Here is a 576,716-nt window from a genome sequence, read left to right as displayed (position 1 = left end):
AGCAAAATTTTGCTTGCACGTGACATTAATGATATTGTTCAATAATTTCCACATTCAGCTGGATCACCTTTCTTCGGACTAGGCATAAATATGGATCTCTTCCAGTTAGTTGGCCAGGTAGCTGTCTTCCAAATTTCTTGGCATAGATAAGTAAGCACTTCCAGCACTGTGTCAATTTGTTGAAACATCTCAACTGGAATTCCGTCAATTCCTGGAGCCTTGTTTTTCGCCAATGCCTTCAGTGCAGCTTGGACTTCTTCCTTCAGCACCATTGGCTCCTGATCATATGTCACTTTCTGAAACTGTTGAACATTGACCAGTTCTTTTTGGTATAGTGGCTCTGTGTATTTCTTCTACCTTCTTTTGATGATTTCTATGTCATTTAATACTTTCCCCATAGAATCCTTCAGTATTGCAACTCGAGGCTTGAACTTTTTCTTCAGTTCTTTTAGCTTGAGAAATGCTGAGCATGTTCTTCCCTTTTGGTTTTCTATCTCCAGCTCTTTGAACTTGTCATCATAACACTTTACTTTATCTTCTCCAGCCACCCTTTGAAATCTTCTGTTCAGCTCTTTTACTTCATAATTTTTAATTTTGCTTTAGCTGCTTGATGTTCAAGAGCAAGTTTCAAAATCTCTTCTGACATCCATCTAGGTCTTTTCTTTCTCTCCTGTCTTTTTAATGACCTCTTGCTTTCTTCATGTGTGATGTCCTCAATGTCATTCCACAACTCTCCTGGTCTTCAGTGACTAGTGTTCAATGGGTCAAATGTATTCTTTAGATAGTCTCTAAGTTCAGGTGGGATGTACTCAAGGTCATATTTTGGCTCTCATGGACTTGTTTTAGTTTTCTTCAGTTTCAACTTGAACTTGCATATGAATATGATGGTCTGATCTACAGTAGGTCCCTGGCTTTGTTTTGACTGATGATATTGAGCTTTTCCATTGTCTCTTTCCACAGATGTAGTCGATTTGATTCCTGCTTATTACATCTGGCGAGGACCATGTGTATAAAAAAAAAAATAGTCACCGTTTATGTTGTTGAAAAAACATATTTGCAATGAAGAAGTCGTTGGTCTTTCAAAATTCAGTCATGCTATCTCCAGCATCATTTCCATCACCAAGGCCATATTTTCCAACTACAGATCCTTGTTTGTTCCTAACTTTCACATTCCAGTCACCAGTAATTATTGGTGCATCTTGATCGCATGTTTGATCAATTTCAGACTGCATAAGCTTGTAAAAACCTTCAATTTCTTCATCTTTGACCTTATTGCTTGGTGTGTAAATTTGAATAATAGTCATACGAACTGGTCTTCCTTATAGGCGTATGTATATTAGCCTATCACTGACAGCGTTGTACTTCAGGATAGATCTTAAAATGTTCTTTTTGACGATGAATACAATGCCATCCCTCTTCAAGCTGTGATTTCTGGCATAGTAGACCATATGATTGTTCGATTCAAAATGACCAATATCAATCCATTTCTGCTCACCAATGCCTAGGATATCAATGTTTACGTTGTCCATTTCATTTTTGACAATTTCCAATTTTCCTAGGTTCATACTTTGTACATTTCACATTCCTATTATTAATGGATGTTTGCAGCTGTTTCTTCTCATATGTAAAGGTGTTCAACTGTGTGGATCATAACAAATTAAGAATAATATTGTGAAGAATGGGAATTCCAGAACACTTAATTGTGCTCATGAGGAACTTGTACATAAATCAAGAGGCAGTCATTTGAACATAACAAGGGGATACTGATTGGTTTAAAGTCAGGAAAGGTGTGTGTCAGGGTTGTATTCTTTCACCATACCTATTTAATCTGTATGCTGAACAAATAATCGGAGAAGCTGGACAATGTGAAGAAGAACAGGGCATCAGGATTCAAGTAAGGCTCGTTAACAACCTGTAATATGCAGATGACACAACCTTGCTTGCTGATAGTGAAAAGGACTTGAAGCACTTGTTGATGAAGATCAAAGACCACAGCCTTCATTCAGTATGGATTACACCTTAACATAAAGAAAACAAAAATCCTCACAACTGGGCCAATACGCAACGTCATGACAAATGGAAAAGTTGTCAGGGATTTCATTTTACTTGGATCCACAATCAACAGCCATGGAAAGAGTAGTCAAGACTTCAAACGACGCATTGCATTGGGCAAATCTGCTGCAAAAGACCTCTTTGAAGTATTCAAAAGCAAAGACATCACTTTGAGGACTAAGGTGGGTCTGATCCAAGCTGTGGTGTTTTCAATCATCTCACATGCATGTGAAAGCTGGATAACGAATGAGAAAGATTGAAAAATGATTGACACCTTTGAGTTGTGGCGTTGGAGAAGCATACTGAATACACCATGGACTGCTAAAAGAATCAACAAATCTGTCTTTGAAGACATACAACCAGAATGCTCCTTAGAAGCAAGGATGTCGAGACTAGGTCTCACATATTTTGGACATGTTATCAGGAGGGACCGCGAGACTAGGTCTCACATATTTTGGACATGTTATCAGGAGGGACCGCGAGACTAGGTCTCACATATTTTGGACATGTTATCAGGAAGGACCAGTCCCTGGAGAAGGACATCATGCTTTGTAAAGTGGAGGTCAACAAAAAAGAGGGGAATCTTCTATAAGATGGATTGACACAGTGGCTGCAACCATGGGTTCAAGCATAACAACAATCACCAGGACTGCACAGAACTGGGCAGTGTTTTGTTGAGTTGTACATAGGGTCACTATGAGTCAGAGTCGACTCGGCAGCACCTAACAACAACAACAACAATTTTTGACTATTTGTTCTCATATAGATGATTTTTTTTAAGGAGCTCATTACTCACAGGTGGTAGTCTTTATTTTATGAGCCAATCTCATATTTAACTAAAAGGTGCGTTCAAAGGATAATTTTGGTTTAAGGTTTAAAAAATATCTCAGGGCAACAGTCTCAGGGAGTCCTCTAGTCTCATTCAGTAAGTCTAGACTTTTTAAGAATTTGAGTTCTGTTCCACGTTTTTGTCCTATTTCTTCAGGATCCATCTACTGTGGCCCTGATCAGAATGATCGGTAGCGATAGCCGGGCACCATCTAGCTCTTCTGGTCTTAACGTAGATGAGGCCATGGTTCGTGTAGACTATTAGTCCTGTAGACTACTTTCTCCTCTGAGTCTTTGGTGTCCTTTGTCTCTTGTCGTGGATGAGTAGAAACCAACAGCTGTATCTTAGATGGCCACTCACAACTAAAGCCACTGACTTTTGGTGTTGGTGTTATAGCAGCACTAGGAAACTAAGACACGTCTGAATAGCATTTACATAGTCATAATAATGTAAAGGCAAATACGAATCTGGGCAAAAGTAGCACATAAATTCATTGGGAATCTAGAAGAACTCAAAGTTTGTGGGGGGTTAGAGGCAAAAGAAAACTAGAACCTAATGTTCCATAATGAAAAATCAAAACAGAAAGATCAAGAAAAACCAAAACCAAACCCATTGCCATTGAGTCGATTCTGACTCATAGCGACCCTATAGTTCAGAGTAAAACTGCCCCATAGAGTTTCCAAGGAGCGCCTGGCAGATTTGAACTGCCAACCCTTTAGTAGCACTTAACCACTATGCCACTAGGGTTTGCTGTGCCAGTGCCGGTTTGCTAGAAATCAAAAATATTTGCTAGAAATTAAAAATGAAGCAACTTAGCTCCACCACAGATTCATTATGTGATTTGGAACAAGAGACGTGAATTTTTTTTGCCTCCGTTTCCTCCTTAGAGCAACGCAGGAGTTGAATTAGACAGCCTTCAAGCACCCTTCTGGTATCTATGTTCCATGCCTAAGGCCTTCAGATTACAAGGCCATTCCCTTGCCAGGTAAAGCCAGAGCCCCCAAACCACACAGTGATTCAGAGGACAGACAACTCAGAAGGCTAAAGGCTGTACCCTTCCCCCTGAGAGATCAGGGAGCTCCGCAGATTGAGTTCTGTGAAATGGAACAGGCATATGACAGATGCTGAGTTCAAGAATGCTCTTTTCTAACAAGGCAGTTGCTTCTTAAAGAGCTCCCATTGTCTTAAATGCTAGCATCTAAGATGCATCAACTGGTCTCAACCCACCTGGACCAAAGGAGAATGAAGAACACCTAAGACACAAGGTAATTATGAGCCCAAGAGACAGAAAGGGCCACATAAACCAGAGAGTACATCAGCCTGAGACCAGAAGAACTAGATGGTGCCTGGCTACAATCAATAACTGTCCTGACAGGGACCACAACAGAGAACCCCTGAGGGAACAGGAGAGCAGTGGGATGCAGACCTCAAATTCTCATAAAAAGACCAGACTTAATGGTCTGACTGAGACTAGAGGGACCCCGGAGGTCATGGGCCCCAGACCTGTTAGCCCAAGACTGGAACCATTCCCAAAGCCAACTCTTCAGACAGGGATTGGACTGGACTATGGGATAGAAAATGATACTGGTGAGGAGTGAGCTTTTGGCTCAAGTAGACACATGAGACTATGTGGGCAGCTCCCGTCTGGAGGGGAGATGAGAAGGCAGAGGGGGTCAGAAGCTGGCTGAATGGACATGAAAATAGACGGTAGAGAGAAGGGGTGTCCTATCTCATTAGGGGGAGGGCAACTAGGAGTATATAGCAAGGTGTATATAAATTTTTGTATGAGAGACTGACTTGATTTGTAAACTTTCACTTAAAGCACAATAAAAATTTAAAAAAAAAGAGCTCCCATTGTGTGATGGATTGAATGTGTCCCCCCAAAAATGTGTTGAAGTCCTAATCCTGTGCTTGTGAATGTGACCCTGTTTGAAAATTGTTGTTGTTCGCTGCTATCAAATTGGCCCCCAACTCATGGACAATGGAATGAAACACTACCTGTTCCTGTGCTAACCCCATGATCGCTGCAGATCAAATAGTTGAGATCCATAGGGTTCTCACTGGCTGATCTTCAGACATAGTTCGTCAGGTCTTTCTTCCTAGTCCATCTTAGTCTGGAAGCTGCGCTGAAACCTGTTCAGCCTCTGAGCAACACATAAGCCTTCAGTGACAGGTGAATGGTGGCTGTGCTTGAGGTACATTGGCTGGGAATCAAACCCAGGTCTCTGGCATATTGATGAGGTCATAATGGAGTAGGGTGGGTCCTAAATCTAATTCCTGCTTATAAAAAGGGAAAACATACATGGAGAGACACCCACAGGGAGAAGGTACCTCTACAAACCAGAGAATGCTAAGAACACCCAGGGCTACTGACAAGCTCCCTCAGAGCTGATGCCCTAATTTGGACTTCTAGCCTCCAAAACCGTGAGGCAATAAATTTCCACTCTTTAAAGCTACCCATTTATGGTATTTGTGTTACTGCAGCACTAGGAGACTAAGATGCATTGCTACACCACTGCCTAGTGGTGTCCTGCCTCCTTTTCACTACCTATCTGTAGGGCATTCTTAGGGAAGGGATTTTCCAGAAGCCCGTTCCATGGTGTGTCCAGTCCAGATGGAACAATGATGTCCATTGGTCATGTGCACTCTGCTACTTTTCTGCTTGAAGTTTCTCCCCAACTCTCCAAGGTTGACATTGCTAGAGACACAAGGCCCTGGGGTTGGATGTCCACCCCGCTCTGTAGTACAGACATCTGTGGAAGCCCAAAGGTCCTCACCAAGCAGAGTGGGTGTTCCTCACACTGCGGTTGGCTCCTGAGAAGCTGCTCTTGGAAACGGAGATCCTCTCGTTTTGTTGTTGTGTGCCGTTGAGTCAATTCTAACTCATAGCGAACCCATGGGACAGAGTAGAACTACCCTATAGGGTTCCCTAGGCTGTAATCTTTACGGGAGCAGATAGCCAGGTCTTTCTCCCAAGGAGCTGCTGGTGGGTTCAACTGCCAATTTTTTGGTTAGCAGCTGGGCGCTTAACCGTTGCACCACCAAGGCTCTTTGCTGTCATTTTAGGGAAGTGAAAACAGGCTGGAAACTATTTGTGGCAAATCAAAACAAAACGCCACGCTTGGGTTACTTATTGGGACTCACAACGTTTTAAGAGCGGTGGAGAACATATGTGCCTGTGGCTTTTTGCCAACCCTCTAAGAATTTACATTCTAGGCAGTCACACTGCCACTGTGGGAAGGAAGCTATTGAGTGAGAAATGAGCAGCAAGAAATCCCCTTTAAACAAGGAACCAGAAAAACCCTTGGTTTGTTATAAATTATAAACCCCAATATTTTCTGGAAGAAGAAAACCTTCCACTCAGTGAAAGAATCCTTGAGTCAACTCGAGTCTTCTGGAAGCAGTACTGGCCATCTGTGTGTGGTGAAAATGGCCCCCATCCCAAAATTCCTCCCCCCACCTCCTTCCTCTTTCAAAATGTCTCCATAAAATCCAATAAAATAAATGAAAACTAAAGCCCAAGTTTAATATTCAGGGGATATAATGCAAGTGTAGCCAGTTGGATGACTTCCCTGTTAATCAGAAGAATAATAAACATTTTTTCCTTCCTTGTTTTCTTTGTAGAACATAAAGTTAATACTCAGTTTAGGGAAACCACATGGATATGCAGAAAGAATATGGGATGGAGAAATGAAGCCTTGGACACACTGCACCACGCAAGAAAAGGCTCAAGACCAGATTTTCCCTGTTATGGATTGAATTATGTCCCCCCTAAAATGTGCATCAATTTGGCTAGGCCATGATTCCCAATATTGAGTGGTTGTCCATTATTTTGTGATCTGATGTAATTATCTTATGTGTTGTAAATCCTAACCTCTATGATGTTAATGATGTAGGATTAGAGGCAGTTATGTTAATGAGGCAGGACTCAATCTACAGGATTAGGTTGTACCTCGAGTCCACCTCTTTTGAGATATAAAAGAGAGAAGCGAGCAGAGAGTAGAGGGACCTCATGCCACCAAGAAAGAAGTGCTGGGAGCAGAGCACATACTTTGGACCTGGGTTGCTGTGTTGAGAAGCTCCTAGACTAGGGGGAGATTGATGACAAGGACTTTCCCCTAGAACTGACAGAGAAAGAAAGCCTTCCTCAGGAACTGATGCTTTGAATTCAGACTTTTAGCCTCCTAGGCTGTGAGAGAATAAATTTCTATTTGTTAAGGCCATCTGCTTGTATTTCTTTTATAGCAGCACTAGATAACCAAGACAGAATTTGGTACCAGGAGTGGGGTGCTGCTTTAACAGATACCTTAAATGCAGAAACAGTTTTGAAACTGTGAATGGATAGCAGCTGGAAGAGTTTTAATGTGCTTAATAGTAAAAGTCTAGAAGCCTTGAAGAGACTGTTGGTGGAATTATGGATGTCAAAGGCAATTCTGGTGAGGACTCAAAAGGAAGCAAGGAGAGCTATAACACCAGAGATGGTGCAGATGGTGAGAAGGAGCAGCAGAAAAATGGCAGCAGCACAACCAGAAGACTGGCACAAGATGGTATGGGAGCAGAGCTACAGAGTAAGAGAGCTGAGAGCCTTTGGGCAGGAGGCTTCCTGGTGGAGTGGGGTGCCTTTGGTCATTTATAGGTGGAGCTAGACTTGCTGACCCACAAAGTGAGCCAGCTGAGCACTTTGGGCCTAGGCTTACTAGTGAGTGAGATGCCTCCGGGTACTTATCAGTAGAACTGAAGAGATTTAACACTTTCCCGAGCAGGGCAGAAGTCAGGCCAACCCAAGAGGCCTGAGGGGCTGAGGGGCCAAAAGGCCAAGGAAGCAGGAAGCAGAAACTGATGACACAAGGAACATAGGAAGCAGAGCTGCCTCAGTATCAAAGGGTAGACCTACAACATCTGTGGTTTCAAAGGGTGGAACCATGTCCTGCTGGGTCTCAAAGGGTGGGGCCAAGGCCTCCTAGTTTTCAAAGAGTCAGATTTTCACGAGGTTGGCTCCAGACTGTGGGGTTGCCGTTCCCAGTGCCAACATGATGGGGCCAGATCTGCTGCCCAAAGCTGAGGGGGTAGAGCTGCCATGCCCCTGCTGGGACCAAATGGGTAGGGTTGCCACTCAGATGGACTAGGAGAATGAGGCCGCCCAAATATGAGGGAGCAGAGTTGATGTTCCAGTGGGCCTATGTTATGGATTGAATTGTGTCCCCCCAAAATGTGTGTCAACTTGTTTAGGTAATGATTCCCAGTATTATGTGATTGCCCACCATTTTGTGATCTGATGTGATTTTGCTATGTGATGTAAATCCTACCTCTATAATGTTAATGAGGCAGGATTAGAGGCAGTTATGTTAATGAGGTCAGACTCAGTCTACAAGATTAGGTTCTATCTTGAGTCAACCTCCTTAGAGATATAAAAGAGAGAAGCAGAATTGCCATCCGGTGGGTCTGAAAGGTGGAGCTAAAGCCCAGAGCCAAGGGGCATCTACTCAGAATCCAGAGAGTGTGACCAATACCTAGAGTCTGGAGGGCAGGGTCATTGTCTAAATGGTCTAAGAGGACAAAGGATTATTTTCAAGCCTTGAGAGCTAATGTAATGTGATCTGCTAACTTGCTTGGTGCTTGTTATCCCTTTTTTTCCCTCTAATTTCTCCCATTTGTAATCTAAATGTCTAGATTGTGCTGTTCCATCATGGTACTTTGGAAGCAGGTAACTTGTATTCTAGGTTTCACAGGTAAAAAGGAATTTTGCCGCAAGAGATTTTGGACTTGAAGTTGATTTAAGATTTTTGCTATGGTATGATGGTATGAATGTGTTTTATATGTGGCAAGGACATGAATTTTTATGGCAAGTTATAGACTGAATTACGTCCCCCCAAAATGTGTGTCAACTTGTCTAGGCCATGATTCCCAGTATTGTGTGGTTGTCCACTATTTTGTGATCTTATGTAGTTATCCGATGTGATGTAAATCCTAACCTCTATGATATTAAAGAGGCAGGATTAGAGGCAGTTATGTTAATGAGGCAGGACTCAATCTACAGGATTAAGTTGGATCTTAAGTCAATCTCTTTTGAGATATAAAAGAGAGAAGGGAACAGAGAGGAGTGGGACCTCATGCCACCAAGGAAGTAACACCAGGAGCAGAGCTTGTCCTTTGGACCTGGGGTCCCTGTGCTGAGAAGTTCCTAGACCCAGGGGAAGACTGATGACAAGAACCTTCCCACACAACCGACAGAGACAGAAAGGCTTCCTCAGAAGCTGGTGCTCTGAATTCAGACTTCTAACCTCTTACATGTGAGAGAATAAATTTCTGTTTGTTAAAGCCATCCATATGTGGTATTTCTGTTATAGCAGAGCCAGATAACTAAGACACTCTTGAACCTAACTGTGTATTAAAATCAGGAAAAGTGCGCATCAGGGTTGTATCCTTTCACCATACTTATTCAGTCCGTATGCCGAGCAAGTAATAAGAGAAGCTGGACTGTTTGAAGAACAACGCAACATCATGATTGGAGGAAGACTTGTTAACAGCCTGCGATATGCAGATGACACAACCTTACTGGCTGAAATTGAAGAGAACTTGAAGCACTTACTGATGAAGATCAAAGACCACAGCCTGCAGTATGGATTGCACCTCAACATAAAGAAAACAAAAATCCTCACAACCGGACCAATGAGCAACATCATGATAAATGGAGGAAAAGATTGAAGTTGTCAAGGATTTCATTTTAGTTAGATCCACAATCGACACCTTTGAAAGCAACAGTCAAGAAATCAAAGAGCCTATTGCATCAAGCAAATCTGCTGTAAAAGACTTCTGTAAAGTTTTAAAAAGCAAAGATGTCACCTTGAAGACTAAGGTGCTTATAACCCAAGCATTATTCTTTTCAATTGCCTCTTATGCAAACAAAAGCTGGACATGAATAAGGAAGATCAAAGAAGAATTGAAGCCTTTGAATTATGGTGTTGGTGAAGAATATTGAATATAGCTTGGACTGCCAGAAAAAGAACAGATCTGATTTGGAAGAAGTACTACCAGAATGCTCCTTAGAAGCAAGGACGGCAAGACTTCATCTCATGTACTTGGACATGTTATCAGCAGGGAACAGTCCTTGGAGAAGGACATCATGCTTGGTAAAGTAGAGGGGCAGTGAAAAAGAGGAAGCTCTTCAAGGAGGTGGATTGACACAGTGGCTGCAGCAATGGGCTCAAATATAGCAATGATTGTGAGGATGGCACAGGACCGCGCAGTGTTTCGTCCTGTTGTACGTGGGGTCACTATGAGCCACAGCTGACTCCACGGCACCTAACAACAACAACAGCCTATGTATGTACACGGGTATACTCCTATATACGCCCTCCTTCCCCTCTGCAGCATAAGTAGCTACGTATATATCTGCTTGTAGGTTATTATTTCTTTTTACTCTTGTGCAGCGATGTATATGCTATGGTGTTTACTGTGGTTGCTTCTTTTTTTTTTTTTTTTCCTTTTGTTTTTCTAAATGTCTTCTTTTGGCTTGGTCAAGTTGTGCTGATTTCCCCTATATTGTGTATTGTCTTTCCCTTCACCAAAGATAAAACTTGTCTATCTGCTGTTGATGTTAGGTGCCATCAAGACGATTTCGACTCATAGAAACCCTATGTACAACAGGCCCAATACTGCCCAGTCATGTGCCATCCCCATGATCTTTGTTACGCTTGAGACTATTGTTGCATCCACTGTGTCAATCCACCTCATTGAGGGTCTTCCTCTTTTTTGCTGACCCTCCACTTTACCAAGCATGATGTCCTTCTCCAGAGACTGGTCCCTCCTGATAACACGTCCAAAATATGTGAGATGAAGTCTCACCATCCTTGCTTCTAAGTAGCATTGTGGCTGTACTTCTTCTAGAACAGATTTGTTCATTCTCCTTGCAGTCTGTGGTATATTCAATATTCTTCGCCAACACCATAATTCAAAGGTATCAATTCTTCTTCAGTCTTTCACTGTCCAGCTTTTACATGCATATGAGGTGATTGAAAACACCGTGGCTTAGGTTAGGCACACCTTAGTCCTTAAAGTGACATCTTTGCTTTTTAACAGTTTAAAGAGATCTTTTGCAGCAGACTGACCCAATGCTATGCATTGTTTGATTTCTGGACAAGGATGTCCTTTATCACCACTCCTATTTAACATTGCACTGGAAGTCTTAGCTAGAGTAATAAGGCAAGAAAAAGAAATAAAGGGCATCCAAATTGGTAATGAAGAAGTAAAACTGTCCCTATTTGTGGATGATATGGTACTATACATAGAAAACCCAAAAGACTCCACAAGAAAAATACTAGAACTAATAGAAACATTCAGCAGTGTAGCAGGATATAAGATAAACATACAAAAAATCAGTTGGATTTCTGTACACCGATAAAGAGAATGACAAAAAGGAAATCAGGAAAGCAATACCATCTATGTTATTGTTGTTAGGTGCCGTCGAGTCGGTTCCAACTCATAGCGACCCCACGCACAACAGAATGAAACACTGCCCAGTCCTGAGCCATCCTTACAATCTTTGTTATGCTTGAGGTCATTGTTGCAGACACTGTCGATCCACCTCGCTGAGGGTCTTCCTCTTTTCCACTGACCCTGTACTCTGCCAAGCATGATGTCCTTCTCCAGGGACTGATCCCTCCTGACAACATGTCCAAAGTATGTAAGACACAGTTTTGCCATCCTTGCCTCTAAGGAGCACTCTGGCTGTACTTCTTCTAAGACAGATTTGTTCATTCTTTTGGCAGTCCATGGTATATTCAATGTTCTTCACCAACACCACAATTCGAGGGCGTCAGTTTGTCATACTGTGGGGGCTTGTGTGTTGCTGTGATGCTGGAAGCTATGCCACCAGTATTCAGATATCAGCAGGGTCACCCATGGAGGACAGGTTTCAGCCGAGCTTCCAGACTAAGACAGACTAGGATGAAGGACCCAGAAGTCTACTTCTGAAAAGCATTAGCCAGTGAAAACCTTATGAATACCATTTATAATAGCCCCTAAAAAAATAAAATACTTGGGAATAAATCTAATCAGGGATGTAAAAGGCCTATACAAAGAAAATTACAAAACACTACTCCAAGAAACCAGGAGAGCTACAAAAATGGAAAAACAAAGCATGCTTATGCATAGGTAGACTCAACATTGTGAAAATGTCAATTCTACTCAAAGCAATCTACAAATACAATGCAATCCTCATCCAAATACCAAAAGCATTCTTTAAAGAGATGGAAAACCTAATCATTAACTTTATATGGAAAGGGAATAGGCCCCAGATGAGTAAAGCACTATCAAAGAAGAATAAAGTAGGAGGACTCACACTACCTGAACTCAGAACCTACTGGACTGAGGGCTGTGGGGACTCTGGTCTCAGGCAATGTCTAGCTCAACTGGCATGACATAGTTTATAAAGAAAATGTTCTACATCCTACTTTGGTGAGTAGCATCCGGGGTCTTGAAAGCTTGTGAGTGGCCATCTAAGATACTCCGCTGGTCTCACTCTGTCTGGAACAAGCAAGAATGAAGAAGATCAAAGACACAAGGGAAAGATTAGTCCAAAGGCCTAATGGACCACAACTACCATGCCTCCGCCAGACTAAGTACAGGACGACCAGATTATGCCGGGCTACACTACTGACCGCTCTGACAGCATGACAATAGAGGGTCCCAGACAGAGCTGGAGAAAAATGTAAAACAAAATTCTAACTCAAAAAAAAAAAAAAAGACCAGACATACTGGTCTGACAGACACTGAAGAAACTCTGAGTGTATGGCCCTGGGACACTGTTTTAGCTCAGTACTGAAGTCACCCCTGAGGTTCACCCTTCAGCCAAAGATTAGGAAAAAAAAAAAAAATTTTTTTTTTTTTTAAGATTAGACAGGCCCATAAAACAAAATGAGATTAAATAGGCACACCAGCCCAGGGGCAAAGGAGGGGACAGAAAAGCTGGTAATAGGGAGCCCAAGATCGAGAATGGGAGAGTGCTGACATGTCCTGGGGTTGACAACCAATGTTACAAAACAATATGTGTAACAATTGTTTAATGAGAAGCTAGTCTGTTCCGTAAACCTTAATCTAAAGTACAAAAAAAAAAAAGTAGTGAGTCAGATAGTTTGAAGGCAACTTCTACTTCCGGGCCTGCAACAAAACCATCTCCAAAATTGACAAAGTGCAAATGTACATGTGTTAGGGTGTGTAGGCTAAGCTGCTCTAAGCAAAACTCAAAACACAGTGGCTCAAAAGAGATAGAAGTTTCTTTCTCTGTCTTACAGCAGCCCAGAGGAAGGCAGGGGTCTCTGCTCCACAACGCATTCAGGGACCCAGGTTCCTTCCATCTTGTTCCATGCCCACATGATGTGTGTTTCTCATCAGCTGTCCGTGGCCACATTCCAGCCTGCAAGAAGAGGAAAGAGAGAGAAATTGGAGGGCAAGCAATTTTCTTTGAGGCATGTGTACGGAAGTGTCACAACCCTTCCACTCTTATTGCACTGGAGAGAATGTAATCACATGGCCACACCTAGCTGCAAGGGAAGCTGGGAAATATGGTCTCTAGTTACCAAAATCAGGAAAGGAGTTTCTATTACCAAAAGAAACCAGTTGTCATGGAGTGGACTCCAACTCATGGCAACCCCACATGTGTCAGAGTAAAACTGTGCTCCATAGCGTTTTTGATGACTGATGTTTTGAAAGTAGATTGCCAGGCCTTTCCTCCAAGGCACCTCTGGGTGGACCTTTTAGTTCACAGCTGAGTGGAAGGAAAAAATATCTGGGAGGACAGTTAGCCAACTCTGCACTAGTATGGTCAACTTTTTGGGACGGGGAGAGAAAAATATATGAAGAACAAAACACAATTCTCGATAAATTGTATTGTCACACATAGTATACCCTCAAGAAGTACAATTTCCAGATCAATGGATAAACAAAGTGTGGTATACACATACAGTGTGACACTACTCAGCCATAGATAGAAACGAAGTCCTGATACTTGCCGCAACATGGATGAACCTTGAAAATATTATGTTGAGTGAAATAAGCCAAACGGAAAAGGACAAATATTATATAACTCCACTTAAAAGAAATAATAAGAATAGGCAAATGTATAGAGACTAAAGTCTATTAGAGGTTAAGGGGACTGCGGGGAGGAAGGGGGAGAAAGAGAACCATTGTTTGGAAAGCATTGTCTGTTTATGGTGGTGGGAAATTTAGCAATGATTACAGAAATACTGATTTGGCAAATATTGTGTTTTATATATATATTTACAATTAAAAAAATACAAGGGGTGGGGAGGGAAAAACACTAAATAGACAATAGATAAGTGGTGACTTTGGTGAAGGGTGAGACAGTACACAATACTGGGGAAATCAGCACAACTTGGACAAGGCTAGGTCATGGAAGCTCCATAGATATATCCAAACCGCCCGAGGGACCGAATTGCTGGGCTGAGGGCTGTGGGGACCATGGTCTTGGGAAACATCTAGCTCAATTGGCATAACATAGTTTATAAAAAAAATGTTCTACACCCTACTTCGGTGAGTAGTGCCTCAGGTCTTAAAAGCTTGTGAGTGGCCATCTAAGATACTCTACTGATTTTATCCTGTCTGGAGCGAGGGAGAATGAAGACAATCAAAGACACAAGGGAAAGATTAGCCTAAAGGACTAACGGACCACAATTACTACAGCCTCTACCAGGCTGAGTCCAGCACAACGAGATGGTGCCCAGCCACCACTACCACCTGCTCTGACAGGGATCACAGTAGCGGGTCCTGGAGAGAGGTGAGAAAAATGTAGAACAAAATTCTAACACAAAAAACAAACAAACAAAGAGACCAGACTTACTGATCTGACAGAGACTAGAGAAACCCTGAGAGTATGGCCCGGATACCGTTTTAACTTAGTACTGATGTCACCCCTGAGGTTCACCTTCAGCCAAAGATCAGACAGTCCCATAAAACGAAACAAGAATAAAAGGACAAACTAGCTCAGGGGCAAGGACAAGAAGGCAGGAGGGAACAGGAAAACTGGTAATAGGGAACCCAAGGTCAAGAAGGGGAGAGTGTTGGCATGTCATGGGGCTGGCAACCAATGTCACAAAACAATATGTGTGTTAATTGTTTAATGAGAAGCTAATTTGCTCTGTAAACCTTCATCTAAAGGACAAAATAAAACCTACATTAAAACCTGCAAAAGCCTGAACTTGTATAAGGCGGAAACCTGCCAGAGAAGGACAACTCAAATATTTTCCACTAATAGAAAAACGGTATGACCGCGCCCTGCCAGAGGGGGAAAACTTGCGAGACCCAGAAAAACAAGGCAGCCCCACTGAGTTCTGGCTTTCACAGGTTTCACTGTATAATTTTCTTTACTATGATGAGTGGGTTGTTGTTAGGTGCTGTCAAGTCGATTCCGACTCATAGTAATCTCAGGTGACAGAGGAGAACTGCCCCATCAGGTTTTCTAGGCTGCGATCTTTATGGGAGCAAATCCCCAGGTGTTCTCCTGCAGAGCTGCTGGGTAGTTTCGAACTACCAATCTTTCAGTTAGTAGCCGAGTGCTTAACTGTTGCACCACCAGGGCTCAAGGAATGGAATTTGAAGTTAGGAGATCTGAATTCACACCCCAGCCTTGTCACCGGCTGTCTGTGTCGCTTAGGCAGTCACATAGTATCTGATCTCATAGCCTTCGGGTGTTAATGATGAAATACACCACCTCACAGGGCTGCCCGGAGGGAGGGATAGATGAAATGGCGTTTGCAGAAGCCCGGCTCACTCTGCAAAGGCTGTCACCGGCCTGCCTGTCACCCTTCTCTGATTAAAAGGTCAGGGCTAGAGCACAAGTCCGTCTTCTCTTCCTGGGGTGTGTTCTTTTTTGAATTAAATTTGGGGCAGGATTCTCCACACCACTCAAGTTAGAAGGGGCCTCTTGGAGAGAAACCCTACCATGGGCAAAATACCTTCAATTTCCTTCAAGGAAAAAAAAATCCCTTTTGGACCACAGATGGGTAATTGTATTCACTGTTTCCAAATGTCGAAATGCCAGCCTGGGCCAGCTTTCCACCGAGATCAAACGGGCTCCCCGGGCCTCTTTCTACTGATGTGGGTGTGTGTTTCGCCACGGTGTGAGAGGCTGCTTTCTGAGCTGAGCGGGCCCGGCAGACTGCGCTGTTCACACAGCAAAGAAAAGATTGGCTTGACTCTCTTTCTCCTGCTGAGTCGGATCCTGACAAGTCACACCCAACCCAGGAAAACCCTCCAGGCTACCAAAGCGTACAGTCCACGTTGCCCAATGTTAAGAAACAAAAACTGGAACATTACATGAAAAGAACAAGGCAAGCAAGGTTTTCCAGTCTAGATTTCCAATTCTGTGATGAGAGGCCAGACTATTACCATGAATCGGTATTCGTCGGTGTTTTCAGAAATTGAGTTAGTAGCTGGACGATGAAAAAGGAAGACTGAAGAAGAACTGACGTATTTGAATCGTGGTGTGGGCGAAGAATATTGAATATCCGTGGACTGCCAGAAGAACAAACAAATCTGTCTTGGAGAAAGAACAGCCAGAATGCTCCTTAGAAGCGAGGATGGTGAGAGACTTCGTCTCATGTACTTGGGACGTGTTATAAGAAGAGACCAGTCCCCTGAGAAGGACATCATGCTTGGTAAAGCAGAGGAAGGCCCTGAAAGAGATGGGCTGACACAACGGCTACAATGGGCTCAGACAGACCTACTGTTGTGAGGATGGCACAGCACGGGGCGGTGTTTCCTTCTGTGAGACGGAGCTAACTTGACGGTCTAGGGCTGATGAGGGCACAGGAAAACGTGCCCTCTCGTGCACCCCTGGAGGGTGTGCAAGTCGATAGAAGCTCTCTGGAAGGCAAGCTGTGAGGTGCTACAAAAGTCTTGAACAGTGCCTTTATCCTAAGGAATCCACTGTTCATCTATCAGTTCGTATATTGTGGCTTGCATGTCACTGTGATGCTGGAAGCTATGTCACCAATATTTCAAATACCAGTAGGGTCACCCATGGTGGACGGGTTTTAGCACAGCTTCCAGACTAAGACTAGGAAGAAAGGCCTGGTGATCTACTTGCAGCAATTATGAAAACCCTATGGATCAAAACAGAACATTGTCCAACTCCCTTACTTTGAACATGACATCAGGAGGAATCAATCACTGGAGGAGGACATCATTTTTGGTGAAGCAGAGGGCCAGTGAGGGCAAGGGAGACCTTTGGTGAGATGGACTAACACAACAGCTGCAACAATGGGTTCACACATAGCAATGATCATGAAGATGGCTCAGGACCAGGCAACATGGCCTTCTGTTGTACAGAAGGTCACCATGAGTTGTAGTCAACTCAAGGGCAACTACTTCCCTCTCCTTACCTATTCTAAGGAAGAATCCTTATCTAGTGGCTGCAACAATGGGCTCAAACATAGCAACAATTTTGAGGATGACACAGGACCAGGTGGTGTTTCATCCTTTGTACGCAGGGTCGCTGAGTCGGATCCAAATCAACGGCACTCCACAACGAGGAAGAATCAGACACGTTCGCAAGGTCAGAGACGGTGGCTACAGCACTGTTTACGACAGCGAAGAACGCAAACAACCTAAATGCCCAGTGATAGCCTGCACCCGGCCCCACCTCACTGCTCCAGGGTTAGCTCCTCTGTGAAGCCATCCTGACCACCCAGCAGATCCAGGTCTCCTGCTCTGTGGTCCCACACACCTCACCACACCTCCAGTGGACGACTGCTTTATATTCTACTCCTTTGCTTGGCGTGCTTGTCTTTTAACTGTTCTAGGAATCAGCACAACACAGCCAGCCAACCCACTACCTATTGTTTCTTACTTTTGGTAAAAATATACATGGCAAAACACACATCAATTCAATAATTTCTACATGTACAATTCGATGACATTGATTACATTCTTCAAGTTGTGCCACCTTCCTTGATACCCTTTTCCAAATTCCTTCACCATTGTCAAGACCAACTCATTGCCCCCAAGCTTCTCATGTAACCTTCTGAGTTGCTGTTGTCAATTTAATCTCATAGGTAATTCCACTACCTGTTTTTGTAAAGAAAAGCTGGGGAGATACAGACACACCCAAGCATCGACATATTGTCTGTGGTAACCTTCCAGCTACAGTAGCAGAGTTGAGTGGTTGTGAGGGAGTAAAGGAGATTGAAGGATCTGCAAAGCCAAAAACATTTACTATCTGGTGCTTTACAGAAAACATTTGCCAGCCTTTGAACTACACAAGAAGCCCTTGGAAAAAGGACATAATCTTATTTATTTCTGCATCCGTCAAGCCTGTGTGGTCCCCGGGACAGTTGTAGGTGTTTCATAAATATTTGTTGAATTAATTAATTAACTTGAAGCTCCAGGTGGGCAGCAGGTCTTAGACTTCAACGGGCATCAGAATCACCTGGGGCTCTTGTTACCTGTAGGTTCCTAGGCCCGTTCCCAAGTAGCCCCGGTGGCGCAAATGGTTAAGTACGAGACTGCTAATCCAAAGGTTGGTGGTTCAAACCTACACAGCAGCTCCGTGGAAGAAAGACCTGGCAATCTGCTTCCATAAAGATTACAGCCAAGAAAACCCTATGGAGCCATTCTATTGTGTCACAAGGAGTCACTATGAGTTGAAGTCAACTTGACAGCACCCAATGACAGTTCCATTCCCCAAAGTCTGATTGGACAGGTCTGGAGTAAAACCAGGAAATGTCTGTTTAATCAACTACACCTTCCCAAGGTGATTCTGATGCCAATAGACCTTAAATTTTCCTTGTCAAGAGACACTGATGAAGACAGTGGTGAATGAGGTAGGTTTCTTGTAATATGGTTGCTTAGAAAACCTGAAAACCCTCCCGCTACATGCTGGAGAAATAGATACTAAATTTAACGCAGAGTTAGGCTCATAAGAACAAATAAAGGAAATCTGTAGGGCAAAAGAGGAAGAGGGAACTGACAACTCACGAAAGATCCTACAGCTTTCTTGGATGGGGGAGCATAGGACAGGTGTCTTAGTTTCCTAGTACTTCTGTAACACGAACTCCACAGTGTGCGGCTTAAGAAACAGAAATTTCTTTTCTCACAGTTCTGGAGGCTAAATCAGGGTTTTGTCTGTGTCAGCTTATTCTCTGTTAGTAGCCCTGGGCCTGCCTTTGTTCTTTGACGTGTAGACGATCCTCACATAATGTCTATCTTCCCCCGTGTGTGTCTCTGTGTCTGCTCTGGTCTCTATAACTCAGAAGTGATTAGGTTTAGGATTCACCCTACAATGGTATTACCTGATTAACATAAGAGAAGGAAACACTATTTTCAAGTGAGGTCACATCTACAGGTATAAAAGCCAGGAATTGAACACATATTTTTGGGGAACACAACTCAATCCATAACAGCAAGTTTCTAGTAACTGAAAGGCTGGGTTACTGAAGTTGGGAGAGAAGACCTCAGGCTCATGCATGACAGGGTGTTAGAACTGAGGTCCCTACCATAATGTAGGAACCCTCAACAGACTATAACCTCAACGAGAAGTGGATTAGAAAAACACTCCCACCAGCCCTGGGAGTGATCAATAAATTAGTCTCTTCCAACCTTGGCTCTGTGGGGAAAATACACCTTCCTTTGAGAATTCATTCCCATGGCTTGTCTGCATTCATATTTAGAGTTAGCATGTACATTCCCCATGTGACTGAAAAGTCTCAAAGCAGAGAAATTAACTGAAAACATGGTCCAAGCCTGGTAGATTCATGCGATGCCTGGAAGAAGCAAATGAAAAATCTCCCAGAAGTGCATCCCTTAACCCCAGCTGCAAAGTATATGCACTAAAAATGAGCTCGCACTCCAAAATTATAAAAAAAATGGGAGTGAGTCAGCAGATACAACTAAGTGCAGAATTAGACACTAAGGAACTTCAAATAATACAACTATTGTACCCTATTGTTTTTGCCACCTTTACTAATATCAAGGGGATACTGAGTGGTTTCAGATCAGTAAAGGTGTGCGTCAGCGTTGTATTCTTTCACCATACCCATTCAGTCTGTATGCCGAGCAACTGATTTAAGAAGTTAGACTTTATGAAGAAGAGCTCAGCATGAGGACTGGAGGAAGATTCATTAACAACCTTTGATATGCAGAAGACACAACTTGCTGGAAGTGAAGAGAACTTGGAGTACTTACTGATTAAGGTCAATATGGACTGCACCTCAACATAAGGAAAACAAAAATCCCCACAACTGGACCAATAAGCAACATCATGATACACAGAGAAAATATTGAAGTTGTCAAGGGTTTCATCTGACTTGGATCCACAATCAACCTCAATGGAAGCAGCAGTCAAGAACTCAAATGATGTGTTGCATTGGGCAACTCTGTTGCAAAAGATCTCTCTAAAGTATTGAAAAGCAAAGATATTACCTTGAAGACTAAGGTTTGCCTGACCCAAACCATGGTGTTTTAAATCACCTCATATGAATGAAAAGGCTGGGCAATGAATAAGGAATAACAAAGAAGAATTTATGCCTTTGAATTATGGTGTTGGTGAAGAATATTGAACATATCACGGACTGCCAGAAGAATGAGCAAATCGGTCTTGGAAGAAGTACAGCCAGAATGCTACTTAGAAGTGAGGATGGTGAGACTTCATCTCACATACTTTGGATATGTTATCAGGCAGGACCAGTCCCTGGAGGACATCGTGCTTAGTAAGGTAGAGGGTCAGCAAAATGGAGGAAGACCCTCAATGAGATGGATTGACATAGTGGCTGCAACATGGGCTCAAACATAACAATAACTGTGAGGATGGCGCAGGAATGGGCAGTGTTTCCCTTTGTTGTACATAGGGTCACTATGAGTTGCAACTGACTAGGCCGCATTAACAACTAATACCACCCTGGTCCCAGCCAAGACCACTCCTAATAGGGAATACTGCTTCTGCCCTTTCTCTCATTGCAATATATTGTTAACAATCAGAGTTAAATCTTGTTAAATCAAAATTTGATCTTGTCCCTTCTCTGCTCAAACGCTCCAGGACTTCCCCACCTCACTCAGAGTAAAAACCATGAGACTTTACAAGACCCAACCCCTCACTTCTCCTTAGATCACACCTTTTACACACCCCCATTCCTTCACTCTAACTCCAAAGGCATTTCATGTTTCCCAAACACACCAAGACACTAAGACTATGTTGTTTGGTGCCACTGAGTCAATTCCAACTCATAGAAATTGCATATGACAGAATAAAATTGCCTTATAGGGTTTAATCTTTAAGAAAGCTGAATGCCAGGTTTTCCTCCCATGGAGCAACTGGGTGGGCTCAAACCACCAACATTTCACTTAGCAACCAAGCGCTTAACCATTGAGCACCAGGGCTCCTTAGACCGTCTATAAACCCATTGTCGTTGAGTCGATTCCAACTCATAGCGACCCTACAGGACAGGGTAACACTGACCCATAGAATTTCCAAGGCTGTAAATCCTTATGGAAGCTGGCTGCCACATCTTTCTCTTGCAGAGTGGCTGGTGGGTTCAAATGACCAACCTCTTGGTTAGCAGCAAAGCTCTTAACCACTGCACCACCAAGGCTCCTAGCCTACCTGTGTTGTTGTTGTTCTTAGGTGCCCTTGAGTAAGCTCCAACTCATAGTGACCCTATGTACAACAGAACAAAACACTGCCCGGTCCTGCACCATCCTCACAATCATTGTTATGCTTGATCCCAGTGTTGCAGCCGCTGTGTCAATCCATCTCATCAAGGGTCTTCCGCTTTTTCGCTGACCCTCTACTTTACCAAGCATGACGTCCTTCTCCACAGACTGATCCCTCTTGATAACACGACCAAAGTATGTGAGATGTAGTCTCGTCATCCTTGCTTCCAACAAACATTCTGGTTGTACTTCTTCCAAGACAGACCTGTTTGTTCTTTTGGCAGTCCATGGTATATTCAATATTCTTCACCAACACCACAATTCAAAGGCATCAATTCTTCTTTGGTCTTCCTTATTCATCGTCCAGTTTTTACATGCATATGAGGCGATTGAAAACACCAAGTAAAATGAAATCTTTGCCAACTTTAATCTTTTCTTCATTTATTGTGATGTTGCTTTTTTTTTTTTTTTTTTTTCTTATTAGTCCAATTGTGAGAATTTTTGTTTTCTAAGTTGAGGTGTAATCCATACTGAAGGCTGTGGTCTTCAGTCTTCATCAGTAAGTGCTTGAAGTCCTCTTCATTTTCAGCAAGCAAGTTTTGTGTCATCTGCATAACACAGGTTGTTAATGAGTCTTCCTCCAATCCTGATGCCCTGTACTTCTTCATATAGTCCAGCTTCTCGTATTATTTTCTCAGCATACAGATTTAACAAGTATGGTGAAGGGATACAACCCTGACTCACATCTTTCCTGACTTTAAACCATGCAGTATACTCTTTTTCTGGTCGAACAACTACCTCTTAATTTGTGTAGAGGTTCCCCATGAGCACAATTAAGTGTTCCGGAATTCTCGTTCTTTGCAATGTTATCCATAATTTTTTACGATCCACACAGTTGAATGCCTTTTCATGGTCAATAAAACACAGGTAAACATCCTTCTGGTGTTCTCTGCTTTCAGCCATGATCCACCTGACATTAGCAATGATATCCATGGTTCCACATCTTCTTCTGAATCCAGCTTGAATTCTTCTGGTAATGTACCGCTGCAGGGCTTTTGACTGATCTTCAGCAAACTCTACTTGCATGTGATCTTAATGATATGCAATAATTTCTGCATTCTGTTGGATCACCTTTCTTTGGAAAAGGCATAAATATGGATTGCTTCCAGTTGGTTGGCCAGGTAGCTGTCTTCCACATCTCTTGGCATAGACGAGTAATCACTTCCAGCACTGTATCCATTTGTTGAAACATCTCAGTTGGTATTCTGTCAATTCCTGGAGGCTTGTTTTTCACCAATGCGTTCAGTGCAGCTTGGACTTCTCCCTTCAGTACCATCAGTTCCTGATCATACGCTACCTCCTGAAATGGTTGAACGTCTTTTCTAACCGCCCTTTGAAATCTTCTGTTTCGGTCTTTTACGTCAACATTTCTTCCATTTGCTTTAGCAAATGCATTCAAAAGCAAGTTTCAGAGTCTCTTCTGACATCCATTTAGGTCTTTGCTTTCTCTCATGACTTTTTAATGACCTCCTGCTTTCTTCATGTACAATGTCCTTGATGTCATTCCACAACTCGTCTGGTCTTTGGTCATTAGTGTTCAATGTGTCAAATCTATTATTGAGATGGTCTCTAAACTCAGGTGGAATATATTCAAGGTTGTACTTTGGCTCTGGTGGACTTGTTCTAATTTTCTTCAGTTTCAACTTGAACTTGCATATGAGCAATTGATAGCCTGTTCCACAGTCGGCCCCTGGCCTCATTCTGACTAATGATATTGAGCTTTTGCATCATCTCTTTCCACAGATGTAGTCAATTTGATTCCTATGTATTCCACCTGGTGAGGTCCACACGTATAGTCGCTGTTTATGTTGGTAAAATAAAAAAAAAAAACGTTATTTGTAACAAAGAAGTTGCTGGTCTTCCAAAATTCTATCGTATGATCTCTGGTATTGTTTCTCACCAAGGCCATAAGAATATCTATAGATGCTACATAGTTTACTTATTCATCTTGTTTGTTGCCTGTCTCCTCTACTTAATTGTGAGCGCAAGATACAGATTTTGTCTGTTTTGCCCTTTGGTGTGTCCCTGGGGCCTACAACAGTGCCTGGCACTTACTACCAGTTACCACTTGCTGTTGAGTTGATTCCAACTCACGGAGATGCTTCAGAGCAGAACTGTGCCCCATCGGCTTTACATGACTGTGAACTTTTGGAAGCAGATCACCAGTCCTTTCTTCTAAAATGCCTCTGGGTGGATTCATCTGCCCACCTTTCTGTTAGCGGCTGAGCACTTAACCATTTTGGCTCCCTGGGACTCCTGTCACTTACTGGATGCTCAATAATTATTTGTTGAATGAGTAAATGAGGACAACAGGAAACCACTGAAGAATTTTAGTAAAAGGAATAACCTGACCATACTGATGCTTTAGAAAAATCATTCTTCATATCAGAACTGTGATTTACCACTGTCTCAGTCACCTAGTGCTGCTGTAACAAAAATGCCAGAAGTGGATCACTTTAACAAAGAGAAATTTATTCTCCCACAGCCTAGTAGGCTACAAGTCCAAATCCAGGGGAAGTCTTTCTCTCTCTGTCGGTTCTGGAGGAAAGTCCTTGACATCAATCTTCCCCTGGTCTAGGAACTTCTCAGGCGCAGTGACCCCAGGTCCAAAAGATGTACTCTGCTCCCACCACTGCTTTCTTGGTGATATGAGGCCCACCCCCCGCCCCACTCACCCCACCCCACCCCCACCCCTGCTCTGTTTGCTTCCCTTTCTTTTTATCTCTTGTAAGATAAAAAGTGGTGCAGGCCACACCCCAGGGAAACTTCCTTTACATTGGATCACAGATGTGACCTTAGGAAGGGCGTTACAATCCCACCCTAATCCTCTTTAACATAAAATTACAATCACAAAATGGAGGACAACCACACAATACTGGGACTCATGGGCTAACCAAGTTGACACATATTTTGGGGGACATAATTCAATCCATGACTACGACCTACTACCTGCATGTGATTATTTAATTGCCACAGCTATCATGTAAGGCCAGGGGGAAGGGAGCTATTTTTATCCCCATTTTATAGATGAGTAAACTGAGGTTCCGAATGTCTTAGTGTCTTGCCCAACTTTGCACATCCAGTGGCACTGAGCTGGGCCTCTGCTCTAAGAGACTTCACTCTGCCTCCTGTTTTCTTACCTGCCAATCTTTCCCCTGGTTTCTCGTTTCCATGTGAAATAGCCACCTCTCCCTCTTGATATGTGAGGGGGCTAGAGCTCGAGACCTAAAATCAAGTTTTCCTTAAAGTCTCAGGTATGAAACATCACTTAATGAGATGTCTTGTAGCGGAATGATTTGTACAGCTGTTTCATCCAAGAAAGGTGTGCAGTGGAAAGTGCTGCCTCTGCATGGTCCAGTGTTGGTGCAGCTGGGATGAGGTGGAAAGTCCACCACTGAACTGGGGCACAGAAATCCTGGACTCCAGCCCAGCTCCACCGCTAACTAGCTGTGGCAGCTGGCAGGCTCCTCAGGTCTCTGGTTCCTCATCTAAATATATGCTAAAATAATACTCTGGAGAAAATTTTGACATTGTCAAGGATTTCACTTTACTTGGATCCACAATCAACACCCATGGAAGCAGCCATCAAGATTTGCATTGGGCAAATCTACTGTAAAAGACCTCTTTGAAGTTCTAAAAAGCAAAGAGGTCATTTGGATGACTAAAGCGTGCCTGACCCAAGCCATGGTGTTTTCAATCGCCTCATGTGCATGTGAAAGCTGGACAAGGAAAAAGGAAGACCAAAGAAAAATTGACACCTTCGAATTGCAGTGTTGGCAAAGAATATTGAATATACCATAGTCTGCCAAAAGAACAAACAAATCCATCTTGGAAGAAGTACAGCCAGAATGCTTCTTAGAAGCAACGATGGCAAGACTACGTATCACATATTTTGGACATGTTGTCAGGAGGGATCAGTCCCTGGAGAAGGACATCATGCTTGGTAAAGTAGAGGGTCAGCGAAAAAGAGGAAGACCGTCGACTAGATGGATTGACACAGAGGCTCCAACAATAGGCTCAAGCATAACAATGATTGTGAGGATGGGGCAGGACTGGGCAGTTTCATTCTGTTATACACAGGGTCGCTGTGAGTCAAAACCAACTCAGTGGCACCTAACAACAACAACTATATGCCATGATCTGCTTTAGTCCTCCTTACTTCCAGAGAGGGAAGGCTGAAAGGTGAGAAAACAGATTCACAGAGACAGGAGCCTGCCTGAGGTCTCCCAGCTAAGAAGTGGTAGAGCCAGGAGTTAAAGCCAGGCGGTGTGACCCCAAACCTCATGTCCCTTCCAGGACCCCTTGCCATTCCATCCTCTGAGGTTCCTGGGGACCCTGTAAATTCTCTGAAGTAGCCCTGAAACCAGCTGTCCTGGAGTCAGTTTCAACTCATGGCAACCCTGTGTGCCTAAGAGTAGCACCGTGCTCCATAGGGTTTTCAGTGGCTTCTTTTCTGGAAGCAGATTGCCAGACCTTTCTTCCGGACCTCTAGGTGCACTCAAACCACCAACATTTTGCTTAGCAATTGAGCATGTTAGCTATTTGCACCACCTGGAGACTTCCCTAAAGGAGTATCCATGTCATCACCAGAGGATAAGCCCAAGGTGGATATAAAGTAGCTGGCATGCAGAGACAGCCATGGAACATGGGTTCCTTTTTCTACTCAGCTCTGTGTGGCTTTGAGAGTTGCTACAATTTGCTTACACGAGTCTTGGCAATGAGCGACCTTCAATCCACTTCACCCTAACCCAGGGGGCCGCTGCAGCCCCTGAAGCGGGGAGGCCAGTGAGGCCAAGAGGAGCAAGACCTGTGGGCCCCTAGCCACAGATGGATGACGTGTAGGCTTTCATGCCAGCAGACAAGCTTAGCGAGACCAGGCTCCGCCCAACACAGAAAAGGTGTTGGAGTCACTGAGGCTTCTGAAAGCTGACAATGGCATCCTGGGAAGCCAGCTGAAGGGAAAACAAGATTACACAAATCCTGCCGGCTCATGGGCTCGTCAGGTTAATGAGGCTTGAGGCCCTGCTGCTGAGTTGCAGAGATATTAATTGTGGCTCCAGTGCCCACTTCGCACAACAGAAGATGGAGACTCTGATGCACTTCTGTGATTCTGCTCCAACCACACTGGCCTTTGCTATGGCCTTGAGGGGGAGTCCTTCTTCCCTCCATCCTTTCTCCATCCATTCAATCATCAATCCTTCCTTCCATTCATCCCTTTTTTCCTCCCTCCCTCCCCCCATCCATCCATCCCTCCATCCATCTATTCATCTATTCATCCCTCCATCTATCCATCTACCCACCATCCACTTACCCACCCACCCACACATCCATCCATCCATCCATCCATCCATCCATCCATCCATCCATCCATCCATCCATCCATCCATCCATCCATCCATCCATTCAATACTTTTTGAGCAGTTCTGCCCTTAAAATTTATCTACTACCTGTCTGACCTTGAGCCACAGTTATAATAACTATCATGACTAATGTTGCAGTGTTTACTATATGCCATTCACAGGCATTACCCATAAAATGCCCACAACAATCCTATAAGAGAGGGACTATTATTATCTGAACAATATGGCCACAACAATGGACACAAACCAATGATCATGAAGATGGTGCAGGACCAGGCAACATTTCATTGTGTTATATGTAAAGTCACCATGAGTCAGAGCCAGCTCAACAGCAGCTAGCAACAACATTATTATCCCATTTCACAGATGAGGAAATGGAGACTTGAGGAGGCAAGTAACTTTTCAAAGATGCAGAGTGAGAAACCAAGCCCAGCATCAAAATAGCAGTAAGGGATTCAAAAAGGTCAGTGGTCCACTCTGCCCAAGGGCTTCAGGACGGACATCACAGAGGAGACCCTGGGGCAAGTTCATCGTGTCTCTGAGCCTCAGTACTCTCCTCTGTTAAATGGGTCTAGGAAGCCCTGCCTCGTAGGATTGCCGTGGAGACTAGAAGTGGCAGTGCATGTGGGGTGGGGATCCCAGCACCTGACACAGCAGTGCAGAAGAAATGGTTTTAAAAATGAGACTGTTCTCTTTGGACTCACGGCCTTCATCATGACACCTGAAAAAGGAAAGAAGGGCCACAGGGTCAAGGTGCAGTGAAGTCTGGTGAGTTTGGAGGTCAGACGGTCCTGGACCGGAACCAACTGCCAGCTGTGGACCTTGGGCCCAACTGCAAGCTTCTCAAAGGCTGAGTCCTCACTGCAGGCCTCTTTATCTGTGTTACCTGATGTTCAGCCCAGGGCCTGGCATATGGATGGATGGGTGGATGGATGGGTGGATGGGTGGATGGGTGGGTGGGTGGGTGGATGGGTGGATGGGTGGATGGATGGATGGATGGAATGATGGATGGATGGATGGATGGATGGATGGTGGGTGGATGGATGGATGGATGGATGGATGGTAGGTGGATGGGCAGGTTAGTTGGTGGATGAGTGGATAAATAGAAGGAAGGAAAGATGGAAGGATGAAGTGGTGGATGGATGGGTGGGTGGGTGGATGGATGGATGGATGGATGGATGGATGGATGGATGGATGGATGGATGGATGGATGGATGGGTGGGTGGGGTAGTATACGAATGGAGGGAAAGGAAGATATAAAGGTGAATGGATGAAGAGATGGAGGGAGGTAAGGTTCAGGTAAGTTCTGCCCTTGCCTGGGCTCTAAAGCTCCTTTACCTGACCCAGGTACTAGGAGGCTTGAAGTCAGCAAGCTTGGGCACTATCCCTAATTCTGGCGTTAACTGGCCCTGCAATTTAAGGAAAGTCACTTAATATGAAGGCAAAATTAGGCCATTTCCAGATAAACAGAAGTTTAAGGAATTCACAAAAACCAAACCAAAACTACAAGAAATACTAAAAGGAGTTCTCTGGTTAGAAAATCAATAATATCAGATATCAACACAAAACTAGAACAATGGACAGAGCAAACAGATGTCAACCCAGATAGGGAAATCACAAAAATAAATCAAAATTAAAAAAAAAAAAAGCTCAAAACAGGGAAACAGCAATGTCATTATGCAAAACAAGACAACATTAAAACAATAAAGAGGGACTGAGAAATGTAGCCATAGATCTTTGATATGGAGAGAAACACAAGGTGATATAAAGAAATAAAAGTTAGGTTTAAACTTAGAAAAATAGGGGTAAATATTAAGGTAACCACAAAGGAGACTAACAATCTTACTAATCAAAATAAAATACAAGAAAAAAATAGAGACTCAGCAGAAACAAAATCAACAGCAATGAATAAGAGGAAAAGATAATGTATAAAGAAAAACTACTCAGCACAAAAAATTAAGTGGGAAAAGGAAACTGTGAACAACACACAAAAAAAGACATCAAAATGACAGCACTAAACTCATACCTATCCGTAATTATACTGAATGTAAGTGGACTAAATGTACCAATAAAGAGACAGAGAGTGGCAGAATAGATAAGAAAAACATGATCCATCTGTATGCTACCTACAAGACATACACCTTAGAGTTAGAGACACAAAGAAACTAAAACTCAAAGGATGGAAAAAATATATCAAACAACAATCAAAAAAGAGCAGGAGTGGCAGTATTAGTTTCCAACAAAATAGACTTTAAAGTTAAATCCACCACAAAGGACAAGTAACGACACTATATAATGATTAAAGGGACAATATACCAGGAGGATATAACCATATTAAATATTTATGCACCTAATGGCAGGGCTGCAAGATACATAAAACAAACTCTAACAGCATTGAAAAGTGAGATAGCTCCACAATTATAGTCGAAGACTTCAACATGCCGCTTCCGGCGCAGGACACGACACCCAGAAAGAGGCTCAATAAAGACACTGAAGATCTAAATGCCACAATCAACCAACTTGACCTCATAGACATATACAGAACACTCTAACCAATAGCAGTGAAGTATGCCTTCTTTTCTAGTGTACATGGAACATTCTCTAGAATAGACCACATATTAGGTTATAAAACAAGCCTTAGCAGAATCCAAAACATAGAAATATTACAAAGCATCTTCTCTGACCATAAGGCCATAAAAGTGGAAATCAATAACAGAAAAAGCGGGGAAAAGAAATCAAGCACTTAGAAACTGAACAATACCCTGCTCGAAAATGACTGGGTTATAGAAGACATTAAGGATGGAATAAAGAAATTCATAGAATCCAATGAGAATGAAAATACTTCCTATCAGAACCTTTGGACACAGCCAAAGCAGTGTTCAGAGGTCAATTTACATTAATAAATGCACACATACAAAAAGAAAAAAGGGCCAAAATCAAAGAATTATCCCTACAACTTGAACAAATAGAAGGAGAGCAACGAAAGAAACCCCCAGGCACCAGAAGAAAGAAAATAATAAAAACTGGAGTAGAATTAAATGAAATAGAAAACAGAAAAACAATTGAAAGGGTTAACAAGACCAAAAGCTGGTTCTTTGAGAAAAATAACAAAACTGATAAACCACTAGCCAAACTGACAAAAGAAAAACATGAGAGGGAGCAAATAATCCCAATAAGAAATAAGATGGGCGGTATCACAAGAGACCCAACTGAAATTAAAAGAATCATATCAGATTACTACGAAAAATTGCACTCTAACAAATTTGAAAACCTAGAAAAAATGGATGAATTTCTAGAAACACACAACCTACCTAAACTAACACAAACAGAGGTAGAACAAATAAAAAAAACCTATAACAAAAGAAGAGATTGAAAAGGTAATTTAAAAATTCCACCCCCCCCCCAAAAAAAGCCCTGGCCCAGACAGCTTCACTGCAGAGTTCTACCAAACTTTGAGAGAAGAGTTAACACTACTACTACTAAAGGTATTTCAGAGCATAGAAAAGGACGGAACACTCCAGAACTCATTCTATGATGCCAGCATATCCCTGATACCAAAACCAGGTAAAGCCACGACAGAAAAGAAAATTACAGACCTATACCCCTCATGAACTTAGATGCAAAAGTCCTCAACAAAACTCTAGCCAGTAGAATTCAACAACATATCAAAAAAAAAAAAAAATCACTGTGACCAAGTGGGATTCATACCAGGTATGCAAGGGTGGTTCAACATTAGAAAAACAATTAATGTAAACTTTCATATAAATAAAACAAAAGACAAGAGCCACATGATCTTACCAATTGATACAGAAAAGGCATTTGACCAAGTTCAATACTCATCCATGATAAAAACTCTCAGCAAAATAGGAATAGAAGGAAAATTCCTCAGCATAATTAGGGCATTTATACAAAGCCAACAGCCAACATCATCCTAAATGGAGAGAGTCTAAAAGCATTCCCCTTGGGATCGGGAACCAGACAAGGATGCCCTTTATCACTACTTTTATTCAACATTGTGTTCGAGATCCTAGCCAGAGCAATTACACTAGATAAAGAAATAAAGGGCAACCCAATCGGTAAGGAAGAAGTAAAAGTATCTCTATTTGCAGATGACATGATCTTATACACAGAAAACCCTAAAGAACCCTCAAGAAAACTACTGAAACTAGTAGAAGAGTTCAGCACAGTATCAGGATACAAGAAAAACATAAAACATCAGTTGGATTCTTCTATACCAACTAAAAGAACATTGAAGAGGAAATCACCAAATCAATACCATTTACAGTAGCCCCCATGAAGATAAAATACATAGGAATAAATCTTACCACAGACATAAAAGACCTATACAAAGAAAACTACAAGACACTACTGCAAGAATCCAAAAAAAAACCTACATAAGTGGAAAAACATACCTTGTTCATGGATAGGAAACCTTCACATTGTAAAAATGCCTATTCTTCCAAAAGCCATTTATAGATACAATGCAATTCCAATCCAAATTCCAATGACATTTTTTAATGAGATGGAGAAGCAAATCACCAACTTATATGGAAGGAAAAGAGGCCCCAGATAAGTAAAGCATTACTGAAAGAGAAGAACAAAGTGGAAGGCCTCACACTACCTGATTTTAGAACCTATTATATACCGCCATAGTAGTCAGAACAGCCTGGTACTGGTACAACAACAGATACATAGACCAATGGAACAGAATTGAGAATCCAGACATAAATCTATCCACATATGAGCAACTGATATTTGACGAAGACTCAAAGTCAGTTAAATGGGGAAAAGATAGTCTGTTTAACAAATGGTGCTGGCATAACTGGATATCCATCTGCAAAAAATGAAACAAGACCCATGCCTCACACTATGCACAAAAACTAACTCAAAATGGATTAAAGACCTAAATTTAAAATCTAAAATGATAAAGATCACGGAAGAAAAAATGGGGACATGCTAGGAGCCCTAATACATGGCATAAACAATATACAAAACAACACTAACAAGGCACAAACATCAGAAGAGAAACTTGATAAGCGGGAGCTCCTAAAAATCAAACACCTATGCTCATCCAAAGACTTAGTCAAAAGAGTAAAAAGATTACGTACAGACTGGGAAAAAGTTTTTAGCTATGATGTTTCCGATCAGTGTCTGATCTCTAAAATCTACATGATACTGCAAAAACTCAACTACAAAAAGACAAATAACCCAACTAAAAAATGGGCAAAAGAATTAGAGAAATGCAAATCAAAACTACAATGAGATTCCATCTCACCCCAACAAGGCTGGCATTGATCCAAAAAACACAAAAGAATAAATGTTGGAGATGTTGTAGAGAGACTGGAACAATACAATGCTGGTGGGAATATAAAATGGTACAACCACTTTGGAAATCGATTTGGCACTTCTTTAAAAAGCTAGAAATAGAAATACCATATAATCCAGTAATCCCACTCCTTGGAATATATCCTAGAGAAATAAGAGCCTTTACACAAACAGATATATGCACACCCATGTTCACTGCAGCACTGTTTACAACAGCAAAAAGCTGGAAGCAACCAAGGTGCCCATCAACGGATGAATGGATAAATAAATTATGGTATATTCACACAATGGAATACTACACATCGATAATGAACATTTCATAACATGGAGGAATCTGGAAAGCATTACGCTGAGTGAAATTAGTCAGTTGCAAATGGACAAATATTGTATGAGACCACTGTTACAAGAACTCAAAAAATAGTTTAAACAGAGAAGAAAATATTCTTTGATGGTTATGAGAGTGGAGAGGGAGGGAGGGAGAAGGGTTTTCACTAATTAGATAGTAGATATGAACTATTTTAGGTGGAGGGAAAGACAACACACAATACAGGAGAGGTCAGCAGAACTGGATTAAACCAAAAGCAAAGAAGTTTCCTGAATGAACTGAAGGCTTCGAAGGCCATTGTAGCAGGGGTGGGGGCTTGGTGACCATGGTTTCAGGGGACATCTAAGTCAATTGGCATAATAAAATCTATTAAGATAACATTCTGCATCCCACTTTGGAGAGTAGCATCTGGAGTCTTAAACACTAGCAAGAGGCCAACTAAGATGCATCAATTGGTCTCAACCTACCTAGAGCAAAGGAGAATGAAGAACACCAAAGACACAAAGTAATTATGAGCCCAAGAGACAGAAAGGGCCACATAAACCAGAGACTACATCAGCCTGAGACCAGAAGAACTAGATGGTGCCCAGCTGCAACCAATGACTGCCCTGACAGGGAATACAACAGAGAACCCCTAAGGGAGCAGGAGAGCAGTGGGATGCAGACCCCAAATTCTTGTAAAAAGACCAGACTTAAATGTCCAACTGAGACTAGAGCGATCCAGAGGTCATGGTCCCCAAACCTTCTGTTAGCCCAAGACAGAAACCATTGCCAAAGCCAACTCTTCAGACAGGGATTGGACTGGACTTTGGGATAGAAAATGATACTGGTGAAGAGTGAGCTTCTTGGTTCAAGTAGACACATAAGACTATGTGGGCAGCTCCTGTCTAGAGGGGAGATGGAAGGACAGAGGGGGTCAGAAGCTGGCTGAATGGACACGAAAATAGAGAGTGGAGAGAAGGAGTGTGCTGTCTCATTACGGGGAGAGCAACTAGGAGTATATATAGAAAGGTGTATATAAATTTTTGGAAAAGAGACTGACTTATTTTGTAAACTTTCACTTAAAGCACAATAAAAACAAAGCAAAAATAAAAAAGAAATCTAAAGACACATTGCTTTGGACAAATGTGCTGCAAAAGACCTCTTTAAAGTGTTGAAAAGCAAAGATGTCACTTTGAGAAATAAGGTGTGCCTTACTGAAGCCATGGTGTTTTCAATCGCCTCATATGCATGCAAAAGTCGGGCAATGAATAAAGAAAACTGAAGAAGAATTGACACCTTTGAATTACGGTGTTTGAATATACCATGGAGTACCAGAAGAATCAACAAATCTGTCTCGGAAGAAGTCAGCCAGAATGCTCCTTAGAAGCAAGAATGGCGAGACTACGCCTCACATACTTTGGACATGTTATCAGGAAGGACCAATCGCTGGCGAAGGACATCATGTTTGGTAAAGTAGAGAGTCAGCAAAAACCAGAAAGAACCTCAACAAGATGGATTGATACAGTGGCTGCAACAGTTGGCTCAAACAGCAACAACGATGAGAATGGCACAGAACCAGGCAGTGTTTCTTTTTGTTGTACATGGGGTCGCTATGAGTCAGAACTGATTCTACAGCACCTAACAACAACATACATACATACATAAAAAATACATAAATATAAAAATTTACTCCGATAATGAAAAAGAGTTGGATGACGTTGGCATTTTGTCAGTTGCTGTAATAACTCCACTTGTGGAAGGTTCTGGATCATCTGGGTTATCCCTGGAAATGGGGATAGGTTTCTAGTCAGAAAATCAATGAGAGTTATCTGTATGGTCCTTCTCTTTTTTTTCTTCATATATTTCACAGCAACATCTCACTGCTTCCCCAATCTGCCTGTTGACTTTAGCAAAGTGATCAGCATCTGGGTCCCTGTTTTCAAGCAACTGAAGCCTGATTTAGTTTAGAAAAAACTCCAGCTAATCCTGTCACTTTTTTTTTTTTAATCCTGTCACTAAATTTTTTGACAAGTTCTCTTCTTCCTCTTCCTCGTTATTTCTTTCTTCTTAAGCATTTCTTTCCTCTTCAAAATCCATTAAGTCCTGTTCTGTCAATTCACCTTCTTCATGATCTATGAGCTGTTCCACATTGGTGACAAGTTCTAAATTCAGCATTCTTGCCACATGGACAATTTTTCCACCGATCTCTTGCATCATATTATCCTGATCAAATGCTTGGAACGTGTTCACATAATTCAGCAATTTTTTCCATATTCCCTACTTGCATTTTCCCTTAACTTCCTCCCCAAAAGATGCAATGTTCCAGATACGCTGACAGTCGTAAGTGCTGTTCACTTTAACTCAAATACATCATGAGTAGAGGAAAGAGCAAATTAAGCACAGACAGAAGCAAGCCGAGATGGAAGAAGATGGTTTCCACGCCACATGAATATCACCAAGGAACAGAGGAACAGAAGCTGAAAAGAGACAAGGACCTTCCCCCAGAGCCAAGAGAGCCAGTCTTCCTCTAGAGCCAGTGTCCTGAATTCAGACTCCTGGCCTCTTGAACTGTGAGAAAATAAATTTCTTTTGATTAAAGCCACCAATTTGTGGCATTTCTGTTACAGCAGCTCTAGAAAACTAAGACATCTATGGATGTTTGGAAATAGGGTGTCTTAGGCTGCGTTCTCTAGAGAAGCAAAACCAGTAAAGCATATAAATATATATATAGAGAGATTTATATCAAAGAAACCACTCACATGATTGTAGAGGCTGGAATGTCCCAAGTCCGTGGGTCAGGGTAGAGGCTTCTCCCAACTCATGTAGCTGCAGGGGCTGACGAACGAAGATCCACAGGTCAGAAAGCAGGGTTCTTAGTTGCAGTCTGTGAAGATTGACAAATCCCAAGATTGGCAGATAAGCTAATAGCTCAAGTTCCAAGAACCAGAGGTCAGATGAACAGGAGGCAGCCGCAGGATCCAGAGCAAGCAAAAAGCCAGAACGTTTGCTTATATTCAGATGCAGGCCACATCCCCAAGGAAACTCCCTTTCCACTGATTGGCTACTCACAGCAGTTTCCATCATGGGAGTGATCACATAGAAACACCGAGAATCAAGGCCCAGCCAAGTTGACACACAATCTTAACCATCACAGTTCACCCCTTGTCAACATGGCACATGTACACATCTCCTTAAACTATACATAAACTCTGAATAAAGAAAATTATAAAGTCATACTTTTGCCTAACATGATACAAGTAACACTCATACAACCGAAACTGCTAACCTCACAGTTCAAATGTGTCAATTCTCCTGTTTTCCTTTTTCATTGTCCAGCTTTCTCATGCATATGAGGTGATTGAAAAGACCATGGCTTGGATCAGGCACACCTTAGTCTTCAAGTCTTTAACACTTTAAAAAGGTCTTTTGCAGCAGATTGGCCCAATGCAATGTGTCTTTTGATTTCTGGACTGTAGCTTCCATGGGCATAGATTCTGAAGCCAAGCAAAACGAAATCCTTGACAACTTCAATCTTTTCTCCTTTTATCATGATGTTGCTTATTGGTACGGTTGTGAGGATTTCTTTATGTTGACACGTAATCCATACTGAAGTCTGTAGTCTTTAATCTTCATCAGTAAGTGCTTCAAGTCCTCTTCCCTGTCTGCAAACAAGGTTGTGTCACCTGCGTATCCCAGGTGTTAATGAGTCTTCCTCCAATCCTGACGCCACATTCTTCATATAGTCTAGCTTCTCGGATTATTTGCTCAGCATACAGATTGAATAAGTATAGTGAAAGGATATAACCCTGAAGCACACCCCACCTGATTTTAAACTACACAGTATCCCACTGCTCCGTTTGAAAGACTGCCTCTTGGTCTACTTACAGGATCTGCGTGGGCAGAAGTAAGTGTTCTGGAATTCCCATTCTCTGCAATGTTATCCATAATTTGTTAGGATCCACATAGTCGAATTCCTTTGTGTAGTCAATAAGGCACAGGTAAACATCTCTCTGGTATTCTCTGCTTTCGGCCGCCATGATTCATCTGACATCAGCAATGATCTCTCCTGTTCCATGTTCTCCTCTGAATCCAGCTTGAATTTCTGGCAGTTTCCTGTCAAGGTCCTGCTGCAACCACTTTTGAATGATCTTCAGCAAAATTTTACTTGCGTGTGATATTGTTCAGTTATTTCCATATTCCGTTGGTTCACCTTTCTTTGAAATGGGCACAAATATGGATCTCTTCCAGTTGGTCGGCCAGGTAGCTGTCTTCCAAATTTCTTTTTTTTAATTTTTTTTTATTGTACTTTAGATGATTCACAGAGCAAAATAGTTTCTTATTAAACAATTAATACACATATTGTTTTGTGACATTGGTTGCCAACCCCACATGTCAACGCTCTCCCCTTCTCGACCTTGGGTTCCCCATTACCATCTTTCCTGTCCCCTCCTGCCTTCTCATCCTTGGCCCTGGGCTGGTGTGCCCATTTGGTCTTGCTTTGTTTTATGGGCCTGTCTAATCTTTGGCTGAAGGGTGAACCTCAGGAGTGTTGTCATTACTGAGCTATAAGTATGTCCGGCGGCCCATATGCTTGAGATTTATCCAAAATCTCTCAGACTGGTAAGTCTGCTCTTTTTTTTTTTTCTTGTGAGTTAGAATTTTGTTCTACATTTTTCTCCAGCTCTGTCCAGGACCCTCCATTGTTATCCCTGTCAGAGCAATTGATTGTCTTCCAAGACTCTTGGCATAGATGAGTGAGCACTTCCAGCACTGCGTTTGTTTGTTGAAACATCTCAGTTGGTATTCTGTCAATTCCTGGAGCCTCGTTTTTCACTAGTGCCTTCAGTGCAGCTTGGACTTCTTCCTTCAGTAACATCAGTTCTTGCTACCTCTTGAAATGGTTATATGTTAACCAATTCTTTTTGGTACAGTGGCTCTGTGTAACCCTTCTACCTTCTTTTGATGCCTCCTGCATCATCTAGTATTTTTCCCATATAATCCTTCCATACTGCAACTCGAGTCTTGAATTTTTTCTTCAGTTCTTTCAGCTTGAGAAATGCTGCGTTCTTCCCTTTTGGTTTTCTATCTCCATATCACACAGTAGGACTCAATAAATATTTCCGGAGTATGTTATTGAAATATGACTTTTCCAGGGTTACCCTGTGATGAGAACTGAATTTGAACCCATATCTATCTAACAACTTTTATCCGTATCACCATGCCAATGTTCAATGCATTAGTCTGAATTCTACTAACTGCTGCCTAAACTTGGTGCCCTCTTTTGTATTATTGAGCTTAGTTTGTTTTTTTTTTTTCATAATTCTCAAAGAGTTAAGGTAGGAATAAGGTATTTCATTCACATCTTAGTGGGAATTAATTTAATCAGATTTGCTGGGGTTTTTTTCTCAAGACCTTGCTTGGCTCTACTCAGAAACTAAATCTGGAGCCTAGGAGAAGGAGTGGATCATGGTTTTAATGAGCTAAGGAGGAAGAACAGGAAGGAGGTAAGGCGCATTTTGGAACTCTTATCAAACCAAAACCAAACCAAACCCATTGCGGCTGAGTCAACTCCAACTCATAGTGCGCTGCGGGACAGAGTAGGGTCCCGTACAGTTTCCAAGGAGCAGCTGGTGGATTCATACTGCTGACCCTTACCACCCATTTTGAGATAGGATGACTTTTGAAGGACAATCCTTAGACATTTCTTAGCTTTGCTTACAGTGAACTCTGATTGTATAAAATGACACAACTCCTGTTGAACAACAATTACTCCTTCCCCACAAAGGCACTAGCCCTAAGAAACTAAGTCATGTGATTGCAAAATTCCTTGGAAGTCAAGTATGCAAGACAAAGAATCTGCACAAATACACTCTTCCTCTTCTTAATTGTGGTTGGAAGTAAGTTTGCACATGTAACCAAGCCCTCAATGTGAAATATTTTTGCTAAACGTTACCCCCAGACAATACCCTGTAACCCTGAGGGTCTTCTACAATGGGATACCAAAGCACCCTCTCGTGTAGAACCTAAGAACTACAAGTAATCACTGAGCAAATCAATCCCTCGCACAACCTTGCAAAGGGGTGTTCTGGTTTTGCAAAGTATCTTTTCTAAGATCCTTACTTTTTTGTCTATTACAAGCCTATCAATCTCAATTAAAATGACATAAAAGTATGTATTATCTACTGGATTTTTCAGGTGACGGGAGGAGGGAGAAAATGTGGCCATAAATTCCTTTAAGGGGCTGACAGTCCATGTCCACAATAACAAAGCTATTCTTCCATTATCGGCAATTACAGCCATTCCTGAGTGCGAGCTTGCATTGCTCAATGGAAAAGGAGGTGGAATCTCACGTTTAAGGAGAGGGAAAGACAAAGCTGGACAGTGGCTGAGGCTGGGGCTGGGGCGTGGGCGAGGAGCGTTGATGAAGCACAGACATTTTTGCTTCGAGAATGTAAAGAATTCAGTGGAGAGCCTTTTTTTAGAGGAGTAAACATATTTTAAAGGGACTTGCAATTTCGTTTTGCATCTTGATTTTCCAAAGCCAAGCTGAGAAGCACATTTGCGTAGGGCATTAAATTGAGTCTAGAGAGTTCCTGAGAAATGTCCGCAAGCTTTACTACCGCAGGTAGAAAGTACTAATAGCAACACATGAGGTCTTGCCACTTTTACTGGCTTTATACCTGAAGCTGATTTTAATCGTGTTGTTGTTTTTAGATGCCGTTGAATCGGTTCCGATGCATAGCAAGCAACCCTGTGCACAACAGAACAAAGCACTACCTGGTCCGAAGCACTTGTTGCTGTCTTCACAATTGTTGCTATGTTTGAGCCGGTTGTTGCAGCCACTGTGTCAATCCATCTTGTTGAGGGTCTTTGTCTTTTTCTCTGACCCTCTACCAAGCATGATGTCCTTCTCCAAAAATTGGTCCCTCCTGATAACATGTCCAAAATATGTGAGACCAAGTCTTGGCATTCTTGTTTCCAAGGAGCATTCTGGCTGTACTTCTTCCAAGACAGATTTGTTCATTCCTTTGGCTGTTGTTGTTGTTAGGTGCAGTTGAATCTATTTCAACTCATAGTGACCCTATGTACAACAGAACAAAACACCGCCTGGTCCTGCACCATCCTTACAATTGTTGCTATGTTTGAGCCCACTGTTGCAGCTACTGTGTCAATCCATCCCATTGAGGGGCTTCCTCTTTTTCACTGAACCTCCACCTTACCAAGCATGATGCCCTTCTCCAGGGATTGGTCCCTCTTGATAACTTGTCCAAAGTACACGAGATGAAGTCTCTCACGCTCACTTCTAAGGAGCGTTCTGACTATACTTCTTTGTTCGTTCTGCTGGCAGTCTGTGATATATTCTTCTTTGTCAACACCATAATTCAAAGGCATCAATTCTTCTTTGGTCTTCCTTACTCATTGTTTAGCTTTTAAATGCATATGAAACCCATTGCCATCGAGTAGATTCCAATTCATAGCAACCCTATAGGACAGAGTAGAACTGCCCTACATGGTTTCCAAGATGCAGCTGGTGGATTCGACCTGCAAACCTTTTGGTTCACAGCCAAATGTTTAACCACTGTGTCCCCAATGCATATGAGGCAATTGAAAATACCATGGCTTGGGTCAGACACACCTCAGCCCTCAAAATGACATCTTTGCTTTTTAACACTTTACAATGGTCTTTTGCAGCAGATTTGCCCAATGCAATTTGTTGCTTGATTGTTGTTAGTTGCCATCACATTGATTCAGGCTCGTGGTAACCCCATGTGTATCAGGGTAGAACTATGTTCCATGGGGCTTTCAAGGCTGTGACCTTTCTGACGCAAATCTCCAGGCCTGTCTTCTGAGGCACCTCTGGGTGGGTCCAAACTGCTAACCTTTCAGCTAGTAATCGAACACTTAACCATTTCTGCCACCCAGGCTGTGGTCGTGAGACCCCAGGAAAATGCCCAGTCCCCAGGAAAGTACCTGCTTGCCCCCCAGCAGGGTGAGAGGCTCTCCGCTGCCAACATGGAGTGCTCATTGAGGCTTCCCAGCTCACAATGCCAAAGAAATTCTCATCAAATCAGAGCTTCTTTCCAAGGGGGGGAAGGAGGAGGAAGATGAGACACTTGGAAAGACTTAAGACAAACAGATAGAACCCTAGTAATAAAGAATCTAGGGTTACCAGTAACATGAGTATTTCTTTAAGAATAGGAAAAGAGAGCAAAGAAAAGAGCGAATTTTAGAGGGAAAAAAGTGGACATTATCATTGTTATTGCTGTGGCTAATTGCCATTGAATCGGACCCAATTCCTGGTGACGCGCGTATAACAGAACGAAACGCTGCCCAGACCTGTGCCATCTCCATGATCATTGCTCTGTTTGAGTCCATTGTGGCGGCTAGTGTGTCAGTCCATCTCATTGAGGGGTTCCTTCATTTTTGAATAGGACACATCGTTGTTGTTGTTGGTTGCCATTGAGTCAATTCCAACTCCTGGCGACCCCATGTGTTTCAGAGGAGAACCGCTCCATAGCATTTCCTTGGCTGTGATCTTAAGGGAAGACGATCGCCAGGTCTTTCTCCCATGGCACTGCTGGGTAAAAGAGTGAAATTGAAACAGTGAAGAGGAGTGGGAACAATGTGAAAATTATGGCCACGATACATAAGTGTTCACAAGGTTGCCTGTCCTCAATATGAGGCCACCTCACAGGATGCCGGATGCCCACACGTGAGGCCCCCTGTGACAATGAAAACCACCAGAGGGTCACAACTTTAGCTCTGGAGAGAAGTTTGCGTTCCCGGAGAAGTGGCTGTAAGAATCCTCTGAAGGATGACCCAGGGGCCTCTGACATTTCTGGAAATTTTCTGATGAAGTAAGTGGCCTCTCCCATCTAGGATCAGGGAATGACTTCGGCTCTCGGATGGGCAGCACTGTCCCAGCTCAGCCCCCTTCCTCGTCTCTGCAAAAGTCATTTATAAAGACAACATTTTAAATAACTGTTTTTGTTTTTGAAGTCAGAGGGTTGGAGAGAACTGAGACAGCCCCAGGAAATGTCCACTGCCAGCGAGCTCTTAGGAAAGAGAGCGCTGCAAGGCCGAAAGGCAGCGCTTCTAACAGAAGTACGCTCTCACTTCCAGCCTCCCCGTGCTCCGTGGCCATCAGTACTGGCTCCTTGGGAACTGGTGGCATTGGCCGCGAGCTCCTCTTGGCAGTTAGAGGCAGAGCTGAAGGTTTGTGTGTGGACACAGATAGGCAGTGTTTCCAAGGCAGAAGCTTTCCCACGTGCTGGTATTTTTGGCTTGGTCCTAAGCTAAATCGTATGAAAGGGCTTCTCTCTAAAGTGCCCATTGGATTGATACCCTCAGTGTAAACAACTAAAGCACTGGGCATAATCCTCTAAAAGATGATGAAGAAACACATCCAAAGTGTGCAAAACTCACCTCTTTGGGAATTAATATTTGAAGTGGATTTAAAAAAAAAAAAACACAGTTGCCACGGAGTCATCTCTGACTCCTGGCAACCCCACGCGTGTCAGAGCAAAACTGTGCCCTGTTGGGTTTGCAGCGGCTGATTTTTCGGCCAGGCCTTTCTTCCGAGGTGGCTCTGGGTCAACTAGAATCTCCAGATCTTTTTCTTAACAGCTGAGCACATCACCCAGGGAAATGAATTTAAAATTCAGTTAATAGAATACCACAAATTCCATCAGAGTCTTTGAAGTTGTCTGCCTTTTTTTTTTTTTTTTTGGTAACGTCAACACCAGCTCTATGGCTGTAAATTTTCTCTACATTTGGTTTACAGCTGAGAAACAGTTTTTTAAAAATCAAGTTGTTTGATAAGCCTACCTTGGCCTTGGGGCCTGTTTGTTATCTCTGACTTCATTTTGGATCGAGTTCAGTGGGCTTAACTCTAAACTGCTGTTTTTCTCATTATTTATTCCATTTCCACGAAAGAGGCTCTCCTCTGTCCATTTTGGAATGATTTCTAGAGAACTGACAGAGATCTAAATGAGTGGGAATCGACTAGACAGCACCTGGTTTGGTTTTGGTTTTTGACGGCTGACCTATTGGAAGTACATTGCCAGGGCTTTCTTCCGAGGTGACTCTGGGTGGACTTGAACTGCCAACCTTTTGGTTAGCAGCCGAGCATATTAATCATTTGCACCACCGAGGGACTCCAACACACACACACACACACACACACACACACGATCCCCAAACTCTTCCTAATAAATTCCAGGGCAAAATGGAAACACAGCATGACTTAAAATTAGCTCTAAATCATTGTAAATATCTCCTAATTCTCTTAGCTCCAGGCCAAAGGTGCTACCTGCAAGAGGAGATATTTCAGAACTCAGGAATTCCTCCTCTGCAAAACATTCCCATAAAAGCCACCGCAGGATTCCAGGCAGCCACCTCACCAACCCACCTGCTTAGTAAAGAGCGAAGGCAGGAACACATTGGTGAAAATGAAACTTCACACTCACAGTCGAAAGTATTTTCCTAACATGGTGCAAACTGGGGAGTGAAAGCAGGGAGGGACGTTTGCTCGCCGTTGGAATAGTCAATGGAGAAATTTCAAACAGACTGGGGGTCAGGGGTGAGATGCATGATAAGAACTTAGAGACTTAATAAAGTCTTACCTTTCAGATACCCCTGGAAGAATAAAGGGTAGAGAGGGAACAATTACTGGATATATCTTTATTCCGTTGTATTGTAAACAGATCTGTGAGTAGCTACAAGGGAGATGGAGCTAGAAATGATAAAAAGGATGGACGGATATGTGAGTGGGTGGATAGATGAGTCAGTGGGTAGGGAATGGGTGGGTGAGTAGGTGGACAGGTGGATTGATAGGTGGGTGGGTAGATGGATGTATGTGTGGATGGGATGGATAGGTAGATAGACAGTGGGCGAACAGATGACTGGGCAGGTGGATAGCTAGATGGATGGATGGGCCGGATGGGTAGGTAAATGGAAAGTAGAGTGGGTGGGTGGAAGGGTAGGTGCAGATGAGTGAATGAGTGGGTAAATAGAATAAATCTTTTCTTAATATATAATGACGCATTGCATTGGGAAAATCTGCTGTGAAAGACCTCTTTAAAGTGTTGAAAAGCAGAGATGTCACCCTGAAGACTAAGGTGCACCTGACTCAAGCCACGGTATTTTCAATCACATCATATGCATGCAAAAACTGGACAATGATTAGGGAAGACCAAAGAAGAATTGACACCTTTAAATTGGCAAAGAATATTGAATATACCATGGACTGTGAAAAGAATTAACAAATCTGTCTTGGAAGAAGTACAACCAGAATGCTCCTTAGAAGCAAGGATGGTAAGACTACGCCTTGCGTACTTTGGACATGTTATCAGGAGAGACGAGTCCCTGGAGAAGGACATCATGCTTGGTAAAGTAGAGGGTCAGCAAAGAAGAGGAAGACCCTCAATGAGATGGACTGACACAGCGGCTGCAACAATGGGCCCAAGCACAACAACGATTGTGGGCATGGCGCAGGCCCGGGCAGGGCTTCGTTCTGTAGTACCTAGGGTTGCTATGTAGTATAGGTAGCTATATATTTGCAGCATTCCCTCTTCAACATTAACAGATCTTTTATTTTTAAAATTGCTATCAAGTGTTGAATATAGCCAAACAGGCACTCTCATACACACACTGCCGGTGGGCCTGTAAATTGATACAAATTTCTGGGTGGTAAAGCTTATCAAGAATCTTTAAAAGACTGGTACTTTCTAACCCCTTAAAACTAGAGTCATGATCCTTAGGAAGCGATTACAATGCAGACAAAGAAGTATGCAATCACCCAGTTGTTTGCTGGAAACAGCCTGAATGTCCAATGCTTGGAGACGGGCTAAGAAACGATGGTACATCCATGCCATGGATTACGCCGGGTTATTATGCATTCCAAATAGGATTTACAAATTGTTTCAAGGACATGGAAAATATGTAACATCTGATTTTAAATGATAAAAACTGGACACAAAATTGTATATGCAAAATATTCATAAACTCATGAAAAAAATAGCTGGACAATTAGAAAGGCCAAAATATGATACCGGGCTGCTAAGCAGGGATGCTGGATAGTAGCTTCTTGGTTTTTTATATTTTTACGTTGTCTCCAAATTTCACACAGTATGCATGGGCTTCTTTGATGATGGGACTCACCTAGAGGAGAGGAAGAAGTAGGAGAATCTGCCATCCTTTGAGCAGAGTCATTTTCAAATTAAGCAGATGGTGAACACACCTAAACTGGCATCAGGTGTAGCGCGTAGCAAACCTTACCAGCTGCAACCAGGGAAGGGACTTCCAAACGTCGGCAGAGAGCCAGGGAGCACGTGAGGCGGACATGGCGGAGATGGCTGTATGAAGGGGAGAAGGGCATGGGCATGAAGGGGAGATGGGTGTGGTCACGTGAGAGATGGGTGTGGTCTGATGAGAGATGGGCGTGGTTTGAGGGAGAGATGGGTGTGGCCATGAAGGAGAGATGGGCGTGGTCTGAGAGGTGGGTGTGGTCGTGAGAGATGGGCATGATCTGAGGGAGGCGGGGAGAGGTTGTGAAGAGGAAATGGGCGTGGTATGTGGTCCTGAGGGAGTGATGGGTGTGGTTAGGAAGGAGAGGTGGACCTGTCTCAGGGAGAGGTGGGTGAAGTCATGAAGGAGAGATGGATGTGGGCAACCAGGACTCAACCCAGAGGCCTTAGGCAGCTTCAGATCCGGAGTGCAAATACAGGTAGATACTTCTGTCCTGTGCTGAACAAGCGGGCCGGATATGTAAGCTGCAAGAAAAGAGCTCAGAGGGGACACTGAGTCAACTAAGAGCTTTTCAGACTAAATATACTCTTGGAATAACCAGCAGGGCTTTATATGCTGTGGAGAGGGTGGTAGGACCAAGAGCAGCTGTTTGGAGGGGCTTTCTGAATGGGAGACTGGACATAAACATTCTGGTCATGAGCACTGCCCTTGGTTGTCAATAACACACATTAATCTGACAAGTATTTACTGAGCTCCTACAATGTCTGCACTGCTCTAGTCAGACAAAGGCCTGGAGGTCCTCAGCGTCTCTGTAAGTTTGGGAGGGAGCACATGGAGCTTATATTCTAGACGTTAAGGAACCGCAGTAAACATAATACGTGTGTCTGAAGGGAGAGGAACATTGGCCGGGTGCCGGGCACTGCCCGGGTCTTGAAAACAAGGAAATCTGGGTGCAGCGAGGTGAAGTGATTTGCCAGGACCCCACGTCCGACCCAGGTCTGTCTGTTTGTCTGTCTACTCGAGCTCTACTACGTCTCCTTTCCTGTGGACAGCGTCCTCACTAGAGTCAAACGGTAGCATTCAAATTGTAAAGAAAGAGTCTAACACCTAGAATAGTGTCCTCCGCCTGCTCCAGTGTCCAGCACACAGAAGGTACCCAGGAAACTTTTGCTGAAAAAGTGAATTATTGAACGTTGAACAGAAAAATGAACCCATTAATCGGTCAACAACAACAGTCACTCAGAAGGTGGAAGAATGAGGGCTGTGGAAAGAAAACTGTACCAAGGAAGAGGAACTTGCCATTTGAGGACTTACTGTGTGCCAGGGAGTCTCTGAGTGGTACAAATGGTTGACACACTTGACTACTAACCAAAAGGTTGGAGGTTCAAGTCCACCACGAGGTGCCTCAGAAGAAAGGCCTGGAGATCTACTTAAAAAAAAAATCAGCCACTGAAAACCCTATGGACGCACGGGGTCACCAGGCACAGGGGTCAGCTCCACTGCATTGGCTGATTTTTGTATTGTGTGTAAGACCGTCTCCATCCACATAAGACACCACCCAACCTCTGTGACCTGCCCATCGTTACACACCCGTAGGGAGCCAGGGCCTGAGTCTGTCTACTCCATGAAATAAACTTCTGAGCTATCGTTTTCCCCAAAACATCAGTGTCTTCACACCAGCTAACTGAGCCCTGGAGAGCTTTCCCAGAATCCAGACCTGTTTGCAACCACAGTGACCAACTTTGGTCCCTGAGAATGGCCCTTTGTGCCGTTTTAGCTAACAAGTCAGCTAGGTTCCCTGTAATTGGCTTTGTTTATGGGTGTCCCTCCCCAGCCCCAGCCCTACAAATTGCTGTCAATAAATTCAGGGCCTGATGCAACCCTGGGGGCTGACAGTGTTTAAATTCCCTCCCAGGAGGGAGTTGATAAGAGCAGCGTCCACTCCTCTGAAGGACTGGAATGTATCTGGGAGCCCAGCAGACACCCTACCCTGTAGGCAGCCTTGCCCTCTCTCTCCAGGCCACTTGACAGCAGGTATTTATGCTTTGGGACCTGGAGATGCAGTTCTGCTTATGATGACCCTAAAAGCTGGCGAGCTAAGATGCTGTTTGGGGAAGGCTATAAATCAGGCCTGGAATTTTCAGGATAAACATCAAGATTTATACCTGTAGCCATGCTCATAGGTGCTGGTTTCAGAGTAGTCACAAGGCCTGGAGGAAATGTTCATTCTTTCTAGAGCTAGGATGCTGCAAGAAGCCCACATACTCCCTCCTCAAAGACGATCCTATCACCAAAGAGAAAGCCTCCCTCCCAAATTTACAGAGCTTTTGCTCTGGGACAAAGACGAAACTAGAGAAAGCCTCCCAAACTTGGAACGTTCCCCTGGTCACCGAAACCATTTGCCGTCAAGTCAATTCCAACTCATAGCGATCCTATAGGACAGGGTAGAACTGCCCCATATGGTTTCCAAGGGGTAACCGGTGGATTTGAACTGCAGACCTTTTAGTTAGCAGCCAAGCTCTTAACCGCTGTGCCACACGGCTCCTTTCTGATCGAGCAAATGGTTTTTATTTGCCAACTTTGGCTTCAGGATACTACTCTGGCCATGGCCAGTGGTGCAAAGAGCTTGAGTTTGGGAAGCCTAGAGGTGGGCTTAGAACCTAGCTGGGGCGGGGGGGTGGAGGCAGCTTCCTCACCTCTCTGAGCCTCAAGTTCTTCATCCTCAAAACGTACCTCGGTATATGAGAAATCATCACACTTGAGTTCAGCGTTCCACCAAATTGATCTCTTGGTGGTTCAGTGGTAGAATTCTCACTTTCCGTGTGGGAGACATGAGTTCGATTCCTGACCAATACACGTCCTGTGCAGCCACCACCCATCTGTCAGTAGAGGCTTGCATGTTGCTCTGATTCTGAACAGATTTCAGTGGGGCTTCCATATAGACTAGGAAGAGAAGCCTGGATATCTACTTCCAAAAATTAGCTAGTGGAAAACCTATGGATCACAAGAGGTTACTGTCTGATAGAGTGCTGGAAGATGAGCCCCCTAGGTTGGAAGGTGTTCAAAATACACAGTGACCCTAACAGCAGACTCAAGCACACCAACAATCATAAAGATGGTGCAGGATCAGGCAGCGTTTCATTCTGTTGTGCCCGGGGCTGTAATGAGCTGGAGCCAACTCGATGACAACTAGCAACAACAGCATACGCATATGATCTCACTTCTGCTTTTATAAGGATATCTTTACAGATATATGCACATCTCTGGAACCCTGATGGTGCAGTGGTTAAGAGCTCGGCTGCTAACTGAAAGGTTGGCTGTTCTAATCCACCAGCCAATTCTTGAAATGGGGCAGTTCCACTCTGTCCTATAGGGTCTCTACGAGTCAGAATCAACTTGAAGGCAAGGAGTGTGGTTTTGGTTTTTTTTACACACAAATGAAGAGGTTTGGGAGGATGTCCACCAAACCTCAATGGAGGTATCTGGGGTGGAGGATAACAAGGGACTGTGAAAACCTATGGATCACAAGGTTTCAATCTGCAACTGATCACGCGGATGGCACGGGGCTGGACAGCGTTTCATTCCATTGGGCATTGGGCCACCACGAGCTGGGGGTCAGCTCGATGGCGGCTAACAACACTACCATGTTGTCCTTTTGCTTCCTCTCTGCTCACTGGCTTCAGAGTCTTGGGAGTGACCCGCACCTCCCACTGGAGTTGGTCCTCTGCAAATAGATAAAGGAGATTCCATTCTCCCCATGCTAGCAAGAGGGCTTTCAGGAGTAGCTGGCAGTAAGCTGCTAATTTACAGGACCTCCTCCATCTATCAGATCCCTGGCAGGATTTTTTCAGATGACTTAATGAAGGCAGTTGACCTGAAGGCTGTGGAGTAAGATGAGTGATCAGATACCCAGCCACTGACATGAAACAGCCGCACCCAAGAGGCGCCCAGCCAAGCCTTCCACCCACGTCAGATAAGGATGCTGTAGGACAGAGACAGGCAGCCCTCCTGACAGGCTAATCACAGGCCTCCGCAGAGCCAGCACATGGAGCCCCAGCCCATCACAACGCGACTTCTAGGAGAAAGTGGGGAAACGCCAGGCGATAAGCTGACAAGCACAACCCAACTTTCTGTGCCTGGCCCTCAGTCCCCAGACAAGCATGCCTGGGGAACGGTGCCCTAGTCAGAAGTCAGAAATCCCATTGTGTGGCTCAGACACAGTTTATATGAATATTGGAATTGGTTGTTATTTTTTAAAAAATTGGGATGTGGCAAGTAAAATCCAGATTTCCATTTTCTCTTTAAAAATGGGAAGTTTTGTCTTCAATGGGGTCACATTTCAGCGGGCAGGTAGGAGTTGCCACCTTTATTGAGAAAAATAATATTCTTTCTTTTTAATTGTTGTAAACTCTCTATGTATCTATATGTCTGTCTGTCTGTCTGTCTATCTATCTATCTCTCCATGGAGCCCTGGTGGTGTAGTGGCATAGTGGTTAAGAGCTATGGCTGCTAACCAAAACATTGGCAGTTTGAATCCACCAGCCGCTCCTTGGAAACCGTATGCGGCGGTTCTACTCTGTCCTGTAGGGTTGGAATCTACTCAACAGCAATGGGTTTGGGTATTTTTGGTATTATATATATATTGCATGTACAATTCAGTGGCACTAATTGCATTCATCCTGCTGGTCATCCTTCACCTTTATCCATATCCATTCATTGCCAAGTCCCCATAAACAGAAACTCAGTGCTTCCGAAACAGTGAGGAATGGTAATTATTTCTCTCACTGTTACTATCCACTAAACACTTGCTATACGCCAGCCTGTGTTAAGTACTTTGTACAGATTGTCTTACTGATCCTCTGAACAACCCAGTGAGGTTGTTGTTATCCCCATTTTACAGATAAGGCCCAAGAAGTGGCCTGCCCAGAGCCATGCAGCTGTGAAGTGAGCAAACAGTAATTCAAGGTCAAGTCTCTTGACTTTTCCACCACGTTCCCATTTGTTAGTAAGAGGTCCCTTAGATCCATGGAAGTGGCCTGGAGTGGGAGAAAGAGTTCAGAGGTAGGAGTCAGAACCTGAGGCTCCAGCTCTATGTTGATGTCAATGCCCACAAGGCACTTGCCATTCTGCACCCATATTTACTCATCCACAAAATGGGCGCAATGGTGGCCGTGGGCTTCCTCTTACATGTTGATTGAGAGGATCAAATATCAGTGCCATTTGCTGTCAGTGGACTTAGACTCATGGTGACCCCATGTGTGTGTTTTTCAGAAATAGATTGATGGGTGTTTCTCCGAAGGCACCTCTGGGTGGACTTGATCCTCCAATCTTTCAGTTAGCAGCTGAGTGGTCTAACGGTTTGCACCACCCAGGGAGGATCAAGTACCACTGGGTATTTCCAGAGGGACAAACTTACGAACGAAGAGGACATTATTCTGCAGTTCCCAGACAAGCAAACACAACACAATAACGGGAAAAAACAAACACAAAAGAAGTCATCCAAGGAGCGCCTGGTGTATTTGAACTGCTGATGTTTTGGTTAGCAACCGTAGCACTTAACTGCTGCACCACCAAGATTTCCAAAAGAAGTCGAGGACTGCTCAAGCCGTTTGCCTTGGGAATTCTCTGTCCACTTATACGAGCCAGGCTAGTCAGGATCTCACCTATTAGCCTCTGAGTACATTCAAACTTAGGACTGGAACGGAGGGGAGGGGGCGAGAACCCAGAACCTGGGTGTGACCTGGAGCAGAGCCCCAGCCCTCTGTGATCATCATTAAATGGGGATGATAACAGTTACCTTGCAAGGTTGTTAGGGGAGTCCCTGGGTAGTGCAGATGGTTAACACACTCAGATGGTAACCCAAAGGTTAGAGGTTCAAGTCCACCCAGAAGTGCCTCAGAAGAAAGGCCTCTCTGAGCCTCATCTTCCTTATCTGTGAAATGGGACCAATGAGTCCTGCCTTGCACTGTCAGAAGAAGATTCCCTCTGGATTGGCCATCTCTGGGGCTCATTCTGGACCCAGATGATGTCATTTTCCTGACAGCGCAAACAGCTAGAGGCTAGGGTCTTCGGAGAGGTTGGAGACCAAATGTCCCCATGGATGACCAGGTGAGAGATGCCAAACCCACTCTGGTGGGCCAGCAATTTCCCACGTGGAATCCAGAGGACCTTCCCCCCATTTCTAAGAGGAAATATCATTGTGATTTGACAAGGTGGCTGGTCCCATGCTCGTCCCAAGCCCAGCATCAGCCGCTCCCCCTGACCCAGGAGACTTCCTGAAGGCCCTTGAACCTACCACTGCAGATCCACGCCCCTTTCCTTCACCCGTGATAACAACAGTGAGAATCACTAGCATCTCTTGTGCACGTATGAGACTGAACCCCATTGTACAAATCAGGACACTGAGGTACAGCAAGTCCAAGCAACTTGCCCAAAGCCACACGGCAGGTAAGAAACAGGGTCAGGATTGGAACCCAGGCCCTCTGATTCCAGTGTCTGCACTCTTGGGCTCTGGCTATAGCACTGTGTCCTACCTCCTCTGCCTGGAGAGCCCTTTGGTCAAGTTCAAGCTTCACCTCCACTGAGAAGCCTCTCCCAGCCACCTCCTAACCATGACAACATTAAATCCACCCCCTTCTGCCACTTCCGTAGCATCCATGCATGGAACTTCTACCCAGCACCAGGTACTTGGCATACCTGACTGCTACCCAGTCCCCAGTAGCAGTAACCAGCTGCTGTCTGGTCGGCTCCAACTCATGGCAACACCATGTGTATCAGAGTAGAACTGTGCTCCGTGACATTTCCAATGACTGATTTTTTCAGAATTGATACATTCTAATTATGCTGTTGGTGAAGAATATAGAACTATACCACGGACTGCCAAAAGAACAAACAAATCCGTCTTGGAAGAAGTACAAGAAGGCTCCTTAGAGGCAAGGATGGCAAGACTGCGTCTTACATACTTTGGACATGTTATCAGGAGGGACCAGTCTGTGGAGAAGGACATCATGCTGGGTAAAGTAGAGGGTCAGCGAAAAAGAAGAAGACCCTCATCAATGAGATGGATTGACAGCATGGCTGTAACAATGGACTCAAGCATAACAACGATTGTGAGGATGGCACAGGACCAGGCGGTGTTTCGTTCTGTTGTACATAGGGTCGCTATAAGTCAGAGCCAACTTGACAGCACTTACCAAAAAAACAACAATGCTAATCAATGGTAGACCCTGAATTTGAACTCAGGTCAGCCTGACTCCAAAGCCCTTGACTCTCAGTGTTAACAACACCACCTGCCTTTGAAATGCAGCTGCCACCTGCAGCTGCCACCGTTCACCACACTAGGTACAATGCTGCCTTTCCAGGGCTTGCCTGAGCACAGGGCTCCTACCTGACACACCTCTGAGGCCAGGAGCCAGCGTGGGCCCTGGAAGGAGCTGGCACTTAGAACCTGGGTGCTAGGTGCCTGTGAGGGATTGAATCGTGTCTCCCAGAGAGACACGCTGGAGTCCTAACCCTTGTACCTATGAACATGACCTTGTTTGGAGGAAATAGAGCTTTTCTCTGCAGATGCTATCAGTTAAATTAATGGGGTCATATTTGAGTAGGGAAGATCCTAATTCTATTCCCTTCTGAGAGGGGTCTCATGAAAGAGAAGAACAATAACCACAACAAAAAACGAGTTGTGGTGGAGTTGATGCCAACACATGGCAACCCTGTGTGCGTCAGAGTAGAAGTGTGCTTTGTAGTGTCCTCAAAGGTTGATTTTCGAAAGTAGATTGCCAGGCCTTTCTTCCACGTGCCTCTGGGTAGATTCAAACCTCCAACCTTTCAGTTAGCACATTAACTGTACCACCCAAGGACAGACATGGAAATACAGTCACACACAGGGGAAATGCCACATAAGGATCCACCTGCAAACCAAGAAACTCCCGGGACTGCCAGAAGCTGAAAGAAGGAAGGCAATGAAAGAGCACATAGCCCTGCCCATGCCCTGAATGTGGACTTCAGACTCCAGAACTCTGAGACAACGGATTTCTGTTCTTCAAAGCCACCCACCTCTGGTGTTTTGTTGTGGTGGCATTAGGAGACTAAGACGATGCCTTTGGCAAGAACACCGACTGGGAGGACACTGTGTGACAATCACGTGGCTGGGACAGACCCTACCATCTATTACATGCAAGTAGGTCATTGCAGTGTGATGGAAAGTGACGTCGGTGGAGAGACACAGAAGCTGCTGAGGGAGCCAGTTCAGGCCCAGAGGAAAGGAAGGCTGCCTGGAGGAGGTGATCCCTGTACTGAGCTTTGACAATGAGCAGGAGGTAAGAGGAAGAGAGTAGAAGAAGGGCATTCCAGGACAGGAAGTGACTTGAGCAAAGGTGCCCAGGAGAGAAACAGCTGCCTGGGTGCTTCGATTCACATCTCTCCCATCTTCTGCCCTCAAGCAGACCCATCCCTGTTGCCTGGACAGTGAGGGTGTGGGTACCCACGGACAGATGGGTTCACTTCGCACGGTCCTGCCCTTGACTGTGGATGGAGGAAAGAGTCCAGAACCAGGGTCTGCCTCTGCTTCTGGCCCCCAAGCAGCGTGGACTCAGGAAAGAAAAAAAAAAATCATTCTCTGCCTCGGTTTCCCCAAGAAGGCATTGGGTTTAGGACAGTGGCTTTCAAAGTGTGGTCCCTGGACCAGCAGCTTCAGTGTCACCCTGGGACAAGTTTTCAGATTCCTCCACAGACCTGCAGAATCAGAAGCTCTGGGGCTGGGACCTAGCAATCTGTATCCTAACAAGCCCTCCAGGGGACACCGATGGCCCAGGAAGCTTGAGAACGACTAGATGTTTGCTGCTCTGAGCTCGTCCTTGAATCCACAGCATCGGCATCACCAGGGAGTTATTAGAAACAGACGCCCCTCCAGACCTATGGAGTCAGAATCTGCATTTAGTAAGACCCCCGGGGGGATTGTGTGCCTATTAACCTTCGAAAGACACAGGTGTAGACAGAGGGTGGTGGCAGAATTCTCACCTTCCATGAGGGAGACCTGGGTTTGATTCCCAGCCAATGTACCTCACGCGCAGCCACCATCCATCTGTCAGCAGAGGCTTGTATCTTGCTATAATGCTGGACAGGTTTCAGCAGGGCTTCCAGACTAAGACAGACTAGGAAGAAAGGCCTGGCAATCTCCTTCCAAATATCAGCCAATGTATACGCTATAGGTCTTAACGGTCCTATGGGAAACTGATCATGGAGATGGTGCAGAACCAGGCAGCATCTGGTTCCATCAAACATGTGGTCACCATGAATGGGGGGCCAACTCAACATCAGTTAACATAACAGAGCTGGGTGACACCCAGATTCTAGCGACATCTCATTTCAGCTGTAAAACAACCTGGAGCTCTTGGAAAAATACCCAACCTTTTCTTTCTCCTTTTTCGTAAACTCCCAAGCAGGAGGTCCCCTTGCCTGGGGAGGAAAGCCCATGGGCTCAATTAGGGCCAAGGGTCCCTTTGATCTCTCCCCAACTCTGATAAGGTCACAGGGCCTGGGGCGCTGGGGGCAGTGCTCCCCGATAAGGAGAAAGCGCTTTCCTCCAGGCGGCAGGACCCGCACAGCACTCTGCTGCCAGCTCTTGCCAAGGAATGTCGCCTCATGGAGCCTCTGGAATCGGGAAGAAATTCCAAGCAAATTCCAGGGCCATTCCAAGCCGGCAGCAAAGCTCAAGAGCGACTGGAGGCGGTGCAGGCCAGCCCAAAATCGAGCTAAAAACAATTACCAGCCAACATGTGTTTCCTATGAGCGGTGCAAGTGTTAAAACGGATTTCATTTTCTTCTGTAAATAAAGAGTCCTGTCCAGCCCAGCCTGTTTATCTCCCTGGGAGAGATGAAAGCATTTCATCTGCCAGTAGCCTCTGCCGCCCCACCGCGGAGGAGCAGGCGGGCGGTCTGGGCCCTGTGCGCCAACCCCCTAATCAGCAGTCCTGTCTCCCATGTGGAACTGTTTGGGCACCGTGTGGCCTTTTCTTGGAGTCGGAGTCATAGTTATCGAAAATGGTACTCCTTTTTCTTTTCTTTTCTTTTTTTTTTTAAAGTATTAGTGATTCATAAACAGTAAAATTAGTCTGCTAGGGGCTAGTGGAGGTATTCATCCTGGTGGCGCCTGCTTTCCTGGATTGGTAGTTAAAATAAATCATCGCTGTCACAATGGAATTCAGGCCAAGAAATCACCTGTAAGAATTCCCACCCTACCCCTCCCCGCCTCCCACCCCCTCCACCCCCCAAAGTCAGGATCAAAGCTGTCTTCCTCACTCCAGCTGACGGGGGTGAAGAGATTGAAGGAGGAAAGAGGAGGAGGGAGAAGGGGAGGAGAGAAAAGAAGAGGGAGAAGGGGAGGAGGAAAAAAAGGAGGGAGAGAAGAAGGGGGAGGAGGGGGAGGAGAAGTGGGAGAGGGAGGGGGAGGAGGAGAAAAAGGAGGGAGAGAAGAAGGGGGAGGAGGGGGAGGAGAAGTGGGAGAGGGAGGAGAGGGAAGGGGAGGAGGAGAAGGAAGAGGAAGAAGGAGAGAAGGAGGAGGAGGAGGAGAAGGGGAAGGAGGAAGAGAAAGAAGAGGGGGTAAGAGAAGGAGGGGGAAGGGGGAGAAGAAGGAAGAGGGAGAGGGAGTGGGAGAAAGGGAGGAGGAGGGAAGGAGGGAGGTGAAGGAGCGGGGAGGAGGAGGGCAAGCAGGAGGAAGGCCCCCAGAAGTTATACCAAACCAGGAAATTAACGTCTCTACTCTGTTGTTTAAGCTGGAAGCCCGAAAGTATGAGGCCAGCTTATGATATTAGTGTTTCTGAAGCGGAATACGATTAGCCACTTCATTATGTAAAGTTGTGTTTCCACTTAACCTCTCTGCGCTGGCATCCAGAACCCGGACTTTTTTTTCCTTTCTTTCTTTCTTTTTTTTTAAACTGCAAATTTAATAAATTCCAACATGCCCAAACTTCCTGCCTTCTACTGTCCACCACGGGCATCTCTGGAAACTTCAATAGCAGGAGATAACTCACACAGTCTGCCCCGACTACCTTTGCGGCTCAGGCCGTAATCCGGGATCAAGCAAATCAGCTTTCATCTTTGGAGCACTTAAGTTAATTACATGGCGGCCGGTGGAGGCCCCGAGCCGGTTCTGCACGCAGCCCTCCGGAGGCCAGACATCATAGGATCCAGATGCAGGCCCTTGGCAACTTAAGCCCAACAAATTTCCTTTGTCAAGAAATGCAAACAGCCCAACCTTGTGGGCCAGGCTACTTCAGGGAGCCAGCCGCCTTCTCAGGCTGGTGAGGGGCCTAGGAGCAGAGACCAGGACCCAGGCCAGAAACCATTAAATGTGCACGGGGTCAGGGCTCACAGGTTCCCACAGCATGCCAGGGTGCTCGACTTTATTTTGGACAGGCTGCTGACCCAAATGGACAGTTGCCTCCTTTAATGTGGGAATTCATCCCAGGAGAGAGAATGCCAGGAACCACACAGAGGCTGCTCACCCCACACCTGACTTCTCTGCAGACTTTATTCCTAAGTCCACTTCCACATCCTCCTCCCTCCGGCACTTTCCAAAGTGTTGTTGTTAGGTGCCTTCCAAGTGGCTCTGACTCATACTGACCCCATGTATAACAGAACGAAACGTTGCCCGGCCCTTTGCCATCCTCACAAATGTTGCTATGTTTGAGCCCACTGCTGTAGCCACTGTGCCAATCCATCTCGTTGAGGGTCTTCCTCTTTTTCGCTGACCCTCTACCAAGCACGATGTCCTCCAGCAATTGGTATCTCCTGGTGACATTTCCAAAGTAAGTGAGACCACGTCTTGCCATCCTTGCTTCTAAGGAGCACTCTGGCTGTACTTCCTCCGAGACTGACTTGCTTGTTCTTCTGGCAGTCCATGGTATACACGGTATTTTTTGCCAGCACCACAATTCAAATGCTCAAATAGTCCCTCTTCTGGGACCTCCTCCGTGGGTACTCTGCAGACACCAGGGGCCAAATGTCATCCCTGGTCTCTGTTCCCACTGTGCACCCCATATGCCACCCTCATCATTCAGGATCTTCATTGTAGGGGATCTGACTTACTGATATCACGTTCCACGGGGAGGGGCCACCATGGGAAGATATTCATGACCTTCTCTGTCCCCTTGTCACTCAGGGTGGCCTGGACCGTGAGGGTCTTAGTCTTCTCGGGCTGCTGTAACACAGATCCCACAAGCGTGTGCCCCTGAAGGACAGACAGTCCTGAAAGCTCCAAGCTCAACTGAGGGCCTCACCTATGCCTGTCCTTCCTTGTTGGTAGATGACCCTCACGTGGCGTCTGTCTCCCCACTCCCCCTGTGGAGGTCTGTGTCTATTCTGGTATAGGTGTTCAGGGTAAGTTTAGGGCACACCCAGTACTAGTATGGTACCATTAACATAACGAAAGAAAAATCCTAAGTCTAAACAGGATCATACCCAGGGGTACTCACATCCGTTACCATTGATTCGATTCCAACTCACAGCGACCCTCTAGGACAGAGTTGAACTGCCCCATGGTGCTTCCAAGGCTATAATTTTTATGGACATAAATGAACAGCATTGACACAGTGGCTGTAAAAACGGGCTCAAGCATAACAATAATTGGGAGGATGGTGCAGGATTAGGCAGTATTTCTTTCTGTTTTACATGGGGTCGCACCTCACGGTAACAACGGTCTTTACAGGAGCAGGCTGCCACATCTGTCTCCTGTAGAGCGGCTGGTGGGTTCAAACTGCCAAACCTTCAGTTAGTAGCCAAGTGCTTAACAACTGCATCACCAGGGCTCCTCTCCATGGGTACAAGGGCCTGGAATTCAACAGTTATTTGGGGGGACAAGGTTCAATCCATCACACTGGGTGAATCTGCCTGATTCTGGGGCGCAGCAAGAGGAGGACCCCTGGGGCTACCAAAGTAAGACACTTTGCCCACGCCGGCTGTAACAAGTAACAAAGCCAGTATTTTGACTCTGTGTGTCTGACCTGGGTGGATTTGGAGTCCAGGTGAAGAGGAGAGGGGTGTGCTTGATTAGCCTTCTGTTGTGGGTTGAATGGCAGCCCCTCAAAAAGATATGTTGAAGTTCTAACCCTGGGTCTCTGTGAATGTGGCCTTGTTTGGAAATAGAATGTTTGCAGATATAATCAAGTTAAAATAAGGGCACAGTGGATTGGGGCAGACCTGAAATCCAATGACTGGACTCTTAGAAGAAGAAGGTAACTTAGCGATAAAGAGGAGATACACAAGATGGAAGACGGACACGTAAAGATGGAGGCAGGGATTGGAGTGAGGCATCTACAAGCCAAGGATTGCCGGCAACCACCAGAAGCCAGGAAAAGGCAAGGGCGGAGTCTCCCCTAGAGCCTTCAGAGGGAGCGTGGTCCTGCCAACTCCTTGATTTCAGACTTCCGGTCCCTAGCACTGTAAGAGGTAAGTGTGAGAAATAAATTTCTGTAAAGTCACCCAGCCTGGGGAACTTTGTTCCAGTAGCCTAGGAAACTAACTATGGCTTGTTGCCGCGGAGTTGGCTATCACTCACGGCAACCCCATGTGCAACAGAATGAAGCGTTGCCTGGTCCTGTGCCCTCTTCACTCATCACTGGTATGCTTGAGCCCATTGTGCAGTCGCTGGGTGTTTTGAGTGCCTCCCGATCCGGGGGCTCATCTTCTAGCACTGGATCAGACAGCATTCTGTTGCGAACCGTAGTGTTTTTATTGGTTAATTTTTGGAAGTAGACCGCTAAGCCTTTCTTCCTAGTCTGCCTTAAGTTTGGAAGTGCCACTGAACCTAATAACACCTTTAAAACCTCAACAATAGTCACCTGTTTCTACATTTCCTCAGCTGGACTTGGAGCATCACGAAAGGGGGAAGTAGGGGCTGTGTCCTCCATGGCTTGACCAGTTCCCTTCACTGTCAGATACTAGGGCTTCATGTGTTCAGCTTCCCTGCAGGCCACACCCTGCCCACATCCACCCTTGCAGATCTCTCTGACTGTATCACTGGCCACCCTGTCCCCAAACTCTCTGCCTTGGCTACACAGGGTCTTTGCAGTTGCCCACATTGGGATGGCTGTGACAGCCTCCAGCCCCTCACCCAGGCTGTTCCCCTTCCCTGTCGACCTCATCCCTCCTCTGTGCCTGGCCTATTCACTCAACTTCCAAGACTCAGCTCAAGGGTCCCTCCTCCAAGGTTCCAAGAAGGTTTCCTGAGCCCAACCACCCTGGCCCAGAGCCTTTCTCTGGGCTCCTGTTGCTCCTACATTGCACCTGGCATGTTGTACATCACTGTCCATTGATGTGACTTCCTCACGACACAGCAGGTACCAGGACTCCCACGTACACCCAGCCCTCTGTGGCCCAATTGCTTTGGGATGCGTGCTCAATGAATAAATGACTCAGTACATAACTGAGTGGATCTCAGCACCCTCCCCATACGTGTCTCTGACCCCAAACGTGTCCCTTGCACAAAACTCAACTTCACCTCGTCTATTGCTTTCCAATCTTTAAACCTTACAACTCAAAACAAAACTTTTCCCCGAAGTCAGCTTTCAACCAAACAACAGTTCAGCTGAATTAGTAATGTATGTCTGTCTTGAGTATTGTAGTCTCTCAAAGACTTATCTGTGTGGGAACAAATCAACAACAGCAAAAGGTTAGATAAGCTTTGGGGGCAGTGAGTTTACGGCAATGGTGGAGGGATAATTTGGAAAAAGTGAAGATTGTAGACAATGTCACTGAATTGTACACATAGAATTTTTTAGGTGTATCCTTTGCTATGTATATTTTCACAAAAAATCAATTTTTTAAAGTTGTTGTTGTTAGGTGCCATTGAGTCAGTTCTGACTCATAGCCACCCCATGTACAACAGAATGAAACACTGCCCTGTCCTGCACCATCCTCATAATTATTGCTATACTTGAGACCATTTGTCTTAGTTACCTAGTGCTCCTATAATGGAAATACCACAAGTGGATGGCTTTAACAATGAGAAATTTATTCTCTCACAGTCTAGGAGGCTAGAAGTCCAAATTCAGGATGCCAGCTCCAGGGGAAGGCTTTCTCTTTCTGTCTGCTGTAGGGGAAGTGCCTTGTATCAATCTTTCTCAGCCAAGGAGCTTCTCAGCACAGGGACCCCAGGTCCAAAGGACACGCTATTCTCCTGGCTCTTGTTTCTTGGTGATATGAGGTCCTCTGTCTCTCTGCTTGCTTCTCTCTTTTATATCTCAAAAGAGATTGACTTAAAACATAACCTAATCTTGTAGATTGAGTCCTGCTTCATTAACATAACTTCCTGAAATCCTGCCTCATTAACACCATAGAGGTAGGATTTACAACATATAGGAAAATCACATCAGATGACGAAATGGTGGACAATCACACAATACTGGGAATCATAGCCTAGCGAAGTTGGCACATTTTGGGGGAAACAGTTTAACCCATAACACCATCATTGGAATCACTGTGTCAATCCATCTTGTTAAGGGTCTTCCTCTCTTTCGCTGACCCTCTACTTTACCAGCATGATGTCCTTCTCCAGGGACTGGAGTACCCACCACAAAAAACTGGGTAGCTCAAAATCTCAGAAATTCATGCTGTCCCAGTTCTGGAGGCTAGAAGTGCTGATTCAAGGTGTCAGCAGGGTCATACTCCTTCTGAAGGCTCTAGATGAAGATGCTTCTTTGCCCCTTCTGGTGTCTGGTGGTTGCCAGCAATCCTTGGCTTTCCTTGGCTTGTAGATGCATCGCTCCAATCTCTGCCTCCCTCCTCACATGCCATCTTCCCTCTCTGCTCTCCTCTTTCATAAGGGCACCAGTCGTTTAAGATTGAGACCCACACTACTGCAGTTTGACCTCATGTTAACCTGATAACATCTCCAAAGACCCTATTTCCAAACAAGATCACATTCACAGGTACCTGGTTAGGCCTTCAATATATTTGGGGGCGGGGGGACACAATTCAGCCCTAACGCCTCAAATACCATAGCCCCACATAGAACAGAAATAGGAAGAAAAACCCCAGCATGGCTGGATGTTCCCTAAAAGAGTAAAGATTAAAAAAAAAAACTCCGAATTTCCTAAACTGGTCTCTATTTAGGCCAGCCCTGAAACATTCACCCTTGCTTTCTGGTAAAGACATACAGTAAAAGTGTATTTTGTCTAGCTTAGAACGTTTCCTTCCTATATGGGTTTCCAAACCCACCTTATCAGCCTACATTTTTGACCGTTTGCTTTCTCCAGAATGGATATTGTTTCTGGCAGGAATGGAGATATAATAACTTCCTTGAAGGCAATTAGCTTAGGAGGACCAAGAAGGATGGACTGGAGACAGTCATAACACTGGTTTTGGGAAAAATTTCCAGACACAAGTTGGTTTTCAATTTATGTAACGATATCTCTGAGCCCTCAATGTAGGAAGAATCTTTCTAAAAGTTAAACAGCCAATCCCTTAAGATGCCCCCAATGACCACAACCCACACAGGAGGGGGATTTGGGACAGGCCATCTTCTCTTGGTGTAGAAGTTTCGTTTTCAAATCTATATGGGATCAAATTATCAATAGTGACTCAAAAGGTTAGGGGAGGAACAATTAGGAAAAGGAGAGCGAGAATGGTTGCTGTTATGGATTGAACTGTATCACCCAAAAATACATGTTGCAAATCCCAGCACTTATACCTGTGGTTACCAGAGCCCTGGTGTCACAGTGGTTAACAGCTTGGCTGCTAACAAAAAGGTCAGCAGTTTGAATCCACCAGTGGCTCCTTGGAAACCCTATGGGGCAGTTGTAATCTGGGTCGCTATAAGTCAAAATCAACTAGATGGCAATGGGTTTTATACCTGTGGTTACAATTCCATTTGGGAATGGGTTTTCTTTGTTACGTTAATGAGACCATAACAGTATAGGGTGTATTTTAAGACAATCACCTTTGAGATATAAAAAGAGCAGGTCAGGCATAGAGAAGCAAGCAGAGATTGAGGAAGACAGACACCATGCCACATGAAGATCACCCAGAAGCCAAGGAGAAACACCAGGCCTACAATTGCTGAAAAGAGACAAGGATCTCCTTCCAGAGCCGACAAAGAGAGAACACCTTCCGCTAGAGCCAGCACCCTGAATTGAAACTTCTAATCTTCTAAACTGTGAGAAAATAAATTCTGTTTCTTAAAGCCACCCACTTGTGGTATTTCTGCTATAACACCACTAGATAACTAAGATAGTTGCACAACTTGAAGAAGGTAATCAATGCCACCGAACTGTACATGTAGGAATTGTTGAACTGGTGTATTCTCTGCTGTGTATATTTCAAACAACAACAAAGAAAATAAATGGGAAAAAAGTCCCATATTCATACTGAGCTTCTTTCTGAGCCTCAAATCTGCAGTTCTCTAATGGGGGGTGGGGAACTGCACAGTCATGCTGTACCCTCAGCCTGAAACCCTGTTCCTACCCTTCTTGGCCCTGACAGCTACACCTCCCACAGGTCTCAGCTTAAATATCACCTCCTCAGGGAGGCCTTTTGTTCCTGTTATGGATTGAATTGTGCCCCCTAAAATATATGTGGAAGTCCTAACCCCTGTACTTGTGAACGTGATCTTGTTCGGAAATGGAATCTTTGAAGATGTCATCAATTAGGTTAAAATGAGGTCATGCTGAATAGGGTGGGTCCTAATCCTACATGACGGGTGTCCTTATACAAGGGGAGAAACACAGAGACAGGGAGATGGAGGCAGAATGCGATGTGATGCTACAGATGCAAACCAAGGAATGCCTGGAGTTACCATAAGCCAAGAGAGAGGCAGGAACAGAGCCCCCTTCAATGCCTCAGAAGGAATCAAGATGGCTGACACGCTGATCTTAGACTCCCAGACTCTAGAACTATGAGACAGTACATTTCTATTCTTCTAACCCAAGCCTTGGTGTTTTCAATCACCTCATATGCATGGGAAAGCTGGACAATTAAAAAAGGAAGACCAAAGAAGAATTCATGCCTTTGAATTATGGTGTTGGCAAAGAATATTGAATATACTGTGGACTGCTAAAAGAACAAACAAATCTGTCTTGGAGGAAGTACAGCCAGAATGCTCCTTGGAAGCAGCAATGGCAAGACTTTGCCTTACATAATTTGGACATGTTGCCAGGAGAGACCAGTGCCTGGAGAAGGACATCATGCTGGGTAAAGTAGAGGGTCAGCAAAAAAGAGGACAACCCTCAACAAGATGGATTGACACAGTGGCTGTAACAATGGGCTCAAGTAGAACAAGGATTGTGAGAACGGCGAATGGCCAGGCAGTGTTTCTTTCTGTTGTACATTGGTTTTTGTACATATGGTTGGACATCCATTTGCTAAGAAATTAGGTATATAGTCACCCACCTCAGCAGAAATGCTGCCAGTTTGGGCTGAAGTGTATAGAAATGTGACAAAATGAAGGGAAGCTGGCTCATTCCTGGAACTCTATAGGCAGGGAACAGGCTGATGGGACTGGTCAGCTGTGATCATCTATTGTTCTTCAAGAACAGAAAGATCTGGGGCAGGGCCACTACCTCCTCAGTTCCGATGGTGGGACCACTGCCTTGGCTCTGGAGAGTGGGCAACAGCCCAAACTTGAGGGGACAAGACTGCTATCTTAGTGGGCCAGGAAAGTGAGCTGATTCCCAGGACCGAAGTGGCACCGCTCAGAGTCTGTGAGGAGGACAACATTTATTACCTCCTGTCTCAGTCACCTAGTGCTGCTATAACAGAAATACCACAAGTGCATGGCTTTAATAAGGAGAACATTATTTTCTCACAGTCTAGCTTAGTAGGCTAGAAGTCCATATTCAGGGCATCAGCTTCAGGGAAGACTTTCTATCTCTGTGGGCTCTGGAGGAAGGTCCTTCTTGTCAATCTTCCCCTGGACTAGGAGCTTCTCCATGCAGGAACCCCAGGTCCAGAGGACTTGCTCTGCTCCCGGTGCTTCTTTCTTGGTTGTATGAGGTCCCCCACTCTCTGATTGATTCCCTTTCCTTTTATCCCTTTCCTTTTATCTCTTCCACACCCCAGGGAAATTCCCTTTGCATTGGATCCGGGATGTGACCTTAGTAAGAGTGTTACAATCCCACCCTAATCCTCTTTAACACAAAATTACAATCACAAAATGGAAGACAACTAGACAATACTGGGAATCATGGCCCAACCAAATTGATACACATGTTCTTGGGGGGACATAGTTCAATCCATGACTTTCCATTTTGTACGTGAAGAAACCAGCCTCGTAGACGTAATTACCTAGGATCAGCAGCAGCCCTATGCACAAGGGAACAAAACACTGTCAAGCCTGCACCATCCACACAATCATTGCTATGTTTGAGCCCATTGTTGCAGCCACTGTGTCAATCCATCTTGTTGAGGGTCTTCCTCTTTTTCGCTGACCCTCTACTTTACCAAGCATGATATCCTTTTCCAGGGACGGACACCTCCTGTTAACATGTCCAAAGTATGTGAGATGAAGTCTCACCATCTTTGCTTCTAAGGAGCACTCTGGCTATACTTCTTCCAAGACAGACTTGTTCATTCTTCTGGCAGTCCATGGTATATTCAATATTCTTTGTCAACACCATAATTCAAAGGCATCAATTCTTCTTTGGTCTTCCTTATTCATTGTCCATCCCTCGCATGCATATGAGGCAACTGAAAAAATTATGGCTTGTGTCAAGCACACCTTAGTTCTCAAAGGGACTTCTTTGCTTTTTAACACTTTAGAGGTCTTTTGCAGCAGATTTACCCAATGCAATACATTGTTTGATTTCCTGACTGCCGCTTCTATGGTAGTTGATTGTGGATCCAAGTAAAATGAAATCTTTGACAACATCAACCTTTTCTCCGTTTATCATGACGTTGCTTATTGATCCAGTTGTGAGGGTTTTTGTTTTCTTTATGTTGAGGTGTAATCCATATTGAAGGCTGGGGTCTTTGATCTTCATCAGTAAGTGCTTCAAGTCCTCTTCACTTTCAGCAAACAAGGTTGTGTCATCTGCATATCAAAAGTTAATAATGAGTCTTCCACCAGTCCTGATGCCATAGTCTTCATCATCTAGTCCAGCTTCTTGGATTATTTGCTTAGCATACAGACTGAATAAGTATGGTGAAAGGATGCAACCCTGACGCACACCTTTCTTGGTTTTAAACCATGAAGTATCCCCTTGCTCTGTTCAAACAACTGCCTCTTTATGTAGGTACAGGTTCCACATGAGCCCAATTAAGTGTTCTTGTTAGTTGCCATCAAGTCAGCTACAATTAATGGTGGCTCTATGAAACATTGCGCAGTCCTGCACCATCTCATCATTGGTAATTTATTCTACAATGCTACTTGTGCACAGGCAAAATGTTGTTGGACATTTTGGTACAATGTTATTCATTGCAGCGCTGTTTGTAACGGGGAATGATGGGACACAATCCAGTATCCACCAATATGTTATTATTGTTGTTAGTTGCTATCATGTCAGTTCCAACTCATGGCAACCTTATGTATTATACCACAAGACATTGCCCGGTCCTGCTCCATCCTCATAATTGTTGCTATGTTTGAGCCCATTATTATAGTTCTTGTGTCAATCCATCTCTTGGAGGGTTCCTCGTTTTTGCTAATCCTCTATTTTACCAACCATGACATCCTTTTCCAGCAATTGGTCTTTCCTGATGATGTGCCCAAAGCAAGCCAACTGAAGCCTCCCGATCCTCACTTCTAAGGAGCGTTCTGGCTGTACTTCCTCCAAGGCTGATATCCACCAACACGGGACTGTTAAATAAATCATGATACACCTTTACATTAAAACCCTATGCTGCTACTTAAAAAAAAAAAAAAAAGAGGAAGCATTCCATGTTATGACATATAAAGATCTTCAAGATTAGTGTTACAAAGTAGATTAGTGGTTGCCAGAGGATTGGGATCGTGGGAATGGAAGGTGACTGCTAATGGGCAGGGGTTTCTTTAGGGGTGATGAAAATGTTCAGGAGTTAGATAGTGGTGACAGCTGCACAACTTTGTGAATGTACTAAAAACCACTGAATTGTACACTTTAGAAAGGGGAATTTTTGAAGGAAAAAAAAAGCCTGATGCAGAATGGTGCCATAATGTTTTCTGTAAAGGAGGAAAATAAGAATTTCTATTCACAACTGTTTGCATACCCATAAACTCTGAAAACTAACTAGGAAGACAAGTGGGGGAGGGGAAGAAAGGGGACAACAGACTTTTTACCATTCACCTTTTTATATTTGTGGGTTGTCAGCCATGTGATTGTATTGCCATTCCAAAATTTTTAATTCAAGAAACAGAACTTTTGATGGCTCCCCGCAGCCCACAGAGTTAAGTCCAAGTTTTCACACCTTCAGGACACCTGGTTCCTGCCTCATGTCCTGCACAGCCCACATCACTCTTCTCCTAGAGAAGGATCTGCCCTTCCCCACGTGGGCCCTGCTGGATCTTGTTCTCTGTACCCTTGCTCCAGCTGTTCCTTCTGCCAAGAATGCTGTCCCCCAAGTTCACGTTCATAACTGAGTTATTCCCCCAGTATAGCCACAGCCACAAAGTGGGTGAGCTCAGGAGAACCTTTGTAGGTTTCAAAGCTAGGCTCTACTAGTTACTAACTGGATGATCCTAGGTAATTTCCTCTCCAAGACTGGTTTCTTCATGTGCAAAATGGGGTGATAAATGCCGTCCTCCTCACAGACTGTGGGTGATGGCACTTCAGTCCTGGGGGTCAGCTCACTTTCCTGGCCCACTGAGATAGCGGCCCTGCCCCCTCAACTTTGGCAGCAGTGGTCCATTCTCCGGAACCAAAGCAGAGCTGAGGAGGTGGCGGCCCTGCCCCAGATCTTTTCCTGTTCTTGAAGGACAACAGATGATCACAGCTGACCAGTCCCGTCAACCTGTTTCCTGCCTGTAGAGTTTCAGGAATCAGTCACCTTTCCCTCATTCTGTCACATTTCTATACACTTCAGTCTCAACTAGCTGCAATTCTGCTGAGATGGTTGATTATACCCATAAGTCACACACCTAATCTCTTTAGCAAATGGCTGGCTAGCCACACCCACTGTATACTCTCCAGAGTACACTTTCTCAACTTCTACAACATGGATAGGCTGAGAACATTCCAAATCTCCACGTTCTGGTATCCTTTCATACAATTCATGCCTCGCTTTCATTATCTCTTTCCTCTACCACTTTACTATAAGCAGCAAGGGGAAACCAGGTTGCACCTTCGAGATTTTGCTTAGAAATATCCTCAGACAAATATCCAAGTTCATCGCTCACAAGTTCTGCTTTCCACAAAACACACATAATCCAGCCAACAACTCTGACATCTTAAAACAAGACCACCTTTCCACCAGTGTCCAAAAACATGGTCATTATTTCCTTTTAAGCCCTCACCAGAAGCCCACTTAACCTTCACATTTCTAGCAACTTACTGTTCACGACAGCATAAGTTTTCTCCACAGCCTTCCTCAGGGAGCCCTGGTGGCTCAATGCTTAAGCACTTGGCTGCTAACCGAAAGGTCCAGTGGTTCGATACCACCAGCCACTCTGCAGGAGAGAGATGTGGCAGTCAGCTTCTGTAAAGATTTACAGCCTTGGAGACCCTATGGGGCAGTTCTGCTCTGTCCTCTAGGGTTGCTATGAGTTGGAATTGGCTCGATGGCACACAACAATAGCCTTTCTCACTTCTTTCTGAGCCTTATCAGACTAGCCTTTAATGTCCATAATTCTATCAACGATCTCTTCAAGGCAATCTAGATTTACCATCACGCTCCTCAAAACTCTTCCAGCTTCAGCCTATTACCCAAATCCAAAAGCACTTCCACATTTTTAGGTATTTGTTACAGCTGCACCCTATATACCAACAGCAAACTGTCTCAGTTTCCTAGGCCTGCCCTAACAAAATACCATAAAGTGGGTAGCTTTAAAGAAAAGAAACGTATTGTCTCACACAGTTCTGGAGGCTAAAAGCCTTTGGGCATGGCAGCCCCACTCCCTCAACTTTGGGTAGTGACCCCATCCTCTTGGCTCATCTGATCACCAGCCGCACACTCCAGAACTGAGTTGGCAGACATCTGACTCTTTGAAACCTAAAAGGTCGTTTTCCACCCTTTGAAATGGAGGCAATGGTTCCACCCTTTGAAATAGAGGCAGCCCTGTCCACCATGGTCACTCCAACAGTCCCGCTGATCTTCAAACTGTTCCCAGGATGGTGCCTTCCTTTTCTTGGAGGACATCAGATGTTCCCAACCAAGCCACTCCATTAGCCCATTTCCTGCCTGTGGAATGACATGGCATCTTTCCTTCATTTTGTGTTGTTTCTGTCCCTTTCAGTCTGTGCTGATGGGTTTTCTGCTGCAGTGGTGAATTAGACTCATCAGTCACAGGCTTAACCTCTTTAAGAAAAGATTGTGTAGCCACGTCCTTGATGAAAGTTCTAGGGCATGTGTCCTTAGTTTGTACAACAGACTTTTCCAAATCTTTAAGTTCTGGTTTCATTTTGCACAGTTCATTTTGAAATCCATCTCTTTCCTCCCACACTTTACTATAAGTGGAAAGGAGAAACCACGCTGCCTGTTTAAGATCTTGCTTAGAAATCTCCTCAGCCAAGTATCCAAGTTCATCACTTATAAGTTCTACCTTCCACCAAACATTTGAACACAATTCAGACAAGTTCCTTAACACCGCATAAAAGGCATCGCTTTCCTTCCAATGTCCAATCACATGGCCATCATTTCCTTTTTAAGTCTCACCAGAAGCATATTTAACTTGCTCACTTCTATCAACATTCTGCCCATGATGATAGAAGTTCTCATCACAGTTCTCAGTGCTTTCTGAGCCCTCATCAGAATCACTCTTTGTGTCCATAATTCTACTAATGGTCTCTTCAAGGCAAACTATGGTCTTACTATGAAGCACATCAAAATTTCTCTACATTCTACCCATTGCCTAATTCCAAAACGACTTCCACATTTGAGGTATCTGTTAGAGCAGCACCCCACTCTTCTGGTACCAAATTCTGTCTTAGTTACCTAATGCAACTATTACAGAAATATCACAAGTGGGTGGCTTTAATGAACAGAAATTTATTTTCTCACAGTTCAGGAGGCTAAAAGTGCAAAATCAGTGCACCGGCTCTAGGGGAACACACTCTCTCTCTCTGTCTCTCTCTGTCGGCTCTATGGGAAGGTCTTTGTCTTCTTCCGTCTGTGCTTCCTTGCCTCTGTGACGAATCTGCTCTCTTATATCTCAAAAGTGATTGACTTAAAAAGACACCCAACACTGATATGGCTTCATTAACACAACAAAGAAAACCCTCTTCCCAAATGGAATTATATCCACAGATATAGGGATTAGGATTTACAGCATATATTTTGGGAGACACGATTTAATCTGTAACAGACACACACACAAAAGGACAAATTCTGTAAGATAGGCGACTGCATTCAGCCAAAAGTAGCTTAGTGGTTACCAGGAGCCGAGGGGAGGGAGGGATGAGGCTTCAGTGCTTCCTGGGTCTAGGGTTTCTGTTTGGGGAGAAGAAAACTTTTGGAACTAGGCAGCAGTGACGACTGCACAACACAGTAGATGTAGTCAATGTCCCTGAACTGTACACTTAAAAATAGTTAAGATGGAAAATTTTATGCATATGTATTTTACACAAATCTTTTTTTTTTCCTTTAATGTATCCTCCCCAAACGCAATTGCCCCAGTTCCAAAAATGGGGGAATCCACCCTCTTCAAAGCTATGTCTCGTCCTCCAGAGACATTTTTTTAAGGTTGTAGAGCTCTGGGAAATGTAAGAAGACCTTCCCATGATTGCTAAGTAATTGCTTTTCAACTCTAAAAGTAATTAAGAAATGGCACCAATTTCCCTAAGTGTAATGTAATTAAATCCACCGGCTTGGAAAATCATTTTCGATAAATGGCAACAACAAAAGATCAAGCCAGGGGGAATTAGGGGAACATCTGACATGAGGGACAGAGTGTTCTCTGGGGCCTCTCCCCTGGAGGAGCAGCCTGGCAAAGGAGAGAAGGATGGAGGATGGGAAAGCAGATACTGGATCGGCTGGGCCCAACCCAGGGCAAACCAGTAGGGTGTTACCACAAGGGCTTGGGCTAAGAGTGGGAGGCCAGGGGCCTGGCAGGATGAGACAGAGTTTCAACCCGGGAGGCCAAGGTGGCTCAGACTTTGGTCAAATTGGCGAAGGAACAAAGCTGGGCAAGCAGGATAAACTGGAGGCCTCAAGGAATGACCTGGACCATGAAGAGAAGTGGGCAAGCTCAGACTGAGGTTGGCCCAAGAAATTCCACAAAGGTCAGGCCCAGCATTTCAAGGCTAAGACTGGCCAAAAGGCAGAGTGAGAGTCCTAGCCTGATGGCACAAACAGCTAGGCACACAGCTGCTGACCAAAAGGTCGGCAGTTTGAATCCACCTGGTGGCTCCATGAGAAAAAGACCTGGAGATCTGCTTCTGTAAAGATTACAGACAAGAAAACCCTATGGAGCAGTTCAACTCTGTCACTTGGGACCACCATGAGTAGAAATCGACTCCACGGCACCTAACAACAACCAGAAGCAGTATGTACAGAGTCCCTTGTGGGGCAAACAGTTAATGTGCTCAACTGCTACCTGAAAAGTCCACCCAGAGGAAAGAAAGCCTTGCTGATCTACTTCTGAAAGATCACAGTCATTGAAAACCCTACGGAGCACAGTTCTATCCTGACGATCATGGGGTCCCACGAATCAGAGTCAACCCAATGGCAGCTGTTACTGTTATGGTAGCTCCATGTAAAGGATCTGTGGCTTAAGGGAGCTGGGAGGGCCAGACAGACAAAATTCCTTACATACTGGAAGCTACCACTTTGCAGCTTTGACCCTTCTTTTGCCTGATGGGGTAGAGAAAGAAAGAACTTTTAAGTCAGGCAGAGAAATCTTGGTTCAAATCCTGCTTCCTCCACTTTGGCATCTTGAGCAGCTTGTTGACCCTTTCTCAGACACAGCTTCCTTCTCCATAAAAGAACAATTATAACGAGCCATGTCGTTCCAAGAGATTGTACACGATGTGTTTATAAACCGCAAAGGCCTCTACAGACACCTGCTGGGATTACTGATAAAGGATCACCGTCTCCTCCTACCCCTTAACGCCAGCTCCTTCTCCTTTCCTGGGACCTCCCTCGCCTGGGATTTCACCTCCCTCACCTCACCAGCCTCGCTCTCTCCAATGGTTCCCTCCCCTTGACTGAGGCCTCTATTCTTGAGCCTCAGTTTCCCCTAAAATAAAAAGAAGAAAACAGAAGCTCCTCCCTCATGAGGAAGTTGTGAAAATTCAAAGAGCTAATACGAACAGTGGTGGTTCCGTGGTAGAATTCTTGTTTTCCATCAGGAAGACCCGGGTTCGATTCCCAACCAATGCATCTCACGTGCAGCTACCGCCCATCTGTCAGCAGGGGCTTGTGTGTTGCTGTGATGCTGAACAGGTTTCAGAGGAGCTTCCAGGCAAAGGCAGACTAGGAAGAAAGGCCTGGCACTCTAATTCTGAAAGTCTGCCAATGAAAACCCAATGGGTCACAATGGCCCTATCGGAACTGATGATGGGGGTGGTGCAGGACCAGGCAGCATTTGGTTCCACTGTGCATGGCTCACCACGAGTTGGGCCCAACTCGACAGCAGCTACGACAACAACAATCTATAAAAAGTGGTGAGAACGGAGGCTGGCCCAGGGCTCGAGTAAGCCTGCAGCTATGCTCGTCTATTTTTGTCATTACTAACAATTTAGAACATAACCAGCAAAAAGAAGAAATAAAAATCACCCTTAAATACCCTTACCTCGCAATATCCACTGTTAACAGTTGGAGTATAAACTTCATGGATTTTTTTTAAATGCATATATTTATGATCTATTTTAATTTGCAGAAATTAATCATACTGTACGCACTGCTTTTGGAAACTATCGCTCGTTTTAGTGGAAAATATTTGAGCTTTTCTTCTCTGACTTGTTCCCGCCTTACACAGGTTCCAGCTCTCGCAGGTTTACTGTAGCAAATTGGCTCAAAAAATAATGAATATCACCTGTGAGTACTGTTCTCTTTCTAAAAACCGCCTAGATAAGACCAAGCGATAAACGATTACTTTAAAACAAAGATGAGAATGTGAGGGGGCAGGGAGACTAGATTAAAGGAAATGGGACAACCAGAACAGGAATAATGAGAATGTTCACACAGCGTGAAGAATGTAACCAATGTCGCTGAACAATTTGTGTAGAAATTATTGAATACGAACCTGAACTGCTGGGTAAACCTTCACCAAAAACGTAATAAAACCTTTTTTAAAAACAAACAAGCAAAAAAAAAAAAAAAAACAACCCTTTAGAGCACAGTCCTCCTCTGACTTTCACGGGGGCTCATGAGTCAGAGTCAATGCAGCAGCTGGTACCTGGTCCGAGGCTTTCAGTCTGGGTAGGGCACCATGGGGCCAGGCCAGCAGTGTGCATTCAGTCCACCTTCTCTTAAGGAATCGCCCTGGGCTTTTTAAACCTCCACTTCCCAGATGACTGTTCTTTGAAGTTACCCATGAGAGATCAAATCTCTTTGGGCGTCCACTCTGGCTTTCCCCAAGAGTCCAGCGGAGATATTTGGTTGGTGATACGGCCGGAAAGATCCACAGGAGAGACACGCAATATCTTTCTTCCTAAACTTCCCAGTCCTTGAAGGAAAGGCCATGTTTGGTTTGAAAACAGAATGGCTTTATCACCAACCAGGGCCCTGGATGAAATCTCTCCCCTAAAGCTGAGTAAACAGCTCAGGCTCAGCTCTGACCTGCTCTTCCCTCTGGAAACCCACCCAGACTTATCTGCACCCTGCCCTTCACCCAAGGCCTGCCCGCCCCCTCTTCTTTGAGGCACACTCTGAACCCCAGAATGACCCAATGGGGCTGGAAGACCTGCATCTGGCCCATCTTCTCCTTGTTGAAGGAGGAGGTGGCTAGATTCAAGTCTCTTCCTACTCTAAGCCGCAGTCTCCCCATCTGCAAAGCGGGAATACTATTGGCTGCCTCATCAGGCTGTGTGGGATGGGACGAGATTCTTTCATCAGAAAGTTCTGGAATAGCAGGTGCTTGCTCTGGACAGTAGGGCAGAGTGGAATCCAGAGTCAGGCTTGGTCCAAAGCCATCACCACCACCATTACCACTGACTTGGGGGTGACCTTGGGTAAGTTTCTTAACCGGAGGCCCGCTGCTTCAGCTTGTAAAGAAGCGGTAACAAGACGGCTGTGGACGGCCATACAGTGCTTACACACGGTGTCGTTGTTAGCTGCCATCAAGTTGGCCCCCGACTCATGGCAAACCTGTGCACAGCTGAACAAAACGCTGTCAGGTCCTGTACCACCCCCGTGATCAGTTGCGGATCAGACCCTTGTGATCCGTAGGGCTTTCATGGGCTGATTTTCAGAAGTAGGTCACCACGCCTTTCTTCCTAATCTATCTTCGTCTAGAAGCTTTGCTGAAACCTGTCTGGCGTCATAGTAACACACAAGGCTCCCCGGACAGACGGGCGGTGGCTCTGCGTGAGGTACACTGGCCAGAATCGATCCTGGGTCTCTCACATGGAAGGCAAGAATTCTACCACTGAGCCACCAGTGCCCGCTGTAAGGAACAGATGACTTAAAACGAGTAACACAGTTAATAAATAGCCCAATAAGCGTCCGGCTGTTAAGGATCCCTGGTGGCATAACAGTTAAGCGCTCGGCTGCTAACCCACCCAGCAGCTCCACGGGAAAAAGATGTGGTGATCTGTTCATGTAAAGACTACCCATAGGGGGCGCCATAAATTGGAATGGACTCCACGACACCCAACAACCACCTTATCAGTGTTAAGCCATTGTCTTAATGAATTTTTTAATTAAAATATTGTAAGGGACCCTCAGGGCTAGGATGGTAAGGGGAGCAAATACATTGAATCACAAAATTGTGTAAGGGAATTGTAGGATGTTATCGAGGAACGTGAATACCTGTTCTCACAGCCCTAGTGGGCCATCAACACTAAACCACAGCCAGTTGCCACAGAGTCTATTCTGACTCAAGGCAACCCCGTGAGTGTCAGTAGAACTCTGCTCCACAGGGCTTTCAATGGCTTATTCTTCAGAAGTGGATTGCCAGGCCTTTCTTCCAAGGTGCCCCTGGGGGATTCAAACTGCCAACTTTTAATTAGCAGCAGGGTTTGTTAACCATTTGCACAACCCAGGAACTCATCAACACTATAGACTTTAAATAACTGAACCAGCCCAAATCCATCACGTCCGAGGGGGCAGCATCTCATTCGTCCCAACACAATCTCTTTCTTGTCGTGGCTGGATTAACTCTCGAGTACAGAAAACTTCTGATTCTACACTTCCAGCCTGTAGTGAAAATGTCATTTCCAAACAAACACAGGTTACAGTCTTTTCTTCTTTCTGCTTTCTCTTTTCCCCAAGACCAAAGGAGGCATTTGGGCCTTTAAGATAACATTCATTTGGAGAGTGACAGTAATATATAAGATTAATGCAAATTAACAAAATCCCTCGGAGCAGAAGAGAGCTTTTGTCCAATCGTTTGTCCTGCCGGTAATTAGGTGTTAGGTGGTGATAAAAGCCCTAAATCAAGCCAGGCCTTGAAAACCATTTAAATGATTTTTACCTAATTAGGCTCCTTGCCTGGTGCTGAGCTGGGATCCCTTCCCAGCCGCCCCCCCGCCCCCCCACCTTTGATATGTAATGTGCCAGGAAGATCAAGGGACCCTGAGCAACAGAAGGAGTCTTGCCGGGCTTCCACAGACTCTGACCCGTTTCCACTGGGCCCACTGCTGCGATTCTTTTTTTTTTTTTTCCCCCTGAGTGGCTTTGCAGATCTGAGATCAAAAGAACATATATCAGTTTCTGTCTCCCTTCAGCCGACTCCAGCCAGACTCTGTGACAAGACGCTATCAGCCTTAAAGCCAGGAGAAGGCCTGCCACCGAGGGAGGGGAACAGAGAAACGGAGTCCTGCGCACTGTGCTGTCAGATTAGAGGCGGAAATTGCCGGCCGGCACCCAGCTGGCCTTTGAAGGGGGGTGGCCGCGGCTGGGGCTGGGAGGGGTCCTAGTCTGTGCAACGCAAAGGCCGGGGTCACAGATTCAGAAAGGCCGACTCCTCTGCTGCCCCCTTGAAGTTGAAATACCATCCCTTCCTCTTAAACCCGTTAAGTGAACGGGATGCTCCCGAGGCGGGGGAGGGGGACATACACAGAAACCTCCCAGAGGACAAGGGTCTTAACTGTAGACCTGTAGACAGTGGACTCTTCCACCAGAGTGCAAGTTTGGGAATCAAGTGAGCGCCTCCTCCGGGAGCCTCCAGGATTGAAAGTCAGCCTGCTCCAGCTCAAGGGGAAGCTCCGCAGATAGCTTCATCAGCCTCCGCCCTTCCTCGCCTGGAAACGCAGACTCCAGAAGACAATGCTTTTGGAACCATTGGGTCATTGGTGGTTCACAGGTAGAATTCTCACCTTCCATGCAGAAGACCCGGCTTCCATTCTCAGCCAATGCACCTGAAGCAGTCGCCACCTGTCCGTCAGTGAAGGCTTGCGTGTTTTTGGTGAAGAATATTGAATACACCGTGGACTTCGAGAAGAATGAACGAGTCTGTCTTGGAATAAAGCTTCTTGGAATTAAGGTTGGCAAGACTTCCTCTCATGCATTTTGGACATATCAGGAGAGACCAGTCCCTGGAGAAGGACATCATGCTTGGTAAGGCAGAGGGCCATCGAAAAAGAGGTAGACTCTCCATGAGATGGATCAAAGTGGCTGCAACAATGGGCTCAAACACAGTAATGAACGTGAGGATGGCACAGGACTGGGCAGTGTTTTGTTCTGTAGTATGAGTCAGAACCAACTCGATGGCATCACACTAAGATGGACTAGGAAGAAAGGCCTGGCAATCTACTTCCAAAAATCAGCCAATGAAAACCCTACGGATCACAGTGGTCTGGTCAGCAACTGATCATGGGGATGACACAGGACCCGGCAGCGTTTAGTTCTGTTGTGCGTGGGGTCACCATGAGGAGGGGGCTGACTTGACAGCAGCTAACAACAACAAGCCAGGACCAACCAAAACCCGCTGCTGATGAGTCGATTCCGACTCATAGTTACTCTGTACAACAGGGTAGAGCTGCCTCATAGGGTTCCCAAGAAGCAGCTGGTGGATTCGAACCACGGACCTTTTGGTTAGCAGCTTAGGTTTTAACCACTTCACCACCAGGGCTCCAATCCAGGACTGGGCCTGGGTAAGTCACTTGTCCTTTCCCAACCTTGCTTTCTTCAAAGGTAAATCAGTAAAACAAAGTGTCCACTTTCACCTAGCATTCTGACCTTATCTCTGATTCCGGGATGAATCCGAATGAAGGCCCAGTGGTACACTACTTCTGTTTTCCAGAGCTGAAACATCACAGGGGCAGCCTCTCCCACTGCGTTTTAGCCTCTCGCCGCCCCCTCTGAAGCCAGAAGACACAAAAAGGAAAAGGAAACAGAAATTCCTTCACATGACACTTCTTGTCACTTAAAAAAAGAAAAGAGCCCGTTTACTTGAAGTTGGAATCTTCGTGGGAGCTTTTTTCGCCTCCTTTCATCCCGAACAATTCGCCTATTTGGAATGAAGAGGTTTTCAGAATCCACCCCCCGCCCCCCTCCCCCGGCCAAAGTTGGAATTATTTGGACATTTTGGGAACATGTCTGTTAATGATTTGTGATCCTAAGCACTCATTTTGAATTAATTCCTTTTTTAAAGGGCAGTTTGGTTTCCCGTTAAGGGGAAGACCCCGAATGCCACAGCTGCCACCTTCGAGCTAAATGAACTTTTTAGAGGTTCCAGATGACGGCTGGCACCGGGCAGAAGGAAGCCAGCCAGAGAGGTCAATTAGCTGGGATGAGCTCCCTGGACGATCCCCACCATGTCACTGGGGCAGGAAGTGGTGTCCTCCAGAGTCAGGCATTTCAGAAATGCTTTTGAGACCGTGAGCTCTGCCTCCATGGAAGCAGTGGGAGACTGAGCCCCATGCCTGTGCTGTAGTCCCCCCGCCTACACCATAATTCCCCCACCCTGACGCCACTCTCTGCAGCCCCTACACTCCGTGCTTCAGCTGAGAGAAGCACTTGGTCATTCCCAAAAGGTCCTAGATATCCTTGCCTCTAAGGCTTTGTCCATCCTCCTCCCTCCCCGCTGCCCCCTGCAATGCTCTTCCTTGATATCTTGGCAGAGCTAACTCCTACTCATCCTCAAGTCTCCATTTAAAAGCCACCTCCTCCAGAAAGCCTTCTCAGATAGCCCCAGGTTGGGATAGATGCCCTCCCTCTTGTATTCCTTTCAATGAAGTGCTTCCCTCAATCAGAACACTTACTCAACTGTCTTATAGTAGTCTGTTTACGCATGGTTATGTTTTCTGGTTCACTAAGGAGTCTCGACTTCCCAGAGTCAATTCCTGGCCAATGTATTTTAAGTGCAGCTACCACCCATCTGTCAGTGGAGTCTTGTGTTGCTATGATGCCAAACAGGTTTCAACGGAGCTTCCAGCCTAAGACAGACTAGGAAGAAAGGCCTGGAGATCTACTTCTGAAAATCGGCTTAAGAAACCTTATGGATCGCATGGTCCCATCATATGGAAGGTGCAGCCCAGGTAGCGTTTCATTCTGTTGTGCACAAGATTGCCATGAGTCAGGGGCCAACTTGATGGAAGCTAACAACAGCAAGCAAGTGCAGTGGCCGGCATATGGAAGGCTTTCAGTTAACATCTGTTGGTGGAGATAAGACAATTCTGTGGGCCCAGGTTTTTTTCATCAGGAAGACCTCTTACATAAGCATAAATCCTCACCTGATAGAAATTATATTTCCATGCTTATGTTAGTTGAGAATATATATTTATTAAAAAAAAAATAGAGGTTTTCAAACAAAGTGTTTCTTCTTAGCCCCAACAGTATCTACACTCACTCCACCTATAACAATGCTAGCTTTGCCTGTGGGTTTTAAGACGTGTTTGAGCAACTGCATGGTCTTCTCACTCTTGACTGGGATATTTGGCCCACAGATGGGGAACAACGCCTATTTCATGGATGGATGGGAAAATTAAGTCTCAAAAGGGGAAAAGGAATTGTCCCAGTGATTCTGGCAATTATGTATCCTAAAACAGATGATAGGTAGATAGGGAGGTGGATAGATAGATAGATGGATGGAGAGATGATAGATAGACAGATAGATGATAGGTAGATAGATGATTGATAGATGATAGATAGATAGGTAGATATATGGATGGACGGACGGACGGATTGATAGATGCTGTCAAGTTGACTCCAACTTGTAGCAACCTTCCATACAACAGAACAAAACATTGCCCTTTCCTGCTCCATCCTCACGATCACAGGCATGTTCGAGTCCGTCGTTGCGACTATCATGCCAGCCTATCTCACCAAGCATCTCCTTCACCATTGCTGGCCCTCTACTTCACCAAACACAATGTTTTCCTCCAGTGACTGATCCCCCTAATGGCACGTCCAAAGCAAGTGAGTCAGACAATGTTAAGGGTTTCATTGGCTAATTTTCAGAAGTATATTTCCAGGCCTTTCTTCCTAGTCTGTCTTAGTCTAGAAGGTGCACTGAGACCTGTCCATAATGGGTGAAATACCAATGACATAGCTTCCAACATCACAGCAATACGTAAGCCACCACAGTATGACAAACTAACAGAGGGGTGGTGAATTTCCTGACATTATATATTTATATGACATACCAGCTGCAAAAGCCTGCCCTAAGGTGGAAACAATCCAAATGTCCATTAACTGATGAATAGACAAAATGTGGTACATCCATACAATGGAATATTATTCAGTCATAAAAATGAATCAAGTACTGAAACATGCTACAACATGGATGAACCCTGAAAACACGCTAAGGGAAAGAATTCAGACTAAAAAGACCACATATTATACAATTCCATTTGTACGAAATACTCAGAATGTGTAAATCAAGAGAGAGACAGCAGATTGGTGGTTTCTGGGGGTGGGGGAAGGAAACAATGGGAGCAACTGCTTGATGGGTACAGGATTGACTTTTGGGGTGATGAAAAGGTCCTGGAACTACCAGATAGCGGTGATGGTTACACGATGTTGTGAGGACAATAAATGTTACTACCAGACCAAAGAAACAAACCCGTTGCCGTCGAGTCGACTTCGACTCTGGGCCACCCCGTAGGACAGAGGAGAACTACGCTGCAGGGTTCCCAGGCCTGTGACCTTTACAGAGGCAGACTGCCACATCTTTCTCTGCTTTACTGAATAATACACTTTAAAATGGTTAAAATGGTCTATTTTTTGGTCATGTGTATTTTGCCACAATAGAAAAATTCTGCCCTGTTCTCTCCAAAAATACACATGACTTTGTCGGACTCTGAGTCCACGCGCAGGATTCAGGAAATACGGCTTCAGTGGCACAGACAAGGCTATGGGTTCACCTCCTCACTTCTTCTTCTGGGACACACACCCGTCTACGTTTCCCAGCCTCCCTTGCAGTCAGACCATGTGACTGAGTTACGGCCAATGGAATATGGGCAGAGGTGGTGTAAGCCCCTGCCAGCCCTGGTCTTTACAAAGGATCCTGGGTGATGCCCCCACCTTTCCTTCCCCTTCGAGGTGAATTTGGAGGGCATATGTTAAAGGTAATGGAGTCACAAGACAGAAAAAGCCTGGATTCCTGAGTCAACACTTGCAGGAGAGCACTGGGCTGTGATGTAAACGAGGAATAAACCTTTGTTATGTCAAGCCTCTGAGATATCCAGCTAACTTGTCACCTCGGCACAGCCGAGCCTCTCCTGACTAATACGGCTACTGCAAACAAATAAGACCTGGCTAAAAGCATAAAAAAAAAAAAAAAAATTTTTTTTTTTTTTAAAAGCATGCCTTATCTGCTGGCAGGTGTCAAACTCCCAGTCCAGTGCTCTTTCCATCACGTGACCTCTTTTGCTTGCATCTTATTTATTTAACGGGATGTAGAGAGGAAGGACACCTTCCCCTCTTCTCAAGTATTTCTTAGGCTAATGTGGGAGGGTGACAAGCAAAGATTCAAGTGCTGAGGACACAGGTGGACCTTGGGTGAGTGATTTGGCCTTTCTGAGTCATAGTTTCTTTATGTATAAAATGGGGGACATGTATAATATATAAAATGGGGTTAAGAGCAGCCAAGCTCTTAACCCGCAGGAGCCCAACACATGGTAGACATTCATTAAATTTTTTTTTTAATGAATGATGAATTTTTTTGAATAAATGATGAATGGATGAAAAAAAGAATGAATGAGCCATTGGAGAAAGACTCTTGATTGGACAGGTTCTGAGTTGCCTTCCATGTTGAGCAATGAGACAAAAAAGCTACAGATTGACTCAGATCTAGCCAGGCCCTGTTTGAAAGAAAACCAGAAATCCATTCTCTCCGTGAGTGGCGGATGCAGCGCCCTTGTGGCAGACGCTACCAGCTACCCCCGGATAGTGAGTTTGGGATCTGGGTTCATCAGCTCACCCCCAAGTAAGCTGCTTAATTCTCATCTTTTACAGCTGAAAATAATCCCCCAAAGCGCTGAGAAGGCCCTGGGTGGTGCGAGCAGTTAAGCACCCACTACCAACTGAAAGGTTGGTGGTTCAAACCCACCCAAACGGCCTCAGAAGAAAACCCTGACAATCCGCTTCTGAAAGGTCGCAGCCATTGAAAGCCCTGTGGAGCTCAGTTCCACCCTGACTGACGTGGGGCCGCCAGGAGTCGGCATTAACTGGACAGCAACGGGTTTGTTTGTCTGTTTGTTTAAAGTGCCCAGAAGGCCCCTGTGTCCAAAAAAAAAAAAAAAAAATCTAAATGTGCATTGTGTTAGGACTTGATTATGCTGGAGGAATTATTTTGCATTATTTTTCTCCCTATATGAAAAAAAAAACCCAAACTCATTGCCATGGAGTCAATTTTGACTCATAGCCACCCTACAGGACAGAGTAGAACTGCCCCATAGAGTTTCCAATGAGGGTAGATTCGATCTGCCCACCTTGTGGTTAGCAGCCAAACACTTACCCATTGTGCCACCAGGAAGAAAAACTAGATGCAGGGGTCCCAGCTTTTCTGAAACGTGCTTACAGGAGGGATGCAGCAGTAAATTCGAGCCTGATGAACAAGCTACCTCTCCTACAATAAAATATTTAGTAGTTTAATGTGTAGCAATGTACAAGCTTCCAGGCGGATGGTGACATTCAGGAGAAATTTAGCAGCAGTTCAGTATTTAACAATGAACGAAAATCCAGGGAGAACTTGCAGTTAACTCTTTTTTCCAGGAAGATTTTGCTCCATCTCAGCAAACAGATTAAATAAAGCTTCTATAAAATTCTATTTCAACTTCCTTCCCCCCGCCGCCTCCCCCCCACTCCCCCGTCTGGGGAAAATCTCTCTATGTTCTGTGCTCCGGTTGCCATGGAACATAAGTAGCCTTGATTTACCTGCAAGGCACCTGAAAATTGCAAAATGTTCGTCATCATCAAATTCTCCTTCCACCCCAGATTGATCCAATTCAATTGTGACATCACTTCTTTTCATTTAACCAAACAAAATCAAAGTGTTGGTTTCAATTTCTATTTCTGCCTTTGAGAAGATCGCGTTCCATGAACCTTGGAGAAACAGAAAGTGAACCAACCCAAGAGATGGGGCTGTGTCTAGCAATAGCATATTAATACAAATTTTTCCTGTAATCACAATCACCTACATTTTTATAGAACTTGATGAAGGGTATAGTGTTCTCTCCTCTTTGCATTTAATCCCACACACAGAGAGAGAAGCCAGGTAGGGAATAGCTCAGCCTATTTTGCAATTATTCATTCAGTTAGATTGACATTTACTGAGCACCTACTACAAGCCAAGTCCCTATCTCAGGGATCCCAAGGTACGGTATGGGAGGAGATGTATAAACAGACAATGACCCCGTGGTGTAATGGAGAAGGGCTACCGTTTGCTCATGGGGCAGTGATGGTTCAACGGTAGAATTCTCGCCTTCTATGTGGGAAGACCCAGGTTTGATTCCTAGCCAATGTCCCTCATGTGTAGCCACCACCCGTCTGTCTGTGGAGGCTTGGGTGTTGCTGTGATGCTGAATAGATTCCAGCAGAGCTTTCAGACTAAAGTGGATCAGGAAGAAAGGCCCGGCGACCTACTGCCAAAAATCAGCCAATGAAAACCTTATCGATCCCAACAGTCGGACCCTCAACCAATCATAGGGATGGCACAGGACCAGGCAGAGTATTATTCCATCATACATGGGATCGCCACAAATCAGTGGCAGCAAACAACAACAATTTGCTGAGCACTTGCAAGTGCAGGCACTGTTCCGTGCACTTCGTCATGCTACCAGACTAATCCTCACAAGAAACTGATGAGCGAGGTTCTTTTAGTACCCTCCCCATCTGGCAGCTGAGGAAGAGACACAGTGAAGGCCTGGAGGCACCATTCAAACTCTGTCAGACCATTTGTGGAGCCCACTCTCTTACCTACTCCAGCAATGCCTCTGAGGCAGGAAGCATTTGGGGATGTGCCACCCCTGAGAAGGCACCTGACCCAATCTCAGTGCGAGGGGACATTAAGGAAGACTTCCTGGAGGCAGAGGCCTGAACTGAATTGTGTGGGCAGAGTAGAATTTAGCCAAGGGATAGGAAGACTTAACATAGTACTCAAAGTGATCTAGCGATATAAGGCAATCTCGATTGAAATTCCAACAGCATTCTTTAACGAGATGGAAAAACTAATCACCAACTTTGTATGGAAGGTAAAGAGGCTCACACTGAGTAAAGCATTCCTGAAGAAGATCAAAGTAGGAGCTTCATACTACCTGATCTCAGAGCCTACTATACAACCATAGTAGTCAAAACAGCCTGGTACTGGTACAATGACAGACACATAGAACAATGGAATGTAACTGAGAACCCAGACATAAATCCATCCACCACAGACAGCCGATCTTTACCAAAGGCCCAAAGTCCATTAAATGGGGAAGAGACAGTCTCATCAACAAATGGAGCCGGCAAAACTGGATGTCTATCTATAGAAAAATGAAGGAGGACCCACATCTCACACTATACACAAAGTAAATCAAAATGGATCAAACACCTAAATATAAAATCTAAAACTATAAAGATCATGGAAGAAAAAAATAGAGACAACCTTAGGAGCCATAATGAATGGCATATATAGAATACCAAACATAACTAAAAATGTACAAACAGCAGAAGATAAAGTAGATAACTGGGAGCTCCTGAGAATTAAACACTCAGGCTTATCAAAAGACTTCTCCAAAAGAATAAAAAGAGAGCCTACAGACTACGGAAAAAAAAGTTTGGCTATGACATATACGACTAGGTTCTACTCTACAAAATCTATAGAATACTTCAACACCTCAATCACAAAAAGACGAGCTACCCAATTTTAAAAATAGGCAAATGATATGAACAGACACTTCATCGAAGAAGACATTTAGGTGGTTAACAAAACACATTAAGAAATACTCGAGATCATTAGCCATTAGAGACACAAATCAAAACTACAATGAAATATTATCTCATCCCAACAATAATGACACTAATCAAAAAAATAGAAAGTAGCAAATGTTGGTCAGGTTATGAGAAGATTGGAACTCTTATGGACTGCTGGTGGGAATGTAAAATGGTACAACCACTATGGAAAACAGTATGACCCTTCCTTAAAAAGATAGAAATAGAAATACCATACAATCCAACAATCCCACTCCTAACAAAAGCCATCACACCAATAGACATATACACATTTATGTTCATTGCAGCATTATTCACAATAGCAAAAAGATGGAAGCAACCTAAGCGCCCATCAAGGAATGAATGGATAAACAAACTGTGGTACACACCCCCAATGGAATATTACTCAACGAAAAATAGTAACAACGAATCTTCAAAACACCTCACAACATGGATGAATTTGGAGGACATTATGCTGAGTGAAATAAGTCAATTACAAAAGAACAAATATTGCATGTTGTTGTTGTTCTTGTTGTTAGCTGTCGTTGAATTGGTTCCGACTCGTAGCAACCCAACGTAGAGCAGAATGAAACACTGCCCAGTCCTGCACCATCCTCGCAATCATTATGCTTGAGCCCACTGTTGCAGCCACTGTGTCAATCCATCTCATCAAGGGTCTTCCTCTTTTTCACTGACCCTCTACCAAGCCTGATGTCCTTCTGCAGGAACCGGCCCCTCCTGATAACATGTCCAGAGTATGTGAGACGAAGTCTCACCATCCTCACTTCTGTTGTATGAAATCACTAGTATGAAAAGTGATTTCATGAGAAAAGATTTACCTACAGGGAAAAAAAAAAAAACTTTGATGGTTATCAGGGATAGGAAGGGGAAGGAGGGAAAATTACTAACTAGATAGAAAACATGTGTTAATATTGGTGAAGGGAAAGGCAATACACACTATGGAGAAAGCAGAATGTGAAGAAGGCAAAGGAAGCCGCTGAGAGGAACACAAAAATAAAAGGCAACTATGGTAATTTTTTTATGGTAATTACTATATAACATAGAGGACCCTGCAACAATGGTATTAACAAACAATAATCTACAAATGGATACATAGGTAGATAGGTATGCTAAAAAGGTATGGGAGGGTGGAAGGGAGCACACCCAGCTGCAGATATATGTTTGTTGTTGTTGTTAGGTGCCATGGAGTCAGTTTCAGCTCATGGTGACCCTATGTACAATAGAATGAAACACTGCCTGGTCCTGCAAAGTTCTATCATGCGATCTCCGGCATCATTTCTATTACCAATGCCATATTTTCCAATTACCAATCCTTCTTCTTTGTTTCCAACCTTCACATTGCAATTACCAATAATGATCAATGCATCTTGACTGCAAGTTTGGTCAATTTCAGACCACAGAAGTTGGTAAAAATCTTCAATTTCCTCATCTTTGGTGTTAGTGGTTGGTGTGTAGATTTGACTAATAGTCGTATTAACTGGTATTCCTTCAAGAGTATGGATATTATCCTATCACTGACAGCGTTGTACTTCAGGATAGATCTTGAAATGCACATATAGGTTTGATTGTGGGTATTTCTACATATATAATTGTAGGTGCTGCATGTAGAGTAATACAGACAATAGAGCACACAAGGGGTACAGTGACGGAAACTTCTTAGACATAGCCAAACACTCCTTGGGACAAAGTTCCTAGGCTCAAAGGTGAAGGACCAAAGATTTGGGGGACATCTATGTCAACTGGCACAACATAGTTTACAAAGACAATGTTCTGCATTCTACTTTGGTGAGCAGTGTCTGGGGTCTTAACAGCTTGCTAGCGACCATCTAAAATACAACTGTTGATCTCTTCCCACCCCGAGCAAAAGAGAGTGAAGAAAACCAAAGATTCAAGGGAGCAATTAGTCCAAAGCTCTAATGGACCCCATGAACCACAGCCTACACGATCCCAAGACCTGAAGAACTAGGTGGTGCCCAGCCACCACTAACAACTGCGCTGACCAGGATCACAACAGAGGAGAGAGTGGGAGAAAAATGTAGAACAAAAAATCAAATTTGAAAAAAGACCAGACTTCCTGGTCTGACAGAGACTGGAGGAACCCCCGAGATTATGGCCCTAAGACACACTTCTGACCTGGAACTGAAGCCATTCCCAGAGACCACCTTTCAGCCAAACGACAGACAGGCCCATAAAATAAACAATAACACCCGAGAAGAACGAGTTCCTTAGAACAATCAATTATATGAGATCAAAAGGATGACGTTTGCCCGAAAGCAAAGATGAGAAGGCAGGAAGGGGTAGAAAATCCAGACTAAAGGAAATGGGCAACCCAGGGCAGAAATGGGGAGGGTGCTGACACATTGAGGGGAGTGCAGCCAGTGTCATGGAACGTTTTATCTACAAACTATCAAGTGGGAAGCTAATTTTTTCTGTGAACTTTCACCTAAAGCACAATAAAAAAAATTTAAAAACAGAAAAAGTTAGCCAACGGAAGAAAGGCGTTCTGGACTGAGGAAACGGCACACACGATAGTGCAGAGGTTGGAAGGTTAGCATCATCACCTCCTTCATACTCTGTGAGGGTGGGGGAGACCCATTCCGTCTCTTCCAGCTTAGGGTAGCCTCCAGCGTTTCTCGGCATTCCTTGGCTTGTAGGTGCTTCTTATCATGGCCACCTTCTTTTTGTGTGTCTCTCTGTGTTTCTTCTCCTCTTTTATAAGGGACACAAAACCAAACCTGTTGCCGTCAAGTGGATTCCGACTCATAGTAACCCCACAGGACAGAGTAGAACTGCCCTCTAGGGTTTCCAAGGAGCAGCTGGTGGATTCAAACTGCCAACGTTTTGGTTAGCAGCTGTAGCCCTTAACCGCTGCACCACCAGGGCTCCAATAAAGACACCACTCAGATGGAATTAGGAACTCCCCACCCCACTCCGGTATGACTTCGTGTTGACTAACCGGTAACATCTTCAAAGAACCTATTTTCAAACAAGGTCACATTCACAGGTACAGGCATTAGGTCTTCAACATACCTTTTTGGGGGACACAATTCAATCCATGGAAACTCTGGTGGTGTAGTGGTTAAGAGTTTGGCTGCTAACCAAAATGTCGGCAGTTCAAATTCACCAGGCGCTCCTTGGAAACCACATGGGGCAGCTCTACTCTGTCCTATAAAGTCACTATGAGTTGGAATCCACCCTGTGGCAAAATTTTTTTTTTTATATATCAGTGGTTCAGAGAGTGCTGAGCAGCTGGGCGTGGCCAAGATGGGGAAGGAGCCGGGGTAAATCAACGCAGCCAAAGCTGAGGCTACAGCTGGCAGCTGCGGAGAGCCAAGACCACCATCATCTAGCCTGTCCTCTTGCTGGAAGCATTTTGCACACTTGTCATTTCTTAACAAGTTTTCACTGAAGTATAATATAAATACGGAGAAGTAACGCCTGTGGCTTTTAATGAGTTATTTGTGTTACTATGCAATCAGGGCCTTGTCTGCTGGACAGTTGGCTGCAGCTGGCAGCCATGGGTCTGTTTTGCTCAGCAACATTGACCCAGAGGGGAACCCAGTGCATGACGATGGGGGCCTTCAAGAACTCAGATGGTGCCAGACAAGAAGTTGCTCAGGCTCTCCCAGTACCCCCTGCAGCCTGGGCGCCCTGCACAGTGGGTCTGGGTGGCTGTTTCCTGCATCTGACCCCTGACAACCCACCAACCAAAAACTGGTCCATTCCAACTCATGGCGACCCCATGTGTTACAGAGAATAGAACTGCTACATATGATTTTCTTGACTGTAATCTTTCTAGAAGTTTATCACCAGCCCTTTCTTCCAAGATGTCACTGGATGGGTTCGAACCGCCAGCCTTTAGGCTAATAGCAGAGCACAGATCATTTGCACCACCTGGGATCTTCCTTGCATCATTAAAGCATTTGCTCCATCAAGGGGGTCCTCATTCCTAAGGGCTGATGGCACAGAGAATCTAATGCAGGAAACTGTCCCTGCCAGTCCCTCTTCCAAAAACTGAGGCAGGAAGTGAAATTCTAATGAGATGCAATCACCAGGCAGACACAGACCCCTCTCATTCAAGCCAACTCTTTCTCCAGGTCAAGATCCCCTAGTCTCAGTGTCTACAGTCGTCTCTGTTGAGCCGATCAGGGCAAAATACCCCTGACTTGTTCATGCAGAACAAATTTGTCTCCTAAACAAATACCAATCAGCAAACAGCCTGAAGTGCGATACGCTGACCTGGCCATAAACCTAAATGAACGGTTGTGCTGGACGCGTGGGTGGATGGGACACCTTCCCATGCTGTCTCCATTGTACGGAGGGGGAGAGGAAGCCAGGGAGGTGCAGCCTGCCAGGGCTTTGCTGAGAGCTTCTGGACAAGCGGCCTGGTGAGCTCACGACACGGGGAGCCCCCACCCCTGTCCTCCACTCCCACTCCAGCGGCAGGTCTTAGCCCAGCACAGTGGGCGCGGTCACCAGCTTGGGACCTCTCCCTCCTCCCCAGGGGTCTCTGGGACTGCCCAGTGCAGCCCAGTGGTCAAGGTCACCAGAGTCTGAACCTGCCCACGGAGTGTCCAGCCCTCCCTGAGCACTGCTCCAAACTGTGGGCCACAGTCCACAGAGCAGCCAGGCCCCAGCCGGCTCAAGAGGGAGGGAAGCTCAAGGGTTAGAGATGGTGGGTGGCTGTGTGTCCTCGAGGCCTCATTAGCACTTCATGCGGACTTCTCTATGTAATTACAGCTAACAGCTACCATTTTCCTAAAGCCGTTGTACATTGGGTCGCTGTGAGTTGGAACCTACTCGACAGCACCTAACAAGACGGATAACATTCTTTTGCTATGGGTCGCCATGTCTGTATGTGCCATCATTGCATGTATTTTCTAAGGTAAGTGCCCTCTAAGGTGGCTGTTATTAGTTGCTGTCATGTCAGCTCTGACTCATGGCGACCCCATTTACAACGAAACAAAGTGTTGCCCAATCTGCACCATTTGGAGCCCTGGTGGCAGAGTGGTTAAGAGCTATGACCTGCTATGGCTGCTAGCCAAAAGGTTGGTAATTTGAATCCACCAGCTGCTCCTTGGAAACCCTGTGGGGCAGTTCTGCTCTGTCCTACAGGGTCGCTCTGAGTTGTATTTCACTTGACGACAATGGGTTTTTTTGTTTTTTCAGTATCCTTAAGTCCATTGTTGTGGCCACTGTGCATTTTGAGTGCCTTCCAACCTAGGGTGCCCATCTTCCAGCACTATATCAGACAATATTCTGTTGTGATCCATAGAGTTTTCATTAGCTAATTTTTGGAAGTAGGTTACCAATCCTTTCTTCCTAGTCTGTCTTAGCCTAGCTCTGCTGAAACCTGTTCGCCTTGGGTGACCCTGTTGATATTTGAACTACTGGTGGCATAGCTTCTGACATCATAGCAACTCGCAAGTCATCACAATACAACAAGCTGATAGACGGGTGGTGGGCCCTTAAGGTAGGCAATGATATTATTCCCATTGTTCAGATAAAAAAACTGAGGCTGAAGTGCCTTGCACAAAGTACCACACCTAGTAAGTGGCTGAAAGGAGATTCTAACCCAGGTCTAATTCTACAGCTTGTCCTATTAACCACTAATATTATGCTGCCTGCTAGCACAACAAGTTGTCTCGGTTTGCCCGAGACTGAGGGCTTTCCCCAAACTCAGGGCTTTCAGTGCTAACACTGGGCAAACTGGGACATAATTCAGTGATTGGCTGCATAGTGATGCCTCACATGATGTCCACATCCTGCTCCCGGAACCTGTGATTGGCAAAAGAGACTTGGCAGATGTGAGTAAATTAAGATGAGATGGGGAGATTATCCCGGATTATCCAAGTGAACCCAATATAATCACAAAAGTCCTTACAAGAAGGAAGCAAGAAGGTCAAAGTCAGAAGAAGGAGATGAGTCAATGGAAGCAGAGGTTCAGGCAATGCACTTTGAAGATGGAGGAAGGGGCCATGAGCCAAGGAATGCAGGTGGCCTCTAGACGCTGGAAAGGCAAGGAAACGATTCTCCCCTGGAGCCTCAGAAGGAACCAGCCCTGCTGACACCTTGATTTTAGCCCAGTCAGACCTATTTTAGACTTCTGACCTCTAGAACTGTCAGAGGATAAATTTATGGTGTTTTAAGCCAATCGGTTTCTGATAATTTCTTCCAGCAGTCACAGGAAACTCATACGGTCATCCTCCCTGCCTCCTGCACTGGTATACTGACTATACCATGGACTGAGAATGAACAAATCTGTCTCGGAGGAAGTACAGCCAGAATGCTCCCTAGAAACATGGATGGCAAGGCTTCGTCTCATGTAGTTTGGACACGTTATCAGGAGGAACTAATTCCTGAAGAAGGACATCATGGTTGGTTAAGTACAGGGTCATCACAAAAGAGGAGGGCCCTCAATGAGATGGATTGACACAGTGGCTGCAACAATGGGCTCAAGTATAGCAAGGATTCTGAGGATGGGGCAGGACCAGGCGGTGTTTTGTTCTGTTGTACGTGGGGTTACTATGAGTTGGAATCCCCTCGATGGCACCTAACAACAACAGTTTTAACTGCACAAACCCTCTCAAAATGGACACACAGTTTAACAAAACTCAGGAGATGAAATCACAGATGGAATACAATACTGAGTATGTAAACTGGAGAAAATAACAGATTTGTTGCTTCTCCTTTTTAAAGTAGGAGCTTTTTGTCCTCTCAAGGTGATAACCTTGACAATCAAATCAGAGGCAACAGAAATTAACCAGAGAGACAGATGATAGACAGACAGAATTTACCAAGAAAACTGGTTAACTATGGATTCACAGCCACTATCATTAAAAACGGGAGCTCTGGTGGCACAGTGGTTAAAGCACTTGGCTGCTAACCAAAAGGTTGGCAGTTTGACCCCACCCACTGCTCTGCAGGAGAAAGATGTAGCAGTCTGCTTCTGTAAAGGTTACAGCCTTAGAAACCCTATGGCACAGTTTTACTCTGTCCTATAGAGTCCCATTGAGTCCGAATCGATTTGGTTTGGTTGTCATTAACAACCACCACCTGCCTGTCAGGTTGTCATACTGTGGTGGCTGGCATGTTGCTGTGGTGCTGGAAGCTATGCCACGGGTGTTTCAGTTACCAGCAGGGCCACCCATGGTGGCCAGGTTTTGGCAAAGCTTCCAGACCAAAACAGACCAGGAAGAAGGACCTGGTAATCTGCTTCTGAAAATGAGCCAATGACAACCCTATGGATCACAACAGAACATTGCCTGACTCACTTGCTTTGGACACGTGCTCAGCAGAGGTCAATCACTAGAGAAGGGCACTGTGTTTGGTGAAGAAGAGGGCCAGCGAGGGCAAGGGAGGCTCTTGATGAGGTGGATTGGCCCAATAACAGTAAGGATGGACTCAAACATGCTGGTGACCAGGAGAATGATGCAGTACCGGGCAGCTTTTGGCTCTACTGTATACAGAGTCGCCATGAGTCAGAGTTGACTGGACAGCAGCTACCTATTTACCTACCTATCATTAGCAAGAAAGTTTGCACCGAGTGATTACATTTTGTGCCTGGAGATATTAGCTAAAGATCAAGTGAAGTAAGATAACTTAAGGGAAAAAAAGTACCCAAAACATTATTAATAAATTTTGTTTTATTATTGTGAATGAATAAAAGTAAAAAAAAAAAAATCTTCTTACAAATCTTGTTCAATATTTTTAAAAAATCCTTCTGGAATTTCTAATATTATGTAATGTTTTTGACATTCATAACATTTTATAGTTATCATACATATATAATTTATAGATCAATATACATATATTGGAAGGGTGTGCTTAAATTTTTTATGGGATGAACAATAACAAATTAGAGACAACTGTGATTGGAGAGAAAGACACCTCAACAGTGAAATATGGTAAGAGGTTACAGGTACTAGTTTAGCCTCGCTGAGGCTTACCCTCTTTCTATTCTCATTTACTAACAGAATCCTGATTTTTCTTTCTGGGTGTCAATGGTATCTGCTAGAAAACCTACTCTTCTCAGCTTTTTTTTCAGTTAGAGGTCACCATGTGACATGTTTCTGGCCAATGATATATGTTATGGTAACTTATTTGCAGTTCAACCAACTACACCAAAAACTAATGTTTTTCTTTGTAAATGTCAGTTTGGGCAGGGCTCAGCAAGAGTGGCTCATCTTTGCCACTACCACAATGGCATGAGCTGGGGCAGCTCTAATGGGGCTGGAGAATCCATTTCTAGGTGCCAAGTTGGTGCTGGCTATTGGTTAGAAACTGTAGTCTGGAAGCTTCAGTTTCTCTCCGTGTGGGCTTCTCCTCAGGGTGGCTTGGGCTTCCTCACAGCATGGTAGTTCAATTCCAAGAGTGGGTGTTCCAAGGGATAGGAAATGGAAGCTGCCACTTTCTTAAAGCCTGAACTTAGAAACTAGCACAGCATCACTTCTTCTATATTCTATTTCTCCAGCAGTCGCAGAACCCACCCAGGAAAGAGGATATAGACCCTAACCCTCATTGAGGGAAGGGACAAAAATTTATAGCCATCTTTAATCTACCATCCCATGTAAGCAGAGCTAGCTAGGGATTCTTGGAAGAGCTTTTGCATCCTTCTTGATTATTGCTTCCTTTTTCTTCCTTTTCCTGGGACTCAAATGGGAGACTTGGGTTGGAACACCCACTTTATAACTACGAGGTAACCATGTTAGCGATTGCTGTGCACTTAGATTGATGGAGACCAAGTTCCTGGGAGCATCACTGAGCTGCTGGACTCGCACCAATCAGCCCATTTCTAGATCTCTTGTTATATGCAGAAGCATTAACTATTACTGGGTTGGAGTCACCCTGGGTGATGCAAGCAGTTAAGCACTTGGCTACTAATTGAAAAGTTGGAGGTGCTTCAGAAGAAAGCCCTGGGAACCTACTTCTGAACAATTAGCCACCGAAAGCCCTACGGAGCAGTTCTACTCTGACACACGTGAGGTCGCCATGAGTCGGAGCCGATTCAGTGGGGTCTGGTCCTGGTGCTCCCTGATTAAGGCCCTCTGATGACGTTTCTGTACATGCTCCCTGATTAAGGCCCTCTGATGACGTTTCTGCACATGCTCCCTGATTAAGGCCCTCTGATGACGTTTCTGCACATGCAGTCAAACGCAACCCCTAACAAAGGACAGAAAGACTCCACAGGCAGTGTGTTTGAGCCAGGCCCTGACAGGCGAGTAAAGTGGCCAAGGAATATTCACTGGCAAAGGCATAGTGAGAACTCTACTATCCTCCCTGCCTGCCAGGACCTCTGCATCTGGGTGTGCAGTCACTGTGGGGCACCCCTCTGCTGGGACCCCTCGCTTCTCCTCAGTTCCCCGACACCAAGAGCCCAAACGTCAGCCAACTCAATGAACCACCCCCTTCTCCCACTTGATGCCCATGTCCCTACTTTCACTGGGTCCACCCAACTACCGCGCTTCACCCTGAGCCTCTTTTAAAGAAATATGGACTGATCAAGGAGCCATTAGGAAAAGGAAAATAAACAGAAGTTGGGCCTCTTTTGGCATCCCTGTGTGATGCAGTTATTAATTATAAATTGAAAGATTGGAGATGGGAGTCCACCCAGAGGTACCTTGGAAGAAAGGCTTGGGAATCTACTTCTGAAAAATTAGCCATGGAAAACCCAGTGGACGCAGCTATACTCTGACACACACGGGCTCACCATGAGTCAGAATCAACTCAACGGCAACTGGTAATGGGCATCTGTTAGGGACCCGGCCCTGGGCTCTGCCCTTCACGGATGTTATCTCATTTAGTCCTCCCAGCAACGCTGAGACAGGGTACCTATTCCTACTTCAAAGGGGCAAGGGGCTCAGAGAGGTCACTGAGGCGACACGGCTAGTGAGGGCCACCACCACCACTAGTTGCCGTCTAGTTGGTTTCCACTCAGGGTGACCCCACGTGTGTCACAGTAGAACTGTGCTCCACAGGGTTTGTAATGGCTGAGTTTTCAGAAGCAGATTGCTAGGCCTGTCTCTGGAGGTGCCTCTGGGTGGGCTTGAGCCTCCGATTTTTCAATTAGCAGCCTAGAGTGTTCACTCTTTGCACCAAGTTCAGGCTTGCCTATGTCCCTTCAAAGCCCGGGCTCATTCCAGGCTTCTTTCAGAAGCCCTAAATTTTACTCTCAGACTGGACAGCCAACTCTACGTGGCTTAAATAATTAATTTCACATCTTTGAGCCTCAGTTTACCTATCCCTATGAAGACTGGGTTCTGAAGACTGAATAGGAGCTCTCAAAGAGGGCTTCTACTCTCAATATCCTTTGATCTTGCCCAACTTCGGCTAACATCAAGGTTTATAAACACAAAACATCATCAAACAAGTTTGTAATAAAATTCCAAAGCAACATGTACGGGGAAAAGGGCTGTAAATCCACAGGATGTCAATCCCAAGTTGAATACAATTTACAAGAATATGGTTCAAATAACACAAGGTCAAAACAATTTGGAGCTTTCCAGTATTTACAAACATACCTCACTTCATAAACCTTTCCAATCCATGCTACATAATGTATACAGGAGGGCCCATTTTAAAACAACCTCGTTTAATTTGATGTGGCTTTAAGTGAGGTCTGGTAGAAATGTGCTACTAATTTTGAACTTTTATGTTTAGGAGAAAATGCGATTGAAGCTTAATCCAATTTTCTAACACCCAAAAACATAGACAGACATGAAGAACAATGGCCCGATTGCCTCGGAAAAAGCTCAGATGTTAGATACCGTCGAGTCGACTCCAACTCATCCCGACCTTTTAAATAACGGAACAAAATGTTGCCCAGTCCTGTGCCATCCTCACAATCATTGCTATGTTCGAGCCCATTGTTGCAACCACTGTGTCAATCCATCTCGTGGAACGACTTCCTTTTTTTCCCTGACCCTCTACTTTGCCAAGCAGGATGTCCTTCTCCAGGGACTGATCCCTCCTGATAACATGGCCAAAGTATGTGAGATGAAGTCTCGCCATCCTCCCTTCTAAGGGGCTTCGTGGCTGTACTTCTTCCAAGACAGATTTGTTCATTCTTCTGGCAGTCCACAGTATATTCAATATTCTTTGCCATAATTCAAATGCATCAATTCTTTGGTCTTCTTTTTTTTTTTTTTCGTTGTCCAGTGGAAAAAGCTCTACTTGCCGCTAAATTGCCCTGGCTGGAAAGTTCCAAGCCAATAAAATGTTAGCCCTTCAGGCCTGAGGGAAAGTTCAGGGCAGGGAACTTAGGGAGAAAAATCAGCTTAGTTTGCACGGTCACTCCCCAGAATACTCTTTCTGGAGGGTACTTCTGCTCTGACTAGCTACACAGAGAATTCTCAGTATATATTCACCTGGTCTTGGACATAGATGACCAATGATAATAACATTTATCTCTAATTAAGCACCTCCCCCCCGCCAAATTTTTTTTTTTTAAAGCAAATACTTTGGATGACTTTGTCTGGGAAGAAGTACAGCCAGAATGCTCCTTAGAAGCGAGGATAGTGATGAGGATGACTTTGTCTTACATACTTTGGATATGTTTTCAGGAGGGACCAGTCCCTGGAGAAGGACATCATGCTTGGTAAAGTGGGGGGACAGTGACAAAGAAGAAGATGATCAATGAAATGGATTGATACAGTGGCTGCAACAATGGGCTCAAACAAAGCTACGATTGCGAGGATGGTGCACGACCAGGCAGTGTATCGTTCTGTTGTACATAGGGTCGCTACCGATCAAAGCTGACTTGACAGAAGTTAACAACAATTCACTGCTGGTTCCTACTTGTCCATACTGGCAAAGCCCCGGACTCATCGGAACTCTAATAAATCCAATAAGTCTGAGTCAAGCATTCTCTTTGTTACTGATTAGTTAGGAGATGAGCCTGTGTTGGGTTGGATTTTGCCAAAATAAAATGTTTGCACCAGTATATATTCCATCTCACATGCTCTTGGGATCGTGCACCTTTGACACTGCTCCCAGGGGGAAGTAGAGGGCTAGGTTCTCTCTCTTTGAAGTTGGTTGGGCTTGAGTCTATGGCAGAAAAATGCTATGTGACTTCTGAAGCAGTGTCATCACGGGAAACCCAGTTTCTACCTGGTTATCTTGGGGTACTTGTTCTTGGAACACAGCCACCATACAGTGAGGAAGCCCAAGCAGCCCATGGATAGGTCCACATGGAGAGGAACCAAGATCAGGGCCCCAAGTGAGCTCCCAGCCATGAGCCAAGACCAACTTGTCAGCCATGTGAATGGGCTATCTTGAAACTGGGTCCTCCAGTTCCCAGTTGAGCCACCCCAGCTTACACATGGAGCAAAGACAAGTTGTCCTTGCTGAGTCATGCCCAAAATGCAGATTTGTAAGCAAAATAACGGATTCTAGTCATTAAATTTTTGGATGCTGTTGGTACCCAGAACAACATGTCATCTGTTCTGGCAAATAAAACTTGAGGGCAAGACTGGCAGGCCCATCTGGAAAAGATTTACTTACTCTTCTTTATTTCTTCAGAAGGAAGAAATGGCCCCTTTATGCCTCTGGACATTGGTATGTGAGACCATGATGTCTGGAGCTACAGCAGCCGTCTTGCAACCATGAGGGGAAAGAGTGAAAACACTGAGGATGACAAAGAGGCAAGACAGAAAGAACCCAGTCTTTGTTGACATTGTTGAGCTGCTGAATTAGCCAACCCTGGGACAGCCCTCCCTCAAGGCTCCCTTTTATGTAAGACAATAAGTTAATTATTGATTATGCCACTCGAGTAATATTCCCTTCCTGTATCGTGAGTTTCATCCACTCTTCCTATCAGCACATGCACATGGAGCAAGCCTCTGCCCAGAATCAGGCTCAGGTGTGAGTGATGCCACCAAAAACATAGCAGGTGTAGCAGCTGCTGTCGGAGGGCTTAAAAAGCTCCGGTCAAGATCATCCATGAGAACAGTCCAGACTTCTCAGTACAAAGGCAGTCAGGCATCATGGGCAAAGAGCCTACAGAACATGCCTGCATGGGTTGGAATTCTCATTTCACAACTGACTAGCTTAGTTACCTTGGGCAAGTCACTTAACCTTTCTGTGCCTCAGCTTCCTCATCTGTGCTGTTAGGTGCCATCGAGTCAGCTCCAACTCATGGCGACCTTATGTATAACAGAACAAAACACTGCCTAGACCTGCGCCATCTTTATGATCATTGATACATTTCAGCCCATTACTGCAGCCACTGTGTCAACCCTTCTCTTTGATGGTCTCCTTCTTTTTTGCTGACTCTATACCAAGCATGATGTCCTTCCCCAGGGATCTCCTAATAACATGTCTAAAGTACGTGAGACGCAGTCTCACCATCCTTGCCTCTCAGCAGATATAGATATGTTAGTTAGGCGTCATTGAGTACATTCCGACTTGTAGTAACCCCATGTACAACAGAACAAAACACTGCCTGGTCTTCCACCACCCTCACAGTCATTGCTAGGTTCAAGCCCATTGTTGCAGCCACGATTTCAATCTACCTTGTTGAAGGTCTTCCTCTTTTTTGCTGACCTTCCACTTTACCAAGCATGATGTCCTTCTCCAGGGACTAGCCCCTCCTGATAACATGTTCAAAGTACATCAGACAAGGCCTTGCCATCCTTGCTTCTACCAGAACATTCTGTCTGTACTTCCCCTAACATGGATTTGTTTGTTCTTCTGACAGTCCATGGTGTAGTCAATATTCTTCGCCAACACCATACTTCAAATGCAATTCTTCTGTCTTCGTTTCTCATTGTCCAGCTTTCGCATGCATATGAGGCAATTGAAAATACCATGGCTTGGGTCAAGTGCACATTAGTCACCAAAGTGACATCTTTTTAAGATTTTAAAGTGGTCCTCATCTCTACAATGGGGATAATACTAATTCATCAAACTGTTGTGAGGACTTGGTGAGGTCAAATATGGAAGGCTCTTTGAACAGCCATCTATGTGCCTTCTCTCCTATTGGTATGATTTAATGTAAGGGCCTACATGATATGGCCCATTCCCCTTCCTAGTCTTTCATCCTAATATTTTCCCACTGTACACAGTCACCCAAAATCTCACAACACCAGCCTACACTGGCCTACACCAGACTACTCCCAGTTTCCAAAAAATTCCTTGGTCCCTCAAGGCCCCACACTTCTGCTCAACTGTTCCCTTTGCTTAGAATACACACCTGCACTTTTTTCTGCCTGGTGAAACCCCCTCCTCCGCCAAGTGCCAGCTTAAATCTCACCTCCTCCAGGAAGCCTTCCCTGACCTCAACCTCAACCTCAACAGCACCCCTCTTTCTCCATTCTATGGTCAGTGAAGAAAAACACATCTGCACATTTCAAGGAAGGTACAGACTGAAACTCAATCATCCCTGAACTTCCCAAGACATTTCTGGGGCTAGGACAGGGTGGCCACTCAGTCAGGGTTCATGGTACAGATGGATGGATGAATGGATGAATGGTATCATAAGACTTTCCACTAAGAGGTGGATATTTTCAGTGGCAGAATTATCACTTTCCATGCAGGAGACCCTGGCTTGCTTCCCAGCCAATGCACCCCATGAGCAACCACCACCGGTCTGTCAGTGGAGGCTCACGTGTTGCTGCACAGGTTTCAGCAGAGTGTCTAGACTAAGCCAGGCTAGGAAGAAAGGCCTGGTGATCGAAGTCTAAAAATCAACCAGTGAAACCCCTAGCGATGACAACGGTCTGATCCCCTTGTGGATGGTGTTCAATCTGCACCCATTCGTGGAGATGGCGCAGGGCCGGGCAGCGTTTCGTTCCGTTGTACACGAGGTCTCCACGCCTCGGGGACTGATTCCACAGCCACTAACAACAACAGCACCCACTTCCGCTCCTGTACGTGCCGATGGCTGCTTCATGCCAGCACCTGGGCACCTTCACCTGAGGGCTTTCTCCTTCTGCAGGGACCTGGCAGGGTAGGGGACATGTGAGGGATTGAAGGCCTCACCCATGGGTGGTTAAATGCCCCAGTACCCTCACCCCTGGGCAGGGGCACAGAGGGGCAGTGCAGGCAAAATCCATACCATTTCCCAGAGGCCCTCGGTGGGACTGAGCCCAGAGCCTGCAGAGGTCTACTCTCTGACTTACATTTTCTGGGATCACTTCTGTTTAAGTCTCTTACTGCTGCTGCAACAGAAATACCACGAGTGGGTGGCTTTAACCAACAGAAATGTATTCTTTGTCAGTTCAGGAGGCTAGAAGTCTAAATTCAGGGCACCGGCTCTAGGGGAAGGCTCTCTCTCTCTGTCGTCTCTTCTGAGCTTCCGCTCCTTAATTGCTTGGTGATCTTCAAGTGGTATGTATCTTACCCTTCTCTGTGCCTAATCTTTTTTTTTTTTTTTTTAACCTCAGAAGTGATTGGCTTAAGACATACTGACAGGCCTTATTAACGTAACAAAGAAAACCCAAACATATCCCCAGATGGAATTATATCCACATGTATAAAAAAAAAACAAAACACTGCTGTCGAGTGGATTCCAACTCATACTGATCCTATAGGACGGAGTAGTGCTGCCCCATAGAGTTTCCAAGGAGCACCTGGTGGATTCAAACTGCTGACTGTTTGGTTAGCAGCCATAGCACTTAACCACTATGCCACCAGGGTTTCTGTATCCACATGTGTAGGCACTAGGATTCCAGCACATATTTTGGTAGACATAATTCAATCCATAATAAAATCAACTTCTTGTTGTTTTTAGTTGCTATCAAGACCATTCCGACTCATGGTGACTACTCACGCTCAAACTGTTGCCTCTAGCCAAGCTAGCAAACCAGGCAGAAGAAGGAGAGGGCAAAGAAGGCTGTCTTAGTCATCTAGTGCTGCTATAACAGAAATACCACAAGAGGATGGCTTCAACAAACAGAAGTTTATTCTCTCACAGTCTAGTAGGCTAGAGGTCCAAATTCAGGGTGTCAGCTCCAGGGGAAGTCTTTCTCTCTTTGTTGGCTCTGGAGGAAGGTCCTTGTCATCAATCTTCCCCTGGTCTAGGAGCTTCTCAGCACAGGGAAACCGAGTCGAAAGGACGTACTATTCTCCTGGCTCTTGTTCTTTGGTGATATGAGGTCCCCGTGTCTCTCTGCTGGCTTCTGTCTTTTATATCTCAAAAGAGATTGATTTAAGACACAACCTAATCTTGTAGATTGAGTCCTGCGTCATTAACATAACTGCCTCTAATCTGCCTCATGAACATCATAGAGGTAGGATTAGCAGCACATAGGAAAATCACAACAGGTGACAAAATGGTGGACAACTATTTCCAATACTGGAAATCACAGCCTAGCCAATTGACACATAATTTGGGTGGACACAGTTGAATCCACAACAATTAGGAAAGAAGGAACTGCCCTGAGGAGACACACACACTGGATCTGACTCCCAGCTCTCAGCTGTGTGACCTCAGAGGAGTCCACTTAACCTCTCCAACTTCAGTTTACCCAGGAGAAGCCCATGTCTGAGGGGCCGGCCGGCACTGGACACCTTGCAAAGGCCCAAAGTTCTGAGGAGAACGTTGTGATTCCTGAGCGCCAGCCCCAGCTCGGGGAGCCACTGGCACATCTTGCTGCCAGGGCTGGAATTAGAATTACCGTCACGAATGTGTCTATTATCTGCTCCCACCAATTCATTATCATTAGGGAATGAATCCCTGATGAATTTCTGCTGCCACTAAGTCTGATTTACAGTAGCGGTAATCACCATTGGAAGTGCACGCTTGATCCCTTTAATTAATAATTCCCGCTTATCAGCAACCCTAATGATCATGGGACGGGAAATGGAAGAGAGTCTCCAGACCCCAGCCCTGGCTGCCCCACCACACCTTGGGGATGGAGACGGGTCAGGTCCCTTGGAGAAGACAACTGTCTGAGTGGGTAATTGGTGTTGTTGAGTGCCATCGAGTCCATTCCAACTCATAGTGACCCCATGTGGCAGAGTAGAACTGCCCCATAGGGTTTTCTAGCCTATAAGTAGATTGCCAGGTCTTTCTCCCGTGGAGCTAACGGGTAGGTTCAAACCAACAACCTTTTGGTTAGCAGCTGGGCTCTTAACCATTGTGCCACCAGGGCAGTTAGCAAGGGCACCAACTGACCCTAATCTTCTACAGGAACCCCCTACATCAGCCACACACTGGTGCTCTCAGACCCCCGGCACACAGGTCATGGGCAGCCCCTCTCACCTTCAACTCCTCCTCTCTGTCCAGAATCACCCCACAGCCTCCCCCATACCTGGTTCCCTGCCCCCAGGCTCACCCACCCTGACACATCCCCACACCTCAGCCAGAGGACTGGCTGTTACTGCGCTTCTTGTTAGTTTGCTGCAAGTCAACCCCGACTCATGGTGACTCCACATGTGCAGAGTAGAACTGCTCCATAGGGTTTTCAAGGCTGTGACCTTTCTGAAGTAGATCGCCAGGCCTGTCTTCTGAGGCTCCACTAGGTGGGTTTGAACTACCAACCTTTCAGCGTGTAGTCCCCAGGGACTCCAGAGGTCATCTAGATTTTAGCCAATCTGAGCAAGGAGCTCCTTGCATGAGGTACTGAGGGGTGAATGTACGCACTCAGGACAACATGCTGCTCTAATCCCTCTTCCCTTCTCCTACTTCCTTCCCCAAGCACAGCCAGTACCCTTTTGGTTTTCTCCTAGATACCCCAGGCCTGGCTCAACTCCATGCCTCTTTCTGAAACGGCCTTTCTTCTTAGCCAAGCACACGTCCACAGCCTTTCTCCCATCCTCTGTTAGAATGCTAAGCAGTGTGTACCAAAAGGGTCTGTCTGTGTACCTGACAAGGCAGGTGGACAAGTCAGCAACTAACGAAGGTGGCGTCGATGGTTAAGCACTGGATTACTAACCAAAAGTTTGGTGGTTTGAACCCACCCAGAGGCCCCTTGGAGGAAAGTCCTGGTTATCTGCTTCCAGAAGGTCACATTCCTGAAAACCCTGTGGAGCACAGCTCTACTCTGCACACATGGGGTTGCCATGAGTTGGAACTGACCCGACCACAACAGGTTTAGTTTTTTCCTCTTTTTTTTTTTTTTTTTTAACTGCGAGAAGGCCACAGTCATCATGTGTCACAGAGAGGCTAGAGGGGGCAAGTCAGGGAGGGCTTCTGAGAGGAAGGATGCCTGAGCTAGGTTTTGAAGGGAAATTTTATAATATTAATGTTACTTCTTTTTCCTGTTAGGTGCCATCAAGTCAATTCCAACTCACAGTGACCCTAGGTACAAAAGACTAAACACTGTCCAGTCCTGTGCCATCCTCGTGACTGTTGCTGTGTTTGAGCCCCTTGTTGCAGCCAGTGTGCCAGTCTCTCTTGTTAGGGTCTTCCTCTTTTTCACTGACCCTCTACTTTATCAAGCATGATGTCCTTCTCCAGGTCCCTCCTGATAACATGTCCAAAGTGAGATGAAGTTACACCATCCTCACTTCTAAGGAGCACCCTGGTTGTACTTCTTCCAAGATAGATTTGTTCATTCTTCTGGCAGTCCATGGTGTATTTAATATTCTTTGCCAACATCATAATTCAAAGCTGTCAATTCTTCTCCTGTCTTCCTTATTCATTGTCAAGTTTCGCGTGCATGTAAGGTGATTGAAAACACCATGGCTTGGGTCAGGGGCGCCTTAGTCTTCAAGGTGACCTCTTTGCTTCTCAACACTTTAAAGAGAATTTTTGTGGCAAATTTGCCCAGTGCAATGCATCTTTGGATTTCTTGACTGTTGCTTCCGTGGGTGTTGATTGTGGATCCAAGTAAAATAAAATACTTGACAACTTAATCTTTTCTCCATTTTTTATAATGTTGCTTATTGGTCCAGTTTTGAGGATTTCTGTTTTCTTTATGTTGAGATATAATCCATACTGAAAGCTTGCATTTTGGCACGACTCAAAATGAGAAGAAACAGCTGCAAACATCCATTAATAATTGGAACGTGGAATGTACGAAGTCTAGGAAAATTGGAAGTTGTCAAAAATGAAATGGAATGCATAAACACCAATATCCTAGGCATTAGTGAGCTGAAATGGGCAAGTATTGGACTTCCTGAATCAGACAAACATATGGTCTGCTGTGCCAGGAATGACAAATTGAAGAGGAATGACATCACGTTCATCGTTAAAAAGAACATTTCAAGATCTACTTTGAAGTACAACCCTTTCAGTGATAGGATAATATCCATATGCCTGTAAGGAAGACCAGTTAATATGACTTTATTCAAATTTACACACCAACCACTAAGGCCAAAGATGAAGAAATTGAAGATTTTTACCAACTTTCGCAGTCAAACATTGATCAAACATGCAATCGAGATCCACCGATGATCACTGGAGATTGGAATGTGAAAGTTGGAAACAAAGAAGAATTGGTAGTTGGAAAATATGGCCTTGGTGATAGAAATGACTCCAGAGATCACATGATAGGATTTTGCAAGACCAAGGACTTCCTCACTGCACATACCTTTTTTTCAACAACATAAACAGTAACTATGCACATGGATCTCACCAGATGGAATACACAGGAATCAAATCGACTACACATGTGGAAAGAGATGATGTAAAAGCTCAATATCATCAGTCAGAACAGGCTGGGGGCTGACTGCAGATCAGACTCAAATGCAAGTTCAAGTTGAAACTGAAGAAAATTAGAACAAGCCCACTAGAGCCAAAATACAACCTTGAGTATATCCTACCTGAATTTAGAGGCCATCTCAGGGATAGATTTGATGCATTGAACGCTAATGACCAAAGACCAGACGAGTTGTGGAATGACAAGAACATCACATATGAAGAAAGCAAGAGGTCATTAAAAAGACAAGAAAGAAAGAAAAGACCAAAACGGATGTTAGAAGAAACTCTGAACCTCGCTCTTGGACACAGAGTAGCTAAAGCAAAAGAAAGAAATGATGAAGTAAAAGAGCTGAACAGATTTCAAAGGGCAGCTCAAGAAGACAAAGTAAAGTATTATAATGAAATGTGCAAAGAGCTGGAGGTAGGAAACCAAAAGGGAAGAACATGCTCAGCATTTCTCAAGCTGAAAGAACTGAAGAAAAAATCCAAGCCTTGAGTTGCAATAATGAATATTAAGTGACTCAGGAAGCATGAAAAGAAGATGGTAGGAATGGAGTCACCGGCTCAAAAAGAAATGGCTCAGCTGTTTCAGGAGGCAGCATGTGATCACTCCTCTGGCAGTCCGTGGTGTATTCAATATTCTTCATCAACATCATAATTCAAAGGCATTGATTCCTCCCCAGTCTTCCTTATTCATTATTCATCTTTTGAATACATATCAGGCAATTGAAAATACCCTGGCTTGGGTCAGACCCACCTTAGTCCTCAAGGTGACATCTTTGCTTTTTAGCACTTTAAAGAGGTCTCTTGCAACAGATTTGCCCAATGCAATGCGTCTTTTGTTTTCTTGACTGCTGCTTCCATGGCCGTTGACTGTGGATCCAAGTAAAATGAAATCCTTGACAACTTCAGTCTTTTCTCTGTTTATCATGATGTTGCTCATTGGTCCAGTTGTAAGGATTTTTGTTTTCTTTGTGTTGAGGTGCAACCCATACTGAAGGCTGTGGTCTTTGATCTTCATCAGTAAGTGCTTCAAGTCCTCTGCACTTTCAGCAAGCAAGGTTGTCTCACCTGCATAACACAGGTTGTTAATGAGTCTTCCTCCAATCCTGATGCCCCATTCTTTTTCCTGTGCTCCACCTTCTCAGATTATTTCCTCAGCATACAGATTGAATAAGTATGGTGAAAGGATACAACCCTGATGGATACCTTTCCTGATTTTAAGCTACTCAGTATCCCCTTGTTCTGTTCAAAAGCTGCCTCTTGGTCTATGTACAGGCTTCTCATGAAGACAATTAAGTGTTCTGAAATTCCCATTCCTTGTAATGTTATTATAATTTGTTATGATCCACACAGTCCAACACCTTTGCATAGTCCAGAAAGTACAGATAAACATCTTTCTGGTATTCTCTGCTTTCAGCCAGAATCCATCTCACAACAGCAATGATATCCCTGGTTCACGTCCTCCTCTGAATCTAGCTTGAATTTCTGGCAGTTCCCTGTCGATGGACTGCTGTGACTGCTTTTGAATTATCGTCAGCAAAATTTTACTTACCTGTCGTATTAATGGTTTTGTTTGATAATTTCCGCATTCAGTTGGATCACCTTTCTTGGGAATAGGCATAAATACAGATCTCTTCCAGTCAGTTGGCCAGGAAGCTGTCTTCCATATTTCTTGGCCTAGACCAGTGAGCACCTCCAGTGCTGCATCTGTTTGTTGAAACATCTCAGTTGGTATTCCATCAGTTCCTGGAGCCTTGTTTTTCGCCAGTGCCTTCAGTGCACCTTGATCTTCTCCCTTCAGCACCGTCGGTTCCTGATCATATACCACCTCTTGAAATGGTTGAATGTGAAGCAAATATTTTTGGTGCAGTGACTCTGTGCATTCCTTCCATCTTCTTTGATGTTCGTGCATCGTTTGATATTTTGTCCATAGAGTCCTTCAATCTTGCAGCTCCGGGCTTGAATTTTTATTTCGGTTCTTTCGGCTTGAGAAATGCCGAGAGTGTTCTCCCCTTAGGGTTTTCTATTTCCAGGTCTTTGCACATTTCATTGTAATACTTTTCTTTGTCTTCTTGAGCCAGTCTTTGAAATCTCCCGTTCAGCTCTTTTATTTCATCAATTCTTCCATTTGCTTTAGCTGCTCTAGGTTCGGGAGCAAGTTTCAGAGTCTCTTCTGACACCCATTTTAGTCTCTTCTTTCCTTCCTGACTTTTTAATGACCTTTTGCTTTCTTCATGTATGATGTCTTTGATGTTATTCCATAACTCGCTTGTGTCCCCCAGAAAGGTATGTGGAAGTGGTAACCTGTATCTGTGAACGTGGTCTTGCTTGGAAATGGGGCTTTTTCTTTAAAGTTAACAAGGTCCCAGAGTAGGGTGGGTCCTAATCCCTTGTGAGCGGTGTTTTATACAAGGGGAAAAGAGACAGGAAGAGAGTCACAAAAGGAAGACAGGTGCCCTGTGACAATGGAGATGGATGAGTATGCAAGCAGCGAAGGAATCCCAAGGATTGCTGGCAGACAGCAGAAACTGGGAGAGAGGCATGGAACAGTCTCTATTAGAAAAAAAGTCCTCAAGGAATCAACAGAGCTGATACCCTGATTTGGACTTGTGGCCTCCAAAACTTTGAGACGATACATTTCTGTTCTTTAAAGCCATCCACTGTAGTATTTGTGTAATGGCAATGCTAGGGGACTAAGACACACGCTGTAGATGACTTTCTGGTGAGGTTCACGGTACAGCGGTTAACAACATGGGCTCTGCCCAGACTGACTGGGTTGGAATCCTGGCTTTCTCCTTGCTGGCTGTGTGATGCTGGGCAAATCACTTTTACTTTTCTGTGCTTTCAGTGACTTGCCTGCCAGTGAGGACACACACAACGCACCTCTCTCACCTGTCGGTGGGGGTACAGACAGCGCACCTCCCTGACCTGTCAGTGGGGATGCAGACAGCCCAACTGCCTCACCTGTCATTGGGGGTGCAGACAGTAACCTCCCTCATCTGTCAGTGGAGGTGCAGATAGTAACCTCCCTCACCTGTCAGTGCAGGTGCAGACAGTAACCTCCCTCACCTGTCAGTGGGGGTGTAGACAGCCCACCTCCCTCACCTGTCAGTGGGGATACAGACAGCCCACCTCCCTCACCTGTCAGTGGGGGTGCAGACAGTAAACTCCCTCACCTGTCAGTGGTGGTGCAGACAGCCCACCTCCCTGATCCTGTCGATGGGGATGGGGACAGCCCACCTCCACCGCCTGTCCATAGGGATACGGACAGTGTACCTGTCTCACCAGGAAGCTGGTGGGGTTATATGCTTTAATCTATGTAAAGTACATAGTACGGAATCTAACATCTGCCCATCCAAGAGCTTGTTCCTTTTTAGGAACCTGTGCCCCGGTTAACTGCATCTTGGTCTTCGCACTACCCAGCACAGTCGTTGGCCCTCAGTAGGCGCTCGATAAATATTTGTTGAGCTGATTTACCCAATAAAATGGAAACAGAGTTTGGTTACCAAAGAGAGCCATCACTCGTATTACATATCAGGCGGTTTTTCCAGAGCTAGCCACGCCAAACATTGTACGTTCTTTATTACAGCCAGGGCGGTGATATTCATTAAAGGGTAGCACAGTTTCATTAGAAACCTTTATTTTCAGAATTTTGTAACCTGGCCACAAAAATTCACTCCAGGCAAAACACTAACTTTTGTCTGGAAATCAATGGGTTTATTCTATAAATTTTTATGCATTTTCCACAAATACACAAATGGCTAGAGAAACAATTCTTCAGTGGAAGGATAGCAAGGGGAGAACTTGGTGTCCTGGCATAGGAGACATAAATACTCACGGGGGGCTGGGGGGTGGTGGCAGCATGCTTGGCCAGGACGAGTGTGTCACTGGGCGTCTCCACATAATCCTCTCTCTGATCCCTTGCAAATGCCGCTAACGTCACAACGACCTCCACTTACTGAGGTCTTCAACGGACCAGCAGCTGTTTTAAGGGTTTTACGTGTATTCACTAATTCCCCAAATTACATCCCTTGTAAAGGATAGAAGTAGTTGGGTCAAATAAGCGTTCTCCAAAGAGTTATGTCCTCCTGGAACCTGTCAATGTGACCTTATTTGAAAACAGGGTCTTTGCAGATGCTATCAAGGTAGGATAAAGTCATACCAGTAAGATGGGTTGTGGACAAGTTGACTCCAAAGCATGGTGGCCCCGTGTGTCAGAGTAGGATGGCGCTCCACAGGGTTTTCGGTCGCTGATTTTTCAGAAGTGGATCACCTGGCCTTTGGCCCAAGGCACCTCTGGGTGGACTTGAACCTCCAACCTTTTGGTTAGCAGCTGAGCACTTTAACCATTTGCACCACCCAAGGACTCCAAGGGGGGGCCTAATGACCGGTGTCTTTATCAGCAGAGGGAGATTTGGAGACACAGATACACACCCAGAGGGAAGATAGCCAAGTGAAGATGGAGGTAGAGTTTGAAGCGGTGCAGCTACAAGCCAAAGGATGCCACGGATGGCAGGTAACCACCAGAAACTAGAAGAGGCAAAGACAGGTCCTCCCCTACAGCCTACAGAGGGAGCATGGCCCTGCCAACACCTGGATTTCAGACTCCTAGCCTCCAGTACTATACAAGAATAAATTTCTGTTGTTTTAAGCCACTCAGTTTGCACTAATTTGTTATGGCAACCACAGGAAGCTAACACAATAGGGAAACCAAGGCAAACTGAGGTCAGGCAACTTACCTGGGTTACTCTGCTAGCAAGCAGAGCAGAGCTTTAGACACAGGCCTCCCTCACCCCTACCTGCCCATCAATAGATAACCTAAGCCAACACTTGGCACCTGTTAAACAATAGACAGCATGCTTCCGGAAGATCTCCTCTTCCTAAGATTTTCCCAAAGTCACACAGTAATCAATGGAGTGGAAAGAGCTCAGAACTTTTCATTCCTAATCCAGCGCTCTTTCTACTCACCTACCAGCTACCTCACAGTCACTTCTGCAGCACCTTTGTGCAATCTGACCAGAGATACAACGTGGACTCTTATACACATTTCATATGTAGGAAAGCAAAGTGACAAGAAGAAGCAATTTAATACAGACTGGTTCAAGGCTAATAAGCCCTGGTGGCACAGTGGTGAAAGTGCTCGGCTGCTAACTAAAAGGTCAGTGGTCCGAACCCACCAGCCGCTCTGTGGTAGAAAGATGTGACAGTCTGCTTACGTGAAGATCTCAACCTTGGAAACCCTATGGGGCAGTTCTACTCTGTCCCACAGGGTCGCTACGAGTCAGAATTGACTCGACAGCAATGGGGTTTTGGGTTCAAGACTGAACTCTGCCCTTTGTCCTCAGCCAGGTAAGTCTCCCTCCTTCCTACCTTCACGCTGTCACCTGAATATTCATCGGCAAGGGATGTTAAAGAAGGCAGGTGCAATGGACTCCTGTGCAGAAGTTGAAAATGTCGACATAGGTCATAATTTCAGACATGGAAGAATGCCTACGATATGTTCGTTATGGATTGAATTGTGTCTTCCCAAAATATGTGTTGGAATCCTAACCCATATGCTGGTAGAAAGGAGCCCTGGTGGTACAACGGTTAAGTGCTCGGCTGCTAATCTAAAGGTTGGCGGTTTGAACCCACCCAGCAGCTCCGAGAGTGAAGGACCTGGCGATCTGCTTCCGTAAAGTTACAGCCAAGAAAACCCTATGGGAAGTTCCATTCTGTCACAGGAGGTCACTACAAGTCGGAATTGACTCGACAGCACCCAACAGCAACAACACATACCTGTGGATGGGATCCTGTTTGGGACCAGGGTTTTCTTTGTTATGTTAATGAGACCGTATCAGAGTTATAAAACGGGCAGATTAGACACAGAAGCAAGCACAAACCAGGCAGACAGACGCCTTGTGAGGATCGTCTAGAAGCCAAGGAACCAAGGAACGCCCGGGGCTACTGAAAAGGAAGGAACCCACAGGGCGGAGACTCTGATTTGGACTTTGAGCTTCCAGAACTGTGAAAAAAGAAATTTCTATTCTTTAAAGCCACCCACTTACGGTATTTGTGTTACAGCAGCTCTAGGTAGCGAAGAGTGTGTTATAAGGTGTTAGAAGGTGTCAACCACGTTACGAAATGGTCTGTATAGTATGCGTTCATTTCTAATTTTTCCAAAAAGACACACGTGGGTGTGGATGAGCATAAAGGAAAAAAATGGAGAAAAGGTGGACCAGTGTTAATAATGCCTCAATGTGAAGACATTAAGGTTAATTTTTACCACTTTATAATTTTACTTATTGTCTGAATAAGTATTTATTTTGTAATTGGGAAAAATAGCCAAGACCTTCAGAGAGTGCCTTAGTTAGCCAGTGCTGCTGTAACAGAAATACCACAAACGGATGGTTTTAAAGAACAGAAATTTTTATTTTCTCACGGTTCCGGAGGCTAGAAGTCTGGGCACCAGCTCTAGGGGAAGGCTCTCTCTGTCCACTCTGGGGGAAGGTCCTTGTCTCAGCTTCTCTAGCCCCAGTGTTCTCCAGTTCCCTGACAATCTTCACCTGGCATCTATCTGTCCCTCATTTGTGTGCCCTTCTCTCTGTGCCTAATCCGATCTTTTCATATCTCAAAAATCATTAGGTTTTAAAACACACCCTACACTGATACAGCCTCATTAACCTAAGAAATAAATCTCTCTATCCCAAACAGGATTTCATCCACATGTATCGGGCTTAGGAGTCCAAAACATATTTTGGGGAAACACAATTCAATCATACCTGGGAGGGACAGGAAGCCTGCAAATTCAGCTGTATAACTCCTCCTTCTGCAAGATGGACACCCTAAACACCCTCTGGTCGTGGGGAACTGGCCCAGGAGTGCTCCAGGGGAAGGAAAGCTTCTCTTAGGAGCTTCAGCAGCCCAGACAGGATCTGATTTCAGCTCCCTTCCTGGATTCTGCAGCCACCCAACATCAGCAGGTCTTTCCTATCTAAAATGCAGATAAGTTCCTCGAAGCTAATTTGAACCTCCTGCCCCCATAAGCAACAGGAAATGAAGAAAAGATAAAAGGACCTATTAACTTCAAGCCTGGACAAGTGCTCAGGACTAAGCATTCATGGGGATGTTAAATTAAGGGAATGGCCAATGAAGGCAAATTCTTGTGTTCTTGTGCCTGAGTGTTCCAGAAACAGAAACAGCTCCGGCAATCATCCTTGATGTCTGAAAGAAAGGCCCACTGGGTGGAGACATACTTAAGTTTCAGGGACCACAGTACTCTCAGCTCACCTAGATTGTCCCTCCCGAGTCCTACACTCTAACAGTACCTGGTATCTGACTGATACAACTGCCACTTTGAGCAACTGGTCACCTACTCAACAGTCAACAACTATTTGACTAGTTATCAATAATTTCACTCTTCTTGGGTCAATAATCAACACCCACAGAAGCAGCAGTCAAGAAATAAAATGACCTATTGCCTTGGGTTAATTCACTGTAAAAGACCTCTTCAAAATTGTTAAAAAGCAAACATGTCACTTTGAGGACTAAGGTGCACCTGGCCCAAGCCATGGTGTTTTCAGTCACCTCAAATGTATGCGAAAGCTGGGCAATGAATAAGGAAGACCAAAGAAGAACTAATGCCTTTGAATTATGGTGTTGACAAAGAATATTGAATATAGCATGGAGTGCCAAAAGGACAAACAAATCTGTCTTGGAAGAAGTATAGCCAAAATGTCCTTAGAAGCGAGGATGGTAAGACTTCATCTCACACTCCCTGGACATGTTATCAGGAGGGACCAGTCCCTGCAGAAGAACTTGGTAAAGTAGAGGGTTAGCAAAAAAGAGGGGAACCCTCCATGAGATGGATTGACACAGTGGCTACAACAATGGGCTCAAGCATAGCAACAATTCATTCTATTATATAGAAGGTTGCAGTGAGCCAAAGCTGACTTGATGGCACCTAACAACAACACAATGAACAATAAAGATGCATGAAAGTTTGTTGTGGATCAAATTGTGTCCCAAAGAAAGATATGTAGAAGTCCTAACCCCTGTGACTCTGACCCTGTTTGGGAATAAGATTTTTCTTTTGTTATGCTAATGAGGTCATACCAGGATAGGGTGGGTCCCAAACCTAATCAGTTCTGAGTGCCATCTTGTAAAGGGAAGTACAGACACTAAGACACGGACACACAGGGAGAGACAGCACACGAACACACAGGGAGAGACAGCACATGACAACTGAGGCAGATGTGTCTATAAACAGCACTAAAGCTCCAAGGATTGCCAGCAGCCCCCAGGAACTAGGAGAGAGCCTTGCAGAAGGCATCAACACAGCTGAGACCCTGATTTGGACTTTCAGCCTCCTGAACTGCAAGAAAGTGAATGTCTGTTCTTTGCAGCCACCCCCTTATGGTATTTTTTGTTATGGCAGCAGTAGGAGACTAAGACATTGTCAGAATCTGCACACACATCTGAGGGAGACAGCCGCAGATGGCTGCCAGAGAACGCAGGCAAAACAGGCTTTAAAAGAGAGGAGAGAGAGAAAATTACAACAACCTATGGACAGTCTTGTTGGCACATTTTGGGGTAAACTGACGAGCTGGCTTCTAACACAGAAGTACAGTCTTTGCCTATGCAGACTGAGTAGGGCTAACGGGAAGCAATCTCAGCTATCTCCTGGATTCTCTGGAAAACCTGGAGCGTTTGGCCATGAAGCACATGCACCAGGCTGCCCAGCAAGGCTGCTGCTCCCTCTCCAGCCCTCAGCCTTGGTCAGGCCAGCCGGGTGGCTTCCCTCCCAGGCTGTGTCTCAGCCCCCGTGATGCACCACGGGTGCCTCGGTTGTGCAAACGGTAAACATGCTCAGCTGCTAACCAAAAGGTTGTCAGTTTGTGTCCACGCAGAGGTGCCTCAAAAGAAAGGCCTGGCAATTTACTTCTGAAAAACCAGCCACAGAAAACCCTATGGAACACAGTTCTGCTCTGACACACATGGGGTCGCTATGAGTTGGGCCGACTGGATGGGAACTAGATACTGGTAAGACACTCCAAGATCCAGTGTCTCTTGTCCCAGGAAAGTTCTCAGTCCAGGCGTGTGGGGTGTGTATTAGGAGGGAGGGGACAGACTCAGGATTGGCAGGGGGAAGGCTGAGCCAGCCACAGCCTTGGGGGCCCCCACGGGCCACACTGCTGCTGGAACGGCCCTTTGGAGTGGTCCTGCATTGGGCCAAGCCGGTAGCGCCTGACATCCTCACTGTGATCAGTGTTACGGGGGCTCGCCTCAGCAAGGGGTGTGACCTTGGGCCAGGTGGTCTCTGCAGCTGAGACCCTCCCTGGAGGAGCTAGCTGACAGTGTGCTTATGGCAGCGGACCACCAGGCCTCCCCCATGTCCACCAGCATCCATCCTGCCATTAGGAGCTGTGGCTCTTGGGCAGAACACTCAGCTTCTCTGAGTCCAGTTTCCTCAAAGCGGTCTGGGGTGGGAAAAAATCTAAAAAATACAACGAACATGACTGGAGCTTGATATGTTGCTGTTGTTAGCTGCCATCGAGTTGGCGCCAACTCACGGTGACCCTGTGTACTGTGGAATGAAGCACTGCCTGGTCCTGTGCCATCCCCACGATCGGTTGTGGGTTGAACTGCTGTGAATCACACGGTTTTCACTGGCTGATTTTTGGAAGTAGACCACCAGGCCTCTCTTCCTCATCTGTCTTAGTCTGGAAGGTCCCTGTTCAGCGTCGTAGCAACTTGCAAGCCTCCACTGACAGACAGCTGGTGGCGGTGCATGAAGTGCACTGGTCGGGAATCGAACCGGGGTCTCCCTCATGAAAGGCAACAATTCTATCACTGAACCACCACTGCCCCCTCGGAGCGTAATTGGACCTCTGCAAATGGCGCTTCCCTCCATTTCCCTGACCTGTTTGGCCCAACAGTTAAACATTTGGCTGCTAACCTAAAGGTTGAAAGTTCAAACCCACCCAGCAGCTCTGAAGGAGAAAGACCTAGCAATCTTTTTCCATAAAGATTACAGCCTAGAAAACCCTATGGGGCCATTCTACTCTGTCACATGGGGTCGCTATGAGCTGACTCCATGGCACCTAACAACAGCAATTTTTATAGGGCCTTTACGAATTGACTTGACGGCAATGGGTTTGGTTTTGGTTTATGCTACAGACCTGGCACTGTTCTAAGCTCTTTACACTTATTAGCTCATTCAATCTTCAAAACAACCTTGTGAGGAAGGCACTAGTATTACCCCCATTTCACAGATGAGGAAACTGAGGCCCCGGAGTGCTCAGTGAGAAGAAGAGGGAGAGAGATGCCTTTACGTTGAGGGTTAGAGGACACTGGAGAGTGCCTTGTACCAAGGGGAATCGCTGGGTGGTGCAAATGGTTAACATGTTCGGCTGCTAACCAAAGTGTTGGTGGTTCGAGTCCACCCAGAGGCACCTTGGAAGAAAGGCCTGGTGATCTATTTCTGAAATATCAGCCATTGTAAACCCTGTGGAGCACATATCCACTCTGATACATATGAGGTCACCACGAATCAGAGTCGACTCGATGGCCACTGGTTTTTGTACCAGGGAATATTGGGAAGTCAGGAGTTAAACTACGAGGAGAAAAGCACCTGGCAGAACCAAAGTCTCCTAGCCAGGGCCCATGTGTGGTTGTCCAGGTTGCACACTATACAACAGAGATCACTGGGAGCAAATCTATCACCAAGCCCTGTGCCCCAGAGTAAGGCTGCATCAGCCCGGAGCAATCTCTATTTCCTAACTCTCACAGAAGCATCCTGCAGACCTGTGACAGCCCTGCTTTTAGCAGGCCAACCTCCCTAGCCCCATCCCACCTGCAGCCTGAATCCCGGCACAGTCTATGTTCTGAACTCTGCAGTCTCCTCCAGGCTCACACTCTCCATCTCTCGCCTCCCTCTACTCCCAGCTCAGCCTCCCCCTGGCCCTTTGGAGCTGACAAATGGCTCTGCCCACCTTGGTGTGACCCTCGGCTCCCCTCCTGGCTCACCATCTGCAGCATTCCTCAGCCTCCTGTCACACAAGGTGGCACCAGGACCTGGCCGAGCCTAGCTTTCCTGCCCAGCGCCTCACCTCAGCCACAGGCAGCGAGCCCAATGCTTCTTCCCTTGCTCTTTGTCTCTGTCCTGGCAAAGGCGGAGTGAATTGGAGGCTGTGGTTTTCAATAGGGTTGGGGGCAAGGAGGGGCCTGCACAGGAGGAGGGGAAGGGAAAGGACTGAGCTTGCTTTTCCTGTTCAATGGGCACGCTCCTGGGTCAGAACATGTCTCGAGCCTGACCTCGTTCCTCCTGGACCTCCACAGCTACAGTGAGCACCCTTCCCAGTTTGCAAGGAGGGAATGCTGAGGAGAGCACTCTTATGATTAAACGTTTAAGCAGCAGGAAGTGTCAGACATAAAGCGTGTCTTGTCCCAGCTCTGTCGCGAATGTGCTTCGTGGGTTCAGGTGAGCCCCTCCCGTCTCTAAGTCTCTGTTTCCTTACCAGCGAAGCTAGCTGGCGGTAGGAAAACTACTTGCTAAAATCCACGGAATCACAGAGCCCCAGGATTTGCTTATGAAACGGCGTCTAGAAAGCCACCTCTGAGCGCAGCCATGCCTCTGTAGGTCAGCAGAACAGATTGGAATCCCATGAACTAGATGCGTGATGGGTCTCCTTCCCTCTCTGGGCCTGTGACATCTAACTACGAGGACGTGCACCCCTCCATACCTACGGTCCCTTGTACCTTTAAAGTTCACGACTCAGCTGAGTCGCTCCAACTCTGTTACTATCTCCTAAAACCAGTTGCCATCGAATCGATTCCATGGAAAACCCGTGCGTACCAAGGTAGAACAGCATCCCTTAGGGTTTTCAATGGTTGTGACCTTTTGGAAGTAGTTCACTAGGCCTTTCTTCTAAGGTACCTCTGGGTGGATTTGAACCATCAACTTTCTGTTTTGTAGACGAGCACTTAACCGTGTGTTACCCAGGGACTCCAAATATTTTTTAAGCATCCACTATATGCCATTCGGAGCCCTGGTGGTATGGTAGTTAAGAAGCTTGGCTGCTAACCAAAAGGTCAACGGTTCAAATCTATCAGCTGTACCTTGGAAACCCTATGGGGCAGTTCTACTCTGTCCTATAGGGTCACTATAAGTCAGAATCAACTCGATGACAACAGGTTTATATGCCATTCATCCCTGAGTGGTGCAAACGGTTAACACAGTTGGCTTCTACCCAAAAGTTTGCAAGTTTGAGTCCACCAGAGGCACCTCAGAAGAAAGGCCTGGCGATCTACTTCTGAAAAATCAGCCACTGAAAACCCTGTGGAGCACGTTCTACTCTGACCCACATGGGGCTGCTGTGAATTGGAGTCGACTTGAGGGCAACTGGTTTGGGTTTTTTTTTTTTTTTTGGGTTTATATGCCATCCATTCAGCAGACGTACAGAGCAGCTATTACATCCCAGGCCCGGTGCTGGATGTTGGGTGTGGTGAAGGGTGAAAATTCTTCAGGATCTTCTAATTCCCAGGGCAGAGGGAAGTGCAGAGAAGTATAGGATTTTAGAGTCTGGTATGGCAGACCCTCAAAGAGTTCCATCAAGCTTCTGAATTAAGCTACTCAAGCCAGCGTTTGAATCCTAGCTACTCCATTTGGTGGGGGGGAGGGGGCGGAGGTGGGCAGAGGGGTGGTAATGGCTTTGTTGAGATATAATTCACATACCATACAATTCACCCGTTTTAAGTACACAATTCAATGGTTTTTAATATAGTCATCATTGTACAACCATTAACACAATTAATTTCGGAACATTTTCATCACTCTAAAAAGGAACGCTGTAACCTTTAGCTATCACCCCCAACTCCCTATCCTCCCAAGCCCTAGGCAACAACTAATCAACCTTCTGTTGCTATAAACCAAACCAAACCAAACCAAACCCGTTGCTGGCAAGTCGATTTTGACTCATAGTGACCCTAGGACAGAGTTAGAACTGCCCCATAGGGTTTCCAAGGAGTGACTGGTGGATTCAAACTGCCAACCTTTTGGTTATCAGCCAAGCTCCTAACCACCGGGCCACCAGAGCTCCTCTGGTGCTATAGATTTGCCTTTTTTAGGTATGTTCCATATAAATGCAATCATACAATATGTGGTCATTTAACATTAGCTTCTTTGACTTAGTACTCACATCATAGCATATATCAGTACTTCATTCCTTTTCATGGCCAAACAACATTTCATTGTATGCTTATACCACATTTTGTTTATCCTTTTGGCCATTATGAGTAATGCTGTTATGAACATTCACGCACAAGCTTTTGTGTGGACATATGTTTTCAATTCTCCTGGGTATATACCTAGGAGTGGAACTGCTGGGTCAAGTGATAACTCTATGCTAAAAACTTTTTGAGGAGATATCAGACTGTTTCCAAAGTGACTGCACCATTTTACACCCCTACCAGCAATGTGTAAGTGTTCCAGTTTCTCCACATCTTTGCCAACACTTGTTATTGTCTGCCTTTTTTATTACAACCATCATAGTAGGTGGGAAATGGTGCACCATCTTCTAAACTACCTTTTACTGGGCAGTTACAAAGTACCAGAAAGCATGCCAGGAATTTTCAATGCATCGTGTAATTAATTCCTTTCAACAATTCTGAGTCAAGTCCTATTATTATCTTTTATAACCAATACTGAGGCTTAAAGAGGTGAACCACCTTGTCCACAATCACTTGGCTCAAGTATACAGGTTAAGCGCTACAGCCATCTGCCTCCCAGTTGTTTTTAGGTGTCATCGAGTTGACTGACCCATAGCAACCCGGTGTGATAGAGCAGAACTGTTCCCACAGATTTCCTAAGCTATAATCTTTATGGAAGCAAATCATCAGGTATTTCTCCTGAGCAGCCACTGGGTGGGTTCGAACCACCAACCTTTCAGTTAGCAGCCAAGTACTTAATCATTGCGCCCCCAGGGCTCCTCGCCTCCCAGTTAACAGCCATATGATGAATGTAATAAATAATAATACCTATTTCACAGTGCTGATGTGAAAATGAAATAATATACCTACATGCCTAGCACCATCCCTGGCATGTAGCAAGTACTCACTCCTTCACTCACGCGTTCACTTCAGCTTATCTTTTTGGGGGACACTATTCAATCCATCATAGTATACGACTTCAGAAGAGAGATTAAAAAGAGAATAAATAAATAACTAAAACAAGGGAGGAGCCTCACTTAGACCAATGATAAACGTACAAAATGAATTGAGGAATAGGATTAATTAAATCCTTGGCTTCTGATGTGCGAAGACAAAACTGGAGGAGGGATGCTCCTGCCTGCTCTTGGTGCCTGACTTGTGGCCATGGGTTAAGCTAAAAAGTAAGGGGCACTGAGAAGCTTTTCTTCCCAGGATCTTCATGGAAAAGGGCAGTTCCCACAAATCCTGGAGAACAAGTCAGCTCTTGTTTCAGCCAGCTTCCAAGATGACCCCAGTTGGTGTACGGCTTCCAGTATCCATGCCCTGTGTAGTCCTCTTCCGCATTAAATCAGAGCTGACCCTGTGTGGCCAATACAATATGACAGAAGTGAAAAAGGTGTGACTTTTGGGGTTAGATAAAAGGCATTGCAGCTCCTGCAATGATCGCATGCTCTAGGAAAGACCAACTGCGTACCATGAGGACTCTCAAGCCATCCTGCCGGGAGACCCATGTAGGGAGGTACTGAGGTTTCCAGCCAACAGCCAGCAAGAACAGGCATGTGAGTGAGCCACCTGGGAAGTAGATCCTCAACCCCAGTCAAGCCTTCAGATGATGGCAGCCCCAGCTGACATCTGGCTGCAACCACTTAGAAGACCTCAAAGGAGAGCCGCCCACCGGAGGCCTTCCTGAATTCCCAACCCCAGCAACCATTAATATAATCAATGATTGTGTATGCCTCTGAGTTGTGGGTAATTTGTTACACAGTGATAATAGCTCATACAACTCTGTCAGTTGACACCAAGTTGTTGACTCGTTTTGATCTCGGTGTACTCACTCCCCTTGCATTTTTCCTTTTATGCACTAACAGGTTTGGGAAGTGTCTTAGTCATCTAGTGCTGCTATAACAGAAATACCACAAGAGGATGGCTTCAACAAACTGAGGTGTATTCTCTCACAGTCTAGGAGGCTGGAAGTCCAAATTCAGGATGCCTGCTCCAGGAGAAGTCTTTCTCTCACTGTTGGCTCTGGAGAAAGGCCTTTGTCATCAATCTCTCCCTGGTCCAGGAGCTTCTCACTACAGGGACCCCAGGTCCAAATGATGCATGCTCCTGGCTCTGCTTTCTTGGTAGTGTGAGGTCCCCCATATCTCTCTGCTTCCTTCTCTCTTTTATATCTCAAAAGAAATGGACTCAAGACACAACCTAATCTTGTAGATTGAGTCTTGCCTTATTAACATAACTACTGATAACCCTACCTCATTAACATCATGGAGGTAGGATATACAACACATAGGAAAATCACATCAGATGACAAAATGGTGAACAATCACACAATATTGGGAATCATGGCCTGGCGAGCTGACACACATTTTCAGGGGATGTAATTCAAACCGTAACGGGAAGCTTCCTCCCACCTCAACTGTGCTTTAGAGAAACCAGGAGGGGGGCAGGGCGGGGAAGGATTTTGTTCTCTCTTAAATCAGAGATTTGCAGGAGAAACAGGCCATTCCTGACATCTTTCAGAGGTGAGGAGAATTAGAAAGCAAGAGTTCCAAAGAAAATACAACTCAGACAGGGACCATGTGGCCAGCTGTCCCCTTCTCCTCTCGGCCCTAACCTGGGAGTGTTTGGGTTTTATTTTCTTAAGGGAGGTAGCATTGCTTTCCAGGTATCTCTAGGCTTGAAGTGACAGCAGACACCACAGGGCTGGATGGGGTACCTCCAGGAAGAGAGTGTTTGCTGTGAGCAGAAACAGAGCTGAGGCTGCAGCCCCAGGAAACAGCCACAGTCAAGGATCATCTCTGACGAGGAACCAGGGAAGGGCATGAGGGGAAGAGCCAAGAGGTGGGAGAAGAGCCAGGGCAGAAGAAGGTCTCTGAGGTGAAGGCAAAAAGAGAGTTTTAAAAAGGAGCATTCTGTAACAATCATCTAGACAACAAGAGCAATAGAATTAATTTTCTTAAAAAAAGTAAAGAAGCAAGAAGATGACAAACACTGCAGGACTCAAAAAGGAAGATTTGACCCTGTCGTGCTGCTGCTAGTTGCTGCCAAGTCGGCTCAGGTTCGTGGCGACCCCACGCACGACGGAGCAAGACGCTGCCTGGCCCCGCGTCACCCTCGTGATCAGCGGCAGACTGGTCTATGTTCCCTTGGCCTCCACAGGCTTTTCAGGACTAGATTAGCAGGCCTTTCTCCCTAGATTTGACCCTCTTGTTGCTGTTGGGTGCTGTCGAGTTGAGTCTGACTCACAGCAACCCCACGTGACAGAGTAGACCTTCCCCGTAGGGTTTTCTTGACTGGAATCTTTATGGAAGCAGGTGGCCAGGTCTTTCTCCCACAGAGCCACTGAATGGGTTTGAACCACCAACCTTTTGGTTAGCAGCTGAGCACTTAACCATTGACCTAGATGGGTAATACAAACAGCACTTGGCTAGTAACAGAAAGGGTGGCAGTTTGAGCCCACGAAGCAACACTGCAGAAGGCCTGGCGATCTGCTTCCGTAAAAATTACAGCCAAGAAAACCCTGTGGAGCTCAGTCCTCCTTTGTTACACAGGAGTTCACCGAGAGTTGGAATCCACTCGAAGGCAACTTGGTTTGTTTTTTCGGTTTTGGGTCTAATAGATTTGGCACTAGCTGGTCATCCTGCCCAGACCTCTTTCTCTGGTCCCAAATAGCCCGGCTGCATCCCCTTTACAAGAAGGCATAGTTTTCTTCCCCATTTCTGTTCCTATTCAGACAAGACTCAGCTCTAGAAACTACCGAATGTGTGGCTTAGCAGAAAGATAGCTTCTGTCTTCAGCCCCCGTTTTTCCCTTCCCAATTGATGCAGCCTTTTGTCTCAGCTCACTTTGTCTTTCGAGAACATTGAGCTTTCATTGAACATCCCCAGAGGAAGGATGGCGTGGTGGCCCCAAGCCGGTGTGCTGAAACATCCCGGAGGAAGCACCCAGTCCTCGTCAATAAGGACAGGACAACGCAGAGGTGTCTTCTTACATCCGGGAGGAGACAATGTCTTTTATACTCAGTCTGGTTCACTTTTCACACTAAATTAATTTTAATAAGCATCTGCTTCTAGTAAAGGAAGTTTTGTGATAATTCAACCGTGACCTCTGCAAAAGTCCCAATGATTTCACTTTGGTCTCTCAGCCTGGAGTCTCCTATAGAAAGCGTCGTCGTCTCTATTTCATGATCATCAGCATGTTGACATGAGCTGATTAATCCCATCAACCTAACTACACAGATCGGACACAGCCCAGGGCTATGACATCATTAGCTTTGGGACTCCAGCACACAGGATCTCAGGCAGGGCTGGTCAGCTGGTCCCACAGGCCATTTGATCCAGACTCCTGGTTGCTGAGAATTAAAAGCAGATTCTCCCTCTGGCTTGTTGTCTGACTTCGAGATTCAGGTAAAATTGTCCCAGTAATGACACTGCTGGGACCACATGGAGAGGGCCCCCAAGGCTGTGACCCCCACAGGAATGTTTGGGGCCAGGCCATAGGGTACTCAGCCAGGTCTTAGGACCCACCGCCCCATGGGTTGCAATGGCCACCATGGTCTCTGCTAAAAAAACAAAACGAATCCCTTGCTGTCGAGTCATTTCATACTCATGGCAACCCCGTGTGTAACAGAGCAGAACTGCTCCATGGCTGTCTTCGTTAGCTTGTATTATCCAGGTGGGTCCAATGTCATCACGTTTGTCCTTAGAAGAGGCAGGATTAGAATCAGAAAGAGAAAATGGAAGGATGGAAGCAGAGGCCAGAGAAGGTGCTATGCTGCTGCCTTTGAAGCTAGCGGAAGGGGTCATGAGCCGAGGAATATAGGTGGCCTCTGTTATTATTGTTCAGTGCTGTCAAGTTGGTTCTGACTCATAGTGACCCCATGTAAAACAGAATGAAACGCTGCCTGGTCCTGTGCCATCCTTACAATCATTGCTAAATTTGAGCCCATTGTTGCAGCCACTGTGTCAAACCATCTCATTGAGGGTCTTCCTCTTTATTCCTGATAGTCTGCTTTACCAAGTATGATGTCCTTCTCCAGGGACTGGGCACTCCTAATAACATGTCCAAAGTATGTGAGATGAACTCTTGCCATCCTCACTTCTAAAGAGCATTCTGGCTGTACTTCCTCCAAGACAGATTTGTCCATTCTTCTGTCAGTCCATGGTATATTCGATATTCATCACCAACACCATAATTCAAAGGCATCAATTCTTCTTCAGTCTTCCTTGTTCATTGTCTAATTTTCCCATGCATATGAGGCACTTGAAAATACCACGGCTTGGATCAGGCACACCTTAGTCCTCAAAGGGACATCGTTGCTTCTTGACACTTTAATAGTTCTTTTGCAGCAGATTTGCCCAAGGCAATACATCCTTTGATTTCTTGACTGCTGTTTCCATGGATTGTGGATCCAAGCGAAACGAAATCCTTGACTTCAACATTTTCTCCATTTATCGTGATGTTGCTTGTTGGTCCAGTTGTGAGGATTTTTGTTTTCTTTATGTTGAGATGTGATCCATACTGAAGTTTTTGATCTTCATCAGTAAGTGCTTCAAGTCTTCTTTGCTTTCTGCATGCAAGGTGGTGTCACCTGCATATCACAGGTTATTATTGAGTCTTGCTCCAGTCCTGACGCTGCATTCTTCTTCATATACTACAACTTGTTGGATTTTTTGCTCAGCATACAGATTGAATAAATATGGTGAAAAGATACAACCCTGACACACACATTTCCTGATTTTAAACCTCGCAGTATCCCCTTGTTCTGTTCCAATGACTGCCACTTGGTCTGTGTACAGGTTCCACATGAGCACAGTTGTGTTCTGGAATTTCCATTCTTCAAAATGTTATCCATATTTTGTTATGATCCACCCAGTCAACATGCCTTTGCATAGTCAATACAACACAGGTAAACATCTTTCTGGTACCCTCTGCTTTCAGCAAGGATTCGTCTGACATCAGCAACGATGTCCCTCATTCAACATCCTGTTTTGAATCTGGCTTGAATTTCTGGCAGCTCTCTGTTGATATACTGCTGCAACCATTTTTGAATTACCTTCAGCAAAATTTTACTTGTGTGTGATACTAATGATATTGTTCAATAATTTCCTCATTCTGTTGGATCTCTTTTCTTTGGAATGGGCACAAATATGGATTTCTTCCAGTCATTTGACCAGGTAGCTGTATTCCTAATTTATTGGCATAGACAAGTGGGCACTTCCAGCATTGGATTCGTTTATTGGAGCACCTCAGTTGGTATTCTGTCAATTCCTGGAGCCTGGTTTTTTGCCAGTTCCTTCAGTGTAGCTTGGACTTCTTCCTTTAATACCATTGGTTCTTGATCGTGTGCTACCCCCTGAAATGGCTGGACATCGACAAATTCTTTTTGGTAGAGTGACTCTGTATATTCCTTCTATCATCTTTGACGATTCTTACATCATTTAATATTTTCCTTACAGAATCCTTCAACATTGCAACTCAAGGCTTGAATTTTCTCTTCAGTTCTTTCAGCTTAAGAAATGCCAAGCATGTTCTTCTCTTTGGTTTTTTATCTTCAGCTCTTTGCCCATGTCATTATAATACTTTGTTTTGTTTTCTGGAACTGCCCTTTGAAATCTTCTGTTCGGCTCTTTTACTTCATCATTTCTTCCATTCACTTTAGCTACTCTATATTCAAGAGCAGGCTTCAGAATCTCTTCTGACATTTGTTTGAGTCTTTTCTTTCTTTTTAATGACATTTTGCTTTCTTCAGTATGATGTCCTTGATGTCATCCCACACTTTGTCTGATTTACTGTCATTAGTGTTCAATGCATCAAATCTATTCTTGAGATGGTTTCTAAATTCAGGTGGGATATAATCATTGTTGTCAAAAAGAACATTTCAAGATCTATTCTGAAGTACAACACTGTCAGTGTTAGGATAATATCCATAGGCCTACAAGGGAGGCCAGTTAATATGACTGTTATTCACATTTATTTTTCAACCCCTAATGCCAAAGATGAAGGAATTGAAGATCTTTACCAATTTATGCAGTCTGAAATTGATCAAACATGCAATTAAAATGCATTGATAATTACTGGTGATTGGAATGCAAAAGTTAGAAATAAAGAAGATCAGTAGTTGGAAAATGTGGCCTTAGTGATGGAAACGATGCCAGAGATTGCATGATAGAATTTTGCAAGACCAAAGATTTATTCATTGCAAATACATTTTTTCAGCAACTATACACATAGAACTCAAGAATCAAATTGACTACTTTGTAGAAAGAGACAATGGAAAAGCTCAATGTCATCGGTCAAAACAAGTTCAGGCGACGACTGCAAAACAGACTATCAATTGCTCATATTTAAGTTCAAGTTGAAGGTGAAGAAAATTAAAACAAGTCCATGAGATCCAAAGTATGACCTTGAGTGCATCCCACCTGAATTAGAGGCCATCTCAAGTTGGCCTCTCGAAGCTGGAAAAGGCAAGGAAATAGATTGTCCCCTAGAGCCTGCTGAAGGAATGCAGCCCTGCCAACACCTTGGTTTTAGCCCACTAAGACCCATTTCTGGGCATCTGATTTCCATAACTATAAGATAATACAAGTGTGATGTTGTCAGCCATTAAGTTCACACTAGTTTGTTACAGCAGAAATAGGAAAATCACACAGCCACTTTCTCCCTCTCCTGGGCTTCAGTTTTCAGCAGAGAGATACAACATGCAAAAGGAGTTGGACCCGGTTCACACCAGCCTGGCTCTCTGAGCACTTTGAGTCACTTTGGTTACCTACAGCCCACAGGTACCCTGGCTGCTGTCCCTCCAGAGCCTTGTTCTTTGGTCTTTCTGTCCATTCCAAGAGCTACAACAGAGCCTCCCTAGAGATTGCTTTCTTGCTTTGGTTGGCCAGAGTTGGTGTTTACTGCTTACATCCAAAGAGCCTTGCCCAATACCCCTTCACAGTGTACATTTGGAGGACGACTGAAGTAGCAGTAGCAGCCGACACTGAATTCAGTGCTTACCGTGTGCCTGGCACCATCTGAGGCTTTACTCATTTATTCCTCACAGCAACTCTCTCAGGATGATACTACTATCGTCACCTTTACAGACAAGGAAACTGAGGCAAAGAGAGATTGAAGAACTTGCCCAAGGTCACACAGCTGTCCTTACTCAAAGGAGTTCAAAGACCACCTTGGAACCAGAGTGTTGTATTATTGTCTCTGGCTTCACTGTGCCTATGTACCTGCTTCTTCTGTAAAATGGGATTATGATGCCCGTTGGCAGAGTGGGGGTAAAAAGGACAGGCTGTAGTGCATGTCAAAGAGTTGCCTGGGAGTGAATCCCAGCAAACGTTAATCCTTCAAATGAACAAACCAGTGCCCATGAGAACACCGTGGCCCAGAGAGAAGTATCAAGCCAAAAGTCTGTCAGCCAGCCTGCCGACCGCTGGCAAGGTCAGAAATGACGGTCTGACCCCTTCACCCAGTAGGCTCTAGAAGCTTCCTCGGCAACCTTAATTATCAGCTATAGTTCTGCTCCTTTCCCGGGAAAGTTGTTGGCTTGGGAGGCAATATTGTTCAAAACTCTGCCCTGGAAACAAAAATGCTTTTTGCTTAACGTTTTTAAGGAACATTTCACTTTCATTTTATATTTTAAATTGAAGACATGCCCTAATTTGGCCTTCCTTTCATTTGGGATTTGGTGTTGGAAAGCTGTAGCGTTAGAAGCGGGGACCTAGGCCAATTCTTTCAAGTTTCATTACACCCCCACAAAGACCACACACACACACCCCACATACACACACCATACACACATACATGCCACATACATACCACACACATGACACACACACCACACCACATACATACCACACACACATGCACACACTGCACACCACACACACACATCATACACACTACACACACACCACACACCGTACACACACACACCGCGCACCGTACGCACACTAGCATCCCACCATATACACACACCACAACACATACCACACACCACATACACACTACCATCACACCACACATATACCGCATACATACACAACACACATATACACTAGCATTACACACATGACATGCACAACACGTACACACCACACACATACACACAAGCATTACAACACACACATACACACTAGTATCACACACGCATACACACACAACATATACACACCACACACATAAAACATATACACACCACACACACACCATACTCACAACATGCACACACACCACACACATACGACATATACACCACACACTAGCATCATACACACTGCATACACACCACACACATACCACATAGCCACCACACACATACACACTAGCATCACACACCATAAACTAGCATCACACATGTACACACCACACACACATGCTAGCATCAGATCACTTACATGTACCACACAGACATACACACCACATACACGCTAGCATCACACACCAAAGAAACACACATGATAGCATCACACATGCACACACTAGCATCACACATACACACCACAGAGACACACACACACCAGCATCACACATACACACCACAGAGACACACACACACCAGCATCACACATACACACCACAGAGACACACACACACCAGCATCACACATACACACCACAGAGACACACACACACCAGCATCACACATACACACCACAGAGACACACACACACCAGCATCACACAGTGAAGTGGGGGGACGGTTAGACAGCCAGGAGCCCCAGCACACAGGTCTGCCCTGGGGGCCCTGTGCACACTCCCAGCCCCTCTACCTACCAGCCCTTTCAGAGCACCGCGAGTGCACTGCACACACATGGCTTAGATTTCTCTTCCTCGGCCTGGCGCAGAGATTTAAACACAAATATCCTGTCAGAGGAAATGAGTCGGGCCGGCTCCCCGACTCCCAGACCTGCTCCCTTTTCTCTGATTTTACCCAGCAGTGGAGGCGTGGAGGCAGCCTGCCTAAGGGTGAGAAGAGCACTGGGTCTAGAGACAGGAGACCTGGGTTCTAGCCTCAACCTGCCACCAACTCCCCGTGTGACCGTGGCCAGCTGTTTACCCCCTCTGGGCCTCTGTTTCCACACCTGAAGAAGGGGAAACTACACATTGTACTGAGAAGAGGTCTCAGCTAGGATTCTTGAGTTCACTCAGGTCTAGAAGATATTTACTGAGCAGAGAGGCCGCAGGTCGGAGAAGATGCAGCCTTCTGTGAGAAGCCCATTGCTGGGGACAGGGAGGCACCAGCGGGTCCCCACTACAGCTTCAATTCTGTCACTACCCATAGCCACGGGCAGCCCTTTCTCCTCAGGCTGCTTCAGTTCCTTGGATTAGGTCAATGGTTCTGAGCCTCTTTGTCTCAAAGCCCCTTTAGCAACCTGATGAAAGCACCGAGGCAGGTAGACACAATCTTTGCTTGCAATTCCAGAGGCCTTTCCTACCACCCACCACCTACCTACCTGTTTGTTGTACTGTGGTGGCTTGTGTGTTGCTAGGATGCTGGAAGCCATGCCACCAGTAAGGAGCCCTGGCAGTGCAATGGTTAAGTGCTCAGCTGCTAACCGAAAGATGCCAGTTTAAACCCACCCGGACACTCTGTGGGAGAAAGACCTAGCAATCTGCTTCCATAAAGATTTCAGCCAAGAAAGCCCTCTGGTGCAGTTCTACTCTGTCACATAGGGTCGCTATGAGTCGGAATCGGCTTGATGGCACCCAACCACATGCCACTGGTATTTCAAATACCAGCAGGGTCACCCATGGTAGGCAGGCTTCAACAGAGCTTCCAGATTAAGGCACACTAGAAAGAAAGTTCTCATGATCTACTTCCAAACACTAGCCAATGAAAACCCCTTGGATCACAATGGAATGTTGTCCAATATAGTGCTGGAAGATGAGCCCTTAGCTTGGGAGGCAATACGCAACAGCTGCAACAATGGACTCGTAGCCAAAGATCATGAGGACGGTCCAGGACCGGGCAGTGTTTCATTCGGTTGTACGTGAGCTCGCCGTGAGTTGGAGCCGACCCCGCAGCAACTGACGACAACAACCCCCATCCGCTGAAGTACATCCATGAAAGGGTCCACGGAGCCCGGCTGATCTGTGTACTTCCTGCTAGTCCTAGTGTTTCCCCACTCAAGTGCCTGGCCCCACGCAGGATGCACCGCACAAACAAGAGACAAGGAGATGCTCCCCACTTCATTCTCTGAAATGAACTTCCTTTCGGGGCAATTAGAGCAACTGGATGTCTTGAAAAATCAAAGGGTACTGGAGTCTCTCCTTAATTGTCCACGCCATTAACCTTTCTCCCTTAGGGAAGAGAACCCACACTAAATTAGAAAGTTTCTATATGCCAAATCTCACGCAAAACTTAATTCAGACTCCTGCTCCAAGCTATAGAAATGTAGCTGGTATCAGACTAAACCTCCCATGGAGAACAACTATAAACACTGAATTAAAAAATAGAAAAGGCTTTTTGAAGGCATCAGAAAACAGCCAAGGCAGGCCAGGCTGAGGAATCAAGATCCTAGGGAGACACTTTGATTTGAGCTCTGTAGTCCCTGTTGTTGTTATCCCCTGGGGCATTTTTGCACTGTGTAGGTCCTAGAGGCCAAACAGAAAGCAGAGATCTAGACCATATGGCAGCTTTACTGGGATAAGAGGGATAAGAAAGCAAAAATTAGAACCCAGGGGTAACAAGGAGCCAGGACTCAGGGAATAAGATACCACGGAAAGCGGGACCACAGAGAAGTGAGTCCTACAATCTGCACTCAATTTCCCCACAAGAAAGTTATCAGCATTGGTGGTTCAGTGGTAGAATTCTTGCCTTCCATGCAGAAGGCCCAGGTTCAACTCCCAGTCAAGGCGTCTCATGCGCAGCCACCGCCCATCTGTCAGCGAGGGTGTGCAGATTACTATAATACTGGATAGACCTCAGTGAAGCTTCAGACTAAGACAGACTAGGAAGAAAGGCCTGGTGATCTCCTTCCAAAAATCAGCCAGTGAAAACCCTGTGGATCACAACATCTAATCCTCAGCCAGTCACAGGCATGGTGCAGGACAGGGTGGTGTTTCATTCCCTCATGCATGGGATCACCATCAGTTGTGGGTTGTATCAATGACAGCTAACAACAACCAAAGCAGAAGTATCTAATCACAGGGAGCCACGCAGAGAGCTCAGATAGAAAGGAATTCCTAAGAGGCTATAACCCTTTTGTTATCAAATTTTTATGATTTTTTTTATATTAAGTATTTTTTAATTGTGCTTTAGGTGAAGGTTTACAGAGCAAATTAGTTTCTCATTAAACAATTAATACACATATTGGTTTGTGACTTTGGTTGCCAACTCCACAATATCTCAAAACTCCCCTTCTCAGCCTTCGGTTCCTCACTCCATTCGTCCAGCTTTCCTGTCCCCTCCTGCCTTCTCATCCTGGCCCCTGAGCTGGTATGCCCATTTAGTCTCATATACATGTTTGAACTACGAGTATTATTGTTTGTTTTACATGCTTGTTTAGTCTTTGGCTGAAGGGTGAACCTCAGGAGTGACTCCAGTACCGAGTTAAAAGGGTGTCCAGGGGCCATGCTGGTTTCTCCAGTCTCTACCAGACCAGTAAGTCTGGTCTTTTTTTTTTTTTTTTTTTTGTACTTCAGGTGAAAGTTTACAGCTCAAGTTAATCTCTCATACAAAATTTTATACAAATATCTTCACGTCACACTAGTGGCAATCCCTATAACGTGACGGCATACTCTCCCTTTCCATCCCAGGTTTCCCATGTCCATTTAACTAGCTCCTATCCCTTCCTGCCTGCTCATCCTGCCTCCACACAGGAGCTGCCCATTTGGTCTCATGTATCTGCCTGAACTAAGAAGCATGCTCTTCACGTATATTATTTTATGTTTTATAGTCCAGTCTAATCTTGTCTGAAGAGCGGTCTTTGAGAATGGTTTTAGTTCTGGGTTAACATATCGTCCAGGGGCCGTGGCTTCGGGTTCCTCCAGTCTGAGTCAGACCATTAAGTCTGGCTTTTTATGTGAGTCTGAATTTTGTTCCACACATTTCTCCCACTCCATCAGGGACTCTCTGTTGTGTTCCATGTCAGAGCAGTCATTGGTAGTAGCTGGCCACCATCTAGTTCTTCTGGCCTCAGGCCGATGGAGTCTCTGGTTTATGTTGCCCTTTTGTCTCTTAGGCTAATATATTCCTTGTGCCTTTGGTGTTTCTCAATCTCCTTTGCTCCAGGTAAGTTGGGGCCAATTGATATATCTTAGATGGCTGCTCACGAGCTTTTAAGACCCCAGATGCCACTCACCAAAGTGGAATGTAGAATATTTTCTTAATAAAATTTGTTATGACAATTGACCCAGATGTCCCCAGAAACCATGGTCCCCGGACCCCAACCTCAGCTACCCTGGCCCTCAAAGTATTCAGTTGTATTCAGGAAACTTCTTAGCTTTTGATTTAGTCCAGTTGTGTTGACTTCTCCTGAATTATGTGTTGTCCTTCCCTTCACCCAAGGTGATTCTTGTCTAATATCTTGCTAGTATATTAAAAAAAAAAAAAAAATTTTTTTTTTGATGGCATGCGTTTTCAGTAAAGGAATGTATGCTTACTAATTGAGTGTGTTTAATTTTTGGTTGGTAATATGGAATTTGAGAAATATGACCTGGTAAAGCAACCCACCAATAAGTTGAGTGGCACTCTAGTGCCAGTGGTCTGTGGTATGACAAGATACCAATAAGAACTAAATAGAGAATTTACTGAGGGTGCTTTTCCATAAGGTTACGTGGGGAAACTCCACTTCTCCAAATATGACACAGAAAAAACAAATCAAACCTAACAGGGCTTCCTAATTATCACACAAGAAAGCCATAATTATGCTTACAAGCCCTATCTCACAAAAATAAAAGAGAAAAAAAGGCAGAAGTTTACAAAACTAACACAGCCAGAAAGCATCACTTAATACATTGCTCAACCTACACAACAATGAGACTCCAAATCCAGTCTGTTGAGCTTCATGCATTTTAAAAGGGATCTACCATGATGCTAAATGCATTAAAACTGGAATAATGTAACCATTTTTTTTTTTCAGGAGGTAGCATATAATCAAGAACCAGTGGTATCAAAGGAAGAAATCCAAGCTGCACTGAAGGCTGTTATTGTTGTTGTGTGAGGTCAAGCCGGTTCCAACTCATAACAACCCTGTAGGACAGGTTAGAACTGCCCCATAGTGTTTCCAAGGAGCAGCTGGTAGACTTGAACTGCAACCTTTTGGTTAGCAGCCAAGCTCTTAACCACTACGCCACTAGAGCTCCAAGGCACTGGCGAAAAACAAGGCTCCAGAAATTGACAGAATACCAACTGAGTTGTTTCAAACAATGGATGCAGCGTTGGAAGCACTCACCCATCTATGCCAAGACATTTGGAAGACAGCTACTTGGTCAACCAACTGAAAGAGATTCATATTTGCACCCATTCCAAAGAAAGGTGACCCAACAGAATGCAGAAATTATCGAACAATATCATTAATATCACAGAAAGTAAAATTTTGCTGGAGATCATTCCAAAGCAGCTGCGGCACTACATCAACAGGGAACTGCCAGAAATTCAAGCCAAATTCAGAAGGGGACATGGAACCAGGGATATCATTGCTGATGTCAGATGGATCTTGGCTAAAAGCAGAGAATACCAGTGTTTACCTGTGCTTTACTGGCTATGCAAAGCATTCAACTATGTGAATCATAAGAAATTACGGATAACATTGCAAAGACTGGGAATTCCAGAACACTTAATTCTGCTCATGAGGAACCTGTACTTAGACCAAGAAGCAGTCTAACGAGGGGATACTGCGTGGTTTAAAGTCAGGAAAGGTGAGCATCAGGGTTGTATCCATTTACCCTGCTTAATCTGTATGCTGAGCAAATAATCAAAGAAGCTGGACTACATGAAAAAGAACATGGCATCAGGATTGGAGGAAGACTCATTAACAACCTATGATACGCAGATAATACAACCTTTCTTGATGAAAGTGAAGAAGATTTGAAGCACTTACTGATGAAGATCAAAGACCATAGCCTTCAGTATGAATTATGCCTCAACATGAAGAAAACAAAAGTCATCACAACTGGACCAATAAGCAACATCAGAATAAACAGAGGAAATACTGAAGTTGTAAAGGATTTCATTTTACTTAGATTCACAATCCACGCCCATGGAAGCAGCAGTCAAGAACTCAAATGAAAGACCAGACTTACTGGTCTGACAGAGACTGGAGAAACCCTGAGAGTATGGCCCCCAGGCACCCTTTTAGCTCAGTAATGAAGTCATTCCCAAGGTTCACCCTTCAGCCAAAGATTAGACAAGTGCATGAAACAAAACAAGACTAAAGGGGCACACCAGCCCAGGGGCAAGGACTAGAAGACAGGAGGGGCCAGGAAAGCTGGTAAAAGGGAACCAAGGTCGAGAAGGGAGAGTGTTGACAGGTCGTGGGGTTGTTAACCAATGTCATAAAACAATATGTGTACTAACTGTTTAATGAGAAACTAGCTTTTTCTGTAAACCTTCATCTAAAGAACAATTAAAAAAAGAAAGAAAGAAACAACACACTGCATTGGGCAAATCTGCTTCAAATGACCTCTTTGAAGTGTTAAAAAGCAAAGATGTCACTTTAAGGACTAAGGTGTGCCTGACTCAAGCCATGGTGTTTTCAACCACCTCATATGCACGTGAAAGCTAGACAGTGAACAAGGAAGACCGAAGAAGAAGTAATGCCTTTGAATTATGGTGTTGGTAAAGAATATTGACTATACCATGGGCTGCAAGAATAACAAACTAGTCTGTCTTGGAATAAGCACAGCCAGAAAGCTCATTAAAAGTGAGGATGGCAAGACTTCATCTCACACACTTTGGACATGCTATCAGGAGGGACCAGTCCCTCGAGAAGGACCTCATGCTTGGTAAAGTAGAGGGGCAGCAAAAAAGAGGAAGGCCCTAAATGAGATGGACTGACATAGTGACTGACACAATATGCTCAACCATAACAACAATTGTGAGGATGGCACAGGACTGAGCAATGTTTCGTTCTCTTGTACATAGGGTCGCTATGAGTGGGAACTGATCAGCACCTAACAACAATGATGATTATTATGCTCAAGAAAATAGGGGAAATGATTGAGAAAATTACCAGAAACTGGCATCTGTCAAGAAAAAAATCAATTGAAAATCCTAGAATTAAAAATATAATAATAGAAATCAAGATTTCTATTTATATATCAAAAGAATTAGTGAAAGAAAGAATTAGTGAACTGGAAAATAGGACTGTAAAAATATTGAATCTAAGCAGAGAGAAAAGAGGATAAAAAATACAGAAAGACACATTAGATGTTTATGCAATAAGGTAGAAAAATTTAACATATGTATCATTGAAATGGAGGAGAGAAAGGATAGGGAAAGACCAATAATTGAAAAGATAATGGCTTATCATTTTCTAAATCTGATGAAAGATATCAACCCACAGATTCAAGAATCTCTACAATACCAAAGCTGGTTTAAAAAAAAAAATACACAATTATGCAAATGTATTCTCCACATATAGGCAAAAGGACCCCTCCACCAAAAATTCGGTTTGTATGCAAAGACTGATGTTGCCACACAGACACTAAGAGAATATGAAAAGGTTTTTACTCGCACAACAATTCTTGCCTGGGGAAAGCAGGTCAGGCTCCCAAGCGGGTCTGAAAAGAGTTTGAGAGAACCAGGAAAGAAGACTGACTTGGGTTTTATGGTAGTTTGGGGGGTAGGGCTGGCATGAGGGTTTCCATGCACGGGCCAGGCTTGCAGCGTTCTAACTTCCCACCAGCACAAAAGGAGGAGTTGCTTGGGCTTTCTTAGTTTGCCCAGGTGTAGGACAGAAGCAGATGATGGAATAGTGGTCCTGTGCCATCTTCAAGGTTGTTGGTTGCTCAAGTCTATTGGTGTGGCCACTTTGTATTTTGAGTGCCTTTTAAACTAAATGGCTCCCCTTCTAGAACTGTATCAGACAATATTATGTTGTGCCACACAGACTGAAGAAGAATTGATGCACTCAAGTTTTAGTGTTGGCAAAGAGTACTGAATATACTGTGGACCACCAGAAGAACAAACAAATCAGTCTTAGAAGAAATACAACCAGAATGTTCCTTAGAAGTGAAGATGGTTGAGACTTAGGCTTACTTCCTTAGGATACATTATCAAGAAAGACCCATCCCTAGAAAAGGACGTCATGGTTGGTAAAGTAAAGGGTCAGTGAAAATTAGGGAACCCTCAATGACTTGAACTGACCCGATAGCCACAACAATGGACTCAAACATACCAATGATCATGAAGAAGACACAGGACCAGGTAAGTTGTGTTCTGTTATACATAAGGTCACCATGAGTTGGAGCCAACTAACAACAAAATTAATGAAATAAGCCTGCAATTAGAAACTTTCACATAAAGAAAATTCCAGGCTTCAAGGGCTAATCTTACCAAACATTTTAGGTATAAATAACATCATTCTAAGTAAATGCTTCTAGAGAATAGAAAAAGAAGAAGAAGAACAAAGAAACACTTCACAATGACAAAGCCAGCATAATATTGATACCAAAATTTGACAAGGACATTTTTTTCCCACTGCCGTCGAGTCGATTCCGACTCATAGTGACCCCATAGGACAGAGTAGAACTGCCCCATAGAGTTTCCAAGGAGCGCCTGGCGGATTTGAACTGCCGACCTCTTGGTTAGCAGCCGTAGCACTTAACCACTACGCCACCCAGGGTTTCCATCACTTCTATAGATACAGAAAAAATATTTGATAAAACTCAGCACCTGTTCACAATGAAAAGTCTTAGCAAACTAGACAGAAAAGGAACCTTCTTTAATTTGATGACCTGTATCATTCAAAACTACTCATTAGGTTTTCACTGGCTAATTCTTTTCAGAAGTAGACTGCCAGATCCTTCTTCCTAGTCTGTCTTAGTCTGGAAATTCAGCTGAACCTGTCCTCCATGGGTGACCCTGCTGGTATCTGAATACCATTGGCATAGCTTCCAGCATCACAGCAAAACACAAGCCCCCACAGTATAACGAACTGACAGACACATGGCGGGAACTCTGGACATGTTGTCAGGAGGAATCAGTCCCTGGAAAACGACATCGTGTTTGGCAAGGTACAGGGTCAGCAGAAAAGAGGAAGACCCTCAACGAGGTGGATTGACACAGTCGCTGCAACAATGGGCTCAGGCATAACAACGATTGTAAGGATGGAGCAGGACCATTCATTCTGTTTCATTCTGTTGTGCACAGGGTTGCTAGGAGCTGGAACCCTCTCTACAGCACCTAACAACCACAACAACATCACTCAAAACTAGCACAGCATTTATCCCAGAGAAATGAAGACCTATTATCACACAGGAACTTGTACAAGAAAGTTCACAGCAGCTTATTTATAATACCTGAGAACTGGAGACCACCCAGACGTCCTTCGGTGGGTAAACGGTAGTTTATCTAACCTCTATACCATGGAATACTGTTTAGCAATGGAAATGAGTGGACATGCAACAACTGGGATGAACTACAAGGAACTTATGGCGAGTGGGAAAAGCTAATTTAAAAAAGCTACATACCACATTATTACACTTATGTAGCATTCATGAAATAACATAATTACCGAGACAGAGAATAAATTATTGGTTTTCAGGAATTAAGGATAAGGGGAAAGGAGGTGGGTGTGGCTATAAAGAGGAATGCAAATAAGTCTTATGGTGATGGTACCATTGCGTATCTTGATTATGATAGTGGTTACGAAGGCTAAACGTGATAAAATCGCATAAAGCTGCATCCATACACACAAACAAGTGAGTGCATATGTAACTGGCGAAATCTGAATAAGTTATATGGATTGTACCAATGTCAGTTTCTTAATTTTCATATTAGTACTACAGTTGTGTAAAATGTTAACTCCGAGGAAAGCTGAGGGAAGGGTAGATGCGACTTCCCTATATATTTCTTTGCAAACTCCTATGAATCTATAATTATTTCAAAATAAAATGTTACCAAAAAGAAAACCCACAAACATCATACTTAATGACAAACCACTGAAAGTTTTTCCCTTGAGATCAGAAATGAGACAAAGATATCTGTGATCTCAACTTGTATCCAGCATTGTACTGGAAGTTCTAGACATTGCAACAAAGCAAGAAAAGGAAATAAGGGATACAAGATTGGAAAGTAGGAAATGAAACTGTCATTATTCTCAAATGACATCATTGTGTGTATAGAAAATCCAGAAGAGTTTAAATACAAACTATTATAAATATTTAGGGAATTCAGCAAGGTGACTGGAGTTGAGGTCAATGTAACAATTGTACTCCTATATACTAATCCATTGCCGTAGAGTTGATTCTGATGTATAGTGACCCTAAGGGACAGAGTAGAACTATCCCGTAGGGTTTCCAATAATGTAAATGATGATACACATCTTTCTCCCAAAGAGTGGTTGGTGGGTTCAAATTGCCAACCTTCTGGTTATCGGTTGAATGGTTAACCATTGCACCACCAAGGCTCCTTTCCTATATACCAGCAACAATTACAAAGTGAAAACTTAGAAGAGATACAGTTTATTGTCGTTGTTAGATGCCATCGAGTCAGTTTCAACTCACAGCAAGCCTGTGTGCAACAGAACAAAACAATGCCCAGTCCTGTGCCATCCTCACAATTGTTGCTTTGTTTGAGCCCATTGTTGGAGCCACTGCATCAATCCATCTCCTTGAGGGTCTTCCTCATTTTTGCTGACCCTTGATTTTACCAAGCATGATGTCCTTCTGCAGGGACTGGCCCCTCTTGATAATATGTCCAAAGTATGTGAGACGAAGTCTCGCCATCCTCACTTCTAAGGAGCACTCTGGCTGTACTTCTTCCAAAACAGATTTGTTCAGTCTTCTGGCAGCCCAGACCAAAACCAAACCCACTGCTATCGAGTCGATTCCAACTCATAGCAACCCTATAGAAAAGAAGATACTGCCCCATAGGGTTTCTAAGGCTTTAATCTTTACAGAAGCAGACTGTCACATCTTTCTCCTATGGAGCAGCTAGGGGGGTTAGAACCTTTCAGATAATATCAAGCACTTAACCACTGCACCACCCCTTCACCAACACCATAACTCAAAGGTGTCAATTCTTCTTTGGTTTTCCTTATTCATTGTCCAGCTTCCCCATGCATATGAGGCAACTGAAAACACCATGGCTTGGGTCAGGTGAACCTTAGTTTTCAAAGTTAATCTTTGCTTTTTAACACTTTCAAGAGGTCTCTTATACCAGATTTGCCCAATGCAATACATTGTTTAACTTCTCGACAGCTACTTCCACGGACACTGATTGCGGAACCAGGTAAAATGAAATCCTTGACAACTTCAATATTTTCTCAGTTTATCAGGATGTTGCTTATTGGTCCAGTTGTGAGGGTTTTTTTTTTTTTTTTCTTTATGTTGTGGTGTAATCCATACTGAAGGCTGTAGTCTCTAATGTCCATCAGTAAGTGCTTCAAGTCCTCTTCACTTTCAGCAAGCAAGGTTGTGTTATTTGCATATCCTGGTTGTTAATGAGTCTTCCTCCAGTCCTGATGCTGCGTTCTTAATATAGTCCAGTTTTTCTGAATTTTTGCTCAGCACACAGATTGAGTAAGTATGGTGAAAGGATATGGCCCTGATGCACACATTTCCTAATTTTAAACCACAGAGTATCCCCTTATTTTGTTCAAACAACAGCCTCTTGATCCATGCACAGGTTCCACTTGAGCAAAACTAAGTGTTTTGGAATTCCCATTCTTCACAATGTTATCCATAATTTGTTATGATCCACACAATCGAATGTCTTTTCATAGTCAACAAAACACAGATAAACATCTTTCTGGTATTCTCTGCTTTCAGCCAAGATCCATCTGACATCAGCAATGATATCCCTCCTTCCACGTCCTCTTCTGAATCTGGCTTGAATTTACTGCAACCATGTTTTAATTATCTTCAGCAAAATTTTACTTACAGGTAATATTAATGATATTGTTATTGGAAAAATCTTTAATAGATCTCTTTAGATTGTTGTCAGGGTGTGCCTGACCCAAGCAATGGTGTCTTCAATTGCCTCATATGGTTGTGAAAGCTGGGCAATGAATAAGGAAGACCAGAGAAGAATTGATGTCTTTGAGTTATGATATTGGCAAAGAATATTGAGTATACCGTAGACTGCCAGAAGAATGACCAAATCTGTCTTAGAAAAAGTACAGCAAAAATGCTCTTTGGAAGTGAGGATGGCAAGACTTCATCTCGATTACTTTGGACTTTGTCTGAAGGAACCAATCTCTGGAGGAGGACATCGTGCTTGGCAAAGTAAAGGGTCAGTGAAAAAGAAGACCCTCAAGGAGATGAATTGACAAAATGGCTCCAAGAGTGGGCTTAAACATAGCAATGATTGTGAGGAAGGCGCAGGACGGCGCAGTGTTTCATTCTACTGTATGTAAGGTCGCTGTGAGTTGGAACTGACTCGATGGCACCTAACAACGACGACAACATATGTGCTAAAGTTGAATAGAACTAAATATACACAATTGAGGACAAGTAAAACAGGAAATCTGAATCAAATTGGTGGATTGTCTCAATGTCAACATCCTTAAGGAAAACTGTCATTGTCACCAGTGAGAAGAGCAGACCATAATGAGATAATGTGATTTGTCCCGGTTGACCATAAATGAGCACGACTCCAGTGCCTGCCACTGGGCTCTACTTGGAGAGAGGAGAGAGGATCAAAGTGGGAAATCTGGGGGTGGACGGCAGTTTTCTCACCACGACATTGTGTGCCTGTGTGTTGAGGGAGGAGGGAGTTAGGAACAGGAGGGCGTGCCTGGGAACACAAAGGAGGGAAAGTTCAGAGAGCAGGCACCAAAAAAAACTAAGAAAATCAAAGGGCCACTGGGGAACAATAGTGTAGGGGGCTATTGTGTTCTTGCTGGGAGCCTCTGGGCTCAGACTGAATTGGTTCCCAGCCCTGTCCCCCTCTCCGGCCAGGGTGCCTGCAGGGGTCAGTTGGGTTCAAGGATGTGACAGCTGACTTGGACAAGCACTGCACGAATATCTGTGGGTGACGACGACAACAATGATGATGATGGTAATGACGACATGGTGGTGATGACGATTTTTGTTACTGTCGTTGGGAAGGCTCCCTCTGGAATCATTACATGCTCTTAGCGAGTTGTTATTGTGTGTCAACTCACAGCAATCCTATGTAACAGAGTAGAACTGCCCCATAGGGTTTCCTAAACTGAAACCTTCACAGGAGCAGAATGCGAGGTCTTTCTCCCACCAAGCCACCGGGTGGGTTCAAACTGCCAACCACCTTTGTGGGCAAAGAAGGGGTTTCCCCAGCCAGCTCTGCCCACCCAGGCAGGGGGTTGGGTTGGGGTGCCACCATGAGTCACCGCACTGAGTGACACCAACCCTAGTGACACCACTGCCCATGTGGAAGGTGAGAATTGCACCACTGATCCACCACCATTCCATTCAGAAGTCAACCTTGGTAACAAGATGGTTATAGCCCAGTGCTTAACTGTTGCTCCATCAGGGGTCCGTCTTAGTGCCCTAGCTAACCAGAATCTAGGCAACTCTTTATTTCTCAGCTGCTTTGTGCCCACTTCTGTGCTCAAGGCCTGGCCCTTCAAAGGCCCTTCAGAAGTCCTCTTGTGGTTAGCTGCCATCAAGTCAGCCCTTGTCTCATGGTGACCAGTGCACAATGGAAGAAAACACTGCCTGGTCCTGCGCCATCCCCGTGATCTATTGGGATCGGACCATCGTGATCCACAGGGTTTTCACCGGCTGATTTTTAAATGTAAGTCACCAGGCCTTTCTTGCTAGTCTTTCTTAGTGTGAAAGCTCCAGTAAAACCTATTCAGCATCATAGCAAATTGCAAACTTCTACTGACAGACAGGTGGCAGCTGTGAGTGAGGCACATTGGCCGAGACTCTAACCCAGGTCTGCCATATGTAGTGGCGTCTGACAGTGACACTATCATAGAAGGTGACATTGAAATGATCCCAGAGTCCCTGGTGTAACAGTGAGCAGGCCAGTGCAGCTTGGGGAGGGGCTGCCAAGGCAGTGGTGTCACTGGGGTTGGTGTCAACCAACACCTAGCACAGTAACTTGTCACCACCACCACCCCCCACCTCATCTGCCATTTGGGTGAAGAGGAGGGTCTCCGCTTTGGCCAAGGAGAAGAAGGAGGAGCTGTGGGGAGCCTCGGGGAACGGGGCTGGAAGAGGCCGGGCTACATGAGGTGGCACTCAGCCCTGCATGGGGGTGGGGTCAGGCTGCTCTGCCCACTGCGGGGTGTTCCGCTGACCAGCCCCGCCCAACCCTGGCCAGGGGGGAGGTGACACCGTGAGCTCCCGCACTGAGTGACACCAACCCTAGTGACACCACTGCCCGCAGGGAAAGCGAGTTATACCACTGACCCCCACAGCTCCCTCTAGAAGCTCTGTAGGTCCGGGCTACCCAGAGTTGGTCCCTGAACCCACTATAGCACCCGCCATCACCTGGGAGTTTGTTGGAAATGCAGGATCTCTGGCCCCACCCCAGGCCGCCAGAGCCTACATTTTAACAGATTCACGGAGTGTTTCTTTGAGAAGCACTGCTCTAGTGCAGCCTCCTGGGAAACGAATGCACAGAGAATATAAGAGACCTGATCAGAGTCACCGAGAATGTCAGTATCAGAATTGGAACTGAGACCGGGCTCCTGGCTCCCAGACAGCTACCTTCAGCCAGAAAACCGGTAGCAGTTGCCGATGAGTTGACTCCAACTCACGACAAACCCGTGTGTGTCAGAGCAGAACTGTGCCCCACAGGGCTCTCAGTGGCTGGTTTTTCAGGATTATGTTACCAGGCTTTTCTTCTGACACACACCTGGGTGAACTTGAACCTACAACCTTTCAGTTAGCAGCCAAGCACATCAACTACTTGTACCGCCCAGGGATTCCTTAAGCCAGATGTGTTTGGTTAAAACAGATTGACAGGGAATGGCTGTGATCTTTCGAGTAAGGAGGACAGTTGTCTGACTTCTCTCCCAAAAGCTGTTCTGGTGGGAAAATTGTGCCCTTCACTGACCTCATCCAGCCTGTTGATTTGGATACAGGGAAGAAGAAAGTCCATCCAGTCTTTGGACATACAAAATCCCTCCTTTCAGAGTCAGGAACAGGTGGGGGATATGGAATATGTGGCTAATTGCCTCCACGAACAACTGCCTCCTTTGCCATGAGACAAGAAGAACTGGACAGTACCTGGCTACCATCACTAATTGTTTTCATCAAAGATTCGTTAGAGGACTCTTTGATCAAAAGGGTGAAAATGCAGAACAAAATTTCAAATGTTCATGAACTTCAGAATTCCTGGAGCCCTGGAGACTGGAGGAACCCCTGAAATTATTGCCCTGAGGTCATCTTTAAACCTTAAATCTTAAACCAAAAATATCTTCTGAAGCCTTCTTTAAACCAAACAATGGTTTAGCTTAATTAGTAAAGAATATCTGCTTTTAAGCATTACTCTATTTTAAGAAGCATCTATATGCAGTCAAATTGACAACAGCAACTCGAAAGATTAGATAGGAACCTTAGGGGGCACTGAGTTTCTGTTAATGGAGGAGGAACAATTTAGAAAAGGAGGGTGAGAATGGCTGCACAACTTGAAGAATGTAATCAACGTCACTAAATTGTACTTGTAGAAATTGTGGAGTTGATGTATGTTCTGCTGTGTACATTTTAACAACAAAAAAATTAAATTAAAAAAAGAAACCCCTCCTTTCCCAGGGAAGGTGTGCAGAAAGTCACAGCAGCTGTGTTGTTTTCCTCATTACTGTTTCTTCTCAGACCTCTCTGTCATCAGTTTCCTCACCTCAAAATCTTGCTCTGCAGCTGTGGCTCCCTCTCCCCCTTTGTTTGCAATCCTTGCAAGCTATGGTCTCTAACCAGGGTCTGCTCTGAGCCCCTGCTGCCCTTGCAAGCCTCCTTCTCTAACTGCAGTTTGTATTGGTGCCAGATCTTGGTGCATGCATGGGCCAGGTTCTTGGCACACGTGCACATCTGGAGAATCCTGTCATTACCTGACCGTGGACCTGAGCATAGCTACAGGGGAAGATATTCTCTGGCACACAGCACCACCTGAGCCCCTTTGCAAAGCAAGAAGTCCCACAACTCAGGATTCCTGTGAAAACTGACTCAGCATGACTCAGCACCCGAATCTCCAAATTTGGGCATGGGAGGCCTCAAGGTGTAGGGTTTCTGGTGCCAATCCCTGCCCCCTGGGGACTTGAGGACATAAAAGGTCCCCAGTTCCCTGGGGTAGGGACCACGAGTTCTCTCGGCCACTAGGTCCCATGTTGCTCCTTGTCTTCACAGACAATAAAATTCTCACTTTCTGTTTGCCTTGCAATTGACCTCCATCTTATTTCGATTGGCTAATAGCACAGGACAAGAACCTGAGGAATTCAGTTACAATCTGGAAAAGGCCCCCCTCCTAACAGCCATGTATTGAGCACCGCTACAAGCCAGGCCTGTGCCCATACCTCTGTGAAGAGTCACACGTATTTACAGACATGGGAAGCCCAAGGCTGTTTTCACAAAGCAGTTCAGAGGAAAGGGGGGCAAAACTGCACCAGGAAAAACCCCAGAGAATCACAAGCCACCACTTTTTGACCTGTGTCCCATTTGCCAAAGCAGATCCTTGAAGGCTGACATTTCTACAGTGTTCATTCAGATGAAATCAAACTTCTTTCATGAGACTCTATCGCTGCAGAACCGGAGCACCGAAAGGGGACGCACAGCATTAGTGGTAGCAGCAGGCTCCCACCCCCAACCCTTTTCCGCTGCGCTTTCAATTTCCCCGCCTCCTTCCCACCCAGCCCACCCACACCATAGTGAAGTCATAATTCAATCAGCATTGGCAAGTGTCTTCCCTCTCTTGGGGCTGAGCGGGTGATTGAAACATGGTTATAGTTAGTCCCTACCCATTGCTGGTGGGTTGATTCCAACTCATGGTGACCCTATGGGTGTCAGGGTAGAATTGTGCTCCAAAGGGGTTTCAGTGGCTGATTTTTCAGAAGTAGATCACCAGGCCTTTCTTCCAAGAGTCTCTGGGTGACTCAAATCTCCAACCTTTTGGCTAGCAGCACAGTGCCTTCATCGTTTGCACCACCCAGGGCCTCCATAGTCAGTCTCTGCTCTGGGGAAACTCGAAGCTTAGCAGGGGCTGAGCCAAGGCAAAATCGCACACTTACAAGCTACAATCCTAGAAGGGGTGGAGGGAGTGGGGGCAGTGGAGGCGGAACCATGCTAGAGGTTAGAGACCCCAGGCACAGTTCCTGGAACCCACGAGCTACTAGGATGGCTTTCCAACAAAAATGTTGGCGACTTGGAAAAATCATTTTTGGCTCCACCATGAGAAAAGCAAACTGCAAAGTCAAAGCTAATAAATGTTTAATTAAATGTCTATAGAAGGCAGCACCATGTCAACATCATGAAATTGCTAGATTAATTATTCCTAGAAATTTCATGACATGTGAAAGCAATTTAGATTTTCTCACTTTGCAAGAATTTCCCAGTGTGCTCAGTCATTCCTGAGAAGTCGCAGCCATTGTAAATCACTGAGTGGCAGCCAAGTAAAAGCAAAAATGAAATTATAAGAAGTCCTTGCAAAAACTTTGTAATAAAAAGTTCTATGTAACGTGTGTGATGTGGCTGTGTTTTTAAGTGTTAGCTGTGATGAAGGGTACCAAACCAAACCAAACCCACTGCAGTCGATTATAACTTATGGCAACCCCTTGAGTTGAGTAGAACTGCCGCTAGGGTTTTCTTGGGGGAAGTTTGGCAGTTTGAACCCACCAACTTCTCTGCAGGAGAAAGATGTGGCAGTTTGCTTTCACAAAGATTACAGGCCTACAGGGTCCCTGTGAGTTGGAATCGACTTGATGGCAACAGGAAAATCTTTATGGAACTAGGTCACCAGGCCTTTCTCCCATGGTACCACTGGGTGGGTTCAAACCTACAACCTTTAGGTTAGTAAACCAAACCCAAACCAAACCCATTGCCTCCAAGTCGATTCTGACTCGCCGTGACCCTATAGAACAGAGTAGAACTTCCCCACATGATTTCCAAGGAGCGCTGCTGAATTTGAGCTGCTGACCTTTTGGTTAGCAGCCGAGCTCTTAACCACTGCGCCACCAGGGCTCCTTTAGGTTAAGAGCCAAGTACAAACCATTTGCGTCACTCAGGGACCTTATGACCAAGGACTGTTGTTGTTGGGTGCCTTCAAGTAATTTTAATTCATAACAATCACATGTGACAGAGTAGAACTGCCCCATAAAAAAAATCATCCAGACCCAGATCCGTCGCTGTCTGAGTCGATTCTGACTCATAGTGACCCTATAGGACCAAGTAGAACTGCCTCATAGGTTTTCCAAGGAGCACCTGGTAGATTCAAACTTCAGATCTTTTGGTTAGCAGCCAGAGCTCTTAACCACTACACCACCAGGGTTTCCAGAACTGCCCCAAAGGGTTTCCTAAACTGTAATCTTTATAGGAGCAGATCGCCAGGTCTTTTTCCCACAGAGCCACGGTGGGTTCAAACGGATAATCTTTCAGTTAGCAGCCAAGCACTTAATGATGAACGGTGAGCCCTCCAAAAGAAAGGCCTCTAAGGGTCTGTAAATTCCAGTCACTTGGTATGGAGCTCACTCTGGGTTCAGAGTTAGCCTGTCCCGCTGGGGACATTGAGCAAGTGGCTCCGCATCTTTGTGCTGTGAGGTTTCCTTTTCTGAAATACCCAAGGGCATCAAGTCAGTAACCCCGACTGCAAGAGCTTATCGAGAATGCAAAGGCCGCCGGTGCCGGGAAACATGGAATGAGTAAGAGCCAGGCAATGCCTCCCTCGCCTAGGATGCAAAATTTAAGAAGGTGCCAAAATCCTCAGTCATCAAAATAAATAACATTCTAGCGCAGTGTTTAAAAAAAAGGATGATGAACAAAATATCAAAAATTTAAATAAAGACAGGATCCGTGGGAGACTGGGGCCAGCCAGCTCTGGTGCGTCACCATTTCTAGTTCTGTGATCTGGTTGCTCTGTCTGTGCCTTGGTTTCTGTATCTGTACAATCGGGTTAATAGTCCCACCTCCTCATAGAGTTATGGAGGAAAAAGATAGGCTAGTATAAGCTGAAGGGCTCGGGGCAGTGCCCAGTGCATGTTAGGTGCTTTATTTAAGTCCTTGTTAACATGGTGCAAGGAGTCCCTGGGCCGTGCAAACAGTTAACATGCTCGGCTGCTAAACAAAAGGTTGTAGGTTCAAGTTCACACTGAGGTGCCTCGGAAGAAAGGCCTGGCAACCTACTTCCAAAAAATTAGTCATTTGACAACTCTTTGAAGCACAGTTCTTTGAAACACTTGGGGTCGCCATGAGTCACAGTCCACTGGACGGCAACTGGTTTTTATTAATGTGCAAGGAAGGCACTGCCTTCAGGGGCTAGGGCTTCAAAGAGAAACATTCTTGTTTCCATCGCGGCAGTTCTCGCCTCTGGAAAGCTCTGAGAGGATTCTGGGGGTCAGCGGACTGGGCGCCGGGGTTCCCCGCCAGGCACCGGTCTCTGCCTTTGTGCACGCTCTGCCTCGGCCACCCGGGTCCTCCCCGCGAGCACGCTCTTTGTCTGCCAAGCGGCAATTCGGGGCGACGCTGACACTTGATCCCCGGCCCAGCAAGGCCCTCATTAGGCCCGGCCGAACTTCAAAGTGTGCCTGGCCGTCCATCTCCAAAGGCCATCCGGGAGGGGCGCGCCGGCCAAGCCGGGGGGCCAGACGGTCTGCGACGGCGCGGGGGCCGTCCCTGACCCGCCGCGCCCGGCGCACCGGAGGGTGCGGACCTGGTCGCTCGCGGTTAACATTGGCTCCATTGCGGGGCGGAAGGGGCTTCCCCAAGGGGACCAATAATGAAACTCTTTTTGCCCAATTCAGCCTCAAGCTAACTGTGTAATTATCTTCAATCTTGTCTTTTCGGAAATAAATAAAAACAGACCCCCTTGGCTATTTTTGAGGCCAAAGGAATCCTCCAGGCCTACCAGGAGAGGAGCTGTGTGCTTGGAGGCGAGATCCTGGCGCAGACATCTGTCTGGGCTGGCTGCGCTCTTAGGCACTCCGAGTTCCAGCAAGACAGCTGGGGCGTGTGTGCGTCAGTGTGCACGTGTGTCTGCTGGGGATGTTGTTGTCGTTAGCTGCTGTGATGCCGGCTCTAATTCATGGCGACCATATGTATAACAGAAAAAAAAAAAAAATTACCTGGTCTTGTGCCATCTTTACCATCATTGATATGTTTGAGTCCATTCTGCAGCTATTGAGTCAACCCATCTCGTGGAGGAGTTGCCTCATTTTCACTGGCCCTCTACAGAACATGATGTCATTTTCTAGCCACTGGTCTTTCCTGATGATGTGTCTAAAATAAGCAGGATAAAGTCTCCCCATCCTCAATTCTGAAGAGCATTCTGGTTGTATTTTTTCTCAGACTGATTTGTTCATTTTTCTGGCAGTCCATGGTGTATTCAATATTCTTCGCCAACACCACTCTTCAAAGCAGCAATTCTTCTTCGGTCTTTCTTTTGGAATGCTCTTTCTTCCATTTTCTACTTAATAAACTTCTACCCTCCTCCAAGGCCCTGCTCAACTCACCTTCCCAAGATGTCTTCTCCAGCCATCCCTTCTTTGGCTAAGTACAGGAGCTCTGGAATCAGACTTGGCTGGTTCAAATCCTGGCTGGACCACACAGCTCCAGACCCAAATGCCAGGTAGAAGGGAGGATCGAAATTAGCAAGTCTGAACCTGAGGTGAGAATTAGTGGGCAAGGGCTTCATTAAGGACATGCTCCCAGGAGAAAGCAGGAAGGAAGTGGGGGAAGCAGAACAGGAAAGGGGAAGACGGACACCCTGTCCCAGTGCCAGTCCGCAGGGAGCTCAAGGCGGTAAATTGCAATGGCTGAGTTTGTCCTGCCTGGAGGCAACAGAGCTGAGCTCTTTTCTTCCCTTCTCCATCAGTCTATGGCCACCATCCCTGGGATAGGGCGGGAGAGACATCCACTTCCAGCAACCGTTGGGTTTCAGTGCCAGTCAGAAGTGGCTCCGGTGCCCAGGAATATACACAGCAAAACATATACCAGTTCATCAGGGGGCATCCCTTGAAGAAGGCTGCATATGCAGGTCTTTAAGAGCAGAGCACACAGAGCTTGGACGACGGACGCACAGAGGCAGTAAAGGGTATCCCAGGGATCTCAACAGTGACGTCATTAGGGTTGGTGCCACCCAGTTCAGTAACTATGGCGTCACCCCCCATGAACCTCCTCCAGTACCAGATCACACAGAATCCTTAGTAATGTTTATTACCAATTGTAATCACAGAATAATATGTGATAAATACAGTTGTCGTTTGCTTAAATTCAATATTTCTTGGATTATCTGAATACGAACAACAAAATTGTTTTGTAAAATCTTCCTGCATTGAATTACAACATTATTAGTAACTGAGCGGAAGCCTTTTTTGACTTTTCTCCTGCTTTTCCTTTAATTACTACTTTGCTCTCAAAAAAGTTATTGATACAGGTTCACAAATACTAGTTACCACAATATCATAGCTAAAACACCAGAAAATTAGACAAAATCAGCGACTATAAAAAACACTGGCAGCAATGAAAAATAGCATATATGGATGAAACCACATGATTCAAAGTGTCATTGTAATTGGGTAATAATGACAGCTCTGAGCGGACCTCATTATAAAAAAAATAATTAGAAGGTTCAAAAAGAAAATTAGCATAGAGTTTTAGCCTTGTAGGTATATTGATACATGTAAGGTGGGCTTATGAGAAATGTTTTTGTTGGTGTAACTAACTGTGGGGATATTTTTATAAAATGATAAATTTCTTCTGAAACACTGCACAAAAATTTTATGGACGGTCATTTTGGTGTCACTCCCTCTGACAGTGTCACCCGGGGTGGTCAGCAACCCCAGTGTCCCCCAGTGGCTCCACTGGATCCCGCCACCCACTGCAGAGCTAACCGTGTGTGTGCGGTGTCCTGGCCCAGAAAACCCTCTATTGCTCTTTTTATTTATGTGTTTTCCTCTCCCAGTAAACAACCAACGCCATGAAGGGGTAAGTTGTTGTTGTTAATTGGCTCCGGCTCATTAGTGACCTTATGTATAACAGAACAAAACGTTGTCCGGTCCTGTGCCATCTTCCTGATTGTTGGTATGATTAAATCCAATGTTGCAACTATTAGGACAACCCATCTCACTGAGGGTTTACCTCGCTTACACTGACCCTCTACTTTGCCAAGCATGATGTCCTTTTCTAGTGACTGTTGTTTCCTGATGGCATATCCAAAGTAAGCAAAACCAAGTTTCACCATCCCTCTAAGGAGTATTCCGGTGGTATTTCTCCTAAGACTGATTTGTTTGCTCTTCTGGCAGCCCACGATATAGTCAGTATTCTTTGTCAACAACTGGAACACAGCGTTTCTTCTCCTGCCTTATCCCTTGTTGTATATACAGCACCCACACTTAATAGGTGCTCAGTAAAGATGAAGGATGGTAGGCAGTGCTGAGAAAGCTTGTGTTTATGTGTTCAGTTCTGGAGTTAGACATTCAATAGAATCTGCTTCTGCTGTGTGTCTTTCAGCAAGTTACTTGGCTTCTCTGTGCCTCCGTTTCCTCACATCAAAAGGGGGAAGATAGTCATAGACCAGATCCGCCTTCTCTTGCTCAAAACCCTCAGAGCGGATGTGTTCCAGAATTCCGAATTTTTCTGATTTTCAGAAGACGACACAGTGCATGTACCAAGTATTACATAAAACCCCTGCGGGGACCGGGGCAGCACTCTGTAGTCAATCAAATGGAATAATATTTCTGCAATTAATTATGTGAATAGTCATGCCAAGCAGGACAAATAAGAGATCAACAAAAACCTCAAGTAAGTGCCGGTCCAGTTTTGCCACAAAATAAATGTAAATAAATTCCACTCGGGTTAGGTTTCTTTGTAAATGACGATAGTTTCGGCAATGCCGTTGTTGTGTTATGGAGCCCTCGCGGTGCAGCGGTTAAAGTGCTTGGCTGCTGACTGAAAAGTCGACAGTTTAAAACCACTAGCAGCTCTGAGGCAGAAAGAGGTGGCAATCCGCTTCCATAAAGGTTACAGCCTTGGAAACACTAAGGGGCGGTTCTATTCTGTCCTGTAGGGTCGCTTTGAGTCAGAATCGACCCGATGGCAGTGGATTTTGGTTTAATTGTTCGTTGTTGGCTTATTTGTCTTTCTACTGCCACCATCAGTTGCCGCTGAGTCGATTCCTACTCAGGGCGACCCCATGTGTGTCAGAGTAGAACAGTGCTCCATAGGATTTTCGGTGACTGATATTTCAGAAGTAGATTGCCAGGCCTTTCTTCCACAGCACCTCTAGGTAGACTCAAACTGTCAATCTTTCCATTAGCAGCCAAGCGCATTGATGTTTGCACCACCCAGGGACTCCTATTTGTTTTTAGTTACAAATACACTCTGTTTTCAGAACATTTTGGGTTTTGGAATTGCAGTTAGGAATTATCTGAGAGCTTGGTTATAAAGGAAACCCGGGTGGTGTTGTGGTTAAGTGCTACAGCTGCTAACCAGAAGGCCAGCAGCTCAAATCCACCAGGCATTCCTTGGAAGCTCTATGGGGCAGTTCTACTCTGTCCGATAGAGTCGCTATGAGTCAGACTCAACAGCGACAGGTTTTTTTTGTTTTGTTTTGTTTTGGTTTGGTGGTTATAAAAATTACAGGCAAGAGCTCAAAATAAACATTTTAGCCTGGTGCTAAACATTGCTAATAATATTATTGCTATTTGCGTCACCATTATCATTAGAAAGAAAAGAAGAGCAGAGAATTGCGTTCCATATTCCATGACCACGCTAAAACCAAACCCATTGCCGTCAAGTCAATTCCAACTCATAGCGACTCTATAGGACAGAGAAGAACTCCTCCATAGGGTTTCCAAGGAGTAGCTGGTAGATTTGAACTGCTGACCTTTTGGTTAGCAGCCAAACACTTAACTACTGCGCCAGCAGGGCCCCAATGACCGCACTAACCTCCTAAATTTCAGTGAGCAGTAATTGAACATCTACGGTGAACTTCTGAGCCAAGCCCGACAGGGTGGTGGCTCTCGCTCCCAGCTCATCCTCTCCGGTTCACACGCTCTTGTAGAGATAGACTTTCTCTTTTGGCCAAGGTGGCCAATTCCATTTGAGTACAATCCAGTCCACAGGATATTGGCTCAAAGTCGGGAAACACAAAACGATCCTGAAATGTGAGGTTTCCAGTTTTGCTTTTGCTTGTTTATAAATGCATCCTGTAAGCAAGTGGCTGTCTCCTCCAGCCCAATCGCTTCTTGGCGTCTAAATACCCTTCGAGCATTACCATCGACGTCAAGAAGATGCTTTTTCCCCAGCAAGAGCAACTGGAAACATTTGACATCCTTTTAGCCACTAGGAACCCTGGCAACACGGTGATTAAGAGCTTGGCCGCTAACCAAAAGGTCAGCAGTTCGAATCCACCGACTACTCCTTGGAAACCCTATGGGACAGTGCTCCTCTGTACTATAGAGTCGTTATGAGTCAGAATTGAATAGATGGCAACCGGTCTGGTTTTCGGTGAATTCTTTATGTTCTTTTATAACTTTGGAACTTTATTATATTCCTAATAAACTACTGATTAATTAATCATCATAATCATGCTAACCACTCTCATCACCTGTCATCTAGAGCACGTCCTTTGAATCCAGGGTCCCTGCGCCTGAGAAGCTCCCTACCAGGGGAAGGCTGAGGAGAAGGGCCTTCTTCTAGAGCCAACAGAGAGAGAAAGCCTCCCCTTGAAGCTGATGCCCTGAATTTGGACTTGTAACCTACTAGACTGTGAGAAAATAAATTTCTCTTTGTTAAAGCCATCCACTTGTGGTATTTCTATTATGGCAGCACTAGATGACTAAGACAACAACAGCCTTCTAACACATTGTAGCCAAAGGCATTTTTCTGCAGCCCAAATATGACCCTGCCATACCCTCTGTGCTATTGTTAGGTGCCGTTGAGTTGTTTCTGACACATAGTGACCCCATGTACAACAGAACGAAACACTGCCCGGTCCTGAGCCACCCTCACGATCGTCATCACGTTGGAGCCCATGGCTGCAGCCACTGTGTCAATTCATCTCATTGAGGGTCTTCCTCTTTCTCACTGGTCTTCTACTTTACCAAGCATGATGCCCTTCTCCAGGGACTGGTTCCTCCTGATAACATGTCCAAAGTACTTGAGATGAAGCCTCGCTATCCACACTTCTGAGGAGTATCTGGGCTATAGTTCTTCGAAGACAGATTTGTTCGTTCTTCTGGCACTCTACTGTATATTCAACATTCTTCACCAAAACCACAATTTGGAGGTAACAGGAAACAACACAGGAGACAGGCCCCAGTTCACCAAGCGGCACAGCTTCCAACCTTTCAGCTCCTTCTCGGCCCTGCCCGCAGGCAGGCCTCACTCTCGGCCTGGCCCTGCTCAGGCAAGTGTTACAGTTCTTTAGTTCCACTGATAAGTGCCCACAGGAGCCCCACATCACCAGCAAGCCTCCTACCTGAAGGCGCTCAGCTCTCTCAATCTGTAGGTCGGCGAGCCTACTGCAGCTGCCTGCAGATCCTATGCCACTGCCATCTCACGATGCTACCACCTCCAGCGTTATAGCTCTCCAGTGTTACAGCTCTCTGCCTCCTGAGTCTAGGAGGTTCTCTGCATGGGGGCCCTGAGTCCAAAGGACATGCTCTGCTCCCAGTTCTCCTTGATGGTAGTGAAGTCCCCCCTCAACCTCTGTGGGATCACATCTTATAAGCTTAGCAAGATGGCAAAACTGACCAATCCCCTTGGTAGGCCACAGGCACCTTATTTGCATAGTCACACCCAATCATTTTGTAGGAGTTACAAGACCACAGCCAGAAAGGCCACATGAACAAGAGAAACCCATTGCCCTGCAAAAACAAACCTCCACTTACTCCTTAGTCTGTTCATAGACTGCCTGGCATTATTAGATTAACAAACAAACACCCCCAGGATGGCTAAGGTGAGTGCTAGCAATCATTCACTCTTTAGTATAATTCATTTTCCTTCAGTATTCTTTGTAACACCGTCGTTATTGTCGTTAGCTGCCATCTAGTCAACCCCCAACTCATGTTGACCCCATGCACAGCGGCATCAGACCATTATGATCCATAGGGTTCTCACTGGTGGATTTTTTTTTCTAAAGTAGATCGCCAGGCCTTTCTTCCTAGTCTGTCTTAGTCTAGAAGCTCTGCTGAAACCTATTCAGACTCATAGCAACACACAAGCCTCCACAGATGGATGCGTAGTAGCTGCACAGGAGGTGCAAAATGTACTCTAGGAACAAAAATAGTGTAAGAAGATGCTGAATAAATGTTGCAGAGCGGATAAATTCATGTATGAATGAGCTGCATTCACAGGGAAGTGTTCAGAAACCTACGGGTGGGCTCCTCAGAGCTGTATACAGGTGCACACACATGCACACACACATGTGCACACGCACACACACACTTTAACAGGAGCCAGGGTGCTCTCCAAGTCTTCTTGGGTAACAGAAACAAGACTCCAAAGCTCTGAGAGGTGAAAACAAGGGAACTGATGTAACAAGATTAAGTTTAACAAGGGCAGGTGTTAGACTCAACATTTGTCCCAAACTGCCCCACACAGAAGACAGTGGGAGAGGCTCGGTTTAACAGCAGCACGTGTGAAAAAGATGGAGGCCCCCGTGGACCGGCTCCTGAGAGCCAGGAGTGCAACCTGGCTGCCAAGAACGTTAACGAGCCCCTGAGCCCTTTAGCACAAGCAGAGTTTTTTAGAACATCAGGCCCGGGAGACCTGGGCTGGTCTGCAGGAGTCAGACCACACGTGAAGGCTGAGCTCAATCCTGGGAAGGGCTCTTTAAGAGAACATGGCAAGCTGGCGATGGAACGCAATGCCACGTAACACGAGAAAAAGATCATGGAGCTAGAGGTGTGCAGCCAGAAGTGAAAAATGGCTAAAGTTTTGATCAGTGATCTCAAATGCTGGGGAGCCTGTCACTGGGAAGAGGGGACAGGATGGAAAAGTAGGGTACAAGGGGCAACCTCAAAGGAGCAAGGGCACTGGGCAGTATCCCCAGGGCCTGGTACTGAGCCAGAGACATGTTTGGAGCTTTGTACCTATTTGCCAAATGAACAAATTGGAGCATCCCAAAATATAAAGAGCTTTCTCTTAAAGAAAGAGCCCTGGTGGCAATTGGCTGCTAACTGAAAAGGTCAGCAGTTCAAAGCCATCAGCCGCTCCATGAAAGAAAGATGTGGCAGTTTGCTTTCATAGAGATTACAGCCTCGGAAGCCCTATGAGGCAGTTGTCACTATAGGGTCGCTATGTTTTGGAATCGGCTCAACGGCAACAGGTTTGGTTTTGGTTTTCCTGTAGAGGAGTGAATCCCTTATTCGTGGAGGGATTTAAGCATGAAACAGTCCTCTGCTGAGGTTGTTCTAGGAGAGGTCCAAGCATCCAAGAGGGGCTGATGATAAACAAAAAACCAAATTCATGGCCACCAAGTCGATTCCAATTCATGGTGGCCCATAATGCTATCTAAGTTCCATCTGGGACCATTGGTGCCTCAGTGGTAGAATTCTCACCTGCTGTGTGGGAGACCTGGGCTCAATTCTAGGCCAGTGCACCTTATGCATAGCCACCACCCATCTGTCTGTGGAGGCTTGTGTGTGCCATGATGTTGAACAGGTTTCAGCAGAGCTTCCAGACTAAACAAACTAGGAAGAAAGGCTTGGTGATCTACTTTTGAAATCACAACAGTCCGATCCCCAACTGATCACGGGTTTGGTGCAGGGCTGGGTGGCATTTCGTTCCATTGTGCGTGAATGAGGTTGCCACGAGTCCGAGGCCAACTCAATGGCAGCTAACAATAACAAAGCTCTATCCGGTCCCGAGGTTTTTAATTCCATAAGCCTAAGTATTAAAGCTTCCATCAGGTCTGCCTCTCAGGCATTTTCTTCTCTTTTATTAGTGGTTTCGAAAGGGAAGGAGGAAGGATGGAAAGAAGGAGGGAATGAGGAAGGACGGGAGGCAAGAAGACAGGAAGAGAGAACAGAGCAAGGGCCCTTGGCTCCCTAAAGCTGTGTTCGCCCTGCTGCTGGGAGAAGACCCTCCACCTCTTGTGTATCACTTCATTGAAGCACTCATGATCGTGTGTGTAACAGCCTCTCTGTCCTGGACCTGGGACCATTTTATCCCTAACACTTGCACCAAAAGCCAGTTGCCATTGAGTCAGTTCTGATTCATGACAACCCGATGTTGGTCAGAGTAGAACTGGGCTCCGTAGGTTTTCAATGGCTGATTTCTCAGAAGTAGATCACCAGGCCTTTCTTCCGAGGTGTCTCTTGGGTGGACTTGAACCTCCAACCTTTTGGTTAGCAGCTGAGTGCATTAACCATTTCTGCAGCACTGGCACAGTGCTTGGCACACAGTATCTGTTAATAAACACTTGTTAGATGAATGAACGAACGAGTGCTGTGCTCTGCAGGCTTTGTTGGAACTATCCATCGGTGGGTAGAGGTGTGTTTTCTAGGCTGGCGCTCATTTCACACGATAATCTTAGGTACAGTTTGTATGTATTATTCCATGGGAAGAAAAAAGAAGTAGTCACGGAAACACAAAGAAATTCTGGAGAAGTAAAAACTGCCCTTTGTGGGTTTTAAAAAATGTCAGGGATATTATGCCTGAAGCTGAAACATCAGGCTGTATTTACTTTTGCTTCTCTCTAAACAGCTATAAGTTTCCTAAAATACAAACAATAAGCAACAAAACCTCAGGGTGCTTTTTGGGTGCCTACTTTCCATGTTTTTTTTTTTGGTTATGAAATCACGAGAGCATCTGTCACTGCAATTCCGGGTCTTGACACTTGCTTTTATTTGTTTTGCCCTCCCAAAGCCCCAAAGTTGACAAAAATTGCATATTGAACTGAAACTTCATGTAAGAGTTTTAAATTAGTAAGAGACCCATAAGCATCCGAAGAAATTTTAATGAGGTCAGAGCACTCTTCTATTCCCTATCAGAGTCCCTGCAGCTAGAACAGTGCCTGACACATAGCAGGTACTCGATAAATACTTAGAAAACGGATAAAATACTTACCGTCTGCCCCCATGACAGATATCATATAATGAGCACGTTGTTGTTGTTGTTAAGTTGCGTCAAGTCAGCTCCGATTCATGGCAACCCCGTCTACGGCAGAACGAAACATAGCCCAGTCCTGCACCATCTTCATGATCGCTGGCACGCTCAAGTCCATTGTCATGGACACTCTGTATTTTGAGTGCCTTCCAGCGTAGGGGGCTCAGTTCCAGCACTATGTGGGGCAACACTCTGTTGTGATCCTCATGATTTTCAGCTGCGAATTTTCAGAAATAGATTGCCAGGCCTTTCTTCCGGGTTTGTCTTATACTGGAAGCTTGGCTTAAACCTGTCCACCTGTTGGCATTTGAAATCCTGGTGGCATAGCTTCCAGCATCACGGCAACACACATGCCCCTAGGGTAGGACACACTGACAGAGAGATGGTGGATAAGCACATCGCTACATTAAATTAGTGTGATTCTGATTTTAAAGACGAAGAAAGATGAAGGAGTTAGTCAACGCAATGGTGGTAACCCAATGAGTCAGGGTTCAAAATCAGTGCTGCCTGACTCGAAAGCTGGTGTTCTCTCTTTGTCACAAGCTGCTCAGGGGACAGTGGCCCTTTGACCAGGGTTGGGCTCATCTCGGGCATCTCCCACTGCCTGCCCAGTCTCTTCTTCCACTAGTTGTTCTTGGATCCAGTTCCCTGGCTATCTGCTTCAAGTGCTTGGGAGAAAGAGGCAGGATGTTGTTGTTAGGTGCCGTCAAGTCAGCTCCGACTCATAGTGACCCTACGCACAAGACAAAACGCTGCCGGTCCTGCACCATCCTCACAATCGCTGCTATGCTTGAGCCCACTGTCGCAGCCACTGCGTCAATCCATCTCGTTGAGCTTCTTCCTTTTTTTCGCTGACTCTCTCCTTTACCAAGCATGATACCCTTCTCCAGGGACTGATCTCTCCTGAGAGATCAGGATAGAAGTACTAAATGAATGGGTACCTAGAGAGGTAAATCACTGATAGGTGGATGACAGACAGTAAAATAGATGGATGGGTAGACAGACATTCCGACAGGCTCCCTTTCCTGTCTGTACCTACAGTATCAGCCCGCTGATTTCAGCGTAGCAACCAAATCTGTTGCCTTCGAGTTGATTTTGACTCATAGCAACCCTATAGGACAGAGTAGAACTGCCCCATAGCGTTTCCAAGGTCGCAGTCTTTCAGCAAGCTGACTGCCACATCATTCTCCTGCGGGACCTCTAGGTGGGTTCCAACCGCCAAGCTTTGGTCTGTAGCCGAGCGCTCAACCACTGTGCCAATTCGCCTCTAACTCTTCTCCACCAGTTCGGCCTCCCTGCCTGCCCCACCCAGTATGATGAACGCCCTGAAGTCTAGAAAGTCGAGCATACTTTTGTGCTTTGGTTTTTGCCCAGACCTCATTAATTCAGGAAGATGATACTTCAGCCAGAGGAAAGAGATTGAATGCGTGCAAAAACTCCTTAATTGCGGGTTTCCTTTCTCTGTCTGCTCCCTTAATAAATTTGGAAACTATTTTATGTAAATTATATGCTTTGAAGGGGGCTAGGGCATTTTTCTGCTTCTCAGGCTGGAGCCAGGCTGGGGCAGAGCAGCACGAAGGAAAACAACGGCCTGTGAAACCGCCCCTTCCCAGGAGGTGGCTGGGGCAATTGCATGTGGCTTAATCCTCAAAATCAAAGTCCTTTTCGGGATGTCATATGTACATGTGAGCTTTGGGGATGCTGGTGTTCAGATGAGTCCGGAGTGTGGTGGGCAAGCAACAGACTAATAACCCATTGCTGTGGAGCTGATCCCGACTCACAGTGACCCTAGAGGACAGAGCAGAACTGCCTCACAGGGTTTCCAAGGCTGTAAATCTTTATGGAAGCAGACTGCCACATCTTTCTCCCAGAGCGGCTGGTGGGTTAGCAGCCAAGTGCTTAACCACTGTGCCACCAGGACTCTGCAACAAAATAGTGGGAAGGCAGAAATCTTGGCTCGAGGAGTAACTCCAAGGGCAGGAAGTGTAAACTGAGCCTGGAGATGCCTGGGTGGGATTGGGTAGATTTAGTAAGGAGGATGTGTGGGTGAAAGTGAGTGAAATGGAGAAGCTGAGGGGATGTTGATTTAGCCGGCGAGAGAGCCCAAGGGGAGAGAAGGCCCCCAAAACTCTGTTTCTGGGTCCACCTTTGGCCCTAAGACCAGAGTTCTACAGTTACTGGACGTTTCCTTCTGGCTGCCCCACAGACACTTCAGGGGTGACTGCTGTCTTGTGGAGAGACCCTAAACACTCTGGAGCTGGGCTGCGTGGGCTCGACTCTTGTCATACTACCCACTAGCTATGTGGCCTTAGGCAAGTGTCTGAAGCTTTAGGACCTGAAGGGAAGGACAACTTGTACGTATTTCTGGATCTGTGTGGGGTTTACTGGATAAGAGCAAGTCCCATCACACCTTCCCTCCTTAGGGCTCCTTCCTAATTACCATCAGGGTCCTGTTAATCCTACGGAAACATCCATCAAGAAACTCCAAGTCAACAACAGAGAACTCCTGAAGGAGCAGGAGAACGGTGGGATGCAGACCCCAAATTCTCATAAAAAGACCAGACTTAATGGTCTGACTCAGACTAGAAGAATCCCGGCGGTCATGGTCCCCAAACCTTCTGTTGGCCCAGGACAGGAACCATTCCCGAAGACAACTCATCAGACATGGAAGGGACTGGACAATGGGTTGGAGAGAGATGCTGATGAAGAGTGAGCTACTTGTATCAGGTGGACACTTGAGACTGTGTTGGCATCTCCTTTCTGGAGGGGAGATGGGAGGGTAGAGAGGGTTAGAAACCGGCAAAACGGTCACGAAAGGAGAGACTGGAAGAAGGGAGCGGGCTGACTCATTAGGGGGAGAGTAAATGGGAGTATGTAGTAAGGTGTATACAAGCTTATATGTGACAAACTGACTTGATTTGTAAACTTTCACTTAAAGCACAATAAAAATTATTTAAAAAAAAAAAAAAGAAACTCCAAGTCAAAAGTTTTTGATTACAATTCTTGATAGCTGCCATCAAGTCAGCTCCAATTCATGGCACCTTATGTACAAAAGAACTAAACATTGCCCAGTCCTGTGTCATCTTCATGATTGCCAACATGTTTGAGTCTAACGTTGCCGCCACTGTGCCAATCCAGCTCACTGAGGGCGTCCCTCACCCTCGCTGGCTCTCTATTTCACCAAACATGATGTCCTTCTCCAGCAACAGATCCCTCCTAAGGACTTGTCCAAAGCAAGCAAGTAGGACAATGTCCTGTTGTGACCCATAGGGTTTTCACTGGCTGATTTGCAGCAGCGGCTATCAAGGTCTTTCTTCCTAGTCTATCTTAGTCTGGAAGCCCCACTGAAATCTGTCCACCATGGGTGACCCAGCTGGTATTTGAAATACCAGTGGCATAGCGTCCAGTATCACAGCAACACACAAGCCATCCCAGCACAACAAACTGACAGATAGGTTGATTATAATTAAGCACTTTGTAAATTAAATGAATGTGTTATTATAACAAAGTAAGCCATTCTTGAAAAAACTATTTGGGGTGAATAGGAGCATATTTCATGTATGCTGAATGGCCAATATACAGATTCTCTGTGAAGTTACAGTCAATCAACTTTAAGCCTATTTTAAAATACTAACCTAACCCATCATGGGCTACTTTTGGAATAAAAATGACCAAAACCATTCCCAGTGATGTTCACGATGTAACTTTCATGTTCGAGTTTGCACTTAAACCCACCCGTTGCTGTTGAGTTGATTCTGACTTGTAGTGACCCTATAGGACACAGTAAAACTGCCCCACAGAGTTTCCAAGGCTATAAATCTTTTTTTTTTAATATATATTTTTAATTTTAATTGTGCTTTAAGTGAAAGTTTACAAATCAAGTCGGTCTTTCATACAAAAATTTATATATACCTTGCTATATATTCCTAGTTGCTCTACCCCTAATGAGACTGCACCCTCCTTCTCTCCACTCTATTTTCGTTTCCATCCAGCCAGCTTCTGACCCCCTCTGCCCTCTCATCTCCTCTCCAGACAGGAGCTGCCCACAGTCTCATGTGTCTACTTGATCCAAGAAGCTTGCTCTTCACCAGTATCATTTTCTATCCCATAGTCCAGTTCGATCCCTGTCTGAAGAGTTGGCTTTGGAAATAGTTCCAGCCTTGCGCTAACAGGAGGTCTGGGGACCATGACCTCTGGGGTCCCTCTCTCAGTCAAACCATTAAGTCTGGTCTTTTTTCGAGAATTTGGGATCTGCATCCCACTGCTCTCCTGCTCCTTCAGGGATTCTCTGTTGGTTCCCTGTCAGGACAGTCATCAGTTGTAAAGGCTATAAATCTTAAAGGAAGTAGATGGCCCACATCTTTTTCCTGTGGATAGACTGGTGGGTTTGAACCACCAACCTTTTGGTTATGAGCCAAGCACTTAACCACTGCACCACCAAGGCTCCTAAGTTTGTGATTTGCCTTTCTTTTTGACAGACGATTATGAGACCTAGTGGCTGGCTTGAAAGGCTTCCTATACTAACAGGTAGACGCCGTTGGTTTTCCTAGGAGGGTGGGGAAGAAGCCTGGCGTGTGCTTGCTTCCTAGTCATGGATAATGTCTGGAAACCTGCTGTGCTGGCCTGCCTTATGCCTGCTCAAAAAGAAAGGTGAAGACAAGTAATAAGAGATAAAAACAAGACAATAAGAATAAATGTGCTGTGAGGAAATTCCAAGATTTGTTCAACGCAGTTTTGGTGAAAGAAGCCCTATAGAGAATTTCTCAGTAAGTTTCAAAGAGAGGAGGGCTTTGGTGGCTGAAGCAGCCTACATAAGCAATTGCGGCATTTGTGGAATGTAAAATTGTGGATTGCCCGAGGAAATCAACTAGCAATATCGCCATGCTTTCCTAAGACAGGCCAAGGTCTAGGACAGCGGTTTGGGGCTGGCTGGTTCTCATGTTCTCGAGTTGGAAGTTTCCGTTAGTTGTGGACTCTTCCTTTTGAAAAGAGCTTGAGGGTGCAGCCGTGCCTTGAGCACCTAAAACCCTGCTGCCAGAAGAGACGGCGTTTTAAACAGCTTGGTAACCCATCCCCAAATTCCAAAACACCCTCGTTCAGGAAATTCTTCGTGTTTGGCCGAAATCCCTCATGCTTCGATGTAAGCTCATTTCCTCTGGTTCTGTCCAACGCAGAGATGGGGAACAGCCGCTTGCCCTCCACTGGTTCATACCCTGAGGACCTTAATTTCATCCATCCTCTACGTCTTCTCTTCTCCAGAATAAATACTCCAACTCCCAGAAACTCTCTCTGAGACCTACCCAAACCACATTCAGTGATTGCTTTCTAAGTGTTTCCTTTGATTCTCAAACTCAGGCCAAGATACTGTCCCAGCTTTCATTTTTGAACAACATACATTTGTCGGGTGACGGGAAGCAGGAAAGTAAACCAAACTTCCTTCCAACTTGAAGAAGCTCCCCCACCCCCACCAGCTGCCCCAGAATCACTGGACTTGACCTTAACCTCTGTATCATCCTCCTGTGAGGACGTTGATAGCTCGCAGGGAGAATTTCCGTTTTCCATGCGGGAGACCCAGGTTTGATTCCTAGCCGATGCACCTCATGTATGGCCACCACTGATTTGTCGGTGGGGGTCTGCATGTTGCTGTGAGGCTGAACAGGCTTCAGCAGGGCTTCCAGGCTAAGACAAAGTAGGAGGAAAGGCCTGGCAATCTACTTCTGAAAATCAGCCCGTGAAAACCCTGTGGAGCACAACGATCCAATCCCCAACTGATTGCGGGGATGGTATAGGACCAGGCAGGGTTTTGCTCCATTGTGTACCAGGTCACCGTGAGTCAGGGGCTGACTTGACTGTAGCTGACAACACCCTCCTCCCCCTCCATCCTTACTGCTACAACAGCTGTATTTTTATTACTAACTCTGTACCTGATTCTCTGTTACAGATGATCCCACTTGACACAACAACCCTGTTGGCTAGATACTTTTATCCTTATTTCATAGATGAGGAAGTAACTTGAAAAGATCAAGCTGCCAATAAGCGACTGGAATTTGAACCCAGGGCTCTCTGACTCGAGTCCAGGCTCTCTCCACAACGCCAGGCTAAGACCTCGTTCCTGCTCTGTAGATTTCCACCAAGACAGGGATAAACCGGAACAGCCAGAAACGGACCACAAGGACACCTTCTCTACACTCTTTCTGGTGTGAGGCCCCTTTCTAATTCATGCCAAGTTAGAAAAGCTTTTTTAAAAAAATTTCATTCTCCACAGGAGTCCTTGACAAACTACAACCACAAACTCCATTATTGCACTTATATTGAATTACAATTATTTGTGTATATCTTTCTAAAAAAAATTTTTTTTGTTTTTTAATCTTTCTGCCCCACTGGTCCTTGACGTTGGCCAAGGCAGGGACTTCGACTTTGTTTTCATGTTTTTAGCAGCTAGTGCATTGCCCCTTGTTGAGTAAACACTCCGAATGTGTTTGGCATATGACTAACAATGACAGAACAAAACAGGCACAAATCCATGTTTACTAATTCCCCCATTCTCAAAATCAAAAGGACTTAGAGATGCCCTTTCCCCTCCCCCCTCAGCCACACTGAACCACCAGGAGATAAAGAATCTAATCTCATTTCTTCCCCTAATTCAATGTGTGATTTTGGACCAGCCACTTACTCTCTCATCTGAAAAATGAGAAGGGTTGGCCTGGATGATACTTAAGGCCCTTTCTTGTCCTAAATTTCCATTACTCTATGGCTATCTACCTACCTTAATCAGACTTATCTAAATAAGCACACACACACACACACACACACACACACACAAACCACTTCATGCTGGAGAAACACAGTCATAATGAACTAAGCAAAACCAAATGCCCTTCAATATCCTGTTGTGAACTATAAAATGTCCCCTAAAATCACATTTTCCCCTTGAACAGGATGTAGGAAAAATATTTTCCTATTAAATCCTTTTAAAGAGCAAGGGAAAGCATTTATTCTGTGATTCGCCATCCAACTCAATAAAAAGTAGAGCATTCGGCCATCTTAATTATGGAAGATGCTGTCAAAAAGCAAAGGTGGTGGAAATTCGAGTTGGAGACTGAGATGGCCATGACAACAAAACAACACACACGTTTTCTGGAGGGCGTTTCCGAGTGCAGATCAAGCAGTTCATGTCTGCCATTACTTTGGGGAAACCAGTAACTGGCTTTTACGAGGTGATTTATGAAACTCCTGGGGTGGACGAAGTGAGTGCTGGGAAGAAGTTGTCCCGAACTTCCAAACCTGCAGGAGCTAAAGGGGAAAGGGGGGACTTGAACTTTGGTTAATTGTGGGTTACACTGCTGAGTTGAGCCCCCTCAGGTGGGTTAAGCAAAGTGGGGTGTTGCTTTTGTTGTTGGGTGCCATTAAGTTGATTTTCATAATTTCTGCATTCTGTTGGGTCCCTTTTCTTGGGAATAGGCATATACATGAATCTCTTCCGGTCATTTTTTTTTCTTCCGGTCAGTTGGCAGGGTAGCTGTTTTCCAAATTTCTTGGCATAGATGAGTGAGCACTTCCAGCGCTACATCCGTTTGTTGAAACATCTCAGTTCAGTATTCTGTCAATTCCTAGAGCCTTGTTTTTTGCCAATGCCTTCAGTGCAGCTTGGACGTCTTCCTTTAGTATTACCATATGACCCAGAAATTCCACTCTTACATATACACCCAAAGGAATTTAAAGCAGAGACCCAGCCAGCTACTTGTACACCAATGTTCATTGCAGCATTATTCACAATAGCCAAAAGGTAGAAAACAACCCAAGTGTCCATCAACAGATGAGTGGATAAAGAAAACGTGGTAATATCTATACAATGGAATATGATTCTACCATAATAAGAAACAAAGTCCTGACATGTGCAATGACATGGATGAACCTAGAAAACATTGTGCTAAATGAAATAAGCCAGACACAAATGCAGAGAGATCAAAGTTCATTAGTTGGGGCTGGGGGGAGGGAGGAATGGGGAGTTATTGCTTAAGGGGTGAACGGTGCCATTTTTGGCCAGATTCAGCTCATTCTGACTTGGAGGGCAGGGGGCCTGGGCAAATGTGATGCTCCAAGGATAGAGGATGGTGAGAAGTCAGAAAAAGAGAGGGTAACACAAGGGTAGGCAGTAACAGGACTTGACGAAATCGAGAAAGATAGAGATTCAAGGCAGATGAAGGCAGCTCTCCTGGGAGGAATGTCTAGAAAGTGACTGAGGAGCAAGAGGGGATCAAACTGAAGGAGCCAGGGCCAGAAAAGGGTGAATGGGCCATTAAGTGAAGATGGGAGGGGAAGGTGCTAAGGGTGGGAGGAGACAGAAAGCAAGAGGCAACAGGGCAGTAGGCTAGGACAAGGGGCTCAGAACCCAAGCCAAAAACTGGGTAAGAACAAAGAACTTGGGAGCTCTTCTCTCTCGTAGTCATCGGTGGGTAGGGGAGGCGGTGAGGCAGAACCTCAAAGGGCTCGGTCATGACCATCTTCCGTGTTTGCCTCTTGCCATTTACACTTCCCTTTTTTTCTTTAAAAACGAGCTCTTGGGAGAGTTCCCTGTGCATCCGCCCTGATGTCTTTAGCTAGCCCTCTTTTGTTCCTTCTCAGGAACAAAACTCCATTCTTTGAGTTTCCCATCCCTAGAGTCACGGTCCCTTCTACAGCCCTTGAGGAAAAAAAATATTTATTTCTTCAGTGAATGTCTTTAAGCCTGCTTCCTAAGGTGAGGGTGCATGGTTTCTTAATTCTTTCCCCTTGCATTACGAATTCTGCCATGGTGTGGCCACAGTCTTTCAAGGCCTCTGTCACTCTGACACTCCCACCCAGACATTTTCCATTGCTTAGATTTAGGTGCCATGTAGCAGGTCCTTCCTCTCATCCTTTACCCACAGAGAGAGAACACTGTAGGGATGATGCCTTAGTTTCTTAGCAGTGCTGTCACAGAAACACCACAAGTGGGTGGTTTTAAAGAACAGAAATTCATTTTCTCACAGTTCAGGAGGCTAGAAGTCCGAATTCAGGGCACTGGCTCTAGGGGGAGGCTGTCTGTCAGCTCTAGGGGAAAATTCTTGTCTCTGCTTCTCCCGTGTTCTTCTCCTAGGTCCTTGGTGATCTCCACCTGCCATCTATCTTTCCCCCATTTGTGCTTGTCTCTGTCTAATCTGCTTCTTTCATATCACAAAAGTGATTAGGTTTAAGAAACACCTTACACCAATATGGCCGCATTAACATAACAAAGAAAACCCTATGCCCAAATGGGATTACATCCATGGGTATAGGGGTTAGGATTCCAATGCATAAATTGAGGAGGACACAATTCAATCCATAAGAGATGGTAAGTGAAAAACGTACCCAACATTCCTGTTTTAGCAGATACCTGGATATGGGCTGTATCAGTCAGGATAGGCTAATTCTGCTGCAGTAACAAACAGCTCTAATCTCTGTGAATGACAACAGCAAAGGTCTGTTTCTTGCTCCCAGCACATGTCCTTCAAGGGCTGGCAATGGCTGTGCTTCATGCCATCTTTACTAAGGGACTCAGGCTGATGAACACTTAGAACACTGCGGGTTTTCATAGCAAAGGGAAAAAAAGAGCGTGGCGAATCCCATGTTAGCTCTCAAATTTGCTGCCTCGAAATGGCATGTCACTTTTTATTGGCCAAAACAGTTGTCAGTAAGGGAAGGCGCTATAATCTTCCCTTAGGAAGAGGCCACAAATATGAGCGAACAATAAAACAGACTACCACAGAGGGAGCCTGCGGTTACTATGTGATTGTGGCTAATCCATGATTCCATGGCCCCAGGAAACCCTGGGATCCCCAGCCCCCAAGAGTCCACACTTCCAGGCAGCAGACACTCTCAAAACAGCAAATGCGTGCTTACACTCTCTTTGCCCCGACACCAAAACCGAACCTGCTGCCATCACGTCAATTCCAACTCACAGTGATCCTACAGGACAGAGTAGAACTGGCCCACAGGGTTTCCTAGGCTATAATCTTTACAGAAGCAGACTGACACACCTTTCTCCCAGGGGGTGGCTTGAGGGTTTGAACCACTGACCTTTTGGTTAGTAGCTGAGTGCTTAACCACTGTGCCACTCGGGCTCCTTTTGCCCAGACAATGGGGCTACAAAACCAACCCTCTAAGGGATGCTATGCCAATAAAATCCTGGTGGCTAACAACAAGAAAGGCCTATTTCTCACTCTCAGCACATGTCCTTCATGGGATGGGCATGTGAATGAGCAATGCACCCTCTTTTCTGAGGGAGGCTGCACCCACCCAAAGGTGTCTCGACAGAAAGGCCCAGTGGTCTACTCCCCAAAGGTCACAGCCGTGAAAACCCTATGGAGTGCAGTTCTACCTTGAAACATGTGGGGTTGCCATGAGTCTGAACTGATTCAACGGGAACTGGTTACTTGTTATGAAAGAATTCCCAAGTGATTCTAAGTAGCCTGCATCTGTCCAGGTTGTGTGAAGGGTGCTGTTAAAGGGAGCTCTAATCAGGGATCCAATATGCCTTACTGTTTTATACGAGAACGGTACCTGGCCCGTGGTAGTTGCCCAACGAATCGTAGCCGAATGAAAAAGTGAATAAATATATTTACATACTCTATTCCACTAGGCGGTCTGTAGCACACTCTCATGATATCTGTGTTCCTCCCTTTTGATCTATATCCACTCTCAGATTTGTGGGGTTTCAGAGCCCTGCTGGTGGCATAACAGTTAAGTGCTCAGCTGCTAACCAAAACATCAGTGGTTCCCAGCCACCAGTGGCTCTGTGGGAGAAAGACCTGACGATCTGTTCCTATAAAGATTACAGCTTAGGAAACCCTATAGGGCAGTTCTACTCTGTCACATGGGGTTGCTATGAGTAGGAATCAACTTGATGGCACCTACTGTCAACTGAAGCCCCTGCCCTTTGAGATTAGAGTAAAAACAAACAAAACCAAAAAGCTCAGTCCAATACACCATGGTCTGCGAAAGTCCACGGCCTCCTGAAGATATTTATGATTCTTCTAGAAATTTTATGTTCTCAGGGTCACTTGTGCCTTTACAGCCTCATGCTTTGAGTCCACTTGGGTCTCATCTCTACCACAATCATCTTTGCTCTGTGCAGATCCACACCAGAAAATTTACATCTGAGTTCCCACCTTCCTCTCCAAACTATTCATATAGGCACTAGTCATTGATTGGTTCGGTGTACCTAGGCCTCCCCTCCTTCTCCAGAAACCTTCCCAACTCTCTACTCTCTCAGTCTTGGCATCCTAGCATCCCTCCCCCTCCCTCTTCTCTTTTCTGGTTTCCCCCCCTTCCCTAATTTAATCTTTATTACGCAGAGCAATTTACCTCTCTCTCTTTCTATTCTGCCCCAGGCTTACCTTTGCATAGCCAAAGACTCTTTAATGTTTCTGATAAAACAAAGGGCCATTGTTGCAAGACAGGATCATTGGCAGAGAGCCTGTGATTTCTTTGTCTTTCACTCTCTTCCTCTGTAGGTGGAAGACAGAGGCAGAACACTTAATGGAAATTTACCTTCCCCGTGTAGGAAGGATAAAGGAGCTATGGTTTGGGTATTAAATAATCACTTCCCTCTCCCTTTCAGATACAAACATACTTCTGGGATATTTTTGATAAACTTAATTTTTTAACACAGTGGTTCTCAAACTTTTTGGTCTCAGAACTCTTTTACACTCTTAAAAATTACTGAGGGCCCTAAAGAACTTTGTTTACATGGGTTATACCTATCTATCGATATTTACTGTATTAGAAATTAAAACAAAATTTAAAAATACTTAACTCCTTAAAAAATAGCTCATTACATATTAACATAGGTGATATGTTTTGATGAAAAATGACTACATTTTCCAAAACAAAACAATTCAGGGAGAAGAGTGGCACCATTTTACATTTTTGCACATCTCTTTACAGTCTGGCTTAACAGAGGGGGGCTGACGTCTCCTATCTGCTCTGCATTTGGTCAGTTTCAGAGTCGCACACCTCCCCCCCCAGCCTCCGAGAATTCAGCTGTATACAAACTCCTCTGAGAATGAGAGTGAAAAGGCAAATAATGTCCTTGTTTTATTATGAATATAGTTTTTTACCTTGCCGATGTCAAAGAGAAAAATTAATAAAAGACATCTTACTTTGGCTTTGTTTTCTTACCCATGAAAACAAATATTCTGTAAAGAAATTCCTGACTCAGATTAATCCTGTCAGTGACTTTTCTTTAGCCCCAAATTGCTAATCTTTTCTTTCCTGTTTAAAGCCAAGCTTACTATATTTGAATTTCAAAAGGTGTGCCTGCAGGTGCAGGGAGGCAGAGGCCACCTTGTGACTTGGTATCAGCTGATGCCAGTAAAAGGGGGATCAAGGTGCAATCATCAAGATCATCCAATAGTTGATCTTCTATTCTTCTTCCTCCTCCTCTCTTTATAAACCTCATTGTAATTGGTTTGCTTTGAGCCACTTGCTTTTTTTTCCAGAATCTGAATGGTCTTCCTATATGCTTATAGAATAGCCTACCAGAATAAACTTTATATTTCAACTACACTGAACTTTGATTATTTTTGAAGAATGAACAAATCTGTCTTGGAAGAAATACAGCCAGAATACTCCTTAGAAGCTAGGATAGCAAGGCTTTCACTTACTTCAGACATGTTATCGGGAGGGACCAGCTTCATCCCATTATACATGGGATTGCTTTGAGTTGGAACCTACTCGACAGCACCTAACAATAACAATGCTTTAAGAACCAGTTTTAATACATATACTAATTGCAAGAAGGCACAAATAGTTAAGTGCTAGACTAGTTCTAGCCAAAAGGCTGTAGGTTCAAAGGCATCCAGAGGTGCCTGGAAAGAAAGACTTGACAGGTGATCTTCCAAATGTTCACAGCCTTGAAAACCCTATGGAGCAGTTCTACTCTGCACACACAGGGTTGCCATGAGTCAGAAATCAACTCGATGGCAACTAAAAACAACAACATAGTTGTGCATCCTCTTTAAAAGAATAAGCAAACCTGCTTATCAATGAGGTCTTTAATTAAAACTGGACCTCGAAGCAAAGAAGGAGCCTTGGTGGTACAGTGGTTAAAACGCTCAGCTCTTAATTGAAAGGTCGGCAGTTTGAACCCACCGGCTACTCCCTGGAGAAAGATGGAGCAGTTTGCTCCCATAAAGACTTACAGCCTTTAAAACCCTGGGGGGCAGTTCTACTCTGTCCTATAGGGTCGCTCTGAGTTGGAGTCGGCTGAACCGCAATGTGTTTGGTTTTGGTTGGTTGAAACAAAATTCAGAAAAAATTAACTGGCTGATGTCTTAGTTCTCTAGTGCTGCTAAAACAGAAATACCACAAGTGGGTGGCTTTAACAAATTTATTTTCTCACAGTTTAGGAGGCTAGATGGCTGAATTCAGGGCTTCAGCTCTAGGGGAAGATCCTTGTCTCCTTTCAACATCTGTGGGCCTGGCATTCCTTTGGAGATCTTCATGTGCCTTGGCATCTATCGTTCCGTGAGTCTAGCAGGTTCTCAGCACAGGGGCCCCAGGTCCAAAGGATGTGCTCTGCTCTGGCTCTTTTTTCGTAGTTGTGAGGTCCCTCCCTTTTCTGCTCACTTCTCTCTCCTCTTATTGTTGCCAGGAACTCCAGGTCCTGCTCGATGCAACTCATCAAAGCCAATAAACAAGAGGCTGAGGTGGGAGATCAGAAAGGCAACTTTATTTCCTTGCAAGGAAAGGAACAGTCGGGGCTGGTGTCTCCAAGACTATTCAAGGATAAAGTTTAGGGAGGTCGCTTTTATAGAGCTTACAAGCAGGGAGATCATGTGAATTACAACAGCAACATTCTAAATCATGCTACGGCAGGGGGTTACATAAAACTTCACAGTACATGTGTTTAAAGGCTGTAAGTCTTTATGGGAGCAAACTGCTCCATCTTTCTCCAGGGAGTAGCCGGTGGGTTCAAACTGCCGACCTTTCAATTAAGAGCTGAGCGTTTTAACCACTGTACCACCAAGGCTCCTTCTTTGCTTTTTTAGGGGTGGAAAAATTGGTACCTACGAGGAAATTAATGAGCCAAATTTAACTGTAGGTCTCTTGAACTAGTTTGAACCAGCACTCGGTGGCTTACTTGTCTTGCCTGAAAAAGAAAATACAAGCTCTGAGGTGTGATCTCCACTGTGGGATTTTTCCCACAGTATCAAAGGCTGCTGCTTTATTACTTCGTATAAGATAAAAGGTGTGACTCAAGCAAGGGTATGACTCAAGCAAGGGTGTGACTGGAGTAGGGGTGTGAGCTAAGTAAAGCTGTGACTCAAGATCCACCTCACACTGATCCTGCCTCATTAACATATAGAGGTTAGGATTTACAACACATCACAAAATGGAGGATAATTACATCAGGTTACAAAATGGAGGACCACCACACAACACTGCAAATCATGGCCTAGCCAAGTTGACACATACTGGGGGGAGAGGGGCAGACACAATTCAATTCATGACAGCTGACTTGCAGCCAACTTAAGCAAATATTATGACTTGAGTTAGCGATTGGTGACACAAGAGGCACTCTTTCATCCTTATATCCAGTTGATAAATTCCTACTCATCCTTCAAATCTCTGCTCAGGTGGTAACTTCTCTGTGATCCTCTTCCCCACCACAAATAATAAGGATAATATTAACAGCAGCTAATATTTACTGGAATTAGTCGATGTTCAACCATTTCAAGAGGTGGCATATGATCGGGAACCGATGGTGCTGAAGGAAGAAGTCCAAGCTGCTCTGAAGGCATTGGCAAAAAACAAGGGTTCAGGAATTGATGGAATATCAATTGAGATGTTTCAACAAACAGATGCAGCACTGGAGGTGCTCACTCGTCTATGCCAAGAAATATGGAAGACAGCTTCCTGGCCAACTGACTAGAACAGATCCATATTTATGCCTATTCCCAAGAAAGGTGATCCAACCAAATGCGGAAATTATCAAACAATATCATTAATATCACACGCAAGCAAAATTTCACTGAAAATCATTCAAAAATGGCTGCAGCAGAATATCAACAGGGAACTTCAGGCTGGTTTCAGAAGAGGACACAGAACCAGGGATATCATTGCTGATGTCAGATGGATCCTGGATGAAAGCGGAGAATACCAGAAGGATGTTTACCTGTGTTTTATTGACTATGCAAAGCCATTCGACTCTGGATTATAACAAATTGTGGATAACATTATGAAGAATGGGAATTCCAGAACAGTTGTGCTCGTGCTGAGCCTTTACATAGATTAAGAGGCAGTTGTTTGGACAGAACAAGGGGCTACTGATTGGTTTAAAGTCAGGAAAGGTGTGCGTCAGGGTTGTATTCTTTCACCATACTTATTCAGTCTGTATGCTGAGCAAATAATCTGAGAAGCTGGACTATATGAAGAGGAACGGGGCATCAGGATTGGAGCAAGACTCATTAACAACCTGCATTATGCAGATGACACAACCTTGTTTGCTGAAAGTGAAGAGTCTTAAAGCACTTACTAATGAAGATCAAAGACCACAGCCTTCAGCATGGATTACACCTCAACATAAAGAAAACAAAAATCTTCACAACTGACCAATGAGCAACATCATGATAAATGGAGAAAAGATTGAAGTTGTCAACGATTTCATTTTACGTGGATCCACAATCAACAGCCATGGAAGCAGCAGTCAAGAAATCAAAAGACGCATCTCGTTGGGCAAATCTGCTGCAAAGAACTTCTTCAAAGTGTTGAAAAGCAAAGATGTCACCTTGAGGACTAAGGCCAAGCCATGGTATTTTCAATCGCATCATATGCATGTCAAAGCTGGACAATGAATAAGGAAGACCAAAGAAGAACTGATGCCTTTAAATTGTGGTGTTGGCGAAGAATATTGAATATACCATGGACTGCCAAAAGAACGAACAAATCTGTCTTGGAAGAAGTGTGGCCAGAATGTTCCTTAGAAGCAAGGATGGCGACACTGCGCCTTACATACTTTGGACATGTCGTCAGGAGGGATCAGTCCCTGGAGAAGGACATCATGCTTGGCAGAGTACAAGGTCAGCGGAAAAGAGGAAGACCCTCAACGAGGTGGATTGACACAGTGGCTGCAAGAATGGGCTCAAGCATAGCAACGATTGTGAGGATGGCGCAGGACCGGGCAGTGTTCCGTTCTGTTGTGCATAGGGTCGCTGAGTCGGAACCGGCTCGACGGCACCTAACAACAACAACAACGACATTTACTGGTCACTTCCTAGGAGCCAGGCCACACCAAAAACACTTCACACGCCTTAACTGACAATTCTCACAACGACCCTGAGACGGGTCGGCTCCACTTTAGGGACGAGCTGCTCCATCCGTGTCCCTTGGACACTGCTCTGTCCCTGCCCTGCGACACGCACACTGTGACCCCCTGAGGTCAAAGGACAAGCCCGTTTGGCCTCCGCGTCCCCCGAGATTCGCCCGGCCCAGGCTCAATCAGGGCGGGAGCCACGAGAAAGGAACGAGCCGTCCGGCTTTCCGATCCTGCTGTCCCGGACCCATACTCCCCAAAGCCGTACACGACGGTCGGGGACCCAGAGTCACTCGGCGCGGCCAAGCCCGGGGGGTTTTCGGGGAGAAGAAAAGGACGCCGGTGAGCACTTCCAGGCAGCTTCCGGGATCCGCCCCGAGCGCCAGCGCGAGGCCGGAACCTTTCTCCTCGCTCCGCGGTAGCTCGGCGGAGGCCGGAACCTTTCTCCTCGCGCTGCGGTTGCTGGACGGAGGCGTGCGGGAGAGAACGGTCCTCTCGCAGCCGGGTTCGCAGCGCGTCGCCGGCTGCTGACGTGGGGGGCCCTGTGGGGACCGCGGGTGCGGGTCGCCATGGCGGTGGACATCACGCTGCTGTTCCGGGCCAGCGTCAAGACCGTGAAGACGCGGAACAAGGCGCTGGGAGTGGCGGTGGGCGGCGGGGCAGATGGCAGCCGCGACGAGCTGTTCCGCCGGAGCCCTCGGCCCAAGGGAGACTTCTCCAGCCGGGCCCGAGAAGTGGTGAGCTGGTTGCTATGGAAACGGCGGGCGGGAGCCGGGCGCGGACCCGCGGCGTGGACCCCTAGACCCCCAAAGTGCACCCGGTCCCGCAGGCATTGTGCGAAAGAAACGCCTGGAAGAAGGGGTCGCAGGAGGGAGCAGCCGAGCTGGCTTCTGAGAGCCGGCAGCTGTCTGGGGAAAGGAACGCCATGCGTTTGGGGAAATTAAGGAAGCCGATTTGTCTTGGGCGGAAGGAGGCGCTCGGAAACCTGCGTCTGCAGAGTTCCCGGGTGTGTGTGGCAATGACTTCGCCGTCACTGCGCCTGGACGCGGAGGCAGCTCCCCCGCAGCCCCCTGCTCCCCTGTCGCCTCGCCGGCCACGCTGCCATCGCCTCTTCTGTTCACTTGTCCCATCGTCCTTCCTCGAATTGAGATTAAAGGCCATGCCTGATTCAGCTGTCCTCTCCCCTCCCCTGGCCTCCTGCAGGAGGTTAGGGCACAAGGTAGATAGAATTCAGCACTTTTTTTTTTTTTTTAATTTATTGCGCTTTAGGTTAAAGCTTGCAGAGCAAATTAGTTTCTCATTAAACAGTTAATACACATACTGGTTTGTGACATTGGTTGCCAACCCCGCAACATGTCAACACTCTCTCTGTCTCCACCTTGGGTTCCCCATTTGCAATGGTCCAGCTTTCCTGTCCCCTCCTGCCTTCTCATCCTTGCCCCTGGGCTGGTGTGACCGTTTAGTCTCATATACATGGTTGAACTACGTGTATTATTGTTTGTTTTGTAGGCTTGTCTGATCTTTGGCTGAAGGATGAGAATTCAGTACTTCTTGAGACTGGTTTAGGATCAGCTTTCACAAACACTCCATGTGTCAGTCATCCAAACTACTTTCTGTTTCCTGAACACTGCAAGCTTTCCTCATCTCTCTGAGCAGGGACCTTCTCCTTAAGGGCAGGAACAGTGCTGGCTTCATTTCAGAATCCCCAATGCTTGACTCATAGCATTGCTTAGTAAATGTTGAGTGAATGAATGAACAGATGGTTGTCAGCCTTCCCCCACTAAACAGTAAACTCTGTAAGAAGAGAGAAAATGTTTGCCTTGTTCACTTTTGTATCCTTGGCACCAAAAATGGATCTAGTTTTTGTGGGGTCTAAAGCTCATACAGTTTTGTCTGCCCTCTGTGAGAAATAAAAATACAAAATTACAGAAAAAATCAGGTTTAGAGCTTTGGGAAAAGTATAAGTGAGGGGCCCTGATGTTTAAGGTTCTAATATCAACTTCACAGTAAATCCACGTTAGCTTGGCACGCAGTTCAATGCCTGGCAGTGTGTAGACACTCAGGTATTTTTGAATCAATGTATGCATGCATGAACCAACGAAGGGCAGTTTGCAGGGGATATTAAAGCATTAGAAGGGGGATTAGGCTAGATGAATACATTTAGTTCATTAACAAGCATCTTTTAAGCACCTACCTTCTAACCAGCACTGTGTTAGGGTAACACGATAGAAAAGGAGTGATGGCAGAGGCAGACATACGAACAAAACAAGTGCCATAAAACTTTGTAGGTGGTGGGATAGAAATATGTGTCAGGCACAAAGGAGAGTGTGATCAGTTCTACCTGAGGACCAGGAAGGGTTTTCTAGAGCCAGTCATGCCTGGAACAAGTCTCGAAAGATTTGGTTCCTGTTCAGACAGGTTGGGGGAGGGCATCTCAGGCTAAGAGAGCAGTGTGCACAAAAGCATGGAGATAGGTAACAGCCTAACATAAGTTGGTTCAATTAGTATTTGAGTGTGACTGGAATTCAGGACACCCAGAAAAATTCAACTGGAGGGGCAGGCAGTGGCGGATCTCAAAGGGCCTTGTATACCACTCTGCTGAGTGTGGACTTCGTCCTGTAGGCAGTCAGGTATTATGTGGTAGAAAGACACCCAAGAAGGAGCCAGGAGACCAGGCTGTTGGCTTAACCCTGCCACATTAGCCGCGTGATGCTGCTGTTAAGCAAGTTTTATGACCTCAGTTTATTTACCTGCAAATGGTGCCCTCCTTTTTTGTTCTTATTAAAAGAAGGCTTTTAAAAACTACAGTGATCCCTTATATATAACAGATCAAAGGGGGGCTTCTTGGATGGAAATGAGAGGAAGGGAAATCAAGACATTCTTCCTCCCCTGCCCCCAGTCAGGCCGAGGCCGTTCCTGGGTACCTCTGTGACTCTGAATGAGGCATTGATGGTTCAGTGGTAGGATTCTCTCCTCCCTTGCAGGAGACCTGGGTTTAATTTCTGGCCAGTACACCTCACGAGCAGCCACCACCCCTCTATCTTTGGAAGCTTATGTGCTGCTATGATGCTGGGTATATTTTAGCGGAGCTTTCAGACTAAGGTGGGCTAGGAAGAAAGGCCTGGCGATCTTCCAAAAATCAACCAATGAAAACCCTGTGGATCACACTGGAACACTGTCCAGTTCGCCACCACTTATGGGGACGGTGCAGGAGTGGGCATTGTTCCGTTCCGTGGTGCCTGGGCTGCCCTGAGTCAGAGCCAACTGGACAGCAGCCAATTACAGCGTTCCGACTCTCAGATCACTGATTCGTCAACACTGCTGATTCTGAGTCCTCAGGGAGGTGTCAAGACTTGGAGATCCTGCTAAGCAGGGACGGGAGCTGTGTCACTCGGAGCCGCTGTCCCTCCTGCCGTAGGGCGAACACGCACACTTCCGAGAACTGTGTTTTAACGTTGCAGTTGCTTTACGTGTCACCTGCTGGTCTTGCGACCCTGCCTCCCTCCCTCCGTCCGTCTGTCCATCTCCCTCCCTCCGTCTGTCCATCTCACTCTCTTGCTGTCTTTTTCCTTGTGGAGAAATATAACTGGAATAGAGCGAGCGACAGGTGTCCTGTGCTCCGACCACGGCCAGCTGTGTCAGAAGTGCAGCTGCTGCCTTGTGTGGCCAGCTGTGTCAGAAGTGCAGCTGCTGCCTTGTGTGGCCTGCCTCCTCACCGAAGTCTGGCCCGGGCGTAGCCCTGGCGTCAGGACTAAGGGAGCGTCGCAGGTTAGGGTGATGCCTTTTAGGAAGCGCCTTCACCGGACCACTTGTTACCATTTTTGGACACATTTTACCTAGTTTAATTCCTGCCTTTTCCTTCCTACTTTTGCACAAAACATAGGTCCCATGTCAGAGTTCCACCTCTGAATTGTTGCAGAGGTTTATATTAAGCTTAATAAAATTGCATTGAAATGAGATCTTGTTCTCCCACAGACTGGTTTCTTCTGCATTATTTTAAAAAAATATTTAACTTTTATGCTCAGTTTTGCAAAATTTATATATACTGAGTGTATATCTAACCATTACATTACAAAGTCTTGGCATTTCATATTTTCGTTTTAAAGAAATTTACTTATTGTCTGAATAACTTCCAATGGAAAATACGTTACTTTGCGAGGGGAGCTTGATGAGTTAACTCACTGGGAATGTGTGGCTAACGAGGGTCATGGGATGGAGAAGAGAACTGGGACTCAGATTTAGAAGACCTGGATTCAAATACAGGAACTTGGATAAGTCCTTTTAACTGAGTCTTAACTTCGATTTCTGTAAAACGGGCATGGTAATTCTCTGCTTAACTCAAGATAATTATAAAGACATATAAGGAACCCACCCTTCCATATAGGCTCCAAACTATATTCCTCAAACCATTTAGCTTTCTTTCACTTGCGTTCCTTTCTTGTAAAAACCAACCAAACCCATTGCCACTGAGTTGATTCTGACTCATAGTGACACTATAGGGAGAGTAGAACTGTCCCATAGGGTTTCCTAGGCTGTAATCTCTATGGGAGCAGATTGCCACGTCTTTCTCCTGCAGAGTGGCTGGTGGATTCAAAACACCAGTCTTTCGGTTAGTAGCTGAGGGCTTTAACCACTGTGCCACGAGGACTCCTTTGTTTATAAAGGAGAACCAACTCAGTGCATGAAAGAATCAGTGAAATTCCTGTACAGGTACTGATAGCGCCGATGGCAGAGCAGAAGTACTGTCTGCACTTAACAAAAGACAGCAGCGTTCCCGTGTCAAGGGGAGCTTTACCAGGCGTGGCAAACATGTGGCAAGCGTACAGCTGTTCCTCGCTCTTCCTCTCCGTGAACGTGGATGCCGGTGCTAATTTCCCGGTGAGCGTTACAGCTCAGAGTCCTTTGCCGCATTGTTGCCCAGGCAGCCATTACCACTTGTTGGGACTGACATTCAAGTTGAAATCTATTTGACATCCTACCTAACACAGAGTAAAGATGGAATCAGTATGCCTACTGTAGAACTGTGGCCTTTTAAATTTAAAACCTCCAAGGAACCTTGGGTTCATCTTGTTCAGGCTCCTCCTTTTACAGGGGAGGCAACTAAAGCCCAGGTGAGTGAAACGACTTGCCCAAAGTCATGGCAGCACTGGCCATAGCGTGGAGCCAGAGGTAGAAGCCAGGTCTTTCACCCAGTTTTATGCTGTTCTTGCCTTCTCTACACCCTCCTACCTTCAGTTTCTATTAAATTTTTTTAAACTGAAAATTCTTTGGCTTTTAAATGTCAGTGAGTTTCTTCTTCTTGGGTTAATATTGAATTCATATCTGAATACTGACTGGAGATTGGCGCAGAAGGACCTGAATGTGAACACTTCTTACCTGCTTTAGGAACTTGGGCAAGTTACTTAACCTCAGTTACCTCATCTCTAAAATAGGTTTAATTAAAAAAAAAAAATTGCCATCAAGTCGATTCCAACTTACAGCATCCCATGTGTTCCAGAGAACTGTGCTCCATAGGTTTTCACTGGCGATAACCTTTCAGAAGTAGATCTCCAGGTCTTTCTTCTTAGGCACTCCTGGGCAGATTTGAACTGCCAGACTTCGAGGTAGTAGCTGAGTGCTTAACCATGTGCACCACTCAGGGATAAAAAAAAAAATTTTTTTTCAGCCGTAAAAGGTTGTTATGCAGGTGAAATGAGAAAAGGTATGCAAGTGCCTGCATTAGTCCAAGTTCTTTTGGTTGCAAGTAACAATAACCTAATATCAATTAACCTGAGCAAAATGGAAACGCCTTGGCTCATATAACTGGGAAATCCAGGGGGTGGAGCTTCTTTCTCCGGTTCCCGTTAACCTCCCGGAAAGGAATCTGGTCGATTTTGCATGAATCCTGCACCCTCCCCTTGTAGTAGTCATTGTAGCTAGAACGGTACGGTTCTTCGATTGGTCAGGTCATATGTCCATCCCACTATGTGGCCAATAGATGCATTGAATACTGTGAACCATGGTAAAGGTAACCATGTATATGTCCAGGAATTGGGAAATAAGGAATGTTGGGTAGACGAAATAAAAAGCTGCTCACAGTGCCTGGCAGAGTGTCTAATACGCCTTCCCCTTGCTTGCCTGATTGTCCTCAAGTCTGTGGGGAATGGAAAACTTGTATTGTGGGAATTTGTACTAGGAGGAAGGACCCCGGGTAGCACAGTGGTTGAGTGCCTGGCTGCTAACCAAAAGGTCGGCGGTTCAAACCCACCAGCTGCTCCGTGGGAGAAAGATATGGCAGTCTGCTTGCATAAAGATCACAGCTTTGGAAACCCTAAGGGGCTGTTCTGTTCAGTCCTACAGGGTCGCTGTGGCTCAGAATCGACTTGATGACAATGGGTTTTTGGGTAGTGGAAGGGTTTGGGTATGGGTATGGGCCTAGAGATACTTTATAGTGGCATCTCTTCCATTACTAATTTATGAGGGTTATAGAGGCCAGGGTAAACTAGACCCCTATAAATGGCCGAACTGTGTGTCCAGAGGCAGCAGGGACCAGTGAAAAGCAGTGAGCAGGAAGTCAGGAGGCCTCTGAGAGCCCCAAGTCTGCCGTGAAGTAGGCAAGCCAGTACTCTTCTTGGGCCTCTTCCTGGAGAACTTGAACTAGATAACTGCAGGTATTTATTATATTTGTTATTTGTTTACATATACGGTAATAGTGATCTTGAGTCATTGGGAATTCTATTTTCAGATTAGGCATATAGATGAGATGAGATTTTGTTTGTTTCTTTGTGCCTGGCTTTAGTGATGGCTCAGTGTCAATTATTTATGTGTTTTTATTTTGGTAGGAATTAAGTATCTTGAGTTCCTGGCTGAAATCCACAGTTCTTACAGTGATCTGGTCCCCACTACCTCCCTGACCCCATCTCCTGTCACCCTCACCTTCTTCACTGTATTCCAGCTACTGTGGCCTCTTTGCACTGTTGCTTCTCTCTGCCTGGAACACTTCCAAATACCACATGGCTTGATCTCTTCGTTCCTTCAGCTTTCTGTTCAAATATTACCTCGGGGTGGCTTTCCTGCACTGCCTTGTATAAAGTACTGGGTGTTTTCTGTGGCATCCCCCTTACCTAGCTTTATACTTTTCATTACCTAACATATCATGTATTCATTTGTTTATTGTTTATCTACTAGAATACATGCCTCGTGAAAACAAAGACTTTGTGTTACCTACCACTGAATCCAAGGCTTCTGCAGCAGTATCAGGGACATAGATACTCAGTAACTATTTCTCGAATTAATGAATGAATGTTAATCTACTGTGTTGCTTTGCTTACATTTTGGGAGCTAGGTGGCCTCTGTCTGAGGCTCCTTTTAGTTCTAAAAAGGTGCGATACTAACATGATTCTTGAATATCACACAGTATGCACCTGTACTTAGTCTAGTATCTAGAGTAAGCATTCACTAAACAGTAGTTTTATTTAATATGAGATCCAGTCTACCTCGAGGAGTTTACAGTCTAGTGGAGAGGCAGACACATAAATAGTGCAACGACTTAGGTATGAATGACAAGCATGACTCTCAGCATTAATGTCTCAGGTCCTCCTCGATTACCTTCTGAGAGGTAGTATTGACCCTTGTATTCCAGTGTTGGAACCCAGAGGTTGAGCTGGAACCCCCTCAGTGGTTTTTTGCTTGAATATGATCATAGTTAAATGGGATTTCAGTCAAGGGAGCAGTGTTCCAAGAAGTTGTATTGTATCAGGCAGTAGGTGCCACGGGGACAGTGAGAAGCAGGAAGGATGGGCCATAGGGTCAAACAGTATAGGAACAGGTCAGGAAGCCTGGTAGGTCTCAGATGCAGGCTTCGAACAGAGCTGGCTCTGGTCAATCATAGTTTTTTTCTTTTTAAGATACCACAGAACCATTTTTGCAAGTGAAATAAGGAGCAGCTTTGGTTAAAGCTGGGGTGAGGGGGCTGGGAAGAGAGGTACTTGAGCCACCCTGCCCTTCTTCCACCCTTCTGCCTTCTCCGTGAGGCAAGCCTTTGGAGCCAACCATAGGGCTCGGAGACACACGGTTTAAAAACTGCTGCACAGTACTGTCCCAGGCCTCGCTTAGATTCATGATACCATGCTTTTATGGACCATAGTAACGGAGTATATGCTGTAAGCAGAGCTCAGCACTCAATCCTTTTCATGATATTAATAGTGAACGCGTGGTGTGGTCTACTATGCCAGGAATGACAAATTGAAGAGGAATGGTATTGCATTCATCATCAAAAAGAACATTTCAAGATCTGTCCTGAAGTACAGTGCTGTCAGTGATAGGACAATATCCATATGCCTACAAGGAAAACCAGCTAACACGACTATTATTCAAACTTAGGCACCAAACACTAATGCCAAAGATGAGGAAATTGAGGATCTTTACCAACTTCTGCAGTCTGAAATTGATCAAACATGCAATCAGGATGCATTGGTAATTGGCTAGTGATTGGAATGTCAAAATTGAAAACAAATAAGAAGGAACAGTAATTGGAAAATATGGCATCAGTGATAGAAGCAATGCCAGAGATCACGTGATAGAATTTTGCAAGACCAACGATTTATTCATCACAGATACCTTTTTTCAACAACATAAACGGCAACAATACATGTGGACCTCACCAGATGGAAAACACAGGAATCAAATCAACTGCATTTGTGCAAAAAAAAAAAAAAAAAAACTGTGCAAAGAGACATGGAAAAGCTCAATATTATCTGTCAGAACAAGGCCAGGGGCCAACTGTGGAACAGACCATTAATTGCTCGTATGCAAATTCAAGTTGAAGCTGAAGAAAATTAGAACAAGTGTACGAGACCCAAAGTATGACTGAGTATATTACACTTGAATTTAGAGACCATCTCAAGAATAGGTGTGACTCATTTAAACACTAATGACCGAAGACCAGATGAGTTGTGGAATGACATCAAGGACATCATACAAGAAGAAAGCAAGAGCTCCTTCAAAAGACAGAAAAGAAAGACAAGACCAAAACAGATGCCAGAAGAGACTCTGAAACTTGCCCTTGAGCGTAGAATAGCGAAAGCGAAAGGAAGAAGTGATGAAGTAAAAGAGCTGAACAGAAGATTTCAAAGGGCAGCTCAAGAAGACAAAGTATTATGATGACATATGCAAAGACCTGGAGTTAGAAAACCAAATGGGAAGAACACACCCGGCATTTTTCAAGCTGAAAGAACTGAAGAAAAAATTCTACCCTCGAGTTGCAATATCGAAGGATTCTATGGGGAAAATATTAAACGACACAGGAGCGTCAAAAGAAGAGGGAAGGAATACACAGAGTCACTGTACCAAAAAGAATTGGTTGGTGTTCAGCCATTTCAGGAGGCAGCATGTGATCCAGAACTGGTGGTACTGAACGAAGAAGTCCAAGCTGCTCTGAAGGTGTTGGCAAAAACAAGGCTCCAGGACTTAGTGGAGTACCAATTGAGATGTTCCAACAAACAATGCAGTGCTGGAAATGGTCACTCGTCTTTGCCAAGAAATTTGGAAGACGACTGCCTGGCCAGCCAACTGGAAGAGATCCATATTTATGCCTATTCCCAAGAAAGGCGATCCAACAGAATGTGGAAATTATTGAACAATATTATTAATAGCACACACAAGTAAAATTTTGCTGAAAATCATTCAAAAGTGGTTGCACTAGTATGTCTTCAGGGAGCTGCAAGAAATTCCAGCCATATTCAGAAGAGGACATGGAACAAAGGATATCCTTATGGATATCAGATGGATCCTGGCTGAAAGCAGAGTATACCAGAAAGGTGTTTACCTGTATTTCATTGATTATGCAAAGGCATTCAACTGTGTGGATCATAACAAATTATGGATAACGTTACCAAGGATGGAAATTCCGGAACACTTACTTGTGCACATGAGGAACCTGTACATAGACCAAGAGGCAGTTGTTTGAGCAGAACAAGAAAATACTGCATGGTTTAAGGCCAGGAAAGGTGTGTGTTAAGATTGTATCCTTTCATCATACCTGTTCAATCTGTATGCTGAGCAAATAATCCAAGCAGTTGGACAGTGTGAAGAAGAACGTGGCATCAGGATTGGAGGAAGACTCATTAACAACCTGTGTTACGCGGATGACACAACTCTGCTTGCTGAAAGTGAAGAGGACTTGAGACACTTACTGAAGAAGATCAAAGACTACAACTTCCGGTATGGATTACACCTTAACATAAAGAAAACAAAAATTCTCACAACTGGACCAATAAGCAACGTTATGATAATCCAAGAAAAGTTTAAAGTTGTCAGGAATTTTATTTTACTTAGATTCACAATCAGTGTCCGTGGAAACAACATCAGGAAAGCAAATGACTCATTGCATTGGGCAAATGTGCTACAAAAGACCTCTTTAAAGTGTTAAAAAGCAAAGATGTCACCTTAAGGACTAAGGTGCTCCTGACCCAAGCCATGGTGATTTCAGTCGCCTCATGTGCATGTGAAAGCTGGACAGTGAATAAAGAAGACAGAAGAAGAATTGATGTCTTTGAATTATGGTGTTGGTGAAGAATATTGAATATACCACAGACTACCAAGAACAACAAATCCGTCATGGTAGAAGTACAGCCAGAATGCTCCTTAGAAGCAAGGATGGTAAGACTTTGTCTCACCTACTTTGGACATGTTGTCAGGAAGATTCAGTCCCTGGAAAAGGACATCATGCTTGGTAAAGTAGAGGGTCAGTGAAAAAGAGGAAGATCCTCAACAAGATGGATTGACTCATTGGCTACAACAATGAGCTTCAAGCATAACAATTGTGAGGATGGCACAGTGTTTAGTTCTGTTGTGCGTAGGGTTGCTATGAGTTGGAAACAACTCAGTGGCACCTAACGACAACAACTTGCTGTGGATGAATTTTCTCAGTTTTTCCCAGGACTTATGAGGACTGCAGCTTTTGAAATCATATTTATTCAATAATCGATATATTCCTTTGTCCAACATGCATTTTGAGGACACAGAAAGCTGTGAGACGTATGTCCCAGGCTTCTTTGAAAATACAGAAAAAGGAAAGCTAATTCTCCTTGCAGGGTTGGGGGAGGAATCTGGGGAAACTTTAGAGAAAAAGCGATAATCAAATTGGGACTCGTAGGACAAGAGTCCTTCCGCCAGGTGAAGTAGGGGAAGGGTGTGAGCAAAGGCCCTGACGCACAACAGCAGGTGGTGGTTGGGAGCAGGGACGAGATCGGTGTGGCTACAGCCCTTCCGAAGGAGGCTCCTGAGGGTCGGCATGGTGGGAGATGAGACAGGAGGTAGACCGAACTGGGCTAGAGCAGGGCATGGCAAACTGGGACCCACAGCCACATCCAGCCTGCTGCCCATTTTTATGAAGTTTACTGGGACCCAGCCACGGCCACTTGTGTCTGTATAGGCTGTGGTTGCTTTCATGCTGTAATGGTAGAGTTTTAGCCCCCAAAGTTCTGCAAAGCTGAAAATGTTTGCTGTCTGACCCGTTATAGAAACCCTGTGCCAACCCTTGGGTTGGAGCAGCAGCACTGAGTTTAGACTCTGTGCTCTGGGCTGTGCAAGCAGAGGCATGAAAAGATTATAACTGTGTTTGAGAAGAGTGACAGTATTAAAGATCGTCATCACCGGTTCAACAGCTGTCGCTGAGTTGACTCTGACCCAGGGCAGCCCCATGGGGTCAGCAGAACCGTGCTCTGTTGGGTTTCCAGTGGCTGGTTTTGGGAAAGCAGATCACCGGGTCTTTCTTCCAATGACCCTCTGGGTGAATTTGAACCTCTAACTTTTTAGTTAGCAGCTGAGCACATTAGCGATTTGCACCACTCAGGGACTCCTTGAAGAGTTCTAGGAGACTGACAAAAACCAAACCCACTGCTGTCGAGTCAATTCCAACTCATAGTGACCCTATAGGACAGAGTAGAACTGCCCTGTAGGGTTTCCAAGGAGCACCTGGTGAATTTGAACTGCCGACCTTTTTAGTTAGCCGCCAAACTCTTTACTGCTCCACCGCCAGGGTTTCCAGGAGACAGATGTAGACGAGCTAGTTAGGAGGCTGTTGCAGTAACCCAGGGGAAAGGTGATGAGCCAGTGCTAGTAGAGATGGACAGGAAAGGATAGAAGAAGTAGATATTTAGGAGGTAGACTCAACAAAACTTAGTAATTAATTAGTTGCATAGAAGGCAGAAGAGGTAGGATAATTCCCAGCTTTCTGATTGGGAAATTGAAGGGTAATAGATAACACAATTACGTGTTTTCTTCAGAGTTAGAGTAGGCTGCGAGTTACTCGTGCCTTCTTCCTCCTCAATTCTAAACAGTAGAAAATAGCGGACCCTGGAGGTTTTTTAAGATTGCAAGTGTTGGTTAACTCCCCAGTGGCAGTGCTTCATGATTGAAGAACCTAGCTGAAACCCAAGGCCAAAGTGGGGCCCTCCCACTTGGCCAAATTTAGTTCTTGGCCAAATTTAGTTGAGTCTGCAAAATACATACTCAGTATATATGCCCCGCAAACACTGGACGGAGCCTTTTGGTGGCGAGAAGTACAAGGCAAGTTGACTTCACCTGAGTGCAGACGGGGCTAGAGACTCAGGAGGGCCTGTTTGCATGCCAAGTTCTTGTGCAAATTTCCGTTCTTCCTAGTTGTGATTTCTTTATTCTTCAAAGAAACTTGTCTTGGTGGTAATGATTATATCTCATGTTACAGAAGCATGGTTTTGGGGGATAGTCAATTGATTTTCTCTTTCATTCCAAGGAAAACCTGGGGTGGGTCAGGAGTTCTCTTTTTCGCAGCTTCTAGTTGGCATGCCACTAATGGTTCCTTATCACTTACCTGGACAGGGCTGCCAGGACAGGTCCCCTCAGGGTGACATTTTTAGCAAATTGTCCTGTCCAGGGTCTGGTTCTGTCTTGCAGCCTTAGGGCAGAACCATCATCAATGCAGATATCACCGGAGCTCACATCTACTGTGCCTGAGTCAGAAAACGTGTTCGTTATTTACGTTGAGAACTGTGACACTCAGGAGGACACATATTTTGGAAAGTCAGTCTTTGCGTTTCTGCTGTATAGGTCAGGAACTTGGTTAAGGACTTCACATACATGATATCATTTCATTTTTCTCTGTTTTGGGGAGGTAGAAATATAATATTAAATAATTTTACAGTATTGATGATCTTATGAATAATATGATTCTAGAATTTCTGTAAAGATGTTATTTGAGGTTTCTTGTTAAATGAAAAACCATATGAGCTCCCTCTGGTGGGCGAAGTATCAGTGAAGTCTTAACAAATGTTACTTAAAAACTTTTTATATTTAAAACATATTAAGTTTGAAATTGACTTAAAAAGAGCCGCCCCCCCAAAAAACCTCCCTAAAAGAAAGTGAATAAACCAGAGGAGTGAAAGTCTGTAGTGTTGAGTGAACCCCTAACATCTGCAGTGCTGAGTGAACCCCTGAAGTCTGCAGTGCTGAGTGAACCCCTAAACTCTGCAGTGCTGAGTGAACCCCTAACGTCTGCAGTGCTGAGTGAACCCCTGAAGTCTGCAGTGCTGAGTGAACCCCTAAACTCTGCAGTGCTGAGTGAACCCCTAACGTCTGCAGTGCTGAGTGAACCCCTGAAGTCTGCAGTGCTGAGTGAACCCCTGAAGTCTGCAGAGCTGAGTGAACCCCTAACGTCTGCAGTGCTGAGTGAACCCCTGAAGTCTGCAGTGCTGAGTGAACCCTTAAAGTCTGCAGTGCTGAGTGAACCCCTATAACTCAGGTATGAAAACCAGAGGAGTGAAAGTCTGTAGTGTTGAGTGAACCCCTAAAGTCTGCAGTGCTCAGTGAACCCTTAAAGTCTGCAGTGCTGAGTGAACCCCTATAACTCAGGTATGAAAACCAGAGGAGTGAAAGTCTGCAGTGCTGAGTGAACCCCTATAACTCAGGTATGAAAACCAGAGGAGTGAAAGTCTGCAATGCTGAGTGAACCCCTAAAGTCTGCAGTGCTGAGTGAAGCTCTATAACTCAGGTATGAAAAGCTCGCAACATATTTGTAATTTGAAACTCAGTAATGCTTTTCAGGCTCTCAAAGTCTATAAATACTAGCATTTTCTGGCTCCTACTTGGCCACAGTCTGACATATTCCTGCTCGTCAAAAACGATCTCATCATGGAGCTGGTAAGCTGTGTTCAGCTAAGCGAGTGAGCCTTTATGTTTCCCAACCTTGTGCAGATTTCACAACATTGTACACATTTCTGTCCTCTTTATGGTCAGATGATAAGAAAACTGATCACATGAACCTTTGCTTTCTCCTGGGCCTTTTCTCCATCAACAAATCTGTAGCCTCAGTAGAAGTGATAGACTGTAGTGTATCTTGATGCCAAGAAATTGAGAAAGAATTAAAAAGGGCAAGTTTTGAATTTTCCTTTTGGACTTTGCCAGCGTTTACGTCATCGTGGAGCATTCACCTCACCCCTCTGGCTCTTTATTCCACAAGGGGCTTTGAGTAGATAATCCTTAAGCGCCTGTTCAGCAGGGTGGTTCCGTGATTCATCACTCTGCTTTCTGAAGGGCCTTAGCTTTTGAGAATGACAGCTGCCCGTTGCCTTGTGACCGCTTTCCCCTGACGAGTGAATTCCTGCAGACTCACAGGTTTCATCTGCATGTTTTACGTGGCTGGCGTCTGGTGTACTATGCGTTCTCAGAGTTGACTCCTGTCAGCAGAACACATTTTGAAGTTGAATAATTATTTTTTAATTTGATTATCAAAGTAGTAAGTGCTCATTAAACAGAGTAAAGACGAAAATAAAGTTGACATATAGGACTACTGGCCAGAAATAGCAACTATTAAAATTTTGGTGTATATCTTCCCACACACTTTTTTTTTTGTATTAAACAAAAATAGGATTTTTTTTCCTACAATATGTTATGTAACCCCTCTTTTTTTTGTTTTCTGTTTTTTTTTTTTTTGCCTTTTTCACTTAACAATGTCTTATGGACAGTTTTCTATGTCAATACATATTTCACTGTGCCACCAATTTATTTGACTGCATACCATCAAAATAATATCACATATTGATCTCCTGTTCAGAAGACATTTAGGCTGCCTCCCATTCTTGACTGTCATAAGCAATTAGTACATTTTTATCAAATTAGTTTCAATTTTATCATAGCTTTTTAAAGTAAAAAGGCAAATAAATAAATCCAACTTTTTGTTTAATCTTTTCTAAAAAAAAAAATTAGATGTCTTAATCACAATAAAAGGAAAATTATTCCTAAATTTTTTGAAAGTATTAAATGTATTAGACCTTATGATTATTGTTGGAGGACTACAGATAAACCGCCCCCCCGACCCAGTTAAAAATACACAAAACAAACCCACTGCAGTTGAGTGGATTCCAACTCATAGCGACCCTACAGGACAGAGTTGAACTTCCCCATGGGGTTTCCAAGGCTGTAATCTTTATGAAAGCAGACTGCCACATCTTTCTCCTGAGGAGCGGCTGGTGGGTTTGAACCACCGACCCTTCAGTTAGCAGCCGAACGCTTTGACCACTGCGCCACCAGGGCTCCTTGAGTACAGATAATGAGATGGGAATTAGGGATAGAGTAGTCAGGAAAGCTTTCATGTGGGAGCAGAGCCTTGCAGAGCAGCTACATGGGGCAGGTGGCAAGTGTCAGCGTGGTGGGCAAGTGTCAGCATGGTGTGCATCAGGGGCAGTAAGGAGACACTGGGTGAGGCCAGGATACTCAGTCAGCAGGGGAAGAAATCTGGGTAGGTGCTTTACTGCTGGATTACAGAGGGCTGGAGGGCCTGTGTACAAAATAAATGTACAAAACTCAATGGCAAGTCTGTGCACCATTAGTGACCATTTAAAATGTGATGCAAACATTTACTGTAGTAACAAAAAGGATTTCTAAGTAATAACCTTAAAAAGAAATGTAAGTGACCCATTTGAAGAAAACTGTGATGTTTTGTACAGAGATATAGAAGATGCGAGTGAATAGATACACATATTGTCTTCCTGGATGGGAAGAAAAGTGCTGTTAACAGTTATTCCTAAGTTAATTTATATAAATTTAGTGCAACTTTAACCAGAATTCCAACAGAGCTTTTTTGAGGGAACCTGAAAGTAGTCTCATATTCATCTAGAAAGACGATGTGTGCAAATAGCAAATTAATTTTTGAAGAAGAGTGGGGAAGGGTATGTGTATTGGAATGGGGTACTAGCCTTACCAGATAGAAAAATGTTTTCAATGCAAAAAATAATACATGCATGTTCAGGCTGGTCAGTGAGACCTGTTAAGGCAGGAGTGACTCTGTGTGTGTGTGTGTGCGTGTGTGTGTAAGTTTTATCCATAATAAGGGGATATCCTAAATCAGTATGGGAAGTTTTTGTAGGTCCTTTATCTCTTAATCGTACCCACATTAGAATAAATTTCTAGATGGATTAAAGATTTAATTGTAAAAAGCACAACTGAAGAAAATGAAAATGAATGTTGATCTGCGTTCTAAAAGTGGGAGGGCGTTCTGAGTTTGAAGCAGCAGCAGTCATACTAGCAGCACTGGTGATGACGGCAGCTGTCACAGCACTTTGCAGAGAGACACCGTAACGTTCTTCCCAAGTACAGGGAAGTTACTAGGTAAATGTGGCATACTGATGAGTATGCAGTGAATTGAAGAGAATTGCTTATATTATCATATTAGGTAAAAATAACTACCAAAACCAGATACAATTAAAACCATGTATACAAAATTTAAAACAAAAATACTCTAGGCATGGAAATAATGTCTAGAAGGGAACGTACCAAAATGTTAACAGCGGCTATTTCTGGGTGATGGGTAGATTTATTTTTGTGCTTCTCTCCATTACCCGGAATTTCTTTAATGAGCATATATTACGTTTGAAAAGAAGAACAAAGCAGCACAAGTCAGACTCCTGGCACATGAGTTTGTATTTGTTGTAGTGGGAAGTGAAGAAGAATGAATAGCTTTGGATTAGAAAAATTGTCACGAGTAAGCAGTATCTGAATATATATTAAATGCACAAAGGAGGGCCCCCGTTTAAAGGAAGTCTGTGGTAAAACTTTGTAACGGGAGTAATTTTCCTCTAACTCAGCTGGATTTTCAATTTGGACTTTCTTAACGTGCAAGAAAATCACCCACAAATGTTGCGTTGATGCCTTCACTTTCTGGTTGTCGTTCTAAAAAACAATAAACGGTAATAATAGCTACCACTTGTTGAGCGTCTACTCCACCTGGCACTTGGCTAAAAGCTTTATAATTTATTTGACTATCCTGGCAAGTTAGGTGCCATTAGTCCTTTATTCATGAAGAAGCTGAGGGTCAGAGGTCCAGTGACGTGCCCAAGATGATGTCACTTGCACTGCAAGGTGAGTGAAAACTACCAGGCTGTGCCACTGTTCTCAGACTGAGCGCTCACTCCCAGGCTTGTGGGAGCACTCGGGCACGCACGTGGTGGGTGCTGGCCCAGGGCTGTGGAGCTGTACGCCACATGGCGTCTACAGGTTTCTGGTGACTTCTCCTTGGCATGTTATCATTTCATTTCCTGACTTTAGGAGTATGTTTTGGTACATAAGCCGCATATGTTTGAAAGTACCTGACCAGCTTTTGGGGAATTACACATCTTTTTGGTTATCAACAATTACCTAGTGGCTGCAAATGCCTAGCTTTAGAGATAGTGTTGAGATATCTCTGAAGGGGAAAAGGTTTGTGATTTTAGTAAAATCACCAAGAAGGAAGGAGACCCAATATATAGATGGTAACCATTTGGAAAAGTGTAATTCCCTTTTCTGTTGCCGGGACACTAGTTTATTCTGTTTATTTGTTCATTCAACAGCCTATCCCATGGAAAGCATTGGAGCTGAGATGCCTTTCAGAATTGCCCAGTGAAGGCTGAGGTCCACTACACTGGCTAGTTGCTGGATGTGGGCTTCGCCAGGGAAGGAGCAGAGCGCAGGAGGAGGCAGCTTCCTTCTGCTGAGGGAAGTTCCTTGAGAGAGTCAGTCGTGAGCCCTAAGGCGTCAGTGCTCCTGGGAGTTAGAGGGATGAGAGCCATGCCTCTGAGGGCAAAGTTCTGCTGCCCTCCCTACCTCCTGAGTTGTGAGGATTGAATGGGATGTTATTATATGCAAAGCTGCTAGCTTTATATCTGCTACATTATACAGAGGCACCTCAGAAGAATGGCCTGGCAATCTACTTCTGAAAAATCAGTGATTGAAAATCCTATGGAGCACAGTTCCATTCAACAAATCTTTACAGAGTATGCATTTTTTTAGGGCCTGGGGGATAGAACAAAGATTAAAAAAAAAAAAATGAAACCAAGCCCATTGCCATCGAGTTGATTCTGACTCACAGTGACCCCGCAGGACAGAGTAGAACTGCCCCATAGGGCTTCCAAGTCTACTCTTTGTGAAAGCAGACGGCCACGCCTTTCTGTCACGGAGTGGCTGGGGAGTTGAAAGCGCAGACCTTTCAGTTAGCAGCCAAGCACTTAACCATTGTGCCGCCAGGGCTCTTTAGAGCAAAGATAAGACCCTGCTTTTGTGGGACACTTAGAGTGAACAAATAAAATACATAAAAATACATATATTGAGTAGTTATAAATACTATATGGCATGCTCCTGAATAACTGTGGGTGCGTGTTATGTATTAGGTGCCATCAAGTCGATTTTGGCACACAGCCACCCTGTGCACAATAGAACAAAATGCTGCCCAGTCCTGCGCTGTCCTCCCAGTCATTGCTGTGTTTGAGGCCATTGTTACAGTCCCTGTGTCAGTCCATCACATTAAGGGTCTTCCGCTTTTTTGCTGACCCTGTACTTAACCAAGCATGATGTCCTTCTGCAGGGACTGGTCCCTCCTGGTAATATTTCTTCAAAAGAGGAACCTTGGGAATTCAGAGGATAGAGAGATTACCTCTGGGTGGGGTCGAGGGGAAGACTTCTCGGAAGAGGTGATGTTTAAGTGGGTCTGTAAAGACCCATAGATTTCCCACTTGTGGAAACGGGAACAGCAGGGTAGGACCCACGACAAGGGCTGCATGAGTGGGAGAATACACTGAAAAAGCTCAGTGGGACTAGGAGGAATGTGAGAAGTGGGTACCGGGGTATACCCTGCCATGCCCTTCAGTCCACTCCACTGCTTTCTCTACCCTGCTCTCGTCTCAGGAGGCTGACCTTAAGGTTTGCATGGAGGATCTTTAAGGGTTCCTTGCCTTTTGGCTTCTGATTGGGATCACCCCCTGGGAGGCCCCAGCAGGTGATTGGAGGGCTAGAAGAGAGAAGGGTTGATGTGGGAGCTGGGGGAGGCTTTGCATCTCTACCCCAGTGACTCGGGTTGGGTGTCTGCCCACCAGCCCAGAGCTTTTCCCTGGGTATGTGAAGCAGCCCGTGGGCTAGGATGGATTTAGCTGGGAGGCTGATACCTGCCAGGAGTGACAGCCCCACTCCGGTGGCCCTGAAAGACAGTAACAAAGGGACATCCTTCCCCCACACAGGACCTCGGGCAATTCATCTCTGCTGTTTGGTTTAAGAAGGTTTTTAAAGGAGATAGCTTTCTCTCTCTCCCTTTCCAGCTCAGTATTGCAACAGGGAAAAATCAAATACTTAGGCTCCAACAGACTTTCTCCCGGTGATGTGGCAGTTCACACGTTTCTTCCAAACAGGACCTGAAAGGTTAGAGGTGGTGAATGGTTTTGTGGCGTCGTGACTGTAAGTCTGAGCTGGAACGGAGTCTGTAACCCATTATCAGATTCTGCATCAAGCTGCCTTGTCCTTCTGCTGTTTTAGTTTCAGTGGAAATGTATGTTTTTATTCTGTCAGTGGACGGTTTACATGCCTAATATTAAAAGGGAATTATATAATGAATACTTGATGTGAAAAGGACTAGTTAAATACTCAAACTCCAAGGATTCCATTAAGTAATAAGGAAATTACACTCCATTTTAAATGGTAGGAAGATTTTTTAGTGCTAGAGCTATTAAGCATTTATTGCACACAATTCATTTTTTACAAGTGAATTCCCGAAGCACAGTGCATCTTTACACAGGTGGGAAGGAAATATTCTTTCAAAAATACGTAGTTTGATGTCGTCGTCTTAACTGTGAAGAGAAGCCTGCCTTTTCCAAGAACGGAATGTGATGGTTGATTGGAAACTTTGGGAGTTATAGGCTTTTAGCTCTACCTTTTGAAATAAGAAAATATATATAAATGGGTCCCCAGATGAAGGCGTAGTGGGGTATTTTGTACCCCTAATTGACTCCAGACACAGAGGTCATGATTTGTACACAAACAGTGACAAGAGGAAGTTAAATCAAAATTAAATTAAGGGAAGGAAGGAAAAAAAAAAAGAGAGAGATACCATGGAGAGGTGATGAATTTTCTGAAAACTTCTAAGTACCTTTCTGTGGGTAAGTGAGGAATCTGTGACTCTATCTCAGTTATGTCAAAGGATGAAATCTGGAAACATTTCAGTCCTAAAAAAAAAAAACCTTATTTCTCTCTTTTCAAAAAGTTTTTTATATTCATTACTTGGTACAGTTCAGTCCCCTCTGGCGTATTTGCTTCTATGCTTTTCCATTGACTCAACTGGCAATAAAATCAGTGTCTCCCATGACCCACATGAGATGGTACTTTGAGAGGAATGGTTTTTCGTTTATATTTCAACATTTTTGTTGATGTTCCAGCTTGTGTAAATAAAATTCTAGGAATCGGTCTACCAGACTGTGCATCCGCACTGACCACCATTTTTGCAGTTGTTGTCATTCTCCCTCCCTTTTCCTGGCCTCTCTTCTCCAGCTAATTATCAGGCCCAAGAGGGCAGGGACTTTGTTCCGCTCCTCACTCACAGAGCAGAGCACAGTGCATAGTTCAGCACGTACTGGTGAAATGAATGAAGCGAATAAACATTTTGTGTATCCTGCCTTTCTCATCCATTCCACTCTAACCACCATGCTGAGGCTGAACTGATACAGTAACATGGAACCCACCATCTCTCTCTCTGAGGCAAGCCACCGTGGAGAAAATCTTGTATTCATCTTGTTACTTTCCTCAAAAGTGTTCCCCACAAGATGAATCCTCTGCTATTTGGCTGGTATACAGAGCTCTCTATAAAGATAACTTGGCCCCCAAGGCACAACAATTTGTCTCTATTCACCTGGACCAGTAGAGGGAGAAAGAGAGGAATAGGAGGGAGAAACGGAATGTGTGGCTAATTGCCTCCACGAACAACTGCCTGCTCCTTTGCCATGAGACCAGAAGAACTGGATGGTGCCTGGCTACCATTACTGAACATCTTGATTAAAGATTCAATAGAATAATCCTGATCAAAAGGGGGGAAATACAAAACAGAAATTTCAAATTTTCATGGACCCCAGATTTTCTGGAGCCCTGGATGTTGGATGAATCCCCAAAACTATTGCCCTGAGATCATCTTTAAACCTTAAACCAAAAATATCTCCTGAAGTCTTCTTAAAACAAAGTTAATTAGCATAACTAGTAAGGAACGTTAGCCTTGAACATGGCCCTGTTTTAAGAACTGTTTATATGGAATCAAATTAACAACAGCAACTCGAAAAATTAGATGGGAACCCTTGGGGCCAGTGAGTTTATGTTAACGGGGGGAACAATTCGGAAAAGGAGCGCGAGGATGTTTGTACGACTTGAAGAATGTAATCAACGTCGCTGAATCGTACATGGAGAAGCTGTTGAATCGGTGCATGTTTTGCAGTGTACGTTCTCAACATCAACAACAGAAGTTAGCTCAACCCGCTTTTCCACACTTGCCCAGTCATCCCACCAGCTTTAGCCACACTGCTGTTTGCAGCCCCCTGAACAGGTGGTGGCTTTCTTGCCCCCTTGTTTGCTGTTTTTTCTCTTGCCTGGGCTGCTCACTCTCCCGTCCTCAAACATGACCTACCTTAAAGGCGCATTCGAGCCTGCACCACCTCCTACCTCTGAACTCAGAGCATTTGCTGCCTCTGTTACTCATGTGAAGCAAGGAACTGTGTGTGGCTTGTGACATCCTTTGCGTTATTGTTTTGTGTTTTTATTTAATGGTTACTTTGTTGCTTTACTTTTCAAATGCTAACATATTATCTCCCAAACTACATACATCGTTTACTTCTTGGGGGTTGGGAGGTTGCAAGGGCAGGTTAGGTTCTGTTTGGATTTTTTTTTTATTTCCTAGTGTCTCCTGTATCTAGAGGAGCCCTGGTGGTGCAGTGGTTAAAAGTGCTCAGCTGCTAACCAAAAGGTCAGTGGTTCAAACCCACCAGCTGCTCAGTGGGAGAAAGATGCGGCAGCCTGCTTCCATAAAGATTTACACCCTTGGAGACCCTGTGGGGCGGTTCTACTCTGTTCTGTAGGGTCACTATGAGTCGGAGAGTTGGAGTTGACTTGATGGCAATGGGTTTGTTTGTTTGTTTGTTTCCTTTTATCTAGTGCTCCCTTTAGATAGGACAAGCCAAAAAAAAACAAAACCCATCCCCTATGAGTCGATTTTGACTCATAGCGACCCCGTAGGGCAGGGTAGAACTGCCCTATAGGGCTTCTAAGGAGCAGCTGTTGGATTCCAACTGCTGATCTTTTGGTTGGCAGCCTGAGCTCTTAACCACTGTACCATCAGGGGCATCATATTTTATTCATCTTTGTATTCCTGAGACTTTCTCCTGCTTACTTTGCATATGTTCTCAGGAAAGACTAATCACTAGAAAAGATTATGGTTGGTAAAGTAGAGGGTCACCAAAAGCAAGGAAAACCCTCAGTGAGATGGATTGATACAGTAGCAGTAACAATGGATTCAAACATACCAATGATCGTGAAGATGGCACAGGACCAGGCCGGCATCTTGTCCTGTTACACGTGAGGTCACCGTTAATCGCAGCTGGCTCTACTGCAGCTAATGTCAACCATAAGCACAGGGCCTGGCCCACAGTAGGGATTCAGTTCATGGAATCTTGACTAAATGAAAAAGACTCCTGAAATATTTGTTTAGAAGTTTGGCCCAAAATGAAAAGAGGCAACATAGGTGATTTTCCATTTTCCAAAAGCCGTAAAAACCCAGTTTTCCATTTCACTTTTTTCATCATTAGACATTCTCCCTCAAGCACTTCTAACCTTTTGCCTGCCTTCAGCGTCATACTGAAATTTAAATCAATTTCCTCTAATTCTTTTCCCTGTGAAATTGGTGAACAGCTGTTTCGTCACCTCCTTATAAATAACCCTTCAACAAGGTAAATTGTCCCTAGTTCTTGCTTTCTCCAGATGAAATTATCCCATAGCCTTTTCTTTTTCTCACGAAGTTCTTTTCAAAAAGAAGCATTCGTTATTTTTTTTTTTATTATGTCTTTTCCTTCCTCTTTATAACTTTATTCTTTCATAAGTATACAACAGGATACTCTACAGGGGCCTCAGGACTGCTGTCTGCCATGGAAGGATTTCTCTCCACATCTTGAATCTCAGTCTCCTATTTGTGTTTTGGCGTATCCTGTGGACTTTTTTCACTCCATTACTCATCAAATTTCACTTATGATACCTCACACCCTCCCAATTTGATTTCCTTTTGCTGTGCATTTCTTCACATGTGCGGCTCTGGTTCTCTTCCCATGAGCGCTGGACTTGCTGTGTCAGCTCTCCTATGGTTATTGGTGGTAGAGAACCTAATGCAAATGAACTTAAAGGATAAAGGGAATTTATTGATTTTTATTACTGAAAACTCTAGTGGTAGGCCTTCCCTCCCTCAAGTGTCTGTCAGTTTGTCATTCTGTAGGGGCTCGCGTGTTGCTGTGATGCTGGAAGCTAAGCCACCATATTCAGATACCAGCAGGGTCACCCATGGAGGACAGGTTTCATCTGAGCTTCCAAACTAAGACAGACTAGGAAAAGGACCCAGCAGTCTACTTCTGAAAAGCATTAGCCAGTGAAAACCTTCTGAATAGCACCGGAACATTGTCTGATATAGTGCTGGAAGATGAGCCCCCAGGTTGGAAGGCACTCAAAAGATGACTGGGGAAGAGCTGCCTCCTCAAAGGAGAAAGAAACCCAGTGCCGTCGAGTCGATTCCAACTCATAGCGACCCTATAGGACAGAGCAAAACTGCCCCATACAGTTTCCAAGGAGCTCCTGGCAGATCGAACTGCCGACCTCTTGGTTAGCAGCCGTAGCATTTACCCACGACGCCACCAGGGTTTCCCCTCAAAGTAGAGTAGACCTTAATGACGTGGATGGAGTAAAAATTTCGGGACCTTCATTTGCTGATGTGGCATGACTCAAAATGAGAAGAAACAGCTACAAACATCCATTAATAATCGGAACCTGGAATGTACGAAGTATGAATCTAGGAAAATTGGAAATCGTCAAAAATGAAATGGAACGCATAAACATTGATATCCTAGGCATTAGTGAGCTGAAATGGACTGGTATTGGCCGTTTTGAATTGGACAATCATATAGTCTACTTTGCTGGGAATGACAACTTGAAGAGGGATGGTGTTGCATTCATTGTCAAAAAGAACATTTCAAGATATATCCTGAAGTACAACGCTGTCAGTGATAGGATAATATCCACAATCTACAAGGAAGACCAGTTAATACGGCTGTTATTCCAATGTACGCGCCAACCACTAAGGCTAAAGATGAAGAAATAGAAGATTTTATCAGCTGCTGCAGTCTGAAATTGATCAAACATGCAATCAAGATGCATTGATAATTACTGGTGATTGAAATGCGAAAGTTAGAAATGAAGAAGGATCAGTAGTTGGAAAATATGGCCTTGGTGATAGAAACAATGCCGGAGATTGAATGATAGAATTTTGCAAGACCAACAACTTCTTCATTGCAAATAACTTCTTTCATCAACATAAACGGCGACTATACACATGGACCTCGCCAGATGGAACACACAGAAATCAAATTGACTACGTCTGTGGAAAGAGAAGATGGAAAAGCTCAATATCATCAGTCAGAACAAGGTCAGGGGCCGACTGTGGAACAGACCATCAATTGCTCATATGCAAGTTCAAGCTGAAACTGAAGAAAATCAGAGCAAGTCCACAAGAGCCAAAATATGACCTTGAGTACATCACACCTGAATTTAAAGGCCATCTGAAGAACAGATTTGACGCATTGCACGCTAGTGACCGAAGACCAGACGACTTGTGGAATGACATCAAGGACATCATCCATTAAGAACACAAGAGGTCACTGAAAAGATAGGAAAGAAAGAAAAGACCAAGATGGATGTCAGAGGAGACTCTGAAACTTGCTCTTGAGCATCGAGCAGATAAAGCAAAAGGGGGAATTGATGAAGTAAAAGAACTGAAAAGATTTCAAAGGGCGGCTTGAGAAGATAAAGTATTATAAAGACATGTGCGAAGAGCTGGAGATGGAAAACGAAAAGGGAGGAATACACTCGGCGTTTCTCAAGCTGAAAGAACTGAAGAAAAAATTCAAGCTTCGAGTTGCAATAGTGAAAGATTCCATGGGGAAAATATTAAACCACGCAGGAAGCATCAAAAGAAGGTGGAAGGAATACACAGAGTCATTATACCAAAAAGAATTAGTCGATGTTCAACCATTTCAAGAGGTAACATATGATCAGGAACCAATGGTACTGAAGGAAGAAGTCCAGGCTGCTCTGAAGGCATTGGCGAAAAACAAGGCTCCAGGAATTGATGGAATATCAATTGAGATGTTTCAACAACCAGATGCAGCGCTGGAGGTGCTCACTCGTCTATGCCAGGAAATATGGAAGACAGCTTCCTGGCCAACTGACTGGAAGAGATCCATATTTATGCCTATTCCCAAGAAAGGTGATGCAACAGAATATGGAAATTATAGAACAATATCATTAATATTACATGCAAGCAAAATTTTGCTGAAGATCATTCAAAAATGGCTGCAGCAAGTATATCGACAGGGAACTGCCAGAATTTCAGGCCGGATTCAGAAGAGGACGTGGAACCAGGGATATCATTGCTGATGTCAGATCCTGGATGAAAGCAGAGAATACCACAGGGATGTTTACCTGTGTTTTATTGACTATGCAAAGGCATTTGACTGTGTGGATCATAACAAATTATGGATAACATTGCGAAGAATGGGAATTCCAGAACACTTAATTGTGGTCATGAGGAACCTTTACATAGATCAAGAGGCAGTCATTCGAACAGAACAAGGGGATACTGATTGGTTTAAAATCAGGAAAGGTGTGCGTCAGGGTTGTATCCTTTCACCATACCTATTCAGTCTGTATGCTGAGCAAATACTCTGAGAAGCTGTACTATATGAAGAAGAATGGGGCATCAGGATTGGAGGAAGACTCATTAACAACCTGCGTTGTACAGAGGACACAGCCTTGCTTGCTGAAAGTGAAAAGGACTTGAAGCACTTACTAATGAAGATCAAAGACCACAGCCTTCAGTATGGATTACACCTCAACATAAAGAAAACAAAAATCCTCACAACTGGACCAATGAGCAACATCATGATAAATGGAGAAAAGATTGAAGTTGTCAAGGATTTCATTTTACTTGGATCCATAATTAACAGCCGTGGAAGCAGCAGTCAAGAAATCAAAAGACGCATCACATTGGGCAGATCTGCTGCAAAGGACCTCTTCAAAGTGTTGAAAAGCAAAGATGTCACCTTGAAGACTAAGGTGCGCCTGACCCAGCCATGGTATTTTCAATCGCATCATATGCATGTGAAAGCTGGACAACGAATAAGGAGGACTGAAGAAGAATTGACGCCTTTGAATTGTGATGTTGGCGAAGAATATTGAATACACCATGGACTGCCAAAAGAATGAACAAATCTGTCTTAAAAGTACAACCCCAATGCTCCTCCTTAGAAGCAAGGATGGTGAGACTGCGTCTTATATACTTTGGAGATGTTGTCAGGAGGGATCAGTCCCTGGAGAAGGACATCATGCTTGGCAAAGGTCAGCAGAAAAGAGGAAGACCCTCAAGGAGGTGGATTGACACGGGCTGCAAGGATGAGCTCAAGCATAAGAACGATTGTAAGGATGGCGCAGGACCAGGCAGTGTTTTGTACTGTTGTGCATGGGGTCGCTATGAGTCGGAACCGACTCAATGGCACCTAACAACAACAACAACAACAGGGCTTCCCTCCGGCATGGCTGGACCCAGGGGATCAACCCATGTTCCCAAAGGCCTGGTTTTTATTGCACTCTTCGTTTTGCCCTTCGCGGTGTTAGTGTCTGCATTTAGGCACCGCCAGGCTGTTACCTCGAGGCAGCACATAGCCGCAGCACTTGTAGACCTCACTTTCCTGTGCCGCCCCAGCCAGAGGAAGAACAAGGGTCCGTCCTTGTACCAGTTGCCATCAGGTTGATTCTGACTTATGGTGACTCCGTGTGTGTAGAACTCTGCTCCATAGAAGTAGATTGCCAGGTCTTCATTCTGAGGTGCTTCTGGGTGGACTCAGCTATCAGCCTTTGGATTAGCAGCTGAGCATGTTACCTGCACCACCCAGGGACTCCTCTTTCCTTGCAGGATCCACCAAATTCTTGGGATTCGTTTGTTCTTACTGGCTCATATGGAATCATTTGCCTATTTTTAAATTAATGGCTCTGTCCAGAAAGGATATACTGCGTGGTTTGATCCTGTTAGGACCCAGCTCTGCAGCTAGAGCCAAGTCAGTGCCACTCAATACGCATGACTGAGAATAGGGGAAGGATGATTTCCAATGGAAATTTGGGGAGCTATTTTTATTCCCAGAAGGGGAAGCTCTGGTGGCATAGTGGTTAAGGGCTATGTCTCATAACCATAAGGTCAGCAGTTCGAATCCACCAGGTGCTCCCTGGGAACTCTATGGGGCAGTTGTATTCTTTCCTATAGGGTCACTGTGGGTCAGAATCGTCTCGACGGCAGTGGGGTTTTTTTCATTCCCAGAAGGAGGGAAGCAGTGGATATGGGCGGCCAACAATAGACTTATGTTGCCCTCAAAATTGTGCCCCTTCATTCTGCTTTTGACAGAAGATTAATATGACTTTGAACTGAGGGTGTCTTTGAGAATGAATTCTTCATTCATTTACTTAATCACTCAGTAAACATTTATTGAGCATCTACTGTATACCAGGCATGCAAGTAGGTATTGGGGTGTTAACATGGGTGAGACAATCCCTGACTTTGAGTTATTTGTAGTCTATTGAAAAGACAGACTTAAAAGCAAATAAATAGTGTTGTAATCAGTGCAGTTATCAGCATTTATGCAGACACCAAGGTCAAAGTGAAGAACTCAGTGAGAGGGTAAAAGGAGAAAGCTTCACAAGAGTCGTGGGTTTTGCGCTGAACCTTAAAGGGTAAAAAGGGATTTACTTAGAATGGGAAAGCAATGGCATTTTGAGGTGGAGGTGAACCATAAAAAGTTTTCAGCAGGGTGGCATGAAAGCTCATTCTGCTGGCCGTTGCGGGGTGCAGTAGAGGTGGGGAGGACTGGCAGCAGGGAGGAAGACGAGTGGGGCCATTGCAGTAATGAGCCTAGTCAAGACACAGTGAGGGCCTGAACCAGGCCTATGACGGTAGGGACAGAGGGCAGAACCAAGATCTCTTTGACAGGATTTGGGACTCATTGGATGTAGGAGATGGAAATCAGTGGTTACGGATGACTGGGGTTTCAACGGTGGATGCCAAGGTGGGTGGTCAAGATGAGCTAAGTTTCTTGGTTATTTGAGGAGCCTGCAGAACACCCAGGGGAATGCTTTTATCAGGCAGTTGTAAAAACAGGAATGGATCTCAGGAAAGATTTCTGATCCAGAGGTGTAGACTGGAGAATTGTCAGAATGTAGGTGAGTTGAAGCCTTGAGGAAAGAACAAGGTTGTCCAAGGGCAATTTCAGATGAGAAGAAAAGAAGGCCTAGGAGTAACTCCTGGGAAAAGAGGTAGGTAGAGAAGAGGAGCCAGAGGAGGCTGGGGAGAAGTTAGGCATGTGGTTTCCTTGGTAAAGATAATGTCACCTAGGATGCTGTTTTCGGCATGATGGTTAAGGCTTGGACTCTGGGGTGCCACCACCTACTCGTGAGTTGACTTTTGGGCAAATTACTTAACCTCATTTCCTGATCTACATAATTCCTAATTTAGGAGGATTAAGTGAGGAAAGCACTTTAAATGTGCTTGGCACATAGGAAGTGCTAGAAAATGTTTGATAAATAAATACCTAAGCCAATAAATGTGCGATGTGCGTGCCCCCTTCATTATGCCCTTCGTTTGTGTGAAGTTTATGTCCATGTGGGTGTGTCTGCCTATCTCTCTGGCCTCACATACCTACCGGCCAGCTAATCTGAAATCCAAAATTGGTTTATTTGGAGTTAAATACTTTGCTCTTCTTAAAACTCTAGTGGTTTCATTGCAGTAATGCAAGTATATGAATTCTTGAAGGTTTTCTGGATTATTATTGGCCTTTTTTTTTTTTTTAACCGGCTATTAATTTGAAAGACTTTTTATTGCTTGATAGAGTTTTGTTTCTTCCATGCTTCACTTATTTTTAAATTGTTCCCGATACCTCATGACATACAGCTTTCCTTTTTTTTCTTTTGCTTTTTCTTTCTCTAATTTTCTACCCCAAAAGAATCACTCTTAAAGTTCTGGAATGCTCTGTTTGTTGCTCCCCCGCATTTAGGTCAGTTCCTGGATGTTCCTTTTAACCAGGCTACTTTCCTCAGCCATCTGTAGGAATTGGCAAGATTTTCAACTTCTCTCCATTATGGTCAGGAATATCAACTTGCTGTCTTTTCTTCTTCCTCTTCCATTTTCCCACTGATTAGATCTGTGTGCCCACAATAACATAAGCAGGCCAGGAGCTTAACTCTGATTTAAAGGAGCACTGTACAGAATTTGCTGCTGCACAAAGGTTTCTCAAACCCTAGATTAAAATAGAACAGTGCTCAGGGTGTGAGTGGGCTGCGGAGTCTCCACCACTGGTTGAGCCCAACATCATGTGTGTTCATTTTTAAATAACTGGGTGGGTCACTTTTTTATATATTACGAACACAAACACCGATGCTAACAACTGACATGTGAAAGGAAAACAGGCGATAGTGATGAAAACCATTTAATGATTAGTGAGGAAACAAATATTGTTTAATGAAAATAAAAACCATGTCTAAAGGGCCTAATGCTGACTTTTGGAAATATAACCATGTTGCGGTCTTTTGTGTACCCTCTGTCCTGTGCAGTAGATACTGTTTAAAATTGCCTGGGAACTGGAGCTTGCAATTGTGAGCCTGGAATGTCCTGCAGATAATTAAGTTGTGGTCAGGCTTTGGAAAAATAAAAAGTTCTCGAACTATGATTTTATAAACATGCTACAATAACATTTCTTTATATTTAACAGTTTCTTATAGAAAGCTGATACTCTCATGAGGCATTGATTAAAGGTAAAACATCAAGAAAGAGAAAATATTAAATTAAAACTTCACTTAGGATGTTGACAGTTGGCTTGTAATGTTAAACAGATGTGTATGTCCCTGGGGATAGTCTTCCTTCTGAGCTGAATTGCTAAGTTTTATTTTTTTTTTTAATGACAACTACAAATTTTTGATCAGTTAATAATTTTAAATACCCTTTCTACAATCTTCTGTATTCTAACTTCATCTGTAGTTTGAGCCCTCTCAGTGATACGATGATTGGTGAAACCTTCGCTACCTCTTCGAAAGCCTTTCATTTTCTTCCTTTCTTCTCCTCCCCGCCCCCCACCCCAAAGCTTCACTGGGCTCTTCTGATCTCATGGTGCGTCCTTGGAGATTGATTTGTGAAGTAATTTCAGGATCATTGGGTGGGATTCGATCCCTGCAGATTTATGTCTATAGTTTGCTTCCATGTAAGCTTCACATTGGCATTTGAGTGCAAAGTTGACCTACACTGTGGTATTGTATTTGTGTGGTCAGTTGTAAAGGCTTCAAAATACGTGTGTATAGCCAGCCATGCAAGCTGGCCCGTACACCCATGCTGTGTGGCCAAAGAAATGTCAGTGAGGGGACCTGAAGGAAACCATGCCTCAGAGCTAAAAGAAATTCAGGAAATTCTTGTTGTTGCTTATATGGATTTTGCCATAGGCAGACCTTTCCATCCTATTATGTGAATAACAGCCCAGTTTTTTTTTTTTTTTTTTTTTTTAAGGGTGATGGGGTGGGGTGAAGTAGAGGGGGGATTGGGTGGGGTATTCGGGGGGGAGCTGGAGAGACTTTGGTAAATGGAAGAGGATTCGGTCAGGTTTTGTAGGAAGAGATGAAGGTATCTCTCAGCCTCCTTTGAGATTTTCTAAATTCATTTGCCAGACTAGATAAATTATTCATTGTGTTTGGGCTGATGAATTTTTAAAAAATTTAATTCTAAAGATCATTTTAGTTGTAAGTCTTTGACTTGTGGACATCTTAGGTTTTCTGAAAGACATATTTCACTAGGTAGAAGTCTTTTGATTAACCTAGAAGAACAGTTTTGTTGTTTTGGATAGATTATTTATCTTGGAACCCTATATTGTTTGCACGGTCGTCTTTTTTGAATCAGTGTTGCTTTTTTTTTTTTTTTCCTCTGCAGATTCCATTTGGGAAGCTCTGATTTAGGGCCTAAGTATATGGAAGGCATTTCCAGTAAACGCAAACAAAGCCTGTTAGACTGGCTGAACAAATATAATGACGTATCTTATGCAGAACTTTACTTAACCTCAAGAATAAAGAATTCATTTTTAATAGCAAACTATTGAAAAATGACTGTGTTTAGTTTTTTAAGCGTCCTATTTCTTAAAGTCTGATTTAGAAGCAAAAATATTTAAAGTCCGTTTTTATATGCAGGGATTTGATGAGTACGTATTTCTAGTTTTCAGCTTTTGTTCTCTAGCTCACTGTTTTAGAATTATTATTATTTTATGTGTGTGTGTGTGCGGATGGAAGAAGAGGAAATTTCTGTGCAGGATGTCTTAAAACCAGATTTAGTTGAATCATTGCCACATTCTCTGGGAAATTTGAAATGCTAATTAACAGCCCCCTATTGGAAAGAGTTGGGAACTTTGAACTATGCGCAAAAAGCACTTTGTAAGTTTAGCATAATATGTCATTCGAGGCAGAGCCATCCATTTGCACGTAAGAATCTGAAAAGCAGTAAAAATCTGTTAAGGTTCGGATCAGTTAGCTTGTTCCGGGACTTTGTATTATTTCATTCCAGTTCTCTTCCAATGTTTTGCTATAAAGGAATGTTGTAAATATTTTAAATAGTTCTCTAAAACCAGAGTTAATAATAACAGATTTAAATAGAAAGTGCTGTTTTATTTTACCATTATGACTGCATCATAGGATAACTCTGTAAATGCTGTGCTTTTATAGAAATTCTGGCTTGGCTCACCGATCCTAATTTCAGCCTTATGCCTGACTTAGCAATAAGCTGCTGTGATCAGCTACAGCGAATTGTATTAGGCAGGCTGTATTTTCTGTATCAGAGGGGCGTCGTAACCTCTCCTACCTCCAAGTTAGAAAAGCATGGTTGGAGTATTGCTTTTGAAAATGAACGTTAACCCAGTCTACCACGGGGAAGAGAAGGGGGAGTGAACTCCTCTCGTCTGTTTGACATCTCATTTGACCGTCCCTTTTTCTCTGCACAGCAGTTCGCGTCTTCTCAGCTGGTCGACAGGTAATGAATTGGGCCAAGTAGGGAGAAGGGAACCCTTTGCTCATGTTTGCAGCATTTTAGGATTAACTATTAAGTTACTGATTTGGGAATGGGAGGCACTTATTGGTCCCTAGTGGTGTGAAATGGGAAATGCACCTCCTAAAAAATGTCCTTAGAACCTTCCATAAAGCTTACACTTGATTGGAAGCAAAAAGATGAATAATTTTAGGTAGGTTGATTGGCTTATTTATTCTTTGAGCTACAATTGAAGGCCCTTATTTTCTTAATGTCTTATTGAAAATAAATGAACTACATATAAAAATGTGGGTACTAGATTCACACCTGTATTTTAAGCCACTTCGGAAATGGAGGAAAAGTCGGTGAAAGCTTGTGCTAAGTAGAGTGAGGAAAATGTGTCGGGAGTTTTCTCTGTGTCGTCTCTTTGTCAGCTTTATCATGCTTAATTTTCATGAGACTAATGGCGTGTATTACTGTGGTCACGCCGTAATGTAGCAAGGGCTCATGTATGATACTTTATTGTCCCTGTCCTGGAAGATGATAGCTGTTTTTATGAGGAGTGGTTTGTGGGTTCACACAACCCACTTGGAGTGCCATTTACTATAATTCTCTTCTAAAAGGACCGTAAAACATCATGTAAATTGTTTAAAAAGGGAAAGGCCTTTATTGAGAAAGGCTAAGAAGAAATCTCTCCAGGCTTTCTTTTGTTTCTTACAGTGAGTTTCACGATTTTGAACTCACAATTTATTTAAAACGTTGATGTTATAAAATAAAACATGCATGTGTCTAAGTGCAGACAGTTGTGAAACCGAGGCAGGCTAAACCTAGGTGTCGATGCGGAATAGTCAGTATCAAACTCTTTACAGTGCAGTCTTTTAAAACATGTTTTCTGTGACATTGGAATTGAAATTAATGAAGGAAGAAAAGGAGGAGGGAAGGAATTAACTTCTAACGTGTATCACTCTTTATTATTATGGAAAAAACAAAAACCCCTTATGCTAACTGTTGAATGAGAAGCTAGTTTGCTCTGTAGACCTTCATCTAAAGTACGATTTAAAAAAAAAAAAAAGATATATTGCACTGGGCAAATCTGCTAAAAAAAAAAAAACCCTTAAGTTCTCTTAAGTAGTTGTCATGTGTTTATAATCTACATTAAAACACAGTTTTGGGCAACCAGTCGTGAAACTCACATTTAAATTCCCAAAGAGATTCCGCTAAAGAAACCCCCCGCCCCGCAGTTTTGCATTCAGTGGGCCCGTTGTGCCCAGTTTATCTGTACCCCCTCCTGAAGAACGCATAAAGGGGCACAGCAGTGAGGCCGCGGGCTGCCACGTTTTTCTCTGCAAATGCCTGGTTCTGATAGTATCTGGGTTTTGTGTCTGAGCTCTGTGGAGAGCAAGGACGGAAACTGTTAATAATTTTCCACAGATTTACACGGGACTCGGCCCCTGGTCACGTAATGCAGGTAGATCTTACTTTACGCAAACTGTTATAAGAAATCCGTACATGAGTGAAATATAAAACAGCAGTAGTTATTCCTTTTGCATAAAGATAAAGCAAATTTATAATAGATTTAATTTTCAGAGCCGCTTCCTTCGGACATAGAAATCGTTACATTTGCAACAGTGTTTTAGGAAGACTTACAAATGAAAAGAGGATCCCTTATTCCTGTAAATGGTGATACCAACATTTCTTGGCTATTTTTCTCCTCTTCTATTCAAATGAGTGCCTCCTCTGATATTTTTAGAGACACAAGATGACCTGTGTGGTCAGGAACTCCTTGGCTTTGTCACACTAGGAAGTATATCACATTTATGCATCTTGTAGAGCCAGTAAACATGGCTTAAGTCTTTTCCTGTTTTAAGGATAAATACTTCTCCACGTATGTTGGATTTCATAGAGTGTCAATTTAGGTTATACCGTGTGAATATAAGAGGAGCCGTGGGGGCACAGGGGTTAAAGTGCTCAACTGCGAACCGAAAGGTCAGCAGTTCGAAACCACCAGTGGGTCTATGGGAGAAAGATGTGGCAGTCTGCTTCCGTAAACCGTATGGTGGGGTCGCTATGAGTCGGAATTGACTCAGTGGCCATGGATTTTTTAATGTGAATGTAAATACCCTTTTTCCACAAGTATAAGAAAAATACAAAACCAACTTCCTAAAATGTACACAGACCTTTTTGGATTTATTCCTTGTTCTATCTTCCTTCCCTCCCTTCTTTCGTTCATTCTTTGTTTTTTTGGTGTCGAGGTGTTTCTGTTCTATCAGGATCACAGAGTTGCTGACCAAAGTGAATTCTGGGACTAAAAATAAACTATAATTGGGAAGGAAGAAAAAAAGAGCCTAATGCAGTGATGAGACGTTCTGAAAGGTGGGAGTGAGGTGAAGACTGTGTTGAGGAGCCTCCCTACGGCTGGTCAGACAGCCTTTCGGAATGCTGCAGCTCTTTTTGGAAGGGCTGTCTGATGGAGTTGGGGGCTCCCTTAACTAAGTCCATAACCATGAGAACCTACTTTCTGTGGTTAAGTATCTAGGCAAAGAAGACATTTTGTGGCATTTTGAAAGCTGTTGATTATGCCACAAATTTTCATAATTAAAAATGTTGTGTATAGCTCTGTTGAATAAATTGTTTTAACATGGGTTGCTTGGAAATAGGATAGGCACTACACTGAAGGGACCCAGCACTGAATTCTCCAAGTTAGAGGTGGTTTTCCACTGTGAATTTATAATAGGCTGCTGTATAATGACATCATTATTGTCAGGGATATACAACGCTGTGTTTAGGGTTTTTCTTTTTTGTGATTAGGGCAGAGTTTTCCTTACTTGTGTTATCATAGACAGCATACTTCTTGGTCATTTCTAGTTGTTAAGTAAAAGTGCTTAGGACTTTAGGCAAGTATTTGTTACCATGTCTTACAAATTACTCAGTTGTGAGAAACCTACATTTACTTTTCTTGCAACTTCTATGCCCAGAACGTTGATGTTTCCTTGTTTCTGTTTTTCACTTGAGTTGTTTAGAAAAATATTTTCCATGGGTTTTGGATGACACTAAATCATTTGTTATCAAATAGCTAACTTTTTTTTTTTTACGTGAAAGTCTTTGTCAATATGACCAATTCCTATCAGAAAAGGGACAGAATTTTTTAATTTTTTTTCCCCAAAACTGCGTCTTCAGAAAATATGTAAGAGAGATGTAGCAATTAACCTACATGCACATTTCTAATACTAGAAAATGGGCAGCTCGTTACATTCAAAGACAGGATCTGATAGGCCCAAATTGCCTAAAACATCACAGTTATTGAAGATATACCCCAGGGAATTTGAGAAACCATTTAACAGATGAAAGTACATTTTAAAAAGTCTGACCTTACAGGCAATCATAAAATGAATCAAAACAGTGCTTTTTTCCCCCTGAAATGTACAGAGCCCATCTGTGTCTAATCCAGTAATTATAGACTGTGTTCAATTACCTTTTCAAACTTGGAGCAGACTGGAGACTAGGCAGTGAACAAACATGGGGTTTTGTCTAGACCTCAATTGACCACAGTCTAAAACGTGAATTTATATCTAATTTTATTTTTTGTTTGGTTTGATAGTTCTTAAAGGATTTCTTTTTGCTACTTGGCGTTTGACCTTCTCAGGTTGAGCTCTTGCCTTTTCTCACTGCAGAAGAGCTCGTATCAGCTGTAGCTGGTGCTGTAATCAGATGTTTGTGTTCTGAATGCTGACTTCTGTCTGCAAATCAGTAATTTGCACCGGAGAGAGGACTGCACGGTGGGGAGGGGATTATACCAGTAAGGAGTGTTTTTTAAAAGTACCCTTTAAAATGTTGCTGCTGACTTGAACTCTTTTGTATATGCTAAGAAAACATAATTTATTTTCCTCTTAGACTTAGAAAACTATAGTTAAGGTAATTTTCAGTTGCCTTGTATACTTAGTAAGATGTTTTTGGAGCCCTGGTGGTGCAGTGGTTAAGAGCTCAGGCTGCTAACCAAAAGGTCAGCAGTTTGAATCCACCAGCTGCTCCTTGAAAACCCTGCAGGGCAGTTCTACTTTGTCCAGTAGGGTCGCCGTGAGTCAGAATCAATTTGATGGCAACATGTTTGGATTTTTGGTTTTTTAAAGAGGATTTTAAAAATATGCGTAGACTACTAAAACCTATCTATTTGTTTAATCAAATATATCTTGCCATTTTTTTCTCTTTACACATCTTAATTGCATTTGCTAATTAGACTTATTCAAAACAAAACAAAACAAAAACCAAGCCTGTCAATTCAGACTCATAGAGAACCTATAGGACAGAGTAGAGCTGCCCCGTATGATTTCCAGGAAGCGGCTAGTGGATTCAAACTGCCAACGTTTTGGTTAACAGCCAGACTCTTAACCACTGCACCAACAGGACTCTAATTAGACAGAGATCCGTTGTAATATATAGTATTCAAAATCCACTTCAGAACAGTTCTACTAAAGTCAGCTTATGATTTGATGAATCTTTCAGTGAGAATTCCCGTGAACTGCATGGTCAGTTCAAAGTATTTAAATTTTATTCAGGAACCTTACCAATTCAAGTTTTTTCTTAAAACACAAAGCAAACAAACAAAGGACGGCCACAATTTTTAGAGTCGCCTACGCAGTAGTCAAAGCTCTCTTTTCCCATGACTTAGCATTCACAATCATTCACATTCCAATTAGCATTGGAAACAAATGTTTTGAGGTATTCATTGGAAGTAGTCATTCCACATTAGACCATTGATTTTTCTAGAAATTAGAGCCATTCCTGGTATAATGTATTGTTTTTTAAAAGTTGTCATGTAGGTCTCACCACCTTTTGGAAGTTTTAGGGACTCTGTCATGGGGGTGAGAAAGAGTTTTATTTGGTTGCATGAATGTACTGTCTGAGAATTATGTGGGAAAATGAAGCCTGAAGAGGATCACAAAGACCTTATGCGGAATGTTTCAATGAGACAGTTGCTCGAGGACACTTGGGCAATATGATTTCCTTACCCGCTTCCTGTTCCCATATTTTATGGATTCTGTTGTCAGTTGGCCTGCATTGGATGTTTCTCAGGATCTTTACAGAGAAGGTGAGAGATGAGCCTTCCTAACCAGAAACCTGAGAGGCCCTTTGGATCATCTCTGATTCACCCCCCTTATCTAACCCACAGAAAGTGTTCTTGGTTCTTTCTCCACCCACTTGCATCTACCAGAACTCCCACACTTTCATTACATCACGTGTGGGCCACTTGAAGCCACCTCCTTCATGGCACTTCGCGTGGTTTGGATTTTTATATTTGTCTATTAACCTGTTTATTTTTTGCCACTTCTGCTAGACCGTCAGCTCCTTCAGATCAAAGGCTGCGTGTGTGTTGAGGCAGCCCTCAGTCACTCAGTGTTGACTGAACGTCGAACGCACGATCTGCCACGCATAATCCCGTCCTCCCTTGGTCAGTCATCATAGCCACGTGCTCTTCTCAGGTCATCCGAGCCCCTCCTTACCAAATGCTAATCTTTTTCTCCCTTTCTTTTTATGCCATTCCACATTATAGACCCTACTTCCCTCACTATAGGACTTGAGCCATGCATGGTGCCCTGCCTCTAAATACCCTCCACCATTTTCCTTTCAGCCGACCAGTTACTCTCCTCCTTCAAAAATAATCCACTCCTTGGAAATCTTACTGCTAAAGCTATAGTTTCTTTTATATACTTTTACTTGGCTGAATTTGTACTCATTTGACCATAGCCTTGGATCAGTTACATTTTTTAAAGGTGAGGACATTGTTTTCTGATCTGGTAATATACAGCAGGGTACCTTTAGGTGTTTTTTTTAGACACATGGCGTTGCTGTGAGTCGAAATCGACTCAATGGTAACTGACTTGGTTTGACTTTTTTAGTGGTCTGGGCTGTGTTGTTATGGGGCTTGCATGAGGTCTAAGTATGTGGATAGTAGCTATAGTATTTCTGTACAGATTTCCAGTTGGCCAGTCATTTCACTTGGTCCTCAGCAATACTTTAGGTACACTCCCTGTTTTAGAGACAAAGGTGTGAGCTTCAGAGTCCCTGAGATGACTTGACTGAGTCATAATACCTCAACGCAGCAGGACAAGAATCCAGATCAAGGTTTGGTCACTCTGAAACCTTTCTTCTTTCCAGGACATCAAGATCCTTTGCAAATAGTTTTTTAAGTTTTATTTTTATATACATTCTTGACAAAGTAAATTATATGGATTTGTCCATCTGTTGAAATGATGCAGCCCATGGCCATGTCTGTTGTCCACCGTTAATTGAACTCTACTGCAACTATTGACTGTTTGTCCTCCACACTTTTAATCCTTAAGGGCACTGGCCTTGTCCTGTCCCATTTTCAATCCACAGTGCATGGTCATAGTCAACACCTGTTGCCATCGAGTCGGTTTCGACTCCTAGCGACCCTATAGGACAGAGCAGAACTTCCCCATAGGGTGTCTAAGGCTGTACTCTTTATAGAAGCAGACTGCCACATCTTTCTCTTGTGGAGCCGCTGGATGGGTTCAAACCAGTGGGTTCAGTTAGCAGCCGAGTGCTTAACCACTGCACCACTAGGGCTAGATTTTGTTAATTGGGAGCAATGATGCAATGACTTTTATTTATGAAGTTTCTGTTTTCCATGGAAGCTGCACTATCTTTTGCTGTTTTAGACCAGTAGCCCAGCTTATCACAGTTTGTATGCGCATGCCTGCTTCCCATCCACAATGAGACGGTTGAGAAGTCATTTCTCTGACTTGTGTATCTCAAGTCACCCTGATCCATGGAGGAGCTTTGCAGAACTAACCACTCAGTCAGTAAACAGTTACTGAGCACGTACTGCTTCCAAGATGCCGCTTGATGCAGTGAAGTCCTTGGATACAGGTCCTGCCTGAAGGATTTTGAAGTCTGGGGTTGCACGTCATGAGGTCTTTGGGCTAGATTCTCTCCGTGTGGAAGTTGGCAGACTCACAGTTCCCCCTCCAGCATCGACTCTTAGGTGATTGAATGTTTTTCCCCACAGGTCCTCAGTGTCTTTATCACACCCTTGCTTTCAGATTGAAACAGAAAGAAATCTTGTCATTTATAAAAGCAATGATTGAACATCAGTCTTTTATAAAAAATAAATAGATGTTTATAATTGTCTAATTGTAGCCAAGCATGACCCCCAACAAGAGGGATTGACACAGTGGCTGCAACGGTGGGCTCAAGCATAGCAAGGATTGTGAAGATGATGCAGGACCAGGCGGTGTTTTGTTCTGTTGTACACAGGGTCGCAATGAGTTGGAGCCACCTCCACGGCACCTAACAACAACTACAGTTGTAGCTAACTAGTGGGTTACTAGGAGCTCTGGTGGTGCAGTGGGCAAGACACTTGGCTGGGAACTGAGAGGGTGGCAGTTTGAACCCACCAGCCGCTCTGTGGGAGAAAGACGTGGCAGTCTGCTTCCAAGAAGACTCCCAGCCTTGCGAATCCTATGGGGTCATTTCTACTCAGTCCTGTAGGGTCACTATGAGTCACAATTGACTTGATGGCAGCGGGTTTGGGTCTTTGTGGTTTAGCGGGTTATCAGTGCATCAGCAAGGAGACATCCCAGCCCTCTGGCTTGGCAGTGAGGATGTGAGTGCTGGGATACTTTCGCCTCAGCAGAGGACTGAGAATCCCATTGGTTATTCCTTTTGGTTGGGTGCCTGTTTAAAATGTAGAAATGTGATTTTTAATCATGTTGGGATTTTAGAGATTTTAAAGGTGCCACATTTAAGTAGTCCACTGATAAACTTTGGAAATACTGCTATTCCTGTGGCTCACTGGCAAATGTGACCCCTCAGACCAGCCATAGCACAGTAGGATCCAAATCAGAGCAGAGGGGGCTGTCAACACTAGACCCCGAGCCCCATGGAGCCGACTAGGATGACTGTCACTTCCCGTTCACTGCTTCAGATCTTTTCTCTGCTCTTCCTTTGGTTATTGGCTCCTGGCCTGGTGAAAGGGCCCCTTGTTTGAGGATAAGGTTGTAATCAGGTGTCTGAGCCACTTCTGGGAGATCACAGCTGATAGGAAACCCCTTATACAGGCCCAGGTTTGCCCAGGGCAAAGCTGAGATTTGAGATGCAGGCCAGAGCCCACCTTCTTTTTAATCTCCACAGGTCAAAAGAAGGTACAGGTGCTTCTTTAATTGACATAGAACATCATTTCTGGGATTTGCTAATGAGAGAGCCAGGGAAGGATTTCCTATCTCTTGTCTCCTCTTAGTCTTTGAGAAAGTCTTAAAATTTTTCAGTTAGACTGCTTCTGTCTTTGAATTGAATGCATTCGTGTTCGTTTGATGTGTATATTATCATATTCCTGGATTTTATTCTTGAACCCAGTTGGAAAGTTTCAAGGCAAACATTTGGTTTTTTCTTAGCCCACAAATTGGGCAATGGTTGTTCAATTATGGTCTTCAGTTGTCTTAGGCAGCGTCACATGTTAAAAGTATATTTTGCTAGTAGCCCACAAAGCATACCAACTGTTAGTCCTTTGTCATGTCTATCTAGAGCAGTAGACAGAAATAGTACTATTTCTGAATTTCACCAGTGGATTACTTAAATATGCCATCCAGAAATTCATTTTGAAAAACATCCAAGCATAGATATTATGTGCTCTGCTTGCCCACTTACCCAAAAATTAATAATGGTCTACCAGTGGGTGCAGAGGTTTCCCAGAGTGCCTAACTCACCAATATGCCTCCAATGGAGAAAAGCAAACCCAGTTCAATGTTGTGCAGAACTGTTGATGCCCTGGCTATTTGCCGTATATTCTGCATATGATATCTTTGTTCCTGAACCACCCTTCTTCTGTCAACAACAGCACCCTTCTTCTTTTGGATACTGACCTCACCTCTGACTTCAACCAGGTAGCTTCAGCAGAAGCTGCTGTGTTCCCACCTAACACCCTGCATACCCTAGGCTACACACCGAGTGCAGTTCAGGCCAATCAAAATCCTAGGATGTATTTTTGAATTGGAATTAGGAAAAAGAGTCATCCTCTATCCAGTCATCTAGATTTTAAATTACAAACCTCAAGAGCTATTAGTGGCCATGTTTCCATTGCTGAGCTGCAATGAGAGAATTGAAGCTAAAATGCAGAGAAAACAAGGCTTAGAAATCAAGAGAGTACTAGAGGCATTTAAGATTTTTGGTTTCAGTTGTTTCAAAGGCCCACCTGTATTTTTGCCCTTCCCATGTTTCGATCATTTAAGCTACTGATTCACAACCGAGAGCAGTTTTACCCCCAGAAGACATTTGGCAATGTCTGGAGATATTTTTGGCTGTCACAGCTGTGGGAGGATGCTACTGGCAGCTAGTGGATAGAATCAGGGATGCTGCTAGACCCCTGTCCTGCACAGGACAGCTCCCGCCCCCAACCCAGCAAAGAATTATCTAGCCTCTGATGTCAATAGGGAAGGTTGACATACCCTGAATTTCAATTCATCCTTCAAATATGTGGAAGCCCTGGTGGCATACTGGTTAAGAGCTATGGCTGCTAACCAAAGGGTTGGCAGTTCAAATCCACCAGGCGCTCGTTGGAAACTCTATGGGGCAGTTCTACTCTGTCCGGTAGGGTTGATATAAGTCAGAATCAACTTGACGGCAAAGGGGAACGGGTTTTTCAAATATGTGGGATTACCTTTTTTTACCTTAGTATATATACATTCAGTGAAATCCTTTTATCTGTTCAAAAGAACCTTAACTAGCCTTGTTGTTGTTGTTGTTTTTATTAGTTGCCATCAAACTGGCTCTGACTCATGGCCACGTTATGTATAACAGACCGAAACATTGCCCGGCCCTGTGCCATCTCCATGATCATTGGTATGTTTGAGTCCATTGGTTTGGCTATTGTCAGTCCATCTTATTGAATGTTTCCCTTGTTTTCACTGACCCTTTACTTTACCAAACATGATGTCCTTTTGTAGCCAGGGTCTTTTCTGATGACGTGTCCAAAGTAAGTAACTTTAAGTCTCGGCATCCTCACCTCTAAGGAACATTCTGGCTTTATTTCTTCTAAGGCTAATTTGTTTGTTCTTTTGGCAGTCCACAAAATATTGATTATATAATTAAACTGTATAAGTAACCTAAGGGTATACATAAACTGTATTATTTGGTGGTTAGGGCATATTTCAAAAAAATTCCAGCAAATGAACTAGTGTATAGATATCCCATCAGCCAAGTTTAGAGGGACTATTGATCACCTAGCATACAGGTTAGAATGGACATTTTCAGACTGACTTAACAGAGATTCCAAATTTATTCTTTAAATTAACATACAGTACAATCGACCTTTTCACTGTACGGTTCTATGAATTTTAGAAGCCCTGGTGGCCCAGTGGTTAAGCGCTTGGCTGCTAACTGAAAGGTTGGCAGTTTGAACCCACCAGCTGCTCTGTGGGAGAAAGATATGATACTCTGCTTCTATACAGATCACAGCCTTGGAAGCCTAATGGGGCATTTGTGCTCTGTCCTATAGGGTCGCCAGGAGCTGGAATTCAACCCAGTGGCAGTGGGTTTGGTTTGAGTTGCAGTCTGTGAATTATAACATGTATATGTATGTGTATATTACATGTATGTATGTGTGTGTGTATATATATAGGAGCCCTGGTGGCATAATGGTTAAGAGCTCAACTGCTAACCAAAAGATCGGCAGTTCGAATCCACCAACCACTCCTTGGAATCCCTATGGGGCAATTCTACTCTGTCCTGTAGGGTCACTGTGAATCGGAGTAGACTTGACATCAATGGATGTATATGTGTGTATATGTATAAAAAAAAAAAAAAATGTATAGTGTAGTGTAATGTAGTATTGGGTTGCTGTGATTTGGCATCGACTCCACGGCTTGGGTTTGGTTTTGTATACAATATATCTATCACCACAATCAGGGTTCAGAATATTTCCATCACCCCAAGAAAACTCCTTCATGTTATTTTGTATCCACACCCCACCTCTACTTTTAATCCCTAGCAACGCATTCTCCATTTGCTATAGTTTTTTCTTTTCAGGGATGTCATAGAAATGGAATAATACAGTAATCTTTTGAGACTAACTGCTTTTACTTAGCATAATGCCTTCAAAATTCACTCGAGTTGTTGTGTGTGTATCAGTAGTTCCTTTCTTTTTATTGATGAGAAGGATTCCATTGTATGGAGATACTACAGTTATCCATCACCTGTTGGAGAACATTCGGTTGTTTATAGTTTTTGGCAGTTATGAATAGAGCTACTACAAATATTCACACACACGTTTTTGTGCCAGCGTAAGTTTTCGTTTCTCTAGGGCAGACACCCAGGAGTGGAATTGCTGGATCGTATGTTAAGTGTATGTTGAGCGTTGTAAGGAACTGCCTGTGCATGAACGGCTGTAGCAGCATAATTCACAATACCCAAAAGGTGGGAGTAACCCAGATGCCCATAACTGATGAATGAATGAATAAAATGTGGCATATCTATATGTTGGAATATTATTTGACCATAAAAAAGAATGAAATTTTGATACATGCTACAACGTGGATGAACTTTGAATACATTTTGCCAAGTGAAAGAAGCCAGTCACAAAGGACCCTATATTGTATAATTCCATTTATATGATGTGTCCACAACAGGTAAATCCATAAAGATAGAAAGTAGACTGGTGATTGACTAGGGCTGGGAGAGTTGGGAGGAAATGAGGAATGACTGGAAAGCGGGATTTCTTTTTGAGTTAATAGAAATTCTAAAATTGATTGGGGGTGATGATTGTACACCTTGTGAACATACTAAAATGCGTTGAATTATGCACTTTAAATGGGTGAATTGTATGGTGTATGAATTATATCTCAGTAAAGATGTTAGTAGGAAAAAGAAAACTGCCAAATTGCTGTCCAGAGTGACTGTACTATTTTCTCACTAGTAGTGTACAAGAGTTCTAGTTCATCTGCATCCCTGTCAGCAGTTGGCATTGTCGGTATTTTTTATTTTAGCTAATTTAATAGGTGTGTAATGATCTCATTGTTGCTTTAATATGTGTTTCCTTCATAGCTAATAACGATCTTTCATTTGCCAATTTGCTGTTTATCTCATTTAGTGAAGTGTCTGTTCACATCTGTTGCCCATTTTGAAGTTGGGTTGTTTTCTTACTGTGGAGTTTTGAGAGTTCTTTATCAGATATTTGACTTGCAAAACTTTTCTCTCAGACACCCAATTAACTTGCCTTTTCATTCTCTTGACGGGTTGCAAGTTCTATCAGAGCGTCATTGCCTTGCTTACTCCTGTATCCTCAGTGCCTAATGGAGGGCCTGGCACAAAGAAGGCATTTGGTTAGTATTTGATGGATGAGTGATTGAATTCTATCTTCTTACTGGCTAGCTGCATACTTTTTTTTCATAAGAGGTAATAACTATATAAAAAGTAAACTTGCCAACCAGTGTCACAAAACTATTTGTGTGTAAATTTTGAATGAGAAACTAATTTGCACTATAAAGTTTCACCTAAAACACAATAAAATTAAAAAAAAAAAAGGTAAACTCGATCAGGTCACTTCCCTGATTAAAACATTTTTCTAGTTATCTTTTTAGGAAAACAAAAATATTTAAGTTATAAACCATGGCATGACCCAGCTTGGTTCCAAAAAGATTTCATGTTCTCCGCCCCATGGGCTTCAGGCCTTGACGTATGCTGTTTCCATTTTGCCTAGCAGCTCCTTACTTTTGTTACTTCTTGACTCAAGTACCATTTTCATTCATTTAGGACAGGCTCAATTTAGGACAGACTCACTCTTTATCTTGGAGACTTACCTTTAGAGGCAGAAACCTTCTGTGACCCTCCCTCTGATGCGGTTGGGTGCCTCTGTTTTTACGTTCTCATAGTATCCCTATGTTTCCACTCCACAGAGCTTTGTATGCTTTTAATTGCTTAATTATTAATAAACGTGTGTTGAGTGTTTTCTGCCCTACCAGGCTATAGGCCGGTGGTCTGTAACATTTTCCTTCATGTGTTCCCTCAAAGAATTTTGGAAAAGTAGGTACCTTCTCATATATCTATTTCAAACTGACACCTGTGATTTTTCATCATAAGTTTTGTTCATTGCAAAGGATATAAAATCCAGCATACTGTAAAATTTGACATTTTGAAGTGAAACTTTTTGTCACTTTTAAATATATCACATGGAATCTGAATAACGTATTTTGAAGTTATCATCATTTGTTGAAAAAAAATTCCTGAAAAAATAAATTTTATAACCATTCTTTTCCTCCTTGATCTCATATTTCCATTTTGTTTCCCTCACATAAGGAGCCCTGGTGGTGCAGTGATGTAAGCACTCGGCTGCTAACCAAACAGTCAGTAGTTCAAACTCACCAGCCGCTCCTCGGAAGAAAGATGTGGCAGTCTGCTTCCGCAAAGATTACAGCCTTAGAAACCCTGTGGGCAGTCTACTCTGTCTTACAGGGTCAGAATCGATTCGATGGCAGTGGGTTTGGTTTTTTGGTTTTTTTTCCCCCCATGTTATATTCTCCTATCTGTTTATGCTTGAAAATCTGCTCCTGATCATTCTCTTGTAGTTTTATATAACAAAAATAGACATGTGCAAATTGAAATATAATTTTTTAAAAATTTCCAGTGATGACCAGAAGGCTCCAGGTGCCCTGTGTTGAGCTACTGTGCCATTACTCTGTGTTGAATGACTTTTGCGGTTATTATTAGTCTACATGGATTAAACAAAAAATACATTGTTTTTGTTGGAAAAGCCTCTCAATGTGCTGGATGATGAGTTGTTTTTTGTTTGTTTGTTTGTTTCACCCTAACTAGATCATGTGCAAGGGGATGAATATTGCTTCTTTCTAGAGATTGACAGGATTCAGTATCGATTACATTCTTAGTCATCATTCTTACAGAAACCTTAGTTACAAAAATAAGTAGGCAAGAATGGAGGGAGTTTGGTTATAGCACTGGCGCTGCACCCAACACTTGGAACTTCCTCTGAGTTACATGTCAAAACTGTCATTAAAAATTATTGTTAAAAACCATCTGGGGGCAACTGAATTAGATCCTCCTTTAATGTTAAAGAGCCCTGGTGGCACGGTGGTTAAGTGTTCAGCTGCTAACCAAAAGTTTGGCGGCTTGAACCTACCAAGCCGTAAAGATTTGCAGCCTTGGGAACCCTATGGGTAGTTCTACTCTGTCCTGTGGTGTCGCTATGAGCGGAATGGACTTGATGGACACAGGTTTGGTTTGGATTTCTGATTTTGTTAAGTGGGAAAAATTGGGACCCGCTCATCTTGAGAAAGGATTCGTTGTCCAACCACTGCAGTCATTCACTTCCTCAGCTTACCCAGGATTGCTCGTTTTTAGAGACTTTATCCCCAGGGCAGTGCACAGTAGGAAGACTTGGCTTTGGTGAGACCTGTCTTTCCTTGGATGAAGTGGGAGAGGGTGGTTGTGAAGGGCCTTTGGCACAGTCAAACCAGCATGGGGTGGGTCACAGCATGTTCTTGACTTACAGGAGTTGGGCATCTAGAAATCTATTCCCTTATACTTAAGGTGTACCAGTGACACCTTTAAAGGAGCCCTGGTGGTGCAGTGGTTGGCTGCTCACCGAAAGGTTGGCAGTTTGAACCCACCAGTGCTCTATGGAGAAAAAAGCCTGGCAGTCTGCTTCTGTAAAGATTCCAGCCTAGGAAAGCCTATGAGGCAGCTCTGCTCTGTCATACAGGGTTGCTGTGAGTCAGAATCGACTCGACGGCACCCAACAACAACACAACAACAGGGGCACCTATCCCTCTGTTACGTAGGGATTTATGTAACTCCCGCTGCAGAATGCAGGAGGGCAAACAACTGTGTCTTTTTTTTTTTCTTCTACATTTTCCTCAACTCAAAGCATCTGGTAAGAACTCAATAAATACTTCTTTATTTTGAATAAGAGGAAGACTTTTTAATGTAAAATTTGACTCCAAATCTATTAGCCTTTTCAGTTTCCTTTGAAAAGATACACAAGGGTAAATACCTTTATTCCTGAATGGTGTGTTATCCTGTGATGTTAATTTTTAATTTTGAAGAACAAAGATGTTCTACAAGTAAAGATTTGTTGGCTACTGAGTCGTAATAATGCCACTTTTCTGAAATCCTTTCTCTGTTATCCCAATTACATTGTGTTAGGCAGTTTTTACTGTTTTTCAAGCAACAAAGCTCTGCTTAAATTCTCCACTAAAACAACGTTGGTGTGTTTTCGGTACTTTTTATACCAATGTAATTGTCACAAGATTTTTAAAAAACTGTGTCATTTGCTTTCTCTTTGCATATAGTGGTTTGAGTTCTCTGGCAGAAACTGTGTATATTACACCTGTGGGCTAACAGAGGCCCGCCTGTGTGGATCAAATGCATATTTTACATTACTATTAGTAAAAAATATGAACTGCAGATTGGCAGCTTCATCTGTTAGTGTGCAGATTTTTAATGCTCAGTAGTGTCCTGGAGGTTTCTGTTTTTCTGCAGAAAATCGAATACAGATTTTCAGTTGCCTTCTAACATGCCGTACTTCTCCGAGAAACGTTATCTTCCGTATAGCATCTGGTTTGCTGTGAAGGCATAATTTTGAATCAGAATTTCCAGCTGTGACATCTAGTTTTATGGAGCCTGAATTGAGAATCAAAAACTAGGTTATGTATTTAAATACCAGAAGTGAATGTTATGTGTCTTTCTATAAAACAGAAAGGCAATTGTATGTAAGTATTTCCAATTTGCAGTTATTGCTCATGATTGGCTCCGAGAGGAACAAGATTGAATAACCACCAAACAGCCTTAAGTGACTAGGTTACATTTTATCCTTCTTTCTGTGTCCTGTGAGCCTAAACACATGTCGTCTGCACCATGAAAGCGAGATTCAGCAAATGTTAGAACTCAGAATGGCCGGAGAGGTCACTCAGTCTGACTCCCCTCATTTCCCAGACGAGGACACTGAGATCTTACTCTGCCTTCTCTGTAGAAAGCGATCACGGACTTGTTAGGTGAAGTGCATCACTTACTATTTTAAAACGCAGCCTTTCTGAACAGGCAGAGGGAGGGAAGCATCAGTAGCCTGGTCAGGGAGCATTGCCCGGGTGCCTAGGACTGGGACAGGCTGTGAGGCAAAGGAGTTCCTTTCTGCTGGGAAACAGTTTGTTGATATGTGTCAGGATCTTACAATACTTCTAACTTTTTACCTTGTAATTCCTCTTTTGAGACTTTATCTTAAGGAATTACAAAATCAGACAAAAGTTTGATGTACAGAACTGCTCTGGTATGGTTTAGCAAAAAGATGTTCATTACAGCATAATTTATCCTGGTAAAAAATTTGAAAACAACCTAGTTTTCCAGCAATAGAGAAATAGCTAAATTGTCGTAAATTTAAACAATGAAATATTATGTAGCCATAAAAGGTAATTTTTTAGAATTTTTGATTACATGGGAAAGCATGCATTATGGTATTAAGTAAAATAAGTGGAATGTAGACTTGTACATAAAATATGGTTTCAGTTATATAAAGGATATATATGCATAAAAGTGGATAATACATCAAAGTAACAAAAGAGTTTGTTTCTAGGTAATGGTATTTTGGGTTGGTTTTGTTTTCTTTATATTTTGCATATTTCACAAACTTCCCTCTATAAGGTTATAAAAAAAGAAATTTAAAATGTAGCTGAAGAGGCAAATTATTTTGTAAAAAAATGATGGCAGACCCATTTCAGATCCCATTGCAGATATCATGGCTACATGGTCCCTGATGCTTGTGTTCTGGTAGTTACACACAGCAACCCCACCAGTGCCTACCCCCAGGGTCTGGAGCCTCGTGTCTGGGAAGTGACTCACCTGGATTGTGCAAGGAGGTAAAACCCATGAGGATCAGTTCTTTTAATCAGCAGTCATTTTATTTGGAAAAAAATAAATTTGAAAAGCCATTTCCTCCTCTTGGACGACATTCCTTTATTCTTTCATTTGGCAAACCTTTTCAAGTGCCTTCTAGTTTGTTCCTCTGGCTTGAGGGTAATGTTCCACTACTAGTGATTCTTTGCCTGGTCATTGTTGCAAATTTCGTAAATCTGTTTGCCAGAATATTCTCTTACACCGGTCACTTAACATAGTTCCTTTTTCCCCCTGGTTCAGGCTTAATCATTAAATGGGGTTAGCTATTGAATAATGAAAGGTAGCACAGAAACCAGCCAGTGCAACACCGCTGAACCTGGAAATGCGACTTTAATCCGTGCTGGGATTTGTGGTGTCCGCACTGCCCCTGCCGTGCAGTGCGGCCTGGTCAAGCAGCCCTGCAAGTTAAATGCTGTTTTTCTAAAAGGTGAGCTTTTCCAGAGCGTGGTATGGTTTTCTTTGCTTTCAAAATTCTTTGAAAAATCTGCGAGTATTTTGAAGTTCTCAACTCCACTTTATATATTCAAATTAATAACTTCTTACTACTGTAATTTCATACGTTTTACACTGCCCCCTAGGAAAAAAAAAGTATTCACTTACTTCAAATTTCTTATATTGATTTCATTTGGTCTCATTCCACGTTACAATTATGGCTTTCCATTCCACAAGGTATGACTCAGAGTTGTGTTTCAAATTTGAAATGGGTTGTGCATTAATAAAGCTACTGTTTTTAATTTGAAAGAAAATATCTTTTAAGGAAAGTTTGTTAGGCACCGGGGTGAATTTTTGAAATGTTTATCTTACGTAAATTCACGATAGCCTCAAATTGCTATCCTACCGCTAAGAAGTGGCGACTTTAGCTTCTTCCTGTGCTGTTTGGCTCAGTTGTCTATTTTGTTTCATATACGATAACCAAGAAATTCTAGAGCTGGGCTATACTGTCTAGATGGACTTTATGCCTTCTTCCAAAAAATAACCCTAACCTCTATGAGCTAGATGATGTCTGTCTTATTCTTAAAAGCCTTCAGAGAAGAAAATTCCAGAGTCTTCCCAGCATTTAGCTTCTTTCGTTGTCCATATTTTTTTCCTTTTTTTTTTTTCCATTTAATATGAAGTCTAGATCTTTTTATTTTGACTTAAGCTACTTTGTTGTTTGCCTCTTTTTTTTTTTTTTTTTTTGAGGGGATACTAATTTTTGCTTGTGTGGATATAAATTGACTATCCTTACTATATTCTGTCAATGTCCAGACTGCCTATATTATGTTAGCTGATTGTTTCATTCTAACAGTACTGTTATGTACCAGTCAATTAGGATCATGGAACCGTGTTTTCCTTTGAGAGATTGTGGAGTCGTCGTTTTTGATTCGGCCAGTGATATCAACAGTCCAAACATACGTATTTACTTTTATATATCAGTTCAGTAAATACTTATGGAATGCCTACTTTGTGCCAGTCATAGTGTTGAGGAGTGAAGATACAAAAATGGTTGAGATTAAGTGTCTTTTCATGTATAGGCAGTAATATTATCATTATTTGGGGTGTTCACCCTGACTTATTATCCAGTACTATTTTGCAAAAAAGAAGAGCCACCTTAAATTTTTTGCTGGTGGGTGCGTCCCTTTAGGGAAAAATTATTCTTTAAAAAAAAAAAAAAAAACTTCCAAATTTAGGGAAGACATATATAAGTGAGTTGTAAACCTATGGTGAGGTTCTGTAGATGAGAATTCCCCCTTTATGGCTAAATGATTACATTTCAGTTTCTTGGTTAATATTATTATTAAACTCTTAAGTGATTTTTTTTTGTAAGTAGCAAAACACAGTATCTGGTCACTTAGAGTAACTAGTTATCATACCTCTCTTTGACAGATACCATATACCTTTAGATGCAAAGAACTATTAAGAAGAAACAAAAAACCTGTTGCCATTGGGTCAGTTCTAACTCATAGCAACCCTATATAGCAAATATCTATGTCTGGGCAAAGAGATATTATCTCCTATATTCTTGTGTCTTAGAAGACAAAATTACTGTTAGATTAACTCAGCAGACACAATACAAATCTTGTTCTAGGCATAATTGATGTCTCAGAAGCTATAACAAGAGGGTTCTCAGGACCAATGAACATGTTTTTTATCAGCAGCTCTTATAATCTGGGCTCCAGGCCGTTATAGCGTGATAGGTGGTATAGGCAGTGGTTAGGAGCAAAAATCCTGGGCCCAGATTACCTGGCTTTTAATCCACTTCTGCTGTTTACTAGCTAAGTGACACCAGCCACCATATTTAACCTTTTTGTGCATCAATTTCTTCATGTGTAAAATAGGGATAATACCACTATCTCACTCACAGGGTCATTAATGAGAATTGAGTTAATATTTTTAGGACAGTATAACTATACTGGCACACAGTGCCATGTGAGTCCTATAGAATGAATGAATAGATGTTTACTTATCTGTTGATGGTGTTAGTATCAATCACAGAATAATACAGCAACATTTCTAGTTCCAGGGCCTGGTGAGTCAGCGTTGATTAGGTTGAGTGTTGACTTCTTTCCCCTAGTTGTTCTCCACTGGTGGTCCATTTTAAACATCTTAGAAAACTGAAGTCTGCGCTTTCTTTTGGCATGTTGTTGCTGTTGTTGTTAGGTGCAGTTGAGTTGGCTCTGACTCATAGGGACCCTGTGTTCAACAGAACAAAACACTGCCAGGTCCTATGCCGCCTCACAGGCATTGCTATCTTTCAGCCCATTGTTGGAGCCACTGTGTCAATCCATCTGGTTAAGGACCTTCCTCTTTTTCACTGACCGTCTGCTTTACCAAGCATGATGTACTTTTCAAGGGACTGGTCCCTCCTGATAACATGTTCCAAGTATGTGAGACGTAGTCTTGCCGTCCTTGCTCCTAAGGAGCATTCTGGCTATACTTCCTCCAAGACAGATTTGTTTGTTCTTCTGGCAGTCTATGGTATATTCAATATTCTTTGCCAGCAGCATGATTTAAAGGCGTCAGTTCTTCAGCCTTACTTAATCATTGCCCAGCTTTTGAATGCATATGTGTCAAGTGCTCCTTAGTCTTCAAAGTGTCAATCTTTGTTTTTTAACCCTTTAAGGAGGAGATTTGCCCAATGCAATATGTCTCTTGGTGTCCTGACTGCTGCTTCCTTGGGCTTCCATGGACATGGATCTATTGGCATATTGTCCAGTAATTCTGAATGTTCAGCCTGAGCCTCTGAGGACTAAATCAGAGGTCAGGCTGTTCTAAGCCCAGACCGGGGAAGCCTTCTCGTGCTGCAGATGCTTCACAGCTCCCCTGACTGTGTGGAGCCTGAGGGGGAGTCTGGGCAGTCACCATCCCACATGTCTGATCATCCATTCCTACAGCAATCCAGGTCCTCCATCTGGGATGGCAGGCCCAACCAGAATCCTCGGGAAATGCTTTGGTGGGAGTGCGGGTTTTATGGAATTCCACTGTGTGTCATACATTAGGAAGCCAGTTCTTACATTGGCTAGGCACTCTAATTGAGTTTGTCTTCTCAGATGCAGGCTCATTTGTTGTGGCAGTATGAAAGAATCTTCTCCCTACCTTCTAGACAGGGCATGTAGGTCACTTCTTCCCAATACTTCATCCAGCTCTTTCAAGTATCTGTGCTTTGTGCATCCTAGGTGCTTAAGGCTTACAAAATATTGGTCTCTTACATGACTGTTCCATGGTTCAGCGTGGCTGGTGGTAGTTGTTTTTCAGACTCATGGCACAGCGGTCATTTAGCATGGGAAGGATTAGAGATAAAATGTCAGTCTTTCTACCCACAGTCTTATAGGGCAGCATCATTATGTGTGAGGCTTGAGAATGATGCTCAAAAGCTGCTGGTTTTCAAATAGCAGAGACATTGCAGGCCTCCCTCCTCCTCTCTAACATGGAGGGTTCTTGGTGAGTGGGGTAGACGTGTGGAAACTGGGTTGGAGAGGGGCGAGACTGCAAAGGCAAGGATGCCAAGGAGGAATCTGAGGTTGAGACTGATGGGTGAACAGAAGAGTTTGTGTTTAGAAGCCAAGTAAGATGTAGACTCTGTAGGTCTTCATGGTGGATTGGGTACCATAGTTCAGAGATGTAGGAAGCTGTGATCAGTTGTGAGGTCTTAGCCTGAGAAGACCACAGTGTTCTCCTAATCAAGACAGCTAGCTAACACAGGAGCACAGCCTAACTGGTGCTGTTCTCTGATGTGAGAATTCCCAGGACATGAGAGACTCAAGCACAGTTTAGAAACCAGCTCATTTTGCTGCCTAGATCTCTCCCCTTTCCCTGACCTCACTGTGAGGTTGCTGTTTAAGAAATCTGTGTCCATCTCACTTAATGGTGACCTTGGGCAAGTCCCTCTGACTCTGTTTCTCCTTTTTTAAACTGAGGGTGTCATATTATTTGCTTTACCTTTCTCTTGGGGATGTCAAGAATAAATAAAAAAAAGAAAAAGTAAAAAAAACTCGTATTTGAAAGTGTATATAGCATGGAGCTCCTGGTGAAGGCACAGTTATTTAAGGAAATGTAATTCGTCTCTGTGTGTGGTAAAGTAGAGAGTCAGTGGAAACAAGGGAGGCTGTCCATGAGATAGATTGACAACAGTGGGCTCAAACATACCGACGGCTGAGGATGGCCCAGGACTAGGCAGCGTTTCTTTCATTCTGTTAAACATAATGTCACCATGAGTCTGAGTTGACTGGACGGCCACTGATACCAACAGTTCATTTGTAGGATCAAAAATTGCATAATCTGGTAATCATAGATCTGCTTGTTTACTATCCAGGTATTTCAGACCTGGGAAGTTTTTAGAGCCCACGTGGATATGTTGTTAGGTGGTTCCACTGTCCTCCGTCATTTTATGTCAGACCCTCTTACCCATCTTAGCTTGTTGCGTTGCTTTACACGAGGATACTCTAATCATCTCCTTAAAAAAAAAAAAAAAAAAAACTTGTTCCAGTTTACTTAACAGACTGATTCAGCTAAAAATGAATTTTATTATGTTATTTCCCTGTTTAAAAGTTTGGATGGGAAGTTGGAGGTGGACTGACATAAGGGTACCATTTATTTTTTGCAGAATAAGTACATTTAAATATAAAAGAAAGACTGGGGGGCGGGGAACTGCCATCTTCTGTCACCATCCTTTGTAAAAGAACCTTTGAATACTTCTGCCTACAGAAATTCCATCACTGGGCATTCAGGGCTCTCCCACCCTCACATGTTGCTCTTGTTGTTAGGTGCTGTTGAGTCGATTCCAACTCCTAGCAACCCCATGTGTTAGAGTAGAACTGCCCCATAGAGTTTTCTAGGCTGTAATCTTTATGGGAGCAGATTGCCAGATCTTTGCTCCTGGGGAGCGGCTGGTGGGTTTGAACCACCAACCCTCAGGTTAACATTACCATTGAACCACCAGGGCTCCTTAACACTTACGTAGTACTTACCATATATGCCAGGTACTTTTCTAAGCCTTTTGCAGAAAATAGCCCATTTCACCCTCACACACCTTACAAATGAGGAAAATGAGGCAAAACTAGGTTAAGTCATTTGTGCACGGCTGCACGGCTAGTGAATGTCAGAGTCTGTTGGATCTGGATGGTCTGACTGCCAAGTCCGTGCTCGTAGGTGCTCTCCTGGGAGCGTGTTAGGCTCTGCCCTGTCACTGCTTCTTAGCCCTGACTTTATATCAGAATCATCTGGGGAGCTGGGGTGGTGGTGGTGAAGAGTGACATTTTACGGGGCCCTACTTTTTTTTTTACCTAAGACCAGTCACACCTTCCTCTTCTCCACCTCTACTCCCAAGGTCGGAGGTCACTCCTCCCTATTTTCCTAGTGCCCAGTAATCTCTCCTTCCGCCTGTTTCATGGCACATAGAGTTGGACAGTTCAGGACGAACAGCTTTAGCCCTCTAAGGTAGGCTCCCTGGAGATAAGGCATGCGTCCTACCTGTGTCTGTCCTCACAGTACCCAGCACGGGGCTTTACACATAAAGGGTGTTTGCTTGTTAGTTCACCAGCAGATAACTCCGTGCGGTGTATTGAGCAATCTATGCGTGACGTACGGAAAGAGCATGGATAGTTAAGTGGATGGATCTAGGTTTGAATACCAACTCTACCTTGTCTGAGCCTCAGTTTTTTACCTCTAAAATGGGAGAGCAAATTGAAACATAGAGAAGTGGTGTGACCAGGGTCACCTTGTGAGCCCAGCGGCAACCTTTGTACAGAATACTCACCCTATACCGTGTGCAGATACGCGGTTAACAGACCCTTTGCTACTGCAGTGATTATTATTACCTTTATTTCGTAGCATTTGTATCATCACCTCCATGTACTCTTGTGTGTGTTATGTAACCCCCAAAGCAACTTTGCAGGCCTAGATTTCTGACCCCCAGTGTACTGCTTTGCCAGTTAGAGAAAATCCTAAAGGAGACCACCAAGGGATATGGTGTTAAGGAGGTGTAGGAAAAAGTGTATATTTGCCGTATTGATTTGTCATGCACGAGAGGGAGGAGAGTTAAAAACGTACAAACTGTTCATGATCGAGGGTCCACAAAGCTCTTTATAGTGCTTGGGCTGTCTGTGAGAAGGGGCGCTTACATCTTTAATTAGGTTTTTTGTGTATACAATTAAAAGCAGAGAGGGGATGAAGGTGTTCCAACTATCGTTCTAATAGAATGCTGTCTGTTTTTACTAAACACCATATAAAAACTCCAAAACTGAATTACGCTTTGAAATTATTTTGAAATCATTATAAACAGTATTTTCCATTGGTGCTTTAGAATAGATTTTTAGACTTCTAGCATTGTCGATTACTGTAATTTGACTTAAAAGTGAAAACCAGTTCATTGACACATGATAAGGACTCTGGACTGTTAATTTGGGGATTAATGGCTAGGGAAACATGCAGCCTAAAATGAAGACAGTAAGTTGAGTCATCTCAAATGTCTAAATGGAAAAGCTTTATCCTACTTCCCCCTAAAAAAAAAAATTTTGTCATAAAAGGAAGTTTTTAAGAACTTCTAAGATTAATGTGCTATGGTGTCAATTAAATATGGTAAAAATCATCTATCCTTATAATTTACAATTTCCCATCATTTGTATCCCTTTCGACCCCTCATTACATATACCAGGATGTCTTGATTCTCTTTGAGGTCTGGTGAGTTTTCTCCTTCGTAGGTCTGTGAAATGAGCCGTGGACGGTGTGGGGCTGCCTAGAGAGGTGAGGATAAGCACCGCGCCGCCCTCTCCGCAGTGTCCCGGTCACGTGGAGAAACACCTCTTTTAGGTCTCTCGAAAGACTGTCTGGGAGTAAGATTTGGTGTTTACAGTGTGCCGTATGTGCACTTACCAATATTGATATTTGTTTTCAGGACACGGCCAGCTGTAGCTCTGTTTTCTTATTATACACTAGCCTCTTAGCCCTTTTTATTTTTATCTCATTTTCCAGGAAAGCCCAAATTGGTGAGTTTTTAAAAATGTAATAGTAGGAAGGAGAATGTGGGTAAATTTCAGAATTACTCCTTATGCAGAGAGAAACCTGAAGCTTTAAGTTGTAAATCTCATCAAAGTGAATCAAACTGGGGAGTAGACAGATCTCATCAAATTCTGAATTCCGTGAGCCGTGGAAGCTTTGACATTTTGGAAAAGTTGCAGGAGTGAGTCCTTCCCATCCCCCGAGGGCACAGATTCTCTCAGCCCCCTCTGGAAGAGAGGGGCACCGCAGGCTCTCAGACGGCCCGACTTGCTTTCAGAAACGGAAACAAGCTTCGCGGTCCCGTGGTGATGGAAGAATTCAGAGCCCGGCTGCGTTTTGGTGCGTGTGAAACAACGTGATAGCCGTCGCAGGGATGCAGTTTGAATTATTACGTGTTGATGGATCTTCATGTTAAGGCAGAGGGAAGGGTATTTTCAGTTTCCTAATAAAAACCAAGTGAGTTCCGCTGGGAGTCACTCCCATTGTTAAGCTCTCTGCTCTGCTCTTTTCTCTCTGCTCCCGCAGAGATAATCGGCCAGTGCCGTTTCCAGCCTGCGCGTTGTACTTTCTTTTCTTAGGAAAAGTTTCCAGTGACTGTATTCTCTGAACAAACCCTTCGCAGTGAAGTACTTAACTTTCTGTGCACACAAATTCAAGAGTCAATTAAATGTGTTTGATAAATTTATCACAAAAGGTGCCACCTTAAGGTACAACAATTGTACTCTGTGGAGAGTTCTTTCTGTTCAAAAACAAGGTCCTTATTTCTAAGAGCAGAGCTCTGATTTTAATTAAATAAAGAGCATTTTATGCAATTTTTCCCCCTAAAGCTTAAGATTAATTTCTCTGGTTACTAGGGATATAAATCTCTAGATTGCTTTAAAACAAAGGTTTTTGTTCAGGAGAGAGTTGACAGCTCCCTTTAAGAGAAGCTATTACTTAATTTTACTTTCCGCAGTTTAAACACATAAAAATATTTGTAATGATACCCCAAAGGCATCATAAAAATGTAAAATAATTGTACTCCAAAATAGCTAAAATTGCAGGAAATAGACCTCATTTTCAAAAATGAACTGGGATTCGTGGCTTGGGAACTGGGGTGTGACATACTTCAAAACCAGGATCTCTTGTCAGAAAACTTTTTTTCTTTAATGATGAAAGTCTTTTTCTGTTGTCAATCATATAAGCTTTAAAATATGTTCATTCTGTTAGAAAATATTTTCAGTTTCATTACCTTTCGCCTGTATTACTACTAGATGGATGCCTTCCATCCCCTTTGAGAGACAAATTTCTGTCTCTAGAATGAAATGGCATCACTTGGTTTGTGGATTAAATGTATCAGAGTGATCCTTTAGACGGTTTTTAATGACGGTTTTTAAATACACTAGTCCAGGTTTCTAAGCAGCTTTGGACAGGGCAGCATGGTTTCTGGTGTTTTACTTACCCAGAGTATATACTTCCTCTTTCGGTAGATAATGTTAACTGGTAAATTGTTCCCAGGCTAAGGGTTTGTCCTATTTTAATAAATGTAGTGTAAAATCTTTGGTAGAAAAGCTGAAAGGGGGGACAAAAAGCCCACCTTCATTATTAAATGAAACCAATATTTATCCTCATTCCCACTTGAGTATTGCGACATTATTTCTTTACTGTTTTCGTTTACTAAAATTATAATTGGACTTTATGTAGTAAAACATGCTGTTAGGAAAAGTGAAATTAGATTTATAGAATATTGAGACTGAAGTTTTGAAAGAAATGGTACTTTGTGTGCTATATGAATGCTGTCGAGACTAGAAATGTTTTTATTGTAAAAACATGCCTGACCCAGGAATGCTTTGCATTAAATGAGTTTATATTTTGAGAGCAAAATGTGGGCTGGAGAGACTACTCTCCTCCATTTTTTTAAGAGACAAGAATATTAAGTTGAATGCAGATATTGAAAGTGCTGTAAGCTGAGTGTTTGAGCAACAGAAATAAACACTGATTATTGTAAATGTACTTTTGGACCAATTTGCTTTTATCTTTCAAGCGAAACATTTCCCACAGATTTTGTGGGTTTTTATTTAAGTTGGGAAAACTTTGAAAGTTTGTGTGAAAGTATAAATAAGTTTGGGAAAGCCATGATTAGAGTTTGATAATAAAAATGCAAAAGCAAATTGGGAAACTGTATTAAAGTCAGATGTAACAGTTAATAATGTTTTCTCCAAAACTTATTTTCAGAAAGAAGATCAGTGATTTATGTGGACTTAGAACAGAGGCTTTGGTTGTAATTTAAAGGAAGGAAGGGCTAAATATGAATTCTTCAACAGGGATGAAGTTGGTTTTTATTTTTTTTAATAACTTGGTGTTGTTTTAGGAGTTCTCTAAAATGCCGCTTCCCAATGTGGGGTGCAGAAATTCCTGTTTAAAAAACAATATATATACTTTGTTTCCAGTAAAATTAATTTCACAAAGTAAGCACTAAATTTTAACATATACAGAGATTCTCTGTTTTGCAAGGAGAAAAAAATAGCTGGTATAATTACTAAAATATACCACAATATAGTATATGAATAAAAATAACAATTAAAAACATTAGTCTGATATTTGTTTTAAATCTCCTAAGATTAACCTCACAATTGCAAATTGACTTCATTTTCAGTTGCTTGTACTCCGGTTTGGGAGGGGAACTTTCTCAGGTTTCCACCGTAATGACACTCTAGGAGGAGAAAGCTACCCCTCTGCCAGTTACAGGGTGCAGGTACCTCGGAAACAGCGGTCGTGCTGACATTTGACAGATGGTGACTGAGACTGTGGGGTTTCTGCAGGGTTTCTTGCACACTGTAAAGCTTTGCTTTCCTTTCTTCTGTGTGATACTGTATGTGTCCCTTAAAGTGCGTGTATGTCGAGGGGACAGTTAGTGGTACATTTTGGTGGCAGTTTCTTAGAAATTACAGTTTGTGTACAAGTTGATATGTGATTTAAAGTGAAATCATTGCTGTGATGATGAGAACGGGAAGTTTTTTACACTGTGTTTTTCCCATGGTCTACTTAACGGTCAGGAAAAAAAGCCAAAAACCAAACTCATTGCTGTGGAGTCAGTTCCGAGTCACGACGACCCTGTAGGACAGAGCACAAGCGCCCCATTCCGAGTCACGACGACCCTGTAGGACAGAGCACAAGCGCCCCATTCCCAGTCATGACGACCCTGTAGGACAGAGCACAAGCGCCCCATAGGGTTTCAAAGGCTGTAATCTTTACGGAAGCGGACGGCCACATCTTTCTCCTGCAGAGCGGCTGCTGGGTTCGAACCGCCGACATTTTGATTAGCAGTTGAGCATTTAACCACTGTGCCACCAGGGCTCCTTGGTCCAAAACAAGGGGGATTTAAATTGTATATTATACTGATTTTATTTTTAAAGTTTTCACATTGAGTGCTATATCTTAAATTCAAACACCAGACCTAGATTTTTTTGTTTGTTTCTGAGTAAAACAGTTAAATTCCTAAAAGTGCAATGAAAAAATATAATTTGATTCACAAAATCAAGATTTGTACAGTGAAACCTGTGAGAGCTGGAACTCAGCGGAACTGCCTTGCTTTTCCGGGTCTCACAGGCCTCCCCACCTTTGACAGGACGCAGCCTTACCACTTTCCTGTTGCTCATTTTCGTGGAAAATATTTGAGCTTTCCTCCTCTGACAAGTTTCCGCCTTACCCAGGTCTGGCTCTCACAGGTTTTCCTGTAATGTACTGCTCAGTATCTGACCATTGTTTTTCCGGTTGTTTACACACAGATTTTTCTCTAGCCAATGCTGAATTAAGAAATTTTGAAATATTTGAATAGCAATCCGTTTTTATCAGATGAATCCTCATTTTGAAAAACTTAGCAGCTGGCAATTTGTTACAATTTCTTTAAATCCTAGAAACCACTAAATTTCACGTCCTTTTTTCACACAAAGGATTATTAGAATAGTTTGTAACTTTTTCTTTTAAATACTATTTTCTGCCCCTCTGCCCCCCTTTTTTTTTTTTTTTTCTGGCATGTGTGCGGAAGTCCTTTGAAGTTTCATGCCTTATTTACTTTGAAAAGCGGACCATAATGAGTGAAAGGCAACTACCTTTCTCTTGTTTTGTGGACAAAAATGACGCAGCAAGGCCCTGGACTTGGTGTGGAGCGCGGACGTCTGTGTCGGTGGTCAGGGCTGCACGCACCGGCTCGTTCCCATTCGCTCGGGTGAAGGATGACTTCAGAGGCAAGTCTGTATCTGGTTACCAACCCCCCTTTCTCAGTGCTTCATGGTAAAACGCACCTTCATTCCTTTGCTTTCGTTTTTGCCAAAAGAGAAAAAACATTTTTAATGGAGCAAAGCATTTATGCTTGGGGGGTTTGGATGCTACCGGCGTGGTCTGTTGTGTGTGACGTGGGCGTCCACCAAGCTTGGGGAGCGGAATGCCTGCGCTCCCCTCGTCCCGGCCGCAGTCACTCTCACTGTCCTCTGGGCTGATGAGAAGCAGGAACCGAACAAGGGGACCGTTTTGATGCTGAGATTAGAGGTAGCCAGGCTGACTGTCTCCTGGCTTCCAGAGAACCCTAAAGCTCAGGGCCACCCCCTCCTCTTGTTTAGATATTGCTTGCTCCTTTGAGCTTCCCATTACAGGAGCAATTGATCTGCATGACCTCTCTGAAGAGCTTTAACTTCGCAGTGGAAACCTAAACCAAATGTATGCTCTCAAGAGACAAATCATCCTCAGACCGGGCTGTTGTCGTTCCGATGTGCTGTGCTGGTCGCTGCGGAACAGTGCGGTGGAGAGCGCCGCCCAGTGGGCGGGAGTGGGACTTGCTGCACTGGGTAGAAAAGTGAGGGAACATCCACATTGGTTTAACGCTTGCCCTCGGCTTCAAATGAGTGAGTTTTTAGGTTGTTCCTAATTCTGAATTTCTACCCAGTTCTAAGAATCCAGGAGAATACCGTTGGGAACAGTGTGATATGTCAATTTTATTTGCAGTTTTCTTGTTCCTGTAGGTGTGTGTGCTGGTCCTGGCCGTCTTCACAATCATTTTCTCGTAGCGGATACTATGCTATACTTCAAACAGAAAGACCGTTCATTCTTTTTTAAAATTTAATGTCAGTGGGGCAGCGTTCAGTCTTGTATTTCATGTTTTTGAGTGCACGTGTTTAAGTGAAGTAATGAGACTACCTGCCAGGTAGAGCCTGTTCATTGTACAAACCTTGGACCGTCCCGCTGACCTCCCCACCTCGCGAGAGGAGCTGCGGCAGGTGACCATCTGTGGGTCTGAAGTTATCAGCTGCCTGTTACAGAGAGTGTGTGCCTTTGGTGTATACTAAAACATTGGTAAAAACTATGTGAGAATATTCCATATTAAAAAAAATCCTTGTAACACGTCATAGCCGTGTGTTTTTAGATATTGCTGTTTCCTCATGTTTATTTTTGAATGACAGATTCTTGATGAAATGTATCACTCATTCATCAGACATTTGTTGAGCTAGGAACTGTGCCAGGCTCCGGGAGTCTAAAATGAGAAGATACCGTTCTTTTTGGACCAACAATTTTTTTTAAGTCTTTTTATTCTCTGCCACGAAAGGGAGTGAATGTATCCCTGGGTTGTGGAATGTACTTGTAATGAAGTATAGATGCATTTACTTTGCTCAGTACTTTTTGCAATGAATTGGAAGAATTTTGAAAACATTTAGCAAATGCTTTTGGCAACACATGAATAAGGTTGATTTTTTTTTTTTTTTAAGTGAGTTTATTTTGTGAGAGAGAATGGAAGACTGGATGGTAACTGTCTCTGGCTGGTTCTTCAGCTCAAGCTTTATCCTGTAAGAGCCCACTTTGGGAGGCAGATAGTAAAGAGTTTAAGAGGACAGCTTCCGGAGTCGGGAGAAGAGAGCGTGGACCCTGGTGTTTCAACTTGCTAGCTGCATGGCCTTGGGCGAGTTACCTCACTGTTCTGTGCCTCAGCTCCTTACTTGTTTTCTCGATTGCTATGAGAATTGAATGAGTTAATCTGTACAAAGGGCTTAACACAGTGCCTGACATATAGTGCCGTCGAGTCGATTCCGACTCATAGCGACCCTATGGGACAGAGTAGAACTGCCCCATAGAGTTTCCAAGGAGCTCCTGGCGGATTCGAACTGCCGATCCTTTGATTAGCTGCCGTAGCACTTAACCGCATATAGTAAGCACTGAATAATTGATGTTGTTGTTAGGCCTCCAAGTCAGCTCTAATTCATAGTGACCTTATGTACAGTGGAAGTAAACGCTGCATGACCCTGCACCGGCGGCCTCTCAATCACTGCTATGTTTGAGTCCATGTCAGTGCATCTCGATGAGGGTCTCCCTCTTTTTCGATGACCCCTCTACTTTGTTTGTCATTTATTATTATTTGTTATCGTTATTATTACTTATTACTCAGAGGCTCCCTCTTTCTCCGTGTCCTAAGACGAACGTGCAGGAGGTCCTGGCAGTGCCCTCTGTCTTTCTCCCACCCCAGCACTCCTCAGAGCCCCTCCTGCCTACTTCCACCTAGCCCTGGCTGTGACAGTGTAATGTGACCGCGTAATGTTACCAGGCAGGCAGACTCCACGGCTGGCCGGCCTGCAGCTGTCTGCAGGGCTGAGCTGGAAGTGCTTCCTTAGGCAGATGGTGTTTACGGAAAGGTGGTTCCCTCCTGGGTTGGGTGAGTTTGTTGGACCGTGTTTCACAAACAGAGATTCTTAACCTGAGCCCCAGTGAGCCGAGAACCTCTGGAGCACGACATGATAGCCAGAAAGTATTGTGTCTGTGCTTATGTTTTTTTTTTTGCTTTTTTTTTTTTTGAGGGAAGAGATCAGATCCATGGCTTTTATCAGAGTCTCAAAGGCATCTGTGTCCTGTAACGGTTAAGAACTCTAGAGTCACGACTCTTTAAGACCAGTAGAGAAATGAAAAATATAACCCCTCCTAGAAAATAAATGAAATATAATCCCCCTAGAAAATAAAGCTCAAATCAGAACTTTACACTATTTGTTTTTTAAGATATAAAAATAATTTTAATGATAGAGTTGAGATTTTAATTGAAGGAACTCAAATATAAAAGGAATATATTTTCCTTTCGCCACTCTTGGCAAAGTTCCGAAGAGTAAAAAGAGCAAGGAAAGGCTGAGAGTATGGGCTCTGGAGTAGACTGCCCAGTTTCTAGTCGGGCCCTACCACTCACTGTCAGGCCATGAGCCAGATATTTAACCTCTCCCATCTGTCAGATGGAAGTAATAGGGGTACCTACTCATAGGGTTGTAATGAGGACTAGATGGAGTAATGGGTAAAAAACCCTTATAAGTCTTCTTGGCATGTAGTGGAATCCTTGAATGGTGCAAACGGTTAATGCAGTCGGCTGCTAACTGAAAGGTTGGAGATTCGAGTCTCCCCAGAGCCATCTCGGAAGAAAGGCCTGGCAATTACTTCCAAAAAAACCAGCCATTGAAAACTCTGCGAAGAACAGTTCTGCTCTGACACGCATGGGGTCACCATGAGTCAGAGTTAACTCTGTGACAGCTGGGTTTTTTGTTTGTTTGTTTTTTTGGCACATAGTAAGTGCTATATGAGTGTTAGGGAGCCCTGGTGGCGCAGTGGTGAAGAGCTCAGCTGCTAACCAAAAGGTCGGCAGTTCAAATCCACCAGCCACTCCGTAGGAGAAAGTGGCCGTCAGCTTCCTTAAAGATGACGGCCTTGGAAACCCTCTGGGGCAGTGCTGCTGCATCCCGTGGTGTCACCGTGAGTCAGAATCTACTTGGCAGCAGTGGGTTTTAGATGAGTGTTTGCTGCCTCAGATACCTACAGATCAGCTGCCTATAGCGAACTGTCCGAGTGGTTCATTTACTGTCTGTTTGACTCACAGCTTATTGACTTGTGTACACTTATCCATATCTCTAATGTTTCATGACCAGAATTTCCTGTGTTCTGTAGCTGAATTGTCTTAAGTCAGAAAACATTATTAAATGAAGCCCGCAAGTACATGGACTCTTAGAATCATGCTAGACATTTTGGAAAATATAAAAGGAGTGGAAAGAGGCCTGCAGGGTTTGGTCCTAAAGAACTTTCCAAGTTGATTGAACATAGATAAATTATCATAGAAGCTTTGGAGATCTTCTTGTCTCCCCTTTGCAGCATGCAGGTGAGGAACTGAGGCACAGAGCAGGGACTCTGAGGTCAGCTAACAGCACAAGTCACGGTGTACCTGGAAGCTGGGTCCCAACTCCCTTCCTGGGGACTGACCCCTCCATCACCTTCTGTTTGCAAGTATGGCATGTGTTCCAGGAGAGCAGAACAGATACAGGTGGCCAGTGGAGCACAGGTATGAAGGATGGTCCCAGAAAAGGCGTGTGATGAGTCAGCAGACCGTTCTGAGGAGGAAAGTCCCCGCACTGACAAAAAGTGGAGGAAAGCCAGGGAGGTCTGTGTGTTGGGGAGAGAATGAGCAAGCTGCACACCGGAGGCACATCATATAGAAACTTAACTTGTAGGAAACTAACTCTTCGTGCTTGGCCGGAAGAACGAGCAAATCAGTCTTAGAAGAAATACAAACAGAATGCTTCTTAGAAGCAAGGGTAGGGAGACTTCGGCTCAATTACCTTCGGCACATCATCAGGAAAGACCAGTCACTGGGAAAGGACATCATGGTTGGTGAAGTGAAAGACCAGTGAAGATGAAGTGGATTCAGTGAGGTTGGTAGATACAATAGCTTCTAGACGAGGCAGGGTTCGGGCTGGATCTGAAAAGCAGTGCGAAGCCATGTTGGGTCCGTGGGCTGCTCCTCCCTCTTCTTCTCCTCCCTTTCTCTTTAATACCTCCCTCCCCTAACACCCTGGCCCACACTGGGCCCTACAGATTTGTCAAGGGAACAAGTAAAAGAAAGGTTCCTGAGCACACAGAAAAAAAAGTCTGACCATTAACCAGCACCGACCCAGGAAGCACGTGCGTGCTCGGGCCTGGTCACTAGGCTGGCAGGGGAGGAGAATACCTGATTTCAGAGGGCACAGAGGCTCTCCACCGTGTCTCTGTGGGTGAAAGAATTTTTACAGTGGACTAAATTTTTGGACTCTCAGGTGGGTCTGTGACTAGTTTAGCTGGCCGTCCACAGGGAGGGGCCTCACCCATGGGCTGCTTTTTCAGCCTTGTTTTCACCGCACTGTTTTAATTGCTGGTTATCAGCTGAAGATGCCTTGAATGGCAGAATGGGCAGAATCGCAAAGGACAGGCCAGGAGAAGAGAGGGATAAAGTGAAAATGTAGTTTATCAGCAGCACACCTGGAAAAAGTCATTTTAGTTGATGTAAAGTCAGTGGTGTGAAGGGACGCATGCGCTTAGGCAGGTCAGCAGAACCCGGTGCCGGCACGAGGGGCACTGATCCAGCTTGCCGCCACGCTGCTGCCGAACCCAGAGTACTGGGGCCATTCTGAGAACTCCTGTGATTTTTGAGGCCAGTGAAGTGCTGTGTTCAGAAGAGAGTAATAAGGAGGCCAGAAGCCACACATGTACCCTGTAACGAGCTCTTGAGGGGTTGAGAATGTTTAGTTTGGAGAAGAGAGAAGACTCAGCTGACGGAACCTAATAGCTGAATTCCCTTCAGAGTGAAAAAGAACTTTGTAACATTTGATGTGGATTGGATGACCTGGGAAAGGTAAGGGACTCCCTACCATTCCTCCCTGCTCTTCAAACAAAGGAGCCCCTCCAGGGGATCCTTGAGGGTGGCCTTGGCAGATAGATAGCAAGCGGCGGGGACAGGACTGGCTGACCAGTTCAATTCATGGGATGAAAAAGAGGGAAGAGTCTGAAATGACCCTGATATTTTATAATTTGGGGATGCAAAGAGAGAGGATCAAGGCTCTCATTTAGGGGACAGGGACAGGAGGGACCGGGGTGAGTCAGGAGGGTGGAGGGTGAATGGTCGAATGACCCCGCCTTCGGACATGTTCCTTTCCGGGCCCCAGTGGGACATGCCATGGCAGTGTCCATCCAGTTGGACGTGAAGAGTGGGGCTATGAGAAGATGGCAAGTTTTTAAATCCTGAAATTCTCAAAAAGCACTTAAGCACCTCCTTCTTATGACTCACTTTGCCACCTTGCCTGACATCTTCCCTCTCCCACCAAGACCCTCAGAGCCTCGACTGGTAGCTTGGTGTTCCCTGGATGAGGACATAGGGACTTGGGAGCAGCAGGGGAGGGGGCGCCCAGCCTAGGATAGCACCAGTCACATCCCCAGCTTGCGGTGCGACCCTGCCCCCCAGGTCCCAGTGCCCCCCAGTGCCGGCTCTCCCCACCCCCCTCTTCCTTGATGTGAAGGCAGATGTGATTCCAGGCTCTACACCTCAGCCTTCCTCGGTCCCACCCCGCAAGCCCTCTGTTCCTCACGCCCCACTGTTTCTCCTCTTCTGCGTCTTGGCACCTGTCTTCTGTTCAAGGTTTTTGTAAATTTTCTCTTTTTTAAATAAACGAATTTGCTTTTTGTTCTAAAACAAACAAACAAACAAAACAAGAAGGGAGGCGGGGCTGGGGTGTACATTTTATGTAGGTGGTAAATAAAACGCCCCCACGTGTCCGTCAGTTTGTCGTACTGTGGGGGCTTGCCTGTTGCTGTGATGCTGGAAGCTTTGCCACCAGTATTCAGATAGCAGCAGGGTCACCCATGGGGGACAGGTTTCAGCTGAGCTTGCTGAAAGTGAAGAGGACTTGAAGCCCTTACTAATGAAGATCAAAGACCACAGCCTTCAGTATGGATTGCACCTCAACATAAAGAAAACAAAAATCCTCACAACCGGACCAATGAGCAACATCATGATAAACAGAGAAAAGATTGAAGTTGTCAAGGATTTCATTTTACTTGGATCCACCATCAACAGCCTTGGAAGCAGCAGTCAAGAAATCAAATGACGCATTGCATTGAGTAAATCTGCTGCAAAGGACCTCTTTCTTTAAAGTGTTGAAAAGCAAAGATGTCACCTTGAAGAGTAGGGTGCGCCTGACCCAAGCCATGGTATTTTCAGTCGCATCATATGCATGTGAAAGCTGGACAATGAATAAGGAAGACCAAAGAAGAATTGACACCTTTGAATTGTGGTGTTGACAAAGAATATTGAATATACCATGGACCGCCAAAAGAATGAATAAATCTGTCTTGGAAGAAGTACAACCAGAATGCTCCTTAGAAGCAAGGATGGCGAGACTGTGCCTTACATACTTAGGAGATGTTGTCAGGAGGGATCAGCCCCTGGAGAAGGACATCATGCTTGGCAAAGTAGAGGGTCAGTGGAAAAGAAGAAGACCCTCAGCGAGGTGGACTGACACAGTGGCTGCAACAATGAGCTCAAGCATAACAACGATTGTAAGGTTGGCTCAGGAGCGGGCAGTGTTTCGTTCTGTTGTTCGTAGGGTCGCTATGAGTCGGAACCGACTCGACGGCACCTAACAACAACAGTGGATAAAACCACAGGTGGAAATGAGTGTGCGAGCAAGCATGTATCAGTGAAATGGCCAAGGGCTGAACTTCAGAGAAGAAAGTTTCAGAGATTAGCAAAGAAGCCAGTGAATGAAGGGGAAGCAAAACTGTCAGAGATTTGAGAAGAGAACCTGGAAAGAGCGTGTCCTGAAATCCAGGGGAGGATGGTGCTTCCAGAACAGGACCAGGAAGGGGCAGAGCATGGAGGACCTGCGTGTGGACTGGAGAAGCTCACGGCCAGTAGCCACATTGTCACTGTCGTAGGGAGAAAATTCTTGGCTAGGAGATAGGTCCAGCCCATGAAAAACCCGTTGCCGTCAAGTCCATTCTGACTTGTAGCAACCCTATAGCACAGAATAGGACTGCTCCATAGGGCTTCCAAGGCTGCAATCTTTACGGAAGAAGATTTTCTTCTGAAGAGCAGCTGCTGGATTCAAACCGCTGACCTTTTGGTTAGCAGCCGAGCACTTAAGCACTGTGCTACCAGGGCTCCTTGTCCAGCCCATAAACCAAAACCAAACCTGTTGCCGTCAAGTCGATTCTGACCCATAGCGACCCTAAGGAAAGAGAGAAAACAGTTCATGCATTCAAGCCTTTAGCAGACTTGCTGCCGGGGCTCAGAGCACCACTGGAATGTTTGTGGCCAGGCCAGGCTCCTTTGTGAGCACAAGCTTCCCTGGGTGCGTCTCATCCTCCGGGATGGGACTCAGACAGCCCCCACTGTGACTTGGACAGGGTCGCAGGTCCCGGAGGCGCTTCAGCTCTGGACTTGTAGCTGTAATTGGTACTGATGCATTTTTCAATTAAGACTGAAGGCAGTCGGTTTGGAATTTAGTCAGTGGGCCTCCAAATTAAACTTGGAAACGTGGTCCTCATGAAAAATCATTTCAGCTTATCAGTAGTTGCCAACATTTACACAACAGTGGTGGTTCTGGCTGTACCCTTGGCTGCATACTGAAGGGAACAGCAAGCTGACTGGAGGAACAAAGTAACGATGTTGTGTTACAGGGAACTTTCTGCAATATGCCAGCGCGACCTACTGGGGTCTCTTTCATCTTGAACAATGCTTGTTTCTTGCAGAGGCGAATTATGCAGCTCGGTCCTTAGTGTTTCGCAATCAATCAGGCCTTTGTTGGAAGTGTTGTGAGTGCCAGCAAAACGGAATTCCTATCATCCCGGGGAGGGAGGCCGCCTGCAAGTCAGACCCCCCCCTCCCCCGCCCTGTGACGGGCCAAGGATGCTTGTCATCCTCTTTGAACTCTCCTACAGTTAAAGCACGGCTGTCCTTTGAGAAGAAACCCAGCGTTTTGTACCAGGGTTTTTGTTCTACAGTTTATCTTGCTTTGGGTAATTTACAAAATACCCACGAAGGAGCAGCTTGCAGGGCTGTTGTGTGGGTGACACGCATAACCAAAGCTGGCTGCCGCCTGGGACGGCAGATGGCAGCCACGCTCCGGAGCTGTCTTTGTGTGGGATCTGCCCAGAGTGCCACATTTGAAAACTTGTTGGGCTCCTCGGAAGTAGACATGCATGTTTGAAAACATCATTTCAGCTTCAGACTGGTCAGAACAGTTAACCTTTAGTAATCATTTGATTCCACATTGAAAAGAAAGAGCAAGAGGAATTGTAAAAGCAGCTTGGGAAAAAAAATTGTAGTATTTTTGAGAGTTCTGTTATTACTGCTGGAAACCCTGGTGGCGTAGTGGTTAAGCGCTACGGCTGTTAACCGAGAGATCGGCAGTTCGAATCCGCCAGGTGCTCCTCGGAAACTCTATGGGGCAGTTCTACTCTGTCCTATAGGGTCGCTATGAGTCGGAATTGACATGAATGCAATGAGTTTGGTTTTTTGGTTCTGTGATATTTGTGTTGCCATCTAGTGGTTAATGTGAAGTATGTTGCAGACTTACTATTTTTGAGTTTACTTTACGGCACTATATTGAATATGAGGAGGCGTGTGAGGTGCCACAGTGGTTAAGAGCTTGGTTGCTAACCAAAAGGTCGGCAGTTCAAATCCACCAGCTGCTCCTTGGAAACTATGGGGCAGTTCTCCTCTGTCCTGTAGGGTCGCTATGAGTCAGAATCAACTTGACGGCAATCGGTTGTTGTTATATGGAACATGAGAGCCCTGGTGGTACAGTGCTTCATTGCTCAGCCACTAACCAAAGGTCAGCAGTTCGAACCCACCAGCCACTTTGCTGACAGAGAAAAATATGACAGTCTGCTTCTGTAAAGATTACAGCCTTGAAAACCCTATGGGTCAGTTCTACTCTGTCCTGTAGGATCACTATGAGTTGGAATTGACTCAATGGCAATGGACTGATGGGCTATACTCTGGACTGCCAGAAGAACCAACAAACCAGTCTTAGCAGAAATACAACCAGGATGCTCCTTAGAAGCAAGCATGGTGAGACTTCGTCTTGTTTACTTTGAACATGTCATCAGGAAAGACCGATCCTTAGAAAAGGCCTTTATGTTTGGTAAAGTAGAGGGCCAGTGAAAAATGAGGGAAACCCTGAGTGAGATGGATTGACACAGTAGCCAAAACAATAGACTCAAACATACCAACGATGACAAAGATGGTGCAGCATTTCCTTCTTACAGACATAAGGTCACCATCAGTCAGAGACAACTCGACAGCACAACAACAGCAACAGCATTGATTCTCGAAGGAGATGGAGCATGAAATAATTGTTGAGGAACCAGTTTGGGTTCGGCCCTTGCCTGAGGAGCTCATTTCAGATAGACAGGGAAACATTTCCAAACAAAACGTTGAGACCTCTGAGAGAGATCTGCTTGGCAGAAGGGGTCTTAACCCGGCCTGAAATGGCAGAGAAGACTTTTAGGAAGCATAACACCTGAGCGGTCTCCTGAGTCCCAGTAACTCAGATGACCAGGAGACAGGGAGGAGGGACGGGGGGGTGGACCGGGAGCCATCTGCAGGCAGCGGGACACTGGAGGCAGGAAATGGACTTGATCTTGTGGGTAATGAAGAGCCAACACACAGTTTTAGTCAGAGAAGTATGTAGGAAGATTTGCTTTTTTGTTCTTTTTTTAAAAATAACTTTCTTTATCTAATTACAAAAATTATACCTACTTATGGTGGGAATTTTCAAAAGAGCGAAGTGGTATTAAGAAGAAAATAAAGTCTCCGAATGTTAACCGCCCCCCCCCCCGCCCCCGAGCTAGCCGTCAATATTTTGAGGAACAGTCTTCGAGTCCCCTCGTTAACGTACGGACGCAGCTATGGGTGAGTGTTTCACTTGTGGATCACGCGGTGGGTGCTTTATGCATCCCCGTTCTTTCCTCGGTTCAACTGTATGCTTGTGGGAACCCACCTGTGTCAGCTGTGCTTGGTGTTGCGTCCAAGTCAACCGTGCAGGTTTGCCCGTAGGGCAGAGCTTACAGGTACCACATTCACCTCTAGGGATGTTTCTGTTTGGTCTCTCCCTTAGTAAAACCTTTATGTGTGTAAGAACGGTAATGTGAGAGGCTTTTCCTGCCAGATACATCTAATACAGGGACCGTACTGCATATACTGTTTTAGAATCAATTTGCTTTTATGGTAGATCAGTTGTGTGGAGGATTTCAGTGTCTTGGTGATTTTGGATATTAGCCACCTCAGAGTGACTTAGATTGATCTACAAAGAAAAAAGGGATTAATCAGGTGAATACCTGTGGTTTTAGACATAGTTTAAATCACCTGTTTGGTTAAGTGTAAACCTAATGAAGAGCCAGAACCTGACAGATCCTGGCTGTTAGCTTTATGCTGTCCCACAGCTGGACACAGTGCCTCAGCTAGCTTTGTGTGTCCCATAGCTGGACACAGTGCCTCAGCTAGCTTTGTGTGCCCCATAGCTGGACACAGTGCCTCAGCTAGCTTTGCGTGCCCCATAGCTGGACACAGTGCCTCAGCTAGCTTTCTGCTGTCCCATAGCTGGACACAGTGCCTCAGCTGGTGACAGAACCAGTCTTCTCAGAATCGAGTAGTTTTGATTGCAATATCTCTGTCTACCGATAAAAGCAACCCCCAGACACCTGTGCTGAGATATGATAGCAGGGTCGTCTTTGTGGGTAGCCTTGCAGAGGCTGAAGATGTGCAGACACTTGGTTTAGGAGTCAGGCAGTCTGGATTTGAGCCATTTATACTAAATGTGTTGTTGTTGTTAGGTGCTGTTGACTGTTCTGACTCATAGTGACCCTATGTAAAACAGCACAAACCACTGCCCAGTTCTGTGCCATCCTCACAATTGTTGCTATGCTTGAGCCCATTGTTGCTTCAGCCACTGTGTCATTCCATCTCGTTGAGGTCATTTTCATTGACCCTCTACTTTACCAAGCGTGATGTCCTTCTCCAGGGACCGGTCCCTCCTGATAACATGTCCAGAGTATGTGAGATGAAGTCTCTCAATCCTTGCTTCCAAGGAGCATTCTGGTTGTACTTCTTCCAGGACAGATTTGTTCATTCTTTTGGCAGTCTGTGGTATATTCAATATTCTTCACCAACACCACAATTCAAATGCGTCAGTTCTTCTTCGGTCTTCCTTATTCATTTTCCAGTTTTCACACGCATATGATGCAATTGAAAATACCATGGGTTGGGTCAGGCGTACCTTAGCCTTCAAGGTGACATCTTTGCTCTTCAACACACTAAAGAGGTCTTTTGCAGCAGATTTGCCCAATGCAGTACGTCATTGGGTTTCTTGACTGCTGCTTCCATGGGTGTTCGTTGTGGATCCAAGTAAAACAAAATCCTTGACAACTTCAATATTTTCTCCATTTATAATGATTTTGATTATTGTCTTAGTTACCTAGTGCTGCTGTGACAGAAATACTGCAAGTGAATGGCTTTAATAAACAAATTTATTCTCTCACAGTTTAGGAGACTAGAAGTCCGAATTTAGGGTGCCAGCTACAGGAGAAGGCTTTCTCTCTCTGTTGGCTCTGGGAGAAGGTCCTTGTCATCAATCTTCCCCTGGTCTAGGAGTTTCTCAGCGCAGGGACCCAAGGTCCAAAGGGCATGCTCCACTCCTGGCTCTTCTTGTTTGGAGGTAATGAGGTGCTCTCCTCTCTGCTCAGTTCTCTTATATCTCAAAAGAGACTGAGCACAATTAAGTGTTCTGGAATTTCCGTTCTTTGCAGTGTTATCCGTAATTTGTTATGATCTACACAGTCGAATGCCTTTGCATAGTCAATAAAACGCAGGTAAACATCTTTCTGATATTCTCTGCTTTCAGCAAAGATCTGTCAGACATCAGCAATGATATCCTCCCTTCCTATCCTCTTCTGAATCAGGCTTGCACTTCTGGCAGTTCCCTGTCAGTGTACTGCTGAAACTCTTCCTGAAGTACTTTTAGCAAAATTTTACTTGTGTGTAATATTAATGATATTCAATAATTGCCACATTGTGTTGGATCATCTTTCTTTGGAATGGGCACAGATATGATACAAAAGAGATTGACTATCATGCCTGTTTTACAGGTGAGAAAACTGAGTCAGAGACAGGATAAGTAGTTTGCTTAGAAACACATACGGGATGAAGCCTGGACTGAACCCAGGCGGTCTAAGTGCCAGGCTTGAGTTCATAACCACCAAGTTTCCACAGATCCTTAGCAGGTGACAGCTACAGTTTTCCAGTACTGTATTCCCAAGGGGGATGAGTGGGGCCTGAGAAAAGCGATGCAGCAAGCAACATCGAGCTGCTCTCCTCTCGTATTTGCCTTTGACCGTGCACTACATGCTTGATTTTACTCAACGGTGACCACCATTACTGAGTGCCAGCTGTGTGGGTGCTTGGCATGTGCTTTGCCCTTTCCCCTCAATCTCATGAATTAGACAGCACCCCTCTCCCCCATTTAATAAACATGGAAACTCATAACAATTCTGTGAATTAGATGGCACCCCTCCTCCACACAATAAGCACGCAAATGAGGCCCAAGCAAGGTTGTAAGACTAGTAAGTGGCAGGACTGGGCTTTGATCACAGGCCTGTGATTTATTTTACATATAGAAAGGCCGTGTTATTTATTCTACATTATACCACCAAAAGACTAATAACAAGCTAGTATTATGTAGTTTCATTATTTGTGTGTTGATTTAAAAAGTTTTAACTACACAGGAAACAGAAAGATCTGCAAGAAAGGCACGTGTTCACTGGCTGAGGTTGTCTTTTCCAAGATCAGCAGCTGTTTTTTTGTGTTTTGCAACACACGACAGGCTTAGAATTGGCAAGGCCAGAGGGATGTTGTGAGGAAGACCCACATATATGAGCAAGGAAACAGGATGGTCAGGAAGACTGGCAGTACCCTTTGCTTGGGATAGGGGGTGGGCCAGAGGAGCCCGCTCCAGGTAGAAGACTCTGTATGGGCCTTGGGTGGGCTAGGGCACGTAGGAGACAGGTGGGCAAGAAATTCAAGGAGTTGACCAAGATTCTCACCCTCAAATCTCTGCTCTGCTGTTTACCGCTGGAGAAACCCTTATTCCCCACCCCTCTGCTTCCGTTAGAGGGACCTGAGCTGGACTGATATCCCTGACCTATCTCCCAGTCCTTCCTCATCTCCCCAGAGGGAGAAGGAGTGACTTGACTGGGCTAGGATTTGGAGAAGGGACTAAGCGCACTCAGCTCTGCCCTTTCCTCTCCTCTCTTCAGATCAGCCATCCAGCACAGAGGGCACACTTTGGCCCATACTACACCCATGTTTGGCCACGAATCTAAAGCCAGGCTCTCAGTTTGGCTTTTTCTTGTTCTGATTCCTCTATTTTCCTTTCAGGTGGTTCTAAAATTCGGCCAGGAAGTAAGGGGTGTGTTATGTATAAAACCAAACCCATTGCCGTCGAGTCGATTCCGACTCATAGCAACCCTATATAAGGTCCCCTATACTTTTAACCCTTGCCAGCTGAAATGCTGAGCAAGTTGCTTAATCCCCCCCACCCCCCAGCCCCGGGCTTGACTACAAAGGGAGGGGTAAAAATGATTAGAAAAAAAAGTAGGCGGGGTTAACATCCAACTCCTACTGAGTCCTTACGACGCGGCAGACATCAGTCTCCATGCTGTGCAGCCGTCATCTCACTTATTCCTCAGAACAACCCCGTGGGGTATTATCCCATTTTACAGATGAGACTGCACTGAGGCTTTAAGAAAGTGCTAGAGGCAACACATTGATAACTACAGGCGATTGGATGTGAAAGTTGGAAACAAAGAAGGATTGGTAGTTGGAAAATACGGCCTTGATGATAAAAACGGTGCCAGAGATCACGTGATAGAGTTTTGCAAGAGCAAAGCACCCACACGGCCGGCACTCAGTAATGGCGGTCACCGTTGAGTAAAACCAAGCATGTTGTGCATGGTCAAAGGCAAATACGAGAAGAGAACAGCTTGATGTTGCTCGCTGGATCGCTTTTCTCAGGCCCCACTCATCCCCCTTGGGAATACAGTACTGGAAAACTGTAGCCGTGATCTGCCAAGAATCTGTGGAAACTTGGTGGTTATGAACTCGAGCCTGGCATTTAGACCGCCTGGGTTCAGTCCAGGCTTTATCCCGTATGTGTCTCTGAGCAAAGTACTTATCCCATCTCTGACTCAGTTTTCTCACCTGTAAAACGGGCATGATAGCATTACCTTTGGGTTGTAGCAATTAGATGAGATAATGCCTGCAGAGCTCTTAAACTACTACCTGGCGCATAGTAAGCTCTCAGTGAAAGTTTATTGTTTTCTTTTAGTGGCATTGAACCTGTTAAGTGGAACTTTGGTCAAAGATTGCAGGTACTTACAAATAGCTAGAGATTGGGCGGGATTTAGTTGTTGGTTCATTTGTGGATTATTACTAGTTTGGTGACAGAAATGTGTACCTCCAAATGACTAAAGATGCTACGGGAAATTGCTAACTGGAAGATTTTAAAAATAACCTTTTATTATAGAAAATTTCAGATGTATACTAAACAGAAGAGTATAAGGAACCCTCAGTACCCACGTATTCGTCTTCAACAGTTATCAGCTCATGACCAGTCCTGTTTCATCTCTTGCCCCCCTCCCTCTGTATCATTTTGGAGCAAACCTCAGACTTTGTATCATTTCATTCGTAAATTGTTCCGGGGACACAATTCAATCCATGACAAACCCCTAATTATGCTGGACTAGCATGGGCTCCCTTAATACTGTTAAATTGAGGAAGTTACTGGTGTTTTCCGGAGCCCTGACAGTGCAGTGGCTAAGAGCTTGGCTGCTAACCAAAAGGTCAGCAGCTGGAATCTACCAGTACTCCTTGGAAACCTACGGGCAGTTCTGCTTTGTCCTCCAGGGTCACTATGAGTCGAAATTGATGACGGCAACAGGTTTGTCTTTAAAAACAAAAAATAAAAGTATAATCATAATACCATTATCACATCTAAATTAAAAAAATTATTGTAATTCCTTAACATTGTGAAGTATTGAGTGGGAGATTTTTACCCAGTGAAGTAATAACACAACCAGCTACCACCACCAACTGCAGCTGAGTAGATTGTCTAACGGAAACCCTGGTGGTGTAGTGGTTAAGTGCTACAGCTGCTAACCAAAGGGTCAGCAGTTCGAATCCGCCAGGCGCTCTTTGGAAACTCTGTGGGGCAGTTCTTTGGTTTTTTGGTTCGATTGTCTAACCCATGGCAACCCCACGTGTGTCAGGTAGAACTGTGCTCCGCAGGATCTTCAGTGACTGATTTTTCAGAAGTAAGTCACCGGGGCTTTCTCCTGAGGTACTCTGGGTGGACTGAAACCTCCAGCCTTTTGGTTAGCAGACAAACAGGTTAACCATTTATACCACCTAGGGGCTAACTTTACAATGCAGACTTCAAAATCGCATGAAACTAGAAAACACCAACACCAAAAAAAAGGGCAAACCTGTTGCTGTCATCAGTTTCGACTCATAGTGACCCTAGAGGACAAAGTAGAACTTCCCGTAGGGTTTCCAAGGAGTGCTGGTGGATTCCAACTGCTGACCTTTTGGTTAGCGGCCAAGCTCTTAGCCACTGTACTGTCAGGGCTCCAGAAAACACCAGTAACTTTCTCAATTTAACAGTATTTAAGGGAGCCCATGCTAGTCCAGCATAATTAGGGGTTTGTCATGGATTGAATTGTGTCCCCCAAAAATGTGTATCAGTTTGACTGGGCCAGGATTCCAGGTATTGTGTGATTTTCCTGTATGTTGTAAATCCTGCCTCTATGATGTTAACGAGGGAGGCTGGGCGGCAGGTGTGTTAGTGAGGCAGGACTCAATCTACAAGATTGGATTGTGTTTTGAGCCAATCTCTTGAGATATAAAAGAGAGAAGTGAACAGAGAGAGTGTGTCCTTTGGACCCTGGGGTTCCTGTGCAGAGAAGCTTCTAGTCTGGGGGAAGATTGATAAGAAGGCTGACAGAGAGAGAGGCTTCCCCTGGAGCTGACGCCCTGAATTTGGACTTTTAGCCTGCTTTACTCTTTGTTGAATCTATCCACTTGTAGTATTTCTGTGACAGCAGCACTAGATGACTAAGACCAGGTTCTAGTCCCCGCTCTTCAGTAATGTCACCCCCTCAGAGCTTTGGTTTCCTTCCTTATCCCCCAAAGCACACCATTTTTAGCCTTTGCTTCTTGTCACTCACCTGGCCCCAGAAAGACCTTATCAGTGACACCCTATCTTCCTCCCAGCACCCTCTTTCCTACCCCCAGTCCCCTGTTTAGTGTTATCAAGGCTGTGAGAAATTCACATTAGTTTTAGATCCTTATAGGACACAGAAGCTGCCGTTTTCCTCTGACTTGTCATCAAACTTGGCCCTTTAGAAGCTAGAGGCAGTTTTCTTAGGTATCTACATATTCCTGCTTTATCAAATAAGTGACTTAAAATTAGCACTGCAGAAAACATTAAAAATCCCAAGCATACAACTGCCCAGCTTCTCTAAAAATGCGAGAAGCATCTCAGAATTGGATGAAATATAATATGCTCCTGTGGCATACCCAGACCCATTGCTGTCAAGTCAGTTCTGACTCATAGCCATCTTTAGGGCAGAGTAGAACTGCCCCATAGGGCTTCTAAAGTTACAATCTGTATGGAAGCCACATCCTTCTTCTGCAGAGTGGCTGGTGGGTTCAAACTGCGAACCTTTCAGTTAGCATCCCAGCACTTAACCACTGTGCCACCAAGGCTCCTTGCTGCTTTAGCAGTAATCTCAAAAATAGGATGAAGCCCAACACAGTAAACAGGTCAGAGTTTGGCCAAGAATCGTTATAAAGACGGTGGTGGTCCCGTGACCAAATTGTCAAAACATTCTTTAAAAAGATAACCTGAGTTGCTCTCCAAAGCTTGAATTGAAACTAAACCCTGAAGTCACCTTTAACCTAAGTAACAGTTTCGCCAAAAGAGTAAAGATTGTCACCCTTGAGTATTGCATTACTTTAAAAAAAAAAAAATTGTCTAAGACCAAAGGGTCAACAGGTATGTAAAGCATAGATGGGAAGGGGAGGGGACAGAGAGATTAAGTCAGTGGAGGTAAAAGAACAAGGACAAAAACAGCGAGAACGTTGACACCATGGAAGGAATGTAACCAGTGTCACCGATCACTATGTTTAGAAACTGAAATGGGAGTGGGTTTTGCTTTTCACCAAAAATATAATTTGGGGAAAAAAAAAAAAGAAGAGAACCCTATTGTGTAATGCTGTTTGGGGACTTAAGTGTGCCTATTAAATAACTCTAAGATCTGTTGACTTTTTCCTTTGCTGTCAGTTTAGGATTTTTTTCGTGTGCGCGTAACTTTAGGATTCTAATAGAAATTCCAGCATTGTCAAATGCCTAAGAGAAGCCCTAATGCTCCTTCACTTCTTTTCGTTCTTGTTTCCTGCATTGTGCTCGCGTTAAGTCGTAAGTTGTACTGACGTTATTATTGAGTCAGTAATTACTTAACACCTCTTATCAAGAATTTCATTTAATCCTGAACAAGCCACACTCTGTTTTAATAAAGTTCGTTCTATAGAAATTGGCCATTACAGAGCATATGAAATTGGAGTCGCATTTGTTATCTTTTAACTGAAACCTCTTTTAGCTATTTTGTATTTTTAGAGACCTGTGAGACCTCTTTCCCCAGGCACTCACCCCCATAGCCTATGCCACCTGGTGGAGTAGAACAAGCTAGAGAAAACCAGGTGAGGGGAGGTGGGCAGCGGAATCTAGATTCCTTTGGACCTTCTTTAACTTCTTACGGAAAATGGAAGATTTTATGACTCCTAAAAAAAAGAAAAAGCTGTTATGGATATTAAGGCTCTAAATTAGGTATATTAGTTTCCTGTTGCTGTTGTAATAAATTATACCAAATTTAGTGGCTTAAAAACAACACAAATTTACTACCTTCTGATTCTGTAAGTCAGAAATCTGAAATGGGTGTCCCTGAGCTAAAACCAAGGCGTCGGCAGGGCTGTGTTCTAGAGGCTCTCGGGGAGAATCCGTTTCCTTGGAGAAGGAGGGTCAGCGAAAAAGAGGAAGACCCTCAGTGGGATGGATTGCCACAGTCACTGCAACAGTGGGCTTAAGCATAGCAATGACCATGGGGTGGCGCAGGATGGGGCGCTGTTTCCTTCTGCTGTACGTAGGGTCAGTATGAGTCAGAACCAACTTGATGGCCCCCGACGACAGCAACAGAGTTGCCTGCATTCCTTAGCTTCTTTCCTCCATCTTCAAAGCCAGCAACTCTGGATTGCATCTTTTTCGTGCCACATCACTCTGGCTCTCTCTTCTGCCTTCCTCTTCCACATTTAAGGAGCCCTGTCACAAAAAAAAAAAAAAAATTTTTTTTTGATGGCGTAGTAGTTAAGTACTACGGCTGCTAACCAAGAGGTTGGGAGTTCAAATCCACCAGGCGCTCCTTGGAAACTCTATGGGGCAGTTCTACTCTGTCGTATAGGGTCGCTCTGAGTCAGCATCGACTCGACGGCAGTGGGTTTGGTTTGGTTTATGATTACATTAGAAGCCCTTGTGCAGTGGTTAAGCGCTTGGCTGCTAACCTAAAGGTCGGCAGTTCGAACCCACCAGCCACTCTGCAGGAGAAAGATGCAGCAGTCTGCTTCCATAAAGATTACAGCCTTGAAAACCTTATGGGACCGTTCTAGCCTGCCCTATAGGGCCTCTGTGAGTCAGATTTGACAGCAACAGGTTATGATTGCGTTGGGCCTACCTGGGTACTCCGGGATACTTTTCCTGTTCTAAGGTCAGCTGGTGAGCAACCTCCATTCCATCCGCTACCTTTGCCACGCCACATAACATATTCACAGGCTGCGGGGATTAGGATTTGGACTCTTTTCACACAGGGTGGGCGGGGTGATCGTTAGTCTGCCTACCATAGTGTAGGTATTGACTTTTCGGGGATTATCCAGTACCTGTTGTGTTTGTTCAACATTTAGCAAGTTTTGGGGGTACCAGGAACTGTGCCTGACAAGACAGAGTGAGTACTGTCTGTTCTCTAGAAGCTCATGGTCCAGGGAGGGGAAAGCCATCCATGAACTTGTCGTGTGGCCGTCACAGAGGAACAGATGCTGAAAGAGAGGAAGAGTTTATGAGGGACAGGCACTGGGTGGGCTTAGGAGTACGGGGTGGGCATGGGGAGGAAAAGGGGATGAGTGACCTGGCTCTTGAGAGAAGAGGTATTTGTCACAGACAGAATGGTGGGAGGGGGAGAACCACGTGGGTGTGCAAGGGATGGGCAGCCCTGTGACACAGAACCTGGAGTCTGGGGGGGAACGTGGTAGGGGCTGAGCCCGGAGGCGACTTTCAGGGCTGAATTGTGAAGGGCTTTGGGTGCTCTTTTGTGGAATTTGGACTTAAGCCTGTTGGCTGGGCCCTGAGGCACCACGTCAGCCACCCATCGGCAAATCCAGCCCACAGGAGCTCTTCTTTTGCCTGCATCGTATTTTGAAAGCAGAAGTTACCACCGCCAAGTAAACTCTGCCACTCCCACCGGCCCCCTCGTTTGTACTGTTTGGCCCCTACAGGCAGTTGAGTTTTTACCCTTGGTAGGCAGAGGTTTGGAAACCCTGGTGGCGCAGTGGTTATGTGCTATGGCTGCTAACCAAGGGTCGGCAGTTCGAATCCACCAGGCGCTCCTTGGAAACTCCATGGGGCAGTTCTACTCTGTCCTATAGGGTCGCTATGAGTCGGAATCGACTCGACGGCACTGTGTTTGGTTTTCGGTTTTTAGGCAGAGGTTGGGATGAGGGGATGGAAACCATTGAACGTTTGAACACAGCAGAGTGACATGATGAAATCTTGTACATAATACATTGAACACTTCGCTTATACATCTCTTAAATGTTTTTTCTGCAACAGACTTAAAAGTCAGATATCATAATGTGCCTTTAAATAGAAAACAGGACTAGAACTGTGAGAAGACAGTTGTGGTGTCCTAGAAAACATGCTGAATTTGAACTCAGTCCAGGGTTTGGATGTGAGCTCTGCCGTGTACTAAATGTGTAACTTGGGACAAGTCTTGTAGCTTCTGTGAGGTTCCCATTCCTAGCTGGTTCATGAGAATAGCGACATCAGTGCCCACACAGGACTGTTGGGAAGGTAAAGACGTGTTGTAAGTGAAAGTACCAAACTGTGGCGGGATAGAACAGATGCTCAGTAAATGCTTGTTATTTGTTAAAGAAATAAATGTCATGGTCATACTTAATTTTTTCTGTGAGTCATGCTTTTAATATACAGTATTTCTTTGAACCTTATTTATTATTAGTCTAGACTATGTGAGAAGTCTAACTGAACTCCTACTGACCTATCTGCAGACACTGAATGTGTCTTTTGTGATAAATACTGTTTTGTATTTATACATATGCTCATTCTACAGTATTTATTGGTCACTTGCTTCATGCTGTGCTTGGAGCTCCGAGGAAAGCAGCACAGCCCCTCCTTGCATATAGTTCAGACCTCACTGACGAAGAAGCGTGGATCTAAAGAGTTAGGCCACACTACGTGGCGCTATGTAATTGAGTGCCAGGTGGGTGGTATAGAGCTGTTCTTTTAAGTTCAGAGTAAAGTGAAAATTAGCTGGCGTTGGCCTTGGGAGAAAAACCTTCATGACGAAGATGAAAGTTCCCCAGGCCTTTCAAAGCTGGGGCTGCACACGTTCAGAGGAAGTACAGAGAGCGTCGCAGGAAACCAGCGTGAGCAGTGGTGGAGGACGGAGCGGGCCACTTGACAAGTCACTCATTCTCTCCTTCTGGAAACACTTTTGCCCCTGTTGACGATGATCCTGCGTTTTTTTCTACCTCTCATTTTCCTTCAAGCTCTTCTCTGGCCTACTTTTTACTAATTTGAACCCCTAGCTCCACGCACACAGGTAGAGTAGGTTATTATTGTACTAGAAATCAGCCGTTACAAATATAATCCTTTGTGCACTTTTTGTTTTTTTTTTATGGAAATAGGCCATAGGGAAGATGGCGATGTGTGTATAGGGATACATTATTACCCTCCACCTTTTCTTTAACTCTGCTGCTCTGTGGGGTCCTATTTATAAACCTGATAGCTCCAGCTTTAGAATTTACCCCTTTAACACGCTTGGAAGAAGGACTGTGTTTGTTTGGACATAATTGTTACATAGTAACTGTGACATTTTAGATACAAGAGACATGTTGTTATTGCTGTTAGGTGCCCTGGAGTTGGTTCCAACTCATAGCCACCTTGTGTACAGCAGAACGAAATACTGCCTGGTCCTTCACCATCCTTACAGTTGTTGTTATGCTTGAGCCCATTGTTGCAGCCTCTGTGTCAATCCGTCTTGTTGAGCATCTCCCTCTTTTTTGGTGACCCTGTACTTTACAAGCATGATGTCCTTCTCCAGGAACTGGTCCAAAGTATGTGAGATGAAGTCTTACTATCCTTGCTTCCAAGAAGCACTCTGGCTTTATTTCTTCCAAGACAGACTTGTTCATTCTTCTGGCAGTCCATGGTATAGTCAGGATTCTTCGCAAATGCCAAAATTCAAAAGCATCAATTCTTCTTCAGTCTTCCTTATTCAATGTCCAGCTTTCTCACGCCTATGAGGTGACTGAAAATATCATGGCTTGGATTGGGTGCACCTTGTCCTCAAAGTGGCATCTTTGCTTTTCAACACTTGAAAGAGGTCTTTTGTGGCAGATTTGTCTAGTGCAATACATCATTTCATTTCTTGACTGCTGCTTCCATGGGTGTTGATTGTGGATCCAATAAAATGAAATCCTTGACAACTTCAGTATTATCTCTGTTTATCATGGTGTTGCTTATCGGTCCAGTTGTGAGGATTTTTCTTTTCTTTGTTCTTATGTATTGAATTGTGTCCTGCCAAAATCTGTTATCAACTTGGCTAGGCCATGATTCCCAGTATTGTGTGGTTGTCTGCCATTTTGTGATCTGATGTGATTATCCTCTGTGTTGTAAATCCTAACCTCTATGGTGTTAATGAGGCAGGATTAGAGGCAGTGGTGTTAATGAGGCAGACCTCGATCTACAGGATTAGGTCGTATCTTGAGTCGGTCTCTTTTGAGATATAAAGGAGAGAAGCAAACACAGAGGAGAGGAACCTCACGCCACCAAGAAAGAAGTGCTAGGAGTGGGGCATGTCCTTTGAACCCAGTGTCCCTACACTGAGAAGGTCCTAGACCAGGGGAAGATTGATGACAAGAACCTTCCCCAAGAACCTACAGAGAGAGAAAGCATTCTCCAGCAGCTGGCACCCTGAATTCGGATGCTAGCCTCCCTAGACTATGAGAGAAATAAATTTTTGTTTGTTAAAGCCACCCACTTATGGTATTTCTGTTATAGCAGCGCGAGATAACTAAGACATTTTTGTTGAGGTGTAATCTATACTGAAGGCTGTATAGTCTTTGATCTTCAGAAGTGCTTCAAGTCCTCTTTGCTTTCAGCAAGCAAGCTTGTGTCATCTACATATTGCAGATTGTTGATGAGTCTTCCTCCAATCCTTCATGTAGCCCAGCTTCTCAGATTGTTTGCTCAGCACAGAAATTGAATAAGTATGATGAAAGGACACAACCCTGATGCATACCTTTCCTGACTTTAAACCATGCAATATCCTCATGTTCTGCCTCTTGGTCTATATATAGTTTCCTCATGAACATAATGAGTGTTCCGGAATTCCCATTCTTCATGATGTTATCCATAATTTGTTGCGATCCACACATTCAGATACCTCTGTACAGTCAGTAAAACACAGGTAAATATTCTTCTGTGTTCTCTGCTTTCCGCTAAGAACCATCTGACGTCAGCAAGGATATCCCTCATTCCACATCCTCTTCTGAATCTGACTTGAATTTCTGGCAGTTGCCTGTCCATGCATTTATAAGAGACATAAGAAGGGGAATTAGCTTTTATTGAGCACTGGTGTGTCGTTCCTACTACTACTACTACTACTACTACTGCTACTGCTACTGCTACTACTACTACTACTACCCACTGCCATCAAGTCAATTCCGACTCACAGCGACCCTATAGAACAGAGCAGAACTGCCCCATGGGGTTTCCAAGGATCGCCTAGGGGATTCGAACTTCTGACTTTTTGGTTAGCAGCCATAGCTCTTAACCACTATGGCACCAGGGTTTCCATGTTGTTCCTAGATGTGCATTTTTTTCATTTAATCTCTAAGTTCCTTGGAGATCATCTCTCCATGACATCATACCCAAAAGCCCATTGCCATTGAGTAGATTCTGACGTACAACGGCCCTATAGGGCAGAGTCAAACTGCCTGATGGGGTTTCCAAGGCTGAAATCTTAGGAGCAGCCTGCCACACCTTTCTCCTCCCAAGCAGCTAGTGGATTTGCACCACCAGCTTTTTGGTTAGTAGCCAAGCCCTTAACCCCTGCGCCACCATGGCTCATTTTCTTAAAATCATCCTAGACCAAAAACCCAGTGCCGTCAAGTCGATTCTGACTCATAGCAACCCTATGGGACAGAGTAGAACTGCCCCATAGAGTTTCCAAGGAGCGCGTGGCGGATTCGAACTGCCTACCCTTTGGTTAGCAGCCGTAGCACTTAACCACTATGCCACCAGGGTTTCCTTTAAAATCATAGATCACAGCAATTAGTGGTAGAAAGAACTCTCCTTAAGAAATAAGACCCAGGAATGTGGAATGAATTTCCCAAAATCACCCAAGAAATTAGTGACTTTCGGAGGATCTGAAAACTAGGTTGCCCAGTTTGAACCTTTAAAATCTTTCTGCAGCCCACATTTCATTCTCTATTAATTTAAAATTTATTGTGAGTGTAAAATATCTGTCTATCTATATCTCTTTGTAAACTGTTTGCTTTCTCTTAATTTTAGATCTCACACATTGGCAAACTGAGAGATTTTCTTCTGGAACACAGGAAAGATTACATTAATGCTTATAGGTAAGTGCTTTTTTTTTTAAACCACTTGTGTGTTCTGTTCCATCCCTGTATTCCTTTGGAGCTTTTTGTTGTCCCCACTTTCTGCTTACCGACAGAGTTGTGATGGGGTGATCCACTTGACAGTGGAAGGACATCCACAAAGCAGAAAGGAGCTCCCAGGGCAGGTGGGCTCTGCCCTGCCCCAGGTGCTGCCAGCCGTGATGTGTCAACGGCCGTATCTTCTAGCATACTCCCATTATCTCCTGTCCAGTGAAACTCCTTAACGTGTATTAAAGCTGGGGACACGTGTATTGTGTCACCTGAACCTGTGGAGATACAAGGTTTCCGGTGCTCTGCTAAGGCTATTTTTGCCCCTGTCTCACTGTCCCAGCCTTTGACCCCAGGCCTTGCTGTTTTGTGATGTTCCCCTGAGCACACTTTGGCTCCTCACCCTTTTGTCTCTGGGTCACGCCATCCTTACCAGTTCCCATTCCCAGTCCTGATGGGCGTCTCCTTCTTTTGTCCTCTCCCGGGCGTCTGACACTGGCTGGAGACTGGTACATGAAGGAGCCCTGGTGCAGCAATGACTAAGTGCTAACCGAGAGGTCCATGGTTCAAACCTACTGGCCACGCCACTGAGAGAAAGGTGTGGCAGTCTGCTTCCATAAAGATTTACAGCCTTGGAAACCCTGTGGGGCAGTTCTACTCTGTCCCAAAGGGTTGCTGTGAGTCAGAACTGACTCGACGGCAATGGGTTTGGTTTTTTATTTTTTGGCTTAGAGACAAGTATAAGCCTACCCTGGGTTGGTCTTCATTTTGTAGGACAGCTTTTGATGACACCTTTTATTCATCCCTAATGTCACTCACGGTCACATTCCTCATGGTGACGAGGCCCAGTCTCTACTCAGTGGCTGTAGTCTTTTTAAAACATCAGTCAGATTATGTCACTGCTGTCATTGACAAGGAAACATGCCTCCAGTAACATCCCCTTGCAGTTAGCATTCCCACACCAGCCTTCACACCTCGGCCTCATCACACACCGCTGACCCCGCCACCTTTCCTCACCTCATCTCAGGCCCCAGCTCCCCGTGCACCAGGCTTCCTGCTGTAGCGCTCCAGCCACGCCAGCCGTCCTTGACCGTGCCTCACGCTTCCCTTCAGAGTCCACACACGTGCCCTTCTCCTTCCTGTCCCCGGGGAGCTCTCTTTTTCAAACTGAAAGCTTAGTTCACTTCAGAGAGGCCTTCCCTGATGGCTTTTTAGAAGTAGATCTTCATAAAATAGTGGTTTTTGGTTTGTTCTGCATCTGGTATATTTCCTTCATAGCATTAATCATAATTTGTAATCATTTATGACACTGTGCCATCAGGGCTCTAATAATAATCACAGTTTGTTATTTTTTGTCACCAGGCTGTAAATTTCATGAAATTAGGGCCTAGTCTGTTTGTTTGCTCTTGTATCCATAGTGCCTGTCACGGATTGAATTATGTCCCCCCAAAAATGTGCATATCCACTTAGTTGGGCCATGACTCCCAGTGTTGTGTGGTTGTCCTCCATTTTGTGATTTTGGTTTTATGTTAAGAGGATTAGAGTGGGATTGTAACACCACCCTTACTCGGGTCACCTCCCTGATGCAAGGTAAAGGGTGTTTCCCTGGGGTGTAGCCTGCACCACCTTTTATCTCTCAAGAGATAAAAAGAAAGGGAAGCAAGCAGAGAGTTGGGGACCTCATACCACCAATAAAGAAGCACTGGGAGCAGAGCGCATCCTTTAGACCCGGGGTTCCTGCACAGAGAAGCCCCTAGTTTCGGGGAAGATTGACAAGAAAGATCTTTCTCCAGAGCTGACACAGAGAAAAAACCTTCCCCTGGAGCTGACATCCTGAATTTGGACTTCTAGCCAACTTTACTGTGAGAAAATAAACTTCTCTTTGATAAAGCCATACACTTGTATTTCTGTTATAGCAGCACTAGATGCCCAAGACAGTGCCTGACCCATATTTGGCACTTAGTAAATATTTGTTAAATGAATAAATGAGTGAGTAAGTGGATGAACCAATGAATAAAAGATCCCCTTACAGTCCTAAAGTCCACGAGTAGCCCAGTGGTTTTCAAGCAGGGATGATTTTGCCCCCCAGGGGATGTTTATTTGGCAATGTCTGAAGACATTTTTGTTTCTTATGACTTGGGGAGGTGCCGCTACTGGCATCTAGTGGGCAGAGGCCAGGGATGCTGCCAAACATCCTACAGTGGATAGGATAGTGCCCACAACAAAGAGCTGTTGTTAGGTGCCATGCGGTGAGTTCTGACTCATAGCGACCCTATGTACCATAGAACAAAACACTGCCCATCCTGTGCCATCCTCACAATCATTATGCTTGAGCCCATTGTTGCAGCCACCATGACATCCATCTTGTTAAGAGTCTTCCTCTTTTTCACTAACCCTCTACCAAGCATGATGTCCTTCTCCAGGGACTGTTCCCTCCTGATAACATGTCCAAAGTATGTGAGATGAAGTCTCAATATCCTTGCTTCTAATGGGCAAAGAATTATCCAGTCTTAAATCTCTGTAGTACTGAGGTTGAGAAGCCCTGCTCTAGCCTAACCCCCTCTCTGATGACTAATGACACGGCATACTTTAGTGCTTTTTCTCAGCTCTCCTCCCTCTTCGCAACAGCATTTGACGCTATTGACCACCACAAGGTTTTCTAAATTCCCTGCTCCCTGGACCTCCATGACAGTACTTCCTGCTTGTCTGACCACTCCTTTTTGCCTCTTTGCCCTTAATCTGTTCCATAAGAACATACCTACCTGTCTATCCTGAGTGCATATTCCATTTTAGGCACTCTGATAAGCACTCACCAACATCTTATCTCACTTGAGCCTCACGACAGCCCTATGAGGGCAGCCCTGTTCTTGAGCCTGTTTTGTAGGAAGGAAACGGAAGCATAGAGATGAAATAACCTGCTGAGAATCACACAGCTGGTGAGCTGCTGAGCCAGAGTCTACTTGTATCTCCTTGTAACCTAGGCCATCTGACCCCACAGTCTATGCTCTTCTCCACCACACCTTCCTGCCACTTCTGTGGCTATGCCTGTCACCACTGTGCACATAATTCCTAAATGCACGTCTCAAACACAGGCACCTCCAGTCCCACACTGCCTCTGTTCTACCCACCAACACACCTGAGCAGCACTGCCGACATGTGTCAGTTCTGTTCGCTTCCCTCCATTCCCTCTGGAGTGCCCTAGTGCGGTGCTTCTTTGCTATTTGCTACGTGAACTATTTGGTCTGTGCTCCTCGTCCCTGCCTCTGCCCTGTCTGTCTGGAAGACACAGCACGAGTCAGCAGCAGCAGCAGCACAGATATGGTCAAATCCCTGCTTATCGCCCATGGAATGTGGTCTGTCTCCTTCACGGGTAAGCAAGACTTCACTAACCTCACCCACTTGTCCACTCATCTGCTCCCTTTCACGTTCCCCATAGCTGCGTTCAGAGGAACATTTATTCTCCCTGGTGCCTTGACTCATGCAGTTGGCCATGCCTGGTGCATGTTCACATGCTGCCATGCTGAAAGACCCTGTTCTCAGCACCACCGTCTCTGTAAGGCTGTAAGGACGGTGTGGGGCAGTGTCTGCCCTTCTCTAACCCCACCGGGGGAGAAGAACCAAGATCAACAGCCCAAGGCTGGACGCCGTGAGGTGGAGGTCAGACACGCCTCCTCTCTCCGCTGTCTTTACTACTCTACTTCTCTGCTGCGTTCAGCAATTCATTGCAATGACCACACAGAACTTACAGACCATACTGGTGATTCTGGGGTTTATTAGGGAAATAACAGGTACAGTTCAGCCCCAGTAACACTCGGGATACAGTTCTTCTATCAGGACAGCCTCTTCCCAGCTGTGCTCACAGGCACACCTCTCCCTGGCTCTAGGTGTCTCCCCAAAGGCACTCAGCTTTCTCTCTGTGGGCCAGGAAGCCCATTGCCTGTCTCCTGCTGCTGGTCTCTCTAGCCAGCAGCTTCGAGGTTACAGATTTCTATTTCTCTCTTTTTTTTCTCTCTCTCTCTCTCCTCCTCTCTGCCTGGAATTGGCCCTCTTTTAAGGCAAAACTGAGCGTCCCCTTCGTGGGCTACAATTACCTTATCACACAGTTCCACCCAATCATCTGGGTGGGAGTTACAAGACCATGGCTAGAAAGGCCACACAAATGTAATCAATCACATCACAAAAGCCTCTGTGGCCCTGTTTTCCTATCTGAAAGTGACCTCTCCTGCCTCTGAATTCCAACAGGTGCTTTTCTGTGCCTTTCCTGTGGTACTTCTCACATGTGCCTTGTAGAAGAGGTGTTTGTTCATTACCTCTTCCACTAACTTTCTTGAAATGAGAAACTATATCTCACTCATCTCTGCATGTTCCACAGTGCAAGAACTGACCAAATGATTCATTCTTTAATCAATTGATTGATTTAGCAAGTATTTATTGAGTGCCAACTATGTGCTAAGCACCATGCCAGGCATGGGGGAAACGATAATGAGCAGAGGCAAACGTGGTTTTCCTTGCCTTCATGGAGCTAGTTGAAGGAGACACACAAACAGATGTGACACTAAAGATATGACTTTTGAGGGCCTAATGGAGGATATTAGCCTTGTCAGGAAAAGTGTCGTTGAAAAAATGACACTTGAGCTGAGATCTGAAAGAGTAGGAGTTAACTAGGCAAAGAAAGGAGTGGGGAAAATTCAAATACATAGGGGCTAGCATGTGTGAGCACCCTGTAGACAGGGTCTTCGCTGTAGTAGGTGCTCATAACATGTGTTAGCACCCTATAGATGGGGTCTTCCCCATATTAGGTGCTCATAACATGTATGAGCACCCCATAGACAGCATCTTCCTTATAGTAGGTGCTCATAACCCTGTATGAGCACCCTGTAGACAGAGTTTTCCTCATAGTAGGTGTTCATAGCATATGTGAGCACCCTATAGACAGCATCTTCCTTACACTGTGAGGACCCTGTAGACAGCATCTGCCCCATAGTAGGTGCTCATAGCATATGCGAGCACCCTGTAGACAGGGCCTTCCTTATAGTAGGCGCTCATAGCATGTGCAAGCACCGTGTAGACAGCATCTTCCTTATAGTAGGTGTGTGAGCACCCTGTAGACAGGGTCTTCCTTAGAGTAGGTGCTCATAGAATGTGTGAGCACCATGTAGACGGGATCTTCCCCATAGTAGGTGTTCATAGTCTGTGTGAACACCCTGTAGACAGGGTCTTCCTCATAGTAAACCGAAAAAACCCAGTGCAGTTGAGTCGATTCCAGCTCATAGTGACCCTATAGGACAGAGTAGAACTGCCCTGTAGAGTTTTCCCAGGAGCACCTGGTGGATTTGAACTGCCGACCCTTTGGTTAGCAGCTCAATAAATACTTAACAAATGGAGGGTTGATGCAAGTCACCTAAAAATACCATTTGGAGAGGCGACGGCACTCTTGTGCCTTCAGTGAGGGTTTTGATTGGGGTGCTTTTTAAAAGGAGAGGAAGTGTTTTGATGGAGCCTTCCAAAATGGCTTCCGGAACAGACCCCGCCTCTCAGCAGACGGGCTGTGCAGGGACTTGGCAGTGCAGGTGTCTGGTCTTCCACCCTTCTCCCTTCCCTTCCCTTCCCCTGCAGCTGCCTTCAGTATGAGATTTTTACCAAATGTATTGTGGAAATGAAAGGAAAAGTGAGATTTGGTATATAAAATGACATCATTAGGAGCATCTTTTTAGGATTTCATCTTTGTAAAGAAAAAAAAAAAGGGTGTTTGCACTTCAGAAACCTTCCTTTCACAAAGAGAATATAAAAGAAATCTTCTGATTTTTTTTTAACTTTGTCAAGGTATACAAAAATGAAAATATTTTATATACATTCTTTAACAGAGCACATAATTATACCCCAGGTGAATTTTAAGTAATCCCTGACCTATCGTCTACTTAAACTTAATATAGGTAACTTTATACTTTTAGATGTATTTTATTTGTATGATTTTGGAATATACTAAAATACTTACTCTACCGCATAGTACAAAAACCCAGAAAAAAAAAAATAGTACATAGTACAAAGAAAACCTTATTTTTTAAGTTATCAGTTAAAATAGTTGGTATCATAGATTGAATTATGTCCCCCCAAAAATGTGTCTATCAACTTGATTAAGCCGTGATTCCCAGTATTGTGTGGTTGTCCTCCATTTTCTGATTGTAATTTTATGTTGAGAGGATTAGGTTGGGGTTGTAACACCACCCTTACTCAGGTCACCTCCCTGATCCAAGGTGAAGGGAGTTTCCCTGGGGTGTGTCCTGCGCCACCTATTATCTCTCAAGAGATAAAAGGAAAAAGAAGCAAGCAGAGAGTTGGGGACCTCATACCACCAAGAAAGCAGCACCAGGAGCTGAGCATGTCCATTGGACCTGGGGTCCCTCTGCCTGTGAAGCGCCTCAGCCGGGGGAAGATTGAGGACAAGGACCTTCCTCCAGGGCCGACAGAGAGAACTCCTTCCCCTGGAGCCGACACTCTGAATTTGGACTTGTAACCTACTAGACTGTGAGAAAATAAATGTCTTTGTTAAAGCCATCCACGTGTGGTATTTCTGTTATAGTAGTACTGAATAACTATGACAGTTGGCTAACACTAGATGGCAGTGCAAATTTTATTTTCAAAAGTTCCATATTGTCAGCCACAGTAGTCAAAACAGCGTGGTACTGGTACAACAACAGACACATAGACCAGTGGAACAGAATTGAGAACCCAGATATAAATCCATCCACATATGAGCAGCTGATATTTGGCAAAGGCCCAGTGTCAGTTAATTGGGGAAAAGACAGTCTTTTTAACAAATGGTGCTGGCATAACTGGATATCCATTTGCAAAAAAAAATGAAACAGGACCCATACCTCATACCATGCACAAAAACTAACTCCAAGTGGATCAAAGACCTAAACATAAAGACTAAAACGATAAAGATCATGGAAGAAAAAATAGGGACAACCTTAGGAGCCCTAATACAAGGCATAAACAGAATATAAAACATTACCAAAAATGACGATGAGAAACCAGATAACTGGGAGCTCCTAAAAAATCAAACACTTACGCTTATCTAAAGACTTCACCAAAAGAGTAAAAAGACCACATACAGACTGGGAAGGAATTTTCAGCTATGACATCTCCGACCAGCGCCTGATCTCTAAAATCTATATGATTCTGTCAAAACTCAACCACAAAAAGACAAACAACCCAATCAAGAAGTGGGCAAAGGATATGAACACACATTTCACTAAAGAAGATATTCAGGCAGCTAACACATACATGAGAAAATGCTCTCGATCATTAGCCATTAGAGAAATGCAAATTAAAACTATGATGAGATTCCATTTCACTCCAACAAGGCTGGCATTAAGCCAAAAAACACAAAACAATAAATGTTGGAGAGGCTGCGGAGAGATTGGAACTCTTATACACTGCTGGTGGGAATGTAAAATGGTACAACCACTTTGGAAATCTATCTGGCATTATCTTAAACAGTTAGGAATAGAAACCATACAACCCAGAAATCCCACTCCTCGGAATATACCCTAGAGAAATAAGAGCCTTCACACGAACAGATATATGCACACCCATGTTTATTGCAGCTCTGTTTACAATAGCAAAAAGCTGGAAGCAACCAAGGTGTCCATCTACGGATGAATGGGTAAATAAATTGTGGTATATTCACACAATGGAATACTACGCATCGATAAAGAACAGTGACGAATCTGTGAAACATTTCATAACATGGAGGAACCTGGAAGGCATTATGCTGAGCGAAATTAGTCAGAGGCAAAAGGACAAATATTGTATAAGACCATTATTATAAGATCTTGAGAAATAGTATAAACTGAGAAGAACACATACTTTTGTGGTTACTGGCGGAGGGGGAGGGAGGGTGGGAGAGGGTTTTTTACTGATTAATTAGTAGATAAGAACTGCTTTAGGTGAAGGGAAGGACAATACTCAATACATGGAAGGTCAGCTGAACTGGACTGGACCAAAAGCAAAGAAGTTTCCGGGATAAACTGAATGCTTCAAAGGTCAGCGGAGCAAGGGCGGGGGGTTTGGGGACCATGGTTTAAGGGGACTTCTAAGTCAATTGGCAAAATAATTCTATTATGAAAACATTCTGCATCCCACTTTGAAATGTGGCGTTTGGGGTCTTAAATGCTAAGAAGCGGCCATCTAAGATGCATCAATTGGTCTCAACCCACCTGGAGCAAAGGAGAATGAAGAACACCAAGGTCACACGATAACTAAGAGCCTAAGAGACAGAAAGGGCCACATGAACCAGAGACCTACATCATCCTGAGACCAGAAGAACTAGTTGGTGCCCGGCCACAATCGATGACTGCCCTGACAGGGAGCACAACAGAGAACCCCTGAGGGAGCAGGAGATCAGTGGGATGCAGACCCCAAATTCTCATAAAAAGACCAGACTTAATGGTCTGACTGTGACTAGAGGAATCCTAGCGGCCATGGTCCCCAGACCTTCTATTGGCACAGGACAGGAACCATCCCCAAAGACAACTCATCAGACATGAAAGGGACTGGACAGTGGATAGGAGAGAGATGTTGATGAAGAGTGAGCTAATTATATCAGGTGGACACTTGAGACTGTGTTGGCATCTCCTGTCTGGAGGGGGGATGGGAGGTTAGAGAGAGTTGGAAGCTAGCAAAATTGTCACGAAAGGAGAGACTGGAAGGGCTGACTCATTAGGGGGAGAGCAAGTGGGAGTACGGGGTAAGATGTATATAAACTTATATGTGACAGTCTGGCTTGATTTGTAAACGTTCACTTGAAGCTCAATAAAAGTTAATAAAAAAAAAAAAGTTCTGTATTGTATCAAGTACTAATTTGACTGGGCATAAATATAGAAGCCACAGTGGTTTTAGAAAACTTTACAAAGCTGGTATAAATGTATCAATTTTCAGTTCTTTTCTTTAGTGCCTGACAACTCAGTTAAAGATCCTGGTTATAGAGATCCTTTTTAGAAACCCATTGTTAACTTGCTTTAGTCTTGACAAAGCACCCAGCAAGTGGATGCTTTGAAGGTCTGTTTAGTTCCAGCCACCGCATCCCCTCATTAACTATATGACCCTGAGAAAGTCTTTTATGCCATAAAACCCTCTCTCTTCTCTAAACCAAGGGTCAAGCAAACTAGGGCCACCAGCCAATTCCAGTCCATCGCTTGTTGGTGAATGGTCCACGAGCTACATTTTTTAATGGTTGATACAAAATCAGAAGAGGACTGTTTCATCATCATGTACCAAGGGTCTTCCATGTGTCAGGGGCAAGCGCGAAGATGTCAAAAGCCATGCAAGAAAATTACATGAAATTCAAATTTCAGTGTCCATAAGTAGTTTTACTGGAACACAGCCATGCCCGTTCATTTACATATTATCTGTGGGTTCTTTTGCACTATAGCAGTGGAGCTGAGTGGTACATAGACTGACGGGCTGACAAAGCTGAATATATCCAGGGCACTGGGTAGTTCTTTTTAAGGAGCCCTGGTGGTGCAGTGGTTAAGCGCTCTGCTGCTAACCAAAAGGTCAGTGGTTTAAACCCAGCAGCAGCTCCATGGGAGAAAAGACCTGGCATTCTGCTTCCATAAAAATTACAGCCTAGGAAACCCTGCGGGGCAGTTTTACTCTGACCTACGGGATTGCTGATTTGGAACCCACTCAACGGCACACAGCAACAACAGTTTTGTACAGAAAACGTTTGCAGATCCCGGCTCTCGCCAGTAGAGGTGATAATCACTCACCAGGTAGCTGAGGTTCAAAAGAGATAATATAATTGAAATGCACTGCACAAAGAAAAATGCACTGGATTTATAATATATTATTGTTTCAAGGTACTGTTCCATAACTTTGCAATCATTTTAAACTTATGATTATAACGGTGATATTAAGGCAGCTCTCCTCAAACAGTGATGCTCAGCTCCCGCAGTGCTCCAGTGTTCCCAGACCACTACGGAACCTACTGCTGTAAGCCCTTTTCCTCTGGCATCTCTCAGTACAGCAGCAGCTGGCCTCCACCTCCCCCTTGCCCAGCTGTAATGGCAGAAAATGCTGGGACTCAGGACTGGGAGACCCGCGGGCCAGTCCCAGCTCTGCCACTCCCTGGCTGTATGGCTGATCATGACACTTTTCCTCTTTGAGCATCAGATGGAGGGATAGCCCCTAAGACTTTCTTGACCAGTTCACTGCCTCATAGAAGCTCAGCCTTTTACTCATTTTGGTGGTCCTAGCTGTTTGCCAGCACCAACACATCCTGAAAACTTCCTGGGTTCCATCGTTACCCCTGTTTTGGTCACTTTGAAGGAGCATGGGCTTTAGGGTTGATCACACCTAAGTTCCAGTCCCAGTTCTGCCATGTATTAGTTATGTGAGTGAGGACAACTTGCTTAACATCTTTACGCTTGTTCCTGGCCCATGGAAGGCCCGTGGTGTGTGGTAGTTGACTCAGAACCCCACTGGACCTGGAATGCAGTTGGGAAAGATCAGTAAGCCAATATACAGGACCCACTATTTTTTTGGCAGAAAGATAGCAATAGACAAATAGATGATTGGATGGGTGGATGAGCCAGGTCAACATGCTAGAGATTGACTTGTCAGCTTTATCATCAAATCTAGGTTGTCAGCCAAAGCTCAGGCCTGTGGGTGAGTAGCCTTGCTGATCCTCTACTCCTGAGTTAGGTAGACTCACTTGTCAGTATTTCTGCTGAACACCTGCAGAACCTGGAGCAGAGGCAGCAGGAACAGGCCCCTTTACAGCATGAGAGACGGGAACAGAGCAGACCCATGCTGTCTAGGCGCAGGCAGATCACAGGGGAGAGGAGAGAGAAACGGGCTGTGGCTACATGCATGCCCTGTTCCTTCTGCCAGTTTGCCAGTCAGAGAAGGCTCTTCTCCACGGATGGGCCTGAGAAAGGAGGCTAGAGTGTTACTCTAGAGAAGATGGCTCACGTGGGAACATGAGGACTAGGGGATAAGTGCTACCCCAGTGCCCCACGTTCTCAACAGACGGAGAAGGGCCGAGCTTCCCTTCTCCCAGTATGTGACGGATTGTTTAAGGCCCTTCTTTTTTATTGCGTCCCCCTCCCAATGCAATTTGCTGGCCCTGGCCTGCCCCTCGGAACATTTCGTATAGAGTGTGATCACGGAAGAATTGAAAGGATATATCTAGAAATGCTGCCTTCAGATCTGTGAGGCTCTGTTAGTTTGACATAATAACCAAGCTGTCGTTTTTTTCCAGAATGTGAAGCTCACGCTTGATTGACCCATTTAGTTGTTTTTTTTTTTTAATAACGACGTTTTACTAGAGCAGAATAGCATCCAACATAGGTAGCCTCTGGCTGGATCTCTGAATGATTTTAATTAAAAATAATTTCTCCACTCATGGTGCATGTACCTTTTCCACAATATCCTGGCAACAAAACAATGCCACTTGGGGGAAAGCTTTCCTGGTTTCTGTTGTTGTTACGAAAAAAATAAACATACTGTCAATTTCCAATTTAATAGGTTAATGCACAGTGTATCCTGAAGGAACATCACCTTTTATTTATCAAATTAACCTCTTTCGACCTTTGCAATTACACTGAGCTGAATTTCCATTAAATCACAGTATGAAGTGGGAGGATGTTAGTCTGATGTTCTCGGAATTCTCATTTATGGGCCTGCTCTGTCCAGGGAGTGCACATTCACTTGGAAGTATGTGCCTTTCTGGTTTATTTATCTCTGATCCCTTTAGCCACCATTTCTGATGAGATGGTCTGTGTTAGGGGTCCACGTAAAGCTCCAGGCCCCTCTGCTGACTGCATTCACCCCTCCCCAGAAGAAGAAGAGTCATTAATCCGGTTCTGGAGCTAGAGAGAGGAACTGAACATGCTCACTCAGCCCCCTTGCCTCACTTCTGGGTCTCCTGCCTGAGATCTGGTTATCGCTATGGTTAGCCAAACTTAAAGTAAATGAACAAGATGCTGAGGAGTGTTGGGGTAGGGAAGTACCTCTCTCCCACTCAGGCTTCAGTGAGGGGATGAATAGCCACTCCCCCGGAGGCCACGGCTGCCTTTTGCCCCTCTAACTCTGCACCAGAAGATGTGGAAGTTGGGCAGGGGGAATGGAGAAGAGCAGCCACTTACCTGATTGTTGGGACAGCGAAGCAGCAGCGTGTGCTTAGCACGTCCCTGTGCTCTTGGAGGGGCCGCTGGGTATATGTATTGCCTGCTCATGTGTGAGTTTCCTAGGGAAGGCTGGGGAGATGGTGCCAGCAGCTCTTGGAGTTGGGGGTAGCGTTAATGTGGGAGGACTTGTTAGGGAGAATAATTGTAGCTGTATGTCAAAGCTGCATTCTCCAGTTCAGCCTTACTCATTGATTCACTTCATTGAAAAAGTATTTCTTGGTTATTGATTTATCATCAGCCTATTAAATACTTGGTCTTACCGTTGATGACAGGAATACAGCAGTGAACAGACAAAAGTCTTTGCCTTATGGAGCTGACATCTTTTGGGGTCAGACAGACAGTAAACAAAAAGTAAGTAAAATATATAGAATGTTAGAGGAAAATAAATGCTTTTAGGTGGCAGGGTGGAAGAGGGTAGAAAATGTCAGAGAGCTCACAGTTGTTTAAAGGTGGGTCAGGGAAGGCCTCAAGGAGAGGGTAACCTTGAGTAAACACTAGAAGAAGTAAGGGATTGGTCCATGCAGGTATCTGAGGGGAGAACTTCCTAGAAAGAGGGGACAACCAGCAAGTGTCAGGACCCTGAGGTGGGAGTATACCTGGAATGTTCAAGGAACACCAGGGAGGCTGCTGGGGCTGGGGCAGGAGAGACGGGGTGTAGTTGGAGATGAGTTCAGAGAATGGCAGGAAGCCAGATCTCTTTCATTTTCAGCATCTTGTGGCTCTTGTAAGGACCTTGACCTGTACTCTGAAATGACAAGCCAGAGGAAGGTTTCGTGTAAGAGACTGATCTGACTGACTTTGGTACAGGATCATACAGCTAGTGTATTAGACTAGACCAAAGAGGGACCAGGCAGGAGCAACAGACCACTTAGGACGCTGCAGTTTTAATCCAGGTGAGACATACGGATGGCCTGGACCACAGTGGTAGCAGTGGACATGATAAGAAGAGATCAGATACTGGAAACGTTTTGAAGGCAGAGCTAACAAGATTTGCTGATGGATTAGATGTGAGCAGAAAGAGAAAAAGAGGTGTCAAAGATGACTCCAAGTTTGGCCTGAGCAGCTAGAAGAGTGGAATTGCCATCCACTCAGATGGGGAAGGCTGCAGTAGAAGTCAGTGGCTCAGTTTTGGGCATATTTGCAATGCCAGTTAAACAGTCAAATGGAGATGTTGAGTAGGCAGTTAGATATATGTGCCTGGAGTTCAGGGAGGTCCATGGTTAAAGCTCTATGTTAGTATAGAGTTGGTATTTAAAGTCATGAGACTAGAGGAACTCACCAAGGGAGGACATACAGATAGTGAAAAGAGATTCAGGAACTGTGCCATGTACTATTAGTCAAAAAATGGTGGGGAACTAAGAGATGCCAACAAGATGATGGAAAGGGAACAGCCAGTGGTGTAAGAGGGAAATAGCAGTGTGGTGTCCTGGACTCCAAAAGAAGAAAAGGAATCAAGGAGGAGGAAGTGATCAGCTCTCAAATGCTGTGGAAAGTAAGTAAGGTGAGGAATAAGGCAGGCCCCTTGTTTTTAACAACGCAGAGGTCATTGATAACCTTGATGACCATGGATAACAATGGACTGATGGGGATCAAAGCCTGTTTGGATTGAGTTCAGGAGAGAATGGGGGTCAGGACGTGGAGACCTGGAGTGTAAACATTTCTTAAAGAAGTTTTGCTGAAAAGAGGAGAAAGATTGGGCAGTAGCTAGTGGGGGACTTGGACTTGAAAGGTTTTGTTTTGTTTCACAGTCGGGAGAAATAGCATCATGTTTGTATGTGGATAGGAAAGATCCAGTAGAGAAGAAAAAAAAGCATGTTGTTAATAATAACCAATACATACAGTGTTCACTATGTGCCAGACAGGCTAAGTACCGCCTGAGCATACAATTCATTGAAGGTTGATGGTGCAGGAGAGGGGAAGGAGACTTGTCCTTGAGTAGGCAGGAGGGATGCAGTCCAGTGCCAGGTGGAGGGGCAGTTCCGTTATGGCTGGGAGATGAACAGTTCTCCATGATTAGCAGGAGGGAGGGCGGAGTGTGGCCCAGAGGATGGTGGCTGGGCAGTTGTGGTGGTGGGAACTTGGAGGATTTCTCAGAAAAGTGGGAAGCGAAGTCATCACTGAGACTGAAGATGGGGCAGGAGGCATTGGAGTTTTGAGGAGAGTGAAGAAGACAGGAAGGGTCATCTGTGAGAGTGGGAAGTGAATGGACCAGGCACAGGTAGTCAGTTTGCCAGGTGGCATTAGGGGGCCACTTGAGAGTGGTGATCATGACCAGCCATGAAGCTGTATTTTGATCTTATCTATCCTATTCCACTAGATCCTAAACTCAGCTGAACGAGGGCTGGTAATTAGTGATTCTCAAGATGCCGCCCCCACATGTCTGTCAGTTTGTCCTACTGTGGGGGTGTGAGTTTTGCTGTGATCCAACTGAATGTGGAAATTATAGAACAATATCATTAATATCACAAGCAAGCAAAATTTTGCTGAAGGTCATTCAAAAATGGCTGAAGCAGTATATCAACAGGGAACTGCTAGAAATTGAGGCCGGTTTCAGAAGAGGATGTGGAACCAGGGATATCATTGCTGATGTCAGATGGATCCTGGCTGAAAGCAGAGACTACGAGAAGGATGTTTACCTGTGTCTTATTGACTATGCAGAGGCATTTGACTGTGTGAATCATAACAAATTACGGATAACATTGCGAAGAATGGGAATTCCAGAGCACTTAATTGTGTTCGTGAGGAAACTGTATGTAGATCAAGAGGCAGTTGTTCAGACAGAACAAGGGGATACTGCATGGTTTAAAGTCAGGAAAGGTGTGCGTCAGGGTTGTATTCTTTCACCGTACCTATTCAATCTGTATGCTGAGCAAATAATCTGAGAAGCTGGACTATATGAAGAAGAATGGGGCATCAGGATTGGAGGAAGACTCATTAACAACCTGTGTTATGCAGCTGGCATGACCTTGCTTGCTGAAAGTGAAGAAGACTTGAAGCACTTACTGATGAAGATCAAAGACCACAGCCTTCAGCATGGATTACACCTCAACATAAAGAAAACAAAAATCCTCACAACTGGACCAATGAGCAACATCATGATAAACGGAGAAAAGATTGAAGCTGTCAAGGATTTCATTTTACTTGGATCCACAATCAACAGCCATGGAAGCAGCAGTCAAGAAATCAAACGACGCATTGCATTGGGTAAATCTGCTGCAAAGGACCTCTTCAAAGTGTTGAAGAGCAAAGATGTCACCCTGAAGACTAAGGTGCGCCTGACCCAAGCCATGGTATTTTCAATCGCATCATATGCATGTAAAAGCTGGACAATGAATAAGGAAGAGTGAAGAAGAACCGACGCCTTTGAATTGTGGTGTTGGCGAAGAATATTGAATATACCATGGACTGCCAAAAGAATGAACAAATCTGTCTTAGAAGAAGTGGCAGCCAAAACGTTCCTTAGAAGCAAGGATGGCGAGACTGTGTCTTACATATTTTGGAGATGTTGTCAGGAAGGATGAGTCCCTGGAGAAGGACATCATGCTTGGCAGAGTACAGGGTCAGTGGAAAAGAGGAAGACCCTCAACGAGGGGGATTGACACAGTGGTTACAACAATGAGCTTAAGCATAACAACAATTGTAAGGATGGCTCAGGACTGGGCAGTGTTTCGTTCTGTTGTGCATAGGGTTGCTATGAGTCGGAACCAACTCGACGGCACCTAACAACAACAACAAGATGCCACAGTCTCCATCTTCCCTGACCCCAACTCTAAGCGTTCTTTTCTCGTTGCTCCATTCTTCCAGCATTTTTCCAGCAGCCAGACTTCCCAGTGGCCCTCTGAAAATTAGGAAAAAACAGTCAGATAAAGTAAGTAAGACCTAAGCAATCAAGTACTTTTTGAGCTCCTGTCAATGTGCAAGCGGTCTGCTACGGACCATTACAGTTTTTAGAACGACCAGGTTTTTACTCTCTGTAAGCCTTGAGAACAAGACGTGGTGAACTGTAGATGCATTGGAGCTGGCCTCAGCCCCGCCTCAGATTGGCGACTGTTGTGCTGAATGTCACAGTGACTTTTGTCTTCCCCTTAATAGATCAAAGAGCTTCAGAAAATGGTCCTTTATTACTTAAAATCTCCTTTAGTTTCTCAAGACTGTATCAGAAAATGGTTCAAAGACCATTTGCCCTGGTTTCTTTTTTCAAAACAAAGTGTGGGTCATGGAACATTTAGTCTCAAGAGCATTACTTCCGTCCTTGTGAATTACACTGAAAGGACAAGTATTAATAGTGGTTTCTTTCTTTGTTTCTTTCTTTCCTATCTCCAGTCTCTTCCTGCTACGTTTCATGTTTCTATTACTGTCTCCTGCTCAACCAGGCCCCAGATCTCAAGGTCAGCACTGATGATCCTTGGCCTCCAACATCTGCTCTGTTCTCGACCATTTTATATCTCAGATCCATCCTCTCTTTCCAGTCCTCTGCGACCACCCACGGAAACCCTGGTGGCGCAGTGGTTAAGAGCTTGGCTGCTAACCCAAAGATCAGCAGTTCAAACCCACCGGAAGCTCTTTGGAAACGCTATGGGGCAGTTCTACTCTGTCCTCTAGGATCACTATGAGTTGGAATTGACTTGACGGCAATGGGTTTGGTTTGGGGGGTTTGGCTGTCACCCATGCTCTGCTATCGCACCTTTCTTAAATTTCAGCTCAACAAAATTTGCTGAGCATCTGTTATGTGGTAGTAGAGAATACAGGAATGGATAAGACAAGGTCCCTGCCTAATTTTAATAGCCTGTCCCCTGGTCATTCGCCTCTGTTCCATATAACATGGGTCTTCTTCATGAAGCACAGTTCTTCCACTGGCTACAGAACAGAAGTCCTTTGACTAGCACCAGAGGCCTGTCAATCATTCATCCCGTCTACCTACCCAGGGCTCCAGCCACAGCAGACTCCCCACTCTTCTCCAGACAGGCCTCCCCGTCCTGTGCCCATTCCATGACTTACACAGAACTCTGCTCCTGCCTCTCCCAGCTCCCCGCTTCCACCCCTTTCAAGATTTAGTCATAGGTCACCTTCCTCCTGATCAACCAGTGGGAAATAAACATCGCCTTTTCCAAGCTCCCCTTCTTTTTATGAGGTGAGAAGCGGCCCAGGGTGGGGCTTAAGAACATAGACTCTAGAGCCAGGCTGCTGTGGTTCAAATAATTGCTAGCCGTGTGACCTTGGGCAAATTACTTAGCTTCTCTGTGCTTCAGTTGCTTCATCTATAAAATGGAGATTATAATAGTACCCACCTAGTAGAATTTTTGGAGTTAAAGGGGCAAACATAATGGAAAGTACTCAGAAGGTGAAGAGTGTTAATATATGGAAAATGTTACATAATCGTTAGCCTTCGTTTTATGATATAAACATATACACAAGTCTGTGGGTGTTACCTGTTGTCATGTAGTTTGTTGAGAATAGGGTCTGTGTTTTGCTCATGTCTGTAGCTCAGACATTAACAGACCCATTACACAGTGTACGCTGACAAGATATTATGGGTGAGGTACTATTCTTGCCTGTAGTGTATGCCCAGAGGACATTATTAATCTGTCGATTTCATATTTATTGCAAAAATAAGGTTGTAATCTTTAGCTGTTGGCCATACTTTTTCAGTAACCTTTGGGGAGGGTGTAAAATGATTTGTGTTATTCTCCCTTCTTCTCTATCCTCAGAAAATAGCTGCACATTAAATCAGCAGGCAGAATGTCAGTGATATTTTGTGATTTTGAACTTCCCCTTTCTTAATAAAGTAATCAGCCAAATACTTAAAATAAGTGCATTCCTTTGAATTGCTGAGCCAGTGAATAAACTTTTACTACCCAGTTTTTCCCCTCCTTTCTCCCTGAAGACTAATCTAAGCCTGTACTTAAAAAAAAAAAAAACTTAGGTCCCTATTAATTAAATCTAATGTCTAAATAGAAGTTTGTAATAAAATTATTCCTGTGTACATTTAAAGGAAATAAGATTAAATTTTGATAAATGGTTTCTGGGTTTTTAAATGTATATATGCACGTTGTATGCATGTATAAAATGCAGATGAGGATATATTTTTGAAATTATTTGCCAGATAATCTTTTCGAAATAGTACTGATTTTGTTACTGTGATATTTAGTTTGAGGCCAGGCCACCAGCAAACATTCATTACTTTTGGTAAATGTGTTTCAAATGCCAACAAGTATCTGGTGCTGTTCTTACAATACCACAGAAAGACGAGCCTGAGCCCTTCTGCCGCTGCCCCGTCTGCTCATCGGTGATGTCCCAAACAGCACCTGCAGTCATCGGCCCCGCCCTGTAGCGCCTTCCCTTCCAAGCCTGGGCCTTTTCTGTCTTCTCATCTTGACGTGCAGTCACGTGGATCAGAAACTTGGGGCTCATCCTGGGCGGCCCCTCACTTGCTTCACACCCTGTCAGGCCCTGTTCCCTATTACATGTCTGTCCCCCTCAGCTCCCCACTGACAGGGCCCCGGCCCAGGCTCTCGTCCACTCTCCCTGGGCTCTGGCAGTGGTCTCTGCACTGCTGTGGAGGCCCCTGGGGCCTGCTCTCATGTGCCTCCAGGTCGCCCACCACAGAGGAGCCTTTACAAAATGCAGGTCCCTCTGTTTAAAGTACCCCAGTGGCTGTCCCCCCGTTGCCTATACCAGTGGTCCCCACTTTTTGTAGTGCAGGGACCTCTTTTTACTCGATTAAAAGAAAACAAAGCCAAACCAAACCCACTGCCGTCGAGTTGATTCCAACTCACAGCGACGCTATAGGACAGAGTAGAACTCCTGCATATGGTTTCCAAGGAGTGGCTGGTAGATTTGAACTGCTAACCTTTTGGTTAGCAGCCAAGCTCTTAACTACTCTGCCACAAGGCTTTTTTTACTTAATAAAACCAAACCAAACCATGGAGTTGATTCTGATTTAGTGACCCTATAAAGGTTGTATTTTTGGAGAACCTGTTCATATTGGAGAAACAGCTGTTGTAAGTTCAGTAACGGTTTTTAATAAATGTGCACTTACTCATCACAACACCACGTACGTTCATTTGAAAATGAGCACACACGTATGCTAGAATGTGGGTGACGTGGCGTGGGGTTCCCCGAGGTCCAGACCTAGATGCTCGGTTTGCACGGGACAGCCTGCTCTACTCCTGCCTCCCTTTCGTTCCCAAATGTGTCCTGGTGTGGACGATAGAACGTGTGGTCTCACTGAACTGTGTGTGTGAAGATTGTTGAAATGGCACGTTTTGTTACCTGTATATTTACCACAATGAAAGAAAGTAAGAAAACAAAAATGCAACATGAGATTAAGTTATGAAGCATAAAAATAAACATCCATGAACCCACAAAAAACCCCACAAATACACATACACACACCAAAAAACATGCGATCATCGTAACCGTGACCCATAGGTTGGAAATTTGCAGGAAACCATGGTGGCATTGTGGTTAAGAGCTACATCTGCCAACCAAAAAAAGGTTGACAGTTCCAACCCACCAGCCGGTTCCTTGGAAACTCTATGGGGCAGTTCTGCTGGGTCCTATAGGGTCACTAGAAGTTGGAATCGACTCAATGGCAACAGATCTGTTTTTTTTTTTTTTTTCCTCCCACTACAAGGAACCCTGGTGGCTAAGTGGTTAAGTGTTTGGTTGCTAACCAAAAGGTCAGTGGTTCAAACCCACCCGCTGCTCCGCAGGAGAAATATGGCAATCTGCTTCCATAAAGATTACAGCCTAGGAAACCCAATGGGGCAGTACTACTCTGTCCTATAGTGTCGCTATAGGTTAGAATCGACTAGACGGCAGTGGGTTTGGCTTGGGTCTTCCTCCACAGTCCGGTGTGTGGAGTGCTTCCTCTCTGCCTGGCACCTCCTCTGCACAAACTGAGCACTCCCTGCTCTGGGGCCCACTGTCCACTAACGTCACACCGTCCTTCCCTGCGTTTCCTTGTACCCCATTATGTGTCACTGTCCCCGCAGCACAGTCCATACCGTATGGCGGGATCAGAAGGAGTCTATTCAGCCTTGTGCCCCAGCCCCAGCACAGCGCTGACACAGGGGAGATTTAGTGCATGAGTGAGGGACGCAGGAGGATTGAGTGAGTGAGTAAAACACGCGTGGTTCTGAGAATAGCCTGCGGCACGTACTGTGTGCTCACCTAATGCTAGACACGTGTTGGACACATTTGGGGGAAACAGATGAGAAAGTCCCAGCTTCCATGAAGCTTGCGTTGTAGTGGGAAGACATCGACATACCATTGCTGTCGAGTGGATTCCAACCCATAGCGACCCTATAGGACAGAGTAGAACTGCTGCATAGGGTTTCCAAGGAGCTCCTGGTGGATTCAAACTGCCAGCCTTTTTTTTGGTTAGCAGACTATTTCAGGGAATAATAAGTGCTGTAAAGAAAAGGACAGCAGGTTCGGAATAGACTGCGTTAGAGCGGTCATCTGGTGTGGAACTTCCCAGCCGCACGTCACAAAGCACAGTATAGAAGGGTGCTTTGGAGCTGAGAGCCAATAGCTTAATAACCAGCACCCGTCGCTGTCGAGTCGATTCTGACTCATAGCGACCCTATAGGACAGAGTAGAACTTCCCCATAGGGTTTTCAAGGAGTGGCTGATGGATTCGAACTGCCCACCTTTTGGTTAGCAGCTATAGCTCACTGTATCTCTTAACCACTGTGCCACCAGGGCTCCTGGCACTGGCGGGTGGGCACAGGGCAAGGTCATGAAGCCAGCCCTGTAAGTCACTGAGCAGAACTGAAGGAAGTGAAAAAGCCAACATCTGCAGGCAGGATGCTCCAGGCAGAGACAGGAACATGCAAGCAAACTGGGGGACAGCATGGAGGCCAGTGGGGCTGGAATGAAGGAGGGAGCGGGTGGCAGGAAGTGAGGTCACGGGTGGGCTGGGGCCATCAGGACTTCGGATTTCATTCTGAGTCAGAGTGGGTGGCCAGCTGGGCTGGTGGGCAGGAAACAGTGATTTGAGTCTATGCATACATAGTCCCTCCTTACTTGATATTTTGTGATTCTAAATTTCAGCTGTGAAGTCCAGAGTGTTTGATTAGGCTAAATGGCATCACTGTTAATAGTGCTGCCCCTCCCACCCAGATGTTTCGAAGATGAGTGAGGTAAAAGCCTATCATATTTTGAGCTTTAAGGTGCTGCATTACTGAAAGTGAGCGCCCTTACTAGCTTGGTGACCTAATATCGGGATAAATGAAATTTGTTTCTGAAAGCTCTCAGTGTGAGTGTCGAAGACTGCCTGTCAGCTTGGGAAAATGACGGCCTGAAACAGCTCCTCACATAGAGCTCCAAGCTCTGTCTCCATGTCATTCTCCACATGGCACCAGGGCAGACTTCTAACGAAAACCTAGCGCCGTCATTGTGTTGTGGAAAACCCCTAGTAGCTGCCCCATTATTCTCAGAATCAAAGCCTGCCTTCCTCTTCTGAAGGCCCTGTTGCCTCTCCATCCTCACCTCACTGGATGGCCTGCTTCCATGTGATCTGTGCAGCAGGCTTTTCTGCCTCACAGCCTTTATATGCACTCGGTCCGCTATCTAGATTGTTCTCCACTTCTTAGCCTGGCCTGCTCCTGCTCATCCTTCAGTCTCAACTTAAATGTCACCTCATCAGGGAAGCATTTTCTTCCCATCATGCCCACTGAGACTACACTATGTTGTCATTTGCTGCTGCCCTTTATTCTCTCTCTCTCCCTTTTTTTCTAGCCATATCATGTCTGAATACGGGAGAATGACAGACACAGAGCGAGATCAGATAGACCAGGATGCTCAGATATTCATGAGGACCTGTTCAGAAGCCATCCAGCAGCTGAGAGGAGAAGGTACTGTGCTCTGGAAGATGCAGACAAACAGACAACTGTGGATATGTTCAGTAGTTAGACAAGATTCAGGTGGTACAGCCCGTTAAAATTCCCTCTTGGGTTGTATTTAGATTTAGGTTTTAAAACGTTAAAATCTTCTGTTTCTTGATTAGTGTTTTCACTTAAGCTATTAAATGCTTAATGAAAAGGATCTGTATGTGTGTGTGTGTGTGTGTAAAACAAAGGAGAGGCAGGAGATGGCAAAGACCTTCCCAAACAGAGCCAAAAATGTATTAAGGGACCAGGGACAGCTTAGAAATGGTGCGTACCTGTGTTCTGTTTGCCATTTAGTGGATGAGAATGGCAGAGGGTAATCTAAACACTGCTTTTATTATTAAAGTAACTTGAGTATTGAGCCCTTGTGGTTAGCAGGAAGACTCGGGGGCCACAGCTGCTTGGGCCACACCCCAGCTCTGCCAGCAGTCCCATGTGGCCTTGGGCAAGTCACTTCATCTCTCTGGGCCCCGGCCTTTTTTAAATTTATTTTTTTATGATGGAGACAATTATAGGCTCTATCTCTTAGGTCTGTTATGAGGATTAAGTTAAATTTTGATGGTGTGCTTAAAGCCATGCCTGGCACACAGGGTGGTTATTGTTACCTCCCTTTCCTAATTGTTACTGAGACACTGAGCCGGGGTCCCAGGTCATGTACCTTCCTTGATTCTCTGATTTTCCTAGGAAGATGTTGTTATTGTTCAGGTGCTGTCAAGTCGATTTTCCGACCCATAGTGACCCCATGTGACAGAGTGGAACTGCTCCATAGAGTTTTCTAGGCTGTAAACTTTGTGGGAGCAAATCGCCAGGTCTTTCTTCCACAGAACTGCTAGGTGGGTTCGAACCACCAACCTTTTGGTTTGCAGCTGAGTGCTTGACCATTGCACCACCAGGGCTCTGTCAGACAGATATAACCTCTTGCCACTGAGTTGATTCCAACTCATAGTGACCCTATAGGACAGAGTAGAACTGCCCTATAGGGTTTCCAAGGAGCGGCTGGTGGATTCAAACCCCTGACCTTTTGATTAGCAGCCAAGCTCTTAACCACTGCACCACCAGGGCTCTACTAATTAAAGAAAACTTGGAGGATACAGAAAAGTAGAAAGAAACACATTAAATAATATAGAGTTCAGACCTGCCAGCTGCTGCTGTGCTCATGACACAGACTTCTGGTCGTGACACTTCCCTTAGAGCCCTGATGGACTGCTTTGAGAGCCTGATGAGAGCCATAGACGTTCTTGCCAGAAAAATAGACACACACACCGTTGTCGATGGAGCCCTGGAGCCCCCACATGAATCCCAGCGTAAGCAGCGTATCGCAAAAACCTAAATCTTGCCCTCTTCCTTTACATGCGTACATAGAAAATACACACGACCGTTAATAAAACTAGTAATTACGCACCAAACCACGTGGCCTTGGGCTCCTTATAAACCCCAAACCTTCACAGGTAAAACAGGATAGTTAGAATTGCCTTTGGGTCGGCTGGATTGTTAGCAGCAGCATATGTAATGTAACAGCAGGGCGCCCATAGGCTCTCAGTAAATGGTAGCTGTCTTCCCAAATCAGGGATACGGCTTTAAGAATGCCTGGTAGTTCACAGGAGAAAGGTACGCTTGTGGCTAGGAGGAGCAAGGAAGATGTCCCGGAGGAGGTTTGACTCCGTGTCTCAGGCCCCACCGAGTGTGAGTGGATGAGGCGAAGAACAGCATAAGCTCAGGCAGGGGGTGTGTGTGATCTGAGTTAATCTGAGTGCATTATGTGAAGGTCGGTCTGAGCATCGGACACTTTTGATGCCAGCGGGGTCAGCACTCCAGAATCGAAGTACTAAACCATAGATTATTTGACCATTGGTTTTCTGCAGATTGACTCTCCCACTTTGGTGAAGCCTGATAAATCTTGCTCTTTTAAACGTGTAGTCACTTGACACAAGACTTGTTTTATAGCTGTATTTTTAAAACTACTTTAAATAGAGCAGCTGTTCTTGAGGAAGCGGATGAATTGTCGTGTGATATAACTGGCCACAAAGGCCTGAATGGCGTCCTTTTTTGTTACAGCCCACAAGGAAATACATTCCCAGCAAGTGAAGGAGCACAGGAGTGCCGTCCTGGAGTTTATCGAAGACTACTTAAAAAGTATCTCATTTTCTCTTAAAGGGCAAATATAGCATCCCACAGTGGGTGTGATGCAAAATTTTTGTTTTGCTTGCTGAGAGCTATAAGTCTTAACTATATTTAACTATCCCTTCACCTGAGAAGCGGTTTTAAACGATGTCTTCCGGTATTTTCCCCTGCAACAGGAGTGTGTAAACTTTACTCAGAACAAAGAGCCATCCGAGTGAAACGTGTGGTGGATAAGAAAAGACTGTAAGTATTGTCTCTTAACTCAAGCCTGTTGCCATCGAGTCGATTCCAACTCATAGCAACCCTATAGGACAGAGTAGAACTGCCCCACAGAGTTTCCAAGGAGCACCTGGTGGATTCGAACTGCCCACCTTTTGGTAAGCAGATGTAGCTCTTAACCCCAATGCCACCAGGGTCTCTCAGTGGGCCTTAATTAATAACAGCACCTGAAGTTGCTGGCACACTTATGCTGTGCAATGTACTGGGCTTGAATATCTTCATAATTGTTGTAGCTTGTGCTTATTGAGCACCTACTATGTGCCAGGCACCATGCTAGACACTCTAGCCTATTACCTCACAGTGACCCCACGAGGTAAGTGCTGTTCTTCTCTTCCTTTTTACAGATGAGGAAGCTGGGGCTCAGGGAAGATAAACGACTCGTCCAAGGTCCCACAGCCAGGAGATAGCAGAGCAGGGGTTTGAGCCCCTGCTGTGGGCCCAGAATTCATGCAGTTGCCCATTTTGTCTTCTTAATAACCCTGTGAGGCTGGTTGAGTTTTAGACATGTCACTTGGGGCTCTCTGACCCCCACGCCCCTCCTTGTCTCTGAAAGGGTTCCTGAGGGAGGAGCTAGAGCACAGCAGCCCTGTTCCCCTGTGATACCTTCCTCAGATCGTCTGCGGCATCCCTCCCTCATCGCACAGCATTTACTCAGTGCCAGTGCTCTGCGTACCTACCTGCTTTAGTCCCCACCACCCTTTTAGGGCAGGTGCTGTTACTAACTCCTCTTTGCAGATAAGGGTGCTGAAGGTCTGGCAGGTTAGATGACTTGCCCAAGGTCACACAGCCAGGAAGTGACAGAGCCAAGCTTCAGTCAGTCAGGCCACCAAGCGTGGAGCTCACTCCAGCAGTTCCCATGGCACCTATCTGTCCTCCTGCCTTTCCCCCTTCCTGCGGCTCCTGAGCACAGGGACTGCATCCTCACAGCGCTGCTCCCCTTGCAGCTATTCAGTCAGTCCTCGAGATAACAAGCAAGTGATGAGCGAGCAAACGAATGCTGGGTCCAGGCTTCAAATCTAGACCATTTCTAAACCAACTTTGAAAATATTATAGCATGCTTTTCAGAAGATAACATTACCTAATTGTTCTGGGGCAAATTTTCTTAATTCTTGTTGTGGTAAGAGGTCCCAGGACTCAGCAGATAGTTGTACTCACAGCTGTGATTTCTTTACAGTGAAGGGATAGAGCAAGACCAGCAGAGGGAAGGGGCACATGGGGCCGGGTCTGGGGAAACCAGGCCTAACTGTCCAAGAGTTCTCTACCCATGGAGTCACACAGGACTCGCTGAACTCCCCCAGCAGCGAGCGTGACAACACAAGTGAGAGTTTCTACCAGGGACGCTCATTAGAGACTCAGTGCTCAGCGTCTTCACTGAGGGCTGGTCACGTAGGCATCTCCTGCCTGGCATGTGGCAACATTCCAAACTCCCAGATGGAGAGCAGCTGTTCAGCATAAACCACATGGTGTACACAACAGTTTGGCCTGGTGAGCCACTCTTATCAGTTAGGATGATGAGAAGCCTCCTGAAATCCACGTTCTCAGATTCCAGCTGTGCAAGCAGGCCTTTCTAAGGATAGTGGTCTCAGACCTGCTACCTTCACCCTTTTCTGCACACTTGGGAAACCGATTTGAAATTGTAGATGCCAACAAATAGAAGCATTGTGGCCAGTAGTAAGTAGATCAAGTCATCTGTCAGCAAATATTCTTATGCTGTTAGGTGCCATTGAATCAGTTCTGACTCATAGCGACCCTGTGTACAACAGTACGAAACATTGCCTGGCCCTGCATCATCCTCACAATAGTTGTTATGCTTGAGCCCACTGTTGCAGCCACTGTGTCTATCCATCTCATTAAGGGTCTTCCTCTTTTTCACTGACCCTCTGCTTTACCAAGCATGATGTCCTTCTCCAGGGATGGTGCCACCTCATAACACGTCCCAAGTATGTGAGATGAAGTCTTGCCATCCATGCTTCTAATGAGCATTCTGGCTGTACTTCTTCCAAGATAGATTTATTTCTTCTTTTGGCAGTCCATGGTATATTCAATATTCTTTGCCAGTACCATAATTAAAAGGCATCAATTCTTCTTTGGTTTTCCTTATTCATTGTCCAGCTTTTACATGCAGATGAGGCGATTGAAAACACCATGGCTTGGGTCAGGCACACCTTCGTCCTCAAGGTGACATCTTTGCTTTTTTAATACTTTAAAGAGGTCTTTTGAGGCAGATTTGTCCAATGCAGTGTGTCATTTGATTTCTTGACTGCTGCTTTCGTGGGCGTTGATTATGGATCCAAGTAAAACGAAATCCTTTACAAACTTCAGTCTTTTCTCCGCTTATTATAATGTTGCTTATTGGTCCAGTTGTGAGGATTTTTGTTTTCTTTATGTTGAAGGCTGTATGTAGTCTTTGATCTTCATAAGTAAGTGCTTCAAGTCGTCTTCACTTTCAGCAAGCAAGGTTGTGTCATCTGCATAACACAGGTTGTTAATGAGTCTTCCTTCAATCCTGATGCTCTGTTCTTCTTGGGTGTATTCCAGCTTCTCGGATTATTTGCTCAGCATACAGAATAAGTATGAACAAGTATGGTGAAAGGATACAACCCTGACGCACGCCTTTCCTGACTTTAAACCATGCAGTATCCCCTTGTTCTCTTTGAACGACTGCCTCTTGGTCTAAGTACAGGTTTCTCATGAGCGCAATTAAGTGTTCTGCAGTTTCCATTCTTCAAAATGTCATCCGTAATTTGTTTTGATCCACACAGTTGAATGCCTTTGCACAGTCAATAAAACACAGGTAAACATCTTTCTGGTATTGTCTGCTTTCAGCTATGATCACCTGACATCAGCAGTGATACCCCTTGTCCTCTTCTGATTCTGGCTTGAATTTCTGGCAGTTCTCTGTCAGTGTACTGCTGCAACTGCTTTTGAATGATCTTCAGTGAAATTTTGCTTGCCAGCAAATAGTTACTATTTATTGTATAAGGCACCAAAAGGGTTGGCACAGAGAAGAAGTAGATAAACCCTCTGCCCTCAGGAGCTTAGAGTTAGCTTCGGTGCTACATACACATGAAAAATTAGCCCGCTTCCTCAGGATAGAAAGCATAATTGGTGAGGCCGGTAGCACGATCAGAGGGGATAGAGTGCGATCTAGTGACAGAGAGGAGTGCCCAGGAGCTCAGAGTCTGCAGCCAGACAGTCTGCATCTGAGTTCTGGTTCTGCCACTTACCAGGTCTGTGACTTTGGGCAGATTGCTTAACTTCTCTGTGCTTTAGCTTCCTCCCCTGTAAAACCAGAAAATTAATGGTATGTACATGGGGTCACTCTTTTTCACATGGGATCACTCTAAGTTGAAGTCGACTCAGCAGCACCCAGCAACAACAGCAGCACCTTGTAGGGTGGTTGTGAGAACTAAACAGGTTGAAACAGGTAAAACACTTACCGTATGCAGTCATTAAGTGCTAACTAGTATTGGCACAGTGCCTAAGTGCTGGTTTGCAAACCAAAAGGTCAGTGGTTCAAACCTCCCAGCCGCTCCATGGGAGAAAGGTGTGCCAGTCTGCTTCTGTAAAGATTACAGCCTTGGAAACTCTGTGGGTCATTTCAACTCTGTATAGGGTCACAATGAGTTGGAATCAATTTGACGGCAATGGGTAATATTATTAAGCCCTTACCATGTGTCAGGCAATATGTTGATTTATTTCATTTAATCCTCACAAAAATCCTACTAATAAATATCATCATCCAATTATATTACAACTGAGGAAATTGGGGCTCAGAGCATTTGGGTTTCTTGCCCAGGGTCACACAGCTGAACTTGGACTTGAACCTCAGGGTAACCAGGGCAGATCTCTCAAATGCTGGGATTTGTGTTGAATGTGGAAAGAAAAACAGTATCTGGGTGAGTCAACTAGAGAGGAAGAAATCAGCATAGCCGTGGGGAGGAGGGCAAGCAGAGAATTTGAGGCACAGTGAGAAGACCAGTTGCCCAAGGCAAGTCAGTGAGGAGGGTGTCAGCCCCCATCATGCGTGATCCACATTTAGGACAGTACAGTGGCCACTGGGCCTTGTAGCCTCCAGGAGAGAGAGATGCAGATTTCTGCTTCGTCACCTCAGGTGGACCCTGAGACTGGAGACTCTGCAGGGGCCCCGAGAGAAGTAAAAAGAGGCTTTTGTGACTTTGTCCTTAGTTCCTGGTCCTCAGCAGAGGTTTCAACTAGGATGCAAATTAAAATCAGTCAGATGGGACTTGTTCTAATTTAGACTGTGAAGTACAGCCTCGTCTCCTGCCAACTAGCTGTCCTGAGCCAATTTGAGCAAAAGACCTTGAGGGGAGTTAGCTGTGTAACCCTCCCCAAGGTGGCAACTGTGCCTTAAACGGTGTGGTCCAGCCCTCTCTTAGTTCTTTCCTCTTCTTGTCCCAGAAGGCATCTGCCCATGTCTTACACAGGCTAAACTTTGTAGCATACGTTCAAAGCCAAAATGATCAGACCTCAGCCTTTGTTTCTTAATCGGTCCCTGTGTGGCCCTGTAATGGCCATATGGAATGACTCTTTGTTCTAAAGAGGCCTTGTTCTTTAAGGATCTTACACCTTAAGGCTTGCTAGTTTTTCAGCCAAGGGTGCCCTTCACATATACTCATGTTCTCCACCCTCAACCCCCATTCATCTGGCAAATGAATTCTTATACATCCTTCCACCCTTAATGAAAATGGTGCCTACTCAGTAAACACTCTGCCCGCTCCTATGGGCAGTGTTCAGGGCCCTTTCCCTGTACCTTCTTGTGGTCAGGTGTACTGCTTACCACGCCCTCACATAGCTGCTGTTGGCTCTTACGTCCCTTACAGCACTTTGGCCCGTTTTGTAGCGCCATGCCTGTCCTGGTCTGTGGAGCCACTCGTTACAGGCTGTTAAACGGGTGAATGATAAGTTTCCTGAGGGTAGTTTGTAAGTGGAGTTTGGGGGGTGTTTGGTTGAGCTGGATTAGTGGGTTGTTTTTGTATTACTTTGTTGTGACTGATGATGGTTATTGTTAAAAATCATTCTTAACAAAAGTAGTTATTTTTCAATTAGGTTTTAGAAACCTAAGTGCTCATGTTTTATGGCATTCATTTTGCTCTTGGAGAAAGAAAGTTATATGTGTTAGTTAAGGAGCATTGTGATTGTTCATTTTAAATCCTTTCACAGTGCAGGGCAAGAATTCTTTGTGGCGTTTATCCTTCTAGAATGGTGGCAGTCACACAGTCAGCCCTGCCAAAGGGCTCGCTTTCCAAACTGGGTGACACCATTCGCTCGTGAAGCCAGCAGTTGCCTCAGCCGACCTCTCTGAGTTTTCCCACCATGACTTTGTCCTAGAGTGAGGGCGCCACCACCAAGTGTGGCTGTCCCCCGTCATCTCAGCGCTTCCCTGTCTGATTCGGCAGCAGCACCCACACAGCGCCACACAATGGGGATGCCTGCAGTCCCATCTCTAGTCTTTCACCCTCCGCAGACTGAGTCCCTTGAAGGCGGGGACCACTGTGTCTCTGTCTCCGCGAACCCAGCACCTCAGTCAGAGCCTGCCACCAAGCGGGTACGCAGGCAGCAGTTCTCGAGGGACAGAAGGAGCGGAGCACGGCCACTTGCCCCAGCCTCCTCAGGCCCACATAGTGAGGGCATATATGTTGGCAGGGTTGTGGGTCAGAATGGGGCACAGCAGTGGCACAGGTGGCCATGTCACCCCAAGAGGGTTTGAAATGTGCCCGTCTATCCTCCAGAACCCCTTAAAGCACTAGTGTTTTGGTTACGATTTTAGCTGAAGTTGCCATCAGATGCCCTCCTGGGTACACACTGCAATGAATGTGAATTAATGAATTAAGTCTGAATTAATGAATTAAGTCTGAATTAATGGAAAACAGTACCCTTTTCCAGAAGGTAATCAGGTTGTATGTCGCCAGCTTTCTTTTTCTCGGGGAAGAGGTTAAGGTAGTGTCTAGGAACCAGGATCACCTCTGGTGGTCTTTTCTACTTAGTCAGAGGATTGTTCTTTTTTCTCCTGAAAGCATAAGCTAGACAGAAGCGCAGTAGCAAACCCAAACTTCAAGTACTAGACTTTATAAACAGCTGTTTCTTCCTTATCCAGTGGCGAGTGCTGTGATCCAGTATCCACCCACGGCTAATCTTGAAGTGCCTTGGGTTTTGGCCCATCATTTGAGCACCTCATATTCACCAGTACAGTGATGTTCTTAGAAAGAGGAACTTTTGGCTATTTTCGTTGCCTCGAGGAAGTTTTGAGAAGGATAAGACCTGTTAATATGGAAGATAATGGTTTATTCTAACAGTGGGTAGGCGGCAGAATGACCAGCGAGGAAGGCTGGATGCTTTTGCAGCCACTCTGAGCTTATCGATGTAGCTCCAAGTGAATTGTCAGACTGTTAACACACTCTGCTCTGCCTTGTACTCTTGTAACACTTCCTGTCACTGGACTTCCCTGGTACCTGCAGAATGGACTTCCTGTGTTATTGCTCCTAACTCTGTCCTCTCCCCTCAACTAGATACCAGGCTTGGTGAGGAGAGGGGCTGTGTCTTTTACCTGTCTTGATCTGCAGTCCCCAGCCTAGTATCCCACACAAACACTGTCAGTTTTGTGACTGGGGATGATGAGGAGGATAAATATGAAGAAAACAAAAGAAGTGCGGGATGTGACGTTAGGTTCAGAGCAGCGACTTGGCTTCATTCACTCCGTAGAGCAGGGTCTTCAGTGCCTAGAAGGGGGATCGGTTAGCTCTGGCCCATGGGCCACATCCTGCCCTTGGCCTGTTTTTGTACTGCCCTTGAATTAGCATGGTTTCTGTATTTTTAAAGGTTTACAAAACAAAAGACAAGAAGAAAAAGAATATGCAACAGAGATGGTAAGTGGTCTGCAAAGCCTAATATATTTTCAAGCTATCTGGCCCTTTACAGAAGAAGTGGGCTGACCCCGGCTCAGAGCAGGCTCTCCAAGGGGAAGCACCAGGGCGTTGTCTGCGCTTTACAGTCTGTTGTGGACTGGCGTGCATTCTGCATGTGGCTAGTTCCCAGCTGGTGCCACATGCGACTTAAAGCCATAGCAGTTCTGTAGCCCTGGAGCTGATCTACCCCTGTGCAGTGAGATGAGTTCACTGATTAGGTGGCAGCGTCAGCTTGCTATGACGGCTTGCAAATACTGGTCTGGTACTGGTCTGTGGGGAGTCCCTCACAGGCACAGTCAGTTAAATGCGCAACTACTAGCTGATGGGCCTGGCGATCTGCTTCCAAATGTCACAGCCATTGAAGACCCTGTGGGGCAGTCCTACTCTGCATACATGGGGTCACCATGAGTAGGAGTTGCATCGATGGCAACTAACAACAACTGGTTTGCGGACCACACATTGAGTAGCACCGGCTAAGCTTTTCATCCAGCACTTGGTAGGTGCCCAGTAAATAGCTGGCAAACGAATGAATGAATTGTGGTGAAGATGGCTTAACCAAGCTAGTATGGAATATTTCCTGCTCTGTGGGAGCCCACAGTACCTGTGCCCTGAAGGGTACTGTAGTCTGAAAGCCACTTGGGGAGCTCTGTACTGTAATATTACACAGCGACATGTCTGCTTTCTGCCTGGAGCCCTTGTCGATGACACAGTAGACGGACGAGAGCTATGCTTGAATCTGGGATAACCGCTTCTCTACTTATATTGGTATAGGCCTTTAGTTTTTTTTTTTTTTTAGTTAAGATTGGCAGAGCGCTTTTTCCATATTTTCTTGTTGCAAAATTGAAAAATCTGTTTCTCTCCCTCTTTTCTTTCTCCTTCTCTTCTTTTTAAATTTTAAATAGAACTTCAAGGTTTTTCAAGTAAGGGGCCTGGAAAGTAGATGTTGGTCAGCTGTTTAATGTTAGCCTTCAGTGAGAGGAATCAGTCTAAATAAATCGTCAGGCATAAACTGATCTTTCTGGGCTTCTAAAAAATTGCTTTGTTCCAAATTGCCTTCAACTAGTTAAACTATAATTTCCCTAAGGATTTCAGTAGACATTGTATGTGATAATTAGAATCTGTTTTTATCACTTGAAAAAAAAAGGCACTCAGCTTTGTCTGAGTCGGCTGCATTGCAGCCTTTGATTCATTTTAAATTGAAAACTGGTACGTTAGCGTACTCTGGACACAAAGGATGACAGACACAGACGCTAAAGCAGCTCTTTATTGAAGGCAATGAAGCCCTTCCTCTGAGCAGTTCAGCGGTGATGGGTGATGCGAGGGCCAGAGGACGTGGGAGTCTGCAGTGGTGGAACGCTCAGTGTACCAGAGCAGGGTGTCAGTACCGGCGTGGGGAGTCAGAGCCTGAGCAAAGAGGGGCGTGTCCATGCAGGAGTTGGCTCATGGCAACCCCATGTACAACAGAACAAAACACAGTCCACGCCTGCATCATTCTCACGATCATTATTATGTTTGAGTCCATCGTAGTAACCACTGTGTCAATCTACCTCACCGAGGGTCTCCCTCGCCCTCGCTGGCCCTCTACTTCTCCAAGCATGATGTCCTCCAGCAATTGAGCCGTCCTGATGACACGTGTCCAAAGCAAGCAATTAGGAAAATGCTGTGATTCATAGGGTTTTCCTTGGCTAATTTTTGGAGGTAGGTTGCCAGGCCTTTCTTCCCACTCTCTCTTAGTCTGGAAGCTCTGCCAAAACCTGTCCACCCTGGGTGACCCTGCTGGTTGTTGAGACAGAGGTTAGTTATATATCGGGGATTGATCAAATAAGTAAATATATAAGGATAATGGAAGCCTGGTTTCTCACTACCAGTCAGAGAAGTGAAAAGGAGAAAACCAGAAATTAACCATGTAGTATTGGATTAGAATGAAAGACACTGATGTAGACTCATGGTTTTCAATTTATATAGCTAGATGTAAAAACACATCTGTTTGTAAATGTGTGTGCATGTATGTATATGTAAGTCCATGCGTGTATTCTCTAGCTCAGTCTGCCGAGGTAGTGGCTGGGGAGGTGGTGACATCCTAGCAGAAATCAGCATACTTAGCATCCAAGTTCAGCTTAGAGGAACCAGGGCTCCTTGGAGAAATGGCTGATTCCATGGCTGGAGCAGAAAAGTGTTAAATGAGTCTGGAACATTCCATTGTACCAGAATGCAAGGAAGGTCTCAGAGCATGATGGGGATATGTTGGCAGGACTCAGGGGTCTGTCTGAAGGGGCTCCCAGTGGCCAGATGGGAGATCATTGGAGCATCCCTCAGTAGATGTCAGCTGCCATTAAAATATTATCTATGCGTTTACATTGTTCTTTTTGTTACAGCATCCCTGCCTAGTGATACAGAGTTTATCTTAGATCTAAGATCTGCCTGTAATTTTCATAGTGTTATATAGATTCTAGTAAAGCTATTGCAAGGCCCATTGTCTCATAGCCAACATTTTTTCTCTCTTACTAGCCACTTACACTCACAGAGCCTGCACGCATTCAGCATGTATTTATTATTCTGTGCCGGGGCCTGGCCTGGGATCTAGGGCTAAGCAGCAACATGACTTCCAAAGGGGAGGCCCCTGCTCGCACGGAACATAGCTTCCAGTGAAGCCAGGCAGACAGGACACATGCAAACAAACAGGATAATCTCCGACCGTGGTAATTGCCATGAAAAAAACAAACAGGGTTCTGTGGTGCCGAGGGATGAGAGGAGGCTTCTCCGAGTGGCTGCAGTTGAGCCTAGACCTGAGGTGGAAAATAATACAGCCCTGGACAGCCTTGGAGGGAAGAGGCTAGAGCATTCCTGAAACACGTCGACTTCTTCGAGCTGACACTTAAAGACTTGTGCTCTTGTAGTTATTTTAGATATTACATGTATATCGACTATATTACATTATACCAAACCAAGCCAGACCCGTTGCCGTCAAGTCCGTTCCAACTCATAGCAGTCCTATAGGACAGAGTAGTACTGCCCCACAGGGTTTCCATGGAGTGCCTGGCGGATTCGAACTGCCAACCTTTTGGTTAGCAGCTGTGGCACTTAACCACTATGCCCCCAGGGTTTCCATATTATAACCCGTATTATAGATGCGCTATATACAATGCAATATATAATATGCAATAATATCGCATCCGGGTAAAACCCTAAGCTTCCCCGATGTGGCAGCCAGAACAGTCAGCCCTCGTTGCCCATGGTCCGAGGGTGATGTCGGTTCCCGGGGACGTGCTGGGGACGGGCACGTGGAGGAGCAGGCGCGGTCCCTACCCGGGAGGTGGCAGCACTGGTGTAGAGGTGTGTCCGGGCCTCCACCTGCCGGGCCCAGAGGCAGGTGCTCTGCCCTTCGGCCGAGGGACCCGGGACAGGAATGCGGGAGTCACTTGCAGCTCCTCGTTGTGGAGTGGGAGCCCGTTTATGAAAGTAAATTATATGATTGCTAGCATTTCTTTTTAGATCTAAACTGGAGCCAGAACCAAGTACAAAGACCAGAGAGTCCGTGTCTTCTGAGGCGGTTTCACAGAATCCTTCAAAAGACTCTGAAGAAAAACCTGTCACTGAAGAATATCCAGGTACGAATCAAAATAAAACCTTTGCCTTGCGTTTCTTCCTCATGACATGTTGGCAAAAATGCAAGCAGAAAAAAGGGAGGCACGGACCTACACATCTCGTGGTGTTTGTATTGGCTTAAAGCAGAGGAAACACGGAAGGGCAGCCTTTCTTTCTAGCAGTCAGATCTTAATGACTGCAGCGGAGGCAGGGAAGGAGGACCCTCCTGGTTGCCGGGGAATTGGCAGGACCCTCCTGGTTGCCGGGAAATTGGCAGGGTCCAGGAGAAGGGGCCTGGTATAGCTGTGCATCAGAGGTGGGGACTGGAGACTCAGAACCAGGAAAAAACCCCAGAGCTCTCTGCCCCGGGAGTCTTGCGTGTCAGTGTCAGGAAGGGTGTGGAGCCTACCTTTGCCTGGCGCGGTACAGTGCCTGGCCGGGTAACTGCAGAGGCACCTTGGCCTTTTCCCTGCCTCGGAGTGCGTGATGGGATTCCAGCAGCTTCAGTAGCTGCTCAAGCTAACAGGACAGACTCTAACCTGGGTGTATGTGCTTCCTGGCTTCCCAGGTACTAGATGCACATGACCTAGAGCCGTTCCTGGCACATGGTGGGAGCTGGATCGGTAGTGTACAGGTGTCCACATGGCCTGAAAGCATAGATGACTGCACCACCTTGTCATGGGGACCTTCAGTCTGTGTTCCCAGGCGGCACAGCCATGCTGTTTGAGGACTGCCTCTTGAGTGTGCTGAGTCTCACAGGGCAGTAGGGGTGGAGTTCCGCTCTGCAGGAATCACAGAGGATGGCGTGCCAAAGCCAGGGGAGAGCCAAGAGTTATCTTCTGTGTCATCACAGGCTCCCATTTACTGAGTGTCTCCTGGATGCTGAACACTGTCCTGGCTAATCAGAAGAGTAGTGGGAATTAAGGCTGGAAAGGTGGGCAGGGCCAGACCATACAGGGCCATACACCTGGGTCAGGGAGTCTGGACTCGACTCTGTTACGTTGGGGTACCTTGAGGTCTGAGCAGAGGCCTGGCGTGGGGAGCACTGGGCTTGCGGCCAGTTATGGCAGCAGGCCAGATGGCTTCAGAGGGCTGCACCCCTGAGCGTGTTGTCGAATGTGATTTCTGTTAGCAAAGCTTCCCCTGTCTAGCTTCACAGGGATTTTCTGCTAGGTTCTTACGTCGGTTGTGTTTTTGTGGTTCTAATTTTGGTACTCTGAGCCTTAAACAAAAAAAGTAAAAGCTCGTACTGGGAACCACATGAGGACAGGTAGGGGACAGTGGGATCTCGGGGCAGGGGCGGGGTGGGTAAAAAGGACGAGCGTTCCTGCCCGAAGACTGGAGTCACAGGAAAACACCGGATCAGTTTCTGGAGATGCTCACAGCCCGTCTTTTATAAATATGCCTTTCTGTAGTGACAGTTTTGGCAGAAATAGCGATTTTGATAAAACCTGCAGCGAGTCGTGGTTGATGTGGAGATTTTTTTTGTGACTGCATGGTCCCAATAATGACCATACCATCTACGCATGAGCTGTCTTATCTGCTTCCTCTAAATTGTTGCTGTCATCACGTGCTTTTCCCCTGTCAGTCTCAAAACAAAATCTCTGGACTTCTGCCCGCTCATGAGGCTGAGATCAGCCACAGGAGACTGACAGATTGAGGAGGAAAAGGGCAGTATTTGCCCTTGGTACTTGGCAATCCACCGAGGAGCCCAGAGCCACCACTCAGACGCACAGGCACAAACCACCTTCCAAAGCAGACTTTGTCACTGTCTCCATGGCAATGGGTCCCTCCTGTCCCATTCCCCTCTGCTCCCACTCGCACCCCTACCCTTTAGGCGCCACACAGGCCTTTCTAACATGGCAGCCCCCTACCCAGGAGCCTGTGGTGTTGATGGAGACTTGGCTGCACATTCATCCACCCTGAGCAGGGTTCCCTGCGTTAAGGCCCTACACTCCGCTTCACAGTGCCACGTCCAGGGGGCTATCACAGGGCAGCTCTCCACACGCACAGCACAGACCGCACACAGGACCATCACGCTAGTGAGAGAGTGAAAGTAACGGAAGGCTTGTCAGTGGAGCTCTGGCTGTGTGAACAATAGCGTGGCCTTACAATGGAACGGCATACAGCAGTGTCAGAGGGGGAGGTAGATTTATGTGGACTGACAGAGAATGATCTCCAAAATATATTGCCAGGTCATAAAAGCAAGTTTCAGAGCCGTATGTTAGATTGATAAATATCTTTGTGAAAAACAAACCACCACACACATAAAACGATGTTATTATTTCTGGGTTTGGGGGGTTGGGAATTGCATATATGTGTATAGAAAAATGTCTCTGAGACTACAGCAAACCAGTAACAGTGGCTATTTCTGGGAGAGGAGTGAGACTGGGGGAAAGCATGTCATTTCCTGTCTTATATTATTGTTTTTTTTTTTTTTACAATGAAAATATCCCTGTATTTTGCAGTGTTTAAAAAGTAGACAGAAGGGCAGAGGTGTGTGTCTTTTGAAGTAAAACGTATTTCAGGACTTGTTCTGAAGAGTATCTCTCAGTGGCCATTGCTAAATCAATACCATGTTCAGATGATGCATAGGCCTCTCCTCCATATCACACACACGCATGTACACATACACACATGTACACACACACGTACACACACGCACATGTACACATGCACATACATGTATGTACACACATGCATGTGCAAATACACATACACGTGCAAACACGCGTGTACACATGCACTCACATGCGCAGATACACCTACATGCATGTGCACATACACATGTACACATACACACATGTACAAATACACACTCATGTACAAATACACATACACGCATGTACACATACACACACATATACACACGCACAATTTCAGATCTGAACAACATTGAAGAAGCACGTCTGCAGCGCCTGAACATGAGCCAGCAGACAGTCAAACACGGACAGACCGTAAGCTTCCATTTCATCACATCTTTTTAATACGCTCACATCCTAAGCCAGCCTCTGCTAAAACGAATATTTTTGCCTTCCACCTATTTTCTGTTTTTTTTTTAGTAGAAAAGGTTTTGCCAGACGCGCAGCCCGAATTGGGAGCCTGGGGAGACAGCCAAGGTGAAGACGAATTGTCCCCAGAGGAGATACAGATGGTAACTGTTCTCTGCCTAATCGCTGGCTTTTCACTAGTTTTTAGTAAGAATATTTCGTCAACTAGGAAGTCGTCCCAAATACCCTTGCCCTGACTTTTGTTTTTGAAATGATAAATGAATGTTTCATAGGCAACTTTTCCCCTTGATTCCCTAAGTCCTAGTGTGCTTTTCATACTTGTTAAGTTTGTCATAGCATAACTGAAGAAGCAATTGCTTTGAATAATTTTACTAAGATTAGATGTCTTTTCAGCAGCAGGAAAAGGGTTCTGTAGATGAAATGGGTCTTTTATAATTGCTGCTGTGGTGCTTTTTAATTGTTGGAATTGCTGGCGGTACAGTAATTGGAGGCAAGCATAAGTACTGACTGAACAATGAAAAGAGCAGCACCTTAACTACTAATATTATCCTTTTACTCACCCACTAGTCGCTGACTGTTATGGTTTATAATCTCTGGGTGAGCTTCAGAAAGAAACCCACAGGCTTGGCAAGGCCCCAGGCAGCTGGTTTGCTGCAGCGTCCCTGTGCAGCTCACCCGGGCCTCAGCATGCGAGAGGCCGAATGTGGTGCCTGCCGGTGGTCGGGAGCCACCCTGCCGCGACACTGGCCTCCGCCTGAAAGAGCTGGAGAGTCGCTCCCGTGCAGCACGCTTTCCAGCAGCAGGACTCGACAGACAGCGGTGCCGTACCTTAATCAGTGTAGGCGTGTAGCTGATAGAACTTCCTAGGATGCATCTTCTCTGTGGCATTCTCAATAATTGCACTACAAAGGGGAGGGGCATTATCTCTAACTTTGGCGAAAGGTAGTTCAGTGTTGGCAAAAAGTAGTTCATTGTCTTGCCCAAGGCCCCCTAGTTAATAAGGGGTAGGGCTCGATGTGCAACCCAAGTCCTCTGATGCCTGGAATCAGGAAGGTGAAAAGTGGAGCCTCAACCCAGTTACTTACTCTGTTAAGTAAGAATGGCATGTGGTCAGTGGCATTTGCATGGCTGGTGACTTCACCTGGGAAGCTCTTTCTCTTTGCCTTTGTCTTCATGTCTTGCAGGTATCAAATGTTCCCTCCCAGAGAGGTCTTCCCTTACCACCCAACCTGAAAGCGGCCCCCAGCCACTCTGTCCTGCCGCCCTACTTCATTTCCCTCACCATCTTTACCACTGAATGTCCATGTTTTTGTTGTATTCCCCCCCTAGGACACTAGCCCCAGGAGAGCAAGATCTTGTCTTGCTTTCACTGCCACGTTCCCAGAGCCTAGAAGAGTGAGTTTGATCAGTACAATATAAAACCTGTGTTGTTGCTGTTGTGTGCCATCAAGTTGATTCTGACTCATAGCGACCCTATAGAACACAGTAGAGCTCTAATATTCACGGGAGCAGACCACCACGTCTTTTCTCCCCCAGAACCGCTGGTGGGTTCGAACCATTGACCTTTGAGTTAGCAGCCAACCACTGCACCACCAAGGCTCCTAATAACATAAAAGGTATATACCCATTATACCTGTTGCTGTTGGGTTGATTCCAACTCATAGCAACCCTATAGGCGGGAGTAGAACTGCCCCATAGTGTTCCCAAGAAATATGGAAGACAGCTTCCTGGCCATCTGAGTGGAAGAGATCCATATTTATGCCTATTCCCAAGAAAGGTGATTCAACCGAATGTGGAGATTATAGAACAATATTAATATCACATGCAAGCAAAATTTTGCTGAAGATCATTCAAAAACGGCTGCAGCAGTATATTGACAGGAAACTATTAGAAATTCAGTCTGGTTTCAGAATAGGACGTGGAACCAGGGATATCATTGCTGATGTCAGATGGATCCTGGCTGAAGGCAGAGACTACGAGAAGGATGTTTACCTGTGTTTTATTGACTATGCAAAGGCATTTGACTGTGTGAATCATAACAAATTACGGATAACATTGTGAAGAATGGGAATTCCAGAACACTTAATTGTGTTCGTGACGAAAATGTACGTAGATCAAGAGGCAGTTGTTCAGACAGAACAAGGGGATACTGCATGGTTTAAAGTCAGGAAAGGTGTGCGTCAGGGTTGTGTCCTTTCACCATACCTATTTAATCTGTATGCTGAGCAAATAATCTGAGAAGCTGGACTATATGAAGAAGAATGGGGCATCAGGATTGGTGGAAGACTCATTAACAACTTGCGTTATGCAGATGACACAACCTTGCTTACTGAAAGTGAAGAGGACTTGAAGCACTTACTAATGAAGATCAAAGACCACAGCCTTCAGTATGGATTGCACCTCAATATAAAGAAAACAAACATCCTCACAACAGGACCAATGAGCCACATCATGATAAACAGAGAAAAGATTGAAGTTGTCAAGGATTTCATTTTACTTGGATCCACAATCAACAGCCATGGAAGCAGCAGTCAAGAAATCAAAAGACGCGTTGCATTGGGTAAATCTGCTGCAAAGGACCTCTTTAAAGTGTTGAAGAGCAAAGATGTCACCTTGAAGACTAAGAGGTGCCTGACCTAAGCCTTGGTATATTCAATCTCATCATATGCATGTGAAAGCTGGGCAATGAATAAGGAAGACTGAAGAAGAATTGAAGCCTTTGAATTGTGGTGTTGGCGAAGAATACTGAATATACCATGGACCGCCAGAAGAACGAACAAATCTGTCCTGGAAGAAGTACAACCAGAACGCTCCTTGGAAGCAAGGATGGCAAGACTGCATCTTATATACTTTGGACGTGTTACCAGGAGGGGTCAGTCTCTGGAGGACATCATGCTTGGCAAAGTACAGGGTCAGCGGAAAATCACCTCAACGAGGTGGATTGACACAGTGGCTGCAACACTGGGCTGAAGCATAACAACGGTTGTAAGGATGGCACAGGACAGGGCAGTGTTTCGTTCTGTTGTGCACAGGGTCGCTGTGAGTCAGAGCCGACTCGACGGCACCTAACAACAACAACAGTCTTTACGGAAGCAGACTGCCACATCTTTCTCCTGCAGAGCGGCTGGTGGGTTTGAACTGCCAACTTTTTGGTTAGCTGTGAAGCACTTAACTACTGTGCCACCAAGTATCCTTATAAAAGCTATGTCTTTTTCGCTGACCCTCTGCTTTACCAAGCATGATGTCCTGCTCCAGGGACTAGTCCCTCCTGATAACATGTCCTAAGTACCTGAGTCAAAGTCTCCCATCCTTGCTTCTGAGGAGCATTCCGACTGCACTTTTTCCAAGACAGACTTGTTGGTTCTTCTGGCAGTCCGTGGTGTACTCAATATTCTTCACCACCACCACAGTTCAAAGGCATCAGTTCTTCTTAGGTCTTCCGTATTCATTTTCTAGCTTTCACATGCAGATGAGGTGACTTAAAACACCATGGCTTGAGTGAGGTACGCCTTAGTCCTCAAAATGACATCTTTGCTTTTTAATACTTTAAAGAGGTCTTTTGCAGCAGATCTGCCCGATGCAGTACATCATTTGATTTCTTGACTGCTGCGTCCATGGGCGTTGATTGTGGATCCAAGTAAAATGAAATCCTTGACAGCTTCAGTCTTTTCTCCATTTATCATGATACTGTTTATTGGTCCAACTATAGGTTGTCTTAACTGGTAAAGCAGGATCATCAGTACAGACTACTAGAATGTTCTGTTGTCTAATTTTAAAAGTTATTACTATTATTATTCTTCTTGAGTGCCTTCCATATGCCAGGCCTTTTACATCTTTTGTCTCGTGTAATCTCCTTAACAATCCAGTGAAGTAGGATTTAACTGTTACGCAGTTGAAATCGTGAGGCCCAAAAGCCCCAAGCCTGCTTACGGCTCCAGAGCCAGTAGAGCAGCAAAGCCCAGCTCTGTGCCCTGGACTTTGGCCCCAGACCCCTCTCCTTCTTTTACTGTGTTGCAGCTCACATGTGTCCCGATTGGTTCTGGTGGCCAAGGTGAGTGTAGCTGGCATGGGAGCTGTGTAGCAAACATGGGGCAGCGGACAGGGCTCAGGACAATATTCGGGCCCACAGAGTGGTTTGCAGCCAGGGCCCTGCACGTGTGGCCAGGGCTGTCCTGTCTGCCCTCTAAGCACCACCTGCCAAGGGCAGAGACCTGCCTTTGAGTCTCCTTACTCTCCAGATTCTTGACCTGAAATAAAGGACTGAAGCAGGTGCCTCTTTCCTAAAAATGGCATTGAACAAGCAGAGACAAAGAAGCCAGAGCCAAGAGGCTTTGTGGGCTAATGGGAAGAGCACAGGTGTACAGTTGTCTGACTGTAACCCACACCCAGCCTCGTCACTACAGTGCTGCACTCCTCACTGCTCTGGGCCTCTGTCTTCCCCCTCTGTGAAACAGGGTGATAGCACCCACCTCATAGGTGGGCCTGATGACTGAGTGCACGTACCCATCAACCCAGCGCCAGACATGTAGTGGGGCCCTGGGAAGACTGTGCTCCTCTGCCTCCCCCCTCCACCCCCGCACCCAGAGTGACAGGCACTGCACAGGTTGGGAGAGACAGACAGTGGCCAGCCTCTGGGTCCCGGCAGCTCCCCCTGCAGGGAGTGGCCTTAGCAGGGGAGGACTGCTGGGTAGGCTGCACTTGGCAGCTGGGTTAACGATCTACAGGGTGGCAGCTGAGCCTGGGTTGATGAGTCCCAAACACTTAGCCATCCAGAAGAGTGGTTTCCCCTTTAAAATCATCACAGTTTAGGAGGATTTGTTGTTGTTAGGTGCCATTGAGTCAGTTCCAACTCATAGTAAACTGATGTACAACCGAATGAAATGTTGCCTGGTCCTGCTCCATCCTCTCAGTCATTGCTGTGTTTGAGCCCATTGTTGCAGCCACTGCGTCAGTCCATCTCATTGAGGGTCTTCCTACTTTACCAAGCATGATATCTTTCTCCAGGGACTGGTCCTTCCTGACAACATGTCCAAAGTATGTAAGATGAAGTTTCCCATCCTCACTTCTAAAGAGCATTCCGGCTGTACTTCCTCCAAGGCAGATTTGTTCCTTCTTTTGGCAGTCCATGGTATGGTCAATATTCTTCGCCAGCACCATAATTCAAAGGCATCAATTCTCCTTCAGTCTTCCTTATTCATTGTACAGCTTTCACATACATATGCACCCCCCTCCCCCCCAAAAAACCTGTTGCTGTTGAGTCGATTGCCACCCATATGAGGCAATTGAAAATACCATGCCTTGGGTCAGGCGTACCTTCATCCTCAAGGTGACATCTTTGCTTTTCAGCATTTTTTGAAGAGGTCTTTTGCAGCAGATTTGCCCAAAGCAATATGTGGTTTGATTTCTTGACTGCTGCTTCTGTGGGCGTTGATTGTGGATCCAAGTAAAATGAAATCCTTGACAACTTTAGTCTTTTCTCCGTTTGTCATGAGGTTGCCCATTGGTCCAGCTGTGAAGATTTTTGTTTTCTTTATGTTGAGGTGTAATCCATACTGAAGGCTGCGGTCTTTGATCTTCATCCCTGAGAGCTTCAAGTTCTCTTCACTTTCAGCAAGCAAGGTTGTGCCAAGGCTGTTAATGAGTCTTCGTCCAATCCTGATGCTGCACCGTAAAGATTACAGCCTAGAAAACCCTGTAGAGCAGTTCTACTCTGTAACACACGGGGTCTCCATGAGTTGGAATCAACTCAGTGGCAGTGGATTTGGTTTTGGTATAGAAAAATAATTTTTCATGCACTAGTGCTCTTCTTTCCCTAACGACTGTTGTTGCACTATGTTTCCATCTCATTGCACTGTCCTAGCTGAGTCACTGTCTGAAGACATGTCAGTGGTGATTCCCAGGGATGCTGGCTAGTCCACTGGCTGGTACCCGTGACTGACGCCATCAGAATCAGCAGGACCGGCCTGATCTAGCAGATTGGGCAGCGGGCTGTAATGTTCAGTACTCTTGCGCCAGGCTACTTAATGTGCAGTTAAGTTCTTTCTTAACTGGGAGTAATAGCCAAGGACCGTATCTTATAGTCTGACTAACCCAAATCTTATTTAAAAGGCTCAACCCTGAAAATGAAGAGAAAGAAATACTATTGGTTTTAAATTGGGAAGTGCTGTAGCAAATTGTAATCATAATTCATAATCATTGTTTCTGAATTTTTCCTCGGGGTAAAATAATGACTTAAGCCCTACAATAGCAATTTAATTCATTATTTCACCCTGAGGAGCAGTTGTTGTATGTTCCAGAATGGTTGCAGGGTATTATATGATTTGCACAATAAATGTCCATTTATAACTTAGGATACAGGTATATTAATGCCTCTGAGTTAGCATAAGCAGATGTTTTGTGGTCAGGCTGAGTGGAACCAGATTGTTTTCTGATGTTACCATCGAGAAAACGCTGCCTTCACTGGACCACATTCAGTTCTGGCCTCAAGTGAAACCACTGTATGGATGGATCTATTCCATGGGATGATTTTTAAAGACATGAAAGTGACTTCTGGGTCTCGAAGCCACATGACATCTGTCCCTCGCCCTCTCCAGCTCCTCAGATAGGCCCATCGCAGCGTTAGGTGGCAGCTGGCAGAGCCTGTGTCTGTGTCCACAAGGGCAGGTGGGCGAGGGCTGGGGTCCCAATCTTAGAGAGAAGAGCACGGGGGAGGATCCTGGTCATGGGACCCAAATGGGGACCCAGGTGAGGGTCACAGAGCCAGCAGTGTAGAAGGTTTGGCAGAGAGAGAAAGCATGTGTGGCTTTGCCCTGGGAGGGCCTGGGCAGTGGGCTCCTGCGCCAAGGGTGCCAGGCTGCTTTCTAGCCTGAGCCCAGGGCCCTTCCTCCTGTGGGTCTTTTGGGATCTTTGCAATGCAGATACTTCACCCAGCCGCCTGTGCTTCTCAGAGGCTTTGGAAGAGTGATTATCTTTTTTAAAACAGTAGCAAAGAGGATTAGATTAAAAGGGGATTTCTGTAACAGTGTATTCACAATGTGGGTTTGTATCCTTTCAACCAGATTATAAACCCTTTAGCAGGATCTTATTTGAAAGTCGAAGGAGCCCTGGCGGTGGCCCAACAGTTACTAAGCACTCAAGCACTCGGCTGCTACCCAAAAGGTTGGCGGTTCTAACCCACCAGCCACTCCGCGGGAGAAAGATGTGGCAGTCTGTTTCTGTACAGATGACAGCCTTGGAAACCCTTCTGGGCAGTTCTACTCTACTGCATATGGTAGGCACTGTTGATGGCCCCGTTTTATGGAGCGCTTGAGTCACCTGCCCAAGGCCACACAGCTGAGTCCTGGCTGTGGTTGGGTGGGTGCTGGGGCATCGACCCGCTGAGGGAAGGCACTGCGAACTGGCCCTGGCGAGGAGCCCAGGAGCAAGGGCTGGCTAATGTGCTGGGGGCCCTGCCTGCCCACTGCCCCTATCATTTAGGCCCGCATATTTCCCTTCCCATCCTCATACATGGATGAAGCGTTTCCTCGATGAAGTTCAGGCTTTCCTTCGGAGAGCATGTGGATGTTCCTGTTTGCAGGGCTGACCAGGGTGACCAGGCGTCTGCTCATCTCTGCACCTTGTAAGATCCCTGTCCATGTGGGGAGGGACATTGCCACCAGAGACAGACACTGGCTGCTGCAGCTGCCACCAAGCCCGGGCTGATGAAGCCATGTGTGCATCAACCTGTGCCCTAGAGAGCACATGGCAAGCAGTCCTCGCAGCCCTCTGGCCCCTGACACCTGAGAGGTGGAAAGGCCTACAGACAGCATCCAGCCACTCGTTTTGCATATACAGACCCGACTCATAGTAATAAATAATACTTATCGAGGGCTTACCGTGTGCCATACACTTTGGCGAGCACTTACGTGTATTAACTTAGGTGTTCCTCCTAACACCCTATTAAGGAAGTTCTATTATTATCCCAGGAGTCCTGGTGGTACAGTGGTTAAGACTTTGGCTGTTAACCAGAAGGTCGGCAGTTCAAATCCACCAGCTGCTTCTTGGAAACGTTATGGGGGTAGCTTTGCTCTGTCCTATAGGGTCACTATGAGTCAGAATTGACTCTGTGGCAACAGGTATTATCATGCCCAAGGAACCCTGATGGCACATGAGTTAAGCACTTGGTTAAGTGCTCATCCAGCAGCTCTGTGGGAGAAAGACCTTGTATCTGCCCCTGTAATGGTGGTTGTTAGGTGCCGTCAAGTTGGTTCCGGCTCATAGTGACCCTGTGTACAACAGAAGGAAACCCTGCCCAGTCCTGCACCATCCTCACAAACATTGCTATGGTTGAGTCCTTTGTTGCAGCCACTGTGTCAGTCCATCTCATTGAGAGCCTTCCTCTTTTTTGTTGACCTTCTACTTTACCAAGCATGACACCCTTCTCCAGAGATTGTTTCCTCCTGATGACATGTCCACAGTGTGAGATGAAGTCTTGCCATCCTTGCTTCTAAGGAGCATTCTGGCCGCACTTCTTCCAAGACATATTTATTCGTTCTTTTGGCAGTCCGTGGTATATTCAATATTCTTTGCAAACACCATAATTCAAAGGCAGCAGTTCTTCAGTCTTATTCATTGCCCAGCTTTTGTATGCATATGAGGTGAAAACACTGTGGCTTGGGTCAAGCACACCTTAGTCTTCATGGTGATGTCTTTGCTTTTTAACACTTGAAAGAGGTCTTTTTCAGCACATTTGCCCAATGCAATGCGTTATATGATTTCTTGACTGCTGTTTCCATGGCTGTTGATCGTGGATCCAAGTAAAATGAAATCCTTGACAACTTCAGTCTTTTTTCCATTTATCATGATGTTGCTTATTTGTCCAGTTGTGAGGATTTTTGTTTTCTTTGTGCTGAAGGCTGTGGCCTTTGATCTTCATCAGTAAGTGCTTCAAGTCCTCTTCACTTTCAGCAGGCAAGGTGTGTTATTTGCATAATGCAGGTTGTTAATGAGTCTTCCTCCAATCCTGAGGCCCCATTCTTCATATAGCCTAGCTTCTTGGATTATTTACTCAGAATACAGATTGAATAGGTATGGTGGAAGGATACAACCCTGATGCACACCTTTCCTGCCTTTAAATCACACAGTATCCCCTTGTTCTGTTCGAACGACTGCCTCTTGCTCTACATACAGGTTCCTCATGAGCACAGTGAAGTGTTCTGGAATTCCCATTCTCCACAATGTTATCCATAATTTGTTATGATCCACACAGTCAAATGCCTTTGCATATTCATAGTAAAGATCACAGCCTAGAAAACCCCCATGGGGCAGATTCGCTCTGTCTTGTAAGGTCGTTAGTTGGAATTAACTTGAGGGCACTGAACAACACCAGTATTATCTCCATTTTAGTGATGAAGACAGAGACACAGAGAGGTTAAGTAACCTGTCCAATGCCTACCAGCTTGAGAGGTGAAGAAGCTGGCATTCAAGCCATTGCCCCCACCCTCAGGATCTGGCAGGAAAGGCTAAGAATCGGCACATCTGCTCACAGAGAAGCTGACAGGCCACAGGGAAGGTGGCACCCAAGGGGTCCCCACGAGGCCCCTGGCATATCTGCCATCCAGCCTGCCACCTGGCATCTGGCTGCTTCCTGCCTCACTCAATAGACGTGAGGTGAGGCGTACAGGTTGCCATTTAGCCAAGATTGGAAATCATTCTGAAACCTGGTACAAGGTAATGTTGTCACAGCCTGCCCATGACCCAGTCTGCCTGAGCCCCGCCCACTCTCAGAAGTGGCAGCTTCACACCTGTGTGTGGGAAACGAGGTTTGTTTGTTTTAACGTGGGTTCACTGTATCCTGGCTCTCTGAGAGATGCCCTCTAATCAAAGCTGCTCTCCATTAAAGCTCTTGGCCTTGGTAGACCTCTTTTCAGCCCTTGTCACTGCTCAAAATCCTGAGGCATTTGTTTCTCCCACTGAGCTGGGTACTTCTCAAGGCCCATCAAGGACCCACGGGTTCAAGGAAACGGGAGCCAGAGTTGGATCCCACTCCTGCCCCTGCTCTCGCTGACAGCGCTTCAGAAGTCACAGTTATGGACAGGCCTGAGAGCAGTCACCATTCTACCACAGGCCCTCAGGCTGAGAGGAAACAAAAAAGGTACATTCCAGTCAGAAATCACCTCATGTCACTAGCTAACTTCATTTAGGAACAGTTTCAAAGTAGGGCCATATTCCGTCATTAGAAAAAGACAAAGAAAATGCTTCCCCACCCCTAAAGAACCAGTAGTGCCTGAGTGAATTAGCACCTGCTGCCGAAGTAATTGCACTTTTCCCTTAGCTACCAGACTGAAGGAACTGGTGAGTTGACGGCAGAGGTGATACTTTTAAACTCAGAAGTGAAATTTGTGTTCTCTTAGAGAGCCTTTTTGAGGCATAATTACAAGGGCCGTAAGCAGCACTGTGTCAGCAAGGCAGCACCCTGGGGATGAGGCGGTTGTGGGGGAGCTTCCGCTGGCACTTCCACCCTTCCAGAAGCCTCACCAACCCACCCGTTTGCTGCCCGGGTCGGTCTGGGCTGGAACCAGGGCAGCTTGGTGTTTTGATGCAGTCAGGGCTGAGAAGTGGAGTCCTGCAGCGTGCACGGCTATGCTCCAGGCTCGGGGTCCAGAGAAGAACCCCCCTACCCCAGAAGGAAATATAGGTGTGAGAAATGCAGTGATGGAGTAAGGTGCTGGAGACTGTGTAAAGAGAGGAAAGGAACACTGGAAAGTGGCTAGATCTGCCCCCTCTGTCTGAGAGGGCAGCCCCGAGAAGGCACCTTCGCCGAGTTTTGAGGGACCAGCAGAATCCCCAGTGTGGGCTAAACAAGAGCCCCGTTGTGCAGAGGGAGGCAGAAGCCTGGTGTGGACACTGCAGGAGAGGCAGGCAGTGGCCAGGTCACAGAGAACCCTGTGTCTCAGCCCCACCTGAAGGGCCCAGGCAGCACCAAGCAGTCTGACCGGATTGGCATTTTAGATGATTTGACAGCTGAGGGGAGGAGGGACTGGAGGAGGGCAAGAGACAATGGGGGCGGAATTAGACAGCAGGAAGGAATGAATGTGAGCAATGCCTGAGGTAAAAGTAGCAGACTTAGGAAGGGGGGGCCTGTGTGAAGAGTGCTGACTGGAGCTGGTGCGCTGGTGATTAGAGGCTGGGAGGGAGGCCCTGCTGAGGGAGCGCTGCGCCTGGAGGCTCCACCAAGAGTGGGCCTGAGCAGGGCAAGACTTGAGGTGGGAGTGCCGGGAGGTGCGGACCAGAAGGCACAAAGGGAGCAGAGCAGAACAAGCTTACTTCCTCTCTGGGGAAATGGGAGCACGCAGGACTGGCTGAGACTAAAGGAATCCCTGCATGTGAAGTGCCCAGCGCCATCCTGGTGGCCATTAGGAGCTCCGTAACCATTGCTCTTTCCTCCATTCTTGCTTTACTAAGTGGGTGGTAGACCAGGTCTCCAGTCCGATTAGCACCTCCAGAGGACAAGGGCCTGCTGACCTGTTTCCCCACAGGGCTGAGCCCAGCACCCTTCAGAAAGCATTGGTGGATTTGACTGCAGCTTCGGTACATGTGAAAGAAAGCCAAATGTGACACTTTGTCAGAGTTGGGCTCGACAAGGTTCCTGCCCTCAGGAAGTGCATAGTTTGAGGCACACACAATTTATTACCAGGCAGAGAATGATTAATATTTCCAGAAAATGCTAGGCCACAGTTAGAAAACTGAGAAATCACTTCTAATCTGGGAGCCAGGTCTCCTGGAGAAGGTGGCATCTGAGCTGGGCCTGAGCAGTTGGACTGGGACATGTGGCGGGAGGGCTTGGGGACAGCGCCTGTCTGTTCATGGGGAGTGGAAGGGTACATGGTGGAGAGGAAGAGATTTTGCTGGCCCTGCGCCATGCTGCTTCCTTTGTTTTGACCAGAATGGTGAGCCTCCCAAATTAGCTCAGCTCTGACAGCCCCCAGGTGTCCAGCGGCCACTCTTAGCCAGCCTGAACCTGGAAGTCTGGGCCCAGCTGCCTGAGCCCTGGGAAGGTGGCTCCTCAGGAGAGTGAAGTGGCTGAGGGGACTGCTTTGCATCATCCTGGGGGCCCAGTGGCAGCTCTGCCTCTGCCCTGCTCTGACCAGCCACCAACCTCATTAGGACACTGTCGCTGTTCCTGACCTCCCCTTCCTCTCCGGGGCCTCCCCAAACCAGATCTTTCAGCATGCCAGAGGCAGGACAGAAAGGCCCGGGGAGGGTACCGGGGCTGTCCCGCCTGAGTTCTGTGTCCTCACAAGTACAGTCACAAAAGCCACTTGCAGGCTTTGTGTTCAAACGAACAAGAGGCGTGTACAGCGAATCAGGCCATGGGTGCCCAACTGTGCTTGGGTTTCTACTTTCTCCCTAAGTAGGGAATGTTTTTACACCGATGTGACCGTCCCCCAGCAGCGTGGTGGTGGTCTGACTGGGAGGAGGCTGCCAGTGATGCCTGGAGGGTGGATCCGGGTTTTCTGTGAGGACGCCTTGCTAGACTCCTGCTTTCGGCCACGTTGCTTTTGAGACTGAGTCCAGTGTGATGCCATCCTTAACGTGTGTGTCTCCACACAGTTTGAACAAGAGAATCAGCGACTTATTGGCGAAATGAACAGCCTGTTTGATGAAGTGAGGTATGTCGTTCCCCCATGAGCAGATGGCCTACTTTACAGCTTGTCCAGAAAAGGAACTTTCTTTCCATTAGTGCCTAGGCATGCGGCCCCCCTCCCCAGAATGCAGCCAGTCTGGGCCTTTTGGGGGGTGGGGGCGGGAGCTGCCACATGCACTAGCTAGGTCCGCCTGTGGCCTGGGGCCGTAACCACCTGCCTGCTGCTTCCTTACTTACCCACCTGAGCCTCCCAGGTGTTTGCAGATTAAGCTGAATATAATTAACACTCTTTGGGTTGTTTACACTTAACTACCCTAAAATGATATCAGGAAATGGGGATAGCTGACAGAGTGAAGCCACCTCCTTCCTTCACCGAACGGGGGCCTTTCAGAGTAAGAACAGGGCTTTGGTCACACAGGTGTATGATTGCTGGCCTGCTGGTGAACACGCCCGGAGGCCTCGGTTTCTGGGGCTGTTTGGAGCATTTTGAAAGTAAGGTCTTTACAGAGTTCTGGAGCCGTTGTTGTATTGTGGGCACTTCCTAAGAGAAAGCAAGTCCTCCTCTTGTCCACAGGGCCCTCGAGGCTTCCAGGACACATGCGTGTCCCTGACGGGGCTCTCCTTGGTATTTTGCTCCTAGAGATGGGCCTCCTGGTGCTTTGTCAGACAAGCTGAGCTCTCACAGCCCCCACCCAGCTCCTCCTTGCCACTCCTTCCCCAGCCTGGAAGCTCAGTCTTCCTTCCAGATCTTCTCACCGTCCCTCACCTGACCTGGAGAGGAGGCTCAGCCCAAGTGACACAGCTGATTCCTCTTGTCCTGAGGTGTCTCTGCTTCCTCGTGGACCTGGGGCCACTTAGCCCCAGCCCCATCAGTCAGCAGCTGGAGCAGGAGTTAGCATCAGGCAGCCCTAGCTTCCATTCCCGAGCATGTACCACCCCCGGCCTGCCCCAGGCTTGTCCACACTGCCCCGAAGCAGGGGCGATGGCTCAGTGCAGCACTTCGGGACAGACACTGAAATGCTGGACCCAGATAGGATGTTTGGAAACGGAACCAGCAGGGAGTTGGTCTGAGAGTGAGAAGTGTACCTTTTCCCTCACCTGTAACAAAGTGGCATCTCTGCCAGTATTCTGTGTGTGACACTGGCCACAGGACCCAGTGGAGACTTGGCATTTTATAACCAGGGCGCAGGACCCACACGGTTCAGAATACAGGGGCCGCACAACGCCTGGGTGTCAAGGGTCTACTTATGTGGCGGAGTGTATTTCTGAAAAATAAAGTACGCCGGATTAGGCTGGAAGAAATGAAAGGTGAACAGTACGTAGAACTGACCCTTGTCTGCCCATCTCCTGCCCCTCCCATCTGACGTTGTGTACCCCCCCACGCACTCACATAAAAGACTCTTTAGAAATGTGCAGTGTTCGTATTAAAATGACCAACACTAATCGTTAACGTAAAATCTATTGATTCTTTTTTTTATGAAGGCAAATTGAAGGAAAAGTGGTTGAAATTTCCAGACTTCAAGAAATATTCACGGAAAAGGTTTTGCAACAGGTAAAAAAAAAAAAAAAAAAAAAGAACACCAGTAGTTTTAAGTTTAGCTTAAGAGAAAAATGTGCCAAGGATTCAGGACACCTTTGAAGCCCTGTGTCTCCTCAGCTGTGTACCAGGGCTGTGTGTGGTGGCCAGTGTTGACGGCGGATGCTCTTATAGCCCTAGAGCAGCCATGTGTGGTGGCCAGTGTTGACGGTGGACACTCTCAAAGCCTTAGAGCAGCAGTGGCCTGTGGGAGGCAGTGCTCCCCGTGGAACCCACCACCCAGCCTGAGTGGCCACCCAAGGCCGTGGAGATGCGGGGTGCAGGGCAACTTGGCAGGGGAGGGAGTCCAGGCACGGGGGCAGGCAGGTCATGGTTCCAGCTGCCCTCAGTGAGCTGAGTAACCTCTTTGAGCCACACTGCCCATCTCTAAGATGGAGGTGCCCTTGCAGGACTGGTGTGAGGTTCAGCGAGAACCTCCAGAAAGCACCCGGCCCCGTGCCTGGTGGGCAGCAGCCTCTGTCCGTGGTGTGTGCACAATACAGAGGGGCTCAGAATGGTAGTATTCACAGGAATCCCACTGCTTGCTCTTCAGTGAGCAGTCTCACGTTAACTTCCGCCTGCCTACTTCTGAAGCTTTTTTAGCCAGTAACTGGCAAAATGTTAGAGACCTTTTATTCTTGTCATCTTAAGACTGTGTAAGAGGTGGAAAGACACAGTCCTTTCTCCTGTGTATTAAAGCGGACTACTTGGCTTAAGATGCTTCCCTCACAAAACCGCTTTTCCTAAGCCACCTGGCCAGAGTCAAATCCTTGTTAAGTTATGTACATTAAGTCTAAGGGCACACTGGAAGGTCAGGTTCACAGGAGTTAAAGGAACTATTCGAGCATGTGTATGCTCAGCCTTAATTTAGAAGCTTAATTATTGCCTTTGTGTAGAATTTTCAATGTCACGATCATCAGTTCAGCGGCATGCCACAGAAAAAGTTAAGTCAGACATCTCCCTCTGAGGCAGCTCAGAGTGTAAACTGAGTCAGACAGGCCCAGATTCCCCATGACTCAGTGGGTGAGTGAGAACTGGCTCCCCTGAGCCCCAGTCCTCGTCAGCAGAATGGGGCTGAGGTCAGCTGCCTCACCCTCCCAGCTAGTCAATAGGAAGTACCCGGGGCAGGCTCTCAGTTGAAGAAACTTACTATCTTAGGCGTGGACACGGCAGATCTGCGCTTTTTCAGTGCAGCCAGCAGCCACTGCCATTTCTCCTGGCAGATGGAACACGGCCACCGTGTATCTTCCATGCCAGGGAGTGCCACAGGGGCTTGGTGGACCAGCACCCTGGGAACTCAGAGCTGCACCACTTCTAAGGCTCCTACACTAAGCCCAGTGCTGGGGGCCCCAATGCCATGAATGCGAGCTGCCGCAGGGCACCGGACAGCTGTGTTCCCTGCATCAGTAGGATGGAGCTGCTCCCAGCAACCCAGGGCTCCCAGCTTGGGGAGGGGCATGCAGAGCACAGGCCAGAGCTGTGCCTTGGCTCCTCAGGGGTTTCTAGGACCTAAGACGAACCAGGCCTTGGTTTTCCCGTCTGTTACAGGGTCCTTTATAGCAGTGACTTCCTAGGAACGATGGCAATGGTCAATTAGCTTCCACTTCGACGTTCTGCAGAGAAGTGTGATTACAGATCCCAGCAACCCCAGCCCCGGTCTGTGTCCTATGTAATAGTCATTACCAGCGACCAGACAGCCAAAGGTGCTTTTCTCTCCGCAGTCTGTTAGCAGCCAGGCTCCTTCAAAACCCAGCTAGCGGGCATTTCCCTCCCCGCACCCCAAATCCCTCGTTAGCCTGTTGGCAACATCCGCAGCTCCACCACTGCCTAAAGGGAGAGGAAGCCAGACCTGCTGCTGGCAAACTAGCCCTGGCATCCGTGAGCTCTCCTGCGGAAGCACGGGGGCTGATGAGCCAAACGGGTCAGCAGAGGAGACTAGGAACCAAACTTCTCACACTCGCCGAGTGCTGAAATGTTTTTTGCAAACATCCTGCATCCCATTTTGATTCTTAAATTTTAGCTCCTTTAGAGAGACACTGGCAAACACAACGGTAAAACAGCACTTTTTCTGAAGCTAGCATGTATGTTTTAAAGCATATACATTTTGAAGCTTATTTCTCTGGATTTTGAGAGACTAGAGGGAGAGCCCCTGGTAGGTGGTGGCCACTATAAACAGTAGCTCTCTGTCCTTGGCCTCCCTTCAGTGGCGAGGGGCACGGAGAGACAGCAAGGGGCGGGAAGGAGCCCAGGCAGGAGCAGAGGGAGCTTCTAAGCGGCGTAATCTCAGTGCTGCTGCATGGTTGCTCTGTGACCTTGAGCAAATTGTCAAACCTCCCTGAGCCTTTTGTAAAATGGGGTGATCCCTGTCTCTCAGGGTGCTATGAGGGTTCATGGGTTAATGCATGTAAAGTACCTGTCCCCTAGTAAGTGGCAGTGACTCTTTTTATCATGATACACACTTGAGGAAGGAGCCCTGGTGGTACAGGGGTTAAAGGCTCAGCTGCTAACTGAAAGGTCATCGGTTCAAACCCACAGAGCAGGAGAAGGATGTGGCAGTCTCTTCCTGTAAAGATTACAGCCTAGGAAACTCTATGGGACAGTTCTGCCCTGTCCTGCAGGGTCCCCACGAGTCGGAACTGACCCGATGGCAGCCGTGTGGTGTGAGTTTTACCCCCGGGGAGGTGGCTGTTTGTCTGACACCCTTTTCTTCCACAGGAAGCTGAGATTGACAGCATTCACCAGCTAGTTGTAGGGGCAACTGAGAACATAAAGGAGGGCAATGAAGACATAAGAGAGGTGGGTGCTCTGATCGCCCCGTGTCTAACTTGGGGGGCACTAACTGGGGGGCAGCATGAGTCTCACTGGCAGGGCTGATCACACACCCATGCAGCTGGTCAGGCACGCTCTGTCCCAGCCACGCTCCGTCCCAGCCACACCAGGGCACCGTGGTGACCCGCATGTGTGCACAAGAGCCCCCGGCCCACCTCCTTGTTCTGACCACAAGCCCTTACTGAGGACCAGTGGCGCCTGCGCCCCCAGAGGAGAAATTCAGGTCAGACTAGTTCCCCAAATCCAGGGCTGGCACCACTGGGGAAACCTGGACCACCCAAGGGCCCAGCCCTGGCTACTGTCTATGGAGGACGCCCCCAGGTTATGTGCTGAGCAGGTGACCACCCCGAGGTCCAGCTGAGACGGAACGTGCATGGGAATACACGGGCACGGGAGGACACTGACACCCCGTCCCTTGTGACAGAACCCTATGTTCCTGTCCCCCCCCCCCCCCCCCCGCCTCCAGGCCATTAAGAACAACGCCGGCTTCCGCGTGTGGATCCTCTTTTTCCTCGTCATGTGCTCCTTCTCCTTGCTTTTCCTCGACTGGTACGACAGCTAGGCAGGCGGGATGGCCGACACCCCCCGGCAGGTGTGTGCACTACAAGAACCTCTGCCCGGCTGCTCCTGACAGCTATGCTGTCTCGAATCTCCAGCGCCAGGCAAGGCTGTGACCTGCCTTTATCATAGAGCAGGGTGGGGGGGTGGGCTGAAACAGACACGTGCCCTGACACAAGGGGGACACCCAGATCAGTGCTTGTACGCCTGCCCTGTCTGTAGCTGAGAAAGAAAACTGCACTTTGAAGGTGGTCTGTGTAGCAGTCATAAGGCAAGATGGATTAAATGGGGGAGATCATTACCAACTGCACCCAGACATAAGCCTGCCCGAGCCACAGTGCACAGCAGGCCTTCTGCCCCCAGATGGTCTCAAAGGAGCTCAGTGACCTTGCCCACCCAGCAGTTCAGGAGACCCAGTGAACACCTTCTGGAAATAAAATGCTGATGCCTTCTCTGTTTCCTTATGGCTTCTCACCCGAGTCAGCAGACACACAGACGACATACACACAGCATACATAGTGTGGGAAAAGGACACCTCAGCCACCCTGTGAATCTAGCAGGTACAACTGCGGCCACTTAACATTTTGTAAACGCGTCCAGGTTTAGACATTCTGTCGCTGTCCGCCTCATGAGGGAAGAAGAAACAGGCTCTGAGGCACTCAGGGAGGGGCCGCCTGGCCCAATTCCCCCATGAGCTGCTGCCCCCAACCCTTTCATGACAGGGCAGGGAGGGGGCCACACAAGCCTCCCTTCCTGCTGCTGGGGTTCCAGCAGCGTCTGTGCAGGGAAGGAGGCAGGCCTCGGAAGGCCAGGCCTGCCCTCTTGGGAAACGTAAACAGCAGCTGGAGGCCCGGAACATCTGGAGCCACATATGTGCAGCCAGCATCCTGGTGTTCGAGGGCCCCACTCAGCGAGGCAGTGCACGCTGTTCCTAGCAAGATGCATGAGCTGTACAGACAGGTCTGTTGGGCAGTCACAGATGGCCTCGTTTTTTATTTGTACAGAGTGAAAATGTCCAAAGTTACACTGGGTGTACTTACAGGCAGCGAAGTACATGATTATAGAAAACACAAAGGGGTTGCCTTGGTAACGCGCTGACGTGGGTTTGAGTTCATTTCTTTACACGCAGGACATGCTATGGCGGGCACTTGATGCACTCCCCACGCTTAATGACGCCCTTCCATACCTCCTGCGGCACATGGCTGTGTCACGCTCACCACCGGCCTGAGGCCATGGGCCCCGTCCAAAGACCCTTGACAATAAAACGTCGTTCGTGCCAGGAAGCACATCTAGGAGGTGGCCGTGGCGCTGACCACGATCGCCCTGCTTGTCCGCAACAGACCCTGCACTATCATTTATTTTTGATCTACTAAAAAAACGGAAACTTTTGACACGGCCACCAGAAACAGCACATTCAAATAACATGGAAGAAAACATCTGTGAAGCTTTTTTCCATTTAATTGTTTTACACACTTAGTTTGTCTAACTGGCAATTTTGTAAACGTACACTTTAGTGTCGAGATTGAACTTGAAACATCATTCTTTACAAAGACTGAACTGAAGTTTCATAGCCAGATGTGCATGCCTCCCAGCCCCTCTGCAGCCCCCCTCCCCCCAGTCTCACGTCACGGTTGTCCCGTCTGTTTCACCAAGAAGAACATACAGGAACCCTGGCTCACCAGCCTGGGCGTCGCCACCTCTCCCACCCTGCCAATGTGTACAAACTAACTTGCTAACGGGGGTGGTGGTGCAAATGTATTCGTGATAGAAGTGAGCAAAAGGGCCAGCGGCTTCCCACCTACTCTGCCGGTCGTGGGGCCAGATACCTATAAGGAGACAGGTTCTGCAGCCTAGGGCCCCTGGCCCACCTCTCCCCAGAGCCCCTGCCTGCACAGGCTGTGACACTCTGCAGACACCTGACCCAGGGGGGTGTCCGTACCTTTCTACCAGAGGCAAAGCCAGGGGACTGAGTGACCTTCTGTGGACCACAGTGAGAGTGTGACCCCCAGCAGGCCTCGGTCAAGCCTGACATTTGCATACGTGCAGGTCCACTCAGGGGTCTGTCCTCCACAAACTGTACCCCTGACTACAGCGTGTCTTGGCGACCAGCACTGTCCCCATCTGATGGGAGGTGGAAAGAAAACGGTCAGTAGAGCTTGCTCTCAGCGAAGCAAGAGATCGCTCTGGGTGTGACTATGGAGCAAGGTTTGCAAACAGCAAGGTGGTTTAAGAAAAAAAATCAATCCCACAAAATGCATTATTTTTCTCAAGTCCAGACCCCTGGCATATCCAGTGTAAATTTATTTTTTGACAGCTTCCAATAAATCCCAGGAAAGTAACTAAGATTTCTTAACATGAAACGTGGTGCCAGAGCTCTTGAAGCAATGCTGAGATGCTCTTGGTTTTCTGCCCACGGGTGGTCTGCAGCAAGTTGTGTTTGCAAAGCAGCATTAGCAAACAGAAGCAATCGCACCGGAAATGAGTGACCTCTAAAGCATCGGTAACTGTATTGAATGATATGTCCCTCAACGTCCCTTTGTTACCTCCAGGCGACACCTTGTCTGCAGGCGCTGGCCCACCTCGCTAAGCCGACTTTTCAGCGGCCTCGGTCTCCTGCTCGGACAGCTTCTCCTCCGACAGGACGGACATCCACGGCGAGACGGAGCGGGTGATGCTCTGCTTGGCCAGGTTGTAGTGGTTGATGACGGTGTAGAACTTCTCCCGGGCATTGGAGTCCTGCTCCGAGTAGTAGCTCTCCAAGCCTTCTGGAATGCACTGGGTGTTCTGGAAGACATGAGGCCACAGAGAGACACGCATCACCACAGGCTGTCCCACCAACGCCTGGCAGATGCTATCGGTCACCGTCCCTGGGCTTGGAGAAGACATAGAATGAGCAGAAGCAGACCTGGCACCTGCCTCAGCAGGACGTCTGCATTATCTCAATCAGGACGCTACAGGCTCCCTGCTCCACCGAAGGCCTCGCACTGGTTGTCATTGTGTTTGTTGTGTGCTGCTGAGGCATTTCTGACTCATGGTGACCCCATGTGACAGATGCCTCATAGGGTTTCCTAGGCTGTGATCTTTATAGGACAGATTGCCAGGTCTTTCTCCCAAGGAACTGCTGGTGGGGCAAACTGCTGACCTTTCAGTTAGCAGTGAGCACTTGGCCATTGTGCCACCAGGGCTCCTCGTTTGTGTTTAGTCTATTTAAAAATCAGTAAAACTTTTCACGTGTCCACCAGTTATCCAGATGGCAGGAAGGGACGGCAGAAGGGCTTCCCCTGGGCTAGGGTCTGAAGGGTGAGTGAGTCTGCCTTAACCAGGCAAGGGGAAGAGAAGCCCTCAAAGCAGAGGGAGCAGCCTTGTGGCAGGAAGATGTGGCCGGTACTGGGGGGAGGAAGGCCAGGCCACCGGCTGCGGCAGAGCACAGGAGGTGCATGAGAAAAACGTTAGAAAACCGGGAGGAGGAATGAAGCCCTGACACATGCCACCACATGGAGGAGCCTTGTAAACGTGTTGATGAAACAAGTCAGTCGCAAAAGGACAAACACTGATCTCACTCATGTGAAACATATAGAAGAGGCAAATGTAGACGGGGAAGCTTATCACTGGTTACCAGGCGTGGGAGGGAGGGAGGGAGGGAGGGAAGGCGAGTCACTGGGAAGCAGGGAGTCTGGTGATGGGAAACTTGGCCGTCACCGTGATGCAAATGATACCGCTAAACTGTATGCCTGGCGCTGCTGACTTGGTAAATGCCTGGCGATGCTGACTTGGTAAACGTGTTATATGTCTTTACAACAGTAAAAAAAGGAAATGCTGCAAAAGGCAGGGGTCGAGTGAAACCGCCTTAATGGTGGTAGAGAGTCAGGTTTAACCTACTGACCCAGGAGCACAGGATGCCTCTGACCAGGCTCAGGGGTGTGTGTGGGAGCATGTGCAGGGCCGCACCACAGCACTGTCCCCTCAGGAGGCAGTGCTAGCCCTGCAGGCCGGGAAGCCCTGGGAAGTCCCAGGATGGGGGGCTCTGATGCTTAGATGTGGTTCTATGTGAAAGTCAGTTGGGTGGGCGTTTTGGAAGGAGACCAGTCCACAGTTTTCATCAGTTTGTCAGGGATCGAGGGCCCCAAACAGGTTCAAGTCCTGGCTTCCAGGCTGACCTAACCCGCGGGTCCTCAGTCCTGCTGCTGACCAGCATGAGCAGTCTGCTCAGGGCACCCCTCACACTGACCCCACCAGGAGGCTGTGGCAGGCTGCGGCTGGCCTTCTGCTCTCCACTCCCAGAGCGGAGCACATGGCCCCCCAGCGAGAGACCCCTTCCCCACCTCCCACGTGGTGGGGGACAGCGAATGCCTGGCACAGGGACAAGTGTGAAGAGCATGTTCTGACCAGGCCCGAGAGGCTGCTGCCTGTCCCCTGTCCCACTGCCCACATCCCGAGGTAGTCTAAGCCAGCCCAACCACAGGAGGGTGACACACCCTGGGCCAGCAGGGCCACAAGGTGGGGAGCCTGAGGTGCCCCACACTGCCTTCCAGCTTGGACTGGAACATGAGAGAGAAAGCTTCTGGCTCCCCAAAGCCAGTCACCTTCCCATCAGGCAGTGGAGGGGCTCGCAGTGGGGGCAGTGGTCCCGGTTCAGCTTCGCATCACACTACCTAGGGAGGTGTTGAATCCGGGTTCTCAGACCCTACCCCCAAGATTCTGACTGGTGAATCTGCTCTAGTAAATCTGTATTTTTACACATCCCCCCATGGCACTGATATCCAGCTCCACCTCCCTAGGAAGAGGCAGAGTCCACCAGAGGCCAGGTCCTGGGGCTTCACAAGGACCCCTTGTTAGCTTCATCCCGCGGCTGTGAAAGTGATCCATGTCCTCACACTGTACGCATGGTTTGATGACTGGATGCCTCAGGCCATCACCAGGATGATGGACAACACCAATGGGTGGAGTGTAGCTGGCAGCCAGACGATATCTGTCCTGGCCACAGAGGCACCAGGGGAATCGCTTCCGGGAACCAAGTCCTTGCCTGAGCTCATGTTTGTCTCCGAAAGCTAATGACGGCTGACTAAGCATCCCATTTGAGTGGGCTGCTCCTTGAAGTGTCCCTGTAGGCTCCAGGCCATCTCCCATTTCCCTGGCAGCAGAGACAGAGCTGGGCTCTGCCTCCCACACTTGGGTTCTCCTCCCGACGTCTTAAGACCTGACAGTTTGCAGTGTTTTTCATGCACATTCTCTCAGTAGCCAGATTTTATAGATGAGGGAAGTGGGGCCCAGAGAGGTAACACAAGCTCACGTGGGTGAGTGCCGGAATGCCAAGCTGGCGTCTGGCCAGGCCCTGCCCCCTCCCCCTGCCACCTGCACTGCCTCCCCGTCTGAAGCTCCTGATACGTGACCTCCGCTCAGCTCAAATACTCCACCAGTGACAAACAGAGGCCTCTGGTGGGCTCACCTGCCCCAGGGGGTGGTGGGTCAGAACCTTCCCGTAGTCAGAACAGACTGCCTTCCACTGGCACTGGAGTCCTGCATCCTTGTCTCTCCCTCAAGACCCTCAGAGGCAGGGACGCTGTGCTTATCTTAGGACGGAGGGAGCCGAGTTCAGGGTGGCTCAGGGTCCTGCCCAGGTCATCACTGCAACTGGACCCCAGCTCTGACACCACGGCCTGCGTGACACCCTCATCACCCCACCAAGGCCACCTGGATGCCAGGCTGTCTTGTCATCCTCTGAGTGCAGGCCAGAGCCTTGGCCTGTGCCAATTCACCTGGCATTGCCCGGACACAGCTGTCTTGCCAGGAGCCAGGGCCGAGATGCCCCAGTGTGTCAGAGAGGGAGAAAGGGCGGCACCTCCATCCTAGCAGGGCTCCTGCTGGGCGGATCTCAAGCCCTGACCACGTGACCAGGGTGCCTTGTTCTTTCTTTGATGCTACTCCCTCCCTCCTCTTTCTGGGGAGTTCCTGCCCGGGGACACCTGCCATGTCCCTGTGAACAGGGATGTCAGTGTGAGGTTAACAGGAGAGTCCCCCACTGGTGGGCTGCCCAGCTGGTTCAGAAGCCAGCCGCTGCCAGCTCAGCTTAACACCAGCACAGCCCAGCTGGCAGCAGCATTACTGCCGTCAGCCCGCCAGCCCTTGCCCTGCCCCCTGGCCTCCCTCAGAGAAGCCACATTCAGATGGCAAGTGACAGGACCAAGCTCTCTCGGCCTGTGCCCTCCTTTGCAAATGGAGGATAGTACCCACTGCATAGTTGCTGGGGACCAGGTGTCAGCATCGAGGCTGGCCCAGGCCTGCACACACAGCTACCATCCGTCATTACTGGGGCCCGAGAAGATGGTGGGTCCTTGGGTGCTGGGTGGAGCAACCGGTTTGCACTCAGTTACCAACCTGAAGGTTGGGGCTCTGAAGCTGCCCAGCCGGTCTGCAGAAGCAAACCCTGGTGATCTTCTCTGTAAAGTTTACAGTCAAAAAAAAACGTAGTGAGAACAGTGCAACCCTGCACCACGTGAGGTCACCCTGAGTCGGCATCGACGGCAGTGAGGAGGAAGATGCTGAGCAGGTAAAAGGGTGCATGGGGTGGGGGTGGCTTAGAGGGCCCAGGAGATCTTAGAGAAGGCCTGGTGACAGCAATGGTTAAGTGCTCAGCTGCTAACTGAAAGGTCAGCAGTTCAAACTCACCAGCTGCTCCGAGGGAGAAAAGACCTGGTGATCTGCTTCCACAGATTTACAGCCTTGAAGTCCTATGGGGCAGTTCTACTCTGTCTTAAAGAGTTGCTTTGATCCAGAATTGACTCGGCAGCAATGGGGTTTTTTGGGGGGTGGTTGGGGGTTAGGGGGTGGATCTTGCAGAGGTTCATATGTGAGAAGCTGCCCCCCCGTGTCTCGGCCAGTGGCCTGGTGTCTTCCCTGCTGGGGTGGCTGTGGCTACTGGCTCTCCTCCGAGAAGGCCACTCAGCAGCCACTGGTTTAATGAAGACGTAGAGGGGACGGGAGAAAGACGCTTTTCCACGGAGAAACATTCTCCTCAGCAGCTCGCCAAACCCTGAAATCCAAGACCTGCCATCCCTGCTCATCCCTGTGAGCGCACAGAGCTGTCTTCTGAAGAGAAACGACCAAGAGATGAGTGTTTCTGACCCAGCGCTTCCGTGGGCTGAACAGCGGCCTGGCCCTGGAAGAGGTGTGCCACTGAAGGGGAAGCTGATCTCGGACGCTCGCTCACGGGCACAGGGCCTACCCGACCACGTTCCTAGCAGACACCACTGGAGGCTCCCTTCTGAGTCTCAGCTCCCTCATCTACACAGAGGGGCTGAGGATCCACACCTCTCGGAGGACTCGAGTCACTTAGCAGTGGCTCAGCTAAGGAGTCAGGACATCCACAAGGTCACAGGGCTGACAGTGGGTCACCAAGGTCACAGGGCTGATAGCAGCATGCCAAGGTCATAGGGGTGACAGCAATGCCAAGGTCACAGGGCTGACAGCAGGGCACCACGGGCACTGGACATTCTGCAGGTTCTCCCCATGACCCCCACAATTAGATACAGATCCAACTGTTGGGATCCACCGGGTTCTCACTAGAAGCACTGCCCAGGCCGGCCAGGGGTGGGGAGCTGCAGTGGGCCAAGGGTGCCCTGGTGTCCTCACCTGTCACATGAAGGTGATGGCATGGCCACCCTCTCCCCAGCTCCCGCCTTCTTCCGTCTTCACCCCCACCCACCCCAACACCCTACTGGGCCCTGCAGTGGGTGCAGCCCTCCCCTGCCGAGTGGTGCCTCCCTCTGAGCCAGGACTGGGTGTGGAGAAGTCTTGGAAACGCCCCCCCCCCAGGAGGACAGTCACACTACCCGATGTAGCTGGGGGAGGCATCATGGGGGGCCAATGGTGGGCAAGAGCCCAGGGGTTAAGGAAGCCGTCCCAGCGGGGACAGCAGGGCAAGTCCCAGAGGGAGTGCAGTGAAGATGGAGGCGAGGCCTCTCTGGAGCACTGTAGGGGGCGCCCTCTCCCTGAAGGGCTGACTGGGACAAAGCTGTTTGTCAGCTGTGGGTGGGGCGTGGCTGAGCCAGCGGCCTGATGGTGAGCGTGGGCAGGTCACTGAGTCTCCCTGCACCTCAGTCCTCACCTGACCAGTGAAGTTGACGATCGGACCTGTGGAGGAGCTACGGGAATGTGTAACGGCCCAAGTGGACCCCAGGATGCCCAGGGGACGGACCCCAGTGACTGCAGGGGAGTAAAACAAAAACCAAACCCATTGCCATCGAGTCAATTCCAACTTACACATCAATGCCTTGTGAGATTTGGGGCAGTTTCCCTCATGAGATTTGAAACTTTTATAGCCTACGTTTAGCTTCTGGCCAGTGGACCGCATGCACAGCACCACCCATCCGTCAGTGGAGGCCTGTGTGTTCCTGTGATGCTGAACAGGTTTCAGCGGAGCTTCCAGACTAAGACTAGGAAGAAAGGCCTGGCAGTCTGCTTCTGAAAATCAGCCAACGAGAACCCTGTGGATCACAACAGTCCAATCGGCATCCAGTCATGGGGGTCATGGGGAGAAACTGCAGGGCACCAGGTAAGAAACCAGGTCTGGACTGGTCTGTGGGCACTGGGGACATAGAGGGGAGCCAGTGAGACCCCAGACTCAATGAGTGATTGGATCTGGGAGGCGGAAGAACCTGCTCAGAGCTGGTGACTCAGAGGAGCTGATGTCACGGAGTGGGCCCCGGGATGTCCAGAGAATGGGCCCCAGCCTAGTGACTGCACCCAAGGAGCTGAAGCCAGCAGCCCTGGCCCGGGGTACTCTCCTGATCTGTTCTCTCTGAGTCTGAGACAAGTTCCCTGCCTCCCAGGCTCAGCCTGCCTCCATCTCCCACGTCCTCCTGCAGCCCCGGGCTCTGTTACATCACCTGCCCCAGTGGAGGTGGGCTGCTGAAGCCTTGGGTCCAGGCCAGCTGCACTCTGACTGACAGTGGCGCTGGAGGGGCCCCCGACGGCTATGTGTTTAAAAAGCTCAGGAGGGGTCCTGGTACACAGCCAGCCCTGGGAACTGAAAGAACCCCTGATGGAGGAGCCCTGGTAGTGCAGTGGTTAAGCTCTTGGCTACTAGCCAAAAGGTTGGTGGTTCGAACCCACCCAGTGGTGCTGAGGAAGGCAGGCCTGGTGACCTGCTTCCTTAAAGATTACAGCCAAGAAAACTCAGTTCATTTCAACTCTGGAACACAAGGGGTCGCCATGATTCAGAATCGACTGGACGGCAACTAACAACAACAATATGTACCCCCACAGTAATTAAAGAACCCCTGATGGATGGCCTACAGCTGCGCCTTTTGGGACTCTGGCATTTCCCACTAGCACCTGCTGGGGGCGTCCCTCCTGGGGCATGCAGCTGGGAGGGCCCAGGAGCTGCCGCCCTGTGTCCAGCTGCCCTTGGCTACAGCTCGAGGAAGGAGAGGTATGAGTGTGCACGCCAGTGTCCTTTGTCCCTCCTGTATACACACCCACTCTTCACTTACAGACACTGTGAGGTTCCAAAGGCCCGGGTATTATGCCAAAGATGGAGAATGACCATGTCGGATCACAAACTAGAGAATGACTACATCATTACAGAACTGCCTGCCAAATTACATCATTACAGAACTGCCAAACCACTGAGAATCATGGCCCAGCCAGGGCGACACGCAACCTTAACCACCACAACCAGCGTCACTGTCGCCTCACACCTCGGCATTCTTCCTGCCAGACGTCAGTCGTTAATGCGCAAATAGTCTATGGTAGATTATTTACTGTTGTCGTCAATGTGAAATGTCAGATAATGAGACAGTTGGTAAGGGAGGAGTCGTGTTCGCGTTTGTGCACGTGGTTACGTGGCAGAGCTCTCGCCTCCCATGCTGAAGACCTGGGTTCTATTCCTGGCCAAGGCACCTCATGTGCAGCCTGCAAGGCCAGCAGTCTCACTGCCTCCAGCCTCCCCAGGAGACCAAGTGAGTCCCTGCTTTGAACTCTTTTGAGTATATACCTCCCTCTCCTCCAGCGGCCTTTGCCTCGCCCTCCAGGGTGCAAACAGTTAACTGCTCAACTACTAACCAAAAGGTAGGCGCTTCAAACCCAGCCAGAGGCGCCTCGGAAGAAAGGCCTGGTGATTTGCTTCCAGAAAGGTCACAGCCTCGAATACCCTCTGGAGCAGTTCTATTCCGCACATGGAGAGTCACCAGGAGTCGGCGTCAACTCCACGGCAACTGGCGTGGTTCTGGTTTTTCCAAGGGCTGCCCTGTCTAGCCATGAACTTGGTCGTCTCCTCCTGCTTCCGCGTATCCGCAGCCAGAGGCACTGGGGTGGCCTGGATGCAGCGGGAACGGCCTGCGTGTCTTCTTCCTGGGGCGCCCACACCCCATCCTGCCTGCGTTGACCTTGCCACCTCCTTATCCCGCTCACCTGCTCAGTCAAGGCCAGCCCTCCCTTCCTTGCAGCCCCAGCCCTCTGGCCGGCCTCCTGCCTCCCTTCACTTAGCCTTGGACCGTGGTCATTGGTGCACTCGGTGTCAGCCCCCAAACTGACCGGAAAGCTTCTTGCCCAGCACAGTGCTCAGTCCGGCCGTGGGATAGAACCGAGTGCAAGGTGGGGCCTCCCCCTGCCTGCAGGTACTTCTCCCACCTCGCTTCCCACCAGCCTTTGCTCCAGGGTGGGCCACCCTTCCTGAAATCGCACCCCGGCCCCACACGCCCTGCCCCCCATCCCTGCTTTGTTTGCTTTTTCCAGTGTTTCCAACCTGCTAACGCAGCACAAAAGGAGCCCTGGTGGCACAACAGTTGAGCACTCAGCTGCAAACTGAAAGGTTGACGGTTTGAAGCCACCCAGTGGCTCCGTGGGAGAAAGACCTGGGGATCTGCTCCTGTAAAGATTACACCCTAGAAAACCCTATGGGGCAGGTCTACTCTGTCACGTTGGGGTCATTATGAGTCAGAATCAATGGCACCTAACAACAATAACATAGTATTAAAAAAAAAAACTGTCATCAAGTCGATTCTGACTCATGGCTACCCCACGTATGTCAGAGTAGAACTGCTCCGTGGGGTTTTCTTGGCTGTAATCTTTACAGAAACAGATCGCCAGGCCTTTCTTCCATGACACAGCCGGGTGGGTTCAGTTTGCCAACATTAGGTTAGTAGTTGAGCACAAACCATTTGTGCCACCCAGGGACTTGTATTTACTGCTTGTTTGGGGATTGTCAGCGAGTTCCAGGCAGCAGGGGTCTTTACCTGAGTGGCTCTTGGCTGTCCTCCAGTCCCTAACGGAATCGCACCTGGCACAAGGTGGGCACAAAATAAAGACTCGCCAGGTGAAGTGGGGGCTGAGGGGCCCGAAGTCCCGAGTACAAGACATGGAAGGGAGAAGGGACAGGGATAGAAGCATGAATTCCAGTCGTGGCTCCATGACCCTGTGCAAGGCCTCTGTCATCACTCAGCAAACACCAAAGCCACAGCCACAAGCGGCCCATGATGGTTCACAAGCAGCTCGTTCCTGCAGGTGCGAGGGCCCAAAAGATTGCTGCCTCTCCTGTACTGTAGTCTCAGCCACGCTGGAACCTGTAAGCCACTGTCTTCCTCTCCACCTGGCTCTAGAAGGTTCAGACCGAATCTAGAGCTGGGCTGGCGAGCGTACAGGAAGGACCCAGTGCGTCATCCTTGTCCCCCCTACTCGCCTCCTTATTTCCTTTGTTTAATTCCGCCATCCCGTGTGTGCCTCTGTGCCACTTGCAGGTTTTTGGGACGAGGCATTCTGTACACAAAGCCACATTTCCACGCGTGTGAGAGCCAGCCAACGCCGGGTCCTCCACGCATCCGGCAGATGTGGACACGCAGCCTGCCTGTGTGGCCCGGGGCCAGCCTCCCCGCCTCACAGCCTCAGTGTCCTCCCCTACCCCTGTGCCGTGAGGACCAGTGACTCCCCCCGCAGCTCTGACACGAGCCTGATGCCCTCCCTGGAGCAAGCACCTTTCCCCACGGGGTGAGGGGTGGGGGGGAAGTGTCGGCCCTGGGCTGGGCCTGCCTCACCAGGAGGCCCGCCGGAAGCTTCCTTCCCACAGGTGGGCCCTCCGCAGACCCACTCTGTCCCCCAGGAGCCCTGCCCTCCAGGCAGGCCTCCCACAGGGTCCACCCAGAGGCCCTCCTGCCCTAGCGATCCCTCCCCTGCCACCCCTGCAGCTTCAGTGGGAGAGCAGCACACACGGGGCCTCAGGGCCACGAGAGCAGCACGGAGCTTTACCTTGAGGACGAACCCGTCAGGGCACGCGCGGTCATACTTGTACACCTTGTAGACGACCAGGAAGACAACACAGGTGAGGAAGGCCAGGGCGAAGAGGACCAGCACGGAGACCTGTGGGCACAGGCAGAGATGTCAGGGGAGGCTCAGGAGAGCAAAGTGCCAGGGACAGCCAGATGGACACACACACAGACAGACACACACAGGTGGATACACACACAGAAGGCACAGATGGACACGGATGGACAGACATAGACGGATACACAGATGGAAACAAACAGATAAAGAGATGCACAGATGCACACACACACACAGAGACAGACAACATAGATGCACACAGACACACAGATACACAGATGCACACACAAAGGTACACACACAGAGACAGATGCACACAGACGGACACACAGATGCGCACACAGACACACAGAGACAGACAACACAGATGCACACAGACGGACACACAAACAGATGCACAGATGCACACACAAAGGCACAGAGACACAAACAGAGACAACATAGATGCACAGAGACACAAGCACACACGCACAGAGACCATCTCTGAAAGGATGCACAAAAACACAAGACCTGGGGGTCCTCGAAAAATTAAACACAGAACTACCAAGAACCAAAAAACCTGTTGCTAATGACTGACTCGTGGTGACCCCATGTTGATCAGAGTAAAACTGTGCTCCACAGGGTTTTCAACGGCTGGCTTTTCAGACGCAGATCGCTAGGCCTTTCTTCCAAGGCACGTCTGAGCTGTCTGCACCACCCAGGGGCTCCTAGAGTTATCCTAAGACCAGCAGTTCCACTCCTAGGTATATACTCAAAAGACTTGAAGGCACGGACTCAAACAGAGACTTGTACACAAATGTTCACAGCGGCGGTATTCACAACATCCAAAGGTGGAAATACACGAAGTGTCCGTCAAGAGATGAACGGATACTCACAGTGTACTATGTACACACAGTGGAATACTACTCAGCCCTAAAGGATGAAGTCTGATACACGCCACCACATGGATGAACCTGGAAAACATCATGCTAAGCAAAGTCCGTCGCAAAAGAAGGAAGATCGTGTGACTCCACTTACGGGAAATACTTACTAGGACAAGTAAAGGCACAGGACAGAAGGCAGACAAGTGGTCACCGGGGCCAGGATGAGGGCCACGGGGAGTTACTGCTCAGTGGCTACAGGGCTTCTCTTTGGGGTGACCAAAGACTTTTGGAAATAGATGGTGGAGATGGCTGCACTACATGGTGAACGTAATTAATGCCCCGAACTGTCTACTTAAAAATGATTAACATGGCAAGTGTGAAATTATATATATTTTACCACGATAAAATTAAAAAATAAAATTGGAACCCAGGGAGGGAGGAAGGCCTCTGGGAAGGGCAGCTGGGGGCTGAGGGGTCATGAGAATAACCTGACACTGGGGACACAGGGACAGTGGTTCCACCCCCTCCTTGGTGGTGGCACGAGCTTGGCAAATGCCCACTAAGAAAAGCAATCATCACTGCATCTGTGGTTCACCTCATCAACCGCTGCCCCGTTTCTGGGGCTCTCAGGGTCCAGGGATCTGAACGTCCCTTAAGCCCGGGTCCTGCCCACAGGGAGGCCCCGGCGGGCAGGGAGGGCTCGGGGCTGGGGCATGGCCCGTTGTGCAGGCAGCTGGCATGCCTGGGGTGCCACCCCTCCCTGGGCCCCCTCCCCAGTTCCTTGCATTGTCTCAGGCCATGCCACCCTCCTCCCCAGGGCAGGAGAAGGAGCCAAACTGAGACCCTCTGCCCTGGGAGGCTGATTGCCTTGGGAGGCTGATTGCCCTGGGTGGGGCTGCTCAGTTCCTGCTCCCGCCAGGGCCACCCAGCCTCCGCCACATCTCTGGAACCACAGTCTGCGGGTCCTGGTCACCAGCCTACACCTCCTCCCCAGCTAACACCCACTACAGCCCGAGTGAGACCTGTCTCCCCCACCTTCCCCCGTGTCCCCCAGGCCAGGGAGCCGCCTGAAGCCCTGGGTCAGGCAGGAATCCCTGCATTGTCACCGGTCTCCAAGACCTGATTCCAGCCTCCACCCCACTGTCTGAGGGCCCTGCTCGGGCTGTGCTCCCCTCCCTGAATCAGGCTGTCGCCCTCTTGAAGAGCAGAGAACCCCCAATTTGCTTGGACTCGGACACTGCATGAGGCTGGGTGACAGCAGCCTTCCAGGGCCCAGAGCGCCCCGGGCTCTAGTCACAGCTAAACCACATGGGCAAGGCCGAGAGGCCTTGCCACCAGGGAGACTGTAGAGGGCAGGAGGGCAGGGGACCAGGGACAAAGGAGGGTCTGAGTTTGTAGAAAAGAAAAGGAAGCCTGCAGCTGCCCCAGGAGATGTTACAGCCAGAGGGAGCAATGTTTTAAATGACACCTCACCACCCAGTAATGCCCAGTGCTCAGCACAGTCTCTCACCACTCTGCCCGCTCCCAACCCAGGGCTGCTGTCCCTCCTGTATCCACCTACCTGGGTCCCAGCTCCCTGCCAGCTGTCCCTGTGGGCACCGAGGGCAGCATCCTGGGGTCTCTACCCAGACAAAGCCTCCCCTGGGTGGTCCAGTGTAACTGACCTCTTCGTAACCCTGTGTATTTTATTTTGTTGTTGGTGTTAGCTGCCTTCAAGTTCGCTATGACTCATGGCAACCTTATGTGCGACAGAATGAAACGTTGCCCGGTCCTGCGCCATCGCCATGATTGTTAGTATGTCTGAGTCCACTGTTGGGGCTACTGCATCAGTCCATCTCATGGATGGTCCCTCAGTCTCACTGACCCTCTACTTGACCAAGCATGATGTCCTTGTGTAGCAATTGGTCTTTCCTGATGACGCATCCAAAGGAAATGAGCCAACGACTTGCCATCATTGCTTCTATGAGGCATCCAGGGTTGCCTGCCATGGGTCACCCTGCTGGTATTTGAAATACCAGTGGCATAGCTTCCAGCATCCCAGCAACACGCAAGCCACCAGAGTAGGAAAGACTGACAGATGGTGGTTGTGGTGGTGGTGCACCGTCAGTTCCGACTCACAGTGACCCTGAAGGACACAGTAGCATTGCCCCACAGGGTTTCCCAGGCTGCAGATCGCCAGGTCTTCTCTCCTGCAGAGCCACTGGGTCAGTTTGAACCATCGACCTTTCAGTTAGCAGCTGAGCACTTAGCCACTGCGCCACCAGGGCTCCTTGATAGACACAGTCCACGACACAAAGCGGGCTGACTAGCCCCACTGTGGTATGACTTCAAGTCCTGGGAGACGGGTGTCTGTCAAACCTGCCCTAAATACGAGCACTGCACGGAGCTTGGCTCTCAGCACCCCATCTGTCTCAGGTTAAAAATAGGCAGAGCTGTGGGGAAACCACTTCCCAGGGGCTTCCTCCTGGAGCCTTGCCTGTGATTCTCATCCAGGATCCCCGGGCCTGATGGCCGAGGTGCTCACAGAACCGAGAAATGAGAACGCGGCGGTCCCAGAATAGACATGGAGACGGCAAAGCCGTAAATCCAGGGAGTCAGTGGGTGGCCTGGCGAAGCCCTTCACAGCTGCCTCCCCGTCTGCAGAGGCAAGGAGAAAGGGAGTGGCTGGGACTCCTCGGCCACTACCGGATTCGATGAGAGGCCAGGTAACCTGCTCAAGGTCACACAGTGGGCAGGGGGATGAGCCCAGAATCAATCCTGAGCCAGTGTGGGATCTTTCTGGAAAGTTCCATAGCTCTCCCCTTAGGCCCCGTAGGACTTTGATAACCACAGAGGGGACACCATGCCTCACAGTGAATTTAACTTCCCACCACTAGGTCTGACCTGGTGGGAGCAACACCTCACGCCCTCACACGTCTAGTGGGAAAATGACAAGGGGCAGCGGTTTGAGAGTGTGCTGTTGGCTGGACGTGCTATGCCTCAAACTGTTGTTAGCTGCCATTAAGTCAACCCCCGACTCATGGCGGCCCCATGTATTACAGGGTAGAGCTGCCCCACAGGGTCTTCTTGGCTGTGATCTCTATGGAAGCAGATTGCCAGGCCCTTCTTCCTCTGTGCCACTAAGTGGGATCACAAACCACATGTGCCACTCAGGCTCCTTGGGCCCCAAATATTAGGACTGTTTTAGGGTGGGTCTAGGACCAGCTCACACCCTCTGAAGATTCTCTTCTGCTCTTGTCCCTGGTCCTGCCCCAGGCTGCCAGGCCTTCTCTCCTCCTTACCTGTCAGAGCCCAGGGCCAGCCCCACAGCCTCCAGGCAGCCTCTTGGATCATCCCAGCCTCTCACTGAATACCACAATGCATGGACACACCATGTAACCTGGCATCCACCTTCTCCTAGTTCAAGTGAAATAAAAAGGTGTCCAATTTCAGAGACCTTCAGGACCCCCATGAGACAACTTGGAACATTCCAGAACAAGGGCTGAAATTACTGAACTGGGCACAGGCATTGCCCCAGGCCCTTTGGGCTTCCTTTAGCATCCCTCTGCACCGACACACCATTACTCTGAGCATCCTACACAAAAATAAAAAACCAAATCAGTGATTCTGTATCGGTCACACAGTCACAGGTGCGACTAACAGTATAGCAGTTTGTGACCCACACTGAAAAGTGAACAAACTTGGACACTGAAAACTATAAAACGTTGCTGAAAGAAATTAAACCAAAAACCAAACCAAACCCAGTGCTGTCGAGTCAATTCCGACTCGTAAATTAAAGAAGACATAAATAAATGGAAAGACATCTTATGTTAATGGTTTGGGAGACTTATATTGTTAAGATTATCAGTGCTACCCAAAGTGACCCAGAGATTCAACACGATCGCTATCAAAGCTCCAAAGGTCTTTATCACAGAAATGGAAGAGCTGATCCTAAAATTCAAGTGGAACGACATGGAACGCCAAATATAGCCAAAACCATCTTGGAAAAGAAGAACAAAGCTGAAAGACTTGTACATCTTGATTTCAAAACCTAATACAAAGTTATAACAATAAAGACAGTGTGACACCAGAATAAGGATAGACATATAGACCAATGGAATAGAACTGAGAGTCCAAAGTAAACCCACGCATCTAAGGTCAACTGATTTTCAGCAAGAGTTCCAGTACCATTCAACAGGGGAAGGAACAGTCTCTTGAACGATGGTGCTGGGACAACTGGATGTCCACATGCATTTGGACCCCTACCTCATTCCTTATCCAGATTTAACTCAAAATGGATCAAAGACCTAAATACAAGGGCTAAAACCATAAAACTCTTGGAAGAAAACATAGAGATAAATCTTCAGGACCTTGTATTTGGCAAGGATACTACACCAAAGCACAAGCCACAAAAGAAAAAATAACAAAATTAAACGACTGTGCTTCAAAGGACACTAGTAAGAAAGTGAAATGACAGCCTAAAGAATGGGAGAAAATATCTGCTGATCATACATCTGATAAGGGTCTAGTATGGAGAATATATAAAGAGCTCCTACAACTCAACAACAAGAAAAACCTAATTTAAAAAAACAGGCAAAGGACTTGAACAGACATTTCTCTGTGACCACAACTATTATGGGTTGAATAAAACCACACCAAACCCGTTGCTGTCGCGTCAATTCCAACCCATAGCGACCCTAGAGGACATAGCAGAACTGCCCCATAGGGTTTCCAAGGATCAGCTGGTAGATTTGAACTGCCGACCTTTTGGTTGGCAGCTATATCACTTAACCACTGTACCACCAGGTCTCCATGGGTTGAATGGTGTCCCCAAAAAAGATACGTTCAAGTCCTAACCCCTGGAACCTCAAAATGTGGCCGCATTTGGAAATAGGGTCCTTGCAGATGTGACAATAGTTAAATTAAGATCAGGTCATATTGGATTAGTTGTTGTTAGGTGCCGCAGAGTCAACTCCGACTCCTAAGGAACCCCATGTGACGGGGTTTTCTAGGCTGTAACCTTTATGGGAGCAGATCGCCAGGTCTCTTCTCCCTCAGAACCACTGGGTAGGTTCGAACTGCCAACCTTTTTCTTAATAGCTGAGTACTTAACTACTGCGCCAGCAGGATTCCCTATTATTCTCTCACAGTGCTGCGCCCTAAATCCGATGATGGGTGTCATTATAAGAAGAGAAGTCACAGAGACACAGAGGGGAGACTGCCATGTGAAGACGGAGGCAGAGACTGCAGCGATGCAGCCACAAGCCAAGGAAAGCCTGAGGCCACCAGAAGCTCCAAGTGGCAAGGAAGGATCCTCCCCCAGAGCCTTCAGAGGGAGCGTGGCCCTGCCAACACCTTGACTTCAGACTTCCGGCCTCCAGCGCACCAGAGGACATGTTTCTGTTGTCTTAAGCCCCCCTGTCTGTGGTACTTTGTTAGGACCACCCCAGGACATGAGACTGTGGGGGCTCTGAGCACACGGGGACGATGGAGCAGACACCTTATGTGCCTGCGTCACCTCCCCCGCCCACCTCTGGCTTGAGCGGCAGCCATTCTGGGTGTTCCCTTGATGCCGCCAGGATCCCAGCTCCCACCCCAGTGCTGTCAGGGTCCCCCAAATCTTGCTGCTATTCTGCCCCAGGCTTTCCCCAGCTGTGCAGCTTGGCGCATGTAGGGCAGCCTGGAAGTGCAGGCATGAAAGCTCCGGGGGCGACCTCAGCCAGTGGGGTGCAGGAATCGGTGAATAAAGCTGCGCGACCAGAACGCTCTTTAGAAGCGAGGGTGGTGAGATCTGGGCTCCTTTACTTTGGACACGACATCAGGAAAGACCAACGGCTAGAACATCACACATCCTGTTCGGTGAAGTAGGGGGTCAGCGAAGACGAGGGAACCCTCCGCAAAATGGATTGACACGGTGGCCACAACAATGGGTTCAAATATACCAACAGTCGTGATGATAGTGCAGGACCCCGGCAACGTGTCATTCTGTTGACACTGGTCGCCTGGGTCAGAGCCGACTCCACGGCACCTACCAACAACCTGTCCCTAGGAGGGACGAACCCACATGTCTGAGAGGCCAGGTGCCTATGGCGGCCACCATCTCGGTAATACACTCTACAGAGGTTTTTCCTCCCTTCGCTTCCAGAGATCACCCCCGAATAAACCACCACACCCCGAGGCTTGTCCGAATTCCACTTTGGGGGAACCCAAATCAAGACAGACACCTGACTTCGTCTTGCAAGTTGGGAGAAGCTTGCTGCAGCAGGAACTTGAGGCCATCCATCCCAGATGACCCTGACAGAGCCAGGTGGGGGAGGAGGAGGCTGTTTCGGAAAAGAACAGAGGCGTGGAATCCTGAGAGCGCGGCCTGCCAGGGCGCCCACCACGCACGGTTCTGGAGGGGTGGAGGGTACAGGCTGGAGAGGCCCGCGGGCCTCGATGGCCACGCTCAGGGGCTAGGACTGTGAGCTGAGGCCAAGGAGCCCATGAAGCTTGGAGCTGGGGCGTGTTGTCGCCAGATACACAGAATGGGCCACAGGAGAGAGGTGGGAGGCCATGCGGCACTCAGGGTGCTTGGGTCCTGATAAGGGGGGTGAGCCCCAGCCACCCTGCCCAACAGGCATTCGGTGGAAAGACCCGCCAGTAACAGGTAGCAAGTAGGAAATGGGCCTGGGGGTGAAGTGTATGAGTTTACACGCACAGGACCATATGTTCCAGGCGTCCAGGACAGTCGGAGCTGATGCTTATGCCCAGGCACCCCAAAGGGTCAGCACCCACTGTGACTCAAAAGTGTCCTACTGGGGGCCATAAGTTATGGTCACTCAACTAATAAGAAGGTCCCTGGGTGGCCCAAACGGTGTGCACTCATTTACTAACGGAACAGTTGGCAGTTCAAACCCACCCACTGCACCACGGAAGAAAGGCCTGACAATCTGCTTCTGTAAAAATTACAGGCAAGAAAACCCTATGGAGCAGTTCTACTCTGTAACACACAGGGTCACCCTGAGTTGGAATCAACTCGATGGCAACACGTCAGCGTCTCAGGCGCTGGCTCAGGTACCGTTTCTTTCAATGCTCACGGCAGTGGGTGTCGGTAACAGCCCATCTTACAGGTCAGGAACTTGCACAGCATTTCAGTTTGCTGTGATTCCATCTGCTCCTTCTGGCATGAGGCCGGCCTCCTTGCCCCCTGGGACCATTCAGGGCCACTGCCAGCTGGGGTGGGAGCTGGCCACATGCCCACGCCACCGATCCACATAGCCACGGGGGCAGCGGAAAGAGCTAGACGGGCTCTGGCATGTCAGGCAGATGTGAGTTCGAATCCTCTTCCACCCTCATGAGCTATCTAACCTTGGGCCTGCTCCTTAAGCTCTCTGACCTGAATCTCCTCGCCTACAAACCAGGACAGCAAGTTCAGCCTCAGACACTGAGCCTGAAAGAAATCATACCCGTGAAGCTCTGGCCCCGGCCACGGAGCCCCGAGTCGATGGTGGCTCCAATTATTCTTATTCTGGCTCTCTGTCTTCCCGCTCCAAGGGGGAGGGGAAGGAAATGTGCATTTCTGCTGAGTAATGCAGCACAAAAAAGGAAACTCTTGGAAAAGGAAGATGAATCCCGACATCTGCCAGCATCACAGCACCAAATATTTTAGGGAACCCACACAACAGCAAGCACGCAGGCAGACACACCCCCCCCCCCCAAAAATGACTCAAGCATCGTACTACCCGGTTCTGGGCGAGACCCTCACTGCACAGCTCTGGGATGGTTGCTGGGGGGCGGCTCAAAGTCCTGCAAGACGCTCAACACAGAGGAGGGGACTCAAAATGCAGTGTGGGCGGCTGGCCACGGAGGGTCGCCGGGGGTGCCCAAACCCGGGGCGGGATCCCGGATGCAGCCCCGCTGCCTGCAGGCCTGCCCTGCTGCCCACCGCCAGGGAACCGCACCTGCCTTTATAAATATTTAACAAGTGCATCTTGAAACACACCGGGGGATTACTGGAGAGGGTGGAAAACAGACGGGCCTGCAGGAAGCTCAAGGTCGTCAAGGATGGGAGCACAAGATAGAAACTAACCACCGAATCACTGCGACAGGGCTCCGAGCGACACCCCCACAGAGCATCGACTGCTGATGACAGGGCCATTTGTGCACACACACTTGGACTCTCCTTCTAGGACATTCTCCCAGCTCTTGTGCTGACTGTGAAAGACGTTTGTGTACAAGGCTGACCTTGGAATCATCCCCTAAGGCCCCAGAAGACAACATGGCACCCAAACACACTCCCAGGCTAATAGAGGGTGTGGGGATCTCCGTGGAGGTGGCCACAAAGGATAAAGGTGCCTGGGGCGAGGGCTGACCAACCGTCCTTTAATCTGCATAATTACGAGCCCTCTAATGAGCCCTGGTGGCACAATAGTTCAGTGCTCAGCTGTTAACCGAAAAGTTGGCGGTTCAAACCCACCCAGCTGTCCTGTGGGAGAAAGACCTGGTGATCTGCTTCCATAATGATTACACCCAACCCTATGGGGCAGTTCTGCTCTGACATATGGGGTCGCCATGAGTCAGAACTGACTTGAAGGTACCCAACAGCAGCAACGTGGGTCCTCCATCTTCCAAGCTGGGAATGTGAGCGTGGAGAAGCAGCCCCCAGTCCCGCCCTGATACACCTCCGCACTGGAGAGCGGGAAAGTGTCCTTCAAAACAAAATGTTTAGGTTTCGTTAATTTGAGAAACAGCTCAACCGGTATTTATTCTCAGCATACACACACCTTCATTAAAGGACGGCTTTCTTCATCGACACTAACCTGTCGGAAGCCTAGACTCTCGGCTGCCTCTGGCTGACTCAGCCTGCAATTCCTGTGTGACTACATCTTACAAAACCCTTCCCAATCAGCCGTCACCTAGCAACCAGCCCAGCAACCTCGCAGCCAGGAGATTAATCCCCGAGTGATCATTATAAAGTAACATCCAAAAAGACATGTCATTTCAGGGGTGCCATCCAAAGGCATATAAAGACGAAGCTCAGAGCACTGGCGCCTCACGCCGAAATGCCACAAATTAGAGACAAAAGGAGCATGTTGTTTACTTGTTGATTCAGCGTCAGAAAGTCAGGGTTTCATTCCTGTGGGTCACACACAGAGGGAAACAGAACCAAGGAGGTGGCTGGATGGGGGAGCCACGGCACCTGCCTGTTCCCCTCCAGACAAGGACGGTATTGCATGTGCCAGGGAGGGCAGGTCCTTGATTCTGTCCTAACAACACACATTCATCCCAGGCTTTCCTACACACGTTTCCCCATCTTTAGAAAGAGGGTCCAACCCTTGACCGGCTGATGCCTCCAACAATAAAGCATGCCTCATCATGTGTATGCATTCAGAGAAACACAGCTGGGCCCCAAAAGAAAAGGCCGACAGAACATTCTAGAACATTCCAGGATGGCGGGCACTCACCATCCTATGGTGGGTAGCCCATACCTCTAGCATTTCCAACAGGCAACAGCCCTCTTGACTCTTCCCTGCACTAGTGCTAGAGCCCACATCCACCTCCACCCATAAAGGTTTGAAAACTTTGTGTACCTTAAACCAAACCATTGCCATCAAACCAGCTCCGACTCACGGTGACCCCATGTGCGTCAGAGTAGAACTGTGCGCCACAGGATTTTCAGTGGCTGGTTTTCCAGAAGGAGACCACCAGGCCTTTCTTCCGAGGCATCTCTGGTGGACTTAAACCTCCAACCTTTCAATTAGCAGATGACACATACATTAGAATGTTAAAATTCACGCTCCAGACCCCATCCCAGAACACCAGTTCAGTATACTTGGGTGGGACCCAGGGTCCCCATGTTAAAATCAGACTGCAGGTGATTCCAACACAAGCGCGCCCAGATCACGCTTGGAGAAACAGCAGTTGAGAGGTGCCTCAAACACACGCCCACAGCAGATGGGCAGGGAGACCAGTACATCTCCTTCCAGTCAGAAAAGGCCTAAAAACCAAAAAACCCGTTGCCATCAAGTTAATTCCAACTGATAGCAACCCTACAAGACAGAGTAGAACAGCCCCATAGGGGTTCCAAGGAGTCGCTGGTGGATTCGAACTGCTGACCTCTTGGCTAACAGCGATAGCCCTTAAGCAGGAGCAGACAAAGCCAGAGGTGCCCTCGTGATGCACATGGTTCAACTCTGCAACTCTGTTCTACAGACGTCCAGGTCAAGCTGGCTGGCCTAAGTGTGCAGACAGGAACAGGCCCCTGGGCCTGCTTACCGTGTGACCTTGGGCAAGTCACTACCTTCTTGGTAAGAACTGACAAATATCACCTGTAAAAGTGTAAGACACCTATACACCCAGGTGGCCAAGAGAGAGGGCTCTCGATCCAGGTGAGCTATCTTTGACAGTTCTCGGCGAGTGAGGGACCCACAGGAGGCACTGGGAATCCCACCACAACCCTGTTCACTTGAGGACAGGCACCATGACTGTTGCTGTCTTAGCTGCCACCGAGTCAGCCTCTGACTCATGGTGACCCCATGTACAATGGAACTAAGTCATCCCCATGAACAGTTGTGGGTAACACCATTCATTATAATCCACAGGGTTTTCACTGGTTGACTTTCAAAAGTAGATTGCCAGGCCTTTCTTCCTAGCCTTAGTCTGGAAGCTCCACTGAAACCTGTTCAGCATCAGAGCAACACGCACATGAGGTGCACTGGCTGGGAACTGAACTAGGTCTCCTCCATGGAAGGGGAGAAAAGGGGCTCACAACGCCCCCTTCAAGGTGGCCGTGAGTCAGTCTGTCTCCCAGAAGCCGTCCAGCAGGTTTATGAACGTTGTTGTTGTTAGCACTGTCGAGTCGATTCCAACTCATGGTGACCCAGGATATTGCAGAGTAGAACTGCTCTATAGGATTTTCAGTAGATTGCCAGGCCTTTCTTCCAAGGCCTGCCTGGGTGGGTTAGAACCGCCAACCTTCTGACTAGTAGTCGAGTGCTTAACTGTCTGTTCACTGGGAAGCCTAGGTTTATACAGCAGGTCAGGGAAGGGGCTCATTTCCATGCCATAGTCCCCCAAGTGCCCCAGGACAGGCATCACCTTCTCAGACACCATAGAAGACAAACGTGGAGTGGTGAGGCTGGCCTTCTGCCCCCAGCAGCTGGCCCACCGGGACAGGCATGGATGCTCGCCTGAGACTGCCAAGCCCTGGGTTCTGGGCAACAGCAGCCAGGTAACCACCCAGTGGCCCCCCGTGACTGCAGAGCCCTGGTGACGAGCGTGCGTCACCCAGGCCTGCAGCAAGGGGCCTGGGGACAGCACAGAGGAGCGTCCAACAGGGTGGTAGATGTGAGCACAGACGTTGGACCCCCAGCAGATGAAGGCACACCATTCGAGTGCCCGATGGCACCCTGTTTTGTGGGGACCCAAAGGTCAGGGTCAGGAGAGACAAAGCTCAAATCCAGGGCACACTCAGCTACTCCAACGGCGTCAGACCATCAGAACGCTGACATCATGGCCCTGAAATCGAGGTCACTGCTGGCTCAGCCAGGGGCGGTGGCCAATCCCAGGGCGTGGACAGGCAGGGGGTGGCCGTGGCATCAGGGAGGCTCACAGCTAAGCCGGCTGGCCAAAGCGGAAGCGAGGTGTTGGTGTGGAACTAATCTGTCCTGGTCCCCGCCATGAACTTCATGACGTGTCAGCCACAGAGCCAGGAGCCGCCAGAGGAGTATAAACTGTGCAGGCACCACCAGCAGAAATCATGGACGCGGACCTCTCCGCACCTCTACTTCCCCATCTATAAAACAGGCCATACTACTGGTGCCTACCACTTGGGGACAGTCGCTGGGGGGGTTAGATGAGCTAACAGAGACACAGAAAGTGGCCCGCCATGGGGCCAGATGGGCCCTTCCTTGTGTAGTTGTTCTCCAGGCCCAAGAGGGAGTGTTGCGGGGGTGGGCAGGAGGGGATCTACATCAGATGACGCTTCCATGTCCGCAATGACCCCACAAAGCCACTTCACCTCTCCAGGCTTGCATTCCATCTATTGAGCAAGGATGGTCCCCAGGCCAGCCTTCTCCGATCCACACGGTTGTCAAAGAGATCAAACAGGGTGACATACACCAGTGCACTGGAGCTGAGGGGGTGTGAACACCTGTGCCCCCCGGCACAAGCAAACTGCTCGCACATCCAGATTGGACCACCACGATGTCTCCCAAAGGACTCCTTTGAATCTGCGAGGAAGACCACCATTTTGCCTTCTCTCATCCGACACAAAGAAGAAGCTTCCAGAAGATCAATATCCTACCTTGTTCCCCAACCAGTGCAGCTGCTTCCACCCTTAGAAGCCACCTAAACCTTCCTCCCACCCAGACCTGACAGGAACCCCGCCCCTCTCAGCAGCCGTCCCTCCCTGGAGAACCATCCAGAACAAGGCTCCCCTCTCCAGCTCTTCCAGCAACACCACTTACAGAACACACTGCCCCACCAATCCTGAGCCTCAGGATGGCAGCAGGAGGCAGGAAGCATGGGATTAACACAAGGGCTCTGGAACCCGACCGTATAGCTGTGACTGCACTGTGACTCAACCTGCCCATCTGTAAAATGGGCTACACTAACAGAACCTACCTCCTGGGATGGATTACTGGGAGGATCAGCCAGATGCCCTAACACATGACAAGAGCTCAGAACTGTCATAAGTGCAATGCGTTCATCTTCTGTTATTTCTGCTCCTTCTTGGAACAGTTACTTAAAAAACATAACGTTTTGTGTTTTTTCATACGTTTATAACCTTTGCCTAAAACAAAGCTTGTGTGTGGATCTCCCGTTATAAAAATAAGTAATACCCAATCATTTTGGAAGATGAAGAAATTACAAGGTTGAAAGTTGAACACAGAACTACCATACGACCCAGCAATCCCAATCCTAGGTCTTCACCCAGAAGAAGTGAAGGCAGGAACGCCAACAGAAACCCGTACGTCAGTGTTGGCTGCAGCACTTTTCACGATGGCCAAAAGGTGGGAACGACCAAAACGTTCATCAGCAGAGGAATGAATAAACTAGGTGTGGTACACACACACACAATGCCTCTCAGCCATAAAGAGAAATGAGGTCCTGATACACGCCACCTCATGGATGAACCTTGAAAACAAGCTAATGAAATGAGCCACTCGCAAAATGACAAATACCGTACAGTCTCACTTGTATCAAGTAAGCAAACTGATATAGACCAAAGATTATAAACGGTTACGGGGTGGGAGGGAGGGAAAAGGGGATTTTTTTGTTTGGGGGCATTGGGTTTATGTTAATGGTCTTGGAAGGATTTGGAAAAGGATAGCGAGAATAGTTGTACTACTTGAAGAATGTAACCAATGTGACTAAATTATACACGCAGAAATTGTTAAGACAGAGTATGTTTTGTTATATATCTTTTCACCACAATAAAACGAAAAGCAAAACAATAGCCCCCTGCAAAGTTAACACCGTGGCCTGTACCCGGAAGCTGACCAGCGTCACATCCTGTTCCAGGCGCCCCACGGTCAGCCCGCAGCTCAGTGGGCTTCAGGGGGCAGGGGCAGCATCTCACCCCTCCAGGGCCGCTTACCTTAAACCTCTCGGTGACGCCCTCGGCGATGCTGACGGTGAACTCGGCTATTTTGGGAGGACGCGCCTTGCCCTTCTTGCGGTCCGGTTCGTACTCGGTCTTAGTTTTCACGACCACCTTGTCCAGAGATGAGAGAAGCCAACAGTCAGTGGCACAGCCAGATGCGTGGACACACACATCGCTCAACAACAGGAGCTCTGGGAGCCATTTCATCAGGAAGTCATTTGCAAAAAGAATGAGAAATGCGGCCACTTATTGGCAATCTCCCCTGAGCAATGCTTCCAGGGAAATTACCCAAGAACAATTCTTCCGGCAGCTCCGGGAAGGGAATATTATAACTGAGGGTAGAGGAGTTAAGCTCATTGTCCAAGGTCACGCAGCTAAGAGGCGGCAGGACGGGGACCCAGCCTGACGCCTGACTCCTAACCCAGTGCTCCTTCCACCACTCAGGGCTGAATCCCAGGGAGGTGGGAGGGTGTATGTTGAGGTCTCACTGGTGTTTCTATGTGAGAACGTGGCGAAGTACACCGGCCATTTCACACAAGTACAAGGCTACCGTAAGAGGAATGGATAAGCAAAATGTGGTGGTGTTCATTTTGATCAAAGATTCCATAGAAGAACTATGATCAAAAGGGGGAAAATGCAGAACAGATTTTCAAATTCTCATGGAATTCAGATTTCCTGTAGCTGTGGAGGCTGGATGAACCCCTGAAACTACTGCCCTAAAATAATCTTTAAACCTTAAACCAAAAATATCCCCTCCAGTCTTCTTAAAACCAAACAAGTTTAGCTTGACTAGTGAAGAATGTCTGCCGTGAGCATTGTGCTCTTTTGAGAACTATCTAAATGGGATCAAACTGACAGCAGTAACTTGAAAGATTAGACAGGAACCTTAGGGGACAGTGAGTTTGTTAATGGGGAGGGGACAACTCAGAAAAGGAGGGTGAGGATGATTGCACAACTCAAGGAATGTAATCAGCGCCCCCAAGCTGTAATGTAGAAAGTTGAATTGGTGTGTCTGTGTATACTCTCAACAACGAAAATAAAGAAAATATTCAAAAATAAACATAAAAGTAATAATTTAAAAAACGGCATTGTTTTGTGCCATCGGAGTCAATTTCAACACATAGCAACCCTATAGGACAGAGTAGAGCTGCCCTGTAGGGTTTCCAAGGCTGTAATCTTTACAGGAGCAGATCGCCGGGTCTTTTCTCCCACGAAGCAGGTGGTGAGTTCAAATCACCCACCCTTCAGTTAGCAGCCAAGCACTTAACCGTTGCATCCCCAGGGCTCTTTTTCAAAACTTGGTACCTATATACTATGGAATATTATGCCGCCATAAAAAGAAAAATGAAGTCCTGATGCATGCTGCAACACAGATAAATGCTGAAGACATCATGCCGAGTGAAATAAGACAGTCAAAAAGGACAGATACTGCATGATCTCACTTACGTGAAATAAACAAATATATAGAAACCAAAGATTATTAGGGGGCACCAGGGGTGGAAGGGAGTGGAGTGGAGGGTTTTATTGGGGTGGGCACTGAGTTTATGTTCATGGTTGTAGAATATTTTGGAAAAGGTGTAGAATATTTTGGAAAAGGATAGCAAGAACAGTGACCCAACATGAAAAATGTAATCAATGTCACTGAATTGTAAACATGGAAGTTGTTGTGCTCGTGGAGTTTGATGTATATATTTTCACAACAAAAAAAGAGGAAACAAAAAATAAGAATGTGGCCCTAGGGGCAGGCGGCCAAAGGAACAGGAACGAGCTGGTGGTTGGTTCCTTGCCTCCACTCCCACCGTCCTCCTCTTGTCCAAGCCCTCCTGCCCTCTCACCTGTTGCTGAAACAGCCCCCAAAAGGGGCCCCTGCTCTTCTAACCTCTCCACACTCCACTGCGAAGGGGGAGAGGCTTTTCCAACCTGGCAGCCTGCCTCGCCAGTCCCCAGCACACCCCTCCCTGCATCCCTGTGGCTTTGGATGCAGCCCCAGGTGCCCTTCAAGGCTCACCTCCTCACCATCACTGCCTGGATCACCCGTGTTGCCAGGGACTGATTACTTCTCAATCTCCCACTGGGCAGGAGGCCCTGGAGAGCAGCGTCAAGGGTTATATAGGTCCCCACAGGGGTGGGTGCAGAGACGGTGCCCAGATGGCACAGGGCTGGAGGGACCCAGCCGTCCCTGCTTGTCCTCCCTGAGTGACAGTGCCCTCAACTCAGTGGCCACAGTCTGGAGGAGTCCCTGCTCTCTGTGAAGGTGGGACCCAAGACTGAACGAGGAGAAGCCACACATCAGGACGGGCAGCCCTGGGCGGACACTGGAGGGACGCTCACTGAGCTGTTACCATTTTGCCTTCTCTGGTGCTTCACAAAGAAGGAGCTTCCAGAAGCTCGATATCCTACCCTGTTCCCCGACCAGTGCAGCTGCTTCCATCCTTAGCAGCCACCCAACCTTCCTCCCACCCAGACCTGGCTGGAACCCACCCCTTTTCCCACCCTGGAGAACCATCCAGAACAAGGCTTCCCTCCCCCAGGCGCCTCTAGCAACACCACCTACAAAATGCACTGCCCAACCAATCCCAAGCCTCAGGATGGTGCCAGGAGGCGGGAAGCACGGGATGAACACCAGGGCTCTGGAGCCAGACCACCTGGGTTTGGATCCCGGCTCTGCAACGTACAGCTGTGACTGCACTGTAACTCAACCTGCCCATCTGTAAAATGGGCTGCATCAATAGAATCCACTTCTCAGGGTGGGTTTCTGGGAGGATTTGATGCCTTAGTACATGGCAAGAGCTCCTAACTGTGTCTGGCACACCATTGGGAGAGAAATGGAGAATAAAGTGGTCCATGCCCCATGTCACTGAAAAATACCGCCAGGAGCCATATGCCTCGTGACCTCACACTTGGCCTCCCTCCCCGTCATTTCTCGACCCGTGGCTTGCCCACTGTGGGCAGGGAGGGGTGCCAGAGCAAGAGTCAGCCTGAGTGTTCCCCGGAGGTGCCCATCTCTCGAGGCGGCGCTCGGGCATCACGCTGCCGTCCTCAAATCCCAGCTGTTTCTGCTTCGCCGGGTGACCTTGAGCTTGCACTTGGCCAAGCTGAGCCCAGGTGTCCTCGCCCATGAAAATGGAAACATATCAGCGACTGGGGACAAGGGAGTCCACGGGACCCTCAGCCTGTGTCTGGACTGGGTCTATGTCCATGGACCAGGATTTATCCGTCTGCTACTAGCAGGCTGGGTGACCCTGGGCAAGTCCCTTAAGCAATCTGTGCCTCTGTTTCCACAGCTGTAAAATGGGGTAACAGCAGTAGTCATTGTCAGACTACAACAGCTAGTCAGACAACTGTGGTTAGCTGCCATAGGGCTGGCCCTCGACTCATGACGATCCCGTCTGCAAGAGAACAAAACGCTGCCTGGTCCTGCGACCCCCATGATAGCTTGCAGATCAGACCACTGTGATCCACTGACTGATTTTCAGAAGTAGATCGCCAGGCCTTTCTTCCTCATCCATCTTAGTCTGGAAGCTCCGCTGAAACTTGGTCAGCATCCTAGCAACATGCAAGCCTCCACTGACAGACAGGCGGCGGCTGCGCGTGAGTTGCATTGGCCGGGAATTGAACCCTGGTCTCCTGCATGGGAGGCAAGGCTCTACCACTGAACCACCACGGCAGAGCATTAAAGGTATTTAAACCTGTAAAGCACGTGGAATACTGCCTGGTGTATAATAAGCCCTCGACAAACGCCAGGTAAGCCTGCCGCTAACACTTCTGCTGACTCCATGACAACGGTCTCCAGGGGCCGCCAGCGCCTCGATGCACGTTCTCAGAAGGCTTCCGGATTCCCACCGTAGCTGCATCACCAGCCCTCGGGAGACCTGTGCGTTGCCTCCTGGAACCCTGGCTGCGAGCAACACTCTGCTGTTGTTCTGGTCAGGAGAAGTCTCGTGTGAGAGATGTCTGCCTCAAGGTACGGAGGATCAACGGGCACTAGCAGAAGCTTCTGCATTCGGGAGAATCGTAACCAGCAGCTAAGTGACCTTGGGCGTGTCCTGGAAACTCTGGGACTGTTTCCTCATCAGTCAACTCAGAACTCTTCTAGCCCAACCATCGACCCCTGCTGGAATTCCCTCCTCTGAAGCATCCCTGGCCCAATGGTTGCTAACTGAAAGGTCAGCGGTTCAAACCCACCAGCCACTCCACAGGAGAAAAGACCTGGCAATCTGTTCCCGAAAAGATTACAGCCTAGGAAACCCTATGGGGCAGCTCTACTCTGTCACATGGGGTTGCCGTGAGTTGAAATCAACTCAGCAGCTCACACAACAAAGCATCCCTGCCAGGTAGCCACCCTTTGTTTGAATGCCTCCAGGGACAGGACACTCGTTACTTCTCAGAGCTGTTTACAGTACTCCTGGACAGCCCGATTGTTAGTCAGGGAGTCAGACCTGCCTGACACCCTACTCCCTGGTATAAGCCAGCTGTGCACCAGACTGTTTGGGAATGAAACAAGCAGAGGGAGAAGGAGGCGGCTCAGGCTGAGGAGGGAATCACCTGATAAGGTGCTGCCTAGGGACACAGCATTGCTGGCAGAGGTGGCCACCACTCCTCGGCTGAAGGGCAGACAGCCGGGGGCGGGGTTGGAGGGGAGGGGGCAGTGGGGCCAAGCTTGGCTCACTAGGCAAGTCTGACCCCTAGGAAGGGAGGGGACCCTCCCATAATGCCCAGCCTGGGCCAGCCTGCACCCTCGATGCCCAGGGTGGTCTTACCATGGCTGGGGGTGGGGGCACAGGTGTGACCAGCCCATCCCCCTTCCCCAAGCTGAAACACCTGGCTGCCATTGCTCCGGTGTCCCATACCCAAAACTCAGACAACAGAGTTGGGGGCGTGAAAGTTGGGAAGCTGAGTGAGCCTTTCAAAGGGTCCACACTGCGAACAGCAGAAGCTCCAAACCCCTAAGAATGGCCCACCAGGGGCAATCTTCCACCCGGTCCCTGCCCCCTCCGTGAAGCCAAGTCCCAGCGTCTCCGCCAAGGACCTAACGAGATGATCGATACAGACGCACTTCACCCAACAAGGTGACCATTTGTGGCCGGGGTAGTTTTTAAGGAGCAGCAAGGTGGCCAGAATGGATGCTGTGTTTGATTTCAGATCTTGACGCAATCATCTAGACTTTTACACGCCTCATTTACCTTTCCGTCTTGAGAATACCCTTCTTAATGGACAGAAACTACCTGACTGCATGCTGTATTCAAGAAAAGGGGATTCTTTAAATTCAGCCAAAACATGCCTCGGGGAAGATGATGCTGAAACGTGTCCACAGTTCCACAGATACTCCGGCGAGGACAGGAGGAACAAAGCGAGGAAGGGGCTCTACCGAAGGGCACACAGCGCCAGCATGGAGTGCGGGGGGGCCGGGTGTCTCAGGAAGGGAATGGACGGGCAATGAAGGCCCCAAGGAGGGGCCACCCGGCCAAGGAGACGGCCGTCCACCTTGGAATGGGCAAGCGGGCCAGAAGCTGCACCCCCTCAGGGCCTCCACTGACACAGAACCCCTGATAGGATGGGCCGGGCCGGGGCAGGAAGGAAGGGGGCAGAAGTTGCGGCTGAGGGGCAAGGACTTCGTTCAGACAAGACTCCCAGGAACATCACGAAGGGCTCTCTCCCAGCTCCATTGTCAGGAGGAAGCTGTCACCTAGGGGAGGAGGCCCCCCATCACCCAATCCCGGAGGACGCTGCCTCCCGCGCCGCCCGCCCCGCGCAGCCCAGCTCCAGCCCCAGCGCACGCGGCGTGCTTCTTTTGTTGCCGCCGCCGCCGCCCGAGATTTAGGGGTGCGCACCCGGCCGCGCGGGGCTGCGGCGGGGCGGAGGCGTTGGGGAGCCCCTTACCTTATCCGGGGGCGGGAACTGCAGCTGATTGACGTCCAGGGGCGTCATCAGGGGGATGGTGTCGAAGCCGTCCTCCAGCAGCACCTGCTTGGTGCCCTTCTCCGCGAAACTGTTCCCCAACTTCACCATCTTGCCGGGGGACCGAGGCTGCCGCCTACAGAGCACAGGGCCGGGGGCATCATCGCGGGCAAGACCCGCACCCACCCGCCGCCCGAGGGGGGATTCCCCGCCCCCGACCCCGCGTCCCCGGGGCGTCCGCGCGCTTGCCAGCCCCGCCTCGCTCCCGAGGGTCGTGTGGACACGGCGGTCACCGCCCGATAGGAGGTGGCGTGCTCCGTATGTACAGATCCCACCTCGCTGGACAAAAGCGGCCGCGCAGGGGTGCCCGCGGCTAGAGGAGGGGGCGCCGCCCTTGCCCAGCCCATGTAGACGTGTCCGTAGCCCTGGAGCCGTGCACCCCGGCGACCCCCACTTCCCCCGCGCCCCAACCCCGCTGGGGAGATGGACGGCCCCTTCCCCGCGCTCCGGCCCGGCGCTCACCCTCGCCTTCTGGCAGGTCTGGCTCGAAAGCTCGGAGCTCCGCGTCGCCCGCTCTGCGCGCAGCAATGGCGGAGGCGGTGCCGGGCGGCGGGCGCGCGGAGCGATTGGGCCCCGCGCGCCCCTCCCCGCGCCCCCCCGCCCTCCCGGGGTTAATGGGGCGCGGGCGGGGGGACGCGGGGCGCAGCGGCTCGCCTTGACGCAGCGTGCTTGCCGAGCGCACAAAGGACAGCGGCTGGGGCGGGCGGCTCCCCGGGGGACCCCCGCCGCCCCAAGCGGGGGAGGGGGGGGGAAGGGGAGGGTAGCGCACCCTGGAGACCCCGCGCCTGCCCGGAGCGGGGTGGAGGGAGGGGAGCGCCCTGGGGATGCACGCGGGGTGGAGGCTCCGAGCGGCGGGAGGGGCACCGCAGGGCTGGAGCGCCAGTGCGCCGGGCTGGGAGCGCGGGGTGCGGGTTGCGCCATCCTAGGACGGCGGCCGTGGAAGAAAGTGATTAGAAGCAGGGGAGGGAGAGGGGTCCTAGGATTGAACCAACCCTCAAAGGTGTGGGGGAGGGTGAAAAGAAGGTGCGCGGACCTGGGCGTGCCGAACATGGGTGGAGGGCTTGGGGAGATTCCAGGAGGCGGTGGGCGCTGGCAGAGACCTGAGCGTTTTCTGCGTGCGATAAAAAAGGGCGCGCCTGGGGATGAAGGACAAGTGTGGGAGCTGAGGGGGATTGTCAGTGTTGCGGGGGTGTGAGGGGCGCCCTCCGAGCGCTGGGCTGCGGGTGACCGGTGGGGGGCGCCCCAGGGTAGCGGAGGGACGGCATCCAGGGCAAAGGGAGCTCCTCGGTGGAGTCTGATACCGGGACGGGTTTCCTGGCCTGGTAGGAAGAGAAGGGAGGGGTCCCCCTACTGCAGCCCCAGCATTGGGCATCCCGGGAGGGAGGGGCGGTCCGAGGCCTGGAATGAATTAGGGGGTGCTGTCGCTGCTGCCCAGATCAGGGCCGCGTTTTGCAGACCTCGAACAAGCCCGGCCGAAAGCCTTCCACATGGAAAACCGCGAGGGGGCCGAGGGAACGCGACCAAACGTGAGTGGGATCCCGGCCGCGAGGCAGTTGCCTGCTTGAGCAACTGGGGAAACGGCGCCGGGCCTGCGAGGGCACGGAGTAGACGTCCCCCAAAGTCCTTACCTTCGCGCTGGGCCGGGGTCCCCTTTGCACCGCCGAGGCCCGGCGTATCCTATCAGCCGGAACCCCGAAAGAATCCCTGAATAAGCCGAGAGGGCAGGAGCACCGCTGCTGGGAGCGCTCACTATGCCCTAGGCCCAGTCTAGGAAACTGCGGCACGCCCTCGTTTTCAAAATCCCCACGAGGGCTCCACAGCCTTTTACAGGTTTCTCGTAATTCGCCCTGGTGGGCTGAAGGGGCTTTGGACCGAGGATCAGCGGGCTAGAGCTCAGGTCTTAATGGGAGGCTATCCCTTGGCCAGCCGCGGGACAGCAGGGATGGAATGCCCTAGCTTCTACCGCAGGCCCCCCCGGGCCAGCCCGCCAGCATCCTGGTGGCCGAGGTACCCACAGGGCCGATCCCCAGGTACAGCCTCTCCCCAAGAGGTTCGGTGTGCAGCACCACGGGAGCCACCTCCCAGACACTTCAGCCCCTTCCTGCAGCAGGTGAGGAAGGAAAGTTAGAAGCCTGCCTGCGCCTGCAGGTCCTGACTCCCCAGGCACGCGCGCTGGGGACTTACCTGGGATCTGACTCCACCTGTCAGGAGAGACCCTGTGGGCCTCAGGGTAGGAGTGACTGTGTCCCCTCTCAGGCCCAAGTTTTTTACAGAACTCACCACAGGCCACACCGATATGCTAAGGCCAGAATCCCACATGAGTAGCAACGGGTGGGGCCACCCTGGAGTCTGTGCCACCCCCTCCTTCTCTCTTTATCAGAAAAAAAAAACAACAACAGTTACTATGGAGTCCCTGCAGAGTCATGGCGATCCCACCTGTGTCAGAGTAGAACTACACTCCACAGGGTTTTCAGTGGAGGATTTTTCAGCAAGTAGCTCACCAGGCCTTTCTTCCAAGATGCCTTTGGGTGGACTTGAACCTCCAACCTTTGGATTAGCAGCTGAGAGCATTAACTGTTAACTTTTTTTTTTTTTCATGGTGCTAAATATATGTTCAAAGAAAACAAAACATGGAGAGAGTAGAGCACCTCAGACTTCAGTACCTGTGAGCATGAGGAGGCAGGAAAGGACACGGCGTGTGGGGAGCACCCAGGCAGCAAGCCAGAGCTCAGGCTTCAGGAGTCTTTTGGTTACACATTTTGTGTATAAACAGAACTTCCAGCAAGTGGAGTGTTTTTCTTTGTTTTACCTTTATTCTCTTAATGAACCACTCAGCAGTTCCTAATTTTCTCAACGTGTTTCTAAGATCCATTTTGTTCTCACCACGAGGCTCTTGACCTTGTATAGAGAGATGGGGGTAGTGAGCAAGAAAAGAGGTGGACACAAGGCTCTGGTGGGTGACCCTCCCTGGACCCCAGTTTCCTCGTCTGTAAATGGACAGGAGTGACCACAAACGTTGTCTTTTTTTTGTTGCTGTTGTTCCCAGCTCCAAGATTTGGGGTATAAGAAGGAATGATTTAAACAATGCTCCCCATTTCAGCCCCATTTTGGGGTTGCAGGTCAGAGTGCTGCTGTTTCCGGGAATGGATGGGTAGACAGCCAGCAGATGTTGCTTCTAAGGCGAGATAATAATCTCCTGGTGCTGGAGCTCACAGTTTTCGTCGCCTGCCCATTCTTCTTGCAACCCTGGCTGTTTTCAGATGTTTGAACCTGCCCAACCCTAAAATTAAGAACATTAGAGAAGGAAAATATTTCAGACAAGAAATTGTGGCCCTATATAGGTGGAAGGAAGGAATCCTGGTGGCGCGATGGCTAAGTGCTCATCTGCTCACCAAGAGGTCAGCAGTAAGAGCCCACCAGCCCCTCCTCGGGAGAAAGATGTGGTACTCTGCTTCCATAAAGATTACAGCCTTGGAAACCCTGTGGGGCAGTTCTCCTCTGCCCTGTGGGGTCGCTATGTGTCAGGGTCAACTTGATGATACACAACAACATAGCTGGAAGGAACTTGAAAGGATAGCCTGTGACCCAGAAGTTTCCATCAGCAGGGGGTGGAGAGGAAGAAGGAGAAGAAGCCCCTCAGCCCCCCAACAGGGGACAAGGGGAAGTACATATGTAGTCCCAAAGAAGGCACCCAATGTCTTTTTTTTTTGAGGGGGGTGGCCAGGGAGGTCAAATTCAGAAGATAAAGCTCCATGAAGTCTGGGCTGCAGGTAAGTGCAGGTAAAAATTAATCTGGGATCAAGGGATTTTCAGAGGTTGGGTAATACTGTAGTTCCACACCTCCATTTTATAGCTGGGGAAACTGAGGCCGGCCAGGAGTAGGGTGCACAATTGCTGGGCACCCAATAGAGAACTAGACTGTGGTCCTGGGCTTCTGGCTTTTTCGTTTTACTCCCAGGTAAGCAGCGGAGCTTTGCAGACAAGCCAGACTGCCCTCCACCACACCTATTATGGATTGAGTTGTGTCCCCCAAAAAGATCTGTTGACGTTCTAATCCCCAGTACCTGTGAACATGACCTTGTTTGGAAATAGGGTCTTTGAAGATGCTATCAGTTAATATGAGGTTGTATTGGAGCAGGCTGGATCCTAATTCTCTACGTTGCTGTTGTTCGCCGCTGTGGTAAGCGGTCGGCCCCCGACTCGTGGCAGCCCCACACACAACAGAACAAAATGCTTTCCGGTCCTGCAGCATCCCCATGACCCCATGATCGGTTGCAGATTGGACAGGGCGACTCGTAGGGTTTTCATCAGCTCATTTTCAGAATTAGATCGCCAGCCCTTGTCTTAATTGGAAGCTCCCCTGAAGCCTGTTCAGCATCACAGCAACACGAGCATCCAATGACAGATGCGTGGTGGCTGCGCTTGAGGTGCGCCAGCCAGGAATGGAGCCCAGGTCTTCTGCACAGAAGGCAAGGAGTCTACCGTGAACTTCCACGGCCCCTTAATCCTATATGACTGGTGGCCTTATTAAAGAGAAGAAACGCAGAGGGAAGATGGCCGTGAGAAGAGGGCGGCAGAGATGGGTGTGAGGTAACCATGAGATGAGGAGTACGGGAACCACCAGAAGCTAGGAAGGGCAAGGGAGAATCTTCCCCAGAGCGGACAGAGAGAGCATGGTGTGGCCCACGCCTTGAGTCCACACTTGGAGCCTCCAGAACTGTGAGACAATACATGCTTGTTTGTTGCACCCAGTTTGTGGTCCTTTGTTCCAGCAGACCCAGGACAGTAATTACCTGACCTCTGCAGCACTGTCAGCCCCCTGGAGGCCACAGTGGTACTGGGTGGGCTGCTGCCCTTGGTCTCCAGAGCCTCTCCCACCATCTCCCCTTCTCTAGACCGACACTGGCCTGTGTAGACCACGGCCCACTTCAGTGGGCTTCCAGGTCCTCTGGACAGTGGTGGCTTCCTCCCCTGCCTCCCACAGCTTGGCTATGTCACTCAACGGAAGGTCACTCTCCTCCCAGACAGCTGTCACCTGTCCCCTTCCCCCTTCCAGTCCAGGGGTGGTACCAGCTCCCCCACTGCAAGCTCAGGCTACCGGACCACCCCTACTGGGCCCCCACTCCCTGCCCACACCTTTGCCTCCTCAAATGATCCCATTTTAGGATGCCACCTGCATCCTCTTGGGATCTTGACTGCCACAGATAAGACAAGGACATTTTTTGCTCCCTGCCTGGACCTGCCCTCTAGCCTCTCGTGACCCTCCTCCAGGGTAGAGAATCCGAGGATGCTGTAGCTGATGAAATACTTTCCCTTCCATTATTTTTTTTTCCTTTTTCTTTTGTTGTTGTTGGGTGCCATCGGGTCAGTTGCGCCTCACAGCGACTCTACGTACAACTTTACAAAAATTCGGAAGTCGAAGGAGCAAATATGCTAGACCTGTTTTACAGATAAGGTAACTATAATAACTAGCTGAAGTGACCACAGTAATATTAGCTAACGTGTAGTGGGGGCAGTGGTGGGGCAGGGGTAGAATTCTCCCCTTCCATGCAGGAGACCTGGGGTTCCATTCCCAGCCGATGCGCCTCACACACAGCCACCACCCGTCTGCCAGTGGTGACTTGCATGTGGCTATGATGCTGAACAGGTCAGCGGAACCTCCAGACTATGACAGACTAGGAAGAAAGGCCTGGCAATCTACATCCAAAAATCAGCCAATGAAAACCCTGAAACCCATCAGTCCGATCCACAGCCGATCATGGGGATGGGCCAGGACCGAGCAGTGTTTGGTTCTGTTGTGCATGGGGTCACCACGAGTAAGGGGCCGACTCGACAGCAGCTAACAGCACAGAGGGATGGCGACAAGGCACCAGAGTTTATATGCACTTTCTTTCAATCCCCTCAACCACCCTCTGGGGTTGGTTCTTTAATTCTGCCATCTCTCAGATGAAGCAACTGAAGCCTGGGTGGTATGTAGTTGCTGCTATGGATTGAATCGTGTCACCCAAGAAGATACATTGAAGTCCTAACCCCTGTACCTGTGCACGTAACCCTGTTTGGAACTAGGGTCTTTAAAGATGTCATCAGTTAGTTTAACGTGGGGTTATACTGGAGCAGGGTGGGTCAAACCCTGTACGACTGGTGTCCTGATAGAGGAGAAGAAGAGACACAGATACAGGGAGAGAGATGAAGGACGTTACGTGATACTGCAGCTACAAGCCAAGGAACACCTGAAGCTACCAGAAGCCAGGAGAGAAGCAGGAATGGATTCTGCCTCAGGGTCTCAGAACGAACCAACATGGCCAACATCCTGATCTCGGACTCCCAGACTCCAGACTGTGAGACAATACATTTCTGTTCTTATGAACAACCCCGTTTGTGGTATTTGTTAGGGCAGCCCTAGGAAACCCATACAGTTATTAGGATTGTTGTTAGGCGCCGTCGAGTTAGTTCTGACTCACAGCAACTGTATGTACAACAGAACAAAATGCTGCCCGGTCTTGCACCATCCTCACAATTGTTGTTATGCTTGAGCCCATTGTTGCAGCCACTGTGTCAATCCATCACGTTGAGGGTCTTCCTCTTTTTTGCTGACCCTCTGCTTTACCAAGCACAATGTCCTTACGATAGACGGTTGTTACGATAGAACTCAAAGTCTGCCCCATTTGTAGACTCCTAACCAAGCTGGAAACCCTGGTGGTGTAGTAGTTAAGTGCTATGGCTCCTAACCAAAAGGTCAACAGTTTGACTTCACCAGGTGCTCCATGGAAACTCTACGGGGCAGTTCTACTCTGTCCTATAGGGTCGCTATGAGTCAGAACTGACTCGATGGCAATAGGCTTGAGTTTTTTTTGAACCAAGTACGCAAGGAGCCCTGGTGGCACGATGGTTAAGCACTCAGCTGCTAATGGAAAAGCCGGTGGTTCAACAGCCCCCTAGCAGCTCCTCCACAGAGAAACCCTGTGGGGTCACTATGAGTCGGAATCAACTCAACAGCACCCCAAAACAACCGACTATGCAGCCCCTCTCCCCTCGGACCCAGGCCCAGCCCCACCCCAGGCTCATGACGTCGAAGGTGAGAACTTAGCTCTGCCTCTGGTGTTTCCTCCCCCGCTGTAAACTCCACTAGGGCCCCGAAAGGGGGAGGGGAAACCCCCTACACCTGAATATTACGCTCCAGTGTACGCCAACCAGAGCTTGTTCCCCGTGCGGCTCCTTCCTCAGTGGTAAGAGAATCCTAGTAACGTTGTGGTTTTGGGCAAAGCACAGCCCTTGCTGGGCCTCAGTCTCCCTTTCCATTAAGTGTGGGGGTTGGGCTAAAATGACAACCTAATTCCCCTCCAGCATAAAGGTGCTCCTCTCACTTGGGTCACCGTCACCATGACAAGAATGTTCCAAGATAAATCTGAACCAAAATTATTTAGGGCACGTGGAAGTCAAGCCAGCTGTTGCCTGTTACCTGGGGAAAAAATGACAAGGGCCATATAATTTAATTTGCTCTTTCACCCCGTCTTTTTCATAAACATTCCAATATGACCCAGCACCAGCTAAGTACCAGGTTTCTAGCTTGTAGCAATAACTTGTATTAAATTATTTAACTGGCAAATGATTGTAAAAGCACTTTGCCACAATAAAGAACCGCAGCAAGGCCGGGTTCTAAGGACGATCATAGCGCTGCACGCTCGAATTAATTATTGAATTTTTTAAAGCCCTGCAGATAAAAAAAAAATTATTGAATTTTTTAAAGCCCTGCAGATGGATGAGCGCAATTCATCCCACGCTTGGTGGAGCCGAGGTCCCTGGGAGAGTGCTGAGAATTCACGGGTTCCCCGGAGCGTGCTGGAGATTACACAGCCAAAAGCTCAGCTGCATTGCAGGCAGTTCAGCCGATGACCTAATGGGGCATTTCCGTCAGTCATGTCCACGGCCGGCCGGGCAGCTGGGGCTGGGATTTTAGTAGTTGCAGTGCCCCGAATTAGCAGGAGGGCCCTTGGCCAGCGTGGTGCACAGGCCAGGAGCCGTCCTGGGGCTTCGGGATGTAACATGATTTCTCTCTTTTTAACATTCGTCATTTATAACCTCTCCATTGGGCAGATGCCCCTCATTTCTCTGTCCAGCTAGGGAATAGAAGCGGGGACCCTCAGGAGAGGATTTTCTAAGGTTGGTGTTGTTTACCCCTCCCAGTCTCTGAATGGTATACTTCTCCTCATTTCAGATCAGGGTTGCTCCAGAATGCAAGGCACGTTTCTCTGCCTTTGGAAACAGAGGACATTGAGAAGGATTTCTCCTCTTCTTGCAGAATCAGTCATCTTTATGCACATCCGCTGCTCAGCTGGGCTGGGTGCAATGGCTGGGACTGAGCTGGGCTGGGTGCAGTAGCTGGGATTGAGCTGGGCTGGGTGCAGTGGCTGGGATTGAGCTGGGCTGGGTGCAGTGGCTGGGACTGAGCTGGGCTGGGTGCAGTGGCTGGGATTGAGCTGGGCTGGGTGCAGTGGCTGGGATTGAGCTGGGCTGGGTGCAGTGGCTGGGGCTGAGCTGGGCTGGGTGCAATGGCTGGGGCTGGGCCAGGTGCAATGCGTGGGACCAGATTGGGCTGGGTGCAATGAGTGGGGGCCGGGCTGGGCTGGGTGCAATGGTTGGGACTAGACTCTGCTGGGTGCAATGGGGGGGAACCAGGCTAGGCTGGGTGCGCTGGGTGGGACCAGGCTGGGCCAGGTACAGTGGTTGAGATCACGCTAGGCTGGATACAGTTGCTGGGACTGGGCTGGGCTGGATGCAGTGGCTGAGACCAGGCTGCACTGGGGTACAGTGGGTGAGGACCGAATTGGGCCAGGTGCAATGACTGGGACTTAGCTGGGCCAGGTGCAATGGGTGGAGCCTAACTGGGCCAGGTGCAGTGGGTGGGGATCCCTTGCCACAGTGAGCATCCTCAAGCTGCCAGTATTGCTCAGTACTTACGTCTCCACCTGGGTCACCTTGCCGGCAGCAGTTCTCACCACTCACCCCACCGCCCTTTCCAGCTTGCTGGCTCTCATCCACTGTGGTGGGGAAAGCAACCACCAACTGTGGCGGAATGAGGTCTGAAAGGAGCCAGGAGGCTCTCCAGCCCAAAGAACCTCCTTAATGCTTTCACACTTTACATTTTAATGTGCTCTGTATCTTTTTTTATTGTAGTAAAATATATGTATAATAGAATTTGTCATTTGAACCATTTTTAGGTGTGTAATTCTTTTTTTAATTCAATTACATGTAATTGAAATTGGTGTGGAATTTAATTACATTTGCCCTGTTGTACAACCATCACTACTAATTCCAAAATTTTTCATCATCCGAACAGAGCCCTGTACCTATTAAGCACTCACTCCCACTCCTCTCTCTCCCAGCCTTTAGTAACCTCGAATCGCCTTTGGGTCCTATGAGTTTGCCTATTCTAGACATTTCACTAAGTGGAGTCATGCGGTATTTGTGCTTTTGTGTCTGGCTCCGTTCACTCAGCATAGCGTTTTCATGGTTGATCCATGTGGTCACATGTTTCAGAACTTCGTTTTTCATGGCTGAATACTATTCCGTTGTATGCATAGACCACATTTTGTTTATCCAGTCATCTGTTGATGGACACTTGGGTTACGTTGTTGCTGCTGTTGTTCGTGGCTGTGGAGCCAGCCCCCATCTCATGGCAACTCCCCGTGCATAACAGAATTGAAACGCCACTCAGTCCCGCACCATCCCCATGATGGGATGCAGGTCGGACCACTGGGATCCATAGGGCTTTCATTGGCTGATTTTCAGAAGCAGATCACCAGACCTTTCTTCCTAGTCTGTCTTTAGCCTGGAAGCTCCACTGAAACCTGGTCAGCATCATAGCAACACACACCCCTCCACTGACTGATGGGTGGTGGCTGCGTATAAGGTAGATTGGCCAAGAACTGAACCCAGTTCAGCTGCGTGGAAGGCGAGAATTCTAGCGCTGAACCACCAACGCCTCACACCGGGGTTACAATATATTACCTATTTTTACTTCCTATGCATTAAAAAAAAAAATAGCCTTCTAGAGTTTTCAAAGCATTTTCCCAAGTGTGAATGTCCACAATTAAAGCTCAGTAGTGAAGGTACGATTATAAGGATGGTGCAGGACCAGGCACTGTTTCGTTCTGTCGTATGTGAGGCTGCTATGAGTAGGAACCGACTCGACGGCGCCTGACAACAGTTGAAGGTACCTGCTCAGTGCTGCTGTCCTTTCCAAGTGGTCTTCCCAGGACAAGGTGGGGACAGGTTCTGCTAACTCCTGCTCAGAGCCCTTCCCAGGACACAGTGCTTCTCCTGAAGTACCCATTGCTGTCAAGTTGATTCCAGCTCATAACGACCCCTATAGGACGGAGTAGAACTGCCCCATCGGGTTTCCAAGGCTGTAATCTTTATGGAAGCAGACTGCCACTTCTTTCTCCTGCGGAGTGGCTGGTGGGTTTGAACCATTGACCTTTCGGTTAGCAGCCAAGCACTTTAACCACTGTGCTACCAGGGCTCCTGGCCCGCATCTTGGGTTTTGGAATCCTAAACCTGCATTTTACACCTGGAATGGAACATAGAGGGGATCAGGCCAGGGCCAGTAGACCTGTTGCCATCAAGTTGATTCCAACTTACAGTGCCCTCATGTTGCCATGTGTGTCACAGAAGAACTGTACTCCACAGGGTTCGCATAAGGTCTTCAGAAGTAGATTGTCAGGCCTTTCTTCCAAGGTACCTCTAGGTGGACTCAAACCTCCAGCCTTTTGGTGAGCAGCCGAGTGCACTAACCATTTGCAGCACCCAGGGACTCCCAGTCCAGGGCAGTAGTTTTCCATGTGAGGCCCCGGACCAGCAGCCTCAGCCTCAGCTGGGAGCTTGCTAGAAACGCAGACTCTCAGGCCCCACCCCAGACCTGCTGAGTCAGAAACTGCCTTTTAGCAAACCCTCCGGGTGATTCTGTTGCACGCTCAAGTTGCAGACTCATTGGTCCTGGGTTTGCAAACTGATACACAGTTTGTAGGCTAGGCTATATTTGATTCACAGATGTGCTTTGCCTGTATATGACTTTTTTTTTTTAATTGCCTTTAATTGACAATATTTTAAGTCAGGCGATTTCACAAAAAATTTACAATTTCCTGCTTTCTTTTAACAAGTTGGGACATTTGACAACAAAGTCATTCCCATGTGGACCAAATCTGCTACATCCTTCACCCCTAGCTCCACCCCCTACCATTTGGTGGGGGGTTCTTGGGTGATACAAATGGTTAACGCACTCAGCAGCTAACCGAAAGGTTTGAGGTTCCAGTCTACCCAGGGGCACCTTGGAAGAAAGGCCTGGTACCTACTTCAAAGAAGTCAGCCATTGAAAACCCTTTGGAGCACGGTTCTTCTCTTAGGTACATGCGGTCACAAGAGTTAGAATCAGCTCGACAGCCGCTGGTACCAGTCCAGCCCCTGGCAGCCCCAGGCGTCCCTGGGCTTCCAGATGCACCCTCAGCCCAGGCTCTAGTCCACGGTTACATGGCCATCTTCCCTCTGTCTCTCTGTGTCTCTTCTCTTTTGTAAGGACACCAAAACCAAAAAACCCATTGCCATCAAGTCAGTTCCACCTCACGGTGACCCTGTAGCACAAAGTACAACTGCCCCACAGAATTTCCTAGGCTGTAAATCTGTATGGAACCAGACTGCCACATCCTTCTCCCGAGGAGCGGCTGGTGGGTTTGAACCACCAACCTTTCTGTTAGCAGCTGAGCACTTAACCATTGCACCACCAGGGCTCCTCCATAAGGACACCAAACCCGTTGCCCATGAGCCAATTCTGATGCACAAGGACACAAGTCATAAGGGATCGAGACCCACTCTATCCAGTATGACCTCACGTTAACTTAACTAATAATGTCTTCAAAGACCCTATTTCCAAACAAGGTCACGTTCACAGCCCCCAGAGGTTAGACTTCAACATATCTTTTTGGAGGACACCATTCAATCCATAACAAGGGTCGTCGTGAGTATCTAGGAAGTTACTGTCTGGTTTTTAGCGGCTACTGGTGCCTGGTGCATCGTGCGTGGTCTGGGAATGAGGCTTCCATGGAGTCATCAGGGCTTCCTCAGGTCACCGAGCCGTGCAGACTGTGTCTGGGTTAACCCTCTCCCAGCTGCAGGAGTGAGGGAGTGCCCTTATTCACTGTATTTTACACATAAGGAGACTGAGGCTTGGTGAGGTGAAGTACTTGTTCAAAATTGCATGGCTGGGGGGTGATGCTGGAATCTGGTCAGTCTCATCTCTGGTACTTCTGTGCCTGCTCCGCTTCTCCCCACTGGCCAAGGAGCTCTGGGAGGGCAGAGAGGGGGCTCATCCACTGCTCCCCCCCAGGCCTAGTACAGAGCTGGGTATAGTGTGTCGTCAGAGGAGAACTGCGCTCTATAGCGTTTTCCGTGGTTGGTTTTTTGGAGTTTTTTTTGTTGTTGTGCTTTAGATAAATGTTTCCAGAGCAAATTACTTTCTCATTCAACAATTTATACATGAATTGTTCTGTGACATTGGTTGCAATCCCCACAATGTGTCAACACTGTCTCCTTCTCCACCCCCGGTTCCCAGTTTCCATTCGTGTCCTTTTCCAGTCCCTTCCTACCTTCTTGTCTTTGCTTTTGGGCAGGTGTTGCCCATTTGGTCTCATTTACATGACTGAGCAAAGAAGCTGGTTCCTCCCATGTGTTATTGCTTGTTTTACAGACTTGTGTAATCTTTCACTGAAGGGTGAACTTCTGGAGTGACTTCAGTTCTGAGTTAAAACAGTGTCTGGGGCCATAGTCTCCAGGTTCCTCCAGTCTCTGTCTGACCAGTAAGTCCAGTCTTTTTTTGTGAATTTGAATTTTGTTCTACATTTTTCTCCCGCTCTGTCTGGGACCCTCTATTGTGATCCCTGTCAGAGTGGTTGGTGCAATGGCTGGTTTTTTGGAAGGAAGGGTGGACTTGAACTCCAACCTTTTGGTTAGCGGCCGAGCGTCTTAGCCATTTGCACCACCCAGGGACTCCTGTCCTCCATAAATGGAGCTTCAGTTGCATGGAAGCAACTTGGAATAGGCCAGAAGGAGAGAAGACGAAGGAGGGGCATGCCTTCCATTTTGTTCTCTGGGTCATCCGGGCTTCTGAAGATTGTCATTAAGCCTCCAAAAATGACCCTTGAATGTCAAATAAAAACATCTCCCCAGTAAAAGGTGCACCCATTCCGTGTTAAATGGAAAGCCGTGCCGCAAATGGCTCTGGGTCTCATCTCTGCCTCGCTCTGCCCCACGTCTAAGGGGATGAGATTTATAAATGATACAGCTAATTGTGTTTTTTCTACAAGATTAATTTTATCGGCCCATTATCTGCTCCTTCTCAAGCCTTTCAGGGGTGGATTATGGCTTAGTTTTCATCTCTGGAGCGTTCATTAATAATGAGGTCACCTTTTTAGCCAGAAGCTCAGGATGCCGCAGGCCAGGAGCCTTCCTGCTACAGCAAACCCCTTCGGTGTTAGAGCACACTCATCACTAATGCTGGGACGTGGGATTTAGGAGAGATGGGTGCTGCCTCCAATTTTCTGATGTTAGGAGTGGGAAAACCAGCATTGGCTTGGGGTTTCCTGGGTTCCAGGATCTATGCTGGGGGTACTTTTTAAAATCTCACAGCAACCTGCGAGGTCAGTGTTATTATGCCATTTTACATATGAAATCGCTAGAACAAACAAATCAGTCTTAGAAGAAATACAACCAGAATGTTCTTCACCTCTTGGTAACAGTGTGGCCTTGTCCGAGACTCACTCTCTCCAAGCCAAATGGTCTGTGGCATCAAAGGAGGAGAACATCTCCTTTATGACATCACTGGGACGTAATCCCGCACATGAAGTATCGTGCTGAACAGAGCAGTTGGCTCCAGTGCCGATAGGTTTTGGGTCGAGTTTCGCCCAGCCCATTCATTTTCTAAGCACCATTCTGTTGTTGTTGTTAGGTGCTGTTGAGTCGGTTCTGATTCACAGCAACCCTATGTACAACAGAACAAAACGATGCCCGGTCCTGCACCATCCTCACAATCTGTTATGCTTGAGCCCATTGTTGCAGCCACTGTGTCAGTCCATCTTATTGACGCTCTTCCTCTTTTTTGCAGACCCTCTACTTTACCAAGCATGATGTCCTTCTCTAGGGACTGATCCCTCCTGATAACACGTCCAAAGTATGTGAGTTGAAGTCTTGCCATCCTTGCTTCTAAGGAGCATCCTGGTTGTACTTCTTCCAAGGCAGATTTGGTATATTCCATGTTCTTCGCCAGCACCATCCCAGCACTTGTCACATTCTGTTGTAATTGTCACTTACATGTCTGTTGCCACAACTAGTTGGTAAAATTTTGAGGGACAGGACCATGACTTTTCATCCCTGAACCATGATGCTACATGTGTAGAAGCTGCTCAACTGATGTTCTTGTTGAATGCAGGAGCCCCGTGGAGCTCAGCGACTCAAGGTCACCAGGGCTGACCTTGGTAGAGCCCAGTGCAGCGACTTTAGGTACAGTACAGCAGTTATCATGGGCTGTCTCTGATAGATATTGTCTTATTAGACATTTCGCATCAGCGAAATGGTATTTCTTGAGAAATAAATATCTATCTTTGGGGTTGTTAAGCCTCTCAAGGGGGCTGCCATGTATCTCCCTGTGAACCAATTTGGAAGAGCCCCTCTGACAGTCTTCTCTTTCCCTAAGCTGATTGCAGTCTTCAATTCCCAAACCCCTTGATGAAATATTTTAAATACCTCCTCTCTTCTGGATGGTTTGGGAATTATTAGACTTCTTGCCCATTCTTCCTCACTGGCTCAGGGTGCATCTGGGGTGATTCCTCTTTTTTAATCCCATAGCTCAAAAGAACACTTCCTTAATAGACTCCAAACCCTCCTGCCCACCCCCAAGACCATTCCCTCACTGGTCCCTGTCCCTGGCCTTTTCCCTCTCCAGTCTCCCCAGGACATATACCAGAATGCACAGGAGAGCTACAATGGTCCACAGTGGACATACATAGCAGCTTTGTTGTTGATGCCAATGACATTTCAGGGTCCCTTGTTTCTATAGCATAAGTTGGCCTCAGCTAACTGGATAGCAGATTATCAACCTCCTTGGTTTGCAGGGGATCATCTGGCCAAACAGTCATCAAAGGCTGATACAGAACTGCAGGGAGCCTCTCTGGGCCTCAGTTTTCTCATCTGTAAACTAGGAGATATTAGTAGTACCCACCTCACAGGATGTTGTGAGAACCACGAGAGATAATCCTAACAAAGCGGCCACTAGATGCTGAAAAAGGCCAGGAAACAGACTGCCCCCAGGACCTCCAGAAGAAACCAGCCCTGCTGATTCCTTGACTTTTGCTTTTAGAAGACATGCCCCGTGCTCAGAATTTGTCACTGATGAAATGATACTTCAAGAGCAATAAGTACTAATTGCATTTGATATTTGAGACTGATTTTGGACTTCTGACCTCCAGAACTATGAAAGAATGCATTTGTGTTGTGTTAAGCCACTAAGTTTGTTGTAATTTGTTATAGCAGCAATGGAAACTAATACAGTTGGGATTCGGTTTGGCTGTGAGTAATACAGAACTACAGCTAACAATGGCTTAAAAAGAGAGGTGTATACAGAGTCTGCAGTTTACCTGGGGCTCTGTCCTGTGAAGTCCTCAGAGTCCCAGCTCCTTCCAGCTCCTGCTACGCCACCCTAGTTGTGGCCTTTATCCTCACAGTCCAAGATGATAGTATCCACATAAGAGACAGAAGGAGGGAGGAAAGAAAAAGAAGAGAGGGACAAGAAGTGCACACCAACTGTCCCTTAGAAGGTTACCAGAGCTTCCATTCAACACCTTTTCTCTTTTCCATCTTGCTAGAACATAGTTTCAGAGCCACACCTAGCTGCAAGGGAGGCAGGACAATGGAGTTTTATTCTGAGCAGGCATGTGCCTAGATGAAATTTTTATTAAAATGAAAGAAGAGGGAGAATGGGAATAATCACCATTTTTACTGCACTTGTCTGAGCCTATGTCAGTTAGGAATGTGACCAGTTTCAAGGAACAGAAATCTGGCCTCCAAAAAACTTAAGGAAATAAGGCATAGCTTTTCTCATACAACGAAAGGTGTTGGATTGCTGACGTGGTGCAGCTAGCTCAAAGACAACCACACTTTGAGGGCTGGTTTCCACCCTTATACTTTTGGCTTCATGGACAGAAGATGGCCTTTGTGGCTCCAAGTGTCTTTTTTACATACAAGGCAGGAAGAAGGATGAAGGACACTGCCAGCCATGTATGTCCCTTTTCAAGAGGAAAGCAAAAGCATTCTCATAGATACCTGCAGAAGTCTTGCTCACTGGCCATAACTGGCTCTTATGGCCCCTCTAGCTGCAAGGGAGTCTGGAAAACCAAGTATTGAGCTTTCTAGACTCTCTATTAGATAGTAGATCAAAAACATTAATACCTTTTGACCACTAGTTCCATTTCTGTTGTTGTTGTTGTTGTTGTTAGGTGCCATCCAGTCTGTTCTGACTCATAGTGATCCCATGTACAACAGAACAAAACACTGTCTGGTCCTGTGCCATCCTCACAATCATTTCTATGTTTGAGCCCATTGTTGCAGGCACTATGTCAATCCATTTCATCAAGGGTCTTCCTCTTTTTTTGCTGCCCCTCCACTTTACCAAGTGTCTTAGGTTCGGTTATCTAGAGAAGCAAAATTTATACCAGTAAAGCACATAAATATATATAAAGAGGGAAATTTGTATCAAGGAAATGGCTCACGCAAGTATAGAGGCTAGAACATCCCAAGTCCATGGGTCAGGATAGAAGCTTCTCCTCATTCATGTAGCCACAGGGTCTGGTAAACCCAAGATCGGCAGGTCAGAGAGCAGGGCTATTGCTCACAGGCTGCGAAGATCGATGAATCCCAAGACTGGCAGGCAAGACTGCAGGTAAGCTGCTAGCTCAAGTCTCAAGAACTGGAGGTCAGATGAACAGGAGACAGCTGCAGGATCCAGTGTGAACAAAAATCCTGCAAGCCTTGCCAGAATGTCCACTTGTATTTGATGCAGGCCACACGCCCAAGGAAACGCCCCTTCAACTGATTGGATACTCACAACAGATTCCATCACGGAGGTGATCACAACCTCATACAACTGCCAAACTACTGAGAATCACGGTGCAGCCAAGTTGACATACAACCTTAACTATCACACCAAGCATGATGTCCTTCTCTAGGAACTTGTCCCTCCTGATAATGTGTCCAAAGTACGTAAGATGAAGTCTTGTCATCCTTGTTTCCAAGAAGCACTCTGGCTGTACTTTTTCCAAGACAGATTTGTTCATTCTTCTGGCAGTCCACGGTCTATTCAATATTCTTTGCCAGCACCATAATTCAAAGGCATCGATTCTCCTTTGATCTTCCTTATTAATTGTCCAGCTTGCACATGCATATGAGGCAATTGAAAACAGCATGGCTTGGGTCAGGTGCACCTGAATTCTCAAAGTGGCATCTTTGCTTTTCAACACTTGAAAGAGGTCTTTTGCAGCAGATTTGCAATGTCATTTGATTTCTTGACAGCTGGTTCCATGGGTGTTGATTGGGGGTTAAAGAGATATAATCCTAAACTTGGCACCAAGGTGCCTGACCCCTCCCCTCCTCAGGTGGTCAGGCTGGGAAGTTACACAGACATCTAGTCACACAACCCCTGGGGTATAAAAATGGCTGGGCAAGGGACCTCCAGGTCCCGCAGCTCTGGTGTTAGTGGAGGTTCTGCGTTCACCTAATTAATTCTACCTGGCCTGGCATACAGAAGGAGGCCCTATTTTGTATCCTTCACCCATGATTCTGGCTCTTTTACTGTATCATTTCTTTTGTTGAAGAAGTAAAAGAGCTGAACAGAAGGTTTCAAAGGGCTGTTTGAGAAGACAAAATAAATTATTATAATAAAATGTGCAAAGACTTGGAGTTAGAAAACCAAAAGGGAAGAACGCGCTCAGTATTATTCAAGCTGAAAGAACTGAAGAAAAAATTCAAGCCTTGAATTTCAGTATTGAAAGATTCTTTTGGCAAAAAATTGAATGATGCAGGAAGCATCAAAAGAAGATGAGAAGAATACACAGAGCCACTGTACCAAAAAGAATTGGTAGATGTTCAAACGTTTCAGGAGGCAGCATATGATCAAGGACTGATGGTGCTGAAGGAAGAAGTCCAAGCTGCACTGAAGTCACTGGCAAAAAACAAGGCTGTAGAAATTCATAGACTACTAACTGAGACATTGGTAGTAGTACTCACTCGTCTATGGCAAGAAATTTGGAAGACAGCCGCCTGGCCAACTGACTGGAGAGATTCATATACGTGTCCATTCCAAAGATATGTGAGCTAAAGGAATATGAAAGTTATGGAACAATATCATTAATATCATATGTAAGTAAAATTTTGCTGAAGATAAGTCAAAAACTGTTGTAACAGTACACCGACAGGGAACTGCCAGAAATTTAAGCCGGATTCAGAAGAGAACATGGAACAAGGGACATCATTACTGATGTCAGATAGATCTTGGCTGAATCCAGAGAATACCAGAAAGATGTTTACCTGTGTTTTATTGACTATGCAAAGGCATTAGACTGTGTGGATCATAACAAATTCTGAGTAACACTGCAAAGACTGAGAATTCCAGAATACTTAATTGTGCTCATGAGGAATCTGTACATAGACCAAGAGGCAGTCGTTCGAACAGAACAAGGAGAGACTGCGTGATTTAAAATCAGGAAGGGTATGTGTCAGGGTTGTATCCTTTCACCATACCTATTCAATCTGCATGCTGAGCAAATAATCCGAGAAGCTGGGCTATAAGAAGAAGAATGCAACATCAGGATTGGGGGAAGACTCATTAACAACCTGCGTTATGCAGATGACACAAACTTGCTCGCTGAAGGCAAAGAGGACTTGAAGCACTTACTGATGAAGATCAAAGACTACAGCCTTCAGTATGAATTACGCTTCAACATACAGAAAACAAAAATCTTCCTAACTGGACCAATGAGCTGTATCATGATAAACAGAGAAAATATTGAAGTTGTCAAGGATTTCATTTTACTTAAATCCACAATCAACACCCATGGACGCAGCAGTCAAGAAATCAAATGACACATTGCATTGAGCAAATCTGCTGCAAAAGACTTCTTTAAAGTATTAAAAAGCAAAGATGTCTCTTTGAGAACTAAGATGCGCCACACCTAAGCCGTGGTATTTTCAATCGCCTCATATGCATGTGAAAGCTGGACAATGAATAAGGAAGACTGAAGAAGAATTCCTGCCTTTGAATTGTGGTGTTGGTGAAGAATATTGAATATACCATGGACTGCCAGAAGAATGAACAAATCTGTCTTGGAAGATGTACAGCCAGAATGCTCCTTAGAAGCAAGGATGGCAAGACTATGTCACACATACTTTGGACATGTCAGGAGGGACCAGTCCCTGGAGAAGGACACCATGCTTGGTAAAGTAGAGGATCAGTGAAAAAGAGGAAGACCCTCAATGAGATGGATTGACACGGTGGCTGCAACAATGAACTCAAACATATTAATGATCGTGAGGATGGCGCAGGACCAAGCAGTGTTTTGTTCTGTTGTACATATGGTCGCTATTAAGTTGGAACCGACTGGACAGCACCTAACAACAACATATTATGGGTCTGCAACTTGTGTTGTTTCCTTTTTAAGCACAAAACACATTACGTTCTTTTTTTTTTTATAATTTTTTGTTGTTGAAAATATACACCAATTCTGCAACATCTACATGTACAACTCAGTGAAACTGATTACATTCTTCAAGTGTGCAACCATTCTCGCTATTCTTTGCCAAATTATTCCACCACCATAAACATCAACTCAATGCCCCCTTAGCAAAGGCTCCCCCTTTCCCTCTCCCTCCTACCAGCTACTCTGTGGGAGAAAGATGTGGCAGCCTGCTTCCCTAAAGATTACAGGCTTGGAAACCCTATGGGCCAGTTCTACTCTGTCCTATTGATGTTGTCGTTGTTAGGTGTGTTGAGTTGGCTCTGACTCATGATGACTCCGTGAACAACAGAACGAAACGCCGCCCAGTCCTGTGCCATCCTCACAAACGTTGTTATGCTTGAGGCCGTTGTTACAGCCACTGTGACAATCCATCTTTTTAAGGGTCTTCCTCTTTTTTTGCCAACCCTCTACTTTACCAACCATGACGTTCTTCTCCAGGGACTGATCCCTTCTGATAACATGTCCAAAGTACATGAGACATAGTCTTGCCATCCTTGCTTCTAAGGAGCATTCTGGTTGTACTTCTTCCAAGACAGACTTGTTGGTTCTTTTGGCAGTCCATGCTATATTCAATATCTTCTCCAACACCACAATTCAAAGGCGTCAAGTCTTCTTCAGTCTTCCTTATTTGTCGTCCAGCTTTCACATGCATATAAGGCGATTGAAAACACCATGGCTTGGGTCAGGTGTACCTTAGTCTTCAAGGTGACATCTTTGCTCTTCAACACTTTAAAGAGGTCCTTTGTAGCAGATTTACCCAATGCAATATGTCTTTTGATTTACTGACTGCTGCTTCCATGGGTGTTGATTGTGGACCCGAGTAAAATGAAATCCTTGACAACCTCAATCTTTTCTCCATTATCATGATGTTGCTTGTTGGTCCGGTTGTAAGGATTTTTGTTTTCTTTATCAGAGGTGTAATCCATACTGAAGGCTGTGGTCTTTGATCTTCATCAGTAAGTGCTTCAAGTCCTCTTCACTTTCAGCAGTCAAGTTTGTAACATCTGCATATCGCAGGTTGTTAATGAGTCTTCCTCCAATCCTGATGCCCCATTCTTCTTCATAGAATCTAGGTTCTCAGATTATTTGCTCTGCATACAGATTGAATAGGTATGGTGAAAAGATACATCCCTGACACACACCTTTCCTGACTTCTCCAACACCACAATTCAAAGGTGTCAAGTCTTCTTTCATCTTCCTTATTCGTCCTCCAGCTTTCACGTGCACATAAGGCAATTGAAAACCCTACCACACAGTAAGCAGCCCCTTATTCTGTGTGAAAGACTGCCTCTTGGCCTATGTCTCATGAGCACAGTTAAGTGTTCTGGAATTGCCATTCTTTGCAATGTTATCCACAATTTGTTATGATCCACACAGTCAAATGCCTTTGCATAGCCAATAATACACAGGTAAACATCTTTCTGGGAAATTGACTTGATAGCAATGGGTATATATTTGCTTTATTTTCTTTAAGTGAGATCATATAGTATTTGTCTTTTTTGACTAATTTATTTCACTCAGCATAATGTTTTCAGGGTTCTTCCATGTTGTGGCATGCTTCAGGACTTTAAATCTCTCTTTATGGCTGAGTAGTAGTCCATCATATACAGGTACCACATTTCATCGTTGGACATTTCTGTGGTTTCCATCTTGTCGCAATTGTGAATAGTGCTGCAATGAACATTGGTGTACATGTGTTTGTGCACATTGTTACTTTCCAGTCTCTTGGGTATGTATCTAGGAGTGGAATGCTGGGTCACATGATAGCTCTATATCCAGCTTTTTGAGGAACCACCATATTGTTTTCATGTGGTGGCTGCTCCATTTCACATTCCCACCAGCAGTGGATGAAGGTTCCCTTTTCTCTGCAACCATAATCGTTTCTTTTTTCCTCCCTTCAGGGAAGATGTAGTGCCCCTGCCTCTGTATCAAGTTCATTACCACCTGTATCTCAAACCTTTTTAAGCTGCACAACTTTGCACATATTTCTGCTCCTGCTTGCTACACAACCTGGTACCCTTTTTCTCTTAGCACAAGCATTCTTCTCAGTACAAACCCTTTATAGACATCTTCCTATCCAGCTAAGAAGTCATTGTTGATTTAATCAACCACTCTGGCTAGGCATTTAAGCTATTTCTAATTTATTTTTGCCACTATTTTTACAAATGTTATAACAACATCCTTGTAAGGAAATTTTGACCACGACTCTGATTACTTCCTTCAGAGAGATTTTTAGAAGTGGAATGCCCTGAATCAAAGGATATGAACCTCTTGGCAGCTCCTGGGAAACCTGATCAAATTACTTGCCGGAAGAGGCCACAAGCAATGTATGAAATTCACTGTTTCAACATGCTGTTTCCAGCACTGATGGTGTGACCTTTATGTTTTTTAACTTATGCTAATTTGAAAGCTGAGAAATGGTGTCCTGTGTCGGTTTGTTGGATTGGAAACACGTCCATGTTTGTTGCCAAGCGGCATTTCATCCTGGGGATTGTCTCGTCCTCGCTTTTGTTCCTGACCCTGTATACTGCGTTTGAGCGAGTTCGAGGCTGATTAAAGAAGATATGACCCCAAGACACCCGTGCTGCATAACAGGCTATTTATTGGGGCGGAAGCATCGACAGCAGAATGCAAAGGACTGTCTCCCCCCAGCAGGGGTCTTCTAGAGACAAGCAGTATTGGGAACCACCAGAGGGGGGGAAGGCATGAAAACCCCAGGGAAGGGCACGAGGGGGTGGGGGGTGGGCGATGTACATCTTTGCAATGACCTTTTGCAGCAAGGTGGGGGTCTCTGGGTCAGACATAGTGACCCTATAGGACAGAGAAGAACTGCCCCATAGGGCTTCCAAGGAGTGCTTGGTGGATTCGAACTGCTGGCCTTTTGGTTAGCAGCTGTAGCTTGCAGTAGCTCTTAACCACTGCGCCACCAGGGCTCCAAGGCCAGACCAGACCCTTCAAATTCCCATCCTTTCTCATATAAAAGATGAGCCAAACTGTCTGCAAAGATCCATTGAAATAAAACATCAGCACCTCTTACAAGTCCAAACATTAGTTTAGCTTCTGTCCTGGCCTTTGACTCATCCTCACGCTCAGCCAGTGTTCAACTGTCCTTAAAGGCCCCTCCCAAGAACAGGCTGACCTCAGGGAAAACCCTTCTCTGATCTGCTATCCAGTCTCGTCACCTCCACCCCATTCAGCCCACCCCACACACCGAGCTCTTCTTTCTGGCCTTGTTCACACCCACCTGTAACAGGAAAGCTCTTTCCCGCCTGACCTTTGGGATGCTTGCAGATCTTATGGCTGGATAGTTCCCCCTACTGCGATAGCCACCCCTCCGTATTGCAGTAGCCCCCTCTCCCTATGGCCATAGACCCTCTCGCTACTGTGGCAGTCACCCCTTTCCCTACTGTGGCAGTCACCCCTCTCCCTGTGGTGGCGGTCACCCCTCTCTCTATGGCAGTAGCCCCCCCAGCAAATAGTCTGTGTCTGCTGTTGCCATAGTCACCCTCGCCAGCATGATAAACTCCCCCTACTTTTTTTACTAACTAGTCCTCCCCCTGTTGTGGTGAAAAAAAAAAAAAAAAAAACCATTGCCATTGAGTTGATTCGGACTCATAGTGACCCTATAGAACAGGGTAGAACTGTCCCATCGTGTTTCCAAGGAGTGCCTGGTGGATTTGAACTGCCGACCTTTTGGTTAGTAGCCCTAGCACTGAACCACTATTCTACCAGGGTTTCCCCTACTGCAATAAAAATTGCAATAGTTCTCTCTAATAAAGTCCCTCTGTACCTAAGTCAGAATGTTTTTTAATTGACAAAATCAATCATATTTCTGAGCACTTACTGCACACCAAGCCCTAGGGGATGTGGGAGGGGAGCTTGGAGGGATGAGAAGGTGAAGACACTCATTGTGTCACTGTGAGGGAGGAAGGGGTCTTCTTTCTCAGAGGGACTTCTGCCCCAGGCTCAGGCCTGGTGTGCATCATGGTGTCAGACAGTGAGGGAGTGTGTGAGGAAGGGAATGTATGAGGGAGGGAGGGAGTGTGGGAGAGAGTAAGTGATTGTGTAAAGAGGGAGTTCGTGAGGAAAGGAGTGTGTGAGAGAAGGAGGGAGTGTGGGAGGGAGTAAGTGTGTGAGGAGGGAGTTGGTGAGGGAGGGAGTGTGTGAGGGAGGGAGGGAATGTGGGAGGGAGTAAGTGATTGTGTGAGGAGGGAGTTAGTGAGGGAGAGAGGGAGTATGGGAGGGAGTAAGTGATTGTGTGAGGAGGGAGTTGGTGAGGGAGGGAGGGAGTAAGTGATTGTGTGAGGAGGGAGTTGGTGAGGGAGGGAGGGAGTATGGGAGGGAGTAAGTGATTGTGTGAGGAGGGAGTTGGTGAGGGAGGGAGTGTGTGAGGGAGGGAGTGTGGGAGGGAGTAAGTGATTGTGTGAGGAGGGAGTTAGTGAGGGAGAGAGTGTGTGAGGAAGGGAGGGAGTATGGGAGGGCGTAAGTGTGTGAGCAGGGAGTTAGTGATAGAGGGAGTGAGGGACTGGGTGAGGGAGTGAGGTAGGGAGCAAGTGAGACAGGGAATGAGTGAATGAGGGAGGAAGAGAGTTAATGAGTGAGGGAAAGAGTAAGTGAGCAAGTGAGCGAGTGAGGGACAGAGAGAGAGAGTGATGGTGTGAGCGAGCAAGTGAGTGGTACAGTGGTAAGAGTGCTCCCCCACATCCCATTCTGAGGAGCCCACACCAAGTGAGGGACAGACACACACAGCCAACTCAGAGACACGTCAGACACATAAAGGGTATAAGAAACAAGATCTGGAAGCACATAACAGAAATGATAAAATTCTAGAACATTCACTCTTTTTTTAATATATATAATATGGTAAAAATATATATAACAAAACATTCATCCATTCAACACCTTTTCCGTATATAATTCAGTGAATTAATCACATTCATTGTGTAGTGTAGCCATCACCACTGTTTCCACATTCTCCTTCACCCATAACAGAAGCTCAGTGCCCCTGAGGCAATGGCTCTCCCTCCCTCCCAGCACCCCCCCCCACCCCCCGCTGTTGAAGTCATCCATCAATTCTGACTCAGGGCAACCCATGCGTATCAGAGTCAAACTGTAGTCCAAAGGGTTTTCAAGGCTGTGACATTTCGGAAGCAGATCACCAGGGCTGTCTTCTGAGGCACCTCTGGATGGGTTTGAACTGCCAACCTTTCGGTTAGTAGTCAAGCACTTAACTTCACCACCCGGGGCCTCCTTAAGCAATGGCCCTTCCTTCCCCGCTCCCTCCTACCCGTTAGCCACTAATTGTCTTTGGTCTCTGTAACTTTGCCTATTCTAGATAGTTCATGTGAGATTATACAATGTTTGTCTTTTTTGTACCTGACTTACCGCATTCAGCATAACGTTTCTGGGGTTTCATCCATGTCGTAGCAGGTATCAGGACTTCATTTCTCCTTATGACTAAGGAATATTCCAAAGAACATTCACTCTTGAATGTAAAAGATCTTCCTCTTTGGGGTAGTTTGGTTGGTTGGAAATGTCTGCCTGGGGCCCAGTGCTGAGAAGGATCCTGAAATCAGTGGGAGCTTGGTGAGGAAACATGGGGGTCAGTGAGCAGGCAGGCCAGGAGCCAGGTCCTGAGTGGGCGTGGAATGAATTGGAAACATCTGAGACATTCTAACCCTGTGGTTTTACAGATCACGTGCTTTTCCAAAGATTACAAAAGTGGAGCAAATGGTCAAATGCTTGGCTGCTAACTGAAAGGCTGGTGGTTCAAGCCCACCTAGAGGTGCCTCAGAAGAAAGCCCTGGCAATCCAATTCTGAAAGGTCACAGCCATTGAAACCCTATGGAGCAGTTCTACCCTGAAACACATGGGGTCGCGGTGAGTTGGAATCCACTCGACAGCAACCGGCTAAGCAGGGGAACACAAACCACCCGACAGTCTTACAGCAGCAGGTGGATTCAGAGCACTTAAGTGGTTTCCATCCCTCCTTTGTTGCAGATCTTGTCAGCCACAAATGTTAAAAAAAGAAGAAAAAAATATATATATATATATACACATATATATAACACAACGGCCAATGCCCTGGGATGGTCTCTGTACCAGGAGCTGGGGAGACAGGGTGCCTTTCCACCAGCACCTGGCTGGGCCTGCCCTGTGGCTTGGCCAGAGTCCACGGCCCGGGGATTCCCCATCTGCTGTTTCTCTGGAATGAAAACCAACACCAGACACTGAAAAAGGATCCTAAAATCTTAAAACCACAGCGCTTGAGGGAAACTTAGTCTCCAGTCCACTACTGAAGTTGTCAAGGATTTCCTTCTACTTGGATCCATCATCAATGCCCATGGAAGCAGTAGTGAAGAAGTCAAACGATGCATTGCACTGGGTTAATCTGCGGCAAAAGACCTCTTTAAAGTGTTGAAAAGCAAAGATGTCACCTTGAGGGCTATGATGTGCCTGACCCAAGCCATGGTATTTTTAATTGTTGTATAATCCACCCAGTGCTGTCGAGTCGATCCCGACTCATAGCGACCCTATGCAACAGAGTAGAACTGCCCCATAGAGTTTCCAAGGAGTGCCTGGCGGCTTTGAACTGCCAACCTTGTGGTTAGCAGCCTAGCACTTAACCACCACGCCACCAGGGTTTCCAATTGTTGTATACGTATGCAAAAGTTGGACAGTGAAAAAGGAAGACAGAAGAAGTATTGATGCATTTGAATTGTGGTGTTGGGGAAGCATACTGAATACACCATGACTGCCAGAAGAACAAGGAGCCCTGGTAGTACAGTGGTTAAGCACTTGGCTGCTAACTGAAAGGTTGTCAGAACCCACCAGCTGCTCCGTGGGAGAAAAGACATGGTAATCTGCTCCTGTAAAGATTACAGCCTTGGAAACCCTGAGTCAGTTCTACTCTGTCCTATAGGGTCACTATGACTCAGAATCAACTTGATAGCAACTGTTTTGGTTTGGTTGGCCAGAAGAACAAACAAATTAGTCTTGAAGGAAGTGCAGCCAGAATGCTTCTCAGAAGCCCAGAAGTGAGAATGGAGATACTTCAGCTTGCTTACTTTGGACACATCCTCAGGAAAAGGACATCATCATTAGTAAAACCAAAAAAAAAAAAAAAACTAAACCCATTGCTATCCAGTCAATTCCAACTCATAGTGACCTTACAGGACAGAGTAGAACTGCCCCATGGAGTTTCCAAGGAGCGCCTGGTAAATTCGAACTGCCGACCTTTTTGGTTAGCAGCTGTAGCATAGGGTTTCCAAGGAGTAGCTGGTGGATTCAAACTGCCAACCTTTCGGTTAGCAGCCAAGTTCTTAACCACTGCGCCACCAGTGCTCCTAGTAGAGGGCCAGCAAAAATGAGGGAAACCCTCAATGAGACGGATTGACACAGTAGGTGCAGCAAGGGACTCAGGCATACCAATGATCAAGATGGCGGCACAGGATCAGGCAACATTTCATCCTGTACGTGGTGACACCATGACCCAGAGCAGACCCAATGGCAGCTAGCAACAACAAAGACCACCGTTGACATTAGGGCCATTTACACTCTGTGCTGCAGGTCCTGTGGGTTTTGAAAAATACATAGGGTCACGTGCCCACCACGACAGTGTTCTGCAGATTAGTTTCACTGCCCTAAAATCCTGGGCTCCACCGAGGCTGGCTGTTGCCTTACCCAGTCACAGCTGGACAGGGCTCTCCTCTGCAGAGGTGTGAGGGGCCTGGGCCGCGTCGCTAGCTGGGACATCCCCAGCGCGGGCTCTGGAGTCTGGGACACCATGAGCACTCAGCGAGGTTAGAGAATAGAGGGGAAAGGTGCTTCCCTCTCCAGGCCGCATTCCTCCATCTTTTGTAAACTGGAGAAAAGGAAAATGGCGCCATGGAACCGCTCCCCGTGGGGGCCGCAGGGGCCGACTCCATGCCAGCTAACCACAACCACCACCTGATCAACAGGATCCTGGCGGGGCTCGAGTGAGGCGACAGTACGTGAACTTGCTCAGTGAGCTGCAGAGCGCTGCGGAAACGCTGCGTGGCCAAGGCCGGCCAGACTGTGGGGCAGCCTAGTCCGCGATCGCTGCCTGCTGTGTATGCTTACACTGCCATCTGGTGACTGGAAGAAAACCTGACAGAAAACAGCCCGCAGGGCCTATGTTGTCCTTAACCCCTGCTGAGTCCGCCCCAGGCTCACGGAGACCGGGAGACCACACGTACAGTGGAACAAAACGTCCGGTCCCGCGCCATCCCCTGGCTGGGGACTGAACTGTTGTGATCCATAGGGTTTTCATTCGCTCATTTTGGTAAGTAGATTACCAGGCCTTTCTTCCTAGTCTGTCGTAGTCTAGAAGCTCTGCTGAAACATGTCCTGTATCATACCGTTGCCGTAGAGCCATTCCCGACTCAGAGCTCCGGATGTTTACTGAGCACCTGCTATACATCCCAAACTGTGCTGGGCCCTTAACAAACACTCTTGAGCTGATGGGACCATGACACAGGGATTCAGAGTGGTGATGTCAGCCTGCAGTTTTTGGACATGGAACAACGTTTACGGTAAGTTGCTATGTGAAAAAAGCAAGTTAGAGAGCAGTATGTATGCAGCCCTGGTGGCGCAGCGGTTAAGAGCTTGGCTGCTAACCAAAGGTTGGCAGTTTGAATCTACTAGCTGCTCCTTGGAAACCTTACGAGGCAGTTGTACTCTGTCCTATACAGCCACTATGAGTCGGAATCGACTTGACGGCAACAGGGTTTTTATGCGTGTACAGTATCAGGAACCCAAGCAGCAAAGGCAGTTTGCAATCAGCTGCTAACATAATGGTTGGAGGTTCGAACCCACTTCCATAAGGATCACAGCCAGGAAAAACCTATGGAGCAGGTCTACTCTGTCATACATGGGGTCTCACTGACTCGACAGCAAGGGTTTTTTTTTTTTTTTTTTAATGTACGGTATGAGCCATTTAAAAAACTTTTGAGTCTTACTTTATTTGTATCTGATTGCAGAGGAAAATGTGTGGAAGGGAAGAAGCCCAGATGTAAACAGTGCACTAACTCACTGGAGAGCCAAAAGGATTTCATGAGGTAACATAGGCAGGGTGTCCACGCTGGAGTGTGGTAACGGTACCAGTGCTGTTCATAGTAGGAATACCAGAATCATATCGATTGTAATCAAAATCATCATCTCTGGGTGATGAAATTATTTGTCCTTTTGACCTATCTGTGTTTTCTGAATTTTTTCTGTTGTCCATGTAGTATTACTTATGGAAATTAAGAAAAACAAGTTGTTAAATCGAAGGGGAAAGGTGTAATAAGCCCGCACAGAGGCTCAAGTTATAATTTTCCTGTGTATATCATAGCAGGAGGTTGTTCTCTGAAAACCCACCCAACAATCTGGCAGGCGAGACTTGCCTTCTGTATGGGCCAGGGCTAATCCTGGTTCTGGGCTCCGCCACCAAGTCACCCTGAGACACAAGTCTGCCACCTACTGGCTGTGTGGTATTGGGCAAGTTAGTTGGCCTCTCAGGGAGTTTATTTTCCTCATCTGTAAATGGGAATATCAGGTCTCTGTGTGGTGCAAACGGTTTGCGCTTGACTAACCTAAAGGTTGGCAGTGGGAACCCATCTAGCGGCACCAAGAAAGAAAGGGCTGGCGATCTGCTTCCGTAAAGATTACAGTGAAGAAAGCTCTGTGGAGCAGTTCTGCTCTCTAACACATGGGGGCAGCATGAATTGGAAACAACTAGACATCAGTGATAAATGGGAATAATAGCAGGATCTACCTCACAGGGCTGTTATGAAGTTTAAATGACTTGAGACTTGTAAAGCCTAACAAGTGTGATGGGTCTTTGCTGTTATCATCACTGGGCAAGTCCCCTCCTTTCTTAGGACAGTGATGTTGTTGTTAGGTGCCATCAAGTCGGTTCTAACTCATAGCGACCCTATGCACAACAGAACAAAACACTGCCTGGTCCTGTGCCATCCTCACAATCGTTGTTATGCTTGAGCCCATTGTTGCAGCCACTGTGTCAGCCCATCTCACTGAGGGTTTTCCTCTTTTTTGCTGACCCTCTGCTGTAACAGCCATGATGTTCTTCTCCAGGGACTGATCCCTCCTGATAACATGTCCAAAGTATGTGTGACAGTCTCACCATCCTTGCTTCCAAGGAGCCTTCTTGCTGTATTTTTTCCAAATCAGATTTGTCCATTCTTCTGGCAGTCCATGGTATATTCAATATTCCTCACTGACACCGTAATTCAAAGGCATCAGCTCTTCTTCGGTCTTCTTTATTCACTGTCCAGCTCTCGCATGCATACGAGGTGACTGAAAACACCATGGCTTCGGTCAGGCCCACCTTAGTCCTTAAAGTGACATCTTTGCTTTTCAGCACTTTAAAGAAGTCTTTTGCAGCAGATTTGCCCAATGAAATGCGTCTTTTTGTGTGTGTGTGTGCATCATTTGATTTCTTGACTGCTGTTCCATGGATGCTGATTGCGGATCCAAGTAAAATGAAATCCTTGGCAACTTCAATCTTTTCTCCATTTATCATGATATGGCTTATTGGTCCAGTTGTGAGGATTTTTGTTTTCTATATGTTAAGGTATAATCCATACTGAAGGCTGTGGTCTTTGATCTTCATCAATAAATGCTTCAAGTCCTCTTCACTTTCAGCAAGCAAGGTTGTGTCATCTGCATAACACAGGTTGTTCATGAGTCTTCCTCCAATCCTGATGCCCCGTTCTTCTTCATATAGTCCAGCTTCTTGGATTATTCACTCAGCATATAGATTAAATGTGGTTAAAGAACACATCTCTGATGCACGCCTTTCCTGATTTTAAACCATGCGGTATCCCCTTGTTCTGTTCCAACTGCCTCCTGATCCATGTAAAGGTTCCTCATGAGCACAATTAAGTGTTCTGGAATTCCCATTCTTCACAACATTATCCATAATTTGCTATGATCCATAGAGTCGACGCTTTTGCATAGTCAATAAAACACAGGTAAACATCCTTCTGGTATTCTCTGCTCTCAGCCAGGATCCATCTGACATCAGCAATGATATCCCTCATTCCACGTCCTCTTCTGAATCTGGCTTGAATTTCTGGCAGTTACCTGTCGATGTACTGCTACAGCTGCTTTTGAATGATCTTCAGCAAAATTTTACTTGTGTGTGATATTAATGATATTCTTCTATAATTTCCACATGCTGTTAGACCACCTTTCTTTGGAATGGGTACAAGTATGAATCTCTTCCAGTCCCTTGGCCCGGTAGCTGTCTTCCAAATTTCTTGGCATAGATGAGTGAGCGCTTCCAGCTCACTTGTTTACCTGTGTTTTATAGACTATGCAAAGGCATTCAACTGTGTGGATCATAACAAATTATGGATAACTTTGCAAAGAATGGTAATTCCAGAACACTTAATTGTGCTTATGAAGAACCTGTACTTAGACCAAGAGGCAGTGGTTTGAAGAGAACAAGGGGATACTGCATGGCTTAAAGTCAGGAAAGGTGTGCATCAGAATTGTATCCTTTCACCATACTTATTCAGTCTGTATGCTGAGCAAATAATCTGAGAAGCTGGACAATATTAAGAACACGGCCTCAGGATTGGAGGAAGACTCATGAACAACCTGTGTTATGTAGATGACACAACCTTGCCTGCTGAAAGTGAAGAGGACTTGAAGCACTTACTGATGAAGATCAAAGACCACAGCCTTCAGTACGGATTACACCTCAACATAAAAAAACCATAAATCCTCACAACTGGACCAATGAGCAACATCATGATGAACAAAGATTGAAGTTGTCAAGGATTTCATTTTACTTGGATCCGCAATCAAAGCCCGTGGAAGTAGCAGTCAAAAAATCAAATGACACATTGCACTGGGCAAATCTGCTGCAAAGATTTCTTTAAAGTGTTAAAGAGCAGAGATGTCAGTTTAAGGACTAAGGTGGGCCTGACCCAAGCCATGGTATTTTCAATTACCTCATATGCATGTGAAAGCTGGACAATGAATAAAGAAAACTGAAGAAAAACTGATGTCTTTGAATTATGGTGTTGGCGAGGAATATTGACTATACCATGGACTGCCAAAAGAACAATCTGTCTTGGAAGTAGTGCAGCCAGAAATGCTCCTTAGAAGCTAGGAAGGCAAGACTTCGTCTGACGTACATTCGACATGTTTTCGGGAGGGACAAGTCCCTGGAGAAGGACATCATGCTTCGTAGACCAAAAAACCAAATCCAGTGCTGTCGAGTCGATTCCGACGCATAGAGACCCTATAGGACAGAGTAGAACTGCCCCATAGAGTTTCCAAGGAGTGCCTGGTGGATTCAAACTGCCGACTCTTTGGTTAGCAGCCGTAACACTTAACCACTACGCCGCCAGGGTTTCCATGCTTTGTAAAGGGTCAGCAAAAAAGAGGAAGACCCTTGATGAGATGGATTGACACGGTAGCTGCAACAATGGGCTCAAGCATAACAATCATTGTGAGGATGGCGCAGGACCAGGCGGTGTTTCATTCTGTTGAACACAGGGCTGCTATGAGTTGTAACCAACTCGACAGCACCTTACAATAAGCCAGTCTTGCAGGGCTGCAACGTGGTGAATGGTTGGGAAAACAAGGACTTGAACCTGAATTGACTCCAAAGCTGATATTCTACTCTGCAAGCAAGCTGCTTTTCTATGAAAATCCTCACCTGCCCACGTTTCTCTCCCTGAGTAGAGAGCTTCTCTGAGTTATAGCTGAGAATAAGAGTATTTGGGGTGGTTTCAATCTAGTCCTTTGTGCAAGCAGTTATACAGGTAAACAATGCATGTCGTTTGTGCCTAGGTGACAATATTCTCCCGTACATTATCGCACTGTGATGTTCTAGCGGCAGTGCTGTGAACACCATGTCTCAGAAGCCATTGAGTCTACTGAGAAGTTGAAGGAAACAGATACCAGGAAACCCTGTCAAGCACCGCCCCTGGCCCAGGGATTTTTTTTTTTTGTTTCTTTTTGTACTTTAGATGGTTTACAGAGCAAATTAGTTTCTCATTAAACAAGTAATACACATATTGTTTTATGACGTTGGTTAACAATCCGGCGACATGTCAACACTCTCCCCCTCTTGACCTTGGCTTCCCTATTACCATCCTTCCTGTCCCCTCCTGCCTTCTCATCTCTGCCCCTGAGCTGGTGTGCCCATTTAGTCTTGTTTTGTTTTGTGGACCTATCTAATCTTTGGCTGAAGGGTGAATCTCAGGAGTGACTCCAGTACTGAGTTAAAAAGGTGTCCAGGGGCCATACTCTCGGGTTTCTCCATTCTCTGTCAGACAGTAAGTCTGGTCTTTTTTTGTGAGTTAGAATTTTGTTCTACATTTTTCTCCAGCTCTGTGCAGGACCCTCTGTTGTGGTCCGTGTCAGAGCAGTCGGTGTTGGTAGTTGGGCACCATCTTGTTGTGCTGGACTCAGTCTGGTGGAGGCTGTGGTAGTTGTGGCCCATTAGTCCTTTGGATTAATCTTTCCCTTGCGTCTTTGGTTTGGGTTAGGTATTTTCAAGTATATGGTTGTGTCCCGTAAGTCTTGTAAGTGTGTGGGAAGACATTTATCTCATAGTACAGAAGAGAAAGTCCAGAAAGAACTTGGTGAGGGTGAGTAGGCTGCCCATGACTTCATCAGTAAGCAGCAGCCAGGATGCACTCTCTATTCTGACTGCCTCCGAAGTCTAGTGAACCAAGATGGGAGAATAATTAAGCCTAGGACTTAAGCTCACAAGTGAGTCCACGCTGATACCTACTTTATATCACTATGGTCTTTAGACTGGAGTCCTTGGGTGGGGGCAGTAAATGCATTTGCCTGATAACTGGAAGGCTGGAGGTTCGCATCCACCCAGAGGTGCCTTGGAAGAAATGCCTGGCAATCCATTTCCCAAAAACCAGCCATTGAAAACCCTGTGGAGCACAGTTCTACTTTGACACACATGGGGTCACCATGAGTCAGAATGGACTCGAGGGCAACTGGTTCGGTTTGGTCTTTATACAGGCATCCCTCAGTACCTGTGGGGGCGTGGTTCCAGGACACACCACCCCTATATCAAAATCCGAGGGTGCTCGAGTCCCTTATGTAACGGTGTAGTATGCTTTAAATCATCTCGAGATTACTCAGAATACCTAATACAACGTACATGCTATGTAAACAGTTGTTATACGGTATTGCTTAGGGAATAATGACAAGAAAAAAAGGGCTTTTTCCCAAATATTTTCGATCCATGGTTCAATGAATTGGCAGATGCGGAACACATAGATACGGAGGGCCGATTGTATTAATAAAAATGCTGGCGGAAACAAACAGTATTATATAGAAAGGCAAGTTTCATTTATTCAAATTAAATTATAGTCTGAGTTTCATATACAAATAGAACCTCTGTGTAAATATTTAAAAATACAAAATGCTACATTTCAATTTTGTAAAAATAATATTTGTATTATATATAGTTTTCTCTTTAACAGGACCAAAATGTACAGTAGTTGACACAGAGTATGCCCTCTATTGTGCTAGCTACACTTAGGGGGAGACTTTCTCAAGCCTTTGGCATCTGTGGTTCAAGCCCTCCGCTCCCATGGCTGCCTCAAGGGTGAGCCAGCAGGCCTTTGTGCCAAACCCTGAGCTCAAGCTGCTTCCAACTGCCAGCCACCATCAGGAGGGAAATGATCCAAATACTCTCTGGCTGGTTAGCATGGACCAGGCATGAGGAAAATGGTTCACTTCTGCAGCCCTGGTACCAGTCGGCCAGACTTGGAGCGACTCTCCTGGGGAGACACGCTGGTGCAGACCACCGCTGGCATAGACCTACCCTGGAGTAGGCTGCCACTGGTGCAGACCACTGCTGGCATAGACCACCACTGGCGAAGACCTGCCCTGGAGCAGACCAACCCTGGTGAAGACCACACCTGGCACATACCACCCCTGGCGCATACCACCACTGGTGTAGGCCACCCCTGACAAAGCCCACCCCTGGCTTGCACCACCGCTGGCTTAGACCATCACTGGTCCAGCTCGCTTTCATTCTGCAGTGTCTTCATCGCTAGACCCCAGAGAGTCATGCTGGAGAAAAACTGCCCCTCTGAGTTCCTGTAAGCTGTGGAAGGTGCACGGCCACCTAGAGCATCACCGCAGTGATTGTCCAGGGCTGCCAGGGACGAGCGGATGATGGACATGCTGTCGGCCGGCAGCGGCTCGTCGGCCGCCGGGGCCTCCACGTCCGCGTAGGCATACGCCGGGTGCGCTGTCGGCTGCATCTGGGGCTTGGCCAGTTTAACCGGGTCCAAGCTCAGTTTCTCCTGGTCGTTGACTGCCTGAGACTGAATCATGGACCGCAGCTTACAATAGGGGCCTGCACAGCGGCTATCGAATTCTGTGGCAGAATTTTCCGCTGGGTGGACGGGGAGCTTCACGGACACTGGCATCAAAGTCACGGACACGTCCTGGGGGAAGGAGTCGGAGCTCTGCGACCTCTCCGGGTCGGGGGCCTCGCCGGTGTGGCCGAGCCCCTCGCCGGCGCCCCGGCTGTCCGTGTCGGCCTTGCCATGCATCTTCCTGTGGCGCCGCAGCACAGCCGAGCGCGTGAAGCACTTGTGACAGATGTCGCAGGTGTACGGCTTCTCCCCCGTGTGCGTGCGCACGTGCCTGCGGAGGTCCCCGGATCCCCCGAAACATTTTCCTGCCGAAAGGAAATAGGCTGTTTTTAGAAATGGGCATTCTGAATGGACGCCCTCCCCTCCCGCCTTCTAAAAAAATGAAACGAGTCTGATTTCACGGCAGCAGAGCTGAACGCTGCCGCCAGGGTGCACGGTCCTCTGACGCCACCGGCCGCTTCAGAGACGCTTCGGTTCTTCCGGGCGGGGGGTGGGGGGGCTTCCCCAGTGGCAGACGCGGCCCCCTATGCCCCAGCGCAGCCTTCAGGCCTCGGGCGTCGCAGGGCTAGTCTCCCGCCCTGTCCACTGCACGGGGCGCCCTAGGAAGCCAGCGTACCTGTCCCCGGGGTCCCATGCTGGGAAACATGGCTCTCCAGCCAGTCTCATTCCAAGTCTCCTTAAATGCAACGAGACCAGCCTGTAATTTAGAAGCAGCTTCCCTACAGGCATTTAATATTCAGCTTCTAACCCAATGTTACACACACTTCTCTGGGTTCTGTGTAAGCGCCAGAGGTAAGGGATCCGGCCCATGATTAGAACAGCTAAGAAGATGAACAGACAAAAGCCAACAAATAACTGGACAGAGGTAATGTTTACACAAGCCCACCTGGGAATAAATGGGTGACAGTTTACGGGGGTGTGTATTTACAACTTCCTGCTTACCCACTGAATATCCTACTGCTGCAGAGCCGGCTCTGACTCAGGGCGACCCCACGTGTCAGAGCACAACTGGGCTCCACAGGGCTTTCAATCCCTGATTTTTTAGACGTACATTGCCAGGCCTTTCTTCTGAGGCACCTCAGGATGGACTAGAACCATAAACCTTTCAGTTAGCAGCCAAGCGCATTAACTCTCTGCACTTACCCAGGCAGGGACTCTCTCTGATCTACGTCACTGTATTTGAACTCACAGCTACCCAGCCGTCATCAAACAACAGGTAGACTTTTTTTTTTTTTTAATGCCTTTGAATTATGAGCCCAAGAGACAGAAAGGGCCACATAAATCAGAGACTACATCAGCCTGAAACCAGAAGAACTAGATCGTGCCCGGCTATAACCCATGACTGCTCTGACAGGGAACACAACAGAGAATCCCTGAAGGAGCAGGAGAGCAGTGGGACACAGACCTCAAATCCTCATAAAAAGACCAGACTTAATGGTCTGACTGAGACTAGGAGGACCCTGGAGGTCACGGGCCCCAGACCTTCTGTTGGCCCAGGACAGGAACCATTCCCAAAGCCAACTCTTCAGACAAGGATTAGACTGGACTGTAAGGCAGAAAATGATACTGGTGGAGAGTGAGCTACTTGGCTCAAGTAGACACATGAGACTATGTGGGCAGGTTCTGTCTGCAGGGGAGATGAGAGGGCAGAGCGGGACAGAAAGGGGCTGAATGGACACAGAAATACAGGGTGGAGTGAAGGAGTGTGCTGTCTCATTACGAGGAGAGCAACTAGGAGTGCATAGCAAGGTGTATATAAATTTTTATATAAGAGACTTGATTTGTAAACTTTCACTTAATACACAATAAAAAGATTTTTAAAAATGCCTTTGAACAATCAACCAAGATGTCAGTGTCCATGCATTATATTTGGGGTGCTTTTTTCCATAAAACAAACAAAAAAATACCAAAACAAAATACCACAGTAATCTTTATCTTTGAGTAGTCACACCTGTGTTTTACCTACACCACCTAGGTTCTCTTTGCTTAACATCACAGTAAAACCATTTTTACACCTTGCTGTGTCGTCTTCAGAGTGTCTGTTTTCTCCAGAATGGGGTATTTTATGTATTAGGAGCTTCAGCGCCACTCCTCTGCAGAGACACTCGGGCTGCTTCCACCCGCTCGCTACCGTGGAGGATGCTCGGTGGACCTCTCTGGGCACAGGGCTTCCATCTTCTTCTTTGTTCTTTCTTTAAGATACATTTTCAACAGTGGAATTACTGGGCACAGGGATGACCATTTTTAGGGTCCCTACTATATAAAAAAGCAGCCCTGGTGGTGCAAATGATTTGTGCTCAACTACTGTAAAAATATGGCGGCATCCGACCTCGTCTAACTTCAGGTGAGGAAAGAGAATTTGCTTCGACATCGGCCCACAGCTGAGTCCTGTGGGGTCTGACATAGCTCCACACACCAACCTTTTTATCAGTTGACACCAGCCATCCCTCCCACGACACTCTACTTCTCTGCTGTGTTCAATAATTCATTGCAATGGCCCCACAGAATTCACAGACCATACTCACCACTATGAGGCTTATTAGGGAAGTAACAGGTTACAATCCAGGATCAGACTCAACTTGGAAGTAACAGGAACAGCTCAGGATATAGTTCTTCGATCAGGACAGCTTTTCCTTAGCTGCTGCCACCAGGCCCTCCTTCTCAGCCTGGGCCCTCACTCTTGGGCAAGTGTTACAAAGCTGTTCAGCTCCGCCATTAAATGTCCAGAGGCACCCCACTCCACCAGCAAGCTTCCTGCCTGAAGGTGCTCGGCTCTCTCACTCCATAGGTCGACAAGCCCACTATAGCTGCATTACTCCATGGGCCAGGAAGCCCACCACACTGTCTTGTGCCAGTCTCCTGGTTCTGCTGTTGTTTCTGTGCCACTGGACTCTGCCGTGCTTGCCACTGCTTCTCGCCATCTCCTGCTGTCTCAGGTGTTACAGCTCTCCCTGTCTCCTGGGTCTAGGACGTTCTCAGTGCAAGGACCCCAGGTCCAAAGGGCATACACTGCTCCTGGCTCTTCTTCTTGATGGTAGGGAGGTCCCCCTCCAACCTCTGGGATTGGCTCCCTTTAAGCCTAGCAGGATGGTGAAACTAACCAATCTCCTACAACGGTTCCAGGTACTTTATGTACATGGCTCTCATCTCCTCCCCCCTGCAAGGATTTTATGTACCTTCTTGCACTAGTAAAACTGTCCAATCCCCTTGGTGGGTCACAAGCACCTTATTTGCATAGTCTCAATCATTTTGTGGGAGTTACATGTCCATGACTAGAAAGGCCGTATTAAAGCAATTCACTGCACCACAACTACTAAGGAAAAGCCTGCTGGTTCAAATTCACCCAGCAGCTCTATGGAAGAAAGGCCTGGAGATCTGCTCCCATAAAGATTATAGCTCTGCTCTGTCATATGGGGTGGCCATGAGCCAGAATCGACTTGACGGCAACAAGTTTGGATTTTTGGTTTTAATACATATAAATTTTAGTCGTAGTAGTGTTGTCTTTCCCAACAAGAAAGAGATCCATATTTGTGCCCATTCCAAAAAAGATGATCCAACAGAACACAGAAATTATTGAACAATATCATTAATATCACAAACAAGCAAGACTTTGCTGAAGATCATTCAAAAGAGGTTGCAGCAGTACATCGCCAGAGAAGTGCCAGAAATTCAGGCCGGATTCAGAAGAAGGTGTGTAACCAGGGATATCACTGCTGATGTCAGATGCTGAAAGCAGAGAATACCAGAAAGATGTTTACCTGTGTTTTATGGACTACATGAATGCATCCAACTATGTGGATCATAACCAATTATGGATCACGTTGCAAAGAATGGGAATTTCGGAACAGTTAACTGTGCTCATAAGGAACCTGTACATAGACCAAGAGGCAGTCGTTTTCAATAGAACAAGGCGATGATGCTGCATGGTTTAAAGTCAGGAAAGGTATGTGTCAAGGTTGTATCTTTTCACTGTATTTATTCAGTCTGTATGCTGAGCAAACAATCCAAGAAGCTGGACTATATGAAGAAGACTGGGGCATCAGGATTGGAGGAAGACTCATTAACAACCTGCGTCATGCAAATGACACAACCTTGCTTGCTGAAAGTGAAGAGGACTTGACACACTTACTGATGAAGATCAAGGACCACAGCCTTCAATACGGATTACACCTCAACATAAAGAAAACAAAAATCCTCACAACTGGACCAATAAGCAACATCATGATAAAAGGAGAAAAGACTGAAGTTGTCAAGGATTTCATTTTACTTGGATCCACGATCAATGTACAGGGAAGCAGCAGTCAGGAAATCCAACAATGATGTATTGCATTGGGCAAATCTGCTGCAAAAGACTAAAGTGTTAAAAAGCAAAGATGTCACTTTAAGGACTAAGGTGGGCTTGACCCAGGCCATGGTGGTTTCAATCTCCTCATATGCATGCAAAGCTGGACAATGAATAAGGAAGAATGAAGAAGAATTGATGCCTTTGAATTATGGTGTTGGAGAAGGATTTTCAATATACCCTGGACTGCCAGAAGAAGGAACGAGTCTGTCTTGGAAGAAGTACAGTCAAAATGCTCCTTAGAAGCAAGGATGGCAAGACTACATCTCACATGCTTTGGACATGTTATGAGGAAGGACCAGTCCCTGGAGAAGGACAACACGCTTGACAGAGCAGAGGGTCGGCAAAACAAGAGGAAGACCCTGAATGAGATGGATTCACACAGTGGATAGAATGATGGGCTCAAGCGTAAGAACAATTGTGAGGACAGCACAGGACTGGGCAGTGTTTTGTTCTGTTGTACACAGGGTCCTATGAGTTGGAACCAACTTGATGGCATCTAAAAAGAACAGAGTTGTTTCCCCCAATCATCTTGAGGAACTTATTTTATTTTACATATAAATTCTAACAAGAACTTGTTAGACTTCCTTTGGATTCCTAGGCCAAAGAAGCGAGCGATGGAAAGGGGTATGCCCACATGAAGGAGATGATACGGGGAATCACATGTGGCATCTGGTGCACGTCAACGAAAGAAGAAACAAAAGAACTAAAAACAGACAGATGAGGACAACTTCTGGTCAGTCCGGCTGCCTGTGCATACACATTACCTCTGATCCCTCCCAAACCCTATTAAAGAAACACAGAATACACCACTCCTTACTTATCGACATGGTTAGGTTCCAAAGACCAGGTTGTTATGAGAAAAACAGCATTACTTGAAAGTGATGACATCGGATCACAAAATGGAGGATGACTACATCATTACATAACTGCCAAATTACATTACTACATAACTGCCAAAACACTGTGAATCATGGCCCAGACAAGTTGACACATAACCTTAACCATCACATCCAGTGTTACTCTCTCCTCGCACCTGGGCGTTTGTTACTGCCAGATGTATGTTGTCAATGTGCAAAATAGTCAGATACCAGATTTTTTACTATTGTCATAAACGGAAAACGCTGGATAATGGGCTAGTCCATAGTGATGAGTAGGTGTACATAATCCCAGAAATACAAGGGTAGCAGGAAAAGACTAACGGCACACACATAACGTCAACCAAAGTCTGGAAGATGACAGTGGTGGGTGGAGTGGCAAATAGCCTAGCAGGGCAGGTTAAGCTGAAACCCAAAGCCACTGCAGGACTCAAAGTGGCTCATGAAGCAGAGGGGTTGGAATTCCAGCCCTCAGCATCACCCCAGGTGGCTGGCCTGCTCCCACTCTCTGGGACAGAGAGCTCCAGAGGCAGGGACCCAGCAGAGGCAGGGACCCGACGCCATTCTGAGAGCAGGGCTTAAGCTGCAGCCTATGTGCTGAGTCCTGGGCCCTCCTCAGACCCGTTCCCTGGCTTGGCTCCCCAAATCCTCTCACCCAGATGTATACTGCAAAGGCAGGAAAGGGTAAGGCTTGCCTCTGGAAAATGCCAAGAGACTGACTGCTGGGGCTGCCTCACAACACGGGTGCCTGCGTGAAGTCCTCCAGTGGCCACGCCCACACAGTGTCCAGTGGTCGTTTCTGTGCCCATTTAGAACACAGGTGTGAAGACCTAAGGCCAGTTATTATTAGAGGCCATCAGGAAAGTCTCTGCTAAGAAAGATGCTAGGATAAAAAAAAAATTTTAATGCAGGGAACATAAGAAAAACAATGGCTATAGGGCAACGAAAAGAACTGTATACATGAAATAAGAAAACAATGTTATCGGGCAGAAACACTCAGAGAAGAAACAGCTCTTGGACATAAAATCATTATGGGAGAAATTAAATATTCAGTAGAAGTGTTAAGAGATGTAGTTGAGAAAAGCTCTTAAAAAGTAAAACAAAAAGACAGAAAAGAGGAGAGGAAAACCTGGAGGATCCACGTGTGTCAGGGTAGACCTGTGCTCCACAGGGTTTTCAGTGGCTGATCTTTTGGATGTAGATCCCCAGGCCTTTCTTCCAAGGTGCCTCTGAGTGGACTTGAACTGCCAACCTTTGGGTGAGCAGCCAGGTATGTTAACCGTTCGCACCACCCAGGGACTCAGAATAGCCAAGGAGCTGCCTAAAGTTTTATCCAGGAGAACTGTATGCAGTTTATATGGGGAGACACAAAGCTGCCTCCTGGCTCCATCCCAGAAGTCCCACCCTCTTCGAGATCCCAGTTACGATGAGAATGAGCCGCAATGAAACCTGCTCTAACTCCAGGCTTCCCACAGCCGGACTCTGAGCGCTCCCATTCGCTCTAAGCAGGTCATCCTGAAAATCTCAGCTCATTCTTTCACCCCATGACTCAGCCGGTGCTGTCCAGCACTTGCTGTGTGTGTGTAAGCAGGCACACACACACACACGCACATGGACACCGCAGGTCACATACACACACACATGCCCCAGCTCACACAAACAGGCACAAACCCCAGCTCTCTCTCACACACACACACACCCCAGCTCACTGGAGGCAAAGTGTGTCTGAACCCTGGCTCTGACAGTGTGACCACAGGTTACAGGTTACTTGGCCTGAGTCTCCGTTCCCCCCCGTGCAGTATGCACCCTGAAGCAGAGGGCTGCTGGCTTTCTGCTCGCCGTTCTTGATGACTTCAATGATGCTCGCTCATAATGAAGCCTCAAATGCCGAGAAAATGACCTTTGCTTTATAAATAAATGATCTCAATAAACCCTAACTCTTGACCTAATACCTGTTCCTAATTCTCTAGCAGGACAAACCAACCTGCCACCGCCCGCCCCAGCTCCAGCCTCGTGCTCTCACATGAAGCTGCACTCTAGAACGGGCCATACCTGCTGCTTGGGCGCCACGTGCGTGCCGCCCACACTGGTCACTGCCCATGCTGCCCATCCAGGCTGTGAGCACCTGACTGCAGGGCCTCCGTCTGAGCCATCTCTGTATCCTGAGTGTCTAGGAAAGTCCTCGTACCTCAGAGATGCTCAGTGAATGCCTGGCTCATGAATGTCTGAATGAAGGAAAGCAGGCCACGTGAGATATTAAAGAACTATCATTACTGCTATTTTACCTCTGAGGCGGCTTTGGCTGCCTACTGAGAGACAAAACCAGCCGAGGATGAAGCGGGGAAGAAGGCCAGCACCCTCCCATGTCATGGGGAGGGCTGTCTGACCCCTGGGTCAGGCCACTCACCACAGGCCGAGCAGCTGTAGGGCCGCTCCCCCGTGTGCCGAATCCGGTGCTTCACCAGCTTCCTCTGCATGTTGAACGACTTCCCACACTCGTCACAGGTGAAGACTTTGTCAGCTGTGTGCGTCTTCTTGTGCTCCTTCAGGTTACTGAAATTACTAAACCCTGGAGAGACCAGAACAGGCGTGAAGGTGAAGGGCGGAGGACATTTGATCTGTCATCTTCAAGCAGAAAAGCAAAGACTCAGCGATACCTCGGCCGCAGATGTCACACAGGTGTGGCTTTTCTCCCGAGTGGATGATGATGTGACGCTGGACATCCCCAGAGGCGGCGAACCTGCAACGCAATGAGAAAATTCAACCCAGAGCCTTGGGACATCACGGTTCCAAGTGAAATCCCGCTTCCTTCCTAAGGCTCCTGTCCTAGGTTTTCTCCTTGTGATTAACCTCTCTGCACTTTTTGATTATTCTCATGTGTGTCACGAGAAGCCAGCCAGAGGGTTTGCGTTTACCTGCGTTCCTCAGGGGTAGAGTAAGCCCTTACGTCGCATGTGTGGGAGCCACAGCTGCAGGGAACGGGGTTTCCCAGACAGTAGACTCTTACGTAACAGCAGCCTAGCACTGACCTCTTTCCACAGACCTCGCAGATGTACGGTTTTTCACCAGAATGCCGCCGTAAGTGAGTCTGCAAATTACCTGCCTGCAGAAAGAAGAAAGGAAAAAACACACAATAATGGAAGTTTTTTTTTAAGGTTTTATACGTTTAAAAGGAAAACTGACAGATCTCTCCAGGTTCCAGGCCAGATAAGCACAATTTCTGTGAAGCCATGTGCAAGGGCCAAATTCTACTCCTGGTGGTGGCAGCTGCCCAGCAACCTGCCAGACAGGTGATGCGTTTAAATTCTGTATCCCTGAGCCAAAGTCCTCCAGAGCCCCAGGCATGCCTCATCTCGGGAATGGCTCTGCGTGCGCTTTTGTGGCGCCTCCTCTCAGACGGGTCCCAGAGCACCGTGGAGGCTGCTCGGGTGGTCGCTAAGCCTGCATTTTAGATGGACTGCAATGTAGCTTTTCTCTTGTATTTCTTTAACAGGTTTTCACGTACTATTTTTTTTTTTTTAATCAATAGGAAATCAATATTAAATTGCTTAAAGTACAGTGAAATCGGAACCGCAAATGTCTCAGATGTTTAAAGAGCTACTTGCTCATGTTTCCGGTTAGGATTTGGAAACAGTCTGCCGTTGCTGTAACTTAATTGTCTCTATCTGCCACTTCCCTCATTTAATTTTTTATAGCGTTCCGTTGCAAAAAAAAAAAAAAGGAGCCCTGGTGGCACAGTGGTTAAGTGCTTCCCTGCTAACCAAAAGGTCAGCGGTTCAAACCCACCAGGTGCACCACTGGAGAGAGATGTGGCAGTCTGCTTTCATAAAGATTTACAGCCTTGGAAACCTTACGGGGCAGTTCTTCTCTGTCCCGTAGGGTCACCGTAAGTCAGAGTCTACTCAATGGCAATGGGTTTGGGGGTCTGGGTTGCAAAAAGCAAACAGAAAACCCTGAAATGAACGAATACAGGCCACGGGTAGTAAGGTACAGGCAGTACGCACAGGGACAAGCCAGAAAAGGTGCAGGAACAATAACAGCAAACTAACAAACGTGGCTTTTTAAATCTGCGAACCGTATTTTAAAGAAAATGCAAAGGCAGTTTATGGTTATAGGTTTGAAGGTGAGTCTGAAGTCTATCTGTGAGTAGAGACTTCCAAGTATTAAAAAACAGTCACCCCGATGTAACTCCAACAAGGAAGAAAAGGCCTGGTGATTTGCTTCAGTTAACGTCACAGCCAAGAAAACCGTGTGGAGCAGTTCCACCCTGTGACACATGGGGTCACCGTGCTGGGAAGCAACTCGATGGCAACTAACAACATTACTGCATACTATTCCTAACAGACTCTGGGAAACAGAGTTAGATACCACTTTTAAGACTCTAATAAACATGGCGTAGAAAAGACTCAGGTTTATTTCAGATAACCAAAAAGAAAGAATTTGGCAAAACTTTGGAAAATGTCTATCTTTCTATAGAATGACTGCTAGTAGCAACAGTGGAATAACAAATATTAACAGCAATGTACACTTGTTGGAATTCTAATTTGGCCTATGCACCCTTAGGCCTTCACATTATTGGATTACCCTGGGTAGTTGATAATATCATCTCTATTTTCTAGATGAAAAATGGAGATTCAATAGAAAAAGTTACTTGCCACAGTTACATGGCAGGTATTTGTTTGGGCCAGAAATTAATACTGGGTTTGTGTGAGTGAAAACTCTGACGTAAGGAGAAGACCTGAGGATGTGGAAGTTTCTAACCCAGAAATGGCTAACCTAGCATGCTCTGAATATTCAGTACGACTAAGAGACGGGGGCCACTCTGGAAACAGGCTCATCTGAGTTCTTGCTGCTAAGATAATATACCACTACCGTTTTACATCAGCCACTTCCAAAGCTCCGAAAAGCTGATCAGTTATGTAGGATTCTAATAGCACCATCTACCCAACTGTTCGGATATATCCCTCTTATACACCTTGCTATATACTCCTAGCTGCTCTGACCCTAATGAGACAGCACGCTCCTTCTCTCCGCTCTGTATTCCCCACGTCCATTCAACCAGCTTCTGTTCCCCCTCTGCCTTCTCATCTCCCCTCCAGATGGGAGCTGCCCACATAGTCTCATGTGTCTAGTTGATCCAAGAAGCTCACTCCTCACCAGTATCATTTTCTATCTTATACTCCAGTCCAAACCCTGTCTGAATGGTTGGCTTTGGAAATTGTTCCTGTCTTGGGCTAGCAGAAGGTCTGCGGATCATGACCTTCAGGGTCCTTCTAGTCTCAGTCAGACCATTAAGTCTGGTCTTTTTACGAGAACTTGAGGTCTTCATCCCATTGCTCTCCTGCTCCCTCAGGGGTTCTCTGTTGTGTTCCCTGTCAGGGCAGCCATCAGTTGTAGCCAGGCACCATCTAAGTTCTTCTGGTCTCAGGCTGATGTAGTCTCTGATTTATGTGGCCCTTTCTGTCTCTAGGGCTCATAATTACCTTGTGTCTTTGGTGTTCTTCATTCTCCTTTGCTCCAGGTGCGTTGAGACCAATTGAAGCATCTTAGATGGCCACTTGCTAGCGTTTAAGACCCCAGATGCCACTCTCCAAAATGGGATGCAGAATGTTTTCTTAATAGATTTTATTATGCCAGTTGACTTAGATGTCCCCTGAAACCACAGCCCCCAAACCCCTGTCCCTGCTACGCTGGTCTTCGAAGCGTTCAGTTTATTCAGGAAACTGCTTTTGGTTTAGTCCACTTGTGTTGACCTCTCCTGTATTGTGTATTGTCTTTCCCTTCACCTAAAACAGTTCTTGTCTACTATCTAGTTAGTGAATACCCCTCTCCCTCCCTCCCTCCCCACTCTCGTAACCATCAAAGAATATTTTCTTCTCTGTTTCAACTATTTCTTGAGTTCTTATAATAGTGGTCTCATACATTATTTGTTCTTTTGCAACTGACTAATTTTACTCAGCATAATGCAAGGGTTTTTATTTTTGATAAACTTTTGATATACTCTGTTGTTGTTAAGTGTCGTCGAGTTGGTTCCGACTCGTATCAACCCTACGTACAAGAGAACAAAACACTGCCCTGGGCCGAGCCATCTTCACGATCGTTGCTGTGCTAAGGCCCATTGTTGCAGCCATTGTGTCAGTTCATTGCATTGAGGGTCTTCTTTTTTGCTGACCCTCCACTTTAACAAGTGTGATGTCCTTCTCTAAGGACAGATCCCTCCCGATGACATGTCCAAAGTATGTGAGACGTGGTCTCACCAACCTTGCTTCTAAAGAGCATTCTGGCTGTACTTCTTCCAAGACAGGTTTGTTCATTCTTTCGGCAGCCCATGGTATATTCAATATTCTTCACCAAGACCATGATTCAAAGGCATTAATTCTTCTTTGCTCTTCCTTATTCACTGTCCAGCTTCCATATGCATGTGAGGCAATAGAAAACACCATGGCTTGGGTCAGGCGCACCTTAGCTCTCAAAGTGACATCTTTGCTTTAAATACTTTAAAGAGATCTTTTGCAGCAGATTTGCCCAATGCAATACACGTCATTTGATTTCTTGACTGCTGCTTCCATAGGTGTTGACTGTGGATCCAAGTGAAATGAAATCCTTGACAACTTCAATCTTTTCTCTGTTTATCATGATGCTACTAATTGGTTCAGTTGTGAGGACTTTTGTGTTGAGGTGCAATCCATACTGAAGGCTGTGGTCTTTAATCTTCATCAGAAAGTGCTTCAAGTCCTCTTCACTTTCAGCAAGCAAACTTGTGTCATCAGCATATCGCAGGCTGTTAATGAGTCTTCCTCCAATCCTGATGCCCCGTTCTTCTTCATACAGTCCAGCTTCTCGGATCATTTGCTCGGCATACAGACTCAATAAATATGGTGAAAGGATGCAACCCTGAGGCACACCTGTCCTGACTTTAAGCCATGCAGTATCCCTTTGTTCTGCTGAAACAACGGCCTCTCGATCTAAGTAAAGGTTCCTCAGCAGCCCAATTAAGCATTCTGGAATTCCCATTCTTTGCGATGTTACCCGTCATTTGTTACGATCCACACAATTGAATACCTTTGCATCGTCAATACAACACAGGTAAACATCTTTCCGATATTCTCTGCTTTCAGCCAGGATCCATCTGACATCAGCAATGATATCCCTGGTTCCACGTCCTCTTCTGAATCCAGCTTGAATTTCTGGCAATTCCCTGTGAAATTCCTTCCATCTTCTTTTGATGTTTCTTGCATTGTTTAATATTTTCCCCTTAGAATCCTTCAATATTGCAACTCGAGGCTTGAATTTTTTTCTTCAGTTCTTTCAGCTTGAGAAATGCCAAGTGTTGATTTCCCCTTTTGGTTTTTTATCTCCAGGCCTTTGCACATTTCATCATTTTTTAATATTTTACTTATAAAAAAAAATTTTTATACTCTATATCAATTATATCCTAAGTGCACAGACTACATCTTAGAAATTATCTATAGTTGTGTCCATGAAAATTCTAGCAAGTAGCAATAAGGATAATAATGGCTACCATTTATTAAGAGATCACCGTGCATAAAGCAAGGAGCCCTGGCGGCTCCAGCAGCCGTGGTGCGGGAGAGAGACCGGGGGTCTACTTCAGCAAAGACTACAGCCTTGGAGACCCTACGGGGCGGTTCTGTTCTGTCCCACTGGGTTGCTGTGACTCGGAGTTGACTCGGATAGCACACAACAACAACGGGCATAAAGCAGGAGACCCTGGGTTGCACAAACAGTTAATGAGCTCAGCTACTAACGGAAAGGTTGGGAGTTTGAGTCCCCCCAGAGGCACCTTGAAAGGAAGAACTGGCAACCTACTTCCACAAAATCAGCCATTGAAAAAATCAGAGTAGAACAGTTGTACTCTGCCACACCTTGGTTTGCAGCTGGTGGCTGCAGGAAGCCCTTCGCTAAGCAGCTGCAGTTATTATTTCACTCAGGCATCCCGGTATCCTTATAAAGTAGCATTAGTCCCACTTTGCAGAGAAGCAGACAGAGGCCCTTAGAGGTGTTAACCCTCCGCTAACGAGTGTTAGCAATAAAGGAATTTCAATGCTTTCTAAGTAAATGCTATTTTAAATTCAGATGGAGTTGTTAAAAGTTTAAACAGAAAAATTCTCCTGTAGAGAAGGCCTAACATGACTTGTTTGATCATCTGTATAATAAACTCCTTATGACAGTAACTTGAACCTCAAAATTTAAGTATGGACAAACCCAACACATAGACGCTCATTTCACTGCAGTGGAGTGTTTCATCAACATAAAAAAAAAAAAAAAGTCAGTGAATTACAAAACTTTAGAGATGAAAGGGATCTTAGATCTTAAAAGTCATCTTATCAGGAGTTCTTAGACTTCAGGATTTCACTAAGTAATAAAATTAAAATGAAGAACAAAACAAAAACCTAGGGATTAACATAGAGATGTCATCTAAGTAACAATGAGCAGTGTATCGATAAAAGAACCCAAAGCACGTAAGATACCACCTCTAACATTTTATAACTTAGGGAGAGCTTATTAAGATGTCGGTAGTTTTGCATTTTCACCACGGACTAGGTGCAACTCTGGTGCCTCTGGGAACCTGTATCTAAGCCAACCTCCTACAGAATGCTGGAATCCCCTGCATAACACTCCCTGGACACAAGGTGGAGTCCCTGGATGGTGCAGCTGAATGGCTGAAGTTTGAATCCACCCAGAGGCACCTCGGAAGAAAGGCGTGGTGATCCAGTTCCGAAAACATCAGCCACTGAAACCCGCACAGGGCACAGCTCTACTCTGACACACGTGGGGTCGTCACGAGTAGCGGTCAGCTCAGTGGTAACTAGCTTTTTGGTTTTGCACTCAAGGTAGCCATCCCACTGCTAGATAACACTGCTGAGAAAACACTGGGCCTCTCGAAACTTCTTTCTGTAACACGTGCCAATGCTTCTATTTCTGCCTCCTTGGAGAAACAGACAAAAGACAGCTAAACCACCCAAGTTTTCTTTTTCCTACTCCTCAGGTCACAGGGATTCCAAGCCTATCACCACCTTAGTTTTTCTCCTCTGGATACACTCCAGATCCTCCATGCCCTATTTCCTACAAACATACCGAAAAACCCCAAACCTGTTGCTGTCAAGTCGATTCCGACTCATAGCGACCCTACAGGACAGAGCAGAACTGCCTCACAGTTTCCAAGGAGTGCCTGCTGGATTCAAAATGCCAACTTTTGGTTAGCTGCCATAGAGAGCTCTTAACCACTACGCCACCAGGTTGCCCCTGTGAATGCAGACCTATGAAAACTATAGAGTAGGGAATGATTCTTCCTTCCCGAGCTCTGGTGTCCAGAGTTATGTTAATAGATGATGTGTTTGCTACAACCTAAGATTACAACACCTTTTTCTGACGATGGAAACCTTGGTGGCGTAGTGGTTAAGAGCTATGGCTGCTAATCAAAAGGCTGGCAGTTTGAATCCCCCAGGCACTCCCTGGAAACCCTGTGGGGCAGTTCTACTCTGTCCTATAGGATTGCTACGAGTCGGAATCGACTTGATGGCAGTGGGTTTGGTTTCGGTTTGGGTTTCTGATGATGTACCATGCTGCTTGCCAACCCATGATTAAGGCTGTAGTTTTTTTTTTAAAACTTAAAAAAAAAAAAAAAACCCACTGCCATTGAGTCGATTCCAACTCATAGCGACTCTATAGGACAGAGTAGAACTGCCCCATAGAGTCTCCAAGGAGCACCTAGCAGATTTGAACTGCCAACCCCTTGGTTAGCAGCTGTAGCACTTAACTACTATGCCACCAGGGTTTCCTAAGACTAACTTTACTAAATAATAAATTCTGAATAAACAGGATGAAAGATTAGCTCTTATTGGTAAATCTGTTTTCTAACCTCCGAATCTTCCAGAAGGCAGAATCTTGAGGAACTCCCTTCTAGCAAAGCAAACACCCTGGCAGACTACACTGGTGGCATTCCAATCCACTGAAACCACGATCACTCATTCCAGTTCATTACCAGAAATGATTTTCTTGGCTTAAGGTGAGATCTTACAGGTTCGAGGGCATCATTTACTACCTATATAGACAACATGGCTGCCCCCTTGATCTAGAATGCCAGAGACTTCTAACTTCATCAAATGTCTGCTTGTCTTCAGGGCTCACCTAAGCAACATCAAGCAGCCCGTGCCCTTGCCCCACTGCAAACACCCACACCTTTCAGGGAGAAACAACTCACTCTCCTTGGCCCATGCTATCCCCCACACGTGTTCTGTCATACTTCTGAGATCTCACTGTACTTATCATCCACATGTCTAGTTACTCCTCTAAACAGTAAGCTCCTCGAGGGCAGGAACCAGGCCTTACTCCTCTTTGTACCCTCCAGCACAGGACAGAGTGCCCTGGGCACAGCAGTTGGCGACACACACTTGTTGAAACACTGTCTTTGTTCACAAAAATTTCAGCATTCACTATGAAAATAAAAAAGCTGTAGGCATCTGAAAACCATAAATATGCACACATAAAAGCCTAACAAAAATAAATAGGTACCAACAAGAGTACAAGAGGCAGGAGGATTTCGGTAGTGTCTGTCAGACATGGCTCCCCTGCAGGCTACAAGCAGACGTGGGCAGCACAGGTCTAAAGCGGCAGCTCTCCACCTTGGCTGCACGTCAAAATCACTGTATTTTTAAAAATAGTAATTCTTCAGCCCCACCCCAGCTGTCAGGATTGCAATCTCTGAGGGTGGGGACCAGGCACCAAAGCCAGGCGAGAAGGCTCAATGCAGACCACAAAGATGGTGGCATGTCTGCTTTTCCCTTATTTGGTTACCAGTAGAGAGTCACGGAAGGGTTGTGGGCAAGAGAATGACATAACTTACGTTCTCATCACCATAGACACCTATAAAGGGCTTTCTATCCATTTTTTCATTTAATCCTAATAGTCCCATGAGGAGTCTCTACGGAGCACAGTTTCACTCTGACACACAAGGGGTCACCATGAGTTGGAATCAACTCGACGGCAACTGGTCTCTAGGCCACTGGGGTAGAGGGACAGAGAAGCTGTGACCACTAATATTCAGGGTCACTTATCCAGGTCTTCTGCTCTCCCCACCATGCCACAGTGGTGAAGACTGACGCACTGCCTGAGGAAGTCAGTTTATACCAGAGGAGAGAGGATGAAGAGACGGGAGCGAGGAGGTGATGGCATCGGGACAGGTAATGATAATGTGTCCTGAGTACTCACGTGTGCCAGGCACTGTCCCAGGTACTCAGGATTCGGAATTTAATCCTCACCCACCCTACTGAGGTCAGAGATCTTATTATCCTTGTCTCACAGACAAGGAAACTCAAGGACCAAGAGGTGAGGTGCTTGTCCAAGGTCATGGACAGGATTCACATCCAGCCTGTCTGGCCCCAGAGCACACGCTCTGAGCCCCCAGGTAGGCTGGTAGGAAGAAGCCAGCGCCTCAGCTAGATGGGGGTTAGGGGGATGACTGTTCCGGCCCTTCATCAAATACCTGCTGAACTTTTAGGAGGTACTAGGCATTTTCTGGGATGCTGGGGGTGTAATGAAAAAGAAGACATGGTCCTTGGCCGTAGAATTAATGGTCAGGGGAGGACGGGACTTATGACACAGAGGAAGACCGTCAAGCCTTGGTGACTCAGGAGTGAGTCAAAGAGTGGGTAAGTGAAAGCAATTAAGATGGCAGCTTGGGTGCATGGGAAAACTGAAGTGACACCCTCAACAAATGAGGGGGAACGTGGAAGAGCTGGCTGCATGGGAGCATGTCAAAAGATGGTGCTGTTCCATGTCTCCACTCTGTGTGACGTGCTTCCTAACTCTCACCAGACTAACGGCCTCTACTCCTCCATCCCTGGGTGGTGCAAAAGGTTAACGTGAGGCTGTTAACCGAAAGGTGGGCAGTTAAGAGTCCAACAGGCACCTGGGAAGAAAGGCCTGGCAATCTACATCTAAAAGGTCATAGCCATGAAAACCCTATGGAGCACAGTTCTACTCTGACATACATGGGGTCGCCACGTGTCACAATTAACTCCGTGGCAACGGGTTACTCCTCAGTCAAGGCCCAGCCCAAAAGTCACTGCCTCAGTTACAACAGTAACTGTTCTTGCTACAGAATTTACCACACTGTGTGTAAAAGCTGTGCTGGTGACCATTTGCCCTGCAGGACTGCACGCTCCCTGCAAGCAGCCTGTCTTACTGAGCTCTGGAATCCCAGTGCCCGGCACGTGGCAGGTGAACGGTTAGCTTCTGTTGCAGAAAGAGCGGGTTCCCACAGGCTGTTCTCTCACGTTCTAAATTTTCTGTAGAACAGGGAATCTCAAGGTTTCCTTATGACTAGCGTCTAGCACAGCACATGGCCACGTTAGGGTACGACAAATGTCTACTGAATAAGACAATTAATGTGCCCAAATGATTTTAATAGAGGTCAGCAGGGAATGAAAACTGTTTGGTCTTTTGTCTGACATCCTAAAATCAATAGTCCCAACGTGAGTAAGAAGAGTATTTGTCTTGGACCTACCCCATTGCCGTCAAGTAGATTCCGACTCACAGCGGTGACCCTGTAAGACAGAGTAGAACTGCCTCACAGGGTTCCCAAGGCTGTAAATCTTTATGGAAGCAGACCACCGTATTTTCTCCTAGGGAGCAGCTGGCGGGTAAGAACTGCCAACCCTCCTGGTTAGCAGCCAAGTGCTTATTAATCACCACACCACCAGGGCTCCTTGTCTTGGACCTAGCCCAGCATAATCTGTGCACTCAAGGTGTTTTACTGGGAACTTTATTCATCAAAGAGAAGATGACAGAGACGAGGACTGGACCCCTTCTTAATGGCAAAAACAAAAGGTACTCTGAGAGCCCACACATAAAAAATGCTATTTTTTTCCCCAATGGACTAGAAATTTGTTTTCTTGCAATGATTTTCTTCTGGTTTAGTCTGAAGTCTTTTAAGTACAGGTGTCACCAGGGGCTTCTCTGACAAGTCCAAGAGCATGCTTTATTTGTAATAAAAATAAACACGGGATTTCAGGTTTCCAATTATTAACAGTAAATAAGAGTATTCCCACCTGAGAGAAATGTTTCCCACAAATGTTACATTCAAAAGGTTTCTCACCTGAAACAAAACAAGACAACAACTTGTAAAATCATTAGCAGTATTTGCACAACAATGTTTTGTATAACATGTTTATCTGCTGTGTCTGACATTTCAAAAGCGGTGCACTCTGTCTTTTATCATAGCTTAATCATAGGGCCTGAAAACAGGGAGGCGCCATGCCGTACCCTCCCTCATCCTCAGATGCTAGGTGGAGAGAATAAACGTGAGATCTGTATTTACTTCTCTCTGAAAAATTAAATTGTTCTCCAAATACAAACCGACCTTGAGATCAAATTTATCTGACTTAAAACCATACCTAGGCATTGGACACAGTCTTTTCCTTCAGTTGGATATCAAATTTGAGTTTTCTGGCTGAACAGCGTGGACCTTGTCCACCATGTTCTCCAGCCCGACTCTTCAGTCTAACATTAAGTTCTAACTTAAAGAGGGGAACTCGCTCAGACCACACACGAGGTGTGAACATTAGAGAGTGGGAACCTCCTGAAAGCCTGACAGAGAAAGAGACTGGGTTTAAAAACACTAACGAGGAAAGACAGATTTCATTACGGGAGATGAGCACACCTCTCCTGACTTCCTGGTTCATCTCTGGTTTTATTAATTCTAAATAATTACATTTTGGTATAGAATCCATTGTAGAGAATGGTACGCTACTTCCAAGAAACGACAGCTGCTGTGAATACAGTCTCTAGAAGATGCTCTATTTAAGTGTATTTCAAGGTACTGCCTTACATCCACACAGCCCTAAAAACAGACCCGAGGCACCAAGAACCTTCCCTTTTCCCAGTTCTCAAACCAAGTGGTTTCATAAAGATCCTCTTTTAAAAATAACATTTTCCCTTCCTGCTGTATTGCTGGGGGCTTGCTACTTTTTTTTTTTTTAATAATATCTTATCGTATTTTTGGTGAAAGTTTACACAGCAAATTAGGGTCCCAAATGACAATCTCTACACAAATTGTCCAGCAGCCCTAGTTACAATTTTCACAACGTGTCAACATTCTCTTTAACGTGTCAACATTCTCTTTAACCGCGTTCTGGTTGTTCCATTTCCAGTGCTCTACCTTCCCTGCCCCCTTGTCTTCTCATCTTTGCTTCAGAGTAACTATGGACCATTTGGTCTCCTACAGATGGTTTTTTAACGGAGCACCGTACTCTTAGATAACATCCTTTATTTTGTGTGCCAATCTGTCATTTTGTTAAAAGGTAACCGCGGGGGATGGTTTCGTTGCACTTGCTCCTTTAAAGAAACTGGTGTGTTAGCTTTCTGGGCTCATACTAAGAAATTTTTGCTTTGCTCTTTTCCTGAAAACGTTAAATGGCTTCCTCAAGGAGGAAGATTTTTTTTTTTTAACCCTGCATAATTATAATCATTTTACTTCTGTATTCTGGAGTTACATTTACATATGAAATTACTGGGATGAGAGGGAATGATAAGTTAAAGCTCCCTCGTGAGACAGAAGAATTTGAAACTGAGGTTGCTGGCTGTTAAAACCCACAAGCAACCAAGGGTCAACAGCCCTACCCCAGTGTCTCAGGACCCCTTACGCTTTTAAAAACTGGTCATCCTAAAAAGCTTTTGTCTATGCGGATTTTATCTATCAATAATACATCATATACACCAAACACATGAGCACAGATTTGATCGGCCATCAGAGTGATGACTTCATCACACATTATGTGGTCTTTGGAAAACTCCACTGTGTGGCCATAAAAAGGAGAGAGAAGGTGAACATTTATCTTACACTATCATGAAAACAGTTTCAGCCTTGCAGAGCCCCGAAAAGGGCCTTGGGGACTTCCAGGTTACCCAGCCCATACTCTGAGAACTGATATTCTTCTCGATAGACTATTTATGTCCCACCAAACATCTCTGCCATCTGACCACCGTCATTCCAAGGTGTCCTCTCAGGATAAACAATTTAATTTTCCTTTCATTTGAAGCTCAATACGTAAGTTCCCCAAATAAAATCATAGCAATCATTAGGCTCTGGAAAATTTAAGCAAACAGGATGACCTAAATTAAGTTTTTTCAGGGTAAAACTGAGTCAATGATGCTGTCTTCATATGGCGTAATTTTGAACTACTAGTAACAACAAAAATTGTAACTTATGCTCGAATGAATTAAAATTTATAAAGGGCTTTCGTAAATCTTAGTGAAGTCTCACAACAATACGATGAGGTAGTTAACACTCAAGCAAACTGGGGATCCAAGGTGACAATAAAACGTCACATCGATAAACAAGCACCTTAGAAGCAGCTATTCTGGAAGCATCCTGTAGCATAGTACTTCTCAGGCCTATAAGATAATTGTCGTTAATTTGTAATGTGTTATTAAGCTCCCCATTTTAACGACAGGAATGAAAGTAATGCATACATAAGATATACAAAGAACCAAAACCAAGCCCACTGCCATCGAATAGATTCCAACTCACAGCGACCCTACAGGACAGAGTCGAACTGCCCCACAGGGTTTTCCAGGCTGTAATCTTTATAAGAGCAGACTGCTACATCTTCCTCCCGTGGTGCAGCTGGTGGGTTTGAACCACTGACCTTTCCGGTTAGCAGCTGATCGTTTAACGCTGTGCCACCAGGTCTCCTTACATATTAATACCTTTAAAAAACGAAGAAACTTTTGGAAAGGAGGAGGAGGTATGAATTAAGGTAATAAAACTTTGAAAATTCAACGCTTGAAATGTAAGAATTTGCATTTGAAAATACTGACTAGTTACAGCTGATCCTTATTAAAAAGTAAACCTCCTCCTCCCCAAATTCTAATTTTAAAAATCAGATACGCTAAAGCACTTCTGAGAGAACTTTCAGAATTACTCAAACTAAATTATTTTAGGCTGACTCAATCTACATTATGCTTTATAAAGGAGTCCCCAGACGGTGCAAAGGGTTAAGTGCTCTACTAGCCAAAAGGCGGGCTGTTCGAACCCACTGGGAAGCACCTCAGAAGACAGGCCCCGTGACCTTCTTCCAAAAGGTCACACGCAGGCTTGACAGCCCCACGAGACACTTCCACTCTGCTACACACAGGGTTTCTGTGAGTCGGAATCTACTCGATGGCAATTGACCGCGATACCTCATAATTACGAGCTGAATCTAATTCTAAAGCCACAAAAGCTAAATCCAGCTTCTCTGCTCTAGAGTTAACTTGATATTTTTGGTCCATCAAAACAACTTTCTGTACTTCTTTAGTGGAGAAAGTTGAACATATAAAACCATGAATAAAATAAAGGTTAAAAGCAGGCTGTCTTTCTAAACTGACTCTGTAGAGCCACTTATCGATCTTGATGATTACCCAAGATGCACCAGCAAGAACATAAAAAGTAGCTAAAATGCCCCTTGACTGTGTTTCAACATTTAAAGACATCATCGAGCAATGGCAAAACTCCTTACAAAAACGGAGCAGGCAGTGGCGTCTGAAGCCGCATCGGCCCTTTTCCTTCTGCCCGCGAGTACTGAATCAGTGTACCTGTGTGAGAGCGTCTGTGAAGCTCCAGGTTGCTCGGGTGTTTAAAGGCTTTCCCACACAGTTCACAGGCGTACTGTCTCTGCGACTGCAGAGCCTGTGGCTGGTCTTCCAACGCAGCGGGGTCTTCGGGTCTTTCCATTTCGTTCACGCAACTAAAATTCTCCGAACTGACTAGTTCTTCACTCTCTTTTTCTTCTGTACTTTGGCTGCTGCCCTTCTCTGTCATGTTTTCACTGGTGGACCCAATCGTCTTGGTTAAATCGTCGTTTGATTTGGGCTCAGATGTTTGCTCTGCAGATTTCTGTGACTTGAGGAAATTTAGTTTCTTAAGGTGAATGGCCTTTTTGAGCCTCATCTGTTTGGCAGGCTGCGGGCACGTGCTGTCTGATTCCGGGTCAGGGGTGGATTCACTCAGAGGCTGGGCCAGGAAGTTGGACGGCAAGTGCTCAGAAGAGTCCAGGATACATTCGGGATGACTGACGGCGCAAGGTGGGTTTTCTACTGCATTAAGGTCTGTGGATGTACTATAAGTGAAAGGCGGCTCCATTACTCTCTCGTGACTGGGACAAGTAGCTTGTTTATAGTGCTGCCTACTATAAAAGTTTCTGAGTTTGTAACAGTAACTTGGCTGCTTAAAGGGCAGTTCTGGGCAGCTGCCATCTAGAGTATCTGGGGCTTGTTTTGGCATTTCGCCTGAGGAGTTAGGAAGAGTCACGGATGGTGGTGCGTGAGATGGCGGCTCATCCAAAACTTTACTATGCTGTGCATCTGGCGAACACTCGTGCAGTAACTGAGGAGGGTAATTCTCATTTATGACACAGTTAGCATCAGGAGTCAAGGTACTCTGCAGGGAGAAGGTACTATTGCAAGGCATGGCAGGTGGCTGGTCTGCGGCAGATGATTTTAGAAATGTGTGACAGAGATTCAGGACGCTCTGAACTTGTAAACAGTGCGCTATGTCCAGCATGACTTGTACGTTGTCCTGGTTAAGATCCAGATGAGAGGTGTACATGAAGTCCAGGATCTGCCCTATGCCGCTGACGTTTTTAATATCCAAGTGAAAGACGTCATTCTTCTGGCCTGAAGAATTCTGAAAGAGGCTCCTGCTAAAAGAAAGATTATCTGTTTACAGTGTCAAAATGCCATATGTTCTGATAATGTATTCTTACAAATAATATTCCTGTTAATTTTGAAAATTACCCTCCTTCAATAAAGGCTGATATTTTAAAACTAAGCAGTCCTCTAAAAAATTTTGGTAAGCCATACACTTAATCAATTCAGATGAATTAGTGCTGGTGGATACCCAACCTTTCAAATAGATCTCAAAGTAAAATTGTGAAATGTACTCATTAAATTTACAGACTTAAAGAAAAGCCAACACATAGTAACATGGCTGACAAACCACAAATCAAGGTGATTCAAAGATAATTCCCAGTATGGCCTATTCAACACATACATACAAGATTATTCTTTCTTAAGACTTTCTATAAAACGTAATTATTGAAAAAAAAATTATCCATATGTATTGTTAATTACATATTGAGAATATAGTAAAATAAAGGACACCAAACTTTTCAATATTTCATGTTTAGTCTGAAAAATTATATACTTCAGGCCATAAAACACAGAGGGAAGTATTTCTGTAGCTACATGCCTTAAAATTTTATGAAAATAAAAAAAATAGGTTTAACAAACCAACCTTCGGCATACACTCTTTTTTGTAATCAGTAATTTAGTTGGCTTCTAGATTTTTCAGGAAGCCCTTGGTCTATAAACCAGAAATGACATAAGCCCTATGAGCTAATGAGGGAAAAGGCAGCACAAAGCCCAGGCACTTTATTTTCAAGTTCACAGGCAAGCAGTCAGCACTGTGTATAAAATAACAAGCTGAGCAAGGAAATCTCACAAGTTTGTTGAAGACATTTTATCAATTGCAGTTACCTGGGGTGGTGTTGGTTGTTGTTAGGTGCCACGGGGCAAAACCCCCATGTGACAGAGTAGAACTGCCCTGTGGGGTCTGTCACCCCAAAACAGCCTTTGGTCCTGTTCTTACTTATGGGTCAGTCACCCCAAAACAGCCTTCAGTTCTGTTCTTACTTACGGGCAGTACAAGTCAAAAGCAGGACAGGGAACATTGAAAACAGCAGTGTGTCATGACACCACTACCTAACTGTCCCGGGAAGATGAAAGAAACAGGCCACAGAGAGGCCAAAGGGTCAGGGACCATGTTGATCCGTTGTCACAGGTCATCACAGCACACATGACAACTGAGGTTTAGTCCAATGACCCAGAGTTATCCAGGAAAGACTGAACCATGTTCATACATTGTTCCCTAGGGTAGTAAAATGGAATGCATTTTGGAAGCAAAAAGTCCTAATTTTAAAAAAAGGCAAAAAGAAACAATTCTGGTTCTTAAAGAGATAAATCTCAGTTAACCAGAAAAATTAATTTAGATAGAATACTTAACTCTAATAATGTTAAATAAGTGAAACACAATTGCTTGATATTATTCAGCATTTGTAAATAAATACTTCATATAAGCAAAACTGATTATAGGCCACAAAACACTACGTTGAGTTAAAATCTAAATGTTTTAATTAGAAAAAAAAGTGAAAACAAAACCACAACATAAGGATGTTTTCCCCTCTCTGATTTCTTATCCTGAAAGGAGAGTATACATAGATGACTGACATTCAGTTAGAATTACGAAGGTTAAAGACAAAATGCCAAAGTACTTTCAATCACCCCAAATCTTAGTTAAGAGGCTCTTTTTACGATTCTCTAAAAGCAAAAGCATGCTTTACTAATTAGTTAATCAATTGATTTATATATATATATATATATATAAAAACAAAACAAAAAACCAAACCCGTTGCCGTCAATTCTGACTCATAGCGACTCTACATGAGAGAGCAGAACTGCCCGTAGAGTCTCTAAGGAGCGGCTGGTGAATTCAAACTGCCCATCTTTGGGTTAGCAGTCACAGTTCACTGTAGCTCTTAACCACTGTGCCACCAGGGCTCCATATATGGTTAAGAGCTCGGCAAATATACATATTGTTGTTGTTATTAGGTGCCGTCGAGTCAGTTCCAACTCATAGCAACCCTATGTACCACAGAACGAAACACTCCCCGTTCCTGTGTCAAGTCCACAATCGTTGTTATGCTCGAGCCCACTGCTGCAGCCGCTGTGTCGATCCACAGATACATATACAGATAGAAATCGATGTACATATATATTGCTACAAAAGATAAAGGCAGTGAAACCCGAGGAGGAGACAAAACTGAGTCAGAGTGCGTCCATCCTAGAAGAGCCTCCCCGCTACGATCAGCAGCAGGCTGTCTGACGCGCACCTGAAGTACTGACTGAAGGCGGCAAGGACGTTCTTGTGTGCTTTGAAGCAGACTCCTTTCACCACCAGCATGCAGTCGCAGAGCAGGCCCTGGATCCGCTGCTCGTGCAGCTGCTGAAGGAGGTGGCAGCTGTGAGCAGCAACAGGGTCCATGCTAGACCATCCGAGAGACCTGCGACACAGAATGCAGAAACAACAGTGACTCCTCGTGACGTGATTGGAAACTGAACAGCACCAAGCCCCTCCTGGATCTGTGGCTCGCTGTAGTAATTCCCCTTCACAGTAACAGTAAAAAAAACACCTCACACTTTGTTCCCTAAGCGTCTGGGTAAATGCTGTGCAATAGATCGTTCTGTGATGATGGAAATGCCCTATTTCTGCACTGTGCAATGCTGTAGTCACTAGCCACATGTGACCCCTTGGGCACTAGGAATGTGGCTAGTGTGACTAACGAACTGAACTTTAATTTATCTGACAGTGCAGAGCTACAGCGAGACCATGATAACACTGTGTGTTCTTCTCTTGTGTCAACTTAGGTATGCTTCAATTAAGACATGTAACCAAACCAAACTCGTTGCTGTCGACTCAGTTCCAACTCAGAGTAACCCCGTGTGTGCCGAGAACTGTGCTCTAACCCCGTGTGTGCCGAGAACTGTGCTCCACAGGGTTTTCAGGGGCTGATGTTTCAGAAGCAGGCTGCCAGGCCTCTCTTCTGAGGAGCCTCTGGGTGAACTTGAACCTCCAACCTTTTGGTTGGTAGTTGAGGCTAAGCACACTCAAGGACTATACGTACAAGGTTAAAAAAAAAAAAAGCCAACTGCTTAAGATCAAATCAGTATTTATTGAGAACCTGTATATAAACCTGTTGTAGTTGAAGTCGATTCCGACTCCTAGCGACCCTATAGGACAGAGTAGAACTGCCCCCATTGAGCTTCCAAAGAGCGCCTGGGTGGATTCCAACTGCTGGCCTTTTGGTTAGCAGCTATAGCACTTAAGCACTATGCCCCAGAGTTTCCACCTGTATATGGGGCACTGAACCAGAAGGTGGAAAAAAAAAATTTTTTTTTTTTTTTTAGTGGGGAGATAAGGTCTATGTCAAAATAAATTACCACCACTAGGCAACTCGACAGCAGTTGAGTGTTTTTTTTTTTTTTTTTTTAGGCAACAGTGAAGAAGCCCTGGTGGTACAATGGTTAAGCCCTCCCTGCTAACCAAATGGTCAATGGTTCGAACCCACCAGTGTCTCCACAGGACAAAATACCTGGCAGTCTGCTCCTGTAAAGATTACTGCCTAGGAAATCCTATGGGGCAGCTCTACTCTGTCCTATAGGGTGGCTATGAGTCGGAATTGACCTGGCAGCACACAATAACAACAACAGGCGACAGCCAGAGTATCACAAGCATGTCCACTCATTTGTCCCTTCAGCCTCTCTGACAAGGTGCCAGTTGGGGAGAAGCCTCCAGGTACATGGGCAAAAGGATTAGTAGGAGCTTGCTGGACAGGTGAGCATGGGCCAATCAGAGTGAGGAGTAGGAGGTGCCACCTGCAATGGAGCAGAGGATCAGAGCACACGGAGCCCGTGGGCCATCTGAAGAACTCTGACTCCCAATGAGGCAGGACGCCATTATATGGACACAGGAAACTTCACTGTCCAACATACATTTATTGACTGTCTACAATGTGCCGGTTCTAGGGCTGTAAGAATGAACAAAACACACGAGGTCCCCACCCTGTTGAAGCCTCAGTTCTAGCAAGGGAGACACATACACAGAAAGGACACGAAGCACAACTAAACAAGCGTTACAGTTAGACACTGGAATACACAGACAAATAAGACACGGTTCTGAGGTCCAGCTTACTCTAGCAGGGGGTGGTTTATGGGAGAGGAACAGTGGGGAGAAAAGTCAGATTGGGACGAGACTATGGAGGCTAAAGTGGCAGCCTGATATGCTAAAAACCTAAAAAGCCATTATCTGCTTTCTTCGCTTTCATTCTTAGTACATAAGCATCTCCGAAAAAGGCATTAAACCTCGAGGCCAAGGTCTAAGCTTTTCAACAGGGCCCCTACTTCTCTCCCAGCCTAATCCACCACTCCCCTAGTGCCAGCCAAACAAGCCACGCCCTGGGCAGTGGGTTGAGCCCTAGCTCCACCTCCCATTAGGAATATGACTCTGGGCAGAAGGCCTACCCGTGTCCCACTCCCCTCATCCATCTCCCAGGTTAGTGCGATGACCGCGATAACCCCCACGAACATTGAGAACAATATCTGAACTACAGAAGTATTCGGTAAAGGGACCTATAAGAATCACGCGGCACAGTGGGCCCTGGGAATCTGCACCACAAGCACCTGGGTGGTTCTGAAGCAGGTGAGCTGCAGACCTCTGCGCTGCTCTTTGCCCGCCCCCCCCCCCCAAAGTCTTTACCTCTGACACTTCCTGCCCTGGGAATCCTTTATTCACATCTGACCCTCCCTCCTCCACCAGGGCTCAGCTGAGCTGTCACCTACTCCTAGAAACCTTTCCTGACCTTCCTGTTCCCTTGATCCTATCGTCTTCTCCCCACATCTGACCCTGGGGTCCCTCCTCTGTGCTCCTACAGCACCCCACATGTTCTTCCATAACTTATCACAGCATTCCTTTATTGGTGTTTCCAATTCTACTGTGAGCTCTTGGAGGGTACCACCTGATTCCCCTCCGCCTGGCACACAGCAGATACACAATACATGTACACAGAAGGAAAAGACCCACTCCATTAAAATGTGTGCCAGCTAACCTCTGCTGGCTAATGAATGATTTTTAGCAATGGTTTTCACTTTTGTCTTTCGACTCTCTCTACACTCCCCACAATGGCTATTCTAAATCGTTCCAACTTTCTTCATTCCCTGGCTACCACGTCTGTCTCCTTCATCCATAAAGATGACGACTTCTACTTTACTAAGAAAATTGAGCCCATATACAACTGGAGTACCTTTAATTTCTCACTCCCCCCTTCCTCAAACTTGCCCTCTCCCCTTGACCCCCCGCCCTTCTTTGCCTCCCCTAGGACCTAGCTGCATCATCACTCCTTTCGTTGCTCCCTGAGCTCCTCCACTGGCTGCCTGCTTCAGCAACAAATCCGTTCCCTAGGCACCGTCTATCCACCACCAGCCTCTTTCACATTTTTCAAAAGAGCAATCTACACATAGCGGCACTTCACTTTCTCACTGCTCCTTTTCACCTTGCCATCTAGCCCCCTTCTCACTATGAAGAAGCACGTGTTCCCACCATGGCCATTCTGCGGTCCTCACCCATCCTCCTCAGCTTTCCTGCACAGTGTGGTGGTCTACCTCTCTCCACCCTGAAATCCCTCCCTTGCTTCTGGTTCTCTTACCACTTCACTGACCATTCTATTCCCTGGGCTGTCCTTCTGCCCCCCAAGTGTTTACGCTCCTTTACATTCGGCACCCTAGCCTCTTCTCTTCCACTTGGCAATCGCGTCTATTCCTGGTCTTTACGCATCCTAAGTAGACAACTCCTGAATTTGAAATTTTAGCCTCGACCACCAGTTCTAAATCTCTAGCTCTCTGCTAGATATCTCCAACTGTGTTGCCCCTCAACTTAGAATCTCCACAACTCATCCCCATCATCTCATCCCTCAAGCCTTCACCTTATTCTGACTCCCCTATTCTTTATGGAGAACTTAGTTCCTGACATACAGACTTTAGGGTATTGGCACGATCTGGTTTGAGATCCGAGTGGGGTTTGGAGGAAACTGGAACTGGAGATAATGTCAGCTACAGAGAGCTACGCTGACGCACTGGGAGTAGAAATATTGCCCCAAACAAGAATATAGAAAGGGAAACACTATGTTAGGTGGTGGTGCACGGTGCCCAGTGTTGAATCCTCAAGGGTACTGAACAGCCAAATTAAGTAACCAGTTACGTGTCGCTACCCCGCTGGTTGGCTGAAAACAAAAGGCTTTAGTTTGTCATTATTATTGGTATTGTTGTTAGCTATAATTTGGTACTTGCTACAGGCCAGGCACTGTGCCAAGCACATTACATCCATTAACTCAAATACTTCCACAATTATCACCATTTTACAAGTGTGGAAATTGAGAAACGGGTGAATTTAAGTGACTTGCCCAAGAACATAAAACTGGTAAGTGCCAAACCCAGGCTTTGAGTCCTGGTTCCTCAATGCTGGAGTCCATGCTATGCTTGCTACCACCCATGGGAAAAATGACTTAAAAAAGCAAACAAACCAAAAAAACCCTGTCTCCACAGAAACAAACGTTAAAATACAGCAAACGTTCTGAATCTACCCTAGACGTTTTCTTCAGTTATGATGATATAAATTATGAACCATTCCACAACTTACTTCTACTATAAAATTATAGCTATTCTATATTAATTTGTATAGTTCTCTAATTGCATTATTATGTCAGTCCTGTACTTTCCTGATAACATTATAAAAAGCTCTGGAAAAAGGATCTGTATTTTATATTTCTTACATATCCTGCAAACAGCAACCATAAACAATACTGTATTCTGTACTTAAGGAGCCCTGGTGGCGCACTGGTTAAGCACTCGGCTGCTAACTGAAAGGTCCGCCGTTTGAACCCACTAGCCGCTCCCAGGAGAAAGATGTGGCAGTCTGCTTATGTATAGATTTACAGCCTTGGAAACCCTATGGGGCGGTTCTACCCTGTCATGTAGGAGTCCACTATGAGTCCGAATCAGCTCAACGGCAGTGGATTTGGTGGGTTTTTTTTTTTAATTCTGTGCTTAAGAATTGTAATAATAATGACAGATATTTGTAAAATGTTTCCTATACGCCAGGTCCTATTCTAAGCCCTTTACATGTGTTAACCCATTTAATCTTCAGACGAAGACAATGAGACACCTGGCAGATTAAAGACGGACACAAATTTTTTGACACTCCTCCTTGGATCTAAGCAGGCTCTGTCTGAATCACGAGAACACTGTGCAAGTAAGGATGTGTGCCTAGGCCTTCAGAGCTGACAGCTTCCACTTCCCTTCTCTCTGAGCACTCCCTCTGGGAGGCTAGAGCCACCTGTAGGGCGCTCGAATGGATAGAACCTGTGGAAAAGAAAAAGGGCTCAACTGAGTCTGGCCTTCCAGCCATCCTTTTCAAGGCATCGCATGTGAGGAAGCCACCTCAAGCCCTCCAGACTAGTCCTGCCTCTGGCTGAGCACCATGGAGTGATCAGTGATCGTAGTCAGCTATATACCCCCTGGAGCCGAAGAACTGCCCAGCTGAGCCCTGCCCAAATTCCTGACCCACAAAATCATGAGATAAAATAGCCTTAAGTGATTAAGTTTTGGGACAGTTTGTCACACAGCAATACATAATCTGACCAGGCTCAGAGAGGTTAGGAAACTTTCCTGTCACACAGTTAATAAGCGGCAAAGTCAGGATGTAAACCCAGGCAATCTGACTCCAAAGTGCGCACTCTTAACAACTACTCGAAATTACACGATTTGCCTTTTTAACCATGTCTGACTATCTAGGTAATCCCACAGATAAGCCCTGAATCAAGGCACAGCCTGCTCCAGGACAAATATGGAACACCCAAGGTGCTGTGGGGTAGCAGAAGGAGCACAGGGCTCACTTCCATCTCTGCAGCTAATTCACTTCGTGACAAGGAACAAATATCTTCTGTGGTGAAGACCTGGACTCCACCTCTTAGTGATCAGCATAGTGAGCAGAGTGCCTCGGACAGAGTAGGTGCTCAATACATCTGGGCCCATTTTTCATCTATAAAAATGGAGGGCGCCCCCACGGGACTAGATGATCTTAAAAGTTTCTTCCTGTTCTACAAATCTGTACCAGGAACGTGATGGTGGAAAGATGGACCGAATGGCATCAAACAGAATAGAAGTATGGGAAAAGAGGAAAACAAGAAAAACAAGAAAAAGCTTAGATAGGTGTAAATGAAGAGGTGTTTCTAAAGGGAACAAGAGCCAGATGGAATTGAATCCAGTGATTTTTGACTTGAGAGAAGGGCTCCTAAAGCAAAAGCCCTTCTGGTTAGTGGGGCAGTTCCAACTGGTCAAATATCTATTGACAGAATTTGTGGCAGTTTTCCAAGGGTCCTCAATTCATGCCCCTCACCACCACGATTGCCTTAGCAGGCCCAACCCTCACCTTTGCCCATCACACTTTTCAAATGGCTTACTCCCAGCTGCCTACCCACACTCCAAGGAAAGTGAAGTACCGGCTTCCAGCAAACACTCCTGGATTCCTGTCCTAGCGCTATCCTGACTGGATCGTGCTAGGCAGCGCAATTCAGTTAAACAAATATTGCGTGCTAAATGTTGGGAGGAAGGAATGTTGATAAAGTGAACAAGAAGTTCCCTGCCCTCCACAGGCTCTCTGTGCCTCAGCTTCCCCCCCGGTTACTTAACTCTACTGAGTGCCCACTGCAGGAGGGTACAATGGTGAACAACTCAGGTATGGTCGTTCATGCCTTCCTGACACTTAGAGTCTAGTGGTAGAGGAAGTACAACACTGTAGGAGAGACGTGAAAGAGCAGAGGCAGAAGCACTTAAACTGAAATTAATTTGGGGAGGAGGTAGGGCCAGAGGAAGGAAAACTGCCTGCAGAAAGAGACATCTATGCTGAAGCCTGATAGCTAAGAAGCCTGCCAAAGAGTGAAGAAAGAGTATTCCAAGCAACAGGCAAAGGCAATGTGAAAGGCAAGAATATTTGTTAAAAGTGGTAAGAGCTCACCCTCTTTGAGTTTTGAGGGGAACCAAGTGTAAAAAACGTAGGCAAGCACAAACAAGAACCAGGTACACACAGGTGCCCTGCATATAAAATACACCCTGAGCACCTGTCCTTAAATCTCTGGGTCACTCTCTCACTTCTGTTGGAAAACATTTTCCTCCTGTCCATTCTGGTGAATTCCTTCAATTCTGGGCCTAACTCTGGTCCCTTCCAGAGTGAAACATTCCCTATGTGAAACTCCCACCATCTTAATGTTTCTCTTGATACTATGTGCATATTCCATTTTTTTTTATTGTACTTTAAATTTACAAAAAGGGTTACAGAACAAGCTAACTTCTCATTAAACAATCAGTACATATATTGTTTTGTGACATTGGTTGCCAACCTCACCACCTGTCAACACTCTCCCCTTCTTGTCCACTCTTACCGACTCCATTCGACTTTTGCTCACTCGTTCAAGCAACACTTAGTGACCACCTACTGAGTGCCAGACCCTGTCTTAAGGGCTGAGAGGGGCAGCTAACGTTTATTGAGCACTTACTAAGCACCGGGCACTGTGCTGGGTGCTTTCCACGCACCAACTCATGGAATCCCCACGAGACCCCGATGAACTAGGTGCTGCTTCACCGTGGAACTGAGGCACAGAGAGACCTCACAGTAATGAGAGGCTGAGCTAGGCCATGAGATCTGCAGTCTCAAGCACCACTTGCATGTACAGTGTGACAAGAGGGAAAGAGGAACCGAGAGGTGGGAGCCTGGGGGCGGGAAGGACGGGTGGGCTGCCTGCGGGCGAGGCTCGTACCGCCTGAGAAACGAGCAGGAGGTCGGGTGTGGGGTTTCCAGACGGCGGGGCGTGCACGGGGGAGCAGGCCCGGTTCCCAGCACCGGGACCGGGTCTCTGTGTCCCGTTCGCCTTCCCCCGGTGTCTGGCACAGAGCAGGTACTTGTGAACTCACGGGGGAAGCTGACAGCCCTCCATTCACCCTTGCAGCACCCTGGGGTGCAGGGCTGCGGACGGATCCGGGTCTCGCCGGGCCTTAGGACCCCTTGGGCCGCTCCCACTCCTGCCAGGCCCGCACGCCTTCGCGGAGGCCGGCCCTTAGGCCACCTTACCCGTGGAGGCCGCTCCCTCCCCGCCGCCGCCTCCTCACCTGCCGCCGCCGCCGCCACCGCCTTCAGCACAGCTCGCTCAGCACCGCCGGCCGCGGAACCATTCTGCCAACGCCCCCTCTACTGGCCGGGCCCGCCCTCCGGCTTCCGTTTCGTTACTTCCGCCGGGGTGGGGGCGTGACCTTGGCGCGCAGGCGCGCGGGGCGGTTCAGAGGCGAGCTCGGCGCTGGGAAGCCTAACGGGGAAGTGGCGGCTGCGCGGCGGGCGGCGTCGGCTCCACGTGCTCCCCGCGGCCGGTTGAAACCGTTGGCGGGCGCCGGCTGAGAGGTGAGGGGGCGGTGGCCCAGAGCTCCGACCAAAGCAGCTGAGGCTCAGGGAGTGCGGGGGCAGGTGTGGCCGATGCCTGCCTTTGCACCACTGCTGTCCAGCCTTCGGTTTACGCCCGTGGAAGCAGGGGGGAGGAAACCCATTCCAATTGTAGTCGTGTCGCGGAGAGGGGAAGGAGCCCTGGACTTAGGGTGACCGCTTCTTCCCCATCTCGGATCATATTTAGCTCTCCACGCAGTGCTCTGATATTCGGTCCATTTTACAGATACAAAGCCGTTCATCCCGCTTTTAAAACCGAACGTCCCGCGTTCGCGGAGACCCCCTCGGTCCCGGGCAAACTGCTGGGCTGGGCTTTAGGCTCGCTTTGCTGCACGTTGCGGGCAAGGCTCTGCTCCTCTCGGGGTCTTGGGGAATTCGGCCCCTGAGGAGGAGGCCTTAGCACATACTGGTTGAGAGCACAGACTTGGGACCAGAATAACTGGATGTGAATCCGGACTTTGCCCCTTACTGTGTGACCTGGTGCAAGTTATTTAATGTCTTTGCGCCTCAGTTTCCTCATCAGTTAAAAGGAAATAATACAGAACCTAACTCAGGACTGTTGGACGGGTTAAGTGGGCACACACGTGTAACCACCGATGACAGCGCTTGGCACATAGTAGGTGCTCGGTAAATGCCAGGATTTTCTGCTGCAGAAAATTTGAGTATTTGCAGGTTCACTTTACTGCCGAGGGGGCCCACTGGAGGCTGATTCACACTGCCCCCTCCAAGTCTAGCACAGTGCCTGACACATGGTAGACTTCATACGTAGTTATTGCAGGAGTGAAGGGTTGCTGTTGAAAACAGTGCAGGTGGTGGAGTGGAAGGGGCACCTCCCCTTACTTATCTGTGAAGCCGAGATCCTGGAACTTTTGCAAGGAACAAGGGAGAGGTTCTGTGTGAATGCATATTGCAACACTTGTTACCCCCATGTTCTAGGGTTTAGGCAGGACGGTGGACTTGCCTGCCCTTCCCTTGAAACACACTGTTGGTTTCTTAGAACTCTACCCTGGGAAGGAGCTTGGGCTGGTTTTGTTGGCCTGACCTCTTGTTTCACAGATGGGAGAACTTGAAGTTCAGAGGTGGCAGGGACTTTCTTGAGGTCACAGTGCATGCTGGGACCGCCACCCTGGCCCCCTAAGTCCCAGTGACCTGTCGAGGAAGTTGGGCTGTTTCCACGGTGGTAGAAGTGATGGGTTTTGGGTCTGTGTGTGTTAGTGTGTGAGTGTTTTAAACAGGAATATTTTTGTGTAAAAAAAAAAAGTGTTTAAAAAATAAACAAAAATGAAGAGGGAGGAAGGTAAAAAATCACTCCAAATCTCAATCCCCAGAAGCAAATCCAAGGTCATGTTTCAGGGACCCGGGTGTAGAGTAGGCATCCAAGGGTAGAGGAGAAGCACAGGAAGGAATAAGACTGTCTCACCAATGGTTAGAGAAGGGCATCATGCTTGGTAAAGTAGAAGGACAGTTAAAATAAGGAAGACCCTGCATGAGATGGATTGACACAATAGCTGCAAACGATGAGCTGAAAATGACCAACAGTCATGAGGCTGGTGCCCGCTACGTTAGTTGTACGGTCACACCTGATGTTACCTTACAACAACTGGAGTGAATTAATGAAGATTAAATGGGTGGGGGTCATATTTAAAGGAATGTCGCTTTGGGAGGGGACTGGGTGCCATAACATTCATGTGCAAATTAATAGATCACAGGGAAACCTTTCTACAGTTGGGTAAGGGTGAAGCTTTCACATCTCATATCTTATTTAGCTCTGCCCACAATGCTCTGAGGTAGATATTAGACCCATTTTACAGATGAGAGAACATTCTGGAAAGTTAAAGTACTTCAGGGTCACTTGTGATTAACTGGCAGATGCAGGCTCCAGTTCAGATCCTCTGACCCAGTCCAGGCCCGACCCAACAGAGCATGGCCGCCATCTTGGTGAGAGGAGGGACTGGAGCCCGGCGCCCTTCGCAAGTTCCCAGTCCTTTACTGACTGCTGGCCATTGCCCCTCAACTCACCATCATTGTGCAACACCAACGTCCTTAGCCCAGTGTGGGTTACCCTTAGGATTAAGATTTAGGGTCCTAATATTTTAAAATAGAAGGTCATCTTGTAGAGCTCTTGATTCTTCATATGAGGAACTGAGGGCCCCAAGATGCTGAATAATAACCTCTAAATTGCCAGTGTCATGACAAATCAAGATAGACAGGTAGGCGCTTGGGGTTGTTGCCTGGCCTTCCAATCGCCTCTGCCACTTAATAAGACTGTGACTCCCAGCAGATCATTTATCCTTTCTGAACCTTGCAGACAGCAGTGGTGTGATCGCAGCTGTCATGGAGGGTTTGGGTATAGTTGTGGTCATAAATGTGAAACATTCAGGCATCATCCTCTTTTTCTCAGATTATAGCGCATGGTGGGGGCTCAGCAAATTGAACAGGTGGATGGGTGGGTAGCCAGAAGGACACATGGAGGACCTGGTTTAATTTGAGCATGGGCACTCTGTCTGGGTCCCCAGTGCCCAGCGTCATGCCAGACGCACTCAGTAAATGTTGCTGAAGTGCATTGCGATGACTTGCCTGGGACGAGACCCCGAGTGTGCTGTCAACTGTCCAGTATTGCTTTCTGGCTGCCACTCTCTTTTAGCACGCCCACATCTCTGGAAGGGAGAGCTCATGGAATTTTGCTGGCTTTCCTGGGACCCAGGCACTGGGCACAGAGTTGGGGAGCAGGGCAGAAAAAGGGGGCTCTTGTTTGGATCCAGCCCCATTAAAAAATGCCGTCTTTTTACACTTAGGGCTAGAAGTTGTCCCAAAAACCCTAATGCTATTTTATGCTTTAGTAACTGCAGAAGCATAAATGCTACAAACTTAATCAAAACCATCATTTGAAAGTTTAATTACACCCTCTCCTCACTTGTCAGCAGTTAGGTTCCAAAGGCCAGGTCAGTATGTGAAATTGGTGTTACGTGAAAATGGAGGATGACTACATCCTCACATAGCTGCCAAACCGCTGAGAATCGTGACCCAGCCAAGTTAACACATCACCACAAAGCCAGCATTGCTCTCACCGTGCACCTGGGCATTTGCTACTGCCAGACATACGTCCTAAAGTGCAAAGCAGTGGGATAGTAGATTTTTTTTACTGTTGTCGTAAATGTGAAATGTCGGATAACAAGATAGTTGATAAGTGAGATGATACATTTAAATTTCATTGACATTTATGAAGTCTTGTGAAATCTGAATCATACTATTTTGTTTGTTTTAGCAACCTTTGCTACTCTCAATTAGAGGGGCTGAATTTTCAGATGATTTTTTCGCAAGTTTGTAGCTTGTTCACTTTTGGAATCATTAAACGTGCGCTAAGTCTTGCGGCACCCTGTCTCCTGTGCAGTTAAGGTGGTGTGGAAGGCAGCTGGTGAGCTTGCTGCGCTTTGCACGCCACCCCCAGCCCCCCAGTACACATGCGGTGTTTCCTCCTACGTGGAAGATGTTTTCCCTGAGGCTAGGTCTGCGGTGAGGTGTAACCAGGGTGACTCCTGTCTGGTGCTGGGGTGTCTTCAGGGCTCTGTTAAGGGAGAGGTAAGCTCCTCACAAAGTCTGAGTCAGCCTTCTGGATGTTATCTGGGTTTTTTTTTTAAGCTCCTTACTGACCTGATCTCATTCACCAAGCAGGCGGACACGTTGTTGCTCTCATTGCATGTCAAGTGTAAAACTTGAGCGATTGCCCTGAAAATCCAGAGGATTTCTGCCTTTAAAACCAAAACAGCCAAATAGCTAACTGGACATTTGTCAGAGAGACCAAATGAAAACGGCTGGGAAGTATTTTTCCGATGGATGTGTGACCAAACCCTAATCCTCTCCTGAGTTGGTGTTTCTATGGCGTGTGGCTGATCGCCAGAGGGACGGCGTGTTCTGCAGATACTGCGAGCACCCTTGTCCACGTCCCTGGCTTCTTTCAGGCATTAGATTTTGTTTGCAGCCGTCCTTCGAGTCCTCGAGTGCCTGTCCTTCCGTGAGGGACTGTTCAGCGGGGAGCCTCCCCATTGGATTTGTCGGCTGGCTGAAACTTCCTCTCCTCCCTCCTCTTCTCTCCCTTGATCAAGAGACAGACTGGTCCTCAGCAGCAGAGGCTGGAATGCTCTAGGCCTAGCTTGAAGCGGTGTTTTCATTGTTGGTTAAAAAAATCCAAACCCCTTGCTGTCAAGTCGATTCCAACTCATAGTGACCCTGTGAGGTATAAGGTACATGATTATCATTATAAGGAATTTTTGAATTTTCAGCGGGTAATAGTGGCTGCCTCTGCCTTGTGGGTACAATTGTCTTAGTCTCCTAGTGCTGCTGTAGCACAAATACCACAAATGAGTGTCTTTAAAGAACGGAAACCTACTTTCTTATAGTTTTGGAGGCTAAAAGTCCAAATCGGGGTCTCGGCTGTGTGGATTCCATACTTGTGGGTAGCCCTGGGCACACCTTGTTTCCTCACAGAGCGTCTGTCTTCCTCACTTCGTCCTTGTCTCTGTGTCTCATCTGTCTTCTTTATAACTCAGAAGCAATTAGCTATAAATCGAACTTGGGTATGATCTAATGAACGTAACAAAACTATTTCCAAACAGGATCACATCCACAGGTGTGGGGTTAGGATTCCAACACATATTTTCAGGGAACACACTTTAATCCGTAACAGATGGCAGTCCATTCTTGGTGGCTAGGAAGTGGTTTGCTCTTTGCGCTTACACAAAAGCGCACCTGCCAGCTATTTGATCATGCGGTGTTGGCTCTCATTCCAGCCACTGCTCTCCCTCCTGAGCCATGATGACTGCTCCTCATCATGCCCCCTGCCCTTTGTTGACCATCCGTCTGCCTTGTTGAGAATGGGAAGCTTGGAGGGAGCTGCCTCTGGGGAGCGTGAGCCCAGCTCCCAGGCAGCCTGCGTCTCCAAGCCACACCCCTTTGCCATGACCAGGTGGGAGATGATGGAGGTTGCTGAATGCCCCCAAACAAGTCGTGCTTGCGTTCTCAGGATTCGGTGCTGGGTGGTGGCAGACCACACACCTTCCCTTACTCACCTGGTGGTGAGCTGAGGAGGGGACTCGGGCGAGGGCCTTCATTACGTACGTAGTGCTTAAGGCAGGCTGTCTGTTGTCTGACAGTCCCCACACCTGGGCCTCCGTGGAGACTGGCTGGGCCTTTGTAGACCTGGAGATGCAGGCCAGGACGTATGCCTCCATTCAAGGCTGAGTGGATGTGACCAGCCCTGACCCTTGCTTGGGTATGACCTCACCAGCAGTGGTCTGGAACATGTGAGGGAGGAGAGATGGCCCTTCACGCATGATAATTCTCTGAAAGCCAGGAGTAGCTCATTTGCTGAAGGGTTCTTGAATGAAGTCTTTCCCTGACTTCATCGCATTGTTTTTCTCGATCCTTACCTTTATTTTTTACAACGTGGAGGAAAGTGTTGAGGTTAAACAGGAGTTCTCAGTATTTTGCTGTGAGACTTATTTATAACGTAAAATGACAATATTCTTAGTATCTAGGGATAAAAAAATTATGTCACCATGGAAAGTTACTGTGACGTCGGTAACACTTTTGGATGAATCGGTTTTGTTGAGCATGATAGCATCTCCATAAAATATTTAAATGGTGGGTATGTAGATGTGAAGACACAATTAATCTCGAGTCATGCATGAGTCACCTGGATTAGCGAACTCCCTCCAGTGATTCAGACACAAAAGTTGAGAACCCGGGATGTAGCTCTATTTCTTTCTGACCGAGTGGGAAAGAAGCCTCTTACCTCCTCTTCCTCGTCCACCAAGGCTGAGGGGCAGGTCTCATATGTTTAACAACCGTGGTACACAAGAATGCCTATATGAATGTTGCTCCCGTAGAAACGTTTTAGGCTTCTTCTCCACTTTATAAATCTTGGTCAGTTCACCCTGCCCCCCCCCATATTCTTGTTTTATTTGGGGACCTGAAATAATTTGCACGCACACCTAAATTGCAATGCCTTTTCTCTTTAATTGAGAGTGTGTGTGTGTAGGTAGGTAGGTAGGTAGGTAGGTAGATGGAGGGAGGGAGGGAGTTGACTTGGACTTGTGGTAACCTTATGTACAACAGAACAAAATGTTGCCCGGCCTTGTAGCCTCACAATCACCAGGTTGTTCTAGTCCACTGTTGCACCTATCAGGTCAGTCCATCTCACCGTCTCCCTCGCCCTCGCTGGCCCCCTACTTCACCAGACATGATGTCCTCCTCCAGTGATTGATCCCTCCTGAGGACGTGTCCATAGCAAGCGAGTTGGACAGTGTCTGATTTTAGGAAGTACACCACCGACCTTTTCTTCCTAGTCTGTGAGTCTGGAAGCTGTATTGAAAACTGTCCACCATGGATGACGCTGCTGGTATTTGAAGTGCTGGTGGCATAGCTTCCAACATCATAGCAACGCACAAGCCACCACAGGACAACAAACTGACAGACAGGTGGTGGGTATATCCCTATCCATATATTTATACATCTGTGTGTATATGAGCATATATATGTACATACATATGTTGTTTAAAGTTATTTTAAAAAGTGAGGTAGTTCACTTAACACCCAAAAGCTCTTCCATTTCCAATGCCAGCCTGGTTCTGCTTCCGGGTGACCTTGGGCAGATGACTTAATCTCTCTGCTCCTCAGTTGCCTCAGATGAATTGTGGACAATGACAGCCCTTCATCATAGAGTTGCTGTGAGGGTTAAATAAGTTAACCCACGTAAAGCATCCAGAATAGTGCCCACTGTGTGGTAAGCGTGCAGTCAGTAAATGAGAGTTTTACTCACATGGGTGGTTGAGTTTTATGTAGATTTCTAATCAGCTTTGATTTTCTTATTTTTAGTTAATTTCTTGTAAGATCATGGCTGAAAAGTTAGCTATCTGGCTCACTTATTGTGAAGAGAAGTTTTGGATCATTGTTTTTGTTTTGTTTTTAGGAGGATAAGACCTAAAACCTATTTTGGATAGAGAACATTGGAATATCGAACTAGAAATGGTATTTTTTACATGCAATGCGTGTGGCGACTCCGTGAAGAAGGGGCAGGTGGAAAAGCACGTAGCGGTCTGCGGAAGCTGTGAATGCCTGTCTTGCATTGACTGTGGTAAAGATTTCTGGTAAGCTCATAGTTCATGGCGATTCCTAGGAAATGTCCGGACCACCTTTGGGAGCCCTGGCCCCATAAAGCTCAAAAAGAGAGGCATTTGAGGAAATAAATTTAAAAACCTTCTATGGTCCATTAATTAAAATTGGTGTGATTCTTTTAAATGTGTTTTTAAAAAACCATTGACTTTTTAAGGAAATTTTCAAGAGAAGGATAAGGGTAGGGTATGAGCCCTGGTGGCACAAAGGTTAAGTGCTCGGCTGCTAACCAAATGGTTGGCGGTTCGAGCCCACCAGCCACTGTGCAGGAGAAAAGGCTTGGTGATCTGCTCCCATAAAGATTAAATAATAAAAAATTAAAAAAAAAAACCCATTGCTGTTGAGCTGATTCCGATTCACAGCGACCCTGAAGGACAGAGTAGAACTGCCTTATAGAGGGCATCTGGTGGATTCGAACTACTGACCTTTTGGTTGGCAGTCATAGCTTTTAACCACGATCCCACCAGGGTTTCCCCGTAAAGATTACAGCCTTGGAAACCCTATGGGGCAGTTCTGCTCTGTCATGTGGGGTTGCTATGAGTTGGAAATTGACTCTATGGCAAACAGCAACATGAGATTCTATTCTAACGGAAAACATTAAGTGGCCAAAAAGAGAAAAAGGGTCCACAGAAAAGACTAAGGAAAGGGGAAATGGTGGGGCAGTTAGAACATTTGGTCAGTCAGGGGCCCGTACTGTCGTCTCGTTGCCAACGTTAGCAGGCCCAGAGAAGTGACCGTGGAGAAACACTTAATGGGCTTTGAAGCTGGTTTTACTAGACCAGGGTATTTGTGTGCTGGTCATACTCAAAGATAACAGATTTCTAAACCAGAAAATCAGCTTATTGTTCACAGTTGGGGAGATTTTGGGTAGAAATGGAGCCTAGGTCCTCTTGAGAAAACAGAAGTGACGCTGGAAGTGAAGCTGAGGGGGTGTTGGGGACAAGCAAGGTCTCTGTGCTGGTGAGGAATTAGGGGTGAGGGGACAGACAGATCTTGGTTTGCTTACACACCATTTCTTAAGGAGGGTTCTTATGCGGATGGCTGATCTCTTTGGTTTTTCGTTGATTCCCCTTCTGCTTCAACCGCTTCAGCTGAAAACCTGTCTATGGCTGCGTCCACCCCAGCGTCCTGTGTGGTATGTGGATGGTGTTTGTGAGCATCCATTTAATTCCGTTGTACCACAACCCAAACCAAACCTGTTGCCGTTGAGTCGAGTCCAACTCATAGCGACCCTATAGGACAGAGTAGAATTGCCCCATGGGGTTTTCTTGACTGTAATTTTTATGGGAGCAAATTGCCCGAGCTTACTACCAAAACCAAACCTGTTGTCATCAAGTTGGTTCCGACTCATAGCTACCCTATAGGACAAAGGAGAACTGCCCTGTAGGGCTTCCAAGGAGTGGCTGGTGGATTCGAACTGCTGACTTCTTGATTAGCAGTTGAGCTCTTAACCACTGTGCCACCAGGACGCCAGTTCCATTCTAGAGCAGTGATTTTTCGGTTTTTTGGAAACTGCTAACGTGAGTGGTCAGACCTAAGCCTCGGAAAAAGCCTGATCCATAAAGCAGCGAAAAATTGGGTTGTGTCTTTTTAGGGAACTTGTCCCCCATCCTGTCCCCAACATTTCCCTGAGGAACCCTACAGAACTTTACAAAGACTGTATAAAAGACATTGAGTTTCTTTTTTCAAGACTCCAAGATTCAAGACTTTTTGGTGACCCAATATGATGATGTTATTTTACAGCTAATTTACCCTACAGCTAATTTATCCTACAGCTAATTAATTGATTGCCTCCTGTGTTATCAGGAACTCAAGCAAATTTTTGTAATTTAGAATAAAACCACCTGATTGCAGAGAATTGTTTTTCTTATTCAGTGTCTTGGTTATCTAGTGCTATTATAACAGAAATACCACAAGTAGATGGCTGCAACAAAGAGGAATGTATTTCTTCACAGTAAAGTAGGCAAAAGTCCAAATTCGAGGTGTAACCTCAAGGGGAAGGCTTTCTGTCTCTCTGTTGGCTTTCTCATCAGTCTTCTCTCCCACAACTAGGAGCTTCTCTGAGCAGGGACGCACTCTGCTCCCGACACTGCTTTCTCGGTGGTATGAGGTCCCCCTGTCTCTCTGCTCACTTCTCTCTTTTATATCTCAGGAGATCGCCTCAAAACACAATCCAATCCTGTAGACTGAGTCCTGCCTCACTAACCCAACTGCAGCACACCCTCCCTCATCAGCATCGTAGAGACAGGATATACAACATACAGGAAAAGCAGGCAATACCAGGAATCATGGCCCGGCCAAACTGATACACACAGTTTTTGGGGGACATAATTCAGTCCATGACATTCGATAAATATTCACTTATTACAAAAAAAAAAAAAAAAACAAAAAAAACGCATATCAATTTGGTTTAAGACATTTCATATAAAAAAGTGGGCGAAAAGTTCGTGGTGGGGTTTTATATTGGACGATTTGGAGGAAGGAAATAAGTGGTTACGACCAATAGGTTATAAGCACAGGACGTGAGCTATGTGGGCAGCTTTGGTGGTGGGCGGTTGTGAAATAAAGCAATGGGCTACAGAAGGCGGAAGCAGCTTGCCAGCGTTAGACAGGGCCTCCAGTTTGGGGTCACTTTCATGGTTTAATTCTCTCACTTTAAAGGGGTGATGACTATAAAAACCACGTGAAGTGCATAAGCGAAGATCAGAAGTATGGAGGCAAAGGTTACGAAGGTAAAACCCACAAAGGCGACATTAAGCAGCAGGCCTGGATTCAGGTAAAGTCCTTGCGATTTGTCACGTCGCTTCACGTACAGCCCCCGCTCTCTGGAAGCCTCGGAGACTGAGAGTAAACGGGTCAGCTCTGCAGACAGGCCCAGGAGACCTGAGATGTCTTAGGGAGACTGAGATGGAGCGACTAAAACTTCCGTAAAAATGTCCATTACTTCTCTGACTGTCGATAGCACTCGCAGTTTATTTTGTCTTTGATCCGTGTGTTTTTCAGATTTTTTGCAGACGTTGTCACTATCTTTCCCTTGGCCAAGAAACTGAACAGAAGCTTTCTAATCTTTGTCTGCTTCTGGTGATAGTGAAACGTCCATGATTTAGACCACATTAATTGATGACATCAGTGTCAGTTGTCAGAATTGGCCAAAATAAAGATAGCTTCAAAAACACAAGGAAGTTTCTAAGTAACTAAAATAAAATGAAAACAGGCACAAAATAACAATGGCAAAAGCCATGGAATCCCTAACCGAGAAGTACAACTTCCAGAATGTTTCTATTTAGGGAAGAGCAAGTTCTATACAATACTAGGTTTTTTTTATTTCTTTATGGAACGTAAAATTTAACTTATTTTGTTATTATTGAGAATATACACAGCAAAACATACACCAGTTCAACAGTTTCTACGCGTACAATTCAGTGACATTGATTACACTCACCCTCCTTTTCTGAGTTGTTTCTCCTCCACTAACATAAACTCGCTGCCCCCTGAGGCTCCTATGTGGTCTTCCCAGTTGCTGTTGTCAGTTTGATTCTGTGTAGTTTTTAAAAGAGCGTAATGCTCAAGGCAGACTTTTTTTACTGGTTAAGCTAAAGTATTGTTTGGTTTTAAGAAGACTTCAGGGGATATTTTTGGCTTAAGGTTTAACACTAGGGTTTTTTTTACGTCATTATTATTTTGTTGTCTGGAGCTATTTGAACTCAGTTATCCTACTCTGATTTAATAACTTCTACTGAAAGCAACGCTGGGAGCCATTTGTCATATTGTTGATCTGTGTATTTTTAAACACAGACATAATTACAAAGTCCAGGCTTGAGATGTGAACCTTTTGGCTATAGCAGGGCTTTTTAGTTTGGCTTTCTTGAAACTGGAGTGCCAGTTGTTTACTGTTGCTGTTTTTTCTTTTTTGTAGAAAATTAATGAATTAATTAAAAAACCCAACGTCAGCCCCAAAGTGAGAGAACTCTTAGAACAAATTAGTGGTTTCGACAACATTCCAAGGAAAAGGGCGAAATTTCAGGTGTGTGTTTGCCATCCTGGAGACGTGCGGCCTGTCGGCGGTTGAGTAGACACCCAACTGTGGAGGAGGGGTGAGTGGTTTGTGATTTTGATGTTGTTTCTTACAGAATTGGATGAAGAACAGCTTGAAAATTTACAATGAGTCGATCCTGGAGCAGGTGTGGAGTATCTTTTCTGAAGCTTCCAGGAATGTAAGTCGGCTCTAACTTTGGATTTGTCGTGTGGTAAAAGTGATGAGTAATAATGAAATGGGAATGTCTTGTTTTTGGAGGTCAAGACAGCCTTCTTTTTCAGAGAGCCTCTTTGTGCCTTCATTTATGGGAAGGAATAAAGTGAAAGCACTGCAGAGAAGAGTTCCCTATTGTGCAGAGAAAGGTATTTAACCCCGACGTTTGATGCGGTTCCATCGAGCATGTCATGATTGCCCCAGACCCCAGGCAGCGGGGTGCCCGGGGGAGAGCAGGTGCTGTGGGCTTCTGACAGACCTGGTTTGAATCCCTGCTGTGCTGTTTGCCAATATTTCATCTTGGGCATGTTATTTAACCTCTCTGAGCCTCAGTTTCCTTATCTTTAAATAAAAAAAAAGGGTGGATAGTGATATTCACCTGTTAATATTTAAGCAGCTGAATGGCTGAATCAGTTAAGCACTCAACTGCTAGCTGAAAGGTTGGCAGTTCGGATCCACCCAGAGATACCTCGGAAGACAGGCCTGGTGATCCGCTTCTGAAAAGTCACAGCCTTGAAAACCCTGTGGAGCATTTCTGCTCTGCACACACGGTCACCAGGAGTTGAAATCAATTTGACGGCAACTAACAGTAACATTCAGTATTACTGAGTGCCTGATCTGCGCCAGGCCTGAACAGCTAAATAAAAAAAAGTCTCAGGTCGTGATAGTGCTGTGAAGAAAAAGACAACAGGGTGAGGGATAGAGACCAACAAGGTACTCTTTTAGATAATGAGTAACAGGGTCACAGGAGGCCCCTTACATGTTATAAAAATCAGTTGCCGTCAAGTTGATTCTGACTCATAGTGACCCCATGTGTGTCAGAGTAGAACTGTCCTTCACAGGGTTCCCCCTACCCCATTGCCCCATTGCCGTCGAGTCAATTCTGATTCATAGTCACCCTATAGGACAGAGTAGAACTGCCCCATAGGGTTTCTGAGGAGTACCTGGTAGATTCAAACTGCTGACCTTTTGGTTAGCAGCTGTAGCTCTTAACCACTACCCCACCAGGGTTTCCACAGGGTTTTCAGTGGATGATTTTTGAGAAGTAGATTGCTAGGTCACTTTTTAGAGACACCTTTGGGTGGACTCCAACCTGGAAACTTTTGGTTAGGACCTGAGCATGTTAACTAGTAAGTGTTGAAGCAGATGAAGATCTGAAAGCACCCACCCCAATACCCAGCACTTAGTGTGCACTTGGTAAACAGCAGTGTCCTTCCTTCTCACAGAGGGAGCAGTCCATCTGAGAGTTGAAGTCAGCCGCCAGTCAGTCAAAATAGTTTGACAGTGAGAAAAATACGAATAGGAAACATATGTACAAAGAGTCTAGGTTTGATGTATTGTTGGCTACACTGTTAACCAAAGAAACTCTCTCATTAGTTCCATTATACTTGCTCCTATCTGGAAACTTGTATCCAAGGCATGAAACCAGCTCTGCCTGCTTTGGTAATGGCCAATGAAGCAAAACCCAAACAAATTTGAATTTTTTAAATGTGGGTGAAGCAGAATGATAAGCAGAATGGGAAAAATTAATCTGCTGGAAACTTAATCTCCCTCTTGGGAAACAAGAGCAGTGTGCGTGTTGCATAGCAACGGAATCTCTTGACCAGCAGAGCTAGAAACAGTGGTGCCCTTCTCCAAGATGGTAGCCGACTGCGCAGCTCTCAATGTGTGTTGCTCTCCACACTTCTGGCAGTAATCCAGTCTTCCGTATCGGGCTCCTGAAAGGGCTCGCCGTGCCTCTTCTGAGTCTCCCATTCCAGGGCCATGACCCGTAATTTTTTCTGTTCCACTTCACCCAAATTTAAAAAATTCTGGTCTGCTCTGATTTCGCTTCGTCAGCCATGACTGAACCACTTTGAACCGGTTCAAAGCCCTGCTTGTGTCACTAGTATGTAATCTCTGGGTGATGCAAACGGCTAAGGCACTTGGTCGACTGCTAACCAGAAGGCTGGAGGTTCAAATGTACCCAGAGGCACCTTGGAAGCAAGGCTTCATGATCTACTTCCGAAAAATCAGCCATCGAAAACACAATGGCACCCTGTTCTACCCTGACACACATGGGGTCGCCCTGAGTCAGGATCAGCTCCACGGCAACTAGTTTTGTTTTTGCTTTTGGTATCTTTTGTAATTTCAAGACTGGGGTTTTGACCGACCATCTATTCTGGTCATATTGGCAGAAATTGGTTTACTTGCTATAGACAGAATTGTTTGGGCAGCAAATTAGGATCAAAAGTGAAGCTATCTTGGCAACGTATCTAGCGTTCACCTCTTTCCGAATATATAAATTTGAAAACCTTATAGTCAGTCATTTAATTGGTCTTTACGTGGCATCTATTTTTAAAGGTTATTCCCGTTATTTAACTAAGAATTAAAGATTCGAAATTGCTCTTGGTTCATACTGCAGGATTTAAAAACAAAAAAAAGAAAGGTTTTTCTAGCTTCCCTTTTAAGCTGTAAATAGGAAAGATTAAATGAATCAGGCAGCTCGCAGTTCTCTGAGCTGTGTGAAGTCTGAAACATGGCTTGTTACTGCTTCACCTTCACCCAGGACAGTCCTTGTGTTTGTAGCGCGAAGCCGAAGTCTTGAGGCCCTGCCCGCTCGTACTACACATATTGCTCCCCCACAGCTGTGGGCCAGGTGTTAGGTGGAGGCTTTTCTGTCCTCTACTGTAATTCAGGAGCCCTGGTGGTGCAGTAGTTAAGAGCTCTGCTGCTCACCAAAAGGTCAGCAGCTCAAATCTACCGGCTACTTCTTGGAAACCCTACGAGGCGGTTGTACGCTGCCCCATAGGGTGGCAAAGAATCAGAACTGACTCAGTGGTGATGGGTTTGGTTTTGGGTTTTTACTGTAGTACATAGCACAGCCATCTCAGATAGCGCATGGTCACTGGGAGTCCTGCCTTCATGGAGCCCTGTCCTGTGGGGAGACAGACAGCCACGGGCATGTGTCATGTCCGGTCGTGATCCAGGCTGTGAGGAAGCAGAAGCGGGAGAAGGCGGGGGAGAGCAGAGGAGCTTGCTGTGTTAATGTGGGCGTTGGGAAGGCGCCTGAGGACAGCCTGGAATGGGGTGGAGGGAAGGTGGGGAGGAGCGCTCCCTCACTGACTGACTGACTCCTCTGCCTCCCTCTGGTCCTCCCTCCTGGTGGAGGTAGAGGCCAGCTACCACCTGGGGGCTTGAGGGGCATGGAGGCCAAGGTCTGTGGCCTTCAATGGCTATTTAAAAAAAAAACAAAACTTTGCCATTGAGTCAAAATAGTATGGCAGATGTGAAGTTTCTTTGCCCCTTTCTCCCTCCTGGTCTATTTCCGACTCATCCTCTGCCTTCTTCCCCGCCGTGCACGTGCCTGGGCAATGTGACGCCCCTGAGCTCTGCAGAGAAATTGCCAGCCATTCCTTTAAGATCTGCTTTCTCCACGCCGCTCCTTCAGCCAGGGCTGAGTGAGGCTGGCGTTGGGAGAGTTCCTGTACCTTCACAGGTCTTCAGTGAAAGTCAGTCCTTATTTGTCCTGTTTTGGGAGAAACAGTTCCCAAGGGACTAAGAGGGACTGAGGGGGCCCTGAGCTGTTGCCAGTGACCCCCTCACCCGACCTGTCCAGGGCACTAGGGCTCAGGGAACAGCCCCGAGTTTTTTCTTGGAAAGGACTGGCCTGGGTACTCTAGGATATTTAGAGCCCTGAATTGAGCGGGGGGCGGGACTGAGCTCTTCTGGTCATTTTTATAAGTTGGATCTGTGCACTGATCTTCATACAGTGAGGCACTAGTACTTCAGTGGTAGAACTCTGGCCTTCCGTGTGGCAGACCCGGGTTTGATTCTCGGCCAGTGCACGTCATGCGCAGCAGCCACCCGTCTGTCATGGAGGCTTGCGTGTTGCTATGATGCTGAGCAGGTTTCAGTGAAGCTTCTAGGCTAAGATGACCTAGGAAGAAAGGCCTGGCGATCTACTTCCAAAAATCATTCCCCTGTGGATCACAGCGGTCTAGTCCACAACCGATCATGGGGATGGCACAGGACCAGGCAGCGTTTGTTTCATTTTATTGTACGTGGGGTCACCCTGAGTCAGGGGCCAACTCAACAACAGAAAGGCAGAAAGCAGAGAGCCTGTCTCATTCCAGTCCTGTAGTTACCAAATGTTCTGTGGTTTCTTCCTCGCCGTTTCACACTCTACTCGCCGTGGTGTCCCTGACCGTCCCCATGAGGGCCACCATCTCATCTGAATAATGGAGACAGCAGTACCTTTGTCTAGTGCTTGATAGCTCACAAACCCTCCACCTTCGGTGGGCTGGTCCACAGGGCATGTGCTGTGCCTTTTCTTGTTTTATCCCGGTATCGACAGTACAAGGTAGGTACTATCGCCTTTCATGGCACAGATGAGGAAATAGGTTCGGAGCAGATAAATAACTTGCCCTAAGTCACCTGGCTGGTAACGAACAGAGCCAGAACTTGAATCCAGGTCTGCAGAGCACAAATCCAGTGGTATCCACCATCTGGAAGAAAGGTGGATAGGGAGTCAAAATTAAAGGGCTAGCTTGACTGACGTAAGGATTCTTCACTTTCCCAGCGGAAAGAGAACGTCTGTTAAAAGCAGAGAGCAGTGCGGGCGGGGGGAGCTTGTTCCCGTTTCATGTATTTACTGCTACGTGTAACTGTTGGGAGGGTCACAGGTAGAGAATGGTAAGTAATAAAGATCTTTGTCTTGAACTGTTTACTCTGTAGATAACGTGTGATGATGCAAACAGCTATGGTTGAACTAAGTATTAATGAGTTTCTTGGTTTTGCTTAATACTTAAGGAACCAGCCAGTGAGGGGCAAGATAAACAGCCACTCAACCAGGTGGCCAATCCATGTGCAGAAATTTCCGCCAAGGCTCCATCCGCCAGCGCACACGAAGCCCCAGAACAGCAGGCAGAGGTGAAGAAGAATAAGAGAGAGAGGAAGGAAGAGCGGCAGAAGAACAGGAAAAAAGAAAAGAAAGAACTAAAATTAGAAAACCAACAGGAAAATTCTAGAAGTCAGAAGCCTAAAAAGCGCAAAAAGGGGCAGGAGGCAGAGCTGGAGGCTGGCAGCGCGGCGACCCCCGAGGCCAACGGCACTGCCGGGAAGAGAGGCAAGAAGAAGAGTGGCAAAGGCCAGTGCCCTGCAGAGTGGGGAGTGAACGGAAACCAGGGTCAGGAGGAAGGCTCTGCCAAGGAAAAAGAGACAAAAGCAGGCACCGGAAAACAAAAACGGAAGCATTCTGAAGGTATGTGGCTCGCTTGTGCTCTGGAATTTGTTAAAATCAAATGAGAAGCCTTGAATTGGGGATACATAAAACCTGCCAGGGCTGTGTTTTGAACCAAGTAAGCAAAAGAACTTAGGCTTTGGGATCAGGCCGACCCGGACTCTGACGCAGGCCCCGTCCAGGGCAGGCGACTTCCCTGCAGGCCCATTTCCCCACCCCTAGGCTGCAGGATGCCTGGGAGAACAGGCTTGATGGTGCATGTCGTGGGCCTGGCGAATGTGAGGGCCTCATTCAGCGGTAGCTGCAAGCATAACTAATTTTTTTTATCTGTCTAAATAGGTGAAAAAAAATTTTTTTTTTTAATTTTTCAATAGGTGAAGCAGATTCTAAGAAGAAAAAGATAAAACTCCCAGGACATTCTGAGGGCGGAGAAATGGAAGACCATGACCCCCCTGTGAAAGGTATTGCCTCCGTTGTGTTAACAGCCTGGCCCTCTTCAGATTGGGAGGGGCCCAGAGATGCCCCCTTCACAGGCAGGAGGTGGACATGAACGGGGCTGCTGGTGGGGCCACTTCCTCCAGAGGCAAATAGCACAGTGATGGTGGCATTTGAGAGAACTTGAAAGCAAAGCCAGTTCTCTAGGGTGTGACCCCAAAGTACTGAGTAAAAACTGGCTGTGGGGTCCATCTCTCACTCCTTCTCTAAGAATAAAAATAAAAGCAGTCTGGATTTGGATTTGAAATACATATTACCTTTGGAATTTAGTGTGACATTGCAAGACCCTGCTTCTTCCCCCAACTCCGCTGTCCTGTCCCTGTCCGTCTCTGGCAACTCCTCATTCTCCTCCTACCCTGAGGCCTAGCCACAATGACTGCTTGCTCCTGTCTGTCCCTGGGTCGTTTTCTGGTGTCTACACAGATAATGCAGCAGGGAGCGTCGTTACTGCTACTGCCCGTGAAAGTCCTGAATTCTCTCTCCCTCGGCCTTCAGTGACTCCACTCTTCATTACAGCCTCTCGGGGGAGAAGTCCAGGCTCCCACTTGGCCTTTGCCGGCACAAGTGGAGCTGCGTCCAGAGTTACTTGTCTGGTTTATGGCTGGAGTAGAGCAATTGTTGGAACTATTTCTGTCTTGCTAGCTGCTTTTTCCTGGTCCTTTGGCTAGAGGCAGCAGACTTCTGTTGGGGCTTTTTATATGCATCCGTTGCCATTCCAGATCGCCAGCTTCTTCAGATGGGGGTTATTGTTGTAGCTGGGTGACGTTGAGTCAGTTCCGACCCATAGCAACCCTGTGTACAACAGAATGAAACACTGCCCAGTCCTGTGCCATCCTTACAGTCGTTGTTACGCTTGAGCCCGTTGTTGCAGCCACTGTGTCAGTCCATCTTGTCAAGGGTCTTTCTCTTTTTCACTGAACTACCTTGCCAAGCATGATGTCCTCCTCCAGGGACTGATCCCTCTGGAGAACATGTCCAAAGTATGTGAGATGTAGTCTCATCATCCTTGCTTCCAGGGAGCATTCTGGCTGTACTTCTTCCAAGACAGATTTGGTCGTTCTTTTGGCAGTCCCTGATATATTAATATTCTTCGTAAATACCATTTTTCAAAGGCGTCAATTCTTCTTCTTCGTTCTTCCTTATTCATTGTCCAGCTTTCACATGCATATGAGGCGATTGAAAACACCATGGCTTGGGCCAGGCACACCTTAGTCTTCAGGGTGACCTCTTTGCTTTTTAACACTTTAAAGAAGTCTTTACCAGCAGATTTGCCCAGTGCAGTGAGTCATTTGATTTGTTGATGCTGCTCCCATGAGTGTTGATTGTGGATCCAAGTAAAATGAAATCCTTGACAACTTCAATCTCTTCTCTGTTTATCATAATATTTGTTGATCCAGTTGTGAGGATTTTTGTTTTCTTTATGTTGAGGTGTAATCCATACTGAAGGCTGTGGTCTTTGATCTTCATCAGTAAGTACTTCAAGTCTTCTTCACTTTCAGCAAGCAGGGTTGTGTCATCTGCATAACACAGGTTGTTAATGAGTCTTCCTCCTATCCTGATGCCCCGTTCTTCTTCGTATAGTCCAGCTTCTCCTATTATTTGCGCAGCGTACAGATTGAATAGGTACGGTGAAAGGATACAACCCTGACGCACACCTTTCCTGACTTTAAACCACGCAGCATCCCCTTGTTCTGTCCGAACAACTGCCTCTTGATCTATGTAAAGGTTCCTCATGAGCACAGTTAAGTGTTCCAGAATTCCCATTCTTCGCAATGTTATCCATAATTTGTTATGATCCACACAGTCAAATGCCTTTGCATAGTCAATAAAACACAGGTAAACATCCTTCTGGTATTCTCTGCTTTCAGCCAGGATCCATCTGACATCAGCAATGATATCCCTGGTTCCACATCCTCTTCTGAATCTAGCTTGAATTTCTGGCAGTTCCCTGGAGATGTACTGCTGCAGTCGCTTTTGAATGATTTTCAGCAAAATTTTACTTGTGTATGATGTTAATAATACTGTTCAATAATTTCCTCAATCTGTTGGATCACCTTTCTTGGGAATAGGCATAAATATGGATCTCTTCCAGTCAAATGGCCAGGAAGCTGTCTTCCTTATTTCTTGGCATAGACAAGTGAGCATTTCCAGCGCTGCATCTGTTTGTTGAAACATCTCAATTGATATTCTGTCAATTCCCAGAGCCTTGTTTTTCACCAATGCCTTCAGTACAGCTTGGACCTCTTCCTTCAGTACCATTGGTTCCCGATCGTATGCTACCTCAGAAATGATTGAATGTCGACCAGTTCTTTTTGGTGTAATGACTCTGCGTATTCCTTCCGTCTTCTTTTGATGCTTCCTGCATTGTTTAATATTTTCCCCATAGAATCCTTCACTATTGCAACTCGAGGCTTGCATTTTTTCTTCAGTTCTTTCAGCTTGAGAAATGCTGAGCGTGTTCTTCTTACCTTTTGGTTTTCTATCTCCAGATCTTTGCACATGTCATTATAATACCTTGTCTTCTTGAGCACCCCTTTGAAATCTTCTCTTCGGCTCTTTACTTCATCATTTCTTCCTTTTGCTTCAGCTACTCAACTTTCAAGGGCAAGTTTCAGAGTCTCTTCTCACGCTCATTTAGGTCTTTTCTTTCTCTCCTGTCTTTTTAATAACCTCTTGCTTTCTTCATGTGTGATGTCCTGTGTCTTTACACAACCTGCCTGGTCTTTGGTCATTAGTGCTCAGTGTATCAAATCTGTTCTTGAGATGGGCCCTAAATTCAGGAGGGGTATACTCAAGGTTGTACTTTGGCTCTTGTGGACTTGTTCTCATTTTCTTCAGTTTCAACTTGAACTTGCATATGAGCAATTGATGGTCTGATCCACAGTTAGCCCCTGGCCGTGTTCTGACTGATGATATTGAGCTTTTCCAGTGTCTCCTTCCACAGATATAGTCGATTTGATTCCTGTCTATTCCATCTGGTGAGGTCCACGTGTATAGTCGCTGTTTATGTTGTTGAAAAAAGGTATTTGCAGTGAAGAAGTCATTGCTTTTGCAAAATTCTATCACGTGATCTCCAGCATCATTTCTGTCACTAAGGCCATATTTTCTGACTACCAATCCTTCTTTGTTTCCAGCTTTTGCGTTCCAATCGCCAGTAACTATCAATGCATCTTGATTGCATGTTCGGTCAGTTTTAGACTGCAGAAGTTGGTAAAATCTTCAATGTCTTCATCTTTGGCCTTAGTGGCTGGTGCATAAATTTGAATAATGGTCATATTAACTGGCCTTCCTTGTAGGCATATGGATATTATCGTATTACTGACAGCGTTGTACTTCAGGATAGATCTTGAAATACTCTTTTTGACAATGAATGCAACACCATTCCTCTTGAAGTTGTCATTCCAGGCATAGTAGATCGTATGATTGTCTGATTAAGAATGGCCAATACCAGTCCACTAATGCCTAGGATATCCATGTTTATGCGTTCCATGTCATTTTTGACAGTTTTCAGTTTTTCTAGATTCATACGTCCTGCGTTCCATGTTCTGATTATTAATGGATGTTTGCAGCTGTTTCTTCTCATTTTGAGTCGTGCCACATCAGCAAACAAAGGTCCTAAAAACTTGAGTCCATCCACGTCATTAAGGTCGACTCTACCTTGAGGAGGCAGCTCTTCCCCAGTCGTCTTTTGAGTGCTTTCCAACCTGGAGGGGCTCATCTTCCAGCACTGTATCAGACAGTGTTCTGCTGCTGTTCTGAAGATTTTCACTGGCTAAATCTTTTCAGAATTAGACTGCCAGGCCATTCTTCCTAGTCTCTCTTCATCTGGAAGCTCAGCTGAAACCTGTCTGCCATGAGTAACTTTGCTGGTATTTGAATGCTGGTGGCATAGCTTCCAGCATCACAGCAACACGCAAGCCCCCACAGTATGACAAACTGAGAGACGTGTGGGGGGTCAGGCTGAGATAGGTGAAGCGAAACGAAAACCCAGGGTACTCACCACCGTGTCGTTCTTCCGGTTCCAAGGTCTCTAGCAAGTCTACCGTCTCCCCTCTGCCTTTCAGAGCTGCTGATGTTCGTCTGACACACACTGTCCAGGTTGTTGGTTGTACTCAGCAGGGGAATAGGGAAAGGTATGTCTGCTTCATGTGGCAGGAAGCATACGTCCCTCGTCTGAGTTTTCCATTCCTCTGTGTGATAGGTGGAGTCCCCAGATGGTGCACATGTTTACCATGATTGGCTGCTAATTGGCAGGTTGGAGGTTCCGTTTCACCCAGAGGTGGCTCAGAAGAAAGGCCTTGTGATCTGCTCCCCAAAACTCAACCGCTGACAACCCCACGGAGCACAGTTCTAGTCCGACACTCGTGGGGTTGCCGTGAGTCGGGGTCAGCTCCGTGCCAACTGGTTTTTTCTGGTGTAATAGTTATTTGTGATTGTCTTCTCACTCATTGAAGATTAAGCTGCTTTGTCTATCTTCAGTCTTGCTCGCTATGTTTAGACAGCACCATAATCTCGGATGCTTAGTGGAAAAAAGGCTTGGGGCGGTGTCTGACCTCCTCCAGCCCTACAAGGGGGGCGGAGAACCAAGATCAACAGCACAAGGCTGAGTCCCATAAGGTGGAGGTCAGACAAGTCTCCTCTCTCCGCCATCTTTACCAATTCTGACCCCAACTGTCCCTCGCACGGCACTCTCTCCTTCTCTGCTGGGTTCGCTAACTCATTGTAGTGGCCATACAGAACTCACGGAGCACACTCACAATTATGGGGTTTATCACAAGAGAAGTAACAGTTACAGTTCAGGCCGGAACACTCAGGATACAGTTCTTCCATCAGGACAGCCTCTCCCCAGCTATGCTTGTAGGCACGCCTCTCCCTGGCCCTCAGTCTCTGCCCAAAGGCACTCGGCCTTGTCTTTCCATGGGTGGTAATTCCACCTCACTGTCTCCTGCTGCCGGGCCTCTCTGTCCTTGGTGATAGTGGGCTCCTCCTCCTGCCCTGGAGTTGGCTCTCTTTTAAGGCAGAACTGACCAATCCCCTTGGTAGGCCATAATTACGCTGTCACACAGTCACCTGGGTGGGAGGTACAAGCCCATGGCTAGAAAGGCCACACACAAAAATAAACTTCTGCACTTAGTCTTTGTCGAGTTTGTTAAATAAACCTGGTGTCTTTTTACAGGAATTTGTTGTGTGGTGGGAGTCATATCGTAACTATTGAACCTGCTCACACCGTTCACTAGGACTTTGAATTAGTCAGACCAAGTCACTGCTGCAAAGTGCTAATGTTGCCCTGTTCAGTTGAGGTTCATTTCCAAGGTAGCAAAGAGACCTTGCCGAGATTGTCCCTTTACTGTCCTGGTGGTACAGCACCCCAAAATGCTTTATGTGGTACTCTCTGCATTGTAGGTAAATTCAACTGGAAGGGAACTATCAAAGCAGTGCTGAAACAAGCCCCGGACAATGAAATAACAGTCAAGAAGCTAAAGAAAAAGGTATGATGTGTGAACAACCCCAGGTATATAAAATTAGGAGATTCAGTTCCTGATTTTAAAAGAAGTAATTGTGTGTGGGGCGGGGGCGGGGGGAGGTGTGCGTGAGTGTATGGCTGTGCGCGAGTGGCTATGAGTGTGTGTGTGAGTGAGTGAGTGTGGGTCTGTCTGTCTGTGTGTCTATCTCAGTGATTTTCATACTGCTCCAAGTAGCCCCTTGAGGCCTGCGGGAAGAGAACTGGACAAATCCCAGCACACTTCTTCAGCCAGGGCAGTTCCATTTGTCCATTTTGGACTTGTTTATAATGTTTTGTTTGAAGAAAGCCTTCCATTTAATTATCTCTTAAGTTTGAAATTTATTGTTCTAGGTGGTTGGCTGTCTTCTGCTTATCTCAGCAGTGCTTTCTCTTCTGTTTGGCTTTTAACACGTCATCTCTGATTACCCCAGGGAATCAGCACAGGGGTTTCTTTTCTATCTTTGTTTTCCTATTTTTAATCTTTTTACCATTGGCCCACTCCTAAGTTAAAGAAAAGACATTTTTACAGGTTACTATCCAGGGTGCATATGCCCATTTGATGTTTGCTTTCTTTGTTAAGGTTTTAGCTCAGTACTATGCTGCGGCAAATGAGCGTCACAAATCCGAAGAGGAGCTCCTGGTCATTTTTAACAAGAAAATCAGCAAGAACCCCACCTTTAAGCTATTAAAGGACAAAGTCAAGCTTTTGAAATGAACATTTTCATATTTCAGAAACGAATTCATTCTGTCGTTGACTTCTTCCTTTCACTGTTTAGAAAACTTGTAATGAATTCTAACAACTCACGTTTTATTTCCAAAGCTGTATTTTTAAGTTAAAGAAAATATATATTTTTGGTAGAACTTTTATGAGAGAATAAAGTATATTCTTGTCCACAATTTGAAATTTGTGCTGGCAAAATTTACTGTACTTAAAAAAACTTTTATGCTGAAAATTTTTTAGAAAAGCAATGCAGGGACAAATAAGAAATTCATTCCTCCTTGGGCCAGACTAGCAGGTGTTCCTTTTAACCTCATTATGTCTATACATTGTCAATGAGGGATCAATGGTGGGTTTATTTTTTGTGTTCAGTATGTGTGTGAGTGGCAGTATTTGCCTCAGGCAAGATCGTGACAACACTCTTGTATGTGATAGCTCCTGCCTCGCCAGCAAGTGATGCTCTTTCAAGGTGGCCTCTCTGTAACACCCTTGGCCCATCACACCCTTGTCCGTCTGCCCTCAGCCAAGGACAGATGGTTAGGGACTACATTTAGGAGGGAGCCCCCGGGTGAGGCCAACGGTTAACCTGCTTGGTTGCTGACTCTTGATCATCTAGTGCTGCTATAACAGAAGTACCACAAGTGGGTGGCTTTAACAAAGAGTAACTTACTCTCTCACAGTCAGGAGGCTAGAAGTCCGAATTCAGGGTCCCAGGTCCAGGGGAAGGCTTTCTCTCTCTGTCGGCTCTGGGAGAAGGTCCTTGTCATCAGTCTTCCCCGGCTGAGGAGCTTCTCAGTGCAGGGACCCTGGGTCCAAAGGATGCGCTCTCCTCCCTGTGGTGCTCCTTTCTTTGTGGTATGAGGTCCTCCTGTCTCTTTGCTCGCATCTCTCTTTTATATCTCAAAAGAGGGTGACTTAAAAACAACCTGATCTGGTAGATTGAGTCTTGCCTCACTAACATAACTGCTGCTAATCCCACCTGATTAACGTCATGGAGTAGGATTTATAACACATAAGAAAATCATATCCGATGACAGAATGGGGGACAATCACACAATACTGTGAATCAAGGCCTAGCCAAGTTGACAGATATTTTGGGGGGACACAATTCAATCAATCCATGACATGAACTCAAAGGTTGGAAGTTTGAGTCCACCCAGAGGTGCCTTGGGAGAAAGTCCTGGCGATCTGCTCCTGAAAAACCAGTTAGCGAAAGCTGTATGGAGCGTTGTTGTATCCTGACATACGTGGGGTCACCGCGAGTTGGAGCTGACTTTGATCAACAGCTCGGTTTATAAGAGGAAGGAGAGAGGGACCTACGCACGCAGAGCTGCGAAGAATACCACAGAAGGAGGATACAGAGATGGGAGAGAGAGCTCTGTAAGCCAAGGAACGCCAAGGATTGCTGGCAACCCCGGAAGCAGGAAGAAACGAGGCAGGATCCTTCCCTGGAGCCTGAGGAGCAGCATGACTTCCAGCACTGTGATTTTAGGTGGCCTCCAGGCTGTGAGGGAATACATTTCTGTTGTTTTAAGTGACCCAGTTTGTGGTCATTTTTTTTTCTCATTTTTACAATCAAGTCAGTCTCTCATACAAAAATGTATATACCCTTGCTATATACTCCTAGTTGCTCTCCCCCTAATGAAACAGCACACTCCTCTCCACCCTGTATTCCCCGTGTCCATTCAGCCAGCTTCTGTCCCCCTCTGCCTTCTCATCTCCCCTCCAGACAGGAGCTGCCCACATAGTCTCATGTGTCTTCTTGAGCCAAGAAGCTCACTCCTCACCAGTATCTTACAGTCACCAGTATCTATCTTATAGTCCAGTCCAACCCCTGTCTGAAGAGATGGCCTCAGGAATAGTTCCAGTCTTGGGCTAACAGAAGGTCTGGGGACCATGACCTCCAGGGTCCTTCCATTAAGTCTGATCTTTTTACGAGACTTTGGGGTCTACATCCCACTGCTCTCCTGCTCCGTCAGGGATTCTCTGTTGTGTTCCCTGTCAGGGCAGTCATCGGTTGTAGCCGGGTACCATCTAGTTCTTCTGGTCTCAGACTGACGTGGTCTCTAATTTATGTGGCCCTTTCTGTCTCGGGCTCATAATTACCTTGTGTCTTTGGTATTCTTCATTCTCCTTTGCTCCAAGTGGGTTGAGACCAATTGATGCATTTAGATGGCCGCTTGAAGCGTTCAGGATCCCAGATGCCACTCTCCAAAGTGGGATGCAGAATGTTTTCTTAATAGATTTTATTATGCCAGTTAACCTAGATGTCCCCTGAAACCATGGTCCCCAAACCCCTTTCCCTGCTACACTGACATTTGAAGTGTTTGGCTTATTCAGGAAACTCTGTTGCTTTTGGTTTAGTCCAGTTGTGCTTATGTGGTCATTCTTAAAGGCATCTTAGGAAACTCACAGGTGCCATTCCTACCAGTTGACCCTGACTCATGGCGACCCCCAGTGTGTCAGAGTAGAGCTGTGCTCCATAGGGATTTCAGTGGCTGAGTTTTTGGAAGCAGATCGCCAAGCCATTCTTCGCTCAGCGTAATACTTTCTAAGTTCATCCACGTTGTGCCATGCATCGAGACTTCACTTCTCTTCATGGTCAGGTTCATTTTACCCTTCTAAACGTCTTATTTTTCCTGTTACAGTTAAAACTTGAGCTGACCATGTCCCATGAAAACAATTTAGTTTGATAATTTCACTGGCCTGTTATGGCCTTTTTTTTCCAAAGGAGATTTCTGGGAATTAAAAGCACCATTTGGGGGCAGATTGCTTTCTTTTAGATAGCACTTTTAGAGTTGAATAAGGAAAATTTTAAGAGCTCTGTGATTTTATCTAATTCATCTGTATTACTGAAACCTGTAGTATATCTTAGTTCTTTTGTGTATTCAACCATTGAAAAGTGACCCTTCTATCTGGTGTTACTCTCTTTTGTCTCAGTGATGAACCTGGACTGCAGCATAAAGTAGATAATCGTATGTTGTTGACTTTATACCTGGATAAGGAGCCAGGACACTGTAGCACTGTTAAGATTGTAACTCTTAACTGGAGATCAAATATTACACTCATTTAAGATAAGGCCTATTGTATATGTTTACCAGGACTAAGAGGTTACTGGATCTCAGAATACATTCAGGTTTGATCCCTTCTTCCCATAAAGCTTTAAGAAATGGCTAAAAAAGGCCTCCTAAATTCCTTTTCTACCTAGTGATTCAGGAGAGCATATTACATTTCTCATTTACTGGGTACAGAAAGTGTTTGTGTGTAATGAATCCTAAATTGCATGTGGGCAAGAGACAATTTCTGTGTAGTAAATCTTTGTTCTTGGCTCATTGACCTGGGTGTTGGCAAAAGTTGATCCTACGTGAGAAAGCTTGTCGTTAGCTGCCGTTGAGTCAGCTCCAACTTATGGTGACCCCGTGTCCAGCAGAATGGAACGTTGCTCAGCCATGTACCATCTGCACAATCGTTGGTATGTCTCTTCGTTACCTAGTGCTGTAACAGGTACCACCAATGGGTGGCTTTAACAAATTTATTTTCTCGCAGGAGGCTAGGAGTCCCAATTCAGGGTGCCGGTTCTAGGGGAAGGCTTTCCTTCTCTGTGGTCCTTGCCTCTTCAGCTTCTGCTTTCTGGTTCCTTGGAGATCTCCATGTGGCTTAGCATCTGTCCTCCCCCACTTCCCCTGTGCTTGCTTGTTTAGTCTCTTTTATATGTCAAGGGAGATTGACTGAAGATAGACCTTACACTAATCCTGCCCCATTAACATAACAAAGACAACCATTCCCAAATGGGATTGTAACCACAGGTATAGAGCTTAGGGTTTACAACACATATTTTGGGGGACACAATTCAGTCCATAACAGTATGTTTGAGTCCATTCTTTCAACTGCTACATATTTTGAGCTCCTTCCAGCCTGGCAGCTCATCTTCCAGCCACCTAGGTTGGAAAACAGAATACCAAACCTGTTGCCATTGAGTGAATTCCAACTCATAGCAACCCTATAGGACAGAGTAGAAACACCCCACAGAGTATCCAAGGAGCAGCTGGTGGATTCGAAGTGCCAACCTTTTAGTTAGCAGGTGAGCTCTTAACCACTGTGCCACCAGGGCTCCCCTAGGTTGGAAGGCACTCAAAATACACAGTATCAGGCAGTATTCTGTAGTGATCCATAGGGTTTTCTTCGGCTAATTTTTGCAGGTAGATTTCCAGGCCTTTCTTCCTAGTCTTAGTCTGGAAGCTTTACCAAAACCTGCCCACTATGGGAGACCCTGATAGTATTTGAGATGCTGGTGACAGTTTCCAGCATCACAGCAACATGCAAGCCACCACAGTACTACAAGCTGACAAGGGTGGCAGGTGACATGAGGGAGGCAGTGTGAGATGATGAGTGCAAACCAGGTGTATGTGCTGGAAATTAGACCTGAGATGGACTTTTAGCTTTGTACTTTACTAGCTGAGGGCCCCTGCTTGAACAGGTTATTTAGCCTCCCTGCACCTCAGTCTTCTTGTCTATCGTACAGACGTTGTGTTGAGGGCAGTGGTGGTTCAGCGGTAGAATCCTCACCTTCTGTGTAGGAGACCGAGGTTCTGTTCCCAGCCAACGCACCTCAAGCACAGCCACCACCCATTGTTGCTGTGCTGCTGAGCAGGCTTCGGTGGAGCTTGCAGACTAAGATGGATGCGGAAGAAAGGCCTGGTAGTCTACTTCTGAAGGATCAGTGAAAACCCTGTGGGTCACAGCAGGATAGGTCCTGTAGTACACGGGGTCACCATGAGTTGGGCTGACTCAGTGGCAGCTAACAACAGTGACGTGCTGACTTCGTAGGGTTGATACAGTAAATATAATGCCAACAAAGTGCCTGGCACATAGTAGGTGTCTGAGAGAATTTTCCCTGAAAGCATATGATGTGCACACAGCCTGCAGCATTCACTACTGACCGTCTGAGGCACTGCCCCAAGGGAGAGTTCTGTCCCCCAGATGCCTTGCTTTTCCTGCCTGCGGCTCTCCAGATGACAGGACTGCAACAAAGGACAGCCAACGTGGCAAAAACCACACAGTGTGGAAACGTGCTTGTTGTTAGGTGCCGTTGAGTCCATTCCAATGCATAGCAACCCCGTGTACCACAGAATGAAACACTGCCTGGTCCTGCGCCATCCTCACAATCTTTGCTATGCTTAAGCCCATTGTTGCAGCCACTGTGTCAGTCCATCTCGTTGAGGGTCTTCCTCTTGGTCACTGAACTTCTATATTACCAAGCATGATGTCCTTCTCCAGGAACTGGTCCCTCCTGATGACATGTACAAGCTATGTGAGACGTAATCTTGCCATCCTTGGCTTCTAAGGAGTATTCTCGTTGTACTTCTTCCAAGACGGATTTGTTCGTTCTTTTGGCAGTCCGTGGTGTATTCAATATTCTTCGCCAACACCACAGTTCAAAGGTGTCAGTTCCTCTTTGGTCTTCCTTATTCACTGTCCAGCTTTCATATGCATATGAGGCAACTGAAATGTGTTTAGATGAAGAAATCAACTTCAATTTTGAAGTATACTTTGATGATGATGATGGTAGCTGCCACGGAATTGTCTCTGACTCATGGCGACCCCACGTGTACGAGAATAAAACAAAATGTAAAACAGAACGAAATTCTACCACCGAATCACCTAGGCTGCCTGGGTTTTTTTTTATATGATCTATTATTTTTCGCTGTTGAAAATATACACATCAGAACGTACAGCAGTGTAACAGCTTTCTACACGTACGACTCAGCGATACTGGTTACATTCTTAAGTTGTGAGGCCGTTCTCACCCTCCTTTTCTGAATTGTTCCTCCCCAATTAATGTAAAAGGGTCTTGGTGGTGCAGTGGTTCAGCACTCTGCTGCAAACCAAAATGTCAGGGTTTTGAACCCACCAGCTGCTTTGCAGCTGAAAGACGTAGCAGTCTGCTTCCATGAAGAGGACAGCCTAGGAAACCCTATGGAGCAGTTCTACTCTGTCCTACAGGGTCATCATGAGTAGGAAGCGACTTGATGACAGAAGATTTTTGAATTAACATAAACTTACTTGATCTCATATTGGTAGTTCTTGAAAAGAGCACAATGCTCGAGGCAGACATTCTTTACCAGTTAAGCTAAAACTACTGTTTGATTTAAAGAAGACCTCAGGGGATAGTTTTGGTTTAAAGTTTAAGTTTTAAAGATTATCTCAGGGCAACAGTTTCAGGGGTTCATCCAGCTTCAGTGGCCCAGAAAGTCTGGATTCCATGACAATTTGAAATTCTGTTCTACATTTTTCCCCTTTTGATCAGTTTTCCTCTATAAAATCTTTGATCAAAACTTTGAACAATGGTAGCCAGGCACCATCCAGTTCTTCTGGTCTCATGGCAAAGGAGGCAGTTGTTCATGGAAAATGCCCTGTTGTTTTTTTGTTTGTTTTCATTGTTGTTGTTGCTTTGTGCCGAAGCTTATTCTTTTTTTTTACTGCTGTGTAGTATTTATCCATTCTACTGCTGATTAATGTTAGGTTGTTTCTGAGTGGCAGGATTTCTAATGAAATCGACATCTTCTACTTGTCTCTTGGCACATGTATATTCTCATTTCTGCTCGTACGTGCCCAGGAGTGGAACTGTGAGTGATACAGTATATTGCATTTTTAATGGATACTGCCAAATGGTTTCCCAAAGAGCTTGTACCAGTTTACACTACCACCCACAGCATAGGAGGGCAGAAGTTTGTTTTGCCCCCAAATGCTCTGAAATTATTTTCCATTTCTGTGTCTGTCTCCTCAATATAGCTCTGCTATTACTCATCACTGTCAAGTAAGATCATTGAGGCTTACCACTAGACTATAAAGTTGGCAAATGGTATCCCCAAATTTGACAGCAGAAGAGCAATTATGGAATAGCAGTTGGTCCCAGATTAAAGAATGACATCTTAGATACTCTGCCACTGTCCTTTTAACATTTAAAGAAACTCAAGATATTTTTCAACTTACTTATCAGTAGATTTTTCAGCTTCTGTAATTTGGGGTTGGACCTTACTCCTAGCTGCCTGTCTAGGTTACAAAACAGTGAAGACTTCTGAGAAAAAAAAAAAATTGTATGCTCTGGTGAAAATAGAAGTTTCTTTGTTTTCTTTTGAGTGCAATGCTAGTTTCACTTTTTTTGTTCTAAGACCCAGGCAAGCTTTAATTTATTCCCTTTGATATAAGTGATTAGACCACTCCTTTGGTAGTTTAAATTGTAATTGCTGAGCAAGTACATACGTTTGTCAGAGTTTAAAGGTCAGACATTGCTCAGAAGGTCAGGCCATTGTTCGTCCACAGAGCAAGTATTGTGAGTCCCTGAAACACTACCTCTGCTGCTCTGCCTTCCTGGTGACCTCAGACCAACGGCTGTAGGGGGGCCTGGGGGTAGTCCATAGATTAGATTTCTCCATCGGAGATCAAAAGAGGGTAAAGATTCTGTTCTGCTGAATTAAACCGTCGTTCCTACCGGCATTGCTTTGGGGACTTGGCATTAAATTTGAATCAGGATACTAACGGTCATGTTATAGGATAGTCCCTCTTGGGCTGACTTTATACTGAACAGAGAGGTATTATATGGATGGATGAAATGGAAATGGCAACCTCTCTTCCACATTTCAGAAAAAAAATAAGGTGATAGAGTTTTCTGGTTTTTAAGGTGTCTCACGTGCATTTCCTAAGTCTCTTGGCACTTAAACCAAAGCCATTGCCATCAAGTCTATTCGGACTCATAGTGACCCTATAGGACAGAGTAGAACTGCTCCGTAGGGTTTCCAAGGAGCGGTTGGTGAATTCGAACTGCTGACCTTTTGGTTCCACTATACCACCAGGGCCCTTGGCCCTTACTACTACACAATTCAAGGTTAGATACTATCAGAGTCAGCAGGAGCCTGTACAGCAGTTCATTATTTTTTGCTTAATTTTTCCTTCCTCTGTGAGGCTCCACAGGCACCTGGTGCTCTACTATTTGAAGGATTTGGAAAACCATGGTCCCTGTGTAAGGGGATGCAGTGGTTGGCGCAAGCACGGAAGTTGGCTTCCCCTACCCACCGAGGGTGGGAATGCAAAGTGGTCCTGCATAACCTTTTTTGCAAATATCCATCAGAATCCTTAAAAGTGTTCATATTCCTTGATCTAGAAATTCCAACTCTATAGCTTTTATCAGAGAAATAACCAGGGTTATATAGAAAGACACACACATATTACGTTGCATTATTTATAATGAGAGGGAAACTTTTATTTAGTTACTAGCTCTGTTTGAGAATGACAGGCAGGATCCCAAGTGATATATACTAACGTTTTCTGAGCACTTTCCAGTGCTTTTGTAGTTCACCTGTATTAATTTATCCTTCCGGTAACTAAATGGGGTTCAGTGTTATCAGTCCTGCCGACCTGCACCCGTAAAGATCGTGGTGGTGGTTGTGAGCCTACTAGTTAATTCCAGCTCCTAACAACCCCATGTGACAGAGTAGAACTGCCCCATAGGGTTTTCTAGGCTGTAGTCTTTCTAGAAGCAGATTGCCAGGTCTTTTCTCCCATGGAGCTGCTGACGGGTTAAGCTAAGCACTTAACCACTGTGCTATCAGAGCTCTGTAAAGATCATAGCCCTTGAAAACCCTATAGAGTGCAGCTCTACTCTGCAACACACGGGGTCGCCATGAGCCAGAATCGACTCGACAGCAACACAGTTAGTTTTTTGGTTAATGCTGAGGAGACTGAGGGACAGGGACTTGATTCCTTGTCTCACCCCCTCTCTCCCACCACCATGGTGCTTCTGGAGTCCTTAGAAAAGGCAAAGTGATAGCGGAAAGACCTGTGTTCCAGCCCCATCTTTGACACTTGCTAACTGTGCAATTCAGGGAATACTATACAACTTCTCTGAGCCTCAGTTCCGTCATCATCACAACGAACCTAACTCTACTCACCTGCAAAGGCTGTCATGGAGTGGTCTGGCTTATCTCTGCTACTGAACATTCCCTAGAACTTCTACCTGTCCGTCACCCTTCAGCCTCTATTGGGCCCCTCTATCAAAAACTTGGAAACCCTGGTGCCGTAGTGGTTAAGTGCTACAGCTGTTAACCAAAAGGTTGGCAGTTCGAATCTACCAGGCACTCCCTGGAAACTATGGGGCAGTTCTACTCTGTCCTATAGGGTCACTATGAGTCAGAATCAACTCGACAGCAGTGGGTTAGGGTTAGGTTAGGTTTATCAAAAACTTGGAGAAGCCCTGGTGGCTCAGTGTTTAAGTGCTTGGCTGCTGTTAATGGATTGAATTGTGTCCCCCAAAAATGTGTGTTAACTTTGCTAGGCCATGATTCCCAGTATTGTGTGGTTGTCCACCATTTTGTGGTCTGTGATTATCCTACATGTTGTAAATCTAACCTATGATGTTAATGAGGCAAGGATTAGAGGGAGTTATGTTAATGAGGCAGGACTCAATCTATAGGATTAGGTTGTACCTTGAGTCGGTCTCTTTTGAGATGTAAAAGAGAGGAGTGAGCAGAGAGGAGAGGGACCTCATGCCTCCAAGAAAGAAGTGCTCGGACAGGAGTGTGTCCTTCGGACCTGGGGTCCCTGTCCTGAGAAGCTCCTCGACCAGAGGAAGATTGATGACGAGGACCTTCCCCTAGAGCCGACAGAAAGCCTTCCCCGGGAGCTGGTACTCAGAATTCGGACTGCTAGCTTCCTAGACCGTGAAAGAATAAACTTCTGTTTGTTAAAGCCATCCACTTGTGGTATTTCTGTTATAGCAGCGTTAGATAACTAAGACAGCTGCTAACCAAAAACTCAGCAGTTCAAACCCACCAGCTGCACCACAGGAGAAAGATGTGGCAATCTGCTTCTGTAAAAATTTATAGCCTTAGAAACCTATGGGCAGTTCTACCCTGTCCTATAGGGTCCCTGTGAGTTGGGTCAGCTCGACTGCAATGGGTTTGGTTTCTTTTTTCTAATCAATAAGTAAATGCCAGATACCAAACACTGGTTCATTATGAAAAGCAGGGATCCCCAAACTTCAGCTGAAATTGAAGCTAGCTTTAAAACACAAAGATAATACAATTCAAATAATTGGTATTGACTGAGCATGTACCAGACCTGATGTCACAGTGCATCTGTGGCACTATGAGACCAAGCTTCCCTTCCTGGAGTCCTCAATCCAGCTGGGGACCAATGGGGTAGCCACATGGCACAATGAGAGAACAGGACTGTACTGATCTGGTTTCATGGTTGCAAGTAATATAAAAACCGCTCAAATGAGCATTAGTTTAAAAACAAAAAGGTTTTGGGGGGGAAGGAGGAGGGCTCAGAAATTTCAGCAATGGGTAGTAACAACACCTAGCATTAATTAAGAATGTCCTATGGGCAGGAAAGGAAACCCCGGTGGTGCAAAGGTTAAACACTTGATGGTAACCAAGAGGTTGCTGGTTCAAAGCCACCAACTAGCTGGCTCCGTGGGAGAAAGACTTGCTGACCTGCTTCTGTAAAGATGAGAGCCTAGAAAACCCTGTGGGGCTGTTCTCCGTCACATGGGAATCAGCTAGATGGCAGCCAACAACAACAACAACATGGGCGAGGCACTGTTCTAAGCATTTTACATGTATTAATACTTTTCATTCTTACCCTATCCCGTGAGGTAGGTACTATGCTTAGCCCCAAACAGAAAGGAGGAAAAGAGGTTTCTCAGAGGAAGGGATGCTGGGTAGGCAAACGGATGTTCAGTACAAAGACTGTTGTTAACTGTGACCAAGGGCCAAAATGAAAAGTGGATGGGGGAGTTCCTGCTATGTGCCAGGTGGTGTGCAAGCACTGAGAAGACACTGGAGGCCTGGTGGTACAGTGGTTAAGAGCTACGGCTGCTAACCAAAAAGACGACAGTTCGAATCCACCAGCAGCTCCTCGGAAACTCCGTGGGGCAGTTCTACTCTGTCTTATAGGGTCGCTATGAGTCAGAATTGACTCAACAGCAATGGGTTTTTTGGTTTGAGAAGACTAAGACAAGTTTGGTCTGCGCAGTCAAGTGAGGAACACACAGACGGTAGGAAACTTGCATTGTTGTTAGGTGCCATCAAGTTGGCTCCAACTCATAGTGACCCCATGTATGACAGAATGAAATATTGCCCAGTCCTGGACCATCCTCACAATAGTAGGCAGAGTGATAATTACTGGGAGACGGACATGAACCCAGTGTAGCGGAAGCCCAGGGAAAAGGGAATAACAGGAAAAGAGGACAGCAGGAAGCTAATCTTGAAGACCTGGCAAGCCAAATTAAGGCATAGGAAATAGTACCTACCATCGATTGAGTGTATACTATAGGGTAGGCACTACACTAAGCAATTCGTATCTGTCTTCACGCTGGAGCCCTGGTGGTGCAGTGGTGGAGAGCTATGGCTGCTAACCAAAAGGTTAGCAGTTCAAATCCACCAGCTGCTCCTTGGAAACCCTATGGGGCAGTTCTATTCTGTCCTATAGGATCACTGTGAGCTGGAATTGACTCGATGGCAATGGCTTTGTTTTTTGTTTTTGGTATCTCCACTCTGTTACTATTGGGCGCCCAACTCATGGCAACCCCATGCACAATGAGGCAACACGCCACCTGGTCCTGTGCCATCCCCATGATCAGTTGCAGATCACACTGTCGTGATCTACAGGGTTTTCATTGGCTGATTTTCGGGAAGTAGATTGCCAGGCCTTTCTTCCTAGTCTGTCTTAGTCTGGAAGCTGTGCTGAAACCTGCTGAGCATCACAGCAGCACACAAGCCTCCACTGGCTGGTGGCTGCACATGAGGTGTACTGGTCAGGAATTGAACCCGGGTCTCTCCCGTGGAAGGTGTGCATTCCACCACTGAACCACCAGTGCCCCCACATCTTCACTCTGGGACCTGTTATTTCCCAGGGGAGGAAGCTGATGCTTAGAACGATGAAATAACTTGTCTAAGGTCGAAATGCTGTAAGTGTTCTATAAATGTGTTGGACATAAACGCGTTGGACTTAACCTCATTGCTAAGGGGAGGCCAGCAAAGGTCAGAGTCAAATTCATTCCCTGCCCCCCACACAAATAATCCACATTGAAAATGAAAATTTCTTGGTGGGGGGCAATCTGGCATCATGTGTCTACAGTCAAGGCAGGTGTGCAGCGCACACACTGAAGAGTTTGTTCAGCGGACTCCAACAACGAAGATGTGCTCACTAACTACTGCATTTTTTCCAACCTCCTTTGAAGTATCATCAGTAGGGTGTGCAAATACTGCCACTTACAGCATCAGGGGGAAAAATGCTAGAAGGATTTCAGATCCAAATATGAAGGCCCTGAAACAACTGGACAGAGAAACCCGATCGGACCTACAGATTCCACATACGGAAGCTCTGGGAATCGCGGCTGATGCTCTCGGGAATATTCAGTTACAAGGAAGACCCGGCACTGACCCTTCTGCGGAGACAGTCAATAGAAGAATGTATTTGGTAGGAGGAATTCACTTCCCGTTAGCAAGGCTTCTAGCCCTGTACAGGAGCGAGAAAGGAGGGCAAAGATGCCAGTTGGCTTTGAAGAGATGACTCCTTGTTCTTTAGGCGGCTGAAAAGAAAAAAAAAAAAAAAAAAGAACCAGAAAAGGCAGTATTGTTTAGAAAGGCCATATGATCCAAACAGCTATTAAATCCTTTGCCCCAAAGGGTGTTGCTAAAAGGGCTGAAAAAAACGACTGAAGTAAACCAGTAGAAGCTTGACATTCTTTTTTTTGAATATTTCTTACAACATTCCTTTTACAAATATCCACGACCTATACAGTTTTTTTTTTTTTTTTTTTATACAGTTAAACCAGTTGCCATGGAATTGACTCTGGCACATGGTAACCCGTTATGTGTCATAGTAGAATTGGGCTGCGCAAGGTTTTCAATGGATTATTTTTTGGAAGCAGGTCACCAGGCCTTTCTTTCTGGGTGCTCTGGGTGGACTTGGGCCTCCAACCTTTCGGTCATCAGCTGAGTTGTTAACCATGTGCACCAACCAGGAACTCCTCCACAACATACAAAACCAAAAAACTCAAACAACTGCCGTTGAGTCTATTTTAATTCATAGCAACCCTACAGGACAAAGTAGAACTGCCCCATAGGGTTTCCAAGGAGCGGATGGAGGATTTGAACTGTGAGCGTTTTGGATAGCTGCTGTGCCACCAGGACTCCTCCATACAGAAGATAGTAAAGCGTGCCTACTAACCAATTCAAAGTGTACTTTCCTGTATGGTTTTCTGGGCTGTCCATCCCTGTATTCAACCCACCCCACGTGTTCCTCTGCTCTGCGAACATCCCACCAGAATAAACGGTGCCCCCCATAACCCCATATAGGATATCTCTATTATTGCACTGTAGTCTTCTCTGCTGGATTCTGTCCTCAACATTTCAGCACATGTAGCTGCTCAGAAAACATTTGTCAACTAAATTAAGGAAACACCTACAGTTACAAATGCTGTGCCATATTGTTGTATATCTCTGGTTATCCGTGGACCAGCAGGTCAAGTGCATGGCCAATGTCCTACTCGTCTCTACCTTCACTGCTTAGCATGGTGCCTAACAGTTCCTAACAAATAGGTTCTCAGTAAACGTTTAAAGAATGGTTACCCTGACCAGTTGGGTGGAGTCGAGTCCAGCTCACGGCAATGCCATGGGTGTCCGAATAGGACTGTGCATCATAGGGTTTTCAATAGCTGTGATATTTCAGTAGTATATCACCAGGACCTTCTGCCAAGTCACGTCTGGGTGGACTCGAGCTTCCAACCTTTCTGTTAATGTAGAATAAGCACACAAAATTTCTCAGCACATCACATCACTGGAGCGGGGTATGAGTAACAAACAGAATTACTGGAGGAAAAAAAATCGTGTAAGTAGTGACACAGAAAAGACATTTTTCGGTTTACAGGCTTGAGTGGCGGGAGATGGCAGTGTGCTGGAAAAGTAATTTCGCGCCCACATTCCCACCTGGGGCAATTTTTCTCCGGTCTGCTGGAAGAGTGTGGCTGGAGTGGCAAACAGGGCTAACACGGTCCGGGTGCTTTAAGTTAAATCTCCCAACTAGGCAGGTATTATCCTGGTTGGGTAAAAGAGGAAACAGGCCTAGAGGGCTCTGCTTCTCGCCCAAGGTCACCAGGTGGTAAGTGTCAGGCTCGCGGGGCTGCCTTCAACCCTTTCAGGTCTAGAAGGGCGACTTAAGAACAGGACTAGGAAGGAAGCTGGGGCTGAGAGTCGAGGCCTGGACGGGGGGTATTTCTAATGCTTTGGGCATTGGATAGCCATGGCTCGGAAAGCGGAGGGCAAGGCGAACAAAACAGCTCAGAACTAAGCATCCCTTCCCATAGGGAACTCAACGGCATTGGTCATTTTGGTCCTTCTGGGCATCCGTGGCTCGGAGTAAACTTGGGAGCTCTACGACCAGCAGAAGAGCAGTATTTGAAATGCCAGTCACGTTTGCGGGTTCCAGCGGGGAAGCCGCGACGCCAGCTCCGCCCTAGAGTCTCACTTAACCGAAAACGCGAAAAATACTCCAGCCTCTACCCCGACCCTCTGGTGAAAGGAGCGCCTGGCGCGGACGCCGGAAGTGGTGTGACGTCACTTCCGCCGCGTATCGGGGCGGTGCCAAGATGGACGCTCTGCGGGCACGGGAGGAGCTCCGGCGGAGGTACCTGTTCACACAGGACGCCGAAGGCCAGCTGAATAGCGAGGGCGACGCCAGGCCCGGTGAGGCGTTTTCCCCGGGGTGCGCTTCGAGGTTTCCGGAGGCGAGGCGCTCAGGAACTGCCGGCCCCACGGGCTTCCCGTTGCCCGGCCCAGTCCGGAGGCTTCGGGTTTCGATTTCCGAGGCTGTGGGGCTTCCCAAGTAGTTCTGAAAGCCGGGTGTCTGGTGTCATATAAAGGTCCTCGGAAACATGTAGCCCCCCGAATCTCCATCTCACCTGCCTTCAGAATTCGCTGGAGAGCTGGTTTGAAATATTTCGGCCACATGTTTGGTAGTATCCGTTAAAATGAAGCGTACCCACCAGTTCTGCTGAGGACTTATCGAAGGCACATACTTGCACAAGGACACGAAGATGTATGTGCCAAGTGTTTCACCGTGGCATTTTTTGTAGTAGCAAACGACTGGAAGTGATCTAATAGCAGAGAGCTGGTTAAATAAATTTGCACCTATCCATACGTGGGACACCAGGCCGACTTTTTGTGCCAGTGTGGAAGGTATTCAAAGGAAGGTGCAGAATAATGACTCTTATACTACCCTCTGGGTAACCAGATAACCTGTGTTGCGTGTTAACCTGTAGATGTATAGAATATCTCCGGAAGAATTGAGTAAAAATAGGATTGGTGGTTGCTTCTGGGCGGGGAAGTGGTTAAAGATGAGAAATGGAGACTTTATTTTAGATACGTTTGTCCTGTATGTGGTACACTGTGTGAATTTATTACCTTTTCAAAATAAACAGTGTGGCCTGGCATGGTAGTTTATATATTTTGGGGTGTCCTCTGAATCATTGACAAATTCCCCAGGGATCCTGATGTGCAGCTAAGGGCCCAGAACCTCTGATGTAGGCCACTGGTTCTCACGTAAACAGAGAGAGGGCATGTCAGAAGCACCAGTGGAACTTGTTAAAACTAACTCCTCTGACCCATTCTTTCAGATCTGGTTCCAGATGGAAGAAAAGACTTGTCCATCGCCTGTCTAGAAAGGGCCATGCTAGGCCTAGAACGCTGGTACCTGATGCACAATCTATTGTGCCCGTTCCACTTGTGTGCTTAAAATGATTAAAATATTTGATTACAAGAAGCGCTCTTAATAGATTGCAAGCCCATTTTGTGTTGTAATGTGTTTGCCTTTCGTATTCTTCTTAATTAACAAGACTTCTTTAAGGACCCCTGGTGTCAAAATGGTAAAGTGCTTGGCTGCTAACCGAAAGCTTGGTTGTTCAAACCTGTCAGCCACTCCACGGGAGAAAAGCCCTGGCAATCCGCTACCGTAAGGATTACAGCCTAGGAAACCCTATGGGGCAGTTCTACTCTGTCCAGGATTGCCATGGGTCAGAATCAACTTGACAGCACACATTTACCTTCTTAGATGAAATGTGAAATACAATATTAAAATTCCCACACTACCAGGTGGCATCATTCCTTCCAAATAACTGAGTGTGTATATTTGATTTAAAAGTGTATTTAGAGGAAGTAAGTTGATTATTGAACGTATTTTATAGCTGCTGGGTGGGTTTGAACTGCCAACTTTTTGGTTAGTAGTCGAGTGTAAACCATCAGTGCCACCCAAAAAAGAAAAACCAAATCCATTGCCGTCGAGTAGATTCCAACTCATGGCGACCCTCCACGCAGGGACCTTCGTATTACAGCAGGCTCCTAGTTATTATTTCTGCAGATATAAACCTACCTTGATGATTTTACATAAGGAATCGGTGATACAATGGAAGAGGATCCAGTTTCTCAAAGGCTCTAGAAAATTATTCGGTTAAAAATAGGTGTACTTTCTCCTCATGAACTTACTGATAATTGAAATCTCCCCTATTTCCAGAAACCTCTACAGCTGTTGAGAGAAAGGAGAAACCCCTTCCAAGACTTAATATCCATTCTGGATTCTGGATTTTGACATCCATTGCTGTGACCTATTATGTGGATTTCTTTAAAACTGTCAAAGAAAACATTTATACTAGTAGGTAAGAAAGCTTTATTGTTTCATAAGTTAAACACCCTTGTCTTGTCTTTCGTGTTTTACCTTGTCAGTTGAGTTCTTCAAATCCTTAGGAAGCACCTCCTGTCTGTTGGAGGTGCTGTGGATACAGGGATCAATGAGAGAGTACGTGCCCTGGGCACTTAAAGCAGAGTGGATGAGGTTGGGGGCTGTCATTTCCATGGGACTTTTCAGCACAGATGTGTTGTAGGGTGGGGAAGGTAATGAAATTTGGAAGGTCCTATCCAGTTGGAAAAAATGGAGGGATGAAGGCTCTGACTGCAGGTCTTTATGAAGACAAGGTGCAGGTATAGTGGGAGGAGGGAATGAGAATGTGGTAGGTGGGAATGGGGTCTCAGTTTGTTTTCAGAGAGTCATCACAATTAACAGGGTGACCTTATGTATATTGTTGTTGTTAGCTGCCATTGAGTCGCTTTCAACTCATAGTGACCCCATGTACAACAGAATGAAACATTCCCTGGTCCTGCACCGTCCACACAGTCATCATTACATTTAAGCCCATTGTTGCAGCCACTATGTCGGTCCATCTCCTTGAGGGTCTTCCTCTTTCTCTCTTATGTATAACGTAGTGAAGTATTGTCCGGTCCTATGTCATTTTCATGATTACTGGTATGTTGAGTCCTTCGTTGTGGCTATTATGCAATCCATGTCATTGAGAATTTCCCTCATTTTTGCTCACCCTCTACTTTACCAAACGTGATGTCCTTTCCTAGTGATTGGTCTTTCCTGATGACGTGTCCAAAGTGACATGAAGTCTTGCTATCTTTGCTTCTAAGGAGCATTCTGGCTGTATTTCCTCTAAGACTGATTTGTTCTTATGCCATTCCAAGGTATATTCATTATTCTTTGCTGACACTATAATTCAAATGCATCAGTTTTTTCGATCTTCCTTACTCATTGTCCAACTTTCTCATGCATGTGAGGCGATTGAAAGTACCATGACTTGAGTCAGGCATGCTTTAGCCATCAAGGTAACATTTTTTCTTTTGAAAACTTTAAAAAGGTCTTTTGCAGCATCTTTGCCCAGTGCAGTCTGTCATTTGATTTCTTGACTTCTGCTTCCATGAGTGCTGATTGTTGATCCAAGTAGAATGAATTGGTGACAACTTCAGCTTTTTATCCATGTATCATGATGTTTATTGGTCCAGTTGTGAGGATATTTTTCTTTATGTTCAGGCATAATCCATACTGAAGCCTGTAGTCTTTAATCTTCGTCAGTAAGTGCGTCAAGTCATCGTCACTTTTGGCAAACAAGGCTGTCATCTGTGTATCACAGGTGGTTAATGAGCCGTCTTCCAGTCCTGATGCTGCATTCTTCTTCATGTAGCCCAGCTTCTCAGATTAGTTGTTCAAGAGGCAAGAGAGCTTCCTTTGACAAACGTCGCAGAGGTGACTGATGCGTGGCCACATTCAAGGACCACCGACCTGCAGCGTTGTATTTTGTTCAGGCGGTTTTCCCAAGTTTTAATATCCTTTATTGTGTCTGGGCAGTGTAGCCAAACCAGGGTTCCATGTGAGGACAAGAACTGAAGTGAATAAAAGGAAGACTTCTGATGAAGCCAGGAGATCACCTCAGCTCCAGCACAGCCTTCCTCAGCCTTTGCTTCACTATCACTCCCCTAAAGAGCCTTTTTTCATCCCTGATCATGCCCCCGCCTCAGAAATTTTAGTACCACAGATAAAGTCCTTGTCTATTTATGTTCTGTATATATACCTGTGCTTTACACATAAAAAAGAATACGCTGTTTCTTTCCTGTTTGGAGTCCTGTTCCCTCCAGTAGAGTGCAAGCTCTAGCAGAAGGGAGCTCTTGGAAGGCTCTTTCCGTAGGGGACCGTGGAAGTGTTTTTCTCATCGATGGCACCAGTGGAGTAACAGTGGCTGCTGTCGAGGACTTAGCTGTGTGAGAAGCACTTGTCCAGACACTTCAGTTCTCACAGCTCTTTATGAGTTAGGGACTGTTAATATTTCCAAAGTACAGCGAGGTTAAATAACTTGCTCAGAGTCACAGAGCTACTTATGATGAAGCTGAGATTCAAACCCAGACAGAGAGATTGCTGAGGCCACGCCCTTAGCCACAGCCCCTTACCGCGTCTAGTAATTCAGAATCCCAGAATTGCATCAGATTAAAAGTTCTTGAAGGAATTGGAAACATTGCCATTTTTTAAAAAGCCATCTCGCTGCCACTGCATATGCAGTTTAACTCTTCTGGCCCTCTGCTTCCCCCTTCTCTCCTACATGGAACACCGGTCTTATATCTTATATCTGCCCATGGAGGAGCAGAAGATAATGAGGTTATTGGGTTGAGTTAGGAGACCAGGAAAGGGACTTCAGTACCCAAGCCTAGCCCATCTCCTGACCAGCAGGGGCTGGGAGTAAGGGCTGAGGAGGCTGCCTCGCACAGACCGAATCAGGTCTTCCAAAAACCAAACCAAACCAAACAAAATCCATGGACATTGAGTCGTTTCCAACTCATAGTAACCCTATAGGATGGAGTAGAACTGCCCCATAGGGTTTCCAAGGAGCGGCTGGTGGATTCCAACCGTCCACCTTTTGGTAAGCAGCTGTAGCTCTTAACTACTACGCCACTGGGGCTTCCGAATCAGGTCTTGTTATTGTTGTTAGGTGCCATCGAGTGGGCTCCGAATCATAGCGACCCTGTGCACAACAGAACGAAACACTGCCCAGTCCTGAGCCATCCTTAAAATCGTTTACGCTCATTGTTGCAGCCACTGTGTCAATCCACCTCATTGAGGGTCTTCCTCTTTTCCGCTGACCCTGTACTCTGCCAAGCGTGATGTCCTTCTCCAGGGACTGATCCCTCCTGACAACATGTCCAAAGTATGTAAGATGCAGTCTCGCCATCCTTGCCTCTAAGGGGCATTCTGGTTCTACTTATTCTAAGACAGATTTATTCATTCTTTTGGCAGTCCGTGGTATATTCAATATTCTTCGCCAACACCACAATTCAAAGGCGTCAATTCTTCTTTGGTCTTTTTTATTCATTGTCCAGCTTTCACATGCATATGATGCAATTGGAAATACCATGGCTTGGTTCAGGCGCCCCTTAGTCTTCAAGGTGACATCTCTGCTCTTCAACGCTTTAAAGAGGTCCTTTGCAGCAGATTTACCCAATGCAATGCGTCTTTTGATTTCTTGACTGCTGCTTCCATGGCTGTTGATTGTGGATCCAAGTAAAATGAAATACTTGACAACTTCAGTCTTTTCTCTGTTTATCATGATGTTGCTTGTTGGTCCAGTTGTGAGGATTTTTGTTTTCTTTATGTTGAGGTGCAATCCATACTGAAGGCCGTGGTCTTTGATCTTCATTAGTAAGTGCTTCAAGTCCGCTTCACTTTCAGCAAGCAAGGTTGTGTCATCTGCATAATGCAGGTTGTTAATGAGTCTTCCTCCAATCCTGATGCCCCATTCTTCTTCATATAGTCCAGCTTCTCATATTATTTGTTTAGCATACAAATTGAATAAGTATGGTGAAAGACTATAACCCTGACGCACACCTTTCCTGACTTTAAACCAATCAGTATCCCCTTGGTCTGTCCGAACAACTGCCTCTTGATCTATGTAGTTTTCTCATAAGCACAATTAAGTGTTCTGGAATTCCCATCCTTTGCAATGTTATCCATAATTTGTTAGGATCCACACAGTCGAATGCCTTTGGATAGTCAATAAAACACAGGTAAACATCCTTCTGGTATTCTCTGCCTTCAGCCAGGATCCATCTGACATCAGCAATGATATCCCTGGTTCCATGTCCTATTCTGAAACCAGCCTGAATTTCTAGCAGTTCCCTGTCGATATACTACTGCAACTGTTTTTGAATGATCTTCAGCAAAACTTTGCTTGCGTGCGATATTAATGATATTGTTCTATAATTTCTTCCTTGTAGGTGTATGGGTATTATCCTATCACTTACAGTGTTGTACTTCAGGATAGATCTCGAAATATTCTTTTTGATGATGAATGCAACCCCATTCCTCTTCAAGTTGTCATTCCCACCATAGTAGACTATATGATTGTCCAATTCAGAATGGCCAATACCAGTCCATTTCAGCTCACTAATGCCTAGGATATCGATATTTATGCGTTCCATTTCATTTTTGATGATTTCCAATTTTCCTAGATTCGTACTTCATACATTCCAGGTTCCGATTATTAATGGATGTTTGCAGCTGTTTCTTCTCATTTTGAGTCGTGCCACATCAGCAAATGAAGGTCCCGAAAGCTTTACTCCATCCATGTCATTAAGGTCGACTCTATTTTGAGGAGGCAGCTCTTCCCCAGTCATCTTCTGAGCGCCTTCCAACCTGGGGGGCTCATCTTCCAGCACTATGTCAGACAGTGTTCGCAGCTGTTCATAAGGTTTTCAGTGGCAGATGCTTTTCAGAAATAGACTGCCAGGTCCTTCTCTCTAGTCTGTCTTAGTTTGGAAGCTCAGTTGAAACATGTCCTCCATGGGTGACCCTGCTGGTATCTGAATACCGGTGGCATAGCTTCCAGCATCACAGCAACACACAGGTCCCCACAGTATGACAAACTGACAGACATTTGGGGGAATCAGGTCTTAGTGGCATTGAAAGAGAGGGAAAGACATTGCCCCAGGGGAGGATTGCAACTATTCTGAAAAATGGAAAGATCGCAGCTCTAAATCTTTGATGAGAGAGAACTGGAATTAACTATCTTACAAACTCATTTTCAGTATCCCAAGTAACCCTTAGCTTGGAGGAGTTAATGGTACCTGTTGAGAATCCTTTTCATGACTTCCACACAAATTTTGAAACGAGGAAGCAGCTGTTTTTCCTGTATTGTTAAAGAAAAGGCATTGCTGCGCCCAGGGTCTGTCCTTGGCTGGTTGGTTTGTGAGAGCACACACGAATGCCTGTGTTTATAAAGTCTCACGTCTTAATTCTTTCTCGTGGCTCTTGTCATCTTTTCTCAGTCTGCCTCCCACTAGATGGAGACTTCTGAAAGCCGGTGTGTGGTCCCTCCCTCCTGCCCCGGGCTAACATCCTCTTAGAAACTGACTTGATTTTTAGGTTATCAGTGAAAACATTTAAGATACCTGCTGTTTGGTGAAATGCTGCCAACCATGGGACTGTTTTATCTCCACAGTTGGTTTCTCTTTGGTGGTGCCTTGCTGCTTGTCAGCTTGTCGGTTGCATTTTACTGTATAATCTACCTGGAGTGGTACTGCGGAGTTGAGGATTACGATGTCAAGCACCCCTCGTTGATCCCCATTACAACCGGTACTTTTATCGCAGCAGGAATTTGGTGAGTTGATTTTGAAACAACTAAGAGAAATTGTGAAATCCTGGTAACATAGTGGTTAAGAGCTTGGCTGCTAACCTAAAGGTCGGCAGTTCAAATCTACCAGGTGCTCCTTAGAAAGCCCATGGGGCAGTTCTACTCTGTCCTGTAGGGTTGCTATGAGTGAAAATCTACTCGATGGCAATGGGTTGGGTTTTTGGTTTAAGAGGAATTAAAACATATGTATGTATGTATTTTTTGATCAGATAGTAACATACATGGGAATGATTATGAAGATGGTACAGGACGGGGCAGCGTTTCATTCTGTTGTAAATAGGGTCGCTGTTAGTCAGAATCGACTCAGCGGTACCTAACAACAGTGACAGTGGTGTACATGGTACAAAATTCAAAAGAATAAAAAGGTGTAACAGAAAGGTAGCCTCCCTGTCATTCCAGTTGCCCCATTTCCTTTCCAGTAGGATCTCTTTCTCTCTCTCTAAGTATTTAGTTATTTATGACGCAAATGGTGACATTCTTTATGTATTCTGCAATTTGCTTTTTAAATCTTGTTCGTAATTGTGAAGCATAATACATACTGAAGAGTGGACAGAATTAAAGCCTACAGCTGAATGAATTGTCACACAGTGCACGTTGGTGTAAACCCCGAACCACGCCAGGACCCCAAGAGCCCCCTCCGTGCCCCCTCCCAATCACTACACCTTCCTTCTGCCCAAAGGTGGACACTGTGCCCACCTTCATGGTACTTTCTGTTTTTCATGTGATTTTACCATCTAAGTATGCATCCCTTGAGCACTCTACTTTCATTTTACCTGTTTCTGTAGAAATGCATTTATCCAGTGTGCGTTCTTTTATGTTTACGGCCTGCGTGCAGCACCGTGTCTGACTCGTCCGCGTTGTCCTGTGTAGCCATTGTTGGTTTCCGCTGTTGTTTGACATTGCATTGCATTGTATGCATCAGTCCCAATTAAAGCATCTGTTCTGGGACGGGATTTGGGTAGTTTGCAGTTTAGAGTTGTTTAAATGATGCTGTTAAGAAATTCTTACACATGTCTCCTGTGGTACATGTGCACACATTCCTGTTACATGGAGATACAGATATCTATATGTCACTACCTGTTGCCATTGGGTTGATTCTGACTCATAGTGACTCTACAGGACAGAGGGTTTCCCAAGAGCCGCTGGTGGATTCAAGCTGCCAACCTTTTGGTTGGCAGCCGAGCTCTTAACCACCGTGCCACCAGGGCTCCAGATATATGTACACCAAACCTGTTGGCATTGAGTCGATTCCGACTCCTAGACACCCTCCCGTGTATATACAGGACATTGGTGGCTCGGAGTGTGTGTGCGCATCCAGCTTCAGTCCATGATGCCAGACTGTGCCAGGGCGGTTGTTCATTTTTTTCTTTGTTTAACTGGAACCAGATGGGTGGGGATTTGCCCATACTGGAACATGCAGCTGCGCCTCGTTCTTTTTAATAGTTCCATACTTTTCTCTGCATGGACACAGCAGTTCTTACCCAGCTCCTTGTTGCTGGACCTACAGTTGTTTTTATTCCTTTGCAAACAATGCCACGGTGAATATCCTTTATAAGGTAGCAGGTGCTCAGTGGAAAAAAAAAGTTTTATTTTCTATTTATAAAAGTAATACTTGTTCACTGAAGGGAAGTCTGCAAATTTCAGAAAGACACAAAGGAGATAAATTTCATGGTCCTGCCGACCAGAGAGAAAATGAGCCAGTCCTGTGTGTACTTCTTCGGTGTTTTCATTCTTTATGTTAAACTGAATTCTGATTTTGGAACAACCACGCACATTCGCACACTATTGCGTTTAAATATGTGTTTTCTGTGATTCATTTTCTGTAGTTGACGTTTTGGGATATTTGACATAAGTTATATTCTGATAGTGGTGGTGATGCAGGTAAACAGGTCTGTTATTTTGCTTTTTCTCATGAGGCTAAGATCACCCCCGGAAATGTTTTTATTTTTTTAGAACACTAGGATTGTAGCTACTGAAAGTTTATGTTTATCAAGAGATTGTGTATTAAAATCAATAACTACCTGAAAACTTATTTAAAACTATCTATAGTTTTCCCTTGATTTCGACTCTTAAAAATTCAGCCATGAAAAATCGTCTGCATTTAGAAAGTATTTTAATCTTTTTTTGGGTGACAGAAATAGTGTTTGTCTCAATAGAAAATTTAAAGCCACTTAGAGGTAATTACTTTTTCATTCCTGTTTCTAAGAGAGAATACTTTTAGCCATCTTTTTTTTTTCTTTTACCGTAGTAGTTTGGTATGTGAGATCATAAAAGTAGACTATACCTCTTGTTGTCAAGTCGATTCCAACTCATAGCGACCCTATAGAACAGGGTAGAACTGCCCCATAAGGTTTTCTAGGCTGTAATCTTTATAGGAGCAGACTGCCACATCTTTTTCCTGCAGAGCGGCTGGTGGGTTCAAACCACAGACCCTTGGTTTGCAGCCGAGCACTTAACCACTGTGGCACCACCCAACCAAAACCAGACTTGTTGCTGTCGAGTCAGTTCTGATTCATAGCGACCCTACAGGACAGAGTAGAACTAACCCATAAGGTTTCCAAGGAGCAGCTGGTGGATTCGAGTTGCTGACCTTTTGGTTAGCAGCCGTAGCTCTTAACCACTGTGCCACCAGGGCTCTGCTGTACCACCAGGGCTCCTTAGAAGTAGACGATAGCCATTTAAATCCACATTCCAGTGCAGACACCTTTCAGAGACTTGGTTTCTATTAAGCCATGTCAGCGCCCACTAGGGGACGTTTGGTGATTCCAGTCCCTTTTTAGAGACTGGTAGCTCCGTGAGCACATACAGAGTTTTCCAGCGTTGGCGAAATCACAGATCTAAATCACAGGAGGCATAGAAAGTTGTCGGCAGGATGAACTGCCCAAACTGAGTAAAAAGTGAGCTCTTTAAGTACGGATCCTAGAATAAAATGTATTTGTGTGTATGTTGTGTTTTTCCTTTCCTTTCAGCTTCAACATTGCTTTGTGGCCCGTGTGGTCATTTTTCACTCCGTTGTTGCTGTTTACCCAGTTTATGGGAGTTGTGATGCTTATCTCACTCCTCGGATGATGGCTGAAGGTAAGATTTCTGGAACAGCGTTTTGAATAATGAGCTCATTTGCAGAATGTCTCTCAGGACACTTCTCAGTAGACTTAGCGGTCACAGACGACTCATGAATTAGTTCCAGTCATGTTTATATCAGAGCTCTTTATCCCTTGAACCCTGGGATAAAAGGGACCGAGTCCCCGTTCCTTTTCATCGTTTAGTTCTAAGTGACTACTCTTTAGGAAAGGCACCCTACCCTTCAGAGACCTCATGAAGACACTACTTGCACTTTCAAATGCAGATAAGTTCACACATTAGAACATTTTGTATTTAATTAAACTTCCATCAGCTTATATACAAGTGTCGGTTGGCTAGATTATTCTTAAGAAATGGGCAATTTTACTCAATTGGGGTAAAAAATCCTGCCATTTTCTAACTGTCCTGGTTGCCTCATGACGACCTGACAGCCGACACATCGGTCTTCTGCCGTGTTCGGCTTGGAATTTCGCCTCTCCACAGACCACCACTTCCTGGGCCCCCGGCCTTCCACAGTCTGTTAGCTGAGTCCCAAATAACTGTGGGTACTCACCTGCGTGCTCAGGGACTTGGGAAGAAGACAGTCCCTCCCTTCCTGTCACATCAGAACTGGGAAGAAACCGCCTCCATACACGAGTTTAAGATAGGAGCACTGAGGCCCATGGAAGTAGAATTTAATACACTCAGTAAATGACTGGGATGCTAAAGAAAGCTGACATTTCAGCAGACAGCCTGTGTTCCTCCCTTGGGGATTTGAAAGGAAAGCCACTGTAACCACATACAGAAATGGACGTCATCTCATTGTTGCCACTCTGAAAAAAGCAGACGGCACGTGCACGACCACGCTGGTATGTGGGGCGTCCTCCATCTGTTATGTTGTCTGGGGACTGCTAGGACTCTTCGCAGTGTACTCTGCATCCGTGTTCACATGTGACGCAACAGAACACCAGGGCTGCTGATTAGGCCCACGCACCTCAGAACATCTCCTACCCTGCCTGCCCTTCTATGCCATTCAGTTTTTCCTGGCTCTTCGGTTTTAAGTTTTCACAGATGTTCAAGAGCTTTGGACTCCGCACTGCCATGAATTTCTAACTGGGGCTGGAGGGCCGGATAGTGCCGTAGGCATATCACTTGAACTCTGTTCATTCATATTAAATTCAGTAGCTTAAGATGGAAAGTCTTACTTGGGACATAAATGCTGTTTTTCTTTCAGATTTCAGCGAATGCGAATTGAAAGTGAATGACTGAACCTCCAGCTAGCTGACAGCGACAGGGACGAATAACATCTACACAGCGAATGGTTTCCTTGGAAAAATTGTGGCTTCATACATCTATGGCAGAAATCCGAATAAATTATTTCACTTGCATAGTCCTAAACTCAGTTGATTATTGAATTTTTCAGATGTCTGTGTTTACAGAAGTAACTCTTTTGAAATGTTAATTGCTTGAATCTTTGGAAAAGAAGTGGTGTCAAAGTTTGGCAAAGTTCCATTATAGGTGCACAGCGTTCCTCCCCCCGGTAATGTAAATTAATTACTCACTCTTCCATTTAAGAAGTAGCCAGAAGCTAGTTGACTGTGTGAGATGACTGGATATAAAGGAAGGATTCTGACCTGTGCCTTTAACCCAAATGAGGTGCTCACTGCTGGTCTCACTTTTAGGGTAGTTTTGTTAGGTGAGAGGACCGCCTGGAAGTATTTTGTTTTTCTGTGTGTTTTACATCACTTTAGATTTCTATCGTTGTGTAAATTACGGGAGGGTTTAACATTTGTTTAACTTATGAACTTTTGATCATTTTTAAGTATGTATAACTTTTTTCTCAATATTTAAATAAAATATTTGTAATAACTCTCTTGTGGGTTTTGTTAATACGCACTTAATGAGTCAGAGTCGACTCAGTAGCAGCTGGTTTTCAGCATATTAGCACTTGTGTTAACTGTAGAAATAATCAAGGCTACTTTTTTAGAGAAGGCTGCTCTATAAAGACCTTACAAAGACATTATTTAATCTTCAAATAAAAATGTTTGTGTTGGTTCCCATCATAGCAACCCTGTGTACAACAAAATGAAACACCGCCCAGTCCCGTGCCATGCTTCTTACAGTCTTTGTTATGCTTGAGTCCCTTGTTGCAGCCACTGTGTCAGTCCACCTCCTTGAGGGTCCTCCTCTGTTTCGTTGACCCTTTACCAAGCATGATCTCCTTCTCCAGGGACTGGTCCCTCCTGACAACGTGTCCAAATTACTAGAGACGAAGTCTCGCCATCCTCGCTTCTAAGGAGCGTTCTGGCTATACTTCTTCCAAGACAGATTTTTTTGTTCTGGTAGTACATGGTATATTCAAGATTCTTTGGGAACACATAATTCAAAGGTGTTAATTCTTCAGCCTGCCTTATTCGTTGTCTAGATTTTCCACGCATACAAGGCAATTGAAGACATCATGGCTTGGGTCAGACGCACATTAGTCTTTAAAGGGACATCTTTGCTTTTTAACACTTTTAAAGAGGTCTTTTGCAGCAGATTTGCCGAATGCAATGTCATTTCATTTCTTGACTGCTGCTTCCATGGGTGTTGATTGTGGATCCAAGTAAAATGAAATCCTTGACAATTTCAGTCTTCTCTGTTTATCATGGTGTTGCTTATCAGTCCAGTTGTGGGGATAGTCGTTTTCTTTATGTTAATCCAGACTGAAGGCTGTGGTCTTTGATCTTCATCAGTAAGTACTTCAAGTCCTCTTCACTTTCAACAGGCAAGGTTGTGTCATCTGTGTAACACAGGTTGTTTATGAGCCTTCTCCCATCCTGATGCCCTGTTCTTCATATAGTCCAGCTTCTCAGATTATTTGCTCAGCATACAGATTGAATAAGTGTGGTGAAAGGATACAACCTCGATGCACACCTTTCCTGACTTTAAACCACGCGGTATCCTCCTGTTTGAACAACTGCCTCTTGATCTATGTACAGGTTCCTCATGAGCACAATGAAGTGTTCTGGAATTCCCATTCTTCACAATGTTATTTATAATTTGTGATCCACACAGTGAAATGTCTTTGCATAGTCGATAAAACACAGGTAAACATCTCATTAAACAGTACTCATACTGTTTTATGACAATGGTTAACAATCCCATGACATGTCAACCCTTTCCCGTTCTTGACCTTGGGTTCTGTATTACCAGCTTTCCTGTCCCCTCATGCCTTCTTGTCCTTGCCCCTGGACTGGTGTGCCCATTTAGTCTTGTTTTGTTTCATGGGCTGTGTAATCTTTAGCTGAAGGGTGAACCTAGGGAGTGACTTCATTACTGAGCTAAAAGGGTGTCCTGGGGCCATACTCTCAGGGTTTCTCCAGTCTTTTTCAGGCAGTAAGTCTGGTCTTTTTGTGTGTGTGTGAGTTAGAGTTTTGTTCTACATTTTTCTCCAGCTCTGTCCAGGACCCTCTATTGTGATCCCTTTCAAAGCAGCTGGTAGTGGTAGCTGGGCACCATCTAGTTGTGCTGGACTCAGTCTGGTGGAGGTTGTGGTAGTTGTGGTCCATTAGTCCTTTGGGCTCATCTTTCCCTTGTGTCTTTGTTTTTCTTCATTCTCCCTTGCTCCCGAAGGGGTGAGACTGGTGCAGTATCTTAGAGGGCCATGGGTGTGAGTTATTTTAAGGGATTATAGAACCTAAACAGAGAGGAGGCCCGTGTTGCTGACCTAGCCCCTGGTGGATGGGAATGAGAGAGAAATAGCTGCACTGGCAGCTGGGGCCTATACTGACCAGGAAAGGGAAGCTGAGATTTCCCTATACTGATTTAATACTGAGGAGCCCTGGTGGCACAATGGTTTAGCGCTAGGCTGCTAACCGAAAGGTTGGCGGTTTGAACACACCAGCAGCTCTGTGGGAGAAAAGTCCTGGCCACCTGCTCCCATAATGGTTAAACCCTAGGAAGGCCTATGGGGCAGTTCCTACTCTGCCCTATAGGGTCACTATGAGCCAGAATCGACTTGATGGCAGTGGATATTTTTAACGGAGTTTGATACTGCAAACAGGTACCAGTACTGCTTCCTAGGAAGGTGTCCAAGCTCTTGGCTGTGCACTTGGGACCCTGTATTCCACCTTCTGAATCATCCTTCCTTTTCTGTAAGAAAACTGAGCTTTAGAATTGGGTAGCCTTCTCATCCTGCTTCTTGCCCCGAAAAGGTCTACAGTCCTGAGGATTCTTCATTTAGTCCCTGTCCCTCTAGGTCCAGGCTGGCGGTGCTTTCCCAAGAACAACTGGCCCAGAGTGATGTCTGTCCGCTTCTTTGTTCAGCCACCCCAGCGCTTGCTCAATGGCTGGTGTCCAAAGTGCATGGTGGCAGGGATGGAACTGGGTGTGGGCTCTGCAGCCCAGAACTGCCGTCTCCAAGGCTGGCCTGGTGAACACAACTGCTGAACGCCTGACCTGCCATGGTGATTTTAATACAGCACACTAATTTTTTTGACACTTCTCCCATTGAGAAGGAGGAGTCTATATCCTTTCCCCCTTGAATCTTGGTGGGTTTGTCGCTACTTTCATGGAGTGTGGCAGAAGGGATGCCACGTGACTTATAAGGTTGGGTCATAGGAGACCATGCAGCTTCTGACTACCAAAAAACCCCAAATGAACCCACTGCTCTTGAATCAATTCAACTCATGGTAACCCCACATGTTTCAGAGTATAACTGCACTCCATAGGGTTTTGAATGTTTGTAATCTTATACATGTAGATTACCAGGCTTCTCTTCCGCAGCACTGTTGGGTGGTTTTGAACCGCCAATCTTTGGTTAGTAGCCCAACTCAAATTGTTTGTGCCATCCAGGGACTGAGCTTCTGCCTCGTTCTGTTGAAACACTTGCTCTCCAGATGTTCTCTCTTCAGATGGTCCCTCTCAACACCCGGTGCAAGACTGTGAAAGATTCAAGCCAAGTAAAGAGGCCATGTGTGGGTGCTCTTGTCGACAGTCCCAGCTGAGCCCAACCTTTGATTTATCTTAGACAACGTATGAGATGGATTGACATGGTGGCTGCAACAATGAGCTCAAACATAGCAACAATTGTGAGGAAGGTGCGGAACTGGCTAGTGTTTCGTTCTGTTGTGCATGGGGTCGCTATGAGTCAGAACCAACTCGACGGCACCTAAGATCAACAACGAGAAGTCCAGGTACCACAATGTGAGGGAAGAAAACTTCAGATGATCCCATTCCCAGCCATTTGAGTCACCCCCAGCCATTCAAATCTTCCTGGCTAAGTCCCTAAACATTGCAGAGCAGAGCAAAGCAATCCTTGCTGTGTCCTTTCCAAATCCTGACCCACAGGAACCACGAGCATAGTGAAATGGACGTTGCTACATACCACTACATTTGGGGTAGTTCATTATGCAGCAGTAAGTAACCAGGACAGCTGCCAACAGTGGGGGCCAATGCTGAGGTGCTGACCTGGCACTTTTGCCTGGGGAGAATTGCCTGGCAGAGGATTGATTATAACAGACCCCTTCTATCATGTCCCTGGGTGGTGCAAATGGTTAAGTTCTTGGCTACTCACTGAAAGGTTGGCAGTTCAAATCCACCCAGAGGCAACTCAGAAGAAAGACCTGGAGATGTACGTCCAAAAAAATCAACCATTGAAAACTCTGTGGAGCACAGTTCTACACACACACAGGGTTGCCATGAGTTGAAATCAATTTGGTGGCAACTTTTTTTTTTTCTTTTTTCCCATCATGTTGGAAGCAGACATTTGCCCTCACCAGATAGACACATGTTCTGAATATGTTTTTGCCTTCCCTGCCCATAATACTGCTAGCACCACCCTCTGCACACTCAATGGCTTATCTTATCATTGTCATGGTATCCGCACAACAGAGCTTCAGATTAAAGAATTTATTTCCCAGCAAAAGAACCCACCAATCCCCAGGACTTAGTATCCACCTAGAGCCCATGTCTAGTGTTTTTCCAAAAGATCTGTATAGAAAAATGACATAGTGGGAAAACTAGAAAAATCTGAATGCAAAGCCTGTAGTTTAGTTAGTAGTGTTGTATCAGTGATAATTTTTAGTTTTGATAAACGCACCATGGTTATGCCCACACCTGTCTGTCAGTTCGTTGTACTGTGGTGGCTTGCTTGTTCCTGCGATGCCAGAAGCTATGCCACCAAGTATTTCATATACCAGTGGAGTCACCCATGGTGAACAGGTTTCAGTGGAGCTTTCAGACTATGGCAGACTAGGAAGAAAGGCCTGGCAAACTACTTCTGAAAATTAGCCAACGAAAACTCCATGGACCACAACAGAAGAGTGTCCCTCACGCTGAGATGAGCCATGTGACCAGTTTTCACATGGAATGCAAGTGGGATTGACCTGCTGCAAACGAAGTGAGTGCAGTGGGCCTGGACGTCATCACAGTCCAACATTCTGGACCCCCAGTTGAAGCAGATGCCTGTATCTGCCCCCACCAAGTGTGAGCCAGTCCTAAGACTGGGGGTCCTGTGTGGCTCAGACTTTTGAAAAACCTCATCAGCAGAAGACAGAAAACAGTGTGGGTAAATCTTTGAATGAGATTTAACATTATATCAAATAGAGAATAAAGGAGACAGGCTTCAGTCTCTTTTGGTGTCTAGAAACTTTCATTTCATTGCTTACTAAAATGAATAGAGGTAGCCCAGAGAAAAGCATCCCAACTGATTTTCAGACAGGAAGTATTATTTATCTTTGTACTCTAAAGGAGTTAAGGCAGTGCTAAGTTATGCATTGAGCTGTGGTATTGGTGAAGAATATTGAATACATGTATATCGTGGACTGCCAGAAGGATGAAAAAATCTGTTTTAGAAGAAATACAATCAGAGTGCTCTTTAGAAGTGAGGATGGCGAAACTTTGACGACTTTGGACATATCATCAGGAAAGACCCATTGCTAGAAAAGGACATCATGGTTGGTAAAGTAGAACCGAAACTAAAACCATTGCCATCGAGTCGATTCCAACTCATAGCGACCCTATAGGACAGCGTAGAACTGCCCCACAGGGTTTCCAAGGAGCGGCTGGTGGATTCGAAGCTGACCTTTTGGTTAGCAGCCGTAGCTCTTAACCACTGCACCACCAGGGTAAAGTAGAGGGTCAATGAAAACCAGGGAAACCATCAATGAGATGGACTGACAATAGCTAAAACAATGGACTGAAACATACCAATGATCATAAAGATGGCACAGGACAAGACGACATGTCCTTCTGTTATACATAAGGTAGTCATGAGTTGCAGCTGACTCAGGGGCTACTAACAATAACAAAATCTGCCATAGCAAATACATTTCAGAATTATAGTGGCTCAGCACAGTAGAAATTTATATTTCACTCCTGTTAAGTCCAAGTTCAGCAGAGGCTGTCTGCTTCATCGGTCACGGGGGACTCAGGCTGACAGGCCTGCCATCCTCAGCATGAGGCTCCCAAGGCTGCCCCGAGTGTGGGTGTCCACAACCGGCTGGTAGAATGGGGAGGAGAGAGCATGGATGATGCATAGGAGGTTTTCACGGGCTGGGCTTAGGAGTGGCGCAGAGCTTAGCCACCCACCCCACCTCAGTGCAGGAGCACTGGGAATTAGCGTCTCTGCTGGCATCCATTTCCCAGTAACAGTTCTCCACTGTGGAACGGGGGACATGTGTTTGACGGACAGCCAGCCACCTCTACCACCGAGCCTTGGCTCAGTGTCTGACATGGAGTAACCAGTTGTCATGGAGTCCATTCCAACTTGTGATGACCCCATGTGTCTTCAGAGTAGAACTGCACTCCACAGGGTTTTCAATGGCTGATTTTTCAGAAGTAGGCCGCCAGGCCTTTCTTCTGAGGCACAGTCTGGGTAGATTAGAATGGCCAACCTTTTTTGGTTAGCAGCTGAGCACATTAAGCATTTGTACCGCCCAAGAACTCTATTCTCTGATTACAACCTGTGTTTTTATTTCTTCGTGCATGCTGGATCCTCTCTGTAGAACATCCTCCCCACCCCCGCCCACATTCTACCCGGCCAGCTCCTACTGCCAGGTATAAAGGCTGCAAAAGTGTTGCTTCCTCCGTGAACACCTCACTCTTCCTGGCGGACTCAAGGCTCACCACAGCGCCCTGTCCTGGCAGTCCTGCTTTCAGGGCCCCACCTACTCCATCTCCCCCACTGGGCTGTGACTTCTTTGCAGGCCCAGGCTAAGCCTCATCTTTGATGCTCCGCAATTCCCAATAAGCTGGGAGATATGAAATACCTGTCTACAAAGGGCGTCCCACCTGAACACTAGCTCACTGTTCATTGCTGAATCTCCAGCACTTAGAACTAAAAACCCACTGCCATCGAGTTGATTCTGACGCATAGTGACCCTATAGGACAGAGTAGAACAGCCCCATAGAGTTTCCAAGGAGCACCTGATGGATTCCAAACTGCTTATCTCTTGGTTAGCAGCCGTAGCACTTAACTACTATGCCACCAGGGTTTCTTCCCCACCTAGAACAGAGCCTGGCAAATGACTGTGCCTTGGATCCTTACGTGCTGATCAAATGCATGAATGAATTCAGAGAAGGCTCCCGGAGTGACTCCTTCCAGCCCCAGGGCTCCCCCACCCTCCTCTGTCAGAACCGGCTATGAATTTGCTGGACCCGGTGCAAAGGGAAAACATGAGGCCCGTTGCTCAAAAATTGTTAAGAATTTCGAGACAGCAAGAGCAAAGTGTTAAACCAAGGAGGTGGAGGGTGTCTTCTGGCCAGGGCCCTGTGTGGGTGCACAGGTGGCACCCTGAAGGCCTGCCCTGTCTTCTCTGGGGCTCGGATCAGGCCTTGGGTCTCTTGCAGCCCCCTGCTCTACCCACCACACCCACCCGCTCCTCTCAGCCGCACCCAGCCTCAGGCCGCTCTTCTGCAGACTCCTCCGACCTCCCTCCACAAAGTGGCATAGGAGTGGGGCACCTGGCAGACACACTCCAGCCAGGGTGGGCTGCAGAGACCTCCTCACCCGCGATGCAGGGTAGACCCCAGGGCGCCCCCACCCTCAAGCTCTGCTCTGTCCCCAAGCAGCTTCCCAGTCCCTCAGTGAAGGAAGAAGGACCAAGCCTTATTGGGTGTCTGGGCATCTCCCAGCCGACAGACACACTCCAGACAAATATTGGGATGCACAAAAAGACAGCCCCTTCCTCCCATTCCCTGATCCAGGGACTGCTCCCCGCCCCCTCTCCGCCCCCATGCCCCTCCCCAGGCAGATGACTAGACAGCCACAGATAGTGACCTGCGCAGAGAAAACACACAGAAATACACAGAGATGAAGAGAAGCAGACAGGCAGGCAGATAGGCTGACAGACAGGCAGGCAGGCAGGCAGGCAGGCAGGCATACAGACAGACAAACCCATGGACAGACAGGTAGGGGACAGATAGACAAGAGGCAGGCAGGCAGGCGGGGGGACGGACGCGCGAGGATCAGGACAGAAGCACTGGGACCCAAAGACGCCGCCGCAGACGTTGGGGAGAGCCCCGCCCCACGGACCCTGCACCCCGCCCCTGCGTCCCCCTCTCGGGCTGGTGGAGGCGACCCTCGTTACTCTTCCGGGAGCCGGGAGGTGGCGGGAGGCCCCTCTGCCTTGCAGGGTGGCGGGGGCGGGCCGAGGGTGAGGTTCGGGCCGCGGGCGGTCCCTGAGCAGGCAGAGCAGTCGGGCGGGGACAGGGGCGCTGAGGGCGGGCAGGTGGCGGGCAGCGCTGCCTCGGTATCCGGGCTGCGGGTGGGATCCTGAGCTGACCGGCCGGCGTGGGTCTCCGCGTGGGCGGGGGCAGTCCGGGCGCGGGAGAACCAGTGGATAGAGGTGGGCGTCGGGGGGCGCTTAGAAGCCGGGTCAACTGGGGTCAGCTGAGTCACCAGGGTGGGGGACGTCGGCAAAGGGGGAAGGGGCGGACAGGGGGTGCAGGCGTTGGGGGTGGGCAGAGTGGGGCTGGTTGTCAGAGGACATCGGGGCTGGGACAGGTGCCAGGAACAGCAGAGGGCGCAGCCACCACCGGACGCGCCTAGGGTCCCGCTCTGAAGATGCCCGAGGGCCGGGGGCCGGTGGCGAGCGCCCCGGAGCAGGGGCTGTCGGGGCCAGGGGAGTCCTCAGGGTCCCCGGGTCCCCGACGGGGCTCCTCCCGGGCCAGCGTCCCGCAGAAGCTGGCCGAGGCGCTGAGCAGCCAGTACGGGCTGAACGTGTTCGTGGCGGGGCTGCTGCTGCTGCTGGCCTGGGCCGTGCACGCCAAGGGCGTGGGCAAGCTCGCCCTGCTCTGCGTGCTCACGGCGCTGATGCTGCTGCAGCTGGTCTGGATGCTCTGGTACGTGGGCCGCAGCGCCGCGCAACGCCGCCTCATCCGCCTCAAGGACATGCAAGCTGGCACGCGCTGGCTCCGCGGTGAGTCCCAGGCGAGCGCACCCGCTCGCTGCAACGATCCTGCGGTAGCTCTGCGCCCTTTCCTCCTTTGACTTCGGGGCAGTTTTTTCTGCCTCCGGCCTCCTTCTTTTCTGATTTCCCCTCCTGCCCTTCCTTCTCTCTTTCTCTTTCTTTATTAAGCTCTGTTACTCTGTGTAAGGCACTGCCTGCGTCATCAGAGGCTTAGCGAGAGTAATGACCGCCCAGGGACAATCTCTAAATTGCGCCCCCACCTCCAATTTCAAGAGGAACAGAGGTTGATAGAGGCGACATGTCAGCAGACATCCCTGTTCTCTGGCTGCCTCAGGTAGGCGCCTTCATGTTTGTGGCTTCTCGGGATGTCATTTCGTGCCTCCTCTGGGGCCTCCTTGGATTTGGGCCTGGGAGCAAGCGCCCCCTCTAACTGCCCCCCCAACCCCTCTGTGGGTCCTTGCAGTAGCCTCCTGTCTCTGTGTTACATTCCACCATTAGCACCGTTAGTTGCTGTAAGGTGGGTTCCAACTCGTGGCCACCCCATGTTTGCAGAGTAGAACTGCTGCACGGATTTTCAACGCTGTGACCTTTCAGAGGCAGGTAGCCAGACCTGTCTTCCAAGATGCCTCTGGGTGGGTTCGAATTGCCCACCTTTTGGCCAGTAAACCAAAAAACCAAACCCGTTGCCATCGAGTAGATTCCAACTCATAGCAACCCTATAGGACGGAATAGAGCTGCCCCATACAGTTTCCAAGGAGCGTCTGGTGGATTGGAACTGCTGACCTTTTGATTAGCAGCTGTGCACTTAACCACTACACCACCAGGCTAGTAGTTGACCTTAATTGTTTTCGCACCACCCAGGGACTCCTCCATTAGAACTACAGATACATAAACCTGTTCACAACTTTCACCTGCTTAAAGTCTTGCAGTGGCACCACTGACCCCACGATGAAAGCAGCACTCAGCATCCTGGCATTCAAGGCCTGCTAAGATCTCGCCCAAGCTGGCCCCAGCTGGCCTCTTTGGTTTTATCCCCACTTTTGTCCCCACTCCATGCTCCAATCATTCTATCAAAGGCTTTCATTTCCCATCGCAGTATTTCATGCCTTCGTGTCTTTGCATATGCTGTTCCCTCTTCCTGGAATGCCTTTCCATTTTCTCAATCCCCTCCCCATTGCCTCCCAGTGAAGTCTTTCCCCACCATGCCCCTTGTGCTGCTGACCACACCCCTCATTGAGCCCTTGTTTTTCACCACCCTGGGGGAGCTCTGTGACACTGGGGTCATATTGCATCTTTTAGTCCAAAGCCACCAGAGGGTCTGGCATAGAGTAGGCGCTAATGGAATGCAGGTAGAATGAATGAAGTAATGAATGAGTGAATGCATGCTGGGGCTGGGGGGGTGTTAGCACTTGCTGGATACTCACACACATTGATCGAAAGATTGTCAAGATAAGAACCCTCCCCTCCTCCTCCACTCTCGCAAGGGAGACAGACCTGAAGCAGGTCAAAGGGAGGAGGCAGTGGGAAGCCCAGCTTGGAAGAAAGCAACTGTCTGGGAAACCTTCCTGTGGGGGCTGAGTGCATTTCACACCAGACGCATTACACATCTGCCCTCGAGTTTGCATGCTAGACCTGAAATTAAATCTTAGAGTGAATGTACATCTTCGCTTTCCTTGCATGACCTCGGCAAGTTACTTCATCCTCCTGAACCCTAGTGTCAGCTTGATAGGATTTGATGACAGCCAGTGGGATGGGGGTGTGGGAGAGTGTGGGGGGTGTGAGAGCGTGGGGAGTGTCCATGCACATTGGTCCTTCTTCCCATTGCCCCTTCAGAGGTCTGGCCCAGACGCCACCTTCTCCACGTGCCTGCTGGAATGACTGGTCCCTCCAGTGGGCCACCATGGCAGCTCTCTGGTCCTTCTCAATTTCTGCCACGTGTATGACTATCTGGATAGGAGCCTTCTTGTTCGAATCAGACTCTAGCTTCCTTAGGCTTAGGGACTGTGTCTAGGTCATCTTGCCTCTGGGACAATTAGAACCAACTCCAAGGTGGCCCAGATTCCAGGTCTGAGCATGGTTGTTTTAGGAAGATTTATGGTATAGGGCTGCTATGAGTCGGAATCAACTCAATGGCAATGGGTGTTTTTTTTTTTTTTTTTTTAGCATGGTTTTGTGACTCTGTGAATGGCAGTGAATCTGTTGTTGTTAGGTGCCATCAAGTCAGCTCCAACTCACAGCGACCCTGTGTACGAAGAGTGAAACACTGCTTGGTCCTGCACCATCCTCACAATCGTTGTCACATTTGAGCCCACCATTGCAGCCACTGAGTTGTCTGTCCATCCTGTTGAGGGTCTTCCTCTTCTGTGCTGACCCTCTACTTTACCAAGCGTGATGTCCTTCTCCAGGGATTGATCCTTCCTGACAACATGTCCAAAGTATGTGAGATGTAGTCTCACCATCCTTGCTTCTAAGGAGCATTCTGGCTGTACTTCTTCCAAGACAGATTTGTTCTTTCTTCTGACAGTCCTTGGTATATTCAATATTCTTTGCCAACACCATAATTCAAAGGCATCGATTCTTCTTTGGTCTTCCTTATTCATTGTCCAGCTTCTGCATGCATAAGAGGCGATTGAAAATACCATGGCTTGGATCAGGCGCACCTTAGTCTTCAAGGTGACATCTTTGCTTTTTAACATGTTAAAGAGGTCTTTTGCAGCAGATTTGCCCAATGCAATGAGTCTTGATTTCTTGACTGCTGCTTCCATGGGTGTTGATTGTGGATCCAAGTGAAATGAAGTCCTACTTCAATCTTTTGTCCGTTTATCATGATGTTGCTTATTGGTCCAGTTGTGAGGATTTTTATTTTCTTTATGTTGAGGTGTAATCCATACTGAAGGCTGTGGTCTTTGATCCTCTTCAGTAAGTGCTTCGAGTCCTCTTCACTTTCAGGAAGCAAGGTTGTGTGTGGCATCTGCATAACACAGGTTGTTAAAGAGTCTTCCACCAATCCTGATGCCCTGTTCTTCTTCATATAGTCCAGCTTCTTGGATTATTTGCTCAGCATACAGATCGAATAGGTATGGTGAAAGGATACAACCCTGACGCACACCTTTCCTGACTTTAAACCACGAAGTATCCCATTCATGAGAAACCTGTACATAGATCAAGAGGGCAGTGAATCTAGGGCTGTATAAAACAAACGAACAGCAAACAAAAGATGGGCATGAAATGTTATTTTGAGGACATTGATTTACACAGGCTAAAAAGTATTACACGCAATGCAGGTTTTTGCTTATGCTTTGCAGTAGTGGAAGAATCCTTTCTTTTTCTTCCCATTCTTCCCTTCTTTTCTTCCTCCATCTTTCCCTTTTTCCTTTCTTCCCTTCCCTCCTTTCCTCTACCTTCCTTCTTCCTTCCCCATTGGTCCCCCTCTTTCCTTCCTTCCCTTCCTCCTTCTCTCCCCCTCCCTTTGCCCCTCTTCCTTTTCTCTCTCCTCTTCCTGTCTCCCCCTCCCTTTCTCTCACATCTTCTCTTCTTCCCTTCCCATGTCCTTTCTCCCTCTCTTCCCTCTTCCCCTTCCTTCCTGCCTCTCTCTCCTTCCCTTCCTTTCACTCCATAACCCCACACTGCACCAGTTGCTCATCCTCTGGGCTCCTACAGCTTCTGAATTCCATCTGTCACAGCCCCCTCTCACACTGATGCCATTTCCTGTCTCCTGAATGGGAGACACTGTGGGCGTCTTGGTGGCCAAGACCAGATCTGGCCTCCCTACTGCCCTGCATGAGGCATGGCACATAAAAGGCCTTCCAGAAGGTTGGGGGTGAATGACCGAGTGAAGAGAGTGGAGGAAAGTCGGAGCTAGGTGCCTGGATCTGCCAAGTGTCTTAGCTTCCTGGGGTGGATGTAATGAAATTCCCCAAAGTAAAAAAAAAAAACCAAAGTAGGTGGCTTTAAATAACAGAAATGTATTGATTTAAAGTTTTAGGGGCTAGTATAGTCTGAATTCAGGCTGTTGGCTGTGCCATGTTCTCTCTGAAGGCTCTAGGGGAAGATCTTGTCTCTTCCAGCTTCTGGGAGTCCCAGGCATTCCTTGACTTATAGCTGCAGCCTAATTCCATTGACGTGTGGCTGTTTCCCCTCCGTACCTCTTCTCTTTATTAAGGACACCAGCCTTAGATTTAGGATTCACTCTACTCTTCTCTTTGATAAGGACACCAGCCTTAGATTTAGGATTCACTCTACTCTAGTATGATCTTGTTTTAACTTAACTGATAATGACTTCGAAGGCCCGCTTTCCAAACAAGGTCACATTCTCAGGTACCAGGAGTTAGGACTTTAACATAAATTTTGGGGGGACACAATTCAATCCGTAACACCAAGACATCGGAATATGCTAGAATTGTTGGTTACCAGTCATAATCTTTGATTTCTAGATATTTGCTTATTTCATGTAAGTGAGATCACATGTATTAGTCCTTTTGCAACTGACTTAATTCACTTAATGTAAGCTTTCAAGGTTCTTCCATGTGTGGCATGCAGGAGGGCTTCATTTCTCATTACAGCTGAGTGATATCCCATTGCGTGTATGTTCCGCACTTTGTTTATCCATTCATCCACTGACGGACATTTCAGTTGTTTCCACCTTTTGGCTATTGTGAGAAGGGCAACAATGAGCACTGGTGTACGGGATTCTGTTTCCATTCCTGCCCTCACTTCTTCTGGATGTATACCTAGGATTGGGGTTGCAGGGTCATATGGTAGTTCTACAGTCAACATTTTGAAGAACCATGCAGGTCACTTCTGAGCAGAGGTTCAAATGCCAAGAAGGAACTGGTCCTGCAAAGATCTGGAGGACGTTCAGCCCAGGCAGAGGGAACAGCACGTGCAAAGACCTGAGGCAGGACTGAGTTTGGTGCGTTGAAGGAGTAAGAAGAACGTTTGGATGCCGAAGACCTGAGATTTAATAGTAAGAGGATGGGTCGAGGAAGGGGGCAGATGACATAGGGTCTTGTAGGCCACTGTCTGGAGTCGGCTTGCAGTCTAGGGCGGTGTAAAGCCATTGGAGGATTCTGATCAGGGAGAGACATAACCTAATGTGCATTGAAAAGGTAGGGAGGAGGATAAGAGTGGAGGCAGGGAGACCCCTGAGGAGTGGGGAGATGATGGGGGCTCGGACCACGGTGTAGGGGTGGGTGCAATGAGAAGTGGACAGGATGCATTGGATGGATTAGACGGGGGACATGAGAGAAAGTGTGGAATCCTGGAGGATTCCTGGGATTGGGCCCTGAGTCTCTGGGAGCATGGTGGTGCCATTTCCCAAGACTGAGAAGAAGAAGGAGGGGTAGGGGCAGGGATGCAGAACGAAGATTTCCCTTGTGGACATGTTAATTTGAGATGTCTATTAGAAGTAGTATAGCCAGAATGTTCCTTAGAAGCAAGGATGGCGAAACTTCCTCTCATGTACTTTGGACGTGTTATCAGGAGGGACCAGTCTCTGGAGAAGGACATCGTGCTGGGTAAAGTAGAGGGTCAGTGTAAAAGAGGAAGACCCTCAATGAGATGGACTGACACAGTGGTTGCAACAATGGGCTCAAGCATAACAATTATTGTGACGATGGTATAGGATGGGGTAGCATTTTGTTTTGCAATACATAGGGTTGGTGTGACTTGGAACAGACTCGACAGCACCTAACAATAACAACAACAACATTAGACACTCAAGTAGAGATAGAATAAATGAAGCGAGAGAGAAAGAGAGGAGGAAAATATAGTAGGTATTCAATAAATGGTGGTGGTTTACCAGTAAACCAGTTGCAGTCAAGTCCAATTCAACTCATGGTGACTCCAGAGTAGAGCTGTGCTTCACAGGATTTTCAATGGCTGACTTTTTGGCAGTACAGTGCCGGGCCTTTTTCTGAGGTGCCCCTGGGCGAACTTGGACCTCTGCCTTTTGAGTTAGCAGCAGAGTGTGTTAACTGCTTTGCCACCCAGGGACTTCTGTTGGTGGTTTAGATGCTCAGTAAATTGCCCCCATAAGAACAAAACCATTCAAGTGAGGCAATGTGAGTACTGGCAATGGTGCTGGCCCACGAAGGCGTGGCTGCGTGTTTCAGCATTCTGAACGAACTCAATAAATGCCGCTATTGTTCTTATTGTCATCATTCCCGTAACTTTGTGGTAATAACACTTCATTCAGGGTTGAGAAAGGGCAGAAGCAAGGAAAAAACTACCATTACCAGTTCAGTCTTTTAAAAGAGTTGGAACAGAACCCTGGGAATCAATGAGAAACAGCTCGTTCACCTCTTTAGCTTATTCATCTTGTCATCTTTCTGAGTCCCGGCTTCCTCATCGGTAAAGTAAGAATCCCAGCCTGCCTCTGGGATGGGGAAGAGGGCTTGGAGATGCCAAGTCAAGGAGTTTGCAGAGCACCGTTGCTTGCTTTGGTTCATCAAAGAACCGGGAAGCTAATGATCTTGAAAGAACTTCAGGGAGCCTGTGCCAAGGGGGAGAGGCTTCAGCCACAGGTGGGAGTGAGGATCCCCAGGAACCAGAGCTGGAAAGACAGGTTTGACTCAGGATCCCAGCTCGCTCGGCGCTAGCCCTAAGGACAGAGTCTTTGAAGCCTGGTACTCTGCAAAGAGCCAGCCTGTGGACTTCCGGGTGCTGAGTTTTTCCAGAGGAAGTTTTTGGATCGTGGTCTGGGCAGTGAGGCATCTCTGTGAAGAGGGAATATTCTCTTCTACCTGCTGGGTGTGAGAAAGTGAAGGCTGGCTCTCAGATACAAAAATAGGGACGTTCTTGGAAATTTTGTGGTAATGGTGGATTGCTAATCCATCTCTTTTGCCAAAGGTTCCTGGCAACAAATGGTTTGCACTTGAGAGCTAACCTAAAGGTTGGTGGTTTGAACTCATTCAGTGGCAGCATGGAAGAAAACCCTGGCCATCTGTTTCTGTAAAGATTACAGCCAAGAAAACCCTACGGAGCAGTTCTACTCTGCAACATATGGGGCTGCCATGAGTTGGAATTGACTCAGTGGCAATGGGTTTGAGTTTAGTTTTTTTTTCCTAAATAAAGGGACAGATTTAATCCACAAGCAGTGACAGTAGCCTGGGTTATCTCATAACTGCCCAGTGTGTACAGTGACGTGAGAACTCTCAATGAATTAGCGGTTTCACGTCACTAATTACCAGAATCTGGTTTCTATTCTCTTAAAAGATTGAAATGGTAAAGGTATTTTTTTTCCTTGATTCTTTCTGTACCTTTTCAAACCCAGAGAAGGGTCATTAACACAAGGTTATGGGAATGACGATCATTAGAATAATAGCTTTTTTTGCTGAGTGTGTTCAGAATGCTAGGGACTGTACAAGCATTGTCCCATTAATTGTCAAAGCAATTCTTCTTGGTTTTTCCTTATTTTTATTGTACTTTAGATGAAGTTTTACAGAACAAACTAGTTTCGCATTAAACAATTAGTGCATACATTGTTTTATGACATTGGTTAACAACCCCACAACATGTCAACGGTCTCCCTTCTTGACCTTGGGTTCCCTATTACCAGCTTTCCTGTCCCCTCCTGCTTCTCATCCTTGCCCCTGGGTTGGTGTACCCCTTTAGTCTCGTTTTGTTTTATGGGCCTGTCCAATCTTTGGCTGAAAGGTGAACTTCAGGGGTGACTTCATTACTGAGCTAATAGGGTGTCCGAGGGTCATACTCTCAGGGTTTCTTCAGTCTCTGTCAGGCCAGCAAGTCTGATCTTTCTTTTTGAGTTAGCATTTTGTTTTATATTTTTCTCCAGCTCTGTCTGGGACCCTCTATTGTGATCCCTGTTAGAGCAGTCAGTGGTGGTAGCCAGGCACCATCTAGTTGTCTTGGACTCAGTCTAGTGGAGGTCTTGGTAGATGTGGTCTATTTGTCCTTTGGACCAATCTTTCCCTTGTATCTTTAGTTTTATTCATTCTTCCTTGCTCCTGAAGGGGTGAGACCAATGGAGTACTCTAGATGGCTTCTCACAAGCTTTTAAGAACCCAGACGGTACTCATCACAGTAGAATGTAGAACATGGTCCCCACAGCCCTCAGCCCAGCAATTTGGTCCCTCAGGGAGTCTGGATGTATCTATGGAGCTTCCATGACCTTGCTGTGTACAAGCTGTGCTGATATCCCCAGTACTGACAGCAATTCTTTTTGTGTGAGTAATCATTCCCAAATTTATTTCTTTTATGAGTTCAGGTTTTTGTACAGTTTTTTTAAACAACGCATTATCTACTTGAACGATTCATCCAACCACCCATCCATCCATTCACCTGCTCATCCACTCATCTTCCCATCAACTCATCCACTCATCCATTCATTCATCCATCCATCCACCTATCCACCTATCCATCCACCCATTCATCCACTCATCTTCCCATCAATTCATCCTCCCACCCACTCACCCATCCATCCATCTACCCACTCATATTCCCATCAGTCCATCCATCCACCCATCCACCCATCCACCCACCCGCCCATCCACCCATCCCCCACCCCCCATCCCCCCACTCATCCATCCATCCACTCATCCACTCCTCTTCCCATCAGCTTATCCACCCATCCATTTATCCATCCATCTATCCATCCATCCGTCCATCCGTCCGTCCGTCCACCCACACCACCCACCCATCCATCCACCCACCCATCCATCCATCCATCCATCCATCCATCCATCCATCCATCCATCCATCCATCCATCCAGCCATCCATCCATCCATCCATCCACCCACCCATCCATCCACCATCCACTCACCCACCCATTCATCTGCTCATCTTCCCATCAACTCATCCACCCACCCATCCATCCATCTACCCATCCATTATATACTCATCCACCCCTCCAATCTTTTGTAAAGTTGCAAAGTTAACTACTTACTGTTGTTTCCTCTCCTCTTCGTCTTCGCCAGTTTTGAAGACTCTTCCATTTCACTGGTTGTTTGGTTAAAGCCCTTAGTCAGATATTCTCAGATGGGTTATATAGATGATATTTTTCCTCATCCTTCTGTTCTCTGTTCACCTGTCACCTCCTTGGAAGAGTCCTTGCCTGACTACCAACCATCAACCTCAACCCCCTTCCCTGCTTAACTTTTCTTTGTGGTGTTTATCACTTCCTGATAATTCTTATATGTTTATTATTTTGTTTTTTTTTTTCCTGTCTTCCCTGCTAGAACATTAAACTCCCCAAGAAAAGATATTTTATTGACCTTTATATCCTCAGTTCCTGGGATAGTTCCTGACCCATAGTTGGTGCTCAATAATAAATTACATTTGGCCTATCTTCAGATATGGTTCTGTCTTTTGTCCTGACAAATGAGTGACATCTTAGCTGGGAATAGCATTCTTGGGCTGCCTTACTGGTCTCACAGTGGACTGTAACTATTCTTCTACTCTTTTCTGATTTCCCATGCTGCGGATGAGAAGTCTGGTGCCAGTGCATTCCTCTATGTTTTGTGCACACCCCAACTTATGCAGTGTTATGCTTGTGTATATTTTTTTCTCTACCAATCTTGTTTGTTCATCTTTGAGCCCCTGGCACAAAGTCTTATGCATACTAGGAGTCCCCAAAATATTTGTTGTAGAAATAAATGGATGAAAGAATCTGTGAGTGGAGGGATGGATGAGTGATGGGAGGAAGGATTTCAAGAATGTCAGAAGTTATGTGAAGTATTTATCACAAACCAAAAAAAAAAAAAAAAAACAACCCATTGCCATCAAGTCAATTCCGACTCATAGCAACCCTATAGGACAGAGTAGAACTGTCTCGTTGGGTTTCCAAGGAGGAGCTGGTGGATTTGAACTGCTGACCTTTTGGTTAACAGCCAAGCTCTTAACCACTGCACCACCAGGGCTCTAAAGTTCCCTGTAAGGCTCCAGTGAGATTCTGAACTTGCAACCCCTGGTTTATAGGACCAGCGCTCTAACCACTGAACTATGGAGCCACTGTATTTGTCACAGACCCCTTAAAATGTCAACTCCAGAGATGTTCTAGACCGTTCCTTCTTGAAGTGAGGCCCCAGACCAAAAGCAGCAGCAGCATCTGGAACTGGTTAGAAATGCAAATTTGGGGGCCCCACCTGAGACCTACTGAACCAGAAACTCTAGGAGCAAGGCTAGCAGTCTACTTTTAGGGATTTTTTTTTTTTTTTTAATTTTTTATTGTGCTTTAGGTGAAAGCTCACAGAGCAAATTCATGTCCCATTAGATAGTACATAAAACGTTACATGACACTGGCTTCACTCCCCTCAGTTTGTCAGCACCCTCCACATTTCTGCCCTGGATTGCCTGTTTCCTTTCGTCCGGATTTTCTACCCCTTCCTGCCTTGTCGTCTTTGCTTTTGGGCAACTGTTGTCCTTTTGATCTCATATAATTGACTGTTCTAAGGAACACTTCTTCCTGGGTGTTATTGTTTATCTTATGGGCCTGCCTATTGTTTGGCTGAAAGGTGGTCTCCCGGAACAGCTTTAGTTCCAGGCCATAAGGGTGTCTGTCTTAGGGCCACAGTCTCAGGCCTCCAGGGGATTCTGATGCCACTGCTTCAGGACATTTTACAGATGATAAAACCGAGGTTAGGAGCAGGGACATGACTTGTCCAAACCCACACATTCTGTTAAGGGCACAGCCAGGCCCCACCCACCACGCAGGCCCGCCCCACCCCACGGGCCCCGCCCCACCCCACAGGCCCCACGCCACTGCAAGGCTCCGCCCCACCTCGCAGGTCCCGCCCCACCGTGCAGGTCCTCTTAGTTCTAGGCATGTGTTCTTCCAACCTGTCTTGGTTTCCTAGTGCTGTTATAACAGAAATGCCGCAAGGGCCTATATTTTCTCACAGTTCAGGAGGCTCAAAGTCCACATCAGTGTCTCGGCAACGTCAGTTCCTTCCGTGGGCCTCTCTCCTAGTTTCTGGTGTCTGTTGCAAACCTTGGTGTTCCTGTGCTTGTGGACAATACTCCCCCACGTGTATGTGTCTCTGTGCCTAATCTGCTCTCTGTCTTATGGTGAAAATATACACAACAAAATGCTCACCAGTTCAACAATTTCTACGCGAATAACTCAGTGACGCTGATTACATGTTGTGCAACCGTTCTTGCTATTATTTTCCAAAGTATTCCACCACCATTAGTATGAACTGGAGCCTTATGGGGCAGTGGGTAAGAGCTATGGCGAGCTATGACTGCTAACCAAAAGGTTGGCAGTTCGAATCCACCAGCCGCTCCCTGGAACCCTATGGTGCAATTCTACTCTGTCCTACAGGGTCGCCATGAATCCGTATCAACTGGATAGCAATGAGTTTGGTTTTGGTTTTTATTAACATAAACTCAATGCCCCCTAAGGAAAAACCCCTCCTTCCTCTCTCCCTCCCACTCCTGGTAACCACTAATCATCTTTGTTGCTATACTTTGCCTATTTCATTCAAGTAAGACCATACCGTATTTGTCCTTTAGCGACTGGCTTATTTTGCTTAGCGTGATGTCTTCAAGGTTCACTGATGTTGTACACGTATCAGGACTTCATTTCTCTCTATGGCTCAGTAGTATTCCATTGTATGTACATAGCACATTTTGTTTATCCACTGCTCCCTTGAGGACATTTCGGTTGCTTCCACCTCTTGGCTCTTGTGACACATGCTGCCATCAACACTGGGGACAGATTTCATTTGCTCTTTTTATAACTTGGAAGTGGTTAAATATAGAACTCGCCCTACTCCAAACCAAAAAAACCAACCCCCTTGCCGTGGAGTCGATTCCGACTCATAGCGACCCTATAGGACAGAGTAGAACCTCCCCATAGGGTTTCCATGGAGGGCCTGGTGGATTTGAATGGCTGATTTTTTGGTTAGCAGCCGTAGCACTTAACCACTACGCCATCGGGGCTTCCCACCCTTTGCCAGTATAGCCTAATTAACATAAAGAAAAAGGTTGTTTCCAAACAGGATTACAGCCACAGGTACAAAGGACAGGATTTCAACACACATTTTGGGAAGACACGATTCAGTCCACAAGGCCATCCCAACCAGGCTACGTCACCTTGTCTTGCCGTCTCGTTTTCTCGTCAGAACGAAGCACACATTTGTCAAATTATTTCAAAGCCCTGGGATTGAATCTCCACTCTTAACAAAGTCTCTGATTTCACTGGGGTCTTTTCCAGAATTAAAAAAAAAATGTGACTTCGTGTTGTTTCCACAGCCTTTGAGCAGTGGAAACAAAATGCCAGGTGATCGCGTTACTTTTTGCCGGAGGCTTCATGGGCTGGGGCTGTAACGTTAGAGTTCACGATTAGGGCTCGTGGTCCTTAATGCATGTCACACACGAACCAGTTTCGTCCTGACCGTGGGAGCAAATGTGTGAATGGCCATCAGTGTTGGCCCAGGAGGGGGTTTTGAGACTTTGACATTGATCAGGTCCCTATGAGCAGTGTATTTCCCCCATTAATTCAAAAAAAATTGCCACGAGTTCCTTTTTAACGTATTTGTGTAGTCCCCTCCAATTTTTTTCACGAGCATGATTTTTACTTGTTCATTTTTGCTTTATGGTGAAAACCATAAGAAGCCCTGGTGCAGCAGTTGTTAAGAGCTCGGCTGCTAACCAGAAGGCCGGCAGTTTGAATCCACCAGCTGCTCCTTGGAAACTGTATGGGCAGTTCCACTCTCTCCTATAGGCCACTATGAGTTGGAATTGGCTTGATGGAAGTGGGTTTTGGTAAAAACCATACAGAGCCCTGGTGGTGCAGTGGTTAAGTGCTTGGCTGCCTACCTACAGTTTGTCAGTTCGAACCCACCAGTCGCTCTGCGGAAGAAAGACATGGCAGTTTGCCTCTGTGAAGATTACAGCCTTGGAAGCCCTATGGGACAGTTCTGCTGTGTCTACAGGGTTGCTAGGAGTTGGAATCGACTCGACGGCAGTGAGTTTGGTTTTGGTTTGGTCCAAACCGTGCTGGGTATACAGTGTCAATGCTGCCTCTTTTCATCTTACCCAGCATAGGCCCTGTCCGTGTTTTAGATTTACAGAAAAGTTGCAAAGATAGCCAGAGAGTGACCATATATGTCACCTAGTGTCCCCTATTGTTAAGATCCTACGTTGCTATGGTACATATGTGACAACTAAGGAACCAACGTTGGTGCACATTAACTAAACTCCACGCTGCACTTGGATTTCACTGTTGCTGTTAAGCTGCTGTCGAATCAGCCCCTAACTCATGACAACCCCTTACACAACAGAAGGAAACATGCCCCGTCCTGTGCCATCTCCATGATCAGCTGAAGATTGGATCATTGTGATCCATAGGGTTTTTAACGGTTGATTTTTGGAAGTACATTGCCAGGCCTTTCTTCCTAGTCCATCCTAGTCTGGAAGCTCCTCTGAAACCTGTTCAGCATCCTAGCAACACACAAGCCTCTGGTGTCGGACGGGTGGTGGCTGCGCATGAGGTGTATTGGCTGGGACCCGCGTTCCATTCCCATCCGATGCAGCTCCACGGTAGCCACCTCCCGTCTCTCAGTGGAGGCTCGCATGTTGCTAGGATGCGGAACAGGTTTCAGAGGAGCTTACAGACTAGGAAAAAAGGCCTGGCAACCTACTTCCAAAAATCAGCCCATGAAGACCGCATGGATCACAATGGTCTGATCCTGGTGTGCATGGGGTCGCCATGAGCCGGGGTGGACTTGACAACAGCTAGCAACAACAACACCAGTTGTGAAGGGCTTTGGGCGGCGTGCATAGAAGCTGAGGTTTATTCTTTAGAGACCAGGAAGCCAACTGAGATTTTCAGTAGGAGGATGATGCTCTCAGATTGTCCTGCTCTGGAGAAGCTTCTAGAGGACTTCTGTCGAGCAACCCAGGCTTTATGGAATATGCATTGCGTATGAGATCCTGGGATGGGCGTGTTGGTGGGTACGACGATGCACAGGACCCAATACCTGTCTTCTGGTTTTCTGTTTCTCAGGCCAGTAGTATAATGTATTAGCAAGTTATTTTGAAATGACATCGTTGTGTATTTACGTGTGTGTGTGTTTTTCCCTCAAATTTAGGTAGTATCTCACTGTTTTCAGTCATCACCATCATCCTAGGATGCCTTAAAATTGGATACTTCGTTGGATTTTCGGAATGCTTATCAGCCACTGAAGGGGTTTTCCCCATTACTCACGCAGTACATACCCTCTTGCAGGTAAACCACATTGAGCTTCTTTGTCTTGTCTTTGCTCCTGTTAGAGTCCCTGGTGGCACAAATGGTTGAGTGCTTGGCAATTAACCAAAAGGTTGGCAGTTCAAATCCACCCAGAAGTGCTTTGGAAGAAAATTCTGCTGATCCTCTCCAAAAGATTACAGCCACTGAAAGCCCGTGGAGCACGGTTCTGCTCTGACACACCGGCTGTCACCATGAGTTAGAACTGACTCGGCGGCAACTGGTTTGGTTTTTTTTAGTTCTTGTTAAGGAGTTCCTGGGTAGTGAAAATGGTTAATGTGCTTGACTGGTAACCAAAAGGTTGGTGGTTCAAATCTGCCTAGAGTCACCTCGGAACAAAGTCCTGGCGACCTACTTCCAAAAAATCAGCCACTGAAAACCTTATGGAGCACAGTTCTACTCTGACACGCACGGGGTCACCACAAGGCTAGTGTATCCCGGGGGGTATGCTGCCTTGAACTTGTAAAAATCTGTAACATGGAGACATCTAGCAAGCGAAGGGCAGCACGAGCTGCTGCAGAGTTGCCCAGCAAGTCCAAGGTGAGCCTGAGTCTGTCTCTGAAGCTGGGTCCTTCAGCTTCCTGCAGTATAAAACGAGACTACGGGTCTCCTTGGCGTCTCTGTGGGAATCTCATGTGGCAGGATGTATAACAAAGGAAGACTCAGGAAAGCCTGCCAAGTCAGGATCCCCCAGAGAAGGCTTGGGAGGATTTGATTTTCTGCGTAATTTTTAAAACTTGTGGTAAAATATAATAACAAAACATTTGCCATTTCAACCATTTCTATATGTACGTACATTCTTGTCAATGTTTCATATAGAAAGTACAGAATTTTCTATCCTGAACTTTGCCACTAAAAAAAATAATCATATACCTTGCTTTGGGTTACCATGTAGTCTTTATAAAAAGCATCACTTTAATGGCTGTCTGACTTAGAATTCATTCATAAATAATAATTTATGAAACGATTTCCCCATTGTTGGGCTAAACGTCAGCTTTCCTAAGGAATCACTACTGTCCCCATTTTGTAAATTGTTACATGTTTCAAGAGACAGGCAGTGGTCACAAATTTTGCCCTGGAAGTGTTTTCCTGAGCAGGACAGAACTCTTAGGTGAAACCAACATGGAAGAGGTAATATGTGAAAGGATATTTGATGTCATGGTGTCTGATTTTCTTCTTACGTATCTCCTTTTCATCATTGGAGAACGCAGATTAAACGAGATAAATGTACGAAGCGCCCACCAGTATAGGGCACATAGAAGGTGCTCATTATGTGTTGTGTCTTAAATATGGTCCAAAACATAGAAATTATAATGATGCCCAGTGTACAATAGGTGCTCAATCAATGTCAAGGAATGAGTAAGTTGATAGTAGCAAACACTGACTGAGAAATTAAGAAGCTCCTGGCGCCATTTGAATTCATTTGCGTGGATTATTTCATTTAGTTTCTCTCATCACCCTCCAAGGTAGGTACCATTTTCATACCCATTTCACAGATGGGAAAACAGACACAGAAAGGTTTCCTGAAGTCCCAAGACCACGAGGCTAGGCAGTAAGGGACTCAGTATTTGCATGTAGGATACCAGTATCCACGTGCACAACCTCTACCCTGTATTGCTACTGGTTACTATATGGTCATGGCATTGGGTATACTACCACACCTGTTCCTGTTGAGTTGATTCCAACTCTTGGCGGCCCCATGTGTGTCAGAGTAGAACTGTGCTCCATAAGGCTGTCTTTATTATTTTTTAAAATTTCATTTACTTTGCTGTTGTTGAGAATATACACAGCAAAACATACACCAATTCAACAGTTTCTACATGTACAATTCATTGACATTGATTACATTCTTCAAGTTGTGCAACCATGCTCACCCTCTTCCTGAATTGTCCCTCCCCCGTTGATATAAACTCACCGCCCCCTAAGTTTCCTATCGAATCCTTAGAGTTGCTCTTGTCAGTATGATCCTATAGAGATAGTTCTTAAAAAAGCATAACGGTCAAGGCAGACATTTTCTACTAGTTAAGCTAAACTCTTGTTTGGCTTTAAGAAGACTTCAGGGGTTTTTTTTGGTTTAAGGTTTAAAGATTATCTCAGGGCAATAGTTTCGAAGGTTCATCCAGCCTCCACAGCCAAGGATGTGGCTACAGTGATGAGCACCCAGGGGCAATCTCTAAACCGTGCACTCCCTCCATCTCAAAACAATTAGATGTTGATAGAGGTGACGCAAACCCAGAAACACCTTCTCCCCTCTTGTCCTGTTGTCTCAGTCAGGTGCCTTCTGTATTTGTGGCACTTCGGAATGTTATTCTACACCTCATTTGGCACCTCCGTAGACTTATGCCCGGGGCAGTTCCCCACTCTGGTCCTCCCCTCCCCCCAAGCCTCCGACCATGGCTTCTGAACATAGGATTTTCAATGGCTGATTTTTTGGGAGTAGACTGCCAGGCCTTTCTTTTGAGGTGCCTCTGGCTGGACTGGAACTGCCAATCTTTTGGTTAGCAGCCAAGTGCATTACTGAACCATCCAGGGGTTTGGGTAGCCTGTGTAGAAGAGTGAGATAAAAGGCTCGCCTGAATCAATTCTGTTCTTCACTTAAAGTCCTCAACATTTGGTTTCTGGTCACTGGCACACAGTAACTGTTCTGTGGGTGTTTCTTGGGTGAAACCTGAAAAACAGGGATTATGACTGGCTGGCTGCCACTCTCCACACCCCCTCCCATCCCACAGCAGACATTGCCAATCAATTGCAGCACCATTTCCACCTTCTACCCTCAGAACTCTGAGAGCCCGTCCACCATAGCAGATGGGCTCTGATACCAGAGGTAAGGATAACGATCTGCCTTGCTTGGGTTGGGAGGTGACCCATATCCCCAGTGTTTTCCTGCAACTTTTCCTTAGGTTTTACAGCTTCTCAAGGGTGCAAAGATAATGACGGTTTCCCACTGATGTATCTTTCTTTTCTTCATTTATTTCTGTCTAGGTATATTTTCTTTGGGGGCACGCACAAGATATTATCCAGTCTTTCAAAACACTTGAAAGGTAAAAAAGAGTGGGTAACTGCTTTGGAATGCTTTGAATTTGGCATTTGCTTAGAGCCAGCGAAGCTCATCGGTGCCATCTTGCCTTGAATTATACAAACTCAGACGGGCTCTCCCATCTGTCCCCGCCGGAGAGGAGCCCCTCTACTCTGGCCCCTTCCTGGAGACAGCTGTTGAAGTAGGATGATGTGGGTTTGAACTTCGCCTCTGCCATATTAGACATCTTTCCATTTTGACCCTCAGTTTCCTCATCTATAAAATGGTGACAATAATATAGCCTGCCTCTGAGGACTGTGGAAACCTTGGTGGCATAGTGGTTAAGTGCTTTGTCTGCTAACCAAAAGATCAACAGTTTGATTCCACCAGGTGCTCCTTGGAGTCTCTTTGGGGCAGTTCTACTCTGTCACTAAGAGTTGGAATCAACTCCACGGCAAGGGTTTTTTTTTTTTTCTTTTCCTGAGGATTGAATGAGGTAATCGACATGAGGCATAACATAAGTTCCCTAGGGTGGCACAGACAGTTTGTGCTCAGCTACTAATTGTAAGATTGGTGGTTCCAACCCACCTAGTGGCACCCTGGAAGAAAGGCCTGGCAATCTGCTTCTGTAAAGATTACAAAAAAAAAAAAAAAACCTAGTTGCTCTCCCGTCTATTCTGACACATACTGACCCTATAGGACAGAGTAGAACTTTGCCATTGGGCTTCCAAGGTTGTAATCTCTACGGAATCAGATCACCAGGTCATTTCTCCTGAGGAGCAGCTGGTGGGCTCCAATTGCTAACCTTTCAGTTGGCAGCCTTGAGCTGAACTGCTGTGCCAGCAGGACTGCTCTATTCGTTGACATTTCCTGCCAGCTCCTGGAGGCTTCTGAGCTTGCCAAGTCTGGACTGTTTTCTTCAGCTCTTTCGAGCCAGTCTCCCACAATCCCAGGTGTTTAGTACATTTAGGAAGTTTTCTCCTGAGTTGAGAATTCCCCTTACTGATTTGAGCCCTTTCCCTTTTCCAACGGCGAGGTTCAGAGGATGTTTTCGCTCCCTAGTGCTGCTGTAACAGAAATACCACAAGTGGGGGGTTCATGAACAGAAATTTATGTTCTCACTGCTTGGAAGGCTAAAAGTCTGAATTCAGGGCATCGGCCCTCTGGAAAGGCTTTCTCAGCTGGCTCCGAGGGAAGATCCTTTTCTCTTTTCTACTTTTGTTTCTGGGTTCCTTGGTGATTTTCATGTGGCCTGGCATCTGTCTTCCCCCAGCGGTGCTTGTTTCTCAGGGCCTAAGCTGCTATTTTTACATCTCAAAGGTGATTGGCTTAAAACACACCCTACACTGGTAATGGCCTCTTAACATAATAAAGAAAACCCTATTCCAAATGGGTCTACATCCACAAGTGTAAAACCAAACCAAACCTTTCAGTTGATTCCAACTCATAGCAACCCTATAGGACCGAGAGGAACTGCCCCATAGGGTTTCCAAGGTTGTAATCTTTACAGAAGCAGGCTGCCACGTCTTTCTTCAGTGGAGTGGCTGGTGGGTTCGAACCGCCAACCTTTTGGTGAGGAGCGGAGCATTTAACAACTGTGCCATCAGCACTCCTCTGCAAGTATAAAACAAAAAACCCCTTTGCCGTGGAGTTGATTCTGACTCATAGCAACCCTACAGGACAGAGTGTTGTTGTTGTTGTTGTTAGGTGCTGTCGAGTCAATTCCACCTCATAGCAACCCTATCTATGTAATAGAATGAAACACTGCCCGGTCCTGCACCATCCTTGCAATTGTTGTTATGCTTAAGCACATTGTTGCAACCACTGTGTCAATCCATCTCGCTGAGGGTCTTCCTCTTTTTCGCTGACCCTGTACTTTACCAAGCATGATGTCCTTCTCCAGGGACTGGTCCCTCCTGACAACACGTCCAAAGCATGTGAGACACAGTCTCGCCATCCTTGCTTCCAAGGAGCATTCTGGTAGCACTTCTTTTAGGACAGAGTAGACCTGGTTATAGAGTTTCCAAGGAGTGCCTGGTGGGTTTGAACTGCTGACCTTTTGGTTAGCAGCCTGAGCTCTTAACCACTGTGCCACCAGGATTCCTCCACAAGTATGGGGTTTAGGGATGACAACACATATTTTTGAGGGACACAGTTCAATCCATAGCAGAATAATGGTAGTTCTGGAAGGAGAGCTGGGAATCCACACTGCAATGAATAAAGCTTGTGCGAGCCATCCCTTATTGGGGCCTGGGGTTAGGGGATCCAAGTTTGAGAAAGGGAGCTTGGCCTGAGGAGATGACGGCTGTCCTTAGCTTGTGGAACGATTTCCTGATTACACCGGTGCTGGTCTGCTAGCCCGCAGGGAGATGGCGGCTGTTGGGAGTGGCCTTGCCTCTGGCCCTGAGCTGAGGGGGCCCTGGTTTGGACAAAGCCATTTGCACCAGGACAGAGAAGAGAAGAAAGGGGAGCTGTGGGCATTATGAGTAAAAGAAAAGCCAGCTGGCCTGAGGCGAAGGGCTTTGTCTGAGCCGTCAAAGGCTCCGTACAAAACCTTCCAGATGCCTCAGGGAGGGCTGGCTGTCTTCTATAGCCACAGGGCAAGCCCGAGGGGCAAACAGCCGGGCAAACAGGGACTCAAATGCCCCGGGGTTTGGTTTCCTTTTCCAGTTGTAACTGGATATTATGCAGCTGCCCAAGGAAGCCAGGGTTCCAACGAGGAAAGGGTTAGCCTGCGGTTGCTTCGGAAACCCCAAGGGGCCAACCAGTAAACCACTTGCCAAGAAGTTGATTCTGACTCAGTGACCCCATGTATGTCAGAGGAAAGCTGTGTTCCACTGGGTTTTCCATGGCTGATTTTTCAGAAGTAAATTGCCAGGCTTTTCTTCTGAGTTGCCTCTGGGTGGATTCGAACCTCCAACCTCAGTTAGCAGCTGAGCGTGTTAACTGTTTTCACCACCCAGGGTCTCCTCAGAGGGTTGGCTGGGGTTGAAACTCAAAGGAGTGGCAGGTCAAGGTAGAGGACCCTGCAGGCAGGTAATGGACAGGCACTCTCTTGGTTAGAGCCGAGGGAGCCTGCTTCCTTTGGGTCTGTGCCCTGCAAGTTAGTGATGACCAGTTACCCGTAAGTTTTTAAGGAGTGCCTCTGCCAAATCAACAGGTATGTGCACCTGCTACATGCAAGGCACAGTGTTAAATGCCATGCAAACTACTGAGGCCAATTCATCTTACACTTGTGGACATGGGGAGACATTGGATGTTTGCAAGCAGGGAGTGACTCCATTGGAACCACATTCCCCATAATCCTCTCTTCTGTTTTCCAGACCCAGCATCTGCCTTCCACGTTGTTCCCTTTTTCTGCTTTCTTCTTGGCGTTAGGCGGGAGCATGGTACAGAGGCAAGAGCAAGGCTCTGGAGCCAGACTAGAAAACTCTGCTGCTTATGAACTCTTCAAATCCTGCTGCAGCTACTTACTCTCTGTGTGACCACCGGCTAATTCTTGAACCTATCCGAGGCTCTAGCAGCTCAATAATGTTGTTACCGAGCAGGCTCTTTCTAGCTTTCCACTCTGCCATCTTTAATGGGTTGGAGTTTCAGCCCATGCTGGTTACCTGATAGTCACAAGGTGGCTGCCACAGCTCCAGCCTTCATGTTCACGTTCACGGTAGAAAAAAGGTGGGAAGGGCTCCTCTCACTGTTACCCTTTTCATCAAGACAGCAAATGGTTTTCAGCAATGCCCAATAGACTTTACCTTACAAACCACTGGCCACAATGGCCATGGCTAGCTGCACAGGAGCCTAGACGGTGAGTCTCCAGCTTGTTTGGGTGTCCTTAGGGCTAGGTAGAAAGGTAGAGGGAATGGATGATGATTATTGGGTTGGCCACTCTCCAGATCGCCAACGAAGCCTTTCATCCTTCCTCATTGTTCTCGTCTCTCCTCTGACCACTGGAAGGTACTGAAAGGGTTTGGGGTATGGCAGGGTTGGTATTGCTTGCTTCAGTAAATTTCAATTCCTGTAGCCCTGCTTCCAAGACCTAGTTTCTTTGATGTCCTGTAGATAATGGTTGGCTACCGGCAGGTTCAAAATTAAGGCAGCATGCCAAGACTCTGTGGTTTTAGAAGGTCCCCTGGAATGCCCTTCCCAGCCGGACAGGGAGACCCACCCCGAGCTTCAGCTGCCAGGTTAAACCCGATTCACAGCTTTGAGTGTGTATGCAATGTTGCTGTTTTAGCCCATCGAGACTTGGAGTTTTCCCAGGGCCTCCCTGTGAACAGCTCAAAAACTGAGTCCTTGTTTTATTTATTTTTCCTTTGTCAATTCAACAATTTTTGCATGTATTATTCAGTGACATTGATTACATTCTTCACGTTGTGCAACCATTCTCACTATCCTTTCCCAGATCACCTATCACCATGGTCGTAAATTCAGTGTCCCTTAAGCAAAAACTCCCCCTTTCTCCCTCCCTACCACCCCGGTAACCACTAATAAGCTTTGATTTCTATATGTTTGCCTATTTCAATATAAGTGAGATTCATAAGATATTTGTCCTTTTGCAACTTATTTTGCTCAATGTGATACTTTCAGGGTTCATCCATGTGCTGGCATGCATCAGGACTTCATTTCTCTTTACAACTGAGTAATATACCATTGCATGTACCACATTTTGTTTATCCGTTCATCCGTTGGTGGTCATTTCCATTGTTTCCACCTTTTAGCTCTTGTGAGAAGTGCTGCCACAAACATTGGTATACAGTTCCTTGTGTTTTTCAGGTTTGGGGTGATCCACTCGGTGTTCACCAACCTGCTTCTCTGGGCCAACAGTGTCCTGAATGAGTCAAAGCACCAACTGAATGAGCACAAGGAACGGCTCATCACGCTGGGCTTTGGGAACATAACGATAGGTGAGTGGTGAGACTTGTCCCTCCGCCATGTTGGAACATCCTGGAAACCTGCAGAGACCAGAGTGTTCAGAGATGGAGGGGCAGGTGCCAAAGAGTTGCAAGGTCCCGGTAACTCTGCATCAGCCAGACAATCCTCTCTTGTTGAAAGTCTTACACAGCCTCCTGAGTCTCTCCTCCTATCTCCATAAGTAGGATGTGCTGAGCGTAATGAAAGATTTCTTCAGCGACTCAGGGGCATGTAAGACCGAAAAGTTATCATTTTTCTCACGGTCCAGATTGGTATGAAAATGAATGTCTTTGTTTTCAGCTATGGAAGATTGGCGGTTGTTTTCGTTTTTAATTAAGCCTCTATTATCCAATTCTTTCTACTAAAAGCAGAGTTAAAAAAAAAAAATCCACAGAAGTCTAATGGTAGGTTGTGGTTAATTAGTTTTAGTTCATTTGAAGTTTTTTATTTAACTGTAGTTGGCTTATGGAAACCCTGGTGGCATAGTGGTTAAGTGCTATGGCTGCTAACCAAAATATTGGCAGTCCGAATCCTCCAGGTGCTCCTTGGAAACCCTGTGGGGCAGTTCTACTCTGTCCTGTAGGGTCTCTATGAGTCAGAATTGACTCGATGGCAATGGGTTTGGTTTTTGGCTTATCATTTTGGCCCATTTTTATTCCATCTTTTTCCTATTTGAGAGCCTATAGCACTAATTTTTATATTTTCTTCCAAAATTCTTTAGCATTTACAATCTATCATTTCCATATTAGAACATTTGGGCTAGGAGAGTGTGGGTAGGGAAAGTCCAAAGAACTGGGAACTGGATGACTCCGGGGTCTTGATCCCGCCACTGACTGGCTGTGTGATCCTTGGAAGCCATTTAACCTGTCTGAGCCTCCCTTGTCTCGTTTGCAAAATGAGGGGAACTAGACCATGTAGTTTCCAAGGCTCTTGCCAGATTTAACATAGATAGATAGTTGCTGTCGAGTTGACTCCGACTCATGGCCACCTATGCACAACAGAACGAAATGTTGCGCAGTCACGGCATGGTCAAGTTCGTCATTGTGGCTACTGTAGCAATCCATCTCACCCAGGGTCTCCCTTGCCCTTGCTGGCCCACTACTTCACCAAACATGACGTCCTCCTCTAGCGATTGATCCTTCCTGAGGACGTGTCCAAAGCAAGCAGCCAGATGATGTTCTGTTGTGATCCATAAGGTTTTGTTGGCTAATTTTCAGAAGCAGATCACCAGGTCTTTCTTCCTTGTCTGCTGAAACCTGTCCCCCATGGGTGACCCTGCTGATATTTGAAACAATGATTTTTTTTTTTTTTTTTTGGTGGCATAGCTTCCAGCATCATAGCAACATGCAAGCCACCACAGTATGACAAACTGGTAGACAGGTAGAGAAGATTTAACATACTGTAATTCTACCCCACCTGCGCAACCTCAGGCCAGTCTATCACCTATCTACCTACCTATCGTCTGTATAGGAAACCCTGGTGGCTTAGTGGTTAAGAGCTACATCTGCCAACCAAAAAGGTAGGCAGTTCGAACTCACCAGGTGCTCCTTGAAAACTCTATTGGGCAGTTCTAACCTGTCCTATAGGGTCACTATGAGTCAGAATTGACTCGATGGCAGTGGGTTTGGTTTGGTTTTGGTTTATCATCTATATATCTGTACCTTACAAAAGCAAAGTCATACTCTATATCCTCTTTGGCAACCTGCTTTTGTTGTTCAACAGTATCTTGTGATCATCATTACAAGTTAATAAGTAAATTTATAATGGATGCATGCTATTTCAATCTATGGATAAAATGTGATTTATGTATTTAATACTCTTTTGGGAAGATTTATGACTCTCCATTTAGCCATGATATTAAACATGAAATAGGACTTAAAATGAAGCTTTACCCTCAGTGGGAAAATCCACACGTGAATCCAGAGGGAGAGCCTTGCCCTGTGCTTCCCCACCTCTCCACCGAGCGTGCTAACGACCCTCCACGTGCTCTGCCTCTTTCTCCAGATCTAGATGACCACGCACCTGACTGTAACTGCACGCTCCCGACTCTCTGCTCGGCCGTCTCACAAGCGATCTACTACCTGTACCCCTTCAACATAGAGTATCAGATTCTGGCCTCTACGATGCTCTATGTCCTGTGGAAGAACATCGGCCGCAAAGTGGACAGCCATCAGCATCCGAAGATGCAGTTCAAATTTAACGGGGTCATGGTGGGCTCGGTCCTGGGCCTGACCGCGCTGGCTACCACCATTGGGGTTGTGGTGGTGTACATGATTCGCATCGGACGGTCCAAAACCAAGAGCGAGTCAGCGCTCATCATGTTCTACCTGTACGCCATTGTCTTGCTCATGTTCATGGGAGCTGCAGGGCTGGTTGGCATCCGGATCTACAGGACCAATGAGAAATCACTAGACGAGTCCAAAAACCCAGCCCGTAAACTGGATGCAGACCTCTTGGTGGGCACGGCTTCCGGCTCCTGGCTCATTTCCTGGGGCTCAATCTTAGCCACTCTCTGTGCAGAGGACTGCCCCCCATACACCTGGTACAACCTGCCTTACTCCATCCTGGTGATTGTTGAGAAATACATCCAGAACCTCTTCATCATTGAGTCCATTCACCAGGAGCCCGAGAACCTCTCTGACGACATCAGGACCCTTCGGGTGGTCACTGTCTGCAATGGCAACACCATCTCCCTCGCTTCTTCCTGCCTCAAGAGTGGAGGTGTGGCCGGGGAGGAGGTGTCCCAAGATGGGGAGATGACACATGCGGTCAATGGAAATACATGTTCGAGAGAAGGCCATGGCAAGGAGGAAGAGGAGAGGAGCTGGGAGAGGGCCCCAGGCCCAGCCTGCTGCCCCCATTTCTTGCAGGGCATCACCAAGAGAAAAGTCCTAAAGAACATTGCAGCATTTTTGTTCCTCTGCAATATTTCGGTAATTTGCATCAAGTTATCGTTTTAAAAATCAATCTACTTTCTTTGCCTCTTTCCAATAAGGAGTGAAGGCAGCTTGTAATAAAATAATTTAAGTGCGAGGTTAAAACATGAGGTTAGGACATGGTCATATATTCTGCAAGTCCACTTACTGATTGATACCTGCTGTATGCCAGGGGCTGGGCTGGGAACTAAAGATTACAGGTAAGAAGACTCACTCTCTTTCCTCAAAAAGGACACAGTATATTAACAGTATAGCCACAGTCCCTGGGTGGCGCAGATGGTTCAGCACTCAACTACCAGCCTAAAAGATGGCGGTTCGAACCCACCCAAAGATGTCTTGGAAGACAAGCCTGGCCATCTGCTTCCGAAAAGTCATGGCCTTGAAAACCTTAGGGAGCATAGTTCTCTCTGCACACACGGGGTTGCCATGAGTTGTAATTAGCTCTACACCAACTAACGGCAATAAAATAACAACATAGCTGGGGAGAGAGACAAGGAAAAATACAACACAGTGAGTATGCCAAGTGCTGGGACAGGAGGATGTACAAGCTGTAATGGGAGCTGGATCCGGGGAGGGACTCCAGTGAGAAGGGGATGCTAGTATCAACTAGGAGTGCTTTTGGCTGCAAGTAATAGAAAACTTGGCCAAACAAACCCCCAAACCCATTGCCACTGAGTTGATTCCAACTCATGATACCCCACATGTCTCAGAGTTGAACTGCTCCATAGGGTCTTCAACGGCTGTGATCTTAAAAAGTAGATCACCAGGCCTTTCTCCTGTGACACCACTGGGTGGACTCGAACTGCCAACCTTTCAGTTAGTAGGCTGGTGAACGGTTTGCACCACCCACAGTATCTTAAGCCTTAAAGACAATTAATTATCTCACAAGAATTCTGGAGATAGGCTGCTCTGTGTTGGCCTGGCAGCGGAACTACATCATCCGGGGTCCAGGCACTGCTCATCTTTGCACTCTCCCATCCTTGGTGTAGTTGGCTTGTTGCCACATGGTTGTAAGATGGCTCCAGGCATCACTTCTGGGTTGAAGGTGGGAAGAAGAGAAGGAATTGGTCAAGCAATGCCTCTGCCTTTAATCTGGAAAGCAAAACCTGTCACAGAAGATGCAGCAGAATTCTTCTTACGGCTCCTTGGCCAGAGCCATGTCACTTGGGCACACCTAGCTGCAAGGGAGGCTGTAGAAGTGGATAGCTTACTTTCCAACCTCTATGGTGGAAGGTAGCAAAGGAGAAAAAGTCTGTAGGGTCAGTTACCAATATTGTCAGCTTCAGCCTCAAGGAGTGGTTAGAAATTCATCAGGTGGTCAAGGCAGGGAACAGCATTTTGAGCAGGGGGCAAATAATGTGCAAAGGCACAGAGGCAAGGGTCACCTTGACATGTATTTGGAGTGGTTAGTGGTATAGCATAAATTTTGTACATGATAAGAAGGGCAGCAGAGTAGGAAATAGGATGGAGTTAGATGGGGTCTGGCCCAGGCAGGGCTTCGTAAGCCGTGCTAGGGCTTAGTCTTTATGCTGAAGGCAGTAGAAGACCCTCTCATACTTGTTCTTTGGAATGATCACTCCAGCAGCAGTGCGCAGGAAGGACTGGGAGAGGTAGAACCAGAGAGAGAGAGAGAAGGATAGAAGCTTCTGCAGCCGGCAAGGTAGAAAATGACGGGAGCTGGCACCAGGGCAGCAGTGGTGGGTGTTTTAGTTCCCGTTGCTGTTGGGAACAAAATGTCCTGCCCCATCCTCACAATTGTTGCTATGTTTGAGCCCCTTGTTGCAGCCGCTGTGTCAGTCCATCTCACTGCGGGTCTTCCTCTTTTTCACTGACCCTCTAATATACCAAGCATGATGTCCTTCTCCAGGGACCGGTCCCTCCTGATAACGTGTCCAAAGTACATGAGACAAACTCTCACCATCCTTGCTTCTAAGGAGCATTCTGGCTGTGCTTCTTCCAAGACAGATTTGTCCCTTCTTCTGACAGTCCATGGTATATTCAATATTCTTCACCAACACCGTAATTCAAAGGCGTCAATTCAATCTAACAGCAGATGAGGTGCGTGCATCCTGGGGTCCACATGGCAACCGTGGTCTGTTGGACCCGAAAGTGGGGCTAGGGCTCAGTCCAAGGGGAGGATGCAATTGGTCCCTTTGTCTCTGTGCCCCAGTCCCCTGATGGCCCCCGGCACTGCCTCAGTTTACTGAGGAGTGAGCGGGCATGACACCATCGCAGGTGGATCAATGCCTTAGGATGGTCTTGAGGCAACTCAGTGGCAGCACTTTAAACCTGGTGGTTGACCCGGTGTCGTGTCAAGGTCCTCAGGCAGAGGACAAGAATCTTCATTCTCAAGTATCAGCAGCCGTGCTGTGGCTCCAGTGGGAGCAGCTGGTGCACACTTCCAGGTCAATGGTGGTGGACTCCACTCAAACGGAGATGCGGATAGAAAAGCTAGCTGAGTTTCCATAAGATGTGGCACTAGAGATGATAAAAGGTGATGGGCGTGATGACAGAGAAGTTCAGGGTGCCGGGTGGACATCAGGGTTCCGAGGAAGGGGTAGTTGTGGGAGTAGGTGGGGGGCCATCTGGGCAGAGCTACGGTCTTCAGGGATGAGGCATGGACGCAAACCAAGTCAGGGCTTGCTGGATGTATCCAGGGAACTGGAAGGGCACCATACGGCTGGAATGTGGAGAGCAAGAGCGAGAGAGGCGTGAGATAAACTTGAGGGTGCATCTGAACAGACCACACACAGCCTTAAACTAGGCCTTAACCTGAATGCGGGAGTCCCTGGGAGGTGCAAACGGTTAATGCAATTGGCTGCTAACCAAAAAGTTGGAGGTTTGAGTCCACCTAGAGAGTGCCTTGGAAGAGAGCCCTGGCAATCTCCTTCCAAAAGGTCACAGCCATTGACAACCTTGTGGTGCACAGTTCTACTCTCACACACATGGGGTCACCATGAGTTGGAATCAACTGAACACCAGTTGGTAGTTCTAACACAATGGAAAACTGTTAGAGGGTTTTATGCTGGAGAATAACAGGACCTGGTTCACATCTTAAGGGGACCCCTCTGGCTGCAAGTGGGGACTAGATGGAGGGGAGGAGGATGGTGCAGAGAGGTGAGGAAGGCTCCTGCTGTGTCTGGGTGACGAGGGGGATTGCCAGGACTACAGTGGTGACTAGGGGGACAGAGCTTCCATAATATTCTGGAAGTCGTCAGCCAGAGCTGGCGAGCAGGTGAATGTGGGGGTGACGGGGGGGTGCTGTCAGTGAGGACTCCCGGGTTTCTGCCCTGAGGTCCTGGGTAGATGGTGATGTTATTTACGATGACTGGAAGCTCTGGAGGGGGAGCAGGTTTGGGGGGCAGAGTGGAAGTACTGGACATGTTCAGCTTAGGGTCTCTGAGACAGGCAAGTGGACACAGCCAATGGGCAGATGTGTAGGTCAGCTCTGCCGTGTAAGGAGCCCTGGGTGGTGCGGTTGGTTAAGCACTTGACTACTAACCAAGTTGTTGGCTGTTCAAACCAACCCAGAGGTGCCTTGGCAGACAGGCCTATACCCACTGCCGTCGAGTCGATTCTGACTCATGGCGGCCCTATAGGACAGAGTAGAACTGCCCCATGAAGTTTCCAAGGAGCACCTGGCAGATTCGAACTGCTGACCTTTGGTTAGCAGCCTGAGATCTTAGCCACTGTGTCACCAGGGCTCCCATAGGCCAGTAGTTGGTATTTAAAACCAGGGACTGAGTGAGATCATCCAGGTGTCATGTGTATAGAGCTGAGGAGGGGCCCAGGAACAAGCCCTGGGACCAGCCAAGAGTAAAAGGCTGAGCAAGAAAGAGGAGCAGGTTGGGGGGTGGGGGTGGGGAACCAGCTGGAATAGTAGCAGGAAAACCTCTCAGAGTCACAGAAGAACACAGAGGGGTGGAGCTCTAAACCAGAGAGATTCTATATGTAGATGTCCATGAAAATGTGTGTATTAGTCACAGAGGGCTGCGTAAGAAATTACCACAAGACTGAGTGACTTAAAACCACAGACGTTTATCATTTCACAGTTTCCTGTGGGTCAGGAATGAATTCCAGCGCAGCTTAGCTGGGTGTCCCTGGCTCCAGGACTCTTCTCAGGCTGCAATCAAGCTGTCTGCTGGGGCTGGACTGGGTGGGGAGGATCGTACACCAAGGTCACTCAAGTGGCAGTTGGCAGGACTGTTCCTGGTGGGTTATTGGATGGAGGGTAAGATGGCCATAGACCAGACCTCCCTAACTCCATGCCACGTGGCTTTTCATAGTGTAGGTCATAACGTGGTAGCTGGCTTCCTGTCTTGCAAGAGCATATGAACAAAATGCAGGCCCGTCACCTGGCCGTGTTCAGTTCGTTCGGCGCCAGTCCTAGGTCCAGCCCACACTCAGGGGGAGAGGATTCCACAGGGCATGAAGCCCAGGAGGTGGGGATCCCTGGAGGCTAGCTTAAAGGGGACCCACCCCACTAGGGGGTGGAGAAAGTTGCACAAGTGTGCAGAGTGAAAGGAGAACTGAGCCTAGGACGGAGCCCTGAGGAGCTGCACAAGAGCTTGGCTGCTAACAAAAGGTCGGCAGTTCAAGTTCACCAGGCTCTCCTTGGAAACCCTATGCGGCAGTTCTACTCTGTCCTGTAGGGTCACTCTGAGTCAGAATCAATCCGATGGCAATGGGTTTGGTTTGGTTTTTTTTTTAAAGGGGGAGGGAGGAAACTTGGTAGCACAATGGTTAAGCACTCGGCTTCTAATGGAAAGGTGGGCGGTTCTAACCCACCGGCCACTCCGAGGGAAGAAAGACCTGATGATTTGCCCTCGTAAAGACTGCAGCCTAGGAAACCCTATGGGACAGTTCTCCTCTGCCCTGTAGGGTCACTAAGAGCTGGACTCACCCCGACAGCACGTGATGACAACAAAGGAGGAGGCTGGGCAGTGATGGTTCAGGGGTAGGCCCCTTGCCTTCCAGCAGGAGACTGGGGCTCCGTTTCTGACCAACGTATCTCGTGCTCAGCCACCACTCGTCTGTCATTGGAGGCTTGCCCGTTGCAAGGATGCTGAACAGGTTTCAGCAGTGCTTCTAGACCAAGAAGGACTAGGAAGAAAGGCCTGGCGAGCTACTTCTGAAAATCAGTCAATGAGAACCTTGTGGTTCACAAGGGTCTCACTCCATGGAGTCACCGTGAGTTAGGGGCTGACTTGACAGCGGCAAAGGGAGAGGGAGCCTGACCAGGGTGTAGGTATGTGAGCAATAAAAACAGCAGATTCGGTGCTTTAGGTCTGTAAACTTAGCTCTCATTTTGTTCTTGTGAATAAATAAGTATAAAAGTGAATATTCTTACCTTAAGGGGCCCTGGTGGTGTATGGTTAAGCACTCGGCTGCCAACTGAAAGGTTGGCAATTCAAACCCACCCAGCTGCTCCATGGAAGAAAGACCTGGCCATCTACTTTGTAAAGATTACAGCCAAAAAAAACTCTAAGGAGCGGTTCTACTCTGTCACGTGGGGTCGCCATGAGTCAGAACCAAATCAACTGAACCTAACAACAACACCAACAATGCTTGCCTTTGAAGAGTCTGGGTGGCGTGAGTGATTTTGCCAACTGCAAACCTAAAGGTTGGTGGTTTGAGCCCATCCAGCGACACCATGGGAGAAAGTCCTGGCGATCTGCTACCATAAAGATCACAGCCAAGAAAACCCTATGGAACAGTTCTACTCTGTAACAGATGGGGTCACTATGAGTCAGAGTCAACTTGAAGGCAATTTAAAAAAAAATTTCTACCTTTATGATGAGACAGGTGTTAATATTCCCATTTTATAGATGAGAAAACCGAGGCTTGAAGAGGTTAAGTTAGTCGATTAGTGGCATGAACGCAGGTGACTCCTCCCCTGCACAGCTGGATGTGGTCAGGCCTGGGCTGGCATCTCCATGCCAAGGATAAGCCAGAAATAAGACCACAGAACTCACTGGCCTGGACCCACATGGCTGGGTCTCCAGGAATCGATGCTGGTGTTTAAAGACAGGTGCGGGAGCCAAGTGGCCTTTACAGCTTGGACACTGGGGCCTCTCAGCTGTGCTGGTTGTAGAGCTGGAGCCGAGCCGTGGGGACAGTCACGCAATGTTGGCACTTGGAATGGCAAACAGCACCCGCTAACCAGCATTAAACAGTGGTGCATGGCTCTGAAGGCTGTGCTGTGCCCCCTGCAAGTCGGTCTTCAGTGCAGGCGTGAAGGCTTTTGGAAAGGACAGTGGGGTCAGAAATCCAGAGTTCTGACCCAGCCCAGGCACCACGTGGCCACCCCCCACGTCTGTTTCCTTAGCTGGCCGTGTGCAGGAGTGGGAAGAGCACTGGAGATGGAGTCACACAGGCGTCCTATGTGGCTGTGGGAAAGTTACGTTACCACGCTAAGCCTCAGGCTGTCCATCTGTAAAATGGGGATATCTTGCAGATCCTCCATTCCTGTATTATCGTGAGGCCCTTACTCTGTGCTGAGCCCATGCATGTTACGGAGGCCCAGAGACTGGGCAGCTCACCTTCTGGCTGCCTGTGGAACTTACCATCCGTGGAGGTCCTTGTTGCTGGCAGTGAGTGATGAGGGAGGATAGCTCAGGGGGTTGGTGAGGACATGGAAGGAGGTCTCACCCAGACTTGTTAGATCAAGGGGGGCTTCCTGGAAGGAGTGGTGTCTCAGGACTGGGAAGAAAGCAGGATTCAGCAGAGGAAGAAAGGTGGGGAGTTCCTGACAGAGAATGCAGCAGGAGCGAAGCCCTGGGGATTCCGAAGAGGAAGATACATTTCGGGAGCAAGCAGCATGGGGAGCAGAGGCTTAGTGAGGGTGGGCGGAGAGGGGAGTTTGCCCCTCGACCGAGTCCAAGGGGGCACCATATGAGGCACAGAGCGACATTCCAAGGTGCCACAAATATGAAAGGTGCCTGACCAAGGCAGCTGGACAAGAGGGGCTAAGATGTTTCTGCTGACCCATTACTGCTATGCCCCTGCTGGGGAGGCCGGAGGGAAGGGTGTGAGGAAGGAGCAGGGCAAAGTGGACGGGGTCAGACCATTGCGGGAATGCGGACTTTCTCTTGAAGGCAGTGGGGAACCATGGGAGAATTAGAAGCAGGTGAGTGAGGAGATCAGATCATGCTTTATCAGCTCTACCCATTTTACCCATGGGGTAGATCAGAGGCGCCCCCTGGTGGACGAGGGATGGTTGGGGGCCATTGCAGCCACGCAGGTGGGGACACTGAGGCCTGGACCAAGGTGAGGGCTTTGGGGATGGAGAGAACTGGGTGGGTTTGGAAACCTTCATTCAGGACCAACTCTGTGGGTGGGTGAGGGAGAGGGGCGGATCATGGTGGGCCCGATGGATGTAATGGGCTCTGTGGAGACGGGAATGCTGTGAAATGCTGAGATCCCTTATTTTTGCCTACCACGCGACAGGTGAGACTCAGTCTCACTGGGTCAGGTTGGCTCACCTGGTGCCTGGGGTTGTGTGGGTCCTCCTGGGTGCTGGGAGGCGGCTCACCCTTGGAGTGGTGGTGGTGGAGAGGAAGTGACCTTGAGGAAGTGACCTTGGTGGACCGTCTTCCCCTGTCTTACAGCTTTGGATACCCCCCGCCTTTGGCTGCCGTCCAGAGTATGACAACGGATTGGAGGAGATCGTCTTTGGCTTTGAACCTTGGATAATTGTGGTCAACCTGGCCATGCCCTTTTCTATTTTCTACCGAATGCATGCAGCTGCTTCCCTCTTTGAGGTCTATTGTAAGATCTAGACGGGGGAGCCGCTAACAAGAGGTCTCATCGGGGCCAGCTGGGAATGGCCAGGTTGGGCAAATATTGCCTCATAAAGACGAGAAGAGCTGCCTTTGTCTGAGATGGTTGTGCTTCCCCTGGTTGGAATGATCCATGACCCTTGGTGAATGTAAACAAGTTAGGCCGAAATTGATGAGATCGCAGAAATCTATCCTTGCCTCGTTCATTCTAATCAAACCCCAATTGCTTTCTCTGCTAAACCCAGGCCCTCTGTTTTAGAAAAACGTGATCCTAGGCTGGGAAAAAGTTTGTCCGGTTTGTTTTTCAGAAAAGCTTTCTCCGTTTGTAATGTATCATGTTACTACGTACAACATTTTTCTGACAATCTGTGTAGCGTTGTTGCTGTTGGCTGCCGTGGAGTTGGCCCCCAACTCATGGTGACCCCATCCATGCACAGTGGGATTGGACTGTTGGGATCCATAGGGTTTTCACTGGCTGATTTTCATAAGTCGATTGCCAGGCCTTTCTTCCTAGTCTGTCTTAGTCTGGAAGCTCCACTGAAACCCATTCAGTAACACAGCAACCCGCAAGCCTCCACTGACAGATGCGTTGTGGCTGTGTAATGAAGTGCATTGGCTGGGAATTGAACCTGGGTCTCCGGCATGGAAGGCAAGAATCCTACCACCGAACCACCACCGCCCTTCTCTCTGCGTACTGATCACTCTTAAATGTTATCCTCTCCAGAGCTGATGAAGGTAGACACAATCCCATTTGGTTTCTATTGTAGTTTCTGAATGTGTTTAGTTTTTGAATAAAGTAATTTTTATCATATGGAAGGAAATTTGGGTATGGATCAATATAAAGGTATTATATTTCTTACCCGAAATTTGGGCACATTTTTATTTGTGATTTTTTAAAAATAAATTTTACTGTTCTGTCACTACAAATTGATGCATGTTTTATCAGAGAAAATTGGGAAATGTTTGAAGAGTAGAGGGAAAAATTCGCCTGTTTCCATTGCCCATTAACGATCACTTTTTAACACCTTGCTGCGTTTCTTCCAGCCGGTTTGATGCACAGGATTCCTTATGCTGCTGTCGTTGTTAACCTGCTACGGGTTGTGCGACATACTCACGTGACAATATGGAATGAAAGCTTTCCCCATATTGTGATAAACATTTTGTAAATGTCATTTTAATGCTGGGCTATAGTCTATCAAGGGAATGTACCGTAATTAGTTTCTTTGTGTTGGGTTTAGAGTGTTTAAACTTTTTGCTTTGTAAATGACTTTGCAAAAACAAACAAAATATTTTTGAAGCAATTATTATATTAAGGAGTGCTCCTTTAAGATATATACCTAAAATCCCAATGCCTAGTCCACAGGTTTTAAATATTTTACAGGCTCTTAAGAAACATTGGCATTTGGGGGGACCTTTTTTTTTTTTTGTATAGAGTGTTCTCTTCATGTTGTTAGATGCCTTCTAGTTGGTTCCGTCTCATAGCGACCCCAAGTACAACAGAATGGAACATTACCCAGTCCTGCTCGATCCTTGTAATCGTTATACTTGAGCCCATCCTTGCAGCCACTGTGTCAATCCATCTTGTTCAGGGTCTTCCTCTTCTTCACTAACCTTCTACTTTACCAAGCATGATGTCCTTTTCCAGGGACGGATCCCTCCTAATAACATGTCCAAAGTATGTGAGACACAGTCTTGGCCATTCTTGTTTCTAAGGAGCATTTTGGCTGTACTTCTTCCAGGACAGATTTGTCCATTCTTCTGGCAGTCCATGGGATAGTCAATATTCATTCTCTTCATAACTATTTTAAAATTGTAATAAAATTAGTTTTGTTTGTTAGCTGCATGCAGTCTAGCCAACTCTGACTCATGGCGGCCTTACGCACAACAGAACAAACATTGCCTGGTCCTATGTCATCCTCATAATTGCCAGCATATTCAAGCCCATCCTTGTGACTATTGTACCAGTCCATCTCCCCCAGAGTCTCTCTTGCCCTCACTGGCTCTCTGCTTCACCAAACATGATGTCTCCCCTGGAGATTGATCCTTTCTCATGACATGTCCAAAGCAAGCAAGTAAGACCATATTCTATTGTGATCTATTAGGTTTTCATTGGCTAATTTTCTGGTAGTAGGTTGCCAGGCCTTTCTTCTCAGCCTGTCTTAAGTTGGAAGCTCTGCTGAAACCTGTTCAAAACGGGCAACCCTGTTGGTATTTGAAATACCGGTGACATAGCTTCCAGCATCATAGCAACACACAAGCCGCGATAGTATGACAAACTGACAGACAGGTGGCAGAAAATGAGTTTGTTGTTGTGTGCTATCGAGTGGATTCCAACTTACTGTGACCCTTTAGGACAGACGAGAACTGCCCCGTAGGGCTTCCTAGACTGTAATCATTACAGGAGCAGATCCCCAGGTCTTTTATCCTGAGGAGCCCCTCGTGGGTTCAAACTGCTGACCTTTTGGTTAGCAGCTGAGCACACCGGGGTTCCAAAATTAACTTACTTGTCTGTAAATATAAGTGTGAATAGCATTTTGTTTAAATATATTTATATGTGAAAAGCTATTCACATTAGTATGCTCCAAGGGAGAAAGGCCTGGCAAACTGCTCCTGTAAAGATCACAGCCTAGAAAACCCTACGGGGCAGTTCCACTCTGTCACATGGGGTCGCCATGAGTCAGATTTGACTTGATTGCACCTAACAACAACAACAACAAACTAATGCACACACACACATATTTTTTTGACAGCACAGGCAATGGGACATTAAGGAACACCAATTTTTTTATGTCACTAAAATACTTTGTTTATTTTAAGAAAAAAAATTTAAAAATGGGCAGATGTACTAAAATCAAAGTAAAACATCACCTATAACACCTTCCAGCTAGGGCAGTGGTTGTTACCTGGGAAGGGGAGAGGAATTTTGTCCTTCCAGGGCAATGTCTGAAGATATTTTTGATTTTTACCAGGAGGCATCTTGTAGGCAGAGCCCGGGAATGCTGCTGATCCTACAATGTATGGGACAGCCCCAAAGAATTATGTGGTCCAAAATGTCAGTAGTGATGAGGTTGAGAAATTGTGGTACAGAGGTTATCACTTTTAATTATTGGCACCTACCAGGATTGATTCGTTTTTGTTAGTTGCTGTCAAGATGACTCCAACTCATGGCGACCTTTTATGCAACACAACAAACGTTGCCCAGGTCTAAGCTGTCTTCGTGGTCGTTGGTATGTTTGAGTGCATTATTGGAGCTATAGTGTCAATCCATCTCCTTGAGGATTTTCCTCATTTTTGCTGACCCTCTACTTTATCAAACATGATGTCTTTTTCTAGCGATTGGTCTTTCATGATGACGTGTTCGAAGTAAGCATTCTGGTTGTATTTCTTCTGAGACTCATTTGTTTGTTCTTCTGGAAGTCCACGGTCTACTGAATATTCACCAACACTAAAGTTTGAATTCTTCTGTTTTCATGTTTCACTATCCAGCTTTTGCATACATGTGAGATGACTGAAAAGGCCATGGCTTGGGTCAGATGTGACCTCTACCTCTATGCCCAAACCTATATTCATATGCTCATCTGTATACCTATACCTATATTCATATCCTTGTCTGTATGCCTATACCTATATTCATATCCTTGTCTGTATGCCTATACCTATATTCATATCCTTGTCTGTATGCCTATACCTATATTCATATCCTTGTCTGTATGCCTATACCTATATTCATATCCTTGTCTGTATACCTATACCTATATTCATATCCTCGTCTGTATGCCTATACCTATATTCATATCCTTGTCTGTATGCCTATACCTATATTCGTATCTGTAGCTATATCATTTATTAAAAAACCCAAAACCAAACCAGATGCTGTCAAGTTGACTCAGAGTGACCCTATAGGTCAGGGCAGAAATGCCCCATAGGGTTTCCTAGGCTGTTTATCTTTATGAGAGCGGAATGCCAGCCAGGTTTTTTCTCCTGCAGATTGGCTGGTGGATTTGAACTGCTGATCTTTTGGTTAGCAGCCAAGCGGTTTAACCACTGTGCCACCAGGGCTCCTTATATCATGTATACCTATATCTATACATGGACACATACATACGTTCCTTCTTTCTCTCTTCTTCTCTCCTCCTCTCCCTCTTCTCCCTTCTTCCTCTTTTGCTATTATAAACAACACCACGGCGAGCATTTTCATTTCTGAGTCTTTGCACACACTCTCAAACTGCCCTGTGGAGAGATTTATGCTGACTCGCAGTGACCACATGAGCTGCTGTTTTCTCCGAGGGACCCCGTTTTGGTTGGCCTGAGTTTTACCCCTGTTCTACGAACAGCAGTACAGACCCTCTGCTAAAGGGAACCGCAGTCATGCTGGGAACAATTGACAGGGCTGGTGGTGGGGTTGAGGGGTACACAGGGCACCTTCACAGCTTGGAAATGTCAGCACAGTCTGGCTGGGCTCAGAGCTCCCGAGAAGTGACCTTGAAAGATGAAGCATCTCCTGGTCCAAATAGGAAGAAGAACACACCTCTCCAGGGATGGCTGCTCCAGTCAGGAGACCTTTACCTGCAAGTAATCAAGAATCTCGACTCAACTAGCTTAGACATCAAAGAAAATTTATTATCTTGCATAGGATGGCAATTCGTAGCAAGAGAAACTAGGGTGCTCAATAAACAAGCATTAAGGTTTATTGATTTGCCTTATTCATTGGACAATCAATAAGGAAGACAGAAAAAGAACTGACACCTTTGAATTTTGGTGTTGGCGAAGAATACTGAATATCCCATGGACTGCGAGAACAAACAAGTCTGTCTTGGAAGAAGTACAGCCAGAATGCTCCTTGGAGGTGGCGATGGCAAGACTTCGTCTCACATACTTTGGACATATTATCAGGAGGGACCAGTCCCTGGAGAAGGACATCATGCTTGATAAAGTAGATGGTCAGTGGTAAAGTGCTCAGCTGCTAACCGAAAGGTCGGCAGTTCAAACTCACCAGCCACTCCAAGAGAGAAAGATGTGGCAGTCTGGTTCTGTAAAGATTACAGCCTTGGAAACCCTATGGGGCAGTTCTACTCTGTCCTATAGCGTCGCTATGAGTTGGGATTGACTCAACGGCAATGGGTTTGGTTTTTTTGGTTACTGTGGAGAGGAGGGTGTCAGGGCTCTGGTGCTCTGGTCTCCTGGGCAGGTAGATCCTCCAAGTGGGGAAGCTCAATGCTCAACTCACCCAACTCACAACCCCAGAGCTGATTCTGTGGATGTAAGACAGCCGAACAATGATTTGCCTTCATGTTCAGCTCTCCGGGAAACCCTGGTGGCAAGGTGGTTAAGAGCTAAGGGTGCTAACGAAAAGGTCAGCAGTTTGAATCCACCAGGCACCCCTTGGAAACTCTCTGGGGCAGTTCTACTCTGTCCTACAGGGTCGCTACGAGTCGAAATGAACTTCAAGGCAGTGGATTTTTTTTTTTTTTTTGGATAGCTCTCTGCTTCGGGGACCAGTGCTCCGGCACTCAAGTCAACAGGAATGTCTTACTTACCTGTTGTACCTTATACAGGGGAAGCCCGTGAATTTGACAGCTTGAGCTCACCCCTGACCCCCGTAAAGTCAGGATTCGAACTTGTGTTTTTTGGGCACCACGGCTTGAGGCAGAGTGGAAAGGCAGGAGCTTTGGAGCACCCAGGGTCACTACTAGCCCCCGTGGCACCTGGTGTGCATTAGAAAAGATGCCCTTTCCACAGGACCTTTTATAAACTGTTGAACTAAGCCCACCAGCATCTGCTTTGTCTCTCAGGCCTGGGGGTCAAATGAGACGCCTTCGTCTCCCCGCCTGGAACAATCGGTCTTGACGTCCAGCTACAGTAATGATTGCTACTGCCTTGCACTGAATAGCCTTTGTGGTTAACAAAGACCTGCCAACCTCTACGTCTGTGAAGTCCTAGCTCATGGCTGACCTGGTTGGGGAGGCATTACTACTCTGTCTGAGAGGAGGGAGCATTTTCACCGTGTCTACCTAGTTGGTGGGTTTGATTTCCAGCCAGCGTACCTCATGCGCAGCCACCGCACGCCTGTCAGTGGTGACCTGCATGATGCTGAACAGGTTTTCAGGCTAAGATGCACTAGGAAGAAAGGCCTGGTGACCAGTGAAAACCCTTTGGATCTCAACAGTCCAATCCTGTTGGGATGGGGTCACCGGGAGTCTGGGGCTGACTCGATGGCAACTATCAACAACACAGTTGCAAGCTGTAGTAGCATTTGGACTAGTATGCCAGTTTTAAAAACTGCCTTTTCCACTCTATTGGCCGTATCTTTTTAAAAAGAAAGTCAATTTGGTAAAAATATTTGTAAAACAATTGCTTGGGTGTATGTGTACAGAACAACGAGTCAGCTGATAGAATACTTCACTTTTCATCCTGTTTTAAATGCTACACTCCGTTTACAATGCTGAAAGCCCGAAAAATCAGGAAAACAGAATGAGAGTCTGGCTGTAGAAGAGCATGACCAGCAGGGGGCGCCAGTGCCTTCCTTTCTGAGTCCTCACCCAGCACTTTCAGGTGGGCTGACAATAGCCTCAGGGTGACATGAGGAGATGAGAGCAGAAATGCCCGACTGATTCCATTCATTGCTTCAGACGTCTGTAGCGTGTGTCTGAAATGTTGAGGTAATGATACCACTCCCAGGTCTGTACACCTTTACCTGCGCTTCCTCACCGATACTCACCATCTCCAGTTGTTAGGTGCCCTTGAGTCAGTTCTGATGCACAGCGATCCTATGTACAATTGAGTGAAACACTGCCTGGTCCTTCGCTATTCTCACAGTCATTGCCACGTTTGACCCCAACGTCGCAGCCACTGTGTCAATCCATCTCATTGAGGGTCTTCCTCTTTTTCCCTGACCCTCTACTTAACCAAGCATGATGTCCTGCTCCAGGGACTAGTCCCTCCTGATAACATGTCCAAAGTATGTGAGATGAAGTCTTGCCATCCTTGCTTCTAAGGAGCATTCTGGCTGCACTTCTTCCAAGACAGATTTGTTCATTCTTCCGGCAGTCCATGGTATATTCAATATTCTTCGCCAACACCATAATTATTAGGTGTCAATTCTTCTTCAGTCTTCCTTATTCGTTGTCCACCTTTTGCATGCATGCATATGAGGGGATTGAAAATACCCTGGTTTGGACCAGGTACACCTTAGTCCTCAAAGTGACATCTTTGCTTTTTAACACTTTAAAGAGGTCTTTTGCAATAGATTTGCCCAGTGCAACATGTCTTTTCATTTCTTGACTGCTGCTTCCATGGGTGTTGACTATGGATCCAAGTAGAATGAAATCTTGGACAACTTCAATATTTTCAGAGATGAAGAAAAGGAGGCTGGGAGAGCCAGGTTTGGACAGCTGCCTAGTTCAGAAAGAAAGACACTGGTGCCCCCTGCTGGTCATGCTCCTCCACAGCAAGACTTTTCTTAAGTTCTTAAAGCCGTGATGTTTATTACTTTATACTGTACTCAGTTGAGGAAATATTACAGGTGCCCTGTGACAGCGTCTGCTTGGAAAAAGGAACCAAATTCCTGCCTCAAATGGACTTTCTTCTAAACAGTAGGAATATAATGCAAGGCACATACATGAGTTTAAAATTTTCTGGTAGCTATGTTAAAAAAAAAAAGTCAAAAGAAACAGATAGAATTAATTTTAATAATACGTTTTCTTTGACGAAAACCTCTGTTCCAGACCCACCTTGTGTGTCCAAGTCATTGAAAAGCTCAGCAGAACAGAAGGGAGCCGTCTTGTAAATAGAAACAGGACATCCCATTGTACCTACTTTCCATTGTTCTTTACTTTTCTGCTTCATACTCTCAGAGGATTGGGACCTTCTGGGACTTTGTGGTTCCTGCAAACCCTCAGGTGCTGGCCCCATGCTGCACAGCCAGTCTTATCTACAAATATGGGCTCCCAGCAAGTGAGGTGCTTACAGCCTTGGCCGTGAACCACCAGCCTGAACGGTAATCAGCTCCACTCCTTACTTGCTTCTGAGACTCTCGCCTCACAACTTTTCTTCTCCTTTAGAGCATATTCTCAGCATTGGCTCCCCTGTTTTCTGAGCTAAGTGAACCCAAATCAAACCAAACTCGTTGCCATCGAGTTGATTCTGACTCATAGCGACCCGACAGAACAGAGTAGAACTGCCCCATAGGGTTTCCAAGGAGTGGCTGGTTGGATTCGAACTGCTGACCTTTTGGTTAGTAGCCAAGCACTTAACCACTGCACCACCAGGTCTCCGAGCTCAGTGAAGGAGACATAAAAGTTTGTGTCTCAAGGCTGTCCCACTGAAGTCTATTTCACGTTGTGGTGAACGAGGATGAGCTTCCTAGCCTAGCCCATTGAAGTCTATTTCGTTCACAGCACAACACACCTGAATAATGGTGCCACGATTTTGTTCTCTTTCATTATAAGGTGGACCTTTGGTTGCTCTGGGTAAACACCCTGCTGGTTCAGCCAGAGCCATGGAACCTTGACCTTGCTAGAGATTCACCTGGCGGCGAGAGGCATCCCACCATGATTCCACGGTCCTTTGATGTATAGTGATCAAGATCTCAGGTTAGCCCACTGGAATCACCAGGATGCATAACAATTACCTATGGTCAGGTTCCTAGGCTTGCCCACCAGCACCTGTCTAGAATTGTAATATACAGAACCAGGTTCCTGTGTTAACCTGCTGCCATGGACTGAATTGTGTCCCCCCAAAATACGTGTCAACTTGGTTAGGCCATGACTCCCAGTATTGTGTGGTTGTCCTCCATTTTGTGATTGTAATTTTATGTTAAAGAGGATTAAGGTGGGATTGTAACACCCTTACTAAGGTCATATCCCTGATCCAATGTAAAGGGAGTTTCCCTGGGGTGTGTGGCCTGCACCACCTTTTATCTCTCAAGAGATAAAAGGAGAGGGAAGCAAACAGAGAGTGGGGACCTCATACCACCAAGAAAGCAGACCTGGGAGCAGAGTGCTTCCTTTGAACCCGGAGTCCCTGCGCCTGAGAAGCTCCTAGTCCAAGGGGAGTTTGATGAGAAGGACCTTCCTCCAGAATCGACAAAGGGAGAAAGCCTTCCCCTGGAGGTGACACTTTAAATTTGGATTTGTAGCCTACTAAACTGTGAGAGAATAAACTTCTTTTGGTTAAAGCCATCCATTTGTGGTATTTCTGTTATAGCAGCACTAGATGACTAAGACACCCACCATAGCCGATGTCACACTGTGATTTCCGGTGTCCCGGAGGCCAGGCTAGTCCGCCATAGCCTTTCTAATCCACAGCATGACATAGTCAAACCACAGAGCACAGAATACTATGAAATTGGCCCACCTCAATCATGTCTTCTGGACGAGAGGTGGAGGGGTGAGGAGGATTGAATTGTCATTGGGAACCCAGGGACTAGGCCCCTCCCCTGACCCCACCACTCTGCACTGGCTGTGGGGGATCCTCGTCCCTCTCAGGAAGTTTCCAAGGAATATGGGGTTGCAGGGTGTTCCCGTGGTGGCCAAGTTCCAGAATGAGGCTAGAGTGGAGCCGTATAGGGTCGCTATAAGTCTGAATCGACTGCAGGCAACGGGTTTTTTTTTTTAAATGTCATTGGTATTTACTTATTGGCTTGTTGCTTAGCTCCCTGGACGGGACTCTCCTCTCCGTGAGGGGCCTTGCTCCCGTGGTTGCGTGGACACTGTGTTGCCTTCGTAACTGACACTGAGCACTGGGAAGTGCCAGGACACGGTGGACCCTCGTGTTTTGCTCTAGTAGCTTTTAAGTCCTTGGCAGAGATTTTCTGCCTAATTGCAGCGCGCACTTCCTGTCCCCTCATTCCCCTTTTAGACACAAGATGGCGCTCTAAACCTGGTTGTTAAGAAAGAGGCACCAGACACTTGAATTGCCATATGCTCCCCTCTGCTTGCTCTGGGACAAATGATTAACTTGCTTGCTTGCTGCTAACAAAGGTTGGAGGTTCAAGTTTACCCTGAGGCACCTTGGAGGAAAGGCCTGGCGATCTACTTCCAAAAAAAATCGGCCATTGGAAACCCCTCTGACACACATGGGGTTGCTGCTACGAGTCAGGGCCCACTCGACAGCAACGGTAGGGGTCCTGGTGCTTGCTCTCAAGACCTGGTCATGAAGGGATGGGGGAGTGAGCTCGACAGTGGTGAGAAGGTGAGAAGAGTCAGCAGCCAGTCCCTTCTTCCTGCTGGGGCAGGAGCGCAGCTTGGTCTGCCTTCCTGACAGCAGCCACTGTCCCTACCTGTCTCTGGCAGGTGTTTGTAGAACACCAGTCCTGGTGGCTGGTCTAAGCCAAGCATGGTAAACCCACTGGTCCTCCCCCCTTTCTTTTTAACTTTATTGTGTTTTAGGTGAAAGTTTACAGTGCAAATTAGTTTTTCATTCAAAAATTTATACACAAATTGCTTTGTGACATTGGTTGGGATACCTGCAATGTCAGGACTCTCCCCCTTCCCCTTTCCACCCTGGGTTCTCCATGTCCATTTGTCCAGTTTCCCTGTCCCTTCCTGGCTTCTCATCTTTGCTTTTGGGCAGGCGTTGCCCATTTGGTCTTACATACGTGATTGAACTAAGAAGCACGTTCCTCACGTGCGTTATTGTTTGTTTTAATAGACCCGTCTAATCTTTGGCTGAAAGGTGGACTTTGGGAGTGGCTTCAGTTTTGAGTTAGCAGGGGTGTCTGTGAAACATAGTTTTGGGGGTTCCTCCAATCTCCGTCAGACCAGTAAATCTGGTCATTTTTTTTAATGAATTTGAATTTTGTTCTACATTTTTCTCCTGCTCTGTTGTGATCCCTGTCAGAGCCGTCAATGGTGGTGGCCGGGCACCATCTAGTTCTGGGCTCAGGCTGGTGGAGGCTGGGGTTCATGTGCTCCGTTAGTCCTTTGGACTAGTATTTTCCTTGTGTCTTTGGTTTTCTTCATTCTTCTTTGCTCCGAACGTGATGGGACCAATAGATACATCTTAAATGGCTGCTCACAAACTTTTAAGACTCTAGACGTTACCAAAGTGGGGTGTAGAAAATTTTCTTTATGAAAAAACTATGTTATGCCAATTGACCTAGATGTCCTCCAACACCATGGTCCCCAGCCCTCAACCCCAGTAACCTGGTCTTTCAAGGTGTTTGGATCTGTCTAGGAAGCGTCTATGGCTTTGCCTTGGTCAAGTTGTGCTGACTTCCCCCATACTGTGTGTTGTCTTTCCCTTCAACGAAGTGAACACTTGTCTACTATTGTTAGTGATTTCCTCCCCCCACCCCTCCCCTCTGTTGTAACTATCAAAGGTTTTTTTTTTCCTGTGTGTAAACCTTTTCCTGGGTTTTTATAATGCCCACTCTCCCTTTGCTGGTGATCAGGCATGGGGGTAGGCATGTGAACAATTCTAGATCAGGGACTGGCAAACTACAGGCTGTGAGCTAAGAATGGTTTTGACATTTCTGAAAGGTGGTAGAAATATAACCCTTAGAAGCCAGGATGGCGAGACTTCAACTTTCTTGCGTGTAACATGTCGTCAGGAAAGACTCATTGCTAGAAAAGGACATCATGTTTGGCAAAACAAAGGGTCAACAAAAAAGAAGAAAACCCTTCATGAGATGGATCAACACAATAGCTGCAACAACGGGCTCGAACATACCAAGGCTCGTGAAGATGGCTCAGGACCGGGCAGCATTTTGTTCTGTTAGATGTAAGATTGTCATGAGCCAGGGCTGACTGGATGGCAACCACCACCACCAACACTCCCCTCATCCCCCGCAAAAGAGGAATATGCTACAGAGACCACATGTGGATGCAAAGTCTGAAATATTGACACTCTGGCCCATTATGGGAAACATTTGCTGACCAGTGTTCTAGACAATGAGAGGTAAGAGGACTCCGGGTGTTCCAGGCCCGTCTTGTGGTTCCCCAGCCCCAGCTCTGACAGCAACTGTTTCTCAGACGAGCTTTGGGTCCTGTAAGTAAACGATGGTATTTATAAACTAGATCTGGGCCTCTGTGGATACTGGACAACATTCAGGCAGCAGCATGAAACCTGGAACAACGTTTATTTGTACGCATATTAGTCAAGCTAAGGAATGCTGGGCTAAGCGGTAGGGAGAAACAACCCCCGCCTCCCTGTGAAGCATGCTGCTCTCTCCTGCAAAGCCCCATGCAGGTCAGCGCACTCTCCTCCATCCAGTCACTCAGGGATCCAGGCTGACTCCATCTTGGCTGCTGTGCTGTGCCACACAAGGCCACCACAGAGAGGGCTGTTGAGTCACGATAGTTTGTAAGTGTTAGGTGTTCACTGTTGCGGGAGAAAGGTAAGGAAACAAAGGATGACAGGTACCAATGGTTTCTGTGCTTGGCTGCTAACCAAAAGGTTGGAGGTTTGAATCTATCCAGAGGTGTCTCAGAAGAGAGGCCTGGTGATCTAATTCTGAAAAACCAGCCACTGAAAACCCTACGGAGCACTGTTCTACTCTGACACACGTGGGGTTGCCCGGAGTCAGAGTCGGCCCAACAGCAGCTGGTCCTGGTAGAGGGACGGATAAAAGGGGCTGCCTGTCAGAGCCACCTTTGAGTAACGTAAGCAACAATGGCTTCCTTTTATGGGACTGTGTAGATAATAGTAGATAATACGTTTGGTAAAGTGAAGGGTCAGTGTAAACAAGGGAAACCCTCAGTGAGATGGACTGACACCATAGCCGGGACAATATGGGCTCAAACAAACCAAAGATCACGAAGGTGGTGCAGGACCGGGCAATATTGTGCTCTGCTCTACACAAACAAGGCTGCCATGAGTCAGGGCTGACCGCACGGCAACTAGCAACAACGACATCTGGTAGTATGTGTTCGTCCCGCTTCCTGCCCTCCCCTCCCTGCCCCGGCTTCCCCGTGGACAGAGCATGTTTCTTGCTCGTCCACATGGTCTGCCTTGGACATTGGCATGAGACAGAGCTAACGCACGCCCTGTCTGGCCAAGGGCTCTCACGGGCACGTTGGTTTGGGCAGCCTTGTCCAGTGCCTGCTGGCACCATGACTGGAGGAATCCCTAGGGAAAGTCTGGCTTCAGGATGAGACATGTGAGGAGCAAATCCACCCCTGACTCACGGTCTGAGGCAAAGCTGCCCCGGCAGATCACGGACTGTTAGTGAGAAATAAATGTTTGTTGCTTTAAGCCACTAGGATTCTGGGGTGGTTTGTTTGGTTGTCGTTGCTGTTGTTAGCTGCCACTAAGTCAGCCCTCTACTCGTGGCGACCCCGTGCACAACAGAACAAAAAACTGCCTGGTCCTGGGCCATCTCCATGATCAGCTGTGGATTGGACCACTGTGATCCGCTGGGTTTTCATGGGCTGATTTTTGGAAGTAGATTGCCAGGCCTTTCTTCCTAGTCCCTCTTAGTCTGGAAGCTCTGCTACAACTTGTTCAGAATCACAGCAACATGCATGCCTCCACTGAAGCACTAGCGGTGGTAGCATGTTAGGTGCGTTGGTGGCAAGACTTCTACCCCTGAACCACTACCGCCTCCTACTGGGGTTGTCTGTTATATAGTATTATTGTAACAAAATGTGGTTACTACAGAGACTCCCAAGCCCATCCTCCTTTATCGATGCTGTGGTGCCTCATGAATATGCTAACTTTCCGGGATGCCATTTTGTGGTGAGTTGTCATCAAGTTGGCTCCCACTCATGGCGACCTTACATATACCAGAATGAAATATCGCTCGATCCTGTGCCATCTTCATGATGGCTGGTATGTTTGAGTCCATTACACTAATCCATCTCACAGAGGGTTTCCCTCATTTTCTCTGACCGCCTACTTTACCAACTGTGATGTCCTTTTCTAGTGATCGGTCCTTCCTGATGACATGTCCAAAGTAAGTGAGTCAAAGTCTCTCCACCCTTGCTTCTAAGGAACATTCTAGTCATAATTTTTCAAAGATGGCTTTGTTCTTTCTTCTAGCACTCCATGACATGTTCAATATTCTTTGTTAACACCACGGTTCAAACACATCACTTCTGCCTTCCTTTTTCACTACCCAACTTTCACATGCATATGAGGTGATTGAAAGACTATGGCTTGGCTCAGGTGCCCTTTAGTCATCAAAGTGACATCTTTGCTTTTGAAAACTTTAAAGAGGATTTTTGCCACAGATTTGCCCAATGCGATATGTCTTTTGATTTCTTGACTGTTGCTTTCATGGACATTGATTGTTGACCCAAGCAGAATGCAATCATTGATGACTTCAGTGAACTTTCTGGAAATGGCTGCTTCCTGCCTCCTGTGTTCCTGAGCTGGCAGGGAGGAGGACCAGGGACTGACCTGGGTTTGAAGAGGGGGCCTCCGGGTCGCTGTTGGTGGGCTTGTGCTTGAGGTGGCTTTCCCAGCCACAGGGACAGGATGTGGATGGACCATCCCCACTTTTCTCCACTGTGTTAAGCCAAGCACATTGGAAGGGCTAGTGTCTGGGGAGCTCAGGGTATCCTTGTAGCCAGGGAACCAAGCTTTTCTTGGTGTAACTCAGAGGTGACTCTTGTAAAGCCAGCGGTCACAGCAGCAGCAGCAGAAAAGTTCATCTGTTTTCTATTGATTTTTACCATTTGTCTCACTGAAGCAAATCCAATTTAAAACATATCTTCAGAAAAAGGAGGATCAGTGAATTCAAATAGAGGACTATTTGCTAACCGGATTAGGAAAACCTCCTTGGTGCTAACGTGTTCTGAGAAAAATCCTCTTAGTACAATTTTGCCGGAGCAAAGCCAGAGAAGGGATCATTCCCTTGCTGTCGTCCCCCGAGAGCAGGGCTCTGGCTGGGATAAAGCCTGAGGAAGAGTTTGTCAGCTGCTTAGCTGGTTAGAATCCCTGCTGATGAGGCTTGGGGCTGAGGTCTGAAGTTAACTCCGTGACACTCCTCAGCTTTCAGTCATTCCTAACTCTGCCCAGCTCTTTTGAAAAAAATGTGTGAAAGAGCCTGGGTGGAAGGGGGCAGGCACCACTCACACAAAACCGTCATCCAGGCAGGCAAGCAGCTGGAGGAGCCCTCCCTGGGGAGAGGGGAGAGCCAGGCAATCTGACTGCGTATTATTACCTTGTGCGCATAGAGTCTTACTGATGTAGAGAAAAATGCTCGTTCTCCAAAGACGGTGAGAAACATGCTCTTGTGAATAACGCAGGGAATGCCCTCTGAGTTCTGAAAACCTACCCTTTCACACAGGAGGTTTCCTGCCTCTGAGCCTTGGCACACGCTGTTCCCTCTGTTAGGAATGCCCTTTGCCCTTGAAGGTGGGTGAATCCCTTCTGTCCTCCAGCTCGAAGGCCCTGTCTTCTGGGCAGTCCTTCCCGGTGCCCCCACCCCAGGAGGCAGTCCAGCCCCTGGTTCTCACGCCCCCACTGAGCCTTGTATGTTCCTTGCTCTAGTCACGGCTTGTTCCTTGCTCTAGTCAGGGCTTTGCCCTTGCCCTGGCAACTGAAATGTAACTCAGACACGTTGTAGCAGAAGGGTAATTTATTGGCTTTTGAAACTGCAAAGACCAGGGTGTGGCTGTACCCAGGTGTTCCAAGATGGTATTTTCTCTCCTCTCTCTCCTCTTCCTTTCTCCTTTTTCTTCCTCTCTGGCTCCTGCTCCCTATCCTCCTTCTCCATTAATAAATTCTTCTCCTTCTCCTTCTCTTCCTCTTCTTGTTCTTTTTCCTTTTCCCCCCTCCTCTTCTCTTCCTTCTCCTCCTTGTTCTTCTTTCTCTCTCTCTCTACGTCTTAGTCACCTAGTGCTGCTGTAACAGAAATACCACAAGTGGATGGCTTTAACAAAGGGAAATTTGTTCTCTCACAGTCTAGCAGGCTACAAGTCCAAATTCAGGGCGTCGACTCCAGGGGAAGGCTTTCTCTCTCTGTCGACTCTGGAGGAAGGTCCTTGTCACCAGTCTTTCCTTGGTCTGGGAGCATCTCAGCACAGGGACCTCAGGTCCAAAGGACGTGCTTTGTTCCCAGCACTGCTTTCTTGGTGATATGAGGTCCCCATGTCTCTCTGCTTGCTTCTCTCTTTTATATCTCAAAAGAAATTGGGTTAAAACACTAATCTTGTAGACCTCATCAATATAACTGTCACTAATCCATCTCATTACATCATAGTGATAGAATTTACAACACATAGGGAACACATCAGATGACAAAATGGTGGACAATCATACAGTACTGGGAATCATGACTTAGCCAAGTTGACAGATATTTTGGGGGGATACAATTTGATCCAGGACATTCTATTTTTCTCTTTTCTCTGTGTGGGTCCTCCTGCTCCTCTTTCTCCTCCTCCATTTCTCCTCTCTCTCTCAATTTTGTTCTTTTCTATGTGTGGATCTCATTCTCTCCTGCTGCAAACAAGGAAAATGGCTGCCAGCAATCCAAAGCCCTTAACATCCCAGTTCAGCCAGCCCCTCAGAAAGAGACCCAACTTTGCCCCACAGCATCTACAGAACAATCCTGACTAGAACCCCATCTGACCTGTGTGGGCCAGGTGCCCACACCTCAATCGACTGCCACGGCCAGGAAAATTCAGCACGATGACTGGTTCTTCCTAGGTCATGGGTCATCCTGTAGTTAAGGTGGGGGAAGGGCAGGCTGGTGTGGAATGTCCAAGCCAGCTCCCTCAGAGAGCCGACAGTGGCCGCTGCCTGTTGCCTGGGAGCTCAGCTGGGCACTAGACCAGAGCCTCCCATGTGGCCTCTTCATGCCGCTTCAGCTTCTCACAGCACAGTGGGTGGAGTCCAACAGGGACAGTCTCCACCTTTCAGGCAGTGGGTCAGCACTTAACCGTTTGCACCACCCAGGGATTCCTAATGTAATCACAAGGGTCCTTAAAAGTGAAAGAAGGAATTAGAAGACAGAACCAGAGAGATGGCAGCATGAAACAGACTCAGCCTGACACTGCTGACTTTGAAAATGGAGGAATACAGCCATGAGCTAAAGAATGCAGTGGCGTCTATTGTTGTTGTTGTTAGGTGATATCAAGCTGGTTCCAACTCATCAAGACAACAGAATGAAACACTGCCCAGTCCTTCAGCATCCTCAGAGTCATTGTTATGCTCCAGCCCATTGTTGCAGCCACTGTGTCCATCCATCTTGTTCAGGGTCTTCCTCTTTTTTGTTGACCCTCTGCTTTACCAGGCATGATGTCCTTCTCCAGGCACTGGTGCCTTCTGATGACGTGTTCAAAGTATGTGAGACAAAGTCTCACCATCCTTGCTTCTAAGGAGCATTCTGGCTGTACTTCCTCCAAGACAGACTTGTTCATTCTTCTCACAGTCCACAATATATTCAATATTCTTCACCAACACCATAATTCAAAGGCAGGAATTCTTCTTTGGTCTTCTGCATGCACTGTCCAGCTTTGTGTGCATATGAGGTGCTTGAAAACACTATGGCTTGAGTCAGGCGTACCTTAGGGCTCTAGAAACTGCAAAAGGCGAGAAACTGGATTCTCCCCTGAAGCCTCCAGAAGGAACAAAGAGCTGCTGACACCTTGATTTTAGCCCAGTGAGACCCATTTTGAACTTCTGACCTCCAGAACTGAAAGATAATAAATGTGCATTATTTTAAGCCCCTGTGTTTGTGGTAACTTGTTACAGCAGCAATAAGGAACTAATACAGGTGAGAAAGCTACTTCCCCTGGAAGCACCTCTAATGATATTCATTCCCCAGGTCTTAGCGCTGTACCGTGACCTTCTTACCACTGATACTTAGCCTGTAGACACCCCTATAGGAGCCCCTGAGTGGTGCAAATGGTTAAGTGTGGAGCTACTAATGAAAGTTTGGCGGTTCAAACTCACCCAGAGGTGCCTGAGAAGAAAGTCCTGACAATCTGTTTCCAAAAGGTCACAGCTACTGAAAACTCAAGGGTGCCCAGTTCTTCTCTATATCACATGGACTCGACATGTGTCAGGATTAACTCAACAGCAACTAGCTTGGTTTCGGTTTATGCACCACTATGGCTCTACCCCCTCAACGTGTCTGTCAGTTTGTTGAACTGTGGGGGCTTGTGTGTTGCTGTGATGCTGGAAGCTATGCCACCGGTATTCAGATACCAGCAGGGTCACCCATGGAGGACAGGTTTCAGCTGAGCTTCCAGACTAGGACAGACTAGGAAGAAGGACCCGGCAGTCCACTTCTGAAAAGCATTAGCCAGTGAAAACCTTATGAACAGCAGCGGAACACTGTCTGATATAGCGCTGGAAGATGAGCCCTCCAGGTTGGAAGGCGCTCAGAAGATGACTGGGAAAGAGCTGCCTCCTCAAAGTAGAGTCGACCTTAATGACATGGATGGAGTAAAGCTTTCGGGACCTTCGTTTGCTGATGTGGCACGACTCAAAATGAGAAGAAACAGCTGCAAACATCCATTAATAATCAGAACCTGGAATGTATGAAGTATGAATCTAGGAAAATTGGAAACCATCAACAATGAAATGGAACGCATAAACATCAATATCCTAGGCATTAGTGAGCTGAAATGGACTGGTATTGGCCATTTTGAATCGGACAATCATATAGTCTACTATGCTGGGAATGACAACTTGAAGAGGAATGGTGTTGCGTTCATCGTGAAAAAGAACATTTCAAGATCTATCCTGAAGTACAACACTGTCAGTGATAGGATAATATCCATACGCCTACAAGGAAGACCAGTTAGTACGACTGTTATTCAAATTTATGCACCAACCACTAGGGGCAAAGATGAAGAAATAGAAGATTTTTATCAGCTGCTGCAGTCTTGAAATTGATCAAACATGCAATCAAGATCCATTGATAATTACTGGTGATTGGAATGCGAAAGTTGGAAACAAAGAAGAAGGAAGGATTAGTAGTTGGAAAATATGGCCTTGGTGATAGAAACAACGCCAGAAATCGAATGATAGAATTTTGCAAGACCAACGACTTCTTCACTGCAAATACCTTCTTTCACTAACATAAACGGCAACTACATACCTGGACCTCGCCAGATGGAACACACAGAAATCAAATTGACTACATCTGTGGAAAGAGATGATGGAAAAGCTCAATATCATCAGTCAGAACAAGGCCAGGGGCCGACTGTAGAACAGACCATCAATTGGTCATGTGCAAGTTCAAGCTGAAACTGAAAAAAATCAGAGCAAGTCCGCTAGAGACAAAATATGACCTTGAGTATATATATCCCACCTGAATTTAGAGACCATCTGAAGAATAGATTTGACTCATTGAACACTAGTGAGTGAAGACCAGAGGAGTTGTGGAATGACATCAAGGACATCATACATGAAGAAAGCAAGAGGTCATTGAAAAGAAAGAAAAGACCAAGATGGATGTCAGAGGAGACTCTGAAACTTGCTCTTGAACGTCAAGCAGCTAAAGCAAAAGGAAGATTTGATGAAGTAAAAGAACCGAAAAGAAGATTTCAAAGGGCGGCTCGAGAAGACAAAGTGAAGTATTATAATGACATGTGCAAAGAGCTGGAGATGGAAAACCAAAAGAGAAGAACACGCCTGGCGTTTCTCAAGCTGAAAGAACTGAAGAAAAAACTCAAGCCTCAAGTTGCAATAGTGAAGGATACCGTGGGGAAAATATTAAACGACACAGGAAGCATCAAAAGAAGATGGAAGGAATACACAGAGTGATTATACCAAAAAGAATTGGTCGATGTTCAACCATTTCATGAGGTGGCATATGATCAGGAACCGATGGTACTGAAGGAAGAAGTCCAAGCTGCTCTGAAGGCACTGGCAAAAAACAAGGCCCCAGGAATTGATGGAATATCAATTGAGATGTTTCAACAAACAGATGCATCGCTGGAGGTGCTCACTCGTCTATGCCAAGAAATTTGGAAGACAGCTTCCTGGCCAACTGACTGGAAGAGATCCATATTTATGCCTATTCCCAAGAAAGGTGATCCAACTGAATGTGGAAATTATAGAACAATATCATTAATATAACATGCAAGCAAAATTTTGGTGAAGATCATTCAAAAACGGCTGCAGCAGTATATCAAACAGGGAACAGCCCGAAATTCAGGCCAGTTTCAGAAGAGGACGTGGAACCAGGGATATCATTGCTGATGTCAGATGGATCCTGGCTGAAAGCAGAGAATACCAGAAGGATGTTTACCTGTGTTTTATTGACTATGCAAAGGCATCCGACTGTGTGGATCATAACAAACTATGGATAACATTGCAAAGAATGGGAATTCCAGAACACTTAATTGTGTTCATGAGGAACCTTTACATAGATCAAGAGGGAGCTGATCAGACAGAACAAGGGGATACTGATTGGTTTAAAGTCAGGAAAGGTGTGCGTCAGGGCTGTATTCTTTCAAAATACCTATTCAATCTGTATGCTGAACAAATAATATGAGAAGCTGGACTATATGAAGAACAGGGCATCAGGACTGGAGGGAGACTCATTAACAGCCTGGGTTATGCAGATGACACAACCTTGCTTGCTGAAAGTGAAGAGGACCTGAAGCACTTTCTAATGAAGATCAATGACCACAGCCTTCAGTATGGATTGCAACTCAATATAAAGAAAACAAAAATCCTTACAACTGGACCAATGAGCAACATCACGATAAATGGAGAAGAGATTGAAGTTGTCAAGAATTTCATTTTACTTGGATCCACAATCAACAGCCATGGAAGCAGCAGCCAAGAAATCAAAAGACGTATTGCATTGGGTAAATCTGCTGCAAAGGACCTCTTCAAAGTGTTGAAGAGCAAAGATGTCACCCTGAAGACTAAGGTGTGCCTGACCCAAGCCATAGTATTTTCAATCACATCATATGCATGTGAAAGCTGGACAATGAATAAGGAAGACCGAAGAAGAATTGAAGCCTTTGAATTGTGGTATTGGTGAAGGATATCGAATATACCATGGACTGCCAAAAGAACGAACAAATCTTTTTAGAAGAAGTACAGCCAGAATGCTCCTTAGAGGCAAGGATGGCGAGACTGCATCTTACATACTTTGGACATGTCAGCAGGGTTCAGTCCCTGGAGAAGGACATCATGCTTGGTAAGGTACAGGGTCAGCGGAAAAGAGGAAGACCCTCAACGAGGTGGATTGACACAGTGGCTGCAACAATGAGCTCAAGCATAACAAGGATAGTAAGGATGGCGCAGGACCGGGCGGTGTTTCGTTCTGTTGTGCATAGGGTCGCTAGGAGTCGGAACTGACTTGATGGCACCTAACAACAACAACAACAACTAACAACATAGCTCTACCAAGTTAGTAAAATATTTCCATGCCATTTGGTAAACGGCTGCTCCTCTGTGCTCTTTTAGTCCCCCTTGCTAACCTGGATGCCCCAAACCTTATCCTGAGACTCCCCCAGACTGCCCTACCACCAGCAATGAAAAGGTTAATGCTGGCACTGTATGGACACTCTGGAACCCGTGCTGTGATTGGTCAGCGTCCATGGTCAATTTATTAGAGTTTTTGAATCTCAGCCCTGTATACTCCCTTGAAGCCTATTTCTTTCTATAGTGAAAGGGTCAGAGTTGGGAGCAGGAGCCTGCGTATGCTGCTGCCCCAGCTTTTCAGTCCCTCCTGGCATCTTGGAAGCCTCACAACTCTTGGTAAACAAAAACCCGTTGCTTCTGAGTCGATTCTAACTCATAGCAACCCTATAGAACAGTGCAGAACTACCCCACAGGGTTTCTAAGCCTGTAATCTTTACAGAAGCAGACTGCCACATCTTTCTCCTTCAGGGTGGCTGGTAGGTTCGAACCGCTGACTTTTTGATTAGCAGCCGAGGTCTTAGTAACTCTTATGACTGGAGCTTAAGGATTGGAGATGTGAGAGCCCCAAGATAACACCCAACCCGGGGGTATTTTAACTCAAGGCACATGGGACCTAGAATAAATTCTAAAGTTCTTGCCAGGGCCAACAAGGCTCTCCTCCTTCTCCATCTCACACCTCTTTGCTACATACGAGCCACTGCGCGACATCCACCTCTTTCTGTCTCAGGTTCTTTGCACTGGCTGTTTTCCTCTTCTGGAATGGCCGACCCCCATTGCATCCTTCGCCTCACTGTATCCTTCTCATCCTTCCGATTGCAGAGGGGCATTCCTTGGCCACGGGTTTCGAAGCCTCTTGTTCCTCCAGCCCAGCTGCTCTCTGGTTCCTTCATTCTATTTGATTTTCTTCACAGCACTTACCACGCTGTGAAATTACCTTACTTTTAAAAATGTTTATTATTTGTCTGCTCTCTAGAATATGAGCCCCAGGAGGACAAAGAACATATTTTTGATTCTTCTGGTGTTTCCAAGGCCTAGGACGGACGGGGCTTGCACCTAGCTCAAACAGCGATTTTGTGCCAATTAGATGACGCTACCCCTATCTCAATATATTTTAGTGTCTTCTGCTGGAAATTTTTTATGATCACTGTATTAGTTTCCTACTGCTGCTGTAACAAACTGTTTTAAGTCACTCACAAACTGAGTGACTTAAAATAACAACAATAAACCAAAGAAACCCTAGAAATTTATTCTCGCACAGCTCTGGAGGCTTGGAGTCTGAAATCAAAGTGTCGGTGGGGCCATGCTCCCTCTGAAGGCTCCAGGAAAGAATTCTTCCTTGCCTCTTCCTAGCTACTGGTGGTTGCCGGCACTCCTTGGTGTTCCTTGGCTTGTGGCAGCGTCACTCCAATCTCTGCCTCTGTCTTCACTAGGTTGTCTTCCTTCTGTCTGTGTCTCTTCTCTTTGTTTTTTTATAAAGGCACCAGGTGTATTAGATTTAGGGTCCAACCTAATCCAGTAGGAGCCCTGGTGGCACAGTGGTTAAGAGCTCAGCTGCTAACCAAAAGGTCATTAGTTCGAATCCACCAGCAGCTCCTTGGAAACCCTATGGGGCAGTTCTACTCTGTCCTATAGGGCTGCAATGAGCTGGAATCCACTCAATGGCAAGGGGTTTGGTTTGGTTTTTGGTCAAACAAGCATGACCTCATCTTAACTTTACATCTGTAAAGACCTTGCCATGGATTGAATTGTGTCACCCCAAAATATGTGTTGAAATCCTTATCCTTGTGCCTATGATTGTGATCCTATATAGAAATAGGGTTTTTCTTTTGTTATGTTAATGAGGCCCTATCAGAGTTGGGTGGATCCCAAACCTAATCTCTTTTGAGTTATAAAAAGAGCAGAATGTAGACACAGAGACACACACAGGGGAAGATGGACAACGTGTGATGACTGTCTACAAGCAAAGCAATGCCAAGGATTGCTGGCAGACCCCAGAACTAGGAGAGAGGCCACAGAAAGAACTGACACAGCCAAGACCCTGATTTGTATTTTTAGCCTCCAGAACTCTGAGAAAATAGACTTCTGTTCTTACAGGGACCCACTTGTGGTATTTCTGTTACAGCAACCCTAGGTAACTGAGACAGACCCTATTTCCAAGTTCTGAAGTTCTAGGGGAACATGAAATTTTGGGGCTATTTAGCCCAGTAGAATCCCTCTACAAAGTTACCATGACTCTGACTTGCATATCCAGTACAGGGGGCTCCCACGTAGTATGTCCTCAATAAATGCTTGTTGAAAGCATGCATGGATCAAATTCAGGGGGCCCAGAACTATCCAAAAGCAAATTCAAAACTGTGTGGTGAGTGTGTGTGCATGTGTCTTTGTCAATGGATTGAACTGTTGGTGCATGGATTTCACAGTGTTGGGCAAGAGCCCCCATTTCTCACTCATCTACCAATGAACACTTTCCAAGCACCCACTCATTGTGTTGGTTTGGGGAATTCAAACATGCATACGACACAGCCCCTTGACTTAAGTGGTTCAGAGCCTAGAGGGCCAGACAACTATGCAAACCAATGGTCACAATACACTGTCATAGTTGCTGCAATACGCAGGGACACCCACTCAGTCCAGAAGAGTCAGGAAAGCTTCCTGGAGAGGGGATGTTTGAGTTAAATCTAAAAGGCACCCAGAAGAAGGGAAAGGTAGTAACATTGTTAAGTGCTATATACAACTTATAAAGCCATGACCACGTGGCCCAGTCTCAAAGTAGTGTTGTGTTCAAGAAACACAACCCAAAGGTAATTTCCAGACTCAAACTCTTGCATTTCTTAAATGTCGTGAAGGCAACAGGAATTTCCCTTTCCTCTCCTTCCCACTCTCCTGACATACCCCAGTTCCTTTATCTTTTTTACATCAAAATTTCTCAGGGAAACTGCCTTTCCACGCCACCTCCAGCTTTTAGTCCTTCTCCTGAATTCTTTCTGTCTGCTCTTTATCATGAAGGCAAATGCAGTCTCTTCCTTTTGGGACCACTCTTTCCTCCTCCAGTCTCCTAGGTCCAAAAATGCATGTACCATCTGAATCTCAATCACAAATCCAGGGCAGAATCCTCCTTGTAGAGCAGGCCAAGGCCAAGAATTGCACAATTTCAGCCCGAGCAAGGAGAAAGGCATAAAGCAGTCATTAATTAATTTCTTGGATCTCATCACACCTTTTAAAACCCTCAAACCCAACTTATGAGGTAGTAACTATTATTATCTACTGCGGTGCAATGGAGTGCTTCTGTGTGGCCTTTCTCGCCATGGTCTTGTAACCCCCGTCTGAGTATTGGGTAATTGTGGCCCCCCAATGGGATTGGTCAGTTTTGCCATCCTGCGAGGGTTAAAAGACAGCCAATTCTAGAGCAGAAAGAGTATCTCACCACCACCAAGGAAGAAGAGCCAGGAGTGGAGTACATCATGTGGACCTGGGATCCCTGCACTGAGAAGCTCCTGGAACCAAGAGATCAAGAGAGGGAAAGAGATACATAGACAGAGAGAGAGAGCTGTAACACTGAAGATGGCAAGAAGTGGTGGCAGAGAAACGGTGGCAGCAAAGGCAGGAGTTTGGCCAAAAAAACTGTCAGGAGATGGTGCAGTGGGCTTCCTGGCCCATGGGGCAAGAAAGCTAAGTTCCTTTAGGCAGGAGGCTTGTTGGCAGAGTAGGATGCCTCCAGGCATTTGGTGGAGCTAAGTTTGCTGACCCACAGAGCTAGAGCTGAGCGCCTTTGGGCCAAGGCTCACTGGTGGAGTGGAGTGCCTGGGGGCACTTATCAGCAGAGCTAAAAGAGCTTTGTAACACTTGCCCAAGCAGGGCAGAGGCCAAGGGCCAGAGAGAGGCCTGCCTGCAGACAAAGCTGAGAAGAGGCTGTCCTGATGGAAGAACTGTATCCTGAGCACTCCTGAACCTGAATTGTAACCTGTCACTTCCCTAATAAACCCCATAACTGTGTGTATGGTCTGTGAGTTCTGTGTGGCCATTGCAATGAATTATTGGACTCAGCAGAGAAGTAGACAGTGCCATGGGAGGGGCGGTTGTTGTCAGAACTGGTAAAGATGGCAGAGAGTGGAGGCATGTCTGACCTCTGCCTCATAGGAATCAGCCTTGAGCTGTTGGTCTTGATCCTCCTTCTCCTTTGTGAAGTTAGAGGAGGTCAGACCCCACTCCCACACCATATTTACATCCCCATTTTGCAGATGAGGGAACTGAGGCTCAGAGAGATCAAATAACTTGCCCACGATCCCACAGCTAGTTAATGCCTCCTCTTCCTGCCTGCCATGCCTTTCCTTTTCTCTGCTTTCCCCTTTGCCTACTTAACTCTGATTTCCGCTCCAAAAGAAACCTCCCGAGGAAGCTTTCCTTGACCATCCTGTCTTGTTCATTCCTACCCATTGTGCACTTTCACAGTGCTGTGTACTCTTCCATCACAGCAGTTGTCACAGTGGTAACTGTATATTTCTTCAGATAATTCTTGGGTTAAAGTCTATTTCCAACATTAGACTGTAAGTTCTTTGAGGGAAGGGACAATGGATTTTTTCCCTACACAATTGTGTCCCCTAAAATAGCATCTGGGACATAGTAGATGCTGAACAACTATTTGCTGAATAAAAGAATGAAGAGCTGTAATTCCAGGTCCCTGTCTCCAAACTCAAGATATTTTCTGACATCATAAGTGGATGTTCTCCAGGAGCACCAGATAGGATGAAGGTCACTCCAATTGGTGTTATTTATTTTTTTTTTTGTGGGGGGGGGGGAGTGGTGGTGATTTGAACCCAGGTTGCATGTGGAGAAGTGCAGGAGAGGTAGGAGCAGTGGAAGGAGCAAGATGATTGAAAGACCTACGGTGCCCAACCAAGGACTCACATCACATGGAGCTACTGAGGGCTTTTCAACTGGGGGGTAACACGATCTTACTTATATTTAAGGCAGATTGCTCTGCCTGCCAGTGAGTGGAGTACGGAGAGAAGAACAAGGCAGGGCCTGGAAGCTGGGATTTGTTATTGTTAGTTGCCTCCAACTCATGGTGACCTTATGTACAACGGAATGCAACATTGCCTGGTTCTGTGCCATCTTCATGATCACTGGTATGTTGGAGGCCATTGTTGTAGCTATTGTGTTAATCCTTCTCATGGAAGGTTTCCCTCGTTTTCTTTGGCCCTCTAAATTACCAAACACGATGCCCTTCCCTAGCAACTGGCCTTTCCGGATGACGAGTCCAATGTAAGTGAGCCAAAGTCTTGCCATAGTCACTCCCAAGGAGCGTTCTGGTTGTAATTTTTCAGACTGGAGGCTAGGATAGTATCACCATAATACAGGTTAGAGACAATGTCAGTGATGGAGAGGCAAAGGCAGAAAGATGTGGTTCAGCTCTTAGGAGATAGGGAGCGAGAGGGGGCTGGTACATCCCTCCAGCTTTAGACTTGGGCCCCTCCCTGGGCAGGTGGTCTTGCGCTCTCCAGAGGCAGAAAGCACTGAAAGGGGTAATTGGGGGGCAGAAGCTGTGTTTAAGACTGAGCAGCCTGAGTCTGGGGTGCTAGGGCACTTGTAGGTATTGGTCCAGGATGCAGGTGGGCCTGGGTGTCGACAGACTAGCCAGGGGACAAGAAAGCCCAGTCTGTTTATAGACCTCACTGCACCTTGGACACGCAGGTCAGCCTGTCTCAGTTGGCTGGAACTGGGCAGCATGCTGCTGTCTCATCCGTTTCGCTCCCCAGTTACCTTCAGCTGAGTTTAACACCAGCAGACAGATTTGAGCATTGACAAAGGAAACATGTTGTCTTGGGAAGGATGGGAAAATCACAGGAACACTGCTCTCCAGCTCTCAGTGTTTTCCCACTATTCTTTTTTTTAAGACCGTGTCTTAGTCCTAATTCAGGGCGCCAGCTCCCAGGGAAGGTTTTCTTTCTCTATTGGTTCTTGGGGAAGGTTCTTGTCATCAATCTTCCCTTGGTCTAGGAGGTTCTCAGCACAGGGACCCTGGGTCCAAAAGACGTGCTCTGCTCCTGGAACTTCCTTCTTGGTGGCTTGAAGTCCCTCCCCTCTCTGCTCCCTTTTCTATTTAATATTTCAAAAGAGATTGACTCAAGATACAACCTAATCCTGTAGATTGAGTCCTGCCTCATTAACATAACTGTCTCTAATCCTGTGGCATTAACATCACAGAGGTTAGGATTTACACTACATAGGATAATCACATCAGATCACAAAATGGTGATACAGTACTGGGAATCATGGCCTAGCCAAGTCGATACACATTTTTGGGGGGATACAGCACAATCTATAACAGGCTGTGATTTTTTCTAAATATTTTATTGTGTTTTTGGTGAAATTTACACAAGAAATTAAGTTCTCATTTAACAATTCCTATACGTATTGTTTGGAGCCCTGGTGGTGCCTGTGGTTAAGCATTTGACTGCTAACCAAAAGGTCAGCAGTTTGAATCTACCAACCACTCCTTGGAAACCCTATGGGGCAGTTCTGCTCTGTCCTATAGGGTTGCCATGAGTCAGGTTTTTTTTTTTTTTTTATACATATTGTTCAGTCACATTGGTTACATTCTTCACAACATATCAGCATTTTCATTGTTCTGTTTCCGTTAATCTAGCTTCCTTGTCCTCTTAGCCTTCTCATTTTTTTTTAAGTTTTTTTAAAATTGTGCTTTAGATGAAGGTTCATAGAGCAAGCCAGTTTCTCACTGAACAATTAATACACATATTGTTTTGTGACATTGGTTGCCAACTCCACAACATGTCAACATTCTCCCCTTATCAGTCTTGGGTTCCCCATTACCAGCTTTCCTGTCCCCTCCTGCCTTCTAGTCCTTGCCCCTGGGCTGGTGTGCCCCTTTAGTCTCGTTTTGTTTTATGGGCCCATCTAATCTTTGGCTCAAGGGTGAACCTTTGGAGTGGCTTCATTACTGAGCTAAAAGGGTGTCTGGGGAGTCTTTTCATCTTTGGCCTAGGGTAAACGTTAACCACTTGGCTTCATCTAGATGATTATTTTGAGGAGCACAGTACTCCTGTGTGATATTTATGAGCCAGTCTGTCATTTGGCTGAAAGCTGACCTTTGGGAGTGGTTTGAGTTCCCTTTTTTTTTTTTTATTTGGGGTTTGAGCCACTACCCAAACCTCAGTTTCCACTTCCGTTGAACACTGGCATATGGATCTATCCTTCTTGCTGCCGCATGGAGGAGGCTCCCTACTCTCTGAGCCCCCTTCCTGCCCTCTGGGTTCACCCAAAATTACCCTCCAAATACTTCCGGCAATCGGGGATGGTAGCGGGGAAGAAGACCCTTCCCAGGGTGTTAGGCTCAGCCCCTGTCTCAGGACGGGTGCTGAGAAGTAGGACCGTGGGGTGGGGGTGGGGAGGTGCTGTTACTGGGAGACATCACGGACTGAGCACCAGCTGTGTCCCCCGCACAGCTCCAGAGGCTCTTTCTAGACGGTCTCACTGACCTCGTACATCACGCTGAGTTGTCATCATTCCTGCAGTTTGTGAGTGAGGATCCAAGGCCAGGCGAAGTTCACGAGGGCGCTCAAAGTTACAGAACAAGTAATAAAGTCAATATTAGAACTCAGGTCTGTGAGAAATCCAAGGCCGCCCTTTTGACCCTAAGATGTTCATTCCCAGTCTAGAAGGCAGCCCTCCCCCTACCTCTCTGTTCCCTCGCCCCTTCTCCAATACCTGGCCAGGGCACCAGGTTAGGCAAGGCACCTCTTCGTCTTCCCGGGTCGCATTTTTTCCAAGTACAGACAGAGGGTCTGGCACCCCCAGACTCGTGAGGGCACCTCGGAGACAGAGGGCGCAAGGAACAGCTGGTGCAGGCGCGGGGCGGGGGCTCGGGCCCGGACGCAGCAAGGGACGTAGGAGGCAGCGCGCAGCGCTCGCCCTGCGCCGGCGGCTCTGCCCCCGCCCCCTCGGTGGTAGTGCGCCCTTCCTTCTCCCGCTCCCGACCAGAGACAGCCGCCTCCGCCGCCGCCGTCTCGGAGTGCTGCAGGCTCCGGGGATCAACCCGGCAGCCCGCGGGCACTCGCCGCTCGCTGCCCCCGCGCCGGGATTGCAGGGGCGCCGCGCGGACCGCGCCCACCGGCCGGGAGGCGCACCAGGAGACCAGAGCCCCCGCGCGCTCCAGGGCCGCGGCGCAGAGCAGCGCACGGTGAGCGCCCCCAGGGGATCGGGGGTCCCTTCGCTGGGGTTCCCGGCGCGCCCCCTGGGGTGCCCGATGGGGCCGCCCTGGGGGCTCAGGGCTGAAGTTGGGGCCGCGCGCAGCCCGCTCCTGCCGCCCAGCCAGATATGCTGCCGCCGGGGCGCAACGGCAGTGTGGACTCGGAGCGGTTCGGTCGGCAGCCGGGGCTGGCGCAGAAGGGCGCCGTGGGGGGCTCGGCAGGGGTGGCGCCGCTGGGGCCCGCGCAGGTGGTCACCGCCGGCCTCTTGACCCTGCTTATCCTCTGGACACTGCTGGGCAACGTACTGGTGTGCGCGGCTATCGTGCGCAGCCGCCACCTGCGCGCCAGGATGACCAACGTCTTCATCGTGTCCCTGGCCGTGTCCGACCTCTGCGTGGCGCTGCTAGTCATGCCCTGGAAGGCGGTCGCCGAGGTGGCCGGGTACTGGCCCTTTGGGGCGTTCTGCAACGTCTGGGTGGCCTTCGACATCATGTGCTCCACCGCCTCCATCCTGAACCTGTGCGTCATCAGCGTGGACCGCTACTGGGCCATCTCCAGGCCCTTTCGCTATGAGCGCAAGATGACCCAGCGCGTGGCCTTGGTCATGGTCGGCCTGGCCTGGGCCTTGTCCATCCTCATCTCCTTCATCCCGGTCCAGCTCAACTGGCATAGGGACAAGGCGGGCACCTGGGGCAGAGTGGATCCTCCATCCGACCTGGCCAACCGGACGCCCTGGGACGAGGCAGGGGAGCCAGAGGCGCGGACGGCGAACTGTGACTCCAGCCTGAACCGAACTTATGCTATCTCCTCCTCACTCATCAGCTTTTACATCCCGGTGGCCATCATGATCGTGACCTACACGCGCATCTACCGCATCGCCCAGGTGCAGATCCGCCGCATTTCCTCCCTGGAGAGGGCTGCGGAGCACGCGCAGAGCTGCCGGAGCCGCGTGGCCTGCGCGCCTGAGGGCAGCCTGCGGGCCTCCATCAAGAAAGAGACCAAGGTCCTCAAGACGCTGTCGATGATCATGGGGGTCTTCGTGTGCTGCTGGCTGCCTTTCTTTATCCTTAACTGCATGGTCCCCTTCTGCATCGGACACCCGGAGAGCCCCCAGGCCGGCTTCCCCTGCGTCAGCGAGACCACCTTCGACGTCTTCGTCTGGTTCGGCTGGGCCAACTCCTCACTCAACCCCATCATCTACGCCTTCAACGCCGACTTCCGGAAGGTGTTTGCCCAGCTGCTGGGGTGCAGCCATCTCTGTTCCCGCACCCGGGTGGAGACGGTGAACATCAGCAATGAGCTCGTCTCCTACAACCAGGACACCGTCCTCCACAGGGATATCGCGGCTGCCTACATCCACATGATCCCCAACGCGGTGACCCCCGGGGCTGGGGAGGGGGACAAGGAGGAGGAGGGGGGCCCCTTCGGTCGCATGTCTCAGATATGTCAGGCGTCCCCACACGGGGACCCTGCCGCCGAATCTGTCTGGGAGCTGGACTGTGAGGGGGAGATTTCATTAGGCAAAGTTACACCTTTCACCCTTAATGGATTCCATTAAACTGCATAAGAAAAACACCCCACTGAATCATATAACCTGCTGGCCAGAGATTGGCAAGCATGAACACGCATATGCGTGCGCGTACACACACACACACACACACACACACACTCTATACATTTCCAGCCCCTGCTCAGCTTCTCACCTGTTTCTGTGTAGTAGTCCATGTGCTAAGAAACCTCCAGAGACTGATTTGTTGAATGAATTGGCCGAGGGGTTTGGGATAAACTCACAGGTACCCCAGCCCAGCAGAGATGCCCAGTGGTTCTGTTAGAGAAGAGAAGGTGAGGCTTGGCTTTTCCAAAAATATATATATAGTGGTACTGGGTTCTGGGTTGGTCCTTAAAAATACTCTCACACCTCGCTTTTAAGCAAGCGGATTGCACAGTGACTGACTTGTGTCGGGACTGATGTTTATACCACAGGGCCAGTGTGTGTGGTGGTGGAGATAGGATGGGGGTTGGGGGACGGCTTTCCTGTGTCTGGCTTTCTGTGGCCCTGTGATTGTGCAATTTCTGTGCTGGTTGGTGTCTTTATTACAGCCAAGGAATCCTTCCTGATTTCTTCTGGTGTCTAATAAATACAAATTATGTGGATCGTGGGGTGATTATCTTTGCTTTGCCAAATTGGTTTTCAGGATGTCTCCTGGAGAAACTATGTATGCATCTTTAAAAAGCAGGGCAGATGTTCTCTGGGTCTGGAAGCCCAGATTTAGCTTCTGTAAGGACAGTTTGGGAAACCCTGGTGGCATAGTGGTTAAGTGCTACGACTGCTAACCAAAGGGTCGGCAGTTCAGATCTGCCAGGAGCTCCTTGGAAACTCTATGGGGCAATTCTACTCTGTCCTATAGGGTCGCTATAGAGTTGCTATGAGTTGGAATCTACTCGATCGATGGCACTGTGTTTGCTTTTTTGTTTTAAAGATAGTTTGACCTTAAAGGTACCAAAGGGAAAAAACAAAAACAACCCGCCCTCCCAACCCATTGCCAAATCCAGCTCATATAGGACAGAGTAGAAATGCCCCCATAGGGTTTCCAAGACTATAATCTTTACGGAAGCAGGTTGGTGGGTTTAAACTGCCAACCTTTTGGTTAGCAGCCGGGAACTTAACCACTTCACCATCAGGGCTCTTTTTCTTTAAGGTGCACACAAGGGCTAACAACTTTGAAGAGCATCTCATTTCTCCGATTCCTTTTCATGACATCCATATATCTGAGTCTGTGCTGAAAGCTGGCTCCAGTGCCACAGCATCCGATCTGGACTTCTCAATGCTGGGATTCTAATTTTTTTTTTTTTTTTCTCATTTGGAATCTTCTTTTGAAAATGCATGGCGTAAGACACATTTTTCTTGTTCCAGACAGGTGCTCTCAGTTCACCGAAAAGATGATCTAGAATAATAGCTAGACCTTTCTCAATCTCAGACCTGTAGTGTGTTTTCCAGTTCCTTGGTTCTTGATAAATCATGTTTTCCCAAGGGCTTTCAAATGTATGAATTGATACGCTTTCAAAAAGAAATCTCATTTCTAAATAGGCATTATTTGCAGACAGTAGTAAACGGGGGCATGCATTTTAATGAAAATGTAGGAGTCAGAGATGAAATTGGAATGAACTTGAAACTGGAAAATCTGTTGGTTGAGGTGCTTAAGGTAAGAGCCCAAATAACTCCCGTCTTCCCCCCTCCCCAATCTTTTTGTCTTTCCTCTCTGCAGTCTGCAAAGTGAAGGGGAGCATTGTATTTCTGAACCATTCTGGTGGAGAGCAAGTCATTACCATTTGATCTAAATGTGAAGAATGTTAATGGAAGCAAATGAAATGCGAATGTGTAATTCCCTACAAGGCTGTCTGATCAAGGACAGTTCAATCAATTTGTTTTTTTTTTTTCAGGATAATGTTATCGTCCGTCTTCTGAGCAACCATGTCTTGCTCACTGCAGAATGTGCAGTGCCTGGCACACAACGCTTAGAAAATATTTGATGAATGAATTGTTTCTGGAATTGAGAGATTGAAGACAAATCCTATTTGGTACATTAATTTTCATATAGGATTTAGTAAGATGAATACTGGGATCTGAAGTCTGTGTTCAGTTTTGACCTCATGTGAACTGATAGCTAAATAGGCCAGTAGGGCAACATCGGAGGCAAAGAAAAGCACCTTGGTCTAGGATCCAGGAGGTGGCTGTGTGACCTTGACTGAGTCAAGGTCACACAGCCACAGTCTCTGGGCCTCATATTCTTTCTGCATCTGTCAGCTGAAAGTCTTACTCTAAGTCACTGTTTTCCAAATTGTGCTTTGTGATGCAAGAGAGACCTGCAAGATATTAACTGATGAAGGCTTTTGCCAAATAGAGGAGCCTGGTGGCAAAACCATTAAGTGCCCGGCTGCTAACAGAAAGGTTGGCAATTTAAGCCCACCCAGAGGCCCCGCGGGAGAAAGGCCGGGTGATCTGCTACCATAAAGATCACGGCCTAGAAAACCCCATGGGGCAATTCTACTCCATCACATGGGGTCTTCTGAGTTGGAATTGACTTGACGGCACCTAACAACAATATGCTCAAAAAGAAGTCCTTAGGTGATGCAAACGGTTCACACGCTCTCTGCTAGTTGAAAGGTTGGAGGGTCAAGTCCACCCAGAGGTGCCTCGGAAGACAGGCCTGGTGACCTGCTTCCAAAAGAACACAGCCTTGAAAACCTTATGGTTTTTACTCTGCACACGTGGGGTTGCCATGAGTAGAAACTGACTCCAGGGCAGCTAACAACGACAGCAACAACATGGTCAAATAATGCCGGAGGCTCGGGTTCGATTCCTGACCAGTGCACCTCATGTGCAGTCACCACCCGTCTGTCAGTCGTGGCTTGCGTGTTGCCTTTTTTTTTTCCAGACTCAGACTGACCAGGAGGAAAGGCCTGGTGATCTACTTCCGAAAGCTCAGTTGACGAAAACCCTGTGAACTCTCGTGGCGACCCCGTGTGTGTCAGTAGAACTGTGCTCCGGAGGGTTTTCAGTGCCAGATTTTTCAGACGTAGGCTGCTAGGTCTCCCGAGGTAACTCCAGGTGGACTCGGAGCTCCGACCTTCCAATTAACAGCTGAGCTCACTAACCACTCGCGCCACCCAGGGACTCCGTGGCAAGGACAAAGGCCTGGCGTGGGATTGTGCTAGGTGCAATCAGAGAACGGAGAGGTGGCAGCGACAGACGGTTAATGCGATAGGGTTAATGATAATATGACAGAGCAGTGACAGGGACAAACATGTATTAATCCATTTAGCCCTCACAGCCTGGCGAGGTGGGTACTTCCATTATGCTTATTTTACAGATGAGGAAATGACACCAGTGGGTCAAAGGTCAAGGTCACACAGTGGCAGAGCTGGGCATGACCCCAGGCAGCCCAACCACGGAGTCTTTAACTGCCCTGTGATGGAGAGAGAGGCACCAGGAGGGTCCCCAGTCAGCAGGTGCAGCGGTGCATGGATCGGCACGTTCGGTGCCTCGTTAATTGGCTGCTTAACTGGATATTAACTGGTTGCTTGATTCGTTCCTCTGCCCGTGTGTAAACAGATCGTCATCATGTACCTGCTCCGTGCACAGCCTTGTGTTTGGACGAAAGGCAGTAGGATAGTGGGAAACACAGCCCAGTGCTGGGCCCCTACATGTGCCGAGGTGGGGCCGAGTGTGGGCGTTGATTCTGATTTAATCCTGACATTAAGCACCTGAGGTGGGTGCTGTTACTTTTTCCATTATACACATGGGGACACTGAAGGTCAGGGAGGTTTTTGTCCAAGGTCGTATGACTGGTAAGCAGTGGAGGCAGGGTTCACACCTAGGCTGGTCGCTCTTAACCAGGGACAATTTTATACCCCCAAGAGGACATTTGGCAATGTCTGGGGACATTTTTAGGCGTTTCTGGGTGGCACAAATGGTAAAGTGCTCACCTACGAACCTAAAGGTCGGCGGTTTGAACCTACCCAGAGGTGACTCAGAAGATAGACCTGGCAATCTGTTTCCAAAAGATTACAGCCATTGAAAACTCAGTGGGGTGTGGTTCTAGACCGACACACATAGGGTGGCCATGAGTTGGATTCTACTTGATGGTAACCGGTTTGGTTGGGGACATTTTTGGTTGTCACACTGGGGAAGTTATTCCTGACATCTGGTGGGCTGAAACCAGGGAAGCTATCAAACATCCTACGATGTACAACGCAGCCCCCCCACAAAGAATTATCTGGCTCAAAATGCACATAGCGCCAAGGTTGAGGGGCCCTGACCCAGGCTGACAGAGTCCAGGTCCCACCGCCTCACTGCAAAGCCACGCTGTGTAGGCTTAGAAGCGCCACAGCCCTGACTTCTAATCTTAGCTCCACTGTTGATGAGTTGTCTGCATTTGGCCACTCCTCCAAGTTTCCATCTCCTTATCTGAGAAATGGGCATATCGACCTCACAGTGTTCAGATGAGGATTAAATGCAAGCATGTAGTGTGGGTTATCATTACTATTTTAAATACACTTTATTTTAGTTTTAGGTTTAAGAAAACTTGTGCAGAAATTACGGAATTCCCATATACCTTCTCTCCGCCTTGTATACAGTTTCCTGTGTTATCAGCATCTTGCATTCCTGTGGTATATTTGTTTATTTTTATTATTTTTTTATTGTACTTTAGAGGAAGGTTTACAGAGCAAACTAGTTTCTCATTAAACAGTTAGTACACGTATCCCACGACATGTCAACACTCTCCCTTTTCGACCCTGGGTTCTGTATTACCCCCTCCTGCCTTTTAGTCCTTGCCCCTGGGCTGGTGTGCCCCTTTAGTCTCATTTTGTTTTATGGGCCTGTCTAATCTTTGGCTGAAGGGTGAACCTTGAGAGTGACTTCATACTCTTGGGTTTTTCCAGTCTCTGTCAGGCCAGCAAGTCTAGTGTTTTATTGTGAGTTAAAATTCTGTTCTACATTTTTCTCCACCACTGTCTGGGACCCTCTATTGTGATCCCTGTCAGAGCAGTCAGTGGTGGTAGCAGGGCACCATCTAGTTGTACTGGACTTAGGCTTGTGGAAGCCACGGTAGATGTGGTCCATTGGTGCTTTGGACTAATCTTTCCCTTGTATCTTTAGTTTTCTTCATTCTCCTTTGCTCCCGAAGGGGTGAGACCAGCGGAGTATCTTAGATGGCCATTCACAGGCTTTTAAGACCCCAAACACTACTCACCAAAGTGGAATGTAGAGCATTTTCTTCATAAAATATGTTATGCCAGTTGAGCTAGATGTTCCCTGAGACCATGGTCCCCACAGCCCTCAAGCCAGCAATTTGGCCCCTCAGGGAGTTTGGATGTATCTATGGAGCTTCCATGACTTTGCCTTGGACAAGTTGTGCTGGCTTCCCCAGTATTGTGTGCTGTCTTACCTTTCACCAAAGTTACCCCTGTGGTATATTGGTTACAACTGATGAACAAATATTGATAGGTTATTATTAACTAAAGCACATAGTTTACATAAGGACTCACTCGGTTGTCCAGTCCCGTGGGTTTTGGTAAATGCTTAATGTCATGTGTCCGGCATGATACTATCATGTAGAATAGTTTCATTGCCCTAAAAATGCCCCGTGCTTCACCTGTTCATCTCAGAGAGACCATTTTTGTATTGCTCTTTCTTTTTTAGTGAACTCTAAAAGAGTTAATAAATTTTAAGTGGACTTTGAGCTTCTTAGCTTGTGTAGAAGTGAGGATGGTAAGACTTCAGTTTGCTTACTTTGGACATATAATCAGGAAAGACCAATCACTAGAAAAGGACATCATGTTTGGTAAAGTAGAAGGTCAACGAAAATGAAGGAAACCCTCCATGAGATGGATTGGCATAATAGCTACAACAGTGAACTCCAACGTACTAACGATCGTAAAGACAGCACGGGACTGGGCGATGTTTCATCCTGTTATACATAAGGTTGCCATGAGTTGGCGCCGACTCAATGGAAACTAACAAAACAAGCTTGTATAGACATCGCCCCGGAAGCTAAGGTCTGTGAGAGCTGAGTTGTGGTCTGTCCTGCCCACCATTGTCTTCTCAGCCTAGTACAGAGCCTGGCATATAGTAGGTGCTCAGTCCTCAGTCAGTGTTAACTATTGTCTTTCTTTCCTTAGTCTCCTACACGCGCGCGCACACACACACACACACACAGTGGTCTCAGTGCTGTAATTGAGTGAGTAACTCATCAGTTTACACAGTAGTCCTGAGGTGGTATTGCCACCTTGGTCATTCCCATGGTCTGGGGCTGATCAAGGACTTGGGGGGCTGAAAGTCCCCCAAATGCCGTCATCACATAACACATCTGAATACCGTTTTACAACTTTTGAAGTGCCTCTACAGTATTTCCCTTAAGCCTCGCAAACACCTGGTCAGGTGGTTCTATCTACCCATTGAAGAAACAGCAGTTAAGATGGGAAGAGGTCCAGGGACTCACCTAAGGTCACCTGGCTGGAAAGATCCAGATGGACTGTGAACGTAGGCACTCTTCTCACCGCACCAGGGATGGAGGGATCACCAACAACAGGTGAGTGCCTCCCTAAACTTCACACCCTAGTGCCTCACTCTGCTCACCCTAGTCATGGTTCTCAGAACAACAGGAATGGTTTATCCCCCACCTTGAGAAAGTTCTGTGGCCTGGTAAGACAGGACATAACAACTGAAGAAAATACTTGATATCCCGAGAAAACAGCCGAGGCTTCTGGACATTTCTACCTCTATGAGGTCTTCCCACATGGCCTCTCCAGCCTAGGGGTTCAGGGTAGCTGGACTCCTAACACAGCAGGTGTAGGCTCCAAAGGTGGATGCCGACCACATTTTACGACCTAGCCTCAATGAACCGTATTCTGTTCATTAGAAGCCAGTTATTAAGGCCAGCACACAGTCAAGGGGAGGAGATTAGACATCATGTCTTGAGAATATCAAAGCATTTGCAAGAAAGATTTTTTACATTTTATTTAAAGTTTTTTCTTTATCTTCTGACGTAATTTCAGACTTACAGAAAATTCGCGAAGTGGTACAAAGAATTTCTGCATACTCTTTACTCAGATGCCCTTATTATTAATAGTTTGCTGCATTGCTTGCTTTCATCTGTCCATCCATCTGTCCCTCTGTCCGTCCATCCATCCATCCATGTATCTGTCTATTCCATCTATCTTAGTTATCTAGCGCTGCTATAACAGAAATACCACAAGTGGATGGCCTTAACAAACAGCAGTTTATTCTCTCACAGTTTAGGAGGCTGAAAGTCTGAATTCAAGGCTCCAGCTCCAAGGGAAGGCTTTCTCTCTCTGTCAGTTCTCAGGGAAGGTCCTTGTCATTAATCTTTCTCTGGCCTAAGAGCTTCTCAGCACAGGGACCCTGGGTCCAGAGACATACTCCACTCCCAGCGCTTCTTTCTTGGTGGCATGAGGGCCCTCTCCTCTCTGCTCGCTTCTCTCTTTTATACCTGAAAGGAGACTGACTAAAGGTACAACCTAATCCTGTAGATTGAGTCCTGCCTCATTAACATAACTGCCTCTAATCCTGCCTCATTAACATCATAGAGGCTAGGGTTTACAAACATAGGATAATCACATCGGACCACAAAATGGTGGACAACCACACAATACTGGGAATCATGGCCTAGCCAAGCTGATATACATTTTTGGGGGACACAATTCAATCCATAACACTGTCTATCTATCATCTCTCTATCTTTATCTATCATCTATCTATCTTGAGTTTCTGAGTGGTGTACATGGTTAAGGAGCTTGGCTGCTAACCAAAAGGTTGGAGGTTTGAGTCCATCCAGAGGCACCTTGGAAGAAAGGCCAAAAAATTAGCTATTGAAAGCTCTGTAAAGCACAGACTCCGACATAAATGAGGTCACCATGAGTTGGAGTCAACTGAACAGCAACTGACATCTACCTATTGGTCTATCTGTCTGTCCATCTATCAACTTACCTACATATCTATCAATATCTCTATTTTCAGAAGCATTTAAGAATGATTCCCATTTACTCCTGAATATTCCTAAAAAAGAGAAATTCTCTTACCTAATCTTCAGAAGTTATTCAGATTTCATCCGTTATTAAGATAATGTCCTTTATAACAACAACAACAAAATAATCCAAGACCACATATTACATTTAGCTGTCCTGTCTCCTTAGTCTTCTTTAATCTGGAACAGTTCCTGCCTGTTTGTCTTTATAACATTGACACTTGTGAAGCATATCTGACAAGTCACTTGGTAGAATGTCCTTAAACATGGGTTTGTCTGGTGTTTCCTCATGGTTTCTGACATGCCCTTTGGCAGAAGGACCTAGGAGTGATGCTGAGTTATTCTCAGTGTGTCATAGCAGGAAGACATGCTGGCCATTACTTCCATTACTAGTAACATTTGCATTGATCTTTGGGTGACTATGTCACCCTTTATAATAAATATCCTGTGAAAAGATACTTTGAGACTCTGAACATATTCTATTATTCCTCAAGCTTTTGCCCACTAGTTTTATCAACTATTAATGATCCTCGCCTGAGTCAGTTATTATTATGGCTGCAAAAAAAAATTTTTTTAATTCTATTAACTTTGTAAATTTATTGTTGACTTTCTATGGTGAGGAAGAGCTATCTCTTATTGACTGATTGATTTATATCTGTGTAGACTTCCAGATTCCTAGTTTTTTCCATAGGCTACAGTCTCCTATTATCCTTATTTATTATGATATTCACACTGTCTCAGATTCGGTCAGTGGGAGCCCTTCCGAGTTGACTCCTCTGTCCTTCGAACATGCCATCAATGTATTTTGAGCATTTTACTACTTTTTGGCATATTCCAGACTCATCTTGTGTACTCCCTGCCCAAGCCCTGGAATCAGTCATTTCTCCAAGGAGCTCTGCCTCCTTTTAGCAGAGAATGGTATTTCTAAGTCAAGAAATGGGTGCTAGGATGCTTGTTGCTACTGGACTCTCTCGGATATTCATACATTCACATGGACACCCACCCACGAGCATCTCTCTCTCTCTCTCTATATATATTTATATATATGAAGCCAAAAAACCAAACCAATCAAGTCAATTCTGACTCACAGTGTCCCTATAGGACAGAGTAGAACTGCCCTATAGGGTTTCCAAGGAGCAGCTGGTAGATTCGAACTGCCGACCTTTTCGTTAGCAGGTAAGCTCTTAACCACTGTGCCACCAGGGCTCCATACACACACATACACGCACACACACACACACACCTAACTATGCACATATATTAAGACTTATGGGTTCAATATGATACCTTGTTTTCGTGGTTTAAAGCCATTATCTCAGCAACCATGGAACCATTAATGCTGGTTCAAATCCGGAATATCGGGCTTTCTGAGACCTGGAAGTCAAAGTGATTTTTACCTGCCCAGGTGATTTTTTATTTTTATTTTCATGTTAAAATGGGGGTACTAACTGTACTTACCTTGGAGTTTATTGGGAAGGTTTTGTGATATGATGCCTGTGCAAGTGTGTAAAGGCGTGTAGGCAGTGAGAATTCAAACAACGTTAGCTCTGTGGCTGCGTCCCTGAGACCTGCAAGCATAGGGAAGGACTTCTCTGTGTCCATATAGCGGTCCTGGGCTCTGTTTTAGGGGCACCTGCTCAGTGCTGGAAGCATCATAGGGATCAGGTGCTTAGAGAGCTAAGATCTATGAGAAAGATAGAGTGACTGAACAGGAAACTAGACTTGACCACACCTGGAAGAGGAAGAAACAGGAGAAGATGTCAAGCTTGTTGAGGGGGCAAATGACTGATACCACGGGAGAGTTAAGAGGAGAATGTTCTTGAACTCAAGGTGGCCCCCTTGAGCCCTAGACCGATTGAGTACCCCTATTCACAGGTAGGGGCAAAGCCATCATACTTTTGCTTTGACCCTGTTCATAAGATGTCATTTTAACATTCCAGGTGTGGGTCTGGTGATACATTTGTAGGCTTTTGACACAACAATGGGCACAAGAGAAACACTCAGAACATTGTTTTCTATTCTCTTCTCAGACTGTCCCTACCCTCAAAACTATCATTTAACTGGGCGAGCTAGCACTCCACCAACAGCGATGGGATAAAAGTGAGAACCAGAATTTGTTGACCACATACTTTGTGCCACGTGCTTCACGTTCACCTTCTCATGCAATCATTGCACTATTTTTGTGAAGTAGGTGTCATCATCTTCATTTGAAAGATGGGGGGAAGGAGGCTCGAAGAGGTTCAATAGTCTGTGCAAGGTCACACTTGTAAAAAGTGACAGACGTGGGATTTGAAGTGAGAACTGTTCATGAGGAGGGTCCTCCACAGATTGAGCCATCGCCTGGAAAGTCCCTCCTTCAGATATTACAACTCTTTGGATGGGCCCAAACCAAGAGAAAATCCTTCATAATATTGCCCCATGGGTCTTCTCCAGGTTAAACATCTTGGAGTTCTGATACCATTGCTCACCAGAACCTGGTCGTGAATCCTTTCTTCATCTTGGCCCCTCTTCTGTGATCTTCTGATGACCTTCTAACAATGGGTAATTAGACCTCAATTTTCTACATCTGATGGGGTCTATTCGGCATGGAAGGCACTTTCTCTTTTCACACCTCTGATGTGTCTCAGTCTAAGTGTCAACTTGGATTCATTGGTAGTGGCCTCCCGGAGTCTTGTGATGAGAAATACTCCAAGACTGCATCCCAACTCATTGGAAATGAGTGGTCTTATAGATTAGTGATGTCCATTATGGGTTTGGGAGGTGAGGGATGTGTGATGTGTTCTCAGCCTTTGCCATTATGGGTCTACCACAGCAGCATCATGAGGGGGTTGCAGGGGATGATGCTGTCAGAGGGGGTGACACCAAATTGTCTATAAAATTTTTGTTCTGTGTTTCAGCAGAAACTTACTATTTTATATAAAAATATGCCTGTAGTTAGTTATAACAACAAAGACTTTTTTTTTTTTTGTAAGCCATGTATCAATATACCTACTAGGCTAAAACTCTATGCCAATTTCCTTTTTAAACCTTCCAATGCACTCACGTCGGAGCTGTCATTGTTACCCAGTTACAATGATGCCTTCAATCACGTTGTTCTGTCTGCATAAAGTACTGTGTAGTTGTTAGGTGCCTTCAAGTCAGTTCCGACTCATAGCGACCCTATGCACAACAGAACGAAACACGGCCCTGTCCTGAGCCATCCTTACATTCGTTGTTACACTTGAGCTCATTGTTGCAGCCACTGTGTCAATCCACCTTGTTGAGGGTCTTCATCTTTTTCCGCTGACCCTGTACTCTGTCAAGCGTGATGTCCTTCTCCAGGGACTGATCCCTCCTGACAACATGTCCAAAGTATGTAAGATGCAGTGTCGCCATCCTTGCCTCGAAGGAGCATTCTGGCTGCACTTCTTCTAAGACAGATTTGTTCATTCTTTTGGCAGTCCATGGTATATTCAATATTCTTCACCAACACCACAATTCGAAGGCGTCAACTCTTCTTCAGTCTTCCTTATTCGTTGTCCAGCTTTCACATGCATGTGATGTGATTGAAAATACCATGGCTTGGGTCAGGCACACCTTAGTCTTCAGGGTGACATCTTTGCTCTTAGACACTTTGAAGAGGTCCTTTGCAGCAGATTTGCCCAATGCAATGCGTCTTTTGATTTCTAGACTGCTGCTTCCATGGCTGTTGAATGTGGATCCAAGTAACGTGAAATCCTTGGCAACTTCAATCTTTTCTCCATTTATCATGGTATTGCTCATTGGTCCAGTTGTGAGGATTTTTGTTTTCTTTATGTTGAGGGGCAATCCATACTGAAGGCTTTTGTCTTTGATCTTCATCAGTAAGTGCTTCAAGTCCTCTTCACTTTCAGCAAGCAAGATTGTGTCATCTGCATAACGCAGATTGTTAGTAAGTCTTCCTCCAACCCTGATGCCCTGTTCTTCTTCATATAGTCCAGCTCCCTGGACTATTTGCTCAGCATACAGATTGAATAGGTATGGTGAAAGAATACAACCCTCATGCACACCTTTCCTGACTCTAAACCAATCAGTATCCCCTTGTTCTGTCTGAACAACTGCCTCTTGATCTATGTAAAGGTTCCTCATGGGCACAATTAAGTGTTCTGGAATTCCCATTCTTTGCAATGTTATCCATAATTTGTTATGATCCAGAGTCGAATGGCTTTGCATAGTCAATAAAACACAGGTAAACATCTTTCTAATATTCTCTGCTTTCAGCCAGGATCCATCTGACATCAGCAATAATATCCCTGGTTCCACATCCTCTTCTGAAACCAGCCTGAATTTCTGGCAGTTCCCTGTTGATACTCTGCTGCAGCTGTTTTTGAATGATTTTCAGCAAAATTTTGCTTGCATGTGATATTAATGATATTGTTCTGTAATTTCTGCATTCGGTTGGATCACCTTTCTTGGGACTAGGCATAAATATGGATCTCTTCCAGTCAGTTGGCCAGGAAGCTGTCTTCCAAATTGCTTGGCATAGACAAGTGGGGACCTCCAGCACTGAAACATCTCAGTTGATATTCTGTCAGCTCTGTTACTACAAGAAGTAATTCTTTCTTTCAAAGCACAAGTGGAAACTTTGAGGTCATTTATGTGGCACTCGAGCTTTGACTCTGAAGCTCTGAGCACATCTCGTTCTTTCACCAGTTTGTCCAGCGAAAGTAGGACCAACCAATCAGCTTCCTTATGCTTCTCATTATGGCAAAACTGTAGAAAGGTATCATACATGCAATCACCCAGAGCCTTGCCTTTTACCAATACCTGATCTTTTGGTGGTAATATTTTTTGTGTATTTGTATTGTCACTTCATGCCATGGATTAGCAGTGCCCTCTTTACTGCTCGAAACAGAGTCACCAACATCTTTAAGATTAGCCAGACTTGAGAACCAGTTTAGAAAACTTATCCTTACAATTTGGTTTCTCTAGAACCACTCTTGGTACCAAATGCCTTAAGCTGGATTATCTAGAGAAGCAAAACTGGTAAAGTATTTAAATGTGTATGTACATGTATATGTATATATAAAGAGATACTATCAGAGAAATGGCTCACACTGTTGTAGAGTCTAGAAAGTCCCAAGTCCGTGGGACTGGTGAACCCAAGATGAGCAGGTCGGAAAGCAGGGCTCTTGCTCACGTGCTGTGAATATCAACAAATGCCAAGATTGTCAGGCAAGACCGCAAGTCTTCTCCTGATTCATGTAGTTGCAGTGGCTGTCAAACCCAAGATCAGCAGGTCGGAAAGCAGGGCTCCGCTCACAGGCTGTGAAGATCAACAAATTCCAAGATCGGCAGATAAGCTGATAGCTCAAGTTCCAAGAACTGGAGGTCAGACAAACAGGAGGCAGCCACAGGGTCTAGAACAAGCAAAAAGCCAGAACGTCTGCTTATATTTAGATTCAGTCCACACCCCCAAAGAAACTCCCTTTCAACTGATTGGCTACTCACAGCAGATCCCAGCAGATCCCATCATGGGAGCTACCACATATAAACACTAAAAATCATGGCCCAGCCAAGTCGACATACAATCTTAACCATCACAGTGGTGATGATGATGAATGGTAGTGATAGTAATGGTGATGATGATAATTATAATTGTCTTAGTCATCTAGTGCTGCCATAACAGAAATACCACAAGTGGGTGGCTTTAACAAAGAGAAATTTATTTCTTCGCAGTAAAGTAGGCAAAAAATCCAAATTGAGAGCATCAACTCCAGGGGAAGGCTTTCTCTCTCTGTTGGCCTTCTAACCAATCTTCCTCTGGACTAGGAGCTTCTCTGTGTAGGGACTCCAGGTCCAAAGAAGAACACACTCTGCTCCCGGCACTGCTTTCTTGGTGGTATGAGGTCCTCCCCCTCTGCCTGCTTGTCTTTCCTTTTTATCTCTTGAGAGATAAAATGTGGCCCAGGCCACACCTGAGGTAAATTGCCTTTACATTGGATCAGGGATGTGACCTGGGTAAGGGTGTTACAAATCCATCGTAATCCTCTTTAATATTGAATTACAATCACAAACTGGAGGACAACCACACAATACTGGGAATCACAGCCTAACCAAGTTCACATATATTTTTGGGACACAGTTCAATCCATGACATTAACGACAAATGGAAATGGTGATGATAATGATGGTAATGATAATGGTGAGGATGATGATGATAATAATATGGTAATGATGGCCGTCTATTCGATTCCGACTCATAGTAACCCTGTAGGACAGAGTAGTACAGCCCCATAGAGTTTCCAAGGAGCACCTGGCGGATTCGAACTGCCGTCCTTTTGGTTAGTAGCACTTAACCACTACGCCACCAGGGTTTCCATGATGATAGCAGGGATCATTTATTGAGCACCTACTGTGTTTTGGGTCCTGTGCCTTGCACTTTCTACACATTGTTGTTTGGTGCCGTCGAGTCAGATTCAACTCATAGCTACCTTATGCACCACAGAGCGAAACACTGCCCAGTTCTGCGCCATCCTTACAGTTGATGTTATGCTTGAGCCTATTGTTGTAGCCACTTTGTCAACTCATCTCATTGAGGGTCTTCCTTTTTTTTGCTGACCCTCTACTTTACCAAGCATGATATCCTTCTCCAGGGACTGGTCCCTCCTGATAATGTGACCAAAGTATGTGAGGCATAGTCTCACCATCCTTACTTCTGAGGAGCGTTCTGGTTGTACTTCTTCCAAGACAGGTTTGTTCATTCTTCTGGTAGTCCACGATATATTCAATATTCTTTACCAACATCACAGCTCAAAGGCATCAGTTCTTCGGTCTTCTGTACTCATTGTCCAGCTTTCGTATGCATATAAGGTGATGGAAAACACCGGGGCTTGGGTCAGGCACACCTTAATCTTCAAGGTGTTATCTTTGCTTTTCAACACTTTTCAAGAGGTCTTTTGCAGCAGATTTGCCCAATGCAGTGCATCTTTTGATTTCTTGACTACTGCTTCCATGGGTGTTGATTGTGGATCCTAGTAAAACGAAACCCTTGACAACTTCAATCTTTTCTCCATTTATCATGATGTTGCTTATTGGTCCAGTTGTGAGGATTTTTGTTTTCTTTGTGTTGAAACGTAATCCATACTGAAGGCTGTAGTCTTTGATCTTCATCAGTAAGTGCTTAAAGTCCTCTTCACTTGCAGCCAGCAAGGTTTTTTCATCTGCATAATGCAGGTTGTTAATGAGTCTTCCTCCAATCCTGATGCTCCATTCTTCTTCACGTAGTCCAGCTTCCTGGATTATTTGCTCAGCATACAGATTGAATAAGGAAGGTGAAAGAATACAACCCTGATGCACACCTTTCCTGACTTTAAACCACTCAGTATCTGCTTGTTCTGCTTGAACAAATGGCTCTTGCTCTATGTACAGGTTCTTCATGAGCACAATTAAGGATTCTGGAATTCCCATTCTTCCCAATGTTCTCCATCATTAGTTATGACCCAAACAGTCGAATGCCTATGCATAGTCAATCAGACACAGGTGAATGTCTTTCTGGTAGTCTCTGCTTTTAGCCAGGATCCATCTGACATCAGCAATGTCCTCTTCTGAATCTAGCTTGAATTTCTGGCAGCTCCCTGTCTCCATCCTACTGCAGCCCCTTTTGAATGGTCTTCAGTAAAATTTTACTTTTTTTTTTTTTTTGATAACTTCTGCATTCGGTTGATCGTCTTTCTTGGGAATAGGCATAAATATGGATCTCTTCCAGTCAGTTGGCCAGGTAGCTGTCTTCAAAATTTTTTGGCATAGATGAGTGGGCACTTCCAAGGCTGCTTTTGTTTGTTGAAACATCTCAATTGGTATTCTGTCAATTCCTGGAGCCTTATTTTTTGCCATGCCTTCAGTACATCTTGGACTTCTTCCTTCAGTACCATCGGTTCCTGATTATATGCTACCACCTGAAATGGTTGAAAGTTGACCAAGTCTTCTTGGTATAGTGACTCTGTGTATTCTTTTCGTCTTCTTTTGTTGCTTCCTGAATCATTTAATATTTTCCCCGTAGAATCCTTCAATACTGCATCTTGAGGCTTGAAGTTTTTTTCTTTTTTTCCAGTTTTTTCAGCTTGAGAAATGCCTAGCATGTTCTTCACTTTTGGTTTTCTAATTCCAGGCCTTTGCACACGTCATAATTTCTTCCTTCTACTCCTTCTACTTGTCTTCTCCAGCCACCCTTTGAAATCTTCTGTTCAGCTCTTTTACTTCATCAGTTCTTCCTTTTGCTTTAGCTACTCAAAGTTCAAGTTTCAGAGTCTCTTCTGACATCTATTTTGGTCTTTTCTTTTTTTCTTGTATTTTTAATGACCTTTTTTTTTTTTTTTTTTAGCTTTCTTCATATGTGATATCCTTGATGTCATTCCACAACTGGTCTGGTCTTTGGTCATTAGTGTTCAGTGCATCAAACCTGTACTTGAGATGGTCTCTAAATTCAGGTGGGATATACTCAAGGCTGTACTTTGGCTCTTGTGGACTTGTTCTAATTTCTTCAGCTTCTACTTGAATTTGCATACGAGCAGTTGATGGTCTTTTCTTCAGTCGACCACTGGCCTTGTCCTGATTGATGATATTGAGCTTTTGCATAGTCTCTTTCCACAGATGTAGTCAATTTGGTTCCTGTGTATTCCATCTGGTGAGGTCCATGTGTATAGTCACTGTTTATGTTGGTGAAAAAAGGTATTTGCAATGAAGAAGTGGTTGGTCTTGCAAAATTCTATTATATGTTCTCCAGCATTATTTCTATCACCAAGGCCATATTTTCCAACTACCAAACGTTCTTTGTTTCCAACTTTCGCATTCCAACCACCAGTAATTATCAATGCATCCTGATTGCATGTTCAGTCAATTTTAGACGGCAGAAGTTGGTAAAATCTTCAATTTCTTCATCCTTGGCCTTAGCGGTTGGTGCATAAATTTGAATAATAGTCATATTAATTGGTCTTCCTTGTAGGTGTTTGGATATTACCCTATCACTGACAGCATTGTACATCAGGATAGACCTTGAAATGTTCTTTTTGATGATGAATGCAATGCCATTCCTCTTTAAGTTGTCATTCCTGGTATAGTAGACCATATGATTGTCCTATTTAAAATGGCCAATGCCAGTCCATTTTAGCTCACTAAACCCAAACCCACCCAGTGCCGTTGAGTTGATTCTGACTCATAGCGACCTTTTAGGACGTTTTAGGACAGAGTAGAACTGCCCCATAGAGTTTCCAAGGAGCTCCTGGTGGATTCAAACTGCCGACCCTTTGGTTAGCAGCCGTAGCACTTAACTTAGCTCACTAATACCCAGGATATCAATCTTTATGCATTCCATTTCATTTTTGATGAATTCCAATTTTCCTGGATTCATACTTCGTACACTCCAGGTTTCGATTATTAATGGATGTTTGCAGCTGTTTCTTCTCATTTTGAGTTGTGCCACATCAGCAAATGAAGGTCCCGAAAGCTCGACTCCATCCACATCATTAAGATCGACTCTCCTTGGAGAAGGCAGCTCTTTCCCAGTTGTATTTTGAGTGCCTTCCAACCCGAAGGGATCATCTTCGAGCACTGTATCAGGCAATATTTCACTGCTGTTCACAAGGTTTTCACTTGCTAATTCTTTTCAGAAGTAGACTGCTGGATCCTTACTCCTGATTCGTTTTAGCCTGGAAGCTCATCTGAAACCTGTCTGCTGTAGATGACCCTGCTGGTATTTGAATACTGGTGGTATAGCTTCCAGCATCACAACAACACGCAAGCTCTCACAGTATGACAAAGTAACAGATGCATGGGAGATACCAGTGTAGGGTGGGTCCTAAATCTAATCATTCTCGAGTTATAAAAAGACTGGCATAGATGCAGAAGCACACACAGAGGAAGACAGATGCCATGTGAAGATCGTCTACAAGCCAAGGAACCAAGGAATGTGCAGGGCTACTGACAAGGAAGGAATTGACAGGGCCAATTTGGATGTTTAGCCTCCAGAAGTGTGAGAAAGTACATTTCTGTCCTTTAAAGTCTCTCACTTGTGGCATTTCAGTTACAGATACCCCATAAAGCAGATATCACTACCACCAGTTTACATATGAGGCAGTTGAGACTCAATGGTCAAGTCACTTTCTTAATCAAACCCTGGTTTGATTGACCCATAGCTCCTGCTCTTTCTGCAACAGCTCTGAACCTAAGTATGAAAGCAGATAGTGGAGCTGAGACGCGCACTGATGAAAACTCCCCCATCCTGGCAGGAAGCTCTCTCTGGTCCCTGGTCCACATGTGTACTAGCCTAAACTTTCACAACTGGACTCATGGCTTCGACCATCTGAAGGACAGATTGATATTACTAACTGCCAACCCAGAGAATTGTCCACAAACTTCTTTCTGTGATGCTCATTCCAAGCGCAAATGCAATGTTTCCTCTTCCCTGATTCACTAGCCACAAGTTCCTGCCTGCTTTGTCTGTCCTCAGCAGTGGGCATTTTCCTTAAAGCACTTTCTCCATTGTTTTAAAACCCTTTATACACATATCTTAGGCAATCACTGCTCAGAGAAGGTCTATGTTAATGGGTTGAGTTGTGTCTCCCCAAAATATGTCCTCAGATACTAGCCCTTATACCTGTGAATGTAGTCTTCTTTGGAAACAGGGTTTTCTTTGGTATGTTAATTAGATCATACCTGAGTTGGGTGGGTTCTAAATGTAATCACTTCTGAGTTATAAAAAGAACAGGTTGAACACAGAGACTCACGCTTGGGGGAAGACAGATACCATGTGACCATCATCTACAAACCAAGAAAAGCCAAGGAGCTAAGGAGCCAAGAAATGCCCACCAACAAGGAAGGAATTGTTATGGCCAAGATTCTGATTGAAATTTTAGTCTCCATAAGGTGAGAAAATAAAATTTCTTTAAAGCCACTTGGGGTATTTCTGTTACAACAACACAAAGGAAGGAAGACAGTCTGCATTCTCCCATTTCATTTCTGGTCCCCAGGGCAATAGGACAGTGCCTGGCATCAGGTAAAACCTAAATGAAAGTTTTTGGGTTGGAGAAATGGAGGCTGCCTAGCCCATTGGGAGGGCAGCAGATGGGAGTTATTTTTGTTCCTCTCTCCTTTCTGGTTCTTTGGAGGGATTTTAGCCAGGATGGGTGTGGGGCATCCAAACACCAAGGTAACTCAAGGATGCAGGCACAGAAGGAAGCAACTGGGGCTCCCGTTGTGTGCCTCAGTCCCTGGGTGGTGAAAATAGTTAATTCCCTTGGCTGCTGAGGGTTGGAGGTTGGTGTCCAACCAGAGGTGCCTTGGAAGAAAGGCTTGGTGATCTACTTCTGAAAAAATAATCATCCATTGAAAACCTTATGGAGTGCATTTCTACTCTGGCACACATGGGGTTGCCATGAGTCGGAATTGACTTCATGGTAACTGAATAAAAACATGGGTACCTCACTAAACATTGGCCTTGAAATGCCATTGTCTTCTACTTTCTGAGAAGTAACCTGAGGCTCTGCTCCCATGCTGCTGGGTGCCATCAGCTGGCTTTAGCCATTAACCCAAGTCCTTGATTTATGCAGAGCACCAAGCCCAGCTGAGTCAGAAGTGTATCTCCTAATCATGCACTGTGTCCTCGCTGCCGCTACAATCAGGGTCTGCTAGAGAAGCCTAAATTCCTCTTCATGGGTTATTTATAACTAAGTCATAGTGGGAATTATTAGGTAAAGAGGCCTGTTTCTTCACCCTCTCCCCGACCCAAGCTTGTCAATCTAAGCATTTCATTTCAGGCTTCTGGCTGCAGTGATTAGAGGTGATGAGTGTGGTAGGGTGTGTGAATTGGAAAGCGCTACATGCAAAGGAATTTTCTTACATGTACGCTTAAGAGACATAGAGTCCCAGAGGAAAAAAGGGCCTTAGAGATTTGCTGGTCTAGCTGTCCCATTTTACAGATGGAAAAACTTGAGGATCAAAGAATTTAAATCAACTGCCTAAGTCAGATGGTGTTACAAAAGGACGAGGATTTGGAAGTCTGAATTTCCAGTTCTAATTCAGGCTTAGATCACTTATATCCTGGGTTCCTGAGCAAGTTACCTATTGTCTCCCGGCCTGAGTCTTCCTGCCTGGAAAATGGAGAAACTGCCATCCATTCAGAGGGCAGTGGTGGTTCAGTGGAAGAGTTCTTGCCTTCCATGTGGGAGACCCGGGCTAGATTCCCAGCCAAAGCACCTCATGGACAGCCACCACCTGTCTGTCATTGAAGGTCTGCATGTTGCTGAACAGGTTTTGACAAAGATTTCAGACTAAGATGGACTGGGAAGAAAGGCCTGGGAATCTATGTCCAAAAATCAGCCAGTGAAAATACTATGGATTGCAACGGTCTGATCTGCAAACTGATCAAGGAGATGGCACAAGACTGGGAAGCATTTTGTTCCATTGTTCACAGGGTCACCATAAATCAAGAGCCAATGTGATGGCAGCTAACAATACCTGTTCTAAGATGAATAAAGATAAAGGGTACAAGTAGCCGGACGTATGGCAGATGCGGCAATGGATGCTACAGCAAGGAGCTGGAGCCAGAACGCCGGCTCTCTCCCCATCACACCACATTGCCTTCAACTTACTTAATGTTGTTGCAGAAGAACCGAAACCTCTGATTTTTCCCTGGCTCTCAATGTAACTCATTTCCATTTTTTGTAGATACTGAGTAAGTAGGATCATGTGGGACTTCCTGTCCCTCTCTACAGAGAGAAAATGCCAGAAGGAGGTGAACAAGGTGGAGTTGTGGTAAGGACTCTAGACTCATTCTACAATCTTCACGAACCCAACACATTGATTTGGACCATTGGTGTGTTCTCAGTCTTATGTAAACTTCTCTGCAAGTGAAGCTGTCAGTGCTTCCGTCCAAAGAGGTTGCTGCCCTCAGCTCCCCTCCACAGCAGTTCTGGCGAGCCCTTCAATGACTTCATCACAGTCATTGTGCAGAAAAGAGAGGGCAGGGGCTTGGTGAGCGTCTACGTGAGAGACTTGGGTCCTGGCACTCCCTCTGTGTCGTGGATTGAATTTTGTTCCCCCAAAAATGTGGGTCAACTTTGTTAGGCAGTGATTTCCAGTATTGTGTGATTGCCCTCCATTTTGTGGTTTTCCTATGTGTTATAAATCATAATCTCTTTCTGTGGTTAAAGAGGATTAAGGTGTGATGTAACACTCTCACTTGGGTCACATCCCTGAGCCAAAGTAAATGGAGTTTCCCTGGGGTGTGGCCTGCACCACCTTTTGTCTTACAAGAGATAAAAAGAAAGGGGAGCAAGCAGAGAGTTGGTGATTTCGTATCACCAAGAAAGCAGTGCCAGGAGAAGAGTGCCTCCTTTGGACCTGGGGTCCCTGTGCAGAGAAGGTCCTAGTCCAGGGGAAGATTGACAACAAGGACCTTTCTCCAGAGCCGACAGAGAAAGCCGTCTCCTGGGGCTGACACCCTGAATTTGGACTTCTAGCCTACTAGACTGTGAGAAAATACATTTCTCTTTGTTAAAGCCATCCACTTGTGGTATTTCTGTTATAGCAGTACTAGATGACAAAGACACTCTGTTACTTACTTGCTGTATGGCCTGGTAGTGGTCTGCCATGTCTACTTCCAACAACACGCAGCATACACACATGCATGCATACACACATATGTGCACGTGTACATGCACTTTGGCACTTGCTATTGTGTGAGTCTATACTGGGACATTCACGTTATCCATTTTAAGAATAAGCAAAATAGTCTGCTTTTAAGACAAAAGAGATATTGGGAAGGTATCTCAGTATCTGCATAACCAGTTGTTGTTGAGTCCATTCTGACTCATGGCAACTCATGGTTGTCAGAGTAGGACTGTACTCCAGATATTTCAGAATGTTGATAGTACAGTCTTAGTTATCTAGTGCTGCTATAACACAAATACCACAAATAGTTGGCTTTAACAAAGAGAAATTTATTTTTTCACAGTTCAGGAGGCTAGAAGTCCGAATTCAGGGTGCCAACTCTAGGGAAAGGCTCTCTGTCTGTTGGCTCTGGAGGAAGGTCCTTGTCCCTTTTCAGCTTCTGATCTTCATTTTCTTGGTGACCTTAATGTGGTGTGGCATCTATTGTCCCTCATCTCTGATTACCTGTGTCTAATCTACTCGTTTTACATCTTAAAAGTGTTTGGCTTAAGAGACACCCTACGCCGATATGGCCTCATTAACGTATGAACTCAGAAAAGAACTGAGCAATTTGTAAGGAGGTAAGAATAGGAACAGAGAGAGTCCAGGAATTCTGGGACTTTGAGGGTTGAAAGATACCGATGTTTCTCATCTCTAACTAGTAAAAGGTGAAACTGGGAAGGCTTTTGATGAAAAACGTCAATTATAAGGGTCAAAAATAAACAACTCAGAATACCACTAACAGATTGATATGAGGATTTAATAGACAGTTTGCAAATTGGGCAGTACATTATCATGGAGTGGATTAGTGCTCCGATTAATGAAGATTTTCACAGTCCTTACATACAATTTTAATATGAACTTTGAACAAAAGTTTTGATTGGTTGACAATTATGTTAGAATATAAAAATCTTATAAGAGAGCAGTGTGCATTCAAACATTATCAAAGTTTAAATAGAAACTGTGCTAAACAAGACAATCACAAGATCAGTGAGCTATGGCGATAAGACCTCTGGGGCCTAGGAAACAGGACACGTTCATTAATCTTTATTTTCTGAAAGAGTGTTTTACACTTTATTGTGCTTTTGGTGAAAGTTTACAGCACAAATTAGTTTTTCTCTCATTCAAAAATTTACACGCAAATTGTTCTGTGACATTAATTGCAATCCCCGCAATGTGTCAGCACTCTTCCCCTTGCCACTCCAGGTTTCCTGTGTCCACTCATCCAATTTTCCTGTCCCTTTCTGGCTTTTCGTGGTTGCTTTTGGGGAAGTGTTACCCATACGTTCTCGGATACTTGATTGAACTAAGAAGCACGTTCCTCACACGTGTTATTGTTTGTTTTATAGGCTTGTCTAATCTTTGGCTTCAGCTCTGAGTTAGTAGGGTGTCTGAGAACCATAATCTGGGGGGTTCCTCCAGTTTCTGTCAGATCAGTAAGTCTTGTCCTTTTTTTTCAACCAGAATTTTGTTCTACATTTTTCTCCCACTTTGTCAGGGACCCTTTAATGTGATCCCTGTCACAGGGGTCAGTGATGGTAGCCGGGCAGAACCTAGTTCTTCCGGGTGTAAGAGTAAATTTTAGTGAAAGTTAATAAATGGTGAAACCAGGCCCTCTTTGGTGTCATTAGGCCTGATCATCTAAATACAATGATGTAGAAAACAAACAAACCCCTTTCCAAGGTTAGTTACAGTTCAAAACATCTCAACACCAAGTGCCGTCGAGTCGATTCCAACTCATAGCGACCCCAGTTCAAAGCATAGCTATAGGCATTTAAGATTATTTATTTATTACAGTACATAGGCTTCTAACACTTAACAAGATGACCTTTAGTGTCATGGGTAAGAGATCTCTTTCTGTTTTCATGAAACAAAACTTATAATTTTATTTTACAGAAATTATGGCTGGGAACAAATCAAAGATGTAACTGTCATGCTCTTTGTTAAATTTTCAAATCAATTAAGTTGAGCCAGTTGTTGTTGAACTGACTCCAACTCATGGCGACCCCATCTGTGTGAGAATAGAACTGTACTCCATAGGGTTTTCAATGGCTAATATTTCTGAAGTAGATAGACACGCCTTTCTTTCTTGGTGATGCTGGGTGGACTCAAACATCCAAACTTTTGGTCAGCAGCTGAGACGGTTAACCACTGGCACTGCCTCAGCAAATCCTTCAGTTGGACAAAATGGCACAGGAAGAAAAAGGTATAAGTGTGGTCCTTTCTTAGATTCCTGACAGACTAGGTATTCATAGTTAAGTCAATAGAGAAAGGCATTTCTCTGAAAAGATTGTGGATACTGCTATTTGCAATCAAATTATAAAACACCAATGATGTTTTTAAGACAGTTATACTGTCAAAAGAGCTCCCAGCCCTTGATTATTCTAGATTAAAAGTGATCCTTTTTGTTGTGTGCTGTCGAGTCACTTCTGACTCAGGGGCCCTGTATGACAGAGTAGAACTTCCCCATAGAGTTCCCTAGACTGGAATCTTTTTAAAAAAATTATTTACTTTGTTGTTGTTGTTAAGAATACACATAGCAGAACATACACCAATTGAACTGCCTCTACATGTACAATTCACTGACGCTGATCACATTCTTCGAGTTGGGCAACCATTCTCACCTTCCTTTTCCAAGTTGTTCCTCCCCCAGTAACATAAATTAACTGCCCCCTATCTAATCATTGAGTTACTGTTGTCAATTTGATTCCATATAGATGGATCTTCCCCCACATATCTGTCAGTTTGTCATACTGTGGGGGCTCGTGTGTTGCTGTGTTGCTGGAAGCTATGCCACCGGTATTCAGATACCAGCAGGGTCACCCATGGAGGACAGGTTTCAGCTGAGCTTTCACACTAAGACGGACTAGGAAGAAGGACCCAGCAGTCTACTTCTGAAAAGCATTACTCAGTGAAAACCTTATGAATAGCAGCAGAACATTGTCTGATATAGTGCTGGAAGATGAGCCCCCCCAGGTTGGAAGGCACTCAAAAGATGACTGGGGAAGAGCTGCCTCCTCAAAGTAGAGTTGATCTTAATGACGTGGATGGAGGACAGCTTTCAGGACCTTCATTTGCTGATGTGGAATGACTCAAAATGAGAAGAAACAGCTGCAAACATCCACTAATAATCGGAACCTGGAATGTGCAAAGTATGAATCTAGGAAAATTGGAAATCATCAAAAATGAAATGGACTGGTACTGGCCATTTTGAATCAGACAATCATATAGTCTACTATGCTGGGAATGATAACTCGAAGAGGAATGGTGTTGCATTCATCATGAAAAAGAATGTTTCAAGATCTATCCTGAAGTACAACGCTGTCAGTGATAGGATAATATCCATATGCCTACAAGGAAGACCAGTTAATACGACTGTTAGTCAAATTTACGCACCAACCACTAGGGCCAAATATGAGGAAAAAGAAGATTTTTATCAGCTGCTGCAGTCTGAAATTGATCAAACATGCAATCAAGATCCATTGATAATTACTGGTGATTGGAATGCGAAAGTTGGAAACAAAGAATAAGGATAAGTAGTTGGAAAATATGGCCTTGGTGATAGAAACAATGCTGGAGATTGAATGATAGAATTTTGCAAGACCAACGACTTCATTGCAAATACCTTCTTTCACCAACATAAATGGCAACTATACATATGGACCTCACCATATGGAACACACAGAAATCAAATTGACTACATCTGTGGAAAGAGATGATGGAAAAGCTCAATATCATCAGTCAGAACAAGGCCAGGGGCTGACTGTGGAACAGACCATCAATTGGTCTTATGCAAGTTCAAGCTGAAACTGAAGAAAATCAGAGCAAGTCCACTAGAGACAAAATATGACCTTGAGTATATCCCACCTGAATTTAGAGACCATCTGAAGAACAGATTTGACACATTGAACACTAGTTACCGAAGACCAGACGAGTTGTGGAATGACATCAAGGACATCATCCATGAAGAAAGCGAGAGGTCACCGAAAAGACAGGAAAGAAAGAAAAGACCAAGAAGGATGTCAGAGGAGACTCTGCAACTTGCTCTTGAACGTTGAGCAGCTAAAGCAAAAGGAAGATTTGATGAAGTAAAAGAACTGAACAGAAGATTTCAAAGGGCCTCTCAAGAAGACAAAGTAAAGTATTATAATGACATGTGCAAAGAGCTGGAGATGGAAAACCAAAAGAGAAGAACATGCTCGGCGTTTCTCGAGCTGAAAGAACTGAAGAAAAAATTCAAGCTTCGAGTTGTAATAGTGAAGGATTCCAAGGGGAAAATATTAAACGACGCAAGAAGCATCAAAAGAAGATGGAAGGAATACACAGAGTCATTATACCAAAAAGAATTAGTCAATATTCAACCATTTCAAGAGGTGGCATATGATCAGGAACTGATGGTACTGAAGGAAGAAGTCCAAGCTGCTCTGAAGGCATTGACGAAAAACAAGGCTCCAGGAATTGATGGAATATCAATTGAGATGTTTCAACAAACAGATGCATCGCTGGAGGTGCTCACTCGTCTACGCCAAGAAATATGGAAGACAGCTTCCTGGCCAACTGATTGGAAGAGATCCATATTTATGCCTATTCCCAAGAAAGGTGATCCAACCGAATGTGGAAATTATAGAACAATATCATTAATATCACACGCAAGCAAAATTTTGGTGAAGATCATTCAAAAACGGCTGCAGCAGTATATCGACAGGGAACTACCAGAAACTCAGGCCGGTTTCAGAAGAGGACGTGGAACCAGGGATATCATTGCTGATGTCAGATGGATCCTGGCTGAAAGCAGAGAATACCAGAAGGATGTTTACCTGTGTTTTATGACTATGCAAAGGCATTCGACTGTGTGGATCATAAGAAACTATGGATAACACTGTGAAGAAAGGGAATTCCAGAACAGTTAATTGTGCTCATGAGGAACCTTTACATAGATCAAGAGGCAGTTGTTCAGACAGAACAAGGGGATACTGATTGGTTTAGAGTCAGGAAAGGTGTGCATCAGGGTTGTATCCTTTCACCATACCTATTTTATCTGTATGCTGAGCAAATAATAAGAGAAGCTGAACTATATGAAGAAGAATGGGGCATCAGGATTGGAGGAAGACTCATTAACAACCTGCATTATGCAGATGACACAACCTTGCTTGCTGAAAGTGGAGAGGACCTGAAGCACTTACTAATGAAGATCAAAGACCACAGCCTTCAGTATGGATTGCACCTCAACATAAAGAAAACAAAAATCCTCACAACTGGACCGATGAGCAACATCATGGTAAATGGAGAAAAGATTGAAGTTGTCAAGGATTTCATTTTACTTGGATCCACAGTCAACACCCATGGAAGGAGCAGTCAAGAAATCAAAAGACACATTGCATTGGGCAAATCTGCTGCAAAGGACCTCTTCAAAGTGTTGAAGAGCAAAGACGTCACCTTGAAGACTAAGGTGCGCCTGACCCAAGCCATGGTATTTTCAATCACATCATATGCATGTGAAAGCTGGACAATGAATAAGGAAGACCGAAGAAGAGTTGACGCTTTTGAATTGCGGTGTTGGCGAAGAATGTTGGATATACCATGGACTGCCAAAAGAACGAACAAATCTGTCTTGGAAGAAGTGCAGCCAGAATGCTCCTTAGAGGCAAGGATGGCGAGACTGCGTCTCACATACTTTGGACATGTTGTCAGGAGGGATAAGTCCCTGGAGAAAGACATCATGCTTGGCAGAGTACAGGGTCAGCAGAAAAGATGAAGACCCGCAATGAGGTGGATTGACACAGTGGCTGCAACAATGAGCTCAAGCATAACAACGATTGTAAGGATGGCGCAGGACCGGGCAGTGTTTCGATCTGTTGTGCATAGGGTCGCTATGAGTCGGAACCGACTCTACGGCACCTAACAACAACAAGATGGATCTTGAAAGAGCACAATGCTTAAGGCACACATTCTTTACTAGTTAAGCTAAACTATTGTTTGGTTTTTAAGAAGACTTCAGGTGATATTTTTAGTTTAAGGCTTAAAGTTTATCTCAGGACAATAGTTTCAAGGGTTCATCCAGGCTCCATGGCTCCCGGAAGTCTTGGACTGCCAAAAGAAAGAATAAATCTGTCTTGGAAGAAGTACAACCAGGATGCTCCTTAGAAGCAAGGACGACGAGACTGCATCTTACATACTTTGGATGTGTTGTCTGGAGGGATCAGTCCCTGGAGAAGGACATCATGCTTGGTAAGGTACAGGGTCAGCAGGAAAGAGGAAGGCCCTCAATGACGAGCATAACAATGATTGTAAGGATGGTGCAGGACTGGGCAACATTTTGTTCTGTGGTACATAGCGTCACTGTGAGTCAGAACCAACTCAATGGCACCTAACAACAATAACAACAACAACATGGACCAGTGACTGCTGTGTACTTCCCATTCTTTCTATATCTGAATAAGAATGTCTATTGAAGTTTATCTGGTCCCTGTATATACAGAAGCATTGACCTTCCTCGTGTCCTTGGCCTTCTCAAACTTGATGTTGCAACTGCTACAGTCACCAGCCTCTCTATTTGCTATTGTATAGGCAAATTTTTCTGTCTTATATTAAGCCTAACAAAGATGTCACTTTAAGGACTAAGGTGTGCCTGACCCAAATTGGTGTTCATATGCATGTGAATGCTGAGTGATAAATAAGGAAGATCAAAGAATTGATGCCTTTGAATTATGGTGAAGAAAATTGAATATACCATGGACTGCCTGAAGTACGAACACATCTGTCTTGGAAGAAGTACAGCCAGAATGCTCCTTAGAAGCAAGAATGGCGAGACTTCATCTCACACACTTTGGTTGTGTTATCAGGTAGGACCAGTCCTCGAAGAAGGATATCATGCTTGGTAAAGTAGAGGGTCATCAGAAAAGAGGAAAACCCTGCAACAATGGGCTCAGACATAACAATGATTGTGAGGATGGTGCAGGACCAGGCAGTGTTTCTTTCTATTGTCCATATGGTTGCTATGAGCCACAACCCACTTGACTGCACCCAGTAACAACACAATCATTATGGGAGCAGTTGCCAGGTCTTTTTTCCCGTGGAACATCTGGTGGGTTCGAATTACTGACCATTCAGTTAGCAGCTGAGCACTTAACCACTGAGCCATCAGGACTCCTCTTCCTGTACTATATTGCCAATATTCTGTTGTGATCCATAAGCTTTTCATTGCCTGATTTTCAGAAACCTTTCTTCCTAGTCTGTCTTAGTTTGAAAGCTCTGCTGAAACCTTTCCATCATGGGTGACCCTGCTAGAATTTGAAATAACGGCGGCATAACTTCCAGCATCATAGCAACCTACAAACCACCACAGTAGGACAAACCAACAAATAGATGGGTGGCAGAAGTGATTAACAGCTAGGTTTATTTCCCCAGGGACCAAATCTTTTAAATAGCCAATTTCAAGGGAGAAATAAGGAGAGGATTCATAGAGTATAAGTTTTGGGAAGAAATGTTTTCTGCAATTATTATGATTTTTTTTGACTAGAGCTCATAATGAGAAGTATTGGTCTGGGGGTACAGAGAGAGTACGGAAAACACAACCGGCAGCACTTCCCCAGGGTGTTTAGTCACAGCTAGTGCCCGGTGTTGGAGAGAAAGGTCCTGTGCCCAACGTGGAGAATGGAACAGAACATTCTCCTCTTGGGGGAGTCACGATGCTCATTAACATACTTACCTCCCCAAGAAGACTGGCAGTAAGGGGTGCTCTCTCATCTTGCTTAACCCAGATTTCCCAAATGTCTGTGATCCCAGAATCCTTTTTGTCAGACCCCATTTAGCTTACCCAGTGTGATGGTTAGTTTTTTTATGCCAACTTGGGTAGGCTATGGTGCCCAACTGATGTGGCAAACACTAGTTTAGTAGCTGATATAAAGTAGTTAACCCACTTGCCATCAAAGTCGATTTTGACTCATGGCAACCCCATGTGTGTCAGAATAGGACTCTGCTCCATAGGATTTTCAATGGCTAAACTTTTGGAAGTGGATGCCAGGGATTTCTTTTGAGGTACCGCTGGGTGGACTCGAACTTTCAGTCTTTCTGTGAGCAGCCTAGTGTGTTAATGGTTTGCACCACCCAGGGACTCCTCGGATGAAGGCAAACTCTGTAAATTCTTTCCACTCTTTTTATTTTGGCTGTGTTGGATTTGCTTGAGAGAAAATACTGGAGAAGGCTCTTTTTCTCTACTGAAAATGACTATGCATGTCTGGGACAGGAGGTGGGGTATGCGTGGGAGTTGGGGGTTGGGTAATAGAGGGGCTAACTTCATAGCGACCTGGGAAAATGGGCTTTTAATCTCTTTGTGATAGTTGTCTTAAGAGATGGAAATGCAGTGTCTCTGTTGCCTGGTGCTCAGGGCAGTGAGAGCCATTTAAGGTGATGTGCTTAGACTCAAAATAGTTTTTGGGAGATGCTTGAATTGTCCCTAGAAGCATCTGATGAGCTCTTAAGACTCTTAAAGACTGGACAAGACCCAAACCATTGATTTCTTCCTGAGCTCCCCTCTCTATCCACTCTTCCAGCTGACTGACAGTCCTTTGCCTGGCTTGTTCAGGGATGTAGAAGGTGGTTTGGGGTTTGGGGGGTCTGAGTACAGAGAGTTGACATTTTTTTTTTTAATTCCAAATCCATGTGGCCATCCCTCTTTCTGGCTTACCGGTGGAGGGGAGAAATATGATTCTGGAAAGGACGAGGTGGCTCCTTCACAAGGGATCAGCTTCAAGGAAGGTCCTCTCCCTCCATGCTGTCTCTCTGAGCATCTCCTGGCCTCCATCACCTACCATCTCCAACTCAGGGCTTCAGCCATAGCCAAGTGCTGAGCATTGTCAGCACACACCATGCTGTTTTATATTTCCATGTCTCTGCTCACTCCACTCTCTCTAGAATGCCCTTCCCCCATCTTTATCTTGCATATCCCCACACTCCTTGTGCATGTCCCTACACTCCTTGTGCATGTCCCTACACTCCTTGTGCATGTCTCTACACTCCTCAGACATGTTCCTACATCCTACACTCCTTGTGCATGTCCCTACACTCCTTAGACATGTCCCTACATCCTACACTCCTTTGGCATGCCCCTACACTCCTCAGACATGTCCACCCATCCTACACTCCTGTGTGTGTCCCTACACTCCTTAGCCCTGTCCCTACATCCCTATACTTTTTCAAAATTCAGCTGAGGCAAGGGAGCCATTTCTGATCTTCACCACCCTCCCTTCACCACTGTGCCAGGTGCCCCTCATGGAGCTCCCAAAACCCATTGGACAGTTATCACAGACTGGCCTGTTTATCCACCTGTCTCCCCACTGGACTGAGTTCTTCTCTAGCATGGATCATGTCATTTGGGCCCCCACATTCCCAGTACCTAGCATCAGCATGGATTGCACATCAACATAAAGTAAACAAAAATCCTCACAACTGGACCAATAAGCCACATCATGATAAACGGAGAAAAGATTGAAGTTGTCAAGGATTTCATTTGACTTGGACCCACAATCAACACACATGGAAAAAACAGCAGTCAAGAAATCAAAAGATGCTTTGCGTTGGACAAATCTGCTGCAAAGGACCTCTTCAAAGTGTTGAAAAGCAAAGGTTTCACCTTGAAGACTAAGGTACGCCTAACCCAACCCATGGTATTTTCAGTTGTGTCATATACATGTGAAAGCTGGACAGTGAAGAAGGAAGACCAAAAAAGAATTGACGCCTTTGAATTGTGGTGTTGGCGAAGAATATTGAATATACCATGGACTGCCTAAAGAATGAACAAACTTGCCTAGGAAAAAGTACAACCAGAACGCTCCTTAGAAGCAAGGATGGCGAGACTGCATCTTGCATACTTTGGACCTTTTCTCAGGAGGGATTAGTCCTTGGAGAAGTGCATCATGCTTGGTAAAGTACAGGGTCAGCGGAAAAGAGGAAGACCCTCAACGAGATGGACTGACACAGTGGCTGCAACAATGGGCTCAAGCATAACAATGACTGTAAGATGGTGCAGGACTGGGCAGTGTTTAGTTTTGTAGCGCATAGGGTCGCTACAAGTCAGAACCAACGCAATGACACCTAACAACAACGACAGCATCAGCATGGAGTCCCTGGGTGGCACAAACGGTTAAGTGCTCAGCTGCACAGTCAGCAGTTTGAGTCCACCCAGAGGCACCTCAGAGGAGGGGATTAGTAATATATTTCCAAAATTTAGCCATTGAAAACTTCATGGAGCACCATGCTGCTCTGACACACACGGGGTTGCCAAGAGTCAGGATGGACTTGAGGGCAGCTGGTACATCAGTGTGTGATGAATGCTTACCCTCTCACCCCACGTGCTCCTTTGCAATGTGACTTTAAGCTCCTCCTATCAAGAGTTGGAGCCTATTTACCTCCCCCGAATCCAGGCAATTCTACCCTGTCATATACTCTCGCTATGAGTTGGAATCGACTCAAGGGCAACGAGTTTGAATATAGGCTGGTCCTATGATTTCATTTGACCAACTGAATGTGGTACAAGAGATGTTGTGTGGACTCTGAGCCTTAAGACCTATGCAGGTTCTGTTCTGGTTCTCTCGGAGCACTGCTGCCTTGTAAGCAAGCCATGCTCGAGCCTCGGTGTGATTCAGATACTTCATGCAGGTAAAGGCCAGGTAGCGAGGGCCCGGACATCCAAGCTATTCTGGTCATCCCAGCTGAGGTCCCAGACATGAACAAGGGGTGTCTGTGTTCAACCAGCCCACAGGTGACACCAACTGACCACAAAAGCCATAGTGAGCTCAGAGGACACCACACGGAACCAAAGAACCACCTAGCTGAGTCTTGCCCAAATCATGACCCACTGAATTCTAAGCAAAAAAGATTTGGGATAGATTTGTTGCACGGCAATAGACAACCTGATACGTTGTTGTTTGGTGCCCTCAAGTGGGCTCCAACTCATAGCTACCCTAATGTACAAGACACTGAAACACTGCCTGGTCCTGTGCTATCCTCACAATTGTTGCTATGTTTGAGCCCATTGTTGCAGTCACTGTGTCAATCCATCTTATTGAGGGTCTTCCTCTTTTTTGCTGACTCTCTGCTCTACCAAGCATGATGTTCTGAGATAGTGGGAGAGAGAAATTTTCTCCCCATTGGGGTTGCCAAGCTAAGACACAGTGCTGGGGCTACTGGAGGCTGCCAGACTGAGAAACACTGTCTGAAGAATAAAGCCAGGCAGAGACAAGCAGAACCAAGAGATGAGAGGGACAGAGTTAGAGCCTTTTTTAAAAAACACTAGTATGAGTTAGGATTCTGTTAACTGCGACTGAAAGGGCCCTCACTGACACAAGTTCATTGCTGGGTCTGTTACTAAATACAATTACACTCTGATGAAATTTTACTAGTCTGGTCGACTTGCTGTCTCTTTAAGGTTTGTTCTTATATCTCTTAACCATAATTTATTTTTATTTATTAATTTACTCACAAATTATTTGTCTAGCAATTATTTATCACTTATTAGGTTCAAGGAGGAGACATTGGTAGCTCAGTGGTTGAATTTTTGCCTTCCATGTGGGAGACCCAGGTTCGATTCCTGTCCAATGCATCTCGTGTGCAGCCACCGCCCACCTGTCATTGGAGGCTTGCGTGTTGCTGTGATGCTGAACAGACTTCAGCAGAGCTTCCAGTCTAAGACAGACTGGGAAGAAAGACCTGGTGAGCTACTTCCAAAAATCGGCGAGTGGAAACCCTACAAATCACAATGGTCTGGTGCAGGACCAGGGAGCATCTTGTTCCATTGTGCACGGGGTCTCCATGAGTTAAAGACTGACTTAACAGCAGCTAAAAACCACAGCAACACGCAAGGAACTGTGGTGAATGCTGGTGATTCAGTAGGTAATATGATATATATGGTCTCCCCGATCTCCACTCCAAGTTATTTAATTAAAATTGTGTTAAATGCCAAGAAGAAAAAGAAATGGGCATTATGAGAATGTGCTTCATACTCTGCGGTGTGGTCATGACAACCAAAGACAAACATATGTGTGAAAATACCCATTTCCAGCACAAAACTATTTATTTTTCTTTTCATTCATGGGATGATACAACAAGTCAATTTCTGAAGTATCTTTCCCATCACAGAAAATACTTTCTTTTGGACGTTCTTTCTGCACCTTGGAAACCCTGGTGGCGTAGTGGTTAAGAGCTGTGGCTGCTAACCAAAAGGTCAGCAGTTTGAGTCTGCAAGGTGCTCCTTGGAAACCCTATGGGGCAATTCTACTCTGTTCTATAGGATCACTATGAGTCAGAATCCACTCAATGGCAATGGGTTTTGTTTTTTTTGGTTTTCTGCACCTAGATCTAATATGAGATTCGTCCTCAGTTAGCCACATGATGAGGTCATGAGTAGCTGAGAAGGGCCACATTTTTACACCTGCTCTGAATTTCAGAGACACACAGCCATGGAACTGCTGGAGGTTTGGGCTTCCAACACACTTCTGAAATTCTGCCTCTATCCTCACCACTCACACTTTCTGCTGGGAACCCAAGTCCTTTTTTTTTTTGCCTTTATTACTTCCAAGCTCTAGCTCTTGGCTGAGCCAAACTGCAGTCCCCAAATGCTGTGATTGAATGAAGGAAATCTACTTGACTTAATGTACACATGTGCCAGGGGAAGTGACTCCCATAAGGATAATTACATCCACATTTTTGTGTAAATTACAGCAAATGTGTCTGAAACTGTCTGTGAGCAGCTGCTGGTCCCCATCACTCAATGCCACCTCCCTTCTTTGGGGTTCACAACCAACTAACGAATGCTCAGTGGAAAATAAATGAGAAGAAGGCTGATTAGAATGATCTGGCCTCAGACAGTCACTTCATTTATTCAAGCAAGAGCAGCATCAGAATTGGGCAATTCCCACATAGACCTATGGCCAGCCTTAGGTAGAAGTTGGTGGGGGCAGACTTGGTCCCAGGCATGTTTAGGAAGTGGTGTTGGCATGGCACTCATGGTTTTTCACAGTCTAGACCAAAACCACCTGTGTTATGGTTTAAATTGTGTCCCGTAAAATATGTGTTGTACATTCTAATCCCTACACCTGTGAATGTAATCCTATCTGGGAGCATGGTTTCTTTGTTACGTTAATGAGGTAATATCTGTGTAGCGGAGATATAAAAGGAACAGATTAGGCACAGAAACAAGCACACGTGAGTAATGTAGAAGATCTGCAAGAAAGGTGAGACGAATACTAGAGAAGCTGAGCTTTGTGATCTTCCCCAGAGAAGACAGATTTCCCCTAGAGTTGGCACGCTGAATTTGAACTTCTTACCTCCTAAACTGTGAGAAAATAAATTTTTGTTTGTTAAAGCCACCCACTTGTGGTATTTCTGTTACAGCAGCACGAGATGACTAAGACAACCTACCACCTTCATCTCCCACCCTCACCTTCATTTCCAACATGTTTGGCCACACCAATAACTTGCTGTTCTTTGATTATACCATTTCCTTTATCATTCCCATGTCTTTGGCTCTTTTGTCTGGAATTCCTCCTCCCTCTCTCTTTTGTTTGTCTGATGAAATACTAATCCTCATTTGAGATGCAGCTTACATGTTTCCAATCAGGAGCACCGGTCCTATTTACTTCCAGCCATAGTCACCCCTTCTTAGGGCTTCCATCACATCCCCTTTATATCTTTATCATGGTGTTCTTTTGTTTAATAAATATATAATGAGCACCCACCAAGTGCCAGGAACTTGGGGTCCTGAGAGGAATCAGAAATGTCCTTGTAGTTAAGAAGCTTAGACACTGGTGGGGAAGATGGGCAAGTAAAAAATAAAGCCACAACAATCCAGTGCAGTGGTAAATCCTTCAATAGTGATGAGCACAGGCTTCTGTGGGAGTCAAAAGGAAAGAAAGAATCATAGAAAGACTTCTAGAGATGGGGTGCCTTAGTATAGTCAGTAAGGATGAATAGAAATTATCCAAGTGAAGAAGAGAGAAAGGCATTCTACACAGAGGGAGCACCAGACTTATGCTGGCCATCAGTGGGTCTGTCTGCCGCCTACTCCTCACACACATTATTTTCAACTTGTTGAAGGTCGTGGTTGGTTTCATCCATTTTTGTATCTTTGTTACCAAGCACAAGTGCAGAGTAGGTGCTCAATAAATGTTTGGGGGATGATTGAATAAGCCATTACCCCAGAAGGTGTTGATTCTCAGCTTGTTCAGGGGCCTTATGTCTAAGCAGTGCTAAGTAACCAACTAATAACGAGAAAATGTAGCCAGAAATAATGAGCCCTTTTCAGCTATTTGGAGTCCCTGGGTGGTGCAAATGGTAATGCACTTGGCTGTTAACCAAAATGTTGGCAGTTCACATTCCCCCAGAGGCATCTCAGAAGAAAGATCTGGCAATAATAGTATTAATCAGCCATCGAAACTCAATGGAGCACAGTTCTACTCTGATACACATGAGGCCATCATAAGTCAAAGTCGGCTCATGGCAACTGCTAATGTGAAGGAAGGACCATTAAATTTAGCTGGATTTGGAGATGAAAGAACAGAGTTTACACCATGTAAAACGAGCTCCATAACCTTTACTTCACAGGTTATTTTTTTAGCATCCCATGCAATAATGTGAAAGTATTTTGCAAACTTGAAATGATGAGGAATTATTCTTTCCAGGTCAGAAAGCCCAGACCAGCACCAGGGACAGCTCCACAGTAGCTCCAACTACTGTGAATGGAAAATCAGGACTGCAGGTTCCTTTTACCTGGAGGAGCCCAGAGAAACAAATGCTGAGTGTCTGAACAACTGGATTTGCTTCAGATAGTTTCACACTCCTGGAGCGCTTTACTGTCATGGCCTGTATGAACTGAGTCTAGGTTTAGTCGTGAGTAAGATGAATCCCAAATAAGAATGCTTTAAACAAGATAGGAGTTTTGACTCTTACAATCAAAGGCCAGAAGTACACACAGCTCAGGACTATTATGGCAGTTCTACTCCATGGAGCTCAGACCCAGGGTCCTTCTAACTCACTGCCCTGTACCCTTAGGGATTGACCCCCAATTTCATGGTCTAAGATGGGTGGCTCCTGCCACTACATCCACAGTCTTTCATTTGGCCCTTCCTCCAATAAAGGCAATATTTTAGGTCCTACTGCATGTCAGAAAGAGACTAAAAGGATTAAAAGTCAGCACTCTTGGAATTCTGAGAAGGGGAGGAATAGAGAAGTTGTTCAAAAGGTCCATGAGGGGGAACAACCAAGGCTTGTAACCTAATAATGGCTGGTCTGGTTTGGGACAGTGTGTTAGCCAAGAATATTTACAGTCACAGGTAAAAATTCAACTAACAGTTCTTAGCAGCCCTGTTGGTGCAGTAACCTAAATGTCAACAATTCAAATCTACCAGCCGCTCCTTGGAAACCCTATGGGGCAGTTCTACTCTGTCCTATAGGGTTGCTATTAGGTGGAATCAGCTTGATGGCAATGGGCTTGGTTTGGTTTTTAACAGTACTTAAACATCTAGAGGCTTCTTTTAATCTCACTTAATGAGTCTAGTGATAAGTGTCTGCTGGTGGGAGTGCAGCAACCCAGCAAGCTCAGACCTGTGTGTCTTTGATTATCTTGCCCATTCCTCATGGCTACAAAATGGCCCCTGAACGTCCAGGCATGATATATGCATTCTTAAAGAAGAAAGGAGGAAGGTTACTGGGGCTTATTATCTGTCTGTCCCTTTCCAGTTATATCTCCTTGGACAGAATTGAGTTACATACCCACCCTCAGCCATAAGAGAGGCTGGAAAATATTCAGCCTTCCATGTTCTATGCAGAGAAATGAAAAGTGGGAATTTGTTAGGACTAAGTGTGGAGTAAACCAACCTACAGTGTCTACCAGGGACTTATTGGAGTCTCATTTGATACGGGATTTAAATACTAAAGGTGCAACTCTTTTGGCACTGATCTAGTAACTTCTAAATATTATCTAATTTCATTCTCACAACAATCTAATGAAGCAGGCATTATCATTAGCACTTTACTCTTGAGGAAACTGAAGATCACAGAGATTAAGTTTTCCAAAGGGATAGAGCCAGAATTCAGACTCTGTTTGACGCCAGAGCTCATCTATTAACAATTATGCTATGCTGTGGGAAAAAACAAATGAACACACTACAGTCATCTGGGAAAACGTGTGGGTCTGTTTCTGGACTCTATTTTGTTTCACTTAAGTGTGTACCTCTACTTTTGCCACATTATATTGTCCTGATTACCAATACCGTAAATATTAAAATCAGGTAGTATGAGGCCTCCAACTTTATTTTTCTTTTTCAAAATTGTTTTGGCTATTTTAGTTCCTTTGTCATTCAGTATAAAATTCTGGGATTTTGATTGGGATGGTGTTAAATCTATAGATCAATTTAAGGAAAGTTTATAACTTAGCAAGAAAGCCCTGGCGATGCAGTGGTTAAAGTGACTGACTTCGAACCAAAAGGTTGGCAGTTTGAACCCACCAGCCACTCCACGGGAGAAAGACGTGGCCATCTGCTTCTGTAAAGATTTACAGCCTTGGAAACCCTGTGGGGTCTCTATGAGCTTGAATTGACTTGATGGCAGTGAGTTTGGTTGGTTTGGACATCTTATCACTAATGAGTCTCCCATTACATGAACATGGTATATCTCTTAATTTATTGGCCTTTGACTTCTTTCATCAGTGTTGGTAGTTTTCAGATGAAAACTAGACAGCTTGCATATATTTTGTTAGATTAATAACTGTTTATTTTTTGAAAGTATGGTAAATAGTGAATTTATGTTTCAGTTTCCAAATTGTTCATTGCTGGTATACAGAAATGCAATTGATATTTTTGTGTTGACCTTTTATCCTGTGACCTTATTAAATTCACCTGTTAGTTACAGGAAACCCTGGGGGTGTAGTGGTTAAGAGCTATGGCTGCTAACCATAAAAGGTCAGCAGTTCGAATCCACCAGGCACTCCATGAAAACTCTGTGGGGCAGTTCTACTCTTCTAGAGTCGCTATGAATTGTAATCAACTCAATGGCAACTTTTTTTTTTTTTTTGGCTTTTATTAGTTACAGGAGTTTTTTGTAGAGTCCTTGGGATTTCAGTCAACATTAATGTTGACTGAAAATAGAGACAGTTCTATTTTTTTTCTTTACAATTTGTATGCCTTTTATTTATTTTTCTTGCCTTATTGCTTTGGCATGATGTTGGGTAAAGATGGTGACAGCAGACATCCTTGTCTTCTACCTAACCTTAGAGAGAAAGTGTTCTGTCTTTCACCAGTAAGTATAATGTTAGTTCTAGGTTTTTTTTTTTTTTTTTGTAGATGCTCCTTTTCAGATTAAGGAAGGTCCTTTCAATTCCTAGTTTACTGAGAGTTTTAAACATGAATGGATGTTGACATTTGTTAAATGATTTTTCTGTATCTATTGATATGGTAATGTGTTTTTTCTCCTCTAGTCAGTTAATATGGGGGATTCCGTTAGTTGATTTTGAAATGTCGAACCAGTCTTGAATTCCTAGGATAAACTCTATGTAGTTGTGTTGTGTAATCCTTTTATATACTGTTGTATTCATTTTGTTAATATTTTGTGGATGATTTTTTTTGTCTATGTTCGTGAGGGATATTGGTCTGTAGTTTTATTTTCGTGTATTGCTTTTGTCTGATTTTGGTATCAGAGTTATGCTAGTTTCATGAAATTAATCGGCAAGTGTTCCCTTTTCTTCTATTTTCTTGAAGAGATTGTGTAGGATTGTTTTCATTTCTTCCTTCAGTTTTTGGCAGAATTTTCCAGTGAAACCATCTGGGGCTGGAATTTTATTTGTTGGAAAGTTTTATCTATGAATTCACTTTCTTTAAGAGACACAGGACTATTCAAGTTATACATTTCTTCTTGAGTGACTTGGTAGTTGGTGTCTTTCAAGACCTTTGTCCATTTCATTTTGGTTGTTGAATTTATGGGCAGAGCTGTTCATGTACCTTCCTATTATTCTTTTAATGTCTGTGTCATTGGTAGCAATGTTACTTCTTTCATTACCGCTGTTAGTAATTTGTGTCTTTATTTTTCCCTTGGTCAGTTTGGCTAGAGGCTTCTCAATTTTACTGATGCTTGCACAGAACCAACTTTTGATATCATTGATTTTCTTTATTGTTTTCTTTTTACAATTTCATGGATTTCTGCCCTTTATTATTTTCTTCCTTATGCTTGATTTGGGTTCAGTTTGCTCTTCCTTTTCAAGTTTTTTTTTTTTAATATTATTGATTATTGATATGAGAACTTTCTAACATTTATAGCATTCAATCTATAAAATTTGCTATAAGCACTCCTTTAACTGCACTCCACAAAATTTGATATATATTTTCATTTTTGTCCAAAATATTTTCTTATTTCTCTTGAGATGTCCTTTTTGACCTATGGATTATTTAGAAGAGTGTTTTTAATTTCCAAATATTTGGAAATTTTCCAGATATATTTCTGTTTTTGATTTATCATTTAATTCTGTTATGAGAACATGCTTTGTAGGAGTTCAATCCTTTTAAATTTGTTAAGGTTTGTTTTTATGACTCATATGATCTATCTTGTTGGAG

The 576,716-nt window shown here is 46.0% G+C and overlaps 7 protein-coding genes across 12 annotated transcripts; 5 read left to right on the top strand and 2 right to left on the bottom strand.

Annotated features, from left to right (window-relative positions):
* The first annotated feature begins 171,354 nt into the window (after positions 1-171,354).
* On the top strand, positions 171,355-315,011 carry STX18 (syntaxin 18). 4 transcript variants are annotated; one of them, XM_049886514.1, is made up of 12 exons: positions 171,356-171,627; positions 256,685-256,752; positions 278,724-278,839; positions 280,928-281,005; positions 281,170-281,236; positions 291,691-291,806; positions 294,846-294,937; positions 307,386-307,444; positions 308,902-308,971; positions 311,711-311,791; positions 312,291-312,416; positions 314,932-315,011. In XM_049886514.1, the coding sequence occupies exons 1-11, from the start codon at positions 171,460-171,462 to the stop codon at positions 312,384-312,386; spliced, it is 1,011 nt and encodes a 336-aa protein (XP_049742471.1). In that variant the 5' UTR covers positions 171,356-171,459; the 3' UTR covers positions 312,387-312,416; positions 314,932-315,011. The 4 variants fall into 4 exon arrangements, with proteins under 4 accessions (XP_049742472.1, XP_049742471.1, XP_049742470.1 ...); XM_049886513.1 differs by lacking the exon at positions 314,932-315,011 and adding an exon at positions 313,512-313,599; XM_049886515.1 differs by lacking the exon at positions 314,932-315,011 and having other exon boundaries at positions 171,355-171,627; positions 294,849-294,937; positions 312,291-312,840.
* On the bottom strand, positions 314,966-345,643 carry NSG1 (neuronal vesicle trafficking associated 1). The gene is made up of 5 exons (XM_049886516.1): positions 345,548-345,643; positions 345,008-345,161; positions 339,122-339,238; positions 324,623-324,733; positions 314,966-315,166 (listed from the first exon to the last, which is right to left on the bottom strand). The coding sequence occupies exons 2-5, from the start codon at positions 345,134-345,136 to the stop codon at positions 314,966-314,968; spliced, it is 558 nt and encodes a 185-aa protein (XP_049742473.1). The 5' UTR covers positions 345,137-345,161; positions 345,548-345,643.
* Positions 345,644-379,232: 33,589 nt separating this feature from the next.
* On the bottom strand, positions 379,233-413,454 carry ZBTB49 (zinc finger and BTB domain containing 49). 2 transcript variants are annotated; one of them, XM_049886509.1, is made up of 8 exons: positions 413,367-413,454; positions 405,485-405,655; positions 402,132-403,234; positions 398,606-398,652; positions 388,451-388,638; positions 388,193-388,275; positions 387,943-388,104; positions 379,233-380,620 (listed from the first exon to the last, which is right to left on the bottom strand). In XM_049886509.1, exons 2-8 carry the CDS (start codon positions 405,634-405,636, stop codon positions 379,944-379,946), a joined length of 2,412 nt encoding a protein of 803 aa, XP_049742466.1. In that variant the 5' UTR covers positions 405,637-405,655; positions 413,367-413,454; the 3' UTR covers positions 379,233-379,943. The 2 variants fall into 2 exon arrangements, with proteins under 2 accessions (XP_049742466.1, XP_049742467.1); XM_049886510.1 differs by having other exon boundaries at positions 379,234-380,620; positions 388,565-388,638.
* A 73-nt stretch (positions 413,455-413,527) lies between these two features.
* LYAR (Ly1 antibody reactive) lies at positions 413,528-437,214 on the top strand. Of its 2 annotated transcripts, XM_049886507.1 has the most exons (10): positions 413,528-413,652; positions 420,036-420,170; positions 420,659-420,836; positions 423,523-423,637; positions 424,778-424,885; positions 424,992-425,075; positions 429,902-430,352; positions 430,706-430,792; positions 436,230-436,315; positions 436,910-437,214. In XM_049886507.1, exons 3-10 carry the CDS (start codon positions 420,715-420,717, stop codon positions 437,042-437,044), a joined length of 1,188 nt encoding a protein of 395 aa, XP_049742464.1. In that variant the 5' UTR covers positions 413,528-413,652; positions 420,036-420,170; positions 420,659-420,714; the 3' UTR covers positions 437,045-437,214. The 2 variants fall into 2 exon arrangements, with proteins under 2 accessions (XP_049742464.1, XP_049742463.1); XM_049886506.1 differs by lacking the exon at positions 420,036-420,170 and having other exon boundaries at positions 436,910-437,213.
* Positions 437,215-451,658: 14,444 nt separating this feature from the next.
* On the top strand, positions 451,659-464,043 carry TMEM128 (transmembrane protein 128). Its single transcript, XM_049886508.1, has 5 exons — positions 451,659-451,794; positions 453,617-453,758; positions 458,922-459,080; positions 462,083-462,191; positions 463,408-464,043. Exons 1-4 carry the CDS (start codon positions 451,698-451,700, stop codon positions 462,180-462,182), a joined length of 498 nt encoding a protein of 165 aa, XP_049742465.1. The 5' UTR covers positions 451,659-451,697; the 3' UTR covers positions 462,183-462,191; positions 463,408-464,043.
* An 8,178-nt stretch (positions 464,044-472,221) lies between these two features.
* Positions 472,222-505,421, top strand: OTOP1 (otopetrin 1). The gene is made up of 6 exons (XM_049885315.1): positions 472,222-472,576; positions 486,623-486,759; positions 489,760-489,818; positions 494,567-494,697; positions 496,709-497,637; positions 505,251-505,421. Exons 1-6 carry the CDS (start codon positions 472,222-472,224, stop codon positions 505,419-505,421), a joined length of 1,782 nt encoding a protein of 593 aa, XP_049741272.1.
* Positions 505,422-535,034: 29,613 nt separating this feature from the next.
* DRD5 (dopamine receptor D5) lies at positions 535,035-536,465 on the top strand. Its single transcript, XM_049887113.1, has one exon. It carries the CDS (start codon positions 535,035-535,037, stop codon positions 536,463-536,465), a length of 1,431 nt encoding a protein of 476 aa, XP_049743070.1.
* Positions 536,466-576,716: the final 40,251 nt, after the last annotated feature.

The sequence above is a fragment of the Elephas maximus genome, chromosome 5, assembly GCF_024166365.1.
Source record: "Elephas maximus indicus isolate mEleMax1 chromosome 5, mEleMax1 primary haplotype, whole genome shotgun sequence".
NCBI lineage: Eukaryota > Metazoa > Chordata > Mammalia > Proboscidea > Elephantidae > Elephas > Elephas maximus.
The sequence above is the reverse complement of the archived record's forward strand: the minus strand, read 5'-3'. Positions and strand labels throughout refer to the sequence as shown.

Excerpts from the sequence above, each read along its gene's own strand:
- STX18 (XM_049886514.1), top strand. The coding sequence starts at position 171,460 with ATGGCGGTGGACATCACGCTGCTGTTCCGGGCCAGCGTCAAGACCGTG. Across the intron at positions 281,237-291,690 it reads GTGGTGGATAAGAAAAGACT|ATCTAAACTGGAGCCAGAAC; the intron begins GTAAGTATTGTC and ends ATTTCTTTTTAG. Across the intron at positions 307,445-308,901 it reads AGCCTGTTTGATGAAGTGAG|GCAAATTGAAGGAAAAGTGG; the intron begins GTATGTCGTTCC and ends TTTTTTATGAAG.
- NSG1 (XM_049886516.1), bottom strand. The coding sequence starts at position 345,136 with ATGGTGAAGTTGGGGAACAGTTTCGCGGAGAAGGGCACCAAGCAGGTG. Across the intron at positions 339,239-345,007 it reads AGTTCCCGCCCCCGGATAAG|GTGGTCGTGAAAACTAAGAC; the intron begins GTAAGGGGCTCC and ends TCTCTGGACAAG. Across the intron at positions 324,734-339,121 it reads GCGTCACCGAGAGGTTTAAG|GTCTCCGTGCTGGTCCTCTT; the intron begins GTAAGCGGCCCT and ends CTGTGCCCACAG.
- ZBTB49 (XM_049886509.1), bottom strand. The coding sequence starts at position 405,636 with ATGGACCCTGTTGCTGCTCACAGCTGCCACCTCCTTCAGCAGCTGCAC. Across the intron at positions 388,639-398,605 it reads GTGGGAAACATTTCTCTCAG|GCAGGTAATTTGCAGACTCA; the intron begins GTGGGAATACTC and ends TTCTTTCTGCAG. Across the intron at positions 388,276-388,450 it reads TCTACCCCTGAGGAACGCAG|GTTCGCCGCCTCTGGGGATG; the intron begins GTAAACGCAAAC and ends ATTGCGTTGCAG.
- LYAR (XM_049886507.1), top strand. The coding sequence starts at position 420,715 with ATGGTATTTTTTACATGCAATGCGTGTGGCGACTCCGTGAAGAAGGGG. Across the intron at positions 425,076-429,901 it reads TTTCTGAAGCTTCCAGGAAT|GAACCAGCCAGTGAGGGGCA; the intron begins GTAAGTCGGCTC and ends TTAATACTTAAG. Across the intron at positions 430,793-436,229 it reads CCATGACCCCCCTGTGAAAG|GTAAATTCAACTGGAAGGGA; the intron begins GTATTGCCTCCG and ends TCTGCATTGTAG.
- TMEM128 (XM_049886508.1), top strand. The coding sequence starts at position 451,698 with ATGGACGCTCTGCGGGCACGGGAGGAGCTCCGGCGGAGGTACCTGTTC. Across the intron at positions 451,795-453,616 it reads CGAGGGCGACGCCAGGCCCG|AAACCTCTACAGCTGTTGAG; the intron begins GTGAGGCGTTTT and ends CCCTATTTCCAG. Across the intron at positions 453,759-458,921 it reads GAAAACATTTATACTAGTAG|TTGGTTTCTCTTTGGTGGTG; the intron begins GTAAGAAAGCTT and ends TTATCTCCACAG.
- OTOP1 (XM_049885315.1), top strand. The coding sequence starts at position 472,222 with ATGCCCGAGGGCCGGGGGCCGGTGGCGAGCGCCCCGGAGCAGGGGCTG. Across the intron at positions 472,577-486,622 it reads TGGCACGCGCTGGCTCCGCG|GTAGTATCTCACTGTTTTCA; the intron begins GTGAGTCCCAGG and ends CCTCAAATTTAG. Across the intron at positions 494,698-496,708 it reads CTTTGGGAACATAACGATAG|ATCTAGATGACCACGCACCT; the intron begins GTGAGTGGTGAG and ends CTCTTTCTCCAG.
- DRD5 (XM_049887113.1), top strand. The coding sequence starts at position 535,035 with ATGCTGCCGCCGGGGCGCAACGGCAGTGTGGACTCGGAGCGGTTCGGT.